This window comes from Lissotriton vulgaris, chromosome 3_1 (genome assembly GCF_964263255.1).
Source record: "Lissotriton vulgaris chromosome 3_1, aLisVul1.2, whole genome shotgun sequence".
In the NCBI taxonomy this organism is placed as follows: domain Eukaryota; kingdom Metazoa; phylum Chordata; class Amphibia; order Caudata; family Salamandridae; genus Lissotriton; species Lissotriton vulgaris.
Genome location: NC_141689.1, coordinates 919,793,019 through 920,369,734, shown reverse-complemented (window position 1 = coordinate 920,369,734; position 576,716 = coordinate 919,793,019). Strand labels below are relative to the sequence as shown.

The following is a 576,716-nucleotide window of genomic DNA, read 5'->3' as shown; positions in this document are numbered from 1 at the left end:
AGCACGCTTTATAAGTGTCACTGATTGATTGATTGATTATCGCCGCTTAGCGGTCGAAAACAGCCGCTAAAGCGGCGATAATCTAATATCGCCAGGCTTGGTAATATGCCCCTTAGTGTATGCCAAACTAAGACTGTCTATAGGCTTCTCTCTGGATCTTCGGCCTTGATTGACCCATATTCACTGAGGCCTCAATGGACCAAATTCAATAGAACATAGACATACAATTTAATTTTCACTAACTGCAATTTTCTGTGATCATAAGTCCTTTTTAATCTTTATCTCAATGTCAAAATTCCATCACTTGTCAAAACCCTACTATTTTCTTGCATTACCATAAAAACCCCAACACTCTCTAATCCCGTTTTTCATATCCTAGATTAATTAGTCCAACTAACCACCCATCAAGCTACCAGAAAACTGTTGCAGTGGAAAGCTGGGCATAATTTCACTTTATAATTATAATTCATCTAAAATCCATTTTCTCTATTGGCCCATAACATACCACTAAACTGCCATTGGTACTCCAATGGATTATTTGTGTGAGATAACAGGGACTTGCATATTTAGAGAACGTGAGGCAAATCCTTATGAGGACCTGGATTAAGAAAATTCCAAAATCATGCAAACAACATAACTTTTTAGTTCAGATATTTCTATTTGTAACTTACGATAAAAAGGTTCACACCAAGAATGACTCACATACGATACATTTTGCCCAGGTAAAACATTTATCTGAGCCTCAATTTGAATGGTCAGGAACATAAATCACATTATAATCAGATTTAATAGAAATTATTTAGTACAATTAGTCACACCATGTCATACAGATTCAACAGGATAAACATTTTCTGGTTACCTAGGAATGAGTTGAGAGAGAGAACATTAGGAAAAATCAAGTTTCAGCATTTAGGTTATACAAACCATTTATGCCTCTGGAACTGCACATTGATACTGTTGTGAGTCATTTGTGTTAGAAGAAAATTGGGTCTGAAAATATGTAACCTAAGCTTCTGGGGGAACGTTGTTAGCGGGTGCCGGACCAGCTTGGTCACCTCCCCACTTAATTAAGTGCCAACATTTGCACCAGTTTTTTCCGTTATATGCGGACATCAGGTCCTTCCATCTATTTTCATAATGGACCTTTTTTGCCCATTGTTGTATAACCTTATATTCAGATCTCCTACTCCTTACCTCCTGGACAGAACCTGCCCTTATTGTGTTCGACAGAGCCCTGTAAGCATTTCTACATGCCCCATCATACCACTTTGCTGCCTTATAACCTAGGCACCTGTTGCTTCGCACTCTGGGTTTTACAAACTAAGATATCAGCTTGGCGAACAGTGCCTCGTGGTATGCTGTAAGGGCTAATAAGGTATCCTCATTAAGATCTAATTTCGAGAGGGCAGCAAGAGAATCTTCAAGTATCAGCTTGATTTGAGTTACAGTAACCTCATCCACGGCAACCTGTGCCCATTTTAACCTACGGGAATCGTTGGACGCAATCACATCTGATGTTACGATGTCCAGGCTGCCACTCCGAGTCTGGGTGCATATCACATCTAATGTCAAGCAAAGAGGTTCATGGTCGCTCTCTGGTCTATACATGACCACCATGTCCCTCACCCTTTGCCTGAGTTCTAAATGAATAAGAAAATAGTCAATCCTGCTTTTCCTTGACTTGCTACTAAAAGTAAAATTGCCTTGGATATCTTATTTAGATCTTCCAGTAACTGCACGGAGCCCCCTCTCTATTGATAGACTTTTAAGCTGAAGAGCAGCTTCAGTCCATTTCTTAATTGGGGCGAGCAATAATGATGGGACGCCCCAAACAGCATCTTCATTGCTGGTAAGCTTCCCATCCTCTAAACCATGAGGCTCGAACATGCAATTAAAATCCCCGCAATTATCTTATTACAGGACCCATTTAGGGTTTTCAGAAAAGAGTCCAAACTAGAAGTGGTCGGTGAAACCGTTGCACCTTCTTCGCATCGCAGCGCTGAGATGCCCAAGGGTAGTCACGCGCTTTATAAATCCCATAAACATAAACATAAACCTACCTGCCCTCTGGCATAGACCTTTATGAATAAACACTCAGATTCATGTGTTGAGGTTATTCTAATAGCCTGAATATCCGGGTTATCGATCGCTATCTCTTCAACCTTTGAAACCCGACTTGCCTCACCCATATTAGTAGACCACTGGATGGACGCCCTTTACTACTAGAAGTTGCAGGCTTGCCGAATGCCAGATAACCTGGCCGAAAGATCGTACTCAGAGCCCAGGTTTCTTGGAACACAACCATGTCGCATGACTCAATTAAGTTTCACCAGTCCTCAGATCTGGTCTTCGTAAGCAACCCAGCAATGTTCCAGGATAATATATTCAATGACCTCTCGGCTAAGCCTACATTTTTTCCAAGCGTAACCATGTTCTCAATACCCTGAATCCCATTGGCATTTATTAACTGAGGATTTGAGTCTGATGGGTGGAAGGTGCCAGAGCCGTTGAGGGTCTCTTTAATCTCAGGTGTGTCAGCCGGTGACAGCCAGTCACAGCCATCTAGGCCAGACAATGGGGCAAATCAATTTGCTAAGTTCAATTCAAATGGGTGCACCATAACCCCATGGTGGATGCTACGGTAGTCTCTACTGACCCTCCCTCCTGTTAGGGAATTGTGATAAGGGCTATAGAAAAACCCTAGGGGAGGCACATTTATTTTAGCAAGACAAAGCCTTTCATTCCTACTCCCCAAACATTCAAGTATGAGCCTGACTACACGCGCATTATTGAAATTAGCCACCACACAATCACCCCCTCCATCCTTCGTAGAATAACCAACCCGAGATGAACGTCTGGCCATTATAAGTTGATTTGCAAATATCCCAGCCCCGTACCCCCGCTTCTTTCAATTGGACGTTTAGCCAGTGCATTTTTTTGCCGTTAACTGTTTGGTAAATTCTATCTGGCCTTCCTGTAAAGTAGGTACATTCCTCAGGGCCACAACCAATAGTGCTGCAGCAGGGGGAAGATTTACTACCCTGGGATCATGTCTAGATGAACAGTTTCCCTGCCCAAGATGTGTTGCGGGGAAGACATGTCCAGTAACCCCAGAGGAGGAGATCAGTTGGTTATCTTATCCAAGCATGCAGTTGTCGCCTACTGTGCTGCTAATGATCCTAAAGTTGGGTCCATCTCCTTCCACCCTAGGCGAGCCCGGGATGAGCTGTGTAAATTCACCAGACATATTCCCTTCCTCACTCCTTCTGCCTTCCAGGGCACCTGTACCATCATCAGAAGTAATTGCCACCCCCCTATTTCTAGTTGGAACTGTAAATAGTGGATTAGTTGTTTGTGGGATGTCCGGTAGCGAATTTGACATTATGGGGTTACTTATCACATTTGGTATCTGTTCAGATGACCAATTTTTTTCCCCCAATAAAACCATAGCAGAAGCATGATCAGACACAGCTAAAAGTTCAAAATGGGTTACTTTCTCCTCTATTACAGTCAGTCTTTCTAGGATTGGAGAGAAAGATGCCGATATAAGGGCCCTCATCTAGCCCGTAGTCTCTCTTCATTTTCAAGCAACGGATTCCCAGTCATAGCCATGTTCTGTGTACCGGCTGTAGTAATGGTAGGCTGTGAATCAGATGATATTGATAATGATAATGGCATGACCCACCGGTTTTAGTCATTTTAGGTATTTTTGCATTTGTTTGCCTCTGGGGGTCCCCTACCCACTTCCTCTTTGAGGCCGGCTCTGGTAAGGTTTCCAGTGCTTGAGTTTTTGGTTGGGGCACAGACCTAGTAGTGACTCGTTGCAGTGTGGGGATTGATTAACTTAATTGTACCAAATCATGCGGGGGTGGAACTAGTTGAAGGCTCCATTGTTATTGGGTTATCCAGCAGTAATGATGGAGTTTGGCTGCAACCCCGTACAGAGTTCAGTGAGACTGAGCCTATAGTCAGGCAACCTTCTGGCAAACGTGTAAGCATTAGACCACCCAAAGATGACCGTTTGTTTTGCTGGGGATCAAGAGATAGCCGCCTTTCAGTCATGGCGATTTCATGTGCTAGTACCGAGGTGGCTCTTACAATGAATTGGTCCACAGTCCCAACAACACTTCCACCCGTGATGGCATTCCGCCCCCTCCCCTCCTGCGAATTCATCATTGACAGAGCTCAGTATCTGATAACCTGTATAAAAGCAGCCTAGTTGTCACTAAACGTAATGAAGACTAACCTTTAGAGAACTGGACAGCTAAGAGGGGGGCCCAGCCCAGCCTCATCCAGTCTCGAACGGGCTCAAACGGGCCTGCCCTTGGCCCGGCACGCTCCCGCTCTCGTTCTGCGAAGCGGATGTGGAAATTAACTAAATAGGCGTCCTCAGCGGGATAGGACAGGCACAGGTGCGGGCAGTAGACAAGCCCCTTGGGACTTACAGTCCCTTTACAAACAGCGTCCTCCTCCACACAGATGCAGCGGCTTCCCTTGCTAACTGTGGGGAGCAGAACCAGCAGCCAAACCGGTCGAAAAACGCCTCAAGGGTAGAAAGGCCAAAGGGGGTTGTAATGCACAGTCTTTTAAGCTTCACCCCTCACAGTAAGTTATATTGGACACTGCCACCTCTCTCATTTCGCCATTCAGTTAGGGACAGACGGCAGTGGCAAGCTCTCCCAGTCACACGACAACGCTCCCAGGAATCAGAGCGTGCCTGCGGGCAAGGATGCCGCGTCTCGCCCACCTAACCTCTGGGCCGATCACAACCATTTATGCAGAGTCGAAGCGCAATGAGTCATAGGAAAATGAATCCATAAACTCTTTAGCTGAAGAGTTGTACCTGAATACTTTACCAGTGGCCAAGTACAGGTTTGAGTCAGTTTGGAGAGTTCACTTCAAATGGGATTAACATAAAGAAATCAAAGTTCAGTCAGGCAGCATGCCAGGCAAGTAAATTGAAAATAACAACCAGCCCCTGACTCCTCCACCAAGGGGGCAATTATACTTCCAAAAGCTCTCGTATTACTCCCACAAAGCATCCTTTCCATCATACAATATGGTTTCTATTAGTTGTCAACAGTGGTCTGCTCATGGTGTGATCAATGCCTCATTAAGAAATCCAAAAGCATTAAGTTTAAGTAATCTTTTTTCATGTAAAATCAATAATTTTATATTTCCATCTTTTGCTCGGAAGTAAGAAAATTCACTTTTTTCACTGTCTGTTCGTTCCCAGACGCTCTCTCTGGGTTTGCAATAGTATTGATGGTTTGCAGCCATTATCCCGCATTTTTTATCCCGCGGACTTTCAGGCCGCATACTATTTACCCGCAAGTACATTGACCTCGCATTCCATCATGCCACATTTTTTCAAAACGCATGTGCATTTATCACACATGCCTTTACAACGAATTACGTTGTAAAGGCATGTATGGTAAAGTGGGGGTAGTGTTTAGGGTTTAGGGAAGTGTTGTAGTGTTTGTGTAGTCTAGGGTCATGTTGGGGTTAGTGTTTTAGGGTTGAGGGTAGTGTTGTAGTGTTTGTGTAGTGTAGGGTTATGCTGGGGGTAGTGTTTTAGGGTTTAGGGTAGTGTTGTAGTGTTTGTGTAGTGTAGGGTCATGCTGGGGGTAGTGTTTTAGGGTTTTGGGTAGTGTTGTAGTGTAGGGTCATGCTGGGGGAAGTGTTATAGGGTTTAGGGTAGTGTTGTAGTGTAGGGTCATGCAGGGGTAGTGTTTTAGGGTTTAGGGTAGTGTTGTAGTGTTTGTGTAGTGTAGGGTCATGCTGGGGTGTAGTGTTTTAGGGTTTAGGGTAGTGTTGTAGTGTTTGTGTAGGGTCATGCTGGGGGTAGTGTTTTAGTGTTTAGGGTAGTGTTGTAGTTTTTGTGTAGTGTAGGGTCATGTAGGGGTAGTGTTTTAGAGTTTAGGGTAGTGTTGTAGTGTTTGTGTAGTGTAGGGTCATGCTGGGGTGTAGTGTTTTAGGGTTTAGGGTAGTGTTGTAGTGTTTGTGTAGTGTAGGGTCATGCTGGGGTGTAGTGGTTTAGGTTAGTATTGTAGTGTTTGTGTAGGGTCATGCTGGGGGTAGTGTATTAAGGTAGTGTTGTAGTGTATGTGTAGGGAAGTAAAGTGCTTTATGGTAGTGTTGGGGGGTCGTGCTGGGTTGTGTAAATGTGTCAAGGGTGGGTGGTGCAGGGGTACTACATTACAGTGTAGTGTAGGGTTGGGTAGGGTACTCTTACTTACCTTAACTACTTTAACAACGAGTATACCTTTAATATGCATGCCTTTCTGTTGTAAAGGCATGCGTGTTAAAGGCATATTCGTTTTAAAAGTATTCGTTCTCTTTATTTGCGGCCTAATAGTACTTGCGGGATCAAATTTGCGGTATGATGGTATGCGGGATGTTTGTCTGCGGTCTGACATCATATATTCAAGTCAAGTCAAGTCATTAAGTCTTTATTTCGACACAAGTCATAAAAGACATTACAGTAAAACAACAAGCAATTAAAAAATACAACACTTCATACTTATTACATCCAGATGTCCTTAAAATCAAGGGAAAATTCATGGGTTAAACTATTCAATCATGCTTTATACAGGGTGATCCAAACACAATCATTTAAAAAAATAAATATAGTGTATCTTAAAAAGTTTTTATGAACCATTTAAAAATTTGTTACATGATTCAGAACTGATACTTTCTGCTAAAAGCCAGGTTAGGACACTGTAGTCTATGTTAGCTTCAGTTTGTCTCTACGTATAGTCCACATTCATTTTAGAAACTTTGCAAGTGCAATAACCATACTATCGGAGCAGTCTGTTTTTAGGATCCTGAGTGCCACAGTACCACTGTGGATACCTTTTTGTATACAAATTGGTTTGATCCATTTGTTGCGCGGAGCTTTATATACTGGACATATGAACAGAACATGTGCTTGAGTTTCAGATTGGGCTATACAAAAAGGACACTGATGGTGATCTTTATTACTTGACCACTTACTTGTGAATGTGTTGATAGGAAGAGTTCCTACCCTATATTGATGAAAAAGTTTCCTATCATTGGGGATGGTAATGAGGTCCCAATATCGTTCATATACAGGGATATGTTTAAGTTCCAAAAAAGCCCTAGTTAGTGATGCGTCAGTATGTATTTGGAATTCCCTTTGGGTAATGTTAGCCCAGTACATCTCTTTTAGAGCCTTCCATGATTGGAAGATGTTTTCTGATGGATTTTCCCAAAGTTGCTCCATTCCCAAGGCTTTATATTGTGACTTGACCTGTTTAAACCATGATATTTTACCCCCTGTGTCGATATTTCTGGTTTCTAGGAGTGCCGAAGCATAATGGGTTAGTTCAGGCGTTACCCAAAGCCTCCTCCAATATGCGACTGGTCGAAAGCTAGCTATGTCCTTAATTTTCTGACATCCCAAATCCATGTACAGCGGTGTCAATAGTGTTGATTTGGGAAGTTTGGTTATGGACCGCAAGAATTTATTTTGTGCATTTGTCAGAACGGAAACATCAGTGACCCCCCATAGTTCAGCCCCATATAACATCGAAGCCCTGACTTTCGTGTCATATATTTTTAAGGCTGGAGCTATTGGTTGAGTAACTGATGATCTTAATTCTCTCAGTAGGACACCTGCTAGCTGTGCATGTTTTGCAGTCAGGTAAGTCATATGTGGCTTCCATTCCATCCTAGATCCCAGAGTAATGCCCAAATAACTAAAGCAATCTGTCTGTTCTAAAAGCTCACCATTCATAAAAACTGGACCCCTCACTTTCTTGTGTCTGTGCATTACCATGAATTTAGTTTTGGACACATTTATGATTAAACCATGGTCTTTGCAAAAAGCCTCATAACAGCCAATTGCTATTTGAAGCCCTTCTTGCGTTTTGGAGATTAGAAGGGTGTTGTCTGCGAACATTAGCAGGGGTATTGGGATGCCATTTTGTTTAGGTGCATCTGTATGAGCCTCCCTGAAGTATTCAATAACCCTGTTTATGTATAGCGTAAACAGAGTTGGTGCTAGGACGCACCCTTGTCTGACTCCCCTTTCTGTGATAAATTTATCAGTGACCTGGCCCTGGTTACCCCACCTAACCTGTGCATAATTGTTTTTGTGGAATTTGATTAGGAGGGTGAGGAGTTCTTGTGGCATACCTTGATCGTGAAGCACTCGCCACAGCCTAGAGCGTGGAACTAGATCGACTGCCGATTTCAAATCGACAAAGGCTGCGTAAAGGGTGCCTCCCCCAAGGATAACCCACTTCCAATATATATTAGAAAATCTACAAACTTGATCCACGGTGCTGGTAAAGGGTCGAAAGCCTGCCTCTAGTACAGACATGACCCCAGAATCGTCAACACAATTCTGGATCCTGTGTAATACAAGCCTTGCCACCACCTTCTGAATGCATGTAATTAGGCTAATTGGCCTATAATTCGCAGGGTCTGCACGATCCCCTTTTTTGAAAATTGGGATAATTTCAGCTCCCCTCCAGACATCAGGTATCGGGGAGCCCCTGGAAATTGCGTTCGCCAGCAGCTCTATGTACGGAACCCATACCTCTCTACAATGGAGAAAAAGATCTGCCGGAATCATATCCGGACCCGGGGCTCTTCCTCTCGGGATGGTGTTTAAGGCGTGTTCAACTTCACTCCGACTGAACACTAACGGAGTGGAGGCTACATAATTTATGATAGGATCCAAACTTTCCCCACTCGCCCGAACAGGGTTTGCAAACTGGGATTTAAAGTGTGATACCCATCATTCGGGTGGGACTGAATTTTCTGGCTGTGACCTGTAGGATCCCTTGCCCCATTTCACTAAATTCCAGAATCCTGTCATATTTCTAGCCTTACATGCCTCGTATAGCTCTTCCCAATATTTATTATCCCAGCTTTTTTTGCTTCCTGCTGGGTCACTTTATAGTGACGCCTCGCATCACGTATTGAGAGCCTATCCTTTGTTCTCACGGCCATTGCTAGAGATTTATATGCAATTCTGCAGCTTTTGCCATACCATGACTCCTGTTTCCTTCTACTTTTACGCGGACGATCACTTTTTTGCTTTAAAAAAATTTACTAAGGTTTAAAAAAAGGGCTGTGTGAATGGGGACCACCCTGGTCATAAAGTCATTACTAGACATGCAACGCTGGAACTCGCTGGTTGCACTAGATACAATTTCTTCCATTTCTGGAATGCATTGGCAGTTGTCCATGCATTCCGGCCATTTTAACCTTCTTGTATCATTTGCAAAGACTATGTCATTGGGTGTATCAATATCAAGGACTCCCATTTTTAAAAAAAGCTGAAACTCTAAGCTAAGAGGGTTATGGTCGCTCTCAATTCTTTTAATGATTTTCATGTCCCGGATAGCTGACCAAAATTCCAGATTGACGAGAATGTAGTCAATCCTACTTGAGCGTATACCATTGTTAAAATTTGGACTTCCGTCCTTGTCCCCTTTAGTTCTACCATTCACTGCTCTTAACCCATGCTCAAGACTAAAAGTCTTGAGCTGGATAGCTGCTTGGGTCCACTTCTTTATTGGTGGTATATTTAATGGAGGAATTTGCCAGCTATAATCCTCTGCCTCTGTAAGGTCAATATCAAATTGGTCCAGCGGCTCGAAGGAGCAATTAAAGTCTCCTCCTATCAATACATTCGCTTTTCCCCTGTGTAATTTTAAGCACTGTTCCAATTGTTTGACTGTCTCGGAGGATTTACCTCCTGGATTACCCCTTGCATATACATTGAAAACTATTAGATCTCCAAACTCAGGCGAATGGAGCTTTACAATAAGAATGTCCTTCGAATTGGAATCTAAATACGCCGTAGTGTACCTGGCATCCTGTTTTACCCAGGTGGTCAGGCCTCCCATTGGCCTTCCCCTCTGCGTTTGAGTCGCGGGTATTGAGAAATTTAAGTAGCCCAGGCGATGGTAAGATTCCATTGCCCAAGTTTCCTGTATGATGATTATGCTATAGTTGTCAATAAAACTTAACCAATCTTGAGAAGTTATCTTATTCATAAGACCAGCTATGTTCCAGGACACTAAATAGTGGCCAGCCTGGTCTTTTCCCAAATCTCTAGGGGCCAGGTCAGTCTGTACTTCTACATCCCATTCAGAAACTGGATTCCGATATGTATTGCTAGGTTCGGTGGGGATATTGCTTTGTGAACTAACTTTTAGTCCTATGTCTACTTCTGCTAACTGACCTGAATTCTTCATTTTGTGATTGAAGGACATTGGCCCAAATATTGTGCTATCTTTCATCAATGCCCCACTACCAACTATAGGGGGGGTATAATCTAATCTTATCTTGTAATTCCACAGAAGTTACCCCCAATTCTGTCAATTTTGGAACAGTGTTCACACTGGTGGATTTGGCATGTACGGATTCATTGTGAATGTGACTAGCTGTATTTTCCTGACCCAAAAGCTGGTGTGATGTAGAATACAAAATGATGTCTTCCAAAACCCCATGGGCTGCATTATCTGAATTAGTGGCAGGAAGTTGGCCGCCCATGCCCCTCCTGGTCTGTAACTTTGTCGCAGTCATCCATTCCATTGAAGACATCAAATCTGTTGAATGTCTCCAGGGGAGTAAAGGGCCTCAGATGGTCCATGCTTCTGTTAAGATTTGTATTGACACTAAAAGGTACAGTATTCCACCCATAGGGATCTAGAACCGGCATTTGGTATTGTGTATGTGACATGTGTCCGGTATTGAATGGGGTTGGAAAAAAAGTATGAATATTTGTTTGTCTACTTGTATGATTCGGGGCAAACACTAGGGATCTGGGATAGAAGTAAGTCAGGGGGCCGGGGATAATGCCGTTGTTACCATTCCCTACAGGCCAATTTAGTATGTAGTTGACCACACGCAAATCTCTAAAGTTGACTACAACTACACCTCCCTCAGTATCCTTGCTCCGGCTGCCCAGCCATGAACTATTTCACCATTGATGTTACTTGTGATTGGTCTATATATTCTGAGCCAATGCATGATTTTATTCTTAAGCTGGGCAAATCCTTCCCTTTTATTGTCTGCCAGTACAGGAACCCCTGTTAGAACAACCACATATGGCACAGCTTCAGGGGGGAGCTCTGCTAGTGGACCCCTATTCTTTGAAACCCCTGTGTGTCTGATGCCTCTCCTTTCTTCATGTATTTTCCCCTCAAGAACCTTTTCCTGATCTCTCATGATGTTACTCGTAGGAATTGTGGGTGTTTTTTTGTCTGTTTTGGGGGAGATAACTTATTTTGGATAGAACTTGCTGTTTTGGGAGGTTTTGGTTTAGCACTAATAGGTTTGAATGAAACTTTGGGGGCATTAGTCGTAGCTAGTGTAGCCGGGATTAAAGGCGGCACTGCCTCACTCACTGACTCACTGAGACCTCAGATAAGCTGTCCTTCCTCCTTATACCCAATTCCATTTCCTCGAGACGCTTCTCCACTATTTTTAACCTTTCTATGATGGGTAAGATAAAAGATCTAATTAAGTGTTCCATACTGTCTAGTGAAACACTAGTATATGCTGGTTTCAGTATGGATTCTGTGGGAGCATCAGTGGGTGCACTAATGCTGATGTCCATTCCAGTGTGTGAAGGTGTTTGCTGAGTTATCAGATTTATCGATCTATCTTCTACAACTACTGGGGCCTGTTCGACTGTAATACCAGGCTTGTGAGACTTGCCAAAATCTGAATAGCTAATCCTAGGTTTTTGCATTGCACCCTCTTTTCGTCTTTTTTTACTGGGTGGTGGGCCTTGGATCTTAGGCAGGATTGGTCTTTTTTTCTTGCTACGTTTTATTTTGTCAGATGTACGATTTGTTGTGACCGAATCCTTTGTTAAACTTATAGGACTGGTAAGGGGAATAGGACTCAGGGTCTGCCCCGAAGAGGCACACGGTGTGGGGGTACAGTCTCGTAACAAGAGCGGAACGCTCTCTGGCAAGGTGAGATCTTCAATTCCACTGAGATTGCCTCCATTAGGAAGAGGGACGTTCCGCGTGGGATCTGTGACTGTTTTATGTTTCATGTTTTCTACCGAGCGACGACACTCCGCCCTCCGTTCTGCTAGCGTGGTCTCCTTTTCTAGGTCGTTAAGAACCTTAGTGAAGTAATTGTCCAGAGTACCCTTTAACGGCAACCGCCCCACCTTGTCTATAATAGTCTTTTCGGGGCTCATACCTGTAGCAGTAGCGGACATTTCGTTGATGAAGAGGATGGAGGTTAGATGCAAGGGAGTGGGCCCGACCCGGCCTCAGTCGGCCTCGGACGGCCACAGACGGCCCGCCCTTTGCCCGGGCTTCGCCCGGCGTCCCGCGTAGCGGAATTGCGCACTGATGAAGAAGGGCGTGTGATGGCAGGGGGGCGGGGCTGTCAGGGGGCGTTGACCAGCTGGTACGGTCTCGCAGGGACTCTTGGTCTTCCGAGTCCCTGGGTCCCTCCGCACCTGATGCCGTTGACTTTCCCCTCCTGCGCCTGGTTAGGAGTTGCGACTTCACAATCCCTTGAAGCGGCGCCCGCGGAGCGGGTGCGGCGAGGCGGCAATCACCAGGGCTCAGCTAAGGCCACCGGGGCACAGCAACAGTCAGCAAGGGTGTCCAGTGATTAAAAGAGGTATCCCACAGATGGCCGATGGAAGAGCGCTTAAAACACGCTTACCGGCAGGGGGCGGGGCTGTCAGGGGGCGTTGACCAGCTGGTACGGTCACGCAGGGACTCTTGGTCTTCTGAGTCCCTGGGACGCGCCGCACCTGATGCCGTTGACTTTCCCCTCCTGCGCCTGGTTGGGAGTTGCGCCTTCACAATCCCTCGAAGCGGCGGCCGCGGAGCGGGTGGGGCGAGGCGCTGCGGCAATCACCAGGGCTCAGCTAAGGTCACCGAGGCACAGCAACAGTCAGCAAGGGTGTCCAGTGATTAAAAGAGGTATCCCCATCATATATTCTGTATTGATACATTTCTGTCAAAAGTGTTGCTGATTCAAGAGAGAGTCTGTTGTTTCAAAGCTTACGAAGGAAATGTCATGAAATGGTTCTCACAGTGTTCAAAATGTTTACTTTAGCTAGATTCTGCTTTTCAAAGAAAGCATTTGAGGCCTAGATGAAAACTCTATCACTTTATGATTAAATTAAAGCACACATTAATATGACTAATTCATTTTCCCAGTTAATTCACTCATTAATCTTCTCTTAAATGTTGCACATCAATATAAGGTATTACTAAAACCATATTTGCATGTTTATATATTTAAACAGATTAATATACATGTTACTTTTGATATGTACGTTTGTACCACAGTACTAAATAAAACTATAAATCTTCATATGGTCAAGCATCTTTAAACTCAGTATTGTTTTAGTTTTTCAGTGTTTCATTACGTAAGCAATAAATTCATTTGTCATTTTCAGAAGTCATCAGCAGCCCATTTTCTAGGTTAACTATGTTTGTATTCTCTCTCTTTATTTACATCTTTCACATTTTTACGTTTCATAACATTTCTGCGTGATTTCACAATGCATTGGAAAATCTCAAGATCTCAAGTTTTTCGTCTTCAACCGTTTTACAAATTTTTTTAATCTGTCCTAAATCTTATTCGATGGTGAGAATGGATAGATGCAACGGTCAATAAACTTTTCTGCTCCATCAGTGTCCACCAAATGAAGAAACCTCCGCTGTGATAGTTGTAGTGTCTGCAGATGGTCCTCATGGGGGGCATAACAAATTTAAGACACTCGCAATCAATAAACAACATTTCTTTTACACACAAAAAATGTAATTCGTGCCACTGCAAGAACTTGCATATTAAATCTCACTTAAGGGCTTGTGTTGCTTTTGTGTCACCTTGCATGATGCAAGGACAACACAAGTCCTTGACACATCTGGCGCTTGATATTATGAGTGTTGATACTAGGCGCCCTTTAGATAGGCACTCTCCCTGACCCGTCAACTGAGACTTTGTCCACTGTTGCCCTGGTGGACTTTCGCCATAATCTGAAAAATCCACCTGCCTAACCTCGAAGATTATCAAGTCATAATATTGACTACCACTATATACAGAAGGTATGGATATCTAGGAAAGTATTGATTTACTATTTTTAATTCCACTTCCCCAGGCCTTGACATAGTCGATGTTGTGGAGTCGATATTGTTGCAAATCAATATTTTGATCGCGACATTTTGAAGCCCCTACCACTTCTGTTACTCTAGGCATTGACAATGGAATAGAAAGTCCTTGATGAAAGATAGGTTGTAGGTTGCAACTGTAGCAATCACCTATTCACCCAGCAGGCACTTACACCATCTAAAAGCAAGGCTGGTATACCAATAGAAGTCTTTTATTTACTAATATTCATTGTAGAGGCAATTTAATAGTAATAAAATCTGAGAGCTGCTCCTATCCTCCTTCTGATTTTCACTGCAATACATGAACGATCCTCAGCCAATAAAGCAGCTCATGACATTGTTATACACCAGCACATTGCTGAAACTGAAATGTATTCAAATAATTTAGCAAAACAAACTGTAACACTTAAACATATGTTGTAAAATACAAAGCAAGTATAATTGTAGCTCAGGTCAGACCAGCTGCAGACATTCGAATACAGTTTAAATTTGTAGTTTTGTTGAAACTTGGAATACATTATGAAATGACCTTGAGTGGCGGGCACTTGCACTGCATCAGGAGAATTCTGACAAAATATATTGGTCTTTGCTTGATACACGAATCTGACCACCTACATCGTTTACTACTGGTAGAAATAGTTCAAAAGTGTCCAAAAGAGCAGTGAAGTTCAAGTTTATTTTGGCTGCATTCCATCGACACATGCTAGTTTTTCGTGAATTATTTAAGATAACGAACACAAAGTTCCCGAAAAAAGCTTTAATGCACAGATACGTTTTGTGAAATATCCGGAATGCATGTAAATGTGGGACTATCTATGGCCCTCTTGCATTCTTGGTGGTGTCGCAGGGAAGCCTTGCATCCGGGGGTTTCCCTGCGCCCCCGACGGTGCTCTCGGCCCTGGTGGTCGGGTCACAGCGATCTTTGGTGGCTCAAGATTCTTTCCCGAGGACCCCTCCTCATTGTGACGATGCGCTCTCTTGTTGGAATGGCCGCCGTCTTCTTTCTGATGTTCTGTAATTCACCACAAGATGATTAATGATAGTATTTTATTAAGACAGAGTAACCGGGGTATAGCTTGGTCAGGAAGATTGGGGGTGGGTGTATGAGCTTCAGATTTTCCAGCAATCAGGCTGGCATGTAATCTAAAAATACATCATATGACAAGCAGAGTGCATGAGAGGAGGCTAAGGGGCAAAGGAAAGGGAGAGAAATGCAAACAGGTGTGAGTACTAAGAGAGAAAACACAATATTTTGTAAAATAACCAACATTTTTTAGGACATTCCTGGTGAAATCCTACAAACATCTCACCATACCGGACATAAAGCATCTGTTCTCAACTATTTATCAGAAAATATTTTAGTTGGGGGTGTAACATTCCAAACCCCCACCCCGAAGCTATGCCTCTGCAGAGCAGACATTGACAAAACTCATAAGATCTGGCTTTATATTGTAAGGGAACACGTTTGTACTAAGGGGTGAGCTGGTGAGCGAGTGAATCAGAGGTTGACGGTGTATGAAGATGATTGAATAAATGGGGGCATAAAGGATAAATGACTGATGGTGAGAGAAAGAAGATCGATGAATAAATGAGGTTTTAAGGCTGGTAGGGGGGATGAGTGAGAGTATTAGCAACGGGGTTTTATGAATGAGAGTGCCTTATAGATAGACGGATTGATCAAATTTTGAGGATGGATATGTACATGAATGTTTTAAACAGGATGGATGGATTGTTGGCTTGATGGGTAGGAGTGTGAAGAAGGATGAATTCATAATATTGTGAGGTGAGGCAGAAGAATACACTAGGGTGCAGTTGGATAAACAGGCGTGAGGATTGGCCAGTGAACTAAAAATATGGCAAATGAATGGATATATAAATGGGTGTAAAGATGATGAGATGTGTAAGACTGAGCGATGAGCAAAAATATGATTGATAGAAAATGAGTGTGGGAGGAAGAATGAGGGGAAAAGTGTGAAAAGGATGGCGTCAAATGTATGACTGGATGATTATGTCGGAGGATGGATGAGAGTATGAGGTTAAGGTTATGGGTAGATGAATAAAAACTAGATTAGAGAAAGGTGAAAAGATGGAGTTTGAAGGATAAATAACTGGAGATAGAACGATAAATGGGTGTATTGATGAAGAAACATGTGGATGAATACGTATGAAGATGGATGAATGATAGTAACTCATAAATTATTGGAGGCCAAAGGGTATGAAACTATTTATGCATCCTCCAGAGGCAAGAAATAATTCCATTACCTTATGGATCTAGGGGTTTATTTATGAGAGGCTTGCACCACAGGAGCCTCACTTCTTTTGATGCTCCAGTGCTTTAAGCCTCTCAGTCATATTTATGAGTTGACGCAAAGCCTCACTGCGTGGCTCTGCAAGGCCTCATCGATATGGAGTAACACAAAGCACCACAAAATGCTGCCTTGCCTTACTGTGCATCAAGCAGGCTTTCCCTGTGCATTACAGTAGGCTTTCCCATACAGCACCCATGGATTTTGGTGCTGCCAGAGATTTATGTAATCACACAAACCTGGGGTAGCGTCATAACTTTAAGCCAGATCAGGGGTAACAAGGGAAATATTTTTCCTTGTTTTTCTCCTTTCTATGTGTGCTGCATTGTTCAGGACACATAGATATAGGAAAACGCCTCTCAGGATTGTTTTTGTGCAGGTGGTGCTCCTTCCTGCACAAATTTCTGCCAATTTCTCAGACATGAAGGGCCCGATGTAGGTAAATCTATATTTACCACTTCATAAATACCGAATCATACCGATTCGGTATTTATGAAGTGGTAAATTAGAGGGGGGGAGATGTAGGTATTTCAGATTCGGTAAATACTTGAAGCCCATAGGAATCAATGGGCATTACCGATTCGGTAAATACCGATTCCAGCAAGGGTGCAGGGGGTGTCACTTTGACACCCTCGAGCACCCCCAATACTGGCTTGTGTGCCATGTGGCACACAGACATGCCCTAAGGGCATGTCTGTCTGTCACATGGCATAGGTGTGCATGCACACATGTGCATGCACACCTGGATTCGGTATTTTAACACCCAATTAGATTGGGTGTTAAAATACCGAATTTGAAAGGCCTGTGGGACTCAGAAGAGTCCCACCTACATCTGGAAGATACCGAATCGATAAAAATACTGATTCGGTATTTTACAGATTCTGTAAATTTACCGATTCGGTAAATATACCGAATAGGTAAATACTGGCCCCCTACATCTCAAAGTGCCAAATACCGGTCGGAAACGGCCGATTTCAGCCGTTTCCGACCGGAATTTGCCACCTACATCGGGCCCGAAACCCCTACTTTACTTGTCGGTGTTGTGATGCTGTATACGATATTTCAATTACATATTTGCACACACATTTTATCACTTGCTGTTTTACACAGAGTACATTCGAAGTTGCCATTTTAGTTCCCTGTATTTTTTGCATGTAGATGCAGCACTACTTGTCCAATGAAAAACGATACAGCTTAACTTCTTGTGTTAGGTTCAGAGTTTGCTTTCTTTGTATCATTCCGACATCTTGCTGAATAAAAATCTGTTTTCATCATCCAGTTTAATTAAACTGCTTCATATTCACCAATGCAATGTGGGATGAGAAGATATGGCACATTGTCCTCTAATGAAACTGGATTATTTATACCCTGTAGGAATATATATATAGTATCTTTCGTTTTACTTGTTCCTTGCATCTCTCACATTGCATTCTAACTCCCAACATTTGGCAGTGAACCCTAACTTCAAAAAAGTTAGGATTGGAGGTTGATTGCTGTGGGCTACCACTTCTTTTGAGGCCCAATCTAACCTAGCACGTCCGGAGGATAATTAGAAACATAGGCGCAGATTTACAATAACTGGCGCATCCCTGCATATCAGCAGGGATGCGCCAGTTATTGTGAGTCACGGCTACGCCACCATGGATGCGCCGCATTTACAATGCAGCGCACCATGGGGCGAAAATGTACAGATGCTTGGTGCATCTGCTGTCGTAAAGGTGGCACATTGCTGGAGATCCGTTGCATGCACGACGCAGCTCCAGCTAGCCTTGGGGGTGCCCTATCCTGTTAATGCTGCGTCAATCCTTACGCCTGCTTCAAGCAAGCGTAGGGTTTTGACGCAGCATGGGCTTAAAAGGACTGAGTGAAATCTTGTAGATTTCACTCAGCCACTTTTAGGAGGCGTTCCTACGCCAGAATGCCCACCCCTGCGCAGGAACGCCTACATGTTGTACAGGGTTTTACAATGTGACGCATCTTTCAGACCCACCTGTGGGACACCCCCGCGCCGCACAGCCACCAGCTGCTGCGTGTGCCCCTTGCCTGCCCTCTGCCTCGCTGACCTGCCTCGTTTGCCGGTTGCCGGCTGCCTGCGCTGCTGTTGTTTTGCCTTGTTTTTGTCCGTAATTTGTGCCTGTTTTTATTTTCACATTTTGCCCGTGTTTTGGTTTTTCCTTCCTTGTTGTCCGCCTACATCGCCGCCCTCCGCCCTCCCTTCCCGCCACCGCCGCTTTTCCCCGCCCCTTTTTCTATTCTGTACCCTCCCCGCTCCCGCCTCCCAGCTGCTCCGCCCACCCGCGCACTTGGCCTTAAATGGCGACCGTGCGACGCAGGTGAGTGTGACCCACCTGTGGGACACCCCCGCGCTGCACGGCCACCAGCTGCTGCGTGTGCCCCTTGCCTGCCCTCTGCCTCGCTGACCTGCCTCGTTTGCCGGTTGCCGGCTGCCTGCGCTGCTGTTGTTTTGCCTTGTTTTTGTCCGTAATTTGTGCCTGTTTTTATTTTCACATTTTGCCCGTGTTTTGGTTTTTCCTTCCTTGTTGTCCGCCTACATCGCCGCCCTCCGCCCTCCCTTCCCGCCACCGCCGCTTTTCCCCGCCCCTTTTTCTATTCTGTACCCTCCCCGCTCCCGCCTCCCAGCTGCTCCGCCCACCCGCGCACTTGGCCTTAAATGGCGACCGTGCGACGCAGGTGAGTGTGACCCACCTGTGGGACACCCCCGCGCCGCACGGCCACCAGCTGCTGCGTGTGCCCCTTGCCTGCCCTCTGCCTCGCTGACCTGCCTCGTTTGCCGGTTGCCGGCTGCCTGCGCTGCTGTTGTTTTGCCTTGTTTTTGTCCGTAATTTGTGCCTGTTTTTATTTTCACATTTTGCCCGTGTTTTGGTTTTTCCTTCCTTGTTGTCCGCCTACATCGCCGCCCTCCGCCCTCCCTTCCCGCCACCGCTGCTTTTCCCCGCCCCTTTTTCTATTCTGTACCCTCCCCGCTCCCGCCTCCCAGCTGCTCCGCCCACCCGCGCGCTTCGCCTTAAATGGCGACCGTGCGAACGTGCAGCGGTCACGCGCAGCGGGCGCGCCGTTTGTGCGCCGAAGGCGCGCCAAAGGTAAGCCCGTCTGCGCCCGTCCGTGCCTGGACCGCGCCCAGTGCCAGGACCCCTGGCCCACGAAGACCCCGACCGACCCGCCTGACGTACTCCGCCGCCACCCTCACCGCTCTCAACACCGGCCGACTCCCAGAATGCCATCAAGCCACTCCACAACGTACCCACGGACCTTTCAGCTGCCACGCCTGCAAGTTCACCTGCATCCGGACCAGCCTCGCACCAGCACCCGCCAAGTCGAACACCAGCAGCACCCACCTCAAGTGCATCCTGCTCAACACCCGCTCCGTCCACAGACACGCCATCGAACTCTGGAACCTTCTAGACGCCACAGCCCCTGACGTTGCCTTCCTCACGGAGACCTGGATGAACGCCTCTTCAGCTCCCGACATTGCCATCGCTATCCCAGAGGGCTACAAGATCGTCCGGAGGGACCGCAACGCCAACCAGATGGGAGGAGGCATCGCCATCATCCACAGGAACACCATCCGTCTCACGACCAGCACCGACAACACCCTGACCAGCGCCGAACACCTGCATTTCCAGATCCACACCAACCCGAACACCACCCTCAGAGGCACCCTGATCTACCGACCCCCGGGACCACGCACACAATTCAGCGAGGACATCGCCGACTTCGTCAGCCCGCATGCCCTCCCCTCCGCTGACTACATCCTCCTGGGAGACCTCAACTACCATCTGGAGAACAACAACGACCGCAACACCAGCACCCTGCTCGACAACCTCGCCAACCTGGGACTCAAGCAACTGGTGTCCACCCCCACCCACCTCGCCGGACACACACTCGACGCAGTCTTCTCTTCCAGCACAAACATCGACTTCAGCCACGCCACAGAGCTTCAATGGACGGACCACAGCTGCGTCCACTTCACCTTCAAGAGAACGACGACCCACCAACACCAGCAACAGGCCGCCCGCAGAAGCTGGAACAAGATCACAGCAGACCAGCTCGCCACCTCCCTGAGCCAGCACCCTCCTGCCAGCTCAGCGAACCCCAGCCAGGCCGCCGACAACCTCACAAAGTGGATCAGCAACTGCGCGGACGAACTCGCCCCACTGAGGACCCCGCCTAGCAGACCCGGCAGCAAGAAGGCCCCTTGGTTCACCGACGAACTCAAGAGCTCCAAGAAGAACTGCCGAGCCCTCGAGAAAGTCTGGAGAAGGGAACCGACACCGGACAACAGGACCTCCTTCAAACTTGCCACCCGGAAACACCACCAGCTGATCCGCGCCGCCAAGAAAACAGCATTCAAGGACCGGTTGGACAACAACGCACACAACTGCAAGGAACTCTTCAACATCGTGAAAGAGCTTTCCAACCCCAGCGCAGGAAACAACGACATCACCCCATCGCAAGACCTCTGCAACTCCCTCGCTTCATACTTCCACAACAAGATCGCGGACATACACAACAGCTTCAACAACCAACCAACGCACACCATGACCGAACAACCACCCCCCACCACCACCCTCCACGCCTGGACCCCGATCAGCACCGAAGACACCATCCGCACGATGAACTCCATCCACTCCGGATCACCGACCGACCCCTGCCCTCACCACATCTTCAACAAGGCCGACGCTGTCATCGCACCCCACCTGCGAGACATCATCAACACATCCTTCGACACCACCATCTTCCCTGAGAGCTGGACACACGCCGAACTCAGCGCTCTACTCAAGAAACCAACAGCGGACCCCACCGACCTCAAGAATTACCGCCCCATCTCGCTCCTCCCGTTTCCAGCCAAAGTCATCGAGAAGACCGTCAACAAGCAGATGGCCGCCTTCCTCGAGACGAACGGATCCCTCGACCCCTCACAGTCCGGCTTCCGAGCCAATCACAGCACCGAGACCGCCCTCATCGCCGCCACCGATGACATCCGAGCCCTGATGGACAATGGAGAAACAGCGGCCCTCATCCTCCTAGACCTCTCCGCGGCATTCGACACGGTCTGCCACCGCACCCTAGTACGGCGCCTGAGCAACATCGGAATCCAGGACAAGGCGCTGGAATGGATCATCTCCTTCCTCGACGGAAGAACACAGAGGGTCCGCCTACCACCGTACAAGTCAGAGGCCTCCGAAGTCATCTGCGGCGTCCCCCAAGGATCATCTCTGAGCCCCACCCTCTTCAACGTCTACATGAGCCCCCTCGCGGCCATCGTACGCAAACACAACCTCAGCATAATCTCCTACGCCGACGACACCCAGCTGATTCTCTCCCTGACCAACGACCCCGCCGCCGCCAGAGCCAACCTGCACGAAGGGATGAAAGAGGTAGCCGAGTGGATGACGACCAGCCGCCTGAAACTGAACTCGGACAAGACGGAGGTCCTCATCCTGGGCTCCTCACCCTCCGCCTGGTACGACTCCTGGTGGCCTCCCGCCCTGGGCACCGCACCCAAACCGACAGACCATGCACGCAACCTGGGCTTCATCCTGGACTCCTCCCTCTCCATGACCAGGCAAGTCAACAACGTCTCCTCGGCGTGCTTCAACATCCTACGCATGCTGCGGAAGATCTTCTGGTGGATCCCCACCGAGACCAGGAAGACCGTCACCCAGGCCCTCGTCACCAGCCGACTGGACTACGGCAACGCCCTCTACGCCGGTACCACCGCCAAGCTCCAGAAGAGACTCCAGCGGATCCAGAACGCCTCAGCCAGACTCATCCTCGACATCCCACGAACCAGCCACATCTCCGGACATCTGAGAGACCTTCACTGGCTCCCCGTCAACAAGAGAATCACCTTCCGCCTCCTCACCCACGCACACAAAGCCCTACACGACCAAGGCCCGAGCTACCTCAACAGCCGAGTCAACTTCTACGCTCCCAAACGCCACCTCCGATCAGCCAACCACGCCCTCGCCGCCGTCCCCCGCATCCGAAGAGCGACTACAGGAGGAAGGTCCTTCTCCTACCTGGCCGCCAAGACCTGGAACTCCCTCCCGACCGACCTGCGCCTGACCCAAGACCACCTCTCCTTCAGGAAGAAGCTGAAGACCTGGCTGTTCGAGCAGTAGCGGCACCCTCCCCCCCCCCCCCCCCCCCCCCAGCGCCTTGAGACCCTACGGGTATGTAGCGCGCTTTATAAGTGTCACTGATTGATTGATTGATGCGTCACGTTGTAAGTACCTGTATGGTTTAAACATTGTCACATTAGTTCTCTTTCAATCAGAAAGAATATAGGTTTATAGCCCATTCTAGCAGGCTATACCGGCCGTTAGAGGCCCGCTCCAGCGTTAAAGACCCTAGCCAAAGGTGAGGGCCTTTAACAAGGTAGCAGACCTTTAATGGGCGGTGTAGCCCAGCTACGGTGGGCAATAAGGATATCAGAATATTCCACAATTAGAGGGCATAATGTTTGAGCAAATTAAACAAAGACCTCTGGGAACACAAGAGGATTTAAATCCCCTCGGACTCAATGAGACCTTTCTTCACAGCAACAGATGAGAACAACAAACATTGGAATGTTGGCGCTCAAGGCTTTTAACAGCCATTGGAATCCTGGAGCACTCCACTGTCTTCAGTGGCGCTCCCAACATTACAATGTTCTAATATAGACTTAGAGCCTGACCTAACGTGCTCTGTCAGCCAATAAAGGCCTGTTCCAGCGTTAATGTCCCGAGTTGAAGGCATTGCCATTTTAATCTTTTAAATCGTAATTGCTCATTATTTTCTATTTTGCTTTCACCGTTTTGGTAAAGAGCTTCCTGGAGCACCGGGGACACATTGGGGCTTTCTGTACTTAGAGGGGCTGTGCTCGATTCTTTCCCTGCCCCGCCCCGGTCCGACTCGGCAACCAGTGCAGTTGAGCGGAGGGCGGGACAGGAAGAGCCAGTCACCTCACCCCAGCCTCTCGCGCGGTTAGCGCTCTAGTTCTGCAGCAGGCAGGGCATTTAAGCCCTCTCGTCGCCCGAGCGCGCAGCGGTTGCGCGCAGGGGAGCGCCTTTAGACGCGCCTGAGACGAGCCAGAGAGGAGCCCGTCTGTGGCCGTCCGTGACCGAATGGGGCCTGGGGCCATGGCCCCTACATCAGCTGCGCTAAACCGTAACTTAGCAGAGAGAACAAGGTACACCCGTCACGAACTATGTAATATGCGGCCTACACTCCACATAGGTTGTGTACAGGATTCATGGCCACTTCCTGAAGGCCCGTTCTCGTGCAAAAAATGCAAATTCCAGTCTTACCCTAGTAAACACAAACTGGACAGGGTGTTACCAGAGAGCCATAGAACCAGGTCCCTTATAGGTAACAGTATCCTCTGCAATGTAAGATCCCTGCCGAAACACTACTCAGAGGTTTGGGACCTGATCCATTCTGCCCTCCCTGACTACTGTTTCTGTACTGAGACCTGGCTCAAACCCCATTTGGTCCCAGCGATTACTCTGGGGACCCCTCTGGGATATAAAATAATTAGACTGGACCGTCCTGTCAAGACCGGCGGGGGGGGTAGCCATTATTTATAAGGATACCTCCACCGTCACCATCCTGGACCAATGCAGTACCAGTGATATTGAAATCCTGGTCTTCAAAATCAGCTCTTATTTGGAGACCAGTTGGAAGGGGGAATTGGTGTATCGTCCCCCGGGCCCTTGCACAGACGCCTCTACAATCCTTATGGAGACGCTGGCTCCCCATATTAGCATGGGAACAAACTTCCTACTCCTTGGAGACTTTAAAATCCATAGTGAACTGGTGGACAACGTAGAAGCCCAAACCTTACTGGCAGATCTAGCAACTTTGGGCTTCAAACAGTGCAATGAGGGCCCCACACATCACGCTGGTCACACTCTCGACTTAATTTTGTCGAACTCACACATGTTGACCTGTCATCCTCCTATACAGTTGGAGTGGACTGACCACTTCGTGATAGGTTTCTCCCTTCCCATTCTGACAGAAGATCGCCCCCAACCTGCCCCTCTCTCTCTATGGCGCAGGCAGTGGCACAAGGTGTCCGTGGAGGCCTTTAGAGACATCTTTGTTCCCCCTGACATTTCCACCTCGGATACCCCGGATATGGCCCTTTCCAAATACAATGCATCCCTGAATACTGCAGTTAATCTTATCGCCCCTTTATGAGTCTGTAATCAGCGGTCTAACCGCCGGCAGGAATTATGGTACTCTGATCTACTGCGTGCAGAAAAGAAAGTATGCAGGAAGTTGGAGAAGACCTGTAGAAACTCCCATACTGTAGCAGATAAATTTCGCTACCACTCTGCCATGAGATCTTATCACAGAAATATCAGAGCTGCTCGTAAAAACCATATTATTTTTCAACTGTCTGAGGCAGGCAATGACCCGAAAATACTTTATCAGATTCTCCGAACCTTCACTAAGCCTGTAGCTTGTGAAAGTCCAGAGACTGTGTCCCAACAACTGTGTGATGACACTGCTGGGTTCCTCTCGAATAAGATCGACTCTATCTACCAAAAAATTGTTCAATCTAGTATTTTGGTCGATACTAGTGATTCCTTTCTAAGCCCTCAGCACGAGACTGTTGAATCTGGCCCCACTAAACTGTCCTGCATTCCTGAGATCAGTTTGGATGATGTTAATTCACTGATTGGCACCATTAAATCGGGTTGCCCGGCGGACCTCGTTCCTGCCCGAGTGATGCATCTCATAGGAGACACTCTTAGTCCTACTATTCAGACCCTGATTAACCGGATGTATGACGGTACCACGCGTACTTTTACAATGCGTACCGTTACCACGCTACTTTTACCACGCAAGTCGTTACAACGACTTGCATGGAGGGGCGCTGGATAGTAAATTATTTAATTTACTATTCCAACTCTAGTCCCCGTGGACTCTAGGGAAAGGAGTTGGATAGTAAATTAAAGTATTTACTATCCTGGAGCGCCCCCCAGCGCATTTCGTTGTAACGACCTGCGTGGTAAAAGTAGCGTGCTAACGGTACCGCGTTGTAAAAAATGCGTGGTAACCGTTGCATACCGATTAACCGCTCGTTTTCTGAAGGTTTAGTTCCACGGGAGTGGAAAAATGCCCTTGTCAAGCCCATTAGGAAAAACACCTCCGTCCCTTGGTCTGATATGTCCAACTTGAGGCCCATCTCCCTTTTGCCGTTTGTCGGCAAACTGATGGAGAAGCATGTCAACCTTCATTTCTCCAGTTTCATTGAGCAGGCCGGATGCCTGGACCATTCTCAATCAGGGTTCAGGCCAAAGTATAGTACCGAGACTGCTCTCCTTTCGGTCACGGATACTATACGTATGTCTCTGGACAGGGGTTTGTCTGTGGTGTTGGTGCTGTTGGACTTGTCCGCAGCATTCAACACCATATCACATGCCATTCTTCTAAGAAGACTAGAGGAGATTGGCTTGGAAGAATCTGCCTTGGCGTGGTTCACCAGCTTCCTCACAGACCGTACCCAGCAGGTGAACATGGGCACTTTCAGTTCCACTCCTTCCAAAATCACTAGAGAAGTCTCCCGCAGGGCTCCTGTCTCAGCCCTACGCTGTTTAATGTTTATGTTGCCTCTCTGGCCAGTATTATGAGGTCTTACGGGTTTGTACCCATATCATACGCCGATGACACTCAGTTGTTGTTTACCTTTAAAACCTTCACCCCTGTGGTAAGGCAAGCCTTCTCGAGTGGCATGACGGCAGTCGCCAGTTGGAGGGCCAACAACCTTCTCCAGTGTAATGTGGGAAAGTGAGAAGTCATGTTGTTCGGGGAAGCAAAAATCCTGTGGGCCCCTGACTGGTGGCCTACCAGCCTGGGAGAGGCCCCCGCCCCTAAACAGGTGGTGAAAAATCTGGGGGTCCGCCTTGACCAAGACCTCACACTTGCACATCACGTTAACATCACGGTGGGGGTCTTGTTTTCATGTCATCAGCCTCCTTCGGAAGGTGTTCCCTCTTCTCCCCGACAGCTCGAGGAAGACCTTGGTTCAGGCTCTCGTGTTGAGTCGCCGGGACTACTGTAATGGTCTTCTCCTAGCGGCCAATGAGGGCGTTATAAACAAACTCCAAGTAGTACAGAACACCGCAGCACGCCTGGTGACAAATGCCCCTCCCAGAACTCCATCCCGCCCCCTTCTTAAGCTGCTCCACTGGTTGCCCATCCAGAAACGGGTGGAATTTAAGACCTGCTGTGTGGTGCACAAAGGTCTGCATAATCTAGGGCCATCCTACCTAGCTGACAAATTTGTCCATCATCGCCCCTCACGAAACCTGTACTCTAGTAACCAGCTGTTACTGCAGGTTCCCCGAATCAGCAAGACCAGACAGGGAGGACGTGCCCTCTCTGTGATGGGTCCACGACTGTGGAACAACCTTCCCCTTTCCCTTAGGCAGTGTACCAGCCACTCTATCTTCAGGAAGAGTCTTAGGACCACGCTGTTTCAGTACTAGCGCACACATCTCCTTGCACCCTCTGCCAGCACTGCGCGGGGATACACCTCCGGGTGTGATTCCGGCGCGTTACAAACCCATAAATAAATAAATAAATAAATGAATATATAAATAAATAAATAAATAAATAAGGCGAGGGCCTTTAACAAGGGAGCAGGCCTTTAATGGCTGTTAGAGCTCGCTAGAAAGGCTCCAAGGCTATTAGAACATTCCGCCCCATCATGGCAAAATTTTCTAATTAGCAAAAAGAAAGGACTCTCAGAGCTCCAGGGGGTTTAAATCCTCTCCTGCTCTGAGAGGGCTTTGTTCACAGTAGCAGCTGTGAAAGAAAAAAACCCATGAACTGTCACGTCCATGCCATGCAGGAACTGGAGGTGCATGCATACAGGAGGGCACACTTTGTGCCCACCTGCATGCTTCTCTGTGGTCCTGAGGCACCAGGAGGCCTTGTAGTTTCCTCACTGCCACACTTTTCCATGGCAGGCTCACCACAATGAAAACTGTGCTGGTAAGGAAACTCATAATATGCTTGGCAGGGCAGTGGTGGCACTTGCAGCATACTGTGGGCCTCACAGCACCGCACCACTGCGGATGGATCATGGATCCCAAGCCGTTGTGGTGTTCTAATGGCGGTCCGACTGCCAAACTCATAATACGGCGGTCGGACTGCTGGTGCGCACCGCCACCCTGGGTTTGGTGGTCCATGGACCGCCAAACTCATAATTAGGCCCTTAAGGTGTATTACTACACCACAATAAGACACTTTTCCTTTTTTTCTCTCCATTCTCACCATGTGAAAACTATTTTTACCAACCATAATTATCCTGTCTGAGAGGCACCAAGGGTCAGTCTTGTTACCTGGCCTCCTCAATATTTATCTGCCCATGCTACACACACATAACGTGCAGCTACACCGTCAAAACAAGTTTGCTGACAATACCCATATGAACCAGACATAACTTAAGAGGTTCTGTCAGTCACTTGAATGTGAACTGTCTACTGAACCAGATTATTGTAAAATTCCTCTGCCTGAAAGCACTACATTAGGAGCCTCATTTATGAGAGGGTTGTGTCACATTTGCACCACACACCGTGTTATATATGTGATGCAAAACTCGAAATCCGATTCTTAAAGCCACACAAAGCCACTTTGTCTGGCTCTGAGTGGATTTAAAAATCTGGAGTAATGTGGCTGTTTCCATGGATTTAATGAATCCCTAAATTTGCAAACCTGGGGATTTGCCAAAATATACACCTTCCCAGGGGAGGCGTACAAAGGAGAACTAGCTCCTCATTTCTTCCTTTTTTTTGTGCAGCATAAATAGAAAGGAGAATATGCCTCCCTGGATTAGTTTTGTGCAGGAAAATGCCCCTTCCTGCACAAAAACAATCCTGCATCCAACACAGGGACCCTTGCACTATCATGCATTAGGCTAGGCTGCCAAAAGGGTGACAGCACAAGGGAAAAGATAGGAATGCGTCATATTACCTTAAATATGGAGCATGCCTGCCCTTTCCCTGTCACACAGGACAGGGTAGTAAGCCGAGTTGCTGTGCTGCACTGCATGATTTCCTCCTAAAAGAGGCCCTAAATGTCCTTCTACCATGACCTGTGGCCACCCATGATTCAGACTAACCCTTCCTGCTACAAGTCAGAATTGAGCCAAAGTCAAGTGCATGCCTCCTATTGCATGTTCTTTTGCTCTTACAGTTTCGACACAAAATAGTGCTCATACATTCTAGAAATGGCTTGCCTATTGCAATGGAAACTAATCTGGCCTGCCCCCAAATACACTGAACAAACTACTGAGAATTTAAAAACTATTCACCCTACTTTCAAACATTAGCCACACCTCCCCATCTCTCCAGGATTGAAGACTTTACTCTATTTTCCCTAAAAGCAATCCAGCAACATCCAGAGCTCCCGGTGGAGGCAGAGGTCCTGTGGCACTCTGACCACCACACCTGAGCACAGCGGGCAGACCCACAGGGGTGGAGGTGGTCGGTCCGCCACCGCAAGTACAGCAATTCTAAGCCCCCAAGTAAATAACTAACTGGCTGAATTGATTTACTTTATGTCCAAAGATCCGACTGTGCTTGAGGATTTAGGAAAACAGCTCTTGCTGTCTAAATATTAAATTCCAGATCAGAGCCTCCAGAAAAACCTTTTTTCACTCATATCGGCAGCAAAATCTACCACATAAGCTGAGGCGCAACTATATTCAGGCAAGACCCGAGTGCTCAAAGGAGAACCAAATCAATGTTTTCAATTTGATTACTAAATTTAATGCCATGTAAGTCAGAATGTTGTATGGCGTTTTAGGATCCGAAGTGAATTTTCCCGATTCATGCCCTTATATAGGTACAATTCACATTGCCCTAATATAGGCATAGAAATCATTCCCTTATTTAGACATAGCCCATGCAGTCCAAATACAGGCATGGCTACTTCTACCTGTACCAAAATGTCACAACGATTTCTTGGAAAATCTGCTTAAGCAGTCAGGGACCTCCCCTTGCTTGAATATTGATTTGTCCAGAAACTCATGTACTTTACAAACAACTACTATTCCCTTGGGGTTCTTTACTGACGTTATTATGCCCGACTTTACGTCAAACTAGGCACCTTCAAGGTATTACTATGCCTTCGCTCTAGCAAGACACGGTGGTTCGGAGCAGTTCGACTATCTACTTGCCCGATGCAGCTCCCTAGAGCAAGTGCAGAAGGAAGCTGAGCCTCCAGCTGACGCGCCGATCAAGAGGCTTCTTTTCACTCTGCGAGAATCCAGCTCCAGTGTTTCCAAGGTCCCCTTGCGGGGTGTTTGGAAACTGAGATACCAGACCTCCTTCATTCTAAACTCAGGTATGGAGCTGATTAGAACCAAGAGAAACCTTGGATAGATTCTTGGCAAAGGAAAACTAAACCTATGCTACACCATACTTACTCCCTCCTGTGTACTAGACTTAGGTTAGGTACATTGGGGTAGGCGTGTTTCAGAAGCCCCAGTTGAGTACTTTTTGCCATTGTTATTTATGTATTTCATTTATATATGGTTTAGAAACCATAGATTGCTCTTACAGTATTATTTTATAATATTGTTCTCGCTGTACGCATTATACTTTGCATTCTGCATTACGATTGTGGCAGTTCACTTTACTTGCATGAGAAAGAAGACTGTTCAATAAAACCTTTTATAGAAAACGCCCGTAACTCTATTTCTCTGCACCTCTGTAGAAACGAAGCATGCACGAGTGACTGAGTGAAATACTTATCTATTATTTCCACGACTCTAGAGATACATTTCTTATTCGTAGGAAACAAAGTAGGAAAAAAGTTGTCATGTTTATGCGGTTGTCAGAAACTAATCCCTTCTTGTGAATTCGAGAAAGTTTCTAGTGACCTTTGAGCTAGCTGGCACTCACTATTAAGTTTAGTATATTTGAAAGAGACCCAGTAGACCTCCGTCCTATGACTAAACTATAGGATATACTATTCCAATGCACCGAGCCTATTGGGAATAAATGAACTACACTACAAGATGTAGTTGTTCTTTGCAACGATTAGGCCCAGCTGCAGAGTGATTATATCTTAAATTCAAACCGTGTCACATGCATTCAAAAATGGGAGCACAAGCTAAGTACCATGTTACAAGTGAGACTGCACACATTCAAATCTGTGCAATTTCAATAACAGATTTCACTCTTATCTTTTATTTAGAGAAAGTTATGAAAGTTATTATCATGCCATATGAATAATTATTGAAAATAAAAGACATTTATCAACCTGAATCATTTTAATATACCTTGCAAAGGGGATTTAAGAGGATGTCACCTAAGAAAGACAGTTTGTCTTGGTGGCCAAAATACCCTACTTGTGTACCAGTCCTCCATAGTTCAGCTTTGATTGGGTGTCTTTCTCACCTTTTCTGCATCCTGAAGTGGTGCTTTAGTCCTTAAACAATAGCCTTGCTGATCTCAAGCCCCCTTATGCTTTTCAGCTACCTGTTAAATGTAGTTTTCCATGGGTCGAAGCTCTACTGAGACAAAGGTCTGCCTGCCTTTTGTTTTGGCAGCCCCTGGGTCAAAGTAAGTGTCACTCTGATAAAAAAAAACTGCTCAAACAAAGGGCTTCCTTGCAATTCCCTTCTGTTTTGACTGATATTATCCAAAGAAAGCAACGATCCTCAGCTTCTCGTAGGGTAGAAAAGCCACAGATTGAAAAGAGGCAATAGCTCCAGGAAGGAGAAGGTAGATGTTTCCAAAATATGTTTTGCTTTGTGTTGCTCCTAGAGAGACCAGAGGAAATTAACTTGGAAGGGGTTGGAAGAGCGAAAGAAAGAAACCCAAACAATGGGCCCGCTTTTGGTGTACATATAAACGTCTGTCAGGACTTTACTCCATTGCCCTGATGGACATCCTATTCACCAAATTTAGACTGCAGTCATGGCAGTTCCTGTCTGGCTGACTGTCAAAATATGCAAAACATTTTTGCTTTTCAGAAACAAACTTCCAACGTGTGAGAAACGAAATATTGTAGACCCCAATACCATTGGAACTTTCTCTCAGGGTGTGAGGATCATTAACAATTGTTTCCTGTTCTTCACCACCAGGTATTTTTCTGTTGGTAAAGGACAGGGGGGAAAAAGCATTACACGATCCCCCCCAATACGGCTGACTGTAGAATCTCATTTCTGTGGTAGTCCCTACACTGATGGCCCATCAATAGAAATATTTCATCGATTGAGTCTTTGGGGGCACTGTTGATATAATGCTTACAATCTGCCATCTCTGAATGAAGCAGGTGGGTTTAGGGTTTAGCAAGCAGGGCACTCTGTTACATATGTGACAAAGTGCCCTGTACGCCAAACCCTAAACCAGACCAAGTGTTTTATTCTTTTTGAAGATCAGGACATCAAAGCAATACCTGCTCATTTTGGTCATATATCATCCCTTACACAGAGGAATTGGACAAAAGTGAACAAAGAAAACAAAGAATATTTGTCGATTCTGCCTTTATACACTCAGGGAGATTCATCAATCACTATTTGGTTAAACGTATAACTGTGAACATCCCTCTCAGTTCAAAAATCTGCTTGACCATCAGAAGGAAAAAAACAAACTGCATTAAAGGATTCTGACATATTGATGATGGGCTACTCCTCTTTGATCTTGAATCTTAGACCTGATAGGTTTCTGTGAGGGGCAAGAAAGATTGCCTCTTGCTGATCCAAGAAAAGACTCCAGCGCATACAGAATGCTTCTGCACGACTCATCCTAGACATCCCCCGTCACAGCCACATCTCTGCCCATCTGAAAGACCTGCACTGGCTCCCCATCAGCAAGAGGATCACGTCAGACTCCTTACCCACGCACACAAAGCTCTCCACGACATGGGCCCCAAATACCTCAACAGCCCCCTCACTTTCTACACACCCACCCGCCAGCTCCGATCCGCCAGCCTCGCCCTCGCCACCGTCCCCCAAATTCGCAAAGCCACCGCTAGAGGAAGATCCTTCTCCTACCTGGCGGCAAAGACATGGAACTCCCTCCCCACCCACCTACGGCTGACCCAGGACCATCTCTCCTCCAGGAAACAACTCAAGACCTGGCTGTTCGAGCAGTAGCGACTCCCCCTCCCCCTCCTCCAAGCGCCTTGAGACCCTAGTGCGCTATACAAATCGGTTTGATTGATTGATTGATGGGTATTGTTTTCACATTAAAAGTCTGCCTTTTTCATTATAAATTCACAATTCACTTTTCAGACATTTTAACTTCAAAATGCGATACTTTCTCTGGTTCAATATTTAAATCTCATTTGTTTTTTGTGTTGCTGTTCATGTATCACACACATTTTAGTGACACTTACCAGGCATTGCAGCCTGCTGAAAGTTTTAAACTGCCAATTCAACTCAGGGAAATACCCCCCTTGCCAAACCCATAGGGCAGGGTGCATTGTATATAAAAGGTTGGACATGTATTTTTTTAGTATTTCATGTCTTGTAGTCAATACTTTACAAATTAACATGGTGGGCCCCACCTCTCCTATAAGATAGCATTAAGTTATCCTATTACATTTAACAAGTGCTAATTTTGGATTGGGAGCAGGTTGGAAAGTCATTTTTGGATGCCTGTGAAATTGTAATTTACCATTTTCTTTAATGGTAAAGTCAGATTTTATGTCACAATTTCAAAAATGCCACATTTAAAAAGTTGCCATTTTCCTGCCCAATTTGGTTTCTGCAGCTTATTCCTGGGTCACATGACTGGGTGTAGTTGGCAGGTGATATTTGCATATTCCTCCCAGACAGCCACATAATAGGGAGACTAGGTGTGCCTGAATGGGCCATCACTGGAAAGATGGGAGGCAGAGCTGTGCCCAGACCCACTTAGACATCAATCGATTGGGCCCTGCTCACAATCAAAGGATGTCTGATTAGCCCATTGTGCTTTAGTCAGGCTGGAACCAGGGCAGGGAGGCATAGATTTCCAAGCACTTTTTAAAAGGAAATCTCTAGAAAAGTTTCCTACTTCAAAGAAGGCACTGGGAATAAAAATAGGATCCTCAGATCCACTCTTCAGTTCACTTTCTGGATCTACGGAAGGACTCTCAGAGGACTGCCTGCTGCCGTGGCCTGTGGTGTACTTCAGCAGATAGCTTTGCCCCAACAAGAAGGACTACTTTGCTGCCTGAAGCATGCCTGAGCCCGCGGGGGTCAACCCTACTGCTAGGCCCTGCACTTCTCCTTGAACCCAGGACTACCAGAGTGACTCCAAGGGCTAGTTTGCTCACTTCCTGATCAGATTATCAGGGATAGAAAAGGCTCCAACCACCTTGAACATGCACCTGGACCCAACCTGAGTGAGTCCTGACCGTCCAAGTGGTACCTATCCAATCCGGCACCCTTGAAAGTGGTTTAAATATGCTAGGTAGGCCAAATCCAAAACTTAGAACTTCCATTTTTTTTTAAGTTCTCTGAGAGAAGACCCGGACCAACATGCTTGTCGATCTGCCTAAGTTGCATTGCCAGTATTTATGGCAGCTCCAGCTACCTTCTCTTCTGCAGCAGCACATCCTGTTCAGTTGCACCTCTCAGAAGGGGTATCTGACCTCAGAGACCCTTGTCAGCTACAGAAACAGCTTTTTCTCGCTGGAGATCTTCAACTTCCAAAAAAGAGACTAAGGGAATCATTTAGATGGCGGTTGTTTCGTTGCAGGATTGGGACCAGCCAAAAAGTAAGTTGGCGGTCCCACCCATCAGATTAGGATGCAAACCGCTGTGTAGGTGGTCAGAAACATCCTGTTTACAATTGTGGCTTGTGCTGCAGCCAGGAAAAGGGCTGCAATTGAAAAGGGAATTTTTTAACCATCCATTCACTATATGCAAGGCACCATGTGGTGCCTGGCACACGGTGCATGGATGTTTGGGAGCTCCACATGTGCCCTCAAGGCCACATATCTCAGGACAAGAGGGTACAGGGGCCCTGCTAGTGGCCCCCAAAGTCCCTTTCCGGCTTCCTGCTGAACAGGCAGCTGGAAAGGGATATACTAATCACTACAGCGGTGCCTATGCAGGCACTGCCTCCATTGTGGGAATTAGGAATCTGCTCACGGTCCCGACTGGATCTTTGTTCCTGTCGGAATCTGCGGTCCTACCCCCCACCTTTGTGGTCAGACCAGCTGCATTGTAATGACATCAGTTCATAAAAGTTCATAAATCATTTATTGGGAATCACACTTTACTGCTCTTCAATTTGTAATAAATTCTTCTCTGGCACAACAGTAACAAACCAACTTGGCTGTAACTATCGCCATGATGAGTGTCACACTTGCTGTTAAATTATCCCATTTTACAACAAAAGAGTATTTTTCTTTGGAATTTGTACTTCAACTATCAAAATGTTACAGGAAGCGGTTCTAACTTTTTTGTTCATTTATCCTATCCAAGGACACAGAAAATATACCAGTGGCTGTGATTCAAAGAATCATCAACAACATGCTACCAACAGCATTATTAAAGAGCACGACTGGTGTACTGTATGGACTGCTGAAAACCCAGAAGCAAATCCACAAGTGACAACAGATCTCTCAAGCAACAGCTTGGTTTTCATTCCTTAAGCTAAACATGGTGATGTTTTATAAAAGATGCTTCTTGGCATTAAACACAATATTATAGATACAAATGATTTATTGTTAAGACTGTTAAGTCTATCTGACCGACCCATTGGTGTATGGCATGATATTAAATTGTAATGTCACAAATGTATGCGGGAACATTCCTAATGTTGATGAATTGAGAGCATCAGAAAGAATAATAATGGAACCAGGATGGGGTGACGCTAATCATGAATTTTTGTTATAAGCGTAAAAAAGGAAAATATATTGGATAATGTCATTTGCAAAAACTGCATAATAATGTGGTGGTGTCTTATATATGATGTGGTGGAAGACTTGCAAGTCTGGCTAGACAGAATACTCCTACTAGAAATGAAGTATTAAATAGATGCAATACAATGACAAATACCGAAATACTGAAAAACAACTTAAATTAAACATGCCTTTTAGTAAAAAAATCATAATTAAATTATTATGTATAGGCACTGAAACATTGTTAAAACAGATGTAAACCTTCAAGATATGTGAAATAACAAACCTATAATGGTGTTATATAGCAAAAAAACATATAAGGATGTATTTGATCGATAAACCCCCTGAAAATGTTCAAAGTATACTTAGTGTACAAAAAGCAGGTACATTTCCATGTTTAAGCAGTATAAATTAATTCCAATTGTGAGTAAAGGACTGAATACTTCAAATCCTTGAACTCAGTGAGAATATAACAAAAAATCAATAGAGCATATGTATTTCTACAATTGTTATCCATTTAGGTGCCCATGCGGCAAAGAGAAGGTGGGGCAAACCTCAATCTTATTAAAATGATGTATCTGTTAGCACAAATCTTCTACCAGAAATAAAGATACAAAAATCAAGTATGTGTTAGGCTTTTTGGAGTTGCTAGCATACCACACAGTTACGTTTTCAAATCTATGAAACATAAGAACACGTTTTTCAATTAAGCTGGCAGTCAGAAACAATTGCCGCAAAGTGAACACTGGTGAATTGACTGCTTGCAAACTGTTTTCCCTGATGGGGTGAAAAAGTGACACATTTACAACAGTTCTTTGTAATGTTTTTTAATAGTTGAACTCCAAATGCCAAAGAAAAGGACTCTCCATATATCAGGTGGTGGATGGGCACTACCTGATGGACAGGAAGGACTGCACACATTGTGGAGAGTATTGCTGTTGAATTGGTGTCTTACTGGGGTGTCAGAAAACCTTTATACATATAGTGAATAATATCAAGACATTGGAATCAGTGAATTATTTGTGAACTTTAGAAGAGGGGACAATATCAAATGACGTTTGAGTGGAATTGTAATGAATTATGGTGTAGGAAACAATTTCTGTAATTCGTATGATTGTTTTGATGTTATATTGTCGAGTCTTTCACATTAGGTCGATTTTATTTCATTTTGGTATAGAAACATATCTTTAAACTTAATTCTAATTAGGCAAAATTAGGTTCCCAAAAAACATTGAGGAACTGTTGCAAATTATTGTAAAAACTGATTTTGCAAATTTCATACATAATGAAAAGAAGAAAAAGTATGTGTATAATAGACGATGCACTCTTCTTGTATACAATCTGAATGGATTAAGAGGAATTTGAAAATTCTAATTAGGCAAAATAAGGTTCCAAAAAAACATTGAGGAATTGTTGCAAATTATTGTAAAAACGGATTTTGCAAATTTCATACATAATGAAAAGAAGAAAAAGTATGTGTATAATAGACAATGCACTCTTCTTGTATACAATCTGAATGGATTAAGAGGAATTTGAAATCCTGATATTGCGATGCCTAATTTATATTGCTTCAGTGAAGTAAATGTTGTTTAGGGCTATTCATAAGTTAAAGTAGTAAACTTTCTAAAACGTTGAATCATTTTGGAATACTGAGTGCATAAATGAAGGTTCAGATTTATCAAGGCTTTAAGCCAGTTCATTGTCACAAATAGTGAGGCAAACTGATTCAAAGTCTTGATCTGGGATTTTTGTTCCAGCACCATTATATAAAAAACGGTAGACTGAGCCCTGCACCTAAACTGTATGCCTCAGTGAGGCAAGCATACATTTTGATAAAAGTATTCTTTTCTCAGAATTCTTCTAACTTTTCATGTGCATTATAATGTACAACACACATACAAAGTTAGAAAGGTTTTAAATTATGTCTTAAATGAGGTTTTTGTGTACTGCAAGAATACCCTTTCTTTGCAAAACCAATGCTAGGCATCATGCACACACCCTTCCATTGTGGTGCAAAGATTGTGTGTGGCACATGGTAGCCTGAAGTGTGCCATCAGATTCAATGAAAGCAGAAGCACCATATCTTTGTATGTATGCCGCTGTTCTGCTGCCTCCCTTATTTGTAGAATCAGGAAGAAACAAGTTAAGCACCAGTACAATTTGATAGTCACCAAGTCCAAATGGTAACTTCAAAATCCACTCACTAGTTGTAGCTGTCCAGCACACACAGAAAACCATTATTCCCATGATTGACAAGTTCAGGCATCATTTTACTGTGGATGGCAGCGAATGGCATAATACATTTAGCTGCATCCTTTTGATTAATCCTTGCTACTGTTCTGTCTAAGAAAATTAGTACCAAGGCATGCTTCCGGTGAAGAGATGTAGTCACTGGCCAACAGGAGTGGTGTCAGTCTGTCACTTAATGTGCCTCTTTGCTAGAGACTGCTGGGGGTTGTGGTACACAGTAATGAGAGTCAATAACACACAGTGATCATTTCAAAAGTACCAGTAGTGCTTGTGCTGCCACGTCACCATTGACACAATTTGGGACATCACTAAACAGGCAGGTGACTGTTATGTAACTCGCACGTTAATCTACACTGTTTTAAATGCCAAAGAATACATTCAGAAAGATATGAGAGGGAGGTGCCAAATACTGAGCAGATAGAAATGCTAGGTCGTGCACTCTGAACTAGCTGAGCATAGCCATAGCTTCAACAAACATCAGCAGAATGTGAATGCCAGACCATGCTCTGAGGGCCAACTGAGTATGGTCGGTTGCCATGCTCACCAGGATCTGAGGAAAGCAATGTTGTGCAAGACCGGTCTTGCGTCCTTAGTTGTAAGGGAGCAGACATATGTCAAGCTTAGAGGGTTCAGGGGAGCAGAAGTGATCAGAGACTCCAGTTATGGTGACAAAGTTGACAACTGTGATTTGCGTTCGCTCCTTAGAGCAGCTAATGGCCATCTGCAAAAGGAAAGCTGTCCGTGAGGAACAGCTTCCACTTTGCTAATGTCACCCATGAGCACGGATGGAGCATCAGCAATCCATGAGACCATTCCATCCTCCGCCTGATTTCTCGCATAACGTACGACGCCGCCAACCTCTCAGCCCTTAACCCTGGCCGACCACCAAACTGCTACCAAGCGCACCAGGACACACCCATGGACCCTTCACCTGCCACCCCTGCAAATTCAACTGCATCAAGACTCACACCAAATCCACAAACTCCAAACAGAGATCCAACACTAACCATCTAAAGTGCATCTTGCTCAACACCCGCTCAGTCCACAGCCATGCCATTGACCTTTGGAACCTACTCGACACCACATCGCCGGACGTCGCCTTCCTTACAGAAACCTGAATGAATGCTTCATCAGCTCCTGACATCGCCATAGCCATCCCGGACGGCTACAAGATCATCCGAAAGGACCGTACCAACCAAACAGGAGGAGGCATCGCCATCGTCCATAAGAATTCCATCCGCATCACAACCAACTCTGATGACACCCTCACAGACGCCGAACACCTTCACTTCCAAATCCACATCGACCCCAAGACCACACTCAGAGGCACCCTCATCTACAGGCCACCAGGACCCCGCACACAATTCAGCGAAGACATCACTGACTTCATCAGCCCACACACCCTCCCCTCCGAGGACTACAATCTACTGGGAGACCTCAACTTCCACCTGGAAAAGAACAACAACAGCAACACCACCACCCTTCTAGACAACCTCGCCAACCTCGGACTCAAACAACTTGTTGACACCCTCACCCACCTGGCCGGGCACACACTCGACCCAATCTTCACCTCAAGCAAGCACAGCTCCTTCAATCACACCACAACTCTACACTGGACAGACCACAGCTGCGTTCACTTCAACTACAAAAAAACCACAACCCACAACTACCCACAACTATTACCCCGCAGAAACTGGAACAAAATTACCACTGACCAGCTTCTCACATCGCTTCTCCAAAACCCTCCTGCCAAATCATCGGACCCAAACCAAGCAGCCACTGATCTCACACAATGGATCACCCACAGCGCTAACGAATTAGCACCCTTGAAAACCATTCATATCAAGCAAGACAACAAAAAAGCCCCATGGTTCAACGAAGACCTTAAGAAATCCAAGAAGACCTGTTGCACCCTAGAGAAAGCCTGGCGAAAAAACCCAACCACTGACAACCTGTCCACCTTCAAGAACGCCACCCGCAAACACCACCAACTGATCCGATCCACAAAGAAATCAGCTTTCAAGAATCGACTCGACAACAACGCCCACAACAGCAAGGAACTTTTCAACATCGTCAAAGAGTTTACCAACCCCATTGCCGGCACCAACGACATCACCCCCTCTCAAGACCTCTGCAATTCTCTAGCCTCATTCTTCCACAACAAAATCGCTGACATACACAACAGCTTTGAAAACCAGTCCACACCCCCTTCCTCGGAAATAAAACACCCTTCCAACAACCTTTACGCCTGGAACCCAATCACCAATGAAGACACTATCCGCTTGATGAACTCCATCCACTCAGGTTCTCCAACCGACCCATGCCCCCATCACATCTTCAACAAAGCAGACTCCACCATCGCACCCCATCTCAGAGACATCATCAACTGCTCCCTCGACTCCGCTACCTTCCCGGAAAGCTGGAAACATGCCAAACTCAGCGCCCTTCTGAAGAAACCCACAGCAGACCCCTCTGAACTGAAGAACTACCGCCCCATCTCGCTCCTCCCATTCCCTGCCAAAGTCATTGAGAAAGCAGTCAACACTCAGCTCGCCGCCTTCCTCGAATCCAACAAATCCCTCGACCCTTCACAATCTGGCTTCTGAGCCAAACACAGCACCGAGACCGCCCTCATCGCAGCAACAGACGACATTCGAACTCTACTAGACAATGGAAAAAAAGCTGCCCTCATACTACTTGACCTATCTGCAGCCTTCGACACAGTATGTCATAGCACCCTTATACAACGCCTCAGCAACATCGGAATACAAGGAAAAGCCTTGAACTGGATCACCTCGTTCCTCACCGGAAGAATCCAGAGAGTCCGCCTCCCCCCTTTTAGATCAGAGGCCACCCCAGTCATCTCCGGCGTACCACAAGGATCATCTCTCAGCCCCACCCTCTTCAACGTATACATGAGTCCCCTCGCAGCCATCGCGCGCCAACATAACCTCAACATCATCTCCTACGCAAACGACACCCAACTGATCCTCTCCCTTACCAAAGACCCAAACACCGCCAAAACCAACTTACACGAAGTAATGAAAGAAGTAGCTGAGTGGATGAAGAACAGCCGTCTAAAACTGAATTCAGACAAATCGGAAGTCCTCATCTTAGGTTCATCCCCCTCCGCCTGGGACAACTCATGGTAGCCTCCGGCCTTGGGAACAGCACCCACACCCACGAACCACGCACGGAACCTGGGTTTCATCCTGGACTCCTCCCTCTCGGTGACCAGACAAGTCAACGCCGTCACGTCATCCTGCTTCAACATCCTACGCTTGCTCAAAAAAATCTTCCGCTGTATCCCCACCGATACTAGAAAGACAGTCACCCACGCACTGGTCACTAGCAGATTGGACTATGGAAACTCCCTTTACGCCGGAACCACAGCCAAACTACAGAAAAAACTCCAACACATCCAAAACGCCTCATCCAGACTCATACTAGACATCCCCCGCCAAGCTCACATTTCCGGTCACCTGAAAGACCTCCACTGGCTCCCCGTCAACAAGAGAATAACGTTCCGTCTCCTCACCCACGCCCACAAAGCCCTCTACAACTTAGGACCCGAATACCTCAACACACGCCTGTCCTTCTACACCCCCCCGCCAACTACGATCGTCCAATCAAGCCCTCGCCACAATCCCACGCATCCATAGATCCACCATGGGAGGAAGATCCTTCTCATATTTAGCGGCCAAAACCTGGAACTCTCTCCCCTCCCACCTCCGCCTCACTCAGAACCACCTCTCCTTCAGAAAGCAACTAAAAACCTGGATATTCGATAAGTAAAGTACCCGCCTCCCTCAAGCGCCTTGAGACCCTCTGGGTGAGTAGTGCGCTATACAAATTTCGAACTTGAACTTGACTTTCTGAGTTGTATATACTTTGATGTCTTTGTTAAATATATTTGTGTGTGTGTGTGTGTGTGTGTGTGTGTATTTGTGTTTGTGGATGAAGTACCACGCACCCAGTCGTTGCTTGATATCTTGCTCACTGCAGGTAAAAATGTGAAGTTCCATGACAAATAATAAAAGTTATACAATTAAAATCTTACTGACATACATACAATATGCACTATCTGCTTTTCTTTGTCCCTGTATGGTGTTAACTTGTTTCTTAGGCAATTATTTATTGGTATAGTCTACAGTAGCAATTATATAACATTTTGAAACACCAATTTAATCTGACTAGGCCAATCTGAAATCCATTTCTAAAATCTTAGTTTTCTGTACCTTTGTGTGGTGAGCCATCCCTTTTATGCTCTTTTGGGTTGGCAATAGGTTCGGCATTGTCTGCTACTTTTTCAGATGCTTTTTTGCTTCTTTTTTTGTTTTCTTCAGCTTGCTAAAAGGAGAAGTGTTTTTAAAATATAGTTATTTGAAATAAACACACTCGACAGGTTCATATTTAATGCTTGATGAAAACTTACAAGTTGTAACTTCTTTCTTAGTTCCAGATTTTGTGCCAAGTACGCTTTCGATGTAGCGTTCAAATAATAAATGCTCATGCTAGACAAAACAAAAACAAGAGCAGTTTCAAATGATTTGTTTACAGACCCCTCTCAAAACAAGCCCTTTCTTATTCTTCAAATAATGTTGTTTTTTTATACGATCTCTGAGAGTTGTTATGTATCACACCGGGAGAGTAATGTCTCCCTACTCTGAGTTTATGCTTGAGGAAGCCAGACCTCTAGTGAAGAACTAGTGACAGTGAAAACAACGCTTATTATTACATCTATTTTAATAATGTAATATGAACAAAGTAATATGAATGCATCATTCTGTCTTTTCGTCACATATCAGCCAATGTGATGGCTATACAATAAATTCAAAGACCATTGAATAAAAGAACACACAAATATCGGTTTTAAAATGTAATACATGCACACCTGTACTCGTCAACACTTGGGCCCACATGCATCATTGTGTCATTTTGCATTTCTTAATTTGCGAAAAATAAGGAATCGCAAATTAAGAAGTGCAAAATGCTATGCATCATTTTTTTCGGTATTTCTTTGTGATTCGGTAAAAATCGCAATTTTTACCGAATCCCAAAGAAATACCGAGTTCTTAAGTTAATTTTCGCAATTCCCATTGATTCCTATGGGCCAAAAGGCCCATAGGAGTCAATGCAAATTGCGAGTGGCACTTAGAAAATTTCATGGGTGCAGGGGGGGGTCCAAAGGACCCCCCATGCACCCCTGAAATGTATTTTTCGCATCATGTTGCACACACACATGTCCTAAGGACATGTGTGTCCGTAACATGAATGTTGAAAAAAAAGCATTTTCAACATTTTAAACACTTTTTCCAAATTTACCGAGTGGTTCAACCACTCGGTAAATTTGGCACCCTATTTGCGAATTTTCACTTTTTAAAATAATGATGCATTGCTTTTAAGAAATCGCACATCTGCGACTTCTTAAAAGCACCCGCAATTTTAGAATTCGCAAACATGTTACGAATTCTAAAATTGCTTCATGCATCCCAAAAAGCACTTTTGCAGTCGCAAACGGCCGATTTTAAGGAATCGCACCGTTTGCGAATGAAAAAGTGCTTGATGCATGTGGGCCTTGGTTTCGTTTTAGACTTGTGGGAATCCACATATATTCCAAGTAATTCATCTCGATAGTTGTAGCACTTTCGGCTTTACAGACGGTCCATAATGAACGTCTTGTGCACATTGTAGATGTAAGTGCTACTAGAACAATTCTGCATTGGTAAAAGTCAGCGACAATAAGCAATTCCACGTTTGTCTTTTTTATAATCCTCTGGGAACAAATGGGAAGCTCTTCTTCCACAACCCCCACCAAAAAATTGGGAATGTTCAGGTCCCCTTCCCACTCTGGAAATGCGTCTACGTCAGCCATTAGCAGGAGCAATATCTGACCATTTACATCACAAGGACGTATCAGAGAGGGTAAACAGCCCTTACTATGAATCCATCACCCCGCATGTTGTTATAACGCGGTTGTTACAACGACCTTGTTGTAACAATGCATACCATTACCCCGCAAGGTGTAACAACGACTTGCGAAGGGGGGAGAAGGTGTTGGATTTCAAATCCAACACCTTCCCTACTGTCCACACAGACTGGAGTTGGAATTGTAAATTATACTGTTCAAGCATTCTGCGCCCCCCCCTCCGCAAGTCATTGTTACGACTTGCGGGGTAATGGTATGCGTTGTTACAACGCGGTTGTTGTAACAACTGGGGTGTAACAACATGCAGGGTGACGGCAAGCTAAACAAAGAGGCATATTCATTATGTGGGAGCAGCCTTTGGTGTAAGGCTCTGTCTTTCAGGTATTTTATTGGAGCCACAGAGATTGAGGTGCTTTGACTCATCCCTTGCAACACAGCTGTCTGCTCTCAAGGGCAGAGCGAAAGTATGTCAGCAATATGTCTTCTCAGAGTAACTGTGAATTCAATAATGATCTTCATGTGTGCAGTTGGAGGAGAGGATGGCAATTCGTGTTAGCGTTGCTTTTAATCCCGTGTTATAAACAGTTAGAGTGGAGGGACGAAGTCAGCCCCTAAACAAACAGCCTGCTCTGGCTTATAAGACTGGTGACCTTCCTACTCTGCGCTTTCACAACGAAAGATTCGCCAGACTTCAAACCGAGGGGCATATTTACAAGAAAGTGACGCCTCTGAGATGTGTCTCTTTCCCTGCGCCACCATGCAAAACCTCTGCGGCACCATGGATGCACCATGGCGCAAGGATTGATGGATGCGTCAGAAATTCTGACGCATCCGTTGAGGAAAAGTCACTGGAGTTGTGTCGCAAGCACGACGCAACTCCAGCAATGTGTGTTGCGGCCTATTCCCAAAACAGTGTTTCACTCCTTATGCCTGTTTCAAGCAGATGTAAGGTTTTGATGCAGTAGCATCCTAAAAGTGACGCAGTGAAATCTTGTAGATTTCACTGCGTCACTTTTACAAGGCTTTCCTGCGTGGAAACGTCTACCCTGCTTACATTATACCAACGCAGGTATAATGTCATGCAGGGTTTTACAACATGACGCATCTCCCTAGATGCATCATGTTGTAAATAGGCCGCAACTTTTACGCCGCCGCTGCATCACAAAAATTACGCAACGATGGCACAAAAGTGACGCAAGGGGCTTGTAAATCACCCCCCAATTGCTTAAAGGCGGAAGATGGTAGCTGGCGTAACAGTCAGAGCTGCTGACATTGGACCTGCTTTTTACTCAAGGGAGGCTTGGGTCCTTGCGCAAAATAGATAGGACCACCTATATTTTGATACAAACAAATTATCTAGTTGCCATGTTTGTCAATGGTTCAAAAACAAAACGAACCAATGTTTTTAATTTATTAGCCAGCGTGATTTATTTCACTTTTCTTTGGCTTATTAAAAGAAATAGTTTTTTTACATTTAAAGCATGTCATCATGAAGGGCAACACATAGTTCTTGAACACACTTGAAAACAAAGTACAAACATACATCAAACACAGTTGTATTTACAAAAGTGACATATACAAACCTATTGACATATTGCTTTATAAGGCCTATACGACCAGTCCTAACTAACTTCTGAAACACTAGGCGGAAACATTCTCTTTCAAATTATGTATTTTATCCTGCCATTGTGTATAGCTCTGGTAGCGTAAGCTTAAAGTGTTATAAAAATGGAGAGTAGTAGCAATACAAAGTCTCTCCCAAACACACTATAAATGCCTTTTCCCAAGAGCGGGCGTCAATGGGTTTCAAACCTCACGTCTTTTTGGGGGTTCTCATGGACCTGGTCATTTCAGCTGAAAATAAGTGAAAATGATTGTGCTATTATCTAAAAACTCAAAAATCCCTGTTCTACTTCTGCATACTCATATGATTAACAGTGTACCTCATATTGCTTGGAAATGTAGAGGGGCGCACTGATCCTCAATGTAAATTTACATGACTACTCATTTTGGATGGAGACGTGATGTGTTCATATATGTTAACAATTCTGATCTCTGTCTGGAGAAATAAAGCACCATTTTCACTGGTTGTGTCGAAATGCGAGATGTATGTTAAGCAAAAACTGAGAGGGTTAAAAACGGACTTTGGACCTGCAGAACCAAGAGGCATATGTACAAGAACTTAACGCCACTGTAGAGTCAATTATTTTTTGACATTACAGCAGCTTTTTTTCTTGCCATATTTTCAAGTTGCCACTAACTGCAGTTAGCAGTACTTTTCCTGCTTAAATGTGAATTTTCAAGATCACCACTTCTGTTAGTGGGTCTTAACGGATATAAGACGCAAGGTGGGCGCTCCGATGCAAAAACTGCCGCTAACCCCACTTTGCGATATTTACAATGAAATTCCCATATGGTGATAATTCCCCCAAACTGCCGCTCAGTCCAGTTAGAGGCAGTTTTTTAAGACCAGCAAATAGCTGATCTTAAAATTGGTGCAAAATCTTGGGTCCACATTTTAGATGTTTGGGTGCTGGACACTGCTGCAAGGAACATTGCTGCGCTGCGCTGCGCAACAACTAAAGGACAGGGATGGGCCCTATCAGTAAGATAGGGTGCATTCATGGGCCCCATTCATGGAAAGTATTGCATCACTGCAACTAAATATGCTGCGAAAATTTTCACTGCGCCCTGCATGCGAAACCATGGATGCGCTGTATTCAATTTATAGCGCTCCATGTGACAATCAATGACAGATACGTCTAGAATCCTGATGTATCTGGCAGCGCTAAAGTCATGCATTGCTACAGTTGTGTTGCAAGCATGACACAATTCCAGCAATGCATGGGACCAGCCTATTCCTATTGCACTGTGTCACCCTTTACGCCTGCTATGAGGCAGGTCATAAGGTTTTGACGCAATGGTGTCCCAGAATTATCGCAGTGAAATCTGAGAGACCTCACAGCACTAATCCTACAAGGCTTTGTTGCAGTGGGAATGCCCACCCTGCACATATCATACCAGATGCAGGCGTAATGTGGCACAGGGCTTCACAAGGTCATACATATGCCTAGATGTGTCACTTTGTAAATACAGCGTAACTTGGTGCAAGACTCACGCTGCAAGTAAGTCAAGAAAATGATTCACCGGGGGCGTTAAACTGCCGGAAGGGGCTCAGGGTTAAGCCCCCCTGTCTTTTTCCCTTATGATGACACACATTGGTTGTCATGCACCAATGAAGGCACCCTTGTGCCATGGAGCAAGGGTGACTGTGTTGCAGAGTTGATTGATGTTGTGGCTCCATCTCTACTTAAGACATCTGCAGGTGCATCTGGTCTAGTGGTGGCCTTCTTAGAGTGTTGTTTGCCTGGTCTTTTCTTAAGGGGTGCCAGGGTGTCCGTGCAGTTGATGAGCCATTGGTGGAGGTTGCAGGCTGCGATGTTGGCGTCTGTAAGCGTTGGCGGAGTGGTGGTGCTGAGGGAGTTGATGAGAAGTTCTTTGCTGGCCTTGATCCAGCTGTGACGGGGGGCGATGTTGGCAGTGGTGTACGGTGGGCATGGTGAAGGCGTGATGTATACAATGATGGTTGGTCCAGGAGAGTTCTGTGGTGTGGCTGTAGTTGAAGTTCCCGCTGGTGGAGAAGACGGTCTCAATCGTCTGTCCAGCTATGTGGGTTTGTGCCGTGACTAGTTGCTTGAGTCAGACGTTGGTGAGGTTCCCCAGGAGAGGGGTGGTGTTCTGGTCACTGGGGTTGTCCAGGTGGAACTTGAGGTCCCGAGTAGGATGTAATTGGTGGATGGGAAAGCGTGGGGTGCGATGAGGTCTACAATGGCATCAGTGAATGGGGGTTCATGGCTCAGGGGGCCTGTAGGCGAGGGTGCCGCTGAGGGTGGTGTTGGGGTTGGTCCGGATCTGGAAGAGGACGTGTTCCATGGTCGCAATTGGGTCATAGAGTGCATGGTCAGTCGAAGAGTGCTTTTGTAGATGATGGCAATGCCTTCTCCATGACGGTCGAGGTGGTCCATGCGGGTGATTGTGTACACGTCAGGGATGGCGATGGCGATGTCCGGTCCAGAGCAGAGGTTGGTCCAAGTTTCCATGAAGAAGGCAATGTCTGAAGAGGTGGCATCGAGCAGGTCCCAGATTTCTGTGGCGTATTTGTGGAGGGACCGCGCATTGATGATGATGCAGTTGAGCTGGTCGGGCGCACTGTTGGTCAGCTGGGCGGCAAGAGGTGCGGTGTGCTGATGTGGCAAGAGGTGCGTTTGCAGTTTTGCAGTTTGCAGTTTTGGCAAGGGTATTCTTCGGTGATGCTAGATGTCATGCGGCGTGGCGTCCAGGGTCGAGGGCGAGAAGGGTGCTGACATCATAGCGGTGGAGTGTCCAAGAGGCAGGATCCCTGGTGGTGTTCGCGGTACAGGGGCACCAGTGTCACGCCCGCTGCACGTGGCCACACAGAATCTGCCATTAAGTAGTGCTGCAGGGGGGCGGGACAGCTGGGAGGTGGGAAACATGGGTGTGGACCCTGGAGGGGCGGGGATGGGGGGTTTGCAGCAGCAATGAGGGAGAGGATAGGGAAAAAGGAACTGCAAAGAAGCACAGGAATAACAAAGCCAAACAAAGCAAAGATAAAAAAGACAAAGGTTGAAAAGCAATGGAGAAGAGTAGAAAGATAAACAGGAACAGCAGAAAAGAGGGACAGGAGGGCAGTCAAGTGGCAGAGCAGTGACACTCCACCACTGGACCACCAAGGATGAGGTGCAGGCAGTAGCCAGCGGGTAGAGTAGGGGCTCGAACACCTGGCCTCTGGTCAGAGGAACCAGCAGCAGCAGATGGGGACAGCAGCAGCAGCAACCAGAGGTGCAGCGCTGTGGGAAGAGGAAGTCCACTAAGGGTTAGGCTTGAAGTTGCAGCACTCCCGCCACACAAGTTTGGCGCAGCTCAGGGGCCTCACCCTCCACAGCCTCCACCCAGCGTGACATCCTCTGGCTGCAGAGAGGCGCTGCCCACCATTGGTAATCTCCTCCGCATAACCCGGTGTGGTAATGGCACCTGATATGCAATGCAGACCTCCCTACTTTGGTGGGCAGGAGCGCCTCTTCCATTCAATGCTCCAAGGTGCGCCAGGTGGTCTGCTCACACAGGTCGGCAATGTGTCCCCATGCGACCTATCAGTCTTCACCACCAGGTAAGGGTGACCGGCGATGCCTCAATGTATACCCCCATGACCCAGGAACTCCACAGCACCTCTGCCTCCCACTCCGGGTCACAGAAGGAGTCATAACAAAGCTCCGGGCGCCGGGGATTGTCCCCACTTTCAAGGTTTTGGCTGTCATGGTGTTGCAACGAGGGCGTAATAAAAAGTGATGCATCACAGTTTTTTTTCCCAGCGATGCACCTCTTTTCATAACTGTAGCGCTGAATCTTCATTTCCTCTTCCCCTGGGATTCTGGCTGGTCATCCTGGTGGTTGGGAGGTTTAGGGTGTGGGGTGGGGAAGTTGTTGATCTGTGCTGGTGCACTTGGCCCTGGTTGCTCCATTCTGCATTCCACTGGTTTTATTTCCTGTTTTTCATTAGAGGTGGACTTATAGGCTTTTTTTGCCTCTAGAGGCAAAATAAGTCACGTTGAGCTGACTAAAGTGAGTTTTTTTCCGCTAAAGGGCCTTTCGTCACTTTTCTCTGGCTAACGTCAAAATTTGTATCGCATTGACGCTAGTGTTAGCAGGAATTTTCACAGTGGCTAGCTGTTACTATCACCATGTAGCGACGTCCGAGTCTTTTCGTACATAGAAAACAATTCCTTGAAAAATGGACCATGATTGCCAATAGATGTTCTCATGACCTAATGATGCTCATAGTGGAAACTACGAAACAATTAATAGCAGCACTTAAGAATGAACTAGTTGAACTAGAAGAAAAAATACGTAAAAACAATGCCCTTGAGGAAGCAAAAAAGAAACTTGAACAGGCAGACAGGGAATTAGCATTATTTAAAGATTATCTGGTCAAACGTAAATTTGCTAAATTACAGAAAGCTATTAGATTCAATTCACGAGAAAAAAACATATTCCTACCTTGCTGAGAATTTCTATAAACAGAACCATTACTCTAACGATGATAGCTCTAGTAATCGTAGAGTACATACTTTCTCAGACACTTTCTGATGGGGATAATTCTCCTTATCAGTACGAGCAGCCTCGACCTCATAGAGCATTTAATTCTAGTCATACTGCTCCCCAGCCTTATTTAGGCCAGCGTGGTGCCCGCAAGGGGAGGCAAAAAGTTTGATTCCAAAATCAAACATGAGGCAACTATCAGAATGCTTATCACCAGCAGAACAATTATCAGATGCTGGAGACACGCAATGGCCAATACTGAAGGAGAGCAACATAATTCTTATTTTTTAAAATCATCCACTCCCCTAGATAGTGCAGTACTGACCTTTTATCTAAAGGGTTATCATTTGTGCCTCACAGTAAAACCAAATTTTTTTAACTCTACCAAGACATCATCACATTTTGCTGTAAGATCAGACTTAAGATGCGCAGCGGGGGCGCCGTAGGGGCGCCGGAGGTGCGCCAGAGGTAAGCCCGTTTGCGCCCGTTCGCGCAACGGACGCGCTTAGGGCCGCTACCTCTGGCCCCTCCGGTCTAAATCGCATAGCTTACACTCGGAGTGAGCTACTCGAACTCAGACCTGGTCAGGACCCGGTCAGACCTTCAACCTCCAAGCCAATCACCTGTGGTTTGCTTAATGTCAGATCCCTCTGTAAGCACCACACGGAAATAGCCTTCCTCATTGAGTCTGAACAGCTCGATGTCCTCTTTCTCACAGAAACGTGGACTCGGGAGGACTGTGAGGTCGAGCTGGGCTTAGCCTGCCCTTCAGGATATAAAATTAGCCACTCACCGCGCCCACTTAACCGAGGAGGGGGAATCGGATACATTCATAGAGACTCGCTTACCCTCTCCCAGTTAAAGATTCGAGAGGTACCGGGATTTGAACTGATGGGTTTCTCAGTCAAACAGCAGGAGTCGATCTGCTGCTCGGGTGTTCTTTGTTACCGTCCCCCGGGACCAGCACCATCCATTCCTCTTCTCATTGACCTGATCTATGAACTTGCCAGCTCCCACTCCAGGTTATTAGTTCTTGGAGATTTCAATCTGTGGGCAGGCAGCTCGCTGGACAATGCATTTTTCTCTCTTAGCCAAGCTTGTACAGATATCAACTTAGTACAGCTGGTGAACGCCTCCACGCATCGGAAAGGCCACACTTTGGACCTGGTGTTTGCGGATCCTCATTGGGCATCATTCGTGGACATCAAGTGCCAATATTGGACGGACCACTTTCTGATCAGGTTTTCCCTTTGGTCGGAGGACCCTACTTCGCGTAAGGCTGGACTACCTCTAGCTAAGCTAGAGAGACCTTGGTCCCGTATCCTAAACACTGTTCCTTTGCCGAACATCTTAGATGAGGACTTCAAACTTGGCAATACAGTCGAAGAAAGTTATACCCTCTTCTGTCAGTCCATAGCTAGCGCCCCTTCGGAAGTCGCGAGGGAGAGTGAACCGAGCTAGCCCTTGGTACACGAGCGAACTTCGCCAGCTCAAACTCGACTGTAAACGCGCGGAAAGGGTCTGGAGGAAACAGTACCTAGACTCTGAGAAAATTGCATTTAGGTCTGCTATGCATAAATATAAAGCTCAAATTAAGATAGCGAAAGCGATCTTTCTTGAACTCACTCTGAATCAGGCCCCAAACAAGGCTCAGGCCCTTTTTAAAATCGTTAAGGACCTGGCTCACCCTACGTGTGTGGCTAGTGCTGTTCCTTCGTCGCAAGCTCTTTGTGACTCTCTTGCGGATGCCTTTGAGGAAAAAATCCGTAAAATCCTAGCAGGTCTGCAGGACCCACGGAATTCCACCACTGAGGAGGGAGCTCCGGAGGAGATGGCCAGTCGACCCCTGCAGAGGGCTACTAATCTCTGTCAGGAAGCTCCGGTCACGCCCTCCAGTCGACCCCGACCAGATGAGCAGCCCCCCAGCTTGGGAGCTCCGGCGGCGGAAGCCAGTCGACCCCAGCTGAGTAGCCCTCCTTTCCTTCTTTTGGATCAGGCCCTCAGCTTGGGAGCTCCGGCGACTGCGGCCAGCCGACCCCAGCTGAACTGTTCCTCCCTCGCAGCCCCTGATTCGGCTCCCTGCTTGGGAGCTCCGGCAATTGTAGCCAGTCGACCTCAGCAGGGTAGCCTTCTTCCTTCTCCTGTGGAGCCAGTTCTCAGTCTGGGAGCTCCGGCGAGCGAGGCCAGTCGACCCCAGCTGAGTGGCCCCTCTGTCCCCATTTTGGATCAGGCTCTCTGCTTGGGAGCTCCGGAGACTGTAGCCAGTCGACCCCAGCAGAGGAGTCCCTTCTCTCCTTCCTTGGAGCCGGCTCTCAGTTTGGGAGCTCCGGCGAGCGAGGCCAGTCGACCCCAGCTGAGTAGTTTCCCCCTTCCATCCCGGAAGGAGTTCGGCGACTTAGCCTTGACGATTTCCTCTGGTTCGCCTTTGGATCCTCTCCCTCCAAGATTATGGAAGGTGTTTCAAGAGGACCTCTTCCAGCCCCTGCACGCCATCTGCTGTCAGTCATTTGAGACAGCTACTGTTCCAAGCTGCTGGAAGAAGGCAGTGGTATCCCCGCTTTTAAAAAAACCTACGCTCGACCCTGCTTGCCTCTCTAACTACCGGCCAATTTCCCTGCTCCCTTTTCCGGTTAAAATTATGGAAAAGCTGGTCACCCGCACCCTGTCCAGCTTCCTAGAAGGGAACAGCTGGTTGGATGAGACGCAATTCGGCTTTCGCCCAGCGCATGGGACGGAATCCGCGTTGGTGACCGTGCTAGATAATCTGCGGGCGCGAGTCGACAGCGGTCGGGCAGCATTTTTGGTGCTGCTCGACATGTCGGCAGCGTTCGACACGGTCAGCCATCCTACCCTGATTTCTAGGCTGGAGGAATGCGGGGTCAGTGACAAGGCCAGGGATTGGTTAATCTCCTATTTGGACTGCCGTCAGCAACGGGTTTCGTTACCCCCCTTCAGTTCAGAGGAGCGGAGAGTGGGACAAGGAGTACCTCAGGGCTCAGCCATCAGCCCTATACTCTTTAATGTCTACCTCCGCCCCCTAGTCCAGCTCATTAAATCCTTTGGTATCTCCGCATTTAATTATGCGGATGATACCCAGCTGGTCTTTTCTCTGGAGGGACAGGATGCAGTCACACTGGAGACCTTTCACCGGTGCATGCAGGCGACAGCGGAATGGCTCCGGTTGAACTCGCTACAGTTCAACGGAACAAAGACGGAGGTCTTACACTGTTCCACTGATCGAGTTCCTCGCGATCTCCCAGTAGACTTCTGGCCTCCGTCCTTCTCAGAGACGGTGTCTGCGGCACAATCAGCGCGCAATTTAGGCGTCACTTTTGGGCCTAACCTGCAGTTGGATCTACATGTGAATAAGATCTCTTCTACATGTATGATGCTGATTCGTATGCTGCGCAAGGTCCTTCCTCTCCTCCCTGTGCAAGCCAGACCAGAAGTAGTGCGTTGTACCATCCTAAGTCGACTTGACTATTGTAACGCACTACTTCTGGAGGCCCCGGTAACACTCCTGGGCAAGTTGCAAAGGGTGCAAAATATTGCTGCTAAACTCGCCCTTTCTCGCCCCTACCACAGTTCTTCTACGGCAGCACTGCGAGAACTTCATTGGCTGCCAGTCCATCTACGGGTGCGCTACAAAGCAGCGTGTATTGTGTTCAGGGCTATTCATGGCCTGGGCCCCATTCCTTTGCGGCGAATGTTTGCCTGGTATTGTCCATCTAGAGCTCTACGCTCCTCGTCATCCAGGCTACTGGTAGTTCCACGATTCCAGAGAGTGAGGATGGGGGGCCGCTCTTTCAGAGTAGCGGCAGCCAAACTATGGAACTCTCTGCCTATATCCTTGAGAAGCCTTGAAGATCTCTTATCTTTTAGAAAGGCTCTAAAAACTCATCTTTTTCCCAGGATAGGCTGAGCTACTGTTTTCATTGAGTACGGGTCAAAGCGCCAGGATGCCCTTGGTGGTGACAGGTTGCGCTATACAAGTATGCCACAATACAATACAATACAATACAATACAAGAAGTTCTTTATGGATAGAGACAGTTCTTCTAATACCATTACAAATCTTTCAGTAGTCGCGAACCCCTAAGTATTTATCCCGGCCTTGGACCAACTTGGTCCCGAGGTCATGGTGTTTGAGCATACAGTTTTGAACTGTTTAGATAAAGCCACCAAAGTTGTGCTCTAACCTCTTTACAACTTGAACAGAGAAGAATTCTGTTCTCTTCAAATAATATCTAATGAAAAATCATTAACGATCAAAAGTTGTGACAAAGGATGTGGAATAGTGGTATTAGATACTGCAACTTATGAACACAAAATGAAATCTCTCCTTAATGATAAATTTTTTTATACATTAGTAAATCAAGACCCTACTTCTAAAGTGAAGTCCAAAATTCAACGCCTGACTAAGCACGCTCTGGACTGTGGGCTCATTTGTACTAAAGAATTTGATTATTTTAATCAATTGGAACCGAAAATGCCCTGTATTTACGGTATTCCAAAAATCCACAAGGACCTCTCTGACCCTCCCTACCGTACGATTGTTTCTACTATTGGCTCAATCTCAGAATGTCTTTCTAAATATTCTGACAAGGTTTTAAGGCCATATATACCCAAAATACCTTCTTAAGTTATGGGCACCACAGCTATTATTAATAAAGTGGAACATCTCCCATTCAACCAGGTCAGCAATATTCTAGTTGAGCTAGATATTGAATCTTTATTTAGCAATATCCCTCAAGCTAAAGCAAAGACAGCTGTCTCTTGGTTCATTGATAAATATACGATTTTATGTCCTAAAACATTTTTCTTACAAAGTCTTGAAATAGTCCTGACTGTGAATATCTTTGAGTTTGGTAACAGCCTTTTTAAACAAATAAAAGGCGTAAGCACGGGGACTTCTGTAGCCCCATTAGTAGCTAATATTTATATGGCCTACTTTGAAATCAAACACATTCACAACGATGTTGCTCCATTTTCTGAGTGTGTCTCGAATTGGTCCCGCTATATAGTCCACATTATTTTTATTTGGACCGACACAGAAGAAAACTTATCTGAATTCTTAAAGTGACTCAATGTTTGCAACAGTAATCTTCGGTTTACGTCGCACACTAACCATGATCAAGTAGAATTCCTTGACATCATTATCAGACATAATCATGGTCTGTTGGAAGTTGATCTATTTACTAAGCTTACTGTACGCAATATGATATTACACTTTGATAGCTACCATCCGCGTGCCCAAAAACAGAGTATACCTTTCAGTCAAATTCTCCATTTACGGAGAAACTGTTCTAATATCCATGATTTTGACATTCAGGCTAATAAATTAAAATCTAAATTTCTTGCCGGGAGTTACCCTCAAAGACTCATTTGTGAGTCGTTTAAACAGGCATGGTTCTACGATCATGACTGTCTTCTAAAACCCAAAATACCCACCATCAATAGCCAATTGGTATTTATCACAAAACATTCTACTATGAACAATAAAGTTTGTCAAATCATCAAATCCAATTGGCATATCTTGAACAGTAATCCCGAAGATAAAGAAAAAATACCTAAGCCTCTCTTTGATCACCCCAGAACATAAATATCAAAGATCTTATTACCAGTTCTTGGTTTTCGGAAGGCACATCGTTTATTCAAAAAACTATCGATGGAGCGGCATCTGTGACAGGCACAAATAAGTGTTTGAAATGCAAAGCATGTTACACTGTCATGGAGGGAACCACTTACATTTATCAAGGCTATACCATCAGACCGCATACATTTTCTAAGACTACAAATGCTATATATACCTCCTCATATGCCCATGTAATTTGGGATCTGTGGGAGAGACTTCCTGAACTTTCAGCACCCGCCTCACTGATCACCACTCTGCTATTCATACGTCCAAAATGAATGCCCCCTTTGTCAAACATTACAAGGAACATCAACATAGACCAACTGAAATCCGTTGGTTTATTATTGAGAATCTAGACGTAACAGGTGGCACCAAGACTGATGAAATCCGCAAAATACGTGAGGTTTATTGGATTTTTACTTTAGCCACATAGAAAAAAGGACTGAACAATGATATTCTGTGGGAAAACGCCACCTGATATAATTCTACTTGACCTGCTAGATATGAATTACTTCTTCCATATTTTATATGGTCCTTATTCCATCTCTTGATCCTCATGTGTTCTCAGATTTAATTTCTTTCTGAAGATATAACTGTGAATTCTTTTTTATGAATTTGTTCAACATTTTTACATCCTTTGCAAAATACAATTTCTGGACATATCTCACACCTGGTATTACTCATTAAAGTTACTTCCGATGTTCAATTGGTTGTTTAATCAGCTTGTCCTGTTATAAGGTTAGCGGTCTACAGGCGGGTCCGACCTCTCCCACTTGCACCATAGAGACTCTGTTGTACTCGCTACAAGGCTCGACTCTTCTGTCACGTCCTACATAATTAGCTTTAACGTTAGCGTATGCACGATTAGGCCCGCCATAAAGTTTGCGTTGATATCAGTATTCTCTGACACCGAAAGAAGACTATGCGGACGCTATCCTTGTAAGTAATACCTTAATGTATGTTATTTTTTGCATATTTTTGCTATTCGTTTTCCGCCCATTGCCAGTATCGTATCATTACTATCCGTGACATAAGAGGCCGTCTACTTCCCTTATGTTTAGTCTAATTTTTCCAAAGTATAGTCCCCTCTGGCATGAAGTGTTCGCTAAATTAACTTTTGAAAAAGTCTTCTTGAGGACATTTGTACACTTATACTATTGGGGCGTTAACCTCCCGGTTTAATTAGTTTTGAAACTTGAAATTTAAGCACTCAGACATTGTCTGAACTTGTTATGTCGCTCCATTTTTTCTAATTAGAGAGACGCGTCGAGTGAACGGTCTTTCATCATTTTTCTACACAGTTACTTCATTTCTTTGATAATTATCTTTTACAAATGCATCGAGATCGACATCGAACTTTCAAGGTATTACCGTTCCCAACTTTTCTAGTTTAAATTCCATTTTTATCTGCACTATGGTTTACAACGGTGTATTTATTACCCCCGACAGACACTCGTGAAGTGAGTCTTCTTCTCGAAGCCCTTTTGGTAAGGTGACTTGGGCTCAGGCATCACCACGGTACCATTCTCCATCTTTACGAGACTCTTTGGAATACTTATAGGTGACTTTTGGCATCATTTAGTAGATCCTTGTGCCATTCCTCAAACCATAGTCGGACCTTTTTAATATGTGTTTCTGTTTTTAGATTTACTCATCAGTTTCGTTCTACCTATTTTCAAAAAGTTGTCTACATATCATGTGGATTTAGTGTCTTCTGCAGGTAATTATCCGTATATACCTGACTACATATCATCTTCTATTCTGCTTTTTCTATGTCCATCATCCTTATTGGCCAATCTATATTGCAGAATCGTTTATCCTCGATATTCCTTTCCCAGTGTTTAGCTTCTGTTCTTCTTTCAATTTGGTAAGTTCCACCTTTTTAATATTTGGGGTCCTTAGGTCCTTATTATTGTATAGATCTCACTTTATACAATTATCATTCCCCTTGCATTCTTTATCACCATATTGGGTGTAGCATTATGCATATTTTATTCACTCTCATATTCTTTGCAGGGTCAACACTACGTATCCCCATATTTTTCTTTATGTTTAATTCTTTCCGTGTATGGAGTTCACCTTTTTGTATGTAATTGTACAGCCCACATCCCTACATAGCCTCAGTGTACCTTGTTGGCTTATATGTGATTTATGTGTTTTTTTATTGTACAGATATCTTTGTGGCTCTTCCTGAAGAAGGCGTTCTGTACACCGAAACGCGGGTAGAGAAAAAAACAAACATCTACAAATTTCAGCCACACGCGGTCCACACCACTTTCATATTTATCCTATCTTTATTCTTGGTTACTTGTTTTATGGTTGTGTCTAAACTGATTATTTCAGTGTATATATTGCTGTATTGTATGTTATGCTATTCATGTGCTATCATGGCTGCCTATGTCAGATTTTTAAATTTTGTATGAATAAAATGAAATATTTTTAACTGATCTTTGTAGTACACTGAGCTTATGTAGATACTATATCCTCATGTATAGGAGTTGATTTTCACATGGTCCCAAGTTGCTTAGGAATGTTACTCTAGTAAAATGTGTTTCCCTGTCCTAGGAACTTCTAGAATTTTCAGGGGGTCCTTTATTTTTCCGCTCTTTTCCACTGGAGGCATAGTCCGGGTGAAGGATTATTACCTTTGAGGAGGCATTTCCTCATATAGGTAAATTTCGCCTTGAAGAGGACAAGGCGTACCTGGGCTTAGGGGGCCTGCGGCTTCCAACTGTCTCCTTTTTTTCCAAAGATTGTTACTGATGCTGATGTTGATGTAATTACTGCTGCCCCCCATTCAGCAGCATGAACAGGCTAGACTGATTTAGTTTGCTTGAAGCTGCAGCAGGATGTAGGCCTCTGGCGGAAGATGGTCCTTGCTCCGGGGGTGCCTTCAGAATCTCGTTCCTTAGGCTACCCAGAGAGTGCTGGTCAACTTTAAGTCATATCTTTTCTTGATTATTATTTAAAAGAGTAGAGGACATTGTTACAGTTTTTTTTGTCCATTTCTGATTGCACAGCGTGATTAGGATCCGAATTCGGGTCTGAATTGGGTTGTGCCTTTGAGCATGTCATGACATGGTGGCACAGCTCCTCCTTAGTTTTGACTGGTTTGCCGACCGCCAGAACACCACCATCGGCAAGCAGATCTTTGGAGGCAGACATCTGCGGAGGAATGTAAGATGACATGGAACGGCATACCTGCATCAGCTCTGTTTGCTGGAGCACTCCTGGACCTATTTTTCTTATTTTACCTAGAAAGGGGAGCTACTAATTCAAGATTTTTATTTTCCACATTGATAGGTGGACTTATCCTCCCATCTGTATGTAACCTACTGCATGTACAATGCTTTGTAAGAGAGGACCTTCTCCATATAATCTGGGTCCTGGATCCAGATTAGGATTGCTCTTGGAAAATGGGTAATCGCCCTTAGTCTGATAGTTAAAAGTGGCTGAAGCCACTTCGGTGAAACTTGACCTCGTCTTTTTAGCCAGTAAGGTGAGAGATTGGGAAGGGACAGCAGGGGCGAGATGTTGTTGCCTAATAAGGGAGCAGTAGGCAGGGCCTAAATCAAGAGGTTCGATCACTGGACATCCCTTGCCCTGCCTCTGGTGAGTCAGCCCTTGAAATCAGTAATTTATTTATTTATTTATTTTTAACATTTAATAGAGCGCGAACAAATGCCCGCAGGCGTCTCGGCGCTGTACTGTTGTAGACTCTCCTATGCTTGGCTTCTTGCTCTTAGAGGTTAAACAACCAAGTTTTCAGCTGCTTTCTGAATGACAGGAGATTTGGGCTGGATCTAATGGATTGAGGAAGCGTGTTCCATAATTTCGGGGAGCAACCAGGAAACGTCTGTCTCCCCAGTTGACTAATTTAGTCCGGGGGACTACCAGATCGTTCAGCTTGGCTGAACGGAGTGGCCGGGAGGATTATATGGGGTAAGGTGGTCTCTCAGGAATTGAGGGGCTTGTTGGTGTAATGATTTATAAACAGTACACAAGGTCATGAATTTAATTCTATTCCTGATAGGGAGCCAATGATAGCTTCTCAAGGTGTCAGTTATAGGTTTAAATCTAGGGATGCCCGAGAGAAGTCTGGCCGCTGCGTTCTGTACTGTCTGCATTTTCTTGATGACCCTGATTTGGGCATTGGCAAACAAGCCATTGCAGTAATCAAGTGCAGACAGGACTAGGGCGCTAACTAATGTCTTGCCTACGCTTTTAGGGAGAAATGGAAGGATCTTTTTTACCAGGCGTAGTTTGTAAAACGCCGTAGAGGCCGTCTGGTTGGCATGAGCCATAAAGTTCAGGTTGTTGTCAAAAATGACGCCAAGGTTTCTCACCTTCGGGGTTGGTTTAGGCAAGGCTCCAAAGGATGAAGGCCACCATGCAGAGGACCAATTAGGGCTAGGATGACCAAAAGTCACCACCTCAGTTTTTTCGGAGTTCAGTTTTAAACAGTTTGCTGACATCCACTGTCCGATGGCCAGCATACCTGCTTTAAAACTCTCCGCTACGGTTTCCCCATCATTTCTGATGGTCAGAATCAACTGGGTGTCATCCGCATATGAGGTAAGGTTCATCCCGCGCGCTTTGATGGTTTTAGCGAGGTCCGACACATAGATGTTAAATAGTGTCGGACTAAGTGATGAACCTTGAGGTACCCCACATGGCAAGGACAACTCTGCTGACTCGAATTGTCCTAGGGTGACTGCCTGGGATCTATCCGTCAAAAAAGATGCCAGTAGATTCTTAGCTAGTCCTAGCACGCCCATGTTTTCAACACAGTCGACCAAGATCTTGTGGTCGACCGTGTCAAAGGCGGCCGATAGGTCTAGAAGCACCAACAGTGCTGAGCCTCCTTGATCTCGGATTAATCTGATGTCATCCGCCGCTTTGATAAGCGCTGTTTCTGTTCCATGAAACTTGCGAAATCCAAATTGGGTTTCATCGAGCAGGTGGTGTTGCTCGATAAATTCCGCAAGTTGAATGTTCATGGCTTTTTCTGCTACTTTGGCTAGAAACGGAAGGTTGGCTATAGGCCTGTAATTTTTTAACTCCGTTTTATCTAGGCCGGATTTTTTCAGAAGTGGCTTTAGTAAGGCTTTTTTTAAAGGGGTTGGGTAAATTCCTGTGCGGAACATTGAATTGCAAATTTGGGTTATAACCGGGACCAAGGTGTCCATTAATGGGCGGAGAGTTTTCAAGGGGCAAGGATCCAATGCTGAGCCTGACTTAATGGATTTGATGATATCCTGGATTTGATTTTCTGAAATTTCCACAAACTGCGGGAAGATATTATCAGTATGTGGCGTTATTATATCATTGGTGCTATGATTATCAGAGGAGGTAAATGCTGAGAAGATATCATTCACTTTAGTGAAAAAGAAGGATGCTAATGAGTCACAGAAACTTTGTGAAAATGGGGGATTCAGGTCAGGAGCACCTCCTGCAAGCTAAGACAATATTTCTGGGATGGCTTTCAGTTTCTCTACCAGAGGGTTGCACTGCATTTCGACTGTACACTGTAAGATGCATTTTGAGTCTTTATAATTAGTTGATTCAGTTTGTAGAGTTTGGAATTAATTGTCATAATCATGGTGGCTAGAGATTGCAATACTGTTGGCCTTGGGAGTTAACAGAAAAGTCCTTGAAGCTTCTTCAGGACAAAAGAGGAGTTGTGCGCCACACTGGTGTCGCCAGCCAAGGGATCCTGTGAAAAACAAAAGTCAGGAAGAAGGAAGCTTCACCAACTTCATCACCAGCCCCCCAGACTGTTAGAATAAAATGTCTTTGCTGTGTTTCCTATGTATTGTATGTCTTAAGTTAGCATTTTCAGCACAATTTGTTTAGGGCCGCCATTTTGAGCCATGATCATAACTAATTTCTCTCTGTCCATGCTGAAACAGCTTCGATAGTTTTCATCTCTCCAAGGTTGAGCCTTGCTGTACTAATGAATACACTGTTCTTATTATCGCATACCTTTCTCACTAGATAGAGGTCTGCCCCCACTAGTCCAGCAATGGGCACAGGCAGAATGACCTTGGCATAGAGATAGTGTGTGCCAAGTCTCAGGATTGAAACTTACCCTTCTGTACCGCCTTTGTGTAGCTGACTCCAACTGGAAATTTCCAGTCTGGACGTGTCTTCATCGGTTCTGAATTGTACATAATCTATCACCATGTTTCCTGATGTCAGTCCCTCTGCAGCAATCCTTAGAGACTAAGCAGACTGTGCTCCGCTCAAGTGTAGATGAATAAGTATACTTGCTTTGTATTCTCTACTGTCTGGCCGACTCTTCATTTGTATGAAAGGCCGAGAGGTGGTCATGAGTGATCCAGGTGGCCCTAATCAAGGTCACTTCCTTCAAGAGCACCACCTGTATCACTGCTCCCCCTCAACCAGGCGTCAGACAGAAAAATCCCCTCCCTTTACCTGCTGCTTCCTCACCCTAATCCACAGACAGCCGGCCAACTGAAATCCCCAACTAAGCTGGGATAGAACAGGACAAACAGGCCCAGAGAACAGGGAGAGCGGGGACCGGGTGTCCAAGTGGGGAGAGTGGGCAGCGACTGAACACAGGGGGAAAACATACAGAAGGGACAACCTGGTCAGTACAGGCAGGGGACAGACGAAGGTTGAGTCCCCCTCACTATCCTGCCAGCCACCCTGCAAGGGAACCCCTGCAGCACGAGCACCACTGGTCATGTGCAGATGGTTGTATGGGATAGTGGTGCAATGGAATATTGAGGCACTGGAAGGGGTGGAGCGGAGTTGGAGTGTGGACAATCTCCATGCTGGCAAGCACAGTTGAGCACTTTCCAGAAAGCCTGAAAAGTGCCAGATAAATGCTGTCAGCTTGTGCGTGGGCCCCAGTGGGTGACGCGAGTGCTGCTGAGTCCACTTATCAAGTATACCGCCACTCTTCTGCTACTTGCACTCCCAGCTCGCCACACACAGCTGTCTTTCACGATCTCCACGTCTCTTACACCTCAATTCACCCACGCTGCATCTCTGCATCATTGTTTCCTTCAACATCAGAAAATTCAACCTCTCCAGACTTGGTTCAGTATTTAGTATGGTTAGAGGATCTTAGAAGCAATCCCTTCATTTATTAATGATACTATTCAGGAGCCAACCTGTATATCTGACAAACCTTAATAAAATGGCAGTCCTCCTCAGATTAAATTTTCTTGTAAAGACATAAATGAACTAGGGGTGGACATTACTTGCGTAATTTGCAGTAGCGTAATTAAATGAAATAGCAGCAGAATTACATGAGGTTTATAACTCAGCAGTACCCAAGAACCCATTTTGCCCTAAGAAATGCAACAGAACACGAACAGCAGCAGCAGCTAGTAGCCGCTTGTACTCCTGTGTTCTTGCGAGAAGCAGTTTTTCCCCAAATTACTTAACTTTGTGTTAACAGGCCTAATTGTTTAATTTTCTGTAATTTTAGTCACAATAGTGACGTGAAATGACCGAAATTGCTCCGATTGTTCTGGCATAATTAAAATTTCACTGAGGCCTAATATTAATAAGCAATAATTTTCACATGCAATTTCTGGGTTTGGTTACATAGACAAAATCCATGTGTAAACTGCAATTAACTGCTATCATTCAAAACATCAGAAAATGTGGTTCTCCTTGAATCCAAGATAACTATTTGTTGAACCAACTTAAGCACCATTCTGAAACTAGGCCCCAATTTAGAGTTTGGCGAATGGGATCTGCCGTATTAACAGTGCCTTAATAACACAAGTATTTGTAAAGCACATGTTCACGGGTAGGTATCTTGGCGCTGAATAACAAATGTTTATTGTTACCCAACTCAATGGTACTCATTTTATCAACCTCAGATGGATGGAAGGAGGAGTGGACACACTGGGATTTGAACCTGTGACCATGAGGTCAAACACAGGTCCCTGCAGTGGATGCATTAGGCCACTAAGCCACCAGACACAGCTTAAATGCACTTGTAGTATGGCAGACATGGTATTCCTCATATTTGTGATGGACTTTCAAATCCACTGAAGTCTAATTCAGGTCCACAGTAATAAAGTTACTAAGAAACTAACAAACTGGACAAAGCCTCATTTTTTTCCCTTGATCTTAGAGGACATGATGAACATTCCTAATTGAATAAGATTGTTTTTTCACTTCTTGGAGACTTTCACAACTGTGGGTCTAGAAATGGAAAAAAAATCATCAATAAAATGTTGCACTTGTTGACCGTTAACCCTCAATATTCGGACCCCCCGTCATATTTCCTGAAAGCACTGGATGCTTTTTGTTTAGCGTCTAAAGACAACCTTGTGTAAGGAAGGGAACGCTATGCCATCAATGTTTATTCAAAGCACCACACTACAATAACTTCACTAGCATGATTACTTATTTTCTATGATTTCTTGTTTACTAAATAATGATACAGTATTGAAAATATGTTAAAGGGGAGTACCCTTAAACACAACCTTAACATTAAACACAAGCAAGGATCTGCTAGAGTGAAATAATGGTTCCATAAACTTGTCACTCTGAATTAATTTGTCTACATTTCTCAGCTGTGAAAGATCTTTCTGAAGATAAAATGTGTTATTGAAAGCAAATAAAAGGTTTATAATATACTAGAATCCAAGTAAATGTTATAGCATGTGATATAACCTTCTTTGCATTTGAACCACGATTTGAAGAAAAATGACAAAGCACTATGTATGGTGAAATCAAACTAAGCCATGCTTTGTTTATTAAATAAATAAAATGAGACCAAAGCAACACACATTCAACCAGTAGAACTGGAAGTATGCAATATCAAAGATTTTAGGTAAGTATAGTGGCTAAAAGTACATAGGGCCACTCGTGGTCAACAAGTTGTGCTGGACCAAGGGAAATTCACAATGAGAGTGATGGAGCGCAGGCTAGATACAGGGACTGTGTTACCTTCTTAAAGTCCAGCGTGAAGGGTCCAGTTAGTGGCAGAGGAGACTGTGCGGAGCAGTGAGAGTGTTGCAGACTGTCATCGATGTAGTGTGAAGAGTAGGGTGGGCATCTCGGGTGGTCGTCACAGTAGCACAAAGATCCTGTCATTCGCCATGGGTGGTCCTTCCTGGAGCTTCATGTTGCTGGGGTAGTGCAAAGTGCAGATCTTGCATTGGTAGCCTTCGTTAGCTGTCGCTGCAGCATGAAGAGCCAGGTTCACTAAAGTTTTGCATTGGCGGACAGGTTGGGTGGCAAGGTCCTGGCATGAACAGGCCTGTTGGCGGTTGCCAAGAGTCTAAAACTTCAGGATATTTCCTTTGTGTCCAGAGTAGTGCACTCTAATGTCAGCCAAGGGCCCAGTACTTGGGAGGTCACTTGTTGATAAGGGACTCGCTCTTGCTAAGGCCCGGATGGCTCAAGCTGGTCCAATTGTAAGTCCAGTCTGGGCAGTTGCAGGGAGGCCTCTGGAGCTTGTTGTGTCCCTGTAGCTCAGATAGGCCAGCCAATTGACCCTTGTAGTCACTCAGGTATCCTGGAATGAAGAGAGCAGGTCCAGTCTTCCTTCTCAGACAGGAGGACAGGCCTCAAGCAGCAGGGGAGTCCTCTGGCAGCAGTGCAGTCCTTTTACTGTAGTATCAACAGGTCCAGTAGTGTTCTGAAGAGTGGGTCTGGGAGTCCTATTTTCATACCTGGTTCCAGCTTTGAAGTGTAGGAGACCTCTGAAGCTTTCCCCCCGCTGATGGTTCTGGAATTCCCTTCCTCTTTCCTCTCTGCCCTGATCCTAGGATGTATTGGGTGACAAAAGGCTAATGTGAATTTCTTTGTGCGTGCAGGGGCCAGTCCTTATTGAAGTGCGCTATATAACAGCTCTGCACCCACCTATCCTGGCAGAATGGCCCATCCGGCCAACATCCAGTACCCCTTTGGGACACTATCTGAGATGACTACATGAAGATCAACTTCGAACTACTCCTGGTCATGCGACCCAGGACACATGCTACAGGCACCAAATGGTTAGTACAAGAAAATGCCAACATTTTAATTTAAAATCCAACCAGGGCTTTTAAAATGCAATTCATTTGAGTGTAAACATGACAATCCTACCTGCTCCCAATCAAACATCATCATGTAGTAAATGTAATAAGGTAGCCCGCTGCTATCTTATTGGAGTAGGCGGCCTTGCAGTAGTGAAAAACAAATGTAAGAGTTTTTCACTACTAGGATATGCAAAACTTAAATGTACATGTCCAACTTGGTAAATACAAAGCGCCCTGCAATATGGGCTGTATTGGGCCTACCCTAAGGGTGGCTTATATGAATTAAAAAGGAAGATTCAGCCTGCCAGAAGTTTATTGTGCCTGGTTGAAATTGCATTTTAAAACAACACAGAGGCTGCAAAGGCAGACCTGAGACATGTTTCAACAAGCTACTTAAGAGGGTGGTATAATAAGTAATGCCGGCCCACTAGTAGATTTAGTTTACAGGCCCTAGGTACATGTAGTACTATTTTTCTACAGACTTATAAGTAAATTAAATGTGCCAATTGGGTGGACGTCAATATAATTATGTTTTAGAAAGATAGCACAAGCACTTTAGTATTGGTTAGTAGTGGCAAAGTGCACAGAGTCCTAAAAGCCAACAAAAACTGATGAGGAACACAAGAGGAGTGAAGGCGAAAAGTCTGGGGGAGGCCCTGCAGAGGGGACCAAGTTCAACAATAAATACTTTACTTATCAGGGCCATCAATCAACTCTCCTTAAATGTCTGCCAAATGTTCACATTGTTGTTCGGTTTCAGGTAGCCCATTACACTTGTTTTAATCCTTGCTTTATGTAAAGAGCAGAGTCTATCACCTTGATAAATGTTGAGGGAGCTTGTTTTTGTTTAGGACAGTGTATGTAGACTAATGTCTGACCTGTGAAGAAAAGTTAATTATTTTCTTCAGTGAACGTGGTTTCTTGAGATTTTCAAAGACCAATCAAAGCCATACAGCTAAAATTATAAAGACTTACTCAATGATTATAAAACTCTTCACCATAGAAACAAATCTTGTGACAATACAAAATCATGGATCACTCTATTGGGAAATATAGGTCACACCCATCCATGACAGGCAGGCTTTCAGCTTTCAAGAAAGGCAAATAAACTGTGTATTCTTTATATAATTTTAATAAAACATTTGGAAAACTGAAAATCTTGTTTTGACTCTCCTAACCTCATCCCAGCAATACTTGAGGATACTGAGTGCCACGATCCTGTGCCCATCGTGCTGCAAGTGAAACATTGTAGGAACTGTTGAACAGATGCTGGACTCAGAGAAAAGGATTACACTTGTGAAATTAGAGTGTGGTTGCAGAATATGTTTTCTATGGTTGCCTGAACCTGAATCTATTCATACCTGAATGGATTAAAGTATATGAGCATGGAGAAATAAATCAGATAGCTTTAGAGTGTATATGAATAGCATGACTGAAACAGAATGAATTTGTTATTTCTGGTCAATTACTGTCACCTATCAATTCCATTTCTTGTTATCAGTGAAATAATTGTTTGTAACAAAAGGAGATAGCTATGGTTTTGAACACTAGGGAACAATGTGGACCCTTTCACTATTTGGAAGTTAGGAATCACAATTTTCCCTATTTGAAGGCCAGGTTGAGCCTCTTAGTTGGGCATAATTCCCCTATTTAGAAGATAAAATTGTATGGAATTAATGCTAAAGGGGATAGTCGTGTATCCACAATTATGGCTTGCTATAGGGAGTGCCACAATACTAATCACTTGGTTTGAGCACCAGGTTTGCCAGTAATGCATTTGGCTGCCTTATCAAGGATTGTAGTGACAGGAACACCTGTTCTTCCTCCTTCTTTTTTGACTCTTAGCTGCTAATCTCTGATTTGTGTTTTTTTTATTCTTCCGACGTGTTTTGGTGAATGTCCTAAGTATATGAGTCAAATCAAACATTGATTGGATGTGGGGAAAATTCCATAAGTTATACATAATTCTGAGAAGCTAATGTTCAGTGCTGTAAGCTTGTCAGATAAAGATAATGAACAATTTAACCATCTTTTAGTGGCCACTTTAATTCTCTATGACCCTTAGGGTGTTCAGCAGATAAAGCTTTTAAAGCTTTTAAAGTTATAGGGAAATTCTAATGCCTAAATATGTTATATGACATTTGCAATTGTGAATCCTTGATATTTGAGTTAAACAGCCAGGAGAGAATTTGCATTTGCTATCATTAGATATTTTTCAAAGAATATATTGTAGCCTGGGACTTTGACATATTCTTCGAATATATACAAGGGTATAGGTGGGTATTTTAGGGTGTACACTGAAAACATTGCATTGTTTATTCTAGCAGTCTTTGTTATGAGACTCTATTAACCTCTATTCCTGATTGTGGGGGAGGATATTCTATTAACAGGGCACAAACAGAGTATAAAAATGGGTGTTACTGAAATGTGAATTTCGTATATACAGTAGCAGCAAGATAGAGGTAGGTCCCTGAATAACCCATTAGAAAATTGTTGTACAGAGTATTTTAATTTTTAATCAGCCGGGTTAGATTGTTATATATAAATCTGTTTCGACAAAACCTATTAATTGTTGGTAAAATTCTCAATGGGTATGTGCTTATGTGCAATGATGATCATATTTCATATTTCTATTTTTATGATACATATTTATATATTTATATATTGATGTCTATCTTGGTTCTCCATTCCGCTTTTTGTAATAATATCGAATTGTATTTATGTACTAATATGATCTTTTCTATGAACTGTGATGCATTAATTATTATTGTATAATTACTCGTATTCTGTTTTTGATACCGCTTAAATTCTCAATAATGTTTTTTTTTTTTTTCAAAAGAAAATTGTTGTACTAGGTCATGCGGATCTCTAGAGATCTTTACATGTGCAAAAATATTCATATTTGTTGTTATATTTTAAGAATCTGTGGTTGTTTCAGTTACTTGTGTATGCATTGTCAGTAATGGGCATATACGTCACCTGTTTGTACAAGAGCTGATTATTGTTTGATTGTGTTTGTCAATTTGTCAACTCAATTTACTTATTATGATTTGGAGCTCCGAAGAGTTCCACATAAAAATATATATCCAATTTAGCAAATCATCTAACACTTAAAAAAAACAAGCTAATAAAATCACAATGCATCAGAAATTCAGTTTTCATAAAAAAAATGCAAAATTCATAGTTGCGTGTTAATTGCAAAGAGGAACAATATGAGCACAGTCCTTACAAATACAAAGCTAGCAGGGGTTGAACAAGGAAAACTATCCCAATAGATCTTTAGACAACTTCAACTGTGCGTCTGCGAGGATGCAAAAAATATGCTTGTAATAATACAATTAATTGTCCAAGGATTAAGAATTAAAATATGAAAGATTAATAAAAATAAAAAAATAGGATTCACTACACAGTAGCTAGCATCATAAAGGGACACAGAAAAGTGCAAGTGCTCGAACATGTTAGATACCCAAATATTGGTTGATAGGTATTGAGTTGTATGTAACAGTATTCATTGGAGCTTACATGGAAATTTGAGCGCAAGCATAGAGCTACTCCTTCTCTAAAATACATTTAAAATTGTTTAAAGAAGAGAAAAAAATTAAAACAGACTGGTTCAGATGGGGGCCAGAAGACAATTTCTGGCCTCCTCAGCGGTGGCAATATTATATTTTAGAAACAAAAATACCTAAGGTGTCTACGCTGTGAAGGTTGTAGTAGGGGAAGACAAATGGGACGCAATTTAAGTCCTGCACACAAGTGCCACATAGGTGACAAAATCTTTCCAGCCTAGGCAGATCCTCCCAAGCTCCTGTTACAATTCTTAACGAAAGTGAATTCAACCAAAGCAACAAGATTGTTCTGCTCACACCATGGGGGAGATTCCATATAACATAGGGTTGTGGCATTTCATAAATACTAATCCCTACTATACAGTCATTATTGGGATGCACTGTAGACAGTGCATATCTCTTTTATGAGATAAGTGCCAAATGTTATTTTTTTCTGGTTTTCAGAACATGTGTGGGAAGAGCTCCCATACAGCTATTCTCAAAGTCAAACTCATTTACGGCTTTCTGGGAATTCCTAAAGAGAACACTTTTTCCCTTCAAGGTGTGAAAAAATTTCCTCTCACATTGCTACCCGTAAAGGGTCCTCAGAACTGTTCAATAGTGCATTGCTTCATCTTAAGCATGCAGCCATAGAGAACACATAAGTGGAAACTAGCCCGTATTCGAGCCGAATCGCCGCTACGGATGCTGCAGGATTCAGATTACACATTCGGCGCCAGATACGCCCCTCAACATTCTCAAAATCATCCCGCTACTGTTCACAGGCATAACTCAATGCTGGAGGAATTTTAATTTTATAAACTGATAAGGCATGTGCAAAATGTCTTTTCCCGCAATGCTTATTAAGTCTACCAATTGCGGGTGCCTGAGAGATTGCTTTACTTCTGCATTGGTCAATTTGATCGCTACTGGAGCACTTACTTGAGAAAATTCTCCCTCTGTAAGAGTATAACTTCACGGCAGCAAGTTTATCATTCCCCAGGAACCAGTGCATATTTTTCCTAACTCAGCAACCCCGATATCTAAAAACCATAATTAAAATTTTTGAAAAATGTATTTTTAAGAAGTAATCTTCTGAATTACTTGCTAGCTCGGTAAGCCACCTTTGGAGTCCAATTGGAGTTAGATCTAACAAAATAGCGTTGTCCGCTTTTAGCAGGCAGCTTAACTTCATAACTCCTAGTTTTGGGGGGTCCCCTTTGCAAAGCCCTACTCTTCTCAGCAGATCATTATTATAAAGAGAAAAGAGAAGAGGAGCCAGTAGGCACCCTTGCTTCAGCCCGTTGATGGTCTCTATTTTCCTCAACGTGTGTATATTTTCAAACTATAACAAACCGTGTTAAGTCTAACTCTTGGATGCTATTATGGGGTTGCAACTCAGGTTGAAAATCAGATGGAGGTCACACTAGAATAGATCAGATTGCACATCATGTTCAGTCAAAGGTATAATTCTGATTAGAAGATCAAACTTTTGTTCATGTTAAAGTTTCCTAGTATAACATAATGTTTAGAAAGGTGGGGCTGGCACTGGAGGGGCCTCGCGGAGCGGCTATTTCAGTACGTCTCCGTTTGATACAATTCAAGTATTTACATAGAGCGTATTTTACCAGACACCGGTTATGGAGAGCGGGGCTCATAGCGTCCCCGGAGTGCCTGAGGTGTGGTCAAGAAGCAGGGACGTTTATTCATACAGTGTGGGATTGCCGAGCACTTGCTAGATTCTGGAGTGGAGTGTGGGACTGCCTGGCAGAAGTGTTGAGGTGGGACCTCCCTCTTACATCGCGGTTGGGGATAGGAGGAAACGTGTATAAGAGGCATCTGCTCCTGCTGGGCCTAACACTGGCCAAGAGGCATGTTGCGAAAGCATGGAAGTACACAAGAGCTCCGGCGCTGGTGGCTTGGAAGAAGGGGCTCAATTTTTGTATGGGTTTGGAAGAGCCGATATTTGTAGCCAGAGGCTGTCCGCGGAAACACTATAAAATTTGGAAGCGGTGGGCGGATTATAGAGGCCTCTGGCTATAGCCTCCAGTAGACCCAGAGGACTTAGTGGAGATGTGCTAAGCGACAGCTGACAGGTGCACCTATGGTTGTCAGAGTTGGTGTCAGAGCCAGGGAAGCAGTTGGAGACCATGCGTGGGGGGGTGGGAGACCGGGAAAGGGGAAGGGGTGGCCGGGGTTGGGGTAGGGGTTACAGGGGGTAAGTTTTCATTTCTGCATCATTTTGATTGAAATTTGCTTAATTGAAAAATATGATTGTGCATTGTCTGAAATGGTGCTAATGTCTTGCGGATCCCTCTGGTTTGCAGAGGCCTGAATATTGTCAACAATCTTCAATAAAATCTGTTTTAAAAAAAAGAAAGGTGGGGCTGTCTAAGATACCACCTCACTATCCCACTTGCACCTGTTAAGTCGACAAGCTCAAGATGAAAAGGATGCACAGTGGGTCAACAAGCAATGCAGTGAAAACTTGCTGGAGGTGTAGAAGTGTATGGTGGCCTCATTGGTACCCTCAAAATGGAGCCTATCATGGCAGGCATGTTAGAGTGAGCATGGATGCATGAATTACTTGGTGGAGAGCTGCATTTGAGCATTTAGCTCCCATATGTCAATGGTCTGCTTGACTCACTGTGTACCCTGTTCTTCTTCAGTAGATGGGACTGGCCAGATTTGCCCCAGGGTTTTGCCACTGACCAATGCAAAAGGTAATCCTTTTTCCAATAGAACTACCTGTTAAAATTGTTCCTTTTTGATTCAAATGCGCCCTATCTGCCTCCCACAACCACACATTGCCCAATGCCTTTTGAGATGATCACCTTCACCTCAAACATGTTTTTGTTTGATGTTAGCAAATAAATAAACACAAAGCACAGTGCAGTGTTGAGCCAGAGCAGGGTTATCGAAGTAAGGACAAAATAGGGTGTTTAACTGCAATGGGGGACTGTGATAATGAAAAAAACACTATCACTACTCAGTTAGTTAAGGCTGCACTGTTCTAAGAGTGGGCAATGAGGATTTTGAAGACATGTGTGAAGCATCAGCTGGCAGCACCGCTACCTTGTAGGCTAATTTATGATGCACTGCTACCATGGCTACAGGAGGACGCCGGGGAAATCATTACACCAGGGCAGTTGCGGGACATCCGGCAGCAGACATGCTACCTGAAAGAAGTGAAGGCAGACACCCAGGACAAATGTGACCCCTGGAGGGGTGTACAGATCTAAAACAGCACCATTGGCTCCATTCCTGACAGGGAGTGGTTTACATTGTGGCAACATCCTTAAAGGTATTTGTTTAATTATTATATCATTCCAATAAGCATAGTTTCTCAGTATTCTACATTGATGCATAATTCTTACAATATAAGATACATCCAACTTGTAACATTTCTACTAAAATAGTATGATGAATTTAGCTTTAAAGCTAAAGAACCATAAGAAAACTCACGTCCAAAACTAACAGTAAGGCTCTCAGCCTCTTTAGAAATCAATACAGTGTGACCCTCTTGTCCCAGAATTATGCTTTTTTAACTCATTGTGTGTTTAGGACGTGCTGAACACGTCCGCAGCATCGGCGCTCGGGTGCTGAGGATGTGTCCAGCATGTCCTAGCACCCCCTAACAGAGGAAGCGCTGGCACTGTCCATTTGGCACCCTCGCTTCATGACCCCACCTGGAATGGCAGCGTAAGTGTTTCCCTGGCACCCCAACCTCTCCCCCGGCAATCTGATGATGTCCGCATGCCAACCTCATCAAAACACAACAGCTTCAAGTGAATCCAGGAGGAAGGTGTGTTGTTTACCCCAAGGAGGGCTCAGAAGGGCAGAGAGACACTGGGGGAAGGGGAAGTATTTTTCCTTTACCCTGGTGTCTCTCTGCAGTGCATTCCTACTGTGGCATCATGGGTAGAACCGCGATTGAGCAGCAGGTATACACCCACTAAACATCAGTTTTTTTTTATTGTGGCGAGAGGCACCTTGGGCAAGGGTCGCTTCCTATCATTTGTCACATGATTTGACTGTTTTTTTGTTCCCCCTGGGGACAGATCAGCCATTTTTTAACGCCGATCTGCCATTAAGGGAGGCAGGAAACCACTAGACTCCAGGGATTTATATAGATACATATTGAGGAGTGTCCTTTGGGCAAGGGTTTCTCGTCAAATATATCACCACAGGGTTTTGCTGTTTAGCATCCCTCTCTGGGAGCAGATCAGCCATTTTTTAGGCCTTTGTGCGCCAAAGGGGGGGGGGGTTAAAAACAGTAGAGAACAGTGATTTATCATAAATGTATGCTGGGAAGCGGACCCTTTCAAGGGTCACACCTCAAATTTTCGGGGCATGTTTTGTGTGTTTTCCTCCCCCCACGAAGCAGCAGGTCGGCCCTTTTGTAGGCCAATCGGTCCGCAAGGGGGGGCAGAAAATCGATAGACTCCAGGGAATGTGACATTTTTGGAAAGGCTTTTCAAATCCGACATCGTAATAGGTTGGTAGGAAACGCACTCCATAGACCCGTACGAGTCGGCTCTGGTTTACTCCCAATGCCGTTTAGAATCGAATCGGGAAGACCGAATGGTTTCCGCCTATCGCAATTGGTCGGTCGGAAGGCTTCCCCAATCAGTCAGAAAGACGGGTTCTGAACCTAAAGCCATTAGGAGACTTTTCTGACTGCATCGTAATCGGTCCCATAGTGTTTAATATTGTTAACTGTTTTACATCATGTCATCATTTGCATTTGTGATCTTAATGTTTTATTTCTCCTTTTTATTGTAGTGCAAAGCTTTTGATTTCATTAAAAGTAACTAATTCTTGCGGTTCTGCACTGGTAGATCTGCAGTTTGTGTAGTTGCATGTGTTTGGTAAGAAAACTTAATTTTAATACTTACTTCAAATGAGTTTCATTGCCCTGCTTGAAAGATTGTTTTAAGAACGGTTATAAATTGTAGCAAATTTAGCTTATGATATTTTTTTCAAATTCACATTTGGATTTGAGCAAGATCTGTATTGTGTTATCTTGTGTGTATTGTGTGTAATTGTTCTTTCTTCCCTAGTAGGGTATCATTTGTGCTTGCTGTATCTGTGCAGATTAGGTGCAGTTGACCCTCAGTCTAGCTGTCTGTGGCAAGTGAGAAGTATCTTTTAGTGTGTCAAGTTCATTGTGTGGATTATATTGATAATTTTTTCCAGATTATGTTATGTCAATAGTTATATTTACTGTTTCATACAGCTGAGTTTGTTGAGTTCTAATTTGACACAGTGCTGTTTAGTGTTGTCTTTTTTGTTGAGAAAGTTTCATAAAATTAAGCATTATGGATGCCCACAAGCTGGCCGCCCAGCAGGTTGTAGGTTTGCTTTATGAATCTGCCTCTGAACATGGCTCTGAGACTGACTCTGCATCTAAGGAAGAGGACCAAGTTGGCTGTAAATGTTCTGTACAAGAAGAATCATCTCATGATGAATACCCTATTAGTGTTGATGAAGTGCCTCTTTTAGAGGAGGATAGTAATGTTCCGGCAGTGCAGCAAGACAAACTGGGCTACAGCCAGGGGCTGTAAGTCTTACAATTGGATGTGCTGAACCCTGGGTTGCCCCTTACATGGTGCAGCCGGTTTTGCCTGCCTTTAGTGGTGTTTCAGGGTCTAGAGTCACTATAGAAAACCTTTTACCTATCATTTTAATCTTCCATCTGTTTATTGATGATGACTAATTTGTATGCAGAACAATTTTTGAGGGACGACAGTTCCACACTTAGGACCCACTCCAGAGTTCTGGAATTTAACTTTCCTGAAAATGAAGCCATCACTGTTTTTATATGGCAACTGCTATATTTCTAGCAATTATATAAATATATGCTACATTTCTTAGCGCCGAGACACCCACGGGTATTTGCGCACTCTATAAATTGTATAAAATAAATAAATGAGTCAAGATCGCCATTTGCTTCTACAGTGGATGCTGCATCTTTTGTTAATGCTTAAGGATTGCCATGAGATTACCCTGATTGTGACAGTCTCTTCAAGATTTGCCCATCCTTGACCATTTCGTAAATTGTTTTTCAGACATCACTGCTCCAGGGAAAGACATATCTGTGGATGATTCTCTGGTCTTGTTCAAGAGGCATTTGGTTTTCAAACAATACATTACCATCCAGAGAGCATGTTATGGTATTAAACTGTGTATGCTGTGTGTAAGTGCCACTGGATATGCATATAATTTCAGGGTGCACACTGGTAGGGATTCTTCAATTGACATCCCTGGTTTTCCTTCCACTTTTGGAGTCTGTGAGAACATTTTGTGGGAAGTTGCCAAGGCACTTTTTCACAAAGGTCCCCATATATGCATGGATACTAACTACACAGATGTGCAATCAGTTAAATAATTGTCCAGAGTAGGCACTGTGGCATAAAATGCTCCAACCATAAAGATTACCCTAAAGAGTTCATGTGAAAAGATTTCAAATGGGACAGAGCTGTGCTTTGCATACCAATGAATGTCTTGCTGTTAAAATTTCAGACAGAAGAGATGTCCACATGCTCACAACTATTTGTAATGAAAGTACTGAACCTGTGAATGTTTGGGGTCAGGTTGCAGAAGTGCACAAACCAGTGTGCATTCAAGACTACAACAAGCACATTGGAGGTGTAGATAGAGTTGATCAAAGGTTAGAGCCTTAGAATGCTGCTCAAAAGTCCTATATCTGGCATAAGAAGTTGGCTGTTCCTCTATTTCTTTTAGTATCTTTCAATGCTTACCTTGTTGTCAAAGATCATTCTTCAGAATCCAAGATGAGGTTTGAACAGTTTCAGCAGTCTATATTAGGCAGATTTGTTGCAATTGAGCAAGCAACTGTTCCTAGATTTGGAGTGGTGGAAGATGTGGCTAGATTGAAAGACCACCACTTTACTGAATTAATTCCTCCAACACACAAAAACAGACTTTCCTTGTCAGAGAAGTAGAGTCTGTGTCCGAAGAGGAGCATGAAAGTAGAGTCATATGTACTGCCCTGAGTGTCTTAATCCTGGTCGATGTGTGCCTATGTTTTAAATCGTACCATACACAAGTCTAGTATTAGGAGCAACCTTTAGAGTAAAAGGGAACTGACTGTGCTCTGTAAGGCAGTAGTTTGATCTAGGTTGGTTCTTTCAATTTGAAAACAACGTGCTTTTTTAGCTGGATGTTTTATTTGTCCCAATCTGTGATTTGCATGTGATTTGTGTGTGTAATCTGTTCATTGTTGAGTGTTTCAGAAATTAAAGTGATGTGGTGATTCATGGTGATGATGTCTGAGTAATGTTTTTCTGGTGTTGTGTGTGAGTGGCATCTGTATGGGGGTGTGTGTGGACTAGCCTTTGGCTGCCAATGTATTGGTAGTGACCAGCAGTCACTATACACACACACCATCACCAAATCACCAGTTCCCACATCACATGAGCTGCAGGCAGTGTGATTGCTGTGTCTCAACTGGTGTCTGGCTGGCTATGCATGGCTGGTGAGAGAGCGCAAAACTGAGTTAGAAATTGTATGGGTGCACCATATTCATGAGTAATTAGCACCCGCGTATATAAAGGAATATATATAAGGTTTTAATGTGACGCAGAGCTATGAAACCATGTGCCAGAATTTACATAGCTGTAACGTGAAGTATTTTGAAAGTACTAATGCCATGTTAACTTAGAAATATTGTTTTCAGTGAAATACTAATTCAATTAAAAGATGCTCGATAAGTCATTGATGTATTTAATTACTTGTTTAAAAATTCATTATTGTATTCGTATAACGACATAGAAGTGTTAAGTTCGAAAATGTGTTTTTTTTGTTATAATGATGAAGGCCTAATGAACGGGAAAATGTTTGCCAATGTTAGGATGTGATATTCTGAAACGTGCAGAGGCCCAGGTGGGGGGAAAGGCTGTGTAGGCCGAACTGAGAATGTTTCTCTTAACATTAAATCATGGAAATGTCTTTCTTAGAAGGTTGCTTTAGAAAATTAATTGCAAGTAGCATGGAACTGTGAATCGATTTATGTGCGTTCCTTTGCAGGTGCAAGGTTAACTAAAGATAGTAGAGAAGGGCCCATTGTGTATGAGCATTAGGATGGTAGTCCCATACATGTAGGAGTGGCTGCGGAATTTAGGGAAGCAACTTCAAGAGGAGAAGACTCTGGGACCCAAGGACGTTTTTCAACGAACAAGGATGAAGATGTCGTAATGGAGTTTTTTGAAAGTTAATACCTTTGAGAGGGGCGTACCTTAGGGCATGTCGCCCATATTGTGGGGTTTGTATTAGGGACAGCACCCCCGTAGGGAAGCAGAGCAGATGCGTATGAGGGCGAAGAAAGATGCTGGGTCGCAGAGAGCTTCGCTATGCAAGATGGGTTCTTAGGCTAAGTCCGAACAAAGTGAGTGTGCTTCTTTGGAAGTCACCACGGCTGACACCTTTGTTAGGAGGGAACTTTGTTAAGTAGGGATGTCACTCAGTATAGTGTAGGGACAGATTAATCTGGATTTATTTATTTTTCCGATGCCTACTAAAACCCAGATTATAGCAATTCTTGCTAGTCTAGTGGTTTTGGAATTGATACTTGTATTGTTTCTTAGTCGATTGAGACTTTTCCGTAGGATCATGTTTGTATTAGTGCCTGTTTATTTTCTGAATCTTTTACTGAGGTGTTTATATACACAACTGCTTTTGGCTTTATAATAAATCTTTAAAATTGACTTTTTGTCAGTGGTTCTTTGGGGAAAGCAATGGGGATAGTTCAAATTGACATTACGATGTTAAGATAGCTTGCCTTCTACACTTTATGACTGGTAAAAAGGTCTAGTCGGCCTGTGGCGGGATTCTAGAAATACTATTCTGATTTTAGAGATAAAAATCCCACCTTTCCAGTTGGTAGCAGAGGATGGTTTATCTTCTGGAGTGAGGGTAATCTAGAGTAGGCTAAGATTCTCCCCAAGGCCCATAGAGATCTGGAGATGTGCGTCCATAGAGCAGCGGACGGAGGATGGCGTTCCACGGAAAATGACGGAGAGTGACGGTGCGGCAGAAAGCAGCAGGTCGTAAGAGAGTGAGTATAAAAAGGGTCATGCGTGTTAAATTGCGGTGTGCATTGTATTGTTGAATTGTATTGTCTAGCGGAGTTGAGTGCCTGTAGTGTGAAAGGAGATCAGGTTGTGAGCGCGCGCAACCGGTGAAAATCTCAAGCTCAAGGAGAGTTTAAGTGGTTCGGGTGTATCGAACACCTACAGTAATTGTCGACCATTGAAAGGGGATCATGAGGTACCATTGATCGCCCGCAGGACCGAGATAGGGGGAACGAATGTGTGAATGCGTGGGTAACGGACGCTGGTCGGAAGTTGCCGTGTGTATGTAACCTATCGGAGAGGCAATTGTCTGGTCGTTAAGTGGACAGACATTTGCCAGTCGGTGACAATTACAGTTAGACTGTGGACGTACAGTCAAGGAAGTGGTTGCTTGGTCGGAAGTGATCATTTCAAGTGTATGATTGGGACGCATGTATGACCGAGAGACGAGCGGAGAAAGGAGGGGAACTGCTGCGAAGCGGAGGCGAGTGACGTCAGAAAGAGCCGCGCTGGGATAGGACGGTTAGAGTGGAGCCGCACTGAGATTGGGCGGTTAGCAAGAAGCGAGTGACGTCAGAGGAGAGCCGCGCTGGGATAGGATGGTTAGAGTGAAGCCGCGCTGGGATTGGTAATTTGTCATTGTGAAGTAAAACGAGCATAGTAAACAAGGAAACGTTGTGAGTTTCATCATGAAATGTTTAAAAGGATTGCAAAGCTGTTTTTCGGGAGAAAAGAGGCTAGAACCTCGGGGTGGGGAAGAGGCTCCACCCGAGGATACGCCAGCCCATTACATGGCTACGAATGTTGGGTTACATACCATATTGTGGCTTGAGAACTGGTGTAAGATGACTGACGGGAGTGAGGAATTGACTTTCCCTAGGTACGGGACATTCAGATTAGAGGTGTTGTACCAGCTAAAAGCGACTATGTCTTCTTTGCGACCTTTACCTAGACCAACACAGTTTGAAGCATTGAATGCATGGATCAGGGCAGCCTATGAAAAAAACAGAGATAGGAGACAAGAAAGAGTGAAGAGATCAGTTAGGACGGTACAGGATGCGAGATGGGATGCACTGGCCAAGAGGTGGAGAGTGCAGACCATCGAAGGAGACAGGTTATACCCATTGCTGGAGAATGTAGGAGATGCCCAAAGAAAGAGTACAGAGGATGATGACAGCGAAACAGACGACAGCCTGATAGAGAGACTGCTGTCGGAAAGACCACCTCCATGTAATCCAGAAGTAGAAGGGAGGTCACCACCACCAACAGGAAGGGAGACATCTGTAGTAGACGGTGGAGTCCTAAGAGAGAGCGACTTGGGCCCAGTAGGTGACAGGTCCGGCTCGGTGGAAGGAGAGGGGGTATCTCAACAGACCCCAGAAGCGAGAATAGTGGGAAGATTTACAGTACAGCAGGTACACTGTGAAGAGGGGGCCAGCGCTCAGAGGCTACCAGATTCTCTTACAGTACCAGTCACCATAGGTCCCATAGTATCAGTATACAATCCGGAACAGACACAAGGTGAGAGCCTGCCACAATTATACAGAGAGAGAAGTACCAGCGAAGGTAGAAGTAATGTGGTGGACAAGTGGAACCAATGGTCCAGACCTGTAGAAAGGAGCACCCCTTTGGCAGCATAGGCAGACTCATCCAGAGAACAGGGGGGTCTAAGAGGACCGATGGATTTGAGAGGGCCACGTCCAAGACCGATCAGAGAACTAAGGCCAGATCTGCGAACTTGGGAGACGGTCGCGGATACCCAGAGTGACAGATCAAGGGATGGTAGTGGCAATGAAAGTCAGGACAATAGGGGGGTGTCTCACTGTACGTCTAACGGAAACAGGCATGAATGGGACTGTAGGGGGGAGGAACATAGGGGAGCATCCCCCCCTGCATCTACAGATAGAAGACAAAACTGGGACCGTGAAAGATGGGAGCAAGGAAGTGTTCCCCATAACACACCCGAGGAAGACAGACGAGTGAGTCAGGAATGTAAGGGGAGAGATTCGAGTGAAACTTCTAGTCAAGGCACATTGAGAGCGGCTATAAAGGCAAGGAGAATAGATGTGCTGAGACTTAAGTCAGAGGTGGAGGAGATAGTGGAAGGCACAATACCTCTGGAAAGAATAGAACTTTATGAACCAGATGAACTGTTGTTTGTAGCGAAAGATGTTACTCGCAGAGCTAGGACAGCTCACGAGAAGTTAACCGAGCTAGCGAACAAATACTCACTGGACTTGACCAGGACAATGGCATTTCAGGGTGGCCATAGGTTACAGTGTACAGACCAAGATCTAGACAAGAAGAGAGTGATCGGATTAAAAACCCACATCAGAGAATTAATTGTGGGAATCCGAATATGGGTTCAACTGGACAAGTGGGAGGAAAAGTGGTAAAAAAAAAAAAGTGTTAGGCGGAGCACTATAGAGACGTCTCCAGGAGCTGGGCTGATGCCTGCAGAAGCATACCCCTTGAGGGAAGTAGCTCATGGAGGATATGTGCATGTACCCTGGAGCAGGGGAGATTTGGCTGCTTTTACGAATACATTTCCCAAGTTGAGAGAGAGCCCAGTAGAATGGTACAAGCAGGTAGAGAGGTTTGTCAAGATCTCGAAGGTACTGTGGGTTGATTTGAACACATTGTTTGACATTGTGGTTCCAGGAGATCTGTGGGTAGCATGTAAGATCTTTGTTGAATGGCCCACAGAGGAGCCAGAACGAGATGCACTCACAAATGGACCTTCACCAAGAGTAATGATAAAATACGAGCAAGTGATTACGTGGTTAAAAACTAAGGTGCCACCACAAGACATAGATTGGGTGAAAATCGATCGAACTAGGCAAGAACCGAAGGAGACAGTCCATGAGTACTATGAGAGACTGTTGCAGATATTCAAGCAGTGCAGTGGTTTGGATGTGATGGATCCGAAGGACATGGGACAGTTTGTGTCCAAGTTTGTTCTGGGACTGAGACCCGAGATCTGTCTCATGATACAACAACATTTGATTTGTTGGCAGAACAAACCTCTAGACGAGATTCTGAGGTATGCACGGTACAGCAGTGATGAGATAGACTCTAAGACTAAGAAACTCAAAGATAAGCTGATGCTAGTCCAGATGCAACTGGGAGGACAGGGTCAGTCTGGAAGTGGAACATTAGGAAGAAGATCGGGCGGTCAGAAAAGAGACAGCGAGGATTGTCCAACGCCAAGGGTGGACCTGGCGACTCTGAAAAAGACAACTAGGTGTCATCAATGTCATGAGATCGGGCATTGGAGGCGCGAGTGTCCCCATAACCCTGAAAATCAGGTACAGGAGGAGGACGAGGAGAGTCAGGCCCCTCAAGTACCGAGAACAACAGTAGTTAAGCTCAAGGCGGTAAAAGGGGGGACTTCCGCTCTTAGAGCTCCAGTTCCCCAGCCACCGAAGATTGTAGCAGGGAACAAGACTTACCAACAGATGCCTCTCCTGGTAGACGGAGATGAGTACTATCACTTTGACCCAGTGACAGGACGGTGCCTGAAAGAAGGGGAAGATTGTACCTTAGGAGCAGTACTAGAGATAGACCAGAGAGGACCCTTTGTAGAAGCTGATGTAGCCGGACACCCCACCACCTTTCTAGTGGATACGGGTGCTACTCGTTCTACCGTACGGTCCGCAGTAGTTCCCAACTTGCCCCTTTACGGACAAACTATCCAAGTTGTGGGAGTCACAAATAGAAAGATGACAAACCCGCTGACTGAGCCGGTCCCGGTAAAAATAGGAAATTTTAGGGACAACCACCAATTCGTGGTATGTGATTCCAGTCCTGTATGCCTGTTAGGAAGGGATCTATTGTGTAAACTTAATTGCACCATCTACTGTACACCTAAGGGAGTGGAGCTAGAGACGAACGATAATGATGCTGCCTTTAAGGTTGCAAACACACGTATGTGCATAAAACTGTATCCTGCACTAACGGTGGAGGAACTCCCCTAGGATTTGAGAGAGACAGTCAGACAGGAAGTTTGGGACTTTACAGGAGAGGAGATTGGATTGATCAAAGGAGTGGAGCCGGTTAAGATTCAAGTGAGACCTAATGCAGAGTTTCCAAGAACACCCCAGTACAAGCTGACCCCAGAAACAATTGCGGGAATAAAACCTGTGATTGAATCCATGATTAGACAGGGAATCCTGAAGGAAGTAATGGGCAGTCCGTGTAACTCTCCGATCATGGGCTTGCAGAAGCCTAGCGGGAAGTTCAGGATTGTGCAGGATTTACGAAAGGTGAACGACATAGTTGTTCCATGGTGTCCAGTGGTACCGAATCCATCAGTGATATTGTTTCAGATTCCGGCACAGGCTGAGTGGTTCACCGTGATTGATTTGTGTCAGGCTTTCTTCTCAATACCATTACATGAGGAGAGCCAATTTCTTTTCGCTTTCAAGCTGGAAGATCGCGTGCTAACATGGTGTCGTATCCCTCAAGGGTATACAGAGAGCCCATCGATCTTTAACCAATTGTTGAAAAGGAACCTTGAGAGTCTAGTACTGCCCCAGAACTCGGTTCTCGTACAGTACATAGACGACCTCCTTGTTGCGTCAGAGACAGAAGATGCTTGTAGAATAGACACCATCGCTTTGTTGAACCATCTGGCAGAAAATGGTCACAAGGTATCTCCCAGCAAGCTACAGTACTGTCTGTCTGAGGTCCAGTATCTGGGACACAGAATAGAAAAGGGCAAACGAAAGGTATCTCCAGATAGAATAGAGGCCATAATAAAAATGATGGTGCCCTCTACGCAGAGAGAAGTTAGAATGTTCTTGGGAATGGTTGGATACTGTCGCCAGTGGATTGCTAACTTTTCCTTGAAGGCGAAGCCCTTGCTGAAACTGACGCTCAAGGACGTGAGTGATCCGGTACCATGGGACACAGACTGCATGATGGCTTTCCTTGAGTTGAGAGAGGACTTGTGCCGTGCTCCGGCTCTGGGAATGCCTGATTACACCAAATTGTTTTCATTGTTCTGCAGCGAGCGAGAGGGTTGCGCGTTAGCAGTTTTAACCCAAGATCATGGAGGTGTCCGTAGACCAGTTGCTTATTTCTCGGCTACCTTAGACCCAGTAGCCGCAGCGTTGCCCGGATGTCTCAAATCCGTTGCTGCAACAGGTGTCAGCATTGAGAGATGTGAAAGCATCGTGATGGGACATCCATTGGTGGTACATGTTCTACATTCAGTAGAACTGTTAATGACCAGGACCAAAACGCAGCACTTGACCAACAATAGGCTCACACGCTACGAGCAGGTTATACTTGCCGCGGAGAATGTGACCCTAAAGAGGTGCTCGGTTTTGAACCCTGCTACGTTGATGCCATTGCCAAATGTCTTAGATGATGATTGTGAAGACCACGACTGCCTTGAGGTGACTGAACTGTGCACCAAACCTAGGCCAGACATTGTCGATGAGCCACTGGAAGACCCTGATGAAATTTTCTTTGTAGATGGCTCATGCATAAGAGACAGTGCTGGACAGTTAAGAGCGGCTTTTGCTGTTTGCACGATTCATGGGATAGTCGAAGCTGCCTGCCTAGAAGGAGTACACTCCGCTCAGGTGGCTGAGATAGTTGCGTTGATGCGTGCCTGTTTGGCAGCCAACAAAATTCGAGTCACCATATACACCGACAGCCGATATGGGTTTGGTGTGGTTCATGACTTCGGTCAGTTGTGGTCTCAAAGGGGTTACATGACATCGTCAGGTTCCACTATCAGGAATGGAGAATTTGTCAGGTTACTGCTGGAGGCTCTGCAGGGCCCAGCAGAAATTGCTGTGGTGAAATGTACAGCACATAGCAAAGGTGCTGATTTTGTGTCCCTGGGAAATCGTTATGCGGATGAAGTTGCACGCTACTGTGCCGAACAAGCTTACTCATTTACTGACCAAGTTATAGAGGGGATGCATAGAGGGACCAAGTTAAACATGATACTTGAAGTGGCGGATACTTGGGATGAATTGAGGAAGATGCAGGAACAAGTGTCAGATTTTGAGAAAAGAGTATGGGTGACCTCTGGTTGTATCAAAGGGGATCTGGACTTGTGGATTTCAGCTGATGGGAGAGCTGTGTTGCCAAATGAACTAGTGAGCCCGATGGCTCGACAGATACATGGTCCTGTGCATTTGGGAAGGGATGCAATGAAACAAGTGTTTAGGCACACTTGGTACAATCCCAAGTTTAGAACGGCTGCGGAAGCGGTGTGTCAGAGATGTGTTACATGTCAACAAATGAATGTTGGGAAAAGGACACCAGTAACGTTAAGTCACGTTGGGAGGTCTGGAGGGCCTTTCAACAGAATGCAACTGGATTTCATTGAGATGCCGAAGTGTAATCGCCTCAGATATGTCTTGGTGATTGTATGTGTGTTTTCCAGATGGGATGAGGCATACCCAACTCGTAGGTGCGATACACTCACAGTAGCAAAATTATTGTTGAGGGAGTTAGTGCCTAGGTTCAGGGTCCCGACCTCTTTGGAATCGGACAGAGGGACGCATTTTAACAGGGAAATTGTGAAAATGCTCTGCTCTGCACTGAATATTGTCCAGAGACTGCATTGTTGCTATCGACCAGAGGCTTCTGGCATATTAGAGCAAGTAAATGGAACCCTCAAAGCTCGAATGGCGAAAGTGTGCTCATCCACGTCCCTGAAATGGCCAGATGCTTTACCATTGGTGTTAATGAGCATGCGTAGTACACCAGACAGGAGGACAGGACTCTCACCTCATGAGGTGTTGATGGAAAGAGCTATGAGATTGCCGTCCGTCCCTTCAGCAGCCTTGCTAAATATCACAGATGATCTGATTCTTGACTACTGCAAGGGACTATCTGACGTCATCCATTCTGTGTCTCTACAGGTGCAGACTGCTGAAATCCCGGCTTCTAGAGACCTTTGTCACGACCTATGTCCCGGTGACTGGGTCCTGGTGCGGAAGTACGTGAGGAAGAGCTGCTTGGATGTGCGCTGGCGAGGGCCGTTTCAAGTTATCCTGGTGATGAACACTGCCATAAAGTGTGGTGGGTTGCCGAACTGGATACATGCTTCTCACACTCGAAGAGTCCCAGCGCCCCTGGAAGAAACAGCTCCTCTCGTTGAAGGAAATCCAGCTGTGGAGGAAGATCCACAAGAGGGGACAAGTCAAGCTGTGGGGGCGTCTGAAGAGGCTGGTAACTCATCTGACCGAGCTGAAGGAGATCACGACGGCAGTGACACAGAATCCGCCTCCGAATGGGGAAGCTGCTGTGAAGGTGATCTCAACCCTGAAAGAGCTGAAGGCAGTGACAAGCAGATTGTGCCGACGAGAAGCAGGGGAGTGAACAGCACAGAGGCAAGTTGGCCTGAAAGGTGGAAAAGGCTGAACGTGAGGCTGACCTCTGAAAGAGATCTTGCCCCTGTATCTGAAGAATCAGACCCGGAAGGGGAAAACAAGGAGTCAGAGGAAAAGGGTCCGAGGAGATCAAGGAGGGAGAGAGTATCTTGTCGAAGATACGCCACTCCGGAGTGGACCTACCCTTTGACAAATGCCAGGTGTACTGAGATCCGGGAGGGTGAGGTCGGTGCTTGTGACCAATACGACCCCCAATGTTAAGTTGGAAGTGATACTGTTGGTACCTGGACTGGAAATTGAAGGTATACTGACCATCACGATTCCTAATCCTCCTTACCTAAGCAAGATAAATGACTTAATCCTGAATAGACTGGTCTTTCCTACATTTGGCCCTGAGATACCTGCTTATGAATCTATAGTCCTTCATATGGAACTCTTGGATTATGTGCTATGTGCAGTTGGAGAAAATCTCATCATTGATCAGTAAAGACTTTGTGAATAACTGTTGAATTTTATTAGGGCCGAGTGGAAGAAGAAGAAATTTAGGGACCTCCCTTAGAGGACGGAGAAGGGTCAGGGTCGCCTGAATGCGAATGGAAATGGAGAATTGAAAGGGGATCTCTGCTTCTAGGTGTGGTTCGAGAAATTTCATAAAGCCAAGAAAGAGACTTTGTGTTGCTGCTAGAAACAAATCACACTGTCTGAGACCATGGAGGCTGGGAACCCGACTCGTAGGGCAAAATGTATTATAGGCACACTTATTGGGGTAGTGATTTTCTTTATATTTTTAGTAGTTTTAGTTTCTTATTTAGCACCACAAGAGCAGGAAGCGGAGGTCGAGGGAACACCTACACCTACCACTCCTAGCCAGAAAGAGGTAAACATAGGAGCTGAGAAAGCTTTGCTAGCAGAAGAAAGCCGTAGATTACATGCAGAATTGTCTAAAGGAAACTTTGGAAAGAATGTGTATGCTAAATTGTTGTATGAGTACATTGATGCGATGGATGCGAAAGATTGTTACGTGTGTATGCAGTTGCCTGCTTCAGTAGACAAGGGTATTAGATACCATCACCTGCCATTGACGTATGGAATTTCATGTAGTTTGCAGCTTACCATATTTTATGGGCGAAATCATTTTGAATATTTCTTTTCAAATTATGATGCTGTATTACCGGAAGTCCCAAATTATAAGCATTTGAACAAGGGGGGCTATTATAAGTCAGAGGATAGACTTAGATACTTTTTCATTCCAACACGAGAAATAGACACCTCATATGCTCATCGACACAATTTGACCTGTTCATTGGCAGAGGTAGAGAAGAAGTTCGTAGAACAGGTAGAGGATAGGTATCAAAAACAGAAGCAGTTGCAGGCGTCAGGCCAAGGTAAAGTAGATTGGACTGATGAGGAGAAGTTGCATAAGACAAGGGGAAGCTATGGTCCGATAGCATTGGATGAGGTACAGAAAGGGAAGTTGTGCCTTCACAGACCAAAGACGTATTATGAAAATGTGTACGTGGGCCAGACAACTTGTGAACACACTTTCACATTAGAATATTACACCAAGGACTTCCTGAAGAGTGTGGTACAAGTGATCCCTACGGTGTATTTCGTCTGTGGGAAAAATGCGTACGTGAGGTTGCCGGATAAGTGGTATGGGACATGTTATCTGGCGATTATTTTTCCTAAAATATACCACACTGAGGACTTTGCTCTGGTGGAAGGTGGACACTTGACGAGGGTAAAGTGAGGAGAGAGTGCTGGTGCAATAGTGGGGGATGTGTTTGGAGTTGCAATACCAATGTTGGGAGTGATCCTGAATGACGTGAAGATACGGCGGTTGGCAACTGTGGTGGATGAATTGTCAATGAGTACAGCTAAGTCATTGGTGTTGATTGAGGGTGAGATGTTGTCGATAAGGACAATGGTTTTGCAGAACCGTCTTGCTCTAGACGTCCTTTTGGCGAAAGAGGGCGGAGTCTGTAAACTTTTAAAAGTTCAGGAATGTTGCACGTATATTCCAGATAATTCCAAGGATCTGAAGAAATATATACGTAACATTACTGCAATTCATTACGAAATTGAGGATTTGACGCAAGAGAATGCATGGGAAAAAGTTGGTAAAGGATTTGGAAGTGTTGGAAACTGGTTTGCAAGACTGGGTAGGAGTTTCCTTGGATACATACTGAAACCCCTTATCATCATAGTGGCATGTGTGATCGGATTATGGGGCTTGTTGAGATTGTACAAATGGTATAGGTCAAATAGGTTGACAAGACCGATGAGAGTACAAGAGCAGAGAATGGAGAACTTGCAAGACAATCAATATCGAAGTCTAAGGGCATTAGAAATGCTCAGGCGAGGGAACCTTGCGACAAGTGCTGTATAGCTCGGTCCCTACCTTAAGGAATGTTGGGTTGGTAGTGATGACACAGGTCATCAAAGGGGGGACTGAGAGAGCGCAAAACTGAGTTAGAAATTGTAGGGGTGCACCATATTCATGAGTAATTAGCACCCGCATATATAAAGGATTATAATCATGTTTAAATGTGACGCAGAGCTATGAAACCATGTGCCAGAATGTACATAGCTGTAACGTGAAGTGTTTTGAAAGTACTAATGCCATGTTAACTTAGAAATATTGTTTGCAGTGAAATACTAATTCAATTAAAAGATGCTCGATAAGTCATTGATGTATTTAATTACTTGTTTAAAAATTCATTATTGTATTCGTATAACGACATAGAAGTGTTAAGTTAGAAAATGTATTCTTTTTGTTATAATGATGAAGGCCTAATGAACGGGAAAATGTTTGCCAATGTTAGGATGTGATATTCTGAAACGTGCAGAGGCCCAGGTGGGGGGAAAGGCTGTGTAGGCCGAACTGAGAATGTTTCTCTTAACATTAAATCATGGAAATGTCTTTCTTAGAAGGTTGCTTTAGAAAATTAATTGCAAGTAGCATGGAACTGTTAATCGATTTATGTGCGTTCCTTTGCAGGTGCAAGGTTAACTAAAGATAGTAGAGAAGGGCCCATTGTGTATGAGCGTTAGGATGGTAGTCCAAGACATGGAGGAGTGGCTGCGGAATTTAGGGAAGCAACTTCAAGAGGAGAAGACTCTGGGACCCAAGAGCGTTTTTCAACGAACAAGGATGAAGATGTCGTAATGGAGTTTTTTGAAAGTTAATACCTTTGAGAGGGGCGTACCTTAGGGCGTGTCGCCCATATTGTGGGGTTTGTATTAGGGACAGCACCCCCGTAGGAGAGCAGAGCAGATGCGCATTAGGGCGAAGAAAGATGCTGGGTAGGCAGAGAGCTTTGCTATGCGAGATGGGTTCTTAGGCTAAGCCCGAACAAAGTGAGTGTGCTTCTTTGGAAGTCACCACGGCTGACACCTTTGTTAGGAGGGAACTTTGTTAAGTAGGGATGTCACTCAGTATAGTGTAGGGACAGATTAATCTGGATTTATTTCTTTTTCCGATGCCTACTAAAACCCAGATTATAGCAATTCTTGCTAGTCTAGTGGTTTTGGAATTGATACTTGTATTGTTTCTTAGTCGATTGAGACTTTTCCGTAGGATCATGTTTGTATTAGTGCCTGTTTATCTTCTGAATCTTTTACTGAGGTGTTTATATACACAACTGCTTTTGGCTTTATAATAAATCTTTAAACTTGACTTTTTGTCAGTGGTTCTTTGGAGAAAGCAATGGGGATAGTTCAAATTGACATTACGATGTTAAGATAGATTGCCTTCTACACTCTATGACAGGTAAAAAGGTCTAGTCGGCCTGTGGCGGGATTCTAGAAATACTATTCTGATTCTAGAGATAAAAATCCCACCTTTCCACTGGCATCTGGGTGCTGGAGTGTGTGAACTTCTGTTTAGCTGGCGGTGTGTTGTTACTTGCTGCGGGTCACTACTCCCACACTGCCAGCCAAATGCCAGTCCACACAGTCCGCCAGCTGCCAGGCAATGTGATTACTGTATCAGTTCTCTGGGTGCGCGAAAGTGATGGGCCTTGAATTGCGATGTATTTTGATGTGAATATTGCAATGTGCTGGGCTCATGGCTGGTGTCGTGAAGGGGTTTATGTTTGTGACGCATGAAAGCTGTGTGAACGGTCTGTAAAGCGGTTGGTGCCTTGTGGTGACATTACAGTTAACAATCTATGAGTCACTGGTTCAGTACTGTAAATTTATTATCTTATTAACATTTTAATTTGAGTGATATAATTTGCTAATTACATTTTGAACTTTTCACTCACCCTATTGCCAAATCAAGTCAGTTTGTATGTGTACTTCAGTAATAGATGGTGGAGCAGAAATATTTGTCTTTTCTCTCTTTCTTTGCCAGGGTGTTCCTTTTTTTCAAGGGAAAATCTGCAAACCCCAGATATTGTCATAAACAAGGCACCAGGGGAACTTAAGGGTGCTGTGTCTTGCATGGATCCCACAAGGCTTTCTTACCCAGAATGCTTTTAAATCTTCAAAAATAGGCAAAAAGCACACCTTTTCTTCATAATTCTGTGACTCAAAGTACTGGAATCTGTGGGGAGCCGCACATTTCCTGCTACCAAGAGCTCCCTTATGTCTCCCAATACAAATGGTACTTCACCTGGGTGGGTGGGTCTAGCACCCGCAAAAGGGCGTGGTCCAAGGCGCAATGTGGCAACATCAAGAAAAGGGGAGCTGCACTTTTTGGACTTGGGCTCAGCTGTTACCCAAGGAAACCTACCAAATCCAGGCATTTCTAAAAACTAGAAACCCAGGGGATCACAGGGTGGTGTGTTTCTGGGACATATTCTTCCAGAATCAGAAGAAATCCACAAAATGACTACTACCTAGCGTAACCCCACTTGTCCCAATAAAAATGCTGCCCCACTGGTGTGGCTGGGCCTAGTACCCAATGGCAGGAATTGATCAAACTAAGGTCAATAGGAGTCATTGCCTAGATAAATTCATTGACCTTGGTTTGATCTGATTCTGTCACTGGCAATATGTCCAGCTACACAAATGAGGTACTATTTTTATTAGGGGAGTTGGGGGATTGGTAGGTGGTAGGAAACATGTTGCTCCCTGCAGATTCCAGAACATCCCATCACAGAAATGAGTGGAAAATATGTTTTATTAGTAAGAGTTTGAGGTTTGCAAGGGCTTCTGGGTTGGAAATCCTAATGAGAGTCACGCAAGTGACCCCACTTTGGATTCCCCGGGTGTCTATTTTTTAAATATATACAGGTTTGTAAGGGTTCTCGATTTGCTGGCTGAGCTAGGGCTTAAAATCCATAGCTAGTCACATTGCAAAAAAGGGTCCGTTTTCAGTTGGAAAATATGATGGGTCCATGGTGAGTTTTGGTTTCTCTCCTGTCTTGGCCATTAGCCAGCCCACACAAGTGTGGTACCATTCTAATTGAGAGGCTTGGAGGAATGCTAGGTGAAAAGAAGATTGTGGCTTCCCACAGATTCCAGAACTTTCCATTACAGAAATGTGAGTAAATTGTTTGTTTTTAGTCAAAGTTTGAGTTTACAAGTGCTTCTAGGTTAAAACTTGGTGAGAGCCACGCAAGTAAACCCCTCCTCCCCCCTTGCCCCACCCCGGAGTCCCAAGGGTGTCTAGTTTCATTGCAAAAAAAGGGGTTAGTTTTCAGTGGAAATTTTTTTATGTGTTTGTGTTGCAATTTTGGGCCATTTCTTATTGTGGGCACTAGGCTTACCCACAGGTGGGATAGCATTTTTATTGGGAGACTAATAGGAATACCTAATAGTAGAGCAAGTGTTATTACCAATTGTATTTCTCTGCATTTTTGCCTTCCAAATGTAAGCCAGCGTGTAAGATGGAAGACATTTTGAGAAATGCCCTCTAAATCACATGCTAGTTTGGGTACCCAAACTATTTCAGAGATGTGAAAATAACCACTTTTGTTAGACTCCATATCTTGTGCTTGTTCCATAAATACATAGATTTACCTGATACCTATTTTGATTGAATGTGCGACTGAGGAAATTGAGTTGCGTCCTTTAAAACATTACCCGCTTCTGATCGCTTGTTTCTCAAAAAGTTGTGGCTAATTGCTTCCTTCTCAAAAATTTGTGGGGGCAGGTGAAGCACCTGGGTGAGTTTGTGATTAAGCAGGCTTTCATAGTGTTCTCTAAGACGCAACACACTTTTAATCACCTCTTGCTTGAAGAAGTGCTGGTACATGGAGGTGGAAAATATAAACACTGACCCATGGAACCATTTATCTGGAAAGTACATTCTGTGCATTATATGAAGTTGAACTACATATATATAGCGCATTGCTCCCCAAAGCTGTTTAAAGGCATTTTATATCAGAAGAAAAGGGCAAATGTCTGCAGTTGCTTAGGTAGGAACAGGGGTAAATATTGAGATGAATATGGTACTTCTAATCACTGTAAAGATAGACTGCGTGAGTCTTGCTGTAACATTGCTTTTATTACCAAACCTGCTAATTATTATGTTGACCATGGAGCAATCAATGTCTAGGCCAGCCCATATGTCAGTTTTTATTAGAATCCATGACCAAGTGTATAATTCACCGAGTTATCTTACTGGTTAAGAGTTTGTAATTCGGGGGCGTAGCTAGTGCCCGAGGAGGATGGCTGCCTGCGCCTGACTTTCCCGAGGTGGCAGAGAGGTTTGTGGCTTTGGCGAGCGGAGAATTTCCTATGCAGTTCTGTAATGCCTCGTAATTGCTCTCAAAAACAAGGCAGTATCTCCAGAAATGCCCAGAAGAACTTGAACTGAAATATAAGCTGAGATATTTACTTTAATGTTTAGCGGAGCGCTCCCTATGCGAACTCGACAGCCATTTTGTGGTTCAGTTGCGAGACGCCTTTAATGTGGATTTAATTGTACTTGCAGCACAAACATCGCAAATAACGCCGAAACACCTGATATGCACTGGAAACGCTGTGGAGGAAATATGGCACTTCTGTGAGGCCATATATATTTCCCTTCTTGATTTGTTTATATTTTTTGGGATTTGATATGCCTCCCTCATAAAATTGGCCGCCATTTTGCACCCTGGTATTTGTAAAGCTCTGAATATAAATGCCTAAATCAAATTGGTTCACAGTGTTGACTGCTTGGAAGCCTCTCATTCTTTTAACGAATAATATGCATTATTTTTTCCTTTTCTTTGTACCAGCACCTTCAAGGCCCTTCCTCATGTTCCTTTATGAAGTGAATTGTTGATGGATCTTTGGTTTCACCTCATTTTTCTCACTCGTAGGACATGAATAATTTCATTTAAATATTGCCGATTCCCTAACCACTTTTTCATTTATTTGTTGCTGAGTTTCTCGGAGGAATTTATCTACAGAATGTTGCCTTGATTTTTTTCCTCAATAAACCTCTTTTCTCAGTAAGGAAAGTGGTATGATTATTTATAATATCTAAAAGTCTGAGGAACTATTGGTGCTAAGTTTTTTCTCTGGATATAGCTGCTTGAGCAAACAACTCAAAGTTATTATCTCTAGTACGAAATTCTTCAATTTGCTCTAAAACTCATCTGCATTACGCTGCCACGGATAACCCATCGAATACTTCACCTAAGAGCGCCACAGCTCCCAGTATTGCTGCGTCATCTGGCATGAATAAAACCCCAAGTAAACGACTAAAGAAAGACCCTCCTTCCCCTCCCAAACAAACTTCTTCGGTTTCTTTAGACTTATTACTTGAAGAAATTAGAGTTCTTCGCCCATTTGTTGAGGAGCCTAACTCTCAAATACAGACCCTAACTCAAAGATGGTCAAGCTTGGAAGACATGGAAGACAGAGTCACTACTGTGGAACAGAATTGCGAATTCCTGACTTCGGTCAGCAGCAAGACTGATATCCTTCACTCTCAAGTGCTATCTCTCCAAAAACAAGTTGAAAATTTGGAAAATAGAAACAGACGGAACAACCTCCGTATTCATGGATTATCAGAACGATCGGAAGACTCTGATCCTATAAACGTTTTCAAGCCATTTTTACCCAAAGTTCTCAACTTGCCACAAGACATTCAATTAAATATCCAACAAGCTCATCTTTTGGGTCCTGCTTCACCATCATCCTCTACCAGTATAAGGAACCTGAGGGGGGTCATCATATATTTCCTAGAATATACTGATTTACTCAAGATTTTATCAGCAGCCAGATAAGCAAAACATATTACTTGGGCTGGCAATACTTTGTTTTTCTCTCAAGATTACTCGAAACCCACCTTTGACAGATGAAGAGACTTTTTAGCAATGAGACCCCAACTTAGATCTATAGGAGCTCAGTATGGCCTTTTCCACCCATGCCTCTTCAAAGTTACTTTCAATAACAAAATCACTACTTATGAGGATCCTTTAAAATTGAAAAGCTTTCTGAATTTTTGCCATACGGATTCCATGGACACTTCTACATTGTCCTCATTGATCAACAAATAGTTATTGCAGATATGTTTTTGCTCAGTTGCTGTTAATGTTTTTATCTGTTCCTATTTGTTTCTGTTTGACGGTAATCAATGTTCCTTCTCTTTGGTTTATGTTGATATGTTATCATCTTTCTTTTCTTCTTCTTTGCAGGTTCCGCTGTTATGATGTAGTTCCTCATATGTTGTTTCGTCCTCCATCTCCCTCCCCCACCCGCCCTCACTTGCGGTCTGGAGTCGTCACTCTTCCATGTGGCTCCACCTACCCCCACCTTATGTGTTTTGGATTTTTTTGTAAGTATGTTCATTGTGTCTTCTTTATTGTATTATGTATTCTTTCTCTCCCTTTATCTTTTCTCTTTCCTTTTCATTCCTCTTTTTGCTCATCACACTCACTATTTTGACTCACTGCTTTCTTTGCTGTTATGTTCGCAATGAATTTGCTGGATGTCTTCACACAGCCTATTTCTGTTGATCCTTCCTTTTTTCTTCCTCCTTCATCTCTTTTCTTTCTTATCTTTTTTCAATTTTTCAAGTTTCAAATATTACATGCATTCTTATGTTTTTGATATGTCTTTTATTGGAAGTTGTATTAAGATGGATTCAATATACACACTGTTCTTGAGTTATGGTTTTAAAGATTTGTAAATGGAATGTTAAAGGTTTAAACTCCCCTATTAAGAGACAAAGGGTCTTATAGTATCTATCTAAATTGGATGTTAAATTTGCTCTATTGCAAGAAACTCATCTTAATGATTCTGAATCTTTAAATCTCAAGAGAAACTGGGTTGGTGAACTCTTTTACTCACCTGGAGATGGTAACGGTAATGGTGTTGTCACTCTAATTCATAAATCTTTGAAGGTCTTCCTTGTTTCGCAATTGAAAGATGAAGAAGGTAGATGAATAAATACCACGTTAGAGATTGATGGAATCCCTCTTTCTCTTTTTTATGTTTATGTCCCCACTTCAGGTGATGCTCCTTTCTGGTCTCATATGAATCAATGGATATCTCAGCATTTTGATACTAATGTGATCTTAGCTGGAGATTGCAATCATGTTTTTGACCCTTATTTAGAAAGGAAATCCACATCAATCAATCAATCAATCAATCAATCAATCAATCAATAACATTTGTAGAGCGAGCTACTCATCCGTAGGGGTCTCAAGGCACTGGGGGAGGGGGGGGATGTGCCGCTACTGCTCAAAGAGCCAGGTCTTGAGGTGTTTCCTGAAAGTGAGGTGGTCCTGGGTCAGTCGTAGGTGGGCGGGGAGGGAGTTCCATGTCTTGGCCACCAGGTAGGAGAATGATCTTCCTCCGGCGGTGGTTCTGCGGATCCGTGGGACGGTGGTGAGGGCGAGGCTGGCGGAGCGGAGTTTGAGTGTTAGAGTGTAGAACATGAGGCGGTTGTTGAGGTATTAGAGACCAATGTCGTGGAGCGGTTTGTGTGCGTGGGTGAGGAGCCTGAACGTGATCCTTTTGTTGACGGGGAGCCAGTGCAGGTCTCTCAGGTGGGCCGATATTTGGCTGTGGGGGGGATGTCGAGGATGAGTCGTGCGGATGCGTTCTGTATGCGTTGGAGTCTTTTCTGAAGTTTGACTGTGGTTCCTGCGTATAGGGCGTTTCCGTTGTCATATGGTTATTGCGTTTCCATAGATTGTGTTAAGTTAGCATGTGCTTATTAAAAGTTTAAACGCCATATTTTCTTTCTGCTTCGGTTTGCACACGACACCTAATTGTTATTACAGCTTTTAACCTAGACGAAAGATGTGATTTATTTCAGAATAATATATTATTGTACTGGTATCAGTCGTGCCTGGAACACTTGGTACAACTGTCTGCACACTGAGAACTGCACACTATAACACAAGGTTGCTGTAGGCCTGATCCTCGCACTACGTTAGTCATAACACAAATAATGTTTGTGCCAACTTTGGGCTTTACGTGAGTTCAAGATACAGTTACAGGGAATGAGAAAACACACTTGATGCTGTACATGCTGAGAGCTGGTAGCTGTTGATGTGATCTCCTCCTACTGAGAATTTGAGGTATGGGTTCGCCCAGCTAAAGCCCAGATGAGACCTTCTTAGATATAATATAATATGCTAATTAGGGTGCGTGAAATATAGGTGATACAGAATTCTATAGATTTTTGCATCATAATATGTTATCACAATTTGCTTACTATGGATTAGTGACTATGCTGCTAACTCTGATTTTTATAATATGTATGTTGATATTATACAAGATACTGCGTTTGAGAATGTTGCATTGAAAAAATAAACATTTCAAACTTGCACGTGTTCTCATTGCCTCCCAGTTTCGGTTTGGAATGATAATATAACGAAAGAGTGTTCATGTGTTCCACGATACCTGAGGTATTCTAAGTTCATGTTCTGGATTGTCTAAGACATCGGGGAGTATTCACTTCCGATGAGATACTGTAGCTAGCCTGGTAAGGGGATTTCTGAAACATAGGTGAGTTGTGGGTCACCCTGACTCACCCAGGTTCTAGGTCTCTGTGCACAGTTCTGTGAGAGAACGGAAACCCTGCGACATGGCGCCCAACATGCTTACCCATACGAACTGTTTTATTCGTGGGTGACATTTCCGGCAGTGGACGCTAATACTGGTGTGTTCCACACATACACAGCTACGGATGTACCGGCTGAGTATGCTCCGTACAGAGCACTGGAGGTTCCTATTGACGCTTGGCAGCATGGAGTTTGGTTTGGTGGCGCCCTACCGCACGCTTTGACCGCTCCGAGGTTAGGTCCTTTGTCCATTCCGGGCACTACTTGGCCTGCTTTGGGTGGATTTACTCCTCACCCTCGGCGTAACGCATGTAACGTGGCTGAATTGCGGCGGCTTCATGAAGTCGCGGTGGGAGTGATTAGAGCGCTTGTTCATTACATTGGCCGTAATGTTCAGGAAGCGGCCCCTGGAGGCGCACAGCTTCGAGCAGAACATGCTGGTCTGAAAATCAATCCGGTCATGGTTAATTCCGTGATGGGTAAAAAGCCCCAGGAAAAGGACGATTTTCCGTTCTGGCTTGCTGAGAAATTCGGCCAGCTGGAAGCTGTGTTTCCCAATACGAGTCCAGGTGATAAGCACCGGATTCTTCCACTAAGTTTGCCGAAAGATCTGGCTCCAGACCTTGCTGACTGTGAAACCTGGGGAAAAACTTTTGCAGCGGTCTATTCGAGGTGCTATGGCTCCCCGTCTGTGACCAATCTAGGTGGGGTCCTTAAACGTGTTCAGGACGAACACGGACCGGAGGCGGCTGTTGAATTGGGCATGCGCCTGTGTGGCTCCTTTGAAGTAGTTTGCGGTGTGATCCTTGCGAATGTCAAGGGGGATGCAGTGAACTTTCAAGTTGCTAACGCATTAGCGTTGGTTCCCGAGCCCGACCGACCCCGACAGTTAGCAAAGATTATTGTGAATGCTTACAAAATGGTGGGCCGCAATGCAAAGGGGGTTAAATCTTTTCCTGAAAAGGAGAAGAAACAGCCCCAGGGTCAGACATCGGAAACTAGTGTTCAACAAAAGTCCAAAAAACAAAATTGGCCTAAAAAGCAGAATCAGGGTAAGCAACAACAACAACAAACACAGGTTTCTACTCCTGCGTCTCCATTGCCTGCGCAGTCGGATCGTGTTTATGATTTGCGCGACCGCGCGATGATTAAATCGCCTGAGAGGTTTCAGGCTTCTGAACAACGCTCTCCTCGTTCCTTTCAGGACTCATCGGCTCCGTCAACCGGTGGTGGAGGGGGCGGCAGAGGCCGGGGTGGCCAGCAAGGACGTGGTCAGCCCCGCCCGCGTTCCAGTGGAGATCAGCAGGAAGGCTCTACGCCCAAGAGACCACAGTTTGCCACAAAGAAAGTCGCAGCCCTGACCGCGCATCGTTATGCCGAAGATAGTGAGAACGCGGCTTCGGAATCTGACGTGGGCTCTGACATTGCTAGACAGCGCAGCAGAGATTACCATAGTGAGAGAGGCCCTCCGTCCACTGTTGAAGGTGACAGCGACTGATTCTTATGTTGTGATTGAAACGGCAGATGCGCATGTTGCTCCCCCTGAACGACTTTTTGAAATTGTCCTGTTAATTGAAGGTGACATGCAGCGAACTGTAAAAGGGGTATTTTGGGAAAATCTCTCGTCTACATATGACATTTTGCTTTCGGAGGCTGACTGGCCCCCACCTTTTGTTCTCGCAGCTCCGCGAGGGGAGGAGGTAATCCTGCCCAGCTTCGCGCACACTGTGCCGAGGGTGGAGGCGCTGCATTTTGCAGAAGAGTGGGCTCTGGCGCTTGCGCCGGCTGTGTACCGCAATCAATGTGGCTGGGATAAATTGTCACCAAGCCATGAGATTCCGTTACGGTCACAGCCACAGCCTCAACCTCAATATCCCATACGGCGTGAAGCGAAAGCTTCAGTCGCAGCTATCCTTGAACAATTGGAATATCAAGGTGTAATTGAAACGTGTGTGTCACCGATGAATAACCCACTTTTTACTGTGAACAAGCCGGACGGCTCATATCGTTTGGTTTTGGATTATAGGCATTTGAACTCGCATTGCCGTAACTGTGCAGTACAGAATACGCACGGCTCTGCATTAGTGAATAGTCTTGAGCGTAAACGGTTCAAAACCACGCTTGACATTTCCAATGGTTTTTATGCACATAGATTAGATGGTCTAAGTTCCCAATGGACCAGTTTTACATGCGCCGGAGTGCAAAAAATGTTTAAACGACTCCCAATGGGCTACAAGAACAGTCCGGGAGTTTTTTCCGCGCGCATAGTCTCTCTTTTGGAGAGCTTCGACCCAGTTGCTTGCTCGTATGTGGATGACATTTATCTCACAGACGACGATCTTTGGGAGCATCTGTGTCGGGTAAATAGCATAATTTGTAACTTTGCTGACATGGGTTACAAGTTTAACTTTGCAAAATCACACATTGCAGAGTACACTGTGTTGTTTCTTGGTTACGAGCTTAACCATGAAGGGAAGGGTTTAGCACCCCATTTCCTGGAGAAATGCGCACATTTGTGCTCTCCGACAACACTGAAAAAATTACAATCTCTTCTGGGCTTTCTGAATTTCGGGAGGACTTACATTCCGGAATATGCCCAGCGTATCAAGCCTTTGTATGCTTTGATACAACCATCTTTTTCCAAATCATGCTGGCTGCCTGAGCATTCGGCCATTCTGCAATCTTTGCAGGCTGATCTGCTCGCTTCTGAATACTTACAGACTCGTGATAACCAGACCAACCTGGTGATAAGGATTATCTCTGGGGCGGTGGGTTTCACGTACCTGACTTTTAATGAAGGAGATACAGTACCTATTGCTTACAAGTCACACTTGTACACTTCGGCTGAATTGCGTTTTTCCACTGTGGAGAAAGTTTTAACAACTGTGCAGATGGCAATTCTTAAGGAACGTGCTCTGTCACAGGGAAAGCGCATGTTGGTTGTTACCCCGTGTCCTGCCTTAGAGGCGGTTACGAAAGCCAGTGTACCTAATTCCAAAGCTTTGCACCCTCGGTGGATTCAATGGGCTGCATCCTTGACGTCCCAGGATGTCACGTTTATTTTTGACGCCACGTTACGGTCACAGGAGTATTTACAGTATGAATTTGTTCATCCTGCTCCATTAGCAATGCGGCCGTTGGAGGATTTCCATTGCATCATTTACACTGATGGTTCGGCGCAGGTTGCGCATGGCTCTAAGCATGCCTACGTTTCCGCTTGCGCCATTGTGGTCGGTGCCATGGTGAACGATGAGTTCAAGTCCAGTGTCGTGCACACGCAGACGCTTGGAGACTGCACCGCACAATTGGCAGAGCTTCGTGCTCTGATGCTTGCATTGGAGTACGCAGATCCTAGTGTGACGACTTTGATCGTAAGTGATTCTTACTACTGTGTCCAGTCTTACAATGAAAACTTGTTCTTTTGGATTCAGAATGATTTCCGTGACTCCAAAGGTAGCACAGTAAAACATAAAACGATCTGGGTCCGAGTGGCGGAACTTAAAGAGAAGCTGCCGCTCGTGTTTGTGATTCATACTCTCGGTCATCAGCGCGTGGGGGCAACTCGCTTGCTGATGAAGCAGCGAAGTCAGCGGTATCAAAATACTTAGTTGCAGCAGTCACGAGGTCCAAAAGTAAAATCGATGATGACATCTTGGCAGCTGTAGCTGCAACGGAGAAGGGAGGTAAATATCCTGCGGGATTCCCTTCTAAATACACATACCACTTAAGTCCCGATAAGGTTCCTTATGTGAAAATCCCTGAAGTTGGCGAGCGTTTGGTTCCCCACTCGGATCGCAGAGCTGCTTTGATTACAGCGGCACATGAAGGTGTGGCGTCTGCGCATGCGGGCGTCTCGGCCACTGTAACTCAGCTACAAAAGAGATTCTGGTGGCGGGGTCTGTACAAACAGACGCGTGAATATGTTCTTCAATGTAACATTTGCCAGCAGATTAAGCCTTCTACTGCTGCGCGTCCACCTCAGACACTGTTGTACATCTCTAATAAACCACTTGGTTGCGTTTATTTGGATCACTGCGGTCCTTTTTCTTCTGAAACTGCATTTAAATACATCTTAGTAGCAGTTGACTCATGCACACGCTTTGTATGGGTATGGCCGCATCGAAGCGCTGATTCGCGGACTGTCATTAAGGATTTGCGTGTCTTTGTGGGAATTTTTGCCTGTGGTACTTTCCATTCGGACCAGGGTCCGGCTTTCGCCTCTAAGGCATACAAGGCTGCTATGGTTTCGTTGGGAGTCCAAGTCAAGTTTTCAAGTCCCTACAGGCCTGAGGGCAATAGTGTAGTAGAACGAATGAACCGCGACTTAAAGCAATCTTTGACAGCCCGAGTTATAGGTACTGGTAGAAACTGGCTAGCCCACCTCATAGGCGTGCAGCGTGCGCTTAATAATCTCCCTAGAAGGTCTCTGGGTGGGCGGACCCCATACGAAATGCTCTTTGGTATCAAGATGTATGTACCTGACCTTGATGGGCCGGACTACAAGGCCCAGGCCGGGGCCTTTGACGTAGATGAACATTGCAATGTTTTACAGAATCTACAAAAGACCAGAGACAGTCTTGCAAAGGAACATTTGCCCTCCACATCGGATGATGCGTTGCAGATCCCGGTAGTTGGCTGGCTACCCCAAGTTGGAGAACTGGTTCGAGAGAAGATCGATAACAAGAAAGAGTTTGGTCCCTCATATCGAGCACCAGTTCGAGTCCTTGGAGTGAAGGGCACAAGAACAGTCATTTTACCACCACTTCCAGGTCGTAAGGAAAACAGATTTATTTCTATTGACAATGTCAAGACACACAGGGTGGCCGATTCTTCATAGCATGACACCGGCTGTATCCTGTCCTTCCATGGTGAGGCACTCTGTGCTGGCTATTACATCTGGTGCAGAACAGGAGGTGTCCCTCGAGATGCCTGCCATATCCAGTCCTTTATTAAATACTATTCCTGAAACTAACATTGATGAGCTAAACTACACTTATCCTGCTGATTTATCGATGCCTGATTTACAGACCCGTTTGGCAGGCCAGTCCAGATTCTCTTTTGACTCTGTTTCGGAAACATCAAAGAAACCCACAAACATTGCAAGATATGCCACGTTGTTTAAAAAACATTTTTTAATTCCGCCTTGGACATACATTTGGTTGATCCTATTTTCATTCTATCTTTTTATGTCAATTGGTTTTGTGTTTTATTTTTTCCGCCTGATTGATGGTCACTACGTTAGAGAAAGAACAGGAATTCGGTACCTTAATGGAACATTGGCCCCTCTTTCCTCTTCACATTCTGCGCACAGACTGAAACGAAACTTAAATACAGTTAACATTACTGCTTGGCCTGTCCTTGATGGGATTGTGTGGGATGCAGTTAGATTTCAGATACATGGGCCTACTGAAGTGATTAATGTTCCAAATGTGCTTAGAGTAAACATGGGAGATGTGATTAAACAAAATATACGTTCTGATGATTGGGATATTCAGGCCGTAGAAGCATTATTCTCGGATTTAAAGTATTATGCTGCCTTCGATGCTGAGGATCTGTACACAGATTCTATTAATTATGGTGATTTGTTTTGTTTTCAACACTATGGTAATCATTTTTTACATAAGACAAATTCCAGGAGGGTTGCGGTAAATTATACACAATGGGAACATTGCCCTGCTCCATTCAGTGGCAGTTCCAATACATTTCTGAAAAAATATACATATTTTACAGACTTTGATCAGTCTAATCCCGAGTCATTTTATTTTAAAACGACACAAAAGCCCATTTCCAAAGTTAGGCTTACCGATACAAAATTGCTGTATTCGAAGTCCTTTTTGGACAAGTTGGCTGTAGATGGCTACGAGTTCTGGAAAGGAACAATTGACCTTAAATCGGTTTGGGGTACCAAAGATTGGCAGGTACAAGGCACTGAGGCTTTGCACCGTGCATGTCTCATCCCGAATCACATGTTGTTTTTAAATTCGACCATTTTCCAGACAACATGCTTTGGATTGGCTACTTCTAAAAAATTAAATACACCGACCATCCCAGATTTAAATGAATATACAGGTTGGGGTAATTTCACTGGTTCCTCCATTCAAGAGTTGCAAACTCTTTTACACAATTCGTCCTTTAACATTTCCAGTTTGGATTCCAAGGGTTGGCTGGTATGGCAAAAAAGTGCTGATTCCTGCCAGCGCCGTTTTATGGGTTTGGCTGAAGGGTTCACAAACCTCAGGCCGGATCCACGTTTTGAAGAAGACTATACTGTCACGACTTACTCTGTGGGGAAGCTGTGTCAAAATTGGTTACAACATTCCACTTTAGCTGCAGTTAAACTACATCTGTCACAATTACATGATAATGTGGATTTGAACGATTTTATAAAAGGACCGGCTAAAGGTAGATCTAAAAGATGGCTGTATGCGATTTACAATGAAATCTGGAAAGTTACCCAGGTTGAGGCTGCTAAACGCCTGAGAGCTATTGATCAAGCTAATTTAGAGAAAGTGCTTGCAGTTGTTGATAATAGCATTAACACGCTTTCTTCCCGAATTTACACTTTAAATAATATTGTGTCATCTGTTGTCGACATTGTACATGATGAAGTGTCCGTGTTATATCATGGTCAAAATCAATTGCGTTCTGTGATGCAGTTTGCATGGACACTACAGACTCTTAAGTCTGGTCGAGTGCCATGGACTTTTTTGAACGTATCATCATTATTTGCCCCGTTTAATTTGACTGAAAAACAACGCATGTTGTCAATGAGAGATGCTACATTTTCTATGCTACATATTGAAAAATTAGAATCCCTGCCATTTTCGGTGGCTGAAGTGACTGCAGCAACATGGCTTATTCATGGTGTTATAACATTACCATTTGCTTTGTATAAATTTACAAATTGTATGAAATATATTGCCATTGGGCGATATGAACCATTAGGCAGCGCTTTCCTCCATGAGACATGGTCCTTACCATACACTTACAGGTGCCTTAAGGAGGGGAATGAAGTGAATCTGAATGGTGAAGAATGTACACAGTCGCCTGACCGCTCACTTATTTGCAGACACATCCAGTTGCATGGTTCTTGTAATCAGGACAAACCTAATTTGGCCTGTGTTTTGAAAGGGACACCAGTTCCTGCAATAGTTCCCACGTTCACGTTGTTGTCCAACGGTAGTTATTTACTTTTGAATAACGAGTTTTGTTGTGGGTTAGAGCCTGGTATCGCATATGTGGTTACCGTGTCTGAAAGGGTCGTTTGCTGCAAGAATGTGTTGTATCCACCCACGCATGGGAATTCAGAAGTTTTAATTTGGCCAAGAATACCAACCTTGAGGGCTGAGTTCAATGGTCTAGGCCGTATAAGAGCCCTTTTGTCTCAAAAACAGGTGGCCCTGGGCTCTGCCCGCGAAACTTATGTCCTTCACATAGCAAACACACGCACAGAAGTACAAGCGCATTTAAGTACTGATTTGCCGTTTCATTTTTGCGAGCTGGTTCATCAAATCTTCAATGCCTCCTCCACATCCAGCCTCGCTCATTTTTTTAAGATGGTTAGCAGTGGTCTCGTGACTACATTTGAAAAAGTATTTGGTATTATCCCTGCGTTCTTTCATTCTATATTCGCTAGTCTGTTTGGCGGATTTCCTGTTTTGCTGGCTTTGGCTGCAGGCGTTCTGGTGATATTTTATTTCATAAAACATTGATGCCCATCCTGCGCAAAGAAACGCACAGCCCCTACTGATGCAGTTTTGCAACCGGATGCTTGATTATTATGGATCCCTGCCGCTTGCGACTTTAAGCACGGCTTTTGGATTATCTTTCAGATTTTCCTATTTCACCTGTGTCCAGCCTGTGTTTCACTGCCTGAGCTGTGATTTCGACTGGGCCATTGATTTGTGTCTCTGTTTACCGACTTCTCCTGACGTCGACTTTGATCAGCTGATGTCCCCCGTAGTGGCTCATGAGTTGGTCTGTTCTGGCGAAAGGGTTATGGCTGTGGCAGCGATGCATGGACTAATGGGTCAGTGGGACATATTCGCAGCGGCGCATGACTTTCTGGCACAGAGCGTTCTCGAAAACCCACTGAGTTGTCCTCTGATGTTGCTAGAGGATTCGGTGCTGGAGGAGCACGTATGTTCTTTCCCATTGCTTAATTGGATGGCTGAACTGTTTTCAGATGATGACAGTGATTTCATGTTGGAAGCTGTTGCTACATATTTTGCATATTCATTCAACGAGGAATGACTCTGAATACTTCCATCATTATGGCACGTGACTTTTTAGTAATTCTGAATGGTGCCAGTTTCAATACGAACATTCGATTTTTTCATATGTTCTAGGCCTATTAATTATAGTTAGGCCTCAAGTTCGACTTTTTATATTTTGTGTGGCCACTATAGGCATTCATACATAGTTTTTGTATTTTTCAAATTTTACATACATTGCATACATTTAGCTTGGCTCAATATCATTGAACTCTGCTTTCAAGTCTTGCCTCTCATAGAGTATTGGCTTATATATTTGTCTTTTGACCGTCCTCGGATCATTGGGGGGGTGTCATATGGTTATTGCGTTTCCATAGATTGTGTTAAGTTAGCATGTGCTTATTAAAAGTTTAAACGCCATATTTTCTTTCTGCTTCGGTTTGCACACGACACCTAATTGTTATTACAGCTTTTAACCTAGACGAAAGATGTGATTTATTTCAGAATAATATATTATTGTACTGGTATCAGTCGTGCCTGGAACACTTGGTACAACTGTCTGCACACTGAGAACTGCACACTATAACACAAGGTTGCTGTAGGCCTGATCCTCGCACTACGTTAGTCATCACACAAATAATGTTTGTGCCAACTTTGGGCTTTACGTGAGTTCAAGATACAGTTACAGGGAATGAGAAAACACACTTGATGCTGTACATGCTGAGAGCTGGTAGCTGTTGATGTGATCTCCTCCTACTGAGAATTTGAGGTATGGGTTCGCCCAGCTAAAGCCCAGATGAGACCTTCTTAGATATAATATAATATGCTAATTAGGGTGCGCGAAATATAGGTGATACAGAATTCTATAGATTTTTGCATCATAATATGTTATCACAATTTGCTTACTATGGATTAGTGACTATGCTGCTAACTCTGATTTTTATAATATGTATGTTGATATTATACAAGATACTGCGTTTGAGAATGTTGCATTGAAAAAATAAACATTTCAAACTTGCACGTGTTCTCATTGCCTCCCAGTTTCGGTTTGGAATGATAATATAACGAAAGAGTGTTCATGTGTTCCACGATACCTGAGGTATTCTAAGTTCATGTTCTGGATTGTCTAAGACATCGGGGAGTATTCACTTCCGATGAGATACTGTAGCTAGCCTGGTAAGGGGATTTCTGAAACATAGGTGAGTTGTGGGTCACCCTGACTCACCCAGGTTCTAGGTCTCTGTGCACAGTTCTGTGAGAGAACGGAAACCCTGCGACACCGTAGTCTAGTCGGCTGGTGACGAGGGCTTGGGTGACCATCTTTCTAGTTCCGGAAGGGATCCACCGGAACATCTTGCGGAGCTTGTGAAAGGTGTTGAAGCATGAGGATGAAATGGCGTTGACTTGCTTGGTCATCGTGAGAGAGGAGTCCAGGATGAATCCCAGGTTGCGCGCGTGGTCAGTGGGTGTTGGTGCGGTGCCCAGTGCTGTGGTCGTCCCAAGCGGATGGGCATAGTCCGAGGATGAGGACCTCCATCTTGTATGAGTTCAGTTTCAGACCGCTGAGTTTCATCCATTCAGCGATGTTTTTCATTCCTTCCTGGAGGTTGAGTTTGGCGATGGCGGGTCTTTGGTGAGGGAGAGTATCAGCTGGGTGTCGTCGGCGTATGCGATGTTGTTGAGGTTGTGTTTGCGTGCGATGGTGGCGAGGGGGCTCATGTAGATATTGAAGAGCGTTGGGCTGAGCGATGAGCATTGGGGTACGCCGCTGATGATCTCAGTGGCCGCGGAATGGAAGGGAGGGAGGTAGACTCTCTGGGTTCTGTCAGGGAGGAAGGAGGTGATCCAGCCCGGGCTTTATCTTAGATTCCAGCGTTGTGGAGGCGGGATATTAGGGTAAGATGGCAGACTGTATCAAAGGCAGCTGAGAGGTCCAGGAGGATAAGGGCGGTTGTTTCCCCGTTGTCAAGTAGGGTCCTGATGTCATCGGTGGCTGTGATGAGGGCGGTCTCGGTGCTGTGGTTGGCTCGAAATCCGGACTGGGATGGGTCGAGGGATCCATTGGCCTCAAGGAATGTGGTCAGCTGTTTATTGACGATCTTCTCAATAACTTTTGCAGGGAAGGGAAGAAGAAAGATGGGGCGGAAGTTCTTGAGGTCTCTGGGGTCCGCTGTGGGTTTCTTCAGTAGAGCGTAGATCTCTGCGTGCTTCCAGCTCTCTGGGAAGGTGGCGGACGCGAGGGAGTTGTTTATGACGTTCCGTAGGTGGGGAGCTATGATGGTGTCGGCTTTGTTGAAGATGTGGTGAGGGCATGAGTCGGAGGGAGAGCCGGAGTGGATGGTGTTCATAGTGTGGGTGGTGTCTTCGGTGCTGATGGGAGTCCAAGCGCTGAGGGTGGTTGTAGGGGGCGTTGGTTTGGTGACTGGCGGCAGAGTCTGGGCGCCGAAGCTGTTGTGGATATCAGCGATCTTGCGGTGAAAGAACGTGGTGAGGGAGTTGCGGAGGTTTTGCGATGGTGTGATGTTGTTGCTGCTAGCGCTGGGATTGGAGAGCTCTTTTACGATGCTGAAGAGTTCCTTGTTGTTATGTGTGTTGTTGTTCAGCCTTTCTTTGAACGATGTCTTTTTGGTGGTGCGGATCAGCTGATGATGTTTGTGGGTGGCGTTCTTGAGGGCTGTCATGTTTTCTGTCGTCTGCTCGCGGTGCCAGGTTTTCTCGAGGGTTCGGCAGGATTTCTTTGATTCTTTGAGGTCGTCAGTGAGCCATGTTGTTTTCCTGTTTCCAGGGTTGCTTGGAGGGTTCTTCCGTGGTGCAAGGGTGTCAGCGCTGTTGACGATCCACTGTGTGAGGTTGCGGGTTGCGTCGTTGGTGTCAGTAGTGTTGATTGGTGGGTTCTGGCTCAGAGATGTTGTTAACTGGTCTGCGGTGAATTTGCTCCAGCATCTACGGGGATCTGTTGCGGGCAGTGGTGGGATGTGGTCTTCTTAAAGGTGAAGTGGATGCAGTTGTGGTCAGTCCAGTTTAGTACGGTGGAGTGGCTGAAGGCAACGTGGCTGCTGGCGGAGAAGATAGGGTCAAGCGTGTGGCCGGCGTAGTGGGTGAGGATGTTCACCAGTTGCTTGAGTCCGAGGTTGCGAGGCTGTCGAGCAGGGTGGTGGTGTTGTTGTCATTGTTGTTCTCCAGGTTCAGGTCCCCTAGGAGGGTGTAGTCTGATGAGGTGAGGGCATGTGGGCTGATGAAGTCGGCGATGGCTTCACTGTATTGTGTGCATGGGCCCGGGGGTCTGTAGATGAGGGTTCCTCTGAGGGTGGTCTTGGGGTCGGTGTGGATCTGGAAGTGTAGGTGTTCGGCGGTGGTGAGGACATCTTCGTAGTTGGTCGTGATGCTGATGTTGTTCCTGTGGATGATGGCGAATCCACCTCCAGTTTGGTTGACGCGGTCCTTTCGGGTGATCTTGTTGCCGTCCGGGATAGCTATGGCGATGTCAGGGGCTGAGGAGGCGTTCATCCAGTTTTCTGTGAGGAAGGCGACGTTTGGTGCTGTTGTGTCGAGGAGGTCCCAGAGTTCAACGGCGTGCTTGTGGACGGAGCCGGTGTTGAGCAGGATGCACTTCAGGTGGTTGTTGTTGTTGCTTGGTCCGGGTGGTGGGGTGCAGGTTCGGACACAGGTGAATTTGCAGGTTTGGCAGGAGAAGGGTCCGTGGGTGCGCTTCTGAGTGGCTTGGTAGCAGGCAGATGATTGGCCGGTGTTGAGTGCGTGGAGGGTGGTGGGGTTGTACTTCCGTTGGGTTTCTTGGTTCCGGCGGGGGCCAGGGGTTCTGGCGCTGGGCGCGGTCCAGGCGCGTACGGGCGCAGATTGGCTTGCCTTTGGCGCTGACTCCATATGAGGGGTTGAGGGAGGGAGGAGAATCTGGGAGGCAGGAGCTGGGCGGTTAATGGGGTACCAGGGGGGCTGGGCCGCAGGGGAGGCAGCGGCGGGAAGCGCGAGGGAGGGGAGCGGGAGGGGGTGGTACAAAAGAGAAAACAGGGGGTAGGGGGAGAGGGCACAAAGGGCACAAGGGGTGGCAGGAAAAAAGCAACAGCAATAGCAGAAGTGGCACAAATAAATCAAAAATGAAAACCGAGGAGAGCAGCACAGGACAGACTCTGGCAGCAATCCTGGTCACGGCGGGTGGCGGCAGCGGGGACATCGGCACAGTAGGACCATGTGGCAGCTGAGGAGGGTCAAGGGTCGCTCCCTTCACTACCAAGCGGCCTCCATATGAGAAAAGGAGATAAGGGATAACCTTGTCTTACACAAGGAGGAAGTAAGACCGTAGGCGAAGATAGCGGCTTTAGGGTTTGAATAAAGCAAAGAAATCAGGGAAATGATTTTTGGGCCAAAACCAAACCATTTGAGAGTCTAAAAAATAAAAGGCCAGTGCACCCTATCAAACACCTTTTCTGCATCTAGGGCAATGGCAGCAAGGGAACCAGAAAGGCTAGAAGATTTGGAAATTATATAAAAAAATAAGCAGGTGTTATCGTTTATAGATTTTCCTTTAACAAAGTCTGGTTGTTCTTTCCCTAAAGGATGGGGCAAAAGAGACTCCAATCAAAAAGCTAATGACTTCAAAAAGATTTTATAATCTATATTAACTAGGAAGATGGGTCGATAATTTTTGCAATAACGGAGATCTTTCCCTTCTTTTGGAATGAGACAGATTAAGGCGTCCATAAAAGTGCCAGAGTACCCAGAAGAAAGAAAAGAGGTTATTTAAGTATGCAATTTAGGAAGAATAGGTTGGGCAAAATGTAAAAAGAATTCAATGGTAAAACAATCAGGACTTTGATCTTTGTCTTTTTTAACGGATTTAAAAGCATTAAGTAAATCGGTCAAATCAAGTTCAAGAGGATCAAGATGTGAAGAGAGGGGTGGGGGTTTATTTTTTGAAGAGAGGTAGAGGAAAATATCAGCCTCAGTAGGATATGACTCAGGAGTATACAGTTTCTTGTAGAAATGAACAAATTCTTGTAAGATGTCAGCTTCTTTGTGTTTCGAACTGTTGGTGTCTAATAAAATAGAATCAATATGAAGCTTATTTAGTTTAGTTTTCAAATAATTGGCTAACAATTTACCAGATTTATTCCGGCCACCGTAGAATTTAGCACTAGTCTTTAAGCTTCTAAATCTTTACAAATCAAATTGGCTGCGTATGCTGATGATGTTATTTTATTACTTTCTAATCCCCAAGATTCCTTACCGGCTTTCTTGAAGGCCGTTGATTCATACTCTTTAGTCTTGGGTTACAAATTAAATAATGATAAATGCTAAATGTTGCCTTTGTCGAAATACACTTTCAAAGCTGACTTTTTCATCTCCAATTTCACATGGAACCCTAATCACATAAAATATCTCGGTATAGGGTTTACCACCTCCATCAAATCATCAATTGAGCTAAACTTCAATAAATGTATTGAGAAACTCAGCTCCCTCACGACCAAATGGCACCCTCTATATCTTTCTTGGTGGGGCTGGCTTAACACTATTAAAATGATGCTAACACCCATTATCCTTTATCTTTTATCTAACATTCCAATTTCCATTCCCATGAAATGGTTTCACAAAATCAATTCCATTCTCACTTCTTTTCTTTGGTTAAACAAAAAACCTAGAATGTCCTTAGGGAAGTTGTCACGTCCGAAATCCGAGGGAGGGGTTCGTTTACCAGATTTCCCTAAATATCACAAGGCTTTTTTATTAAAACATATTTCCAAATGGCTTTCAACTCCCTCTCCAGACCTCCCTTTATGGATTGACCTAGAAAATTCCTTCCTTTCCCCATTCTCTTTTCTTTTCAAGAATATTTATCTTTTACGAGGAAACCGCATACCTTGCACACCCCAATTATCAAATATTCATGCAATAGCTTTAATAAACTCCTCCTTATTCAACGGCATGATTTTAATACATTCCTTAGTTCCACTATTTGCCACAATAATTATATTTGTGTTATAGGTAAACCGGTCTATTGGAAAACTTGGAGGGACAAGGGCATTCTTTGGGTACATCAACTATTTGAAGATGACTCCTTTTTTACTTTTTCCAAAGCTAGTTCTTTCTTTCATCTACCGTTATCATTTTCTAATAAATGTTTAACTTTGCGTTCCGTTATTCTCGATTCTTACTCATATTTTCAATCTTTACCTACCTTTCCTCCACCGTTGGATCACTCCTGGCCAACTATTTTACGCAAATCACCTAGGGCCTCTGCCCTTTACACGTTGACTGTCTCCACTTTCACCAAGGGCTAAAACTAAGATTGAGATCACCTTGGAGAAAGATTTACACACAATTTGGCCCATACATTTCCAGAGCTGCTAACACCACACAAACTCACTATTTATAACAGATTACTTTTGACACCAGTCCCTTTACATAAAATGCATTCTGATACTCCTGACAACTGTTGGTCTTGTTTGTTTCCGCAGGCGGATATTAGTCATTTACTTTTTTCATCCTCTCATGTTTTTCAATTTTGGGAATCAGTCTGGTTCCAAATCAACACTATTTTTAGGACTTCCATCCCTCTTACATTTGTCAATATTTTCCTAGGCAGTTTTTCTACATGCTGGAACAAACCAAAAGTTCAGGTTCAAATTGTTGACTTATTATTAGCTACTGTTTTTCAGCAGATCACAAAACACTGGAAGGATACCTCTAAACTCTCATATTTAGCTTGGTGGTATTCCGTTTGCCATAACCATTGGCTCGACACAACTTTTGTATTTCCCATATCTCTGAAGCATAAGAGGTTGCATTTTTGGTCTCCTGTTACTGAGTTTCTAGATGACAGTGCTAAAAGATCCTTTGATCCAACACCGTATATTCAAGAAGTTCCTCAACCCCCTTGATTTCTTAGTTTTTGTCATTTGCCATTTATATTTCACATGTTATAATATTTTCTTCGAAGTGCAATTGCTTTGTTTCATAACTGTTTTTATTTTTCCATTTATCCTTTGCCCTTGTCTCGATTCCTCTCCTCTTGTATGATTTTTGTTTATCTGCCATTTGGGTTATAATTTGTATTGTTTATCTTCGATGCTTTGAATCATGATATTGTGTATTGCTCAGTGTGACATACTCTCAATAAACTTATCTTTTGAAACTTAAAAAGAGTTAGTAATTCAAACTCCTGGGTGGGCAGGCGTTTCTATGCACATGCGAGCGAGTACATTATATAGTACCTCTTTGAAATTTCGGAGTACCTGAGGTGGGATGCTAAAGATTGCTTTTCTGAAGCTGTGATGTGATGGGGTGTTATGGTATTTAAGTATTTATAAAGCGCTTCACGTTCTGCTAGGAAAGCTGTTGAAGGCACTCTTCGTAGATGACGCAAATAAGTTGGGGAAAAAGAGAGAGGTCACAGCAGGGAATAGAGAAGGGCAGAAAGGGACTGGAATATAGTGGGAGGGAGCAGTTCTCTTAAAATATGGAGCCTGCCCGGTAATGGCAGAGCACAGACCTTTCACTTCTAGTTAAACCGTTTTTTAAATAAATATGTGAAATGAGTTTGAGAGTCCTATTTAGCTCCTTTCGTGTGCACCCTTAAAACGTGTGTAAACATAGAATGTTCAGTGGCGAACATTTCAGGATAGCGGGCTTTTAATACCACATCTAAGTTATAAGGCTGTACTTTGGACCACAGAGGGGAATATATCCATGATCACACCTATGTGGGCAGACAGGGATTAATTGGGAAGCTTCTAATTTGTTTGGGAGTCAGAGGTTTTCTAGAGTTCTGGTTAAAGTCTAACTCACTTTGAGACAAACGCACACAAGTTATTCAGCACTTGAACCAAGACTCAAGGGGCCCACTTCAAAAAGAACATTTTCAATGTGTGTTGCTTCCTTCTGACTTACTCCTGAATTTTCAGGACTAAGTCACCACTGGGCATGGAAGGAATGTTTGTGAGTTGGCTTGCAAGCTCTGATTCTTTAGTGTTGTTTGGTGTATTTGGGTAGATGGTGGGAGTCTATTTATATGTTAGCGAGCGGTGAAGTGTCAGACAACTCAGAGCTGCCACTGGCACCATGTGTGATACTGCGAAAACTAATTTGGGTGTGTAGCTGGGTCTCCCACTGCCTTATACACCCAGGGTCCCCTGTCCTTTAAAGATCTGCTGCCTAATCTAGAGAAATTGAAAAGGGTCTAGGGAGGAGCCAGAGAAGCAATAAAAACAGATTTATGTGGATGCAAGGAGGTATTAAAGAGGGTGTAGGGAGGGACCAGAGAAGCACAGCCCAGCTGAGAGGCTGCCGCAGAAAAGGGTTTTTTGGAGAAGCGCAACTGGTTAAACTGGGTTATTTGAAGTCTAAGGTGATCTTTGCTGTGAGGGGCCCCGGACCCTGAGATCAGCAGCTGAACAGTCACAGTGGGATGGTGTGTTTGTGTGGGCAATCGATATATTATATATCTATTTGTTTAAGAGTTTATAGAGAGCTGCATATCTCCTTTACAGTACTTCAGGACCCTATGAATGTTGGAGATAAAGAGTCAGCTTTCTAGGGGTCTGTCATATTATAGCTGGACCTAGTGGCCCCCTCTACTAGCGCATCCACTGTAGGAACCGTGTTGAACCTCATTTTCGCCCCATGTCCTCACAGACTTTCATCCTTATGAGTAGCTGGGGCCTAAGGGTCTGAGTTGGAATTGTGCAACCATCTTTAAGTCCGGTGTTGGCTCTTTCTGTGATTCTGGGAAAATCACTTAGGGCCTTATTTATGAGGTTTTGCTGTTTGGCACCACGCGGGCCTTCCTGCATTGCTGCCCTATGGCTAAAGAAAAGGGTAAGAATATGCCATAGCTATCAGATATGGCGCACATTCCTGTCCTTTTTCCCTGTGCCGATGCACAATGGGCTGCCGTGAGCCAACGCAGGCACCTTTGCATCATAATGCAAGGGTGCTTGCGTTGAGGGAATGATTGTTTTTGTGCAGGAAGAGAAATCTTTCCTGCACAAAAACAATTACAAAAGGAATTACCCTCTTTTTGTGTGTGCTTCAGAATGCAGCACACATGGAAAAAGGAAAAACAAGGAAAAATCAAGATATTTCTCCGCTTTGTACCTCCCTTACGACTACCCTAGAAAGGCGTACATTTATGGCACTGCATCTGATTTACGACTCCTCGTAAAGCTGTGGCGGTGTCAAAAAGCTATAGATGTTGCTGCGAACACCCCCAGCAACACCCACTGCATGCCCCTTTAATGAAGAAAGCTGTAAACTATACTTATGAGGCAGCATTAGGCCAAAAAAAGTGGCTTAGTGCTGCCTCGTAAATATGGAGCAGGCTCCTGTGCCACGGAACATCACAAAAAGTGATGTTCCGGCGGCATAAGGTGCCTCATAAATGAGGCCCTCAATCTTCTACCGAAAATATCAGACCTTGTGCAATATATTCTTGTACTTACATGAAGTGCTCTAACGTCACTCTAATGTCCCTGGAACAAGTTCTTGCTATATAAAAACTGCAAAAAGATCAAATAAGAATCAGTACTATTGAGTTGGGTATCAATAAGTAGCCACTGTCTGGCAATAGCACCATTAGGCTCTCTCCAGGGAGAACTTATGTGCTACAGATGCACTTTTTATGTTGTGTTAGAGTCTGGTTGTCGAGGTGGAATCTTCTCTGATCTTCTGCTTTTTCAACCCCCTTTCTGCATAAAAAACAGTTGTAGGTGCATGCATTTGAAGTTCTGTTCAAACTGTTTTCTGACTCACAGTGTATCTGCCCTGAAGACCGTGCAGCAGAGTTAATTTGCTGCTGCTTCAAAGGATACCAGTGCAATCCAGAGGAACCAGTTTTGTGTGCACACCTGCGAGAACAGGGAGCACTCATGTAATACACAGAGTGGGCAGTGAGCAGAGAGGGTGAGCATTAAAGATAGTGTTTCACACTCCGTCCTGGACACACACAAGGACTGGATTGGGGCCCTGCCATCCTCAGGAGGACAGAAAAGGCTGGTTCTTCTTACACATGATTTTATAAAACAGCAAGGGTGATGGCTAGGTTTGTCTCAGTGGGGAGGGGCGAGCGTGAAAGGCCAAGTGGTGGGCTTGAAGGACATCCGTGCTGTACAGGTGGAGAAGGGAGTAGCAAAAGGGCAAATGGAATTACCTTCGGTACGGTTTTCTTTTGTTAAGCGCATACTGCATAAATAAACAGCTTCTAGGAGCACCTATACAAAGAACTTTGAAATAACTGTTCAGCTGTTTGCGGTTGGTTAACTTCTTCTTGGGCCCCATACAGGCCCACGGGTGGAACGAGTCACGCACAGATCACACGTGGAGGTACAGCTTGGAAGGGTCAGCACACTGTGGATGGCGGTGCTGGGGTACAGCAAGGGGGGGTCTGGGGTGCAAGCATACAGAGGGTAGAAGTTTATGATGACCCAGGGGGAAGAGACTCAAAGTCCAGAGGGAGGGAAGCACAAGCAGCTAGAGGTTGTAGACAACTGAGAGACTGTAGGTACGTCTGTGTGAACAAATGCAAGAAAAAGGGCAGCAGGGCATGACAAATATTATACTTAAAGGCAACAGAGAGTGGCAGCAGCGGCATAACACAAGATGATGCCCCCCCCCCCTACAAAATATGATGAGGGGCCTCTGAGTATCCCCTAGCTCAGATAAACATGAAGGGGATGTGGCTGGAATTAAAGGTGCGTGCTTTCAACAAAAAACATCACTTTAAAATTGCCCATATCCACATAAACAAGAGGACAGAACAAGCTAACTTTCCTCTTAAGGAAAAGTAAAATTCAATATGTTTACATTTCAAATTCCTTCTAAGCTGCACTCCAGACACAGCCTTTGTGTAGTGATGCCCCTCAGAGCAGGACTGTCTTTAGTCTGGCGCACCCACAACAGAGGCACAAAGAGGTGTGAGGGCTCTGCACTAAAGTGTGATTAAGGTAGACAAATGTGTGGCCTGACCTAAAGGGTCTCCTTTAATCTGTAGTTCAACCCCTATTCACCAATAGCACCTACAAAAACAAGCGCTTCAGGAAGTTTAATCAGCATTCATTTGCTAACAAAAGTGTTCATTGAATTTCTAAAGACAGCCCTTTCCCCATCCCCTAAAACACACCAGTGTTTGCATCCCCTACCCTCTAGGCACTGGAATGCAGGTAATACACTTCCACTGTCTGGGAAAATGTCCTAACCTTCCATCTGGTGTCAATGCAAACCAGAGGCATTTAAATGTACCCCCACTCTGATGAATAATTAATACTCTGAGTCAAACCTGAGGTTGACCTGCAGAATCTCTTTTTCAATCTGGACATTATTTCCCATTTATTTTCTCGACATATCCATCCACTCATATTTCACTTTCAAACCTTGACCTGGCTGGAATCGTGGTCTAGCAATAGTCTAGCAAAAGAGAGATGGTTTACATGATTCCAATGCCTATAACAATTTCCCAATAAAACAATCTTCACAAGTAAATAATGGTGTTTTTTCTACAATCTTGCATCCTGAAACTGAATGCAATCTCAAAAATATTCACTACATTCCTTAAATCCAGCTTTAAAAACTGTCCTTTAATTAAAACCTCTGTTTATTGCCTCTCCTTTTTTCTTCTCTTTTTCAAATGTCCCCCCTCCTTCTCTTCCATTATCATATGAAATCTATTTATTGATGTCATACCTAAACTTTCACAATTGTCTTATTAAACTTCTTGCTGTCTCAAATGTGCTTGAAAATGCATCTTTGCCCACTCTTTTTTCAAAATATTCTCAGGAGAGAAAAACCCCAAACCGCCTTCAGGCCTGCTCGCTACGCTTCCTCGCCACAGGTCACTCATCCAAAACCTTTGCGTCCTACCACTTTCAAATGTCAACATCCGCCACTGTCTTTTCTCTCTTTAGTAACCTATTTTTGGTCAACAGCAAGTGATTATCTGTGAGGACAGAGAATAAGAGAGTGAATTCCGACATTGTGCACATTTCTTTAAATTACCATTATTCATGCAAAGACAAATAAATCCCAATTCTATAACAATACTTCAGTGTGACACCCTTGTGATGGAGTGTAGGCAGTATAACGACAACATTAGAAAGGTGCAGGCAATACGTACACCATTATCAGAATGAAAGGCAGGATCAGTCCCGGATTCGATGCGTAGCTAAAAACTTTTCCAAACCAAGCCGGGAAGTCATTATCCAAGGTTTCTGTAATCGCTGCAAACATTTTTTCTTTACCACTGTAAAGAAAAAACAGACACATTTATATTAAAGCTCATTTTGCCCATGTACCTAAAGTCAATGGCCCAACTTTGAAGATTGACGGAGTTCGGCTGTTCAAAAGGTTTTTACAGTGGTGGAGGAGGGAGTATTAATAAGGTTGCCTATCACAATTGTTTATGTTGAGTTCACAGTGTTGTGTTGAAGTTGTGTTTTGCATTCTGGTGATTACTATGGTTTAGTTATGTTAATGTGTTTGTGTGTATGATGCTGAGCAGTTGAAGTTGTTATCAGACTTATCATAGTCCAAGATACTGGGATGGATAAGAGAACATTGTTTTTTTACTTGTCTGCTGGGTTTTGTGGTGTTAATTCGTGAGGTAACTTTGACCGCACATTTGAAATAGAGACCTGTAACTGATTGTTGTGATTGTACTAATAGTGTTCAGTGCTAGTAAAACCTATTGCGCAAAGGGGACCTGCATTAGGCAAGTTGATTTCCTCTGGTCAAGCTTTCATCTGTGAGTGTGTGTGTGTGTGTGTGTGTGGGTGAAAGAATTCCAAAGGAGGGTGAACTGATGCTAGGAGAGAGAATTGTATCAGAGGATAATGCGCAGGGATAGGTCAACAAGTGAAGTGTATCCATGGAATTGGTTGGTGAGCCATTAGGTGTTGCCCTGTGATAGGTCCACAAAGAAAAAGGTTGTGTTGAGATTGGGTGCGAGAATTGACTTGCATCGAATTGTGAACCACCGGAATATACACTAGGCCATTATAGGACAACAAATATAGCTTCACACATGTTTGTAGCTTTTTTAATGGCATGAAATCATCAAAAAGGAAGGTAAGATATCCACATTATGGCACATTTAACCTAAGGGTTATTGAGATTTGACAGTGTTGGACTTGGCCCTTTTTGCAGGGTCATCCCTCAACTTTTTGCCTTTTTTTCTGTATTAATTCTGACCTGTTTTCGTTGGTTTTAGGACTCTGGGCACTTTGCCACTGCTGATCAGTGTCAAGTCGCAAGTGTTCTCTGTGCAAAGTCCCTACTAAAGTGCCTTTTGTGTGCAGGGCTGGTAATTCAAATGCTACTAGTGGGCCTGCAGCACTAATTGTGCCACCCACACTAGTAGCCCTAAAGAGAGAACTCAGGCCTGCCACTGCAGTGCCTACACGCAGTTTGTTAAACTGCCTTGTTGTCCTGACAAGTGCCCCCACTTGCCAGGCCTTACCCATCCCTTTTTATGCAAATCAGACACCCCAAGGTACCCCCCTGGGCAGGGTGCAGTGCATGTGAAATGTAGGACATGTACTAAGGTGTGTACCATGTGCTGACAAGGAAGAACAGCTAAATTCGTTTTTCACTGTTGCAAGGCCATCTTGCCCATAGGACAGAATGGGGAAGGCTGTGTACTTACTCGCTGCTGTACCTGCGAATAAATGCTTTACTCTGGTATTGGGCCTCACCATTGTTCTTGATGGTTGTTGAAGGATGGTTCTCTCCGGGACTATTGTTTGTGAGGCCCCCCTGTAGGGTCTGGAGTTCCTGTGCCCGGAGGCATTGGTTTGGAATTTGAATCTGGAGCTCGACCCACTCGCCATCACAAGCCCTCTTAAGGATAAGCTAACAAGCAAAAGTGTGACGGTGCAGGAAGGGATTCAGGGAGGTGTGATTCCCCACACTGATCATGCCAGAGGACAGGCATTGCTGCAGGGACATTGAGACATGTGAGCACTGGTCATGTAGAATAATCACTTGACAACGTGAAACATGAAACCCACTATGTAGTTGGTGCAGGTACAAAAAATAGCTTTTATTTAAAAGGCATATGGATGTACGAAGATTCCATGCAGTAGAATGCCAGCAGAAATGCATCATGGGGACTGCAATTCTGAAAGACTGTCAAAAGACTTTTTAATTTAAAAGCGCGCACATTTGCAATGTGCATTTTAAACTACACCTGTGAACAAGGCAAAAGGTTGGTGAAACGCGTAAGGAGAAGGAGTACTTACTGCACTGCTGTACCTGCGAATAAATGCTTTACTCCGGTATTGGGCCTCACCGTTGTTCCTGATCGTTGTCGAAGGATGGGTCTCTCCGGGACCATTGTTTGTGAGGCCGCCCTGTAGGGTGTGGGGCTCCGGTGCCCGGAGGCATTGGTTTGTATGAGATACCACGTTGGACTGCAAGTACCCTCATGCAGTTCACCTGGAGTTCAACAGCTTAACGATATCCATTGGTACTAAGTAGGAGGAGGCGAGAGACTGCTTTTAAAGGGGTGGTCTCTGAGTCAAAGGTGAATCTATCAGCCTGTGAGACCGGCACTGATAGAGTTTTAAGTACAGTAGTTACAGTTGTTGCAATGGACAACGCAATTTCAAACAAAATGCAACATTGACCTGAATGGGAATTTCTAGTTAAATGCAATTAGTTACTTTATGGATTACTTTTCTAGCCACAGGACTGGATCCTAGATTCAGTCCAGGGACATCTCCTGTAAACACTTGAGTAAAAGCGTTTTGTTTACAGTAGTGATTTTTAAGGAATATTATTGTATTTTAAAAGTTGACATAAAATCACCAATGTTATCCTATAGGAGGAAATTCACTTAGCAAGAAAGTAGTGTTATCGTTACTTTTTCCTACTCAGTGGTAGGTCCTAGATCCAGCACTGGTGTATCTCCTGTAAACAGTTAAAAGAATGTGTCTAATATGTTGTTTTGATAAAAAATGTATGATTCTGTTTTTAACGAATTGCTTATATTGATTATAAGTAAATCTTTTTAATAAATAAAAAAACTATTTAGTGACATACAATTTTATGTTTTAATTTAAATATACTGTATGGGGCTATGGTGATGAAATTGGTCTAAACAAATGATGTTGCACATGATTTATGCTAGCACCTAAATTGAAACACACAGAACGGAATTCTTTTTTGATTGTGATATTTCCCGGTCGTTTCTGGGTTTATTTGGGAAAACTCTCGCTTTTTATAGCCATATCTCAGCTCCTGTAGCTGGAGAGTTAGAATTAACAATATGGACACTTTACGAACCTTTGGGTTCTCTGAAGACCAATGTAAAAAACTTTTAGGGGGGTCTTCTAAAACTACCAATACAGTAACCGTATCAAAAGGAGATGATGATAGGTGGAATAAACTGTGGAATCTGACACACAGATTTTTTAACTGTATAATTCTTGGATTTTTAATGATGTATTGAGAAACATGTATTGACCTATGGTATAATTTAGGAAATGTGTCTAATATGTTGTTTTGATAAAAACTGTATGCTTCTGTTTTTAACGAATTGCTTATATTGATTATAAGTAAATCTTTTTAATAAATACAAAAATTATTTAGTGACATACAATTTTATGTTTTGATTTAAATATACTGGATTGGGCTATGGTGATGAAATTGGTCTAAACAAATGATGTTGCACATGATTTATGCTAGCACCTAAATTGAAACACACAGAAAGGAATTCTTTTTTGATTGTGATATTTCCCGGTCCTTTCTGGGTTTATTTGGGAAAACTCTCGCTTTTTATAGCCATATCTCAGCTCCTGTAGCTGGAGAGTTAGAATTAACAATATGGACACTTTACGAACCTTTGGGTTCTTTGAAGACCAATGTAAAAAACTTTAAGGGGGGGTCTTCTAAAACCATCAATACAGTAACCCTATCAAAATGAGATGATGATAGGTGGAATAAACTGTGGAATTTGACACACGGATTTTTTAACTGTATAATTCTTGGATTTTTAATGATGTATTGAGAAACATGTATTGACCTATGGTATAATTTAGGAAATGTGTCTAATATGTTGTTTTGATAAAAACGGTATGATTCTTTTTTTAACGAATTGCTTATATTGGTTATAAGTAAATCTTTTTAGTAAATAAAAACATTATTTAGTGACATACAATTTTATGTTAAGTTACTGATAAGTATGGTTATAATTACTTTTCAGGATCAGTACTGGGCTAAAAGATGCAGCACTGAGGTCTCTCCTGATAACAGGTGAGTAAATCAGAATTCGTTGTTTGGCTGATTTCAGGTGAATATTTTAAAGTTCCAAAACTCCACACACAGAAGTATTTCCAAGTGAAACCAGTCAATGTTACCCTATGGAAGGAAATTCACTTAGCAGGTAAGTAGTGTTATCGTTACTTTTTTTTACTCAGTGGTGGATCCTGGATCCAGCACTGGTGCATCTCCTGTAAACAGTTGAAAGAATGTGTTTAAGTCATACAGGCGATTTTTTTAGGAATATTTGTAGTTTGTGAAAATAGACACTTAGAAACTTTTACTGGTGAAAACCAGACAATGGATTCCTATGGAAGGAAACACAAGTTACTGGTAAGTATGGTTAGAATTACTTTTCAGGGTCAGTGCTGGGCTAAAAGATGCAGCACTAGGTTATCTCCTGATAACAGGTGAGTAAATGGCAATTAGTAGTACATCCACTAAGCGCCACAGAGCTGCGTAGCAGAAAGATGTAGAAAGGGTCACGGCCTGCACCATCTCTCTGCAATGCAGCGCAGTGGCGCTTCCTGGAAGCACCTGGTACTTGGCCCCCATGGTCCCTAAGGTTTGAAGTGGAATTTTTTCCCCAACTTAAAACGCGCCACAGGGCGTGACTGCACACATCACGTCAGGCCCCTCTCCTACCTTCACCACTGTGTAAATGCGCCCTGTCACCATTCTAAGTTGAGAGATTAAGTCCCCTTTAATCCTAAGGGTCCCTAGGGTCAAACCAGCCCACTAGGTACCTCCAGTAAGCGCCACAGAGCTGCGTTGCAATGAGATGTAAAAAGGGGAGGGGCCTCTGAACCCCTGTCTGCAACGCAGCTCCCTGGAGCATACTGGAGATACCTGTTGGCCTATTTGGCCCTCAAGGACCCTCAGTATTGAAATAGAATTAAATCCCCAACTTAAAATACGCCACAGGGTGCATTTGCACAATGGTGAAGGAAGGAAGCGTGGCCTAAGGTGATATGTCTGCAAGCACACCCTGTGGCGCGTGTTAAGTTAGAGAACTAATTCCTCTTCAAGCCTGTGTGTCCCTGAGGGCCAACTAGCCCACCAGGTCCCTTCAGTATGCGCCAGGAGGCTGCGTTGCAGAGAGGTGTTCAGAGGCCACGCCCCTTTTTACAACACTCTGCAACGCAGCTCCGTTGCACTTACTAGAGGTACCTGGTGGGCTAGTTTGCCTCCAGGGACCCTCAGTATTGACAAGGAATTAATTACCCAACTTAAACCGCACCACAGGGCGTGTTTGCACACATGTGAACTCAGGGCCCGCCCCCTCCCTTCACCACTGTGCAAACGCGTCCCGTGGTGCATTTTAAATTGGGGAATTAAGTCCCTTTGAATGCTGGGGATCCCTGGGTTCCAACTAGCCCACCAGGTACCTCCAGTAAGCGCCACAAGGCTGGGTTGCGCAGAGGTGTAAAAAGGGCGTGGCCTGGAGCACCTCTCTGCAACGTAGCCCTGTGGCGCTTACTGGAGGTACCTGGTGGGCTAATTGGCCCCCAGGGACCCCCAGTATTGAAGGGGAATTAATTCTCAAATTTAAAACGCGCCCCAGGGCGCATTTGCAGAGTGTGTTTTTGTGAGGGGGCGGAATGGAGCCGCGTGTCCCCCCTCCCGTGGCTAATTCCGGGCCCCGGGGACCCCATCCCCCGGGGCATGACCAATTCATTTTTTTAAATATATTTTTATTACTTAATGGGGAGGGGCACCGGGGCTGGCTCTCACCGTTGGGGACTGTGGGGGGTCCCCAATCCCCCCACGGTACCGCCGGCTTCCCGCCTTCTATAGGAACCGCCATTGCTTTTCCATATGGGGAGCAGATAACATGCTGCTCCCCATATGGAAAAGCAATTTGCTTTGCTTTATTGAAGTGAGAGCAGATTTCCCTGCTCTCGCTTCAATGAAGCAAACCAGTTTGCAATGGCAGGATGGGAGCCGCGAGGCTCCCGCTCTGCCATTGCAAACAGCAGAGTCCCGGGGTGGGCACCCCTGGTCACTGCAGGAGACGTCCCTGGGGGGAGGCGGTCCCCGGGGCCTTGACACCACTCCAGGAGGGGGGCCGCGCGGCCCCCTCCCACACTTTTCAGAAGCCCCGGGGGGTGGTGGTCCCCAGGGCTGGGGGGCCTCAGAGCCCCCCTTTCCAAATGCTTTTAAGCCCCGGGGGTGGTAGTCCTCGGGACTGGGGGGCCTTAGAGCCCCCCCACCCATTTCAAAGAAGCCCCTGGGGTGGTGGTCCCCAGGGCTGCGGGGGGGCCCATGAGCCCCCGCATACATTAAATTAGGTCCCCGGGGCTGGGGGGCCTCAGAGCCCCCCACCTAATGTTTTAAAGCTCCAGGGGTTGGCGGTCCCCGGGGCTAGGGGGGCCTGAGAGCCCTCCACCCATTTAAAACAAGCCCTGTGGGGTGGGGGTCCCCGGGGCTGCGGGGGGGCCCCGTGAGCCCCCGCAGATAATAACTAAGAGCCCCGGGGTTTGGCGGTCCCCGGAGTAGTGGGGGGGGGGATTTGGACCTCCCATACTATTTTTTAATAATGCCGCTGGGATTTGGCCCCCCCGGGGGCAAATTACAATATTTAGCGCGAGAGACTGTGTTTCTTTTTTTTTTATCGGTAGGATGCGCGGATCCTACATGCATCCCGCGATTTAAAAAAAATCACACAAGATGGCTGCCAACACTTCCTGATTTGGAGTGTTGACAGCCAATTAAAATACAGCTCGTGCATGGCAGGGTGCGTGCAGGCTGCGCTTAAGATACGCAGATCCTCCGAGCCCATAGATATATAAATGACTTTAACTGTCATTTTCTCTGGAACTACTGAACAGATTTACACCAAATAAGCCAAAGGCACGTGTCTAAACCAAGGACAACCTATTTGCCAAATTTGGTGTAGTTCCGTTCAGCAGTTAGGGCTGTAGCTGCGGCTAAAGGTCCTATGGGAAATTGCATGGGGAAAACGCGTTTTGGGATCCCCCTTTTTTCTCAAACTCCGCTTGATGAATCATCGTGAAACTTTCAGGATAAGAGCGGACCAGAGCTGGCCAAAACTTTGGAAGATTCCGCGTAGATTCGTCAATCGGCGCCAAAGTTCTTCCAAATAGAATGTTGTTGATTTCCTATGGATAATAGGTCTTAACTATAACTATACCTACCTACTGGCGACCGCCAGTAGGTAAAATATATATATATATATATATATATATATATATATATATATATATATATATATATATATATATATATATATATATATATATTAGGCAAAGAAATTGCGGGGAAATGGACTGACTCCACTGATGGAGAAGAATTGGACTACAGTTACCAGCATGCTCTCACTGGAGAGAGCGTGTAAACAATGGACAAAGATGGCTGTGGTGATTTGGCCATTTCCTGTTTGTCACCCCATGAGGAAGGAGCTTGTGACTTCGAAACACGTAGGGTATTGTGTTTTAAAATAGCGGCGATGTGCATCTTTCTGCAATTAAAGGGTTGGAAACTCACCTTTTCGTGGAGTGCGTCCTTTATCCAGAGGCAACCTTGGAGTATGTGTTAAGCGGCGGCCTTAGCCGCGAAGGATGAACCACCTGTTGGAAATGTGGTAACAGGTCTGGATGCTGTCACTGCACGAGCAGAATCGGCGCGGGAAGGCAATGCTATTTGAAAGATGAACATCGTGCTTGCAGCCCACTGGAGGGCAGTAAAAGAATTAATCAATTAGGCAAAGAAATTGCGGGGAAATGGACTGACTCCACTGATGGAGAAGAATTGGACTACAGTTACCAGCATGCTCTCACTGGAGAGAGCGTGTAAATAATGGACAAAGATGGCTGTGGTGATTTGGCCATTTCCTGTTTGTCACCCCATGAGGAAGGAGCTTGTGGCTTCGAAACACGTAGGGGATTGTGTTTTAAAATAGCGGAGATGTGCATCTTTCTGCAATTAAAGGGTTGGAAATTCACCTTTTCGTGGAGTGCGTCCTTTATCCAGAGGCAACCTTGGAGTATGTGTTAAGCGGCGGCCTCAGCCGCGAAGGATGAACCACCTGTTGGAAATGTGGTAACAGGTCTGGATGCTGTCACTGCACGAGCAGAATCGGCGCAGGAAGGCAATGCTATTTGAAAGATGAACATCGTGCTTGCAGCCCACTGGAGGGCAGTAAAAGAAGTAATCAATTAGGCAAATAAATTGCGGGGAAATGGACTGACTCCACTGATGGAGAAGAATTGGACTACAGTTACCAGCATGCTCTCACTGGAGAGAGCGTGTAAATAATGGACAAAGATGGCTGTGGTGATTTGGCCATTTCCTGTTTGTCACCCCATGAGGAAGGAGCTTGTGGCTTCGAAACGCGTAGGGGATTGTGTTTTAAAATAGCGGCGATGTGCATCTTTCTGCAATTAAAGGGTTGGAAACTCACCTTTTCATGGAGTGCGTCCTTTATCCAGAGGCAACCTTGGAGTATATATATATATGTGTATATATATAATCACTAAAAAGAAAAAATAGAGAAATGCCCGCGCTAATTCTCAGTTCCCTGGGCCCGATTCACAGAACTAACTTAAGACATTATCCGAAACTTACTACTTTTGGTCTTCACAGAAGGCATTTAGTAGTAGTAAGGTTAGGATTTTTTCTTAAGTCTGTCCTAAGTTTGTCTTAAGTTTGTCTTAAGACTGTTTTAAGTCTGTCTTAAGTCTGTCTTAAGTCTGTCTTAAGTCTGTCTTAAGTCTGTCCTAAGTTTGTCTTAAGTTTGTCTTAAGACTGTTTTAAGTCTGTCTTAAGTTTGTCTTAAGTCTGTCCTGTTTCTCTTAAGTTTGTCTTAAGACTGTCTTAGGTCTGTCTTAAGTCTGTCTTAAGTCTGTCTTACATCAAACTTAAGACAAAATCCTAACTTTACTACTACTAAATGCCTTCTGTGAACACCAAAAGTAATAGGACAGACTTAAGACAGACTTAAGACGAACTTAAGACAGACTTATGACAGATTTAAAACAAACTTAGGACAAACTTAGGACAGACTTAAGACAGACTTAAGACAGACTTAAGACAAACTTAAGACAGACTTAAGACAGATTTAAAACAAACTTAGGACAAACTTAGGACAGACTTAAGACAGACTTAAGACAGACTTAAGACAGACTTAAGACAAACTTAAGACAGACTTAAGACAGATTTAAGACCAACTTAAGACAAGCTTAGGAAAGACTTAAGACAGACTTTTTAAAAAAAAAGGTTTATTGCATAATAATTAAAAGTGTTACAAAATTTGCATGATAAAATAACAATGCAGGGTTAATAAAATTCTGGAATTGTAGATTCTCGACATCTATTAAAATTGGGGACAATACCGTTTAAACAAAAACTTTCTCGGGCACTGCTCAGTCTGTCTCAACGTCTCTGTTAATGATCTCCATGTAAGACCCTGAAATTAGGGTGTCCCTGATAGCCCACCACCTAGGTGTTCCCCCTGCTCAATTTTTCCTAAGCATTTTCTTGCTTCAGCCAGGAATTTGACTCCGCGGCATGCCAGGATTATGGAGGCACCTCCTAGCCAACTTGTGCCTGCGTGTCTGCAGAAACGAATATTCAGCTCGTTAAAGATGGATTTTAAAAAGCATCGTCTCTGTCCTATCAGAGCCGGACATACACAGAAAAGGTGGGCTAGGGTTTCAGTTTTGTACCCAGAGAGACAACATTGCTCCGTCTGATGAGAGTGTTTCCAAGACGGTAGTAAGTCCTTCGAGACGTGCATCCCCATCCGATAATCTATAAATGCCTTTTTTAGGTAACCACTAAAGTGGGATGAAAGGTATGCAAGAGGTTTTGATGTTGTGAAGGAGTTAATGATGGTCCAGCCATGCCGACGTTTTGCAAATGTATGGTTATCCTCAAAAAAGGATTTCCTTTTTGCTGCCGCGTTGGCTAATCTGCTTAGACTTGCTTTGTCTGTCCCGGATTTCCAGGCTTGTTCCAGCTCCAGCATTTCCAAACAGAATTTCAGATACTTTCCCCAGGTGTTCTTGGTTTCGGTGTCCGCCCGATTTTTGATTTCCTCCCAGCTCAGCCGGTCCATTGTATCTGGGTCTGCAGATCGGAGTTTATGACAGACTTGTGAAGCTGAGGCGGATTTTGGGAGATTGACGACCGCTTTGTAGATTTTAATCTGTAGGTCATTTAGAAGATCGGCCTCCTTGCCACACCAGGTAACTAAGCCATACGATAAGGAAGGCATATTCTGGGCTGCCATTACTTTTAATAGGTGCTTATAATTAGGGCAATCCATTTTTACTTTTAAAGAATGGTACGCAAAGATTAAACATTGTGCTTTTGCTTGTAATGCTGTTTTGTGGTCCTTATAGTTTACACCTTTTGATATTGTTATTCCCAGGTACTTGTAAGACCCTTGTTCTTTCCCTGTAGCCCCACGCGCCATCCATTTATACTTTAGCTTTTGCGGATCTACTAGGCGGACCACTTTTGTTTTTCTTTATTTAATTCCAGCCTTTCCCGTTCCAAGTAAGATGTTAATTTAGTTATTGCTATTGCTCTTTGTAAACCGATTGGTGTTTTACTCAGCAATACAATATCGTCAGCATATTGTAGGAAGTGCATTGGGTAGTTGGCCAATGATGGTGGGTGGCTATCTACCGATTCCAGCTCATTTGTGAGGTCAGAGAGAAAAACATTAAAAAGGGTAGGGGCTAATACGCAGCCTTGTTTTAGGCCTTGATGCGTTGGAATACTCATGGTTGTACTGCCTCCATTACCCAGTTTCACTCTTGCCCAAGTATGCTGATGTAGTGCTTTGATAGCTTTTAAGAGTTGGTTTGGCAACCCCCAGCTCTTTAGTTTTCCCCACAAGCGCTCTCTGTTCACCCGATCAAAGGCAGACTTGATGTCGATAAAACAGGCGTACAAGCGGGCTCCCTTTGCTACCGCTAGATCCATTAGGATTGACAGACAAGTTAAGTTTTTTATTGTTCCCATTCCTTGCCTGAATCCTGTTTGATATTTGGGGATTATATTTGTGTCTCCTATCCATGCTTGTAGTAGAATACAAGAGGCGTAGAGCTTGGCCTCTACGTCTATTAAAGATATCAGTCTGAAGTTTGTGGGATTACGATGGTCTCCATGCTTGAATATCGGATGAATGATACTGCCTTTCCAAGAGCCAGGGAGCTCTGCTTGTTTGTATATTTGGTTAAATAGAGGCGTTAGGGTCTCTGACCACAGGTCCGGGTCATGCTTAAAGATCGCATTTGGCAGCCCATTCGGGGCGGCTGCACCTTCTGACTTTAGTCTTGATATGATCATCTTCAGTTCTTTTTTGGTGGTTAAATCGACCAGTTCTGTTGGCCCCTTTGGAGCTTCTTCTAACTCGGAGTCTCTATTTTCCTTGTTCTTAACTCCTATTGGTTTCTCCTCTTTTTCTTGTATTGCCCCTGAGCTGTTGACGGGGCCTGGATCTGTATCGCAGTATAGAGTTTGCACGTGTCTGGTCCAGGTTTCTGCTCCAACCCCTGCTTCCTGTTGGAGTTTTACCCCTTGGTCTAGGTCGTCTATACTACCCCAGAAGTCTTGACTATTAGGATGTTTACCCGCAGTTAGAAGTTTATTCCAGATTGTTTCTTTGTACAAAGACTTTGCGACCCTCAGTGCCTTCCTATAGATGCTCCTGGCTTCCTTCAGGTTAGATTTGTTTGGCACTGACCCCGATGTTTTTTGGCTGGCGAGTGCTCGGACATCCTTGGTGACCTTTCTTTTTTTTGATCTGAGGTCCGTATTAAACCAAGGCTCCTTCTTGATGTTGATATTACTCTGATTCCCAGACCTTGCTGGGAACTTTTGTGAAAGATCCTGAATCATTTGCTCCCAGTTGGGTACTCGCTCCTCCTCTTTTTGGGTCCCTAGGTTGGCCATCTGGGCTTTAACAGAGTCCGTGATTTTACCCAACCCTTCTCCGCGCCATTTTAACTTTTTTAGATTGAACTTTGATGCGTGGTGAAGAAGAGAGATCGTTCTTGGTGCCGTGCTAGGTGCGATGTTCAGACTTATTATTTGGGGGAAGTGATCACTTTCTACTCGGTGTTCAATTCTAAATGATTCGATGCTGGCAATTAACTCATCACTTACAAAAGTGTAGTCGATTGTTGAATGGACCCTGCCACTCAGATATGTGATGGCTGCCGGCCTATGCCCCTTTGTATTGCCATTCAGGATTGACAGTCCAAATTCTTTTAAGCTAGATGCTAACTTTTTTCCACCACTGCTTGCTGTCGTCTTCGCCTTCGCCTTATTTTGAGCAATAAGAGCGCTGTTGAAGTCCCCGGAGATAACCAATGGGCATTGCAAGTGGGTTCTTTGCATTACTTTGATCAGTGACAGCAGGCTTACGTGTTTTTCTTTTTGTGACTTTCTGTCAGGATGGATATAAACATTGAGTATTAACAGTTGCCATGATTCAATCCCCGATGGCGGGGCTTCGGTGATTCTGGTCACTTGGGCCCGATTAAGACCCACGTCCAGCACTTCTGATACCCAATCATATTTTTGGACTACAGATGTAGATAAACCACCGCGGGGGATGCCCATGCGTTGAGAAGCTTTATGCAAATATATGGTGTTCTTTGAAGCCTGGGATTGAGGTCGGTTGTAAATTCCATGACTCCTGGATCAAGATTATATCTTGTCGCTGGAAGAAAGCTTGCGTTTCGTGGTTGTGCGCCATTTCTCGGAAGCCATGCACATTCCATGAGCAAAACGAAACATTTGATTGCTTTTTTAAATTCTGGGGGAGCTTCTTGTTCCACATGGTCACGGAGAAGTTTTGGTCTGGGTTAGGTAGCTTTATTACTCAGGACCTTGGGTATCCAAGACCAATCCATTTTGTCTGCGTGCTGGTGACCAGTTGTTTGTGGTTTGTGGTTTGCGCTTGATGATGCTGGTGAGGAAGCCCGAGCCCCACGCAGACAAGAGGTATGCTGTCCTCTGTTTCCGTGTCCCTTGTCTTGGTCACATGTACTGATTTGTAAAGGATAGGGATACCTTGGGCGCTTATGTCATGTAATTGAGATGCCCCATAGTTCAAACTGGGGTCTTGCAGAATATATCTTTTCTACCAGATCCCTTGAGGCCCAAGTTGTGACTGTTTCCTCGATGTCCGCGTTGTTTACGTTTGATTGAAACTCGACGGAGTAAAGGTCCTGGGAAGTGATTTCTTTTAGAGCTGATATTTAATTGAATAATTTTAGCAGGTTGCCTTGATTGAGAATGTCCTGCGCCCCCCCTTGTTGTGGAGTTGCGTACTATCGCGCGAGGTGTAGATCAGTTGTTGTACTTTCTCTTTCTGTACTGCCTCAATTGTATTTGCTTTTTTCAGTGTTGGAGCTGTGTTAATTAACTTTGTTGAAACAGAACTTGACTTCCTTTGCATTAACGAACATTTACGTTCCTTTTCGAAAACTGTGACTCGCATGGGGGTTGGCACAGTTTTGGTTTCCGGTGCTGCTGTTGCTCCATGGATTTCGTGTGGTTTTCTTTCAAATGTTGTAGGTGTTTGCTGTGCACTACTAACTTTTGTGCCCTGATTGGAACCCTCTTTGGTTATGCATATTGTACCCATACTGTTTTTTGCCGGGGCTAGTGTGGCTTCGGTTTGCTCGCGGCCTCCATGACTGGCCACTTGTTTGAGCTTCGTTTTCTCTCGTCCTTGCTCTTGCTCTTTTGTTTGCAGGTCCGATCTTGTATCCATTTGACAGTAGTTAACTATGGCTGGGGATGGACTCGTGTTTCCGTGTAGGTCAGTCGAGGTGTTTTTGGCTCCGGTCCTGGGGCCTCCGTCCCTTGATGTATTTGTTAAAGTTGTCTTATCCGATGGTTCAGCAAATGTCTCCTCACCCTCTGGTGACCCAATCAGTGATTTAGATTTATTTTCATTGAGAATGTTGGTTTTAAATATGGGAAAGATATTGCCAGTATCTATATTTAGTTGTTTTTTATACTTGAGCCTGGCCTTCCTTGCCCTTTTCCTTTGCCTTTTTGTTGGCTTGTCCTCAATAAGGGATTTTTGGGTGAGTTGTGTTTCTTCCATTTCTGAGACTGTTTTACCTAAACCGACTTCCCTTGGAGTTTGGTCTTGATCCGTTGTTTGTTTGCTTCTTGTGGGGCCATTAGAGAACTTTCTCTTGACTTTTTGTGGCTTATCCTGATTAGGTTTAGTTTCTATCTCCTGACAGTGGCTGCGGGATTGTTTTACCTCCCCTAAAATATCCATCAGTGTAGCCTGGAGGCTTGCTAGCTTTTCAAATATACTTCCGCATCCACAATTGCACTGTTGTTTGCTCAAGCTGGTGTAAGCCTCTGGTTTCCCCTGTGCTGTTAAGAGCGATGATAGGGAGTCCAGTTTTGCATTTATACCCGAAATGTGACCAGCCACTAAAGTGATGAGGTCGATCTGGACCTCCATTTTGTTTGATTGGTAATTCAGCACCCTTATTGCTTGCTCTAGAGTGCTTAACAAGGATTGAGTCCATGACTTGGAGGGCTGGTCTTTTAGGAGTTTGCTTAAGTCCTTGGGCTCTGAGTCCAACATGCTCCCCGATGAGATTGTAATCAGTGCAGAATGATTAGGATGAAGTTGGTTTATCGGCATGATGATACTGTCATTTATGGATATTTTTGTTGGTCTCTTTTTGCCTTGGAGCAGCGAGGGATTGAGACCAGCATGCCAGAACTCGAATGTCGGTCATCAAAACCATAGTCTGTTTGTGGGGCTCTCCCTTGGGAGTCGATATACTTCGTTATTCTCTCGGTAAGTTCCTCGAGTTGGGAATCGTTTGGTAGAAAGAAGGGCTTTAACCATGGGTCCCCTTCTTGCCCGGATGGAATGGATACGTTTCTATGACCTGTGATTCCCTCCTTGGAGCTCTTGGTTGCCTTTGTGTGGTCCCTGGCTTCAACCAACTCCGTGATTGTTGTACTTTTACTCTGGCTCAACTGGTTGTCCTTTGCGAGAGGGTTGTCTGTGATGTCCTTTAAAGCTCCACCTCCCTTGTTTTCGTTTGTGGCTGCGGGAGTGTTGGAATGGTGCACCTGGGCGGTTACTAACGCCAGTTTACCCTGGGGTGAGGGTCCCCGATGCGATGGGGAGAGTAGAGACCCTGGTTCGGCGCTCATCATGTTCTGCAGGCTTTTGGCCCGGGGGGAAGGTGCATTCAGCGTCGCGATGGGGCTTGGCAGTTTGCAAGCCTCAGCTGTTATTTGCGTAGATAGCCGCCATTGGATCCTTTAGGTAGAAGAATTTTAGGAGTCCAGTTTTCCGTCTGGAGTCCAAAGTTAGCTCAGGGGTTGGTGCTGATACCAACCTCTTCCTGGGGTTTGACCCGGTCCCTGTTTCCAGTGGCGATTTGACTTCCACAGTTCATACCACATTGTAGTACCCTGGTAATTGAGGATTCTAGTTTAAGTGACCATAATTGCATTGTATTGAGAGTTGAATCTTTTCAGTGCAGAAGTCAGGATGTGCAAAGAACCCTAGTTAGCATTGAGCCACATAGATCAAATGGGATAAGGTTGAGATGGAGAGGCGAAAAATCCAGTGCAGTATTACCTGTAATTATTTTAAAATCTTTGATAGACATTGAGGGTATTTTGGCAGCAGATAGTGCACCTGTTGCCATTATAAATACTTTTGTTAATATCAGTAAAATTATTAATACCATATTTACAGGACGCAGAACAAATAATACCACATGCAATAAGGGCTGGTTTGACCATGTGTGTACAGCACTCCATGTCCAACTTAAACGTGCCTTAAAACGGAGGGATCAAAATAAAGTTTCACTCCTGAGAAAGGACTATAAAATGGCACTTTCTAAAAGGAAGAGGGAGCTGCAACAGAAAGCATGGGATAATCTATGCCGTGCTGCAGAAACCTCTGATAGTTGCCTTTTCTTGGTCAACGGTTAATTCGCCCTTTCTAAAGGACGATAAAGCCCCACACCTTGCATCTAATGTCAGTAGTGAGGCTTGGTTGTCCCATTGTTCGGCTATATTTTATGCTAACCTTTCTACTGTGGGAGAACAAAGCCATTGGCCTATACTCCCATTGGATATTTCATTGGGAGAAGTTGAAAGTAGTATTTTGGCCAGCAAGGGGGGCAAGGCACAAGGGCCTGACGGAGTACCCATTGATGTGTATAGGGCCGTTCCGCAAATGTGGGGACCTATCCTCACTCTGGTTCTTAACACGGCTGTGGTAACTATGATCCGCCTACCTGGGGAGACTCTATTATTGTCCCTATATATAAAAAGGGGGATAGGTCTGCAGCAAGTAACTACTGCCCGATCAGTCTGTTAGACTCGTCGGTGAAAGTTATGAGTAGGGTGCTGCTGTCCAGGCTGGAAGCTTGGGTTGAGGATGAAGGGATCCTCGCAAACTCACAGTATGGCTTCAGAAAGGGCCGAGGGACACTGGATCAGTGCCTAAATCTAGAACTCCTAATTGGCAAGTACACTACGGCAAAGCAGGGTACCTTGTACCTCTGCTTTGCCGACTTGAGTAGTGCATTTGACCTTGTAGACCATTCAATCCTATGGCCAGTCTTATTAGAAATGGGTGCACTGGAACCCATTATCTTTTTTTTAGCTAGATTTTACGAAAAGATGCAAACGTGTGTGCGCTACGGGGTAAACGGAGAGTGCACCCCCAAATTTCAACGTAAAACGCGGTATTCGGCAGGGTTGTGTCCTTGCCCCCTTGTTGTTTACCCTTTTTGTTAACGCTGTGGATGCTGTCCTGAAAAAAGTCCAAGGAGATGTCCCGCGGGTTAATGGATCAGGCGTGCCAGTACTGCTTTACGCAGATGACGCTGTGCTTCTCTCGAGGAACCCTATAGGTCTACAGTGCCTGATGGACACGTTTTCTGATTTTATTAGTGAAAGAAAGTTGTTGATTAACAAGAGTAAAACTCTTGTTATAACTTGTGGGGCTAAAAGTAATAAAAGGCACGCCTTTTTTATTGAAGGGGTAAAAGTGCAGCAGGTGGAAACATTTTGCTACTTGGGTGTTACCTCTACGCATAATAATAGCTGGTCTCAAGAACTTTCAAATGTTAGGACAAAAATGGTAAAGAGTGCCCATTGTATCTTTAAATTCGCCTGTAAGATTAGGGATATGATGTCAATTTACAAGGCCAGGAGCGTCTCAATTGCATTATATGGTGCTGGGATATGTGGTTATACTAATGCAGATGTTGTGCAAAGAGAAGAAAATAACTTCCTCAAAAAACTTCTTTGCCTACCTACCTCAGCCCCAAACGAATTGACCCACAGACAACTAGGCGTCGCCTATTTAGGTGACCTCATTTCGTTGAGACCACTGATGATATGGCGTGCGATTTGGGGGAAGGATGAAACAGCCTTTAATCAAAACGTCATTTAGGATTGCCTTGACCTAGACAACTACACCAAGATACCCTGGCTTAAATATGCTTTAGACAGCTTCAGGGATATTTTTGGGCTCAATGTACTGGCTGAACCGTGTTCTGCAGGGAATATCCCTAAAGCAGACAAGAAAAACATCTTTATGCAGTACAGAGCACAGAAACGTCTGGAAGTCAACTGTCGCCTTACTACAGTCTGTCTTTATAATAAATACATAAAAGGTGATGTACCACAGCTATATCTGAGTATGGTAACTAGACCTGCACATAGGTTTGTTTTAACCAGACTAAGATTCGGTACGGCTCATGTTCTGGTGGCCTTTCCCCAACCTAAGAAGCAACCCGTTGGGCCGTGCCCATGTGATGGGCATTCCAAGCAAAGTACCCTGCACTTTATGTTAATTTGCACTCTCGTTTTGAATGTCAGGGTGGCCTACTTGAAACAGATTTTTGTAAAATATGGTGTCGGAAATGTGGAGGATGCGATGAAGCTAATTTATAATTAAGCGTGGGCGTAGTTCGCGAAGTAGCGCTACGCGAAGCTACGCGAAGTACACTTCGCGAACTTCACGTAGCACTACGCGAGCTGCGTAGTAGCATGTTCGCACTGTGCAAGATGTGTTTTCAATGATTGCACAGTGCGGACAAGCATCCGGCCCTGTGCAATCATTGAAAACGGCATCTTGCACAGTGCGAGCTGTAGTTTTCTGCTGCTCGAGTAGATTATTACTCGAGCTGCAGTTTTCTCAACGCAAACTGGTAGTTTCTCATTGAGAGCGGTCGCGAGCATGCGCAACCACTCACAATGAGAAACCTTACCTCCCCGCGTTGAGAATCTCGCCGGGATGTCATTTTCCTTGCTCACGGTCGCGAACATGACATTCAGGACCGCAAACAAGCAAAAAATGAGCGCTGCACTACACGTGTTCGCACCCCTGCTACGTGCAGCTAGCGTAGTGCGAAGTTGCGCAAACTTCGCAAACTCCACGAGCGTAGCGTAGTGCTTCGCCCAGGGTTATTTATAATATGAATTCTCCGGACAAATGTTTTTATATTGCCACTTTTATTTCCAAATCAGTTCAGATGAGAAATAGTATGTTATTTTAAATATATACTCCTTTTAACCTGTATTGTATTTTATCATGCACCTTTTAACTGTATTGTATTGTATTATGCATTTTGCTTATGTGCTTTTATGGTCATTGTATAATATGAACCGAATAAAGCTTCATGAAATGAAAATGACTTCCACAGTTCCTTGTGTTCCTTTTAATCCTTCTTAAAAATCTGGTTGTGTGAGTGAAAGTGGAGTTTTTGGGCTCTTGTCTCTTGGTTGTCTCTTGGTTAATAAATACAGGTCCTGCTGCTTACTAGTGGCCGAGGATGGACCTTTCGGATTTCTAGCACTTATGTTATTCTATGCTATGAGTCTGGTTTGTTGCTGGTTTGTTGCTTGAGGAGCAGTGGCCGAAGGATGCTGCTTCTGCTGCCACCGATCCCTCTGCCCCCACTGCCCCTACCTCCTCTGCTGCCTCTGCTGCCTCTACTACCTCTTTTCATGCGGCTTCGGCTTCGACTTCAGCCGACCCCCGGTAGCTTTCAGCTTCTCCTGCCTTGTTAGAGATTATCTTCGGCAGAAACTGGCATAGGCCGGGGCAGAGGCAGAGATTTGGCAAAGTTTAGGTAATGAACGGATGGGCGAACGGCCCGGCGGCTATGAAGGCAGGGAGTAGGGATGTAGCCAGCCGTGCAAACCGGCCTCCGAAAGTTAACTAACTCTGGTTCCTCCCACACCTCCACTAACTCTGGTCCTCCTTACCGGTTGCCTCCGTCCGCCGTCAACTTTGCTTTAGCGCTCAGTGCTCACACAGTTCCACACTACCGTGAGCCGTAGGCCGAGAGCTCAGCTGTTCTGCTGCATGTAAGGTCCGGACTGGATCGTGGGCTCATAGGATCATAAGATCATAGGCTCACTTGCTCGCGGGCTCGGCAGAAATGAGCGTGCCACAAAAGCGACCACTGCCTGTATTAAAAATGTCTGCGGCTCCTGCCGCTTTGGGGCTTTGGGGTTTTTGAGGTGTACTTTTTCTGGGCATGTTTGTTTTGTCAAGCGGCTCCTGCCATGTTTGGATCACAGCGCCCTGACTGCATTGAGCGCCCAAAGGTTTTAGATGGGCGCTTGCCGCTCCTGCCGCGTCGCACAACTCAACTTGTCCTTGAGCTCAGGACATGGGCTTTCTCAGGCTCTCTCGGGCGCTCCGGGCACTCTAGCACTCTGACACTCTGACCCCGTCTCCCGGCTCCCCGCTCAGGGCGGGATTTGGGTGCCTCGGGTGTGGTGCGAATGCTGGTGTGGTCACTCGCACCACCTCCGCTCCCTGCTCCCGGCTCCCAGCTGCCTTCCGCCTCCTCGATGTCGGTGGCGGCGCACAGCTCCCGTCGCACAGCTCCCGGCGCACAGCTCCCGGCACTGAGCTCCAGGTTATGCCACCGCTCCTGGGTCCCGGGTCCTGGGTCCTGGGTCCCGCTCTGCAGCTGCTTGCCCTGCCCACCAGCACAGCACGGCACAGCACAGCCTGGCACAGCCCGGCACGATGGAGGCGGGTAAGGCACTCCCCGCAACCGCACTTCTGCAGCTACCAACTCCCGGCTCCTTCGACTCAGCTTGCTCTCTGCCCTCCTGCAAGTTAATACATACTGGCCGATATCTAGTATGACAAGACAGACTTAAGACAAAATCCTAACTTTACTACTACTAAATGCCTTCTGTGAATACCAAAAGTAGTAAGTTTAGGATTTTGTCTTAAGTTAGTTCAGTGAATCGGGCCCCAAGTTTTCCTCTCAGGGAATAATCCATGCATAAGAATAAGTACACATTCAAAGTTCTTGGAGGGCCTGTTTAAATGTTACCCGGAGAAGAAGCAGTTATCCCTGGAGTATACTTTGAAGACGGACAGAATGCATATTTCCAACTCCCCATTGATTCAGAAGGTACTTGTTATTTAGCTTTGGTGTTCCCGAATAGTATAGAAGCTTTAATGATGAATCCCTGTCATAGACCTAGACGTGGTACTAATTGTAGAGCACAATTAATGGAAAATATCTTCAATGCTCTTATTCCTTCTGTAGGAATAGTCCTAGATGATGAGAATATTAGAAAGCTTTTGTGACATTCACAAAGGAAATTAAACAGGTACAATAGAATGTGATAATGGGAAACTATCATAAGAGTGAAATGGAGAGAATGGCTGGGGAGCTGAGAGGACAACAAGAAGTTCAGCTGGAGATGTATATCTGAATCTACAATTAAAGACACAGTTTATTGAATGAGTACAGACCTCATGTTTATATTGGTGATGAGAGTCAAGTCAAGTCATAACAAGTCATAACATTTATATAACGCACTACATACCCGGAGGGTTTCAAGGCGCTTAGGAAGGGGAAGAGGATTATTTGTCAAATATCCACGTTTTAAGCTGCTTTCTGAACGCTAGGTGATTCTGGGTGAGGCGAAGGTAAGCGGGGAGTGAGTTCCATGTTTTGGCAGCCAGGTATGAGAAGGATCTGCCTCCCATGGTGGTCTTGTTGATGCGAGGTCCAGTGGCGAAGGCTTGGCTGGAAGAGCGAAGTTGGCGGGCGGGGGTGTAGAAGGACAGTCGAGAGTTGAGGCAATCTGGTCCGATGTCGTAGAGTGATTTGTGTGCGTGGGTAAGCAGTCGGAAAGTAATCCTCTTATTGACGGGTAGCCAGTGGAGGTCTTTAAGGTGACCAGAGATGTGTTCGTTGCGTGGGATGTCTAATATGAGCCTGGCTGAGGCGTTTTGGATTTGTTGTAGTTTCTTCTGGAGTTTAGCGGTGGTACCTGCGTAGAGGGTGTTTCCGTAGTCCAGTCGGCTCGTGACTAGAGCGTGGGTGACTGTTTTCCTTGTTTCGGAGGGGATCCAGCGAAATGTTTTTCTGAGCATGCGAAGAATGTTAAAGCAGGAAGAGGATACGGCGCTGATTTGTCTGTTCATTGAGAGTGAAGAATCCAGGATGACGCCTAGGTTCCGTGCGTGGTCTGTCGGGATGGGTGCATTTCCGAGGGCTTCCGGCCACCAGGAGTCGTCCCATGCAGAGGGGGATTTACCTAAGATGAGGACTTCTGTTTTGTCTGAGTTCAGTTTCAGACGGCTTTGTTTCATCCATTCGGCGACTTCTTTCATTCCTTCGTGTAGGTTAGTTTTGGCGGTGCTGGGGTCCTTGGTGAGAGATAGGATCAGTTGAGTGTCATCCGCGTAAGAGATGATGTTGAGGTTGTGTTGGCGGGCTATGGCCGCGAGGGGGCTCATGTATACGTTGAAGAGGGTGGGACTGAGTGAGGATCCTTGTGGTACGCCGCAGATGATTTCAGAGGCCTCGGACTTGAATGGAGGAAGGCGGACTCTCTGGGTTCTTCCGGAGAGGAACGAGGTGATCCATTCCAGTGCCTTTCCTTGGATTCCGATGTTTCTGAGGCGTTGTAAAAGGGTGCTGTGGCAGACTGTGTCGAAGGCTGCAGAGAGGTCGAGGAGGATGAGGGCGACTGTGTCTCCATTGTCCAGTAGAGTTCGAATGTCGTCTGTTGCTGCGATGAGGGCGGTCTCAGTGCTGTGTTTGGCTCGGAAGCCAGATTGTGAGGGGTCGAGTGATTTGTTGGCTTCGAGGAAGGCGGCGAGTTGGTTGTTGACAGCTTTCTCGATGACTTTGGCCGGGAATGGAAGAAGTGAGATGGGGCGGTAGTTTTTGAGTTCGGTGGGGTCTGCTGTTGGTTTTTTCAGAAGGGCGGTGAGTTCAGCGTGTTTCCAGTCTTCTGGGAAGGTAGCGGAGTTGAAGGAGCAGTTGATGACGTCTCGGAGGTGCGGAGCTATGACGGAGTCTGCTTTGTTGAAGATGTGGTGAGGGCATGGGTCTGTGGGGGATCCAGAGTGGATGGAATTCATCAGGCGGATGGTGTCCTCAGTGGAGATTGGGTTCCAGGCGTTAAGGGTGTTAACGGGGGGAAGATGGTCAGCTGATGGTAGGGTGGGTTGGCTTCCGGGTTGGTTGTCAAAGCTGTTGTGGATGTCAGCAATCTTGTTATGGAAAAAAGAGGCTAGGGAATCGCAGAGGGTTTGAGAGGGGGTGATGTCGTTGGAGTTGGCCGAGGGGTTGGAAAATTCCTTGACGATGTTGAAAAGTTCCTTGCTCTGTAGGAGGGACAAATTTAGTTTTACTTCCCCTCCCCTGGATTACAAATGAAGGGACTGTGTTGTGTGCACCACCAGTGATAAAACCAAGGTAATGAGGTAAGCTCTGTTGGAGTCGATGTTTTTTCCTGAAAGGCCATGAAAAAGTTAGCTATTGATTTAGTTGAGCCGGTAGCAAGGCTGAGATCAAGAGACAAATACATTCTGGTATTAGTGGATTATCACACTAAATGGTTTGTTGTAAAAACTGGAGGAAGTAAACACTGCATGGGTCATTGAGTTTCTAGAGGAAGTTTTCATGGAAGAGTGAATAATGACAATCATTGTATCTGACAAAGGGGTGCATTTTGTTTCTAGGGAAATTACCAGCTATCATTCAAGTATAGGAATAGTCCATGAGAAGGTAGCCCTATTTAAACCACAGGCTAATGGGTTGGTAGCGAGGATGAAGAGTTTAATATTTTAAAACACACAGTTGTCTGTGGCCAATCATCTTCCCTTGAGAAAACAGTTAAGGAGGAAGTCTGGGCACACAGAACAGCTTTACATTCTGGGACTGGTGTGTAACCATTTGTATCCTTGAATGAAATCGAACCTGGCAGGAAGGAATGCCCTGTGTGGTTGAGTGAAAAAGTGAATATAAGAGTTGATTGTGAAGAAATGTGGAAAAGATTCAATGAATCACAAGAGAAGAATGAAAAGTGTTAAAATAGAAGGAGAGGTGTGGAGAGACACTCTGTAAACAACTGAGATTGGGTAGTTGTAAGAAATGGAGCTCTGCCCATAAAAGAGACAGTAAGTATTTCCCTCAGTGCAGAGTAAAAGAAATAAAAAATAGTGTGGTAATTCTGGAGTTTGGAATTATGAGGAGTAAGGGAGGTATGTGTAAAGCAATGAATGAATAAAGCAACTATGCAAGCTGATATTATTATCTGTCAAGATGTATATATATATATATACATCCAGCTCAAGTCCCTGCAAATTTCCAATTACAATATTTCGGGTTAGATCATATACCGGAAAATCCCAGGGGTGGTGACAGACTGCATAGTTTGAGGAGACTGGAGTCTCGATATATTATCGATTTAATGACCAAACACCCAAATGGTTTAAATGCAGGAGAGGAATTGGCTTCTCATATAGGCCAGTAAAGTGAAGAAGCAACTGAAAATTGCACAATCTATAAATGACCTAGAACTGTTAATTTGTTCATTTATATGAATGCCGCAGAATACTAAAGTCAACCAATGGATTTGTGTTGTTTAATATATCTGTAGAAGTAACATGAGAAACATCATTCCAAGTTAGGTACTAGGAAGTAATGATAATGTTGTGTGGACAAAAATAACTAGTGAAGTTACTCTAGGAAAATTATAAATCAACTGCAACTGGTTTATGAACTAGTATTATTATTTTCTCATTATTATTTTTTCGTTTAAACTTTGCTCTTTTGTAGAATTTCCACAGTGTGAATTTTGATATTATGAAATGATAATGATATCTATAGTTTAGAAATGGGACGGAACAAAAAATGAATCAAGGGTGACTTGCCGATCCACGGCGAAATGTTTTCTACTCGTCACTTGTTGTGTTTTAGTACAATGGCTTGTAATTTATTGACAAAGTGATTTGATAGTGAGGTGTCATGCTACTTTAATACGGCTGTCAGGTTGCCAGTAAAGTGAGATCCTTATGCCGATACACGGCGAGACACCATGAAATGCGAGAACAAGTTTTGCGCAATTTATGTTTTCATTTATTTAAATCACGAATGTCAGTAAACATGCTCGAAATTATTGTCAGCATCTACTGGGGCTTAATGAAGTAGGATAGCCCTTACATTGTACATTGTACATTAACTCACAACGTGACGTACACTGTGAACAACTTCCAATATGGTGGAATAATTTGTTGTCCCTTGTTTGTTTCGCCCACTGATCACGAGTGAACGCTGTTAAAAACATGGCGCTCGCCATCAATGTTTGTAACATTGAGGAAGGCGGAGCGCCGAAACGCGTCTGTTGCAAACTTTAATAAATTAACTGAAAACGACCCCCGGAGTGCGTGGTTTCTTTCCTCTGCGAAAGTCTGGTGGAAACCGTGAGCTGAATATATATATACATATATATATATGTACTGTAAGTTATTATTGTTACATGTGATGATTGTATTGTAAGGCACTTTAAAAATTGCTGTTGTGATATTGTAATGTGAATTATATTGTACGTACATTGCCCAAATGTTAAGGTTCATGATGGTATAAGGGGGGAGATGTGTGGCGATAACATAGGGAATTCCACAAGGAAAGTAGAATGTGATGATGCGAAGGTGTCATCAGAGAATGGGGAGCTGGGAGTACAACAAGAAGATCAGCTGGAGATGTGTATCTGAATCGACAGTTAAAGACACAGTTTATTGATTGTGTGCAGACCTCATCTTTATAGCTTTCTACAGTAATAGATAAATTAGCCACTAGTACATCTGGTCCTTTGTTAGCAGTACATACAGAATTAGCTCAATGATTTTGCAAGACTGGTTAGCTTTGGACCTATTGTTAGCAGAGAAATGCAGATTCTGTAAGATGTTGAAAATGCAACATTATTGCACATACATAATCAATCAATCAATCAAAGACATTTATAGACCGCACTACTTACCCGTAGGGTCTCAAGGCGCTTAGAGGGGGGGTGCCGTTACTGCTTGAACAGCCAGGTCTTGAGCTTCTTCCTGAAGGAGAGGTGGTCTTGGGTCAGGCGCAGGTCGGTCGGAAGGGAGTTCCAGGTCTTGGCGGCCAGGTAGGAGAAGGACCTTCCTCCTGTTGTCGCTCTACGGATGCGTGGGACGGTGGCGAGGGCGTGGCTGGCTGATCGGAGGTGGCGTTTGGGAGCGTAGAAGTTGATTCGGTTGTTGAGGTAGCTCGGGCCTTGATCGTGTAGGGCTTTGTGTGCGTGGGTGAGGAGACGGAAGGTGATTCTTTTGTTGACGGGGAGCCAATGCAGGTCTCTCAGGTGTCCGGAGATGTGGCTGTTACGTGGGATGTCGAGGATGAGTCTGGCTGAGGCGTTCTGGATCCGCATACCAAACAAGAGCAAGAAAATGGAAGAATTTACGAATAACTTTTCTGATTTAAAACCTGAATTAGAGGATTTAGAAGCAACAAGTGTTTTAAGAACCTTAGATAAGAGAGTGTCTGCTATAAGTAGCTGGCTTGGAAACATTGATAATGAAGTTTTAGGTGCTATATCAAAGCCTATTTAAAATATTGGTGTTTGCTTTATTGCTTTACATAAGGGATTTAAGTTTCTTGACAAGGAAGAAAAAGGAGGAATGAAATGGGCAAAGGAGAGAAAAAATAGAAATGGAAGAGAGAAAGAGTAAGGCTTACAAAGAGATGCAGGTAATGCAAAAACTCAATAGGCAAGATAGATGACTTAGCAGGGAGATGAAGTGTTCCTTGAAGATGTATTTGTGTTTAATGTGATGGCTATTCTAGCCATCAGAGGGGATAACTGATAGAGTACCATTCAATTAACCCTTTACCCCTTTTCTATGTCTGTTGTGCCCTGCCAGCCTGACGACGCGAGGACGAGGAGTGCGGAGCTGCGGAGCAGAACGTGCAGAATGTTCATAGATCCGACGTCCGAGCGCAGAGCTAGCTGATCGACAAGCTAGGACGCAAGAACGCTACAGCAAAACGCGGCAGCAAAGCGGCTGCGGATCCAGTGAGAACGCGGAAGAAGCTGACGATTTTAGTGTCTAAGAGATTGAGCAAAGCCCGTCCAAATCACAGAGAGATGACAGAGACCCCCCAGAGCCTGCCTTGAACTGCGTGCACTGCCCGACTCAACCGGGCGCGATATAGCGGTTCGGCGGGGGGGGGGGGTTTGGCCGGGGGGGACAGGCACGGGAGTACCTGTACGGGAGTGCCAATAGTGAAGTGGCACCCGAGGAGCACCTGTGGACAAACGTGCGCAGGGCAACGAAACCCAAGACCATCAGCACTGCGTCTCTGTGCAGGAAAGGAGATCTGAAGTAGACCAGAAAGAAAGTAAGCAAACCAAAGTGCTGCAAGGCAGGCTGGCAGTTAAAGCGGCACAACAGAGGTAAGTGAATGTGAAAGTGATTGTATGAGGGAAAGTGTATAGTACCTCCCCATTCTAATAATCATAAACAAAGTGTGAACTGGGAGTACATAGGGAATAGCAGCAGCAACACCTGAGTAAAAGTAGACCTAAGAATAAAGAAGGATGGACCCGAAAAGAAAACAGAAGTTGAGCAAGGAAGCTCTCAAAGAAAGTGCAGAGAGGAGTGAGTTAAGGAATGAATCAAGGACTTTGGAAGTGAGCCAGGAAAGTCAGACTTCTGCTGAAGATGATAGCAAGGGGCGATGTAAGAAGATGAAAGATAAAAGGGCCACAAAAATAGCTCTACAAGCCAAAACAGGTTGCACCTCAACATCTAACCGGAAAGATAGCACGATAGCTTCTAAATCATTAGAGGCTTTGTAGGGAAACACTACAAAACCTCAGAGTTACCTGTAATAAACTTGGAATTTGATTTGAGGAGGAGCACCGGGCGGAGAAGGAAAAAAACGCAGGCCCGGAGGAGGATAGCCGGATGGGGAAAGACATGGGAAGGCCCCCAGAGGAAGAAATTGAACAAGAATTGGGGGACCCCCTGCTGATAAATCTCTCCCTCCTGAGTCAAAATCTCCAAATGGCAGAACCATGCCTCTCATCATCCCCTAAACTTTTTTCACCTCAAATTCTGGGAAACGAAAGGCTACTGGGAAATGAAAGCCATGGATCAAGTTTCGTGTGGGGGCTTCATCCAATCAAGTAATGCACCAGCAGGACGATTCAAGGAAAGGAAGCCAAGATATTTCGTGAGGGAACAATCCACAGGACCCGGACATATCTGCATCACCCACATCATCCATGAAGGACATACTATTGATGTTACAGAAAACACTGCAGGGAATCTTAGAAGTAACAATGCTGAATAATGGAGTTTTAAAATCGCAAAAGGTGTTTTTAAAAAAGATTGAAGAGGAGCTGGTAGGAATCAAGGGTCAGATGCCGCATATGCTAAGACCAGTAGCCACTCCCATGCCCATAGAACAAAATATAGTGAGCGAACCGGCTGAGGTACAAGATAATGTATATATATCTAAGCGACCTATGCTGATAAAAAAGCGTTGCAAATATGTAAGGGTACTCACTAAAAGCAGGGCAGGTAAGAAGCCGGCCCTAAAAACAATAATCAGAGGAAAAGGGAAGGAAAAGGAGGGCGAGGAACAGATAAGTCTAAACGCCTCTGCCCTGAGCTATGTACTGAGCAGACCCCCGCAATGAGAGAGGAAAAATTACACTTCAAGGGTACAAAAAAAGAGTCCAAGTAGTAAGGGTTTATACGAGATATCTCCAAAAACGAAACCTGTAAATCAGAGAGTAAACCCATCCTTAGGGGGACAACACCAAATACATCAGAGGATTGGTAACTTAGATAAAACATCACAAGCCCAAGTCTTAGTAGGAGTGGAAAGTAAAATGAGGCCCCAAGGGTGGGCAAAGGGTAGTCAGATAAAATCAGAAACCCCTAGGATTGTATCAGAGGTGGATAACAACAAATGGGTGTATCTGGAATCGGCACAAGCGGGCCAAATGGGAAAGAAATTGAGGAAAATTAACCCATTAAATAGGGCTCAGATTCTGACCTCCTTTTCTAAATGCATAAGCCTGAGGGGGATTGGCTCAAAAGACCTGAGAACGGTGGGCTTCATAGGAAATAACAAAAGTGCTACTCTACTCGGATCTGGTAAAAATGGCAATTGTAAAATCTACTAGCAAGATAATACAAGCAGGAATAAGGTTAATTCCAGAGAGGGAAATAAAGGGAAAAGTACTCCCGGGTAGCAGCTTTCTAAAGTGCCATGCAGGTCTGGGGAGGAGACAGGTGAGGCTTTTAAGAGATAACATAGAAGATGGTAGCCGCCTGAACATAGTGGTAAATAATACAGGAAAGGATGACTCATGGGATAATTGGAGTCAAATAAGTGATTTGGGAGAACCCTTCGAGAGGTACATGGATGGAAGGGGTGAAGACGGTGGCCTAAGTGAGGTAGAATAGGATGGAGGGGTGTGGCATAGTCTAAGTCTCTTGACATGGAACGTAAATGGATTAGGCAATGAGCGTAAACAAGAGAGTATATATAAAGTACTAAAAAAAGTGGAAATTGCCTGCCTACAAGAGACTTGGACTTGCGACGAAACCCCCTTCATCGAGGGTTACTTACAACTAAACCGACCGGCTGAGAGAAAAAGAGTGGGCCGTGCATCAGGGGGCTTAATGACCCTAGTCTCAACAAAAGTACTAAGAGACGTAACCCAGCAAAATGTGAAATGTAAATGGCTACTGGCTTGTAGATTAGACCTTTTAATCTTGGAAAAGAATTTTGAAATGGTGATTGTTATAAACGTATATATGCAGTGGGATAATGCGGCAGAGTATGCGATTGAGATGGGGTATTTTAAAGAGGACATTGACTCCCTACTCGAAAAATATGCATCAGATATATTGATCATTATGGGGGATTTCAACCAGAAGCTACACCCAAAGAAGTCCGATCTCTGGAATAAAGAATTGTTGGATGCCTTTGGAATAAATTATGCTTGCTTCCCAGTATGCGATCCCTCGAAACAGGATCTAGAATTAGCAAATCTGTTGGGGGAAAGGGCCTCTTTTGCCTAAATGGAAGAGTTAAAACAGTCTGCCCGGCAGGGAAGACCTTCAAAATAGGGGCACAGAACTGTCAAATTGACTACATTTTTATGTTAGCTTGGAATTTCCCTCTAGTACGGGAATTCAAGCTACAACAAAGCGAAATCAGTAACCACGCGCCTCTGCATTTAAGGATATATGGGGGAAGGTGGGAGTCCAGAGAGAAAGTGATCCCCCAAGAAATTGATTACCACAAACGAGTGAACAAGATTAACTGAGGAGTATCATGAAAAACTAAAGGCCTATGGTGTATAGAAAAGATAGCCCGAGTAGTTCAGTGTCTTAGAATAGAACTAAAAAAGGAGAAAAGAAAGGGCACAAAAATCCTCATTTGCCGAGCGAAATGGTTCTCTACTGACTGCCAATCTAAAAAAAGGGAGATAAGGGCAGTATCAAGAAGACAAAGGAAAAACTACACTAAAGAAAGACAAAAATATTTAAATAAGTTGAAAGCCGAACTTAAAAAAATGGTTACCGATGCAAAAAGGTCATACAAAGAGAAATGCTGGATGGATCTGTTGAAAATAAAAATCTAAGACAATTTTGGAAACTGGTAAAGGCAGCTTCCGCCCCAACAGATGGAGAAATGAAATGTGTCGTCAGTGAAGCAGCCTGGGGAAAGTATCTAAGGGAGTTGTATGGGGCACGGGATCCCCAAAGAGCCACAGAGTCCCAACCCTGGCAGGAAATATCAGAAGACTTAAAGCTAGTTTTTAACGAACAGCAAGTAGAAAACACAATAAGGGAACTGAAGTTAACTCGTGCTGCAGGGCCTGATAATCTCCCAGCAATAATATCAAAATCAGAGCTAAAGTGGTGGGCAAGATTTTTCTCCCAGATGTTCCATATAATATTAACAGAAGGCTTAATGCCACTGAACTGGAAAGGCTCTGTAATCAGGCCAATCCATAAAAAAGGTAGTATGGACAGACCACAAAACTACAGATTGATCAACCTGCTAGAAATAGGGGAGAAGGTATTCTCAAAAATTGTGTTAAATCAACTAAATACTTGGGTCGAGGAGTTTTCAATTATACCTGTTGAACAGGGAGGATTTAGAGAAGGGCACTCCACGATAGACCACTGCTTTGCACTATGGGCTATGACGAGGAAGTCAACGGAACAAAATGGCAAGCTTTGCTGTTGTTTCGTTGACTTCCGAGCAGCGTTTGACTCAGTAGATCGGGATTGTCTATGGGAAATCCTTACCGAGAAAAATATACCTAAAGACCTGTTGACGATAATAAAAGAGCTACACCCAGGTAATTGGGCTCAGGTAATTAGAGATACAGAGGGGTCATTAACGCAAAAAATACCTATAGCAAATGGCCTGAGACAGGGCTGCGTTCTGGCCCCACAGTTATTCACCATTTTCCTCTCTGATTTACCCGTCTGTTTAGAGGTAGAGGGTAGTGCAAGCCCAAAAATGGATGGGAAAAAGGTGCCATGTCTTTTATATGTGGATGACCTGGTAATAGTGGACCCAACTGAGTTAGGTCTCCAAAGAAAGCTGAAATCCTTTAATGAATACTGCACAAGAACATTTTTAATAGTCAATTTAGACAAGACAAAAATGTTATGCTTTGGAAAAAAGGTAATTTGGTTTTTAGATGATCTTACATTGGAAATGGTTAATGAATATCGATACCTAGGGATGTGGTTCGATAAGACATTAAGCTGGCACACTCATCTGGAAGCCCAAAAAGCAAAACATACACATCAATCTCCGGTCTAAAAAAATTTAACCGGGATTACGGGGATATGTCCCACCGCCCATTACTAAAAACCTTTAGTGCAATGATACCCCCGCAAGGCCTCTACGGTGCAGAAATCCTTTATTTGAGCGGTAAGGGAGTCTGGGACCTGGAGGAAGGGAAATGTTTGAAAACCCTTTTATCCCTCCCTCAATCCTCGATGGTTCAAGCAATAAGAACCGAAATAGGAACAAAATCTTGGGATGTGCAAGCACGAACAACGGTGGTTAGATTTTGGAAACGTTTAGAAAACGTAAAAGGCCAAAAAATTGCACAATGGTGTAGGAAAGAGGTTCAAAATAGCAGCCTAAAATGGGCAAAATCGTGCTGGGAAAAAATGGTGCAGGCATGTGAATGTTTAGAGGTGGAGTTGTGCCAAGAATCCCAACAAATAGTTTGTACCAAGAGCGATTTGAAAGTAAATGGGCAATCAGTTTCTAGAAGGGCTGATATGGAATATCTAACTATGAAAAAATCAGTAGAATTTATGATGCATTCCTGGTCAAAGGAAAACTGGTTCCCCTACCTGGATATCCTACCAAGTTGCTGGTATAGGCAGGAGATACTGAGGATGAGAATCGGGATCAACCTGTGGTTGATGAATAAAGAAGTTAAACTGAAAATGTTAGACAATAAAGGGAACTATAAATGTGGCCTGTGCACAAAAGGGGATATAGTGCACATCCTGTTGGATTGCCGAACTATATTAGAACTGCGTAAACTATGTCTGCGCCCAATATTTCTAAAACATGATATAAGAACACGGGTGCAGGCGATCAATCTCCCTACAGATATGCCCTCCATCGAAATTGCAATTATCCTAGGGAACTATATAAAGGCAGTACAGAGATTCCAAGCAAGGGGGAATAAGTTTCAGGAATTTTTTAATTACACAGACTGTTTAAGTGAAAAGGGTTGTTTTAATGTATTTATATCTTTTAAAGAGTAAGGATCATCCAAAAAACGATAGTCTTTGGTGTTTGCTTTTAAGTTAAGGATATAATGTGTGGATGATTTTTAATCGGCTGAGGAGCACTTCTAATTGCAACTACTTCCTTTTTATCCCTTTTGAAGAATATTTTAAAATTGGTAACTGTGTATTTGTACTTGTTTAAAGATTATGATCTAAATAAACATACATTTGACTTGACTTGACTTGATAGAGTACAATTTCTCAATTTGCAAAACTAGATGCATTCATTAATAGAGTGCGATTCACCATGCAAAATAACATGTGCACATTCACCATGTAATTTGAAGTAGGTAACCCCATTTTGCTATTATAAGCAAACCCTCAGGTTAATATGCTGAAATTAATAAATTTAGTTTAATGTTAATACCATTTTTATTGCTGACTTTAGTCATTAAGACTAAGAGGACAGCTCTCATTTATGCACAGTTGCTTGGCACAAGATGGTTTTTTTCTCATTGCAGATGCTGTATTTTTACAGAAGCCTTCTGTTAGCTAGTATAAGGGCATCTGTTATGTATTTAGACAACTGATAGTGAGGTTCCCATTGGGAGGAGAGGAAGATGACTGTCAGCGGGACTCGTGGAAAGAGCTGTCTGAACCACAAGATTCTTTCTGGTGAACAACTCAATGGTGTAGTCATGTTTGTACCATTATCATAGTCTGAAAATATGGGAGTTCCCCTGCTCCCAAAGCTTGGATAAAAATGATCAGTTTATGAGAGTGGGAACATGCTGAAAAGCTGGAACTAATGTCCAGAAGGATTATAATAGTGTGTGTTCCTTAGACTAGCTAAGAGAAAGAGTGCAGTTCTCGGACGTTCCTGCTGACTCCGAGCTGAGAATGTCCTTTTTGCCTCTGCTAATCTCCACAGCCTGAGTGCTAAGGCGTCATGCCTCTGCATTCCTATTCCCTCATTACAAACCTTCATTTGGTTTTCTGAAGATGACACCTTATCTTATTTACCTAAACCAAACTCCTTCCTGGATCTACCCTTCCTTAATTTAGATTAGCGATTTTCTTCATAGAACCCACTTGTTGCATATTATGTATTCTATTTGTAATTCTTACTAATGTTCTAGTTCATCTTATTTTGCCATCTCGAATTTAGATCATTCAAATTTGTAATAATGCTGACAAAAATCTTAATACGAAATAAACTAATGATTTGGTTTGAATTCATTTATTAATAATTCCCTTTAAACTCAGGGACCTATTTATTTAAGGGTTGGGTTGCTTTTGCACCATGGAACGGGGTGCATGCACCATGCAACTCTAAAGTGCAATTTATCAAGCCATGCAAGGCCACCTTTCTTGGCCCTACGTGGCTTGATGAATCTGGAGTAATGCAGCGCAAATCACTTGTTGCCCTACTGTGCCCCAGGGAGGCATTCCATGGAGGATGCACTGGTGTTCCCACGTAGCACCATGGATTTTGATGCATTCTCAGATTTACCATAAGTGTTAGACCTGTGAATGCATCAAAACTGCTATGCATCACCAGGGGAGGCACAAAGAAGAGAAATTTCTGCTTCTCAGGACTGTTTTTGTGCAGGAAGCTGGACTGCTTACAATACAGGTACCCTTGCATCATGATGCAAGAGTGCCTGCATTGGTGCTAGGCATAACATTGTGAGCCTGCACTGGGAACAGACAGAAATGTGCTGTTTTAAGTTAAATACAGCACATTCGTTCCCTTTCCTTGCCACACAGCCCAGCAAGGTAGCTAGTTGCGCTTATTGCGTCACATATTGATAAATATACTCAATTATTCACCATTTATGGAAACTACATGTAAATGATAGCTCTTTATTGTTGGAAAGTGATTTATTAATAGTTGTAATTAGGTACTTACCACTAATATTGAGGGCACAATCACAATAAAAGGCTCAGTCAAGGGATCAATAAATGATTTCTTGCTCCACCATAATCCAAAAACAATTTATAAAACTGGGGTATACTATCAAATGACAGAAATCCAATGTAGAGAACCAGAGATATGAATTTCTAAAGATTAAATACTTTTTATTGCCAACTTGGGACATCTGATCGCGCTTGACTTGAACAAAGTCAAAGTTTGAGGCCAACTACGATGGAGCGCGGGTCGGGTACACTGAGCCAGAGGCCTCGGTCAAGTTTTTACCTTCGGGAACTTTTTCTCATGACGTTAAACGAGGCCCCTTGTTAGGCCAGGTTTTGAGGTGGCAGCAGTGGCTTGGCTCAGCATAATACATTGGTTAACCCCTGGAAGTCTCCTCGATGATGAAAAGTTCCATAGCTCAGCAGCGCTAACCTGAATCTCAGGCCGGGGCGCAGTTCGATGTTGCTGGCTTGACTCTCGTCGACAGTTCGGTCACCTTATGGAGATTTTTACAATTATTTCTCCAATCTTCTCCAAACTTCTGGATCTCATTCCAGAAGCTCCTCTGTGGGTCTCCAAGTGTCCATAACACAAATACAATGGTTTGGAACCTCTGAGATGCTCCTTGGGATGTTGGGGCGACATTTCCCTCAATGCACTTGGCCAAAACCTTAAAAGTTCTCTAGGTGCTGTGGAGCTGGGATCTTCTTGTTGGAGATGATGCAGGTGGAGTTGTGTTACCAGAGTCCACTCCTTCACTTACTGAAGCAAGGCAAAGTCCTTAGGGCTGTCGTTCTATAGTGTGCAGCAGATGCAGTCATTCAAAGTGCAATCCTTTTGGGGTGCAGATCAGGGATCCAGCAGGACAGTTCCTTTACCTTGTAGTTTCAGGCAGGGAGCTTAATTGCTGGGAGATCTTCTACTTTTTATCCCCTGACCAATGGGGTGCAGGGTGCCACCGTCAGGTATGACCACTTCCTCCAAGGTGCGGCATATTCCTGACCCAGAAAGCACTATTCTTCTAAAATCCAAACTGGAGAAACTGTCTCCTGGAGTTTAAGATCTGGCTAAGCCATCCAGCTTGCGTAGCTAAGTTTCCCTAACACTCCCATTCCAGCCCCACTGCTTATCAAATTACTGGGGGTCCTGCTTGGCTGGGGTGGCAGGATGTGGTGGTTAGCCTGTGTCCTGTCCAAATTATATTTCCCTCTTTGAAGATCAGTTTGGCAATTCCACACCCATCCTGCCTTTTGCTCTGCAGCTGCAGATCTCCTACCACCAGAAGAATTCTTTGTCTCAGCTCAGGCCCACTCTACCTCATTAAGGGAGCTTGGCTCAGCCTCAGCCTGGCTCCTCCTCAGAGAAGGGCTGCTGGAAGGCTGGATTTCGGTTAATCAAAAAACAATATACCTATAGCTACCTTTCTGTGATAGTTGTACTAAATCTAAAAGTGCCTATTCTAATCATGGGTCCCACGCTGCAACTCTGGGCAATAGCTTGCTTAGTCTCCACAACGGCCCCCTACAGCGCTGGGGATGCCTGGTTGCACCCTGGGGATGCCCAGGAGTGGACATTTCACGGGGAAAAAACCAGGAAGGGTTCCCTAGCGGTATGAGTACAGCGCCAGGACACTCAGGAGTATCAGTGCGCTTTACAAGTACGGCTACATTTACATTTACATTTACATTTACATTTGCACACCTTGAAGTATAGTGTTAGCTCACTTCTTTTAGTAGTTATACTTTCTTTAAGTATTACCATGTTCGACTATGGAGCCATTAGGCTGTAATGGGGAAAAATGAAATTAGCAGTTTGTCCCTGACCAGGGCATTTAAAACATATTTTATAATGTCCCTGTTTATAGTTGCAAGGCACCCTACCCCTGAAGCTCCTAGGAGAGACCTCAGGAGCAAGCTATATGGATAAATAAGGTCGTCTGAGACTTTGGAAATACCTTTAATTCCAAAGACAGATTTGCAAATAATTTACTTTTAAAAGCAGCCTGCAAAGCAGGACTGCTTTTAAAATGAGAGGATGCAGCACAGCAGTGCACACTTAAGTGCATGACATCTACTGGGCCTCTAAACCTACATGTCCTTCCATATACTAGGGTCTTACAGGTAATATGTTATGCCAATTGTAATAACACCTAGTTACCATTGTATTGCAGCATTTATATAGTGCTTACTACCCCTGAGGAGACGTCAAAGTGCTTTTTCGGCGGGTAGCACGCTACTCCGGAACCCATAATGGATTAGTGTTGAATTAGTACAGTGAAATATGAAAGTAATTTGAGTACTGGATAGGTTAGTCGGTTACCCGGATTCAGAAGGATAGCGGAGGGATAGAAGAGGGGAAAGAGGTTTGCAATTATATAGCGCCTGTTACCCCTGATGGAATGTTGAACTGCTTTTTTCGGCGAGTAGCAAACTACTCCGGAACCTATAAAGTATTAGTGGTGAAATAGTATAGTGAAATATGAAAGTAGTTTGAGTGGTGGATATTAGTCAGTCATTTGGATTGAGAAGCATAGCGGAGGGATAGAAGAGGGAAAAAGGTTTGTATTTATATAGTGTTGAATTAGTATTCTGAAATATGAAAATTGAGAAATGAACATATTAGTCTGTTATTTTGGTTGAAAGGGACAGTGGATGGATAGAAGAGAGAAGGATTTATATTTTTTTTTGGAGGTCATAGCAGTAGGAGGAGGCTTGGGATGAGTAAAAAGCTATGTGGAGGGGAAGAGTCAGAGGGAAGAGTTTAGAAAGGCTTGTTTTGGGGGGATCAGTATAGTAAAAGAGGTGTGAGATGGCACAAGAAGGGGTAGAATAGGGGAGACTCTAGAAAGGGCTATTGTGGGGATCATATTAGTGGTATGGGGTTTGGGATGACTGAGAGAGTGGATGTAAAATATATATCGAGAGAGGTATAGGGTGAGGAATAGGGTAGTGCATTGGACATGCTGAATTAGAAGAAAGTGATAAATATATAGATCCATAAGTACATGGAAAGTATATAGATACATAAAGGAAGGACGTATAGGTAGATTAAAGATATTGATAGAGGTATAGGGTGAAAAATAGGACAGTGCATTGAATAAGCTTTTTTTGGGAGAAAAGTAAAAAATATATAGATCCCAGTACATGGAAGGTATATAGATGCATAAAGAAAGTAAGTATATAGAGATTAAAGACACATTAGATAAACTCTGGTTTCAAGTGTTGTAATTGTTTTAATTGTTTTTTAAACACAATTATTATGCATGTTTACTCAAAGCAATACACATATATAGGTATATATCTATAGTACAAGAAATGCTTATATACAGAGGGATATGATGTATATTTCTGTTTGTGTATGGCGCTTATGTGAAAAAGAGCCCATTCTTGAGCTGTTTTCTGAAGATAAAGTGGTTGTCTGTGGATCTTATGTTGGGGGGTAAAGAGTTCTATAGTTTGTCTGCTTGAACAGAGAAGGATGTGCCACCCATGTTTTTTTCTTGTATCTTTGTATTTTGAGCTGAGGGGCCACTCTAGAGTGGAGGTTCCTTTGTGGAATGTGTTTGGTGATTTTATTCCTGATGAAGAGTGGCCCCATTCCATGTATCGCTTTGTGGGTGATACAAAGCATTTTGAACGTGGATCTTCTTGCAACTGGTAACCAATGCTGGTATTTCAAGGTAGGGGAGATGTGGTCTCGCGGTTTGATATGCAAGAGTAATCTGGCAGCCGAGTTCTGAATGCGTCGTAGTCTTTTCATGGTTGTTCAAAGTGATCCGTGGTAGAGGCTTTTGGCGTAATCGAGTTTGGGCAAAACAAGCGAGATGGTGAGCTTGGGCCTTGTGTGGTAATCCCAAATGGGGGAAAATTTGTCACAGAGTTTTAATAGTAACAAAGCTTGATCTTGCTAGTTTGGCCACTTGGGCATTCATCGATAGCTTGGAGTTCATAGTCATTCCAAGGTTTCTTACTTCCTACTATACTTTAGGCGGTGATCCCAGTTCATCAAGCCTGTAGGCAAGCAGGTCATAATCTTCCATTCGCCACACGTGAGTATTTCCGCTTTGGAAGCATTCAATTTGAGATGGCACCAAGTCTTCCATTGATCCACGGATCTGAGACAACTGAAAACTGGCGAGTTTCCAATGTATTTGGGGCATTCCAGTTGAAGGAGTATTTCTGTGTCATCTGCATAGTTATAGCACGTGAGTTGGAATTGATTGATATGTACCAGTAATGACTTTATGTAGATGTTGAAAAGCATAGGCGAGATATAGAGCCTTGAGGGACCCCAGCTTTAATGGAGTATGGTTTGGACAAGAAAGGTAAGGTATGGATGACATTAGTTCTGTTTCAAAGGTAGGACGTTATCCAGTCTAGAGCAGTCCCCTCTATGCCAGCTTCAGGGAGTGTTTGTTTCAGAATGTCATGGTCAACTGTGTCATAGGCAGCCAAGAGGTCCAAACGGAGTAGCGCAGCAACCCTGTTACGGTCAACTGTGTTCTTCAGGTCATCTCAGATGGCAAGGAGGGTAGATTCTGTGCCTCTTCCCGGATTGACTCCTGTTTGGATGTCTGAAAGTATGGCATTCTCTTCAATCAATTGTGACATCTGGGCAAACGCTGCTCTTTCTATCAGTTCGCCCAGGAAAGGCCCATTTATAATGGGTCTGTGGTTGTCTGGGTTTATCGGGTCCAAGTTTAATTTGTGAAGGGCATATGTACGATTTTTGAGTTCTTCTGAAAATATTCCGGTAGTTAAAGAATCGTTGATGATTCTTCTTCCTGGAGTGGCAGGAGAGTTTGTTAGAAGAATTGTCTTGAAAGTTTGAGGTGGACTAGGGTCAGACGGGTGCAAGCTCAAATACATTTACATTTTACAAAATTCATTTAGTATTTGATAGAATTCTTTATTTGCACGTTTAGCATTTTGAATTCTGTCTGAATAGTACCTTTTCTTTGCTTTTTTGATAGCTGACTTGTATAATCTGTTAATTTTCTGTAGGCAAAGTCTTATTTGTTTTTTGTTTTGAGCCAGGCACATTGCAGCTTTCTAATTTGTAGTTTTATGTCGTTTATGTCTGTATGTCTCCAAGGTGCTTGTTTTCTTTTGTTCTGTTGTGTGGTTTAGAGTGGTATCAGGATATCAAAAGCTTCCTGTAGCCACTCCATATACCTTTTAAACAAAACTGTGGCCCTGGGTCTGCTTAGCAGAGCAAAGGGCACAGTAAAGTCAGTAGCCACCAGTCTCAGTCAAAAAATGAGGATGATCATAGCAAAAAGGTTGACTTTCTCACACTTATCCACTCTCCATTGAACCCACCCTCCAACTTTTAGAATGTCCCATCCCAATGTGACTGTATTGGCTGTCCGAAGATTTGTAAATCTTAAATTACTATTAATAAATAAAGGTTTTCACTTCATCATACTAAACAACTTTTACTTTACAGTGATAAATGTGATTTAAAATAAGAGAAAACAATTGAAGGTTAAAAATTAAAGGGTGAAAGCATTCTAATCTGCTACACATATTGTTAAAGGTGAGTGGTGAGCTCAAATCCCTTGAAAGTGCCCCTTTTCACACCTCTATTGCATAAGATAACAATTGTCTAAGTGCAGACATATGTCACAAGACCTGCTGTGCTTCACCCACAATAGTATTAAGCGGAAGAGCAAAGGTTTTCGTAAATCATAAACTCTAATACTGCTTGAATACATAGATAGATAGATAGATAGATAGATAGATAGATAGATAGATAGATAGATAGATAGATAGATAGATAGACAGACAGACAGACAGACAGACAGACAGACAGACAGACAGACAGACAGACAGACAGACAGACAGACAATATAAATTTGAATCACCTGAAAGGACCGCAGTCAAAAGATGGTGGAATGGAGACGATTGTGTAGACGACGGGTAGCATGGACAAAAACAGGATGAAAAGTAACATTGCCATGTAAAAGTTGTTGGACCTGGAAGCTTTAAAGACTCGTGCATGAGGAACATTGCAGCACATGACGGCCCAGCACTGCAGGTACATAGAGGTGTGGAGACGGAGGACATTGATAGCAGGAAGGCATGGCGCATAGAAGGAACCCATCCTGGAAAACATTGAAAAGAATGTATTCATAGGAACTTTCATTTACATTGATACAAAATAAAGTAAACATATCTGTTCATGTTCAACTATAAACAATAATGATATCACTGACAGCTGCAAACCACAGGGGTACTGTTTAGTGGTAATTTTAATATAATATGCATGCTGCGTCAAATGAGGCATTACATATGCTAGTTACCTCAAGAAAAAATAACAATGTTGATCATTAGCCTTAAGGAGAGAGAGAGAGAAAGAGGTAAATGCAAAAGCTCGATATTCTCCATCTCTCTTTCGTTGTCTTTCATTCTCTCTTCTCTCTCACTTTCTCTGCTGTCACTTGCTTTCAGACTTTCCCTTTTTCTCATTTGCCTGCCAGCTATCGCTGTATTTTTCTTTTCTTTCTAACGTTCTAACTTCATCTCTCTTTGTCTGTCTTTACTTCTCTCTGTCCCTTCTCACTCCTCGTCTCTCTCTCTCTCTCTCCCTCTCTCTTTCTTCATCTCTCTTCTCATTTCTTCCATGGTTGTTCCTGTGGTAAATCTATTAGTATTGGAAAGTTTACATTGGATTCTTGATGGGGCAAAAATGACAGAATCCTTCCTGTTTTTATCCATAGATGTCGATTTACCAAAATGCCAGGGGAAGGAGAATTGACATCACTTACCCTTTGTACTTAATAACATCAGCGGAAGGGACATTGTTAGGCTTGGCCCTTTCTGCAGAGTCATCCCCAAACCTTTTTCCTATGACCTCCAATTTTTTTCTGAATTTGTTTTTGTTGCTTTAGGACTCTGCACACTTTACCACTGCTAACCAGTGCCAAAGTGCCTCTGCCCTCTCCTTAACACATGGTAGAATTGAGTTACACCCAATTGCCATCTTTAATTTGCTTGTAAGACCCTAGTAAAATGGTGCTACCTATACCCAGGTCCTCTAAAATAAATGCTACCAGTGGACCTTGTGACACCAAAGGGTATGATGGATGGAGCGTTTGAGCAAATCAAATGCTCAACCCCAGTCAACTGATCTGGGTTTAATCCATCATTATTCTTTGGGGAACATCCTTTACAAAGCAACTTTTACCACGCAGTGCCTTTACGACGCAACTTTTACAACGCAAACCATTACAACGCATTGCACTGGAGGGCGCTCTAGGATAGGGAATAGGTTTAATGTACTATCCAACACCTTCCCTACTATCCACGGGGACTGGAGTTGGAATAGTAAATTAAACTATTCACTATCCAGCGCCCCAAAGCACTATGCGTTGTAAAGGCATTTCTTTGTAAAAACCGCGTTGTAAAGGCATGCGTGGTAAAAGCATGCGTTGTAACGTCATACATCCTCATTCTTTAGCTCACTCCACTACCCCACTTCAGACATGGCCATATGCAAATCAGTCTGACCCTGTGCCTCACGGGAACAGTCCAGCCCGAACTGCCAAGCCATGTCTTCCCTGGACCGGAAAAAAAGCATCCTAGGACCGGTTTCTGGCTAATCAGCCGTCATCAGCCAGGCTTGCTTGAATCCAGCGGCAAAGTGAGCATGGGACCCACGTCGGGGCATACCCTGCCAACTTAGGGTTAACAAAGCGATACCAAAGGGGATGATGGGCGGAGCGTTTGAGCAAATCAAACACTCACCCCCAGTCAACTGATCAGGGTTTAATTCATCATTATTCTTTAGCTCACTCCACCACCCCAGTTCAGACATGGCCATATGCAAATCAGTCTGACCCTGTGCTTCATGGGACCAGTCTTGCGCGAACTACCAAGCCATGTCTTCCCTGCACCGGAAACAAGCATCCTGGGACTGGTTTCTGGCTAATCAGCCGTCATCAGGCAGGCTAGCTTGAATCCAGTGGCAAAGTGAGCAGGGGACCCACATCTGGGCATACCCTGCTAACTTAGGGCGAACAAGGCGATACATTCACTGAGACTTCATCTGGCAGCTCCCTGTAATTGATTACCTCCTCCTTGGCTATTATCTGCTACCCTACCACGCTGAAGGCTGTACCTTTTCCAGAAATCTTCAAGAATTTTTCTAAGTCCAAAGGTAACTCACAGCCCAGGATGAACCTGGTCTCTGTATCCAGCCCGCATCTCATTGCATTGAGCCTTAACTACTAGTGACTTTGTCTGAGGCTCTCAAGACCAGATAAACGTACAAAATTAGGGTCTGATTACCACTTTGCCAGTCTCGCAGATAGAATTTTACCTCCCCCCATTCCCACCCAAGATCTTTGCAATTCCCTAAATAACTTCTTCCTGGATAAAACAGCTGCTATTAAAGCAGGCATTCCTATTTCAAATATAAAGGAGATTTCTGCTGACTCACCTACTAATCGCCTTACCTTGGATGCCTTTCCGGCTATTAGTAATCAAGGTTTTTTGGACCTGCTGTCCAAAGTGAAATCTGGCTCCCTTCTGGACTGCTGCCCATCCTATGTCTTAAAGGACATATTCTCTGCTCTACCAACTGCCGCTATAACCCTTCTTAACAAGTCTTTACTTCAGGGCTATGTCCCTAATATGTTTAAAAAGCGATTGTGGTCCCTCTCTTAAAAAAGCCTGGAGCTGACCCTCTTAATCTGTCAAACTACCGTCTGATCTCCTTGCTCCCCTACCTGGCGAAAGTGTTGGAAGCACACATGGCAAAATGCCTGCCTAGCTTTATGGAAATGTCAAGGTATTTAGATTCTCACCAGGCGGGCTTCTGCCCTGCACATTCAACGGAATACTGGCAGTCCTGGATGACCTATATAAGAAGGTGGATGAAGATATCCCACAGGCCCTGGTTTTATTAGATCTGTCAGCCACGTTTGACACGGTCAAACATAGTATTTTGGAAGACCGGGTCAGACCGGCCTTAAAATGGATTAGTTCCTTTCTCAAAGGTCGCACTCAATCTGTACGACTGGCCTCATTCACAGCCCCCAAGTTAACTATATCATTTGGGGTTCCACAAGGCTACTCGTTATCAGCCATTTGTTTAATTTATACCTTCTTCCTCTGGTTCGAACACTGAAGGAAATGATCTTAACGACTTTCAACTATGCCGATGACCTTCAGCTTACCTTCAATATTGACAACTCACCTAAGTCAGTTGCTGTATTCCAGACCATCATGTTATTCATCCGCCAATGGATGGATCTAAACCACCTAAAGCTCAACCCTAGTAAGACGGAATTACTCTTGACAGGCAAAAGTAAGATCTTCTGGGGCCCACAGTACTGGCCGACAGACCTAGGTTCCTCACCAGTACCTTCTACCTCCGTGAAGAGCCTCGGGGTCATTATAGATAATAACGTATCACTAAAAAACCAAGCAGGTTCAGTGGTCTCCAAATGCTTTCTTCAATTACGAAAGATCAGGAAAATCAGTCGCATCTCCAGTTACCGAGCACTCCTGCTTGTAAACAGAAACGCCAAGGTGGACGACGGTTTGCATACCTGGCCACCAGACTGTGGAAGTCATTTCCCTTGGAGATTCGTTCCTGTACAGACTTACTTAAATTCAGGAAATTGCTCAAAACTCAGCTGTTTATAGGTGTGCATGTATAGTCTCCTTCAGTTCTCGGTATGTTCTTAGCAGCGCCATGAAACCCCTGGGTGTACATGCGCTTTATAAGCAACTTGTAACATAACATAACATAACATAACCAGGGCCCCTCTGCGAGACCGCCGAAGCAATCTGCATACCACCCGCCAGATTAGGAGTTTAAGGCCTAGATGTATCAAGCCGTTTGCGAATCGCAAACGGTCTATTTGCATGTTTTGGCATGCATCAAAAATTTGCAAATTAAGGAATCGCAAACATTTGCATTCCTTTTTTTGCCATAGCATTTGAGGAATCGCAATTTTGCGATTCCTTAAATGCTATGTATGTAGCATTTTTCAATTGCGAATTTTGGTTAAGAAATCGCAAATTAACACCAACTTGTAGTTGATGTTAATTTGCGAATTCTTTTAAAAATGCACAATTTGGCACTTTTGAAGGTGTGACGCACACACATGCCCATAGGGCATGTATGTGCGCCATATGCACACACATGTACATTTCAGGGGTGCAGCAGCGTGTCTTTGAGACACCCCTGCACCCTTGAAATTATTCTCAATTTGCGATTAGCAAATTGCGAATCGCAAATTGAGATTAATTTCACAATCATTGCTATGGGCCTCCTGGCCCATTGGAATGATTCGGAAATTATTCCTTAACTGCGAATTCGCAAATTGTGAATTCGCAAATAAGGAAGATTAAGAAATCGCTAAAAAATAGGGATTTTTTACATACATCCCATTTTGCGATTTCTAAATAGCGATTCCTTAAAAATCGCTATTTAGAAATCGCAAAATGGAATCTTGATACATCTGCCCCATAATCTGGTCTGGCGGGCAGTGCTTTGGCAGTCCCACAGTGGTGCCTTTCTAAGGCTCATATCTTAGCCATGAAAAGGCACTGTAATGGGAGCACCAAAGCACGTTCCTGTATTTCATGGACTGTGCAATCCATGCCATACAAGAACTAGGGGTGCATGCATAAAAGGGGGCACAACATGTGCCCCCTTGCATGCCTCCCCTGACCCAGAGGCAACAGAGGGCCCTGTAGGGCCGCCTTAGTTTCCTCACCACCACCTTTTTTATGGCGGGCTCACCACCATGAAAAGGGTGGATGTGAGTAAACTCATAATACGCTTGGCTGTACGCAGTAGTACTAACAGCATATTGCGGCCCCATACCACTACAACACTGCCGAAAGATCACTGAGCCCCAGCGGTTGCAGAGGCCCTTTGGTGGTCTGACTGCCAAACTCGTAATAGGACGGTCGTACCACATCGCCGTTATCATGGCTGTGGCGGTCCATAGGACTGCAGTAGTCGTAATGAGGCCCTAGGTCTTTTTTTTAGCTATTTTTTACTAAAAACATTAAAGATTTTGTTGTTTTGGAATCATTTTGTTTATTAAAAAGTACTCTAGTTTTCTAATTAGTTTGGATTTTTCTTGTGTTGTTTTGTCACTTTATTACTGTCTGTGTAAAGCATTAATTCTGTAAACAGAGGGTTAAGCACACAATACTTTAGCGACTTCTGCAGTTCACCCTGACAAGGGTAATGTTTATTATTTGAATGGGGCTACCACTAATTAATAATCCAATGTCCTAAAAATGTGAATGATAACCTATGACCAGGAATAATTTGGAGGTGGAGGGTGAATGTTCTCAATGATCTACTGCCTCAATCCATCTTTAATATTGACTATAAAAGTTTAGTAAAAGTATTGCTGGATACATTTGAATCATTTCTCTTTTCACCTGGTGACCCTAAATAGTCCAATGTTTATGAAAATCATTCACGTTTTATACAAAGTTTTAAATCAATATGTTTGGCAGTTCTTCTAATAAGCACAGACTGGCAATATACCAATGAGGCTATGTCTACAGCCTGTGGGCAATGTTTAATTTGTGTAGTTCTTGCACTATGTACAAAAAACATATCACACATATGGATTGACACCATTACATGCAAATAAATTAGCAGCCACATTTCAAAAAGTGTAAGACATGGCAGGTCATGGCAGTGACACCCACCAAGACATTGAGGTCTCTTCACAACGGTAAAAAATAATGTGAATTTACTCTACCCTTTGGAGTACATTTACTACTTTTGTATTTACACCATTCTGAATGTAAATGTACAAAAAAATATAGAATTACATGCCAGCACCAGGGGTGGAGCCACATCTACAAGTCTAATGTTGACACATATCTTTTCACACATATGTGAAGATCTTGGGCACCTGGATGGAGATCTCCAACACTATGGTGGAGATCTCCATCATTTAGGTGGAGATTATCCATGAAAAAAATAGGGAAAATTATTAAAGTTTGTTAATTTGTAAAAAGTGTTTGTATTTGATGTGCTTTATCGGAAAATATGAAAGCAACATATATTAAAATTCTCATTTTACCTTGCAACTACTAAAATAAAATGCTAGAGCACATTACCTCTTCAAAATAAATACTAGAAAAAAGCACACTGGCAATGTGGGCTCCAAACAGCGCACTGGTGTGTAATTTATACAAATTCTGGTTCCTCCAATGCTCTACTTTTGTGACCCTATTGCCAAGAAGCTACACCAACACATGGTCAATAAATAACAAATAAAAAGGAGCGTTCAATTCTAAATAGGATTATATGTTACAAAATCAACAGATGATTAACTTTTTCTCCAGCAATAGGTCACGTAGTCATAATGAGATGAATAAAAGTTATTCAGGAGTCTTGCAAATTGCTTTGATTCCAATTCTATTTAAAAAAAATGCCAACTTGATAGAAGCAATCCATTCAGCCAAGCCAACACGTTTCATCCTTTTGGGACTTCATCAGGGCTTGATCAACATCAAATTTTGTCTTCCACCCCATGTTGGCTCCTGTTCTCTCAAAAATCCTCATATATTAAATTTTGTACCACTTGATGGCGTGTTGTGTTCCCATCTTATGTTCATCCTTTCTGCTTCCTGGTTTGAATGACCTATGAGTTCACGTGAACTCATAGGACATTCAAATAACTTTTTTTTTAATAACATTTATTCATCACATCATGAATACTTTATCTATTGCTGGAGAACAGTTTAACCATCTGTTGATTTTTGTAACAGATAATCCTGTATAGAATTGAACACTCCTTTTCATTTTTTATTTCTTCAAAATAAATGCTTACCAAATAATTATTTTTCAGCACTATTAGTTGCATTGATATCGATTCATTTGAATGGAGAAGAAACACGGAAATGTATGTGGAGGAGTGCAGCAGAAGTGGGTATTTGGTGACAAATGTTTTTGAAGCCCACTGGTTTATGATATTTATGTTACTAAAAAAATATTTTCCAGTTTGTGGATCTGTCAAAGCTTCTAACATCAAGGACCTGCAGTACCAGTGTGATGACAAACACAGGAGCCAGAGCTACACCACACCACATAGGGCCTGATTACAAGAATGGCGTACTTGCAGTGGTGGTCCGACCACCGCCACCCTACGGCACTGTGCGCCACATTCTGAGTGTGGCAGTCAGGCCCCCACCTGCATCAAGGATCCAGGTTCCTGTGGCGTGGGGGTGGTGGTCTGAGGCAGGAATAAGCTGGGGGTATCGCAGCAGCACAGCCAAGCATATTCTGAGTTACCAAACTACCACCCTTTCCATGGCAGTAAGCCTGCCATGAAAAGGGTGGCAGTGAGGCAACTAATGGGCTCTCATAGGACTCCCTGTTGCATTTGGGCCCAAGGGGGCGCACGTAGGGGCACATGTAGTGCCCCCCTGGATATGCACACCCAGTTCCTGCCTGGTGTGGCATGTATGCCACACCATGCAGGAACATGCAGGCGACGCTCTGACAGAAGTTTAACGTTTGTCTTACAGGTTTTGTTCCTGGACTATTTGTATGGGAGTTTGGAGTTTACTTTTTTTGTATTTAATTCTTTTTTTACTATAATAAACCACAGGTTTTTATTTAGATTTCCTTTCCTTTTTTGAATTTCCTGGACCAGTTCTTTTTTTTTTAATACATTTTATTTTTTTGTATGGAACCTGCAGATTTTGGATTACTTTGAGGAAATGTAATTGCATCACTTATATGTTTGCATACTTTGGGGGGCTATTTGCTTTCAGATTTTTGTCTTTTTTGTGGATTCTTATTTTTTATTATGAGGGGATGGAGAAAGATCTGCAGCTGCAAAGCAGTAAGTTTTATTTCTTACTTTTTTGTGTGGATGGGAAATGTGATATTATATTGTTTATGCTATGTGTATGTTAATATGTGCAATTATTTTGAATATGTGTTGCATTTATTTGATGTTATGTATTGAACTTGTTTTATATTGGTGGTTGGTGGATTATTGGTATAGTTTTTAAGTATTTACTATATATATTTTGCTATATCAGTGTTTAATAACTTGGAGATTGTATACAATTGTTTCACTGATGTAATAAAATTTTAATGTTATTATTTAAAAAGAGAAAAATGATTTGATTTGTTGGATTACAGTTGTTGTCGTTTTTGAGGTTTTTGATGGACTTATATTTAATTTATAATATGCTTTTGGCTATCATTTCTCTGTAATGTGGTCCTTTGATATTTATAAAGAGATTGAAGTAAATTGCAACATGTTATACATTCTTTTAGTTTGTTTGCTTAGTGTAGAGGCAATTTGGGTAACAGCTTGTTCTATTCTTAGTTCTTGGTGGCGTTGCTCTTTTTGTAATGCTTTGAACATTTTTCATAAAGTAGGTTGAGTTCTGCCTAGTGTGGATTGGAAGGCATTGTTCCATCCTTTCACTGCCAAGGTGCTGTGATGGACATTCCAACATGATATCTGGTACTTTGCTTGACATCTGTTTCCTGACTGATGCAGTCTGCCAACCCATGTATCTTTGAAATAGTCCATTAGGGGACTGTGTTTGTCTTCATTTTGTTGGTAGAAAGGGATTTCTATTAGTAAGTTATAGTGATTTACTACCTCTGTGGCACGGACATAGGCTAGTGCTATAATTGTTTTGATTTCGAAAGCATATTGGCTGTTAGTGGACTTTTCTCCACTGAGTGCCTGATTACAAGTTTGGCAGTCCAACAGCCCACCCGCCGTGGCATCTAGAAGACTGCAGTGATGTGATCTCCCGACCCCCCTATTGAGAGTTGACCCCGAAGCTTGTGTTATGGCAGCTGAGATCTAGTGGTGGTGGAGAATTGATTACCGTTTATATTGATGCCTGTTTGAGAATTTCAACTGCATATGTGTCGAATGCACACATAAACATGATACATGTGGAAAAATAACACCTACCCATTGCCAGAGTCCGGCTCATCTGTGGGTAGTGCAGGCAGTGTGTATATGGTGCACAATGGACTTGTCAGTAGATCACCGCAAACAGGGTCATATTCTTTGCGCTGAAGATGCTGCTATGAAGGTGGGACCTGGAGAAAGGGATCCATGTTGAACTCTGCCCGGCAGAACAAGAAAGGGGTGAGTATGCACCCCAAATCCTTTGTTTCCACTGATCTGAAATTGGTGGTCCCTCTACCATAGTCAGCTCGTCGGAAAAACAACGCGTGATATCAACGGCAGTGAGACTTCTCAGTTCCGCCCGATGGAAGCTGCTTTTCCCCGACTGCAGCTGCAGCGGTCTATGGATGGCTGGTGGTGTTAGCAGTTCGACCGCAGTATTTGCAGAGGGAATCCAACAATCTCATAATACGGCTGTTAGACCGCCGAGCTTGCAGTGGTCAGGCTGTAACTGCGGGTACGGTGGTTAATGGACCACTAAACTTGTAACCAGGCCCTTACAGTAGATTTTTGGAGTTGTGTCCATACACTTTGATTAAAATAATAGTAACAGCCTTATATGACTGTGTGGGAGTATATTTTTAGAATTGTTTGGATCATAGCTTGTTAAAAATCTATGAACATAAAATTTCTAGGCTTAACACTATAAATATATTATAAATTGACATTAAAAGCCTGAATATTATGACAGTGGGATCACCACTATCAAGCCATCAGTGACGGTCCCACCGCCATCTGCCACTGCAGGTCCAACCACCACATTACGATGGTGCGCAGATGGTTGGCGGGCAGAGAGACCGTCTGCCACACATCTGATGGGCTCCTTGACTGTCGGAGGGACTGCAATTCCTACAACAGTGCCAGTGCCTGCTCATGCACCGTCATAGGGATTACAATGTTCCTTTCTGCTGGCCGTTTCATGGAGGTTAAACCGCCATTAAAAGGCAGACAGAAAGTGACTTAAGGGCCCCTTCCCGGCTGGCCCTCAGCTATGGGCCCTGGGGGGCACCTATGCTACCCCCATAAACATCCATGCACCATGTGGCAGGCACCGCCGGGTGCCTGCCACATACTGCGGGGATGTTCACAAACATGCCTCGCAGCAGTGAGGCTTGTGCTGCAATCCTTTTTCGGGCCGTAGCACAAGCCTGAATGCTATGAGGCATGTCTCCAGTTACCATGGCGGTCGGTTCGTAATTGGCATGGAGGGGTTGCCGACCGCCATCGTAATCAAGCCCTTCTTTGTTCTTAATATTTTTTTTAAATGCAGTTACTTGTTCTTAATTTACTTACTTGTATGTTTTGTTTAGATGTTTTGCACGGTTTTAAAGCTTTATTTTTACCTCGTTTTAACAAAGAGCAGGTGCTGAATTTTCTGTTGAAAAAGAAACAAAAAGTTACATTCATTAAATATGGTATTTTGTTGAGAGTTTGTCCAGGTTTAGGGAGTTAGGTTTATTTTTGGTGGTTTGTTGGCAGAGTTTTTAATTTATTATTTATGCATACTTACTTTATTACATATTATTGGTGCTTAGTTGATATTTTCTGGAAGTTTGTTGGTTTGGAAGCTGATTTTCCTTTCCTTTAGGTAGTCTATATAAAAAGAATAAAGTTAAAGAGTGCATTACTATTTATTTGTTAAAATTATATTTTTTAGTTTAATTACAGATCGTTTTTAGTTTATATATATGTATTACTTACTTAAATTTGTAGTTGTAGAGATGATTTATTTCTGTTTTAATAATTTCTTGTGAGAATCTGGCAGAGTTTCCTCTTTTTGCAGCGTTTATCATTTTTAGAGTATTCCGTTTTTTTCATTAGTGTACCTTTTATATTGCTGCCTTAACTGTTTGTTTGAGTTTATTAGCTAAAGTTGTTTATAGAGTTATTTCATTGGTTGCTTTAGTATAGTGTGAAATATTTTCATCAGTTGAGTCCTTATTTATGTTTTATTTTTGTAATATAAGATATAGTTTTTTTAATATATATATGAATTATGTTGCAAATGTATTCATTTATATTAATGCATGTGTTTGTATGTTTATGGACAATAATAATCGTGTTATTTTTGAAGTATTAGTTTCATTTTGGTAATGTAATATATTTGTATTTTATTATTGTTCTTTATTATATTTTTAGGGTTTATTTAAAGTAATTGTTTTAAGTTAGAATGCATTTTTCAGAGTATTTTTAAGGATTTATTAGTTATGTTGATGATAATATTGTGATCGATATTGTGTTAATCAATATTTTTTACATTTTACATGTTTATGGGTGATGATATTAGTGTTTCCGATATTTTTGTTATCGATATACGTACAAATCGGGTTTTTTTGTAAACCATAGTTGTATGTTGCATAGTAGTGATTTTAAGTATGCGCAGTCGATATTTTTGTTATCAATATTCAATGTTTTATATTTATGTATATAAATATTAGTAGGATCGTTATTATGACAGTGATCCCAGTAACGATTCTGATAAGGGTTCCCAAAACTTTAAGGAGTCTTTCACTTTACACATTATATTCAATACTAATATTCAACATCCCCAAGATTGTTGGGTTGCCCCAATAACTTGACCCCACCTGATCCCCGGAATGTGCCAGAGAGATTTTTAACTCTTCCATAGGAAAGCGAATTATGGGAAGTTAAAATCTAGGCCTTCCTCTATGCCTGACAGAAAAAGAAATTAGACTTCATGTGACTTACGGAATTCCAGACTATATGCTATTCCATATTCCTCTGTGTACCTTAATTTATTAACTTTTTTTAGGGCAGACATTGCATTATTTTTCTGGTAGCATAGCTTGTACCTTCTGTAGATTCCATACTTGAATTGAGAAGACATAAATTAACATATATTTGCTGAGTGATAACAGTGGCTCTGTAATCTCCCATCAACCAGTGATGGGGCGGCACAAACAGTATCAATTAGGGTTGTTCAACTCTGGTGTCCTGACCTGCGGACTCACTACTATTGGACGCAAACTGAATTCAACGTACACCTCTATTAGCACTTGACTCTCAGCATAGTGAGGCCATACAGACAAAGGCTTAAACAGGATGTCCATATGGGATAGAAACTCAAATCTCAGCGAAACAACACACTAACATATAGTATCTCAATGTCCAGCCAGTGTTTTTACTTTGAAAAAAGGAAAACACTTTAATTCACACACAACTAACCATCTCACAGACAAGTACAAATAAATAGTACCTTCTCAGGGAGATCCCCATTATCTTTCACAGACCCAATCCTCAACCTATACCCTATACAGTGGGGAGAGATCACTTTATGCTGACCCTTGCATAGGGGGTGGGGGATGAACCAGGGCTAGTGCAATTGAATACCCTCGCACGCCACATGCCGAAAGGGAAAGCCATACAGCAGCATGCTCCTTTGGGATCCAGACCTTCTAGTCTCATATCAACCTCTAGCTTCTCATTGAGTAGTTTTTGAAGCACCACGTTCAAAAGATGAACTTCCTCTGTGGTGGCAAAACCATTTGTTTAAAGGTAGAATGCGTGTCATAAAGAGCCCCATTATTCTCGTGAATTTAACAGAGCTGTCAATGATCATTTACGTGACTTAACACAGTCCTAAAACATAGAGAGTCCCCTAACATCCATAATATTACTATATAGGAGCTTAACACTTAGCTGAAAAAATGCTGATTATTCATATAATACAGTCCTAACAATTCTTTATAGGCTTGAGACTCACGAAAAATGACAGATCAACACCTTTTCTAGCTCAGAATGACATGAGTGTCCACTAAAATCAATAGATTTGCTACTATTGAGTGCTTAAACTCATTTATCATGGAGAAAGCTGGAACACACTAAAGCCCATATTTATCATGGGTTTGCATTGCCCTTGTGCCTCGCGAGTGTGATGCAAAACTTTGAATGATATTTATCAAGCCATGCAAGGCCATCTTACATGACTCTGCATTACTTGGTAAAGGTGGAGTAGCACAAGGCAGCGCGGGTTGCTGCCTTGCATTAGTCTGTCCTAGGGAGGCATTGCATGGGAGGAGCGTGGGTGTTCCCACACATCCACTCATGCATATTGGCGCTTTCCCAGATTTACCATTAGTAGTAGACCTGGGAATTTATCAAAATGCTGGGCCTCCTTGAGAGGCGTTGTGTGGAGAATATGTTGCTTTCTCCCCGTTTTTCCCTCTTTCTAAGTGTGCTTCATTCGGCAACACACATAAAAAGAGGAAAACACCTCTGAGGATTGTTTGTTTGTAGAAAGTTATGCCTTCCTGCAGAAAAACAATCCTGCCTGAATGCAGGCCCATTTGCACTGTGGTGCAAGAATGCCTACATTGGTGCTAGGCAGCAGTTTGTGCACCAGAGCAGAGAGCAGGAATACATACGCATAATGTTAAATACGGGCATTCCTGCCCTCTCCCTTTCATGCAGCGCAGCAAGGTGGCTTGTTGTGTTGTGTTGCATGTAAATTTGATAAACATGCCCATAAATAAACTATAATGTGAAAACTAAGTAACAAGACAGTGTACAATTACCCAAATGATGCCATCAAAAAGCCTTCACAATTACATCAATCCATGCCCAACTTTGTGCTTCTAAATGCTTGTGAATGTAATGTTCACCTAATAATTAATTTGCCACATTAAAACACAATTATGCATCACCTACCAGATCATGCCCTGGTTGAAGATTAATCCAAGAACATTGCCACTGATATCAAATTCACAGTAAGAAGGCTGCAAAGGCAAAGAGATTGCTTTATGAAAAATGCAAAGTAGAATTACAAATGGAAAAGGAACATGTGTACTCAATTTTTAACAGGATAAAAGAGAGTTCCATACAGTGCATGCTCGATAAAATGAGAACCCCATTTTTGGTAAAGAAAATTCAAGGGTTTGGGCAAAAACACCACAGTCTTGATGTGAGCTGGGACTGAGATTCCACAAGGCTACAAGGCTAAGGACCTTATTGTGACTTTGGTGGTCTTGAAGCGGGCCGCCCTGCTGCCGCCCCACTCCGAGACCACCAAAGCCATTAAAGACCGCCCGTCAGAGTATGACTTATTTATACTCTGGAGGCCAGTTCTTCAGCAGTCCCACTGTGGTGCCTTTGCAATTTGAGCTTCAAAGGTAGTAACTGCATGGCATGAACTGGCAAATCCATGCCCTGCAGGAACTGGGGTTGCATGCACACAGGGGGCACAACATGTACATGGGGGTCATATCTGCGCTAATCCCGTGTTGTGCTTGCTGCTGCAAAGGGGCATTCTTTGGAGCCCGTTTGTTTTCCCCGCATCACCTACTTGCTGCCACTGCTGACCCCGGTCTCCTCCCACCGCCGCAGCTCCGCAACACCTGAGCACGGCCGCAGTGGGGAGAATGACCTGCTTGGGGAACTACTGGACCCAGCATTCTTCGGGGCCGGAAGCCGCCTTCACCCGCGCCAGGAGGCGCTTAAATTCACGGCTACCCACCAGGGGACATATCTGCGCTAATCCCGTGTTGTGCTTGCTGCTGCAAAGGGGAATTCTTTCGAGCCCGTTTGTTTTCCCCGCATCAGCTACTTGCTGCCACTGCTGACCCCGGTCTCCTCCCGCCGCCGCAGCTCCGCAACACCTGAGCGCGGCCGCAGTGGGGGGGAGACCTGCTTGGGGAACTACCGGACCCAGCACCCTTCGGGGCCGGAAGCCGCCTTCACCCGTGCCAGGAGGCGCTTAAATTCACGGCTACCCCCCGCATCGCGGGATGCGCGCGGGCAAGCCGGGGTAAGCCCGGGCAAAGGGCCGGCCGTCTACGGCCGTCCAAGGCCGGACAAGACTGGACTGGGCCACCCCCCTAAGAACTAATGTAAAGCCTGGTAAGACTCTGTTGTTTTCATATGACTGCGGATCCTGGGAGTATTGCAAACTGAGAGCGCTATGTAAACGCTTTAAATTCTAGTTTTCCTCCTATTCCCCTGATTCTAATGGCACACCAGGCGGGGAAGGGGAGGAAGTCAACAACTAGTAGCACGGGGGAAGTATCGCCGGCACCCTTGACAGGTTTATTACAAGAGCGGCGGTTGTGCTAGAATGGGAGATAGCCCTAACCGAGAAGCGGCTATCCCTGAAACTGATAAGCAATAAGCGGTCGTCCTTGGGCGATTTAAGAAATGCAGTCACACCTGACCAGGTTTATAACAATAGACCGAGCGTCACTAGCCATAATTCCACAGGCTCAGGCTTAGAGGGGGGTCAATCTATTATTACTGTGAATATCTCGGCCGACACTACATTCTCTGAGGGTACTTCGCCGGAGGACCTCCAACCTACAGCTTTTGGAAATAAGAACCCCCAGCCCATGCAAAGACCCAAAAACACAACTACACCTATATCTCACATACAAAAAGGGAAAAGAAAGAGGGGCGGTAATTGCCAACTAGGCAGCAAACCAAAAGTATTGAAAACAACGACAAACTCGTCAAAATCTACTTTAACTAAAACTGATATTTTTCCTATAACATCTGTAGGATGCCATCCTCCCCCGAGCAGCTCTTTAAGTAGTTCTAGTTTCCATGCCCCTCTACAACCATGAGACATAGTAGTAGACCCGAATTCTGCATGCAAATTTTCCCAAGTTGAGCAGCTACTTAAATAATTTGTGCCCCCGATCATTGAGAGGTTAAAAATACTAGATGATAAACTGGATAGGATGCAGAAGGCAATCGCAGAAAACTCCCACACGTTAGCAAATTTTACACTTTGCCCGAGTGATAAAGGTACCCCAATAAGGAAACAGAATAATATACCGCCCCCCAAAACCCTATTGCCCTCGCCAAAGGTATCTGATGAATCAAGGCCTTCGAACAGTAAGGAGGTTGAGAAGAAAGGAGACCAGGTATCACTGTCTGTTGAGGGGGTTAATACAAAAAATAACGATCTGAATACCCCGTCATCAAATGTTTCATCAACACACCAGCAGGATAAGAGGAACCTAGTCGAACCCACTAAATCCCCGATCCTCCACCCTGTTATTGATCTACCCCCACAAGCATCTCCACTAGTAGTAGTATTAGGAAATGTACCACCCCTCATGGAAGGAGATAGGGAAGATTACTATCAGCTAAGGAATAAGGCAGCCCATTGGCTATCGCAAAACCCTACAGAAGGCAATAAACTCGCCCATAGTATTATAATGGCACGAAGAGTGTCTTGGGTGGGTAGGTCAAATAAATCGAAACAGGGCGACTGCATTGTGATCAACTTTAATAGCCCGATACTGGTGGAGAGGATCTTAAGGAAAGCTGAGATTGGTGGGAGGCCCAGGGGCTCTAGCATAGACATATTACCACTAGGCTTCTTCTATGGTACTCCATATCCAATAAGAAATGGTAACTGAAATGGATGGCAACAGGCGAGGGTACCATACCACAGAATATACCGGGGCTGGGGATCATGGGGGGGGGGAGACCAGCAATTACTCCGCATTGGGCAAGACAGGAGAGGCATGCGTTCCCTTTAGGGCCAAACAGATTCGCAGCACTCTCAGGCCTTAACGAGTGTGACTGACTGACTGGTAACCCGGACTCAGTTGGGGAAGCGCCTAAAAAAATGCTGATTCCCCAAGCATTATGTTAGATCCTGTTGTATCGACTAATACATCACTAAATGGGCCAAGTAATGGAAATCCCCAAACCACACCCGAAGCTGGGGGAGAAAAACTGGTGAGAGAACTGATATGTGTAAATGCGGGGGTAAATAGGGAAACAATTGCCTCTGAGTTTCCGTGACGATTTGAACCCGTGTTTTCAACATTGTCGTAAATACATAATTTTGGTATCAGTGAACCGCAAATGGACCATTTACCATATCCTGGTGTTTTCGCTGTGCTACGAGCAAGAGTACTCCTGTTACAAACACATTTCTGATCTACCCATGGCATCCATCTTAGATCATGGCAGCCATTTTGTGTTTCTTTCCCTCACATAGACAATGGACACGCAATGACCTCTGATTTCTTCATTTTGATTAAGGACACGTAAGCTTAGCCGGAGATTCACCTCTCTAGTGACACGTGCACCTTAGAGCAGAACACGCTGTCGCTACATGACTCGACAAAGGCTGCCTCCTCTGCCTGAGGCCAGTCCTGCTATACTGGTTCTCGTGTTCGTTGGCCTGATCATGATTAGGCGGCCGAAGCTGGTAGCCTTGCCCATTTACAACCCACAAACATCTCTTATCCTGCTTTTCTATCTCCTACACCTGGCCCTGTTTCTTTCTTTCTGGACCTTTATTAGGGGGAGGTAACGAAATTTACGATGAGGCGGTCCGGCTCTTGAATGAAATGTTGACATGGGATTGTGATGGAATAGTGGGAACCCCTTTTCGTAATGTTTGACACCAGATATTATCGACGATTCCTGTGCAACGCCAAATATTTATTGTTTAGGACACAAAGGTTTGGGAATGTACCAGTATGTAAAGAATTTGCCTGAAGGCCAATATTTAGTATATAAGGAGCAACCCTTCTTGTACAAATCGAACAGGCTCCTAGTTACTGCCCGTGTGTAGTTTCTGTGACTTCTGTGTCCCTGCAGTAATAAACCTTTGGTCTTTGACGCCACCATCGAGAAGCCCGTGTTTCTGTTTATTTGTGCACCGAGACAGGTAGAACTCCGGGGTCTTCGGGTGTTATCCCTGACACCTCTGGACGGAACCAAAAAGTCCAGAACTCCAATTGGCGCCCAACGTGGGGCGACGTCATTCGGTACCGGTCCAAAAGCCTGAAGAGTTCGAGAAGCTTCGTGTGAAGATTCCTGAGGGAGGCGCCCCACTTCATCGATCCCGGCATATCGCAAAAGTGGCCCGACGTTCTCTTCCACGAGGGTTCCCGTTCAGGACGGCTGCAGTGGTCCGTTGCCTTGACCGTCGCCCTGTCTTGGACCCGAGGTGCAGTCCTTAGTACGGCGAGACAAGACGGGTTTCTCCTTGGTGACGTCTTCAGTGCCTCAGTTAAGTATTTAGTGGTTGCTAGTTGGTTGCTTCGTAAGGGTTGTTAAAATCCTTTTAGTTCTTGGTTTGGTTTGGTTTCGTAAGATTATCACTAGTTGTACTGGTTAAGGTAATCTATTGGTTTAGTTTGGGTATCGATACATTAGTTCGTTTTTGGTAGGCCTAAGTTCTTGGTTCGAGTGCACATTTCTGTTAGTGTTTTTGTTCGTTCTGTGTTCCGGATTACAAAATGGTAAGTCGGAAAAATTGTATGTTGTCGTGTTTTGGTTGCAACAGTGATTCCCGGTTGGAGGACTCATGTCTGGTTCCTCCGATTGGAACTCCTCTATATGATCTTTATTGTAAACATGGTGTGGGTCCGATATCTTATAATGAGGTGTGGGTCCGTTATACAGACAAAGACGGTGTCCTTAGTTGGCCACTGCATGGTAGTTTTGAACCTGAAGTCCTTGATAATTTAGAAGTGAAACTGTTTAAGAAGAAAGCCCGGCCGGCAATGTTTGATTCTTTTCGTTATTGGCGAAAGGAATCTAAACAGAGAGAAATTAAAAGATTGAAGAAAGAACAGAAAGAGCAGGAGTTGACTTTAGAACAGGCTGCTAAACAGCTGCAAATCAACGAGTCTGAGAAGGCAATGGAGGTGGCTACAAGAGAGCGTAATTTAGCGATCGACAAGTGCTACCCTGCCTTGCCATCGAGTACAACTAAGGTGGTAGAGGACTCCGAGAATGATCCTTTGCTGTCTTATTTGTTACAGTCACCCCCACCGTATGCACAGGGTGCTATAGTTCCTCCTTTACCTAATGTTCAATTGCCGGTTGCTGGACAACCTGGTATTCCTGCTCCTGGTCCCCTGAACCAAGCTCCTGTACCACCTGTGGTCAATGTGAATGTTCCTTCGGCACCCCCTCTTCCTGGGGTGCCGGCTTCTTTGCCTATACCTGTATCGCTTATACCTACTGTTTCACAAGCTACCTTACTTGATACTCCTACTGTTCCTATTCTATCTGTTCCAACTGCTACTGTGTTTTCTACATCTGCTAGTATTATGACTCCGCTTTCTGTTCGTCGGAGAATCACTGATTCTGTCTCTAATATTCTGTCTCCTTTCTATAAAACTTTAATTAAGACTCCTGCCTCTGAGTCTGTACAGAGACGTAGTCAGCTTCCAAGCACTGAGGAACGGGGAATCTTAGATTCCACGGCTCTCAGATGGATTTCGAAGAGTAGGAGATATAGTACGAGAGATGTATTAGATACTTTTATGCAATGGAATGAACCAACGCAACAATATGTTTTCGACGAGATGTGCTCCCTTTTGCGTGATGAATTAGAAGAAGATGATTCTGAATCGAACTTAGAAGAATTAATTAATGTTCAGAAAGAGTTTGCTGCAGGTACAATAATTGGTCAAAATATAAAGGAAGCGATGGAACTGATTTTAAGCTATAGGAATGATCCATCTCTTCGTTCACCAAGAGATTTAGAAAAACATAGTACGAAGCAGAATCGCCAATATCCAATGAGGGAGGTTCCACCAATTTGGCGTGAAGCTGTGCAAGCTGATGCAGTGAATGGTATTGCAGCCGCTCCGGCGCAATTCCAGAGAGTGTGGATACATATTCCATGGAAGCGAGCTGAAGTGCTAGCAGTGAAACAGGCCTTGCCAGATCCGCGTAAGAATCCTGCTGGATACTATAAAGAATTAGCACAGACAGTTGAGGCTTGTGTGATGAATCTAGCGGACATTGACATGTTATTTGGGAATGTAGTTCCGCAACCAATTTGGGCCAAAATTCGTAAAGAGAATCATCCAGTTGCCCTAGGTGGTGATTGGGCAGCTATCATAGCAGCGGATGGTCAGCAAATAGGTGGTTCCAAACCCGAACCTCTAATTGCTAATCTTCCAGGTAGGATAATTGACTTAATGAAGACTCTGATGCCAGCATTGCGTGTTAACTGGGACAAGTTGTCCGCATGCAGGCAGAAGAAGGACGAAAGTGTCTCCGACTTTTTCACGAGGTTCGAAGAGACTTTTGTGGACCACAGTGGTCAGGATATGAGCACAGAAGGAGGACAGAGATTGTTTGTCGATAAATTTGTACACAATCTGCTACCAGAGCTTTGCAATAAATTGAAAGATTCCGAGAGTGCGTGGGCTGTCTCCACAACTGCGCAAATACTTGCAACTGCACAGTATTATGAAAATAGGGATAAAGAAGAGAAGGAGAAATCAGATAAGAAAACGAAAGATTTAAAAACTAAAGTTCTTTTGCAACAGGCATGTCCGCCTCGCATGAATCAAACCAATACACAGCAAGGGTCATATCAAAGGACAGATTATAGTTCACCGAGGCCGCAATATCAGTGGAACCAGTGTGCCTACTGTAAGAAAGAGGGTCATTATAAAAATGAGTGTCCGATCTTAGCGCAAAATAATGCTGCAGCAGCTCAGAGAGGTCGTGGTGGTTCTATGCAAAATTCTAGAGGTCGAGGAAGAGGTGCTATGCCTCCACAAACGAATGATCGCCCTTCTAATCACTTTGATCAACGAAATGGACAGTCTGCCCAGCAAAATAGATCCCAACAGTATCATGTTGAGGACTATTGTGAAGTAGATGAGGGATTTCAGCAAACTGAGTACTAGGACAGCCATGGACAGAGAGAGGGAGTAGTATCAGTTCCAGTTAATCAGAGTGGGCCTTATGTCGCAGTAGCAACATCAGGTGTAGTCGAACCATTTCTGTTGGATACTGGTGCCGCAAAAAGTTCTATCATTCATGCGAAACTCCCTGGCGCACCTTTGTCCGGCTTAACAAATGTTTCTGTAGGTTTTTCAGGCGCCCCTGTTTACAATCCAGTATCTGGTCCTTTGCCTATTTCTGTTGGACCGTGTCAATTGCAGGCACCCCTGATTTTGACGACAGGTTGTAATGAGAATCTGCTTGGTTTAGACTTGTTAAAACGCCTATATGCGACATTGTACTGTTCTCCGTCAGGAGTACAGCTTACATTGGGTAAAAGAATCACCTCTCCGATGTACTTGTCAATGGATGCACTCCCGCCAGAGCTGCGTTCACTCCCTGATACTCTTTGGGCGACTGGTCCTAACGATGTAGGCCTTTTGGAAATACCACCATATGTAGTCACTTTAAAAGCAAATGTTAAATTTCCACGAATTCCGCAATACAAGATCTCTAGTGAAGGTGAACGTGCGCTTTTATTGATTGTGCAAGACTTGATTAAGAAAGGTGTAGTTGAAGAAACTAGAGGTAATGTCTGTAACAGTCCTGTATTACCGATTTTGAAACGTACTGATCCTTCAAAGCCTCCAGTGTATAGGTTTGTTATCGATCTCAGAGAGGTTAATAAAATTGTGGTTCCGCAGTTTCCTGTGGTTCCAGACATTACTGCATTGTTAACGTTGATTCCTGCTACAGCCACATGGTTTTCAGTCATCGACTTGAAGAATGCCTTTTTCAGCATTCCGATAGCCGAGGAAAGCAGAGATATTTTCGGCTTCTCTCTAGGAGGTCGAAGCTTCAGGTTTAAACGTGCTCCACAAGGCTATTGTGAGAGTCCGTCCATTTACAGTCAGGCATTAAAAAGTCAGTTAGATTCCTTTGTACTTCCTCCTGGTTCTGCCTTAGTGCAGTATGTAGACGATCTTCTGGTGGCTGCCGATGACAAGGAAACTTGCAAAGCAGCTACAATTTCGTTATTGCATCATTTGTCTAGTTTGAATCACAAGGTGTCACCTTCGAAAATGCAATACTGCTGCCAAGAAGTGACCTACCTAGGTCATCTCTTGTCAAAGGAGGGAAGGAAGTTGACCCCAGAGAGAATAATTACGCAGATGAGTGTTCCTCGCACACAGAGAGAAGTACGTGCCTTTTTAGGTATTACCTCATACTGTAGGCAGTGGATCCCAAATGTTTCTCTTTTGGCAAAACCATTGGTAGCTTTGACTGGGAAAGGTGTTCCGAGTCCGGTGCCATGGTCTGCTGAATGTCAGGAGAGTTTTTCTGAGTTACGAAATGCACTGTGTTCAGCTCCTGTGTTCGGTACACCAGATTACAGTAAACCATTCACGCTCTATGTTCACGAGAGAGAAGGTTGTGCGTTGAGTGTTCTGACACAGAGATTTGGTGATAAACAACGCCCTTGTGAGTATTTTTCATCAACATTAGATCCGGTAGCTAGAGCATTGCCTAGTTGTTTGAGAGCTACAGCGGCAGCTGCAGCTTCCATTCGACAATCTGCTGGTTTGGTGATGAACAACATGATGAACAACATGCTAGTGGTCATGGTTCCTCATGCTGTGGACACACTCATGAAACGAACCAAGACACAACACCTTACTAGTGCTAGATGATCAGGTTATGAGCTGACATTATTAGCGAGTCATATTCAAATCAAAAGATGCAATGTATTGAATCCAGCAACATTGTTGCCGACTAATCAAGAGTCGAGTGATTCTGAACCCCATGATTGTTGTTTCAGAACCGAGGAAGAGACTAAAGGACGAATTGATTTGAAAGACACTCCATTGTCAGATCCAGATGGCACGTTGTATGTTGATGGATCGTGCTTTAAATTGGAGAATGGTGATGTGACTGCTGCCTATGCAGTAACTACTTTGAGTACGATTGTGGAGACTGCAAGAGTGAGTCAGAATTCTGCCCAAGCTGCAGAATTAATTGCTCTAACGAGAGCGTGTGTTTTAGCAAAGGGAAAGAGAGTAAATGTGTTCACAGATAGTCAGTACGCATTTGGCGTGGCCCATAGTTTTGGCCGTTTGTGGAGAGAAAGAGGTTTCATTACGTCCCATGGGACTAAGATTCAACATGGTCAGCTAGTTAACGACTTGTTGGAATCTCTAACCTTGCCGACTGAAGTTGCGATTGTGAAATGCAGTGCTCATAAAGCAATCACGGATGATGTTGGTCGTGGGAATGCTTTTGCTGATGAAACCGCTAAACAGACAGCTAGAAATATGATGAGTAGGATGTATGTTGCAACGACTGCAAGATGGATTTCCGAGTCTGGAATGTGCGAGGATACAGTGGAAAGTGTGAAAGAGATTCAAAAAGAGGCAACCGAGGAGGAAAAGCGTGCATGGAAAGAAAGTACGGGTAAATTGGACTCGAGTGGATGTTGGATTGATTTGTCGGAACAACAGCGTTGGATGTTGCCTGATGCGTACGTGCTTGCAGTGGTAACAATGGCACATGGAGTAGCACACATTAGTTCTAAAGGAATTTGTAAGATGTTGGCTCCAGTTTGGAAGAATGATGGGATTAGTAAGTGTGCAGAGAGAGTGGTGAAAAATTGTATGGTATGCCTGATGCATAATCCTGGCAAGGGAGTCCCAACTCCTACTGGTCACTTCGCTCCTCCCTCTTGTCCCTTTGAAGTGATTCAGTTAGATTTCATTCACATGGATCGTTGTAACAACCTAAAATACGTCCTGGTGGTAGTTTGTGCTTTCTCCAGATGGATCGAAGCATATCCACTAAAGGACAACACTGCCCTATCAACTGCCAAAATCCTTCTTAAAGAATACTTCCCTAGGTATGGAATGCCACGGATTGTATGGTCAGATAATGGAAGTGAGTTTGTAGGGAAAGTTATGCAGAGTGTGTGTGCCGGTTTAGGGATCAAGCAAAAATTCCACAGTGCAAACCATCCCCAGTCTGCTGGTTTAGTTGAGGGTTACAATGGCACCCTCAAGCTGAAACTTGCTAAAATACAGGCATCCACGGGTTTGTCCTGGCCAGACGCGCTACCCTTGGCTTTGTTATCAACAAGAGCGACTGTACATTCTAGAGTAGGGCTTAGTCCTTATGAAATAGTCTTTGGTCGTCCCGCGAATATTTGGGGAGTGCCAAGGCCGAAAGAATTCTGTTCTCTGGAATATCCAATGTTGATTGATTACCTTTACGACTTGACTGCTAAATTGAGTCTTATTCACCAACAGGTTTTCGACGCATTGCCAAAGCCACCGGAGAGTCCAGGCCATCAGCTGAAACCTGGCGACCACGTTGTGGTACGGAACTTTGCGAGGACGAAGAACCTTCAACCCAGATTTGTTGGCCCCTATCAAGTACTACTAGCAACGAGAACTGCTATCCGAGTGGCTGGACGCAAGAACTGGATCCATACGACGCACGTCAAACGTGTGCCCCTGCCGCTTCCTTATGATAACTGGGTGAAGAAGGGAATTGGTGCCTCTGAGTTTGAACGAACGCCCAGGTTTATCCCTTTCAGCGATGCCGAATTGATAACTGACACATCAAACTCTAGCTCTCCTCCTGAAACTACTTCTTTGACTTCTGAACACCTGCCCTCTACATCAGAAGAAACCTTGCCTTCTGCGAACTTGAACATTGTAACCTCTGCTGATGAGACACTGTTTCCAGATCAAACAGCTCCTGCAAAACTGAGATACAATTTACGGTCTCGCAATATGGACAAATAAAGCAGGAAACTGCCTATTGTAATATTTGAATTTTGACACTTTTGCCTTCAGCCAGGAAGTTTGCTATTGTTTCTATTGTTTTAAAATTGCCTTGCCGTCTGGGTAGCCGTAGGGTCGTGGCTGTGTGCCTAGTTGAATCTGCGGGGGTCAGACACAAGGTCGATCTTTCTTTTAGTTCTGGGAACTCCCAGGGCTGATAGAGGCATTTTCATCTACGTACACATCATCAGTGGTCGCAAGCGGATTGTAGAAGATGGAGCTTCCTGAGCTGCAACGAGAAAATGTGATTTATGTTCGCAGAAATAGACTGTACAGAATTCTCCACAGCAAATGCTTTTTAATGCAATGTGCTATTACATTTTTAATTGTTTTGATAACATTGGTGGGTGGAATCATCTTTGGTGTGAATTTGATTTTTATGCCAGTAACTACAGTACCTCCCCTTGATCCTGCTACTTCTACTGTTTCTTCTGTGCACTCTTTTCACTCGTTTCCTGAACACGAACAAGCTCGACGCTCAGAATTCATTAATAACACTTTTGTACAGCTCTTGCACCAACACCAACTGGTAGTTAACACTACAGACTGCTGGGTGTGTGGCTTGATACCCCACACTATGGATAAAGGCATTCCCTATCTGGTTTTGCCTTTTAGCTATAATGGATCATTCCAGGCCCTTCAGACCATTTTTGCTTATGCCCTCGAAACCTATCCTCCGCGTCCACCACGTTCCACTAAATATAACTCTGCCAACAAAGCTTTAGTTCAGGGAATTATTGACATGATTAGAGACGTCAATAATACTCCATCTTACCCTAGAGATGAATTACGGGTATATTTGAGTTGGAACTCTTCAGAGTATCGCCTTAGTTTGGGAGAAAGCAAGCGTAAAAGCTCAACTCCAATCTGGGTCGTGCCTCACCGAGGTCAGGTCTGTTTGCAAGGAAATGGGAGAAATCCGAGAGCTCAGCTGGGGAGGAGTGAATGCATTGAGACCTATGTGTTTCCGTCTAACTCTTCCCCCGCCTTCCTTACTGCTAGAGGTACCTACTTCATCTGTCAAGACAGAGCGTATACGTGGTAGCCTGCTGACTTTTCAGGTTCATGTTATATTGCTCGATTGTTGCCTCCAACATACACTGCTTCGTCTGATTATCACAAAACCAGAGTAGCAAGAGGTGTTTTCAGCAAGGAAGATACCGCTGGTCAGGAAGCTGGAGACTTCTTCAAAGGTTTCCTCCCGTTCTGGGGGCCTATGGCCAATAGTAGAAACATACGTCAACTAACACGGGTAGTTGAATCTACTATTACCGAAACTGCTGGTGCCCTTAGCAACTTGACAGCTGAGCTTCAGGCGGATCGACTCATGACGTTGCAGAACCGTATGGTTCTAGACGTAATACTTGCAGACCGAGGTGGGGTATGCAGAATGATCCAATCGAGCTGCTGTGTCTTTATTCCCAATAATGCTCCAACTGTTTATGAGGCGATCTCTAAGCTACACAAGATTTCCGACTCTATTCATGTAGACAAGGGAAACTGGTCCTTCATGGAGTGGTTTTGGACTCTGATATCAGCGTGGGGATGGAAGGTTCTGATGGTCATTGGTGTCATCCTAGTATTCCTGTTCTCGTGTTGCCTGATTATCCAGTGTGGTCCCGCTCTGTGTAGTCTTTGTGCTGCAACCTGCTTTAGAAAACCACCTGCGTTTGGAGAAAAGGCGCGAGAAAGGATGATGATACAACAGCATGTCACTGACCTGATGCGCATAGAACTAGATTCTGACATAGACTGAGTAATTGCCTATGTAAGGGCAAAAGGAGGGTCTGAGGTTCCGTGACGATTTGAACCCGTGTTTTCAACATTGTCGTAAATACATAATTTTGGTATCAGTGAACCGCAAATGGTCCATTTAGCATATCCTGGTGTTTTCGCTGTGCTACGAGCAAGAGTACTCCTGTTACAAACACATTTCTGATCTACCCATGGCATCCATCTTAGATCATGGCAGCCATTTTGTGTTTCTTGCCCTCACATAGACAATGGACACGCAATGACCTCTGATTTCTTCATTTCGATTAAGGACACGTAAGCTTAGCCGGAGATTCACCTCTCTAGTGACACGTGCACCTTAGAGCAGAACACGCTGTGGCTACATGACTCGACAAAGGCTGCCTCCTCTGCCTGAGGCCAGTCCTGCTATACTGGTTCTCGTGTTCGTTGGCCTGATCATGATTAGGCGGCCGAAGCTGGTAGCCTTGCCCATTTACAACCCACAAACATCTCTTATCCTGCTTTTCTATCTCCTACACCTGGCCCTGTTTCTTTCTTTCTGGACCTTTATTAGGGGGAGGTAACGAAATTTACGATGAGGCGGTCCGGCTCTTGAATGAAATGTTGACATGGGATTGTGATGGAATAGTGGGAACCCCTTTTCGTAATGTTTGACACCAGATATTATCGACGATTCCTGTGCAACGCCAAATATTTATTGTTTAGGACACAAAGGTTTGGGAATGTACCAGTATGTAAAGAATTTGCCTGAAGGCCAATATTTTGTATATAAGGAGCAACCCTTCTTGTACAAATCGAACAGGCTCCTAGTTACTGCCCGTGTGTAGTTTCTGTGACTTCTGTGTCCCTGCAGTAATAAACCTTTGGTCTTTGACGCCACCATCGAGAAGCCCGTGTTTCTGTTTATTTGTGCACCGAGACAGGTAGAACTCCGGGGTCTTCGGGTGTTATCCCTGACACCTCTGGACGGAACCAAAAAGTCCAGAACTCCTCCCCCGTAAATCACTCTTATTCCACCCTGATAGCTGGTCCACCCTCATCGCAAGGCCCCCTCAGGCTTGTCTCATGGAATATCTGCGGGCTGGAAAGCAAAGTTTCTAATCATATCTGGGGTGTTTTTATCCAGAACTATGATGTACTATGCATCCAAGAAACTTGGCTCCTGAATGAAATACACTTGAACGTTTTAAAACCTACCATATTCCTGCAGAATGTTCTGCCTATGGTAGACATAAAGGAGGCATTTGCATTTACATTTCCAATTTGTTGAGGGTACACAAAATTAAAAGGATCGAGTACTTTCCTTACTTTTAAATAGTATCTATTATATTACACTTGGGCATGGAATGAATGGTAGTTAATTTCTATAATAACATTAAAAAACCTGAGTTTGCAATAGAGATGAACAAGCTAGGCGAAGGCATAAACTACCTAAATACTGTAAAAGGAAAAAACGCTATTTTAATCTGAGGAGGGGACTTTAATACTAACACATGTAACTTGAATACCTGCACACCCCGTGAAGATACTAGGGAAGGAAGGGACGATATGAAGCATTTCGTACATACAGCTGGAGGGGAAATAATAAACAATATTATGGCCACACATGATTTAGATTTCGTAAATTTGATGTGCACCCCCCAGGTTGAATTTAGCCCTACATACATAGCCAGGTGTGTGCATTCGATTATTGATTTCATCATCCTACCCATGAGATATTCTAGTTGGGTGGGAGATTTTACTATCCAGCCAAATGGCCTAAGTGACCATCTACCCCTCAGCTTACACCTAAACCTTCCCGCATGTGACACTTCAGCCACGCTCAAATCCCTGGTATGGTCAAAGGAAATAGTATTGGCATGTCAAAACGGCTTTGCCCTGAAATGGGGCAAAATCGATCAAGTAAAAACGAATGTGACCTAATGGTCACAAAGGCCTTGGCTCTCATCTTGGTGTCTAGACGAGGAAGCTACCAATGCTGAAATTCTGGAAGCCTTTGGGCAGATTACGCTAGTTATACAAGATTCCCTCACTAAAAGAAAAGTGATGGAACGCAAGAAGATCAATGCACGAAGGCGTATACCCATCTTAAAGGGGCACTTGGTGCCAAACCTAGGGATTACAGCCTAATTAGGGCTTGCCGAAAGACCTAAAATCTGGCCCGGAATAACAGGAAAAAAGAAATGAAAGATCTGGCCTGGCAAAACCTACTTAAGGCACCGCAGCAGAGAGATTGTAGATCCTTCTGTCAGGCAGTTAATGCACCCTATCTAACTGTGATGATGTGCGGGAAAGCTAGGAAAAAGTGTAAGGGTCTAAAAATTGACGGCCTTTCATTAGAACACACTGAAAGCTTCTCATACTTGGGGGTGCTAATTGATGGCTCTGGCTCTTGGTGTGCAGCTGTTAAAAACAGAACTCTTCTATTTAAACGCTCCATCGCTGCACTTATGACCTTCTCCACCAATCTAAGGAAAAGACCCCCAGAAATTCTTTTAAATATATACCAAGGAAAATGCACAAGTATAGCTCTTTACGGGGCAGGAATCTGGGGCTTCCAGAATTCTTCACCCATCCAGATAGCGGAAAATGTTTTTTTAAGATATTTGTTAGCACTTCCCCAGGGTAGTGCAATTTTTAACTGCCATTCTGAGCAAGGAATGGATTTTATTTCTGATCTAATAAAAGTAGAACCAATCTTACTCTGGCAGAGAATCTGGACTGAAGATGCGTTGACCCTTAGTAGAGAAATCCTAAAGGATGTAATGGCACTGGACAACGCCAAACAGATTCCATGGCTTGAGTATGTCAGGAAGACATTTATTGATCTGCATAGTCCAGAACTATATAATAATCCTGAATTATTAGGTGGTCTGAGTAGGAAAAAACTTAAAGGTCTGTGCATGAACCATTATGAGATGTTAAGGTGCTCGGTTGAACTTACCAAAGAAACTGTCAGTAAACACCAGCTGTCTCTGGTGTGTTACTCTATTCAACCATATCTAGCACTATGTGTTGTGGGTTTTGAACGTTTTATTTTAACTAGATTCAGATTTGATCTTTTTCATTACCTGGTAACTTTTCCTACCAAAAACAACTGGTCCAGGAGCCTGGTGAAATGCCCTTGTGACAATTTATCTCAACAATCCACGGGCCATATTACCAACAACTAGCGATAATTTTTGTCTCTAACTTGTTTAGAGACAAAAATTATTGCCGCACATCGGCGATTTTTATCGCAGATAAACCTTGCTATTAGCAAGGTTTATCGCAAATGCGATAAAAAAACGGCTGCAATGCATGAATATCGCTGAAAAGTCAGCGAAATTCATGCATTATCGAGCAAATGCTCTTAGCCATGTTATCCACCTCCCATTGGATAACATGGCTAAGAACTGCTCAGGGCAGGTGTTAGCTTTTGGAGATATTCGCGCTTAGCGCGAATATCTCCAAAAGTTGGTAATAGGAGATAGCGATGTTAGGGACTGTTTCCAGTCGCTAACATCTTGGCACGCCCAATTTGCATGTCATTAGTGATAAATATCACTGACATGCAAAGCGGGGCCCAAGGTGGTCGCTATCTCCTATTAGCTGTCACTAACTGGTGTTAGCGACAGCTTGGTAATAGGGAGATAATTTTATCTCCGCTTTCTTGGCTTTTAAAGCCAAAAAAGCGGAGATAAACACCCTTGATAATATGCCCCCACGTTCCATGTTATTTTATTCTGTAAATATTACGAGAAAGAACGCAAGACATGGATTAGGCAATACTTGAAAAATGGTTCCTGGCGGTGATGGAGCGAGCTTCAGAAATAATTTTATTCTGGCTCGTGAAATTAAATCTCTTGTAACATGAACTAATTTATTAATGAATTATTGCACGATTTGTTGTACTAAATCAATCTAGATTAAAGTTCTACATTTCATTACACGCGGGATTAATGTTAATGTGCTCATGTTGCATTAGCGAGTCTGTTTTATAACACATAACTAATGTTGTTTTGTTAGTCCTATTGTCTTTGTTGACATTAATGTAGCTGATTAATTAATGGCATGTGCTTTTTTATGTGTGTTTATGTCTTTGTCTATGTTATGTTTGTTATCTTTTTATCTTTTTCAGATTTATGAAGAATCCTGTTGGACAATATGAAGAATGGTAGATTATAAATGTGCTGCTTTATCTGTGAGCTTCTGCTAGGTGACATTTATTAACAGGTTTACATTAGCAATGAAGGGTGGGTAACAGAATGGTTTACATTGCTTGAATTAATTACTCTTTTGTGTTTGTTTAAATACTAGCCCGAGTGAAAGGTTTGAGGCCTTTGGAATTTTGGAGAGCTTTGCTCAGCCTGACTGAGAGGAGCCAAGCACAGCCATGTTGAAGCTTTTTCATAGAAACTTTTCTCTGAAATAAACAGAAGCTCAAACAAAGACATTTGTGCGTGATGTGCTCTGAAAAGATATTATCCCAAGGCTAAGGAAGTGACCAGAGGCAGTTTGGCCTAGTTCTGGAGGAAACTGTGAACTTTTTAGTATAATGTTTCAAATCTTCGGAAGCCGGTGGCGCTTCATGTCAAAGGACAATGACAAGTGACGTTATGGTATTTGGAAGCGGTGGCCTCTCGATGGTCTGACAGACAGCAACCAATCAGGTTACTGGAAATTATTTAAAATATATCATTTAGTTAGATTAGTGAGTTAGAAAAAGTATAAAAACTTAGCCCATTGAGGGAAGCGGGGCTGACTGTTCCTGAGGGCGAAGTGCTGTCCGATTTTCCTTGGACACGTAAGGATGACAAATGCTTTTCTGTATGTCTTTTTCTTTACAGGTCAGAAAGCTTAATTTAGGGAATTAGGGTTAATGTTTATTTTAATTCATTGATTTTGAGCAATTTTGAAATGCCAGACTATTGTGCCAATAAACTAATGGTTAATACTGATTTAATAAAAATGTTTGCTATTAATAAATGAGATAATAAAGAGTTTGAAACTGAAACTTGAAACTTTAAAAATAAAGACTTTAAACGTCAAGCTGGTCTTGATTTATTTAGTCGTTATCATCAGTAAATCCATTGGCCATAGTGGCTTAATTAAATGTTTTCCTTATAATACTTATGATTAAAATGTTATACTGCAGTTGTATATAATGTACATAATATTGTTTGGATAGTGTGATTAATTAGGCCACATGATTCAGCTGCACGATTTTCTGTCTCAGCTATATGGGCCTTGGTAAGGTGAGTATTTGGTAGTGAATGGTGGTTTGTGAGACGGAATTTCTATAGTGGCGCTGGATCAATTCTCTGGTAGCAGAGTTTGGTTACTATGGTAACTGACATGTTACATGTTAATTACATAGGATACATGTCTAAAATATGTTGATAGGTTTGTTCATTTGTTGTATGTAGTCGAAAGGATTTTTCTAGCAGTGTGAACAATTCCTATTTGTTTGCCGGCAAAAGAGTAGTGTGACTAGAAAAGTTACACAGTGCAAGTGTTGTGGACGTACAGCACAAGTTTAGGGACCTTAGATGTGACTGGTTAAATGTAATAGTGAGGATCGTCTATAAAATTGTAGCATTAAGCATAGGGACCTGGTGAGCCCGTTTTAAAACTTTTTGTGAAAAGAGTAATAGAATTATTCGAGCTTGAGTGAAGGGTAAGATGGCGTAGTCTATTCTTATTAATGTTTGACGATTTCTATGGTTGGTTAAAGTCCTGCCAAGTTTTCGTGTGTGCGTGATCAGGGTTTTTCCGTTTGAATGTGTGAAAGATTTGTGAAAATAGCGTTGTCTATTTCATGCGAAAGGAATTCTGAATGTTTGTAAAACTATTACTTTATTTAGTGAAACAGACAAGTGGTTTGTTTATTTGTAGTTTCTAATTGAAATTTATTGGTAAAGTATTGTTTAAAATGGCACTGTGAAAAGTTTTTGTGAAGGAGGGGTGAGTTTACAGAGTAACACACAGTGAAGCTGCACCGGCAGTGTACGTTATTTTGGTCCGCGCTGTGATTGGCTAACATACGTCACAGCAAGTGCACTGATTGGTTCACCTGACAGTGACGAGCTGATACCAGATTGGTCAGTTCTGAATACTGTATTTCTATTGGTTGAGCAAGGTGGTGACGTAGCTTGACCTGATTGGCTTGTTGGTGTCTTTCGCGAACGGATTGGCTAAAGTAGCGGAACACCAAGAAAACATTTCGAACGGTTTGGAATAAGCGATTTGATTTAAAACATGAGTTATTGGAATGATGGAGAGAAAAAGAAGCCTTCATGGTTTCAGAAAATGAAAAATTTATTTAAACCTGACAAGAAAATTGAAACGCGTGGTGGTAAATTACTTCATAAGTATAAAACACCCGCCCCCTATATGGAAGGTGAATATGGTTATCATACTGTCATTTGGTTTGAAAATTGGATGCATTATACACAGAAGGATGGTGTATTAGCATGGCGAGAAGATGGGTCATTTAATATGAAAGTTTTGAGGAACCTGAGAGAAAAGATGATGGATCTTGTGCCAAAGCCTAGACCTACACAATTTGAGGCTTTAGTTGAATGGGAGGTTGAGATGATGGAACTTGAACGTGAAAGCAAATGCTTAGCACCTAGAAATTCAAAGCAGATTCTAAATAGAGAAACACATTGGGACAAAGTGAGACGCTGGAGAAAAGCAGACATGTATGATGGTCTGTACCCAGTAAGAATAATGAATACTAAAGATCCAGGTCAAAAGAAAGTTCAACAGAAAAGTGGACTTGATGAGGAATTAGATGATGCAATTTTAGAGGACATTTATTCTACTAAACACAAACTGCCACCTTATCAAGTAGATTCACAATCCACCCCGAGAGTTTCTTCAAGAACTTCTCCAAGTGCACCTCCTAGGGAAGTCGATGAAGGTTCACCCAGATTTTTAAAATTACCTGAAAGAGTATGATTAATAAATAATTCTAGTACACCCAGGGAAAGTAGAATTCTGGAACAGAGAAATAATTTTCAAAGTAATCAGGAAAGAACTCTTGCTGATATGTCAGAAATTTCCAGTTATAATAAAGCATAGGAAAATTTAATTCAACAATTAACAAAAAGCATGGAAGCAGTGACATTACAAGTAACAATTGGTCCTGTTGTACCAGTTTTTGATCAGGGAGAAAATAGACATTCTGCCTTGACAGTTCCATTGAATGCAGAAATTCAAAAAGTGGCTGAAAAATTCTATTCGGAACTTTCAGAAATTCATAGAGAAAAATCTATGATGCCAAATTTAACTTTAAATTGAAGTTTAACAGGTTCTCAGACGCCATCTGTTGCAGAATCAGATCCAGGTCCTTCAGAAAGAAGCTTAAACAGAATAGATTTAACACAAAATGCATTGTCTCCAGAAGCTCCTGAATTTAAAAAGCTTGATGTTGCAAAGTTAAAAGCTGATTTGGAAGAATTAATTATTGGCAAAATTGGTACTGACAATCTGAAATTGGATCAGGATGATGAACTTCTTTTTATTTGTAAGAGTATTCAGTGGAAAACAAAAAACAGGTATGAGCAACTGGAAGAAACAGCTGCTGAATTAGAAATTGATTTGAGCAAACAAAAACATTTGCAGAACCATTATAGAGTGGATTTTTCTGAGAAAGATATTGATAATCTCAATACTTCTGGAAGAATGACCCATATAAAAGAATTGATAGTTTTTCTAAAAAGATTAGGTGAATTAGGTAAATGGAGAATGAAATGGTCTAAGAATAAAGAACAGGACAAAAGGGTCAGAGGTGAAACAGTTTCGGAATTTCCAATGAGGGAAATAGCAGGTGGAGGGTATGTGCATGTTCCTTGGTCAAGACAAGATATTCTGTTGTTTACCAACGATTTTCCTCGGCTGAGAGAGAAGCCTGTTGAATGGTAACGACAGGTAGACAGATTTATTAAGGTGTCAAAAGTTCTGTGGATTGATCTGGATGGATTCTTTGACATTGTTGTCCCATCAGATCTTTGGACAGAATGCAAAATTTCTGTGAGTTGGCCAAAAGAAGAACCTGCCCGAGACACAATTACAGGTGCCCCATCGAAAGATGTTATGGATATATATAATAAAGTAATTTATTGGTTGAAAGGAAAAATTCCCCCGAAAGAAGTAGGTTGGGTTAAAATTGACAGAACAAACCAGGAGCCAAAAGAGTCAGTGCATTCATTTTATGAAAGATTGCTGTTGGTCTTTAAACAGTATAGTGGTTATGAAAAATTAAGTGAAAAAGACATGAGCCACTTTATTCACAGATTTGTCTATGGCCTGAGACCTGAAATTGGTGAGATGATTAAAAATGGAATTGTATGCTGGCAATCACTTTCGGTTGATGACATCCTGAGAAAGGCAAAGTATTGCAGTGATGAGATAGATGCCAAGCAGAAAAACCTTAAAGAAAAGGCAATGTGGGCACAAGTGAAGGTAGCTGAGCAACAGCAAATGGCTTTTGAGAATAAAAATGTGCAACAGAATCAAGGCAAATTTAAGAATAATTTTAATAATAAACCTAAATTTAATGTAAATATTGAAGGGCTAAAACAGAAGCTCCCATGTTTTAATTGCGGCGAAATTGGACACTGGAAACGCGAGTGTAAAAACCCGCCCAGAAATTTAAAAAATACTCATTGAATCCACAGATGCAGAGTGAGTTAAATCAGCAGCAACAGCAACAGCTACAGCAGCAGTTAAACGAGTTAAGTCAGCAGCGACAGCTACAGCGACAGGTAGCGAATCAGCAGAGCCAGATTCAACAGAGCCAAATTCAGCAGAGCCAGATTCTACAAGCACCATTTCCAAACAGTGTAAATGCTCAAAGGTTTACACCAGAAACAGGTTTCTGTGGAGGTAATCAGGTAAATAATGTGTCAAGAGTGAGTATGTCAAATGCTTCTCAGCAGTTTTGGATGAAAATAAGGAAGAGAGTGATTCATCAGAAGATTACTCATGACGGTGCCTGAGAGAGGAGGAAGAGTGTGTGCTTGGACCCACTCTTGAGGTAGATCAGTCTGGTCCATTTGTTAATGGTAAAGTGAATGATATTGATATCACTTTTCGTGTGGACACAGGTGCTACCCGTTTTACTGTTAGATCAACAGAAATAGAAAACCTTCCTCTCTCTGGTGAGTCCATCCAAGTTGTAGGTGTAGCAAATCAGCAAATTAAAACAAGTCTGACAGAGCCTGTAAAGGTTGAGATTGGAAATTGCAAAAATAAACACAGGTTTCTGGTTTTTGACAGTAGTCCTGTAAATCTGTTGGGTCGTGATATATTGTGAAAGATGAATTGCAAAATATATTGCTCACCAGATGGCATTGAGTTACAAACATCAGAAGTAGATGGTCTTTACAAATTAACAATGTTGATGGTCGAAGAGGAAAGGAAATGATTATTTCCTGTCTTTGACAAAAATGGTTTGCCAGAAGAGCTCAAAAAGCCACTCAAACCAGAAATTTGGGATCTTACCGGAAATGATATGGGTCTTATGAAAAATGTGGATCCAGTAAAAATAACTGTAAAACAAGGAATAGATTTCCCGAATGTTTCTCAATACAAAATGAAAGCTGAGACAATTGAAGGTGTCAATCCAGTGATTGAAAAATTCATAAGTCAAGGTGTACTAAAGGAAATAGAGAGCAGCCCATGTAATTCACCGATTAGGGGTATTAAAAAGCTGAATGGAACATACAGAATTGTTCAAGATTTAAGGAAAATAAACAAAATTGTTGTTCCATGTTGCCCAATTGTTCCAAACCCTGCGGTAATTCTTTATCAGATTCCGCATGATGCAGAATGGTATACGGCCATTGACCTATATAATGCCTTCTTTACAGTTCCATTGCATCCAGAGAGCCAACAAATTTTTGCATTTAGGTTCCAGAATCGCATTTTAGCATGGTGTCGTATCCCACAGGGGTATACTGAGAGTCCATCTATCTTTAATCAGTTATTAAATAAATCCCTGGAAGATCTGATTTTACCTGGAAATTCAACATTGGTCCAGTATATTGATGGCTTGCTCGTGGCAGCAAAGACACGGGAAAATTGTGTTACTGACACCATTACTCTTTTAAATCGATTGGCAGATGAGGGACATAAAGTGTCACCTGCGAAATTACAGTTTTGAAAACAAGAAGTAAAGTATCTTGGTCACAGAATTGCAAAAGGAATCAGACAAGTGACTATAGAAAGAATTAAAATGATTCGAGCGATACAGCCCCCGACAACACAAAGACAGGTCAGAATGTTTCTGGGAATGGTTGGATATTGTCGTCAGTGGATTAGTGGATTTTCGGTAATTGCAAAACCACTACAAAGACTGACAAAAGCAGACATAAAAGATCCAATTAGATTGTCAAAAGTTGAATTAGAAGCCTTTGAACAGTTAAAAAGAAGCTTATGTGAAGCTCCAGCTTTGGGTATGCCAGACTATGAGAAAGAATTTGGGTTGTACTGCAGTGAAAGGGAAGGTTGTGCACTGTCAGTCTTGATTCAGAGACATGGAAAACTGAGAAAGCCAATTGCTTATTTCTCAGCTGTTTTGGACCCTGTTGCAAAAGCTTTGCCAGGTTGCTTAAAAGCAGTGGCTGCAACAAGTGTAAGTCTTGAACAAAGTGAGGGTATCATTATGGGATTTCCTGTAAAAGTATATGTACCTCATTCAGTTGAAATTCTTCTTACCAGAAGCAAAACTCAGCATCTAACCAGTAACAGATTGACAAAATATGAGAAGACAATTCTGGGATCAGATAATGTTTCTATTGCAAGATGTGTGAATTTAAATCCTTCCACATTATTGCCGGATGGTGTTGTTACTGAGGTTAATAATGAAACTGACATTGATCATGAGTGTCTGGATGTTGTAGATTACTGCACCAAACCTCGACAGGACATAAAAGATGTTCCTTCACCTGAATCTGATTTGGTTTACTTTGTTGATGATTCCTGTCTAAGAACAGACGAAGGACTTCTGAGAGCAGCATACTCTGTATGTACAGTTTCAGATGTTGTAGAGGGTTCACCTCTTGATGGAATTCGTTCAGCCCAAATTGCAGAATTAATTGGTTTAATTTGAGCTTGTGAAAAAGCAGCTGGTAAAAAAGTAACCATAGTGACTGATAGTCAGTATGGGTATGGCGTAGTTCATGACTATGGTCAGCTCTGGTCTCAAAGGGGTTATTTGACCTCTGCGGGAATGCCAATTAGAAATGCAAAATTGATCAAAAGATTGATTGATGGCATTCAATTACCAGAACAGATTGCTGTTGTAAAATATGCAGCTCATAAAAAGGGTGAGGATTACATTACCAAAGGTAATGCTTATGCGGATGAAATTGCAAGGTATTGTGCAAAGAATAATTATTCAATCAATCGGGAAAAAGACAAAAGTCACATGTTGAACTCTCTCATGCTAATTTCTGTAGTTGAAACATGGCAGGGAGTAAAAGAATTACAGGATGAGGCAGATGAAGAAGAGAAAAATACATGGTTAAAAGCAGAGTGCAGACTGCGAGAGGAAGATGGAGTTTGAGTCTACAAAGATGGCAGACCAGTAATGCCAAATTGTATGATTGCTGACATGGCATGGATGTACCATGGTCCAGGGCATTTAGGGAGAGATTCCATGATCAGACTATTCAGAGAAACATGGTTCAGTCCAAAATTCAGAATCATAGCAGAGTCACTTTGCCAAAGATGTTTGACCTGTCAACAAATGAATCCAAACAGGAAAACTGTTGTAGGTTTGGGAACCATAGGACGGGAGGGTGGTCAGTTTACCAGATTACAGATGGATTTCATTGACATGCCGAAGCACAACAAGCTCAAATATGTGCTTCTGTTTGTTTGTCTGTTTTCAAGATGGGTGGAAGCTTTCCCAACTCGTCGTAATGACTCAGTCACTGTGGCAAAATTACTTTTGAGGGAGATCATACCTAGATCTAGGTTTTCCGGTAACTATTGAAAGTGATCGTGGAACGCATTTTGAAAACCGATTGCTGAAACTGGTTTGTGAAGCTTTAAACATTGAACAGAAGCTGCATTGTGCATACAGACCAGAAGCATCAGGTGTTGTAGAGCAGATAAATGGAAGAATCAAAAATAGAATTTCAAAAATGTGTCTAGCCACAGGAGTAAAGTGGACAGATCCTCTTCCACTTGTTCTAATGTCTTTGAGAAGCACTCCAGAGAAAGAGACAGGCCTTAGTCCCCATAATATCTTGATGGGCAGAGTAATGAGGCAAGCATTTGTTCCAGTTGGCAAGCTTTTGAGTATTAATGATAGTGCAATCATTGAATACTGTCAGAACCTTTCTGATGTAGTTAATTCTGTATTTCACCAGGTGGGAACAGATGTAATAACTAAGGAGAAAGAACAATCTCATGATCTGTTGCCTGGAGATTGGGTGAGAACCAAAGAAAACCTTTTTCCCCAAATAAAAAGGTTTTCTTCCCCCTCTCCCCTCTCAGCCAACCTTACAGGTTTATAGCGCGGGGATGCCTCCGGGTCACCAGGCGCTCTACAAATCTTTAAATAAATAAATAAATAAATACATCGAAGGAGAAACTGTTTAGTACCTAGATGGCAAAAGGCAAGACAAGTAATTCTTGTCACGACAAATGCTATACAGTGTAGAGGTTTGAAAAGGTGGGTGCATGCAAGTCACACTATTCGTGTACCACCTCCAGATAATTCTGATGAAGAAAGTGAGACAACAACTAATTCTGATTCAGAAGGAGATCCTGAAGATCCAGAATCTGATGATCAGCAAGAAAATCAACATCTGGAGATTCAAGATGCAAATCAGGGCTTGAATGAAAAAGATCTGGAAATTGTGACTGGAGATCAAGATGTTGATGAAGATCTGTTAGAAAAAGAATCTCAAAAAGAAAAAGAAGATTCAGAAGCAGAAGACTCTGAGCAAGACGAAAATCTAATCCAGGAGAGTATTGAAAGGCAAAGGAGTAGCTCTGTGTGTAGGAGAAAAAAATCTGAAACTGGGAAGCTAAAGGTGATCCCTGAAGAAGAGGAAGAATTACCAAGTACCAGCTGTAAGGATGATGTTCCTAATGGAGTGAAGCTGCCGAGTAAAGAAGTTCCTAGGTACAGATTTGAAGTCTCAGAAACAGATACAGATGGGAGTGATGAAGAATCTGAAATAAGAAAATTCAGAAAAAGATCCTGGAAAACTGAATCTAATGAAACAGTGCCAAAGAAAAATATCTTGAGAAGAGGAGATATTTGGCCAGAGGATAATTTGAAACTCAAATTAGTAAAGAAATCAAAAGAACAGATCAACGAAGTTTCTAGTCAGGGAGGTGACCCTGATAAGAAAGACGAGAAGAATAAGAGAATTGAAGTAATTACTCGTAAAACAAAAAGAGTGATAAAGCCGAATCAAAAATATAAGTCCCCAGATTGGACATATATTATAATCCCGCCAATTGTTGAAGTAGGAAGTAGCAGTCAAGAGGATTTGGAAGAAGCTAGTGACAATGATTGAAGTTGTTTAATTTTAGATAAGGGTTTTTATTTCCTGGCATAAGGCTGAAGAAAATGTGTTAGGTGACATTAGGTCGAAGAAATTGTGTTAGCTGGAAAACACACGTTCATGTGACGTAAGGTCGAAGAAAAGCTGTTATAGGGTTCTTTTTAAAAAAAAAAAATTTAAAAGGGGGATATTTTAGTTTTAGTTTTATAATTTATATTACTTACATCATTTTTAAATTTTTGTTTTTGAACTCTGTTTATTCATTTAAAAATGCCTAGCTCTGATACTTCAAGGTGCTCCATTTTGCAAAATGTCTTCAATTTGTGTGGTTCTCTTAATACTGGTTTGGTTAATTTTAGCTGTAGTATATCCTTTTGGTATTGATAAACAGAAACTTAGGACTATGATAGCAAGTAAGGTAGAGACTAAACATGAAAAACATGCTGGCAAGTCTAAGAGAATTATTGAGCATAATCCAGAGATCCATCAAGACAGATCCGTTGGAGATTTTTCTAGCAATTCATTTTCTAGGCTTTTGTCTGAATATGTTAAAGTGATGAATGTAAAGGATTGCTATGTCTGTGTGAAGCTGCCTGCTTCTGTCTCAGAGGGGGTTACTTATAACATGTTACCTCTCACTTATGGCATCACTTGCAGTGTAATTGCTTGTCCGTTTTATCAAACTGGTCGACTGGAGTATTATTACTCAGACTTCGATCAGGTTTTTGCAAACCTCAAAGTTGTAAATAGCTTAAACAAAGTTAGGCCTGCGAAGCAGATGAGGGAATTCTTTTTGGTAACTAATGAGCTTAATTATGAATATGCTTATAGAAACAATTTAACATGCAAGATGAGAGCTGAGGAAAATACTTTCCTGAATATGGTTGAGGAGAGGAGGGCAGTTTATTAATAAAATGAAGTTCTTAAGCATGCCAAGTCAAAGTTTTGGCAAATGGAGGACGCTAAGCTTAATGGTGTTAACACAAATGCAGCCATACACATTGATGAACCAGTTAGAGGTAAATTTTGCATTAGAAGAGATAATAAGCTTTATGATAACTTTTTTGTTGGTGCTAGTCAATGTGCATATCGTATCATAGGGGGATGGGGATTTAAGGGTGGTAGAGATCCAATTTTCCCTGGAATTTATTTTATCTGTGGTAATAAGGCATATTTTAGCCTCCCAGACCATTGGTATGGGACGTGCTACCTTGGATTAGTTTTTCCAAAGATTTTTCATGTTGACAGAAATTAGAAGGGTACCTTTGAATTTGGTGAACACCTGTACAGGTTCAAAAGAGAAAGCTTTACAGAAGTCATGGAGGACATTTTTGGTGCAATCATTCCTATGGTAGGAATTACCATGAATTCAATCAAAATTAGAAAGGTTTCCACAATTGTAGATAGATTGTCTACAGATACTGCAAGTGGTTTTCAATTAGTTAACACAGAACTTGTTGCTACCAGAAGCATGGTTATGCAGAATCGTCTTGCATTAGACATTCTGCTTGCAAAAGAGGGAGGAGTCTGTGGGGTTTTACATGTCCAGCATTGTTGTACATATATTCCTAACAAAACAGGTGATGGACAGAATGTGGATCAATGTCACACATTCACCCCAGTCCAAAGATCTGGACCCAAATCCATCGTTTTTTTTGCACTCCACACCACCCTGGGTTAGACAATGGCGATATGCAAATCAGCTCTGACCCTGTGCCCCGTGGGAACAGTCCAGTCCGAACTACAAAAGCCATGTCCTTCCCAGAACGGAATCGAGCATCCGAGGACCGGACCGGTTTCGAGGTAACACCTCTCATCAGCCCGGCTAGCTTGACTCCAGTGGTGTGGAGTGCCTGGGACCCACGTCTGAGCATCCCCAGCGCACTTATGGCGGCAATTGCAAACAAAACAGGTGATGGACAGAATGTAGATAAATGTCACACATTCACCCCAGTCCAAAGATCTGGGCCCAAATCCATCGTTTTTTTGCACTCCACACCACCCTGGGTTAGACAATGGCGATATGCAAATCAGCTCTGACCCTGTGCCCCATGGGAACAGTCCAGTCCGAACTACAAAAGCCATGTCCTTCCCAGAACGGAATCAAGCATCCGAGGACCGGACCGGTTTCGAGGTAACACCTCTCATCAGCCCGGCTAGCTTGACTCCAGTGGTGTGGAGTGCCTGGGACCCACATCTGAGCATCCCCAGCGTACTTATGGCGGCAATTGCAAACAAAACAGGTGATGGACAGAATGTGGATCAATGTCACACATTCACCCCAGTCCAAAGATCTGGGCCCAAATCCATCTTTTTTTTGCACTACACACCACCCTGGGTTAGACAATGGCGATATGCAAATCAGCTCTGACCCTGTGCCCCATGGGAACAGTCCAGTCCGAACTACAAAAGCCATGTCCTTCCCAGAACGGAATCAAGCATCCGAGGACCGGACCGGTTTCGAGGTAACACCTCTCATCAGCCCGGCTAGCTTGACTCCAGTGGTGTGGAGTGCCTGGGACCCACGTCTGAGCATCCCCAGCGCACTTATGGCAGCAATTGCAAACAAAACAGGTGATGGACAGAATGTGGATCAATGTCACACATTCACCCCAGTCCAAAGATCTGGGCCCAAATCCATCGTTTTTTTGCACTCCACACCACCCTGGGTTAGACAATGGCGATATGCAAATCAGCTCTGACCCTGTGCCCCATGGGAACAGTCCAGTCCGAACTACAAAAGCCATGTCCTTCCCAGAACGGAATCAAGCATCCGAGGACCGGACCGGTTTCGAGGTAACACCTCTCATCAGCCCGCCTAGCTTGACTCCAGTGGTGTGGAGTGCCTGGGACCCACGTCTGAGCATCCCCAGCGCACTTATGGCGGCAATTGCAAACAAAACAGGTGATGGACAGAATGTGGATCAATGTCACACATTCACCCCAGTCCAAAGATCTGGGCCCAAATCCATCGTTTTTTTGCACTCCACACAACCCTGGGTTAGACAATGGCGATATGCAAATCAGCTCTGACCCTGTGCCCCATGGGAACAGTCCAGTCCGAACTACAAAAGCCATGTCCTTCCCAGAACGGAATCAAGCATCCGAGGACCGGACCGGTTTCGAGGTAGCACCTCTCGTCAGCCCGGCTAGCTTGACTCCAGTGGTGTGGAGTGCCTGGGACCCACGTCTGAGCATCCCCAGCGCACTTATGGCGGCAATTGCAAACAAAACAGGTGATGGACAGAATGTGGATCAATGTCACACATTCACCCCAGTCCAAAGATCTGGGCCCAAATCCATCGTTTTTTTGCACTCCACACCACCCTGGGTTAGACAATGGCGATATGCAAATCAGCTCTGACCCTGTGCCCCATGGGAACAGTCCAGTCCAAACTACAAAAGCCATGTCCTTCCCAGGTCCCAGGCACTCCACACCACTTGGAGTCAAGCTAGCCGGGCTGATGAGAGGTGTTACCTCGAAACCGGTCCGGTCCTCAGATGCTTGATTCCGTGCAATTGCGTACATATATTCCTGACAAGAGTCGGAATATGGAGTCGCTTGTTAAAAACATTACTGAATTTCATGAAGAAATAGAACCCCTGGAGGAAGAAAATGTCACTGAACAAATAGGCAAAAGGATTGAGGCAATTAAAGAATGGTTTTCAGAGATTGGTGGCTCAATCATCAGCAAAGTGCTCTATCCAGTAATTGTCAACATTATAGTGATACTGTTGCTAAAAATTAGTTGCATAATTCACAAGAGAAAGAAGCATCAGATGGAAAAAAGGAGGATTTATAAACTCAGAAAGGAACAAGAGAAGGAATACGAGTTAGAGGAGATGCGAAGGGCTCAGTTTGAAAGTATCGAGCAAACAGCAGAGACAGGGGTTTAGGGAGACTAATACTGAAAGAACTCAAAATGTGACGTCTCTAAATTGGGTTCAACATTTTCTAAATTTTGGGTGTTGTTTGGTGATTTTGAAATCACCAGATGAGGGAGTTGATGGAGCGAGCTTCAGAAATAATTTTATTCTGGCTCGTGAAATTAAATCTCTTCTAACATGAACTAATTTATTAATGAGTTATTGCACGATTTGTTGTACTAAATCAATCTAGATTAAAGTTCTACATTTCATTACACGCGGGACTAATGTTAATGTTGCATTTGCGAGTCTGTTTTATAACACATAACTAATGTTGTTTTGTTAGTCCTATTGTCTTTGTCAACATTAATGCGGCTGATTAATTAATGGCATGTGCTTTTTTATGTGTGTTTATGTCTTTGTCTATGTTATGTTTGTTATCTTTTTCAGATTTATGAAGAATCCTGTTGGACATTATGAACAATCGTAGATAATAAATGTGCTGCTTCATCTGTGAGCTTCTGCTAGGTGACATATATTAACGGGTTAACATTAGCAATGAAGGGTGGGTAACAGAATGGTTTACATTGCTTGAATTAATTACTCTTTTGTGTTTGTTTAAATACTAGCCCGAGTGAAAGGTTTGAGGCCTATGGAATTTTGGAGAGCGTTGCTTAGCCTGACTGAGAAGAGCCAAGCACAGCCATGTTGAAGCTTTTTCACAGAAACTTTTCTCTGAAATAAGCTGAAGCTCAAACAAAGACATTTGTGCGTGATGTGCTCTGAAAAGATATTATCCCAAGGCTAAGGAAGTGACTAGAGGCAGTTTGGCCTAGTTCTGGAGGAAACTGTGAACTTTTTAGTATAATGTTTCAAATCTTCGGAAGCCGGTGTCGCTTCACGTCAAAGGACAATGACAAGTGACGTTATGGTATTTGGAAGCGGAGGCCTTTCGATGGTCTGACAGACAGCAACCAATCAGGTTGCTGGAAATTATTAAAAATATATCGTTTAGTTAGATTAGTGAGTTAGAAAAAGTATAAAAACTTAGCCCATTGAGGGGAGCGGGGCTGACTGTTCCTGAGGGCGAAGTGCTGTCCGATTTTCCTTGGACACGTAAGGATGACAAATGCTTTTCTGTATGTCTTTTTCTTTACAGGTCAGAAAGCTTAATTTAGGGAATTTTGAAATGCCAGACTATTGTGCCAATAAACTAATGGTTAATACTGATTTAATAAAAATGTTTGCTATTATTAAATGAGCTAATAAAGAGTTTGAAACTGAAACTTTAAACTTTAAAAATAAAGACTTTAAACGTCAAGCTGGTCTTGATTTATTTAGTCATTACCATCAGTAAATCCATTGGCCATAGTGGCTTAATTAAATGTTTTCCTTATAATACTTATGATTAAAATGTTATACTGCAGTTGTATATAATGTACATAATATTGTTTGGATAGTGTGATTAATTAGGCCACATGATTCAGCTGCACGATTTTCTGTCTCAGTTATATGGGCCTTGGTATTAATTAGTAAGGTGAGTGTTTGGTAGTGAATGGTGGTGTGTGAGACGGAATTTCTATAGTGACGCTGGATCAATGTAGACCAACCTATCTAAACTTACAGCAATTGGAGAATGGCAAATGCATTATGGTTCGATACTGTAATAATTTAATCTCTTTTTAACGTTTTAAAATTAGGATATACTTATTTATTATGAATTACTGTATGTATATTTATTGCTGCTTTTATGATTTTCTTTTTGTAATATTTTTATTTTGATTTAAACAGTGTAATAAACAAGGCAAGGGCCCCCGAGGTGCCATACATTTCCCCACACAGGGGGCACATTTATCAATCGTTAGCGTTGATATCATGCAGTAACAGAAGTATGTAATCAAACGCAAAGTTCTTACATCAGCATCCCAGTCAGCTCTGCAATGAGGACGTGAAAGTTTAAACCACCTATTGACATACAAGCAGAAGGTCCTGTGCAGCGAAAGTAGAGGGCAATAAGCCCTGCAATATGCACCCCAGAGGGCCCAAGATCAAAGGAACATAAACAAACCCCCCGTCCCAGTCCTCCCCCTCCCTCCCCATGGTGGTGACTCCATACGCCCCAACTGCCATTCCATCATTCATTCTAGACTTGAAAGAGGTGTAGTGATCTTAAGGATGCGGGACACACAGCTGATGGCAACCCTTTAGAGAGAAAGGCAACCAGCGGGTCCCACTGAAATTGAAAGTTCTTGAAGTTACCCAGGAAGATGTCCGCCATTCTTTCCATACTCAAAAGCCTCCATAGCCTTGCGTGCCACAGGGAAATTGCTGGTGCCCCCTTCTGTTTCCAAGCGGCAGCCAACGTGAGCTTGGCAGCTCCTAGGCAGAGCCACAAGATCTTCTTGTCCGCCCGAGTCTGGTATTCCAGACCAGGTTCCCGTAGGCCCAGTAGGACAGAGGCGATGGAGTTCTCGACAGAATAGTGAAGAATGGCCTTGATATGCGAGAGAATTTCCTCCTAATAAGGCCGAATCACCGGGCAGTCCCACCATATATGGCGGAAGTCACCCAGGAGCCCACAACCCCTCCAGCATTTGTCGGACGTGGTCGGATATATGCGATGAAGCCTATTCGGGCAAAGATACCATAGCATAAGTGTCTTAAGATGCGATTCCCTTGGATGCAGTGAGTGATTAAACGCAGTCAGGTCCCGCCACAGTGCAGACCATTCGTTATCAGAGATATCTCTCCCCACCATTTCCTCCCACTGTTCCATGTAACGAGGCCTAGGCGCCTCAGCAGATCGAAGTAAGAGCTGATACAGGAATGAGATAGTTCCCTTCATGGTAGATGACCGCAGTAGGAAGGCCTCAAATAACGATGGTGGTCTTGTAGCTGCCTCCCGTATTCCAGGCGACGTAGCCCAGTGGAGCAACTGCACGTTATGATATCGTTCAGTCTGGGGGATCCCATAGTCCCGCATACAGTTAGTAAAGGAGAGAGGATCCTGCCCATGGAACAAATGGGCCAACGCTCTACAGCCCCCTTCCCTCCAAGCATCGAAGGGTCCCTCTTGGAGCGCCGGTGAGAAGGCTGGGTTGAAATGTATAGGTGTGAAAGGTGAGGGAAATGTAGTCCACCTCTCGTCTGAGGCAAGTGTGTCCCAGACCTTCAACGTCCTCCCTGTAGGGGTGCTAATGTAAGCGTTAAGAGGGCGGTCCTTCTTGGGCTTCCACGCCAGGTCCCATACTGATCTACCAGATACGCTCCGGTCCATGTGGAGCCAGTGCTTCTCCGATGTTTGCTGCGACCACTCCACTAACACCCTCAGTTGTGCCGCTTTATAATAGAGCTGCAGGTCCGGGAGTCCTACCCCTCCCTCAGACTTTGGTCGACGCAAGACCGTAAAGGGGAGACGCGCCCGCCCCCCCTGCCATATAAATCGCAATATCTGAGTCCTGAGGAGTCGAAAGAAATCGCTATCCAGTGGAATGGGCAGTGCCTGGAATAAATATAGATATTTGGGAAGGAGAACCATCTTTACAGAATGGATTCTGTCCTACCAGGACAGGAATTTAGGTTTCCACCTGTCCAATTCAGCTCGTGTTTTTGCTAATAGAGGGGGGAAGTTGGCTGAGAACAATCCGCCCACCGTCAATGTCAAATGGACCCCCAAGTAAACTATCGAACTTGTGGCCCATGCTAAGGGCGTCAAGGGACGTACACGCTCCACCTCTGCCTGCGATAGGGTGAGATTCAAGATATATGACTTACTATAGTTGACCTTGAAACCGGCCACTGTTTCAAACTGCAATAGGGCCTCCCTGATGCAGGGTAATGAGTGTTCCGGGTCCGCCACCGAAAACAAAACATCATCCGTGAATAGCGTGATTTTATGTTGTTCTCCCGTGAAGGGAATGCCCCGAATCCCCTCGCTCTCCCGTACCGCCAATGCTAAAGGTTCAATGCTCAGAGCGAACAGGAGAGGTGAAAGAGGGCAACCCTGCCTGGTACCCCTGGAGTGTGGAAAGAACGCCGAAAAGTGTCCATTCACTGTCACCCGTGACCTGGGGTTGCAAAAATTGGCCCTCACCATAGTAATAAATTTATCCGAAAAGCCATATGCCGACATTGTGTTAAACAGGAAGCCCCAGTCCACTCGATCGAAGGCCTTTTCGGCATCCAACCCAACCAGGACCGCCGGGATGCGGAATCTATCTGCCTTTTCAATGAGGTGCACCACCCTCCGCATGTTATTGTGAGTCTGGCGCCCCTTGATGAATCCGGACTGGTCAGGATGAATAATTGCCGGCATCAGATCCTGTAACTTGCGCGCCAGGATCGCTGAATATAGCTTAGCGTCTATGTTAAGTAGCGCTATTGGGCGGAAGGAAGCGCACTGGGTAGGATCCTTCCCCGGCTTTGGCAAGACAGTAATTACCGCCTCCGCCAAAGTTCCGGCCGAGGAACCAGAGGTGGCCATATCATTAAAGAGGGACACTAAGAAGTCGCAGAGTTCGGTGGCGTATGTCTTGTAGAAGACGGCTGTATAGCCATCCGGCCCGGGTGCTTTGTGTAGTTTCAGATTTTTGATGACTTCAAGTACCTCTTCCCTGGTGACCGGGGCCTCCAACAGTTCATTCCACTCCTTCGATATCTGGGGGAGTGGTAGGCGCCGCAGGTACTCCCTTTGTGCTTCCGTATCGAGACCGTCCCCTGCGTAAAGGTCCGCATAAAAGCGGCCAAAGATGCCCGCCTTCAATTCGTCCCTATGCTGTAACACGCCCGCGTCATCCTTAATCCCACCGATATATTCACGCTCCCTCCTGTCACGCAGTTGACGCGCTAGGTGTCTACCCACCTTATTCCCAGAGGAGTAAGATTGTCGCCCCAGCCTTAACATCGTGAGTTCAGCCCTGTTATTGTAGTGGGCTCTCAGTTTCCCTCGAACCGCCGTAAGTGGACGTAGAGTCGCCCTCGATGAATTGAGCTTGTGCGCATGTTCGAGTTTGGCCAACTCGGCCTCCAAGTCCTCCCGGTCTTTCCGCCGCAGCCTATTAAGATTGGCATTAAGGCTTATACACGTTACCCTTACGGACGCCTTAAAGGCGTCCCAAGTATTAACTACCGATGTGTCCGTTGTGGGGTTGAGGTCAAAAAATTCCCTAATGGCCTCCCGCAACGCCCTATTCGATGCGTCATCCCTGACCACCGAGGCGGGGAAGTACCATTTCCGCTGTCCGTTACCGGACGATGTCCAGCGAAGGGTGAGGACCAGCAAACTGTGGTCGGAGACTGACAGCGGGAGAATGGTGGAATCTAGGACATCTCCCCTAAGGGCCTGGCTGAGGAAAACATAATCTAATCGGGAGTAGGAGTGGTGTACATGGGAAAAGAATGTGTAATCTCGGGAAGTAGGGCGATAAAATCACCATCCATCAATCAGCCCCATTTCTCCCATCAGCAGTTGTGTTGCATCCGAAAACACACCCTTAGCAGCCCTGTGAGTCCTAGAGCTATCCACAACCTTGTCCCACACCAAATTAAAATCCCCCATGAGGAACAAGTGCCCATCAGCGAAATCCCCCACCTTCTGCAGCAAGTCCTGTAGGAACTTATTTTGGCCAACATTAGGGAGATAAACCACCACAAAGGTACACATTCGTCCCCGAACAACCCCTTTCACCATCAACCATCGGCCATCCTTGTCACTGTGCACCTCCACAGGTTGGAAATGCAGCGCGGCGCGGAAGAGGAGGGCCACCCCTCTGTGTTTCGTAGTAGCAGAAGACCTGTAAATAAGAGGGTAAGCCTTATGTCTAAGGCGCAGCTCGTCTTTGCGCGCTAGATGAGTTTCCGGGAGACCCACCACATCCAGCTGATGATCAGTCACATATTTCCAAACTTTCTGTCATTTCTGCGGCGAGTTAAGCCCTTTAACATTCCAGGTCCCTAGACTAACAGGCATCACATAGTATCACCCCGACCCCTGCCAATACCAGCCCATGAGTTCCCCCACCCAGAGGCCTAAACTCACCCGCCACATGTACTGCCGACGAACTACCCGCCACCCCCCACCCTACTCCACCAGCCGGACAACAAGTCATCTTGAACCTTGAAGACGCCCCCTCCGCCCCAATCCTCTGTGTTTCCAACGTGCGTCTCAGCCACACACACCACCTAGCACCCTTGTCACCACCATGGACCCTCCCCGACCCCCTCCCCTCTCGCCCCCCACCCCCCAACACACCCCACAACAAAAGGAACAAGAAGAAGAAGAAGAAAAAACTCAAGTCACTGAACCTGAACCAGTCTCCAAACAGTTCCAGTAGGCCATAGTTCGACAGGTCCTTTCTGGACTGGAAGCAGGGCAGGGGGACCGACACGGTGACCCCCAGGGCCACGGTCCGAGGCGTCTTCTCCAAAAGTACAACCAAAGCCCCGGTACCATACGGCCATAGCCCCTCCCGTGCCAGACCCTAGTAACCAAAAGATCAGGCCGCTCCAGAGCTTTGCTGGGAATCAGCTAACGTTGCTGAGGCCACCGACGCCACTGCATCTCCCCTTTCCTGCAGGCTAGCAGCCCGATCCGGCCGCTGACGTCAGGGAGACGAGCCCACTCTATGCCATGAGGACGAGCGATGGCGCCTCCTCGATGGTGATGCGGTAGTTTCCTGGGAAGGTGCGACGTCATCCAAGCCTAGGAGATCCTTTGCCACCTGAAGGGAACGAATCTGCGCCAGCCTGTTCTGCCACCGAAAGATGATACGAAAAGGATGACCCCAGGAGTAGGAGATTCCACGGTCCAGCAGAAAGGAGGTCACGGGGCGAAATTCCCGTCTCTTCCGAAGAGTTGAGGCAGCTAGATCCTGGTAGAGCTGCGGGCGGTGGTCCCTAAACTGCAAAGACGAGATGGCTCTGGCCTTCCGCAGGATGCGCTCTTTCACTTGAAAATCGTGAACACACACGAGGATGTCCGGTGGGGGCCCCCCCGCCGGGGTAGCCCTACTCTGTGCACCCTGTCCATTCTTATTTCCTGCACATCCTCCTTGTCCAAGACCTGCAAGAACAGGGCCTGCACGTAGCCACGCAGGTCCCCCGCCTCACCGTCCCATTGTGGTAAATAGTGATTTACCGTCGGAATTTCTATGCGGTAAAGTTCAATAAAATAACTCAATCGAAAATAAAGAGACAAAGTCCGTGGCAGCTGAGTTTCAAAATGGGTTTTATTCCATAAAATAGAATGGTTCGAACCAGGATATCATGTTCCTTTCACCATAAAGGATCAGGAAGGGATAGAGCATACTTTATTGACAGAGTATAACTTTTATAGTTAATGCACAGAATGGTGATGAATTACAGAAGGCGTAACAGCTGAGAGAAACGAGATAAGAACACATGTGCGTAGCAATACGTAATCAGAAGGCGTGCACTAGGGCGTACACAGAGGCGTGTGCTAGAAACGTCACATGAAAGTGACACAAGTGGGTGGATACATAGTGGAATCTTGCAGTGTCAGCAGAAATCTATGGCAAGGATGCGCGCGCAGCAGCATGACGTGTGACTGACGTGAGGCTGGAGGGTGCAGGGGACTTGACATTTAGCACTAGAGGAAAGAGACAGAAGTCTGGCATGTCAGATCAACTCGTTCCTAAATCATATCTGATATCTTGTGTTTGGGGAACTATATTATCTAGAAGGAAAGGTATCTCGGGCAGAGGCTACTCTATACTGACTATTAATGCGTGCATATGTGACTACGTGTCTGCGTGTAATGTGAGGGCCATGGGCCTACCATAGTAACAGGAGCAATGAATTACTTGCATGGAGACAGAGAGGCCGGGCCCTTTGCTCTGCAGCCGGGGAAATGTTTATCTATTCTGCTAGACTGGAATGTGTTTTCGAGGAGCTGAGCTCGGCTATACTGATAACTTGAAGGCAAAACACTGTCTTTGGCAGGCAAGCAGGCCGAGCCGGGCACCGCTCGCCACGCAGGGAGTAGGACAGAGGTCAGGGAGGCATCCCACGTTGCAGCTTTTCAGGAGGCAGAAATCAGGGCCTAGCCCTGCAGGACTAGGGAAAACGTGGAAGTGCACCATAAAAAGACGTTGGCAAGGCATACTTAGGAACTGAATTATCGATCCATTCATGGCAGATCTGAAAGAGGACATGTTAACGTTGGACGCAAATGTATTTGCGTCTTCATAGCTGGCACAGGAGGGAAGTTACATGCACTTTAAGCTCGTACATGGAGACGGTGGGGTACACGTTAGGGAACATTTCTGACCATAAAATTTTATATTTCCTCATTCCCTCCTTGTTCCCCACGGACCCTTCATGATACATCAATCCTCATTAGTCCATCTATTTGTTCATATAACATCATTTGCTCTTCCTTTTTCAGACGGGATTTAGAATGTGGACTTGGATGAGGAAAACAGGAGGTGGCGCACAAGCCGCAAATCGCCGGCCCACATTGTATACATAGGCAACAACTGAATACTATGAGAAGGGCTATTCCGAGGAAGGATAGGACTTTCCAACCCCAGGCTGATAACACGCTCCAGAACCAACCGGACCAAGTCCAAGTACCTGGGTTCTGGTGTATCTGACTTGCAATCTTATGGAGACGTGTAATGGCTTTATATACTGACGGTGCATTATTAGGAATGAAAACACAGCAGCTCGATCCGAGGACTTTACAGGCCCCGCCCCTATCGGCCAGGATGACGTCAAGGACGAGACGATTTTGAAGAACGACAAGTCTCATAGCAGACTGTTCCTCGGTCAAGTTACCTAGGGCGGAAGTAGTTTCATTCACTACTGCTTCGAGGGTTCTGGTTAAGTGACGTATAGATTTACTATTAAAGACAGCACCTAAATAGGGAAAGAAACCTTTATTGAAATCTGTGTATCGTTCCCATGCCGTTTCAGTATAGTCGACAAGCGGGAGATCTCTCTTGTGTCTGTTAGGCACTAGCCGGGAGTTTCTATGATAATCAGGTGGAGCTAGAAAAACAGGTGGCAGAAGGAATGCAATGTAACATGTCCCAATCTAGTGGCAAACGTATATAGGCTGTATGACCACAAATGAAATAGGAATGGCGGGTAGCTTTGAATGTAGACTTGCCTTTATCACTGAATTCGATCACAGTAGTACATTTACTATGACCTAGAGGTACTGAACCATTTTTTCTGACACATAATTCGCCTTTGACGGGTAATACTGACATAGAGGGTAAGTCTGGTCCTGTATCAGACTGAACATTTAGAATCATGAGGTTGAGTGTATAATTCCCTAATCCATATACTTCATTTTCTAGATCGGTCCCTGTCCTTTGTGGAAGACCCTCCTTGTTAGGGTAACATACTTTATGCAGAACTGTGTTCAGATTTCCCCATATCCAACTGCCTTTGTAGACTACGGACTCAGAGTCTAAAGAATTTATTAAACTAAACCAGGCACCACAGGAACCATTATGTGTGAACGGGTACGGGAAGAGGGGCAGGACTCCCTTGTATTTCTGATAGGGAGGAAGTCGGCCACATATCCAACAATTTGTAGCATTGCTGGTCTGATGAGAATGATGTAACATACTGATAAAAGTATTGTTGCGCAGCGCAAGTCGGTAAGACAACTCATGAGGGGGTAGTTCACTGAAAGTATGCTCGACAGTGCTGTTTGAAAAGAAATGTGCATGTATGGAGAGAGGGAAATACATGTGTAACAGAATACTTGCAGCAATAATCGTAAGACTCAGAAAAACATAATCAATAATGTCACTATACAGTGACTACGAAGAGATTTACAATATTCTCGTTTCTTGAGCTGTTTCTGTCTATATCTCTCTCTATTGGGGTCTAACGGGTACATGTCAGAAACTGTCTAACCGATTCACCTAGGGGAGGACTTAAACAATTAAACTGTCTGACTTGCTAGACCTCAGTTTTAAACGATATTCTTGTTGAGGAGTTTTCTCTACCAGGGGGAGTTTAGAGTCACTGGAATCTGGGCAGTCCTTAGAAGGGGAGGAAGAGTCAGTCTCTGGCGGTGATCCGTAAAGTTTTTTAACATGACTCATATGGACCCATCCTTTGCGGCCCTCAAGCTTCACTGCCGTCCTCGTTGTCAATAAGACGAGCTTCGGCTCCTGCCAGCGGGGCTCCAGCGGGCTTTTCCTGTCGAAATTGCGCACAAAAAGAAGCTTCCCGGTGTAATCTCGTGCGGCTTCACCTCGGTGTTGTCGGGAAAGGCTGCAGCTACCTGTGAACGACATGATTGTAGTGCAGACATCAAGGAGGCAAGGTAATCTGTCAACATATTACTATCAACATCAGTTAACTTTCTTGGCATAGGCGTCCCCCACATATTCGGTGGCCTACCAAAGACCACCTCATACGGGGATAGCCCTGTTCTAGAGTGTGCAACCATTCTCATGTAAAATAATGCAACTGGCAAGGCGACTATCCAGTCGACCCCTTTCTCGGCACAGATTTTTGCAAGACGTGTTTTCAGTGTCTGATTGTGGCGTTCCACGAGACCTGCTGCCTCGGGATGTCGGACGCAGTGGAATTTCCACTGATATCCTAGCAAGAGTGAAACCTGCTTCATTAATTCGGACGAGAATGGTTGGCCGTTATCTGAGTACACGACACGAGGCAAACCGTACCGTGGGAAGAATTCGCGAACCAGCTGCTTGGCAGTGGTCGGAGCAGTGTAATCTGGGACTGGATATGCTTCTGTCCAACGGGAAAGTGCACAAACAACTACGAGGACATATTTGAATCCTCGACATCGTTCCATCTGGATATAATCCATCTGGAGGACTTCAAAAGGGTAATCGGGAGGATTGAATCCACCTTGCTCTACGGGAATGCTTTTGCCTGGGTTGAACTGACAACAGATCATGCAAGTACGCACTTTCTGTTTTGCTGCTGCTCGTAAATGTTTGTTGTACCAGAGATTCTGTAAACTGTCTAACATGGCTTTTTCTCCCAGATGTGCTGGACTATGTGCAGTGTTGTTAATAACTTGAACCATAGAGTCGGGGAGAAACCATGTGGCTTTTCCCTTCGTCATCCATCCCTGATCTGTCTGGATCCCTCCTAGTTCAGTCCATTTCTTTATTTCGTCTGGAGTAGCATGTGTCTGTATGTCAATTACATCTAGTGCAGGATCCTTAACTGTCATGCAATGTGTCGGTGTCGGAACTATTGTCTTTGTCATGTCAGCTGCATGTGTATGAGTCAGAGCTGTGTGTTTCGCGGTTTGATCTGCCAGGTCGTTACCCTGGGAAATGGTGTCAGTAACTTTAGTATGTGCTTTACACTTCATGATGGCTATGGCTGATGGCAAATGTATTGCTTCTAACAGTGCTTGAATGAGGGGACCATGTTGTATTTTGGCTCCGTGAGAGGTCAAAAAACCTCTTTCCTGCCAGAGCACACCGAAGTCGTGTACGACTCCAAATGCATAACGTGAATCTGTGTATATGTTAACATTCCTGTTTTTGGCTATTATACAGGCTCGGGTCAGAGCGATAAGCTCTGCAGCTTGAGCAGACAATGTATCAATACGGTGTGTTTCTTTGACTTCAGTTTCAGTGGTCACTGCATATGCGGCCACTAATTCGCCTGTGCTTGTTCTCATACATGAACCATCCACATAAAGTGTCAGGTCTGGGTTAGTCAGTGCAACATCTGTCAAGTCTCGTCGGGGCTTTGTTACTGCATTAATGATCTCTATACAGTCATGTGGAGCTGGATCTGTTATGTTCGAGGGTAACAATGTGGCAGGATTGAGTATGTTACAGCGTCTGATTTCTATGTGTGGTTGGAACAATGTCAATTCATAACCTGTCAGTCGTGCTATAGTCAAGTGTTGAGTCTGTGTTCGGTTTAAAAGAACTTCCACAGAGTGTGGAACTTGTACTGTCAGAGGATGTCCTAACACTATGGAATCACTTTGTCGGATTGCTAAGGCTGTTGCTGCAACTGATTTTAAGCACGCAGGCAGAGCCTGGGCTACTGGGTCTAATGTACTTGAAAAATAAGCACAAGGCTTATGTGAACCTGCTTGATCTTGTGTGAGGACAGACAACGCTGTACCATCACGTTCTGTAACAAAGAGTGTAAAAGGTTTGCTGTAACATGGTGTTGCTAAAACTGGTGCTTGACATAATGCTTTCTTTAATTCTTCAAAAGCCTGTGTGTGTTCCTGAGTCCAAGGGAGGACAGTCGAAGTCGCTGCCTCCTGTGTTGTCAACTGTATAAGTGGCTTGGCTAGAAATGCGTACTGGGGAATCCATTGTCGGCAGTAAGAGGTGAGGCCAATGAAGGCCCGCACTTCCTTTTGTGTCGTGGGTTGCGGTAAGTGTGCAATTAACTCGATGCGGTCCGGTGTTAGCTGTCTCCCCCTCTTGGACAGCAAGTGCCCAAGGTACACCACTTGCTGAACACAGAATTGTAACTTTGAAGGGGAAACCTTGTGTCCCTTGTCTGCCAGAAAATGTAAGACTGTCAGTGATGCGTGTTCACATTCAGGTTCGCTACGAGCGGTGATCAGCAGATCATCGACATACTGCAGCAGGGCAGTGTTAACTGGCATTTGAATACTGTCAAGTTGTCTTTTCAATGCTTGGCTGTAGATGCTGGGGCTTTCTGTGAATCCTTGAGGTGCGCGTGCAAATTTGAAGCTTCGGCCATTTAAACAGAATCCGAAGAGATATTGGCTTTCCGGATCAATGGGGACACTGAAGAAGGCGTTCTTGAGGTCAATTACAGTGAAGAACGTCGCCTCTGAATCAATAGCAGTCAATAAGGATGAGATGTCGGGGACCACAGGGTACTGTGGCACAATGCATTTATTTAATTCTCTCAGATCAATCACCAACTGATAAACTGGTGGTGCATTTGGGTCAGTACGTTTAAGAATCGGAATGATAGGGGAATTACATAGATTGGAGTCGGTTTCGACAACCACTCCCTGTGCAATGAGCTCTTCAATGATTTCCAGTAAAGCCACTACAGCATCGGGTGGTAACTTGTATTGCCGGATTCGGGGCAGAACAACACCTGGCTTGAGTGTAACACGGTATGGTGTAATGTGCATACAACCTACATCAGTTGGGCCTTTCGCCCACAAATGGTCTGGTACATTTTTCAATCTGTCATCAAAATCTCGTAACACATAGTGACCTTTAAAGTCACGCAGAAATAGTCTAACTCCTTCCGGAGAACAACATATGACCGCTCCTAGAGCCTTCAGTGTCTTGATACCTAACAAGTTTTCTGGACATGACTTTGTGAGTAATAAGTCTGTAGTGCGTGACAATGGACCAACTGCTAGGGGAACAGGTTTCAATACTTCATTAACAATAGGCTGTCCTGAAAAACCAAGGGAAACATTCTGTGAGCCTGAGAGGGGTGCCCCTGGAACCTCATTGTGACTTATCGTTGTTCGACTTGCCCCTGTGTCAATCAGAAACTTTCTATCCTTTCCTAATACTTGACTATGTACATAAGGACCCTCTTGATCTACAGGTACTTCAATAAGAGGCAAGCCAACTTCCCTCTCTAGGCTGTTTCATGTGTATCGCTGATAATCGGGGTAATCAGATTGTGCATACTGGTACATCTGTTGTGAAACTTGCTGTGTCGCGGCAATAGGCTGTGGCTGTTGTGCCGCTACTGTCTGTACTGTCTGTTGGGGAGCATGCATTGGCTGGGTGTTCTGTGGAACATGTTGCTGGACCTGATGTTGGATCTGGTCCTGTCTAGGCTGACGGGGTCTCTCTTTAGTTTTACCTGTGGATATGTTGTGTTTCAGGACGGCACATTCATTTACATAGTGACCTGGCTGTTTACAGTAGTTGCATGTCCCTTTAACAGGAGCCGCCAATTTATTAGACTGTGTCATACCCCTTTTCTGACCGTCAGCTGGGACTGACTGAGCAACTAGCATTTTCATTTTCGTGTCTTTCATACGCCTTTGTTCGTGATCTTGTTCTTCTCTAATTCTATTCTGGTGGTACTGTAACATTTGTAACATTTGGGATGGCGTATTTGCTTGCCATGTACTCTCGACTTTATATACACGGTTCTTAACCTGGGGCAGGGAATTCTCGACTAATTTGGTTACAAAAAGGTGCGGGTATGACTCGCTACTTGGTTTCAGGCCGCTATTAATAATAAAACATTTCTCGAATCTGGAATAAAAATCACTAGTGTCTTCATCGTGTTTCTGTTTACAGGCTGAGATTGCGTCCCAGTCTTCCTTTTTCGTTGTCAGTAATCTTGGCAAAACCTGTACAATTAATCCTGGTAATGCTTTGGCTTTTTCCCCAAGGCCTAACCCTGGAGTACGACCATTTTCCTCGTCTTCTATTTCAGTCCAATTAATCTTTTTATCTCCCACCTCCCATTCTTTCTCTTTGAGTTTCTCGTAAATGCCAGCTGGCAACAATACTTTTAACATTTTCATAATATCTGAGTACGTGTAGTCACCCATGAGTAGCATATCTTTAATTTCTCGGTGAAAACCTGCAGGGTCTTTATCGTGACTGGGTACTAGTTTCTTCATTTCTAGCAATTCTATTTTAGTGAGGGGTGTATATACATATACACGTTCTAGTGTGTCATCTTCTTTTCTTACTGGATGTACTTCTCGTAAGGGATTCTGTCTGTCGAAGTAAAACATTTTTCTTTCTGGGGGTGGTGGAGCTGACATAAACTGTGGTTTCAGAAAAGTATTATACTTGAGTCTCTGTTCTAGAATTTCTTTAATTAGATCGGTACCTAGGCCTCTCCACCTATTAGAGAGCAGTTCTACCAATATGTCCGGTAAGGGACCCGGATCAGAATGTTGGCTCTTAAACAACGTAATGAGATGCTGAATCATGTATACACTAGCTAATTTTTGTTCATCAGGGGAAAGGCTCAAAAACGTCTGAGCTACTACATCATCATTATACGTACTAGAATTGTCAGCCCATTGTACGGCGGACCGAGCTAGTTCTTGTTCATCCATGGAATTGAGTACATGGTACCCCATTCGATCTTTAAGTATTTTATCGGTAGCCTGAAACAAATGTTCAGGAGTCCTCGGATTTGACATGGCTGCTTGAAAAAGTCTCTTACTTTCTGGACGTACCGGACGCATTGTATTATTAAAGGGTCTTCCCTTACCTACATATGCTATCATTTCTTTAGCTGGTAATTGCAATGTTTGTGCTGTGGTCTCGGGTTGTTCCTCCTCCTCCGAGGATTCATTCTTGTCTGAATCTATTTCTCTTTCAGGCTGTCTTCTTTCGTGTATTTTAACTACTACTTTTCGGATCCTTTTGTACATGTTTTCTATACAACTCTGTTTATCATGTTTCCGTCTGCTATATTCTGACCCCATTTGTTAAGTGCGTTCATTTCTTCTTTGTCTACACCAGGCCTATCTTGGTCTCTTATCAAGCAGTTTATGAAGAAGCATAATATCATACTTTGAGTGTCAACTTCCTGGTATGCCATGGCCTGGCCAATACTTTCAGGACTTTCCCCCGTTTGGACAAAATGATATATTCTGTCTAGATGGTCAATCATTCCTGGTAGTAACATTAAATAGTTTGCAACTCGTCGTAGACGTACTGATGCTAGCATCATTCTGTCGTCTTTACCGGGTACTGGATCATATCTACAGTCTGTGAGAGGCTCTTTAAGTATATCATAATTCACTGTTTGAGGTGTACGTTGTTTTGCTAAATCCCTATAAGTCAGTCTATGTGTTTGTGGCGGCGTTTGAAAACCTCCTGTCGCACCTCCTGAGGTGCCAGGTCCAAAAGGATTTAGTGGATTAATGCCAGGAATAATAGGTGCAGGAAGGGCTGGGGGAATAGGCGCAGGATGTGGGACGGGAGGAGGAGTTTGTTGTTGCGGAAGTGGTTGATTATCTCGGGGCGGGGTGCCATCAGCAGGTGGCGCATGGACACGTGGATTTGTATATGCGGGAGCTACGTCGTCTAAATAGGAAGAAAGGAATATGTCCTTTGCGGTCTTGTGGCGTAATTTAGTCGGAACTAATGGAGGGGGCAGATCTTTTGGTACTTCCGGGGTGGCCTTAGGTAAACCCTCGGGCAGAAGAGGATACATACCATTCGCAAGAGTGTTTCGCTGTCGGTCTACTTGTTCTGCTTTGACTCGTATACCTTCCTCAACTAATTCATTTTCTCGGGCTTTTTCTGAATCTTCCCTATGTTTCTCTGCTTTTCTGAATTCTTTTTCTGTTCGTTTATGCGATTCTTTACGCCACAATTCTATGGCATCTTTCTGAGATTGTCTGGCTTTCTTTTTCCATAGCGCTTCTTCTACTCTCATGATGCAATCTGCATCCCATGTCCCCGTAACGGGCCATCTATATTTCTCTTCTAGGTTCTTAGTATAATCGGCCCATAAATCTAGGTACAGTATGGCCTCGAAGCCATGCTTATGGTACATAAAATTTCCAGGAGTGTCCCTAGGTGGGACAGGAATTGCTTCCTCTAGTATCCCTTTCCTAGTTCCTATCTGTCTTAATTTGCTGAATAATGGCATCTTGATATTCGGTACTTGATACTTACTTGAACCTGAACACACCTTTGACACAAAAACACAGTAATGTATATCAAACAGTCACTCATACCACGACATTAATCACATAAAAACATTTTGAACACATATTGACTACCCTTGACTCTAAAACGAGAACAAAAATCGAACACTTGAATATCTTGATATACTGTTAAACAGTACAGATACACTGCTAAAACAGTGCAGACCGGGTCTGTGTACCCAAACCCGTCTTTACCGGATACATAGTAATGCACCCGTCTAGATGCGTCCCCAGCAACGGTACTCACCGGGAAGCACGGAACGGAAGGCCTCGGAAACTCGACTGGACTGGACCGGACTGGACTCGACTCGACTCGTGACGTAGATACTTCGGAACTGGTGGGCCTCTAGATACCTCGGACCTTGTTCTCTTTGGCTGGGCTCTGGTCGGGATCCTCCGCACTCCTCACCGCCTCGTCTGGGTGCTGATCGCAGTCTCCGTCACCTCCGTAGGCCTGAGGGAGATACAGGAAATCCTGCGGGTACGCGTAATTGTCCGTCTTGGCTGGGGCAGGGGGCAAAGCCTGCAACGCACCTACCGGCGCGTGGGGTGGGGGAGGGGTCCCTATTCGGGCGCCAAATTAATGTGGTAAATAGTGATTTACCGTTGGAATTTCTATGCGGTAAAGTTCAATAAAATAACTCAATCGAAAATAAAGAGACAAAGTCTGTGGCAGCTGAGTTTCAAAATGGGTTTTATTCCATAAAATGGAATGGTTCGAACCAGGATATCATGTTCCTTTCACCATAAAGTATCAGGAAGGGATAGAGCATACTTTATTGACAGAGTATAACTTTTATAGTTAATGCACAGAATGGTGATGAATTACAGAAGGCGTAACAGCTGAGAGAAACGAGATAAGAACACATGTGCGTAGCAATACGTAATCAGAAGGCGTGCACTAGGGCGTACACAGAGGCGTGTGCTAGAAACGTCACATGAAAGTGACACAAGTGGGTGGATACATAGTGGAATCTTGCAGTGTCAGCAGAAATCTATGGCAAGGATGCGCGCGCAGCAGCATGACGTGTGACTGACGTGAGGCTGGAGGGTGCAGGGGACTTGACATTTAGCACTAGAGGAAAGAGACAGAAGTCTGGCATGTCAGATCAACTCGTTCCTAAATCATATCTGATATCTTGTGTTTGGGGAACTATATTATCTAGAAGGAAAGGTCTCTCGGGCAGAGGCTACTCTATACTGACTATTAATGCGTGCATATGTGACTACATGTCTGCGTGTAATGTGAGGGCCATGGGCCTACCATAGTAACAGGAGCAATGAATTACTTGCATGGAGACAGAGAGGCCGGGCCCTTTGCTCTGCAGCCGGGGAAATGTTTATCTATTCTGCTAGACTGGAATGTGTTTTCGAGGAGCTGAGCTCGGCTATACTGATAACTTGAAGGCAAAATACTGTCTTTGGCAGGCAAGCAGGCCGAGCCGGGCACCGCTCGCCGCGCAGGGAGTAGGACAGAGGTCAGGGAGGCATCCCACGTTGCAGCTTTTCAGGAGGCAGAGAACAGAAAGGGCTTGATGGCAGAAATCAGGGCTTAGCCCTGCAGGACTAGGGAAAACGTGGAAGTGCACCATAAAAAGACGTTGGCAAGGCATACTTAGGAACTGAATTATCGATCCATTCATGGCGGATCTGAAAGAGGACATGTTAACGTTGGACGCAAATGTATTTGCGTCTTCATAGCTGGCACAGGAGGGAAGTTACATGCACTTTAAGCTCGTACATGGAGACGGTGGGGTACACGTTAGGGAACATTTCTGACCATAAAATTTTATATTTCCTCACCATGGCACCGCCCGAATGCGAATGTTGTTCCTTCGGGAACGATTTTCCAAATCCTCGGTGTGGGTTTGCAAATCCAGGTTCTGTTCGGTGAGGCGGATGATGTCTTGTTGCAGCAGATGCACATCGTTCGCCACACTCAGGTCGTGATCCTCCAGCGTCGCCACTCGCTCTCCGATGCCATCCACGTCTCTCCGCACCTCCCTCAAGTCGGACGCCAACTGCGCACGCAATTCTGAGATATCCTCTTTAATGGAGACGAAGAGCTCTGTCATAAAGGCCTTAGTGACAGGTGCCTCGTCATCCGATTGCTTTGATGAGCCACTGGCTCCCGGAGAGGCCGGTTGCTGCGAAGATTTAGGGGCTCCGTCTTTCCCCGGCCTTCCCTTGCGAAGTGTGGTGGCCATCCTGGAACCGCAGTTGTGGCGGAGGCAAGGTATTCCCAACTCCTCAGGTAAGTCCGATAATGGCGTACAAGGGTAGCGCAGTCCTTCCCCCCCAGCTGATCGAAACCAGGAGAAGCAACACAGGCAGGTCGGCCGCCTGGCCCAGTGATCAGAAGCAGGTCCCCCAGCGTACCCCGCCAGCCCGCCAGAGATAGCGTCGCGATTAGGCAGGACTACCCCCTTGCGCAGGCCGACCGCGCTCACAGTTCAAGCTTGGGTGCCAATGTCCGTACTGGTGCGACAGTATTCAGGCAGGTATTTCGCTTCTGGCTTAGTTTGCCGCTGCAACTCCAGACTAATCGCCAATAGGCAGAGATAGTGTCGGTGTGAGATGCGCACATTCCGTGACTGACCGGGTCCTGCAGCCCACCATGCGTGCAGGCTCCTCGCTGTCGGCTTCCCAGCCCCCGGCTGTCCACGCTGTACCACCTCGTGCTCCCAATGTTCAATGCCAGTGTGCTGCCCCCGCTTCGGGGGGGGGAAGGGTCAAACCCTCACAAAAAGCCTCCGTACCACTGCCAGTGGTGTCTCCCCAAAGTCGGCCACCTCGCCACGTGGCCCGCCCCAGCCCAGCAGAGTCTGCCACAGGGATCGCCACCAGCGTTGTTCCTCGCCTCCGTGCCCGGGAACACAACCCAGGGGCCCAGCCAGGCTCTTCCCTGTCCCCACCGGGGGTCGCTGCACTCACCGCCGCCCCAGGAGGCACTCCCTCTGCTTGTGCCGATCTTCCGCTTCAGGGTTCAGCCACACGCCAGGGGGCCAAGCAGTTGTGTGAGGTCGGGGGCCTCTCCTCCGGTCTCCGCTCTAGGCCGCAGTCCCTGGCCTCGAGTAGCTGGCCGGCCTCGTTGCGGCGGCTGGGGCGCCCGGCCGTCAGGCTCCTCCCTCTCCCGGGCCGTCTATGTCCGAGCAGCTCAGGGCTCTACCGGGGGTCCAGCGGCCTCCGCTATACCAGGCACGTCACCCAGAGCGACTCCGCTGTCCTCCGCTCTCCTCCGTCTCCACAGGCCTGGTGCTGCCGCGGGCTCGCGTAGCGGCCCGACCAGCTGCTAGAGCCTCCGTCGGCTGCAGGCGACACAATCCAGCTCCGATGCCCCGTGAGGTTCCTTTCTGGCGGCCACCGTCTCTCGGGTCACTCCGGAGCAGCCCGCAGCCCAAGGGGGACCCCGGGGCCGATGCAAATTGAAGCTGTGTAGGGCCTGGCGCCGGAGGGGACTCACAGCACGTCCTACTCCGCCGCCATCTTGGCCACGCCCCCGCTTTTATTATTTTTATGTGCTGTTAAAATCGAATAAAGCTAAACTTGAACATGTACACCCCCTGCATGCACCCCATGGTGCAGAGGCAACAGGGGTCCTGTAGGACCACCATGAAAATTGTGGAGGTGAGGAAACTCCTAATATGCTCGGGGGTGCTGCAGTGACAGCACCAGCATATTACGGGTCTCAGACCGCTGCAACAGTGCCAGGGATTGTGGAACCCTGGCAGCAGGATCGGCGGTCCACTGGTGAACTTGTAATAAGGGTCTAAGACACTGTGATCCACAAGGTTAAACTAGTTTCTGTGAGAAGAACGTGTCTCATACATGTTAGTGTGTGTTATGTGCGATTTATTTGCAAAAGTTTAGCAAACATTTACACAGATATGATGTAAAGTGCATAATTGTTCAAAGCAAGTTTGTGAAAATGAACTAACGTTTTTTAAAGCAAGATAAGAGACACACTGTAGAAAAGGATCCAATATAGTTCATAGCTGATTTTACTTTTGACAGCAGAAGGCAAAGCCACATCATTATTATCATTATGTAGCTTTTAATGTCGCATCCACCATTAGGGGATCTGAGAACATAATCAGCAGTACTGAGAAAGATGAAATAGAATGTGTCTGTATGCTGTGCTCCGCATAGACAGGCACTAACCAATAGACAGTCTGTCGATTATTGCGTATGTTTTAAATGTAACTTTGTAACAAATATAACAGTGGTCAGCAAACTAATACATTTTCTGCAAGACGTGTAGAATATGGTCCAATATTTTGCCTTAACTTAGTTTACCATACTAAACAGCTGCATAAAGGATCAAGCAGCTTCTACAAGTGACATATTTTAGGAATTCTTTGCTGGAGAAACAGCATTTTAAATGCTCTCGTTCTCTAAGAAACAATTCGTCAATTGAGTTGTTTTCTGCAGAAATGATCTCATAACTCTCACCTCATGCTTATACTATGTATTGGTCTTCATATTTTACTTCATGAGTTTCCTGACGCTAGTTTGTTTGTGATCTCTGGGAGTGAAGATCGCTGGATTGTAGGCTTCTATTTTTTCCCTAGGATTTGTGGGATCACACAGAGTACAGATTTCGGGACAAAGCTGCCCCTACATATATATATCTTATATCCTGGGATTTCCTAAGATGAGGCCCTTTTCAGTGTATCTTTGTCATCCTGTCCTGAAAGTCAAATCAGCAGAAAGGGATGTGTTAAGCATATCAATGTTTGTTTGGATCTTGTCAAGTTTGATAACGACTATCATCAACCAATCCAAAAGGTTCCCTTTATGTAATTCTGCATTGGGGAATATTGAATGAATCTTAGATTGCTCTTCATTTCTCATGATTTGTGAGTGGACATAGCTTGGTTCTCTTAATGCAGGAGGGTCAAGTTTACAGTAACTACAATTTAATCTCAGCACTGGACAACACTAGTATTAATCCAGGCAGATCTACATTACATGTAAGGGTGGTATTTGGTGGGTGTTAAACTACTATCATACAATCATGTTAAAAACTTCCAAAGTTCTTAACACATTATCAAATGGGTATTAAAAACAGACATTTCTGAGCTACATCTTTGGTAAACCGTGGATTCAATGTCCATCTAGGTTTCTGGACTAGCTTTCCACTATCAACACATGTAACATGAGCTGGCATTGGAAAAGCACTGATAAGCGCATAGCTTTTAACACCCTGATAGCTTTTGCAAATGTCTGCCTGCTGCTCCTCAGTTACAAATTAGAATGTGGGCCATAGGAAGGGACATGGTCAATCAGTCACATCTTCTAAGTGGAGCATAGTTTGGAGGTGGATGGGTGAGGTGAGGCCTTCACCAAAGTCCAAATAGACTCAGGTCCACTTTAAAAGTGCAATGCTAATATCAGCTCAGGAGGATGGACAACACTGATGTATGTACCCAATAAAGCAATGTTGAATTCACCAGGAGCCTCATGGAAGGCTCAAAGAGCCAGCCCTGGAGATCTGTCTCGACATCGTCAAAAAGTAGCCATGAAAATGATGAGTCACTGAGTGGGATTTATTGATCCAACTGTGCTTGCTCAGTCACTGGATCAAAGAAGCTTGATGGTGCTGAAACTCCAGCAAGGTGGTGGCAAACATTGGGTCGAGCTATGAAGGGGTGGCTGGTTGCGGCAGGATTTCAAATAAGCGAGGGCTGCTCACTGGAAACACTGTTCAGTCATGGTGTGGAGTTATTTATTACTACTTGCAGCTATTGAGCTGGTGAGCTTGGTTTGGCTCGAAACCTAGCTCGTCCTGAGGTTTTCCATGGCTGGAGGAATCCAATTTCTGAGTTCAAAAACCCTGTCCAGGCTCCTCGTGGCAAGCTCCTTCTAGCAGGGCAGCATTTTCCAAAATATAGCTGTGCATTAACTATGTTGGGAATGTAAGAAGTTAAGAGTTGGATGCAGACTTTAAGCTCACATGCAAAAGAGTAAGCCTGGCTTGGTTGGACTACATTATAGAAATTGAAAGAAACACAGTATTTCATTCATGTGTTCCGGGTATAATTTTGCTACCTTTAAAAAAAAGAAAACTTTGCATGCATCACAACCCTTACAAAGTCGTGAGTCTCCTGACTTTGAAACTTTGCAGAGTGCTAATGACAAGCACATTCTTGTTGGCATTGCCTACTGTTAATATTGCATTATCTTTGTGCAAGTAACAATTAAATAATACAAATAAAGAAAATGCAACTCACCCATCCATATTCCAGGTCCCAGCACCAACAATAATTGAAAAAACGGACAAAAACAGCTTGCAGGAAATCTCCGGCGAGAATGGTTATGTATGTAGTCATTATGTCAGATACCGTCAGGCGTACAAATTCCTGTGAATACACATAAGCAGCTCAATGAAAACAAGTCTCATAATATTTGAGCTTACTCTGGGTCACAAGTAATAGCCCAACTCATAAAAAGATAATGTGTAACCACTGCATGTATGCACGTGTCTTTAAGATTCATAGGTTATTACTATGTTTCTTTTTAGTCTGGTGATTGCTGCCATTGACTGGTAATATCAACACATCATATTCTCCTCTATTGTAACATCATGTCCAGACAGAAAAAGATAATAATGGGTGTGCAATAACTAGAAATGACTACTTTATTGACATGACAGAACTCGTCTGCCTTAAATCTGACATAGCTTATGATACACAACACTTTCTTCCACAGGCGTGGGAATGGGGACAACTCTTGCGGTTCCATTTTGCCTGCAGCTATGAACATAAAAATGGTAGTTAGACCTCGTGTAACCGCCATCGCCTCGTGGACAATTCTGCAAATAAAATTTTTTATGAAGCATATGTCTAGCTCTTGGAGGGAGTGATGGCAAAGGATTAAACCGGGGCAGATACATCAGTTGTGTTTGGTACCTGAAACGGGACACCATGGCATAAGGCAATCTTTCAATAATATCTATCTTCAATAAACATGAATACTTGTTTGCCTATTACTTGAATATTTCAGTGATGCATTTAAATGAGTCATACAACACGTAGTCATACATAAGATAGTAATATTATCATCAAGCTGTATCATAATATAACTTAGTGAATTAAGTTCTGTCAAATTTATGACGTTAGCTATTGTGGAAATATTAGACAACCTGTAAGCCATATTCAAGGACAAATCTGTGAGTATGATGCACTTGATGTAACAGGTGGGATCTTTTTGAATTTGATTTTGTAAAGAACAAAGTGCAGGCCTGCCCAAGGTTTTTTTTGGCTATATCGAGTATTACCTGCCCAACCATTGTCTCCCAGCAGGGCCCTCTGGGAACGTCGGACGGATCCACTTGAAAAGGAGGGGCAGTGGAGTTTCCAGATACTGTTCCATTGTACAAACTTGCTTCCCATATAGTCATATTATACATCACAATCTTTTCTTCTTCTCGCTAAAAGTATGAAAGAAGGCTGGTTAACAATACAATATTGGCACAATAGATGCATCCCTTTATGGGTAGCTTTCAGAATTAGATCTCGTGAGGGTGAGCGTAATGTAAGCTGCTTGCCTTCAGATTGATTTCGTCCATCAGGGCTATAAGGAACGTGTACAGGTTTCCCAAAAATAGAGCAAAGATACGTCCCAGTTGCCATCTCAGTGCTATTCTAGGATGATAGTTTTCCAAACCGCTAATTACATCAAATAAAGTTGGACAAAACATGCCCAGGAGCGACATAACCATGTTAACCTATAAAAAGAGAAAGGCAAGTAAAAATATCACTTATTGTTACATTTCAGGCGTGGCAATTTTTTATTCATGTATGTATATATATGGCATTTCTGTACATTTACAAATATGACATATTTAAGTTGGAATTCACTTTCAATATTTCTGAAAATTAAATGTAACATAAATTTTATATAAACATGAAATTAATGGGATTTATTTACAAATAGCATTTTCCTTTTTTTCTACATTTAAAATACGTTAGAACATTAATTTATAATAATGTTTACCATAAATGTATTTTTACTATAATTTCGATTTTTCAAATTTTCCCTGTACTTTACCATATGGAGATATCTGCCACTGGGGCAGCAGAAAAAATGATAATACATTTTTTTTATTTAATAAATACTTCTTTTTAGTTATTTTTTATTTTTTACCATTACATTTATTTTTATGTAAATATTTAAAAAGTTGCCTGCCTCCCTTATTTTCTATGTAGTCGAAGTCCTGCTCATTTTGCTCTACCCCCTGTTTTAGGGGTTTAACAAGTACGTTAACACTTTTGAGTAACTTCATTCTCCTAAATGAAGAATAGCCAAAAGTAGTAAAATTACTCAAAAGCGTAAGAGTAAACTTACATGTGTAGATTTACTCATGTGTAAGTTTACCTTTGTGAACAGGCCCTATTGTATTATCCTGTGCCAGGAAAGCTTTTCTATATTGATGTCTTTCCTGTTTGGGGCTAAGCAAATTTAGCCAGCATCGTTATACTTATATATGTATTTGCCTATTTCATTGTTCTGTAACCCACTAGGTTGTGACAGGAGTCCCTTCTTATTGTTTTTGCCACAAAGTGGGACAATCAATAATATTGGTGGATCCCCTTTGCTTTTGGATCAATTGAGGTAGGTTTGGAATCTGATAAAAGGTTAATTTAGGGTTGAACCTTGTTCTAAAGTTGTTCATTGCTCCTTGGGGTCCAGACGTTATAACTAGTCGGGACAGTCTAGGCCATATAGATTGAAGAGGGGAAAGTCTGTTTCAGTAGGTGGGTTTTAAGGTTTTGTTGAAAGATGTCAAACTTGGGATGTTGAGATGTTCTTTAGCTCCGCTTTGAGGGAGTTTCACAGTTGTACTCTCTTTTTAATCTCTTTTCATGCTTTTCCTGAGTGAGTATGAATTTCAAGATAAGGCACTTAGGGGCATATTTAATGCGAAGTGGCGGAGCGCGGCGTTAGCCTCCTTGGCTTAATGCCACGCTCTGCCACTTCTGAAAAGCAGGCCTGCACTTTATTTACAACAATATGGGACAGCCCTGCGTTTCCCCTTATAATGGCGCTAAATGTATCAGCCTAGCACCAACGCAGGCACGCTTGCATCTTAGTGATAGGGGATCTGCGTTGAGGGGAATATTGTGTATGTGCAGGAAGGTCTACTTTCCTTCACATAAACAATCTTTAAATTGCTTTTTGTAACTTCTATGTGTGCTGCTTTATGCAGCACACATAGAAGTTGAAAAACTTAATTTTAGAGGGATCTTTCTGTCGATCCTTTCGATTCCCCCTGTTGTTCCAAAATGGTGGGCAGGACGGTGGGGCATGGGTGGAGTGATGATGTGTTACCCTAGAATTGGGCAGAGGTGCCTACCTTATAGAACATTCCACAAATGCTTACAAACTCCTCCACAAGAGAGAGAGATCAATCTGGGCCTGGGCAAAGCGACGCTGAGGAATGGCCACTTGAAGGAGACAACACACCTGATCCCTTCTGCAATGATAAGTTCAAGAACATCTGACTTCAGTTGACAGAAACTAAAATTTGTTTCTCTGGGGCCATTGTTTTTGGCCCCATCTGGTGTCTACAGGACAACAGAGGGATCGACCTGCTGGAGGGCCAAGAAGGACTCCCCTTGATTTCCAGGTTGCGAAGCCACTCCACCTTGGGGTCCGCTGACAAAGACTCTGCTCCCAGAAGAGGTGCCTGGTGCCCAAACAGGAAATATGTGTTGCACAAGGCACATTAAGAGCCGAGGAGGTCTTGAATGAACAGTCCTGGTGGCTAAAGCTGACCACCAGAAGCAAGAGGAGATCTTTCCCCTCCAAACTGGTCCTTCTGTACCCCAAAAAACTGCTTCCTCCAATGGAAGAACCGAGTCCAGTTCGACACAAGCAGATTTAGTCCTTGTACCACCAGGATACTCCAGGGGAGAACTAAAACCAAACGTTTGGTGCAAACAAAATGGAGGATTAAAGGGGGTATGTGAGTGGGCCACCTCCCCATAAATGCTCATTATTCGCAGGGAACCCCAGTTCCTGTCAACCAACACTACAATTTAATAAACTGATGCAATAACCAACATTTGTGCTCTCTAATTGTGGGTCTCTGTGTGCCCCCCTTCAAAGGGACCAAAGGCACTGGAGAGTGTGTCAGATGCTTCCTCCATACCACATGGTAGTGTCTGGGAGGGACAGGCACACCTGACAGCAAGCCTCCCACCTGCAGCCAGCATGTACAGGAAGAACACTTAAACTTGCTTCTACCAGTACTTGCGTCATTGACCAAGAGTAGAAAGGGAGCTGCCTTTTGATAAATACACTCTATTATATTGTATTTAGTGCATGTGTGCTGTATTGTAGTTATAGGGTTTAGGGTTCACGAAGGAGTATAAACTATTGGGGGTGGGGGGGGGGGTTGTTCCCATAGATAGTATGCTTTACTGAGATAACCCGACTCATTAAGGTCTGTTTTTTCCAGTCATCATCCCTGATTTTATCCTTGTCAACTGTGGGCGGGAATAAAACAGTGGCCCACTGGTTAGGCATATTTAACCTCACTTTTAACAGTCCCCTCCACTTCACTTTTTGACATGCAACCAGTTAGTGCTACTGCACAATCGTCAAGTCAAAGCACGCCTCAATCCGTAAAGGATTGGGATGAAACCCAATGATGAAGCATGCCACATAGGAGCAACCCTGGTGGGTGACGGGTCTCAAAAAAGCTTTTTTCTAGTAAGTGAATACAGTGGATTCTCACTGTATCCGAGTATCATTTCACTTGGGCAGGTTTTCTTTTGAAGTACTCAATTTTTTTGTGACCCATAGATATTCCCACATGACATCATATAAATTAATGTCTAGTATTGATTATAGTAATGTACTTTTTCTTATAAGTAAACATACCAGCTAGACAAAGAGTTATTGGATGTTATTTGTTGCCTATAGACTTGGTACTAGCACATCACCTACTCTGAGTAAGCCTTGGACTGTTCTGCCTCTCACTACTTGAAAAAGTCAAGTGCTACAACTGGATACTAGATTCCCAATAGACAGGAGTTTGCAGACATACTACTTCGGAAAGAGTCCATATCCTTTGCAATTAATAACACATTTTCCTAAATGACAAATTTGTTTACCCAGCATTCTCATTCTTTTAAAACATAGGGGCATATTTACAAGCCCCTTGCACCGTCGGTGTGTCACTTTTTGTGACGAAACCGGGTGGGCATTTTGCTGCCCTATATTTACAAGGACACAAAAAGCCAACCTGCGTGGCTTTTCCTGTCCTTGTAAATAAGGCCTTTTACAAGCAATACTTGGCATTAAAGCGGCGTTCCATGTGTGTTGCTGTGGGTGTTCCCAAACATCACCCATGGAACCTAACACATTCCCAGAATTACAAAAAATTGTAAACCTGAGAATGTATCAGAATGCTACCCCCCTATACCCCCGGGAAGGCATAGGGGAGGCACAACGAGGAGAAATGTTTTTATTTCTCCTCATTGTTTCCTCTTTCTATGATTTCTGCATTCTGCAGCACACATAGTAAGAGGAAATCACCTCTTGTGATGGTTTTTGTGCTGGAAGGTACCCCTTCCTGCAGAAAAATAATCTCTGAGCAACACAGGCACCCTTGCACCATGTTGCAAGGGTGCCCGCGTTGGCGCATGGAAGCCAATTGTGCACCAGCCGAGGTGGGAGCACAGGAATCCGTCATATTGTTGTAAATATGACGCATCCCCTGTACTTTGTAAGTGACTAAGTGTGGCACAGCAAAATGGCTTGCAGCACTATGCTGAGTCACTTTGTTGTAAATGAGGCCCATAGTATTGTGAGATTTGTTGTGATCTAGCCTGCATATATGGTACCAGCCCCTATACATTCTGCAATGTGGTTTACTTTTCCCTATGAACCAAATGGGAGTATGACTCCGCACTCATGTGTCTTCGTAATTGTAGTTCGTTTGAACAAAATGTTTTGGAAGTGTGATTGGTGCTTGATGTGAGTCCCCTTCTGAGTCACAGGGTCATATATCAATGTCAACATGTGTTTCTTGAGCCTCAAGATTCACTTTCACATCAGCACTCAAGTATATTTCATACAGAGGTGGAAAAGGTTTTTTCAATAGCCGTTTGAAAAAAATTGTCACAAGTTCATTGGTCTGTTCATTTCATTTAATTCTCATGAAATTATCAGTTTTCATATTCTTTTGATTGTTCCAAATTGTCATGATAATATATCACTTTTTTATCAATTTTTCATATTGCCCGATGCATTTCGAGCTACATAGCTCTTCCTCAGGGGAATTTTTTATCTGCAAAAAATAAGTTTCTTTACTAATGGTGTACCAGATATAATCAAAGCAAAAAGTCATTCAAATGACAGTATCGTAATCATCACGTTCCCTCAACATGCAATGCATGCAAAATAATGTATATCTTTGTATCACCTTATAACCCTGCTGTTTGTCGATTTGTGCGTGATAAAGTAACTACGTGTGTATTGATGCGTGTCTGTCTAAGTCTACATCACTGACCTGAACCCTTGTGGCTTTGAGCTGGTCGAGGAGCTGTAACGATAAGCGGAGGTTGATGTAACTTGTGGACAAGGCTTTTTACCTAAAACATTACCAGAGCAAATACCTCCCACCACCTGGGATATTCTGTCTATCTCTTACCATGTTTGAACTTTGTACGGTTTCACCGTTCTCGCTGTTTGGCGTGCGACGCTCTATCTGTGTGTGTTTTTATATGGTTGTGTGTACCAGTCACGTGGTGTTGACGTACTGAGTGAAAACGCGCTGTTTACTTTCTACTTTCCGTTGCGTTTCATGAGTCACGTATTACATCGTGGCGACCCTTTCTATCTAGGTGGATCTATGTTTATGGTAAACCCGGTGAGTTTGATGTAGTAAAGGAAAATGTGTGGCATGAGGTGAATTAAAAAAATAAGATGGATATTTAATAAATGCCAAATTTTACTGGGGAACATGATGTGATATAATGTGATAATTTCGTCACTGGGGCATGTCATATGAGTACATGTTGTGTGAAAAACTGCACATATTAAATTGGATCATTATAAATGCATCGCACCCAACATGGTCGATGCATGTCTAAATAAAATGTTACAGGAAGCAACTAAGTTCAATCCATTCATTCAACCCTTTCGGGTGTAAGGTACACAAGAAATTAATCCAGAATGTTTCTCTCCGTAACAAATGATTGTTATTGTCTCTTCCCGGCAAAATTGCAACTGTTTCCAAAATGCAAAATTTCAGTTGGGATGGATTGTGTTTAGCTTCGTTGAAATGCGCTGCCACTGTGGATTTCTGATTTTTTAACCTGATGTTGCTTTTATGTTCAACCAATCTGGTATTAATTTTTCTCTGGGTCTTTCCCACGTATGACAGACCAACACGGACATCTCAATAAGTACACAACATTGCTGGTATCACATGTGCCTGATACTTTAAGTTTGACTGGTGTACCTTTCGTGGGGTGATTAATCACGTTCCCTTTGATATTTGCTGAACAATTTCCACAATTGTGACAAGGTACAGTTCCTTTATATGTCTCTGTTTCCTTAGGATGTGGTTTTTTGATTAATTCTTTGAGGTTTTTTTTCCTCTCATATGCAAATATGGGAGGTTTGATAAATGATCCTTTGAAGTCTTCCTCAAGGGCCAGTAACGGCCAGTGTTTCATTATTGTTTTTTTGATTGAAATACTTCTGGTTGAAAATTTCAAGACAAATACAGTTCTTTGTTCCTCTGGTTTTGCTTGTGTGGATAACAAATGTTGTCTTTGTAATTTGTCTGCTCTTTCTGCAGCTGCTTCCAGAATGGACTCGGGATATCCTCTGTTTTTGAACCTGAGCAAGGTTTCTTGTTTGTGTTTGCTATACAGTTCTGTAGTTGATGCTATTCTCTTAATCCTGATCAGTTGTGAAAACGGTAAATGCTTTTTTAGTGAAGGCGGATGAAAGCTTTTGTAGTGGAGTAGGTTATTTCTATCTGTGGTTTTTGTGAATACACTGGTGGTTAGTTCTCCTTCATGGTTTGAGATAGCTACGTCCAAAAAGGATATTTTGTCTTTGTTGATGGAAAAGGTGAATTGAATTCTTTCGTTGATATCATTGAGTTGCTGCAGGGCAGTTTGTAGAGTGTGTGTTGTTCCTTTCCATAATACGAATATATCATCGATATACCGTTTGTAGAGAATTAGATTGTTTTGCCATACCTGTTGGTTCAATATATGATCGAGTTCAAATCTGTGCATGAACGTGTTGGCATACGTGGGCGCTGCACAATTGCCCATCGAAGTTCCAGACAATTGAACGTAGAACTTGTCTTTCCATACAAAATAAGTGTGGAACAAAGTGAAGTGGATAAGCTCCATTATAAATACCTTTAAATCCCCACTCTTTTCTTCGTTTACCAAAAAACTCTCGACCGCAGTCATACCCAAATTGTGCGGTATAGAAGTGTACAATGACTTCACGTCTACCGTAGCCATGATCATATCTTTGGTGAAATTAATTTTGTGTTCTTCAAGAATGTTTAAAAAGTGGGTGGTGTCTTTGACGTACGTGGCAGATTTTTGGACAATGTTCTGTAAATGTCTGTCAATTAACTTCCCAATTGGCTCGTGTATCGATCCCACTGTGGATACGATTGGTCGTAGTGGCGGTTTGGTAGGGCTCTTATGGATTTTGGGTATCATGTAAATATACGGTGTTGAGGGATTTGTTTTCAAGAGGTAGTCTTTTTCTTTTTGGCCTATCACGCCCTTTGCTATTGCATTTTCAATGATGTTGAATAGAATTTTCTCGAATTCCTTGGTGGGATCTGTTTCCATCCCCATGTATGTCTCTTGATCTTGAACGTGCATGTCCACTTGTTGTTCATAGTAATCTGTGTCCATGATGATGAGGGCACCACCTTTATCTGCTTGTCGAATTGTTATTTGTTGGTTATTGGCCAAGTTTTGTAATGTTTGTTTGTCTTTTTGAGTTAGGTTGGTTTGCTTCGATCTGGGTTTCTTGAAAATGTCTTCTATTTCTTTTGTTACTACTTTTTCATATGCATCAAGCACTTTATGGCTTACCGGTGGGGTGAATTTGCTTTTTGATCTTAGGCCCATTAGTACGTTCACTCGAGGTGGTGTAGGTGTCTCCATAACATTTGAAAAGAAATGGCGTAACCTTAGTGATCTAAGGAATTTGTATAGACAAACTTTTGTTTCCAGTAAATTTTAATGGTACGTGGGTACATATGATGATCCTTTTTGTAGAGTTTGTATTTCGTTAGCTGTCATATTGTACTTGGATATGTTAATGACTAAGGTTTCTGGCTCCTTGTATTTTGTGCCACTGATTCGGTGCTTGTTGGTCTTTTTCCCCCGCCGGGTTCTTTTTGAGGTCCAGGGCCTCTCTCTAAAAAAGGTACTTGATCCGATATAACCTGGTTGGTAGATGTTCCAGAACATCTACCAACCAGGTTATATTGGATGTTCCAGATGTGAATTTTATAATTTGCTGTTTCGAATGAATTGAATGAATTGAAGAATATTTCGTTTGTTGTTCCTGACTGTGGTAGGAGAATCAAGTGAACTTGATCCTGTCCATATGTTGCTGTGTATCCTGGTTTAAAGTTGCTTTCTTTCTCGTGCATTCTGCCAACGCAACAGGAAGAATGAAAAAATGAGTAGAATCGTTGTGGCTGTGTGTCTTTTTCAATAATCTAGTGACTCAGGGCGTGATGTATGACCCTTTTTTGCGACTGCAAACCGGAGGACCTCCCGTTTACGGACGTAAAAAGGGGTAATAGCATGTACAAATGCTATTTTGTGAGTCACTGACTCGTAAAATAACATTTGCAACTCTCAATATTAGTAAGGGACGCCCCTTCCTAATAGCGAGTCAACATGCTATGTACTAATGTTTTGCAACCACATTTGCGGTCGCAAAACACTTGCAGTTTTTCACCTTCTTCAAGTAGCTGGTAAACCACTCACTTTGTGAATATGTCGGAAAATATTTTTTAAGAGCAGGCAGTGGTCCCAGAGACCACTGCCTGCCCTGGTCAAAAACTGTGGGTTTCCCAGGTGGGACCAGGACACCAACAAAAATGAATTCAGAACAGAAGAATAGCAAATGAGCATCTGGAGCCATTCATTTATTTTTCACTGTTCTTGGCAAAGAGTGCTCCCTAATGCCCTGGGCTAATCTGCACACATTTTCCTTGATGGTGGGGCTCCAATATGGACACGGGCACCAACAGCATATTAAGGGTTGTGGGAGCTACAGGGTGTAAGCAGCCCTCCTTAAATAGTATACATTAAAAACCTTATTTTCCTCGGATCTATAGAATATTCGGGATGGGCATAACCTGCATAATTCGGCATAGCTTAATCATGTTGAATTACCCAAGAAGTCTGCTGCATTACACAGACTTCCGCAAAAATGGGTAATCCTTCATTTAGCTCTATTTTCTTAGCGCAAAAATTAACACTTGCGTCAAAGCAAGGATGCATTTTGTGCATGAGTAGAGAGATCGAGCAGTTGGTTGTGCTCACTAAGGGCCCGATTACGATTTTCAGTGGTGCAAAGACAGGCGGTACGCCACCCCTCCTCACCACACTGCCCAAACTTGCCACCGCCCACCCGCCAAATGACGATTTTAAAGTGGTCTTGTGGGTTGGCTGCATGTCTGTCCCAGGGCGGTACTTCTTTCAAAGGTGGAGGCACAGCAATAGACGCCTCACAAGGATCCTGCACTGCATTGACTTGAAAGTCCATGCCATGCAGGAACTGTTATGTCTGCACACAGGGGAGCACATGTTGTTATGTCCCCCATGTGTATCCACAAGCATAGGAGGGACAGGGGGCCCTGTAGGGCCCCATTTGTATCCTCTCTGCACAGTGTACATGGAGAAGGAACCTCCACGGCATCGCCAGCTGAGGGGAAATTCGTAATGCTTGGGGAATCATATTGCAGTACCCTGAACGCTGCCCAACCTTCAGGGAAAGGTGGTTCCCTGGCAGCGGCGACAGCCCCAGGGCGGTCCAGCCACCCAACTCGTAATGAGGAAGTCAGACTGCTGCTGCGGGCATTGCTGTACTGCCACCACCGCACCCCAGCGAATCTGGCGGGCCTCAGACCACCAGACTCATATTTAGGGCCTAAATGTGCACTTGGTGTAGGATTTTCCCCCAGCTTACTCACAGCATTTAGCACTATTTTCTTATTGCAAAAGGCAACCTTGCATCCAGAAAGAATATAGCGCTAAACGCAGGAGTACTGCTATACCTGTCAGCCTTTCCCCAAACCTTTTGCCTCCACTCCTCCATTTTGCTGAACTTATTTTTGTTGACCTTATTACTCTGTGCACTTTACCAATGCTAACTAGTACTAAAGTGCTTGTGCTCACTCCCCTAAAACATGGTTAATTTGGCTTATATTCAATTGGTATGTTTTACTTACATATAAGTGTGACTTACCATATGCCCAGGGCCTGTTAATTAAATGCTACCAGTGGGCCTACAGCACTTATTGTTTTAAACTGCCATGTCGACTTGGCATTTAAACCCCCTTGCCACTCCTTAAACTTCCCTTTTATTACATAGATGTCACCCCTAAAGTAGAGCCTAGGTAACCCATAGAGCAGGTTGCTGTGTATTTGAAAGGTAGAACATATTCTCTTAGGTTTTACATGTCCTGGTAGTGAAAAACTCCTAAATTCATTTTTCACTAATGTGAGGCCTACCCCTCTGGTAGGATAACATTGGGGACTCCTTATTACATTTATTATGCTGTAATTTCTAGTTGGGAGCTGGTCGCTGTATCTTGTTTGTTGTTTTTGGAATTGTAATGAAAAACCCTATTTAATGTCAAAATCTTTTTTATTTATTACAATTTTGAAAATACCACTCTTAGAAAGTTGGCATTTTTCTGCCCTTTAGTGCCTGCAGTCTGACCTTGGTCTCATACCTGGGTGTCACTGACAGTTGGACTTTGTGAATGCCTTCACAGAAATTACCTATCATCTCCACATTGTGACTGCAGTCAGTTTAGAGCCAGGGCAGGGGAGTCAGGAATTTCCACGCACTTCAAAACCACTGTCTAGTAGCTTCTCACACCTTCCAGAAAGAGGGTACGAGGGTTTAAAAACAGGACCTCAGACACCAACTTTTAATTACACTGCTGGACCTGTGAATACTCTGCTAAGAAGAAGGACTGCTGTGCTGCCAAAAGAACTGCCACTCTTCTCGGCTGCTGCTCTGAAGAATTCTGACCAGATGTGCTGACCTGCTGCTTTCTTGCCTAGGTGTGAAGGACAGGACTTGCAACTGTTGAACCTAGGACCTCCAGAATGCCTCCATGAGTAGATGACTCCAGCCTACGGTACAGACTGCTCCAACAACCTTGAACCCAGCACCTGGACTCTGCAATCTGTGAGTCTATCCTACCAAGTGGTGCCACCCCAGTCCTGGACCCTTAGAAGTGGGCCTTCTGTGCCCGGCCAGGCTTTGGGGATCCAGAGGAACAGACTAATCTCCTCTGCTGTGCGGTTCAACCACAAACAGCACCCGGTGCATTGATGCTGCTGTGTGGGTCGGAATTGTCGCAAAGATTTGCAGCACCTCTGCAACTTCTTTGGAACTACTACAGTGTAATATATCCTTGGCGCAGGCCCTTGAATTCCTCCTCGACTGCAACCTGGATGACGATGCTAGACTTCACATCAAAGCCTCACAGTTCCTCAGAACCGACGTATTGCCATGACTGCATGATACATCCTAAATGCTGGACTTCGCATTGTAAGCCCTCATCAACAGAATCCTTGATGACAACATAGGAACTCACATGGCAGCCTTGCTGCAACTTCAAACTGATTCATCGCTTTGACTCCACAACACATCTTTGACGGAGTTCCTTGAAACGCACTGCAAAGCCAGGATTTAAGATACTTTGGGGCATACATACAAGCCCCCATGGCCACCACAATGTCACTTTTACAGACATTGTGGTGGCGATAGGAGCTGCGCCTTATGGACAAGGCAGTGTTAAGCCACTTAACGTGGCTTAACTCTGCCTTCCACATAAGGAAAGAGGCATGCAGTGGGTGTTGTAGCGGGCATTCCACCGCAACACCCATTGTATTTGACGCTGCCTCCTATGCAAAAGGGTGGCGTACATAAGAGGCAGTGCCAAAATTAAGACCATGTAAACCCCTAAGTTGGCAAAACGAGGAGAAATGCCTTATTTTTTCGTATTTTTTCTTTTTCCATATGAGCCTGTAACGTGGTCCGACCATTACCCGATTAGGTTCTCCTGGTCATATGGCAGGACTTGTAGAAGCTCTGTCCCACCTCCGGCTCCTCAATCCAGGAAGATTAATCTCCCAGGGTAAACAGACATAATATCGATTCCAAAATATCGATTGGACAAAATATCGATGAAAAAATATAGACTGGACAAAATATCGACTAGACAAAATATAGACAACAAAAATATCGACTAATATCAACTAGAATAGCAAAAATATCGAATCAAAAATATAGACTAGACATAATATAGACTAGAAAAAATATAGACTACAAAAATATCGAAAATAAGGTAAGTTATTAATATTTAATAATATTTGAGTAATATAAATCTGTAGCGGGTTGTGGGTTTATAGGGGAATAGGGTGGGAAATAATTTAATTATAAATAATTAATTATGTAAATTTTATCTAATTGTTAATTAAATAATAATTTGAAAATAATTAAAATATAATTGGTAATTAATTTAAAATAAATAATTGATAAATAATTAATATTTTGTAATTTATTTTCTGTAGCGGGTTGTGTGTTTATAGGGGAATTGGGTGGGAAGTAATTTTATTATAATTAATTAATTATGTAAATTTAATCTAATTGTTAATTAAATAATAATTGGTAAATAATTAAAATATAATTGGTAATTAATTTAAAATAAATAATACGTTTTTGGGTAAAGGGGTATATTTAGGGTTCAGGGTCAGTTTTCAGTTTTTGGGTAAAGGGGTATTTTTAGGGTTCAGGGTCAGTTTTCAGTTTTTGGGTAAAGGGGTATTTTTAGGGTTCAGGGTCAGTTTTCAGTTCTTGGGTAAAGGGGTATTTTTAGGGTTCAGGGTCAGTTTTCAGTTTTTGGGTAAAGGGGTATTTTTAGGGTTCAGGGTCAGTTTTCAGTTTTTGGGTAAAGGGGTATTTTTTGGGTTCAGGGTCAGTTTTCAGTTTTTGGGTAAAGGGGTATTTTTAGGGTTCAGGGTCAGTTTTCAGTTTTTGGGTAAAGGGGTATTTTTAGGGTTCAGGGTCAGTTTTCAGTTTTTGGGGAAAGGGGTATTTTTAGGGTTCAGGGTCAGTTTTGGGTTTTTGGGGTACAGGGATATTTTTAGGGTTCAGGGTCAGTTTTGGGTTTTTGGGGTACAGGCGTACGCTTTCTCTACTGTAGCACCCACTGGAGTGGTTACATTAAATTTAAACCTTTTGCTATGCCACGGTAAATATATTCTATATGTTTTATTAATAACATGTATTTATATATATATGTATTATTATTATTATTTTTTAAATTTACATTAATTATGTAATTATGTTACATTTATTTAATAATTTTAACAATGCTTATATTAAATATATGTAATATTATAATAGTTTTAACTTATTTTAAAGACATAAAAAATCGATATTTTGACAGTCTATATTTTTAACACTCGATATTTTAAACTCGATATTTTTGTACTTACCTGTTTGTAGATAGAAAGTCGATATTTTGTCTGTCGATATTTTGGCAACGATATTTTTGCAGGTCGATATTTTGGCAGTCTATATTATTTCAGTAATCCATCTCCCAGCCCTCACAATGGCATTACGCCAGTCTTGTCCGGCTCCTGCCTCGGATTTAACAGGGGCGGTAGACAACTTTGATCACTGGATCAGTCAGGGGGTCAGTGCCAGCTCATAAGCTAATAGTGGTATAATTTGGCGCTCTCTCCCCTCGCAGCCCTGGTATTCCTCTAAGCTCAGGGACTTGAAACTGGGGTGCAAGAGGCTGGAGCTCTGCTGGTGCCAGAATTATTGTATGTCAGCGAAGACGACCCTGCGATTAGCACAGAGGGAGTACTATATGGCCATCAGGAAGGCTAAAAGCGACTACTTTGCCGGGAGAATTGCGCTGGCTCGGAACAATAGTAAGGAGATCTTTGCTATTGTCCGGAGCTTCCTATCTCCCAGTGCAGAACAAAGTTTGCTACCTGTTTCCCAGGAATGGTGTGAGGAGCTATCCACCTTTTTTGTTGACAAGATACTAAAGATACTAAAGATTCAGGATAGTGTTGGCCCACCTTCCAGGACTGTGGATACCCCTTCCCCAGGGCCCCCCCTATCTTGTGTGCAGGCTTCCCCCGGCTCACCTCATTTCTGCCCACTACGGAGTCAGACATTTTAGCCATTCTTGGGTCTCTTAAGTCGGGTTCTCCTGTAGACCCTTGTCCGGCTCGGGTACTTGCTGGTGTAGCCGAGGAGGTTTTCCCAGTAGTAGTGGACATTGTTAATCTTTCCCTTCAGACCACCTCAGTACTGGTCCAATGGAAACAGGCTAAATTGCTACCCCTCCTGAAGAAACCCTCACTGGACCCTCTGCTTCCTGCCAACTACTGGCCTATCTCGCTCTTACCAGCCTTGGCCAACGTCTGTGAGAAAGTGGCCTTTCGGCAGCTTGAGATGTTCGTAGAAGCATCAGGTGCTCTCCACCCTGCTCATTCGGGGTTTAGATCTGCCTACAGCACGGGAACTGCTCTGGTGGAGTTGTCGGAGGCTATCAGAGAGTATTTTGACGGGGCAGCAGGGCGGCCCTGATTTTACTCAACCTCTCTGCCGCCTTCGACACGGTACCCCACCAGTTGCTCTTGGCCAGGCTATCTTCATTCGGGATTTCGGGCTTGGTCTGGGAATGGGTTAAATCCTTTTTAGACTCCCGCTCGCAGCAGGTCTGTATGGCTCCATGGGATTCCTCTGTCAGAAACCTTGCAACTGGGGTTCCGCAGGGCTCCACTCTGAGTCCTCTGCAATTTAATATATACTTAACCCCTTTGGTCTATCTGGCAGAGGAGCTGGGAGCTAAAGTAATAGCGTTTGCTGACGACACTCAGCTGCTATTTACTTAGAGGGTCTCGGACCTTGGCAAGGACACCGAACAGACGTGCCTAGCATCTGTATTTCACTGGCCGCCCCAGGCCTCTCTCAAATGTAATAAGGATAAATCTGAGCTCCTCCTGTATGACCCGTTTCCTTCGGACTTCAGAAACAGCCTATGGCCACCTAACTTCCCTAGCCTGCGTTCTGAGGATGGGCCTGCAAGAAATTTGGGGGTATGGTTTAGCGAAGACCTACGATTTAGCGACCATGTAAAAAAACTGACGGGAGTTTGCTTTGGTACCCTCGAAACACTCAGAAAAATGTTCCCGCTGCTCCCGAAAGTTGCCAAAGAGACGATTACCCGTGCCTTGATCTTGTCGAGGCTGGACTATGCCAATGCTCCCAGTATAAGAATTGGATTGGTAGTTTGGTCTGCCCTGTTCCCATGATGCACTGGGCCAGGGTCAGACTAATTTGCATATAGCCAAGTTCTGAGCTGGGATGGTGCAGTGAGCTAAAAAACGGTGATGGATCAAGCCCTGATCTTTGGACTGGGTAAGAGTGGTCTGCTTAATTCAGACACTCTGTTCATCACCACCCCCTTTTCTGAATCAATGCTCTGTTCATAGGCATGTCTGGCTATCTTCTGTGCAAACTCAAAATTATTCAGAATGCCGCGGCTAGACTCCTCTTTAATGCCTCAAGAAGGTCCAGCGCGCGGCATTACCTACGGCAACTTCACTGGCTGCCTGTGGTTCAGCGAGTGCAGTTCAAAGCTATTACTCTGGCTCACCGGGCCCTGCATGGACATGGTCCCACCTACCTCAGGATGCGCTTTGCCTTCTATGTTCCAAACTGACCTCTGAAATCTGCCTCTCTCCGCCGAATGATCGTCTGGGAGGCCAGTCACTCTCTGTCAAAGCTGCTGAGGCCTGGAATGTGCTCCCTCCTGACCTTCCACTTATACAAGAGTTCCAACTCTTTAAAACGCATCTAAAAACACATCTGTTCGGTAAAACCATCTAATCTGACTACCGCCTCTACCCCAGCTCACTTCAGCGCCAGGACACTCAAGAGTATTAGTGCGCGTTACAAATTCACTATAACATAATATAACATCCGGTGGAAGCCGTCCTCTGTTAGAGTCTCAAAATGTTCAGGAGTCTCTATCTTATCCTTATCCTCCTTCTGAACCAATGATGGCTTCTTAGCCAATCTAACCTGGCCATGTCCTTCTGATTGGTCCATGTTACCAGTTTCCAGCCCCTCAATTAGAGAAATACTTTATTTGCTGATTAATAAAAACCATTACAAACGAGAAAAAGAAAACACTTTGGGTTGTGACAGAAACTTGAATATACCAATTAGATCTAACTGGAATCACATCTTTATCCAAAAAGCACATATACTACATTGTATTGAGGATAATATCAAGATACATTCTAAAGTGCATTTGTGCAGTATCTTACATCTAACAGCAATAATGAAAGAGCACTTAGTTATTTCAATTCGATCGGTCTCATATCACCACTTTAGAAAGGAAAAACCCATCTAATACATTTTTTTGCAAATAATATCAAGGAACATTTTTAAATGAATTCTTATTTCACACCAATTTCAACAGCCATTTCTCCAAATGGGTGATAACAACAATCTTAAAAGAACAACTACCCAACCCACAAGTTCAAAATACATACTCAAAAGTGCCAAAATTAAGGTGCAATAGATAAAGTTACCTGTGCAGAATCTTACAACTAGCAGCAATAGTTAAGAAGCACTTGTGCAAGACTGATATTTAGCAGCAATAGTTAAAGTGCAATTGTGCACCGTCTACATCTAACAACATTCTAAACAATCAAAAATTAATCAGAACAGACCCACACAATCGAGTAATTGAATCAAAATTGGGATGGCGCCCAGTTACGAGAGCTTGAAATCTTTTAAAACTTCGGTTTGAGGGCCATTCACATAACTTCAGGAAGTATTTTATGGGATTACAATTTTTTTTAAAACATTTTTGAGATTGACAACATTGTCCTGTAAAACCAGACTTTAATAATCTAGGCATGCAATTGATGTAGCTTTTTTCTGCGATGAGAGCTAATTTTACAAACTGTGGAATCAGGCGAGGCGTGTTCCCAGAAAGTCAAGTTAATATAGCTTGTCAACATGTTCTCACCCTTAAATTGTTAAAGATGGATTTTAATAGAGGTTTCATCTCTTCTAACAGCTGAGGACAAGAAGTTACAATATGCATAAAAGATTCTTTATAAAAACCACATAACCTACAGTTGATTGTGGGCCTAATGTGTGCTATCTCTCAAATCGTAACAGCATAAATATGTCCCTTAAAAATGGTTTTAGATGGGTTGTGAGATACGATTGAGGTTCTAATTTGGTGAATGAATTAGCAACTGACCAGGAGTGAATATTTTGGTAAGCTCTTCCTTGTCTAAGAGAATCGATAGGAAGTTAGCTGATAGATTTCTTATCTGTTTAAAAGCCACTTTCCTACTAACTACGTCTTCGAGGGGCGGCGATTTAAAGTTATTTAAACTCTCCATCAAAAATGCTCTCTAGCCCTTAGCATGCTCATACCTCATCATCTCTTGCAAACATGTGTTCGCAAGGCTGCCCTGGTCTTAACAAAAAAAAGAATGTAACGATTTTAAAAAGACAGATTGTCTTTACAGAGTTTGTCTTTTCAGACCTAATTCCAATCTGACATTGGCATGCCCAATATACCTTGGAACCCTAAAAACAGATTTAAAAACTTGTATTTGTAGGTTATCGAGGATTTTTGCGTCTTTACCTCGAAAAATCATTGAACCATAAGCTAAAGAGGAAATCAGCATTGATTTCATGACCTTAAGCAAATGCTCATGGTTTGGACATGCTAAAGTATCTCTTAACTTTCTAAAAGCATAGTACAAGGCTGTAGCTTTAGTTTTTTAGTTAATAAAATGCTGTTTGAAAGATACTTTAGTATCAAATGTAATACTCAAATATTTATAGAATTTCCCAGTTTCAATATTTAACCCATTAATCTTCCATACTCTCTTGTCTGATTTGGTACCACCAATCGTCATTATTTTTGTTTTCTTGGTATTCCTTTGTAAACCATTAACAGTTATATGAATATATTAATATTTTTAGACCTATAGCCATGTGGGTGGCTTAAAAGTATGGTATCATCTGCACATTGTAAAAATTTGACAGCCCACAAATTATTTTATCAATTTTCTCCTCCACGAATGTAGCTAGACTGTCACACAGGTCTTGTGCGGCACTGATCTCATTTTTAAGGCAGTCTAGTTTAGGGAGTCAGCCATTATTTTAAATATGCTTCTAGTGCTATTAGGAGCATTTCAAATAGTGCTAGTATAGTATTTTGGTTTTGCTTTGGAGATCTCAATTTTATAGTTTCTCAAGGCTGATTTCAGGGCTATTTTATTCTCATCAAGCTTCTTCCACTACCTTTCTGACTGATAACAGCCCATTTTTTTAGCTCCTCGTTATACTACGGTGCTGACAGTCTGTGAGTGTTCTTTAATTCCTTCATTGGGAGAAAGTGATCAAGGGTGGTTCTAATCAGTTTGCAGAATTCTAGATAGTTTTTGTCCACCGATTTATTTATGCCAAGAGGACATTCCTCTTTGAACAAAGGGTTATCTTTTGCTATTTTCAAAAGTTTATTCCATTCTCTGCCACAGCGGTTATTTTTCACAGTGGCTCTATGTTTGGTCATTCTAGGGTTTAATACCGAGAATGTTATAAGATAGTGGTCAGTCCAGCATAAGCATGGGCGGAAAATCCGTTACGCTCGCGGATTTTGCGGATTTTCGGGAAATCCGCAATCCGCGAGATTTGCGAATTTCCCGCAAAATCCGCAAATCCGCGAGCAGCGGATTTTGCTCGCGCTGCTCGCACTGTTCGCGTGAGTTCGCGCCCCGCGAATAAGTGCAAAATTGCAGAAATACGATCTTAGCAAAACTGAAAGTAACTACTTACCAGGTTCAAAAGTTCAGGCACATCATTAGTAGCCATTTCCTGTAGTGCTTCCTGAGGGGCCCCTCCAGAGTTCAGTTGCCAGTTGAAACTATTATGTGACCCTGCTCTGAACCTCAGAATAGTTACACATATGCCACAAAGGTCCTGAATTACAGCTAAGGGAGACAAGCAGGAGCCAGGCTGGAAGTTAAAATCCATTAATCAGCCCCTAATTCATTATTGTCAGTTGGGGCAGGGCAGGTGTTGTAACTAATTTTGCAACAATGAAAGCACTTAGCAAGTGCAAAAGATCACTAATCAGGGCGCACTAAGGAAGCAGGTGCCAGCTAAAAAAATATTCTGTGACACATTAATCAGCCCCAAATTAATTCAGGTCACTTGAGGCAGGGAAGGTGTGCTTTGCTTTGCCGAAAATAATGTACACTGGACAACCAGAGGGTGTGGTGATGAAACAGAGGGTGGCATGGGTGGGCCAGAGGGTGGCATGAGTAGTCAGAGAGTGGCAGTGGTGACAGAGAGTGGCAGTGATGAAGAAGAGTGTCCCAAACAGGCTGGACACGTAGAAACAACAAGTTCGCAAAACTTGCGACCCGACAGGTAAGTTCGCAAATTGCGAAATTGTAAAAACCCTCGCGAACTGGCAGAAACACGGGCGAACACAAAAAAAAAAAAATCCGCAAATTTGCGGGAATTCGCGGATTTTGCGGATTGCGAATCCGCAAATCCGCAAAATTCGCGGATTGCCAATCCGCAAAATCCGCTCATGCTTAGTCCAGCATAGGGGTAGACTGCTTTTTTTTACAGAGGTTTATATAGTACAAACTTGACCCGGTATCGGGTATCAGATCGCTTTACATAGCACCAGTTGAATTACATGAGGACACAATCCATTTTTGTTAGGCATGGGGAGATTAAGTGATTTGCCCAGAATCACAGGATGTTCAGCGTCATTGCTAAAACTCGAACCAAGTTACCCAGATTCCAGGTCGACTGCCCTTGCCGTTAGGCCAACTCCTCTCCCCTTTCTATGACTGTCACAGTTTTAGCTGAAAATATTAGATCTACTACATGTCCTCCTCGATGTGTCAATTCCAACACCATTTGTTGCAGGCCTATGTTCTTGCAGGATTGAAGGAAGTCGTTTAGAGCTGGACCCGTGTCCTCATTTGACCACAGGTTAAAATCCCCAAGAATAATAAATCTGGCATGAGTGATCGACATATTACAAAAGATATCAATCATAGACTGTAGTTGGTGACAAACTTGTCCAGGGGACATATAACACACGTGAGCATGTGACCCGTATGATCTTTTAGTGAGAACCCCAAAAGTTCTATATCCGCAACTTCATCGATATCAATTGGGGTGAAGTTCCATTTTTTTATTTTCTTTAAAAATAATTCCCACTCCACCTCCTTTTCCTCCAACTCTAGGTTTATGAAAGGCCCTATCGCCTAGTGGACATGCCAGCCCCAGTTCAAGTTCTGAATCTGGGCGTGTCCATGTTACGATCAGAAACACTGCATCCAGGTCATATAATTCCAGTAAGAGGTGAATCTCTAGATGATGTTTCACTAGGGATCTGACATTTAATAAACCACATTTGAAGTCATTATTACCCCCTATTTCTATAGAAACTGTTCTTGGAGTTACCGGCACCATGTGGTTGATTCCACCACCCCCATGCTCACCTATAGCCATGAGTTGTTCCCTGGTATATCGGAGGTGGATTTGCCGGGTGAATGTGTCTTCAAACCCGGAGCATGCCTGGCGCTGAGCACGACCGGTGCGCGGACGGTCGCAGATGGGCTTGCCTTTAGCATGCCGGCGGCACTCCTGCTGCGCGCGTTCACGCTTCCATCAGCCTTAAGTAGTGAGGGTAACTTCCTCCTTCTGGTCAACTAGACCTCTAACCAAGATGGCATTCAATGGGTGACCTGCTCTTACATGCTGAGTACACCAGCTCACCTCTACTTCCTAACTCATGTGCAATAACAGTTTTTGGCATAAAATAATTAAAAAACATTTTTTGTGCAAATCTTGAAATTGTGGCAATTGTAGCAATTTCCAGCAGTATGTGCAGAGTACTGTTCATAATAGGAGTGTGCTTAAGTCATGTTCAGACAGGTGTGGGGAAATGATCAAACTTTTCAAAATGGTAGACTGGGATGTCACTCAATCCATTCTCTTCATGAACTACACGATATTGTTTAAACTAATGTATCACTGGCCAAAACAGAATCCAGTGGCTCACCACAAATGTCATTCTTCCACTGAAAAATAGGAATGAATAGGGGAAAATAGGAGGAAAAATCCTGAGCTTGCAAAATCCTCTAACAGAAAAAAATGAAGAAGTGCCAGCACAAGTTAAATATTATCACACTGAGATTTCCTTAACCTGGCAAGTAACTGCTAGCGGTTTTGAGCCCTAACCAATTCCCGGAAGGATGGTGAACAGATCTTCCATCCTATCTCGACGAAAATTTTGACAATCAGTCTTCTCCATTTATTTAGCCACTGAGGGAAGTTTTGTGCTGGAAGCCTACTTGTTGACACAATCCATGTGGAGAAAATGAGATACCTATTGACGCCCTATAAATGTGGGTTTTAAAAAATATATAATAGTGTTGTATCCACTATATAACTGTCACCCACACGGTGGCAACACTAAGGGTTCTTGGTCAGTTTTTTTTATTAATCGTCCCACTTTTAATGTTGCTTAAAAGGTAACCAAGCCTATGTGTAAGGCTGTCTTGTTGATGGTCTGTGTTACTGGAAAAGGCAAGGAGTTCATCTGTGAACTGGAGAAAAAACAGCAATGTGCTCAAGTATTAAATATAACATGATAAGCTGTTAGTATCTTCTGATTGGCAAACTGCTTCTGCCAGTGAAAATAAAAGCAAATACTACAAATAATAATTATCTGCAATTGGCAAATATGTCTCAATATGTTGCATACATTAACACGGTTGAGCAAAAAGCAATCATTTTGCAGTGTTGTGGTGTGCTGAGATAATCGTGTTTAGTTTACTTGAAACCATTTGGATAGTATGGGTGTCAATGCTCTGAAATACATGAAGATCCCTGTCTTCTTGGATGAACACTTTTTCTTGTAGCAGGTGAATCCTTGTGTTCGCAATTCAGTTGTGTAGGTTAGGCACACTGAATCTCCTTGTGCCGTGGGTAAGTTCAGTTTTTTCATGAATCCTGGTCCACCTCTCCTTCTAAAATGCCAGGATTCTCAGAAGAACACACGGCTATATGAAACCACAAATCTAATCAAATCAAGAATTGAAGGACTCCGCAGGCACACGCCGGGAGCTTTTAGCGCCGATTTTAAAAATTGTTGAATTTGTGTTTTAACTCGTGTGTATCTAAAAGCCTACCTAGCCCACCTGAAACAGCCGTGAAACGCTTCGTAGCGCCGGCTGCAACGACCTTTACAAACGCCATTCAGGCGAGTCCCTGGGCCACGCCCACACTGCAGGCCACGCCCCCTCTGCCAGGAAGCGAATAAAAACGCGCCTTCTAGAGCGCCGCCACAAGAATTGAAGGACTCCGCAGGCACACGCCGGGAGCTTTTAGCGCCGATTTTAAAAATTGTTGAATTTGTGTTTTAACTCGTGTGTATCTAAAAGCCTACCTAGCCCACCTGAAACAGCCGTGAAACGCTTCATAGCGCCGGCTGCAACGACCTTTACAAACGCCATTCAGGCGAGTCCCTGGGCCACGCCCACACTGCAGGCCACGCCCCTTATTTAGCTACATCATGTGTTGCCACCGGAAGCGCAGCGGACGAGCGCAGCGGGAGCGCCGTTTGCGCGCCGAAGGCGCGCCTAAGGCAAGCCCGTCTGCGCCCGTCCGCGACCAGCCGGGACCAGGGGCCACCCCCCCTGCCTCTCCCGCTCCCCCGGTCAGGACCTACAGCCCCACTGCTCTACGGTCCATTGGAAGCAGAGCTACTGCCTCATGTACCCGTACCTTCACAGCCTCATCCCTCCCGTCCTGCTGCCCTGATTGCAAACACTTATTCCGAAAAGCCTCAGCAGGCCCCCCGACATCAAAATACTGCATGCTGGCACTAAACTGTCGATCATTACCTAAGCATAGCACTCAAATGTCCATACTGCTGGAGGAGCGCGAGCCAGATGTTATTTTTTTAACAGAGACTTGGCTTTCCACTCATTCTGACCCTGACATAGTCGCAGCCCTACCAAGTGGATACCACATCGTTAGATCGGACAGACCAGTGGGGAAAGGCGGCGGTCTGGCTATTATACTCAAAAACCAGTACCGTTGCCGCACCACAACAGAAAGCATTCCCGAATGCGAAAGCATAGAATTCTGCATAGAGTTCAATGCCAATACCTCCTTCTCGGGCACCTTGATCTACCGTCCTCCTGACCCATCAAAGCTGTTTCATAGATCGCTCCCAGAGATCATTGCTAAAAGGGCTATGTCCGTGGCTAACTACACAGTCCTGGGTGATTTGAATTTCCACTTCAACTCCCCCTCAGATAATATTGCCAAAGACCTAACAGACGACCTAGGAGCTCTGCAGCTGTCCCAGCTGGTCACAGCCCCAACTCACGAGAAGGGCAACCTGCATGATCCAATTTTCAGCAGCTGCAGCGACCTGATTGTCGACTCTCCTATCCCCCTCCCATGGACGGATCATTTTCTGATACCATTTTCCTGGGCAACCCACAAGACCCCTCAGTTACCCCCCCGGACAACACTCAGGAGAAACTGGTCAAAACTCCAGCTTGAATCCTGGCTGCTTAGCCTGGACGCCACCCATCCGCCTCCCTGCTCAGACCCTAGTGCAGCAAACGAAAATTATGTTAGCTGGATTACGAACTCACTAGACACGATCCTCCCTCTCCAGAGATCCTCGTCTAAAAGAATGCAGAGATCAGCGCCCTGGTTCTCTGACTCTTTAAGAGAATTAAAACGTCGTTGCAGGCAACGAGAGAGAGCCTGGCGCACGGATTTTCTCCCGGAAAAAAAGGACGCATATAAAGAGGCAATAAAAACTTACAGAGAGGGGATCAAGACGGCGAAAGCAACCTTCTACTCTGACAAAATCCTAGAGGCTAAATCAAAACCCAGGGAAATTTTCCAGATAATAAAACACTGTTCAAATGCCACCACTGCCCCCCCTCCGACTAAAACCCAAGTTCAATGCAATGAACTTGCAGACTTTTTTCATAATAAAGTCCTGAAAATTTACTCCACCTTTCAAACAGGAGCCACAGTTCCAGAGGCAGCTGACCCACCCCCCCAGGAACACTCCCTCCCCGTGTCCAGTCAACCCTCGAGCACTTCCCTCCCCTGGACCTTGACACCCTCGGTAAAATGGCACGGCAAGTCAAATCGGGTTCCCCACGCGACACAGCCCCACCAGAAGTTTTGATGCAAGCACACGAAGCCACCCTGCCTGTTATGCTAGAACTCCTTAACACATCTATAGCCTCAGGTGTTGTTCCTACAGCATGGAAACAAGCCATGGTGCGGGCGCTGCTAAAAAAAACAAACTTGAACCCCGATGATTATTCCAACTATCGTCCCATCTCCCTCCTCCCTTGGGCCGGCAAGGTGTTGGAAAAATATATAAACGTCCAACTGGTCCAGTTTATTGAAAATCATTCCCTACTGGATACATCCCAGACAGGTTTCAGGCCAAAACACGGTACCGAAACTGCCTTATTAGCGGTCGCCGAGGAATCTCGAAGGGCTCTGGATCAGGGAGGATCAGTGGCAGTGATCCTCCTTGATCTAAGCGCCGCATTCGATACGGTCAGCTATGCCACCCTGCTGAACCGTCTCCGGGACATCGGAGTCTCTGGCGATGCTCTAAGGTGGTTCGGCTCCTTCCTGTCCGACAGATCATTTCAGATCTTCGATGGGGACACAATATCAGCCAGCAAGCCCCTCAGCTGCGGAGTACCACAGGGCTCCTCTTTGAGCCCTGTGTTATTCAATGTCTACATGAGACCACTGGCTGGAATCGTCGAACCGTACGGCATCAAAATTGTGTCGTACGCCGACGACACTCAGCTAGTGGTATCACTGGCTCAAAAGAACATCAGTCACCCCCAAGGAGGCCTGCTGAGCTGCCTAGAGGACATAAAGGAGTGGATGACCAGCTCCTCCCTCAAATTAAATGGAGATAAAACAGAGCTCTTGCTTCTAGGCCCTGCCTCGCCAACACCTTTTATCTCCTTGTGGCCCCAAGCCCTGGGCACTCCTCCCACCCCCAAGGAAAGCGTCAAGAGCCTGGGAGTGTGGCTGGATAGCAAGCTGTCCTTCTCCACCCAGGCTACCAAACTGTCCGCCACCTGCTTCGGCATCCTCAAAACCCTAAGGAAGGTCCTTCCACTTCTGCCTCCAGAAGCCAGTAAAGTGGCAGTCCAAGGCCTTATCCAGTCCCGCCTTGACACAAACAATGCTCTATACGTGGGGGCTCCCGAGATGACCCTCAGGAAACTCCAGATAGTGCAAAACTGCGCAGCGCGCACCCTGTTAAAAATTCCTCGAGCTGAGTCAGCCAGATCTGCACTAAAAAGTCTTCACTGGCTGCCAGTTAAACACAGAGTGTCATTCAAGGCGTTGTGCATTGCACACCGGGCATTCTGGAAAACAGGACCTGCTATTAACAGCAAGCTCGTCATCCCCTACCACCCAAACAGGAACCTCCGCTCCTCTGAGGCTCTTCTGGCAGTGGTTCCCCGAGTAAAGAGAGCCAGATCCGGGGGTAGGATGTTCTCGGTGAATACCGCCAAACTTTGGAACACCCTCCCCCTCTCACTCCGTTCCAACCCGGACCTGTTGTCATTCCGCAAAAAGCTGAAGACCTTACTATTCACCAAAGTCTCCGAGCTATAATGTGTCACGTCACCGGTCCCTTCGATTCTTACCCCCAGCGCTTGGACGCCCCCGGGCAGCAATCGCGCTCAATAAATCTATTTCCAATTCCAATTCCAATCCACCTTATGGTGTACCATTCTCTCAGTTGGGATACTGTTTGCTACTCCATAAGCTTTTTTAACCTCCTTAGGCACGATCCACAATCCAAGTATTATAATTTAGTGGTCCTTTTTGTATCCTGTGTCGGATAGTTAATCTTGGCAATGTCAGGACGTAGAGCAGCTCTTGTATTTCTCTGTTATATCAAAGGATGGGTGCTGGTTCGGATGCTTTGCTGATGTTTGTGTGCAAATTGTGGCTGTAGAAGACATATTCAGTGATTGTCCTATTCGCAATGGTAATTTTTACGAATTAGGTGGTCAAAGAACGCTCTAGTAAAATGTAGGTCAAGTGCAACCTTGGGGTTTCCTAGCATATGTTCCACCCTGGTCGTTCTCTTTCAGCTTCTCGTGATGAAATGATGCTAGGAGTCTCATGGTTAAGGAACCCAGGGTAATTAAGTGGTAGATGGCTCGCTTGCCATCCAGCTAAACTCAGGGTTCATAAGTCTCTCTGTAATTTCTTCTAATGTATTGTATTCCTTAGTGTGTGTGTTGTTTTTGATACCATCCCTGAAATATCTCGTTCCAGGTTGGTATCTTGAAGACATCAGTCACTTTGGATAGCTTACCTTGAGCTCATTGCCCCTCTCTTTGCACACAGCTGTTCCTCTTGGATGTTGGAACTGTCGCATCTGGATGAGTGTCTTGGGTGAACAGTATATTTTCTTAAAGCTTTCTTGTGGTAAAGGACGTGATCCAGTATTACCTGTCTCTTGACTTCAGACATTTGGTCTCCTTTGGCAAACTATCTATTTACTTGTAGATGACTGCTAGTTTTTCTGTGTTGATATAGCATGGGAGCTACTCTTTCATAACACAAAATTGAAAGGATTACTCTTTGACCTTGAATCAGTTTCCTTTCGACCCTCTGATCCACAGATAGCCCTCCTTTTAGGGCTTCGGATTTGAAGAAAACTGACTAATGAGATACCTCACAAATAGTTTTTCGAGGGTGTGAATGCCGATTCCTCAGTTAATATTCATGCATATTAACTAGTACGAATGAACCACAAATGTTGTTTATTTGTGGTTAAAATTAGATTATTTCTTTAACATTGATACGAGTGAGAATTTGAGAAGAGCGATCCCAAGACCGCCATACTTGTGTTGGGAGTCTGACCTCTGCATCCTCAGCGGTCCAACCACCTGTTTAGGACCACTGCCAGGATCTAGGTTCCCATGGTGGTGGCAGTGGGGAAAGGCGCGATTTGTGGCGATGGTGCCTATGCCGGCACACGATGCAGATCATGACCTTCGTTTCCGATAACCTTTTTAATGCGGAGCACCGCCATGAAAAGGTTGGTAAAAAAGAAGGTAAGGGTGGTAGAGGGTGTGGGCACATGTTATTCCCCTCCTATTCTTCTACTGTCATGCATGCACTGTGCGCCATGCCCGACATGGTACATGGCAACAGTGGAGGTGCTGCAGTGCCGCAGCATTGTCTTCATGCTCGGTATATGAGCCCAAGCATGCTGCTGCCGCAAGAACACCACTGGCGACTGCCACCACTGCAGCCTGGCGGTTCAACCGCCAAGGTCGTAATCCGGCCCTTAGACCTACTCATGTTTTAAAATATAACTGAATATGACTCAGCACTCAATTTCACAGTATTAACTTCTTAAGACATTAATGTTACATCTCATACAGTCCAAATCTAGCGGATGAGGGACACATTCTAGTCAGATGTAAAAACATAAAAAATATGGTCTTCAAAGATGCCACGATAAGTCACAATCTGTTCTAATTAATCATCCTTTATTAACGAAAAAATATTCAAACATGATTTCCATTTGTAGCCAAAGCCAACACTTTTCAGGGCTAATGGGTACTTGCCCTCAAATAAGGTTCAGATCTCCTGTAGTCCAAAAATGCATCATATCCAACGTATGGGCATGGTCACCACACGTCCCATCCAAGTTTACACGGTTCCTGGAATACCGCATGCTCTCCGCATTCATAGCCTTTTAACAAACCTCAGCTTTTTCTTGTAAATCCTACTCATGCTTTAATTCTGCACATTTAGAATGGTGCGGTTTTTGAACTTGACTCGTTTGTTTTCCCCATCCCAATTTGTGTTCCGCCATGCACAGGTGTGTCCTTCAGAGTTCATTAAATAGCATGAAATTATTGTGTTCAGCTGTATTGTACGCCATGAAACATTTACAAAATGTAATATTTTTTGCTCCTGATGCTCTAAACAGGAAGGATCTTTGATGTGTACACAAATTTAAGGTCATGTCTTTCAGCCGAACTAAGGTACTGTTTGATGCTTATATATCTGAATGTAATATTGCTATCTGTGTAAGGAGTAGTACACCATATTCAGTAGATGCAGGGCAAAAGTTAACCACGTGATGTGTTTTTTGTTTACCTCCTGGTTGTGTTATGTATCTTTCATTGATACACCACAGTGACTGCACAGTATCGATGTCTAAAAATGTATAAACACTCATAATTTTGGGGATGAGCCCGAATTCTTTTCTGATTCGCATTGAGGCAGACTTCATGTCAAGCCTTATTTACTTAGGGGCAGATTTACAAGCCCCTTGCGCCTCTTTTGCGCCACTGTTGCATCACTTTTGTGACGCAGCGGCGGCGCAAAAGATGCGCCATGGTGCAGGCTATTTATAACGTGATGCATCTAGGAGATGCGTCACGTTGGAAAGCCCTGCGCCATGAGGAGGCGTTCCTGCGCAGGGGGTGCGTTCCGGCGAAGGAACGCCTCCTAAAAGAGGCTGAGTGAAATCTACAAGATTTCACTCAGTCACTTTTAGGCCAATGCTACGTCAAAACCCCTGCGCCTGCTTGAAGCAGGTGTAAGGCTTGACGCAGCATTAGTAGAACAGGCCCCCCATAGCATTGCTGGAGCTGCGTAGCGCATGCGACGCAACTCCAGCAATGCAATACCTTTACGGCACAGATGCGTGACGCATCTGTGCCGTTTTTGCCCCTTGGTGCGCCGCATTGTAAATGCGGCGCATCATGGGTGGCAGAGGCATGGCGCACAATTACTGGCGCATCCCTGCTAATTTGCAGGGATGCTCCAGTAATTGTAAATATGCCTCATAATACTTAGAATATTCTTTTAGGTCTTATCACCCTACCAGGCAATCCACATGACAATCCACATGCTCCTTGATTCACCTACTGCCTCTGGCTAAACCATATGTATTTTTGGCTTCTGATTAGAGTAGGGGTCAGTTTCCACTGCCAATTAAATATTTTACATCAATTTGCACACTAAGCATTTTGATATGAAATGACTAACCAATGCATTTGCATGAAACCTGTCTTCCATGGATGTTCCTGAGTGGGTTTCCTTTGTCTTCTGGGTAAATATTATACAATTTGTCAGGCTTTCATCTGAAATAGACTCACAATTAGCCTTATCCACCAATCTGCCATTTGAATGCAAAAAAGCGCACCAACCATGGCAGCTACCAGCCCAGTTTTTCATGGATGTTACAATGTCCTGCACATAATATGGTTCTCTCTTTTACAGATCGACACTCTTGTACACAACTTTTATTGTAGTACTACTGCAGAGGCCTTCGATCAAATGTATGATGCCTGAATGAGACAAAAGTGGTATAACAGAGCTCTACAATGGTCCACAATCTGTCACTGCTGATGGAAGGAAGTGAGTACCCTCAGATGTGACCAGGTAGCATTGTACAAGGAACAAATGTATAGCCTTGTTTGATCTTTCATGTTTTTGGCTCAGGTAATCCTTTACACATTACCAAGCAGCAATCTTGCTTGAGCTGTGCATCTTGGAATTAGAGTGTAGTGTTAATTTCCTTGAGGGACCACATTATGTTCTGCTCCGTGGCTTTCCAATTTGCACACAAACCATTGGTGCCTGGACAGAATATAAAAACAAAATATTGTGATATAAAAATATCATGTAAAGAATATCTGGACATTAAAAATATTGTCGCCAGCAATATCGAAGGTAAACATATCTTTTTTAGTGTTGTTTTAAATATCATTGTAAAAATATCAGTGTTAAAAATATCGTATGCAACATTGTTTGTAAGAGTTAATTAGAATGTATTGTAGTGTGTTTAATTGTAGTTTTTATTATTATTATTATTATAATTATTTGACAATGTCGAGCACCGTCTTCACAAACATTATTACCGGGTGGTTCAATTCTTCAGTTAACATTCTTCACCTCACTTTTTGCCAGCACCAACAATTGCCTTTGCCTTGCCACAGACCTTCTTCATTCTATTTTTTAAGTTCTTTGTGCTGTTTCCTAGATGTCATTTTCTTTTCATACAGCCCATGCCAGGCGAGTCTGTGCTTGGGCTCATTCTGCTTTGCATAGTTGAGAGTTGCAAATCATACCAAAGCCAGCTGTCTTGTCACCACCAAAGTACGTTCTGAAGTCAAATACAACGATGACATCTGGGTGGTTTTGCACATTTTGGCAGGCTTATCCCAAATTTCAGTCTTTGGGACTGTGGCCTTTCCAGGGTAAACAACATCCATGATTATCTGCTTCCATTGCAGAAGTCCACTGTGACACCCCAGGCAGTTGCTGTAGACAACTGGCCCCTTTAGAAGTGGAGCTGCTGTACCTGTTCTCTGGTGAAGTTGATTCAGTGGTGTAGGGCGTTTTCTCCCTGTGAAAGTTGACCGAAATATCCTCATCTTTTGATGGAGTCAAGTGTAAAGGTAGAGATATGCACATATATTGTCTTCATATGTGGAATACCAAACAACTGTAAAAAAACATTAAATATTTGTGCTTATTAAGGTCCTGATTTATTTCGATTGAGCTACTCAATGGCTGTAGAATGTGTTATCTTCCCTCTGGATATGTCTTGGTTCTAAAGACAGATGCTGTAACATGATAAATGATTGTGGTTGTATAATTCTGGGGATCTAGTTCGGTCATCTGCCGTGTTATGGATGTTAAGGTAGTGCATGTCAGTGACTTAGGGACTGATTATGACTTTGCTAGTTGGACCACGGAATGTTGTTGGTGGGCCGACTGCCAAAAGTCCATCGGTCCAACCGCCGTATCAGGAGTATGTCGGTCGGACGGACATCAGCCGAGTGACACACCACAATCATGGATCCCAACGGTGCGGCACTGGGGAGGATTGAGGGGAATGATGTGGTGCTGAGGAAGGCACCGCTTTGCAGATTACAATCTGCATTTCTGACGTCCTTTACATGGCAGTGACCCCACCATGTAAAGGATATTGGACACGTGAAGAGGGAGCTCCAAACAGGCCCCCCGGACAATTTTGCCCAGGGAGTGTTGTGCATGGGGGCACATGTTGCGTCTCCCTCTTCATGCCTTGTCGTGCATGCACTGTGAGCCATACATGACATTGTGATTCGTAACACTGCGTTCAAGACAGTAAAGGTGCTGCACCGTGGTGGCACTGCCTTCAGGATCACATAAGAAGGCTGAGTATGCTGCCGCTGACAGACCGCCGCGGTCGGGCGTCCATGTCATAATAAGGCGGACGGGACACAATGGCCTGGGGTCTGACTGTCAGGTTCGTAATAAGGTCCTTAGTTCCTGTTTCTATTTCACATGTTTTATTTAATCTTGCTATTCATAAGAACATTAGCTATTTCCATCATGTTGCGTTTCTGCATTTTGTTTTGTGCATCCTATTAATCTTGTTGATGCAATAACAGAAAGCTCAGAGAGAAACCAAAATACTGGTTGGGTGGCACACTATGGTAATCACAGAAATGTAGTTACATGTTTAAATTACACCCCTTTGAGAGTCCTGCACTTTTTCATCCCACTGAAAGTCCTGTCTGAACATATTACTCTATGAATGATTGCAGCCAGCAGCTGTGGGTGCCTCCCCAAGCCTGAAGCATTTTCCTTTAAAGTTGACAAAGACACTGGGCAAGTATGCACTTTAAAGGGCTTGAAGTTGTCTCACTATACAATCTGGACACTACAGTAACTGTTGAATATATTAATGCAGTAAGATACAGGGTGTTTTTTTTATATATTTCAAGACTATGGGGCCGATCAGGATGGTGGACGGATTGCCTCCGCCAGGCCGGCGGGAGCAACCGCCGGCCCGGCGGAGGCAATCCGTCCGCAATCCTCACAGAAAAGACCCCCGCCACATTAGGATGGCTGGGGGGTCCACGGCGGATGGCAAGACCGTCCGCCGCTTTTCCGCCGGTCGCAAAGGCGGAGGATGGCTGGGGGGTCCACGGCGGATGGCAAGACCGTCCGCCGCTTTTCCGCCGGTCGCCTTCGCGACCGGCGGAAAAAGTGCATACATATGGTGGCGGTGTCTGCGAGACAACGCCAGCCATATTATGATGCCGGCGGTCCTATGCCTTTCCACGGCGGCATTGCCGCCGTAGAAAGGCACACGGTCTTTGCTTTGGGGGCCACTTGCGTGCCCCCAGGGTGAAGGGGTGGTGGGGGTTGCACATGGGGGGAACCTATGGCACCCCCCTGCGTTTCAAAGTACAACATGGCATGCACCGCACAGTGCCTGTCATGTTGTGCCTCGAAACGCACAACATGCATTTTTAGCATTGCGGCGGGAGGTGCTTTCAGCATCGCCCGCCGCAATGTTAAAAATGCGGGATGCACCCGCTTCTGTGGCGGGTGCATCCTAATTCGAGGCACGTGACCTCCGCCCCTCTGGCGGATGGTCCCTTCCTCCGACAGGATGGCGGACTGACTTTGTCCGTCCGCCATCCTAATCGACCCTCCAAATGTTCAGAACCATCTTCCTGTCTCACTTAATTCATTATTAAAATTAGCTTCAAAATGCACTATTTTTCATCCTTTTTTCAAATTTTTCCTGGGGAGGACCTCCTGAACCGTCAAGCTTCCTCGCTTTGGTCGTTACATGAAATTCATTCCCAACTTTTACACCCCACCACTTTCAAATGTCACCATCCACCACTGGTTCCAATATGACATTACTGCAACACAGCAGTTACCGCAGTGAAGAATATTATTCACAGTTCTGTCCATGTTGAAGTTTGCATTTAAGAGCATACCTGAAGGACATTCCTCCGCACATGTATAGACGAGATCAAAAAGGTCCTACCATGTCAAAGGTAAGACCTTAATCTAGAATGCAGTCTCATAAACACATCATTTTGTGATACTAAGTTCTATTTGTATGCCTAAATGTCCCTAGATTGTAATTTCTTGAACCATTGTGTACCATTGACAACTGCAGATGAAGTATTTGTACGAGTTGTCATTGGTTGCATTTAATTTGTAACCATTTGTTACTAATTGTAACCATTTGTTTCTATTTTAATTAGCTACAGAGCTCATGGTTTGTATGTTTTTTATCTTCTACTAGCGGAGTCTCAAACCTAGGGTCACAAATAATTTCAGGCGAGCCTTATATGTATAATAAAACAGCTGAAATGTGACTTTGAATTGTCTCCCATGCAACATGTGGGTGCACTGACAAGAAAATGCTGATATCATTAGGCTCCCCTCGATGCAACCAATTCAGCTATTGGAATACCTTGGCATGTAAGGACCTTCAAGCGACCCTAAATATCAATGCAAGGAATTACATTTGTATCCCTAATTTAGAGATAAGAGTGGCATTCGGTTCTCCATGGTTCAAACATTGCAGAAGTAGTGGAGTAGGGTCTTCGGTGGACAGGGGACCTTTTAGTCGCTGCTTACATTGCGTCTTCAATGTTACAGCCCTGCATTAGTGAAGCACTGCAATGGATGATCTCGGGGTATGCCACGGCCACAACTGCAAGCATTCCTTTAGGAATGAGAGGTGCACAGGCATATTTGACTGGCTCATATCCTGGCATGCTCCCAAAAGCATATTTTGTACCAGAGGTAGATGTGTGCACTTTAATTTACACAGGTGCATCCCATTTTGTACCTGTGAAAATCCTCTTTGAGACCTAGGGCATGATCAAAATGAGATTTTTTTTCCTAATCAGCGATAGTTCTAATCTGATTTTTTGTAACGTATCTGGCTGTTCGTGTAATCTTTTGCCATTTTTTGTGCTTTGGTTGAAGTGTATGTTTCTTCGGTGACTGCACATCACACCCACCAATTATGTAAATGTGTATTTTGTTTTTTTAGATATATTTGTAAGTAATTAAATCAATTATTATTAAACAAATATTATTCCAAGTTCTACTACTGGACAAAATATAATCGTATGGGTGTTCTATTGCTAGCTGTACAGCATCCAAATGTCTTTTCTCATGCATGCAAAGTACAAGAAGGTGATTAGGATGTGCTTGCTGCTTCTTCAAAACATCTCACTATACTGACCTTAAATTAAATTAACCACTTTGCTTCTTGTGGATTGGCAAGCATCTCTAGCTGATGTTGGAATATATTCTAATCGTAGGAACGGGATGCACTCCTTCATTTTCCAAGGTTTTATAAGTTTGTGCTGTCTATTTATTCATGCGTGCAAACTTGGTAAGATGCCTTGCCCAGTCGGCACTGAGTAATGAACAACTTTCAGAAAAAGGGGCACCATTACGCCCCGCCCAATTGCACAGCTGCGTTGTGGCACTTTGGCAATACTGTATTCCACGTACTCCATAATTTATACCGCTTTTAAACAATTTAAACACGACTTTCACTCGAGATTTTTATCCATAGTGTATCTGAGTCCACACACGGGGTGTCAATGGCATTTCCCAAGCTTCTAATGTTCAAACTGTGTCCCGCCGGACTTCTTGAAAGAAGACGATTAGAGCAATATTCATAAAAGGCAGCGTTTATTGAATTAGATACCCAATGCATTTCGGGCATGTTTGCCGTTCGTCAGGGGTCACTGTAAACAATCATAAAAAACACGTGGTCACCAATTATTGTATGAACATTTGACTTCTCAAGTTTCTTAATCACAGAGAATCATTGGGTATCTAATTCAATAAACGCTGCCTTTTATGAATATTGCTCTAAAAAGCGGTATAAATTATGGAGTACGTGGAATACAGTATTGCCAAAGTGGCACAACGCAGCTGTGCAATTGGGCGGGGCGTAATGGTGCCCCTTTTTCTGGAATATATTCTAAAACATATTATACAGTCAATGAGCATGAAAAACTGACCTCATTTCGTTCCCACCATCCGTATTTCTCCAGGCCTTCCAGTGCAAATTTTTGGGATCGCCTCACGACAAAATAAATTAGGTAGCCACTTCCAGCAAGGGTGCACAGGGCTAGAAAGTTAGCCAGCACTCGCAAGAATCGTGTTAAATGAATATTTTCATCTCTACGGTTTTCCTGCTCTTCCAAAATAGATTCCTGTGAGATTTTTAGGAAACAATGTAAATTATTTTCTGCAGGAGAAAAAATACAAATTGAAGAAAAAACAAAGTCAAATGTCATCCTTGTAATTTCTATTTACCAGCAATAAACTCACTCTTCCTTGGATAAAGACATCTGAGGCTGACAAACACAGACAATAAAAATGCATGCAGACCTAGAGTCCACATAGCACAAATATAGTTAAGACAGTACACATGTATGCACACAGAAGGACAGGGGGTGAAAGCATATAAAGAATGAAGGACATTTCATGTTGTAAAAAATACGCTATCAACAGTCTCAATTAAATAGCCTATACGTAAATTATACTGAATATAGCAATATACCAACAAGGATGTTATGCACAGATGAAGCTGTGAAATCCAGAGCCAGCGCAAGATTTTGCACTGACTATCAGGCATTGGTAAAGAAGGAAGTGGATATGAACTTCTCCATCCGGCATGCCCCCTGAGAATTAGCACCAAAGCTGACCTACGCCTTAAAGATGATATAGGACATGATAAAATAGCTGAAAATGCTACACTATAGAAAGAGAAGAGGAGCAGAATAGGAGGTGGTCTCCTAGAGAGGTAAACGGCAGAGGGATCATGTAAACCACTGGTAAGGTAGAGGAAAGATTAATGCCATTGCCTAATCAAACCTTCGCCTCTCTTTAGAGAACTTGCTTCTACTGGTTTGTGGGAATCAAACCACAATATTCATCTGAACCTCATTATTTTGATATCCTGAAATGTACCTAAATAATTTAGCTCCAACGTCTCCAGGTGAACTAGTGTTTAGAGACTACACTCCTCATCAGGAAAACACAATTTACTAGAGTCTAAACAGGAATAAATATGGGCAGCATAAAGAACCGAGTTCACACCAAAAAAAAGGCAAAAAATGCTTTTTATTACAGAAACTTGGCACCCCTACATTTTTCATGTGGACAGCCAGGAGCCAGGGCAGGGGAAGCAGGAAACTTCAAGCACTTCAGAGGGGATTCTCGGGAAATTTCTCCCACTTCAGAGAAGGTGCCAGGTATAAAAACAGGACCCTCAGACCCATTCTTCAGGACATTACTGAACCTGTGGATACTACAGAGGGACTGCTGTGCTGCTTTACTGCCAGAAGCACTGGCACTCTGCTGTCCTGTTACTTTACTGCTCTGCTGCCCTGCTCGCTGAGAAGGAAGACTGGCCCTGCCCCCTTCCTGAGCCCTTCTGGCCTCTGCTTGAGTGAATTCCTGATACTCAAGAGGTGCCCCTCAGGTCCTTGACCCTTTTGTGGTATCAGCCAAGCTCCTCCCTTACGAAAAGGAGAAATCCTGACGTTTGGGGCTCTTCACAATCACGAACAGGCCTGTTCATGCCAAGATCATGCCAGCCGGTCAACCATCATCGCAAAGCTCCAGTATACTCGACTCTGCCTGCTACACCGCCCGTCAGTGATGACCGGCAACGCGAAAGCTGCACTTTGCGCCACAGCATCAACAGCCCTTGGTGACCGCCAACATGAATCTCCAGAAATGGCTGTCTGTGACAGTATCTTTGCATTACAGTGACGCCCATCCGTGACACCTGGCCTGCTCTTCGCCCTACAGTGACTAGCATCTGTGATGCTCTCCCTGCTCCTCACAGCCTCCTTCTCCACGAACGGAACTCTATGCCCTAGACTTTAGAAGGTATTTCTTGCAGTATATCCCTGTATCCGGTCTACAATCCATTGCGGTCGGCCTGAACTTGTGACTTTCACCCAATCTCACAAGACCGGATAACCACAGGATCTACTGATTGGATTTTTTGCATTTTTCTTGTGTTGTGTTTCAATTTATTACTGTTTGAAGTGCTGCATAAATACATTACACATTGACTCTTAATGAAGCCTGACTGTTTTTGTGCCAACCAACCAGAAGGTTAAGCGTAGGTTAATTTAGTGACTTTTGTGGTTGTCCCCGACAAGGACTGTGGCTGCTGCATGAGAAGGGCTCACACATCCCTCAACTAGCAACACAATTTCTCACAAGTGTCTTTTTATTATTCATGGTCTTTATTTATGAATGTATTTTGGGGTTGCTTCTCATTCTATAAAATCGCCTCCATTAAGTGGATAAATAGAAACATTAGGGTAAAGCCATATTTACTTTCAAGAAGCCTTTGTCTTTTACTTTTACAATCGTTTTTGGCACTTCAATAAAGTTTAATTGCAAATCTGAGATGGGATTTCATATAGGACAGTACAAACAAACCCACTAGGCTCCCCTCTTACCTTAAAGCTAGTTGTGATTGATGCAAACTTGTTGTCAGCAGTTTCTGGGTTGCCAATCAAGTAATCCCAACTTGTATACATTTTCCAGCTGAAATTAAAACTGTTGTCATCCCCGCCGCCTTCATCATTTGCATTTTTTGCCATCCTATTTTCGGATACATAGTATGAGTTAGTACGTATACACTGTGTTGACAAAATACATGACCGGGCAAGAAAGAGTTTGCACGTTCCGCTGTACTAAATATCTAAAACATGCTTATGGGCATAAGTATTGACAACCAACAATTGTACAATCCATTCATAATTTGACCATAAATGAGTCATGTGTTACATCAGTGTAGGTTTAGGATGATTGCTGAAATGTTTGCATATTTCCAAGACATTACAAATAATAATGTAAAATGCATAAGAAAACAAACTATTGTTTTACACCATCGCTGCTTAAAGAATCATCACCGCTTGCAATATCTAATTGCTGACAGGAAGGGCACAAAGCCACTTTCTTTATGTATAGTATGTTGTAAAGTAAATACTGTGTTGGGTGATATGGCCCGTGTGGTGTTGGCGCTCACTAGTAAATGTAAATGTATGTGTCTTGTAAAGCGCACTGCTGCCCTGAGGCGTCGTGGCGCTGTAGACCGCTGGGGAACCCGTCCTGGCTATCCCTGTGAGATGGTCCCTACTGGGTATCTCCAAGGTGAAACCAGGCATCCCCGGCGAATGTGGGGGGCCGTTGTAGAGATGAGGCAAGCTAATGCCCAGAGTTGCTGAGTGTGATCCCTGGTTAGAGTAGGCACCGAGGCGAGAATTATCGAGTCCGCTGACCCTGGTCCACAACCCTGCCGCGTCGGGAATTGAACCCTGGTCCCGGGCCGTTCTCTGCTTCCAGGTCTGCCGCCTCTAACCAGTGAGCCACACCACTCTACTAGTGACAGTCCTATTCCACTTCGTTATTCCTTATTATGGTGCTCAAGGCAGGAGGAAACATCCACTCCTCCGAAGTTATTATCTCTAGGGATCTAACTTACAATTGAAATCCTTAAATACACAGGTGACTTCCGGTTTTCTCACATGCAGCGGCCATAATAAGAGCCGGTGTTGGACGCTGAGAAACATCCGTGCACAAAAGGTAAGACTGGGATTTATTAGTTGGGACACTCTGTAACCATACTATTGATTTACTGATACTGATCAGATTGCTTTATATTACAGTGCCATTACGCGCTATCACTGGAGGCTCGTCAACTGTCTCACTCACCGTGGATGTCGGGTAAGACATTCTCTGTCTTCTTGCAACTTAACATTTAACTTTGAGAATACTCGACACAACGAGCATATCGGAGAAACTCTGGGCAACTGAGTCTCTATGACGCGACCAACACTTAAACACGATTTTAAAGTATTAGGGGCATATTAACAAGGGCTGGCGATATCATTATCGCTGCTTGAGTGTCCGTTTGTGGGCGAAAAGCGGCGATAATTTTATCGCAATATCATCAAGGACACGCTAGCGCGTGTTTCCTTGACTTAGTGCCGGTTTCCAGCATGCCTAACTTCGCATCTCTAATGTGGGTGTCACTGGGCGTACCCCTGACGGGCTACCTTGTAAAATATCGCCAAATGTACATTGCAATATTTACAAAGAGGCCCACGCATTTTTGCAGACATCGCTGGAAAACCAGCGATGTTCCATGGAAAACACCGATATCGCTGGAAAATTATCGTCAATGCGTTGTTAATACAGCGATAGCATGGCAATAATTGCCAGCGATAGCCGGCAGTAAAAAAGTTCTCGCTAAGAGCGGCCAGCGATAATTATCACTGCCGCTTGATAATATGCCCGATGTGACTTGTAAAAGGACGCTACATTGCAGCCTGCGCCCTTGATCATTTCATGGCCCAATACCCTTTAGGAGCTTATTTAAACCTTGTAGGCACTTCATGTAGCCTAACTGGGGGGGGGCTTAACCTGGGTTAATGATCAGAACTCACAAGTCTGATTTGCACACTATGGAAAGGAAGGAGATGTCAGCTTGATTGCCCTATACATTTCTGGGATCAGGAATTGACATTATGGCACTCCACACCGTAATACAGTTTTCATCGTGGATATATGTTTACCAATAATAAGGGCACTTGTAATTTAGATTTCAGAGCCCATTGAGGACTAGAAACTTGGATCATCTTTACCTTTTCCCAGCCTCCTAACGGTGGGGACAAAATAATAACCGGCACAGCTGTAGGACTTACTCATATTGACTGCTTCCATTTAATATATGCGTGGATACTAAGAGTGTATCCTTAGAAAATGCTCTTGGAATATTTACAATAATATTTTAGGCTTAACAACTTTTATTCGCATCAACACCGGTACGCCCCCTCCTACTTCTTTATAATTCTTTTCTCATTCACTGGCACTATGAAGTTATACGATATGAGCACTTCCTACTCCATCCTAGGTGTTACCACCGTTCTGCACCAACAGTGATATTGATATGAACACTCTCGACTTCATCCAATCATAGCAATTTCTAGTGTGCGACCACCATTCTGCACCAGCAGTGATATTGACAGGTGCACCACAAATGCGAAGGGTATAATTAAAGAGGAGTATAGTGTCTGGGCAAATTTGCGTCATTCACAACTGGAGGTACCCGGCTTAGCTGCCCTTTCATGCCCAAATAGCAATATTTACTATCCTTTACAATGAGCAGCCAGATGCGTTTTCTTTTAACAAGATTCCGCCTTGGCACTTTGCACTTTTTGGTAGCGTTACCCAAACAATCTTGGTGGATGGTCAAACTTATTTCTTGCCCATGTGACAAAAGAACTTCCCGGAACACCTTGCACTTTACTCTTTTTTGTGCATTTTATAAAGAACCAAGGAGGAGATTTTTGATACCCTTACTAATGAATATTCACCCATGTACATATATTGAGGGGTACAGATATTTGCAATCACTGATCAATCCTGTTATTTTCACTGCTGTGTTAAATTTTATTAAAACTGCAATGGGGTTTAGGAAACGCTATGAAGCGCAAAAATTGGGTGGGGAGATGAAATGATTTGTATTCTTTTTTACGTCAAATTGGTGCGAAATTCTTTAGCCATTATTACAACTATGCATAAGTATGGTTTTAACTTGCAAAGGAACTTTCATCTTTTTTTATGTTTTTTAGAAAACAAAATGTATTTTGAATTTGTATTGTTCGTTTGTCGAAACTTCTGTGGGCATGTCCCGAATAAAGTTAATTTGACTAGATTTGATAGGTGCACCCCGTCCAACAATATTATATCCGCCCAGGAGATATTTGTCACTGTGATCGAAGTTGACCCCTCGGTACCAGAATGACTCAAGTTGACAAAGGAAACAATCAAATTCCAGTTTTTTCACCTCCTCACGGCTCACCCCGCAGGGAAAAGACACACAATTTACCCCAATTAACTCGAAGTCCCATCATATCTCCAAACAGGTTCAACAAATTAAAAAGAGCAGGGAGGTCCTTAGCAGGCTCCCGTACATCAACCAGAATTCCATCAGTATATAATGAGACTGCGTGCAATTGCAGCCCACCGAGATGCCTAGTCCGGGCCCCTAACTCGTAGCAGAGTGGCCAAGGGTTGCATAGCCAGTACAAAAAATTGCAGGAGACACTGAACACCCTGGATTAGTCACCCTACCTATAGAAAACTGACAAGAGATTTGGTATCCCATCTGCACCCTGGCTCGCAGTGCCACATCATAGCGCTGCTGTGGTATCGTTACGCTGCTCCTCTCTGCATTACTGCTCATTCGAATTGCTGTAGCTTTCAAGGTTTAACGTAGCGCTCCGCCCTGCTTGCTCTGCATATTTCGTCTAGATTGTGGCTGTGTGCGTAGCGCTGCTCCTCTCCTCTCCCGATCGGTGGCGTAGTGCTCCGCATCGCTTTGTGTGCCTATTTAAAGATTTTATTTTATTATTGTTCCTTCATTCCACTGCTAGCCCGCTCTTCCCGCACTGCCCCCTGTTTGCCTGATTGCGCCCATAGCGTAGTGCTGTCCTTCCTTGTTGTTGTTTGGACACCATTTTGTTGTGCCTGCAGCCCGTCCCTCCCCCTACGCCCACGCCTCCCTGCTCCCCCTCCCACGCTCCGCCCCCTCCACTATCCTTCAAATGCCAGATGCTCCAACGCGCAGCGTCCACGCGCTACGTACACGCCGAAGGTGCGCCAAAGGTAAGCCCGTCTACGCCCGTCCGCGCCTGGACCGCGCCCAGCGCCAGACCCGCTGCCCCTCGCGCCGCCCAGCCCTCCCGCATTACCTACGATGCCGCCACCCTCCTGGCCCTTAACCCCGGTCGCGCCCCCAACTGCGTCCAAGCCGCTCCTGGACACACCCATGGACCTTTCTCCTGCTACTCCTGCAAATTCATCGGCACCGACAACATCCCCGCTACAACCACACCACAGATTCCCGACCCCAACCACCTACAATGCATCCTTCTCAACACCCGCTCGGTCCACAGACACGCCATTGACCTATGGAACCTACTAGACACCATCTCTCCGGACGTCGCCTTCCTAACAGAAACATGGATGAACGCTTCCTCCGCCCCAGACATCACCATTGCCATCCCTTAAGACTATAAGATCACACGCAAGGACCGGCCACACAGGAGGAGGAATCGCTATCGTCCATAAGAAATCAATCCGCATCTCAACCAGCTCTGACGCCAACCTCGCCAACTCCGAACACCTTCACTTCCAGATCCACATCGACCCCAAGACCACACTCAGAGGCACCCTCCTCTACAGACCACCAGCACCCCGCGCAAAATTTAGTGAAGACATCACGGACTTCATCACTCCTCACGCGCTCCCCTCCAAAGACTACATCCTCCTGGGAGACCTCAACTTTCACCTTGAAAAGATCAACGACCGCAACACCACCACCCTCTTGGACAACCTCGCCAACCTCGGACTTAAACAACTGGTCACTTCCCCCACCCACATCGCAGGTCACACACTCGACCCCATCTTCACCTCCAGCAATCATGTCTCCTTCAGCCACACTACGGATCTCCTCTGGACTGACCACAGCTGCGTTCACTTCACCTACAACAAGCCAAAACCCATCAACCACCTCCAACCAACTCTGCAAAGAAACTGGAACAAAATCACCACCGACCAGAATTCCTCATCGCTCCTTCTAAACACCCCAGCCCACTCTTCTAACCCAGACCAAGCCGCCGCCAACTTCACCCTATGGTTATCCAACACCGCCGACACCTTAGCACCACTGAAAAAACGTCAAAGCAAACCTGGCAACAAGAAGGCCTCATGGTTCAACGATGATCTTAAGAAGTCCAAGAAACTCTGCCGCTCCCTTGAAAAGGCCTGGAAAAAAGACCCAACCACTAGCACCAAGGACGCCTTCAAAAACGCCACCCGCACTCACCACCAACTTATCCGAAAGGCCAAGAAAACAGCATTCAAGGATCGACTTGACAACAACGCCCACAATAGCAAGGAACTTTTCAACATCGTCAAGGAATTTTCCAATCCCTCGGCCAACTCCAACGACATCACCCCCTCTCAAGCCCTCTGCGACTCCCTAGCCTCATTCTTCCACAACAAGATTGCAGACATCCACAACAGCTTCGACAACCAACCCGGAGACCAACCCACCCAACCATTTGCTGAACACTCTCCCCCCGTGAACACCCTTAATGACTGGAACCCAATCTCCACTGAGGACACCATCCGCCTGATGAACTCCATCCACTCAGGATCCCCCACAGACCCATGTCCTCACCACATCTTCAACAAAGCAGACTCCGTCATAGCACCGCACCTCCGAGACGTCATCAACTGCTCCTTCAACTCCGCCACCTTCCCGGAAAACTGGAAACACGCCGAACTCACCGCCCTTCTGAAAAAACCCACAGCGGACCCCACCGAACTCAAAAATTACCGCCCCATTTCGCTCCTTCCATTCCCGGCCAAAGTAATCGAGAAAGCTGTCAACAACCAACGCGCCGCTTTCCTCGAAGCCAACAAATCCCTCGACTCCTCACAATCTGGCTTCCGAGCAAAACACAGCACCGAGACCGCCCTCATCGCAGCAACAGACGACATTCGAACTTTACTGGACAATGGAGACACAGTCGCCCTCATCCTCCTCGACCTCTGTGCAGCATTCGACACAGTCTGCCACAGCACCCTTTTACAACGCCTCAGTAACATCGGAATACAAGGAAAAGCACTTGAATGGATCACCTCGTTCCTCACCGGAAGAACGCAGAGAGTCCGCCTTCCACCATTCAAGTCCGAGGCCACTGAAGTCATCTGTGGCGTACCCCAAGGGTCCTCACTCAGCCCCACCCTCTTCAACGTATACATGAGCCCCCTCGCGGCCATCGCCCGCCAACACAACCTCAACATCATCTCTTACGCGGATGACACTCAACGAATCCTTTCTCTCACCAATGACCCCAGCACCGCCAAAACTAACCTACACGAAGGAATGAAAGAAGTTGCCGAATGGATGAAACACAGCCGTCTGAAACTGAACTCAGATAAAACAGAAGTCCTCATCTTAGGTACATCCCCCTCTGCATGGGATGACTCTTGGTGGCCGGAAGCCCTTGGAAAAGCACCCATCCCGACAGACCACGCACGGAACCTAGGCGTCATCCTGGATTCTTCACTCTCAATGAACAGACAAGTCAGCGCCGTATCCTCATCCTGCTTCAACATTCTTCGCATGCTCAAAAAAACATTTCGCTGGATCCCCACCGAAACCAGGAAAACTGTCACCCATGCTCTGGTCACGAGCCGACTGGACTACGGAAACACCCTCTACGCAGGTACCACCGCTAAACTCCAGAAAAAACTCCAACGAATCCAAAACGCCTCAGCCAGGATCATATTAGACATCCCACGCAATGAACACATCTCTGGTCACCTGAAAGACCTCCACTGGCTACCCGTCAATAAGAGAATCACTTTCCGACTGCTAACCCACGCACACAAATCACTCTACGACATCGGACCAGAATGCCTCAACTCACGACTGTCCTTCTACACCCCCGCCCGCCAACTACGGTCTTCCAGCCAAGCCCTCGCCACTGTACCTCGCATCAACAAGACCACCATGGGAGGCAGATCCTTCTCATACCTGGCTGCTAGAACATGGAACTCACTCCCCACTCACCTTCGCCTTACCCAGAACCACCTAGCATTCAGAAAGCAACTTAAAACATGGATATTTGACAAGTAATCCTCCTCCCCTTCCTAAGCGCCTTGAAACCCTCTGGGTATGTAGTGCGCTATATAAATTCCTTGACTTGACTTGACTTGACTTGACATAAGGCAGCCAAACCCATCCCAAGAACTCGGGACCCATTACCAGGGCCTCCAAGACATGCAGCTAGTATGACTGCCCCAAGGTGTCAAAACATTTTTCAAAGTCAAGGGAGATCACAACTGGGAGCTCTGTGGACCCCTCGACTGCCCCCATGATATGACACAGCCTCTGTATATTTCCAGAGGTGGCCCTGTGGGGTATGAACATGCATTGTTTGCTACATACCAATGCCTGGAGGAGCGGAAGCAATCAATTCGCTATCACTTTACTCAAGACCTTATATTCAATGTTCAACATTGATAGGGAATGATAAGAGCTGACCACTAGGGGGTCCCAACCAGACTTGAGTAGAATCACAATGAGGGCTTCACATAAAGAGTCAGACAATCTGCCCTGTTGGTGGGCTTTGCGATATACCTCAAGTAGCCTGGGTGCTAGGGTGAGCCTGAACGTGACATAGTATTCTACTGGAAATCCATCAGTTTCCAGGACTTTATTGTGAGCCATCTGACTTAGGGCTGCCTCGATATCCTCTATCTGCTCTGGTTGCTTGAGTTCCTGGAACTGAAGGGAATCAAGGCGAGGGAGGGCAGCCCAAGCAATGTGAGTCCTTGTGGGCTCTAGAGGAGGATCTGGGGGAGGAGTATAATATCTCATGGTATTGTGCAAAAACCTCACAGATCTCAGCTTGGGAATTCAGAATCCCACCAGTGGAAGTACGAATAGCTACAATGACAGTCCTAGGGACTTCAGAGAGTAGGAGCAGTGCCAACATGCGGCCTGATCTTTCGCTGTCCTCATGATGACTGTTGACGAGCTAGAGCCGGCTTATAGTCGATGCTACAAAGGAGAATACAGTACAAATAAGCCATGCCCACTCCCCCCACGAGGTCTTCATGCAATGCAATGCCCGCTAATTACCTCTCTTCATGGCATCCCATTCCAAGCCCCTAGAACCCACAGAGACATCATTCCCCAGAAAGTAGTAAGCCAGGTGCATTCTATGACATCCTTATAAATCATGACGAGAAAAGCCTTGATCCACAATGGCCAGGTAGGGATTCTCCCCAATGAAAGGTCACTTTAAGAGGGCTGTTATCTGACATTGTTCGCCCCAGATACTCTGAGCCTTGCACATGGGGCCAAAGCTCCCAGTTGCATAAAAAACATAGCGTTGGCTGGTATGGACCTGATGTTTCAAGGCATTGTATGAGTATTCGGTGTCTCTCAGGTACCTCAAAAACAAAACATTATGATACTGTGTGGTGACTGTCTATTGTTGAAAATGCTTGGTGGCTTGTAGACCCTGTGTCCCAGACAGAGGGAGTACCGACCTCTCTTTTTCAGTGCAGTGTACGCAGTTAATTCCTCACCCCAAGGCCAGGTGCTCGTGAGAGAGTAAAGTTGGGGATAGTGTATGGAGGAAGTCCCCCTGAAGTGTATTATGTGCCATAATGAAACTAAGGATAGAGGATACTCATCCAGGGCCCCCTAAAGTATGACAAAGTGGTCATTCGGATCCACCACTGTTCTACTCTGACCAAAGGGGTCTCCAGGGGCTATCTATATCATTACTCCCCTTGCAAACATGGAATATTCAGTACTATTACCTGTCTGCTCCAGCACCTGGAGACTTTGTGTAATTCAGCGATGGGAAAGTGTGTCTCCTGTAGACATGCCACATGAATAGGCCTCCGTCTGAGGTAGGCATAGATTTATGTGACGCCATCCCCCCAATATTCTACATTAGAACATTATATGTGGTAGCCATGGGAGGTAGAACGTGGCCCTATCTGGAGACTCAGTAGCATTAGTGCACAACCCAGAACCCCCAGCTCCCCTCATTGCCTCCTAGCCACCCTGCAGAGCCCCTAATAACAACAAAACACAAAATAAAGGAATCACTCTCACTCCCTTGGCTTGGACACCATCAGGCATCTTGCCAGAACCTTACCAACTAGACAGTATGTGGTGAACAAGTGCCTTCAATATGAAACAGTCCATGCAGGAGTCTGTGGCGGTCTAGCCAAGAGATGTACAAGGCAGTGTCTGATTCAGTCAAATGCATCCTGGGCTTTTGTGGGGACCATAAATGCCCCTAATTTGTCACATAACACAATCCACCCTCCCAGTGCCTAGCAGTAAACCTTCCCAATCAGGACACAAATCAGTTCACTCACCTGCATGTGAGAAGTCCCTATTCCAGAGTTAGGTGTTGGAGCGACCTTATCAAGGCAGTGACAAATTCCCCATCTGAGGCCACAGAGCCGTGAGCATCCGACACAGATTGCTGGCTACTGTCAGGCTCCAGAGTATGAAACTGATTCACACTATGCAACAAGACCACTGCTACTACTTGCACTCACTTTTTAGCTGGTTGCTCCCTGGTTGGGCCCACATTAGTCTCACATAAGACCATCCTGCAGGTTCTTTCCTTCCCTCTCTGCGGGTACCTGAACCTCCTTAGTCTGAAGCTACTACCAGGCCTCGTCCGGTGTGGAAAAGAAGTGAGTAACATCAGCATCCACCACCCTGAGCTTCCCAGGAAAAAGGGGAGCATAAGAAAGTCCTAGATTCTGCAGTTTCCCCTTCAAAACCCTGAAAGTGTTGCAATGCCTCTGGGCCTCAGCTCTGTAGTTAGGGTAGGCATTGATAGTATGGCCATGTTAGGTCCAAGGGCGTGAAACAGCTGTAAAATGTGATCCCTGTCTCTGTAATGAGCAGGCTTGCAATCACTGGGTGCGGAGGGTAAACTGAGTCTACATTCATGATGCGGACATCCTAACTACACGCATCAACCATGGGGTCTATTGGCAATTCAAGCGATCGCTCATATATTCCTGTGCTCACACAGAAAGGATAGGCCTAGACATATAGATAATTTGTCATGGTTGGGATGTTTATTTCATACAGCCTGATAATAATACTAATTTCTTTGTTTAGTTTCATTTGGCTAGTGATCGTAGCACATTTACATCATAGTAGACTACGATAGTTTCAATAAATATATTGTAAACTTTCTTTGTTTCTTTCTTTTGTTTACTACAGGCATGCACGAGTGAAAGACAAAAGGTGATGATCTGTTTCCCTGGTTCACTTGGGAACCAGAGGGTCATGTTCTAGGTTGCCAAAATCACCTACTGCTCTGGGAAGGTTAGGAGTTCAGGTGATGCACTCAGAGCTAGCCAGGATTTGGGTCGATAGATACTGATGTTGTAGAAAGACTCAGTCCTTAAATTCAATTTTTTGGAGGTTTTTGATTATTTTATCCATTTTCAAGCTGTGGATGCTAATACAAAGACAATTCATGAATATACTGATGTTGCACCACCACAAAATTATAGAGCATATCCACTCTTAGAAATTCCACTTTCTCAGTGAGAACATCAACATTGGTTTCAAGGTGCCCTAATAAACGTTCTTAGTTATGTACACACTGGTGCTCTTAATAATGAAGAGGCCACCTCCCCAGCATAATCTGGTTCTACACTATACCCTGACCTACGAAACCTCAATGTTAATGAGCTAAAGCAATATACACTGGTCTTGTTAGACTATATAGAAGCTTAACTCAATATTTTATGCGCACCTTAATGGCTATCCTAGCAAGGGCAGCTTTAGCAGGGCAACTACAGTTGCCTGCAGCATGTACTATAAGTCCTGAAATTATTATTCAATTATGGGTGGAATTTCTGCAAACTGTGAGGAAATTCCTTTTTGGATATCCCCAAAATTGATCAGATTGAACCATATTTCCCCTTACAGGACCACAAGTGAGGCAAAGAATATTGACTATGTGCTTACCAAAAGGGATGGTTCTCAAATAGGGGACTACGCCACTTATGACACAGTCTAAGTGGCGTCTATATGATCACACATGGTGCCCCAAGTATGTCTGTCTTGCCAAAAGTGTTAAAACAAATACAGAACCAACAAGGGACAGCTGCTGTCCTAGATTTGGAGATAAAATCAATGGGAAACGTTCCAGTGGACTCCTCAATGATTCTGTTGAACATTAAAGGTGATGCAGCATTTTTGTCAATACTCTAGCGGCTACGAAGGTTGATCCAGTCAACCAGGAATGTGAGCTACCTATTATTGCTGAAGTATGTACTTCTATGGGTTGCAATAATTTGGGGCCAGACCCAATAATCCACAGCTTGGCAAGCCTGGTTCCGGCAAGGACACTGCCAAGCAGAACCCGGAGTTTGATAAAAAACAATATGGCAAACCCAAACCTGAAGGAAAACCTTGGTCTCCACCATTGGAGCCCTCTGAAAGATGCTATAATTTGCGTGATTGGACATAATTAAAAGCACCTGATACTTATCAGCTTTCTGATACTCGTCCTTCTCGTAACTTTCAGGACTCATCTGAAATACAATACAAGAGAGCAGGGCATTCTGAGCACAGACAGGAAGAGTAGGTGAAACTGAAAAAGGACTCACAATGCTCGTCTGACGAGAAGATAAAGAAGGAGGGGAAACCTACTCAATTTAAGCCCCAATTTAAGAACAGCAAAATACTCCACAAACGCTGGACTCCCCTACTACTAAACAGGAAATGAGCAGCGGCTCTCCTTGACAATCCCACAGAGGTTACTATAGTGCACTGGAATCTCAAGGAGATTCTGGAAGGGAAAGAAACTAATTAATGTGTTACTGTTGAAACCCCAGATAGATGCGTACCCCCTCCAGACAGATTATATAATTTAGATATGCAAATTGAGGATGACGTACAGTGCACCATTCGGGTAAATTAACATTAGCCTATGCCATTCTTCTAGTAGAGGTTGATTGACTGTCAGAGTTTGTACAAACATCCTCACAAGGTGAGAAAGTTATAATACCAACATTTTCTGCACTTGCCCCTGATGAGGTCAAGCAAGTCTATGCCGCAATTTGGGCTCTTGCACTAGCCCAGCTTTATATTGCAAACATGCCAGCTGGGATAAGGACTTTCCTTATAATGTAATACCCATACGATCCAGCCCACAAGTGCAGCCAAAATACCAAATAAAACGGGATGCTAAAGTATCTGTTCAAGAAATACTCTCACAATTAGGGTACCAGGGAGTAATTGAACCCTGTGTCTCTTAATAGAACCATCCCCTTTTTCCTGAAAACCGGATCATTCCTATTGTATAACCTTAGACTATAAACATTTAAATAGTCATACATGCACATTTGCAATTAAAAATACACACAGTGCAGCACTTCTAAATTATATAGTCCATAAAAAATATGAAACAATCTTGGATATTTTCAATGTTGTTTTTCTGCCAGAATATACCACCTGAAAGCAGGTATTGGGCAGCCTTCTTGGCAATAGACTTTCAACTTTGCTTTCGTAAACTTCCCATGGGGGATAAGAACATTCTTGGACTGTTTGCTGACCATATTTAGCAGATTCCACAAAATATTGACCAAGACGCATTGTCCTATGTAGAAGATATCTATCTAACGGGCGATGTGTTAAACTCGTATTTAGCCGGGGTAGCTTGCATAATAATGGGATTTACCAATCTGGCTTGAAGTTTAACATTAGGATATCTAATATAGCATTACTAGGATATGAACTTACCCATGAGGGAAACAAATTTGCACTACACTTCCTAGAATAGTGTGCTCTGCTACAACCGTCAAACACTCTTAGGAAACTACAGTCCGTATAGGGATTCCTCAATTTTGACAGAACTTTCTTACCTGATTATGCATAACTCATTAAATCATTATATAAATTAATTCATCCTGATTTTTGCAGTTCACATTTGATATCCAGACGTGGGTCCCGTGCTCTCCATGCCACTGGAGTCAAGCTATCCTGCCTGATGAGGGGTGAAACCCTGAAACCGGTCCTAGGATGCCTTTTCCCAGTCCAGGGAGGACATGGCCTGGCAGTTTGTTCTGGACTGTTTCCATTAGGCACAGGGTGAAGACTGATTTCCATATGGCTGGGTTCAAACCGGTATGGCATTGTGACCAAAACACGATTGATTTAGGCCCAGATCTCTGTACTGGTGTGAATGTATGACATTGTTCTGCATTCTGTCCATCAATTGTTGTTTTTATAATTAAAGAAAGGCCACTTGCAGAAGGAAAATACATAATTGTTGTTACTCCCAATGAAAGCAAGTGTTTCAAATGCTCCATCCCAAATAGATACAATAGACAACATCCTTAACATCTACAGATGTAGACTTGTCTTGGACCCATCTTTAGGGGCACAATAATTTCTTCAGTATGAGCTTGTTTATCCCATGCCTAACAATGTTTTGCCTCTTGAGCAGTATAAGTATATGGTTTACTCTGATGGTTTAGCACTGCCTGCTATAGGGGCCAGGCACTAATATTTTGTGGCATGTGCCCCCGTTAATGGTGTAATATTGGATGGTCAATTCCAACCACTAAAAACTCACACACAGTGCTTAGGGGCTTTGCTGTGCAGTTGACTGAACTAAAAGCCTTGCTTCTTCAAACAGAACATATGGATCCTGAATTCTCCACACTTACAGTGTGTGATTTGTATTATTTTATTTGCATTATTGGTGCCAGAATGGATTCAAAGATTCTAAAGGCGTAACTATAAAGCAGAAATCACTTGGGTGAAGGTGGCAGACCTAAAAGATAGGCTGCCACAGACTCATGTAATATTTATATAGTCATCAACGTGTGGGAACACACATTGTATGGAATTCTTTGGCAAATGAAGTGGCCAAATCTCAAGTTTCAGCTGCAACAGTTGCTGCGATTACTCATTCTCATACAAGGGTGGATGATGATGTACTCGCTGCCGTTAATGCAACACACGACAGCACCCCTTTGTCTGGGGGCATTTCAACTAAATATACATACCTTTTAAGTGAACAAAATATGACCTTTTGTTACAATTCCGAGGGATTGCAATCACTTGATTCCCAACCTAGACTACAGACTAGCCTTGGTGATAGCTGTGCATGAAGGTGTTGCTTCTGCACATGCAAGTGTGGCTCCCACAATTTCATTACTTCAGCAGCATTTTTGGTGGCATGGCTTATATAAACAGGCTGAGAAACATGTCCATTGTTGTGAGATTTGTCCACAAATTAAAAGTTCTACCATGGGTTGTTCACCGCAGACCAACCTGTTGATTTCCAACAAACCTTTCAGCTGGATCTATTTGGACCATTGTGGTCGTCTTAAGTCGGATGAGTGTTTAAATGTATCCAACTTGCAATTGATTCTTGCTGAAGGTTCCTCTGGGTGTGGTCCCAACATTCATTGACGCTGGCACTGCAATTATGGAAACCCAAGTTTTTATCGGAAGATATGCATGGACTACATTCCACTTGAACCAGGGCCCTGCTTTTTCCTCGAATGCAGATAGGGATATAATGGCTTTCCTGGGTGAGAGGTGCATTGCTTTCCCCCTACCTCCTGGGTGAAATTCGGTAGTAGAAAGGATGAACCATGATTTAAAGCAATCCTCAACAGCTAGCTTAATACGTGCCAGGTATAGCTGGATCCATCTCCTATATGGGGTACAAAGAGTACTTTATAACCTCCCTGAACAATCTCTCTGTGGCCGGACCCCATACGAGGTCCTTTTTGGAATCAAAATGTATGTTTCAGACCTTGACGGTCCAGACATGGTGGTGGTAGCCATGCCCTTTGACGTAAGGAACTTCAAAACTATTTCTCCACAGCTGACGGGATGGAAAATGAACTTCCGTTAATTCCTAAGGCCACTAAAAGTGACAGCCATACAAAGGAAGTGCGTATTGTACTTACTGCTGCATCTCCTGCAGATGATGTAATTTCTACTGCTCCACCTCTTGTGTAAGCTACCAATTCCCTTACTACACCTTTGACTCCTGTTTTTCAACAAAATGCTTCTGGTGATTATGTGGGACCAGATGATTTTTCATGTCTGAAAGGCACTTATCTGGTCCCTCCTTGGATCTAAGTTTGGATAACACTTTCCTTGGTTTTCCTTTTTCTTCGGATTGGATTTGTGACTGCTTTATTCTTGCTTATAAATGGCTGTTATCTGCCTGAATGCTCTGCCACAGAATTTGTAGACAAGATGTTAACACCTTACTCATCTTCACATAAAGAGACATGGCCCTCCCTGAAGCACATTTCAGCTGTCCCAGCAACTGTTGGAATTGTTTGAGATAAGGTCCCCATTGTTATTGTTGGTCCTACAGAAATTCTGCTGATTCTTTTGTCTTCAAAGTGTCTATGGGTGGTGTTATTGTACCTGGGTTGCACTCTGATGGCTGGAATGTTGACACTGTAACTCCATGCTCTCAGAGCTGGTATATTATAATGTTTTTGAAAGTGAAGACCTGTATCTAAATTCTGCTAATTATGGTGAAAATGTTCTGTTATTATTAGGAAATCAATATTTTCATTGAGCTAGTGTTAAAAGCACACTTTCTAATTACACATAATGAGAACATTCTGACTCCCCAACAAGGAAGCTCAAAAACATATAGGATAAACACACATATTTTTCTGGACATGATTCATTAGACCCGAAATCTTTTAGTTTTAAACTTTTCCCTACATCAGCAAAGAAATAAATGCTGATCAAACCAAGCTAATATGTACAGATTTGTTTGTCAAACAATTAGCCTTGAAAGGCTATGAGCATTTGAAGGATACCATTGAAATAAAATCAATTTGGGGTACTAAACATTGGCAGGTTCAATAAACAGACACCTATATTACATCCTCCTTAATTCTAACACAAATGAATTTTCTAAATGGCAAAGTTCAACAGACTACGTATCTAGGATTTGCTAAAATTAAACACTTGAATTTACCCAGCATTCCTTCCACTGGCCAAATTGATAATTGCCAACATTTAACCTATTATAGTAAAGAACAGCTTCATCGTATGGAGCAGAATGGTACATTTAACTCCACACTTTGTGATCCAAACGGTAACTGTGGCCAGTGGGCACAAATGGTTGCCAAGCTCATTTTTTAAACCCACACGGGGTTTAGGTCAAGCAGGCCAGACCCTCTTTATTCCCAGTCTCAACACTCAAGGATAGTCACTAACTATTCGGTAGGGAAACTGTGCAAACTATGGTTGGAACACTCCATACTGTCTGCAGTGAAACAACACCTTTCACTCCTGTTGGAAGACATGGATCTAGCCAATGTCTTGTTGGTCCTAAGTCTCCGTGCTCTAAAAGATTTATTTATGCAACTTACAATGAAATTTGGAAAGTGTCAAAAATGGAAGCATGTTTAAGGAAAATTCACCACGATCATTTGAATAAAGTAGTTGCTGTTGATAATAGCTTTAATAGGTTGTCTTCTCGCATTTACAGTTTGAATAACATTATGTCCTCTGTTATTGATATTGTGCAAAATGGCATGTCTTTATTATACCATAAGTCAGCTTAGATCTGTTATGCAGTTTAGTTGGACACTTCAGGTCCTAAAAGTGGCCACGTGCCATGGCATTTCTTAAATTGTAAGTAACAATTCTTGCCTTTCAACCTGACACATAAACAGAGACTCATGGCCAAAAAAGATGCCACTTACACAATGTTACACATTCGGACATTCGAGGAATTGCCATTCAGAGTAGCTGAAACACCCTCCGCAGTAATACATTGCGTAATATCTTTGCTAATTTCAACATTCCAGTTTGCATCTTGTATGAAGCATTTTCCAGTAGATAGATATGAAGCCCAGGGAGGGAGCTTTATTCACAAGTTGTGGTCTCGTCCTTTTGATTACCGATGTGAATGGCGGACAGAGAGGTATTCCTTACTGGAAACAAATGCGACTCCTCTGTCGGTCACTCACTTGTTTGTAAGCATGTTCCCATTCATGAAGCATGTACTACTTCAGCAGAAAATTTGGCCTTTTTTCTAAAAGGAATACCAGCACCTTTCCAGTTGAAGTTATTTAATGTTAAGCGACCAAGATTGTTGTGCAATGAAAGCCAACATCCCATATGTTCTTTCTTTTTCTCAGATAGTGACCTGCTGAAATAACGTGTGTTTCTCTCAAATGCATTCGGTTTCTGATAGTTTATTATGGCCTTCAATTCCAACTTCGAAACCAGATTTCAACAAGCAAAGCTGGCTCAGAGCCATAGTGTTTCAAAAAGATGTGCCATTAACATCTGCTTGAGAAACGTTTGAACTGGAGGTTGCGAGGACATTGAGCGAAATACAGTCCTTTTAAAGCATCAATTTAGAGCTACATTTCGGCACACTTGTAAATCACATCTTTATTGCTTCCAATACTGCTGATATAGAGGACACGTTTTTTAAACAATCAAAACTGGCTTCATCAGTACCTTTCAGAAAATTTTCGGAGGGACACCGGCCTTTATACATTCTTTGTTTTCCAGACTTTTTGGGGGCATACACTTGGTGTTATTCCTCTTTGCTGCATTTCAGTTAGATTTTTGTTATGCTACAAAAGATGCTCCTTTTCAACGCCCACTGATAATGGAACTACCACTGGTCAAGCTGTGCTGTGAGCGCATGATACGATTCCTTGTAATCCCCCTGCTCTATACTGACTTGAATACTGACTGGTCATTGTCATTCTGTCCCACTTGGTTTACCACCGTATAACTTGTGTTTTACTGCGTATGGTGTCCATTCGAGTGGGCACTTGATGTTTGCCTTGTGCTGCAATTGCCTGTTCCTTCTGACATGAACCTGTTAATGAGTCCAATACCAATGCATTTTTGGAACAGTTCCATGATCTAGCAGTTGCTTTAAGATGCATGGTGTGAGTTGCTCTCTACTGGGGAGATGGGTGCTTCAGCACCAGGATTTCAGAACTCAGTTTCTAATAACGTGGGTGCAGGACAACAGACTAATTACTCCACTTTGGCCAATAACAAGGATCATATCTATTCTTTGGAGCTTTTAAATGAGGCTATTGAGGAATCATCATCCGCAGAATCCATTCTGGATTCACTAAACATTGGTCTACTGGAAGACATCTTTAGTGCCTCCAGCTCAACCTAATTTGGTCCCCTTTTCTAAATGTTCATGTTCCATTTTTTAAATTTTTTATTATACCTATAAATTTTAATATTATGCTTATTACCATCGAATTGAGTTTGCTTCTCTTGTATTTTTTTATTAATTTGCTAGTCGCTAAGTTACTCTTCCAATCTAGGAAGGTATGTAGTGATTTCCCTTCTGAGTCCACTTTGGTTCTTGCTTAGTTTTGCGTTTTACATGTTTTAGGCTGCCTCTGCTTTGCAGAGCCACACATAACACATTTGTTTTTGTGATATTATTTTAGGAATACACTGTACACGTTGTTTGTTATGCAGTGACTCTTCTTTGGATTCAGGCTGTACATTTTATCTAAGGTTGCCTAAAATAAATAGCAACATGGTGCACTGTTTTCTTTGCCCAGTCAGCAACAATTCCTAATATTTTAAACATAACACAGTAGTACAGCTGCAGCTTTCCAACACAGTAGTTCATATAGTTCTTCTCACATACAAAATTAAAGAGAGGGGGGACACAGGGAGCTACATAAAGGTCCAGTGACTCATGCTCCCGAGGAGAACCTTACAACCAACAATTGTCACTGTTCCTATCAGAAGAGAGAGAAAGTAAGGGAAAAGAACTCTGGTCGTCCTTCTACTCTGTTTGTGGGGGACAGTGTGTCCTGATCTTGATGCCCTCACACACCCGAAGGATGTCATGCTTCATTATAAGGCTTATGCTCCTCGTCCGGTCGGTGCTGCAATGCCCTACGGGTCCCCCAAAGGGTCACTTTGACGGAGATCTTTTGATAAAGCTGTGTGGGTGCATGGGTGTGAGAGGCAATGAAGCCCTAATGTGAAGTTAAAAAATGACTGGAGGGGTAGTAAGTGAATTTATTGAAAAAAGAAGTCCCTCTGTTATTGTTAAAAACCAAGAAGGTGGTGCTGTGAGGGATATAATGGCCCGCTGTAGCTAGGTGTGTAGCATACCCCTAATGGATATGCTTGTAGGTCTACATGTTTCGTGCTAAATCTCGGTCTCTGGAGGAGATCCAAAAGTGCTTCTTCAGTACCAATTAAGATAATTTATAAAGAGTAAGAAAGATAATGGCATATAGTAATCTAGTGCCACTGGGAAAGTGTAGTAGTAGTACTCCCTTAAATGCGGGAACAATTCCCCATTAAAATTGGTCTGTGGGTCCCTCGAGACTGTGCCTCGTAGATGAAGGCGCGGTTACACCGAGAGAACTCAGAGTAAGGGCAAGCAACAGTGTGTCTTCTAGAAACTTGTCTCCAGAAGAGCTGGCGGACAGGAAAGCAGAAAGGGAGGTCAGACTCCAAATGACCAAAATGAAAACAAAGGATAAAAAGGCTGAGAAATCCTTGGAAGAAAAGAAAATGCTAAAGGAGCATGAGAGGAGCCTGAAAGAATTAGAGATTGAAGCAACACAATGCTCAAAAACACCAATGGTGGAAGCGTGCATGCAGTGTCTGAAAGTGACAAAAAGGAACATATACCCAAAGACTTGGTGCCCACCTATATGGTGGGTGATGACATTGACAAGTGGTTTGTTCCTTATAAGGTTGCACTGAGGGTGCACAGGTGCCTGAGGAACACTGGGGGGGGGGGGTGGCTAGTGGAAACATATGGCTGCAGTGGCTAGGGATCCTATACTCACACTAGCGGTAGATTACCAGATCAAGTATGCACCATGAAGGCCACCCTTTCACAACCTTTGGACTGACCCCCGAGAAATACCACCAGCAGTTCAGGGCCAGCCAGAAACTTCCACATCAGTCTTGGGTAGGCTTCTTAGGTTACTTTAGAAAGGCACTGAATGGTTGGAGGAGGAACAACAAAGGCACTGATTATGATGGGCTGTAACACCTAATTATGAGTGCCCAGATGCTCAATATTGGTTTCACAGAGCTGTGCTAGGATCTAGTAGACTGATCCCAGGAAGCTTGCTCCGGAGACAGACATATGTGTCAGCTTCCTGGTGTCCAAGAAGGCATTGGTGGGGACTCATAAAATAGTGGTCAGGTTTTCCACCAGAAGAAAGAGAGGCGAGATAAAAACAAAAAAGAGTTCTTGCAAGGCCCCCAAAATAGTTCTCAAGGGAAAGCATCTCATTCCCAATCTCGCCACCCTAAGAAAGATTTTGTAGACAAAATATATGGTAAAATTGTCCCTAAGTACTACAAGTGCCATGCACTTGTACAATGTGCACATGTACAATGCGCATATCAAGGCAGATGCCAAGTGCTCTAATAGGGCAGCTCCAGTCAGTGGAGGGGGGAAGCTGAGGTAACCTTAGTGTCCCTATGTGAAGGAGAGATGGTACCTGAGGCCAACATGTCTTCAAATACTTCCAAGTATAGGCAGTGGGTTACCATCCTTGGGCAGAGGGTATAGGCTTTGAGGGACTACTGAAAGGTGTCATCTGGTATCATCCGGACAAGTCATAACCAATACGTTTCACCAGCTTGTAGTAATGGACAACAGTGAAAGACACTTCCCAGTGGCTCTGGTTCTTTTTGAGTGATGTGGGGGGTTCAGGTAGCTGTGAGCTCTGCTATGTCTGTGGATTCTTTTCTAGGAAATGACTTGGAGAACACTGTCTGAAATGAAGTGGAGCTCAAGTCCTACGTGGAAATGTTGGGGTTGCCTCAGTGCGTCTGGGTGACCACTCGGTCATTGGCTGCCCCCTCAGGACAGTCAAAAGAGATGGAAAAATGGCACAGGTGGGTGCAAAGAAAGGGAAGAACAGGAGACAGAGGTATCCCACATCGGCAGCTCCCACAGTACTGGTGGATGGGGCACCAGAGGAGTTGACCGGGGAGGATATTACCTCCCTACATGACTTGCCTGAGCTTGATGGGTGGCAAGTTGAGGTTGGGTCCACCAGCAAAGGAGTTCTGACAAGCAGAAAGAGTGCCCAACCCTTTAGAGGCTGAGGCAACAGGACATATCCCAGACATCTACTGGGAGAACAACCTAGGGCACCAGTACATTGAGCAGCACATGTGCAGGTAGTCCACCAATATCACAGGGCCTTCCTACTGGATCTGGCTCGAGGGTCATGAGACATCCTTGGCAGGACATATAGGGCAGGACCAGACCTTTCACAGGCTTCTCACCCCCTTTACAGGTCCCAGATGAGAAGAACCTCAGATGCTTTCAGTAGTTTTAGGTTTGCCTGCCAATTGAGTGGAAAGACAAGGAAGAAGGTCAAGGCTGCCTTGACTACCATACCGGTCATAGACACCCCTTTGAGATGATGGGCATCAACATTCTTGTGCCCTTGGACCCCAAAACTGTCCTAGGCAATAGGATTATCTGGGTTTTGGTGAACCATGCCACACAATACCCCGAGGCCATCCCTCTGAGGACCATAACTGCACCGGCAGTGGCCAGGGCCTTAGTTGGGACTTTTACCTGAGTGTGTTTCCCCAAGGAAGTGGTGCCAGATAGGGGCACTAACTTGACAGCTTACATGAATTCCATGGGGAAAGAATGTGGGGTAACCTACAAGTTCTCCACTACCAGACTAATAGGCTTGTTGAGAGGTTGAACAAGTCTCCTAAAGGCACATTTATGGGCCTACCAATGCCAATGGGGCAGAAGTTGGACGTCTTCTTGCCCTGTCTGCTCTTTGCCTACAGGGAGGTACCACAGAAATGAGTGAGGTTTAGCCATTTTTAACTCTTCTTTGGCCAACCCGTCAGATGACATCTCAGTTTCGTTAAGTAGGGGTGGGAGCAAGCTCCATAGAAATCCCCTACGGGACATGACTAGTTACAAGCTAGCACTCCAAAACCAAATTTAGAAGTTCTAGAAGAAGGCTTCTGAGAAATTAGGAGCTAGCCAGCAGGTGATAAAGCAGTGGCAGGACCAGAAGACCTCTCTGGTAGAGTTTCAGCCTGGTGTGGGTTATGGAGATAGTTGAGCCCAGGGCCCTCCAAGATCATTGGACCGGATCCTTTGAGGTGATTAGGAGGAAGGGGTAGGCCACCTATCTTTGCCTCAAGACCCCCGAAAGCTCCTCTACAGGTCCTCCATCCTGGCTGATGATGGCAGTTAGCCAGAAACCGGTCCTAGGAAGCCTGATTCCGGTCCAGGGAAGACATGGCTTGGCAGTTCGGGCTGGACTGTTCCCATGAGGCAAAGGCTCAAGACTGATTTGCATATGGTCATGTCTGAACTGGGGTATTGTGGTGAGCAAAATAACAATGGATTAAACCCAGATCTGTGACTGGGGTGAATGTTTTGCCAATGTACACAATTCCGTCCTTCATCTTGTGTGTTTTGCTGTTCGCCCTATGTGAGAAGGGTATGCCTAGACGTGGGTCCCGTGCTCACTACGCCACTGGAGTCAAGCTTTCCTGGCTGATGATGGCTGATAGCCAGAAACCGGTCCTCGGATGCTTGAGTCCGGTCCAGGAAAGACATGGCTTGGCAGTTCGGGCTGGACTGTTCCCATGAAACACAGGCTCAAGACTGATTTGCATATGGCCATGTCTGAACTGGGGTGGCGTGGTGAGCAAAATAACAATGGATTAAACCCAGCTCCATGACTGGGGGGTGAATGTTTTGCCAATGTGCAACATTCCGTCCATCATCTTGTGTGTTTTGCTGTTCGCCCTATGTGGGAAGGGTATGCCCAGACGTGGGTCCCATGCTCACTAAGCCACTGGAGTCACGCCTTCCTGGCTGATGATGGCTGATAGCCAGAATCCGGTCCTAGGATGCTTGATTCCGGTCCAGGGAAGACATGGCTTGGAAGTTCGGGCTGGACTGTTCCCATGAGGCACAGGCTCAAGACTGATTTGCATATGACCATTGCTGAACTTGGGTGGCGTGATGAGCAAAATAACGATAGATTAAACCCAGATCTGTGACTGGGGTTTAATGTTTTGCCAATGTGCAGCATTAAGTCCATCATCTTGTGTGTTTTGCTCCTCCATCTCAATCGCCTGAAGTCCCACCATGAGAAGTCTAAGTTTGCCATGGTGCTGGTACAGATGATGAAGTAGAAGAGGAAAGTGAACCCCTCCCTGATCTTCTGGCATCCAAGGACAAAGATGGGTCAGTAGAGGATCTCAGTCTCCTCCCTAATCTTACCCCCAGAGCAGCAGAGGGAATGTAGTCATCTATTGGGACAGTTTGCCTCTCTGTGCTCTCTCACACGTGGCCTAACACACTTCTGGACCCACAATATTGAATATGGTGACAGCCCCATGTCAAGAACAAAATCTACAGACTGTCAGACAAAGTGAGGGCTAGAATCAAACAGAGGTGCCCAAGACGCTGGAGTGAGAGTGATTGAGCAGTCCAGAAGTCCTTGGTCCAGCCATTTCATGCTGGTTCCAAAGAGTGCCATACTGGGCGCCGCGAGAACATTTGTTCCATGTGTACTACCTACAGGGGGCTCAACCCAGTTACAAAGTCTGATGCTGACCCCATTCCTCAAACTCATAGGCTCATGGATCAGTTGGGGGCTGCCAAGTTTCCTGAGTACTTTTGACTTGACTTTAGGGTACTGGCAGATTGCACTGACTAAGGGGACTAAAGAGAAGTATGCACCACAGGGCCACTTTCAATTCAGGGTAAAGCCCTTTAGTCTGAAAAATGTCCCTGCCATCTTTCAGAGACTGGTGAACCATGTTTTGGCTTTAATGGAGGCCTTCAGTGCTGCTTACGTGGATGACATAACTGTCTTCATTAGTAGCTGGGAGCACCACCGGTATCACCTCCAGGAAGTGCTTTAGGCTCTGCAACAGGAAGGCCTGACTATAAGAACCAGTAAGTGCTGGATGGGCAGGGGTCTGTGGTGTACCTGACACACCTGATGGGCAGGGGTAAGGTGCCCGTCCAGAACAAGAAGGAAACCATCATGGCCTGTGAGCCCCAGAGACACAGACAGAAGTGAGGGGGGCTATCCTGGCTCTCACCGGTCACAATGGGAAGTTTGTCAAGGGATATGGCATCCATGTTGCCTCTTTGACTGAGCTGACTTTGATGAAGCAGCCAAGCAAGGGGATCTGGACAGAGGCATGTCATAAAACCTTTGAATTCCTCAAGCAGACCATGTGTACAGCCCCTAGATTTAAGGCCCCTGACTTTTCCGAGTAATTTATTGTGCAAGCTGATGCATCAGAGCATGACATAGGGGCAGTAATCTCCCAGTTAAATGAGGAGGTCCTAGACCAGCCTGTAGCCTTCATCAGCAGGATTTTACTTTCCCAGGAACAGAGGTGGAGTGCTGTCAAGAAAGATGCCTTTCCTGGGCACTGATGAAGCTGAGACCATACCAATTTGGGAATCAAATCCTGGTTCAGATAGACCACAGTCCCCTTAGATGATTGGTGTAGATGAGGAAGGAGAATCCCAAACTGTTGGGTGGTTCATTTCCCTACCGGGAATGGACCTTTGGGTGGGACACACAAATGCTGATGGTCCCTGAGAGTTTTACGCTTAGTGATGAGAACTCCAAGGACATTGGGTAGCTCTCTCCACTGAGGAGACACGAGTTAGACCTCTCCGTGTTAGAGGGGTGTCCCTCCAAACTTTTTACTGTCCTTCCCTTATTATTACTGATCTTAGCCTTAGGACTCTGCATACTTTACCACTGCTAAACAGTGCTAAGGTGCACATGCTCACTCCGTAAAACATACTGATATTGGCTTATACTAAATTGAAATATTTCATTTATGTCTAGGTACCTGGTAAAGTGACACTACCTGTGCCCAGGGCCTGTAAATTAAATGCTGTTAGTGGGATTGCTTAAGTTAAGGAAAACACAGGTCCTAAGCTTAAGCAAAATCATACAATGATATTACGTAGACCAAAATAGGCTGCTATATAGTCTTTCCATGTCCAGACGGACAGGGAATTTATTAATCAGATTAAGTATTGAAAGTTCAGATACATTTAGCAACAAAACATTTCATTGCAGTAAGGCACAGTCCTGTACCGTACTGAAAAGGTTAGTGAAAAATAGAATGAAAGGTAGTAAAAAGAAAAGGTACTTCAGGCAAAGGAAGTGAGCAATCAGGGCACTGTTTAGAATCAATGTTATCAGTGTTTCCCGGAGTAGTACATACACACATTAATGTACAATGGTTAAACGTATGTCTACTCAAAGGTGTCGACGTTTCGATCCCGTGCTCTAGTTACAAAGGGGATTCAGAAAAGGGGGTGGTGATGAACAGAGTGTCTGAATTAAGCAGACCACTCTTACCCAGTCCAAAGATCAGGGCTAGATCCATCACCGTTATTTATCTCACTGCACCATCCCAGCTCAGAACCTGGCTATATGCAAATCAGTCTGTCCCTGGCCCAGTGCATCATGGGAACAGGGCAGACTAAACTACCAAGCCAATTCCTCACCAGAAAGAAGACAAGCTACCGGGGACCAGTTTCTGGCATTTCAGCCGTCTTCGGCCCGGCTTGCTTGAATCCTGATGGTGCAGTGAGAAAGGAACTCATGTCTGAGTATACCCTGCCACACCTATAGTGGCCAAAAACGATTCAGAAAAGGGGGTGGTGATGAACAGAGTGTCCGAATTAAGCAGACCACTCTTACCCAGTCCAAAGATCAGGGCTTGATCCATCACCGTTATTTATCTCACTGCACCATCCCAGCTTAGAACCTGGCTATATGCAAATCAGTCTGTCCCTGGCCCAGTGCATCATGGGAACAGGGCAGACTAAACTACCAACCAATTCTTCACCATAAAGGAGACAAGCTACCGGGGACCGGTTTCTGGCATTTCAGCCGTCTTCGGCCCGGCTTGCTTGAATCCTGATGGTGCAGTGAGAAAGGGACTCATGTCTGAGTATACCCTGCCACACCTATAGTGGCCAAAAACTATTCAGAAAAGGGGGTGGTGATGAACAGAGTGTCTGAATTAAGCAGACCACTCTTACCAAGTCCAAAGATCAGGGCTTGATCCATCACCGTTATTTATCTCACTGCACCATCCCAGCTTAGAACCTGGCTATATGCAAATCAGTCTGTCCCTGGCCCAGTGCATCATGGGAACAGGGCAGACTAAACTACCAAGCCAATTCTTCACCAGAAAGGAGACAAGCTACCGGGGACCATTTTCTGGCATTTCAGCCGTCTTCGGCCCAGCTTGCTTGAATCCTGATGGTGCAGTGAGAAAGGGACTCATGTCTGAGTTTACCCTGCCACACCTATATTGGCCAAAAACGATTCAGAAAAGGGGGTGGTGATGAACAGAGTGTCTGAATTAAGCAGACCACTCTTACCCAGTCCAAAGATCAGGGCTTGATCCATCACCGTTATTTATCTCACTGCACCATCCCAGCTCAGAACCTGGCTATATGCAAATCAGTCTGTCCCTGGCCCAGTGCATCATGGGAACAGGGCAGACTAAACTACCAAGCCAATTCTTCGCCAGAAAGGAGACAAGCTACCGGGGACCGGTTTCTAGCATTTCAGCCGTCTTCGGTCCGGCTTGCTTGAACCCTGATGGTGCAGTGAGAAAGGGACTCATGTCTGAATATACCCTGCCACACCTATAGTGGCCAAAAACGATTCAGAAAAGGGGGTGGTGATGAACAGAGTGTCTGAATTAAGCAGACCACTCTTACCCAGTCCAAAGATCAGGGCTTGATCCATCACCGTTATTTATCTCACTGCACCATCCCAGCTCAGAACCTGGCTATATGCAAATCAGTCTGTCCCTGGCCCAATGCATCACGGGAACAGGGCAGACTAAACTACCATGCCAATTCTTCACCAGAAAGGAGACAAGCTACTGGGGACCGGTTTCTGGCATTTCAGCCGTCTTCGGCCCGGCTTGCTTGAATCCTGATGGTGCAGTGAGAAAGGAACTTATGTCTGAGTATACCCTGCCACACCTATAGTGGCCAAAAACAATTCAGAAAAGGGGGTGGTGATGAACAGAGTGTCTGAATTAAGCAGACCACTCTTACCCAGTCCAAATATCAGGGCTTGATCCATCACCGTTATTTATCTCACTGCACCATCCCAGCTCAGAACCTGGCTATATGCAAATCAGTCTGTCCCTGGCCCAGTGCATCATGGGAACAGGGCAGACTAAACTACCAAGCCAATTCTTCACCAGAAAGGAGACAAGCTACCGGGGACCGGTTTCTGGCATTTCAGCCGTCTTCGGCCCGGCTTGCTTGAATCCTGGTGGTGCAGTGAGAAAGGGACTCATGTCTGAGTATACCCTGCCACACCTATGGTGGCCAAAAACGATTCAGAAAAGGGGGTGGTGATGAACAGAGTGTCTGAATTAAGCAGACCACTCTTACCCAGTCCAAATATCAGGGCTTGATCCATCACCGTTATTTATCTCACTGCACCATCCCAGCTCAGAACCTGGCTATATGCAAATCAGTCTGTCCCTGGCCCAGTGCATCATGGGAACAGGGCAGACTAAACTACCAAGCCAATTCTTCACCAGAAAGGAGACAAGCTACCGGGGACCGGTTTCTGGCATTTCAGCCGTCTTCGGCCCGGCTTGCTTGAATCCTGGTGGTGCAGTGAGAAAGGGACTCATGTCTGAGTATACCCTGCCACACCTATGGTGGCCAAAAACGATTCAGAAAAGGGGGTGGTGATGAACAGAGTGTCTGAATTAAGCAGACCACTCTTACCCAGTCCAAAGATCAGGGCTTGATCCATCACCGTTATTTATCTCACTGCACCATCCCAGCTCAGAACCTGGCTATATGCAAATCAGTCTGTCCCTGGCCCAGTGCATCATGGGAACAGGGCAGACTAAACTACCAAGCCAATTCTTCACCAGAAAGGAGACAAGCTACCGGGGACCGGTTTCTGGCATTTCAGCCGTCTTCGGCCCAGCTTGCTTGAATCCTGATGGTGCAGTGAGAAAGGGACTCATGTCTGAGTATACCCTGCCACACCTATAGTGGCCAAAAACGATTCAGAAAAGGGGGTGGTGATGAACAGAGTGTCTGAATTAAGCAGACCACTCTTACCCAGTCCAAAGATCAGGGCTTGATCCATCACCGTTATTTATCTCACTGCACCATCCCAGCTCAGAACCTGGCTATATTCAAATCAGTCTGTCCCTGGCCCAGTGCATCATGGGAACAGGGCAGACTAAACTACCAAGCCAATTCTTCACCAGAAAGGAGACAAGCTACCGGGGACCGGTTTCTGGCATTTCAGCCGTCTTCGGCCCGGCTTGCTTGAATCCTGATGGTGCAGTGAGAACGGGACTCATGTCTGAGTATACCCTGCCACACCTATAGTGGCCAAAAACAATTCAGAAAAGGGGATGGTCATGAACAGAGCAGACCACTCTTACCCAGTCCAAAGATCAGGGCTTGATCCATCACCGTTATTTATCTCACTGCACCATCCCAGCTCAGAACCTGGCTATATGCAAATCAGTCTGTCCTCCACGACTGTCCTACCCCGGATAACTCAGCAGTCTTTAACCGCATTGAGCCTACGCACCAGCATGATCAACTCTGCGCTCTAAGGAACCGAGCCACACACTGACACGCTTGATGTGGTGATGTGGACCAGGCTCCACATCAAGCGCTTCCGCGGACCCGCATTGTGGTCCGATTGAATCTAGACATCGGTCTAAATATTGTGGATCCTTGAAATCATTGACCGCTTAACAACTGATTGTTATGTGTTTATCTAGGCTCCTGATCGATACTGCGACCTTATGCCCCTATTCGGCTATAAATCCATTTATTCCCTATATTGGCATAACCGTTCAAGTGCGATTTTCAGAAAAGTCATCTCTGGCCTCACACGAACAGAGCCACATTCCAGCATAGCTCTCTGCCACTTCCTGTGCGACCAATTAGTGCAATGACAGGGCAGGAGTCACTATCTGATATTCCTAGATTAACACTCCGAGTTCTTCAACAAGATAAAAACTCAGCAAACCTGGAAATCCCCGCTTGCTGTGTTTTGATTAGTAATGGAACTCTAATGAGCAACTGATAACTATCACTTCCTAGTGACATCTTTAATTGACGTCTTATGTCCAGCAAACTTGCGTCAAACCCGGCACCTGTCAGGTATAAATATTACCAACGTTGCCTTAAGCAATAGCTCGTGGCTCGTTGCCTGTTGTTAGCTGTCTGCAAGACCCGTGTTGGTAAAGCTAGCACCCTGTCGCTGCAAACTGCTGTCCCCTTGGTGGTGAAGCTACTGATACCATTATCGCTGCTAAAGCGCGAACGATGGTGCAGTACGCTTAGGAGCTGAACAGCCGTCCCTCTGCGAAGACATCCAGCAGATTCCAGCTGCCGCGGACGCTGTCCCCCGCCTCCTCCTCCTCGACGCGCTGAGAAGAGAGCCGCTGCCTTTCTCCTGCAGAGAAATCCAGCTCCAGCGTTTCCGGTCTACCCTTGCGGGTGACTGGGATATCGAGTGCCCCCTGAAGGAAATACCAGACTTCCATCATTCTATTCAGAGGTATGGTGTTGACTAAACCCTTAGATGAGAATTCTTGAAGCAAACCTTGGCAAAACCAACTTAACTTAAAGCTACTTACTTACTCCCCTTCCACGTGTTAGGCTTAGGTCAGGCACACTGGGGTAGGCGTAGTTAGAAGCACCAGTTGAGTATTTTAGCCTAATGTATATATGACTGTATATATGTTTTATTACTTTTAAACCATTGTATGGCTAAGAAACCATATCAATGCTTTTACAGTTCTATTTCGCAATCCTTATCTTACTGTACGTACTTTTTATAATAACAAGTCTTGCAATTGTGGCAATACATTTCTCTTGTATGAGAAGAAAGACTGTTCAATAAATGTTAACCTTTATTGACAAACGCCCGTCTCTCTATTCTCTATATCTCGTGAAAGTAAACTGCACTAAACTGACTGAGTGAAATACATGTCTATTGTTTCACACGACCCTAGAGATTGACTCTTGATCTGAGGAGCAAAGTTGTCATGTTGCACGGTTGTTGGAAAGCTGAATCCCTTCTTGTCTGTGCCAAGGAAGCTGATCACTTCCCATGCAGAGAAGAAAGTTTCCAGTGACCTCTGAGCTAGTTGGTAACACACCCAATTATGTTTAGCATAGTCAGTGGAGGCCTGGAATATCCGCAGTTCCACGTCGATACTACTGTTTATGTTATTCCAATGCGCAGGGCCTAGTGGGAAACTAGGAACTACACTACATGGCGTCCAACGTTTGGTAAGGCGATAAACTAACGCAAGACGTTAGAGTAACTCAGTCGTGCATATTTCACACAGACCCCTTTCTCCCGTAAATACTCCAATATGCGTCTGGAGTGGGTGAAAGGTTAAAATCCGCCCGACCTTAGTAGGAAGAGATTCCTATGTAAAGCTCCGGTTTATTCAACGTTGAAGGATACAGTGTTCCAAAATATTGTGCACCTAATCTTTGTCTCCTTGGAGACCTACTCTGCAAACCTTGCATTTTTACAAATGCCAGAAAATAATGGAACCACTGGGGCCGCAGTAAATGCAACTCAGCAGGATTCCGACGATATGGTACCGGGTGCAATAATCAACCGGGCACATTTAAGAAAATCCATAACTTTAAAACTTATAGAGAACGGACTGACACCACAAGGTGGTACAGTAATTTTCGTGATAGAGGCTCACGAGTATCGGCAGACAGAGGTATTCTATTCATGGATAAACTTTCCAGCGGTAAACGCTATAACAAAAGAGTTTCACTTTTACAAAATAGAGAAACCTCCGGAAGAGTACGCTCCTTTCGAGGAGATTGAAATTCCACTTAAATTTCAAGAGCACCTGCTCTGGTTTAATGGCGCCCTAAAACACAATGATCACATAACTAGGCTCGGTCCTCTAGGTAGACCAGGAGCCACGTGGCCGGTTCTAGCCAGCTACACACCACATCCTGACATTGTAAAAATGTCTAAAGAAGAGCTGTTAGTACAGCTCAAAACACTAATTAAAATACATAGGCAATTAGTCCAATATGTAATGCGGACAGCAACAGTCCAACCAGCTGTTAATACACCACAGCTGACCCCTCATCAGGGGAACACAAATAAAATTACACCACAGAACATACAGTCATGTCTTGGTAAAACACCCGTAAAACGGGAACAAATTCCTTTCTGGTTAGCACAGAAAATCACTCAAATAGAGGCAGTATTTCCTGATACTACCCCTATTGAGAAACACAGAATCTTGACCATCTGCCTTCCTATGGGAATCGCACCACACGTGGAGGACTGCGACACTTGGGGTACAGTCTTTGCTTCCATTTACACAAAAACACACGGTGTTCCGTCTATGGCGGTAGTACCAGAAGTGCTAAAACAGATTCAAAATGAATTCGGTCCAGAGCCCACTTTAAATCTAGGTATGAAATTACTGAAAGACTTCAAGCAGGTCTCGGCTATATTATTAGCCAACATTAAAGGAGAAGCAGCATCTGTGGCGATCCGCCAGAAGTTGAAGGAAACAGATATAAAAGATCCTGTTGAGCTTGCAAAAATCATAGAAAAATGCTATGAAGAATTAGGTAGAGACAGCTTGGGTGGGAAACCGGTAAAGCCCCAACTGCTCGAAAATCCTGAAAAATTATTTATTAAAAATAATTTAAACACTCCTAAAAAGAGCTGGGATGGAAATAAACAATCCACTCCCAAGGAAAAAGTTTTCCAGTCCAGAGGAAGGTCTCCTCGACGGAGGGAAAGAACTCCGACTCGAGAACGCCAGTCTCCCCAGAGGGAGCCCTCTGAGAAAAGATATAACCTTAGAAATAGGGATAATCTGAAAAAACCTGATAGATATCAAAGTATTGATACACGTCCCTCTCGATCTTTTCCACAGAATTCGGAAAGAAGAGGACGGTCAGACCCAGGAGAGCACACCAAGTCCAAAGACAAGGAACCTGCTCAAAATAAGAAATCTCAATTTCAAAAAAAGAAGGTAGCCAGTATTAGAGTAATCAACCATGCCGAGAATACTGAGGACACAGTTGAAAAACGGGGAGTGGGCATTGACAATGTTGGACAGTGCAGCAGAAATCAGTATAGCGCGCAAGATCTTGATGAGTCATCTGGAGACAGTGGACACGAATGAATACATTCAGGTTGAAACTGCCGACACCAGACTTAGCGAGCCCCATAAAATATACGAAATAACATTGCGTATGGAGGGTGATAAGACTAGGAAATTTAAAGGGTCTATTTTGGGATAAGCTCTCAAAAGGCTATGATATTCTGTTAGCTGAAAAAGATTGGCCCCCAGAGTTTGTCAGGGAGTGCCCTCGTGGCGAAGAAGTGATTATGCCTGCCTTCTCGAATCACATTCCGATTCACAAAAAATATACACATGCAAGGAAATGGGCAGTAGCCCAGGCACCTGCATTATATAAAAGTCATGCAGAATGGGATGAGGATTCACCTCCTCACAAAATCCAATTAAAAAGTGAACCAACTGCCCAACGGCAGTATCCCATAAAGAAAGAAGCTAAAAAACAAGTCAGGGAGATTTTAGATCAACTTGAATACCAGGGGGTGATTGAAACATGCACCTCTCAAATGAACAATCCTTTGTTTCCTGTCTCCAAGCCAGACAATTCATATCGTCTAGTTTTGGACTACAGACACCTTAACTCGTGTTGTAAAACTTTTGCAGTACAAAACTCGCATAGTGCAGCCCTAATGAATAACATAGTTAGGAAAAAATATAAAACGTCATTAGACATATCTAATGGTTTCTTTTGTCAAAACATTGCACCAGAAAGCAGATATTTGACCGCTTTCTCTGCATTTGGGTCGCAGAAAAAATTCTGTCGACTCCCACAGGGGTTCAAGAACAGCCCAGGACTATTATCAGCTAGGGTAACAGAGTTACTACAAATCTATGATGATGAGGCATTATCTTACGTAGATGATATTTATCTCACAGACGACGACTTGGATACTCACTTGAAAAGAGTGAACACCATCATACTTGGGTTCGCGGCAGAGGGTTACAAATTCAACTTTAAAAAGTCTCGAATTGCCCATCTGACAGTACTATTTTTAGGGTACGAATTATCAAGTGAAGGGAAAAGCCTAGCGGACAACTTCTTAGAGAAGTGCGCTGTACTCCAAGCTCCAAAAACGCTGAAGAATTTACAATCCATTCTAGGTTTTCTGAATTTCGGAAGAACTTACATTCTAAATTACGCAGAGAGGGTTAAACCTCTCTACGAACTAATTAAACCTGATTTTAAACAAATCAATTGGACTCAAAAACACACAGAAATTTTGAGATCACTGCAAACAGACATGTTAGCAAAAACAAAATTAGATACACGTGACAACACACGTGATCTTGTAATCCGAGTCCTCCCAGGAAGATGCGGATTCACATACCTAACCTCTAATGAGGGAGAAAAGGTACCAATTTCAATTAAATCACACTTGTACACACAAGTAGAAAAAACATTCAGTCACACAGAAAAAACTGTGAAAGCAGTGCAAATCGCATTAGCAAATGAACGAGAACTAGCACATGGCAAACGGATTATTATCCTTACAGCGGAATCCGCCTTCGAAGCGCTATTCAGCCCAGTAAACCTGCCTACAGTGTCACTGGATCCGAAATGGATACAGTGCATAGATTCTCTAGCAGCGGAAGATGTGAAATACTATTTCGCCCCGCAATTTGAAGAACTGAATGATTTAGAATATGAAGAAGAATATCCTCTGCCAATCGAAATTCTGCCTCTCCCACAATACGCCTGTATAATCTATACAGATAGCTTTGTACAGCATTTCAACGTAGAGAGAAAATCCTACGAGGCAGCATGTGCGATCATTAAAGGTCGTTGGCTGTGCTGTAAATTCAGATCGAAAGTAACAAAAACTGAATCTGTAAGAAACTGTTCGGTTCAGAGAACTGAAATCAGATCTTTAAAGATGGCGCTCGAAAATGCAGAACGTGAATTCCCGACACTTATAGTGTGCGATTCTCATTTTTGCGTCAACTCTTACAACAATAAGCTGCAGAGTTGGATCGAAAACGACTACAAAGATGACACAGGTGCCACAATAAAGCATAAATTGCTCTGGAAACAGGTAGCTCTTTTACACAAAGAACTACAAAAGACTCACGTGATTCACGCACAGAGTCTTCAACGTGATGGCGTTCACGTTGCAGGGAATTCATTGGCTAATACAGCCACAGCGGAAGCAACTAAACCGGCTTCCGTAGCCACAAAAAAGCGTACAGATAAATACATAGACGGGGAAACCATGCTGGCAGTAAAAACGACCGTAAAAGGCGACTGTGCAACACTACCCGTAAACTATCCACTCAATTATGCATACATAATCGATGCAAACTCCATTCCTTTTGCTCGAATCCCTGGAGTGGGGGACAGAGTAATTCCAAACAGGAGCAGGAGGGGCTTCCTCTTACTGGAAGCACACATGGGGTTGGGTCTGAGACACCAAACAATAAAAGCCTCTCTGAAAGAATTACAATCAGAGTACTGGTGGCCAGGAATGAGCATAGATATTCAATGTTTTGCTCAAAATTGTGAAAACTGCAACAGAGATCGCAGTAATGAACAGGCCAGTGTAGTTTCAGGATCCCTGCTAGACAGCATAAGGTGGTCTATCTGCGCAATCAAAGAAGAGAAGCGCGTCCCAGTGTACACCATTAAGACTAAAAGCACTTAAATAATGAGGCCTCCAGCGCTCGGCTGACGCTAGAACGGTTATAAAAGATTTGCGAGTCTTTATCGGCACATACGCAATTACCACGTTCCATTCTGATCAGGGTCCTGCTTTCAGCTCTCGAGCTTATAAGGAGGCCATGGCTAGCATGGGAATTGGGTTGCGGTATTCTTGTCCGTCGCACCCCGAAGGGAATAGTGTGGTAGAAAGAAAAAACCGTGACATAAAGCAATCTATAACAGCGAAGGTATTAGGTTCAAGGTCTGGGTGGGTCAAACAATTATAAGTGTGCAGACTAGTCTTAATAACATGGCAAGAAATTCTCTAAAAGGTTTCAGCCCATACGAACTATTGTTCGGAATTAGAATGCGTATTCAGGACCTCGATAGTCAGATGTCAGTGGTACAAGAAGAAACAACGCACTTTGATGTAAAGGATCGTTTGGCTGTTTTACAGGAACTGAATGAAACAAGAAAATCCTTAAGCAACATAAAGTTAAAGCAACAGCCAACTACCACTGACGAGGCACCACCAGCAACAGCCCCAGCAAGGCCTGTCTGGATTCCAAAGATTGGGGATCTAGTCAGAGAAAAGATCGCGGTTAAGAAGGAATTTGGGCCTTCTTATAGAAAAGCAATACCTGTCTTGGCAGTCACCGGAACAAGATCAGTTGTGCTACCGCCTCTTGCTGGTAAAAAGGAGAACAGAGTCGTGTCCATCGACCTGGTAAAACCACAAGCATGTGGCCTATAATCAACAGTAGGCCCAGTGGACTCCCAAGAAACAACAGAATACCCAAACTTGCAACAATCCAAGAGGTTCAAACTGAAAGACTCATCACATTCGATCAGCCTGCAGTGCACAATGAAGGACTATGCCATAATGCCATGGAACTCGTGCCTCTTGAAACACAGATTGAAACAGTTCGTCAAGAAACAACACCAGTCTACAATGATGTGGCATCAGAAAGTGCTACCGAGAGACAGATTGAAAAAACAATCCCATCAATTGACAGAACTGCCTCTGGTTATTTCATCAACTTCGACAACTTCTCTGAAGATCAATACGACCCCGAAGTGATGCCAGAAACAAAAAAGTATTCGAAAGAAAATACAACAGGACTCCTTCAACAAATCAAAGAATTATATCTGGATTCACCGTTGATTGAGCATTGGATTATTTCAGGGGTATTCATACTCCTACTATGCCTAATTTTAGTTTTAATTTTAGGAAAGTTTATTACAATTGAATGGACAGCAAGTCAGAACATCAACCTAGTCCTGAAACCACACAGATCATCCCACGTGAAGAAAAGAGAACTGTCAACAGTAAATGTCACAGCAATTCCAATACCTGGTGGGGTAGTATGGGAGAAAACAGACTATGAGATCTATGGTCCGGTCGAAATCCGGAATTATCCTCAACAACTAAAGGTTTCCTTAAGTGACTTTGTGACACCTAGTACATTCTCTGATGATTGGGACTTTAACAGTATTAATGACATGATGTCTGATTTAGTAATGTCAGCTAGATTCACAGATCATGATTATTTACAAGGTTCATCTAGTTATGAGCAGTTATTCTGTTACACACACTATGGGGATCATTACCTGCATAAATCTGCACAGCCTAGAAACGTTTTTATGTATAATCAATGGGAACATTGTGCTACACCACCTAAAAGCAGTTCTAAAGCATTTTTTGAGAAATTCAAATACTTCTCAGGGTTTAACACCAGTAATGCAGAAACGTTTTATTACAAACTGTTAGATAAAACAGGAATGAAAACAATGCTGACAAATTCTAAATTGATATATTCAGAAGCATTTTATGACAAAATGATGACATTTGGTTTTGATTATTGGAAAAATAATATTGAAACGAAAACAATTTGGGGTACAAAAGATTGGCAGGTGCAAGGCATAGAAGCACTATTTAGAACCTGCATGATACCAGAACAAATGTTGTTTTTAAATGACACAATACACCAAACATCTTGTCTTGGCCTAGCTAAGATCAAAGACCTTAAAACACCGTCTATTCCAAAGCCAATACCTGAAAATTCAACTGCAGATATTGAGTTAGACGTGTCACAAATTCTACATTTCAACAGAACAAATCCTGATTGGAAAAAGTGGTTAATCTGGCCTACAGACACAAACAGCTGTCAAGATAGATTCCTGAATAAAACACAGGGGTTAAAAATGACCAGATTAGACCCGAGATATTCCCAGAGACAACATCCAGGGATTATAACAACATACAGTGTAGGGAAGCTCTGCCTTGAATGGCTAACATCATCCACACTGGCTGAAATTAAGCAACACTTGTCTTTACTAAAAGATGGTGCTGATTTGCGCGATTTCATTCTTGGACCACGCAAACAGCGTCAAAAGCGTTTCATAGCGACCAGTATCTATGCTGCTTACAACGAGGCTTGGAAAGTCAAACAAATTGAAACTGCTGAGAAAATACGAGAAATTGATTGTATTAATTTGGAGAAATCACTTTCTGTAGTAGACAATGGGTTAATGACTCTGTCTTCCAGAATATATTCATTGGACAATATTGTATCCTCTGCCTTTGATGTGATAGACAGAGACTTGCTAATGTTACAACATGGCCAGTCGCAATTGCGCTCTATTATAGAATTAGGCTGGACGCTGCAAAATCTTCGTTCAGGCTATGTGCCTTGGCGTTTAATCAACACAACGTCATTATTTTCCAGTTTTAACCTTACTGATAAACAGATCAGTTTGGCACAGAAAGGAGCAGACTATACAATCCTGAGCATCGAAAAACTCGAGAGATTACCATTGACAATGTCAGAGAGTCCTGTCATTGAATGGATAATACACGGAATTATCCCAATTCCGATAACAACTTTCTGATTTAAAAAGTGCCTTGAGTACATACCTGCTGGCCAGTATGAACAATTGGGTAAAGGATATGTAAAATCTGAATGGAAATTACCATACACTCATTCTTGCTATAGTGACAGCGACAAAAATGTATTTCTTAGTGGTGAAAATTGTAAACATTCACTAAGCGGTATACTTTTGTGTCAGGGTATTAATTTACACGGAGCATGTGATGGAAATTCTAACAACCTTTCATGCCACCAGCTAGTCACACCTGCAACTCAGATAGAGCCCTTCTTTATGCAACTTTCAAACGGGAGTTACATTCTTAGAACGGATCACAGATGTTGTGGCCTTGTGCCAGGGAAAAGTTATCTAGTGAGTGTAACATCCATGGTCAAATGCTGTATGCAAGCATTGTTTCCGAGTGGGCCTGCATACACAGTGACTCCCATCTGGCCTCGTCTGAATCTCTATTCTATACGAATTGATACATTAAGCAAAATGAAATCTGTACTTTTACAGACAACAGTGCCTATAACGTCATCAAAAGAGACGTATGATCTTCTAGTTGCAAGGACAGCTACTGAAGTTCATGACCTTTTATCAACAAATTGCCCCGTGCATTTCGTAGAAATGTTCAGCAACTCCTTAACATGTCTAGTGCCACAAGCATCCCAGGCATATTTAAGACAGTCTTTACGGGACTTCTAACACCCTTCCAGGCAATTTTGGGAATCGTTCCTAATTTTGTACACTCTGTTTTTGGCGGCATACCATTATTTTTGGGACTCGTCGCAGGGATTTTATTTTTGACCCTCCTGCTTCGTTATGGCAAGCCGAAACTCAGACATAGCTCCCATGGGAATGGAAGAGACAATCCTAGCAATGCGCTACCGGGACAGGATAACTAACGTCCTTGGATTGGCCAGGCTGAGAGATCTAAACATGACCTGGTTCCTTTCATTCAGACCTATATGGCAGAACTGTATCTTACCGGTACTAAGATGTATGCTATGCGGCGATGAATGCGTGTTGGACATCTGTCTTTCACTTCCATCAGCAGTACCAACGGACGTCGATACTTTGCTCAGTCCAATAACGGCTCACGCATTGTGTTGTCCCCAGCGGCTACCAATCCTGATGACAGCATTCGTTGAGACTCCTGTACTACGACTAGGTGGTAACAGTGGAGCGAGTGACAAAAGCAACATCACCCAGGTACGACCTTCTGTGAGCATTGCTGCTCCTGACTACGATGACAGCAATCATTCTCACACCTGCCAAGTTACAGCGCTATCTAATTTGGTTGAACTATCACCTGATTTTGTAGACCAATTCTTTGAGAGCCTGTCTGATACGATGTTCTCACCCGTACAGAAACAATAACTTTTGAGAAGCTTTCCGACTCACAGCGTTCTCATGAACTCTGAATTCGGCCTTCAGTTTTGATCAACAAAAACTGCAGAAAGTGTTGGAACTCTATTTCCCCGTTCAAGCATTAATTCTTTTTGAATTGGATATTTTTAATATTGATTTTTTTTGGCACGAACAATTCTTTGCTTAACGTAAAAACTATTCTTAGAGAACAGAAGCTTCAAAACTTCTATTTTTAAACACATCTAGAGACATAACAACATTACATCAGCCTCTAGCACATGTTATTGCAATGCATTTATATGTGATGATTTATCTCGCCCTTCTTCTGTCAGAGATACTTCATGTGTAATCCTTTTTGCATAATCGTTCATTGATTTCATATGCAATAATTTTTTGAATGATTCTATGCTTCAAAAAACGTACAGTACCTAAATTTCACGTATTACAGATACGCCTATTTCGAATGCATATATGTATTTTGGGGTGGGCAATGTTACACATGCATCCTATTGCTCTAGTTTTAGTAATTTGATGGACATGAATACGTGGAGTGGGTGTTATGTGTTTATCTAGGCTCCTGATCGATACTGTGACCTTATGCCCCTATTCGGCTATAAATCCATTTATTCCCTATATTGGCATAACCGTTCAAGTGCGATTTTCAGAAAAGTTATCTCTGGCCTCACACGAACAGAGCCACATTCCAGCATAGCTCTCTGCCACTTCCTTTGCGACCAATTAGTGCAATGACAGGGCAGGAGTCACTATCTGATATTCCTAGATTAACACTCCGAGTTCTTCAACAAGATAAAAACTCAGCAAACCTGGAAATCCCCGCTTGCTGTGTTTTGATTAGTAATGGAACTCTAATGAGCAACTGATAACTATCACTTCCTAGTGACATCTTTAATTGACGTCTTATGTCCAGCAAACTTGCGTCAAACCCGGCACCTGTCAGGTATAAATATTACCAATGTTGCCTTAAGCAATAGCTCGTTGCTCGTTGCCTGTTGTTAGCTGTCTGCAAGACCCCGTGTTGGTGAAGCTAGCACCCTGTCGCTGCAAACTGCTGTCCCCTTGGTGGTGAAGCTACTGATACCATTATCGCTGCTAAAGCGCGAACGATGGTGCAGTACGCTTAGGAGCTGAACAGCCGTCCCTCTGCGAAGACATCCAGCAGATTCCAGCTGCCGCGGACGCTGTCCCCCGCCTCCTCCTCCTCGACGCGCTGAGAAGAGAGCCGCTGCCTTTCTCCTGCAGAGAAATCCAGCTCCAGCGTTTCCGGTCTACCCTTGCGGGTGACTGGGATATCGAGTGCCCCCTGAAGGAAATACCAGACTTCCATCATTCTATTCAGAGGTATGGTGTTGACTAAACCCTTAGATGAGAATTCTTGAAGCAAACCTTGGCAAAACCAACTTAACTTAAAGCTACTTACTTACTCCCCTTCCACGTGTTAGGCTTAGGTCAGGCACACTGGGGTAGGCGTAGTTAGAAGCACCAGTAGAGTATTTTAGCCTAATGTATATATGACTGTATATATGTTTTATTACTTTTAAACCATTGTATGGCTAAGAAACCATATCAATGCTTTTACAGTTCTATTACGCAATCCTTATCTTACTGTACGTACTTTTTATAATAACAAGTCTTGCAATTGTGGCAATACATTTCTCTTGTATGAGAAGAAAGACTGTTCAATAAATGTTAACCTTTATTGACAAACGCCCGTCTCTCTATTCTCTATATCTCGTGAAAGTAAACTGCACTAAACTGACTGAGTGAAATACATGTCTATTGTTTCACACGACCCTAGAGATTGACTCTTGATCTGAGGAGCAAAGTTGTCATGTTGCACGGTTGTTGGAAAGCTGAATCCCTTCTTGTCTGTGCCAAGGAAGCTGATCACTTCCCATGCAGAGAAGAAAGTTTCCAGTGACCTCTGAGCTAGTTGGTAACACACCCAATTAAGTTTAGCATAGTCAGTGGAGGCCTGGAATATCCGCAGTTCCACGTCGATACTACTGTTTATGTTATTCCAATGCGCAGGGCCTAGTGGGAAACTAGGAACTACACTACAGGATGTCATCCAGCCCACGTTGCCTCCACGACTGTCCTACCCCGGATAACTCGACAGTCTTTAACCGCATTGAGCCTACGCACCAGCGTGATCAACTCTGCGCTCTAAGGAACCGAGCCACACGAGCTTTAAAGCCCATAGCGCACAACAATCCCTTACGCCCTGCGCCCCCACCCTCGGCGTAGGCGTACAGATTATCTAAACCAGGCAATTAAATTGTTAAGTCCTGAAGATGATCCCTTTGTAACTGGAGCACGGGATTGAAACGTCGACTCCTTTGAGTAGACATACGTTTAACCATTGTACATTAATGTGTGTATGTACTACTCCGGGTTGGCTGGACTCCTGACTTGAGCCTCATGGACAGAAGGCTCCAACAACCTTGAACCGAGCACCTGGACTCTGCCATCTGTGAGCCAAGTAGTGCCACCCATCCCCGGTTCCTTGGAGGTTGGTCTGAGGTGCTCTGCCAGCCTCTGTGGATCAAGCGGAGCAGACACATCTCCTCTGCTGCACAGCACAACTCCAAGCAGAACAGATGCATCACCGCTGCTGCATGGAGCGGACCTGTCTCAAAGACCTGTAACGCATCGGAGCCCATCAGTACCACCACTGCACTGCACATCCTTGGTGTAGGCCTCACATCCATTGTCGATAGCAGCCTCAACAACAACGCTGTACTCTGCGTCACAACCTCGCAGCTCCCTGGTACCAGGATATCACTCCAACTGCGTGTAGCATCCTCGACTCTGGACTTCGCATCGCAAGCCGTCGTCGACAGGATCCTCAACGATGACCTAAGACCACGCACCATAGCCTTGCTGCATTTCAGGAAGGACACATCGCTTCAGCTGCATGATGCATCTTAGAAGTGGATCCTCACAATGCTCTGCAACCCAGAATTTAAGGTACTTTGTTCAGCAGGCCTAACTGGGTCCTTGTATCCAGCACATCATCTATCGCGGTCCGCCTGAACTTGTGACTTTGTCTTTTATATCCACAGTTGAACCTTTGTGCTTTTTGGCACAATTTTTACTAAAATATTTAAAATTTAATATCTTGTGGATTCTCCTGGAGGGAACTGATAAAAAAGCCAATTTAGGGACATGTCAGTGTGTTGTTTCAAACGGGAAAAATTGTTGTACAAGCCTATATATTTTATTTATTTTTTATTTTATTTTTAGCTGTTTTATAACGCGCTCCGTTACTACCAGAGTGTCCTGGCGCGGATATACAGATCCAGACGTCCATATCTGGTTACCTATTTTACTACAGCCTCAAAGTTTCTCATATACCCCTCTAAGGTTATACTAAACAGTAATCAAAGAGACCCTATCATATGTGCATATTCACTATCCCTGAAACTTTTACTACATCAGAGTGCTCACCTTACACATCATTTTTAGGATACCAAATGTTTCTACGTGTGTGAATACTGTGAGAAGAGACGTTGAAACTAACTCGGTACCTCAGATTGGAACTGCTTCATTCTCACAGGATGGCACATTTCCCCAAGAGCCAATATTCTATTCTAATATCTTTTGGTGCTCAAAGGCTTTGTGAGTCTCATGGTCAGCTGAATATGCTTTGCAAGGTCTAAACACTTCACTTAGGTACATTTTCATTTTATTTGGATCAAATTTCTCTTGGTTGATGTTTCAGTAAGAACACACATTACAGGAATTGGAAGGGATTTGGTCGTTTTCAGGGTCTTAGTATCATTAAACTTCTCTTCAGTTTCATTTCGAATCCCTAAATGTTGGCATTGTCTCACTTGGTCTTCTTTTCCTACTTCTCTGTGGGGGTGCTAGCCCTCAGTTCCTGCAATACTGCCTTAGGTCAATAGGAAGATGAAAACATTTTATACATTCTAAGCACTGGTAAGCAATGTAAAAAAAAAGTCACAGCTCGGGCAAAGGATGTTTAGACAGAGTCTAGAGGCCTCATAAGTATTAAACAAAGGTCTTAATGTAATATTGTCTCAGCCTTAGGTAAGAAGCACCGAGAACAATCTTTGCTTTAAGGGAGGTGCTGTGGGTGCAACGATTCAGCAACTCAAAAAGTGATACATTATTCTAAATATTAATGATTGTAAGTCCCAACCAAAATATTATTAAAAGGAGCATTTATTTGCTAACTACCACAAACTGTTTAAAATAAACCAACAGAAGGGGACTGGGGAAAATTAGTTTCAGCAATTGTAATAATTCATTACTAATTAAATCTATGGAATACATGTCCTTCTATGCAAAATGAAGAATTACAAAAATCCTTCAGTGGTACTCCTTTTCTTTTCAGGAAAATCATGGCAGATGTCGGTACGTTTGTAAATGTTCCGAGTGAAAAAGGACGGGGGGCTTTTGTTACCATGCCTTGCATTCCGTTAGCAACTCGCTAACCCTAAGACCAAAATGTGTTTAGGGAGCTCACTCCAGTGGTTTGTTTCAAGAATTTATTAAAGCTGGAATATACAGGACTGGATAAACTGCACAGTAGCAGAATTGACAGTTATCCCTTTACCAGATGGATGATAGAGTTTTGTCCCAGGCCTTGAACGGGTCTCTAGAGAGTATTCTTCAGTAAGACTTTACTGCTAGCAGTTTAGTATAGTCCAGTTTCAATACTTTATTCGATTGCAAAATAAAATAATAAAAAATGCAGTGAACTAGATTATAAAATCTTAATACACAATCTAATAAAAACAGTTCATAAGACAAAGAATATCTTTGAAAACAATGCCCAGTAATAGTCAAGAGCAATTTAAAATGTTCTTTCTAGTATAAAATACAGCCCACAAGAAGCTTGACATACTACATCATATCTTAATGGTAGACACAGATTTAGGGTAAAGATAAGCAGGGTAGCATTGTGTGAAGTTGAGCGGTCTTAAAATGGGCAGAATATACATTTTTCTCAAATTGCTGTAACATTTGCAGAAAAGAACGACATGCATGGTACTCTGTGCCGTCAGAGTATCACAAGGGACAATTTATTAGTATTCATTTCTGGAAAACTGATCAAGTATCATTCTGAAGCTGGTGAGGATAAATCTATGCCTTGAGTTTAATATAAATTTCAGATAAGGCTGCATTTCCTGCATAGTTAGGATGGAGCGCTTGATTTTTTGTACGCTATGCTTTAATATTTCAGTGGTCACTCTAAGATTATCAAGGTGTGCCACACATTCATTTTTCAAGTCTTTTCTATTAATGGCTTCCAGGGATTCGGGCTTCACATAATAAAAAGGATGCCCCAGATCACGGAAAAAAACTTTGGATATATTTCAACCAGGATAAATATAAAGTGGAGCTGTTCTTGAGTCAATCCCTGATAATGGTACGATTTAAGCCGGTATAGTCTGATGTCCAAATTTTATACCATAATAGACTGGACTGCAGTATGATTAAATCTGTAACGTACGGCACACCCGATTGGCAGACATATGCAGAGGAACTCTTTGGCGTGGCAAGAAGATACTTTAATAAATTAATTTCCCACCCCCTGCAATGTCCTACAGTTAGTATGTCCACTCATGTGGGTCCATGAGCCTTCTTTGTGAAATAATATGCCCAAATATGAAAAGTTAGTTGTAAAACAATATCTGTACCCTTGATTTTTATGTCTCAATACATCGCTGTTCTTCTCCCACATTTCATGATGAGCATTTTAGATTGGTTAACTAGGAGACATAAGTCCTGCTTATAATCGACAACATTTGCAAGAAGGCTCTGTAGGGCCAGAGGAGTTCTAGACATAAGAACGGCATCATCCGCATAGCGGAGGGCTGGGGCAGGGCAATGTCCAATTTGCGAAAGGTCTTTACATTGGATGGATAGCAACGCCCCTATACTGTTTATATATAATGAAAAAGAAATGGTAGTAAAACACAGGCCTGTCTTATCCCTCTCTCTTCATTAAAACATTGTGTACATTCTCCCCTGGTGCCAAATCTAACCCTAGCGCTACATCCCGAATAAAACTCTCTTAAAATGTTGATAATGGATACCTCCACCCTTAAATCTCTTATAATTGCCCACAGCTTAGCATGAATGACACAATCGAAAGCCGATGACAAAACAACGAAGGCCAAATAGATGTTTCCCTCTGTGATCTTGGTATACTTTCGAATTAGCATGCTTTCCATTTTGCAGATCTGACAAAATATCATAAGATTCTGCCCAATCCTGTGGCCTATTCAAGATGATATGACCAGCTATCTTTGCTAAGGAATCGAGAAGGGAGATCGGTTTATAGCATCCAGGATTACACAGATCTCCCTTTTTGTAAATCGGGATGATATTTGATGCTGCCCACATGGGTGAAACGCCTGTGTTACAGCATACACGCAATTAATGGGTATTGGCCTTAAACAAATCCACTGGTATAGCGTTCCTCTATGCTCAATGGTGTAGTATAGTCTTTGTATACCACAGTAATTCTGCAGATGGCCGTTTGCAGACTTCCGAGTCTGAAAATAAGACAAGACTGCTTTGCATGGTCATCTTCAGACCTTGACTATGGCTTTGTCTGTCGAACTTCTCCTGCAAACAGCTACGTTCAGGGCTTAGTATAGCTGGGCTTTTGCGTTAAGAATAATCTTTGACAGGTCTACTTATCCTCACTTTTTGCTAGATATTACAGCCGCCAATCAGGGCAACAGCAGCAGACACTAGCCCAGAAAACTCCATCAAAAAGATGGTTCCTTAGTGCTGAAAGGTATGTTGAATTTAGAAAAGAACGAGAAAAGCGATTTTTTTTGCTTCTTGATCAAGGGTCTTCATAAGTGGTACATAATTTTATAGGAAGACCTTGACAATATGTAAGATGCAATTGCCATTTATGTTATAACTGGAAGTTTCAATGTCATTGGTGTGATAGTAAAGCTATCAAGGTGGCACACATCCTATGCCCAGTGGCCAGAGGGAGGAGTGTTGAGCCTACTCTATAGTGCGCATGACAGTTTAGTCGGCCGTCTTGGGCAGAACAAACAGTCATGCGCACTTTGCATGTTCTCCACCAGCTATATTGCACAACCTCGGTGGAGAACATGCCTAGCCTCCCAGTCTCTCTCTGAGCACCTAACCACGATGCTCAGACCAATCACAATGCTGCTGAAAGGCAGTGTTGTGATTGGCTAGGAGAGTCTGGGAGCCTGGGTGCTTCCTGTGCAGAGGAGAGGCGGCAGCTGGTGACCAGTGACCAGCAGGTACGTTTTCTTTCTTTCTTTTTTTTATATTTTCGAAGGCAGTTATTTCTTGTTTTTAAGACAACTCCACAGGGAAAATATGAGACTGTCCTGTTCTATCCTGGTACTTCCTGCAGGCAATCATTCAACCTTTCTGCAGTTACTTTCAACCCCCCCCCCCTCCTCCCGTATGTGGCTTGTCTTCTGTGTACACACACCATATTAAAAAAACAAACTTTTTTCTCAAATTTAACATGTCTTTTAAATACTCACGTTCTGATTACCACCATGAAGCTATAAGCAAGGGTTCCAAGTCCCACTAGTAGGTAGGAGAGGGGCAACCGGAACTGCAGCCAGCCAACTGTCCTAATATTGTTGTAATAGCCGTAGAAAAGGACAGAGTATTGTGCATATCCCTGTAAGCAGAATACATGTTTTGGACTTTATTTCACAAATATTAAACACACCAATATTAAAATCTTGTCTGCATTTTTTTCATTGGGAATATCTACATTTGCAACAAACCAGGCAAAAATCTCATTCCCACGCAAGGGAAATATTACTCTTACTATACAGGTTTCTTGTACATTGTATACTGATTGTTGGAAATTGGGTTACTGGGTGAGGAGCGGTGAAACCCAACTCAAGCAGAAACCACAACTTTGGCCAGGGTAAAACAACAAGCAAACCCCAAACTAACCTGTGCCATCCCTTCTGGTAGCTTGGCACAAAAGCAATCATGCTTTTTAAAGAAACTCAAAGTACTTGCTTGCACTAAGAAGTCAGACCCAGCCTGCGCGCTATTCAGTTTCAATATCTCCCCTACAAGTAAGAAAGGTTGGAATGGGGAAAAATGAGCACACTGGGACAATACAAGCAAGTTTTTTTCTGGGTGTCTATAAATAGAGACACCTACTAAACTGTTCCCTGAGTGTGGGAGAATTGTTTTGCATCCTTCCACCAAGGTAATTTATGTTATTTACCTACGAAGAGATGAATATAATTTGACTCTTTTCCTTCTCTTGGCGAAGTCTCCTGCACATGGTTTAGGCTCAGAGAATACAGATAAAAGCTAATACTCATGCAGGCAACCTTTCCTTGAACTGTTGGGCGCTTAAATACTTACTGAACCAGAAATTATTTTTGGGTATTCAGATGGGACACAAGCGTCAGCGGTGCCTGTAAGGAATTATGACACACGTATTTAATACAGTTCTCTGAGACTTTCCTTTGAAGTTGCATTTGACACATCTATGGTTGTGGGTCTCTTTTCCCCAATTCCTTGCTGTCTCCTACCTTTATTGTGTACTGATGACAATCCTGACCAAAATAATTGTGCCAAGTGGGTTGAAACGTGGACAACAGCATTTGTGGACTGGTTTTTAAATTTATTTGTGTTTTTTGTCACTCATGTTTTGAGTGCCATCTGGAACAACATACTGTCCCAATCAGTCACATTTATATATTTCTGTATATAACACAAGTGTACTTTTGTAGTCACTTTACTCACCGTAACTGGCTGTCCCTTTATAGGAGCATCCTATTTTTGGACAAATACAAATGCTGTGCCATATGATTATGGATCGTTATTACATTATCTGAATATGATAAACAAAATAAATGCATTTATTGCTAAACTGAAATAACCTGAAGAAGAGTTTCTTTACATCGCTATTGCTGTGGAAGTCCAAGGGTACACTTCCCCTAAAGGTACCACCTTTTTATGATAATAAGTAACCTCCAATGCAGCAACAAAAAAAGAGTTACTGGGAAGATGGCCGGCACTGGCGAATCCCACCACGTGTAGCCGCAGGTGACCGCACTGCCCCTCCCCCTGTCTCTAAGCTGATTCTGCCTGCAGCAAGGTAAGGAGATGCCGAGAACGCAGAGAAAATGCCAAGGCGAGTGACAAAAGCCCAGTTAAAGTGTACTGCCTGGGAAGTTTTGCTGCCCTTTTTTTCTGCTCTTGAATGCCTCCCCCCCCCCCGATCCCCCGACTGGAGGGGTCTGTGGAAAAGAGAGTGCTGTGGTGGTGGAGGGCTCTCTGTTGAATCCCAAAGTCGGGCAGCGAAGTAAGGGAAGAGGCCATGCTGCTCCTTCACAGACACCCTCACAGACTGTCAGCTTGAGGTGAGTCGGCTATGCAGGCACCCCCCCCCCCCCCAGACATTCTGTTAGTTCTTTTCTGCTGCTGCTACCGGGATGCCCTAGAGGCCCCCTTAGGGGATACAAATGTCATCCTTTTTGGAATACTGGCAGGAAAAAGCAAATGGAAGGAAAAAGTAAAACATTTTTAAAGGACTATTAACTGTTGACAGGGGCTATGGAGCTGTGGGGGCATACTCTGAAGTGGAGATTGCTACTTGGCAAGCCCCTTCTTTTCTATTTTTTTTGTTAAAGTTGACATCTGAGACTTATTGAGAAAATAGTATATAACTCTGCACATAAGTTGGCATATTCAGTTGGTGTTGGGGCAGCGATTTTTCTAATTAAGAAAACTGCGGTTTTGACTTCTTGATCCTGACCATGATGGGGAAGCATTTAAAGATTGCCACGGTAATGGCTCTTGTTGTCTCAAGTGTGGGTCTTAAGTCTAAATCTCAAGCAGTGCAGATAAAGATAGCTTCAGCAGCAGCAAGAAGCGATCGTGCGCAAAAATCTTGCCGATGGTCAGGCCCAATACCAAGCCATCCGAGCTCAGAAGAGGATGTGGTGGAGGACAGAGTCGGGGTAAAGGGGATGATCAAACGCTGGAACCTCCTCGGCAACAAAAATCAGTTGAGAAATTAGACTGTGAGGGATCACCCCAGGCTCAATCTGGCTCAGCTGGGAAAGTTGTAATTTCTAACGAAGACAGCGGGATAACAGGGAATATTGAGGAGAGGTAAGACTCAAAGGAAGTTTCCTATAGCTCGCTTTATGGGAAAACAAAGGAATACCCATTATTTATGAAATCTAAAATATCCTCATCGTCTGCACAAGTTCAAGTTCAAGAGCAATAGCCCAGCAGTAAAAAGCAAGTGAAGGTGTCACAAGGCGTTCAGGCTTCTACTTCGTCGAAGATTGAATTGGAAAAAGAAATGGGGCCTCCTTGACCCCTAGTACAGCAGAAGGGGCTCTCAATGGGAGGTCAGCCTTTATCCTCCATTCGAGGTAAAATCCCAGAGGTAAGACAGCAAGATCAGGCTCGAGAAACATCAGAAGAACCCTCAGGAAAGCAGACGTCAGAAGAAGGGGGCGTCATCTAATATGACATAAAAAACATGCTATATCTTATCTTGGATGAGATATGTGAGCTTAAAGCAACGCAAGAAAGCAAGCTAACAGCATTACATCATCGCTTGCCAAAAATTGAAGAGGCAGTTGGTAGCTAAGCGGAAAGAATGCAAAAGGCCAAGTCTCAGATATCACAGCTTGAAGACCAGATGAACACAATGCAGCACCAGGCTACTTTAGATAACAAACAGAAACCTTAACTCAAAAGTAAGCTGGAGGAGCTGAAAAACCATTCATAATGCTCCAACCTGTGGCTGTTTGGGGTTCCAGAAGGTTGCGAAGGATCACAAGTGCATCAATGCGTTGAGACATTTATTAAGGACAATATGCTGCCAGAGCTCTCAGGAGACCTTACTATCACGAGAGGACATAGAGTCCCAGCCCGGCCATATCCGAACCCTAAGTTGCTGCAAACAATATTAGTAAACTTGGCAGATGTTTGGGTCAAAGAACAGGTATCGACCAGGGCCATCCAAAAGAGACAATTTCCAACTCGCGAAGTTCCTAGCTGTCGCATTTTCTCTGACATGTCAGCAGCAGCAGCTTCAGGTAGGAAGGAATTTGTTAAACTTCTGTACTTGTTTAAGGCACAGGGGGCTCAGGCGGCTATAGCTCAGCAATCTAAGGTACAAGTCCTGGTGCAAAGGAGATTTCATATGTTTTCAAATATTGATGAAGTTCAGGAAGTTACTACTGAAAAGTAGATAAGGAAATCAAATCCGGGATAGTGTTTGTTTTATTTTGAATGAGCAATAATGAAAACATATGGATTGGTTACTGGTTTTTATCCTTGAGGTGAAATGGATCTGAAAGTAAGGATAATCTTGATTAATGTAAATGGATTGTCCAACAAGCAAAATATTGTGGTTTGATTAGAGGGCTAACTTTTTTTTCTCCCCAGATTTTATATCCTTAGAAAACCCATTTAAAAACAAACACACCAAAACTTTCTATCCAAAAATATTATTTGAAGATATTCTTTGCTTCTGCTGGATTAGCAGTAGGGGGACCTATCTATTTTGGGCAAGGGATCGATTGGGACATCTCTCAGGTTTTAAGAGACCCAAAAGGGAGGTGGATTTGGGTTACTGTCTGGGTCAATGGGAGGCTCTTTAATTTTGTAAACTATTATGCCCGAAAGAAGATGATCTTAAAGCCCTTATGAAGATTAATGAGTTGGTCAGAGGGATAGTGATTCCTTCAATCCTAGGGGGGGATTGTAACTTTATTCAAGACTTGAAAAAGGATACCTTGAAATGAACTAAAAAACAACTAAGGCCTAGGACTAAACAAGTATTAGATTGTATAAAACAGGATTATCATTTAATAGTCCCATGGCGTAAGGCTCATCAAGATATTTCACAATTTAGTTGTTACTCTCGCTGATTTCAGTTAGTGTAGCATATTGATTTCTTTCTTATCCCTCGATACATTAATTGCTTAAGACCAGAAATTGGAGTAAATTAATTCTCAGATCATTCATTGGTAATAATTGAAATTATAATGTAGGCAACAAGGAGAGAAAAGTCCGGGTGGCAGATGAATCGTCTCCTCCTCTCGAATCTCCAATGAGTGGAAGATATGAAAAGATGGATAAAAAGATTCTTGTAGGAGAATAAGGGCACCACAGCTATATTTTCGGTTTGGGGGTGCTTTAAGGCCACATAGTGGGGACAGATGTTGGCTTGTGCGGTCTCACAGACTAAAGCTCGGAGGATACTTGTAGCTGAACTACAACAGGCAGTTGATACTGCCTTAATGCAGATAATTAGTGGCTCAATTCAGCGCTCTGTAGCTAAGGAAGTATTAGATAAAGCTAGGCAGGAGCTAAGACAAATGTTTATTCTTGAAGAACTAACTAGCTCACGGACGTTCCAGCATGTATGAAGAAAGTCAAATGGTTGGGAAACTGCTCACTTGGTCAAGCAGAGTTAAGCAGGAGGCCGCAGTATTAACAGAATTTTAAGAACCAGAGTCATTCTTGACCACTATCACAAGCTATATACAACAAGCTACCAGTCTTAATAATGGTTGAGGCTGAAAAAGCATTTGATTTAGTTAATTGGGACGCTCTTTTTTATGGTTTTAGAAGGCTTGAGTTCCAAATACAAATAATTATTATGCTAGAACACTTATATCAAGGGGCCCAGGCTCAGGTTTTTATAAAGTTACATTTAGCAGGGTATGTGGATATAAATAGCGGAACTCTCCAGGGTTGTCCCCTATCCCCTGCATTGTTGACCTTTTTTATCCCCTTCGATGCTCATGGCGGAATGGTTTCGTCATGAGCATCAGTGTTATGTTATGTTATGTTATAAACCGTTTTGTAGCGCGCTCTGCTACTTGTGAGTATCCTGGCGCGGGGAAGGGATCAAAGCGGCATAGAACAAGACAGAGAGAGCATCCTCCTAACCTGCATTCATACAAAAAGGTGGGTTTTCAGATGTTTTTTAAAAGCAGTCACTGTCGGCATGGAGCGAAGATGGAGAGGGAGGGCATTCCAGGCCCGAGCCGCCACCACCGACAGTGACATACCACCCAGTCTGGCGCGTTTGAAGCGGGGAAGAGACATTTTGAACAATGAGGCAGATCTCAGGGTGCGTGCCGGGATGTACTTGGTGAATCTTCTCTTCAGATAGGAGGGGCCTTGGTCATGAATTGCGCGAAACGCCAGCACCAAGGCTTTAAACCGAATGCGTTGTATTACTGGGAGCCAGTGAAGCGAGCGCAACTCCGTGCGCACGCTCTTCCACCTAGGAATGTTAAATAATAGGCGTACAACCGCATTCTGGACGATTTGGAGGCGATTGACAAGGTATGCCGGAATGCCACTAAACAGTGCATTTGCATAATCAAGGCGGGCCAGTATGAGAGCCCTGGCAACCGACTCTCTGGCCTCCCTGGGGAGCAGGGGGAAAAATTTACGGAGCATTTTCAGAGTGGCAAAACAAGTGCCGGTGAGTTTTTTGATGTGATACTCAAATCTGAGATCCTCCGTAAACCAAATACCCAGATTTTTTGCAGGTCTCCCCATCTCTGTTGGGCCAGGAATGTTTGGGGGCCAGAGTGTGCTCTTGAATGAGGGGGGAAAGGAGCCGTAAAAGAGCACCTCGGACTTGTCCTCATTGCACTTCAGCTGGGCCTGTGTTAACCAGCGAAATACTGAGGACAGACATAGATGAACAGTAGATGTGTCCAGGTTGTCATCAGGCCAGGTAAACAACAGCTGGGTGTCATCAGCATACCCTACAATTTTAGCCCCGAACTGTTCAGCCAAGTATACCAGAGGTGTAATGTATACATTGAACAGAAGGGGGCTAAGTGTGGACCCCTGCGGGACCCCCGTAAGCAAAGGTCTTTGCTCCGAAGCATACGGAGGCATCCAAACTTGCTGGGTCCTATCTGATAGAAAAGAAGAGAGCCAATCAAGCACCACTCCCCCAATACCAATGTCTGACAGCCGGCCAAGAAGGAGATCATAAGGGACAGTATCGAAGGCGGCAGAGAGGTCCAATAAAATTAGGACCGCTCTGCCACCTCCATCAAGACACTCCCGGATGGCTTCAGACATCTCCACCAGGGCCGTCTCGGTGCTATAAGCGGCCCGAAAGCCCGATTGGGCCAGGTGGAGGGCATTAGATGTTTCCACAAAGCTCTCCATTTGTAGAAGAGCAGCCTTCTCACAAATTTTTGTGAGAGCAGGCAAGAGGGAGATGGGTCGATAGTTACCCGGGACCGACACATCTAGTCCTGGTTTTTTCAGGAGTGGAAGGAGTTTAGCGTGTTTCCAAACCTGGGGGACCACGCCAGCGGTCAAAGAAAGATTCACCAATTGCGTGATCTCACTATAAACAGTCTCCGCCACCTCCGAAAGCACTCGGGCAGGGCATGGGTCGACAGGGGAGCCCGATTTAAGGGACTGGAGAAGACGAAGAACATCCTCTTCCAAAACCTGTGCAAAGGTGGTAAGTTGGTGCACAGGGAGTGCGGGAGAGGGTGAGCAGGGATCGGCCACAGAGCGATCAGCGGAAAGTGCCTCTAAAAGGCCTCGCTGGATCTTCGCTATTTTAGTTATAAAAAAAGTGGACAACTCCTCACACCATTGTGCAGAGGACGGGAGGGCCATGGCTTCCGCCACAGGGGACACAAAGCTTTTGACGATCGCAAAGATCTCTCTGCTGTTATTGTTGGCCTTGTTAATGCGCCCGGCATAATAGAGACCTTTAGCGACCCTAATGGCTCCATAGTAGTTTTTTTGTGCAAGTCGAAGGGCGGATTTAGCCTCGGGGCTATATTCTCTCCTCTATAGGCGTTCTAGTTTCTTACAGCCCTGCTTCAGCTCTCTTAATTCTGGGGAGAACCAGGGTTGGGAGGGCGCGCGTCTGGCTCTGGTCAGCACTGTTTGTTTAGTAGAGGCAGTCGCCGCCTGCCCTATCCATTCATTGAACTCCCCTACTACATCGTCCAAACATCCCTTGAGATGTGGGCGAGTGTTAGACAGGGCAAGTCTGAACGCAGGTATATTAATTTTTTGACGATGGCATGTGGGGGGCGGGGGGCTGGACTCTGCCAACTCCCAACTAAACCTGACCAGGTCATGATCCGACCAGGATGTTTTTTCCACCGACACTGGCTGGATGGGGAAATTCGTGCATACCAGGTCAAGTAAATGGCCACCCACATGCGTAGGCCCCGACACCCATTGAACTAGCTGGGCGAGCTCCAGAATTTCCCCGAGCCTACGAGCTTCAGAGGAATCAGGGGTATCCATGTGAACATTTAGGTCCCCGACCAAAAGAAACTTAGTGCCCCTTTGCTCATGATGGAACCATACCGTCATGAGGACAGTCACAGGAAATCCCTCTGCTGCAGACAGCAGAGGGATTTCCTTCTCTCCCCTGTGGCCTCGGGAGCTGGGGAAGAGCTTCCCCAGCTCCCGAGGCCCCCTCCCTGGTTTCTGTGCCATGACGATCAGCCCGCACAACGCGCTGTCGTCATTGCACAGAAACCGAAACTGAAATGAGTCTTTAGGCTTATTTCAGTTTCACTTTCTATGTGCTCAGGGGGCTATCTCAGGACCCGGGCACGTAGAAAGACGGGAGAGGTATCATTGGAAAGGGGAGAATCTCCCCTTTACAATGAATCCCTGATTGGGGATTGTCCCAGGAGGGCGATCCCCAAGCAGGTATCCACCCACTAGACACCAGGGAGGGGGGAGCGGCTCCTTGGGCAAGGGCTTTTGCTCCCCCCAAATTGTTTGGGTGTAATTTAGTCTTTTTGCTTCACCTGGGGGGTAGATGGGGCAGTAGCTCCCAATCTGCCCCCTGGGGGCAAAAAGCCCACTAGACCCTAGGGATATTTAGATATCGCCACATAATTTATTGGGATGGGGGCTTCCCATAAGGGGCATGTCCGTGCCCCACCCGCAAAAATTTACAGCCTTTCTGCCCCCCTGAGGGGCATTGGGGGCAGAAGCCCCCAATCTGCCCTGCCAGGGGGGCAAAAAGCCCACTAGACGCCAGGGATTTTTTGGGGCAAAGTTGAATTAGGGTGGGGGCTCAAAAAATGGGCATGCCCATGCCCCCACCCCACTCCCCCAAAAATAAAAGCCTTCCTGCCACCCCTTGGGGGCAGGTGGCGGCATTAGCCCCCAATCTGTGTCTCCGGGGTGGGGGCTAAAAGCCCACTAGACTCCAGGGATTTTTTGGGGCAAATTTTAATTAGGGTGGGGGCATTGGCATGCCCATTTTGGGCAGCCCCACCCTGATTAAAATTTGCCCCAAAAACTCCCTGGCGTCTAGTAGAGTTTCTGCCCCCCATGGGGGGGCAGATGTGGGCATTAGCACCCAATCTGCCGCACCTGGGGGGGCAAAAAGCCCACTAGACGGCAGAGATTTTTTTGGGGCAAATTTGATTAAGGGTGGGGCTCCCAAAACGGGCATGCCCATGCCCCCACCCCCTCCCCTGTAAAAATAAAAGCCTTCCTGCCCCCCTGGGGGGCAGATGGTGCCACGGGGGGCTAAAAGCCCACTAGACTCCAGGGATTTTTTGGGGGCAAATTTTAATTCTGGTGGGGGCATTGGCCTGCCCGTTTTTGGCAACTCCCTTCCTAATTAAAATTTGCCCAAAAAACTCCCTGGCATCTAGTGGACTTTCAGCCCCCCTGGATGGCAGATGGGGGCATTAGCACCCAATGTGCCCCGCCGGGGGGGCAAAAGTTCACTAGACGCAAGGTTTTTTTGGGGCAAATTTGAATTAGAGTGGGGCTGCCCAAAACGTGCATGCCCATGCCCCCAACCCCTCCCCCACAAAAATGACAGCGTTCCAACTCTCCCTGGGGGGCATATGGGAAAGTATCCCCCAATCTGCCCACCGGGGGGGCCAAAGGCCCACTGGTGCCAGGAATTTTTTGGGGCAAATTTTAATTAGGGTTGGGGCTGCCCAAAACGGGCATGCCAATGCCCCCACCCCATCTGCAACAATTACTGCCTTTATGCCCCCCCCTGGGGGGAAGATGGGGAAGTTGCTCCCATTCTGCCCCCCCTGCGGACAAAAAACCCACTAGACGCCAATGATTACGCTGTCTTTTTTATGTGTGGGGGTGGGGGCTGCCCAAAATGGGCATACCAATGCCCTCACCCCCCAAACAAATAGCCACACTGTTTCTGACCCCCTTGGAGGCATATGTGGGTAATCCCGCCCTCCCCCAATATCCCCCCAGGGCGGCAGAAAGCAGACTAGGCACCAATTTTTTTTTTAGCAATATGCCAACCTGTCGATTTTGGGCCCTAGCGCAGCCAGCAACTAGGGAAACCTAGCAAGCCTGTACATTTTTCCAAATGAGACACCCAGGGGATTCCAAGATGGGGTAACTTGACTGGCTCTCACAAGGTTCTGTTACCCAGATTCTCTTGCAAACCTAAACATTTGTCCAAAAAAAAAACTTTCCTCACATTTCTGTGGTGGAAAGTTCTGGAATCTGCGTGGATCCACAAAATTCCACTCACCCCACGATCCCTGAAGCCTGCCGATAAAAACTGTGCCTCACTCGTGTGGGAGGCCCAAGTACCAGCAACAGGAAGGGGCCCAAAACGTTTTGAGGCAACATCAAAATTGCCTATCACCATACAACCTGGTTTTGCAAGGAGGGGTCACCTGAGTTTTTGGCCCTGTGCTCAGCAGCCATTTAGGAAAACCTACCAAACCCACACATTTCTGAAAACTAGACACCACCTTGCAAAACCAGGTGGTTGTGAGATAGGCAATTTTGATGTCGCCTCACTACGTTTTGGGCCCTTGGCTGTTGCAGGTACTTGGGCCTCCCACACAAGTGAGGCCCCATTTTTATCGGGAGACCAGGGGAATGCTGGGTGGTAGGAAATGTGTGTGAGCCCGGTGATGCCACACTTTCCCACACAAAAATGTGTGACAAAAAAATATTTTTTCAGCTAAAATTGAGGTTTGCAAAAAATTCTGGGTATTGAAACGCTGGTGGATCCACACAAGCCATACCTCCCTGGAAGCCCCTGGGTGTCTAGTTTTTGGAAATGTGTCGGTTAGGTAGGTTTCCCTAGATGGCCGCCGAGTATGGGGCCGAAAACCCATACAAGTGAGGTACCATTTTTATAGGGAGACGTGGGGGAAAAGGGTTATTTTTCACTGCCAAATTGAGGTATGTGACCACGTTGCGTCTTTTCTTGTAAGACTTTGGGGAACACCGGGTGGGTGGAAATTTGTAGATCTACGCAGATTCCAGAACTTTCCACCACAGAAATGTGGGGAAAATGTGTTTTTTTGTCAATTTTTTTGGTTTGCAAGGCATTATGGGTAACAGAACCTGGTGGGAGGCACTCAAGACCCCCATCCTGGATTCCCCTGGGTATCTACTTTAAAAAAATGTATAGGTTTGCTAGGTTTCCCTAGGTGCCGGCAGAGCTAGGGTTTAAAAAAACAACAGCTAGACGCTATGGCAAAAAAGAGTCATTTTTCCCTGCGAAATTGAGGTGTAATCACGTTGCATTTTGCGCCATTTCCTGTCGGAGGCACTAGGCCGACCCACACAAGTGAGGTACCATTTTTCTCATAATACTTTGTGGAACGTGGGATGGGTAGAAATTTGTAGATCCATGCAGATTCCAGAACCTTCCACCACAGAAATATGGGGAAAAGGTGTTTTTTTTGTCAATTCTTTAGGTTTGCAAGAGATTCTGGGTAACAGAACCTGGTGGGAGCAGTCAAGTCACCCCATCCTGGATTCCCCTCGGTATCTAGTTTTCAAAAATGTATAGGTGTGCTCGGTTTCCCTAGGTGCCAGCAGAGCTAGGATTCAAAAAGGACAGCTAGGCACTGTGCAAAAAAAGGGTCATTTTTCACTGCGAAATTGAGGTGTGACCACGTTGCGTTTTCTGCCATTTCCTGTCGCAGGCACTAGGCCGACCCACACAAGTGAGGTACCATTTTTCTCGTAAGTCCTTGTGGAACGCAGCGTGGGTGGAAATTTGTAGATCCACGCAGATTCCAGAACTTTCCACCACATAAATGTGAGGAAAATGTGTTATTTTTGTCAATTTGTAGGTTTGCAAGGGATTCTGGGTAACAGAAACTGGTGGGAGGCAGTCACGTCACCCCATCCTGGATTCCCCTGGGTGTCTAGTTTTCAAAAATGTATAGGTTTCCCTAAGTGCCGGCAGAGTTAGGGTTCAAAAACGACAGCTAGGCACTTTGCCAAAAAAGGGTCATTTTTCACTGCGAAATTGAGGTGTGACCACGTTGCGTTTTGTGCCATTTCCTGTCGCAGGCACTTGGCCGACCTACACAAGTGAGGTAGCATTTTTCTTGTAATACGTTGGGGAATGCGGGGTGGGTTTAAATTCATAGATCCACACTGATTTCAAAACTTTCCACGACATATATATGAGGAAAATGTGTTTCTGGGTAACAGAACCTGATGGGAGGCAGTCAAGTCACCCCAGCCTGGATTTTCCTGGGTGTCTAGTTTAAAAAAAGTACAGGTTTGCTAGGTTTCCCTAGGTGATGGCAGAGCTAGGGTTAAAAAACGACTGCTAGGCACTTTGCCAAAAAAGGATCATTTTTCACTGCGAAATTGAGGTATGACCACATTGTGTTTTGCGCCGTATCCTGTCGTAGGCACTAGGCCGACCCACACAAGTGAGGTACCATTTTTCTCGTAATACTTTGGGGACGTGGGGAGGATGGAAATTCATAGATCCACGCAGATTCCAGAACTTTCCACCACAAATATATGGGGAAAATAGTTTTTTTATCAATTTTTTAGGTTTGCAAGGGATTCTGGGTAACATAACCTGGTGGGAGGCAGTCAAGTCACCCCCGCCTGGATTTCCATGGGTGTCTAGTTTTCAAAAATGTATAGGTTGGCTAAGTTTCCCTAGGTGCTGGCAGAGCTAGGGTTCAAAAACAACAGCTAGGCACTTTGCCAAAAAAGGGTCATTTTTCACTGCAAAATTGAGGTGTGACCACGTTGCGTTTTGCGCCGTGTCCTGTCACAGGCACTAGGCCGACCCACACAAGTGAGGTACCATTTTTTTTGTAAGACTTTGGGGAACGCGGGGTGGGTGGATAATTGCAGAACCACGCAGATTCCAGAACTTTACACCACATAAATATGAGGAAAATGTGTTATTTTTGTCAATTTAACAGGTTTGCAAGGGATTCTGTGTAACAGAACCTGGTGGGAGGCAGTCACGTCACCCCATCCTGAATTTCCCTGGGTATAGGTGTGCTAGGTTTCCCTAAGTGCCGGCAGAGTTAGGGTTCAAAAACGACAGCTAGGCCCTTTGCAAAAAAAGGGTTATTTTTCACTGTGAAGTTGAGGTGTGACCACGTTGCGTTTTGCGCTGTTTCCTTTTATTTTTTTTAAATTATTTTTGTGAGCAGATTCAAAGGGTACATAAACAGAAAATACCAAAAAATATATAAGGAGTTTACAAACATGAGTTCAAATAGAAAATAAAAAAGAATAAAAATAGGTTTTGGACAATAGAAATAAGAGCTTGTAATACATTAACCAATTTAAACAAATATATTAAGCTAAATAAGTAATACAAAGTTACATAATTCATTTCACCGTCATTTCATAAAAGCTCTTAAGTATCTAGAAAGTTTTGAGGAAAGAATATCTACAAATAATGTTTTTGTATAGTGATTTCCAATTAGAAAAGTTATTTATTCCTTTGAATCTCATACCAGGTGGCAATTGGAGCCCATATTTGTTCACCAAGTGATCTTGAGTTTTTACCTCTGGTTCTATAAATTGCTGTTTCTTGTTTATATATACCTAGCAGTCTGTTCAACCATCCCTGAAAAGTAGGGGCGTCGGGATCTTTCCACCGTGCTGCCAGGATAATTCTATAGACAGCCGTACCTACATAGATAGCCAAGGTTTCCTTATTGCTATGACCTAGGGAGTCATCGTATCCTAAGATAAAAAGAGTTGATGATGCTCTTACTTCATGTCTGAAGGTTTCGGCCCAAAACTTAACAATGCATATTTTAATCTCGTCAAGCTTTGGGCATTCCGCGAACATGTGAATGAGATTGGCTGGTCCTAATGCGCATCTAGGGCATTGATCATGTGCCCTTTTTCCCAAAGTGAATAGTTTAGAAGGGGTAAAGTATATGTTATATATTGTTTTGTAGGTTTGGGCTTTTAAATTGGAGGCCAGCAAAACTTTAGATGATAAGTGTAGAGACATATCTATATCAATATTTGCATTATTCAATTTGTTGACCAAGTTTGTTTCGATATCTTCGAGATCATCAGGATGATTCCTTATAAATAGATCGTAGATATTGCCTATTCTGGTTGTCTGTTTGCCTATGAGATCTAGAAGTGGTATGGATTTTACGTCTATATTTAATATCGACTGTCTGAGGGATGTGGAGATTTGTATGAATTTTAAGTAATCTGTAGGGGGGATTTGATATTTAACACAGAGTTCTTCAAATGTAGTTTTACGTTCTCTGCCAAGAAAATCACCAACTGTTACAAGACCTAGACTCTCCCACCGCCTAGAGGTATTATCGGTGAGATAGAGTGGAAATATTGAGCTATGCCATAAGGGTGTATATTTAGTATATCTTGGTATTGTCAGTGTTTTGGTAGTTCTTTTCCAAATTTTTAAAGTATCTGTCAGAATCTTAAATTTAATCTTTTTAAAATAAGATGGTTCAACTTGTCTTAACAGTAGGCCCCTGGCTTTGCTACCCAACATTAATTCATAAATTGATGCTATAATCTGGTCTCGGCTGATGTCCAAATAACTTCGGGCTGAAAACAAGATGGTCATTTGTTGTAAGAGGGTTGCTCATAGATAGTATGTTAGGTTTGGAATTGCTAATCCGCCTCTAGAATATGGTAGTGTTAATTTAGGGAGCGCTCTCCTAGTTTTTCCGTAATTCCAAATAAACCTAGATATTGCTGACTCTAAGGTTTTGATTGTATCTCTGTTAACTAAAAGAGGAATTGCTCGAAACATATATAAAATCTTTGGAAATACACTCATTTTAATGTAATTTCCTCTGCCGATTATAGAGAGGTGAAGATTATTAACTCTAAGTAGTTCTTTTTTAATTTTTTTAATATGTAGGTCATAATTTAGCTGGTTGATTTCACTAATTTTTGGCGAAATATTCACCCCCAGATATTTTGCATTATTGACTCTATATTGGCTGACAAAAGGCATGTTCTCAGTACATATGACCATCGTTTTATCCCTATTCAGGGAGTATCCTGAATATAAACCAAAGGATCGAGCGATTTCATCGATCTCAGCTATTGCCTCTTTGAGATTTGTTGTTACTACCGCCACGTCATCAGAGTAAGCGAGTACTTTAGTGCTATGCATACCTACTTTGATTGGTTCAATTAAAGACGAGGTTATGAGTTTAAGAATTAACTAGGCACTTTGCCAAAAAAGGGTCATTTTCACTAAGAAATTGAGGTGTGACCACATTGCGTTTTGCGCAGTTTACTGTCGCAGGCACTAGGCCGACCCGCACAAGTGAGGTACTATTTTTCTCGTAAGACTTTGGGGAACACGGAGTGGGTGGAAAATTGTAGATCCACACAGATCCTAGAACTTTCCACCACAGAAATACAGGGAAAATGTGTGTTTTTTGTCACTTTTTTAGGTTTGCAAGGGATTCTGGGTAGCAGAACCTGGTGGGAGGCACTTACGTCACCCCATCCTGGATTTCCCTAGGTGTCTAGTTTTTAAAAATGTATAGGTTTGCTAGGTTTCCAAAGGTGCCAGCAGAGCTAGGGTTCAAAAACTACAGCTAGGCCCTTTGCAAAAAAAGGGTTATTTTTCACTGTGAAATTGAGGTGTGACCATGTTGCGTTTTGCGCCGTTTCCTGTCGCGGGCACTAGGCTGACCCACACAAGTGAGGTATTGTTTTTCTCGTAAGACTTTGGGGAACGCTGGGTGGGTAGAAATTTGCGGATCCTCGCAGATTCCAGACCTTTCCACCACAGAAATGTGGGGAAAACGTCCTTTTTTTTGACAGTTTCTTAGGTGTGCAAGGAATTCTGGGTAACAGAACCTAGTGGGAGGCAGTCCAGTCACCCCATCCTGAATTTCCGTGGGTGTCTAGTTTTCAAAAATGTATATGTTTGCTAGGTTTCCCTAGGTGCCCGCAGCGCTAGGGTTCAAAAACGACAGCTATACACTTCGCAGAAAAAGGGTAAATTTTCATTGCGTAAAAAAGAAGTCATTTTGAAAAATGACCAATAATTCTCATGCTAGTATGAATATTCCCAATTTTGAAAATGTGCAAATATGTACTATTTCTAAACTCTACAACTTGTTCCCATTTCTGAAATACATAGGTGTCTTTCTTACCGATTTTTCCATGTATATATTTTCACACAATAATTGCTATATACCTTGTACATAATAAAAAGCCATTGCAAATTTCTAATCAGTTTTTGACTCTGGGTTCGTCTGCTTGTTGGTGACTCCTGTATATCCCCACAACCAGGAAGGTCCAGCGGTTGTAACGGTATATTGCTTTCAAAGAGCTGTCATAATTACAAGAAGTTACAGTTGAAAATGTTGACACAAAAGGCTGTTTTAACAATTTTTCACTTTTTCCAACATTTAACTGTTACTTAACATAAGGAAACCTTGATGGATCTACACAAATGACCCCTTGCTGAATTTAGAATTTTGTCTACTTTTCTAAAATGTGTAGATTTCCAGGATCCATTATTGCTTTCACACTCATTTTTACCATTAACTGGAAGGAGGTTGAAAGCACAAAAAATAGCAAAAATAGGCTTTGACCCAGAAAAATGCCAAAACTGTGTAAAAAATGTTGGTTTTCTGACAAAAGTCTGTCATTCTCTAAAAACTGGGAACATTTTGATTTCAGCCCCATGAAGCCTCTTTTGATAACATTTGTAGGGAAAAACCCATACGCTTTTATTTGTAGCCCGTTTTACCAATTTTTCCGGGAAAAAACTAATATTTTCTGTATTTTAGCAAATTTTTGAAACCCCTCCAAGGGAATCCACAAACCCTGGGTACCTTTAGAATCCCCATGATGTTGGAAGAAAAGGACGCAAAATTGGCGTGGATACCTTATGTGGTCTAAAAGTTACAGGGGCCTAAGCGAGCACTACCCCAAATAGCCAAAAAAAGACTTCGCTCAGGGGGAAAAGGCCTAGCGGCGAAGGGGTTAAAGAACCACTTGCTGCTAGGTTCAGGGCTAATCAGGAGATAAAGGCACCATTAGAGGGTAAGCCCAAATTAAAACTGTTTGCAGATGATTTTATTCTCTATCTTAAACCTAAGGAGCATAATATAAAAATAACATTGACAGAGTTTGAGCAGTTGGAATCTATAGGGGGATATACAATCAATCATAATAAAACCCAAATCCTGCTACTTAATACAGACTACCAAATTCTTCTGAGTTATCTGCAACAGCAAGCCTGCTCCCCCGAGCCAATCCAATGCCTTGGGATATATGTTACAAATCGTTATGAGGGTTTTTTTTTAATTGAATTACAGAGGGATGGTTATTAAGATAAGAATCCTATTAAATAAATGGTCACTTTTTCCGCTTTCATTAGTTGGTCGAGTTGCTCTTATAAAAATGTCTATCTTACAATTATTAATTTTCCTTTTTACTTATGAACCAATAAGAATTAATATGTCATATTTAAAGGAGTTGGAAGCAATGTTTTGTCAATTTATTTTAAGTCAAAAGGGGTCAAGGGTAAAATTGTCAGTTTTTCAACTCGCTATAAGTCAAGGAGGGATGGTACTCACCCAGGTTCGATCCTATTATGAGCTTAAATTTTTGGATATAGTGACTCATATTTTAGATGGCAAGGCATCGCTATTTTTTTTTTTTGTGGCTAAAGTTGTGCAGGAAGTAGTATCTCAGATTCCGGTGTTTATTAAGACTGCCAAGCTAGCAATGAGACACTACAGGACTTTGGGGTCCGATTACGGGTATTATATTCTATGAAGACTCAGACAGCGGGATATGAGTAATCAAAACTCACAGAATGTAAACATTTGGGCCTGTGTAGGCAGAATAGTCAGATATGATTTTGGGAAAGCAATGGCTTCACGGTACTCGGTCAATTTATAGTTGAGGGAGGCATCTACGTTGGCAGGAGATCAAGGCAAGGTGTGGAACGAAGTACAAGCCCTTTTTTTTAGGGTTTTTCCAGATTATGCAACTTTTGAAAAGATATTGCTCCCCATCTGGTTCCGCTTAATGCCTGTACCAAAGGGAATTTTATACAGTAATACATTTTTTAGGTAAAATTGCTCAAGAAACACATTGCACTTTCTCAGAGCTTGAGTGGCAGAGGATTTCACTGAAGGGCAATAAGGCATTAAGAGCAGAACATTTTAAAAGAATGTGATTTTTATCCCGCTGGAAGGGCTATACACCAAGGGCCTTACATACAGAAATAGAAGATAGGTGCTTTTGTTGCTATCAACTGGGACAGGGAGTGGCTCTATATCTTTATTACTTGTCCACTTTTAACCCAGTTTTGGGAGAAAGTGTTCTCTGCCCTCAACAATGGTTTACAGAGAAAATTAAAACCTGAGGCGGAGATAGTTCTTTTTGGGGCATTAAGGCAGACCCAAAATACTTCAATTTCTAAAGGGGAGGAAGCATTTATAGGATTATTCTCTTTAATAACATGGTCCCTGATCCTTCAGAATTGGAGGACAACTACATTCTCAGATTATCTAAACTGGCATAAACAAATGGTTTGCATAAAAATATTTGAGGAAGCTTATGCAAAAAGGGTAGGTATCATGAAAAGATTTTCAGCAGTTTGGCAATATATGGATAAAATATGTCAAGTTTGATTTTAGCTTAAACAATATAATTATGATAATAGTGGAATCATTAAAAGAACTGCACTTTATTCTATATATATTATGGCTATTCATATGTAGGGGTAATGAGGAAGGAGAGATACATGGAAATCTGGGTCTCGGGCACAGAAGTAATATGTGGATACATTTTAGTGGAGGATAGTTGAGAAAAGCACTTTAGGGGTGTTAAAGGCACAGCACTTTAGTTTGAGGAGAGATGTTAAACTTCTGCTTCCACATAAGGTCCATTGCTTCGGGATAAGAGGTAATAATAAATTGATTATTAAGAAATAAGAAATAGGAGTTTTAAATGTTATGAATTAGAATACTATGTATCAAGATTAACATTAATAATCTGATCCCGTCTAAAATGGTATGAGTGGTACTGATAGTTGTGTGGTTGGGGGCTTGGGGGTTTTATATGCACTTTAGGGCTAGAATTTGCCCAATAATTTAGAATCATTGTAAGTGGTTTTTATTCTCTGTACCGGAATGTGCTATTGTTATAGAGTTTGCATAGGATTTGAGAGCACTGCACTTTATTATCTGCAATTTGGTTAAGCGGTAGTACTAAACCATCAAAAGATTTCCTGCTGCAAGATAAGAAAAAGCATTCGATTTTACGAGTTATAAATAGTTATATTCATTGTGATATTTGAGGATGTCGGGTTTTTGCTATAATTCTGCTAAAAAAAGATAATTAAAGTGTTACTGGTCATTTTTCATTTATCATCTGATTTAGAGGAGTGTGGTACCAATCAATCCAATAAAAGTGTGGTAGATAAGCTAGTCATACAATTGCAATGATCAGCAGAATCTCCACTGTATCTAATCAATAGGATACAGAATTTCTAATTCTATTGCAAAAAGGAGCTATGAATCCCACATTTGCAACTAGGGAAATCTGCCATGATAGTCCTGAAAAAAGGCAGCAGGAACTTTTTTTAAAACACCCCTAGTGTGAGGAGGATCCACACAGCATATCCATGAAGTGGGAATTGTGGGTACTAATGATGTGCTAGAGTGGTGAAAGACTCTGAAGGGCTGATATCACATGATGAATTGTCCTCTGGTACACATATTGTGCCTTAAATATTGTTTACAAAATAATTCTCCCAGTTAGTATAGATTTTCTATTATTAATCATAATGGTGCTATATGTTTGTAAACATTATTTAGGACATGCTTTTTATGCCAAACAATATCGCTGTTGAGAATATAAAAAGTGTCAGATGAGATTCTGACGTTTTTATTCTGGAAGAACTATGGCAAGAATTATGAGATGGCTAGTAACTCAAGCTGGAAATACAAGGGCCAGAGTTCCTGATAAACAGTTCGCATCTCTGTCCCAGTTACAGCCCATCATGAGTTATCAGGCTCGGAATTGGAAAAACATGCGGGTACCTGAATTAGTGGTCTTGTAATTGGGGAGAATGTGTAGGTTCTAGATGTACCAGGTTTACCTGTGCATGGTGTTCCCCATTCAGGGCACTTTATCACTCTCATATTTTTTTCAAGAGGTGGAATTTGTATGTGGTAAAGCATTGATTTTTACCAAGTTCTTTACTGCGCCGCATGAAAAAAGTCTGAATGGTATCACTTGGGGAAATACCATTCTCCACAATTCAAAATGAGGGCCTAAATCAGGAGAATATTTTTGACGAGTCTGGCAAAGGAGCAAAACAGGCTGGAAACAGAAACACTGGGCCCTATTTACAAAGGTTATTTTGGTTGTAAATGTACGTTTAAAGACAGCATTACCAGAAAGATGTTCCTGGCAGGCTTTAATGGTTTTACAACTGCAGATTTCTCTGCTATGATAGTGCTGAGAAAATTAAAGTATGTAAAGTATGTAATTGCACTCAACGGATGGGAAATGGACATTTCAAGCCACGGACTGCCTTTGATGTTTGGAATGACCCATAAAAGTGCATTTGTGGGCATTCCATTATTCCTCACTGACCCTTTCCACCCTTGAAATGGTAGGAGATGTACTCTAGCCAAGGGCTTGAGTAACACCTCCTGGAGGACTGTAGAGGGAACGGATCACTGCAGACTTGCTGAGGGTGGAAGGAAAAATGGTTTCATTACGGGAAAATAATATGCATTTGCACAGGGAGTTCAATTCCCCCCGTGAGGAGTTTTCTGTTATGGGGAACTCTGCACAGATGATTTTCCAAATTATATGCAGTCAATATGCGACTCACACCAAAAGAGGAAAAGTTTTGCTTTGGGGGGAATTCTTAACTGACTAGTGATGTTAAGTTGACTGTTGCTAGCAAATCCCCATCTGAACTTACTTGATTTCAGGAAAATACACTGACAGTAGCCACTGCATCAGCCTTCGGAAGGGCCATCCGCTTGGTGGTTTTACAACTCTGGAAGATGCAGTAGTTCATTTGTAAAAGAGTAAGGGCCTCATTATGATGTTGGATGGAAACTTTTTGCCCGACACAGTTTCAGAATCGGTACTAACTATATTGTTCAGTCGAAGTCCCATTGACTTCTATGGGAGCCTGTGTTCCACCCAAAAACACAGGCATGGGGTGGGGAACCGATTCGGAAAGACTGTGCAGTTTACAATTAACAACTGCAAATATCATAATTGGTTGGGCGGATTGTAAACAGACTAAGGCGGTCGGAAGGGTTCCGACACAGTCAAAGTGATTCGGACTGTTGGTGTAGGCTTTCCACCCGACATTGTGATGAGGCCCTAAGTATCAGGTGTCCAAAGCTCTACTTAGAAGCCCACTGCCAGCACTATTTATTGCCAGAGTGCCTAATACCGAGGCTGCATACTCTCAAATGCACAAATGCACCTCCTGCCTCTTTAATCGACGGCCAGACACTCCCTCCCTCTTTGTCTCACTCATGTAGGTCCCTGCTGTATCCCTTTAAATGCTTTTTTGCATTGTTCTTTTACTCAAACTTTTGGTTTTTGGTTTTCCTTCTCTTGCTCTCTTTATATGTCTGGGGGCATATTTATGTCCCAGTTTGCTTTGTATTTGCACCACGCAACATAGTACATGCCTGACGCAAACCTTAAGTGAGAATTATGAAGTCATGCAAGGCCACTTTGGGTGGCCCTGAGTGACTCCATAGATCTGGAGAAAAGCAACACATAAATAAGGAAATCAAAAGTGACTCTCTTTAATACGGCTTTGATTAATTAATAGTAAAAATAAAATGGCCAAGTGTTAAAGAAGTGTTCAGAAAAAATATATATATATATATACATATATATATATATATATATATATATATATATATATATATATATATATATATATATATATTCACTGAAAAAACCATAGGTTATAGACCATATATAGTTAGGGATTAGCATTTACAAAACCTTAATTTACTCGCACAAAACCATTGACATTCGCATATATAGTTAGTTGCACTAACTATATAACGCGCACCCGCAATCCACTGCTGATGATGTCACATATTACATCATTCATGACATGGTCAGTGACATCACTGATGACATCTCAAATGACATCACTGATGACATCACTGATGACATCTCAAATGACATCACTGATGACATCTCAAATGACATCACTGATGATTTCATTCATGTGACAATACAATCCATCTCCTCACACTTTAATATAACCTCTGTTACATCCAGTGAAAAATACAGAATATAATTTTTTAAACCATTGACATACCAATACTAGTTACTACATACACACTCACTGATTCCTATGTCTACACACAGATTCACTCATTCACCCATAGAATCATACATGCAATCACTCATCTTTACAACACTATCATATGCACTCATACACCAATACAGACACTCACACTCTGCCACTCATCCATGGAGTTACTCACACACCTAGTCAGTCCTGTAAAGAATAAATCACACTTCCATTTTCTAATCAATACAGTTAAACATAGAGTACCTTACATTTTCAAACATATACTAACACATACTTACTCTCTTATACAATCATTGATACAAGAACACATTGATCTGCACAGAGTCACACATCTCCCAGCCAGCCACACACACACTCAGTCTCCCATACAAATACTTCGACAATCAATCAAGAACCCATATAGTTACTCATATAGCTACTGATCAACACATGTAGCAGTTTACAGAACAACAACAGAACAACAGACATAATGATGCACAAATTAAGACAGTTTAGTCACTAACCCATGCACTCAGTGAGACACATTTAATCACTCACTCATACAGTCAGTCACGCACCTACTAAATCCTTCATCCAGACACTTCTACATCTACTCATTCTTCAATATGTAAAACATATTTAAACTTTACAGAAACGCACAGTCACTGGATGATGTCATCAGTGATGTCATTTGAGATGTCATCAGTGATGTCATCAGTGATGTCACTGACCATGTCATGAATGATGTAATATGTGACATCATCAGCAGTGGATTGCGGGTGCGCGTTATATAGTTAGTGCAACTAACTATATATGCGAATTTCAATGGTTTTGTGCGAGTAAATTAAGGTTTTGTAAATGCTAATCCCTAACTATATATGGTCTATAACCTATGGTTTTTTCAGTGAATTTTCAAGGTTTTGTAAATGCTAATTCCTAACTATATATGGTCTATAACCTATGGTTTTTTCAGTGAATATATATATATATATATATATATATATATATATATATATATATATATATATATATATATATATATATATATATATATATATATATATATGAGGCCCAATGCTGGAAAAAGAGGTTTTTAATCAGGCAGTTAGCAGCGCAGCGTTCTTCCATATACTAACGTTTCGGCGTGAGCCTTGTTCACAGCTGGAAGTCATAATCATGATTGGCAAGTGCGCGTGTGCCTGCTTTTGAAGAAATATCGGTCACCTGACAATGCATAAAAATACAAGTCCCGCAATGCATTGCAAACACATACTCAGTCATTATTCTGAAAGTTCACAATCTTTCTTTTACCATCGATATGGATTCAATGTTCTTACGTGCAATAACATTGTCTTGGTGTGGGATTATTCCATCAGAGTTGTCAGGCGGATTAGCAATCTCTGCAGTGTAAAACGATTTTCGTTTTGCTTGAAAAAGAAACCCCATAGTCCAGCAAAATCGTAGAAGGATGTGAACCTTCACGAATCCTTTCCACCACGCTGACATGTTTTGCTCCTTTAGCTTTCCTCTGTAGGTTTGGCGCGTGGGTGGGTCATGCTCATCATTTGAAATACAGCGAAGCAATTCTCCGAATCTGGAGCCCCCGACCCTTCAAGGCGGCCTCACGTAAAATGGGCTCGGAGTGACCCATCAAGAAACACCATCAAGTGTAGCACAAAGAGTGAGGCCCAATGCTGGAAAAAGAGGTTTTTAATCAGGCAGTTAGCAGCGCAGCGTTCTTCCATATACTAACGTTTCGGCGTGAGCCTTGTTCACAGCTGGAAGTCATAATCATGATTGGCAAGTGCGCGTGTGCCTGCTTTTGAAGAAATATCGGTCACCTGACAATGCATAAAAATACAAGTCCCGCAATGCATTGCAAACACATACTCAGTCATTATTCTGAAAGTTCACAATCTTTCTTTTACCATCGATATGGATTCAATGTTCTTACGTGCAATAACATTGTCTTGGTGTGGGATTATTCCATCAGAGTTGTCAGGCGGATTAGCAGTCTCTGCAGTGTAAAACGATTTTCGTTTTGCTTGAAAAAGAAACCCCATAGTCCAGCAAGATCGTAGAAGGATGTGAACCTTCACGAATCCTTTCCACCACGCGGACATGTTTTGCTCCTTTAGCTTTCCTCTGTAGGTTTGGCGCGTGGGTGGGTCATGCTCCTCATTTGAAATACAGCAAAGCAATTCTCCGAATCTGGAGCCCCCGACCCTTCAAGGCGGCCTCACGTAAAATGGGCTCGGAGTGACCCATCAAGAAACACCATCAAGTGTAGCACAAAGAGTGAGGCCCAATGCTGGAAAAAGAGGTTTTTAATCAGGCAGTTAGCAGCGCAGCGTTCTTCCATATACTAACGTTTCGGCGTGAGCCTTGTTCACAGCTGGAAGTCATAATCATGATTGGCAAGTGCGCGTGTGCCTGCTTTTGAAGAAATATCGGTCACCTGACAATGCATAAAAATACAAGTCCCGCAATGCATTGCAAACACATACTCAGTCATTATTCTGAAAGTTCACAATCTTTCTTTTACCATCGATATGGATTCAATGTTCTTACGTGCAATAACATTGTCTTGGTGTGGGATTATTCCATCAGAGTTGTCAGGCGGATTAGCAGTCTCTGCAGTGTAAAACGATTTTCGTTTTGCTTGAAAAAGAAACCCCATAGTCCAGCAAGATCGTAGAAGGATGTGAACCTTCACGAATCCTTTCCACCACGCGGACATGTTTTGCTCCTTTAGCTTTCCTCTGTAGGTTTGGCGCGTGGGTGGGTCATGCTCCTCATTTGAAATACAGCGAAGCAATTCTCCGAATCTGGAGCCCCCGACCCTTCAAGGCGGCCTCACGTAAAATGGGCTCGGAGTGACCCATCAAGAAACACCATCAAGTGTAGCACAAAGAGTGAGGCCCAATGCTGGAAAAAGAGGTTTTTAATCAGGCAGTTAGCAGCGCAGCGTTCTTCCATATACTAACGTTTCGGCGTGAGCCTTGTTCACAGCTGGAAGTCATAATCATGATTGGCAAGTGCGCGTGTGCCTGCTTTTGAAGAAATATCGGTCACCTGACAATGCATAAAAATACAAGTCCCGCAATGCATTGCAAACACATACTCAGTCATTATTCTGAAAGTTCACAATCTTTCTTTTACCATCGATATGGATTCAATGTTCTTACGTGCAATAACATTGTCTTGGTGTGGGATTATTCCATCAGAGTTGTCAGGCGGATTAGCAGTCTCTGCAGTGTAAAACGATTTTCGTTTTGCTTGAAAAAGAAACCCCATAGTCCAGCAAGATCGTAGAAGGATGTGAACCTTCACGAATCCTTTCCACCACGCGGACATGTTTTGCTCCTTTAGCTTTCCTCTGTAGGTTTGGCGCGTGGGTGGGTCATGCTCCTCATTTGAAATACAGCAAAGCAATTCTCCGAATCTGGAGCCCCCGACCCTTCAAGGCGGCCTCACGTAAAATGGGCTCGGAGTGACCCATCAAGAAACACCATCAAGTGTAGCACAAAGAGTGAGGCCCAATGCTGGAAAAAGAGGTTTTTAATCAGGCAGTTAGCAGCGCAGCGTTCTTCCATATACTAACGTTTCGGCGTGAGCCTTGTTCACAGCTGGAAGTCATAATCATGATTGGCAAGTGCGCGTGTGCCTGCTTTTGAAGAAATATCGGTCACCTGACAATGCATAAAAATACAAGTCCCGCAATGCATTGCAAACACATACTCAGTCATTATTCTGAAAGTTCACAATCTTTCTTTTACCATCGATATGGATTCAATGTTCTTACGTGCAATAACATTGTCTTGGTGTGGGATTATTCCATCAGAGTTGTCAGGCGGATTAGCAGTCTCTGCAGTGTAAAACGATTTTCGTTTTGCTTGAAAAAGAAACCCCATAGTCCAGCAAGATCGTAGAAGGATGTGAACCTTCACGAATCCTTTCCACCACGCGGACATGTTTTGCTCCTTTAGCTTTCCTCTGTAGGTTTGGCGCGTGGGTGGGTCATGCTCCTCATTTGAAATACAGCAAAGCAATTCTCCGAATCTGGAGCCCCCGACCCTTCAAGGCCGCCTCACGTAAAATGGGCTCGGAGTGACCCATCAAGAAACACCATCAAGTGTAGCACAAAGAGTGAGGCCCAATGCTGGAAAAAGAGGTTTTTAATCAGGCAGTTAGCAGCGCAGCGTTCTTCCATATACTAACGTTTCGGCGTGAGCCTTGTTCACAGCTGGAAGTCATAATCATGATTGGCAAGTGCGCGTGTGCCTGCTTTTGAAGAAATATCGGTCACCTGACAATGCATAAAAATACAAGTCCCGCAATGCATTGCAAACACATACTCAGTCATTATTCTGAAAGTTCACAATCTTTCTTTTACCATCGATATGGATTCAATGTTCTTACGTGCAATAACATTGTCTTGGTGTGGGATTATTCCATCAGAGTTGTCAGGCGGATTAGCAGTCTCTGCAGTGTAAAACGATTTTCGTTTTGCTTGAAAAAGAAACCCCATAGTCCAGCAAGATCGTAGAAGGATGTGAACCTTCACGAATCCTTTCCACCACGCGGACATGTTTTGCTCCTTTAGCTTTCCTCTGTAGGTTTGGCGCGTGGGTGGGTCATGCTCCTCATTTGAAATACAGCAAAGCAATTCTCCGAATCTGGAGCCCCCGACCCTTCAAGGCGGCCTCACGTAAAATGGGCTCGGAGTGACCCATCAAGAAACACCATCAAGTGTAGCACAAAGAGTGAGGCCCAATGCTGGAAAAAGAGGTTTTTAATCAGGCAGTTAGCAGCGCAGCGTTCTTCCATATACTAACGTTTCGGCGTGAGCCTTGTTCACAGCTGGAAGTCATAATCATGATTGGCAAGTGCGCGTGTGCCTGCTTTTGAAGAAATATCGGTCACCTGACAATGCATAAAAATACAAGTCCCGCAATGCATTGCAAACACATACTCAGTCATTATTCTGAAAGTTCACAATCTTTCTTTTACCATCGATATGGATTCAATGTTCTTACGTGCAATAACATTGTCTTGGTGTGGGATTATTCCATCAGAGTTGTCAGGCGGATTAGCAGTCTCTGCAGTGTAAAACGATTTTCGTTTTGCTTGAAAAAGAAACCCCATAGTCCAGCAAGATCGTAGAAGGATGTGAACCTTCACGAATCCTTTCCACCACGCGGACATGTTTTGCTCCTTTAGCTTTCCTCTGTAGGTTTGGCGCGTGGGTGGGTCATGCTCCTCATTTGAAATACAGCAAAGCAATTCTCCGAATCTGGAGCCCCCGACCCTTCAAGGCGGCCTCACGTAAAATGGGCTCGGAGTGACCCATCAAGAAACACCATCAAGTGTAGCACAAAGAGTGAGGCCCAATGCTGGAAAAAGAGGTTTTTAATCAGGCAGTTAGCAGCGCAGCGTTCTTCCATATACTAACGTTTCGGCGTGAGCCTTGTTCACAGCTGGAAGTCATAATCATGATTGGCAAGTGCGCGTGTGCCTGCTTTTGAAGAAATATCGGTCACCTGACAATGCATAAAAATACAAGTCCCGCAATGCATTGCAAACACATACTCAGTCATTATTCTGAAAGTTCACAATCTTTCTTTTACCATCGATATGGATTCAATGTTCTTACGTGCAATAACATTGTCTTGGTGTGGGATTATTCCATCAGAGTTGTCAGGCGGATTAGCAGTCTCTGCAGTGTAAAACGATTTTCGTTTTGCTTGAAAAAGAAACCCCATAGTCCAGCAAGATCGTAGAAGGATGTGAACCTTCACGAATCCTTTCCACCACGCGGACATGTTTTGCTCCTTTAGCTTTCCTCTGTAGGTTTGGCGCGTGGGTGGGTCATGCTCCTCATTTGAAATACAGCAAAGCAATTCTCCGAATCTGGAGCCCCCGACCCTTCAAGGCGGCCTCACGTAAAATGGGCTCGGAGTGACCCATCAAGAAACACCATCAAGTGTAGCACAAAGAGTGAGGCCCAATGCTGGAAAAAGAGGTTTTTAATCAGGCAGTTAGCAGCGCAGCGTTCTTCCATATACTAACGTTTCGGCGTGAGCCTTGTTCACAGCTGGAAGTCATAATCATGATTGGCAAGTGCGCGTGTGCCTGCTTTTGAAGAAATATCGGTCACCTGACAATGCATAAAAATACAAGTCCCGCAATGCATTGCAAACACATACTCAGTCATTATTCTGAAAGTTCACAATCTTTCTTTTACCATCGATATGGATTCAATGTTCTTACGTGCAATAACATTGTCTTGGTGTGGGATTATTCCATCAGAGTTGTCAGGCGGATTAGCAGTCTCTGCAGTGTAAAACGATTTTCGTTTTGCTTGAAAAAGAAACCCCATAGTCCAGCAAGATCGTAGAAGGATGTGAACCTTCACGAATCCTTTCCACCACGCGGACATGTTTTGCTCCTTTAGCTTTCCTCTGTAGGTTTGGCGCGTGGGTGGGTCATGCTCCTCATTTGAAATACAGCAAAGCAATTCTCCGAATCTGGAGCCCCCGACCCTTCAAGGCGGCCTCACGTAAAATGGGCTCGGAGTGACCCATCAAGAAACACCATCAAGTGTAGCACAAAGAGTGAGGCCCAATGCTGGAAAAAGAGGTTTTTAATCAGGCAGTTAGCAGCGCAGCGTTCTTCCATATACTAACGTTTCGGCGTGAGCCTTGTTCACAGCTGGAAGTCATAATCATGATTGGCAAGTGCGCGTGTGCCTGCTTTTGAAGAAATATCGGTCACCTGACAATGCATAAAAATACAAGTCCCGCAATGCATTGCAAACACATACTCAGTCATTATTCTGAAAGTTCACAATCTTTCTTTTACCATCGATATGGATTCAATGTTCTTACGTGCAATAACATTGTCTTGGTGTGGGATTATTCCATCAGAGTTGTCAGGCGGATTAGCAGTCTCTGCAGTGTAAAACCATTTTCGTTTTGCTTGAAAAAGAAACCCCATAGTCCAGCAAGATCGTAGAAGGATGTGAACCTTCACGAATCCTTTCCACCACGCGGACATGTTTTGCTCCTTTAGCTTTCCTCTGTAGGTTTGGCGCGTGGGTGGGTCATGCTCCTCATTTGAAATACAGCAAAGCAATTCTCCGAATCTGGAGCCCCCGACCCTTCAAGGCGGCCTCACGTAAAATGGGCTCGGAGTGACCCATCAAGAAACACCATCAAGTGTAGCACAAAGAGTGAGGCCCAATGCTGGAAAAAGAGGTTTTTAATCAGGCAGTTAGCAGCGCAGCGTTCTTCCATATACTAACGTTTCGGCGTGAGCCTTGTTCACAGCTGGAAGTCATAATCATGATTGGCAAGTGCGCGTGTGCCTGCTTTTGAAGAAATATCGGTCACCTGACAATGCATAAAAATACAAGTCCCGCAATGCATTGCAAACACATACTCAGTCATTATTCTGAAAGTTCACAATCTTTCTTTTACCATCGATATGGATTCAATGTTCTTACGTGCAATAACATTGTCTTGGTGTGGGATTATTCCATCAGAGTTGTCAGGCGGATTAGCAGTCTCTGCAGTGTAAAACGATTTTCGTTTTGCTTGAAAAAGAAACCCCATAGTCCAGCAAGATCGTAGAAGGATGTGAACCTTCACGAATCCTTTCCACCACGCGGACATGTTTTGCTCCTTTAGCTTTCCTCTGTAGGTTTGGCGCGTGGGTGGGTCATGCTCCTCATTTGAAATACAGCAAAGCAATTCTCCGAATCTGGAGCCCCCGACCCTTCAAGGCGGCCTCACGTAAAATGGGCTCGGAGTGACCCATCAAGAAACACCATCAAGTGTAGCACAAAGAGTGAGGCCCAATGCTGGAAAAAGAGGTTTTTAATCAGGCAGTTAGCAGCGCAGCGTTCTTCCATATACTAACGTTTCGGCGTGAGCCTTGTTCACAGCTGGAAGTCATAATCATGATTGGCAAGTGCGCGTGTGCCTGCTTTTGAAGAAATATCGGTCACCTGACAATGCATAAAAATACAAGTCCCGCAATGCATTGCAAACACATACTCAGTCATTATTCTGAAAGTTCACAATCTTTCTTTTACCATCGATATGGATTCAATGTTCTTACGTGCAATAACATTGTCTTGGTGTGGGATTATTCCATCAGAGTTGTCAGGCGGATTAGCAGTCTCTGCAGTGTAAAACGATCGTCGTTTTGCTTGAAAAAGAAACCCCATAGTCCAGCAAAATCGTAGAAGGATGTGAACCTTCACGAATCCTTTCCACCACGCTGACATGTTTTGCTCCTTTAGCTTTCCTCTGTAGGTTTGGCGCGTGGGTGGGTCATGCTCATCATTTGAAATACAGCAAAGCAATTCTCCGAATCTGGAGCCCCCGACCCTTCAAGGCGGCCTCACGTAAAATGGGCTCGGAGTGACCCATCAAGAAACACCATCAAGTGTAGCACAAAGAGTGAGGCCCAATGCTGGAAAAAGAGGTTTTTAATCAGGCAGTTAGCAGTGCAGCGTTCTTCCATATACTAACGTTTCGGCGTGAGCCTTGTTCACAGCTGGAAGTCATAATCATGATTGGCAAGTGCGCGTGTGCCTGCTTTTGAAGAAATATCGGTCACCTGACAATGCATAAAAATACAAGTCCCGCAATGCATTGCAAACACATACTCAGTCATTATTCTGAAAGTTCACAATCTTTCTTTTACCATCGATATGGATTCAATGTTCTTACGTGCAATAACATTGTCTTGGTGTGGGATTATTCCATCAGAGTTGTCAGGCGGATTAGCAGTCTCTGCAGTGTAAAACGATTTTCGTTTTGCTTGAAAAAGAAACCCCATAGTCCAGCAAGATCGTAGAAGGATGTGAACCTTCACGAATCCTTTCCACCACGCGGACATGTTTTGCTCCTTTAGCTTTCCTCTGTAGGTTTGGCGCGTGGGTGGGTCATGCTCCTCATTTGAAATACAGCAAAGCAATTCTCCGAATCTGGAGCCCCCGACCCTTCAAGGCGGCCTCACGTAAAATGGGCTCGGAGTGACCCATCAAGAAACACCATCAAGTGTAGCACAAAGAGTGAGGCCCAATGCTGGAAAAAGAGGTTTTTAATCAGGCAGTTAGCAGCGCAGCGTTCTTCCATATACTAACGTTTCGGCGTGAGCCTTGTTCACAGCTGGAAGTCATAATCATGATTGGCAAGTGCGCGTGTGCCTGCTTTTGAAGAAATATCGGTCACCTGACAATGCATAAAAATACAAGTCCCGCAATGCATTGCAAACACATACTCAGTCATTATTCTGAAAGTTCACAATCTTTCTTTTACCATCGATATGGATTCAATGTTCTTACGTGCAATAACATTGTCTTGGTGTGGGATTATTCCATCAGAGTTGTCAGGCGGATTAGCAGTCTCTGCAGTGTAAAACGATTTTCGTTTTGCTTGAAAAAGAAACCCCATAGTCCAGCAAGATCGTAGAAGGATGTGAACCTTCACGAATCCTTTCCACCACGCGGACATGTTTTGCTCCTTTAGCTTTCCTCTGTAGGTTTGGCGCGTGGGTGGGTCATGCTCCTCATTTGAAATACAGCAAAGCAATTCTCCGAATCTGGAGCCCCCGACCCTTCAAGGCGGCCTCACGTAAAATGGGCTCGGAGTGACCCATCAAGAAACACCATCAAGTGTAGCACAAAGAGTGAGGCCCAATGCTGGAAAAAGAGGTTTTTAATCAGGCAGTTAGCAGCGCAGCGTTCTTCCATATACTAACGTTTCGGCGTGAGCCTTGTTCACAGCTGGAAGTCATAATCATGATTGGCAAGTGCGCGTGTGCCTGCTTTTGAAGAAATATCGGTCACCTGACAATGCATAAAAATACAAGTCCCGCAATGCATTGCAAACACATACTCAGTCATTATTCTGAAAGTTCACAATCTTTCTTTTACCATCGATATGGATTCAATGTTCTTACGTGCAATAACATTGTCTTGGTGTGGGATTATTCCATCAGAGTTGTCAGGCGGATTAGCAGTCTCTGCAGTGTAAAACGATTTTCGTTTTGCTTGAAAAAGAAACCCCATAGTCCAGCAAGATCGTAGAAGGATGTGAACCTTCACGAATCCTTTCCACCACGCGGACATGTTTTGCTCCTTTAGCTTTCCTCTGTAGGTTTGGCGCGTGGGTGGGTCATGCTCCTCATTTGAAATACAGCAAAGCAATTCTCCGAATCTGGAGCCCCCGACCCTTCAAGGCGGCCTCACGTAAAATGGGCTCGGAGTGACCCATCAAGAAACACCATCAAGTGTAGCACAAAGAGTGAGGCCCAATGCTGGAAAAAGAGGTTTTTAATCAGGCAGTTAGCAGCGCAGCGTTCTTCCATATACTAACGTTTCGGCGTGAGCCTTGTTCACAGCTGGAAGTCATAATCATGATTGGCAAGTGCGCGTGTGCCTGCTTTTGAAGAAATATCGGTCACCTGACAATGCATAAAAATACAAGTCCCGCAATGCATTGCAAACACATACTCAGTCATTATTCTGAAAGTTCACAATCTTTCTTTTACCATCGATATGGATTCAATGTTCTTACGTGCAATAACATTGTCTTGGTGTGGGATTATTCCATCAGAGTTGTCAGGCGGATTAGCAGTCTCTGCAGTGTAAAACGATTTTCGTTTTGCTTGAAAAAGAAACCCCATAGTCCAGCAAAATCGTAGAAGGATGTGAACCTTCACGAATCCTTTCCACCACGCTGACATGTTTTGCTCCTTTAGCTTTCCTCTGTAGGTTTGGCGCGTGGGTGGGTCATGCTCATCATTTGAAATACAGCAAAGCAATTCTCCGAATCTGGAGCCCCCGACCCTTCAAGGCGGCCTCACGTAAAATGGGCTCGGAGTGACCCATCAAGAAACACCATCAAGTGTAGCACAAAGAGTGAGGCCCAATGCTGGAAAAAGAGGTTTTTAATCAGGCAGTTAGCAGTGCAGCGTTCTTCCATATACTAACGTTTCGGCGTGAGCCTTGTTCACAGCTGGAAGTCATAATCATGATTGGCAAGTGCGCGTGTGCCTGCTTTTGAAGAAATATCGGTCACCTGACAATGCATAAAAATACAAGTCCCGCAATGCATTGCAAACACATACTCAGTCATTATTCTGAAAGTTCACAATCTTTCTTTTACCATCGATATGGATTCAATGTTCTTACGTGCAATAACATTGTCTTGGTGTGGGATTATTCCATCAGAGTTGTCAGGCGGATTAGCAGTCTCTGCAGTGTAAAACGATTTTCGTTTTGCTTGAAAAAGAAACCCCATAGTCCAGCAAGATCGTAGAAGGATGTGAACCTTCACGAATCCTTTCCACCACGCGGACATGTTTTGCTCCTTTAGCTTTCCTCTGTAGGTTTGGCGCGTGGGTGGGTCATGCTCCTCATTTGAAATACAGCAAAGCAATTCTCCGAATCTGGAGCCCCCGACCCTTCAAGGCGGCCTCACGTAAAATGGGCTCGGAGTGACCCATCAAGAAACACCATCAAGTGTAGCACAAAGAGTGAGGCCCAATGCTGGAAAAAGAGGTTTTTAATCAGGCAGTTAGCAGCGCAGCGTTCTTCCATATACTAACGTTTCGGCGTGAGCCTTGTTCACAGCTGGAAGTCATAATCATGATTGGCAAGTGCGCGTGTGCCTGCTTTTGAAGAAATATCGGTCACCTGACAATGCATAAAAATACAAGTCCCGCAATGCATTGCAAACACATACTCAGTCATTATTCTGAAAGTTCACAATCTTTCTTTTACCATCGATATGGATTCAATGTTCTTACGTGCAATAACATTGTCTTGGTGTGGGATTATTCCATCAGAGTTGTCAGGCGGATTAGCAGTCTCTGCAGTGTAAAACGATTTTCGTTTTGCTTGAAAAAGAAACCCCATAGTCCAGCAAGATCGTAGAAGGATGTGAACCTTCACGAATCCTTTCCACCACGCGGACATGTTTTGCTCCTTTAGCTTTCCTCTGTAGGTTTGGCGCGTGGGTGGGTCATGCTCCTCATTTGAAATACAGCAAAGCAATTCTCCGAATCTGGAGCCCCCGACCCTTCAAGGCCGCCTCACGTAAAATGGGCTCGGAGTGACCCATCAAGAAACACCATCAAGTGTAGCACAAAGAGTGAGGCCCAATGCTGGAAAAAGAGGTTTTTAATCAGGCAGTTAGCAGCGCAGCGTTCTTCCATATACTAACGTTTCGGCGTGAGCCTTGTTCACAGCTGGAAGTCATAATCATGATTGGCAAGTGCGCGTGTGCCTGCTTTTGAAGAAATATCGGTCACCTGACAATGCATAAAAATACAAGTCCCGCAATGCATTGCAAACACATACTCAGTCATTATTCTGAAAGTTCACAATCTTTCTTTTACCATCGATATGGATTCAATGTTCTTACGTGCAATAACATTGTCTTGGTGTGGGATTATTCCATCAGAGTTGTCAGGCGGATTAGCAGTCTCTGCAGTGTAAAACGATTTTCGTTTTGCTTGAAAAAGAAACCCCATAGTCCAGCAAGATCGTAGAAGGATGTGAACCTTCACGAATCCTTTCCACCACGCGGACATGTTTTGCTCCTTTAGCTTTCCTCTGTAGGTTTGGCGCGTGGGTGGGTCATGCTCCTCATTTGAAATACAGCAAAGCAATTCTCCGAATCTGGAGCCCCCGACCCTTCAAGGCGGCCTCACGTAAAATGGGCTCGGAGTGACCCATCAAGAAACACCATCAAGTGTAGCACAAAGAGTGAGGCCCAATGCTGGAAAAAGAGGTTTTTAATCAGGCAGTTAGCAGCGCAGCGTTCTTCCATATACTAACGTTTCGGCGTGAGCCTTGTTCACAGCTGGAAGTCATAATCATGATTGGCAAGTGCGCGTGTGCCTGCTTTTGAAGAAATATCGGTCACCTGACAATGCATAAAAATACAAGTCCCGCAATGCATTGCAAACACATACTCAGTCATTATTCTGAAAGTTCACAATCTTTCTTTTACCATCGATATGGATTCAATGTTCTTACGTGCAATAACATTGTCTTGGTGTGGGATTATTCCATCAGAGTTGTCAGGCGGATTAGCAGTCTCTGCAGTGTAAAACGATTTTCGTTTTGCTTGAAAAAGAAACCCCATAGTCCAGCAAGATCGTAGAAGGATGTGAACCTTCACGAATCCTTTCCACCACGCGGACATGTTTTGCTCCTTTAGCTTTCCTCTGTAGGTTTGGCGCGTGGGTGGGTCATGCTCCTCATTTGAAATACAGCAAAGCAATTCTCCGAATCTGGAGCCCCCGACCCTTCAAGGCGGCCTCACGTAAAATGGGCTCGGAGTGACCCATCAAGAAACACCATCAAGTGTAGCACAAAGAGTGAGGCCCAATGCTGGAAAAAGAGGTTTTTAATCAGGCAGTTAGCAGCGCAGCGTTCTTCCATATACTAACGTTTCGGCGTGAGCCTTGTTCACAGCTGGAAGTCATAATCATGATTGGCAAGTGCGCGTGTGCCTGCTTTTGAAGAAATATCGGTCACCTGACAATGCATAAAAATACAAGTCCCGCAATGCATTGCAAACACATACTCAGTCATTATTCTGAAAGTTCACAATCTTTCTTTTACCATCGATATGGATTCAATGTTCTTACGTGCAATAACATTGTCTTGGTGTGGGATTATTCCATCAGAGTTGTCAGGCGGATTAGCAGTCTCTGCAGTGTAAAACGATTTTCGTTTTGCTTGAAAAAGAAACCCCATAGTCCAGCAAGATCGTAGAAGGATGTGAACCTTCACGAATCCTTTCCACCACGCGGACATGTTTTGCTCCTTTAGCTTTCCTCTGTAGGTTTGGCGCGTGGGTGGGTCATGCTCCTCATTTGAAATACAGCAAAGCAATTCTCTGAATCTGGAGCCCCCGACCCTTCAAGGCGGCCTCACGTAAAATGGGCTCGGAGTGACCCATCAAGAAACACCATCAAGTGTAGCACAAAGAGTGAGGCCCAATGCTGGAAAAAGAGGTTTTTAATCAGGCAGTTAGCAGCGCAGCGTTCTTCCATATACTAACGTTTCGGCGTGAGCCTTGTTCACAGCTGGAAGTCATAATCATGATTGGCAAGTGCGCGTGTGCTTGCTTTTGAAGAAATATCGGTCACCTGACAATGCATAAAAATACAAGTCCCGCAATGCATTGCAAACACATACTCAGTCATTATTCTGAAAGTTCACAATCTTTCTTTTACCATCGATATGGATTCAATGTTCTTACGTGCAATAACATTGTCTTGGTGTGGGATTATTCCATCAGAGTTGTCAGGCGGATTAGCAGTCTCTGCAGTGTAAAACGATTTACAGCAAAGCAGAGCCCATTTTACGTGAGGCCGCCTTGAAGGGTCGGGGGCTCCAGATTCGGAGAATTGCTTTGCTGTATTTCAAATGAGGAGCATGACCCACCCACGCGCCAAACCTACAGAGGAAAGCCAAAGGAGCAAAACATGTCCGCGTGGTGGAAAGGATTCGTGAAGGTTCACATCCTTCTACGATCTTGCTGGACTATGGGGTTTCTTTTTCAAGCAAAACGAAAATCGTTTTACACTGCAGAGACTGCTAATCCGCCTGACAACTCTGATGGAATAATCCCACACCAAGACAATGTTATTGCACGTAAGAACATTGAATCCATATCGATGGTAAAAGAAAGATTGTGAACTTTCAGAATAATGACTGAGTATGTGTTTGCAATGCATTGCGGGACTTGTATTTTTATGCATTGTCAGGTGACCGATATTTCTTCAAAAGCAGGCACACGCGCACTTGCCAATCATGATTATGACTTCCAGCTGTGAACAAGGCTCACGCCGAAACGTTAGTATATGGAAGAACGCTGCGCTGCTAACTGCCTGATTAAAAACCTCTTTTTCCAGCATTGGGCCTCACTCTTTGTGCTACACTTGATGGTGTTTCTTGATGGGTCACTCCGAGCCCATTTTACGTGAGGCCGCCTTGAAGGGTCGGGGGCTCCAGATTCGGAGAATTGCTTTGCTGTATTTCAAATGAGGAGCATGACCCACCCACGCGCCAAACCTACAGAGGAAAGCTAAAGGAGCAAAACATGTCGGCGTGGTGGAAAGGATTCGTGAAGGTTCACATCCTTCTACGATCTTGCTGGACTATGGGGTTTCTTTTTCAAGCAAAACGAAAATCGTTTTACACTGCAGAGACTGCTAATCCGCCTGACAACTCTGATGGAATAATCCCACACCAAGACAATGTTATTGCACGTAAGAACATTGAATCCATATCGATGGTAAAAGAAAGATTGTGAACTTTCAGAATAATGATTGAGTATGTGTTTGCAATGCATTGCGGGACTTGTATTTTTATGCATTGTCAGGTGACCGATATTTCTTCAAAAGCAGGCACACGCGCACTTGCCAATCATGATTATGACTTCCAGCTGTGAACAAGGCTCACGCCGAAACGTTAGTATATGGAAGAACGCTGCGCTGCTAACTGCCTGATTAAAAACCTCTTTTTCCAGCATTGGGCCTCACTCTTTGTGCTACACTTGATGGTGTTTCTTGATGGGTCACTCCGAGCCCATTTTACGTGAGGCCGCCTTGAAGGGTCGGGGGCTCCAGATTCGGAGAATTGCTTTGCTGTATTTCAAATGAGGAGCATGACCCACCCACGCGCCAAACCTACAGAGGAAAGCTAAAGGAGCAAAACATGTCCGCGTCGTGGAAAGGATTCGTGAAGGTTCACATCCTTCTACGATCTTGCTGGACTATGGGGTTTCTTTTTCAAGCAAAACGAAAATCGTTTTACACTGCAGAGACTGCTAATCCGCCTGACAACTCTGATGGAATAATCCCACACCAAGACAATGTTATTGCACGTAAGAACATTGAATCCATATCGATGGTAAAAGAAAGATTGTGAACTTTCAGAATAATGACTGAGTATGTGTTTGCAATGCATTGCGGGACTTGTATTTTTATGCATTGTCAGGTGACCGATATTTCTTCAAAAGCAGGCACACGCGCACTTGCCAATCATGATTATGACTTCCAGCTGTGAACAAGGCTCACGCCGAAACGTTAGTATATGGAAGAACGCTGCGCTGCTAACTGCCTGATTAAAAACCTCTTTTTCCAGCATTGGGCCTCACTCTTTGTGCTACACTTGATGGTGTTTCTTGATGGGTCACTCCGAGCCCATTTTATGTGAGGCCGCCTTGAAGGGTCGGGGGCTCCAGATTCGGAGAATTGCTTTGCTGTATTTCAAATGAGGAGCATGACCCACCCACGCGCCAAACCTACAGAGGAAAGCTAAAGGAGCAAAACATGTCCGCGTGGTGGAAAGGATTCGTGAAGGTTCACATCCTTCTACGATCTTGCTGGACTATGGGGTTTCTTTTTCAAGCAAAACGAAAATCGTTTTACACTGCAGAGACTGCTAATCCGCCTGACAACTCTGATGGAATAATCCCACACCAAGACAATGTTATTGCACGTAAGAACATTGAATCCATATCGATGGTAAAAGAAAGATTGTGAACTTTCAGAATAATGACTGAGTATGTGTTTGCAATGCATTGCGGGACTTGTATTTTTATGCATTGTCAGGTGACCGATATTTCTTCAAAAGCAGGCACACGCGCACTTGCCAATCATGATTATGACTTCCAGCTGTGAACAAGGCTCACGCCGAAACGTTAGTATATGGAAGAACGCTGCGCTGCTAACTGCCTGATTAAAAACCTCTTTTTCCAGCATTGGGCCTCACTCTTTGTGCTACACTTGATGGTGTTTCTTGATGGGTCACTCCGAGCCCATTTTACGTGAGGCCGCCTTGAAGGGTCGGGGGCTCCAGATTCGGAGAATTGCTTTGCTGTATTTCAAATGAGGAGCATGACCCACCCACGCGCCAAACCTACAGAGGAAAGCTAAAGGAGCAAAACATGTCCGCGTGGTGGAAAGGATTCGTGAAGGTTCACATCCTTCTACGATCTTGCTGGACTATGGGGTTTCTTTTTCAAGCAAAACGAAAATCGTTTTACACTGCAGAGACTGCTAATCCGCCTGACAACTCTGATGGAATAATCCCACACCAAGACAATGTTATTGCACGTAAGAACATTGAATCCATATCGATGGTAAAAGAAAGATTGTGAACTTTCAGAATAATGACTGAGTATGTGTTTGCAATGCATTGCGGGACTTGTATTTTTATGCATTGTCAGGTGACCGATATTTCTTCAAAAGCAGGCACACGCGCACTTGCCAATCATGATTATGACTTCCAGCTGTGAACAAGGCTCACGCCGAAACGTTAGTATATGGAAGAACGCTGCGCTGCTAACTGCCTGATTAAAAACCTCTTTTTCCAGCATTGGGCCTCACTCTTTGTGCTACACTTGATGGTGTTTCTTGATGGGTCACTCCGAGCCCATTTTACGTGAGGCCGCCTTGAAGGGTCGGGGGCTCCAGATTCGGAGAATTGCTTTGCTGTATATATATATATATATATATATATATATATATATATATATATATATATATATATATATATATATATATATATATATATATATATATTCAATGAAAAAAACATTGGTTTTAGGCCATATATAGTTAGGGATTTGCATTTACAAAACCTTATTTTACTCGCATAAAACCATTGAAATTCCATATATAGTTAGATGCGCTAACTATATATCGCGCACCCGCAATCCACTGCTGATGATGTCACATATTACATCATTCATGACATGGTCAGTGACATCACTGATGACATCACTGATGACAACTCAAATGACATCACTGATGACAACATCCAGTGACTGTATGTTTCTGTAAAGTTAAAATATGTCTTACATATTGAAGAATGAGTGGATGTATAAATGTCTGGATGAAGGATTTAGTAGGTGCATGACTGATTGTATGAGGGAGTGATTAAATGTGTCTCACTGAGTGCATGGGTTAGTGATTAAACTGTATTAATTTGTGCATCATTATATCTGTTGTTCTGTAAACTGCTGCATGTGTTGATCAGTAGCTATATGAATAACTATATGGGTTATTGATTGGTTGCTCAAGTATTTGTATGGGAGACTGAGTATGTGTGTGGGTGGCTGGGAGGTGTGTGACTCTGTGCATAGATGTGTAAGCAGTTGATTAACTAGGTGTATGAGTTCAAGAGTGCATGTGGAACCAGCTATATGGGCGGTTGACTGTGTGCATGAGTGTATTGGTGAGTGAATGGATATCTCAGTGCTACATGTCAAAGTAAGTACATATGTAAAACACAGTACATGTGAGAGTTAACATATATAAATAACTGTGCATAAGAGCCAGTGAATGTGTGAGTGGCTGTATGGATCATTGTGAACATGTATCAAGGATTGTATAAGAGAGTAAATATGTGTTAGAATATGTTTCAATAAGTAAGGTGTGTATAACTGTATAGTTGAGGAATTGGAGGTGTGTTTGATTCTTTGCATGACTGTCTAGGTGTATGAGTAACTCCATGGATGAGTGACAGTCTGTGAGTGTCTGTTTTCACTGAGTGTATCTAAGGATATATCAGAGTCTGTAGAGGTTCATCGTATTAACACATGAATGATGTCATCTGTGATGTTGTCAGTGATGTCATTTGAGTTGTCATCAGTGATGTCATCAGTGATGTCATTTGAGATGTCATCAGTGATGTCATTTGAGTTGTCATCAGTGATGTCATCAGTGATGTCACTGACCATGTCATGAATGATGTAATATGTGACATCATCAGCAGTGGATTGCGGGTGCGCGATATATAGTTAGCGCATCTGACTATATATGGAATTTCAATGGTTTTATGCGAGTAAAATAAGGTTTTGTAAATGCAAATCCCTAACTATATATGGCCTAAAACCAATGGTTTTTTCATTGAATTTTCAAGGTTTTGTAAATGCAAATTCCTAACTATATATCGACTATAACCTATGGTTTTTTCAGTGAATTTCAATGGTTTTTTAATAGCAAATATGAAAAGCTTTAAAATGTCAAGTACGTGATAGATAAAAACATTTTCGTATTTATGCACGCTGATGTGCTTTGAACGCTGCACCCCCCTTCCCCTCTCTTTTCTCTTAGGAGTACTCTCTCTTTGTAGATAGTGAAGGGTAGTTAACGCAGGCCTTTGCCCCATTGTAATCCGTCGTGCCTGCTTCTCTCTCCATTTGATTGATTGTTATCCAAGCATTTACTGTTTTAGAATTGGTTCTCTTTGGTTCATTCTCTATTTACAAACAAGCACAGAGTCGCAATACTCTGTTTAGTCTTTGCAGATAGTGAAAAATCGTTTAAAAAAACAAATGGAATCGAGCAAAATCAGTAGGCCACTAATGGGATCTCTTTTTGACCTCGCTAAAATAGAAACATTAACCACAACCCCTCATGAGAAATACGAAACTAGTGAGATGAACTGAGCTCCACACCATGAGGGCTGCAAGACAGCTCGGCTCCGTCACCCATCCCGCCCAAAATAACGACAAACCCTATGCAAATATTAAAAATATAGACAACACACCAGCAAAGAAACAGGGTAAAACATTTTATTAAATAACTATTTACATAACGTTGGTTTATAAGATGATGTCAGTAGTGGACCGATGTGTGAATAGGTCGGAAGTAGCACAAGGCGCCAAGATCCGGATGGAAAGTCCTGGATGTTGGGTGCCATAGTTCAGAGTTCTGAGTTTGAGCCTTTTTCAATGCCTGTGCTTTGTTGTTTCCCCTCCATCAAAAACAAAAAAATATATAAAACTGTGCAAAAATACAAAAAAATCAAAAAATGTTTACAAAAGCAGTGCTTGTAAGACTGTCTGAAGCTTATTTCCACCTACTGCAGCTTCACTATTCTCAAAGTAAGTGAGGGTCGTTTGTGGACCTGACTGCATTTGAAAACAATGTTATATGGTACCTCCCTAAACCGCTTGACGGAGGCCCCCGAGGGGCGGTGTGATGGCACGGACTCGGAGAAGACGCTTGGCTCCGACCCCCTCCCCAAGTCTTATAGCACTGGTGTAGCCTGAGATCGCCCCCGACATAGGCGGCCGGCTCCCGGGGTCCGGCGGAACTTTTTGCCTTTTGATGACTCTTCTATTCTGGACTTTGTCCCACAATCCGTTTGACCTGAAGACACGCTGTAGTGGGGCGCCCCTTTACCGTTTTAGTTGCCATTCCGCCCGCTTTTGCTACACTGTGCCTCTTCCGCCATTCAGCTGTTTACCGCCCGCTCTTGCGACTACAGCGTCTCGCTCACCATGTAGTTGAGTTGATCCCGCTCTTGCGATGCAACGATAGGCGGCTGCCACAGGACTCTCAAAATGGCGGCCGGCTCTTCGGTTTTAGGCCTGGTCCACTAAAATGGCCCTGGGACACCTTGGAACTCGGACGCTTCCCTGATAGGGCTTGGGTCCCATTCTCGAAAGCGTCCCCTCAGCCTTGAAGATTCTACAAAAGTCTTGGGGGCCCCCGACTCCCGCAGGCTTCTGGTGGGGAGCGGCTGCCATGTCTGCTCGTGGAATGGCCACTACGGAGCTACGAGATGGTAGTGCTCTCATGCTGACGCCAGCTTTAGTCTGAAACAATCCGAAACACTGTAGACTACCAATTCGATCAGTTCCGGTAGCGCCCCAACATGACCCGGAAGAGAAGAACTTGCCCTCCCCTCTTTGACTGATGGTTCTTGTTGCCTGTCCCCTCTGTTGTCATTTAACAGAACTTTTTGGACTGCTGAAAGGGGTTGTGTTCCGAACGCTGGTTGGTGGAGACATTTTGACTATATTCTTGACCTACGTTGTCACGTAATGCGTTATATGACACGCCGCGTTAGCGCACCCGGAAGTGATCCGGGGCGCGGCGCGCAGCGCGTAACGTAAGCATAACAGGTCATGTGACTTGTTAATAAAACTTTTCATTGGTTCATTTTACTTTTGTTATTTTAATGATGAAAAGCTTGGTCATATGACCTAAAAATTACGCTTTTTATTGTTTTCGAACATTATTTTTTTTTAAACATATATGTTATAATATTCCAGGCTAATGTACTTTCCCGGAAAATTTACAACTGTCCTGCAAGTAAAATATATTCCTTTTTCGAGAAAAAGGGCGTTTCTTCGTTCCATGACGGAGCCGTTGAGTAAAAGAGACTCGTCCTGCTGTCTTAGTCGCCGATACGCCTGATTATCAGATTCTTATCGATCACTTTATGTTGCAGGAGTGGAAAACACAACTGCCCTTGACCATTTATCTTTACTGCGTTCCTACATAATATACCTTTTATCCGTCATGTAATTGGACTGCTTTATTTCACTTGCCTTTTACTGATTCGAAAACAGTGACTAAAATTAAAAACTTTACCAATGTAAATACTACTACCATGTTTTGTTTTAATAACCTTTATTGTGAAAATGTCAGTATACAAATACGGGCCTATAACCACGTGGGCCGGCCACGGAGCAAACTGAAATCGTATATGATGAGGAGACATTTACACTGTAGAGGAACTTACAATAAAATTTTCTAGATATACATTTGCGGGCAAGGAGTTACGAGTCCCATTTATACCGGCGCCATTTTGGGCGAGGCCGGGCAGGTCCAAGATATAGTCAAAATGTCTCCACCAACAATCGGCCAGACCAGAACCCCTTTCGGCCCTTTATGCTACAAGATGGTGTCTTCCATTCAGAAAATATTGTTGGCAGCATTTTGAAAGGAAAGTTAAACAGCCGTTCTCCTAGTGAGTCTCACATTGTTACATTTAGGAAGAATGTTGAAGAGTAATATGTGGAAAATCTGAAGCCATTTTTCTACAAACTCTCAATCAGCCTTGGATGGAAAAAAAAATCCTGAAGAATGTACAAACTGAAAACCAATTTTTGTCTGTATAGCATCAACAGCAACGCTTGAGTCAGCTTTGTGTCAAGCCGCCATTTTCATTCAATCAATAGCGTCCCCCTGCACACATTCAGGAACCTGGTCGTGTCTTCAGGTGAAACGGATTGTGGGACAAGCAGAAAGGAAAAGGAAAAAAGTTCCGCCGGACCTCGGGAGCCGGCCGCCTATGTCATGGGCGATCTTTGGCCACACCAGGGCAATAGTGAAGCTGCAGCAGGTGCAAAAGAGCTTCAGACAGTCTTACAAGCACTGCTTTTCTAAACATTTTTTTGTATTTTTGCACAGTTTTATATTTTTTTTTTGTTTTTGATGGAGGGGAAACAACAAAAAACAGGCATTGTAAAAAGCTCAACAGTGCAGGGCGCCTTGTGCTGGTTCCGACCTATTCACACATCGGTCCACTACTGACATCACCTCATAAGCCAACGGGGCACCCCACACTGACTTTCGGCGCAGCATTGTAGGATGGCCACACCAGTGCGGTCACTTGCTGGACACCACCTCGGTGCCATCCGGATCTCGGCGCGTTCGAGTCACTGTACCGCAAGAGTGACCGGAACTCAGCTGGTCACGCCGTCTTTCGGCGCAGCATTGTAGGAAGGCCATACCAGTGCAGCAACTTGCTGGACACCACCTCGGTGCCATCCGGATCTCGGCGCGTTCGAGTCACTGTACCGCAAGAGTGACCGGAACTCAGCTGAACACGCCGTCTTTCGGCGCAGCATTGTAGGATGGCCACACCAGTGCAGCAATTTGCTGGACACCACCTTGGGCAATAGTGAAGCTGCAAAAGGTGCAAATAAGCTTCAGACAGTCTTCAACTTAGTCTGATTCTTATAATAAGCTTCAGATAGTCTTACAAGCACTGCTCAGAACTCTCAACTACGCCTTGTGCTGGTTCCGACCTATTCACACATCGGTCCACTACTGACATCACCTCATAAGCCAACGGGGCACCCCACGCCGACTTTCGGCACAGCATTGTAGGATGGCCACACCAGTGCGGCAACTTGCTGGACACAACCTCGGTGCCATCCGGATCTCGGCGCGTTCGAGTCACTGTACCGCAAGAGTGACCGGAACTCAGCTGGACACGCCGTCTTTCGGCGCAGCATTGTAGGATGGCCACACCAGTGCGGCAATTTACTGGACACCACCTCGGTGCCATCCGGATCTCGGCGCGTTGTGCTGCCTTCGGCCTATTCGCACATCGGTCCGCTACTGACGCCGCCTCACGTGCCAACGGATTTTCTACGCTTTTTGTAGCCCTATGCCGCATAACAGGTCATGTGACTTGTTTATAAAACTTTTCATTGGTTCATTTTACTTTTGGTTTCCTAAAGATGGAAGGCTTGGTCATGTGACCTAAAAATAACACTTTTCATTGGTTTAGAACATTTTTTTTTTCCCAAACGATGAAAGCCCCACCTTGTTTCTGGATGTTTCAGACTGAAGCTGGCGTCAGCATGAGAGCACCACCATCTCGTGGCTCCGTCGTGGTCATTCCGCGAGCAATCATGGCAGCCACTCCCCACCGGAAGCCTGCGGGAGTCGAGGGCCCCCAAGACTTTTGTAGAATCTTCACGGCTGAGGGGACGCTTTTCGAGAATGGAGCCCAAGCCCTAGCAGGCAAGCGTCCGAGTTCCAAGGTGTCCCAGGGCCATTTTAGTGGAACAGGCCCAAAACCGAAGAGCCGTCCGCCATTTTAAGAGTCACGTGGCAGCCGCCTATCGCTGCACTGCAAGAGTGGGAGCAACTCAACAACATGGTGAGCGAGACGCTGTAGCCGCAAGAGCGGGCGCAACTCAGCTGGATGGCCGCCACCTGGGGAGGCCCGTTCACGCCGCCTCCCCCACGCCCCCCCCACGCCAATTTTCGGAGCAGCATTGTAGGATACCAAAACCAGTGCGGCAGTTTACTGGACATCACCTGGGTGCCATCAACATCTCAGCGCGTTCTGCTGCCTTGGGACTATTCGCACAACAGACCGCTACTGACGAGGCCTCCCCCCGCACCACCCGGGACGCCCCACGCCAATTTTCGGAGCAGCATTGTAGGATACCAAAACCAGTGCGGCACCCAGGCGACATCACCTGGGTGCCGTCCAGAACTCAGCACGTTGTGCTGCCTTGGGACTATTCGCACAAAAGACAGCTTCTGACAATTGTTGCTTTTTTTGGTGAAAAATGTTTAAATGTTTTTACAGTTTTTGTTCCGTTCATTATATTTAAAAGTTAATAAAGTTTTATAATGTTACTTTGTTGGAGTGTTATATATTTTTTTTAAAACGGGTGAATGGGGCCTTGAATCGGGTTATTGTCATGTGTGGGCTTTGCAAGTGTACTGCTACAGGATCGGACATTTCAAACTCAAATGCACGTTCTTTTTCTTACCTTTCCGAAGCATGGAGCGCAATAGCAGGCAGAGAAAGGGTGATGCAAGTGTTGAACACTGCCTAGCCTGGAAGTTGCTGGCATTCCCCCCCCCCCCCGCCCGCTCCTGAAAGAGGACACACACACACCGCCGCCCCGAGTACTTCACAGATCTTTAAAAGACCATGCGCTTGTTTATGAGGCTTAAATGGTTTATCACCCCTTCTAGAACCCCTGCATCGACCCTCTGACGTTTCCTGGAAGAATTACCACGTAACACAATACCAAGCCCTGTCAGCTGAAACCCCCGAGGAATCATGGTGCATATTATCAAGGGGGTTTATCTCCGCTTTTTTGGCTTTAAAAGCCAAGAAAGCGGAGATAAAATTATCTCCCTATTACCAAGCTGTCGCTAACACCAGTTAGTGACAGCTAAAAGGAGATAGCGACCATCGTGGGCCCCGCTTTGCATGTCAGTGATAGTGCCCTGAGCAGTTCTTAGCCATGTTATCCAATGGGAGGTGGATAACATGGCTAAGAGCATTTGCTCGATAATACATGAATATCGCTGACTTTTCAGCGATATAAATGCATTGCGGCCGTTTTTTATCGCATTTGCGATAAACCTTGCTAATAGCAAGGTTTATCTGCGATAAAAATCGCCGATGTGCGGCGATAATTTTTGTCTCTAAACAAGTTAGAGACAAAAATTATCGCTAGTTGTTGGTAATATGCCCCCGGGTTTTTGCTTGCAGAAATCGGGAGGCGGGAGACTAGCACTGAAATCAGTAGTCTCACGCCTGAATCGGGAGTGTTGGCATGTCTGGATTCTCTACAGCTGGGGCCATAAACTACATCCGCAGGGGTAGGTGATAGCCTGGGACCAGCCTGGCATCTAAAATGACTGCCGTGCACGACAAAATTGTGGCATTGGAAAAAAGGCAAGATGGCGCAGACAATGTTTATCAATAAGGATTCATTTATAACAAAATATTTTATCGCAGTGACAAATTGGCGGTCAACACTTCCTGATTTCCATCGAATCGAACGTTAACAGACGTCACGCAGCAAAAAAAATAAAAAGCTCACGCACAGCCGCTGGAAGAGATGTATCAACATATATGAGCCTCCTCAGCCACCCTCATGAAACATAGGGGATTAGGATACGTCTCCCGCACCCCCTTATACCTAGTAATTTAATTAAAACGAAGCACAAAATGGCGAATTCCCGTTTCGCTACCAGTTTGCGGCCCAGTTCGCGGCCCGTGAAGCGCTTCTACCGTGAAAAATCATTTTTTTTTTATTTTCCTCACGGGACCCTTTAATAACCCCAACAACATTCCTAGGGGGTCAAGAGGGGTATACCTTGCCCCCTTTCATTAAATTCCCCCTTCGTTTTTCACCTCTTCTTCTCTCTCGATCCTACCGAGAGATAAGATGGCGGCCGCTCCGGACTGTTTAGAATGTTGACAGACACCGGGGAGCCAATCAGCTTTCTGCGCGCAAAGTTCAGTTTCGCGAAAAGTAAGCGAACCGGAGCGCAGCCCGGAGCGCTGTTACAGATATATATCTTGTTTTAAACGTTAATTTCTCAAAAACTACTGGAGCACATATATTGAGACCTAGCAAAGGCACATCGGGCTAACAGTCCCTACAATTTTGCCAAGTTTCGTGCAAATCCATTCAGCCGTTCGAGCTAAAAGTGAGTCCAACCGCCCTATGGAAATTAACATGGGAAAAACGCGTTTTGGGACCCCCCTTTTTTCTCGGCCCCTCCTTGAGGAAACCCCCCCAAATTTTCAAGGGCTGCTCAGAAACAAAATGTGCCATTTTCCTGAAAATTTCAGCCGATTCCGTCCACAAACGCCAAAGTTATTAGACATAGAATTTTCAAAAGTTCCATAGACAAATAATCCTAACTATATATACCTACTGGCGATAGCCAGTAGGTAATATATATATATATATATATATATATATATATATATATATATATATATATATATATATATATATATATATATATATATATATATATATATATATATATATATATATATATATTTCATCCTGTGGCAATCGTAGGTCATCATGGTAAATTTGATTACCACCATTGTATTTAGTATCAGGAGTACCAATCGAACAACATTTTATCAGGCTTGGTATTTAAAGTCACCTTCATTATACATCCTTACCTAAATATGTTGGATAATGCCACAGGTAGGGTAAAGGTTTACCAAATGGGTTAGGCATTGAGTAAAAATTGTATTTCTGACAAAAACATTAGACTTACACTAAAGTCCCACAATGTGGCAAAGTTCATAGCATTTGCTTGTTCAGCTCGTGGGACAGTTTTTCTGGGAATTGATCCATATGGTTTTCCCATTAAAGCCTGTGGTCAAAATGTAAAAGATAACAGGGTGTTCAAATATATCACAAGACATGAAAACGTAAAGCAACTAAGTACCTCAAAACCTTTGCTACAAATATGCTTTCATGTTTACTAATTTCACTCACTCACTCATTCAAGCACCTCACAACTCACTTGCTGGCTCAGTGGCTTCCTGAAGCACTCATTCACTCACTCACTCACTCAAATATATGGCAAATAAATACCTAAACATATTGCTTTGAATATGCTTGGCTAGTTGTAATTTCACTCACTCACTGACCTTCTAAGCCATTCTTCTACTTGGTGCTCCTACTTTTGTTTTTGTGAGCGTAAAAAGCATAACAGACATGTTAACCAAGGAACATGAAGCAGACAGATTTACAAAATCTCCAATCACATATTAAAATAGACAATAAATAGCACCATTTTGTATGATAAATATGATAAACAGGATATGCAAAAAAAGAGAGATAAAAATCTATAAAATATTGAGTCCCATTTTTAAAACGTACAGTGTTAAAAAGCATGAATTCGTATCCCATTTTACTTTGTGTGCAATACCAGCATTTCTAAATAGCAGCTCAGTGATAACATGTAACCCCTAACTTGATGACCTATGTGGTTTCAGGCAATTCTTTGAAAAGGGGTACTTCATAATTAATTTAATTCTACCCCCAAAGCTCTCACCTGGGGACTATCCACCTTTTAACTGTTACGAAAACATGCAGAGGGGTAATGCCCATTGATATTAAGTTTATACAAAAGATCACTCAAATTACGTAATATCATTTGTTTACACAATCGCAACATAGCCCTCCCAGGTCAGCCCCAATCTCCGCAGCACCCCTATCCTTTTTGCGTAGGCCTCTTCAAATTTATAGGTCAGTTCCAGCTTAAGTAGCCACTGACCCAATGTACGGATTTTCTGATATCTCCAATTCTGTAGTATTAAAGACCTGGCTACTGCCATGGCTAGGAAAGCAAAACATTACCTATATATTGAGTGCTGGACAACTCCACCTCCTCCCAAAAGTATTGTAATCTCTGGCAAGTAGAAAATGTATGTGACCAATCCCCTGCCTCTGGCAAATTGCATCTAAAACATTCGAGGTTGTAGGGAACCATTTATGAAGTCTGAAGGGAGGTTAATAGGCCACCCATCTAGAAAGAAAGGACCTTCTTTTAAAATTGTCCGCCCTCAAAGCCCTGTGGCCAAGTTCACATACACATACCCATTCCTGGCTATTGAACCAGCAGTTGGTTTCCTGAGCAATTTTTGGGAGCATTGTTTCGATGAGGCTCTTATTCATCTCCTGTCATAGTAACCTATAGCAACTGAAGATACCAGTTAGATTTACCTCAAAGGCTGCTTTTAAAATTAATCTGGCTCTCTCACTGATTCCACTATAAATGGTCAGGAGAAAGTATGTAATCTGCCTAAAGCTTAACCAGAGACAGGGGCTCTGAGGTTCAAATTGTTTTGCCAAGACATCCCACGTCACCAGAGTAGTGCCGTTGTAGAAGTCACCCAACTTACAAAAACCTAGCATATTCTGTGGCTGGATCCCCTTTTGTGTGAGTTTAAGGCCCCATAACTCACAGTCACAAAGAGAAGAAATTGCATGGCATAGTGGGATATTAAAGTTTTTATTCAATCACTGAATGCGGCTTAAGAGTGTATTGACGACCTTATATCTAGTCTTTTTTGGTAGCTTTGAGGTGTACAGGAATACTGGCAGTTTAATTGCACTCTCTATTAACATAAGATCAAGTAGGAATTCATCAAAATGTGAAATAGGGGCCAATAGCTGAGTTGTTCAGCTGAGTAGCACAGCTTGGTAATAAGTCGCTAAATGAGGTAAATGAGGGACCCCCCTGTCCTACATCCAATTGTAAAATAGATAGCTTAATCTGAGGTTTTTTGTTGGCCCAAACAAACTCCTGAATCACCTTGTCAACTTTATTAAAATACGAGATTGGTACCTTTAGAGGAAGATTTAAAAATAGAAATATCAGCACGGGAAGTATCGACATCTTTATCAAAGAGACTCGTCCTATTAACAACAAAGGTAACTGGGCCCATCTTTCTAGCAGACTTTTTATCAAATGTTCTATCATAATTCAGATGAAAAAGTTGAAGGAAGTCTACTGTGACATAAAGGCCCAGATATCTAATAGGTTTGAAAGGCAGAAATGTTACCCCTTCTGGTAGCTCTATTCTTGGTGCATTAAAATAAAAGAAGCTCCATTTTGGACTGATTGAACCTGTCCCCCCCCCAACTCTGTAAACACCTAGATGTTTCCCAGTGCTCTCTGGATATTTGATTTCTCTGGGTTCCGGTACAGGATCAAATCCTCGGAAAACAGCTTGATTTTTGCCATTCCTACTCGGGGAGCTTGAATTAATATATTAGATAGATTTTTTATCACTAGTGTCTCGATAAAGAGTGAGAATAAACGGGGAGAAAGAGGGCAACTCTACCTAGTACCCCGCCTTATCGCCACTTCTCCCGCCTCCTCAGAATATATAGATTCCCTATAAAATCCCTCAAGCATTCAATCAGACAGCGTGGAAAACTGAACTTCCCCAAAACAAAGAAGAGGGCCTGCCAGTCCACCAGGTCGAATGTCTCTTCTGTATCCATCATTAAAAAAGCTGCACTGTCCTTTCTAGCAGAAAAGTAGTCGATGGACTGGATCAGATAACAAGTATTTGCAGCCATCGATCGTCCAGGTAGAAACCCTGTTTGGTCTGCATGTACCAGATATTGCACACAGCCTGTGATCCTATTTGCCCAGATTTTCATCAAGAGCTTATAGTCTGCATTTAGTAGACATATTGGGCTGTACGAACTTGGGTCTTTCGGATCCTTATCCTTTTTTAAAATAGAGATCATAACTGACTCCTTAAATCTATCTGAGACCGCCACCCTGGCCATAATTGGAATATATAGTCATAGCAAAAATGGGGAAAGTTTGTCTAAAAACAATTTATAAACTTCAATAGCGATCCCATCCTTACCACTAGCCTTCGCATTTGCCATTTTTTTTTTATGATTTCACTTAATTCTGCGGTTGTCATTGGTTCACTCAGGAACATCCCGTCCTCCTTACGGATCGTAGGTAGCTGGGTTGGCCTAAAACAATCCGCAAGAGCCTGGGGGCTAACTATCTGGACTTCCACATATATCCTGCTAAAATGAGGGACAAACATTTCAGCAATTTCGTCTTTATCATTCACAAGGGGCCTAGTACTGGGATCCTTAATTTGTGGGATTAATTGCTTGCTCTGATGCACTTTTGTAGACCAGGCTAAAAATTTCCTGATATGCTGGCTCTCTTACTAAACCTTTTGTCGAAAAGCTTTTCTTCCAGCAATTTTCTCGAGCATAAAAAAAACTTTTCAACTCTTTCTTTGCCCTTATCAATTCCTGCGGTCTCTTCTTCCGCTCCCCCGGTCCACCGACCCCTGGAGTCCAGCAATCTTAAGTTTCCTCAATTCATCAAGATTGGCCCTGTATGCCACCACCCGTCCCCTAAAACTGACCTTGAAAGCCTCCCACACCATAAAACCTGGTGCCGTATTCACATTTTCCTTAAAGAACCACATTAAAAAATCACGGGTTTAATCAATCCATTTTTGGTCTGAGAGCAAAGTTTTATCAAAGTGCCACCTATTATTTTTTCTCTTGGGGGCGGGCAAGTGTAGTATCAAAGAGATCAGAGAGGGATCTGAGAACGAGCAGAGAGAATCAGAGATTCCCCTCTTGGGAGATGATTGCTTATCAAAAAGAAATCCAGACGGGATGCTGTTTTAAATCCCATCTGTGTAGCACGTGAACTCGGTAATGCCCGGATGGTCTACCCTCCATGGATCCTCTTTTATTATTTAAAAAAATCTATCTGTTTTAGGTTTTAATTGCTTTTTTCCCTTGTTGGAGGTAACCAGGCCCAGATTTTGAATTAGGTTGAAATCTACTCCCATGATTATAAACCCATGTGCATTGACCAGCAGAACGTATATCTGTTTCAGGGCCATTCAGTCATCCCCAATTGGTCCATAATAGTTGAGCAGGACAAAAGCTATCTCATTAACTAAGACTTCTATCCAAATCCACCTTGCTTCTTCATCCCGAATCACCTTACCCATCTCCCAATCTAACTCTGTAGATAAAAGAATACCCACTGCACGCACTGACGCATCGAAGGAAGCAAAGTATGCATGAGCACACTTCATGGGGAGTGAAAAGTTGGGGGAGTTAGATTTAAAATGTGTCTCCTGCAAAAACAAACACCTGTGGGGATAAGGAATCTAGCCATTTTAACATGTCTCCTCTGTTTTGTGCGTTCAAAAAGCCATTCACATTACATGAAATTACTTTCAGCAGTTGTACTGTTCTTCAATCAAATTATACCACTTTTAAAATAAGTCTGCTATATTCTCTCATATGTCTATCTTCCAGTTGTACCAGCTCTATTAATAAAGTTACATACATTCCCTTGATGACAGAAACGCTGCCAAATTCACCTTGGCCTCTAAATTTTACCTTATCGTCAATCAGCCCATTATCCCAAGTTTGTCGGTTCTCTATATGCTAATTTTTTAGAGGACAGGCTCGCCCAATATCCTGCTTCCGGGGCATGTTCCGAATTTGCGCTTGGCCGTGGTGAGGCTATCAGCCTGATTCATCAAGCCGAAATCGGCTCGCAAAGGGCCAGATTCTGAGAATCTGGCCCTTTGCGAGTGCGATTTTTGCATTTGGGATTCATCATCCCAAATGCAAAAATCGGTAATAGCGATTTCACTATTTTGCAAAGAATTACATTTAAGTATTCTCTATTTGAGATTCCTTAAATGCAATTCATCATCCATTTTAAAATTGCGAATTCCCAATTTCGGCCCACTATTTACCGCGAGGTCAAACCTCGTGGTAAATAGCGAAAACTTTGAAAAATGCTTTTAAAAGCATTTTTCTAAGTTGCATGTTGCTCACACACATGTCCTTTGGACATGTGTGTGCGCAACACCTGTTCAAATTTTCATTTAAGGGGTGCTACAGGGTGTCCTTTGGACACCCCTGGCACCCTTTAAATCGCTATCTTATTTGCGATTAGCAAGTTGCTAATCGCAAATAAGGAATACTCCCCATTCATTCCTTATTTGCGATTAGCAATTTGCTAATCGCAAATAAGTAATATGTAGGAATCGCATTTTTTTTTGCGATTCCTACATGAATCCCGTTTTGCGAGCCTGTAATAGCGATTCCTTATGAATCGCTATTAAAGACTCGCAAAGCGGGTCTTTCATGAATCAGGCTGTATGTCCCTGAATAAAACATGTCATTTTTTTTAGAATGTTTTCATTGGGTTCTGGAATATTACAGATCTTATGGTGTGCGAGGTTTAGTAATATCAGCAGTGCTTCATTGTTGCACAAACTTTAAAAATAAATGATAATAAAAAGTTAATTACCTCAGGAACCATTACAAGCCCAAAGGTCAGTCCAAAAAGTATCATGTTGATCCCATACATCCAGCGAAGGAATATAAAGTATGATGCAACTGAAGAGCCAAAATGGCCTGGAATAGAATTAAAAAACAATGCATTATTTTCTTTTCTTTCTTTTCACCATGTTAAAAAGACATTTCTAAAGCAGTCCTTGGACGTGAGCTCAGGAGCAAGGAGGTAGGAAGGTGAGGTGTGCGAAAAACAGCCATCTTGCTAGTAGCTTTACCTAAAACAATTTTGGAGGAATCAGGGCAGTCAAAAATCTCTTTGTCACTATCAATATAACTACATGGATATTAAAGGACGCATGCTTGTCCAAACCATAGTCTCTTCTAATAGTAAAGCATTCTGGTCGTTTATCTCATTACAAATGCATTGCATACCCGCTTTATGCCTACATAACAATAATTTCACCTTTCGAAAAAACATTACACCTATTCAGTTTTGCATCTAACACTCGTGTTCTGGCTAGATTCGTAAAGGTGTGATCGTGAGCCTGGCATGTAGACTTGAAACTAGGACTTACAAGTTGTCTCACTTTACTTTTAATTACTTGAGACTTTTTTTCTTAAAATCTTTGAACTTTGGAACATTCACAATGTTTTTAACAGACTGTGGGGCATACTATCAACGGGTACCAGTAAATATTGCAAATCGTGCTTAGTGCGAATTTGATTATCGTTGTCTATCGCTGGTTTATATCGCCGTGTTAGCGACGTATCAACAACGCTCTGCTAACAGGCGATGTACAAACTAGTGATAGACGGCGATAATCTTCATTAGCGTGAAATCCAGCGATGATTTCACACTCTATTGAAAAGCTTGATAATAGGGGAGTGTGAACGTATCCAGACGATCCACCTCCCATACAAAACATGGCTAATTCAACTTTCAAGCAGGCGTAAGAATCGGGCGATAACCACAGTTTGCACTGCCTTCTTAATTGCTTCGCAGTTGCTGGGCTGCGTTGTAAATACCGTGATGTCTTGTTAGCGACATCTGTCATGTTGTTTCTTGGCAGGGACGCCTACTTTGCATCTAATTAGCGATGTACATCGATAAGATGCAAAGCGTCACGGAAATGGCAGCTGACATGCACTAATGCATGTTAGTGCCACCTTGATGATTGTGCGATTAAAAAACGCTGCTTTTTTGCCATATGTGCCAAAAAAGCATCATTATGTCCCTTGATAATATGCCCCTGGGGTTTAATATCTTGCCAAATGTGGATAACTTTTTGCCAAAAGAAACGTTTTGTGGAATATCTTAAGCAGAAAAATTGACAACATCTCCTCAGCTTTTTGAAGCTGCATAGTTGTCATCTTCAGGCAACTTTGGCTTCAAATTGTATTTATTCACACCCTTCCATAAAACCCATGGGAGGGGGTCTGGCAGTTGACAGACGACGGAATAGTGAAAATTAAATGAATAAATAAATCCTATTCCCTCGTCTGTCGACTATTCCCCCTTGCGCCCCCCCAGTTTTCATACCAAACAGCTGTTACTAAAATGGTATCGGTAGAGTATTGATTTTTAACATGTCATATTTAAAGTGGCCACTTGGTGGCACTATTACCCTTCGAAAGAATTAGATTGTTATCAATAAAATTGACACTCTTGCCAAAACGTGTCAGCATTTTCATGAGACAAAGCACCTGGGCTATGATTTACAAACGCTTTGCGTGAGGTTTGTGTTACTTTTCTAAAGCAGACCTCATGCAACGTGTTCAGGTAGGATTTCCCACACACGCAAATTGGGATTTGTGCTGCATAGTAACCCAATGTAATCCAAAGTGGCGTCAAGGGGGAAGTTTCTGGGTTGAGACTGGGGGTTCCTATGCAACCACCCATGGGTTTTGACGCAAATTCCTAGTAACAAAGAATTGTAGACACAGATTTGTACCTAAATCCTACGTCTCCTCGAGTCAGGTGCAAGAAGAAATATTTTATTTTTCCCCACTACGCATGTGTGCTCCAATGTAGAGCTCAGAAACAAAGTGGAAAAAGCCTTAAAACATGGGTTTTGTACTGGAACATATGTTTCAGTATACGGAGACACACTAGCACTATGGCACAAGGGTGTCTGAGTAGACACATGGCTGCCTGAAGTGTGCCAGGGAGAGCGCAGAACAGTAACACATAACACATATGGCACACACAGCATAACAACATTACATGCTGCTCTATGTTGCCTGACCTCTTGGTAAATCTAGGCCCTGGTTTTACATGGTTTTCAGTATATTCATTAATCAAAACAAACCTCATGGGTCTACAGGAGCAAGAACGTGAAAGAAAAACAAGAGGTAAGACCTAGTACAGGTGGAGTATTCCTTTTAAAGGGCAGTTGCATGATTGTCACGCTACGGGCTACAACACCCTCTCTGAGAGGGAGGAGCTCAGGGATGTTTTTTAGGGAAGAAGAATACAAATTTCTTTTCAGATGACCTAAGACCTAAGTGTGATGAGCGTATTCAACCTGAGTTGAGTTGCCTGGTACACAATCTTTCCTGGCAGACATTGCCTAATAAGCACAGGTGCCTGACCAATGAGCTTGTGAGATTCTCACCCGGTTTCCTAGGTCATACTCCCCACATGCAGCAGTCACACACTGCCAGATGCACCCTCATACCTCTTACAAATAAGTACTTATATTATAGACATCACTGTGGAGTAGCAGTCACATTACTACTAACTGCACTCACAATCCTAATTAGTAGTCATACGAATGTCTGACATAATATCGACAGACAGAATATCGAACTACAAAAATATCGGAACAAAAATATTGACATCAAAAATATCGGAATCCTATCTTCATAAAGGTAAGTACAAAAATATCGAAAAAAAATATCGTAGTACAAAAATATCGGAATTAAAAATATCGTTTTTTTAAATGTATTAATAATAATGTAAAAATAATTTTAAAATACATATAATTTTACAAATATTAAATAAAAATATTAAAACAAAATTAAAACTAATACATATTCATTTAAATAAATAAAACACTTAATAATGTAATGTAATTTTATTTTTTTTAATGTTATTTAATTGATTTAATGTAATATATTTTTGTTTTTACCCTGTACGCCTGTACCCCAAAAACCCAAAACTGACCCTGAACCCTAAAAATATCCCTGTACCCCAAAAACCCAAAACTGACCCTGAACCCTAAAAATACCCCTTTACCCAAAAACTGAAAACTGACCCTAAACCCTAAAAATACCCCTTTACCCAAAAACTAAAAACTGACCCTGAACCCTAAAAATACCCCTTTACCCATGAACTGAAAACTGACCTTGAACCCTAAAAATACCCCTTTACCCATGAACTGAAAACTGACCCTGAACCCTAAAAATACCCCTTTACCCAAAAACTGAAAACTGACACTGAACCCTAAAAATACCCCTTTGCCCAAGAACTGAAAACTGACCCTGAACCCTAAAAATACCCCTTTACTCAAAAACTGAAACCTGACCCTGAACCCTAAAAATACTCCTTTACCCAAAATTAATTATTATTATTTAATTACCAATTAATTATTAATTAACAATAACAATAAAGTAAATATATTAGCACATTAGCTGTAATTAATTTAATTTAATAATTAATATTATTTTCCAAATTAATTAATTAAGAATAACAAAAAATTATATATTAAAAAAATTACTATAATTAATGTAATTAACTAATTAATATTAATTAATTACTAGCTAATTAACAATTTAAAATATGTACAAAATTATATTAATTAATTAACTAATTAATATAAATTAATAACCAATTAATTATTAATTAAAATATGTACAAACATATATTAATTAATTATTTATTATTAAATTACTTCCCACCCTATTCCCCTATAAACCCATAACCCACTACAGAACATATTTATCAATTAATCAATTAATTAAAATTAATTCAAAATTATTTCTCAATTAATTAATTAATAATTCCTACTAATTAATAATTAATTTAACATAATTAAATTACTTCCCACCCTATTCCCCTATAAACCCACAACCCGCTACAGTAGTAAAAGACTATATTTAATTAAATTACATTAAAAATAAATATTAAAACATAATAAATACAATATAATATACACTAAATTTATTTAAAAATTGATATTAGTAACATCGAAGTTATTTATTTCGATAATATTGACATCGATATTTAAAACTTCGATATTACTGATATCATACTAATATCGATATTAAGACTGTCGATATTACTTACCTTCGATATTTTGTACCATCGATATTTAAACTTCGATATTTTTGTATGTCGATATAAAAAAATCGATATTTTGTCTGTGTACCGTAGTCATACACATCAGAAAAACTGTAACATCTATCTCAAACCGCGTTTACACACCCACTTATCGCCAACATACACAGCAGTACTGGAGACGACATAGGAGTATGCATCTCACATGAGGAATCAAATCAATCAATCAATCAATCAAGGGTTTGCTAAACATGACTACTCACCCGTAAGGGTCTCAGAGCGCTGGGGAGATGGGGAGGTGCAGGTTCCAGCACATCAAGGAGGGGTTCTGTCGAAAAGCCAGGTTTTGAGGTTTCTCGTGAAGATGGGGAGAGATGTTGTCTGCCTGAGGTGGAGCGGTAGGGCGTTCCATGCTCTGGCCGCAAGGAAGGTGAAGGAGCTGCCTCCTGAAATGGTCTTACTGGCACGGGGAACCACAGCGTAGGATTGCTGGGTTGATCGTAGGGTTTTTTGGGGTGCGTGGAAGTTGATTCGGCTGTTGAGGTATGCTGGTCCGGTGTTGTGGAGTGCCTTGTGTGCATGGGTGAGGATCTTGAAGGTGATTCTAGCCTCAATGGGGAGCCAGTGGAGTATGCGCAGGTGTTGAGAGATTTAGCAGTGTCGTGGTAGGTTGAGGACCAGTCTTCTGGCGGCATTCTGGATTTTTTTTAGCTTGCCGTGAGTTTTTTGGTTATTGCGGCGTAGAGTGCGTTGCCGTAGTCGAGTCTGCTGATGACGAGGGCGTGAGTGACAGTTTTTCTGTCCTCGAGGGGGATCCATTTGAAGGTCCTACGTAGGAGGTGAAGGATTTGGAAGCAGGAGGATGTGACAGAGTTGATCTGGCAGTCCATTTTGAGCTCAGAGTCTAGGATGATTCCAAGGTTGCGTGCATGGTCTGTGCGGGTGGATGGGCTACAGAGGGCAGGGGGCCACCAGGTGTCGTTCCAGGCATCAGGGTGTGGGCCCATAATGAGTACTTCTGTTTTGTCGGTGTTGAGTTGTAGGCAGCTGCTTTTCATCCATTTGGCGACAGCTTCCATGCCTTCATGGAAGTTGTGTTTGGCTGCGTTGGCTTCGTTGGATAGGGAGAGGATGAGTTGGGTGTCGTCTGCATATGAAACAATGTTGAGTCAGTAGGTTCTTGACGATGGGGGTAATAGGAGCCATCTAGACATTGAAGAGCGTTGGGCTAAGGGAGGAACCCTGGGGGACTCCGGAGGTGGTTGGTATAGGGTCCGAGAGGAAAGGGGGGAATCTGACCCGCTGTGCTCTGACGGAGAGTAAAGAGTAGATCCAGTTGAGGGCCTTGTCCTGAATACCTGCGTCGTGGAGTCTGCCTATTAGGGTGAGGTGGGATACCGTGTTGAAGGCCGCTGAGAGGTCAAGGCGGATGAGGGCTACTGTTTCTCCTTTGTCCCATAGGGAGCGGTTGTCATCTGTTGGGGCGAGGAGGGCAGTTTCTGTGTTATGGTTATTTCTGAAGCCAGATTGGGACGGGTCGAGGATGTTGTGCTTTTTGATGAAGGTGGCGAGTTGGGTGTTGATGGCTTTCTCAATTACTTACGCTGGGAATGGGAGCAAGGAGATGGGAGATGGGTCTGTAGTTTTTGAGGTCTGCCAAGGGCTTCTTCAGGAGGGGGTTGATCTTGGCGTGTTTCCAGTTGTTGGGGAAGAAGGCATTCACCAGGGAGTGGTTGGTGGTATGGCGAAGCATGGGTGCGATGGTGTTGGCAGCTCTGTTGAAGATGTGGTGGGGGCAGGGGTCCGTGGGGGCCCCAGAGTGGGTGGACTTTATCATCTTCATGGTGTCTTCAGTGGTGAGGGCTGTCCAGCTGTCAATCATTGGCTTTAGGTTGTCGGGTGGCTGGTGGGGGTTGGTTGTCTTTGTTGAAGTTGTCACAGATGTTCTTGATTTTGCATTGGAAGAATGTGCTGAGTTTGTTGCAGAGGTCTTGGGGGGGGGAATGTCAGTCGACTCGCTGGTGGGTTGGGCGAACTCCTTGATGTTGAAGAGTTCTTTGCTGTTGTGTGCCTGAGTGGAGATTCTGTCTTCAACTGCAGTTTTCCCCATGTTTCTGATGAGCTGGTGGTGGGCAGTGGTGGCGGCTTTAAAGTTGTTGTGGGCTTCTCGAGGCGGCCGCTGGTGCGCCTGCACTCTCAGAGTTCAGGGGTACACCATCTGGCCTTCTTGGCGTGTGCGTTGTAGTTCTTATTGAGGGGGGCTATGGTGTTGATGCTGTCGGTGATCCATCTGTGTAGAGTTTGGGCGGCGGTGTTGGGGTGTCGTCTTCCGAAGTGGTCGGGGTGGAGTTGCTGAGTGAGGAGGTGAGTTGTTCGTCAGTGATTTTGGTCCAGTTTCTTTGTGAAAGCAGGTACTGGTGTCTGTGGATGGTGGGTATGCTGAAGGTGAAGTGGATGCATCGATGGTCTGTCCACTGGAGTTTGGTGGTGGGGCTAAAAGTGATGGAGTTTCCTGTTGTGAAGAGTGGGTCAAGGGTGTGTCCTGCTCAGTGCGTGGGTTCGTTCATGATCTGGCGAAGTTCAATGTGGTGGAGGTTGTCCAGGAGGGGTGTGGTTTTGGGGTCTAGTTGGTTGTCGAGGTGAAAGTTGAGAACTCCCAGCAGGTTGTAGTTGATGGATGCAATGGCATGTGGGGAGATGATGTCCGTGATTGATTTAGTGAATGGTCCGCTGGGTCCCGGGGGTCGGTAGATGAGAGTTTCTTGGAGGGTGGTGGTAAGGATGGCCAGTACCTTGAAGTGCAGGTGTTCTATCAGGTCTGTTGGCTCGTCAGGGAGTGTGCTCAAGCGGACCGTGGATTTGTGGACGATGGCGATTCCTTCTCCCAGGCGAGTGGGCCGGTCCTTCCTGGAGATCTTGTATCCTTGTGGAATGGCGATGCCCGATCCCAAGGTGGTGTTGATCCAGGTTTCTGTGAAGAATGCTACGTCTGGGGTGGTGCTGTCGAGGAGGTCCCAGGTTTCGGTGGCATGTTTGTGGAGTGATCTTACTTTCAGGAGGATGCATTGTAGGGACTTCAGCTCGGGTGTGTTCTTGTGGGCGGGTTGTGCTAGGTCGGTGTTCCAGGTGGTGCTGTAGATGTGCCGGCAGCGGTGACAGCTGAAGAGTCCGTGTGTGTTGGCTAGTGATGCTAGCTTGCAGTTGTTGTTGCGGCCTGGGTTGAGTGCGTGGAGTGCCGCTGGGTTGTAGCGTTGGCAGTGCGGAGGTCCAGGGATCCTAGCGCTGGTCGCAGTCGGGTCGCGGAGGGGTGCAGATGGGCTTGCCTTTGGTATGCCTTCAGTGTTCCAGCGGTGCGGCCGCCGCACTCATCTGCTGCGCGGCTGCCATTAAGTAGGGGTTTGAGGAAGGCTGGACAGCTGGGAGGCGGGAGTGGGGAGGGGAACTGGATTGGGCAGGTCGCTCTGGTTGTGCTGGGGGGAGGGGCCGCGGGTCAGCAGCGGTGGGGAAAAATGGGCAGAAAAGGTAAAAGAGAGGAATTAAAGTGAAATAAGGCAGAAAAGTGCAAGAAAAGGGGAGGAAAGAGATAGAAGGAGAGTGAAAGAGGGAGATTGAAATGAGGGTGAAAACGAGTGCAACAGAGAGGAAAAACGAGAAAGAAATCTACTGGACCACCAGGGATCAGATGCAGGTATTACCTGCAGGTGGAGGAGGGCCTCAAACACCAACACTTGAGAGTGCAAGGGCTCGGGGGAAGCCTCACTTAATGGTGGAGCTGCGAGGGTGGGAGAGCAATTTCACTGAACATTGGTTAGTGGTCATGCTCGCCTGTCCCTATAGCAGCTGCCATTAAGTAGGAGTCGGGTAAGGCTGGACAGCTGGGATGCCGGAGCAGGGAGGGGAACTGTTTCGGGCCAGTCGCTCTGGTCTTGCTGGGGGGATGTGCCGTGGGGGCAGAAGCGGTGGGGAAAAAAGGGCGGAAAAGGGAATAGAGAGGGATAAAAGTGGAATAAGGCAGAAAAGTGCAAGAAAAGTGGAGGAAAGAGATAGAAGGAGAGTGAAAGTGGGAGATTGAAATGAGGGTAAAAACGAGTGCAACAGAGAGGAAAATTTAGAAAGAAGACCACTGGACCACCAGGGACGAGGCGCAGGTATAACCTGCTGGTGGGGGTCTCGAACACCAACACTCAAGAGTACAGGGCCTCACTTAATGGTTGAGCTGCAAGGATTGGAGAGCAATTTCACTGACAATGAGAATCTACCACCTACAATTGATTAATAAAGCCCCATATACTGTATTGGAACCTCAAGAGAATATACAGCAGATTTGACGGGCATCTCTCATGAACAATGACTGACTCTAAATGCTAAGCCCTGATGAAGTCTTCTGTCAACAAGAACAGCTGGAGACAAAACACCTGTTGGCAAATAGGCGTTTGTGACTACACAAAATTAAAAGGACTATTGAAACCACGACCTCAACGGATTTCTGTGTGCCTGGAGAGCTTTGTTGCTTATTTCTGGACCTTTCTAATCGAGGAAAAATGGATGGCTTTTCCTCCTCTGGAACACCTGAGTGACTAATTTTGGACACTTAATAGAAGAAGACTTTGACTCTTTATATTTGATTTCGGGGTAGATTGCGCCACCTGACCCAGCCATTGCATCTCTAATGTTCTTTATCTCAAACTACCAGCTGCACACTACAAGCCGCATTTTCACGCGTCCCACTGGCTAGAGGTCACATATTACTGACAGCCCTCTCCTATCCGGCACAAAATCGCAGCCGCACACTACCAACAATGCTTTCACAGTGTTGGTGATTATATGCCGGTGCTGAGCACTGGAAACCACCAGCTTATATTAAGCACTGGCATTCACACTACTGAAAGCACGCTCACATTCCTCACAGACTAGCAGTCACTCACTCAATAAAGCACACTTACAACCCTCAACAAGTAATGGACTTATGTGACTAACAGCTGTAGAAAATGATGATTGGATAAAAATGAGTTCTTAAAAATATGTAATTATATCATCACTTCTGCACAAAAAAGAAAATGTTGCACTTTATAGAATTGTGTTTTTCAATACTTTGTAAACTAGGCACAAAACTAGGACATGACTCCATTTTTGTTTTTACACAACCATGATGTTTATTTTAATTTCTTATACTTATACCACGTGCAGAGAAAATGTGCATGGATCCTCCATATTAACATGCTATTCTCAAAGAATAGTGAGCACGGTTTTTGCTACATTCAAGGCTCTTCCTGCTTATGATACATCAGTTATATTAATTTCTCAGACTTCCGTTGTTTGAGTACCTAGATTTCTACTGCCAGGTTTGAGGACAATAGGTTAGAATAGGGCACATTAACATTCACTTTGGGGTAGTGCTAGAATGGTGGCTTAGGTGACATATAATTCTGTATTGTGACCCGTTTAGCTTTGCTCACCTTGTGCTGGCAGTGTAATTTCCATTGACGTCCATTGTCTATAAAGGTGATGCATTTTGAAGGTAAGTCAGTCCCCTGATTCCCTGACTCTGGAGACTGAACCCTTGTCGGTTTATCTCATGCTTTTGACTTAGGATACTTTTTCTCTGAATCTTGACTTCATGTCATGCCCATTTCCACATTTGATTGAGCCTTACACTAATTCCTTGTGCATTCTGATTGACCCATTTATTTGGCTTCTGTAATGCTTTTTGAATTCTTGTAATAAACCTGTAATAATTGGCAGCGACAACGAGAAGGCTTTTTCTTGAAGTTTATTTAAGACGAAGTAACACTGTCCTGAGGGCCCAGAGTGTCATATATAAGAGGTATTAGTAAGAGAAAATGCGCAACACCACAAAACCTTTATGGTTTAAATTTTTTTCCTGCATCGAGAGAGCTTATTTATTGGAATTGTTTTTCTTTATTTTTGTTTGGGTATTTGTAGGGACACAGTGCCTCGTCTAATTGTGAGGTTTTATTACCGTTCACAATCCTATGTAGGTGCTTTACCTTAAGCTATCCAACAAAAATAATGTCAACAGAGCACCATTATGCCTATCATATACTAGCAGTCACATACTACCAACAGGACTATTACACCTATCAGTCACAAACTATGAGAAGCAATATCACACCTGTCTGTCTTAAGAAATCCATGATTATGTTTTTACCTCTCTAAAATGGAGCAAACATTTAGGTGGTTGTTGTGGTGGAGCAGAAAGAAATTGCAGTAACCGGGTTACCATTTCTTTCCCCTTTTTGCAGCATTTCTGCCAAATTTGACGATCAGATCTATATCAGTGGCTCAACCCAACCCACCATCTTTCATATTATTCGTGAGCTAAGGACCACGTATAATCTCTTGACAATATTTTCCTTCTGTGCCTGGTTTCACCTGGTGCAGAGGAAGATAACATTGAGTAGTCACACATGCATGTGAATTCTTTTGTGAATCAAGCAACTGTTTATGGCCTTAAATGAAAAGTCTATCCCAATGGTGGCTCGTAGAAGTGTCACAGAGAAATCTATGAGATTTCACTGCAACAATTCTAGGACGCCACTGCGTCAAATCTTTACACCTTCCTCAGAGCAGGCCTAAGGAGTGACACAGCCCTTTTTACATGGGGTTTGCCCCATGTGAAAGGACACATTGTTGGGTTGCGTCTGTTTTCAGACACACCCCAGCAATGCCCCTCTTTTGCGCCAACAGATACGTCAGGAATTCTAACTCATATATATATATATATATATATATTGCCTACTGGCGGTCACCAGTAGATATATATAGTTAGGACCTAGTTTCCATAGGAAATCCGCAATATTCTATTGGGAATAACTTTTGCGCCGGTGGATGAATCTTTGTGAATTTCTCAAAGAAGATGGCCCGTTACGCTCTTTCCCTGAAAGTGTCGGGGGGATTCGTCAAGCGGGGGCCGAGAAAAAGGGGGGTCACAAAACGTGTTTTCCCCATGTTAATTTCCATAGGACGATTAGACAAGGCTACAGCCCGAACCGCTGAACGGAATTACACCAAACTTTCCAAAATGGTAGGGACTGGTACACAGTAGGGCCTTTTGTTTAAATGGTGTAAATCCCTCCAGTAGTTCCTGAGAAAATCAAAAGAGAAATAAAATATATATATCTATAGCAGCTTACTGTAAGATTACTGTAAGCTTACTGTACTCTGTACCTTTCCGAGCATGAGCTGAATGCTAATTGGCTGTCAACTGTCTGTCAACACTCCAAACCAGAAAATGTTGGCAGCCATCTTGTGCCTCGGTAGACTGAGGCACAGGAAAGCAGAAAAACAAACGTGTAGAACTCAAAAAGGGGGCAGGGTAGAAGCACCCTGACCCCCTAAGCCTGCTCAGGGGGTCCCACAAGGACCCCCCAGGCCCCCAAAAAATAATTAATTTTTTTAAATCGCGGGGTACGCGCACCGTACGCGTACCGTACGCGCACAGTACATGTACGGTACGCGTACGGTGCGCGTACCCTGCGATTTTTAAAGAAAAAAAATTGAGGGGGCCTGGGGGGTCCTTGTGAGACCCCCTGAGCAGGCCTAGGGGGTCAGGGGGCTTCTACCCTGCTCCCTTTGCGTGTTTTGCACCTTTGTTTCACTGCTTTCTTGTGCCTTGGTTCTACCGAGGCACAAGATGGCTGCCAACTCTTCCTGGTTTGGAGTATTGACAGACAGTGGCAGCCAATCAGAAAGCTGCATGCTCATTGGCTGTCAACACTTCTAACCAGGAAGTGTTGGCATCCATCTTGTGCTAGTGTTGACAGACAGTGGCAGCCAATCAGCCTGCCTTCCCGAGAAAGCTGCATGCTCATTGGCTGTCAACACTTCTAACCAGGAAGTGTTGGCATCCATCTTGTGCTCGATAGACAAAGGCAAAAGAAAGCAAAAAAACAAACACAAAAAGGGGCAGGCTAGATACACCCTGACACCCTAGGCCTGCCCAGGTGGCCCGCCAAGGACAAAAAAGGACCAAATTTTATTTTTTTAAAAACCTGGTCTGTTTTTTAAAAAAATTACCCCCCGGGGGGACCAAATCGCGGGGGCATAGTGATAAAGAAGTGTGGGGGGTCCACAATCCCCCCCACACTTCCCCGGGGACCGCCGCCCCCGGGGCAAAGCAACGCAGCCCCTTGGCGCATACTGGAGGCTCCTGGTGGGCTAGTTGGCCCCCAGGGACCCCCAGTATGCAAGGGGAATTAGTTCCCCCTCTGCAAACACACCCGGGGGCTGCGTTTCAGAGAGGTGTAAAAAAGGGTGTGGCCTCATTACACCTCTCTGCAATGCAGCCCCCTGGCTTATACTGGAGGCTCCTGGTGGGCTAGGGGTTGCGCTGCAGAGTGTTGTAAAAAGGGGGCGTGCCCTCTGAATACCTGCCTGCAAAAATGTAGTAAATCAGTATAAAAAAAACCAAATTAATACATTTAAAAATTGTCATTTAAAAAACCGTTGAAATTCAATGAAAAAACCATAGGTTTCAGGCCTTATATAGTTAGGAATTAGCATTTAAAAAACCTTGCAAATTCAATTAAAAAACCATAGGTTTCAGGCTTTATATAGTTAGGAATTAACATTTAAAAAACCTTGCAAATTCTGAAAAAACCATAGGTTTCAGGCCTTATATAGTTAGGAATTAGCATTTAAAAAACCTTGCAAATTCACTGAAAAAACCATAGGTTTCAGGCCTCATGTACTTAGGAATTAGCTTTTAAAAAACCTTTGAAATTCACTCAAAAAACTATAAGTTTTAGGGGTGTCATAGTTAGCTGGACATTTCACTCATACAAAACCTTTGAAATTGCTCCTATATAGTTAGTTGTACTAACTATATTTCGCGCACCAGCAATCCACTGCTGATTATGTCACATATTACATCATTCATGACATGGTCAGTGACATCACTGATGACATCTCAAATGACATCAATGATGACATCACTGATGACATCATCCACGTGACAATCACATACACCTTTTCATACACTAGTAAAATCTTTCATCACTCTTTGTAAAATACAGAGTATCATATTTGAATCCATTGACACAGCAATACAAGTATTTAAAAACCCACTCATTGATTCCTAGATGAATACACACATCTAATCACTTACCGGTAGATTCACTCATACATGCTGTCAATTAACAATAGAACACTATCAAAAATACTTATACACCTATATCGACATTACACACCAGCACACAACCTATTCACATATGAAGTTATCCTACTCACTTATGCAAACAATGGATCATACTTACATACTTACTTAGCTACACACTTATACAAACACCACTTCATCTATTCATTTAGATAATAAGTCATATTTAGTATATTGTATAATAATTATTACAAGAATACAGTTATCCATACAGTCACTCACACAATCATTGAGTCTTATGTATACTTATTTATATACAACAACTGACACATACACTGCCTTTTATTTTTCTAGTTTGTTGGACATGTACCATTGAGAAATATATTTGCTCATCGCCACACCCATAAAGATATTCACTCACCCAAACAACTATTAGAACATGTAGTTTTAACTTCATATATCTACTGAATCAACTATTCACACATCTTTGGGCAGTCACACACCCTCCATCGAACCACACATACATTAACTCTCCCATACAAATACTCAGTTAACTAATCAATAACTAATATAGATTTTCACATAGCTAGTAACCAACTGGAGAACCAGTTTACACACCAACTGGCAAAGTGATACAGATATTCACACAGTTTAGTCACTATCCACTATATTTAGTGATACACTATAAATTGTTAAAGTCGTCCATCCAAATATTTATTTTTATATATCCACTCATACTTCAATGCAAATTGTTATATATATAATGCATATTTAAATAACAAAGCAAACCACATTCACTGATGATGTCATCATTGATGTCATTTGAGATGTCATCAGTGATGTCACTGACCATGTCATGAATGATGTAATATGTGACATCATCAGCAGAGTATTGCGGGTGCGCGAAATATAGTTAGTACAACTAACTATATGGGAGCAATTTCAATGGTTTTGTATGAGTGAAATGTCCAGCTAACTATAACACCCCTAAAACTTATAGTTTTTTGAGGGAATTTCAAAGGTTTTTTAAAAGCTAATTCCTAACTATATAAGGCCTGAAACCTATGGTTTTTTCAGTGAATATATATATATTTATGGATAAACAAGTACCTTTCCTTTGTGGCTTGTCGAGCTTTGTAAGTGGAAAATATACAAAATAGCAGTGGAACATTCACTAGCACAATATTCAAAATAAAATCTTATTTATATTATTGAAGATGAATTCGAAAACAATTCATTCTCTACTAACAATAGACTTTATGAGCACAGTTCAGTAATTCCCCCTGTAATAGTAAAATTTTTAATATGAAACAAGTTCATAGAATGTCGTAAGACTGAAGTTTTGTTTATGAAAGTGAATGCATTAAACAGTAAAAAAAAATGTAAACTAAGTTAGCTGTGAGTTGCAGCGTTCCCCAACATTCTTATGCGTTGTAAGGGGCCCTCGTCTGCCCAGTATTTTGCAGCAATGTAGCTCAACGCTAGACGCTACAGTGGGGTTCATTTTGCAATCACTCGCCATAGATATATTATATGCTTACTTTCAATTTCCTTGATTTTCATTTCCCATGGTATGCAGGCGGTCCGAAAATTCTCAAAATCTCGTTGAAACTTCATCCATTTCTAAATGAAAAAAATATACATTATATTAAACTACACTATTAGGCTCATATTTGACTGCTTAATGACAGAAAAATAAAAAGGGTCATTTTCAGTTTGTGGGAATCTCCAGCTGGAAAAAAAGAGAGGAGACTTTTTTTTTAACTCTGTGCATCTAAGACTAACGATTGTTATGATTAAGAGAGTTTAAAAAAGTAATATACATTTTTAAGGTGTTTAATATATGGAAGTGAAGTCGCAGTACTGTAAAGTGGACACCCGCTAATTTGTAAATTCCATATTTGCTTTAATCTCAAAAGTCAAAGTAGCTTTACGGGAACAACAAATAATTATCATAAAAGCAAATATATAAATCACACATTACATTAAAAACATAAAAAGATAAGTTAACAATCCAAGTATAAAAATTGATTAAGGGCCAATGCCCTTGTTATCCTTAATTCAAAAATCCATATGGTCCATGGCATGGAGGGCATGTTTAAGAAAGGCGCTAACACTAAAACAAATCAAAGTGATTTTACTGTGTGCAAATGCAATAAGGATGGTCTACATTTTGGCAAGCCCAGACCCTTCAAGACTGGAATAAAAAAGTGCCTTGTAAATTGCAAATAACAACAACAGACAAAAATAAAGTACAGCAGACTCTGCGGGCAAACAAGGAAGGGGAAAGAGATATATTGCCCAAGTGAAAACATAGCTGCCATCTAAGCTGCCCAAGCCTAAACCTAGTTAAAAGTATCCTATCCTATGAGCTAATCACAAACTCCAGGTATGGCACCAGCCCTGGGGCAGTTTGAATTACAACATAATCCTTATTCTGAGTCTTGGTTAGATCTTCTGCTTCCTTTCCCTCTGCCCCATGTCCATGAAAGATTTGTCATCAAGGACCTATCCTTTGTACACAACCGACCCGCCCTAAGAAACATATTTGGTCTGCTCAAAGAGTTGCTTATCCCCCTGATATAGTCCAGCCAAAGAATTCAGAGATCCATGTCACGAGACAAGCAATCATCAATGACCTCCCTGTTAAACAAGGAGTGAGAATTGCTGCAGGCTGAACAGCACAGCAGCGGCGAGGCCAGATTATTATAATCTTAAACATACCACAATCCAAGGTCCTGGAGCAGAATAAACCTAGGAAAACTTTGTGGGGAGCCTTGAAGCCTTCTAAACAATTTATTAAACTGAAGGCTACTCACTTTTTTAGAGCCCTAAACATGTGAGCTATAGGTTAAAACTGGGAGACATTTCCTCTTATAAACTTCTAAAAAGGAATTAAGTGGATTCTTACCAATAGGTGATGGCACTTTAAATATAAAACTAACACAAGTAAGAGAGAGTAATTTTGCTAAGGCTACACACGGAAACCAGGAGCTTGTGAATCAAAGATGCCCAAGGTATGAAAATTCATTCAGTTGCTATTATGAGTTTGTCAATAATGGACCAAGCCTGCGGGCCACATGTATCAAGCATTTTTGCATTCACAAATAGGCCAATTCTCAGAATCGGCCCGTTTGCGAATGCAAAAAATGCTTTTCACATGTATCAAACCCTGTTTTCCGATTCAGTAACATGTTACTGTATCACAAAATGGATTTGCGGTGTGGTATTTGGAAGGGGCGTGTTTAGGGCATCTCTTCCTAATACCGAACCTCAGTGGTATGTAGTGTTTTTTTGTGACTGTGAATACAGTCTCAAAACATTCACATTTTACCACTAACTTCAAGTTGGTTATAACCCATTCGTAAACGTAAAGGGGTACCCAAGGGACTCCTTTGTGAATGTGCGAAAAGGGAGGGCAGTGGTCCCAAATAAACTATTAACTATTTATTATTTTTTATCTAAATGCAAACTGTTTTTCTTTAAGGAAAATGTGCTGCATTAAAAAAAAAAGATTGCTTTATTGAAAAGCAATCACAGACATGGTGGTTTGCTGACCCCAGCAGGCCACAATCCCCATGATTTTAGCGATTCCTAGGGGAACGCAAATTGCAACCCACCTCATTAATAATAATGAGGTAGGTCGATTTACGACCCCCTACGAATTGCTATATGAAACTCTTGGAGTTTCATACATTTGTAATAGCATTACCTGATGGCAATTCACAGAAAAGAGCAATTAGGTAATCACTATTTCAAATGTTGATACATGTGGCCCTGCAGTTTAAGGTTCCTAGAGCCACAGGCTATTACGAAAGTTTTGTTAGCATTAACTTCCAGTCTCAAAGATCCTATAAAGCCAATATAGCCCTTGTTAGAAATTGATTTTCTGGTTGGCAGAGGTATGTACCCTATCAAAGCAGGAACCACAATGCTAGTCAGGGTAAGTCAGATACATACCCTAAATTAACCTGTGCTCACCCTCTGGTAGCTTTGCGCAGAGCTGTCAAACTTAACTTAAGCGTGTAAAGTATTTGTGCTATACTTCGAAAGAGCAAAACAGTGAGAACACCGCACAAAATGATACCACACCTGACTAGAAGAATAGAGCTTAATTTAATGAACTAATCAAGACCAAAACAACAAAAATCCAATAAGTAAAGCCAGTTATGAATTTTTGAAGAATGAACAGAAATAGAGTGTCTAAAAGCATAATGTACACTCCTGCGTAAGGCGCGCTCCCTGCAACAGATTTCTTACCGCAACCAGATGCCCTCCCTATACCAGGTCCTTTCATCAATCACCCTTCATAAGCGCAGATCCTTCTGGCCCATCACAGAAGTCCTCAGACAGCGTAACATCCCTTACTCATGGGGGCACCCGTTCGGCCTGGTGTCCTGGGAAGATGGTAAACTATTCCAGCTTCGCTCTCTGCTGGAAGCTAGCAAGCTCCTCGAGATCACCCTCCCGGAAGATGCGGATGAGGGGGCTTGTTCAGGTCAAGGTTCCGGAGATGGGAGACCTCAGTGGAGGCAGCACAGGAGGCGTCGAAGGGCCTGCTGACCAGATCCTGCAGTGATTAAGATGGAGCAGCAGGCAGCTATGGAGGCGTTACCGCGGACATTGACCAAAGCATTGACTGACTGAGAACTCCTGGGTATATGGCTGTATCCTTTCTTTCTTATGCTTGGGTGGATGGGGGAGGAGGGAAGAGCTGACTGGCTACGCAAACGCCAGAAGAACTTCTTCTCTGTTCATCCCTGGATGATGGACAATGTTTGAATTTTGAACAATTTTACGTGTCGGTTGCGCTTCTTGGGGTTTCTTCTTTTTTATTTCTTTCCCTTTTTGGTTGGGGTTTTTTCTTTCTCCTTGCATCCTCTGCCCTCTTTCCCCTCTTCCTAGCCTGGGGCTTTCCGTGGCTCATGGGACACTTTCCCCTTCTAATCATTGGGTTGCTGTTGTATGTGGAATGCATGTGGTGGCGCAAGAGTCCAGATCCTACGGGGAATCCCCTGTGGCGTACACCACCCCTCCTGGTTTGCATGCCGCCTCCCTCTATTAGAATCCTCACTCTCAACATGAGGGAGCTTAACAACCTGATTAAATGGAGGGCACTTCTTTCTTATCTTGAGGGTACTGGCGGATTTCTGTCTCCTTCAGGAAACTCATCTTCTTGCCAAAGACTGTCACAGGCTTCGGTCTCGTTCTTTTCCAACCCAATTTCACTCCTCCGGACCTGCAAAGAAGGCTGGGTTAGCCATCTTGGTTTCTAGAAATTTTCATGGACAGGTGGTGCAAAAGATGGCAGAAATACAAGGCAGGCTCCTCACATACCAATTCATTGTAGGGGGACGTACATTCATGGTGGGCTCCATTTACGCACCCAATGATGGCGAGGAATGCTTTGTAGGTGAAGCACTGATAGAAATGACGGCCACCCAGGACTGTCAGATACTGATGGGGGGGGGGGGCTCAATTTAGTGTTTGACAATGTCAAGGACCGTTCTGCACAACGCACTTGCCAATTCGGTTCCTTTTCTCCGACCGGACATGCCAATTTATACCATCTTGGCCTCACTGACCTCCGGTGACATTTCCATCTGGATATGAGGAACTTTTCCTTTTATTCCAATGCACATAAAACATGTGCCAGACTAGATTAGTTTTTGGGCACCAAACCCATCCTAGCTATTGCACTCTGAGCTGATATACTAGCGGCGACCCTTTCTGACCACTCCCCTGTGGTACTCACCCTAGCCTTACCGCAAGCACAACCCCGCCCCCCCCCCCGGCTAGACACTGGTGCTTTAGAGACGCTATCCTACACCGCCAAGACACGGTCACATACAGCAGACAATAAACGATTATTTGCTGCACGACGATAACTCAGACACTGTCCTCTCCACTAGATGGGCGGCCAACAAAGTGGTCATAAGAGGCAAAGTAATTGCCATATCTACGGCTGACAATAAGGAGTGCCAGAGAAAGAGAGTGGAATTGACTCTCAGAGTGTGGGAGTTGGAGCTGATGCACCACCGCACCCAGGCCCCAGGGGCATGGACACAGTTAAAGGTAGCATCTGACAGCCCTGGATAGGTATAGAGCAGAATATGCAGCAATACGCTTGTGACACTCTTTCTATGTGGGGGGAGACAAGTGTGGGCGATTACCTGTGCACAAGCTTTGTGAGGCCTGACAACGAGATTGAGTCCGGGAGGTCAGGGGTTCCTCAGAAGCACTCTACACGGATGACTCGGCCTTTGCCGAGACATTCCGGGAATTGTAAGCACAGCTGTATGCTGAGCAGCCCTTGAAGGCACCGTACATCGACTCTTATCTGGCACAGGCTAGTCTTCCTAGCTTGACGCCTGACCAGGCTGCCCAAATTGAAAGAGAGATCAGGGTCGAGGAGGTCATAGCCGCCAAAGCCCGCTTGAAATTAGGTAAATCGCCTGGCCTCGATGGCTACACTGCAGCCTTTTATAAGCAATTTTGCACCACGCTGGCCCTCCTCCTCACTCGGCTATTTAACTCCTTCGCCGACCGGGAGCAATCTCTGCATCCATGTTAAAGGCAGCAGCAGTCGTTATTCCGAAGACGGGGAAGGATAAAACGTTATGTGGGTCATGCAGACCTACTTTACTGTTAAACATTGACTTCAAACTGTACACTGGGATTTGGTAACCTGCCTAAGCTCTCATATGCAGGGACTAGTGGACCCTGATCAGGCTGGTTTTATACCGCAGCACCAGACAAGTGATAACACCAAAAGAGTTGTACACCTGATTGAAAAGGCTTCCTGCATCCACAGAGAATACATGCTGTTGACTGTGGATGCGGAAAAAGCTTTCGACCGCATTCACTGGCCAAATCTAGAGCAGACACTGACATGTGCTGGTATCCGAGAGAAGATGCAAATGCACATATTGAACTGCTATTGTTTCCCCAATGCTACAGTCTGAGTGAATGGCCACAAATCAACACCGTTCCCTATCAGTAGGGGCACTAGACAAGGGTGCCCTCGTCACCCCTGCTCTTTGCACTTTACATGGAGCCTTTCGGGGGGGAGTGGCCAACTGCCAGGCATGGATAACGTGGGCTGAAAGAGCTCCGTCTCCTACCCTGACACATAGCTGAATATCCTGTTCCTTACTGGACCCGCAACGCTGGGTCATCTACCCTAGTGCTGCGGAACTCCTCTGGATCCTACGGCTGTAAATTATGTACTCAATACCTGCCGAGAGCTGCCGGATTCTGTGCTGATTCTGGACGACCGGCGGCAGGAGGAGGTGGTGGGTGGAGACGCGTATGCTCCATGGCTGCCTCGGTGGTCCTAGCAGCTAGTACAATGTTTCTGATGCTGTGGAAATGAAGCCGACGTGAAGACAAGGTAGCAGCTTCTATTCAGAGGTGCTGGGAGCAGGAGCTGCACCACAACAACCGACACCGCGGGAAAGATGGCGGATGTGGCTGGCCATATCTGGAATCGACGCGAGGCAGGAAGAGGACTGGTGGCGCTCCGGTAGGGGAACAAGCGTGGGCAGAAAATACTGTCACTGTGGTGAGTGGGGACTGTGGGCACTTCGCCCCGCCTTATGAGACGTGGCTGAACACTGGACTGAATGTGCGCTGAGCGGCGCGATACTGGAACCGGAGGGGGAGTGGTCCCGACACTATGCTGTACATTGCTGCTCCCTGCCACATATGAATGCTGGCCCTCTGCGGGGCATTGTATTGTGGAGATCTACACACGCTGTCCCTGCTTTGGAGGTATATACTTCGTCCTTATTGCACTAGATGAAGCGCTGCTGCCTGGTCAGCCTGCAGGCATCTGCGCCCCTGCCCGCCCAGTTCAGTGACCAAACAACGCTCTCCGCCTGCGACCTGCCCTGGGTGTGGAAAGGGGCACACGATTAAGTGGGAAGTGCGGTATAGCTTCACCGCTGGGACTGCCCTGATGGTTAGTGGTGTTACAGAGCCTGACATCCCTGATAGTGTCCACCTGGAGTGTGCAGCCACAGACCAGAAGAGGCTGAATGCTTGTGGCCTGCAGAACTTGTACCCCTAGGGGCAATTTGGGTGCGGCAAGGACCTGTGCTTCACTGGCTGAGTAAGTGGTGTGGGGTAGCGCCCTCGAGACCCCCCAAGATACCATCCTGGAGCAGAGAAGGATGGGAGGACGCTGAGGCGTGATGGGTCGCAACAGAAACAAGCAAGCGGACACCACTGAAGATGGCGCTACTCAGCCCACATTTGGCAGTGATCCCTCTAATGCTTCAGACAATGACGTGATACCTCCTACTGGTACAAACCCCCACAATGCCAAGCTGGACAAAATCTTCTAAGAAATCCGAGACTCGCGAACAGCGCTGGAGACACGCATAGGCACAATGTCCACTAATCTCAGCTTACTGCAGGCGGACCACAAAAAACTGGCCGTAAAGGTCAATCGAATAAACTGGCACTGGATGATCTTATACCCCAGCAGACTATGCACTCCACTCAGCTTGAACAATTCAAGAGACAACTAAAGGGCTTGCAGGATAGGGTGGATGACAGGGAAGGGAGGTCCCGCCGCAATAACGTTCGCATACTTGGAATACCGGAACGCAGCGAGGGATCCAACCCTACACAGTTTGTGGAGGACTGGCTGAGAGACCATGTAGTGAAGGAGGGCCTAACACCCCTGTACAGTGTGGAGAGAGCGCACCCGGTGCCTTCCAGACCTCCTCAGCCGCATGCTCCACCACACCCGTTGATAGCGCGTATTTTGCATTACAAGGACCGCAACACTATCCTGCGGGCTCCCAGAGAGAACGCTCCTGTGCGTTTCGAGAACAGGACAATTTCACTTTACCCGGATTTTACCCCAGCAGTCCAGAAAGCTAGAGCTACATTTTTGGGGGTGAAGAAAAGCCTGCGCGACCGCAATTTTAAATACGCACTGCTCTTCCCGGCGAGACTGAAAGTTGTCCATGGTCAGAAATCAAATTTTTTTGAAAACCCTGAGGAAGTGGCGGACTGGCTTGAAATAACTTTTACACCAGAGACTTCTCAGACTTTGATGCCATTGGGACAGCTGCGTTGAGCCTTCCCGATACGAACGACTGGACTACTCCGATCGGGTCATGGCAATACCATGGTTACTATGGACTCTGCCCCAACATCGGAACAGATGACGACCAGCCAGAAGGATGCACTCCTTACAGCGGCGGCTCTGGTGGCTCATGATGCCCAGGATGCAGCGTCTTCGGACCACTCATCTGATGCCAACACGGTGCGCTCTGAATCTGACACTAGCATAACGCTGTTTCCCTCGATTACAGCCCAGGTTGCAAAAGACTTCTGATATTGTGATCCGGGATGCCCTGGAGTGGTAATGTATACAAGGGATATGCACTGTGTGTATTGATGCTGATGACTGCTTTGTGGGTCCAGGGTACATATGCTTTATAGGGGAGTGTGAATGTAACCAAGAGATACTCGAATGTACCTTACGTTGTTTTCACAAACTATCGCAGTTAAGGCCTCTACAACCAGACGACTGCGATGATGCATCTCTTGATTCAAGTCCATGTTGGACTTTTGTTGTTTGTTTGGTCCTCTGTTGTTTTATGGGGGAACCTAGTATTGGGGAGTTTTTATGTAGTGGCGTTCTCGGCTTTTCAGCAGTTTTTATCTACAGGGTTTTGGTTTCCACAGGTCACACTGCAATTACGCTTTCTGCACCGTGATGGCATTACATAATACATACACCTACTGCACATGGAACGTGAGGGGATTAGGCTCAATTCATAAAAGACACCGGGTTCTGGCACAACTTACTAGGAGGAAGGTTGCTAGAGCCTATTATAAGAAAGTCATCTTAATGTTGGTGAGGTAGCCAAATTGCAGAGAAAATGGAGAGGGCAACTATTCGCTACAACATATTCAGCATTCACCAGGGGGGCAGAGGTGTGGATGCAGAATAAAGTTCCTTTCAAGCTCTTAGAGCAGAAGATAGGCTTCAACTGTAGATATGTGCTGCTTCATGGCTTATTGGATGGGATACATGTGGTTATGGGCTGTATATATGCACACAAAAATGGACCAGGATAAATACCTGTCTACACTAGGTGCAGCCTTGACAGACTGGGCAGCATATCCCTGGGTGATAGGGGCGATTTCAATACTGTGTTAGATGTTGACTTAGACAGGTCTCACCCCACGTTGCATGGTACTGAAAGCAATAAACAAGCAGAGGCGCTTAGGGGCTGGGCAGACGGCTGGGAACTGCATGACGCATGGCTGGCAAAACACACCTGGCACAGAGAATACTCCTTTTATTCACCAACACACAGACTACACACTCAGATTGATCGATTCCTATGTTCTGGTGCCCTGTTAGGGTCCATTACTTCAGTGCTCCATATGGGGAAAACCCTATCAGATCATAACCCAGTGGAATTATCTTTGCAATGAGGCAAGTTTCCAACTCTGATACCGACTTGGAAACTACAACCTGAGATGTTGGAGGATCATGTCTTTCGCAATTCTCTCTCAGAAGCGATCGGTCTTTATTTCTTGGGAAATACGGGGTCTGCTAGCTCCAAACAAATAGAATGGGATGCCTTCAAAATAGTCATCAGGGGAGTGCCAATCAGCACTAAGAGTGCGACTCGATCTTATAGACCGACTTACGGAGATAGAGGGTAGATTAGCTGCGCTGGAGGAGGATGCTGCAGGGACGAATGAACAATTCACACATTTGCGAGAGGCTAATATTCAATACGCAGAGCTCCTTGAGGAGCTACGTGTTGTGAATTACCGGTTATACATGCAAAAGCAACACACACAAGCTGACAGGTCAGGGCCACTGCTGGCACGGTTGGTCCAAAACGCCTCCTTGCCCACACCCATATCAGAAATTTGGAACAACATAGATGTGGTGGTAAACACGCAATTGGACATCAATACCGCATTTAAGGACTATTATGAACATCTTTACGGTCCACTGCCCGGACTTATTGACACTGACTTTGAATCATTCTTTGATGGTCTATGCATACCCCAACTTACACAACACCAATGTGATGACCTACTAAGACCAATAACGAACAGAAACACGGCAGGCGATTAAGGCCTTACCGCGTAATATGACTCCAGGGAACGATTTCCTACAGGCCGAATTCTAGGCAATGTATGCCGACTTGCTAACTCCTCATTTGCAATGTCTTTATCACAAATCATTGGAGGGAGGCGGGCTCCCCGCTATTACATTGCAGGCGTTGGTGGTTTCGCTATTGAAGCACGGAAAGGATGCGTTGCTTATTTCGAGCTATAGACCCTTATCACTCCTCAACAGGGACTATAAAATCCTGAGTAAGTTATTGGCCACTCACCTTAATCAGTTTATTCCCACACTAATACATTCCGATTAGTGTGGATTTGTACCTGGTCGGAGCACAGCACTCAACATCAGACAGCTACACCAAGTTATGTTAGGCACACGCAGTGCGAAAAATACGGAAGGCTGCATATCCCTTGATCTGAGGCAAGCGTTTGAGTCATTAGGATGGGATTATATGTTCTATGCCCTCGCACGCTTTAGTATACCTGAGGAATACATAGCATGGGTGCGATGATTATACACAAACCCTACAGTGCGAGCACGCACAGGTTGGCACATCTCAGGACAATATATAGTGGCTCAGGGGACAAGACAGGGCTGCCCCTTGTCACCGTTGTTGTTCATCCTGGCATTGGAACCACTTCTACACAGACTCCGTACTTTCGCAGTCTGTCAGGGTATAACGCGTGGTTGAGCGTTCCACACTGTCTCGGCGTATGCAGATGATCCCCTTCTTTGCATTAAGGCCATGGGCGTGGATCCTCATTCAATGCCCTACAATTTTGAGTCAATCCAAGGTCTTTCTGGCCTGGCTATCAATGCTGCCAAGTCGTACGTGTATTTCTTTGACAGCGCAGAGAGGAGCCGGCATTTTCAGTTCGGTCCCTGGGAATACCACATAGCACCTAATACCTTTAAATATCTCGATATACAAATTTATCGTAATACCTCGGACCTTCTGGATGGCAACCTAGGGCATGCCATTGCAGCTCTCAAATCCCAAATTCAGTTCTGGGTCTCACTGCCCCTGTCGGTGGCGGGCAGAGTGGCCATCACGAAAATGGTGCTCTTGCCACGGCTCCTTTACTTCTTCACCAACCTACCGTTACTTGTCCCCATGAGATCCTTAAAAATATTGAACTCTCTGGTGGCAGACCTAATATGGGGTACAGGGCGTAGACGTATAAGTCTGGCGAAATTTCAACTTCACTCAAAACAAGGAGGGATGGGGGTGCTGGATCGGCGTGCGTATTTCTATGCTAGCCAGTTGCAGTGGCTGGCATACTGGCTTGCAGGACTCAATTTGCACGAGCTGGATATGATATCATGAGATATGGATAAGGGGATCATCCACACACTCTTACTACCACAAGCCCCCCTGCTGAGGTCGACACCTCACTTATTGAAATTAGCTATTACATATTGGCGGAGTGCGGTGAGCTACACTGGATGGATGACACCATATGCTCCCACAATTCGGCTACTGGGTATCCCCACACGTTCTAACTTCTAACCGGACCCTACAGGCGTGGACTGAGGTGGGCATCACGACACTAGGAGCCTTTTTTTCAGAGGGTGTACTAATGTCACATGAAACGTTTGCACGCGTACTTGGTGCCCCAACTCGTTGTTCCTACTACACACACATATTACCAGATATATATATATACATCACATGGTCGCCCGAAGATACTGAACCACCCACGAACAGACTGCTTACCATGCAATACCTAATGGGTCTCTACTGACAAAATGGCTAACTCACGGGATTCGAGCTGAGAGAGCGATCTCATTACAGCCACTACGCGACAAGTGGGAAGGGGACATGGGCCGTGCATTTACAGTCAAGGAATGGGCCACTAAATTGGGGTTCCCTTAAAAGATCTCTCATAATCCTAAATTTAAATGTATCCAGTTCATGTTGTTACACAGGGCGTACTTAACCCCACGCAGGCTAAGCACTATGTTTCAAGGGGTGAATGATTAATGCCCGTGCTGCTACGCACCTAACGCGGGGTTGGTGCACATGGTATGGGCTTGCCCTAGACTGGGACATTACTGGGCATTACTGGGCGACAGTATGCAAAATATTGACGGCAGTGGGCCCGATTCACCAGAATGACCCTTGGAATACTGCACACTAGGTCTGGGACCCCGTGAAAAGAAGGGCAGCTCTACCTCACGATTTGCTAACCTTGCGCTCCTTCTAGCCAAGAGAGCCATAACCACGCGATGGAAGGCCACTAGAGCCCCGTTCTTCGAGGAATGGCACACAGAAATGCTGAGACGGGGTAAGGCGGAGGGGGTGGAACTGAAGAGGGAGGAATATAGAGGTCTTAGGAAAACACAGATTTCGCTGAGCTGGTATGCATTGCTAGAAGAATACGTTGCGATGAATATTTTGTCCTACTAGGGCATGTTTGGTTTGTCACATGGGGGTCTGATTCGAGGGTACAGGACACTTGGGCACCTCATATCATCTGTGTGCTATGCCAGATAAGTTAACATAACTGTGAAGTTCACAGATGACAGACTTTGGAATCGAGTAGCACACACCTATGGATATGGATGATATGCAAATGTTACTGTTGGATTTTGAGGGCCGAGCATACGGGGAGGGAGGGGAGGTTGGGCAACTGTTTTTGTTAAAATGTTTTAATTGCATTGAATCCTGTTCACTTTAACAAATTGCCAACCGTTTCACTAAACTTCTGATGTAGACAAGAATGCTGAGAATGATCTGTATTGGCATGCCATTGGAGACTTATTTTAATAATACTGGTCCTCTGTATGTTACCATTAGAGAACACTTATGGATACCCGACACTGTTAATGTTTATTATCCCACAATGGTTGTAAACATGTCATACTATGCTGCCTGATTATATGTCCTTCGATCGCTTTACAATGTTTGGCTCACTGTTCTGTAAAATCAATTAAAAAAATACATGGAGCCTTTCATTCAGAGGGTCCGACATCATCCCCAGATCACTGGTATTCGCTTTGGCAGGGATACCCATAAGCATTTACGCAGATGGCGTGCTGGCCACATTCACACACCCTGAAACCGCCTTGGGAAGCCTCTTGGAAGAACTAGAGACTTTCGGGAAGGCCTCCGGCTTTACAATCAATCTCACGAAATAGGGGGCGCTCGGTTTATCCTCACCAAAGGCTGTATTGATGGACCTCCGCTGCAATGGTCCGTTGAATTGGTTCCTTACCTTGGCATACACCTGGCTCTGACTCTACAAACTATGAGACAAATTAATTATTCCCTCTTGCAGACACACATTCGGGCTGCGTTGCTGAAATGGAAACAATACCCAATATCGTTGCTGGGTCGTATCGCGGCCATCAAAATGACCATTCTCCTGAAATTTTGTATCTTTTCCAGACCCTTCCCCTCCCACCCCCTACCGGTTGGTTGCAAAGGATCCAGCGGTTTTTTTCTATATTGGAAGTCACATATCTTTCAGTATTTCAATTTGAACCTGCTGAGTCCTGTGTGGCTCGCTTACTATGCACCTTTGCTTTGTGAGGCTCCAAAGCAATAAAAAGATTTAAACCTAAAAGCATAATGTGCCATATGGGAATATCTGGTTAGACTAGACCTGGTCAAATCCAAAGGTTCAGGCTGAGCTCGATTGAGCGTATGTCGGTTACATTCCCTGGTAAGTCCCGCTAAATTTTTACCTTCTCAAAAATTGTGCCAAGAGTCCCATTTGCAAGGTAGAGGTTCAACGGGAGCAAGGAGAGCATCACTGGGGGTGATCCGCGGGGCACAAAGAGCCACTGGGTGTTATGGACGGCTAGGCTGGAGCTTCGCATTTGTCAGTGGTGATGCTTACTGTGCAAAGAGACAAACTTGTCAACACTCCAGCTGATCCTTTGTGCAAGCAGCCTGGTTCTGGACCAAATGGGTCCAATCATGAGCCCAAAAGCTTGATTCAAAGAGTTGTAGATCTACCCAAGGTCCCAGGGAAATGAGAGGTGCCTGTTGGTGCCATACACTTGTAGAAAACAGGTCCAGGAGCTAAGGGGAGCCTAATATGTCTGTTAGGCTCAAATCAGGAGGCAGGCAGAATAGCCCTCTGAGCCCCTCTGGGATCCTGGGCAATATTCCACTTAACTATTTTTCTTGGTGTGTGGCAATACAGTGTTTGTGAGAACTCTTCTGAGTGGTATACGCAACAGGCACATACCTCAGCTACTATGCACGCGAGTGTGCTACTTCGCTGCCACTGAGAGGCAACATATCAACTACATTTTATTTTAAATAAATGGGGTTAAGGTAAAATTTAAAACCTTTTATTTCAACTACATTTGCTAGAAAGCCATAGTTTGTAGAAATAGTACTGTAGGGAGATGCAGGGATCGTGATATAAACCAACCCTTCACACATGCTATCCTATCTCCATGGGTATCTGCTGTAGGAAATCACTTTGCAATATGCTGGCCATATGTTGAAATACCTTAATGGGCTGTCTAAGCTTCTCGTCCTTTCAAGATTAATTTAACCGTTACCTACAAGGATGAACGTGCAGTGCTCCCTATCACAGCTGCATTGTTCTGTGACATTCTGCTTTTGAAAATGTTGGTTTATGGCATATGCATATTTTCTCCTGGCCCCACCACAATTCTAAGATGCTACCAGACAAAGGTAGACCTCTCAAGCAGCACCCAAAGTGGTCCACCTTTTAACTGTACAGGTTAATCTAGTCGATGACAGTATTGATTTGAAAGAAACACATCCCTTTCTTGTACCACAACAGACTGATCCCATGTATCCCAGATGTAAATGCAGAGTGTGGATATCCTATTCTTTGGTTCTTGACCCATCATGGATTATGGGGCTGGCTGTGGTTCTATACAACCAGTGGTGCTGTGAAGTGTGACCTGACTATAGTATTCGAATTCTGGGACCAGTGATGTTATTGTTCGGGAAAGTCATGCTTCACATCATAGTCTGACTGTGGTGCTTCTGCTACTGATGAAGTACTGGATTGGCTGGTATGAGTGAATACACATACAATGTAGATAATTGCCATATTGCAGTGCTTCAAATACTCTGGCTCTGGTGCTTCACATCCTGGGAAAGTACAGGCCAGTTTGTGTCGATTTACAGTTTGAGTAGGTTCTGGAAACTTGGTGTGGTGCTTCACCTTTTGGCTTAATACCGGCCTGGTTTCAGTGCTTTACATGTATGGACTCACTGGCCTGGCTACGGTGCTGTGCATTCTGGTCCATTACAGAAATTGAAACGATTATAGTGATGCTTCACATACTGAGTCACTGCTAATGTAGGTATTGTTATGCTGCTTCAAACACTTTGGAATAGTGAAAACTGCTTTGCTTATGGTGCCTTATTCATGGATGCAATGCAGTGGCGTAGCTAGCTATTTGGCCGCCTGCAGCAGTCCTTGCAGTTTGCTGTTTGTGGTCCCATTGAAGAGCTGGGGGGCGCTGGCGAGATTCCGCCAATCGCCGCCCCATGACAGTCGCATTCAAGAGCGTGGGGGGTTGCTGCGGATTGCCACCCTAAGTCAGCAGGTAAAAGCGGGAGGAGGCCACCTCCACCAAATCTCAGCGGACCGTCTCCCCTCCCCAACCCCCCTTGCTACACAACTGGTGCAATGGGGAAATTGGCATGACAAGGGACAATGCCAACAGTGGTATCCTGTCACTAGCCACAACCTGTAGGGTAATTCTTCTTTTGTGGGGCCCAATTCATGAACATCAGCAATCTACAGGTACTGAATGACCAAAACTACCCTAAGCAACAGCCATTAGCAATATTAACAGCTACTTGGTCATGATACAAATGCCCTACCAAACTCAATGAGCAGCAATGGCCTAACTATGAATGATTGTGCCTGATTGGTTACATATTGCAGAGAAGCAATCATACTTATCTCGCACCCTTATAAATGTGGTCACATCCTTAAATATTTCAGAATCACTGGTGTCATTTCTCTTTTCAAACTGTATTTGAAGGTGATTTCTTTCTCAAAGAGAACCACCCTGGATATATTAGGCCCTGCTTTTCCTGCAGCACTCATCTATACCTGATTATGCAGTGTTTTTAATTAAATACACACCTTCTTTAGAGACACATAATTTTAGACAGTGGTTAAGTATGCCTGCTTTATCTTGTTGCAGCTCTTGAAGTATTGTAATATTTAAATGCTTGCCCCTCAGAACTGCCAGAAATCCATTGTTTTTAAACCATATATTACAAAATTGTGTTTTAAAATTCACAATGTTTTTCTTCTGTTTTTCCAAAACTTCCTTGGGAAGAGGCTCTTTATCTATTTTTCTGGGAGAATGTTAGTCTTGCTCATTACATTGATTTGATGAACTTCAGGTCTGGTGTAAAATAATATTTACAGGGCTGATTTGGATTTCCATTATAGCACTGTGTACATTAAAATATAGTAATGCACTAAGTGACATTAAAAGTATTAGGGGTCTATATACTAAGATGTTCTGCTGTGTAGCAAATCGAAGGAAAATCTTTTTAACCTATTTACTTTCCAGCGCTAAACTAACTTAGCAGCCAGGGGGCTACCATGGTTGATTCATGGGCGTTCCAATGCATCCACCAAAGCTTTCTGAAGCTACCCTCTTTATGTAAAAAAAAGGAGACAGGAACCATTTCAAGCAGGCTCTATGAAGCAGAAGTGTTTTCTTGTATTCTTCCTTTTCCGATTTTGTATGTGTGCTGCACTATATAGCACACACACAAAGTGGAAACAGCTGAAAGTTAGTCAGAGCATAATATGTTTTACAGGAAATCTATCCTTCCAGTACAAAACCTATGCTTGACTCACTCAGACACCGTTGCACTATACTGCAAAGGTGTAAGCACTGCGAATAGCAGATGATTTCTGTGCCAGAGCCAGGGAGAGTGGAGGAGAGTGCCATATATTTATGTTATTGTGGCAATCTTCTTTTCTCTTCTTCTCGTGCAATGCAGCACAGCTTTTTTGCCTTCTGCATTGCTAGAGATTTAAGTAAATATGCCCTTTAGTTTCCAAACACTTAAAATCATTTTCAAAGTCCTCCATGCAAATATGATGACGTTAGTCAACAAGTAGACAAGTTAGTTTGTCATTCACATTCTATATACACAAAACATTACTTTTATACATGGAGTAATGTTTTTTGTTAATAAACCATACCTGTGAGGTTTTAGTATAGCATACATCATGAACAGTGCTTTGAGACACTCATGAGTGAGCAGTCACGCTTCATAATATTACTGATTGGTTGATTGATGAACTGAATATTACTTAAAGGTGTCCTCGGATTTGGCATCATGAAACATGAGGACCTGGGAAGCAAAATGAATAGCCTAAGATCACAGGTCAAGCACGGAAGCTGGGATTTGGCTGCATGTTTATGTTTCAGAAATTGTGCTCTTCAGCTTCTGCTGGAATATATTTTTTATCTCTTCATTTAACACAAAAGAAAAGGCTTGGGTTTCCTTTTTTTATTCAGGAAGTAAATTAATATGTGCTTAGAACCTCACATGTTAAATTAACTTGATATAAGAAGTCTTTCCAAAGAACAAAGTTAATTCCAAAATACTTTAGACTACGTTTTGTATTGAAATTACCCAGATTTAAACAGACTGATAGGAGAAGTGGTTTCACACCTGAATGTTCCCATCAGCAAAACAACAACATGTAAAGCGATCCCACTAAGTCTGTTTTCTTGTAAAAAAAAAACATTCTGAGCGATACGTTTGTTTCAGTGTTAGAATGCACATCTTATTAATTTAAATGACAAAAATAAGATAAACTATGAAGCACATCTACTGCGGGGGCTGAAAGCACAGCTTGAACACTGAGCTTTTTCCAAGAAGCAAAAGCTTTCTATATATGTTGCAGATGCCAGATTCCCTGATGCTTTGTTTGATTTGTGCTCAAGCTTCTCTTAGCACAGCAGAATTACCCTTTTTCTATGCATGCTCCAGAAGGGCCTCCTGCACGCAGAAAAAATGCAACCTGCACAGCTGCTCAAGAGTGCAGCTTACAGGGAACTGTGGTCCTGGATTCAAGATGGGTCCAGCAGTCCATCTTTCTGGCAGAGTATCCACAGATCCAGAGGTGTACTGAAGTTATGGCATCAGAGGTCCAATACTTATACCCAGTTGTGTCTATGCGGTGATGGAGGCTTCAAATAAAGCTTTGAAGTGCACAGAGGTCCACCCTTCCTGCCCTGACTTTAGACTCACTACAGGGGTATGCAGTCCTGTGTGTGTGGACAGGGCACAGCCTATTCAGGTGTAAGTGAGGCAGTGCTCAGCATTGCCCCTCGATCAAGCCAGTTAATGACCAATTAAAGCCCATCAAGACACACCGAAGCTTTCATTTTGTGCCTGGCTGTTTAGAGGGAATACACAACATCCAGCTCTCATATAACCCAGCTAGCATCAAATGGCTAAAGTAGGTAAATGCTAACTTTATAAAAGTGGCATTTGCCAAACTGTAATTTAAAATTCAACTTCGGCACAAGTTGTGATTTTAAATTGTCACACCAAACTTAAAAATTGGGGTGATAGGCCTTGCAGAGGTGAAAAATGAATTTGGGAGCTTTTCACAACCAAGACATGTAAAGCTTTAAAGCACATGTCCTGCCTTTTCAAAACAATGCACCCTGCCCTGTGGATTAGACAGAGCCTACCTTAGGGGTGACCATCTATTAGGAATATTAGTTCCTTGGGTGTTTTAGAAAGCAAGACGGTATCTTCTGCATATCTGTGATGGACTTATTCTTAATCGCTGGTACATCAACACTGTTAGCCACCAGCCCCACTTCTTAGCCACTGACATTCAAAAGAAAGGGAATTAGAAGTACACAACATTGGCAGATCTTCCTCCCTGTCCCATCCCAACTGAATCTGTGATTCTCCATCTCAAGGATAAGTAGGCAGAGGTTGGTCCATACCCTCCTCATTTGACTTTCCTGGGCTATAAACTAGTGTAAAGTGGTCAACCCATTGATCAAGACCTATATGGGTATCTAACGTTAAATTTACCACCATTAAATAGATTACTGTTATTGACAATATGCCAGAACAAACTGTTGTCTTTAACCTTACAAGCAGTAACTAGCTTTTCCCATACCTTACAATGGAACTCTGATTTCCTTTTCCTTAGGATTAATTTATATTTTTTCCTGCACCTAGCATTGCAGTACTATCTCTAGGGACAGCTTGAAGGGCTTGATGTAATTGGTTGCAGGATAATCTACATCCCCTGTCAAACCAGAATAGGGCCAGTCTACACATAAGCTAACCGGCTTCATCAAACAAACTCTAACAACTTTGTTCAGCTTTCTAAAGTCCTTAAATCACTGCATGAAACATTGCTCAAATGTAAGGCACCTTATCATCAGGGATAAGTTGGCAATGCAAAGTCTATACATGATTCTCAACAAATGTGCACCTCTCCAGGCTAACCTATGCCTGTTACCTTTAGTGGTGAGCTCATTGGTAGCTACTTGTTTCCCTCTAGAGACTGCCATAATAATTAATTGGGGATTGGGGTCACTATAAATGGTGGGCTCAATATCTCCCTCCACCAAGCAATTGAAAAGGTGTCTGGAAACAAGATATACTATATTACAGGCATACAGCTGTCAGAGACATTGGTATAAATTATAGTTGGGGAACGTTCTGGAATCTTAATGGCACTGCAGAGGTTGAGTTCCAGGACGTAGGGAAACAACAAATTCCACCTTTGATCCTGCCCCTGGACTTTAGGACCCCACCTTCAAATAGACTCATGGGGGCATTTTGGGCTGGTATCATCATTATCTAAGACAACAGGAGACAGAAATTGAGCACACTAAATGGGTAGCAGTGCATAACCCCTCAAAGGCTAAATAACGGAAAATATTTCAATGCGTTTTCTTTCTGTGGGAAGATTACCAATCAAACAAATTACCTATGGCATGGCAGAGGTAATTCCCACTTCTCAAGAGGAAATTTCTCCACCACAGCTGAGCAGTTGCATGGCACAGATACTTATGATGGAGAACCCTACAGTAAAAATACTATCTTGTGGAAATGGATGTTGTCAGAAAGTGAAAGCCACTAGCAGGGTCAGGGCAACCCAGTTGAAACTTTCTAGGTGGGGCTGTTCAAGAAAATTGACTTATTTCAGCTTATGTGTCCCTGTAGCTTACAAGTATGTCAGTCAACAGAGCCCTGGAGTCCACTTCTTTGTTCCGGGTACAACTGGGAACAGTTCCAGCCCACTGGGTTCTCCTCACAGTTCGCAACAGCAGGTGCTATCTTTCTTCTGTCTTCCACAGTTCCAGTAGTGTTCTGAAGAAGGTCCCAATGGGTGCCACGTTTATGCCTTTGGGTAGGAATGACTCCTCCCTTTCCCTAACCAATAAGGAGAAGGTTCCCAGGATTAACCTTACCCACTAATGCAGCATGTCCTGTATGCCCTAACAATCTCAGAGTGACCCTCTCTACCTAAATTCAACTTGGCAGAACCTTTCCTCCCTTGTTCAGAGCTCTTGGGCCCACCCTAGAGGCGTGGTCAAGGAAATGAGCAAGCCATCACCTGTAGTCACACAAAGCAGGTTCTGGAGGCAGCTCCTCTCCCACTGGGATTGGTGCCTAGCTTGCAAGGAAAACAATAGGGAGGCTGGCCCAGATGTGAGATACATTTGACAGTCACAGGTTAGGCATCCTTTGAAGATATCCAAGGGACTGAGCAGAGCCCTCTGTCAAGGGAAGGTAAGCCTCTTCCCATATCCAAGGCCTTTGTCTCAGCTCTAGGAGCCAATTGAATCATCAAGGTGCTATTCAGCTCTTCAGTGACCGTTGGAAACTTAGGTAAATGGCTTTTAAAGGCTTTATACATAATCAATGTGACTTTTATTAAAGTACCTTTTGTAAAATATTTGGTATAAATCCAACTTTACCAAAGAATTGGATTTGGAAGCAATACTTTAAAAAGCCCAATAATTATCTTTTTATCTGGTTCCAAGGTGGAGGTAATTTGTTTAACTTTAATAATGTATCCCAATTCTTTCCTATAAACAACTACCCTGCTACAGTGGAAATAGCTTTTATGGCATTGTCTCTGCAAAGACATATTACGCATTAAATGTTTACATGAACGGTTTCAAGATATCATGCACTTTACCTTGTGGGCTTCTAAGGCCAACTTAAGGGTGACAAAATATGTGCTGCAGTGCACTAGTGGCGTCTAATTTACAGGTGCAGTGTACACATCTGTACCATATACTAGGGACTAATATGTAAGTTAAATATGCCAATTTGGAGTACAGCAAATTTTGACATGTTTTCAGGGTCAGAGCACATGCACTGGGACCTGGTTAGCAGAGGTCCAGTGCAGAGTCATGATAAGCTGCAGCATCAGTCCAACAAATTGGAGGGGATAATGTGAGAAGATGTTACCATAGCTTTCCAAATGCTCACACGTTACCACCCTTTTCTGTATCAACCTGCAAGTTTCCTAAATAAACTTTTTGGGATATGTCTCTATTTTGCTACATTTTTTCCTCACTTTTTGACAGTCCCTTTTTTAACCGCAATTCTCAATTGTCCCTTAGCCTCACAATTAGGCTTTACATTCAGGCAAAAGAAGATAAATGAAAAACATTCTGAAAAGTTATCATTGTTGTCCATTACATGAGTTAATTTTTTAGCAAATCCTCCATCTCTGTTTTCACTATAATCATAACTTCCTTGATCTTCATTTTTACCCTCTAAATGTTGACATTTTATCATTTTCATTTACTAAATGATGTTCTATGCCTTTTAACTTTAGACGGGTTCCAATATCTAACATGTCATTTGTTCTTAGTCTATGTTTTTGTATGATCTTTATTGTTCTTGTTGGCACTCCAAGTTTGGAAGCTGATAGAAATATTGTAATAAAGTAATTCAAATGAATGACTTAAAAGCATATTCAATTTAGACTCACTTGGATAGAAAACTGGTGGCAGGTTATCAGCACACAACAAAGCTTTCTCCCCACCAACACTCCCTCCATCCTCTACTTCTGGATCAAATATCTTTATCCCTACCCAGGTCAAAACAGCCATTACTACTGTGGCCCTGTGTGAAGGCAAACACCATTCTATAGCTTTACGTCTGTTGTTACTTTTTGAGGTTACAATTGGTCAAAATTTGGCTAATTATTATTGTAGAAACTTAGAAGAAAGTTACAATTGATTTGAGTTTATCAAGCTATATTTGAAGTCATTTTACAACTTAAAAGTGAAACCAGACAAGTACTGAACCCCGCCCAATCCTTTCTCACATTCCCCCATACCCACAAATACTGGTGTCTCAAGCAACATCTCTTATTGGGCCATCAGGTCGTGTAACTTACAATTAAGTGACGTAATGCCATTTCATATCTAGGCATAATCTGTAGGAAACCCTCATACAAGCTTACAAGCAAAGAGTTAGACAAGCTGTAGAGAATGTGTCCCTGCCACCAATGCATGGTACTATTGGCCATCAACATCCTAGGGATACACTCAGTGCCCCATAATTAAATCACTTCCCCTGATTCCAGGTCCAGTTACTACCATCCCTCGAAGTGAAGTACTTCAGTCAGTGCATGAAAAATCTAGTTCAGGACGCCCGGCGGGGGGTCTATTGACGCTACTATCTACAAAACTGGTGAAAAAGGTGTCCAAGCTCACTGTAACATGTAAATGGCTACTCTGCTGTAGAATAACCATATTCGCTGCTGGTAACAAGTATGAAAATGTGTTGCTTTTCAATGTGTACATGCAATGGGGTACCCAGGTTGAATATGGAGTTGAAATGGGAAAATTTAAGAATGACTTAGATCTATTGTGTGAAAAGTACGATTCAGATTTGATTTTGTTGGTAGGAGATTTTAATCATAAACTTAACCCTAAGCGGCTTGATCTCATGTATCTGGAAATGTTAGTATCAAACGATATAATGGAAGCAAAGTTCCCCGAAACTTCATGCTCTTTGAATGATGTAAACTTGGGGAACTATCTTGCGACCAAGAGCCTTTTCTGTTTGAATGGTAGGTTCCCACAAGACCGCCCGGCTAAGAAAACTTTTAAACAAGGGGCACAATATTGCCCCATAGATTATGTGTTTATGCCAGCATGGAAATTCAATTTAATAAAGGGGTTCAGGGTCAACCATACAGAAGATAGCGACCACAACACTTTAGAATTGGTGCTGGCCTATTCTAACGAAACTGTCACCGAGAAGGTAATTATACAACAGATGGATTATCCTAGGCGAATCTCAACACGGCTAACTGAAGAATATATAGAAAAGTTAACCAGGCTCCAACAAATGATACCCCTAGGATGTGCAGCTGGTTTAGACTTGGCCTGGTATGTTGATAAGATAAATCAAGTGGTACAAAGCATTAAGGTTAAACTTAGAACAGACGTAAAGGCCAGCAAGAGCAGTCAAATCACACAGGTTAAGAAAGGCAATTGGTTTAATACGGAATGTCTAAATAAGAAAAAAGAAATAAGGAGGGAACAACGAAGTCTGCGTAAAAAATATGATAAGGCTAGAGCAGAAAGCCTCGCCAAATTAAAGAAAGATTATATAATGCTTCTTAATAGTACAAGAAGAGCCCATAAGGATACCTGTTGGGGGAAACTGCTGGAGGCAATAGAATCCAAGAACATACGGCAGTTCTGGAAACTAGTCTGTTCGGTACCAGAGGCCTCAGCCGCTTCAATGATCTGTGTGGTAGAAGAGGGTGCTTGGGAGGTTTACCTGAAAGAACTATACCCAGCGGGGAGAGAAATTGAAGAGGAACTGCAGTGGAACTGGAGAGGTCTAGTAGACGATCTAAAACCTGCCTTCTCAGTAGAAAATGTACTGAATACGATAAAGACCCTGGTCTTTATCCAGCTTTATCCAAGAGCCGTTGGTCCAGACAACCAGCCAGCACTGATAAAATAAGTCACGAACACCATGGTGGGCGGAATTTTTCTCTCACATGTTTTCAGTAATTCTAAAATCAGGAATAATACCTAGTACTTGGAAGGGTGCGATAATTAGGCCGATCCATAAAAAAGGGGACGTTAATGCACCAAAGAACTATAGATTAATTAATCTACTCGATATTGGAGAGAACATTTTTGCTAAGATAATATTGGGTAGGATAAAGATTTGGGCAGAAGAGAGAGCAATTATCCCAGTGGAAGAAGGTGGTTTTAAAGAAGGCCACTCTACAATAGATCACTGCTTCGCCCGGAAATCGATAGAACAAAGTGGGAAGCTACATTGCTGTGTTGTCGATTTTAGGGCAGCGTTCGACTCTGTGGATCGAAATAAACTTTGGGAAGATATGTCAAAGTATGGATTACCGGTTGGCTTGTTGATGATCCTAAAAGAGCTTCACAGTGGAAACTGGGCCCAGGTAATTAGAGATATGCAGGGGGCACTAACTCACAAGATACTAGTAGGGAACGGACTTAGACAGGGGTGCGTCTTGGCACCCCTGTTATTTTCAATCTTTTTGGCAGATCTCCCCGCTGCACTTGAAGTAGAAAGAAGTGCAAGTCCAAAAGTGAATGGCCATAAAGTTCCTTGCCTTCTTTAAGCTGATGACTTAGTGATCATGGATCAAACTGAAATAGGACTTCAAAGGAAATTAACTGCTTTTAAACACTATTGTGATAGGAAAATACTGTCTGTAAATAGGGAAAAAACTAAGGTTTTATGTTTTGGGAAGAGTAAGAAGAATTTCAATTGGTTTTTGGGTGATGACAAACTAGAGACAGTTAAGGAATATAGATATTTAGGCCTCTGGTTTGACAGTGCACTAAAATGGCGCACCCATTTGGAGGCTCAAAAGGCAAAAACATTCTCATCCACTTGTGGGCTACAAAAGTTTAATAAAGAATATGGAGACATGACACATAAACCAATGATAAAGGCATTTGAAGCAATGATCGCCCCCCAAGTATTGTATTGGGCAGAAGTGTTATACTTGAGCAGTAAACGGACGTGGGATCAGGAAGAGGGAAAAAATTTTAAAATGTTATTGTCTTTACCTAATTGTACAATGGTTCAAGCAATTAGAATGGAACTAGGGCTGATTTCTTGGAGTGTACAATCTCAAATGGCCCTAGCAAGATTCTGGAAGCGCCAAAACCCAGGAGTGACACCTAAGGTCTCACAATGGTGTGGAGAGGAAATCCAGACAAGCAATCTTGGCTGGGCAAAGGAGGTGAGAAAGACTCTCCAGAAAGTATCAGGGCGTCTTAAATTGAGATCTATCCATAACGCCCTGATAGGCGACTTTACAAAGAAAGCACTTAGGGAACAAGGCCAGTCGCTCTCAAGGGCACAAGACCTGAATTACATGCAGGAGAAAAGTCGGACCAGTGGTTAAAGATCTCATGGGTAAATGAAGGCTGGTTCCCTTATCTGGAAACATTGCCTAACCAAGGGTTACGACATGAAATATTAAGGACCCGGGTTGGGATCAACCCCTGGAAGATAGACGGGAAATTAAAATCTGTACTGATTGGCCCAGAAGGTAATTGTAAGTGTGGGGGTGGTATAAGAAACTATATGTTGCACATTTTGCTTGATTGCACATTTGTACAGGATTTAAGGAAATTGTTTTTACGTCCTATATTCCTATCACATAAGACATTTACACGTGCCCATGCGATATGCTTACTAACAGATATGCATTCGCTAGAAATTTCAATTGCATTGGGCAAATTCCTGAAGGCCGTAAAAGATTTTGGAAGGGAGATATCGAAGGATGGGCACTGATTTTAGGTTCTTTTAAGCCTTTTATAAAGTTTAAATCTGTCTTTTTATTCTTCCAGATATGTGAAAACTTTGGTAAAATTTGGGTTTAATGAATTGTGTATCAGGAGGTGTTACCCTCTTTTAACCTTCTCTTTTTTCTTTTTAACAAATATGAATTTTAACTATTTATGACGTAGGAATATTTTGTCTGCTCGTACTTTGTCCGATTCTGTTTGCATTTTGTTTGTATTGTTTAAAAGACTATGGTCTAAATAAACAAGTTTCTCTCTCTCAGTGCATGAACTTGAACTCTTTTTCATTGCCACCCACCTTATCCAACATCTTAACTAAGTAATGGAGTGAAAAACAAGACCTGACTCTGTTCCAGGCACTTGGGACTCAGGAGCAGGAGGAAATTGAATATTACATTGGGAAATTCAAGTCTTGATCACATTGGCCCTTAGAAAGCCAGTGAATGTCTTCAAGTACAAAAGGAATTCAAGGTAACAGCTGATAAACATTTAAAAATGAAAATCCGCGGTACCTACCACCATTGCAGATGTATGGAGCTCAACCAAAATATAAGGACATAGCGAGGGTTGCTGGAATAATGCAATTATATGGTTGCAGCCTTTTCCATATAATTATGTATTTGCCTCATTTGCCATATAAACCATAATCTATTGCATAATTTGAACATTATAACAAAGACAGTTTCTAGCTCAAACAGAAAACAAGTTATAAAAAACGCAGCTACATGGGTTGCCGTGCAGTACAAGGCCTTTTGCAGAGCTTGACTAATCATCTTTCAATTGTTTCTTGCCATCGTTGGGTGTTAAATCGATATTAATAAGGTGAAACATTCGCCCAGTTAGTGTTAACATGTAAATATTACAAAATAATAAAGCAACGCTATCACAAAATGTGCCACATTACTCCGCATAATTTTCTTTCCCTCATAATCTAGTCAACCCTGTTGCGTTATTTGATCCTTCACTGTTGCATCATTTCAGTGACCCTGGACATCACCAACCTAAGGAGTGTTGCTACACTCATTTGAAGTAGAAGCTCCCTGACTTTACACACAACAACGTTGAAAAGAAGTGCTATAAAGAAGAAAGAAATGCACTTACTTTCATCATCATCACTTTGTATGCATAAAACTGTTTCCCCTTTCCTTTACCAAGTGCGCCTTCAAACTTTTCCACAAAAAGCTGAGCATCCCTAGATAATACAGAAAAAACTATTTTGTGAGGGCAATTAGGCTATCTTTTACATTTAGTTTTGACAAGCTAAAAACAACAAGTAAATCAATAAATAAATCAAATTTGCTTTTCGTGTTGTGTCATTTGGAAAATGAACACAGTATGTAATTTGTCATTTAAGGGGATTTTATTTGAAGTACGTACAGCCAAGAACTCACTCTACTTAATTGTACAGTACCAGCAAAATGATGCAGCCAAATTATGGCGCCTCGGAAGAGCAAGTAAGTTGTGGATTGTGAAAGTTTGATCAGTAGCGGCTACTGGAGGGAGTGCTGCGGAGCAGTGGGGGGGCAGGGTGGGGGGTAGTACTCTACGGCATACAGCCGAACCAAGGGGCATATTACCAAGCAACAGCGATAATTATCGCTATTGCTTGGTTATTCATGCATTACCGAGCTAATGCTCTTAGCCATGTTATCCACCTCCCATTGGATAACATGGCTAAGAACTGCTCAGGGCAGGTGTTAGCTTTTGGAGATATTCGCGCTTAGCGCGAATATCTCCAAAAGTTGGTAATAGGAGATAGTGATGTTAGCGACTGTTTCCAGTCGCTAACATCTTGGCATGCCCACTTTGCATGTCATTAGTGATAAATATCACTGACATGCAAAGTGGGGCACAAGATGGTCGCTATCTCCTACTAGCTGTCGCTAACTGGTGTTAGCGACAGCTAGGTGATAGGGAGATAATTTTATCTCCGCTTTCTTGGCTTTTAAAGCCAAAAAAGCGGAGATAAACCCCCTTGATGATATGCCCCGAAATTCGTTTTTTTGTTTTTATCTTTTTTACATTTATTTATTGGGAGACTACTGCCATGCATAGCCTGGTAACCGCGCATAGGTAGCCTAGCGAAGAGATGGTTCTGCAAGACTGGGATAGGCCTTATAATGTTAGTGTAGTGTCTTCATAGGAAAGTCAGTGTGAGTTACTGTTTTGTTCAAAGTGACACTTAATTATACACATTATACACATTATACACATTATACACATTATACACATAGGGAGAAAACTGCCTTGAAGTGCAGTTTTGCTTCCCATTGTCCTACAGAGACCAGTGATGCATCAAAATGAGGTGTAACCTGTGCAAAAAAATCATATCTGCAAGTTCCACAACTATATCTGTTCAAATTATGGGTCATCCAGAATTGTCACTGGCTCAGGATCAGAGCCCAGGGTGATTGTGCCCGGTTAATAACATTGCTCTCCAGCAGCAGCAACAAAGACCTCCCCACATAAAGGGAGCCATTAATAGTGCTTCACTCAGCTCCTAAGGAAATAAAAAGATTGGGGCTGAAGAATCTGCATCAATCACTCAGGTGTCACACTGTACCAGGGGTGGGCCTGCCCAAGTCCACTTAACCTCTTCCGTGCTCATGACGGCCCCCAGCCATCATGAGTCACGGTGGGTGTGTGTGCACGACTGCCGGGGGCCGCCCGTTCCACGCCTGAGATTGGAATGTCCCAGCACAGCAGCAGAATTTGCGCCGCAGCGAAAGTGTTAACAAAGAACTGTGCCCAGGCGTCTGGAATCAACACAGAAGGGGGCTTCCCTTTAAAACGTTGGTGGGAAAAGCCCTGGCTCTGAAAAGTGTGGACCTATTACTTGTACAGGCCACACAACTAATACACCAATTTTCAACAGGGTAGTAGAATTTCTCCATTCACCTCAATTATCACATACTCATCACACCCCTGGACTTGGTAAGACTCCACTTGAAGAGCAGGACCCTCCTGCAAGGAAACTCCTGACTCCTGCTTGAAGAATAGGATCCATTCAAGGCCTCAAATACCCAAGGACTCCTAACCTCTGCTGGCACTGAGGGACTGGGTAACTCCAAGGGTCAAGCCATTGAACTCATGTTTGTCTGCTTTAGATACATAAAAAAAACAGAACTCCTGTTTGAAAAATGGCCAGGTCAACCACAAAGGAATCGTCTCTGCAGAAGACCTGGCTGGTGTGAGGACTGGATCCTAGAAGCCTGCTCTGATGACCTAGCCACTGAAAGAGGAACTTTAAGAGTACATATAAAAAGCAGGGACTAAGTCATTGTTTCCACATTTAGAGTACCGGGAAAGGTGGTGAGGCATGCCCAGTGAGGTTGCACCCAAGGCAAGCAAGATAAACAGATTTTGGCAGCACTAAAAACTGGTAAAGCAGGGCCTTGCAGAGAAGCTCTACCTTGATACAGCTTACAGCCTTGTCTCACTGTAGGATTTTAGCATCTAAAAAAGTGACTACACGCCATGTGGTCAAACCGTGGACTGAGACAAGGCAGATGCTTTATCTGACCCACAAAGTGGCCTTAGATCTGGGATAAGCAGCCGCCACCACGTAATTCATAGTCCGGTGCACCGATCTCCTCCTCAGGAATAGGGCTCCTCTAAGCAGTACCTGACACTCTCCCCACAGTGACCCTCAGAATCACCCTTCCAGTCACAGCACACCCTGCCCCCCCCTCAATACCTACTGCTATTGCCAGAGACTCATGATGCTTCTCCTACTCTGACCTAACAGGGGGACCCCCTACATCCAGCCCCCCACTCCGCTCTCTCTCCCTCTCGCTTCCTCCTCCATATTGAGGTCCTAGCTGACTTGGGACCACCACCACCCAGAGCGTCCATGAATTGAGGCCACTGCCTCAGCTGTCAACAGGGGGAATGACTGGTGCACCCTATCTGATGCCCATTGTACTGAGCCAAGTGTCCTAGATCAAGTTGTTTGATCTGCCCACTGTTTATGTTGATGATATGTCTCTCTACATTGTTAAACTCTCCACCTCCCATCTCCCCCCGCCCACATCCCAACACCTCCGGTATCCCCTCCCAGGTCCTCCTCCCTCCTTTGAGGTATCAACTATGTTGCAATTTCCATTTTTTATCATACAGTGCGCTTGTTGTACTACTGTGTTTCTGATATCCAATAAAAAATGACGACGCAAAAAAAAGTGACCTTAGAAGCTAGGAAATCCAGATTTGTCCTACTCTGAACTTTTTATGCCCAAACCGATGGCTTCAGCAACAGCTGGGTGACAACATATGAAACTTCGGGGGACCCTTGCCAAAAAAAGCCTCGGACCCCACCCCAATTGGAAGATTTTGAGTTCAATTTATGGATACAGCATGGAAACCAAAGTTGCTGAACTACATTGAGCTAGAGGGAGAGAGAAACACAGAGCTCTATTTACTAAATATGATCTTCTACTACTTTCTTCTCAAACGCTGGTTCACACAAATGCTGCTTAGCGCCACTCACAAACTCTCTTGCAACATACTGCAAATATATCTGTGCTGTAAAGGGGTGTCTGCTGACTAGCTTAGTTTTTGTACTGAAAGTGTTACCTTTCATCAGACTGCGAGTACTTTCCTGAGGCGGAAGCCGGGAAAGCTAGGCACTAATTTTAACTTTGTTTTAAAATTGTAACTTGCACTATTCTTTGCACCTACTTACCGCATCACCACCCTTGATCACTCGCAGCCGATTTGACGCTGACGCGGGATACTTCGGGGGTAAGCCGCCATCTTGGGGGTAGTCTCCGGGTTGCGGTCCAGTTGCTTGGTCCCTCCCGCTCTCATCTGCATTTAAGTCGCGCTAGATCCTCACGCGCAGATCAGACTGTGAGCACTTTCCTGAGGCGGAAGCCGGGAAAGCTAGACACTAATTTTAACTTTGTTTTAATATTGTAACTTGCACTATTCTTTGCACCTACTTACCGCATCACCACCCTTGATCTCTCGCAGCCGACTTGACACTGACGCAGGATACTTCGGGGGTAAGCCGCCATCTTGGCGGTAGTCTCCGGGTTGCGGTCCAGTTGCTTGGTCCCTCCCGCCCTCATCTGCATTTAAGTCCCACTAGATCCTCGCGCTCAGATCAGACTGTGAGCACTTTCCTGAGGCTTAAGCCGGGAAAGCTAGGCACTAATTTTAACTTTGTTTTAAAATTGTAACTTGCACTATTCTTTGCACCTACTTACCGCATCACCACCCTTGGTCCCTCGCAGCCGATTTGACGCTGACGCGGGATACTTCGGGGGTAAGCAGCCATCTTGGGGGTAGTCTCCGGGTTGCGGTCCAGTTGCTTGGTCCCTCCCGCCCTCATCTGCATTTAAGTCGCGCTAGATTCTCGCTCGCAGATCAGACTGTGAGCACTTTCCTGAGGCGGAAGCCATGAAAGCTAGGCACTAAGTTTAACTTTGTTTTAATATTGTAACTTGCACTATTCTTTGCACCTACTTACCGCATCACCACCCTTGATCCCTCACAGCCGACTTGACACTGACGCAGGATACTTCGGGGGTAAGCCGCCATCTTGGGGGTACTCTCCGGGTTGCGGCCCAGTTGCTTGGTCCCTCCCGCCCTCATTTTGTATAAATGACCATCATTACCCGGCCGCGCAGCGAACGCGCGCAGCGGGCGCGCCGACGGCCTGCCAAAGGCGAGCCCGTCTGCGCCCGTCCACGCCTGACCGGGCCCAGGGGCCATACTCCCTGTTCATAAATCTATGATGTGTTACACTTACTCCGCTTTGCAACTTCATGCTCTTAGACCTAGGGAGAAGCAGGATTGTAGCAATTTCGATATGGATACACAAGACCCTAGGTCCTGCACCCACTGTACTTTCTCCCTGGATGCCCCTCAGCTGTGTCAATGCTTTGCACCTCGTACTATATCTTCCTCTTATTCCATCTTTACGTTTCACAGCCTAAACTGTCGTTCATTACCAAAGCATAAAAGACAGATCTTTGACCTCCCTGATAATGAGCCACCTGACGCCTTGTTCATTACTGAGAAATGGCTTCACGACAGCTCCGGCCCGGACAGCGCTGAAGCTCTGCCCACCAACTACGCAATTGTTAGGCTCGACAGACCCGACAAAACTGGGAGGGGGGGGGGGCATTGCTATAATTTTTAAGAACAACTTTCAATGTATGCTCGAATCCATTGCTATGAGCAATTACGAGGCCGCGCTCTTCAAACTCGCCCTTCACCCGAAGTTCACCCTCACAGGTTTACTGGTCTATCACCCTCCTGGCCCTGCTAATACTTGGACGACCCAACTATCAAACTATATGGCCTCTGTACTTGTGAACTCTAGAAATTTTCTGATTGTGGGAGATCTTAATATACATTTGGATGATCCTAAAAATATTGCAGGTAAAAATCTCATCGCCGATTTTGCGGCTATGAACATTACACTACATATTGATGGCCCCAAGCATAGGGGTGGTCACCTTCTTGACCCTATATTTTCCAACTTTCCTCACTTACACTGTTCCCCCGCACTACCCCTTCACTGGTCTGACCATTTTCTAATCAAATTTAATCTCACCTCGACCGTTGCCTTATTCCATCCTAGCCATTAATTACCAGCAAAAGAGACTGGAAAAAGCTAGATATTGCCTCTCTTAAGAATGTCCTAGACACACATTGTCCTACAGACCTGAATGTGTCTAACGATGTGGAAGAAGTATCTACCAAAACAAATACTTGGCTCACCGAGGCTATTAACATCTGCCTTCCACTATCCCATAAAAATTTGAAAACTCATAAATCACCTGCACTCTGGTTCGATGAACCTCTAAAAGCAGATAAGTCTAGATGTAAAAAACCTGAACGTATTTGGAGAAAGGATTATTCTCCCACAGCAGGTGCTGTCTATAAAAAAGAACTGAAGCTCTATCATAAGGCTTGTGCCCTGACTAGGGCCAGCTATGTTGCTAGGACCATTGCAGAAGCTTCCAACAAATCTAAAGTACTTTTTGGTCTAGTGAAAGATCTTGCGGGCTCTCAGACCACAGCCAAACCTCCTCCCCTGAACAGCGATCAATGTGAAGAACTTGCTCAGTTTTTCACAAAGAAAATTGAAAATATCTATTTAGATATATCTGAACAGAGCTGTAACAGCTCTTCACCAGCCCCCGGCCTGAGTGATATTAATCTCCTTCCAATTCCCACTTATGATCCTTTACTTTCATGGCCTGATCTCAACCCAGAAACACTTCTTGAGATTTTGAGTAAAGTAAAATCGGGCTCACCTACAGACCCTCTTCCCATCTCTATACTTAGACTATTGGACACCCCACAGCTCTCCTTGATCTGTAAAACTCTTAATCTTTCACTAAAAAATGCCATTGTCCCGACCTGCTGGAAACATGCCATGGTGACTCCCCTGTTGAAAAAAACCACTGCGGACCCTAAAGTTCTTTCGAATTTTCATGCGATTTCTCTGCTGCCGGCCTTTTCCAAAATTTTGTAGAGACATATTCATTCCCACCTAGCCCATTTCATCGCAATCAATGATATACTTCACTCCTCCCAATCTGGTTTTCGCCCTGGGTTTTCCACCAAAACCACTCTTCTTGGCGTCACAGAAAATCTTCGGCATCTCTTAGATTGCGGAGACACAGCTGTGCTGATCTTACTCGACCTCAGCGCAGCTTTTGACACCATTTCCCACCACATACTCCTCAGATCCCTCGCCTCTATGGGCATGGGTGGCCAGGCTCTAGACCGGCTGACATCCTTTCTGACTGACCGGACTTTTCAAATCTTCTCTAATACGGCCACCTCTAAAATCCATGCATCCCCTCACTGAGTTCTCCAGGGCTCGATCCTCAGCCCTCTTCTTTTCAATCTATACATCATACCTCTGGCCCTTATTGCAGAAAATGCAGGTCTTACCCTGTTTACTTACGCCGACGACTCCCAGATTGTTTTCTCTCTATCTCATTCTGACCAGGCTTCCACCTCCCTCCTCCAGTCAGGTCTTAGGGAAATATCCAATTGGATGAACCTTATCCTACTCAAACTGAATGGAGGGAAGACTGAAGTCCTGGTCTTAGATCAAAAACAAGACCTCTGGAGCCCTAAACATTGGCCATCAGAGATGGGCGCCTTTCCTTCACCATCTGAACATGTGCGCAATCTGGGAGTGACCGTGATAACGGCTTAACAATGCAATGCCAAGTAAACAAAGTGGCAGCCATCTGCTTCACCATTTTGCGTTGGTTGAAGAAAATATTCTGGATGCTGCCACCTGACACTCAGAAATCCGTAATAAATGCCCTGATAACTTCTCGGTTGGATTATGGAAATGTGCTTTATTTAGGGGCAACCAAGGCAGTAACGGGACGTCTCCAACTAGTTCAAAATTCTGCTGCACATTTGCTATGCGGCAGTCATAGAACTGATCACATCACGGGGCGCCTCCGCGACCTTCACTGGCTTAGAGTGGAAAGTCGAGTCAAATTTAAAACCTTGACTTACATGCATAAAATAAAGACAGGTAGTGCACCTAGTTATTTACAATCTCTTGTTAAAACCTACACACCTGCACGCTGTCTCCGTTCCTCATCGCAAGGCTTCTTTTGTGTGCCCAGATACAGACTTGCAAGAAAGGCCGGCAGGTCTTTCTCCTTTTTAGGCCCTAGACTTTGGAATTCCCTTCCCCTTAACATCCGTTTAGAGACCAGCTATGTCCATTTCCGTAGAGCTATTAAGACCTGGCTCTTCAACCAATAATCCCTCAGCTTGTCGGTATCCCTTTTTTTCCTTTTTGGCTTACAGTCTCCTTTAGCGCCGGGAAACCCTTGTGGGTAGCTGTCGCGCTCTACAAGTTCAATAAATAAATACATTTCAGTAACCATGGATGGTAGCATGGAAATGCGTGAGTACAACCCATGAAGTTCTCCCCTGACTTAAAGTGTTGAAGAGCTGTGCAAAGGAGTATTGGCACAACTTTAAGGGGAACTTTCCAGCGTAAAAATAGTTTTTTTACCAGAAAGTGCAGTTTCGAATCACTTTACTTGATGTGTTGATTTATTTCTCCCTAATTCCAAAGGTGAATCCTGGGACAACCTGTTTGGTGTCTCTTTTATTGCAGTTTTCCATTTTCTTGGTCCTGTTTTCCCAGGAAACTTTATAAAATCATAACTAAAGTCCCCTTAGCCTATTTTGACGATCTTGGAGTCATTTTGCTCTGAACATTTTTATCTATATTTCTAAATTGATTTGTGAATTTTATTAAGTTGTGTTCTCTACTTTAAAAACTATTGTTACTGCTAGAACCTAGCACGTACTTCTCTGGGGATTGCCTGCTACATGTTGTAAAGCTACTAGGGGTTGAGCAGAGATTTTATCAGAACTATATGTTAACTTAAACAATGTGGATTTATTAAATTGGTAGGGGAACATCTGACACAAAAATATAACCCCAGCCCTAACAAAACCAACTGGGAGCAGTAACGCTTGGCAAGGAGAGTGAGAGTATCAAACCGAACTAAAACATCAGGAAAATGCCATGACATCTCCTGAAACCATGACCCAGGAACCAGGTTGACTTTGCAGTTTCCACAAGCAGGATGAAGTGTTTCAACTAAATGCTCCAGTGCATGGTTTCTGACATTTCACTCTTACTGGAAGTGACGTTGTGCACAAGATATAGTAGGATATGTAATGACAGAATTTCCTCCTGGTCTTGATAATCACCAAAGTCATCTTTAAAACATAGTGGAGTGAAGACAATTGAGAATGATTCCCCCTGCAAAGGTTTCATCACCCTTATTGAGAGCTTCTTGTTGGGCTTCGACTCATACAAAAAAATTATTTTTAGAACGAGTTCATGATTACTCTGAACTCTTTATTTCACTGGCTTGAAGTCTCTGAAACCTTTTTTTTTTGTTACAGGCAAGGCATTACATGCCCTGAGATTTTAAGGGAGAAAACACTACGGGGCAGATTTATGTTAACTGGCGCATCTCGAGGGATGCGCCAGTTAACGTGCGCCACAGCTACGGCACCCATGGTGCGCCGCATTTATAATGCGGCGCACCATGGGGCAAAAACGGCACAGATGCGTCACGCATCTGTGCCGTAAAAGTGACGCATTGCTGGAATTGCGTCGCAAGCGCGACGCAGCTCCAGCAAGGCTCGGGGGTGCCCTATCTGACCAATGCTGCTTCAAGCCTTACGCCTGCTTCAAGCAGGCGCAGGGTTTTGACGCAGCATTGGCCTAAAAGTGACTGAGTGAAATCTTATAGATTTCACTCAGCCACTTTTGCGAGGCGCACCTGCCCCGGAACGCCCACCCTGCGCCGGAACGCCCACAAGCGGCGCAGGGCTTTACAACGTGACGCATCTGCCTAGATGCGTCACGTTGTAAATCGGTCGTAGGGATGCGCCACGTTTACGCCACAGTTGCGTGACGCAAACGTGGCGCATTCACAACATAAATCTGCCCCCAAGGGTTTGGCTTATGTGCAGCAAGGCCACGCCACAATAACATTAAACAAAGCTAAATGCCAATGCTGCACTGTTCTTTGACTATCAATTTGGAGAAGCAACGAATGAAACAACTTCCCTCACAAACCACTATTTCCGTTGGAATTTAATCAAAAACTTTATTTATATCTATTTCATCACACTTTTCAATATTTTCAAATAATTATTTTTATGGATTTCCTCAAAAACTCTAAACAATCAAAGACGCTATCAATTCTCTTTTAGGAGCCCCTTTTGGAATTGAACTGAACATACACTCTCTAAAATACATACTCTATATACAACATACATACTGTGTCCTGTTTCTAACTGGTATTTTTTAGAGTGTAACCCCCAGTGGGAGGAGTACTACGATATTGATTGAAGCTAGTAGTAGCTTCATATGTATGTTTTTAAATATTTTCATGATCAATAAATTGATTTGAGAGTATAAACAACTTAGCTGGTATATGTTGTTGTCTTTTGATAGATCACGAGATGCCACTCATATAGAAAGTTCTGGAATAAGATATGAAAGAATAATTTAGACACTCGGTCCTAAGTAAGGAATTTCTGCTTTTGTTATTAAAATACAGGGGCATCCTCTTTTTGTCTTGTGATATCAATAAAGACACAATAATGGGAATCAAGTTAAGACCAAAAATGTGCTGCAGTGGCACTTGTTTTGTGACAGTCGGGGTCGCAACTTGGCAATTAAGTGAATATATGATAACCACAGTTCCTGGCAAGAGTCAAACTTATTTCCATGAAGAGACGGCCATGAAGTTGCCTGTTTCTTCAAAATCCAATAAGTATTGAAAGAAAGGGGCTATTTTTGACTTCCTTTTTGTCCAAGATTTATAAAAACTGAATTTCAAACTTCGCTTGAAATTTAGATCCCCTATTAGGGAAGGAGAGCATACCATGCCATATTCAACTTCAACAAGGTGGACAAAATCAAAAGGCAGTGCAAAGGACAGCACTCAAGGACCTATTCGCAAAGTAATGTTAGACAAGAGTAAAAGCTATATGTGTAACTTCACTGTTACACTTTATAGGAAATTTACTACTTTTGGCTATTCACCATTTTCTAGTGTATATTTACTACAAAGAATAGACTTACATGTCTCCACCGTTAAAATTCTGGATGTAGAGTGTAAATTAAAAGCGTACAGTTACTGTTAGTGAATAAATAAGTGAAGGGCAGTTTGAAAATAGGCCTCTTATACTTAACAGAGCATTAATGTTGACCTTTTTGCTGATTTCTCAGGGTATTTATATCAAGAAGGACCACCTCAAACTAGTTGTTCCAGCAAGGATATTTGTCACTATAGATTATAAGACTAAGAAAAACAGTCTACTAGAAGACCTAATGGCATACCCAAGGCAACATAAATCTGTTGCCATGGACTCAGTGGCACTTCAGGAATAGCACTGGTGGAGTACTATGTCCAAAGAAGTGAGGGGAAATGGAGATTACTGGAATACATTTAGATACAATAGTGACGAGGAAGGCATACATTTGAAGCAACATATAGGCCTTGTTGTAGGAATGAAAACCATAGCCATTCTAGGGACAAGTGAAAGGCCCTGGGTCCTGGGTAACTCATCACTGAGCAAAAGTTTAGAAGTGGGGAAATGACCTAATTCAGTGCAAGGCTTACATAAATTAGGCTAAGCTTGAATTGGGTGTTGATGCCATTTTACAGTCAGAAACAAAGGAATGATCTGTGTAGCTCTAGGGAATAAAACTAGTGAAAAGGTAGAAGTATGGTAGAAGGAAGCACGTAGTGGCAAAACTACTCGGTCTGCTTCAAGGTTATACAGCTGCAGAACTGAATGCAAATCTTCGTACAGTCTTACTTAAAGAGAGGTTGACTAAATGCTCTCTAGAATAATCTGAAAAGTGATTTTGTTGAATGTCAAAAGATCTACTAGATGTTGCATTGCAAAGGTACTCCAAGAATGGTAACTTGTTAATATCCTACAAGTAGCATTGAAGAGTAAGAAAGAGAAAGCGAGAGATACATGAGAGAGGCATTGCGGACCTCCTAAATACTTTGTTTGGGCATTTCAGTAACCTTCATGAATAATTGTTAAAGACATGTCTAGAAGGCCAAAGATGATAGCAAACAGAAATACACTCATTGAGTCTGTGCCATGAGCCATGGGCAGACATCTTGAGGACACAACGGGTATGCAGCGATAGATGACTGGTCTAAAACAACCAGAGGAGCAAAAGCGGTTTGCTATACCAAGCAACCACTCCTGCCAGAAGCAAATATTTCATTGGGAAATCCAAAAGTATTTATGCATTGTTAATTATTGGCATCTATACATTGGTGAGATCATTGAAAACATATATGTTTTGTGACCAGTGTTTCCACTTGCATATTCTGCCACACTGCTGAAAATAGAAATTCTTCTTTCTACGGGTTCTTCTGGAAACTGTCAGAAATTCCAGAAAGTCATGAATTTGCACCCACAGAAGCAGTTTATATGTGGATACAAATTAAAAACATTATTTTTAAATTGGGTCAGTTGAATTGATCATCTTATCGACACCTCAGTAATGTTATGTTTGAGTTGCTTTAAGTCAACGTTTTCCAAGATGAAATACATTAATTGGGATTCTGATGGAATTATAGTTTTCAACTATTTTCTATTACATGTGTTCCTCAATTTCAATTAATTCTTTATTTCGCATTTGATTAAATGCAAAAAAAGTACATGAGTAAAACAGTGTATATATAATCGGTACTGCGTACCACAAAGTACAGATACGATTACAATGAAACAGGTTAAAAAGGAAAAGTTAACATTTACAAATGAATAAAACCATCAACCAGAGCTCCATATATTGGGTCAGTTAAGTTTTAACATATAAGAGACAGTGATAAAAACAGAATTAATTTCCACAGTAAAACCGTCACCAAGTTCTTACGTGCTGAATATTACTGTGCGAATCTGGTCATGGTTGAGAAACTCTGCACTGGAAACAATAAGCATTTGGTTTGTTCAACCATAGAGCTAAATGTGCAAATCTAGCTAATATTAAAAAAAAAAAAAAACAATTAACATCATAGTTTACCCCTGATGTCACTTCAATCGGGTGGTTCGTGGTTGGGCTTTTGAGTTCTTAACACAGCTTGTAAGAAGGAAACCATAGTAAGGCAAACAAACGGAGTTCCGACGTTTTGTAACATAGCAAGAGCCAATGTTGGGGAGCAATAATAAAAATTCTTCATCAAGAGATAATAAATAGTTTCCTATCTTTTGTATGAAAAGTGCAAAAAAAAAATATGTGCAAAATCGATTGAGGTGACTTATTATTACACGGGCAAGGGGGGAGTTGTGAGGTTGAGAAAACATTTGGTGGATACCCCAGCATTATCGGTATATAATTCAGTCAAAATGTAGTTGAAATGTACAGGTGCTGGATGTTTTCCACAAAAGTAAGATACGGTGTAGCCCCTTGCTGTGAATGTGTTAGACCGTAGCAGGTCGTAACAGAGCTTTCCCCCTACATCAGTCCCACCTATCAGAAGCAGTTTTCTTCTTACACATTTCCTTTAACCTTGATTTAGGAAAACCTTCGCAAAGACTAGAAGCGTCAAAAAGTTCCTTAACCCCAATGAGGTCACGGTGTGTTTTACATAGGAAAGCCATGGAATTTTATGATTGTGATCTAGAGACAGAATGTCTTTCAGAATCCGTTGGTTTAGTGCATTGCCATTCCTTTTCCAAATTGACAGCCACAATGAAAGCGGAGCCAGTTTAATAACATCACTAATATAGGGCAGATCAACTTCCTTGTGAGCAACAAAGTTGCTGCAAGCTGTTGGAACCGCTAACAGCTGCTTAATGAAGTTGTCTTCTATTACTTGCAGTGGTGCGGTGTCCACTATCTCCCAGATCGCTGCCCCATAAGTGGCAATAGACCTTGATTTAGCTAAATTGATTTTAATCATTTCTCGCACTGGCTTACTGCACAATTTTTTCAAAAAGCAGAAAATTGCAGCTATACTCTTGCCCATGCGATCTGTCCTGTTCTGCATCATCGCCTTCCAAGATTGTTTGAGTCAAAGACCACCCTAGGATAGTTAAAGCTTGGAATTTGTTCTATTTTTTCCCTTCAAGATAATAGCTTGGGAGTTTCTTGTTGGCACATCCCATGGCTAAAATAAAGGTCTTATACGTATTTACCTTGCGGTACAGGTTGGACATAAAAGCCATATAATCAGAAATTCGATTTTTAAGGCTATGGGGGTTCTTGCTAAAAGAACTGAGTTGTCCGCATATAACAAAATTGGAAGGGGTGGGGGTGTTCTGGGCTTAAGGGGTGTCTTTTGATATTTTAACTAGAGCTCCATACAACTTATTTGTGTAAAGGGCAAATAGAAATGGGGCCAGAACACTGCCCTATCTCACCCTCTTTCAATGTCAAAAGGTTTAGTGCATTCCACACGTCGACCAAATCGAACCAAAACAGAGGCATCTAAATAAGACTCTCTAATAAATTTAGTGAGTGCGGCCTCCTTCCCCATGGCCTTCATGATATCCCACAGTTTGCTGTGTACCACACAGTCAAAAGCCTTAGACATATCCATTAAGGCCATGTATACCCAGTGCTTAATTTGAGCCGGAGCTTTCCGGTTCTCAGCCCCGGCACTTAATTGGCTTCCGGTGCTTGGCACCGGCACCTAATTGTCAATACCATATTTAGAACAGTGTACCACAAGGTGGCGCTGCTCATCTAATTTAGAGATGAGCAGAACAACGGTAGTTTTGGAATACGATATACATTAAAATTGCTCATACCTGCCTCCCCAGCCAATCTTTAAGCTTTGGGGACCTGAAATAATCTGAATTGTCACATTCACATGTGAAAGAGATGGTTACTAGTTGTTTTGGCAGAAATGACAAGGGCGATGGGTGGTGCAAGCTGCAGTGTCCTCCTGGTCAGAGCCCTGGCACTTAATATTTTACTAATTAAGCACTGTGTATACCTGTTGTTTTTTTGCCAGGGAGTACTTCACAGCTAATAACAACAAATTTAGACATTGATCAGTGGTGTTCTTACCCTGCCTGAACCCATACTGAACTTCTGCAAGAATTTTTTTCTCTGCCACCCACATATTCGGTAGTAGCCTACCTATTATTTAGGCCTGCTATCTAGCAAGGAAATGGGGCGGTAGTTAAGTGGAGTAGAGGCATAGCCTTTTTTACAAATAGGTATAATTATAGAGGTTTTCCAGGAGGGCAGGGGACCAAATAATGCTATAGAATTAAAAACTACAGTTAATAAATGTGACCACAATTGTCTATTAGTTCAAAAGATACCAGTTGGAACCCAGATGGGTCCTACTGCTTTTAAGGGTGGTGACTGTGACAATGCAGTCTCTACTTCCCCAAGTTTGAATAAAAGACAGGTTGGAACCTTGATAGGCAAGTTGTCAGACATAGGGGTAAGGCCAGCCAGGTTGTGGAAAATATCCTGAACGTGGTTATCCATGTCTCCTCCTCTATATGAACGACCAGAGAGGGACGTCTCTATCTGGAAGGGAGGCTGATTTAAACACATTCCAGAAAGTTTTGCTATCTTTCAAGGCAGGTGCTTTCTTTAATGTTTCCCAAGCTTCGTGTTTTATCTCTTTCTGTCTGTCGGCCCTGGCCAATTTATACAGAATTCTTAGTTCACAAATGTGCTCCTTATCTCTTGGTGAAACTTTTAGAGCTTTCCGAAGTTTATGTGAGGATGTTAAACAATTCTTATCAAACCATCTGGGCTGGGTTATATATTTTGGGGGAATTGGGTGGGTCAATAGGCTTTTACGGGCACATGCATCATTGTCAATTGTATTCGCAAACGGTGCGAATCGCAATTTTCGGCCATTTGCGAATGCAATTGACAAAATTGGGATGCATCATGTTTTTCGCAATTTTAGAAATCGCAATCACGTTGCGATTTCTATAATTGCGATTGCATTTAAGAAATCGCAATTTGAGATTTCTTAAATGCAGTGCATGAACATTTTAAATTTGCAAATTCGCAAATAGGGAGAGGTAAATTACCATGAAGTTGACCTTCATCGTAATTTGTGAAAACTTTAAAAATGCACAAAAGTGCATTTTTGAAAGTTTCATTTTACACACACACATGCCCTTGAGGCATGTGTGTGTGAAAAATGCACTTAAAGTTATATTTCAGGGGTGCAGGGGGGCCTTTGGACCCCCCCCTGCAGCCTTGAAATTGCATTTTCAATTTGCGATTCGCAAATTGCGAATCGCAAATTGAAAATGACTTCCCATTCATTCCTTTGGGCCTCTAGGCCCATAGGAATCAATGGGAAGGGATTCCTTAATTGTGATTCGCAAATTGTGAATCGCAATTAAGGAAATTTAAGAAATTGCAAAACAAAATGCGATTTCTTGGTGCATAGCCGTTTACGATTTCTTAATTGCGATTCCTTAATTTTCGCAATTAAGAAATCGCAAACGGCAACAAGGATGCATGTAGCTGAATATGTTTGCTTGAATATTGACAAAAGCTTCTATCACCAGATTGCTCCTGTGGGTCTAACCAGCAGTGAATATCCTCATAGTTGGATGCTAGAAGGTTTGCAAGTAGCTTAGGCTTGTTCACTTTGTCCTACTTTAATTTAAAGCCATTTTTGCTTGCTAAAATAGGTTAAGGGTGACTTTACTAAAGCTCTTCTTGGCGGTGTACCACACAAGAGGGCATATTAGCATAGCATGGTCGCCGAATTCAGTGAAGGACACTTTTATCTTAGAATTATTGGTGTTTAGAGAATCGCACTTAATTATGTAATCACACCTTGAAAGGTGGAGCATAATTGGACAGTTAAGGAATCGATTTCATTGTACGGTTCTAACTGCCAAGTCATCAGTGCATTATTCAGGGCGGTGCCATGTTTATTATGAGTGAATTGAGTGATTGGCGCACCCCTATGGTCTTGTATCCTGCACAGCTTTGTCTCTTCTCTTGGGCAGTTCTTGATGTTAAAGTCACCCACCCACAGAATGTGAAGAGGATTGGATGTAATCCAATGAGATCATCGATGGCCTTTCCTGATAGTCAGAGAATGCTTTAAACCACTCTTCTTTACATCGTTTAATATTAAAGCCTGCGATGTTCCATGATAGGAGGCTATAAGTCAGAGTGGTCGCACATGGAGTGGGAGCACTATCATATCTTGATGTAGACTAAGCGGACGGGGATCATGAGTCGAGTGCATCCTTTCCCCCCCATTTATCCCACTGTGTTCCCTAAGCCTTGGACTCGCCCTGGGAGCTGGTAGGTCGATCTGGCGGAGCCTCTGAATGCCATTCGCCAGTCAATCGCAGGAGTCAAGATTTGGTGGGGGAGCAAATCTGTTAAAAGTTTTGGGTACCATTGCTGGCATTAGGCCCATACCTACTCCCTGTGGTATCCGTCGTTGGTGCAATATGGTGTATGCGGCGTGGTGGTTCAACACACACAATTACACTGTCATGGCTCTTGAACCTCATTGTAACATGCACATGCGTGAATTCTGCCACACCCCTGAAAATAGAAATTCTGCTTTCCAGGGGTTCTTCTGAAAACTGTCACAAATTCCACAAAGTCATCAATTTTCGCCCACAGGAAGCTGTTTATATGTGGATACAAATTAAAAACATTATTTTTAGATTGGGTCAGTTGAATTGATCATCTTATCGACACCTCAGTAACGTTATGTTGGAGTTGCTTTAAGCTAACGTTTTCCGAGATTAAATACATTCATTGGGATTCTGATGGAATTATAGTTTTCAACTATTTCCTATTACATATGTTCCTCATGTGCATTTCAAATACTCATTATTTTAATATACTATTTTTGGCAAAATGTAACGTCTGCACCTTAAAGCATTTGGGACTCATTAAGCGTTTTTGTGGCGGGATAGTCTGCCAAAATGTCTGCCTTATTACAAGTGCCATAGGCAACTTATACACTTGTAATCAGTGACGTTAATGATGGAGGCCATTTGTTTTTGCTCACCGAAGAGACAACAAACCTACCTGGTAGTTAGAAAGTGTTCTATTTTGTGGAGAAACAAAGGTTAAAAGTTGCCAATTAAACAGAAGTGCAAGTGTTGAAAACGACGAGTCATTATATTACCTCGGTACAGTGTCACCTGTACTGACACACAAGACCAGCCGCTCTGCAAGGACCCGTGAAAGCTTTCACCTTCAGGGGAAAAAGCCATTCTGCTGATTACCAGCGCGAGGGGCATGAATATTTCATGGAGAACGGGAGTTTAGCCCATTTAGTGGCAAAGGTTAATAATTTACAAAAGGATCGTATAACAGGCCGAACACACTGTACATTACTTTCACCAGCTCACCTGCGCGAGACAGAGGACACACTGGAGCTGCTGGGGAAAGTTGTTGTGAACCCTCTGGAAAGTCTTAACTTGTAGGATCCAGACACTCATTGTACCTCGCGTTTTGCTGAAACTAGGTACGTTTTACACTAGATAAAATCATGATACATCCACTTTATTGGCCCTGCTTCAATTTCAGTTTCAACAAGTACGACTAAATAGTTGTCAATTGGTGCTAGTAAATAGTCATACCTAGCCATATCTTTTTCTGCTGAACGAATCGATTATATGTTTAACGTCTTATGCAAAAAAAAACTTGCTCTGTGGATCACTGACTTAACGCAATCAATTCCATTACATCTAATCAAAATTACCGAATCAATGACAAGTTGGCAAATTTGAACCTTTCACTGGAATACTCAACTCAGCTGTAATTTGAGTAAATTGGCTTAATAGTCAACAGGAGCTGTGAAAAGCATTGGTGGTACATTGAAAGCTGACAATAGGAATTTGCTATTGCCATACACAGGAAATATTTTAGTGTGCCAGAAAATATTTTACTCAGTCTCTCTGTGCATAGTGGGACACATTGTTGACTAATTTGGATAAAGAAAACCCAAGCCATATCCATAGGATCAACTAAACGATAAGCCTACGAAAGAACTACAAACTTAAGAGTAGGTGAAAAGAATGCCATATCTCGCTCATACAGATATTAACCAGTTTACAAACCTAAGATACACTGTTGTCTTTAGAAAGTTATGGAACAATTATTTGGAGTTCTACAGTTGTAGTACACGTTTTTGCAGTTTTAGAAATATTTTATTTGGTGTAAAATACCAACATTAAAACACATAGCTGTGATTTTCTTTTTTGCAAGTTAATATGGAAATCCATAAGGAGAACTTTCAATAAATAGAATTTGGATAATATACTGTTTAAAAACCCAGCAATGTTTCGAAGTATTTTCGAAATATTCATGAAATTCCTCAGCGTTAGTCATTGTGCCACCAAACAGAGATCATATAAAGTCATTTGATTAATCAATTAGCTCCTCACAACCAAGCATGCTGTGCTTGAGAGCTTCTTCTTGTGTATCACAAAATTTACAACAGCTATGTTCAGGCTGAAAATCATATGATAAACCTGCTTAACAGTAATTGTAACTGTAGTTGTAAATTCTATTTATACAGAGCTTAATGCCCCTGACGAAGCGATGAAGTGCTAAATTTGTTACTGTAAAGCTGTATATTTTATGGATATCTAATATATGCGTGCCTTTGCCCCCTCCCACCTGCCCTCTAATGTCCATTGAGCTGCCTCATCCGCTCCCGCCTGCCATGTGTGGTCAGCTTGCTGTCCCACTCCTCTCCCCCTGCCCTCCATTGTCCGAGTCCATGCTCCTTCCTACAACCTCCTGCCCTCCATGGTCCTGTGTTGCCAGTGCCCCTCCCTCACCACCAGGGCCGGCTTTAGAGCTGTTGGCGCCCGGTGCAACAATAGTTTTTGGCGCTCCCACCCCCCTGACCTCCTCTCTTACTAACACAAGGCAAAAATGCCCCTCATCTCTCCAATCATAAGTTATTGCTAAACACAGCGCCGCCTCCCCCTCCCCCCAGGTCAGCACCCCCCCTGGCATGCCGAGGAGTTAAATACATGAAATTAGTTAGTAGACTTCTACGGCAAGCCGATGGAGATCCTAAATAAATACGTGTAAAATGACACTAACACCCTCTCTAAGGGGTGCACACTCTGTTAACTCTGCTGTTCCGAGTTTAAAAGTCGCCAACGCAAGACCTTTTATATCTGAATTGTATCGCCATGTACTTCTTATAACAAAAAAAGTGATGTGTATTTTTTTACAGAATGATAATGCTATCACCTATGTAACTCTTTTATCTGTTCCAGGGGGTATTGTAATGATTTTAATTAATCAAACAATAAAAACGAACTTGAACTTGATAATGAGCTTTACCAGCTTTTGAAGAGCGACAAGTGGAAGGGCAGGAAGGAAAGGCACAAGTCAGATTAGCTTTTAAAGAAGTTTGTGCTGGTATCACAGAACTCTCTGCCTGACACTTGCAGTGGATGGATGACCTCTTTGTGACCCGATGCGCAAGCTTGAACATAAGGTAGGAGCTGCACGCCAGGTGGTGCATCTTGAAACACTTCTCTGTGCTACAGGAATGTAAAAAGCCTGGTCTCAGTTCAGGCTCAGTGAGCTAGCAATGGGTTTCTCGCGCCAGTGCCTGATGAAACAATCGGACCCGAGCGCCGTGGTCTTTTGTGGCACCTCGGCTCACAACACAGGCGCGCAACACCCATTGGAGTCGCCGGGCTTCAGCCCCCCCGTCGTGTGTGGCAGCCCGGGATGAGACAGATCCCGGGCCCACACAGAGCCGCACCCGAACGTTTCACAGGTCTTTTAACCCCTCCCCTGCTGTTGACAGAACCACTCCGTCATCAGCCGCGGTCGCGCTGTGCAGATGACGGAGCGGTTCCGTCACGGCCCGCTCGGCACACCTGCGTGCCGCTGATTCCGCACCTGCGGTGAGCGTTCTATTGAGCGGGCGGGGCCATGACGGAACCGCTCCATCATGAGCACAGCACAACCGGGGCTGGTGACGGAGCGGTTCCATCACCAGCATGCGCCTGCCGCGCGGCCGCCCTCCCCCCTTAGCACTGCGGCGGAATAGCTGCCGCAGTGAAGGGGTTAAAGACCATTTGAATGTTAATTAGGCCTTGCAGTTGTTTCACCCCCTCCTAAGAGCCCCTGCAGCTCCACTCTGCCTACTGATTAAAGGTTCAGCCCCCCCCCCCGAAATTTTTTCTTAGCCCCCCGAAATTTGGCTCTAGTTGCGCCTCTGTCACAACATGATCAGCAAGTCCTGGAGCACTGCAGAATCTGGCTTTGAGGCAACATGGCCGGTCCCATCCATGCCTGTGACTCTGCATTGATGCATGGATTCAGCTCAGCACTGTTGATTGATGAGCCTGATCCCACTTATGAAACCTACACTTTGAGTGGGAGGAAGACTCCAAACTATGAATAGTTCATTTTTATAGTAGCGCTTCGTGCCGCAATTTTATTCTGAAGTGCTGTAAATAGTGCATTATTACTGCTGCTCATTACGACAATAACTGTAGTGATGACTGTGAATGTAACCTCTGGGGGCAGGATTGAAACCTGATGAAGTTGCTGTGAAGGTTACTGTGGTTTCTCCCTGAGCACTGCATGTAATGTTAGGTCATAGATCAGAGTTCCAAGCAAAATAGGTTAGTGGATTAAATATTTAGTTGTTTCTAGATCCTTGCTTATCTTCTCAGTAACTGGTTACAGTGCTGATAAAAACAGATGCATGGAACTTGCAAGGCAGAAGGGACCGGTGAACCCTTACAAGTTTTTACTCGATTGGTTCAGTTAGTTAGTCACATACACCATAGCTGCCCCAGAAGTCTTTTTAATGCTCTACAGTGCTAGAGTTGGGAAAGCATTTACTCCTGAAACCCATGAATTGGGATCAAGGTGTGGCAGAGGCAAGGGAGTGGACACATAGGCGTGTTTCTGTTGGTGCCATCACATCAGCTTCCTTGCCTGGCTTGCCTCTGCCATTCCCATGTTGTTCCTTATATAACTCTGTCCGTCATGTCTACACAAGGAGGAGGGAGGTTGTTGGACTTGGCCCTTCTGGCAGGTTCACCCCTAAACTTTTTGCTTTTAATGGTGTCATGGTGTTAGTGATTTTTGGCTTCTGCGCACTTCACCACTGTGTCCCAGGGTAAAGTGCGTGTGGGTAGGGAGGTTAGCCTGCCCTTCCATAGGAATGTATGTGTCCCGGGTAGTTCCTGATGCATGGGGAGTGCAAGCCCTAGTTTGGTATGTGCGGACTCGTGCAATTAAATGCTGCGCAATGATGTGTGCGGCATGAATGTGTCTAGTGTGGAAGTGCCACTTCTAAAAGTTTGTATGTCTGTGTAAATTATGTGAATTGGCTGTCTGGCTTGTGATTGGCTGGAGCTAGCTGGTGAGCCTGGCTCCAGGAGTCAGGATGGGTCTGCCCCCGGTGGTGAGTGGAGAGATCTGCATAGTTAATGTGAGGGAGGGGTGCACCTGGGACATGAATAGTGCTGGGCTTTCCCTACACAATGCTGGCTCCGCCCCCTGTGGTGCGACTGACAACCCTAGCCTGACTAGTGAATGGGAAGAGTGGCTGAGCACAACATAGTGCTTCAGAACCAGCTGCAACTAGTTTTTCCCTTCACCCTGAAGCCTAAACAAAGGGATTTGGTGTATAAAAGAGGGGCAGTGACCCCATGTAAATGTTCTTCTCCTGATCCTAATCTGAGGGGGGCCTGCTGCTGGGCGCCAGGAGGACCGCCACTGGGGACTGCCTCCCTGCCTGGAGGGCCCTGTGAGGTGGCCTCTGGGCCCAGCCTTTGCCCCCCTGACTTTCTAAAGGCTTTTCTTTGCCCTGGAACCCTTGTGCTGGGCCTTTACACCTTCCAGGGTCTGGTTGCCCCTTTCCGCGCACAGGGAGCGCTGTACCTGCCCTCCGTGTGCATCCTTGGAGAGGGAATCCCCGGGTGAGGGATTCCCCCGTGAGGGTGGTTGTTGCGGGGCGGGTGCCTACCCTGCTTATTTGCCGACTTTTGGTGCCTTAACGGGTGCCCACCCCATTTCTACTTTTATTGTGGGTTTCAAGGGTGCCCGCCCATCATTTTGTGTTAAAATAACCGCCGCCGGCCTGGAGATCGTCTAGGAGGCACTGTGCCCGCCTCCCTACCAAGGGCCTCGCGGCCATTGGCGGCCCTCCGTGGGAGGAAGCAGTAAGCAAGGCACGAGACGCCCGGACGTAGGTGGGACCGGCCGATTCTTCCTTCCGCTTCCCCCGGTCTGGGGAAGCCAAGCAGAGGACCGGAACAGCATCCCAGGACGCCCGAGACAGAAGACCGGCAGCATACCGGAGCTGGTGAGTGGGGCCCGGAGTTGTTTGTGGCAGAGGGGGGCGTCGGGGCACATTGCCAGTGCCCGCCCCCCTCCCCCAGTGTGCTCTCTCCGTGTGAGGGCATTGGTTATTTAGAGCCTGTGAAGGCTCTTCCGACGTCGGGGGCATTTTGTAATTTCGAGTCCCCAGAGCGGGACTCCCAACGACCGGGGGCATTCTTTCTTCAAGCCTGAGAGGCTCAGGGGGCATTTGTTGACTTCGAGTCCCCAGAGGGAGACTCCAATGACGGGGCACATTTTCTTTAGAGCCCCGAGGGCCCCGTGGTCATTGTTTATTTAGAGAGCCTGTCGGGCTCCACCGAGTGAGGGGGCAGATTTGATTCAGAGCCCCGAGAGCTCCACCCGGGCGTAGTTTGTTCTCAAGTCCCCCATGAGGGACTCCAACGTTGTCAGGAGGCTCCAGAGGGCACATTATTGTTTGAGCCCGAAAGGCTCCACAGTCACGGGGCATATTTGTTTAAAGGCCACGAGGCTCCACGCACATTGGGGCATTTCTAAGGGTAGAGCGACCTCGGTTGACAGCGGGCCGCTCCCCCAGTGCAGAGGAGACCTACAGCTGCCCAGCACTTAGTGGGCAGCTGCTTCGTTTAGGCCCTTGCACCTTCTTCCTTGGCTGCCCGCGCAGCCTGCCCGGACATTTTGGACACAGGGAGTTTCAGCCCCTGAGAGGCCAGTTGGCCTGGGGGACAGTTTGTGTGTTATGCCCTTGCGTGGGGTACATGTTTTTGGCCCTATGTGATCCTTTTGTGCAAATGTAATAACCTGCCTAATGTGATTTTTGCATCATGTATAATGTCTTTGTGCCTATACATCTGAATGTGTTTTTATGCTTAGGTCGTTGTTTTTCCTAGTATAGTTATACTAGTGAGTTCATGGTTCCCTGCGTGATATTTTCCTAAGGTGGTTAGGGTTGTGTAGGTGGTACTTAACTTTTACCAGTGGTTACTGGTTGTGTGCTACATTTGTTATTTGGTGCTACAGTTATTATATGTGCTATGTACTAAACGTTATTCCTACAAAGTGCTATTTCTACCAAGTGCTAGTTCTAAAAGTGCTTATTCCTGACAGTGGTCCATGTGGCCCTGTCCCATGTACATAATCCCCTGTAAATTCTGCCCGTGCCTCTGGCACCTTGTAAAGTGTGTATTTATTATCTAATGTGTTTGGTATAATACAAAGCATATTTTTATATATAACCTTGTGTGGAGTTTCCTTTGTGGTGGGCCTTGGGTGTTGTTGCTGGGTGCGTGCGCAAACGCTTTACACATAGCATCTGAGATAGGCCTGACTGCTCGTGCCAAGCTACCAAGGGGGTGAGCAGGGGTTATCTTGGCGGGTGACTTCCTTGCCCTGACTTAGAATGGTGGTTTCTTCCTGGCTTTGGCGCAAGCCCTAGCCAACCGAAAATTCCCATTAATAACAGAGGTGAATATGATAATACTGCAATGGAGTTAGGGACAGGCCTGATCCTTGTTTAGCTGATTTTTATTTTCGGGTATGAGTAGCAGGGTGAGGGTTGGTGTTTGGGTTCTTATCTGGCATCCTGTTGAAGCGGGTGCGAGGACGTATTTCTACCAGCATGTGATGGCGATTGAATTGAAGCCTTTGCCTTAAGTTCTGACCTCCACTTCCACTTAGCCCATCCTCTTAATCTGCTGAAGAGCGCTTATGTGCTCACACCCCTTTGCAAATTCATGGGAAAATATTTTTATGGGGCAGGCAGTGGTTCTAGGGACCACTGCCTGCCCTTAAAAAATTAAACGAAACCGTTTCCTTAATTTTTTTTAATGCATCCTGTTTTCCTTTAAGGAAAACTGGCTGCATTAAAAAAAAACAACGCTTTATTTAAAAGGAGTCCCAGACATGGAGGTCTGCTGAGCCCAGCAGGCCACCATACCTGAGAGGGCCTGCCATTCTCAATGGGGTCGCAAATTGAGAGTGCCTCATTCATATTCATGAGGCTTGCAAGTTACGACCCCATTGAGAATCGCAAACAGTGTCTCAGACACTGTTGTACAGTGGAAATTGTGACTCGCAATCGAGCGCAAATTGTGAGTTGCAATTTCCAATGGTCCTACATCTGGCCCTAAGGCCCATCAAAGAGGAGCATCACATTCTGAAACGAAGATCAAAATGTTGTCTTCTTCCTTTCCTAATCAAATACTATGTTTTTTAATGAACTGCAGTATTTGTATTTTATCAAAATAAAAGTAAAACACAAGCAAGATATAGCAACACCGCGATATGCCGACTAAGCACTCAACCGTCAATGGACTTGCCTGATATGTCTCAATATATAAGGTTTGTAAGTCAGTAACCATCTCAACAATTAATAGAAGTATGAGTAGAATTTTAAGGTTATTGTAGTTCAGCATGTCCCTGTATTACATCCACCCTCACCATATCTTATCATGTTTTGTGGCCACCCATGGGCCACCTATATATTGATTTTTCCAAAATCCAGCACAGGTCCAACCCAAAGTACCATTTGGAGTTTGTCAGAGCTTCTGTCGCTCTCCAGTTCTGGGCTACATATCTTTTAGCTATAACCAGGCCTAATTCTATGTATGTCCTAACATATCTGTTTAAACTCAGCTCATCTAAGGTATTAGAAAGAGGGTTTGGGAGCACACTGACTCACAGTCCCAGTACAGTTCGCCCGGTTGCATCCTGGTAAATGCAGTACACAGTTCAAACTTACTTCAAAATTAGCTAATGTTTTTCACCAAAGTTGGTGCAGACATTGCTGTATATCTCTAGACACATGTTTCTGGGCTGAGCCCGTCATCGGTAGAGAGCAGCAGTATTAGAGAGCAAAGAAAAATCATCTGGGGTTGCTGGAAATGCTGCCAAGTTTCTCTAAGGTCACAGTACCACTCACAGGCACACAGGTGCATCTCCAAAGCTCGTCAGCTTGCTGGCTCAAGGGAGCCTTGTAAAACAGAAAGGCGGTTTGGGAGCACACTGCCTCACAGCACCAGCACAGTTCGCCCCTTTGCATCTTGGTAAATGCAGTACACAGTTCAAACTTGCTTCAAAATTAGCTGGAGTCTTTCACCAAAGTTGGTGCAGACATTGCTGTATATCTCTAGACACATGTTTCTGGGTTGCGCCCGTCATCAGTAGAGAGCAGCAGTATTAGAGAGCAAAGAAAAAAATAATCTGGGGTTGCTGGAAATGTTGCCAAGTTCCTCTCAGGTCATAGTACCACTCACAGGCACACAGTTGCATCTCCAAAGCTCGTCAGCTTGCTGGCTCAAGGGAGCCTTGTAAACCAGAAAGGGGGTTGGGAGCACACTGCCTCACAGTCCCAGCACAATTTGCGCCATTGCATCCTGGTAAATGCAGTACACAGTTCAAACTTACTTCAAAATTAGCAGGAGTTTTTCACCAAAGTTGGTGCAGACATTGCTGTATATCTCTAGACACGTGTTTCTGGGTTGAGCCTGTCACCAGTAGAGAGCAGCAGTATTAGAGAGCAAAGAAAAATCATCTGGGGTTGCTGGAAATGCTGCCAAGTTCCTCTCAGGTCACAGTACCACTCACAGCCAAACTGTGCTGGGACTGTGAGGCAGTATGCTCCCAACCACCTTTCCATCTAAGGTATTAGGATGGTCTGTGGGGAGATATGACAATGACAGTCTCAAGACAGTGGGCATGTGCCCTAACAGCACGTCCCAACTGCCTTTAAACCCCCTACAGTTCCATACTGTGTGCTGGAAGTCACTAGTTTTTTTCTTGATAACTCAGGCATGGGAGGATTCTCTTACCACACACCAGAGTCTGGAAATAGCTATTTCTTAGAGTGCCATTACAGCAGACTGCCAATACACATCCTCCAATGTGCCTAAGTATGTTTCCCATGATGCAACACAGCTTGAAGTGTGTCAGGTGTATATACTAATAATGTTCTGTAGACACTTGAGATTTTTTGGCCATCCTTTGTTGATTGATGCAGTGTCATTTAAGGTGGTGAAATTTAGTGAAAGTGCATGACAGACCTGCAGATAGTGAAAGAACTTTATCCCAGATAGTCCAAATTCTTACAGGCAAAGTAGAAAAATATTTTATGTTTTGAGTGGTTAAATACCCAAGTGTGGGTGCACCGAAGGTATGCCAATGCATAAAACTTTCTAAAGCCGTGACCTGAATAGTCTTGTCCAAAGTGGAAGTTTGTTGGGTTTGTTTTTTTGTCTAGTCCATCATTCAAGTGAGTATACTTAGTATCACTCCATGCTAAATTTGAGCCAGTGGTTGCAGGTGGGGTCCAACAGCACTCTTTTTATGGGGGGGCTGGGTACATATTTTTCATTAACAAACTCTGACCCGTAACAAGAAAGAGAAAAGCAGCAAAGGGGGAAAGAAGGAGGAGAAAGACAGAAAAACAATGACGCAGTGAGAAAGCAGAAATAATAAAGAACCTGGAAGAGCAAGATAAATAGACAGGAAGGATCGGGTGGTGGATGAAAGAGGCATGAGGTGGAACCAAGATTAGACAGCTTTGGTATTCAGCAGCCTCAACATTCAGGCACAGATCTTGCATGCTTCTGAAAAAATACTTGGGTCCTTTTACAAATTAGGCATTTTGAGGTAACTGGAGGGGTATTCATTAGTAGAAGCCTTCCAATAGGCGATGTAGATTTGTTTTCCATCATTGCACACATTTTAGTGTTATAATCCAGTTCTGCCTTTGAAGCAAAAAGCCAGTCATTAATGTCTATGAGGTTTGATGCTCTGCAGAAAGCCAGGTGTTTTCACCGGCCGAATCCTTCATCATATGGAGATTTTCAGCATTTGGCAATGCTCCCTCTGGGGGTCTGATTCTTCCACTGAGAGAACCAGATTCTGGTAGTAACGCAGTTAAATAATGGGGTAGTAGAATGTGAAGGACATTTAGAAGTAAATACTATTTTGATCATTGACACCCTCCCCATTAAGAACAGTAGCAACTGTGAACTATGCAAAGGTCTCTAGGTGAAGATACTTTACTCTCCCACATCCTTGATGCACGACTGGAAATTAACGTTCCTAGGTGCCATATCCTCTCTGTCACCACCCCTAACTGTGACCAAGAAACCCAGTATATACTACATTTCAATCAGTTGAATCCCAATTTGGAGTAAATTCTGAAATAGTACATGTCGGAAGGCGGTTTATTAGTAGGTGCAGGTAGGTACCTACCCCTAGTAATAACACATTCACAAATAATGTCCAGTCAAGTCTCAATAGATTAATCCTTCCTCACCCCTTGGTAGCTTGGCTGACAAACAGTTAGACTTAACTTAGGAGACAGCAGTGTAAAGTATTCAATATTACCAAAATAGTAAATAAGTAAAAGGCATGACACAATGAAAATTCAACACTAGTTTATATAAAAGGAAAATATTTTTATCTTTAAAATGATACCAAAGCAACAAAAATCCAATGTAGGGACCAGAGATATGATTTTTTTTTAAAGTTTAAATAAAAAAATGTGCCTTCTGGTGCCTAAAAGTGTAGAGCGCCAACCACAGCTATCTGGTCATGCTGGACCAGGACAAAGTCAATTTTTTCAGGCTGACCGCATTGGATACGATGAGCGGTGGTGCCCAGTCACGTTTTTACCTTCTGATGTAGCTTTTTTAGAGCTTTTTCTCTCTGCATCAAGCGATCAGGTCCTCAGATTTGGATTTGGATTCGATGATGCCGTCCTGCTGCAGCAAGATGCCTCAGTAAGTCCTGGAGGTCTTTGTCTTCGTAGTCAATGGTGAGAAGCTACGGAGCTTTTAAGCCGCGCAAACCTGCACAGTGAGGCCGAGTTGCGGTTCGAAATCGCCGGCTTGACTCTCGTTGTGGATATCTGTCTTCTCAAGAAGCTTTTTCTACAAGTTGTCAGAAAGTTTCTTCTTAAAGGTTCCTCGAGGGTCAGAAAAAGTCTGCAGCACCAGCGAAGGGTTCAGAAACTCTGGTTTGCCTCTTGGTGCCTGGGACCCCAACTTGCACAATGCCCCCGGTCAATCCAAGTAGAATCCAGGTGAAGCTGGTAAGCTGGAGTTGTCCTTCAAGTGCATGTTTCAGGTGGCTTCTTCCAGCGCTTTTCTACCTGTTGCTGGTCAGGTAGTCTACTTCTTATCTTTCAAGACAGGTGCAGTCCTTCTGAGTGCAGTCCTCTCTTGCGCAGTCCAAGGGTCCAGCATGGCAGTCCTTCTCCAGATGTTTTTAGGCAGGGATCTGAGGCGCTCTTGCAGCTCTCCCATAGTAGTAGTTTTAGTCTTTAGAAATAGTTTTCATTCCAAATCTAATTTGACACAGTGTTATTTTAAACAGCTTGCAAGGCAGGGCTGCCTTTAAAATGACACCAGACACCACAGCAATGCACACCTAAGTGCATTAAGTCCACTGTAGTCTCTAAACCTACATGAGCTACCATATGCTAGGGAAGTCCACGGTGGTCTCTAAACCTACATGTGCTACCATATGCTAGGGACTTACAGATAGGTTGACTGTAACAATTGCAAATACACTAATTACCATATACCTTTTAAACAGAGCACTGGCTATGGGCCTGGCTAGCACAGCCCAGGCCACATTCAGAGTCAATAAACACCAGTAACAGTCAAGAAATAGGGGTGATCAGGGCTAAAAAGATGACTTTCCTACAGTACAGTATCTACAGCACTCCAGTCTGGTTGACTAAGGTACATCAGATGGACATCCGGATATATTGATACCCTGTCTTTGATCTCCGAAGTTAATCTAAACCACACAACACCATCTTTACTTATGAACTTTCTGGCCAATGTTTCCATTGCCATTACAAATAAGAGTGGTGGTAAGTAGCACTCCTCTTGCATCCTCTGCCAAATGATGAACCAGTAAGACAGTTAATTAGCCCATATTCTTGCCAAGGGCTGCGTGTCAAATCTAAACAAATATCCCCAGTTTAGGTTGTCAAATGTCTTTTCAAAGACAATTTAGAGGACAGCAAGCAATATACAAAGTCGCCCTGCCAGGGCCAATGAATTATTAAGTGGGCAAATATTGAGTCTTGTCTTTCTATAGTGAATGAAGACACTTTGGTAATGGTGTACCAGCGAGCAAATCACTATTGTCAAGAGATTCAACAGAATTTTAGAAAGCATTTTTAACTCCACTTTAATTAAACAGATCGGTATTGCAATGCTAATTGCCTCTCCTCCATCTTATGGCAATGGTCCCTTCTCTATAGTTGCAGCATATAATGCTAGTGATTGTGTTTCTAGTATGCCAGAATACAACTAAAACAAATTCACAGTGAACCCATTTTCCATTCGTTTTTCCTTGCCAATCGCTTCAGAGACATCCTCGACCGTCGACTCCTAGGTCTCTATTTTTTTTGTCCTCATTAAATATAAATAGGTAAGAAATCTTTAAGCAAACCGAGGGTTTATTTAAGGGTCCCCGTACATGCGTGATGATACCTTCAGGTTATTAGGTCCCCCGGGGAGCCAACGAAACAAGTTGCCAAGATTCATATGGAGATTAGTGATAAGTGCAGCAGGTGGATACCTTTCAGCACCACAAAACAGATGCACTACCTCCGCACTCACTTATTTAATAATCATTGGACTTTTATGTAAGGTTAAATAACAAAACAAGTTTTATCAAACCTAATCTCCCAATCAACCCAATTCCTCCATATTTTACATCTTTTCCTTGATGAACTAGCCTTATCGAAATTATGAATAGGCCTAACAGAAACCACCCAATCTAATACTACTGGTGATTGTGGTATAATCCTTTTTATGCAAATTTCACGCCTTGATAGAAGGACCAACACAAATAAAAGAAACGCCTGTGAATTAGACAAATTATAACTAATACCCTCCTATTGTAGTACACCAAATATAACCAGAATTAAGCTTACCTTAATCACTCCCCCAAGACCCTCCGAGACAGTCTTACCTATGTCTTGCCAGAAGCCCTGGATAGAAGTACTCTGCCAAAACATGTGCAGATCATCCGCATCATCAGACTCGCACTTCAGACAAACCTTTCGATGAACACCTCACAATTTGGCCAGCTTCTTTGGAGACCAGTATGCCTTATGGAGTGTGAACAGATGGTTCCTCCTAAGATAAGCAGCTTTGACCACATTCCAAAGAGTGCACATTGATACTTGCCATAGGTACGTTACGTTGATTGAAGACAGGTCTCTTCTCCAGGACTCCTCCATAGGTACTAAAGGGGGTTTACCCTTAATCAGAAGCCAATACCTTCGGAATCCTCCTTTAGTTGAAATAGTCGGCTACAAAGAAAGAGTTCATGGTCAACACTATCTTCTTCTTTATCCAAATGTGAGGCCCAACTAGATAGCTGATTTATTTCCTTGAAGCAGTAGGCCTCAACTCAAGATACCTTCCTCCTGTAATACGGTGGATAGCAAGCTTTTAAGGAGACTGGCGTACCTAGGGAGTTCCAGATGGGGGCCCCTGCACTATAATAAGAGATGTTTAGGATCTTCCTGATTTGGAACCAAACTTCACAGGCCGAACTTAAAACCGTTAGTTACATTTTTTTAAAGAATTTTAGGTGTTCAAACTTAAAAAGACATCTGTCGCCCCCTTGTGGGGTATTTTTAGACATGGCCACCAGCATAGGAGGGAAACAGGAAGAGTTGAAAAAGAGAGGTCTTACATTCTTTAGTTAAAAGGCAAAACAATAAAAGTGAAGATCCGGGCTAGCAATACCCCCTCAAGCTTTGAACATCTCGGCTTCCACCATCCAATCCTCACCCCTATGTTAGCCCAGAGAAAATTATTTATTGGCCCTTGTACTTTTTTCAAAGCAGACTGATCAAAAGATAAAGGGATCATCTTAAAGATTAAAGTGAACTTTGGCACAATCAGCATCTTAATTAAATTTGAGCAACCCAAAATGGATAATGCAAGACTATTCCAAGAATTTAATAGCAAAACCATATCTTTCCGTTTAAGGTCTAAATTTAAATGGGTCGTCTTAGTGATATCATGAGTGATTTGGATGTCAAGATAGGAGATTTGCTGTTTTGGTGTAACTGAGCTTAAAGGTGTGTTCCACGTCATAGTCTCTGTTTTTTGAGGATTAATTAGATACCCTGAAATCCTTCCAAAATTCGTCAATAGTTTTTCCAGACAGGGTAAGATAGCAGGGGAGCCGCTACTGAAGATCATCAAGTCGTCTGCAGGTAAGGCGACTTTTTTCTCCCAACCCTCCCATCTAAAAGGTGTAAAAATATTACTGGCCCTATTGCTACAAGCCAGGGGTTCTATGTATATAAATTGAATAATAAAGGGGATAACGGGCATCCCTGTCTTGTCCCTCATTCTAGCTTAATTGATTTGGAGAGGTTGCTGTTAATAATAAGTCTGGCAGTGGGCGTTTTGTAGATATTTTTAATTGTTCTAATAAAATAATCACCCAAACAGTCGGGTCATATATGTTAAAAAAGCCCAATTCACTCGATCAAAAGCCTTTGCTGCATCAAAAGCAACAATCGAGAGGAGACGTTTAAGAGCAGTGGCTATATCAATCACCCCATTGGGTGCTGATATGAGAGCTGTATCGGTTAGTCCTAAACATAAACTGAGTAAACAGCACTGTTCTGTTGATAATTGATTGGTCCACGGCAGGTGAGTGCCTTATGTTAAGAAAAAAACAATAGGGCGGTGGGCATGTTGGAAATTATTTGAGGGAAAAAATCTAATTGGGAATGAAGAGAGGAAACGGATTGAGGAAAAGAACGGCATGGGCCTGAGAGAGTGTGATTAACAGGACTACACAAGGGAACTGAGGAAGAGAAAATGCACACAGTCATTGATGGCGCGATTTTGAGAATTTTGTAATCCATGTTTAGAAAGAGATTGGCCTATAATTTTTGCAAGAACATGGGTCTTTATTATCTTTAGGAATGAGGAAAATTAGAGCTTCTAAAAAGGACCCAGAAGCAGTACCAATTTGTAAAAAAAGAGGACATAAGTTTGTGTAACTTAGGGAGGAGAAGATGTGAAAAATTTGAGAAATTCCACAGTGAAACCATCAGGACCTGGGGCTTTACCCTTCTTAAGAGTGCGCAAAGCATTGTGTAATTCTTTTGTTGAAACATCCAACTCCAAGGATTGAAAATCTAGGACCGGGACAGCTCGAGCAGCATAATGAAAGGGGTGGGATTGCGTTTATACATATATATGTACAGAATAGATAATCTCTAGGAGATTTTATGTTAAGTAGTTGATGTAGATAACCTAGAAACCTGATGCATGCGCCCTCGATGATTTGTTGTCTCACTTTTTGTTTTGAATTATGTTCCTAACTGTTACAATGCGGTTCAACTGTTATAAAAAGTATTGTAAAGCGCTCTGATATCCTTCGGGATCAAGTTTGCGCTATTTAAAACTTTATAAATAAATAAATAAATTAGCTCATGTGTTAGCTTATGAAGCTGACGACCCCTCATGAATCCCTTCTCGTCCAGATAAACCAAATAACTCATTGCCAAATTCAGGCTCCCTACAAAAATGTGTGCATAGATTTTATAATCGCAATTTAGCAGGGAGATAGGTCTATATAACTCGCAGTTCTTTGGGTTTTTATTTGGTTTAAGAATCAAAGAAACTGCGTCCTCATCCCATGACTTGGGGAGGGTTGTTTTCTGAAAAAATACTATCAAACAAGATCACAAGAACCGGGGCGATCTCTTCAGCCAAAGCCACATAGAATTCATTCAGGATGGCGTCCCTTCCCGCTGCTCTGCCCTTCTTTAAATGTTTCAACACAGTATTCAATTCTGCTAAATCAATATTTCAATTCAACAAACTTGTTTGCCTTTCCATGAGGCAAGGGAGCAATATATACTCAATATAGTTCTTAATTTGCAACTCTGAGACCACTAGGTCTTCTGTATACAAGTCCTGAAAAAAAAACTTTGAATGCCTGTTCTATTTTCAGATTTTCTGAAGAGGCCTCTCCTGAGTCTAGTGTTATCTCTTTGATTACATTTCTAGTTTGATTTATCCGGGACTTCCAAGCATGTTTCCCACACCACTTCCTTACACTCATAATTAGCTAATTTACTGACCTCCCATTTTTTCCTAATTGTATCATCCAGGTGGTCTTTTAATAACTGCTTCCTAGCTCTTAAATCTCTACCTTGCTCCCCATCCAAATGCCCTTTCTGGAGGGATTCACACTCAACTCTTGCTCTAAGGATATCTTCCTCCAATTTCCAAACAACCTTCTTAGTCTCCTTATGTTTCTTAGCCTCCAAACGTATCACTACCCCTCTAATAAATGCTTTATATGCATCCCAGATAATTTCTAATGAGGCAGAATTTAAGTTGATGTCAAAGAAAGTTTGTGTTTCTTCCTTCAACTGTGCTATTATTAAGGGATCAAGGAGGAGAGTTCTATCAAAGGTCCATCTCCTCGTAGATTCAATTTGGACATTTGGATGTCTAACGCAACAGCAGAATGATCAGAGAGATGTTCCGGGACGCATGTAATTGATGACATGTGTTTCAGCAATCTTAAGTCAATCAAGAAGAAATCAATTCCGGAAAAAAATGAGTAAGAAGACAGGAGGTAAGCCTTCTCTCGTCTCTGATCCATCTCATGTCTCTGCTATAACCCCACCAAAATGGCCGCGGAAAGACACCACTCAACTGAAAATAACTTCTTCTCTCAGATCTTTCTTTAGGGTGCTACCGCTAGAGCAGCAAACTTGTCTGGCAAATATACCTCGGTTAGAAAGGCAATTATTATCTCAAGTCGCACCCTTCACTGAGAAAATTGTTGATCCTAAAATGGCTGATATAGGAGAAGGAGAAGTAGAAAGTACCGTGACTGTACAGGAAACCGTTTTGAGTTTTTCAACCTCAAATAGATTTCAAGTCCTAAGTGTCGAGCACGAAGATCAGGCCATCTGTCCAGAGGAAGTTTCTTAGGCCTCCAAGCGGTCATCTCCTGAGCATAACTTGGACAATCCTCCCGAGTCGCAAAGTTCTAACCTATCAGAATTGATGAAGATGCTAAGGAATCTTACCTCGGAGATTAGGAGTAAATTTGCTTTTTCGGAAATGAATCAGGCAAAAATCCAAGACACTTGTGAAGCGTTGGAGGTGAAAGTCTCCACTATTACAGAGAGGATTTGTCTGATAGAAGCATCTGTTCAGGTTCTGAATAAGGAAGAAGACGTAAATCGTGCTGAAATCCCACTTTTAAAAAGTAGTGAAAAATCTATGATGGATAAAATCGAAGCCTTAGAAAACAACAGCGGGTGTAACAACATAAAGGTGATAAATGTCCCTGAGGGTCTGGAGGGTGATAATATTAAAAGTTTCTTTATAGGGCTGTTAAAGGAGTTTACCCTGACCATTGACTCCCTAGACCTGGAGGCAGATATTTATAGAATCCATATGGATCATAGGGATCCTTTCACAAAAAATACCAATAGAACAACACCTAAAAGAATTTTGGGAAACTTTAAAACATTCCTCCTTAAAGAGTGAATTTTATCTGAAGCACTCAAAGCTGGCTCCTATACCAAGGGTTCCTGGCCCTTCCGTATCAGGTCAAACCTGTCCAGAATTACCCAAGATAGACAATGGGAATTGGAGAAGTTCATATCGATCTTAAGGTCATTAGGGGCAACAGCACAATTGAGATTTTCTACTCTGCTAAAAGTAATGTGGAACTATAAAATGACCAACTTCAGAGATCCGAAGGAGGTGGGAAATTTCATAGAGCGAATAAAGGCTCAGGGTCGAAGCTGATCTTTGCATTGTAATGTAGTGTAACATATATGTTATCCGGAGGGGAGGGGAGGGAACTCGACTGGGCGGTTTATCATCAAGCCCAGGTCAATTATAGGGAGGGTTCCCATGGAAGGGAGGGGCGGGCATAGCTCGAGGAAGCTATTTTTTTATTTTTATTTTCATTGTGTGGGGAGCAAATTAGGTAAAAAAGAAAGGAAAGGTACTCATTTGACAAATAGACTAGATTGCACAAATAAAAGTGGTTGGAGCTGTAATCAACTCATTCTACTGCCACTCTTTCTTTAACCTCAATTAAACTCCTAACCTGAATGTTAACAGTCTAAGAGTGTTAACCAGACAGACGAGCATCCTCCAATATTTGCCTCAATCTGAGTTTGAAATTATTATCCTTCAAGAAACTCACCTAACATGTGAGGAATGGTAATCCATCTGTGATAAGCAGAGATGGATTGATTTCACACAACACAATCTTGTTGTACTAAAGGTGTAGCAGTTATTTTTAAACAGGCAGTTAGAGCAACGTTAGGTGAGGTTAAGGTGGACTCTAAAGGCCGCTGGATCATCTGTGATGTTAAAATTCAAAAGGAGTGGTATACCATAGTCGGTTATTACGGGCCTAATATAGATGATGAAACCCCAACACAATTTATAATCACTTGATTTAATCTAATTATCCTATCATAATGGCGGTGGGGGCATTTTAACATTCTTTTGAACCCAGCCCAAGATAAGTGAGGGGAAAGTAGTCTCTTCAAAAATGGACTTGTTTATAAAAGTACTGATGAGGGACCTAGGTTTAATAGAAATTTGGAGAGAAAAGTATAAGGGCCTGAGGACGCCGTCAGATTATAGATTTCCCAATAAAAAGTATGGATATTGTTCCCGAATTGATTTCTTACCCCAGGGTCTCTTTTTTGAGGAGAGACCGTTCCCCGTCTGAAACTATTGTAATCAGGAGACCTTAGATGAAACTGTTTATGTCCTTAGCTTAGAATTTGGCCCTAGTTCACACAATGATCAGTAACATTTGGAATATAATTTAGTGATAGATGTGGAGTCTGTGATCAGCTCTACTTCTTTACTTTTGTCTCCTGCCCGAGGCACTGTGACCTTTCTTTCTCACTAAGCCAATAGGATATAGTTTGTGTGATATTTTGTGTGTATCTTTTCACTCTTCTTTCCTTCTTTGTTTATTCTTTGTTCCTTCCCGTGATGTGGTGTTTTACCTTGCATCCCTGGGGTCTAGACTATTTGATTAATTTGTACATTATTGTGCATAGTTGTTTCCATTTTTGTATGGTTTAATACATTTTCGATTTTAAGGGGAGAAGATATGTGGTATCTTCCGGTTGGGTTTATAATGTTTCCTTGTTACTTGGTTCCTAGCAAGGGAACATTATACACACAACAAGAAATGTTGCTTGCCTTTTCGCCGTGATCATAAAGTCTGTTCTAGGAGGCCAATCAGACTTTTTGTACCTTGTTGATCGAGAGCTGACACTCTTTTGACAGTTTGGCACATTCAATCTGATGGAGAGATTTATATGTGGCTGCAGTTTCATAAAGCCTCTCAAGGCCAAGATTGATGATTCTCCCTTGTTTATCTTTCCTAAGTTTTGGTACATATCTGACAGACTTGTAAGTTTCCCACACCATCACTGACCAGTCCTCCAACCATATATCTTTCTGGAAGTAGTGTTTGGTCTCTTCTCTCACGCAGGACATCCTTAGGTTCTGCAGTTAGCTACCACATGATTAGGTGTCGGACCCACCTTCTTTGGTCATCGTTCTCACTGGAGGATGGCCTCTCACATGTTTGAAAGTATCCTTGTGGTTGATCTGCTAATAGTCTGAAATTGTAAGCTAAATTTATAAATGAAAAACCCACCCACAAAAATATTTTAAGCTTGTCGAGGTAATCAGGCTTACATGGCATTTGGCATTTATGTAGTAATGGTGAATCAGAAAATGTATTTTTATATTATTGTATTATAAATTATAATACATAAATACCCATCCCGTTTTTTCTTGGGCATATATTTCAACATGTCTCTTACACACACACACTTCAGTCTCACATCTAAAAATTCTAATGTTGTGCCTTCAGGGAAGCAGTTTCATCATTTGAAGTGCTCTGCTGACTTCTTACTAGGTTTCTCTCTAGAAATTCTTCATGTATACATACTGCTCAAAACAATAGGACGCTATCTGAGAAGATAAAAACAATGAAAAAGCTTTACATCAGTAACCCTTTACCACAATTCCTAAAAAAGTCTGTTTAAATGCAAAATTGAATTGGATGACTTAATAAATAGATCAAGTCAACTGTCGGCATAAGGCCTGAAAACGAAATGGAGAAAGAATATTATCTAGATGTGTGTTACATAACGCACATCGCACATTTCCATATCGCCGGCTATCACCGGATTGTTTCGCCGTGTTAGCGCGTAATTATCAATGCGGAACAAGTAGGCGAAATTAAATCCGGTGATAGTCGGCGATATGGAACATTAGCGCATGAAAACAAACATTGTTTTCACGCGCTAATGTGTGCTTTGATAATATGGGGGGGTGGATTCAGCGTTATGATCCACACCCCCATGTTATTAATGCCTTAACACCTGGTCAGAGCAGGCGTTGGGAGACCTGCGATAAACAAGTTTATTGCAGGTCTTCTTCTCCCAACGCCTGCCTTGGTAATAGGGTGTTCCCACCTCCAACCACATTTTACATGTGGTTGGACGTGGGAACGCCCACTTTGCCTGTCATTAGCGATGTTTCTCGCTGACATGCAAAGTGGGCTTGAGGCAGGCGTTAGCATGCCCTTGTTAATAGGGCGCTGGGAGTATCGCCGCTTTCTCTGCACAATTCGCCGAAAAAGCGGCGATACTTCAGCTTGCTAATATGCCCCTCAGTATTTTACAGACACAAACAAAAAGTGGTGGGGCGGGTGGAGAGGGTGCAGAGGGGAGCACAGGAAGGGGAGAGAGGGGGTAATAATAAAAAAAATAACTTACCTGAAGCTGCCGGCGGCCTTGTACCCCGATGTTCCTGTGCCTCCTGGTCCCAGCAGACCCTGGGACAGCATCAGAGATTCCCTGTGCAATCCCTGCACTGCTCTCATACTATTACTAATAGGATGAGACCAGCGCAGTGATTGGCCTAAACGGGCTGGTTTAACACTCGCTCAGGCACAGGGAGTCTGTGCTGTTTCTCCAACCCGGCTGTGCAATACAGCTGGGTTGGAGAAACCTAACTGTGCATTTCTGTTTGACTGGCCTATGACAGCCAGCCAAACAGACATGCTGCTTAGACCCACTTCATTATCCCTCCGTCCCATGGCCCGGCCCTGTCCCTCCCTACACATGCTGTCTTAACCTACAGCTGAAAAATCAAACAATAATAAAATATAGTTTTATTTTCAGCTGCTGGCTCCGAGCCAGTGGGGCGACGCTCCTTCACCATTGCGGAGGAGCAGCCGCTGCTGGTCACTGCTTCAACAGGTAAAAGAGTTGCTGAATATGTTTAGGACATTTTTGTATAAAAAGCATACACAGTGGATTGTGCAGCTATATACCAAAAGTATATATTTGGAACTATGGGGCATATTATCAAGGACCGCAGTTTTATCTGCAGGAAACTGGCGTTAATGGGCTTGATAATACCCCCTTGTTAATTCCCATAGAAGCCCATGTTCTGAAGTTAACATGGGCTTTTATGGGAATTAACAAGGGCGTATTAACAAGCCCATTATCGCTGTTTTAGCGGCAGTTTCCTGCCGATAAAACGGCTATAATTTTAACACCGGCCCTTGATAATATGCCCCTATATTGTTTTCAGTGTTTAATTCATGAAAATAATTGCACCAACTAACACCCATTTGCCAAGCCCTCTAATATCTCTCCTAGCCATTAAGACACAAACACCAAGACAATGTTCAGATGATCCCAATAAAGCTCAGCATTTTCTTTTACAAGCTTGCATCAAGACTAAGATGCAGATATGCAAACATTTCACCCAATGCAGCACAGCCAGTCAACCTTCTGCACTGGATTGCATGAAAGGAAGACATTAGAAATGCACCATATTTACAAAGATACGTTGGATTTCTGCTGCTTGGTGCCAATGCAGACACCCTTCCACCATGGTGCAAGGGTGCCTGCGTTACGAGCAGGATTGTTTTTGTGCAGGGAGGGACACTGTCCTGCACAAAAACAATCCTTAAAGGATTTTTCCTTTTTCTTAGTGTGATGCGAAATGCATCATGCATTGAGAAAGGAAGAAACAAGGAGAAATAAAAACATTTCTCCTAGTTACACCTGGGTCTTGGAGGAGTACCATTCTGACGCATTGCCAGCTTACTTTTTCTAATTGTGGGTATGCACCAACATTCATGGTTGGGTGAGTGGAAAGACCCACACTCCGCTCATGGAACATCTCCCTGCTGCAAGGTAACGCAAGGCAGTGAAATGCGCTGCCTTTCCTTGTGTTAATTTGCATTTACTAAACCACACAGAGCCATGCAATGTGGCTTTGAGTGGCTTACTAAATCCCAGTGATGCATGGGCAATGCAAGCCCTTAGTAAATCTGGCCCTAAATGTTTGCTTTTAGCAGTGATCTACTGTACTAAAGAATGAGAAGGCAAGGTGTATTTTTCGTCAGAAATACCATATCTAAAGGCAAAATTCTTGAACAGTTATTGACATACTTGAGAACTTCCAGTTTCTGCTTCATCTTCCACGGCTTGTTTCTTATTGTTGCAATCAATTTCTTCTTCTCTTCCACTGCTTCTTTTAACTTGACAATTTCTTCCTCAGTAATTTCCTCTTCCTCTGATTCAGAGTCCGAACTACAAGAAATAGACATCACGGTATACTTAAAATGGCTATTTGTAGTAGGAATAACTTTTTTCGGTTAAAGTAACCATCACGTAGTAAATGGCTATTTTTTGGATGTTCCAATACATTGTACTGATGTATTTTCAAGTTGAAAAAAGTTTCATCTGCCCATCCAAATGGTTTATATTACCGTTGTTTGTTTGCTTTTGAAGTTATTGGTTTGTATGTGACAAAACATTTATAATGCGATAGCTTGAGTATGACACATATTCAAAATGACTGAACTCAAGATGAAATACAGTAAATGAGAACAGAGTAGACACTGAATGAACTATTACCTGTTATAATGTACCTATATCTGTTTTGCGTAATCATGTTAGTGCGTCTTTGACCTGAATGAAAAAAGATCACACTTGGCTACATCTGCGGCTCCTTTGCTATGGCAGAAGAGCGTAAAATGTAAATTGATACTTGTATAGCGCACTACTCACCCGCAAGGGTCTCAAGGCGCTTGTACGAATACCGCTGTGGAACCCATCCTGGCTTTCCCTGTGAGGCGTCCACTCCTGGGCACCCCCAAGGTGGAGGCCAGGCATCCTTAGCGTTGTGGGGGCCGTTGTGGAGATTAAGCAAGCTATTGCCCAGAGTTGCAGAGTGGGACTCCATGATTGGAATAGGCACCGAGGCGAGAATTATCACTTCCGTGGAATTTTGAGCCCAAGACCCGCCGAGGCGGGGAATTGAACCCTCGTCCCGGGCTAGACCTCTGCATCCATTCCCCCCAATCGACAGCCTCAAAACTTCGAAAAATAAAACGAAAATAAAATGTGTTTATTATAGGTTTTATTTCGCAGAGTCTTGGGGGCGGGGCCTAATTGGTGACAGGCTGCAGGAGAAGTGGTGCGCACTGCTGTCAGTATGCATATTGGTTTAGCCAGACTTCCTAGGACCGGCATGCGCACTGAGATGTCTCCAACCCGAGCTGCATATTGCTGGGTTGGAGAGAGCAGACACAGGCTCCCAGTCTGTCTGGGAGCACAAATCCAGGGCACTCCGGCCAATTCCGACGCTGCTCTTATGCATTAGAGCAGCATCTGGATTGGCCACAGAGAAGTCTGGGAGCCTGCGCCTGCAGTGGACTCGAGCCAGAAAGGAGCAGAAGAGTGGCAAAGCGGCAGGCGACGCACCCCACCACTCTGCCCTGACACCAGCCACTACTGGTTGGCTACTGGGCACTGTTGACCAGGAGCAATGAATACTGAATTGCCAGGCATAGTTTAGCATGGGTGGAAATAATAAAAAATTCCTTATGAATATTATTTAGGAATGCTCTCAATGTTTGGAGTTTCGAATATGTTTCCTCCCCTGTACTTTTGACAAGCAGCCACATACACAGCTCCTGCACCTTCTTTCTTCTCTTCCTTGTGCTTTCTTTGCTCTGAGCTCATGGAAAGAAGGAAACCAAGATGAAAAGCGTGCGCCTTATGAGCCACTTTAGTTAAAAGTTGGACCTACTTCCCTCCTTCCCAAATACATTTGTTGGTACTTTATGTGGGATACCTAAGCTGCAAAAAACGAGATGCAACACCCATCCAAAGATATCCAATAGATGTCGCCTTTGCCAAAAAGATAATCCTTATTTGTACTGTTAGCTGTGTAAAATTTCAAGTAATCCCATCACCATGTAAATATTCTGGGATTGAGAAAGATAGTTTTGAAAGGAGTACAGAGCATTCAGGGTAACTGAGGCAACAGCAGAAAGGGGCAAGACATTTCCCGCAACAGCGATGATGGAATAGCCAAGGTAAATCCCAGCTTATTCTAGTGTTCAAGGACTATAGTCAGGAGACCTGTCTGAGGCTCGATTTTAACTTTGGCAGATGCGGTCAGCATACTTTCTCCGCTAAAATATCATCACTCACTTGTTAGTTACAAGAGAGTAGTGGAGGCAAGACTAACGCTAATGGTATGGTGGTATATCTCTTTCCACGACTGCCTTTAACCAATTGAACCAGGCCCTTGTAAGAATTGGGAAGGAGAATTGACCACCAAACTTTTACATAGCATGGAAGGATGAAAAAATGGTGTAGAAGTGTGGGACCTACTCAAAGATGGTGACACCACATATACCTCTCATTGGTGCATTATCTATGAGCATTCCTTGAGGCAAGGAAAGGAGGAGATGGTGCATGTCATCCAACAGCAAATGGCCTCATGGTAATCCATCCTAAGAATTATCTTCCTTAGAATTCTCAGACACTACCCAATTAAATTGGAATCCGGAAGATTATTTTTCTTATGCCAAGCTCACATGTGGAACTGACATGTGAAGCCCTTGAACCCCACTTTTAATAGGGGCTTTTCTTGAGAAAGTGATAATCCCTGCTCTTGACAATCTGATTGCAGAATCTGTGTGCCAAGAAGCACTGGAAGGATGCCTGTAACTCAGGAGTCTCCAACCTTTTCTGTAATGAGATTATTATTGTATTTCTTATATAGCGCCAGAATCAACCCCCGAAGGGGTATCTCCGCGCTTGCCTTGGGAACCCGTCCTGGCTTTTCCCTGTGAGATAGCCCCTACAGGGCATCCCCAAGGTGAAAGCCAGGCATCCCGCCGCGGGGGGCCGTTGTGGAGATTAAGCAAGCTTAATGCCCAGAGTTGCAGAGTGTGAACCCATGATTAGGTCAGGCACCGAAGCGAGAATTATCGAGTCCGTGGACATTTGAGCTCAACACCCTGCCGCGTCGGGAATTGAACCCTGGTCCCGGGTCTGACCTCTGCTTCAGGGTCTGCCTGCTCTAACCAGTGAGCCACACTTCTCCACAGAAGTGACAATCATGCTCAACTACTAATATTCATTCTATATAGTGGCCACATAACACAAGATTGCATTAGTGGACACCTCATGTAGGATTGTAAGCGGGTGTTCACTTTAGTGCATCAAGCAGAGTTGCTAGCAGTAATGCAAACGAGGTTTATCAACTCGGAATGTCTCTACATGGGTAATACATTCGAATGTTGGTATACATATGTTAATTCATCCATGTAAAATAATCTAACTTAGTAGGTTGGACTGCACATAAGAGAGCTGCTCACAGGCAGCTGAAGAGCTACCAGTAGCTCGCAAGCTACTCTTTGGAGAAGCTTGCTCTAACTTCAGCTTGAACCCATTTAAGCCAACATTTTGACTACCGTCAGACCTTGCAGAGAGCCAGTCCTACACACTGAATTCATCATTAGGAAGCTGCCTGTGGCCTACCCAGCTGAACTCGCTCAAGAGAGAAACCAGAAAGAACTGCCCCTGAACGTCAGGAGCATCATAGAGTCCAGTGAAGATGGTTACAATAACACAGAGGTGCCTACAGGAGGTAAAAGGATTCCCATCCCCAAAGACCTAGTGCCTAGTGTTGTGTTGGGGGATGGCATTGACATGTGGGTTGAAGGCCAATGAGATAGCTTTGTGCATGCACAGAGTCCCAGAGCAGGATTGGGGTCAAGCTTCTGAAAACATATGCCATTCTGTGGGAAGGATGCTCTAATGGCCCTAGATACAGCTGACCGGATGATGTATGCCCCCATGAAAGAAATCCTTGTTGTTAAGTTTGGTATTTCCCCAGAGAAATAGTGCTTGACGTTTAGGGACAGCTACAAACTGTCTAACAAGTCTTGTGGATTTCATAGATTACTTCAATAATGCACGAGGTGGTTGGGTGAAGGACAGCAAGGTTAGAGACTATGATGGGTTGTGCAATCTATTCCTGAGACCGCACATGTTCAATAATAGCTTTGCAAAGCTTCTCCAACACTTGATGGGTTCAAGCTCACTGTATACAGAGAGCTTTCAAAGGAGGCTTACCTCTGGGTCAGTACAGAGTGTAAAAGAAGATATCTGGGTGTACCCCAAGAAAGCTCAACAGAGTTTCCATCAAGAGGGAAAACCAAAAGATGTTCTCTAAAAGCCCACAAAAGAGTTTCCAGTAGAAGAAATCCCAGTCCCATCCTGAACAAAAGAATGGTAAGTTTAACGAGAAGAAGTCCCCAGGCTACTTCCGGCTCAGGGCCATGAATGTTACCACTACAATCCTAGTCAGGGTAAGTGTAGTACACACTAACATTTTCCTGTGCTCACCCTCTGGCAGCTTGGCACAGAGCAGTCAGGCTAATCTAAAGAGGCAATGTGTAAAGTATTTAGAAGTCAATAGCTCCAACTGGGGCTGCCTGGTCATGCCTGACCGGGTCAAATCCAAAAGTTCAGTCTAACCAGGATTGAGCACGGGCCGGACACAGGAGTTACGCAGACCTGCTGGTAGTTCCTTGGATATGTTGAAGTTAGAGGGCGATGCATTGAAAAACTGAGGGGATGCATCGCTGTCAAAGGTGATGGATTGGTTCCAGAGTCGGGAAACGTCATTAATGAGTCGATGTCAAGAGTGCCATGCATCGGTTGCAAGGTATCAATGTCAAACTGCTGGGCTTTAGGGGATGTGTTGTCGTGAATCAGTGCAGGACGTGGAATGTGTCGCAGTTGGGGTTGGTGTGTCGCAGACATCATCGATGCAGTGTCCAAGGCTCATGCAGCAGAGGTAATCCAGAGGCGCTGCGCTGGCAATGTTGGGGCTGTGTTGTAAGTCGAGGTCGTTGAGTCGCTCATTCACTGAGTAGTGGCCACGACTTCAGCACAGGCAGCGGCGATGCAGTGATATCGCTGGGAAATGTGCACCTTTCGAACAATGCTTTGGTGTTGATGTGTTTGTTTCTTGGATTGCAGCACCCAAATACTCACTTTCAAGGGCCCAGGACTAGATTCGGCACCATTTGGCAGAGCAGGACTCACAGCTGACGAGCCATGGTGCTGGTAGCAAGATGCAGGTGAAGTCTTTGATATCCTTGAGAGTTCAGAAACAGGTGGCAAGCCCAACAAGTCCTTGGAGAACCTTTAGAGATACAGGGTGTAGAGAGTCAAGATCAATCCTCTCACTTCCAGACAAGAATAAGCCCGGCAGCAGACCAACACAGCAAAGTAGGCAGCAAAGTGGCAGTCCCTCCTGGCAGCACAACAGCTTTCCTTCTTGGTAGAATTTCCTCAGTTCCAGAAGTGTTCTGAGTATATGGTGTCAGAGGCCCAGTACTTATACCCGTTTCAGCCATTCAAGTATGAAGACTTCAAAGAAAGGTCTTTGTAGTGCACAAAAACTGCCCTTCCCTGCCCTGGCTCCAGACACACTGCAGGGGAGTATGAAACTCTTTGTGTAGGGACTGGCACAGCCCTATTCAGGTGCAAGTGTCAGCACTTCCCTCTCACTCAAGCTCCGTAAGACCCATCAACCTCGTGTTGAGCCACCAGGATATTCTGGGCACACCTCAGCTCCCTTTGTGTGTGTCTGTCTAGAGGGAATGCTCAAAACCCAGCTTTCATCCAACCAAGAATTGTATTCCAGAGACAGGCAGAGGCACAGAATGGTTAAAATAAGAAGCTGCCAACATTCTAAAAGTGGCATTTTCAGACCTGCAATTTAAAAACAAACTTCCCTAAAAGATGTGTTTTTAAATTGTCAGTCTAGAGACACCAAAAGTGCTCTTCCTATCTTTTCCCAGTTGGAAGTTACACGTGTAAGGTGTTACAAGCAACTCCAGAGCTAACCTATGGGAGAGAATGGCCTTGCTGTAGTGAAAAACAAATGTAGCACTTTTTCACTACCAGGAATTGTGAAACTCAAAAGTAGGCCTACTTTAGGGGTGACTTATATGCATCAAAAGGGAAGCTTTGAACCTGGCAAGTAGGTGAACTTAAGTAAAATAGGCGAGATTTTGAACACCTAATTTTCTGTTTATTTTAACAAATTTAACCCATATGAGTGCTATGCTTGCCATATGACTGCCTAGCATGTGCTGAAACGTATTATTGTGGCCTTGTTTATATCGCCTGGACTCAAGCATGCTCTGCTATTTCGATATACTTCATATAATAATAACTTTAAATGTTTGCAATTTCAATTCAGCTATATTTATTTTCATACGCTTCACTGCATCATAATCTTATCATCATCATTTTATATTATACAAATTAGTAGTTCCACTACCTGTTCTTAATGTGGTTTTCAAAGGTAGCCTAGCTGTGTCTATGTCTTTGTCGGAGGCTACACTCTCTTCAGAGGATGCATTGGTATTCCTTCTGTTAAATCATTTTTGGGCATATACTTCAGCCCACGTATATGCCTCATTCAGTTTGTAGTCTATGGTATCACGTTTCAATTTCCTCAATTTTGTCTCCTGCAACTCTTTACCGTATTTATCCAATTTGATGTTTAGATCTTCCAGGAATGAATACTAAGTAAAATAGAGGAGATTTTGCATTCCTAATTTGCTGTTTGGCCACAATAATACGTTTCAGCACATGCTAGGCAGGCATATGGCAATCATAGCACGCATATTGGTTAAATTTGTTAATTTGCAAAAAAACAAACAGAACATTAGGTGAGTGTGAATTCATTTTCGTGATGGAAATATACACTACACATTGGGTGTGGTGGAGGTTTAGCAGAGTAATTGTTTTGGAATGGACATCACGTGACTTGACTGTTACAAAGTGGATTGTTTTTTTTTAAACACATCCATAGTTCTGGTAGAAACTACATCTGGTGTAAAGTTTGAGAGCACATAAGACACGGGAAGTTGGAGCATGGGTTTTCCCTGAATTGGCTGTTCAAAATTGCTGTGCATAATGCCTAATTTGAACATGGAAAGCTCATATTGTGTTTCATTATTAGGTTTTTCCCCTGAGGAAGGGACTGCCCGTCCCAAAATGCATTATGCGAAGGGCGAAGAATTATGACAATTTCCTTTAACAAACGTCAAAAAAATTGTGATTGTTTTGCAACTGTTATTTGAATGTAATTGTAATATACAATGATGATGATGATAAGATTTTGATGCAGAGAAAGAGTATGAAAATAAATATTGCTGAATTGAAATTGCAAACATTTTAAGTTATTATTACATGAAGTATATCAAAATAGCATGCATGCTTGAGTCCAGGCGATATAAACCTGGCCACAATAAACAGTGAACTTGCCAGATCGAAATGGCAGTTTAAAAATACACACACCTGCTCTGCAGTGGCAGGCCTGAGACATGTTTGAAGGGCTATTCAAGTGAGTGGCGCAACCAATGCTGAAGGCCCGCTAGTACCATTTGATATACTGACCCTGAGCACATTGTGAAGAGAAACCAAATGCTGTACATGTTAGACACAAAGCATGTGCACTTTAGCACTGAGCAGCAGTGAAAAGGTTGACAGAGTTCTAAACCCAGCAAAAATTAAATTCAGCACCGAGTCAAAACAGGACGTCAGAAGGCAGAAAGTCAGGGGAAAACGACGTCAAACGATGCCAGGTCTAACAGGCAGTGTATAAAAAATGTAATTTCTGGCTGAGGAGGGTGAGAGTGTTTCTCAGGCTATAGCCACAATTCTCGTCATGTTGAACCACTAAAGTCACCAAGTTAACCTGTGCTTAACCCTGTTGCAGCTTAGCATAAAAGCAGCCAGGCTTAACTTAGAGGCAATGTATAAAGTATTTTTGCACCACTCAAACTGATATAAAGTGAGAACACAAGACAAGAAGCATCTCACAACACTTTTAGAAAAATGTATTAAATTATGAGTCACCAAAACAACAGAACTCCAATCAGTAGAACCAGAGGTATGCAATTTTAAAGATTTAGGTAAAAATAGTACTTAAAAGTACAGAGCAGCAACTGTAGTTATCTGGTAGCACCAGACCAGGAGAAAGTCACATGTTTAGGCAAACCACTATGGAGCGCCAGCCAGATATAGGGACCAGTTGGGCCTGCTGAGAATTGTACCTTAGTTCCTTTAGTGGTGCGGGGTCCTACGTCGAATTGCATCATGTTGCGTTGGTTCCAATGAGGATCTGCAAAGGATGCGATGCGAGGCTCGTGTTGAATTGTGTTGAACTGCGGTAGTTCCAATGAAGAGCTGTGAGGGGTTTTATGCAAGCGGCATCGTGTTGGGTCAGTTCTGATGAGGAGTCGTGAGGGTTGCGTTGGGTTGGTGCATGCTGTGTTGGTTCTGTTAGAGACCACAACTGGGCTGGCAGAGTACCTTTAACCCCACTTCCAAGGGTCCAGGACTGGAAAGGCAGTACTTGGGTTGTTAGGACTGGCAGCAGGCAGGTGGAGGGTTAAAGATGGGTGGAGCCTTTTCTGTCCCAGAAGCTCTGATCAGGAGGCCATTCAACTAACCCATGGGTCATGCTGGTGGCCCAGGGTTAAAGTGCAGATCCACTCCTTCTTATTCGGGCAAAAAGGCAGCAGAGAAGCAGGGCAGCAGAGCACCAGGGCAGCAGAGTAGTTCTTCTTGCAGCGGAGCAGCAGATTAGTCCTTCTCATAAGTTTTCCTAAGGCCAACAAATGATTTGAAGAGTGGGTCTGAGGGTGTACTATATGTACCTATTTCCCATTTTGAAGTGGAAGAAACTTCTGGAGTTCCCCCTACAGAGATGTCTGGAATTCCTGCCTCCCTTCCCTGGTCCCAGTCTGTCCCGGGGCACAAAAGGCTAGTGTGAAGTATTTGTGTGTGAGCGGAGCCAGCTCATTTGAAGTGTAAGTGTGGTAGGTAACAGCTCCGCCTAACCCCAATTAGGCCAACTTGTCACCACCCAGACCTTTTACTGTGATGCTGTCTGGGGACATTCACAAAGGTCAACTGCAAACTCTACCTAGTCATGTGACCCAGAAACATACTGCAGGCACCAAATGGTTAGGACAAGAAAATTCCAACTGTCTAAAAGTGGTGTTTTCAGAATTGTGACTTGAAATATGACTTTTCCATTGAAGGGGATTTTAAATTACAATTCCTCAAACACCAACCGTGGCTTTCCTACCTGCTCCCAATCAGAAGTTAGCACTTATTAAATGTAATAAGTACTCTATGGGAGAGATAGTCCTCACAGTAGTGAAAAACTAATTTGTGAGTTTTTGACTACCAAGCCATGTAAAACTTAAAAATACATGAACATTTTAATTACAATGCACCCTGCCCTATGTGTACTCTAAGGTCTACATAAGGGGTGGGGTATATGTAATAAAAGTGAGTTTTGGGCTTGGCAAGGGGGTTACTTTCCAAGTCGAATTGGCAGTTTTAAACTGCATGGAGGCTGCAAAGACGGCAGACCTCGGACGGGTTTGAAGAGTTGCTTAAGTGTGTGGCACAATGAATGCTTCAGGTCCAAGAGTTGCATTTAATTTAGCAGCCCTGGGTATATGGTACACCACAGTACTAGGGACTTATAAGTAAATTAAATATGCCAAATAGGTGTACGCCAATTTTATCATGTTTTAGTGAGTGAGCACAAACACTTTAGCACTGGTTAGCAGTGGTAAAGTGGTCGAAGTGCTGTGGCCAACAACAATTAATTCAGAAAAATAGGTGGGGTGAAGGCAAAATGTTTGAGGATGACTCTGCAGAGAGGGCCAGGTCGAACACAAACGACTCCCTCCAGCCAAAAGCCAGGGAGGACTAAGCAATACCTTGAGGTGCTTCCCTGCTTAGGTGATAGTACAGGGACAATAGCCCTCTACTGCAGAGGCCGTTCCTTTTCTATGCCCTCTTAAACTCAGTCTATACTTTCCTGAGCCACTGAACCGGCCTATGGGGAACCCTTCCGCTCAACTATGGACCCCATCTGTGCAGCAGTTAATTTGTTCAGATATGCATCCCAGTAGGCAGACAGTACCACCCTGTCCAACAAAATGATGTAGCCCAATCCTACCCTTGGGTCAAACTTCTGCCCCCAACCCAAGAAAAACACTTCCCATAAGGACATCAATCAACAGAGGCCACTGACAGAAGTCAGTGTCCAGAGGCAGGCCCCAGGATAACCAGTCTGAGGGGCAACAACCCTGGGTGTTAGGCACCCTACTTCCACTTTCTTCTCCACCACTCCAGGACTGGTAACCTGATACTGGTTCTCCAGCTCAGGGTCTGAACTCTGTGGTTGAACAGGGTTTAGGGGTGAAAATGTGTTCTCTTTTCCCTCCTCTAGGCCTCTGTATCCTCTTTCAGAACAGCCGCCCCTCCCAGCTTCCATAACACGGGTAGCAAATAATTTCTTGGAAAGCAGTCAAGTGGCATCTGGATACTATCTATGAATCTCCTCTGAGTCACCTTCCCACCCCACTCCATGGATACCAGAGCTATGGGCAGAAAATGTCCTGCCCCTGGGCCGGACTTACCCTACACAACTGTCCAGTGTACTGCTCTGCGGTAACCATCCTTTCCACTACCATGGTCTGGCTGGTCTCAATGTTCCTAAGAGCAGTGACATGAAAGCGATTCCATTCACTTCAACCTGGTGGAAGTGATGACTCTCACCCCCAGGGAACACCAGCTCACTCTATGAACATAGCTCCCAACTAAGAAAGACTACAGCGCAGTCTTTTACCTGTTCCTTGAGACTTCTTACTTCTAAGGCCATATTGGCCACACTTGTAGAGTCCTCCTGCTTGTGTCCTAGCTGAGAACAACCAACACAAGGGGTTGGAAGTGGGGCGCTCTGAGCCACCACCCACCAGAGCCTTCTCCCTGTGGCTCACTACTACGGTCCACAGCAGCCCTTCAGGAGAGCCAGAAGGCCCGGGAGCCTGAAAAAGTGACCTAGGTGCCTGCCAAGAAGAAGAAGGTAATGGGTGTGAGAAACCCGCTCCATATGTTTCCATGGCCCAAGAGGAAGCTGAACTTAAGGGTGACGCCCTGGAACCTACAGCCGAAGACATTGCTGCCCCTGGAGAGACCTACCTGAGCTAGCCAGGTGGCAAACTGAAGAGAGTCCATCCAAGGCACAGTTCTGCAAGGCACAGAGGGAATACCCCACTCTTGAGAGCCTATGGAAGCACGGCAAGGCACAGGCAGCTGTTGACACCTCTTGTGATCTCATAATTTTTGGGGATAATGGTCTCCTGTATAGTGAGCCTAAAGTTGCTGAGCCCAGGTCAAACTGTGCGTTGGTGGTCCCCGAGTGCTACTGGGCCTTTCTATTGGAGTTGGCTCATAACATCCCACTGTCAGGATATATGGAGCAAGCCAAAACCCTTGACCATCTGGTCACCCACTTTTATTGGCTCCGGATGAGGATGCAGTCAGATGCATTGTGCAGATCCTGCATTACCCAGGGGACCTCTTGTTTCCCTTTCCTCTAGTGGGAACACTCTTTGAAAGAGTGGGCATTGACAGTAGTGGGCCTCTGGACCCCAAGACTGCGTTAGGTGACAGGTTCATCATGGACCATGCCACACGGTATGCTGAGACCATACCCCTGAGGTCAGTGACTGCGCCTGTGGTAGCTAGGGTATTGAGGGGGATATTAACCTGTGTGGGTTTCCCCAAGGAGGTTGTGTCTTACAGGGGCACCTGCTTCATGTATGCTTACATGAAGTCCATGTAGGAGGAGTATGGGGTAATCCAACAAGTTATCCACTCATATCACCCCCAGACCAATGTGTTTTCTGAAAGATTCAACAAGACCCTGAAAGGCATGATTATGGCTCTGCCAGAACCCATGAGGCATTAGTGAGATATCTTGCTACCATGGCTGCTATTTGCTGACAGGGAAGGGCCTCGGAAGGGAGTGGGTGTTTAGTCTCTTTGAACTTCTGTTTCACCACCCTGTGCATGGACCTCTCAGTCTTGTGAAGGAAGAATGGGAGCAAGCTTTCAAGAAACCCCCTCAAGATGTGGGGGCATATTATCAAGATCAGCGTTAAAATTATCGCTGCTTTAGCGGCAGGAAACTGCCATTAAAGCGGCGATAATGGGCTTGATAATATGCCCTTGTGAATTCCCATTGAAGCCCATGTTCTGGTGTGAACATGGGCTTCTATGGGAATTCACAGGCGCATATTATCAAGCCCATTATCGCCGCTTTAGCGGCAGTTTCCTGCTGCTAAAGAGGCGATAATTTTAAAGCCGTTATTGATAATATGCCCAGTAGTGAGCGACATGTTGGCCGTTAGGTCTCAGATAAATCTCTTCTGAAAGTAGGCCACTGAGAAGTTAGAGGCCAGTCAGGAAAACATGAAGCCCTGGTACGAATAGAAAGCCATTCCAGTGTGGGTGATGGAGGCTAAAAGGTGTGGATGATGGAGTCTGTGGCGTCCCGGGCCCTAAACAACTGATGGACTGGTCCCTATGAGGTAAAGAAGCATAAGGTAGAGGTCCCCTACCAGGTGATCCTCAAGGCATCTAGGAACCCCTTAAAGGTCCTACATATGACCTGCCTCAAACCCCAATTTGAGAGGTCTGAAGTCTCTTTGCACTTGGTGATAGATGATGGTGTGGAGGAACAGAGAGAACTCTCCCAAGCTCCTTTCTTCCAAAGAGCAAGATAGGGCAGTGGAAGGAGCTGTTCTCGCCCCTATCCTGACCCCAGAACAACAGAGGGACTGTTGACACTTGTTGGGGCAGTTTGCCTCTTTGTTCTCACATACCTCAGAGCCCTCTGTGATTGGTTCATTTATGACAAAGACATAGGGGACAGTATGCCTCCAAAAATGCAATCTACAGGCTGTCAGACAAATTGATACCCACCATCAAGGATGAAGTCACCAAAAAGTTGGATAAGGGGGTGATTGAGCCCTACTGTAGTCCCTGGTCCAGACCACTGGTACTGGTACCCAAGGCTGCCCCCCTAGGAACCACTCCATTCCTTAGGTTCTGTGTGGATTAAAAGGGCCCTCAACTCACCCATCACTAATGCCTACCCATTTCTCAGAGCTGATGAGCTCATTGATTGGTTGGGGGCTGCCATATTTTTCACTACCTTTGACTTGACGTCAAAGTATTGAAAGATTGCACTGATGGAGGGGGCCTAGGATAGGTTGTCATTCTCCACCCTAGAGGGTCAGTTCCAGCGATGCCATTTGGACTAAAGCATACCCTTGCCACAGTCCAGCGGTTGGTCAACTGGGTCTTGGCTCAAAAACTTCAGTGCCACCTACTGGATAACATTCCTGTTTTGAACTCTAGCAGGGATGACCACCTGCACCACTTCCAGGAAGTGCTTCAGGCCTGGCTATCAATGCCAGTAAGTGCCAGATAGGGTAGAGATCAGAAAAACACTTGGGCCACCAAACAGGTCAAGGCAAGTTTCAGTCCCTCCAGGCCAAGATACAAACCATTATAGCTTGGGAACTTCTTAAGACCCAGACTGAGGTAAGAACCTTTCTAGACCTCGATGAGTATTAACGATGAATTGATGAAGGCTATGGCACTATTTTTACCCCTTAAGTGAGTTGACGTCTAAAAAGCAGCCCCAAATGTGACATGGACAGAGATGTGCCAGAAAGCATTTGATACCCGAAGGAAGCCATGTGCACAGCACTAATGCTTAGGGCCCCTGACATCTCTGAAGAGTTCCTAGTTCAGATAGATGCTTTACCGTATGGCATTAGGGCAGTCTTGTTGCAGCTAAATAATGAGGGCTTGGACCAAACTGTAGCTTTAATCAGTAAGAGGCTACTTCTCAAGGAACATAGATTGAGTGCAATTGAGAGGTAAGCATTTGCAGTGGTCTGGGAAGAAGTTGAGAACATATCTGTTTGGAACTCACTTATGGCTTCATATGGACCGTAGACCCCTCAGATGGCTGATGCAAATATTGGGAGTGTTGTTCATCTTTATACAGGGAATTAACTTTACAGTAGAACTTCACTCTCCCTGGGACTGACCACACCAAAACTGATGGCCATTCCAGGTTTTTTTCGGCCTTAGCTATGAGAACTCCCTAGAGGGTGGATAGTTTTCCTTCCTTTCTGTTGGAGGGGGGCACATGTTTGAAATAATCATCTTTTGCCGGGCATTCCCCCAGATTTTGTCTTCCTTTGCTGAACCCATTTTTGTTAGCCATAGGACTATGTGTACTTTACTCCTACTAACAAATGGTCAAGCACTACTGCTCTCCCTTCTAAACACAATACAAATTTGCATACACCTAATTGGCACATTTCATTTACTTGTAAGTCTCTAGTATATGGTACTTCATGTACCCAGCACCTGTAAATAATATGCCACTAGTTGTCGGCATCACACTCATTGTGCCACCCACAAAGTAGCACTATAAAATATGTCTCCAGGCATGCCAATGCAGTATAGTTGTACAGTTTTAAAATGTAATTTCAATCTGGCAAAATAATCTTCCTTCCTTTATAATACTTATATGTCACCACTAAGGTAAGCCCTAAATGCTCGCAGGGTGCACCGTATCTGAAATGTAAGACATTTATATTTAATATTTTACATGTCCTGGCAGTGAAAAACCTATAAATTGTTTTTCACTGTGACAAGGCTCACTTTCCTATAGGTTAACACTGGTTTCACAACATTACCTTAAATAAGTGCTAAATTCAGTTTTGGAGTATCCAGAAAAATGGTTCATGGACTCTTTTTAATAGTAAATTAAAATCCAACTTAATGATCAAGACATAATTTATATTACTATTTTAGAAATTACACTTTTAGAAGGTTTACATATCTAAAACCAAAAGGCTTTCCTGCCAGCGTCCAGCGGTCACCTGATCTATGATGGCTCCCCTGTGGTTAGATGTGTATTGTTCCCCGACAGTGGACAAAAGGCGCTCAGAGTGAGGAGAGGGACTACTTTCTTGAAAGGGTGGCCTGGGTGGTTGTATCCAGATCCTTCCTGAGCTTCAAAGCATGCCTACCTTGTCACTTCCAAAAAAGCACTCATTTAGCCCTGTCTCCCCTTTGTCTCTCCATTTGGCATGGCACCAGACCCAAGGGGTAGAGGAAATGACCAGATCTGATTTAGGGGTAGACAAAGGCTTGTCCTCCAACCACAGGATGGCACTGGGTATAAACGTAGACAACCTCAGACCTCTCCTCAGAACACTCCTGGACCTATAAAGATCAAAAGAAGTGTTGCCCTGCTTTCTGAAGGAAGCCTGGACCTGCTTGTCTTGAACCGGGATCTCAGAACTGACTCCAATGGTCAGTTTGCTGACCTCCTGTTGGAGCTACAGTGACACAACAAGCCTTCAGAGGCCTTTGCCTGTAACTGCCCTGCTGACTAGTACCAACTGGATCTGCCCTTGCCCTGCTGCTGTCCTCTGTTAGAGTAAGTCCTAACCCCCAACTAGTGCCCTCAGGTCCTAGACCTTTAGCTAGTGTTCAAGTGAACTACTCCTATCCAGTGCCGGCTTTATTGCTGGTGGAGCCCTATGCGACAAAAAATGTTGGCGCCCCCCCCATATGACCGCCTTTTTGGATTCCCTCACTACCATCCTGCAAAAGTGCCCCTCATCTCTCCATAGCCCCTCTCTCAAACACACTTCACTTGTTTTAAAACACTGGCATAGACTGGCATTACTAATCCACTTAGCTAATCACATAAAACACAAATCTGTTCTTTGCAGCAGGCATATTAACCCTCTGCACTACTTTACGATGAGTCAAAACTGCTACTAGACAGAACTCTGATCTCTCTCTCTAGCATGAACATTCATCACTAAGTGTGGGCCAAAAATCCGTTCCGCTTGCGGAATTTGTGGATTTTCCGCAATTTACCGATCCGCAAATCTCGCGAAATCGCAGCAGAATCCGCAAATCCGCGAGCGGGACGAATTTTGTTCAGGAAGCACTTACAGGGTTACAGCAGTTGCCCAAGTTGAAGCTAATTTCTTTGTAACCATTTACAAAATGATTACAAAGAAATTAACTTCAACTTGGGCACCTGCTGTAACCCTGTAAGTGCTTCCTGAGCGGCGCCTCGTTGCCTACTTGCAACTATTCTCTGACCCTGCTCTGACCCTCGAAGCAGGGTCAGAGAATAGTTACAAGTAGACAACGAGGCTCCTGTCACAAAAATTAAACGTGAACAGGAAGCACTTACAGATATAGATAAAGCAGGTGCCCGAGTTGAAGGTCAAATTCAGTAACTCCTTAATCAGCCCCACAAAATCGTGCGCTTTGTCGAGGCTGGGCAGGTGTGCTTTCTCCCCATATCTACAGTCGAAAATTAGCTATGATGCTTGATGGAGGCCTTTGCATCCTTGACTTTCACGGGTGCAATCCCCGTGCAGTTCCTGTGACCAGGAACTTCTTTCTCCCCATCTGCTGCTCTGATCGGTGCCTGACCTTTTATACACACAAGAGGCATGTGAACTCGCAAAGAAGCCCCCTTGTTTGCCCCCCCCCCACACACACTAGCGGTGTGCACTGTCTTCCCGCCCTTTACCCACTATGATGGACAGCTCACTCGAGGGACCCCGGCGCCCTTCGGCGCTATGGCAAAGTTAATCAACCCAAAACAAATGTGCGTTTTATCGAGGCTGGGCAGGTGCGCTTTCTCCCCATATCTACCGTCAAAAATTAGCTATGATGCTTGGTGGAGGCCTTTGGATCCTTGAATTTCACGAGTGCAATCCCTGTGCAGTTCCTGTAACCAGTAGCTTCTTTCTCCTCATCTGCTGCTCTGATCTGTGCCTGACCTTTTATACACACAAGAGGCATGTGAACTCACAAAGAAGCCCCCTCGTTTGCCCCCCACACACACACTAGCGGTGTGCACTGTCTTCCCGCCCTTTACCCACTATGATGGACAGCTCACTCGAGGGACGCCGGCGCTCTTCGGCGCGATGGCAAAGTTAATCAGCCCAAAACAAACGTGCTTTTTGTCGAGGCTGGGCAGGCGTGCTTTTTCCCCATATCTACAGTCGAAAATTAGCTATGATGCTTGATGGAGGCCTTTGCATCTTTGACTTTCACGAGTGCAATCCCCGTGCAGTTCCTGTAACCAGTAGCTTCTTTCTCCTCATCTGCTGCTCTGATCTGTGCCTGACCTTTTATACACCCAAGAGGCATGTGAACTCGCAAAGAAGCCCCCCCCGCGTTTGACCCCCTCCCACACACTAGCGGTGTGCACCGTCTTCCCTCCCTTTACACACTATGATGGACAGCTCACCTGAGGGACCCCGGCGCCCTTCGGTGCGATGGCAAAGTTACACACACATGGTCACTGGAGGCAACTCTTCTGGCCCTACGCAGCGGTAGTGCAGGAAAAGCACTATACATTTACCCAACGAGGTAGCACTTACTGATTAGCCAGTAGAAAGTCCTCCAGTTAAGTATGGTGCAAATCACAAAAAAAATCTGGATTTTACTGGGAAATCCGCGAATTCGCAGATTTGTTTGCAATTTCACCCGAATCCGCGGACTGCTGATTTGCAAAATTCGCCCATACTTATTCATCACAAGAGTTATCATGACATTTAATTGCTGTCTGGAACCTGGAGGCACAAGTAACTCTGCAGCAGCCGCTTTTAAATCCTTTGCTATTTCAAAACAGAGTGCCCCCTCTGAAGTCCGTGCGCCCCCTCTAGGTCAGCGGCCAGTGAGGCCGCACTGGTCGCTCTGCCTTAAAGCTGGCCCTGCTCCTATCCCCCAAAGTCCGAATAGTGGGATGTAGAAAATTCTGCCAGCTTTCTACCAGGAAAATCTTTGGATACCGGGACCACCGTAGAAGCCACAGCCTTGAAATTTGAATCACTGGTCAGACTCAGCTTGCTGGTTTGTCCCACTGAAGGAGATCTTGCTTCCAGAAACGTTTCTAAGTCCGAACGTACAGGGTTTAATGGGGACTGAGGCTGAGCAACTACCCGTCAACGTCAAGGCTTTCCTGAGCACAGACTTTGCAGCTACCCCACATAAGACTCTTCAATTACCTCTTTTTGCCCATAAATCTTTGTGAGTCATTAGGTAAAGGTTCCATGAGGGCCAACCTATTCCCCGTTTTTTTTAATATCAAGCAGGCTTTTGCAACTGCAATGCTGCTTTATATTATGTAAGAATGTGAACATTTGCTAACTTGGATGCACACTTTACTATTGAGTTATTTAATACTAAATATAGACTTTCATTTATCAAAAACAGTTTTACTCATACTACAGCTGAGAAAGGAGTAAACAGTTGCTGGGCAGCTCGACTGCCATATTTTCACATGTGGTTTAAGACCACAAGGCGGCCCATGTGGGACATAGGACATTTATGCCATTTCGCATTCTTTGAAAATCTTTATCATGGACTTGCCTAAAAATCAAACATGGCTGGTGTTTTGCTATTTAGTTGCCATGTTTAAAGGTAGAATACATGCATGTAGAGATGTCAGTAATCTCCCATTGCACGGATGTCCAAATATGCCAGCAAATCATCACCAAAATTGGAGATCCACATAAAAAGGTCCCTTTCCAATATATACTCTTACTTGTGCAGCTAGGGCATAAAGTGTATTACAGACAGAACCCCTCTCTGTTGGTGTGTGATAGGTTGTTTACAGCAATGTGTAAATACCATAACTACAGGTGGTTGCACTTGGCTAAACTGTTGAAAAACATAAAAGGCACAAGTGAATTATGCACTTATTTACATCTGGGCACCCATACTGTCTTCTACAATACTCAATTTTCCAGTACATTATTTATACAAAAATGATCAGAAATATATTAAACTACCTTTTGCAGCCAAGCTGACAAAATATAACAAGCTCCTCACTCCTCACACATGATGTGTCATGTGTGAGGAGTGGACTGGTTTTGTGACATAATACAGTACGATCCACATGATTTTTAAACCCACATTCTCTAGACAAGGGGTCCAGGCATTTACTCTTAAGCATGTGATTGCACAATAAGGCATAAAATGCATTATTGTCTCTTGTCCACTTAGCATATAATCACAGAGCCCTCCCATGTTTTTGGATGAGCCCAATTAACTGTTAAAGTATGCACTGCCAATATACACAGTTTGAAATGGACATAACATGTCTGCTGTATTTGTAGGAACTGTCTCGTCCGATAAGGCTCAAAACAGTGGTTCAAATAGGAAAACATGAAGTTAGAGTGAAGAGAGACAGACTTAGTATATTTTTTTACCTCAACACTCACAATGCTCCCCAAGATTGTTCTAGTTGACAGTTCAGATATAAGAATCAGACAATCCTGAAGACCTTCCAGTTTTTAATGTATAATAAAAGGAGTGCCGGTGCCCAAAGCTGTATTCAGAAACCCGTGGCCAGTGTTTTTATTGGCGACTCACTGAAAACCAAGGCTGCATAGTCTTTATATGACCTCCATACTCTCACATCCATCATCAGACACTCTCTGCCCCCTTATCTCACTCGCACAGGTTCCTGCTTTCTCAGTTTGTGATGTTGTTCTGTATTTTTAGCCCACCTTCTTTCCCTTTGTATGTTTTCCCTCTCTTGTTCTCAGTAACTTATGATGAAAAATAAGTGTCAGTCCCCAAAAATGAGTGGCCCCACCAATAACCACTGGCTCAAATTAAGCACTGAGAACTACACTTCCAATATATTTCAGTCATCTCTATTAATCCCTCAGTGAAAAAATGTCCAGAAAGGAGTAAAGGTGTATTGAAGGTAAATCTCAGCACAAGAAGTAATTCCTATGCAGCCTGTGAATTTCCAGTTCCAGATTGCATGAAACTATAAAAAAGGAGGGAAAAAAGTGTTTGGAAATGCTTATATCTATGAAAATAAAAACAAGTGAGAAATAATATGTATGTACCATACTTTCAGATGATGGCTCTTTAAACGTTGAATTGTATCCATGAATTGTCAGAGGTATACCCATTATTGATTAGAAGGGAGTATCTAGAGGTTGCAAGTATTGCCATATATTGTTTCCCCTGGTTCCTCGCTCCCTAGTAGCCTACAGGGGCACTTGGTATTTTTGTTCCTTATTCCCAGCCACAGTGATATGTGCATCAAAAAGGTTAATCCTGGGCCCGCAGGCCTGCTCTTTATGATTCCCTTATCAGCACCATCTCTCTCTTCCTGACATGTGTCCAGGCCCCTTCCTTGTGCTCTATAATTGAATTAAAGGGTCCTTTGAAATGCACAAATAGAGCATTGCTCTCCCATCCTCCCATGTTTGTTCCTCCCAGCGTACATGAATGAAGCAATACTCAATCCTGCCTGGAGGATTCATCTATTCCTCAGGTATGCCACCAGGCACAGAACACTTACTGCACAGAACTATTATCTTCATGTATTATGCCACCACAAGCATTACTACATGAAGCAAATGCATTCAGGTTGTGCACACTACTCAGTACTGCAGTCTTTCTGTATTGTACCAGTGTGTTATATTTACAACACACACTGCAAGCATACACCCATTTACCATGATTGCACTGTACACACTTCAACACTTGTGTAGTGTAGTTCTTGCCAGCAACTATGCAACAACACATGTTTCCTTCACATGCACCCTTCCACATTTACCTGATGTAGGCCAGGGGTGAGTTAAGCACACAGCCAGTGGCGGCTGGTGACATTTGAAAGTAGTGCGGCGTAAAAGTTGGGCATGACTTTTTAACAACAGGCAAAGCGGGCAAAAGTGGGGTACAGGTTAGATCCTCCTCCTAAGAGAACATTGGAAAAAGATTAGCAAATGGTGCATTTTAAAGCAAATGCATTTCATGATAAAGCCAGGCTTACAAAGCAGTGGGAACGTATAGTCTTGAAATAGTATGCACCCACCGAGAATCTCAACTCTGCCGAACCCATCAACAGGTCCAAACACCTTCAGCCATCATAAACATGTTTACAACCATTTCCCTGATGGCCTGCATCATCATTAGCAAACATTCACTCTCTACAATAGTCATCTACTGCCAATTACATTATAATTGACACACTTAAGAGACTCATTGGTCTAAACCACTAACACCACCTCTTACTGATGGCCACTTTCACTGCGAGTATTAAATGATTGTGGGTGTCTTTGTCATTCAGTGATTTTCACTAAGTATGTTTTTGATGGTTTTTCTGGAAATATACATTTTTTATAAAGTGTTTTTAATAAGCAATTACAAAGCTTGCTGCCAAATATAATGAATAATGGCACTTTAAACAGTGTGGTTCTGTTGATTTAGTTTCATGAGTCTGAACATTTAGGGCCAGATGTAGGTAGGCCAATACCGGTCGGTAACGGCCAAAATTACCAAATTTCGTCCGTTACTGACCAGTATTTAGGGTTTGAGATGTAGGAGGCAGGTTTAAGGATTCGGTAATTTACCGAAAGGTCATTTAAATACCGATTCCTTAATGTAGGGAGCACTCAATTGAGTGCATTTTTCCTTTAAGGATTCGTTATTTACCACCAAATACAAGTAAATACCGAATACCTTTCAAAAAGCAAGTTTTTGCTTTTTTTAAAAGTGCCATGTGGCAGACATACATGCCCTACGGGCATGTGTGTGTCGACATGTGCACCCATGCACTATTCAGGGGTGCAATAGGGTGTCAATGTGACACCCTGCCACCCTTGAAAATGTTCCCCCTATTACCCATTCGGTATTTACCAAATCGGTAATAGTGAATGGCTTCCCATTCATTCCTATGGGCCTCCAGGCCCATAGGAATGAATGGGAATTACCGAATTTGTAAATACCGAGTCAGTAATACCGAATATTACCGATTCAGTAAAATTTACCAAATTTTTATCTACATACCGTTTACCGATTCTGAAATACCGAATCGGTAAAATTCGGTATTTTAGAATCGGTAAATGGAAATTACCTACATCTGGCCCTAAATGATTTAGGTAATAGTACTCAGTACTGGAACTTGTTCCGTTTCTTTGTAAAATGTCCTATCAGCACAGACAGACGAGAACCTCACCAACAATATACCAGAATTATTTGCCAATAATGAAAATAGATATACAGACCCATGGAATGTTCTCATTAATACAATTTCACATGCGTAAATCTAAACAATATAAGAGGAAACAAAATCATTTTTTTTACCCTGAATCTCCGTTACTCTTTTTATCAGCTTTTTTTTTGGTAGGCTTTTCTTTCTCTTTTTTCTTCACGTTCTTGGCGCCATTTTCTTTTTTCTTCCCTTTTCTGCCTCTCCCTTTCCGACCAGGAGAGGCGTTCTCTGTGTTCTCACCATCAATTTCATCCTGCTTTGACTTCTCGTTGTCCGTGTTCTTCTTGGCCTTACCAGCAGCGTCATCGTCATCGGAATCGATGTACCGTCTGTACGAAGGCCCTTTGTGCCTGGGCTTGTGCTTCCCTCCGGAGCCCTCTTCTTCATTGTCCTCATTTCTTTTTAAATCACTGTTTTCTGATGACAACCATAAAAAAGTGTCAAAACATAAAAAGGGTAGACCAACAGCCAGCAAACATACTGTCATGGTGACTGATGTAGATACATTTTTTTCTCAGAAAATATGATGTTTTATTGTGAAAGTCTGAAATTTATTTTATTCTATATGACAGTAAATCTTATAGTCTCCTTTTTAAAAATAGATTTTCACACCTTCATTCCATGGGGTATCTGCACGTGTAATAATGCCTGTAAGCATTAATTGCTGCCATTACATCTGTTGTAGCTAAATACTGACATGTGCCGAAAATTCAGTTGCCCACTTGCAGTGTACCTGTACAATGTACTACATTGACACAAGTACACAAACTTATTGCTTTTAGAAAACCACGCCTAGTAAAATATTTAGGTCATTGATAGAAAACATCTGTTTACTTGATTTTCAGGTTCAGCTGCTTGCATAAAGCATTTCCCTGGTTCCTCCCCAGTTTGTCGGCCTTTTTCGATCAGCTTAGGGTATTGCTTGAAATAAAGGTAGGGTGTCGCCCTGAGACACCACTATGCTGAGCTTGTTGTTGCACTTGTTTATAAATTTTAAGGTTGTGCACTTTGTAAAATTCTCTGTTGCAGGGACCTGGGGCCTTTTACTTTTTAAACTGGACTATTTGACGCGAGGAACAGTGTAACCAGATTTTTAGACCTGTCCCAAACCCAAAGCATATAAGCCCAAAATAAGCTCAACCAGACCAGTTTCAGCCCAAAAACCAGCCCAAACTTGCAACTCTCAAATTATGCAGAAATAGTCATCAGAAACCACTTAAAGGATTAATCTAAATTATTCTATTCAATATACAGATAGTGGAAGGGGGTTGACTGGCCACCTGTGTTAATGCTACTCATATTCAAGATCCGTCACCACTGTGACAATGCAACTTGTCACAGGCACTGCTAAAGCTACAATAGTAGAAAACACAGAGATTGAGAAAGGCATAAATAGTATTAAGTGCTAATTACTGCTCCCTCTAATTTGTATTTTAAGCAACTCCCAAAGGTAATGCCTAGTAGCCCCAGTTTACCCCATAGCCCTCAAGCCCCCTCCCTCCTTCCCGAATGGAGTCTGACAACCTCCGCTACTATTTCATCCACAGCATATTTGGCAACATTTGGAAACAAATAAGAGGGAGATTTAGAGACAAACCCATGGTAAAATAATTACTCATTTAACATTTATTTTATTTGGGGGGTACTTTAAGAGGTAATTCCATAAAATAGTACACTTTTTCCAAAATGTGCAGTCTTCTGCCTAAATTGAATAATAGTACCACCTATGGGAGACGATGTGGTGTTACGGCCACCGCCATGTATTGGAGGCAGCAGCAGTGTGTGCTTCCCTCACACAAAACAGGTAACACACAGACAGTATCACAGCAACCTTCACTTATTTATTTGAGATTGTTATATTGCAATAGCTAGATCCAAAGTTATCAGAACACTTTACAACAGCAAATGTTCACTTGAAAGTTAACAAGTCTATACAGAACATCTGATTCAGAGTGCTTTACTTATCATATAGTACTCATTCCTACTCTTACTATAAATGAACTTACTTCAATTTGTGCTTGCTTCTACATGCTGCGGCCAGGCCCCATGAGTCGACCGCCACAGCAGCACGGGGCAGCACCACCAGGCCGGGTCTGAGAGTCTGAGACCCGAGAGAAAAGTGACACAGTGCATAGCTGCCAAGGTTTCAGATTGCTTATTTTTGACATTTTCATAATTTCAGTGTAATTATGAGTGACCTTCAACGACTATGAGTGACACTTTCTCGTGAGCAAGTACTCAAGTAACGAGAGCCGTTTCCATTGACTGCCTCGAGACCTCGCTTATGCAGGATCAATTTGTTTGACAAGATACGATCTGTAGATACCGATCCCGACCTACAAACCGGGACCTGAGATATTTATCGAGGTGATCTTGACCCGACCAGATGGCTAGCCTATCGGTCCTCCTTTTACAAGGAGGCTTGCCCACCGCCCCCCTGTCCTGATGAAGACCCGTTTTGTAAGGGCGAACTACCATACACTCTCATAGGGTCGAAACGTAGACTGTCCCCGTGTTCTTACTCCTATGGTCATTCAGGATTCATACAGCCTAAATGAGGAGATATTGTTTTCTGTAATAAAACAGTGACAAATTAATTTCTTATGTGGCTCCGAATTAGGGAGACCAATCTAGAATGTATATAAGATTACTGATCAATGATGTAAAAATTGATTACTGTTTATGCACTTCACTCTTGCTCGCTCAATTTCCTCACAGCACTTCCCTCCCTTCCCAATGTGGGCACTAGTACTTTGATGAAGTATAAATAATTTTCAAAAAAACTGTGTAACCAAGAAATGGTAGATATAGGTACTTTGTGAATTAAAACATTGTAACCTCATTTGTTTCCTTTTTCAACTATCTATTCAAACTTCTATATTGTATATAAATTACTCTCTCAAGTCCGGGACCCCCCTGTCCACAACATTTATCACCCAGGTCCCAGTGACTAATTTGGGTTCAACCCTGTTTTTTGTAGCATGATCCTGTCAGGTGTCAGACACGTGAAGAGTCATGAGAACACTGAAAGGAACTTGCTCTGCCAACAATTACCGGCCGCATAACAGTGACTGATTTACAAAACAAAAGCAGAGAATATATTACTTCACTTCCTATTTGCTGCAATTCAAAGCTGGCGAGCGTGGCAATTCATAACTGGCCGCTTATGGCAGCATTGAGGACTCGGAGTGAAGTCACAGGCTGGCCCCGGTCTGGAGTGGGACTCTTGAAGTCCGTTGCAGCACACTCAGTCACTCACTTTGTCTCAGTCTTTTCCATGACAATGAGACAGTCTGACTGTGACTCGAGTGTGCGATCCGGATGCCAGTCGTTACTCTGCTGAGGGTGCTGCGCGCCCCGAGACTGCCTGCAGCGGCAGCCAGCATTTTCATAGGAACAGCACCACACAGGGCTGTCAATCATTGGTAGCGTTTTCTCGCACTACAAGATTGACAGCCCTGGGGACTCATATCGGCCCACACACTCTACTACCAAGCTAGGTGGTGGTGGTGATCTGGTGCAGCTCTGCGCATGTGCAAGTGTAGCAGGTGTGCTTGGCTGCGCTTCACAATTTCACGTGCAGGCTGCACTCGTGTGAAGGGAGGGTAGAGGGTGGGTGGCGTCATGTGCGCACAGGCACACCCTGGTGGGTCCCCCTCCAATGATTTGCACTGTGCTGCACTGATGTTAGCGCACGCTCATTTGCCAATGGACTCTCTGCGCCATTGTGATATGCGCGCGCCACGGACTCATCGTGGTCGGCGCCCTCCCCAGCCAATAAATTCTGCACACAGGCTTAATACCAGCCCAAAAAGTAGCCCCCCACCAGACATGGGTTTTTCCCATACAATTGGGAAAAATATCGCCTAACTGTGCGAGAAATAGCCCAATCTGGCAACATTGGCGAGGAGCTCACGTTAAGTGCCCGCTTCAGAGGACAGAACATTAGCAGGCATTGTTGTGTGCTGCTTCTCTGGTTGGGTTAGCGGTCTAGTTCACACATGCACAGCCCTTCGTAGAGGGGCAGTGGCGCGGACCTCCTGGATGAAGGTAGGGCGTCGCCCTGAGGCACTGCTACGCTGCGCTTGTTCTTAACATTTTAAGTTGTGCACTTTGGGATATTCTCTGTTTGGGGGACCTGCAGCATTTTACGTTTTAAACTGTATTATTGGGAAGCGAGGAGCATGTGCTAAATGCACACTTCAGGGAACGGGAAATGTTAGACCTGTCATTTTTAGATTGATCTTTCCCCCAACGTTTTCCTTTTTGCCTTCCATTTTTGCTGTATCTTTTTGGTGGCGTTAGGACTTTGCTCTCTTTACCACTGCTAACCAGTACTAAAGTGCATGTGCTTCTCCCCTAAACTTGGTAAAATTGGCATATACACAATTGGCATATTATGCTTACTTGTAAGTCCCATGTAAAGTGGTATACCATATACCCAGGGCCTGTAATCTAAATGCTACTAGTGGGCCTGCAGCACTTATTAGGCCACTGTAGCCTTTTCAAACCTGTCTCAGACCTGCCATTGCAGGGCCTGTGTATGAAGTTTACTGCCACTACGACTTGGTATTTAAAACCCCTTGCCAAGCCTCAAATTCCCCTTTTAGTGCACATCAGTCACCCCTAAGGTAGTCCCTATGTGACCCTAAGGGCAGGGTGCAGTGTACCTAAAAGGCAGGACATGTTTTCTGTGCTTTACATGTCCTGACAGTGAGAAACAGCTAAATTTGATTTCCGCTGCTTTCAGGCCTACTCCTCTCATAAGTTAACACTGGTAATTCACTTATACCTCTTTAAGTGGTAATTCCTGACCAAAAAGTAATAGCTTTATGATGTTTGGTATGATTGGAATAATAAAGATCAATCTTCTTTAATAGTAAAGTTGGATTTATGACTACTATTTTAGAAATGCCACGTTTAAAAAGCGGACTTTTCTCTGCCTTAACTTTGCCTTGTGTTTCTTCAGCCTGTCTCCATTCCACGTCTGGTGGGATAATAGTTACACTTTGTGCACATTCTCTAGACAGCCACAATACAGAAGAGTCTGGGGTTGACAGGGGATACATATGCATCCATCTGCATACTGAGAACCTTCGTGGGCAGCGAACAAGGAAGGTGGTTTGCATTTACATCTGAAAAGGTTATGGCCCGTCCTCACATAAAGAACTTACTTACTCTCCACTGGTAGTCTGGAGCCTGGGCTGGGCTTAAGTGGATCCTTGTACACTTTAAAAGGCTCTTGGGAAGTCTCCCCCCACACCGAAGGTACCTTTGAGTATAAGCATCAGGGCTCTGGCCGTATCAAGTTAGTATACTACTGGATCTGGAAGAAGCTGCGCTGGAGTAAAGGCTGCTGTGCTAAAGGATTGCCTTCTTGCTGTGTTTGACTGTCCCCATGGACTGCTACTCTGCCAGATGACATCTGCCCTGCTGACCCAGAATAAAGAATACCCCCCCCCCAGTGACTCCAAAGGCTTGTTGACTTGCCCACTGTTCTTTCCTGAGGTCTTAGGGACATCGAAGACCTTGCATCACAGCCAGGCTGTCTCTGTGACTTTGCTATGGTGGACTGACTGTGGCAGAACCTGAGCCTGCTTTGCTTCCGGGTGAGTCCCCAGAGGACTCGCTCTCCCCTTTTCTGCACAGAGACTCATGCTCTTCGCTCCTTGCCGCACTGACAGCCCTTCCTTCACCATGGCAGTGAGCGCTTCTGTGCTCCTGATCATCAAGTGATCGCATGTGGTATTCACCCCTGGGTCCTAGAATGGTCGCATTGCACCTCTGCCGCAGTCTGAGGAGCTGTGAAAGCCTACAGTAGGAGTTTGCAGCAGTTAAAGAACACTGCTCCTCCGCAGCAGTGTGAAGAGTCTTGAAAGTCTACTGTGGGAGGATGCAGCAGCAAGAGAATGCCAAACAGGACCCAGGTTTTCCTAAAGGAACTCGCTCCACTCCCCAAAGCATAATCCTGCTTCTGCTATGTTTCAACACATAACTGGACCCAAGCGTTCCTAAAGAACTCGCTGCACTTCTTGCAGCTGACTCTGGTTGTTAGGTTGAGCCTGAGTCAGCACGCATGCGTTTCTCAGCAAGACTGCTGTAGTTGGGTATGGAAGAGAAGCTCCGCCCACTCTCTGCCCATGTTTGTCATTGGCTTCTGTCAGAACCCATAAGCTGATGTTTGAAAAAAAACGTGTGAATGTCCAAAATATATTTAAATGTGATATTTGAGTGACAAATCATGTGGTGTTAGGGAAACATATTACTATTAATATTACCTTTCTGGGAGAAACATTACATAAAAGTTATGTATTAGTCATATAGAGGCATTCCAAATGACAAAGGGCCTGATTACGAGTTTGGCAGTCCATCGGTCCGCCGAACCCTTGGTGGAGGTGGGGTGGCGGTTTGGGAGCGCCATACCTGGGGTCCGACTGTCTTATTACAACTAGGGCAGTCAACTCGCCATGGGGCTGCCGCAACCACCAGGGAACCGTGTTCCCTGGTGGTGGCGCAGTGGTCATAGGCACGCAATAGGCTGAAAGTGCCATTGCAACACCTCCAAGCATATTACATGTTTTCCTCACGGCCAGTACGTCATGGCGGTGTTCACACCATGAAATACTGACAGTGAGGTAACAATGGGGTCCCCCTGTTGCCACCGGCCCTTGGGCCCTTGGGTACATTTAGGTGGGCACATGGTGTGCCCCCCCCCCCCTCCTGTGTACATTCACCTCCTACCTGCACGGCAAGGACTTTACAGCCTATGGCATGCAGGAAAGGGCTTTGGCATTCCCATTGCAAGGCACCACAGTGGGAACGCCAAAGGACCATCCGCTAGACAACGAGAGCACTCATACTCTGGCAGGCACCCGGCGGTCGAGTTTGACGGTGTGGGATCTGGGCGGTGGCATGCTGCTATGCTCCTGCACCACCAAACTCGTAATCAGGCTTTAAGACTTTTCGACAGTACTGCTGGTAACTTCTCTACACTGAGGTGATCACTGCTAGTAATCTTCGATATGATGGCTACTAATATTATCTGGTCTGATGTGGCCACTAGTGCAACACTAATAATAGTAACTTGGTACGATTTTAATTGATTATAACTTAAGTAGCTCTTAATATAGAAAGGTTTGGTGATCCCTCCTATGCGATAATATAGTGGGCTAATGCACTTGCTGCAAAGATGTTGCTACAGTCTGTGCCTTCATAAGTTAAATATTGATGCTCTGCCTTTCATTTTCGACTTGAGTGCAACAGCAAGCACTGCAAAAGACATGTATGCACTGCCATCAATATAAAACTTCTGGCCAGCAAGGTTACCCAGATCAGGATAAATAGCACATTTTTGAGCTTCAAATAACTGTGATGTTTTGCCACATTTTGAAAAGCAGAGCGCATAACCTGCATAGGCCACTAATTTTATTAGCTATCAATTATCTCTCAACTGTGGATTGGTGGTGTCCTTTATACAATACAAAATGCTAGAATCTTGACAGGAGGAAATGGTGATAAGGCACAGAGATGAGAAATGGAGAGTAATTAGAGGAGATTGTGAGAACGGAAAATATGACGGTAAAGGGAAAAAAGGCCAGACTAAGAGAAAAGATTGGTAAGGAAAGAGATTGTGAAAATAAGAATAAAGCAGTAAATAGACAGGAAGAGAAGAAAATGACTAACAGGGATGATTAGAGAGGAGTAGGAGAGTCATATGTGTCATAAAGCAGCGAAGGAGATGAAGATGATGTTAGTGGTACATGAAGGATGGCAATGGAGCAGGAAAATGTGGAGCTAAGTGACTGATGGCAATAGGTCAAGTGGTAGTTCTGTACTGAGAAAAGGAGGTGAGGTGAGTATAATAAGAGTAGTAAGGAAAGGTAAAGGTGGAGGATGAGACTGGTAAGAGATTAGAATGATGAGAAAGGAAAGGCATCAGAGAAGAGGGTGATGTGCGAATGATGAAAAGTGGTTGGTTCGAGAAGGAATGTTAGGAAGAGACTGGTAAAGCATAAGGGAGAAGTGAGCCATGGCTGTGCAGGCTGATGGAGACAGAGAAGGTAATGAGAGAACTAGGAGAAAAGAAGAGAACAGGAAAAAAGAGGACACATGCCAGTCACACTTTACAAGAAACAGTACTTTTTTGTGGAATTTACATTAGCTGCAGATTTCCACTTTGTTCCCCATACAAATACATTCTAGTCAAGAGACAGGCATATGAATATTGGTTTAAAAAGTAGCCATCATTTTACTAGCCTAGTCGTCAAACTCAGAATCTGTACTCTTAGCACAATGGGCAGCTACGTGCATAAATTGGCTCACATTTAGGGGGCGATTCCAATCTGGGTCGGAAAGCTCCCCGACTGAGCCGGATCCAGAGTATTTTCCGACTGAGCCAGAGTCCTGCAGTACGACTGAGCGAGTACGATGCGGCCGCATACTGCCGGACTCCGTTCGGTCGGACTCCCATAGAAGTCAATGGGAGCCGGTCGTACGACGCGTACATGGGCTCCCTTTGACTGAATGGGTACGTCTCGCACAAGGGTGCCCCCTATAGTGGCTACGCATTGGTGCCATCCGCACTGTACATGCCTGTGTTGGGGAAGCCCTTGGGTCTCCCCCTGTGTCCGAGACGTAAGGCTGCAGGTGCCATGGGGTTCGACGCAGACCCCCAAAGGCAACGTCCCAGACATTTTGCGAGCCAGAAACTTCGGCTCGCACCGGCTGTCCGACGAGGGCATCGTACTGGCTCGGTCGTAATTCGCATCCATTGCACGGCACAGTCAGCTTACGCAAAAGTCGTATAGAGCGGTTCGGACCCAGAAACGACTCGGACGGTGAATTTCGAATTGCTCGCATCATACTTGCTCGCGCGTACAGGTGTACGAGTCGGGCAGAAAAAACGCGTAAGGCTCAAACTTTTTCCAGGCAGATCGCATTCGGTACCCTTCTGACCCAGACCGGAATCAGCCCCTGAATGTCCGTAGAGCTGTCAGCTTGGATTCTTATTGCACTTATTTGAACTAAATGGACAGCAGTAGTTATTACTCACAAGTACAAAAAGTGGAGAAGCGCTTTACTATTAATTTCAAATATGCATGACCCCGAAGTCAGTGTAGATCTTGTGTGCGCGGATGGGCACACTCTATTAATCCAGGACCTGGTGCGGCTGCTGTTCAAAATGTTGAGAGCTGCCAGTGAAGAACAGGTACAAGGCAGGAGGATTGCAAGGTCCACTCACGCACGCCCCACACCCATACAAGCACATCAAACGGATTCCTTTCACGCTTCCATTACATACACAAAATCACTACTCCATTGGCACCAGCAGTGATGGTACTGCTGACAGAAGTCGGTGAGGTGGATAGAAAGTAGGGGATGTAGAAAGTGGGGATGGTGAAACAGAGAGAGAAGAGGGCGATATATTGGAATGTGAGAGGGAGAAAGGTGAAACAAGGAGAGGGGATAGGGAGGACCAGAAGTTGCGCGTGCTGGGTGACGAGAAGACGAAGAAGAGTGAGGAATAGAGTGAGAGAAAGGCATTGAAAAGAGTGAAGGGTGAGGCGAGAGAGAAGGATGAGGTGGAGACAGAAGGATGAGGGAAAAGTGGAGGCACAGTGAGAGGAAGGCGAGGTGAAGACAGAGAGCGACATGTTTAGTATGTAAATAAGCTGTCTCTGATGAAATCCACTTCATGAAAACATTATTTATATTTATTATGTACTCCATGATAAGTGCTCTAAAACCTATATGTGACAATAACAGCTCAAACAGTTCTTTGATCCCATCTTTAATTTAGGTGGAAAAGAAGTTCTGTTTCAGGAACTGATCTGACTCGAAAGTGAACTGGTGCATTGCTATCCACATTTCTTTAACAAAATCAAGGAGATTCAATTATTGTACAATGCATGAGAAGCTTGTTAAATTTCTTATGAATAATATATATGCTCTTTACTGTGTTTACACAGCAAAGTATTATTTTTTATTAATTATCAGTCACTAGCCTATCTCAGCGTGGATGTGTTTTCAATTATAATATATGACTGAGCATTTAATGACATCACAAGTCTCCAGTAACAGATTATTAATCACCAGTAATGGTAGTTTTAGAGAGGTAAAAACTGTTAATAATAGGAAATAAAAAGAAAATAACGCATTTTAGTTATAAAATTAAATGTACTGAAGATAAAAGTGTTACCTTTTAATGATCTGTCATAGATAAATAATTAAATGCTGCACTAAAACAAATTACTAAGCAGCCAAGAAAGCCATTAAATGATAATCAAAACATTCTTTCAAGTGCTCTCTGCTTGTAGAATAAGAATATAGAGGAGCATTATTCTCAAATATGTCTTATTTTCCAAGTAAGAGAATTTGTTTTTTTTGGACGTATGACTCTGTGCAGTTAAGCGCCGCTAACCAGTGCTAGCATGCTTGTGGTCTCTCCTTAAAGGATGGTAGAATTGGATTACAACTGTCTGGAATATTAAATTTACTTATAAGTCCCTTGTAGAGTGGTACACCATATATCCAGGGCCTGTAAATTAAATGCTATCAGTGGGCCTGGAGCTGATTGTGCCACACACATAAGTCACACCTTAAAGCACGTCCCAGGCCTGCCACTGCAGCCTGAATGCAGTTATAAATGCTATGTCGACTTGGCATTCAAACCCTCATGCCAGGCCTTTAACTCCCCTTTTATTACATATACGTCACCCCTAAGTTAGACCCCATGTAGCCTTGGGCAGGGTGCTAGGTAATTTAAAGGTTGAATATGTACTTTTAAGTTTTACATGTCATGGTAGTGCAAGACTCCTCCATTCGTTTTTCACTACAGTGAGGCCTACCCCTCCCATTGAATAACAATAGGGATTTCCTATTACATTTATTCAGCTGTAATTCCTTATTGGTATCGAGTAGATATGTTGTGTTGGGTACCTACGAAATTGTAATGACATACCCTCTTTAATGGTAGTCTGTTTTTCATTACAATTTTGAAAAAGTCACATTTAAAAAGTTAACATTTTCCTTCCCTTAGCCCTGTTGTGCCTGCAGCCCGTCTTAGGACACATGACTGGGTGTCGCTGACAGCTAGACTTTGTGAATTCCTCCCTGAGAGTCACACAATAGAGGGATAAGGTGTGCCTCAATAGACAATCTGCTGGCAGAATGGGGAGGTGGAGCTGAGCACAACCCCACTCACAACTTGTAGTGTAGTTCCTATTTTCCCAATAGGCTCTGCGCATTGGAATAACATAAACAGCAGTGTAGACGTAGGACTGAGGTCATCTAGGTCTCTACTGACTATGTTAGACTTAATTTAGGTTTGCCAGCTAGCTCAGAGGTCACTAGAAACTTTCTCGAATGAACAGGGAGGAGTGAACTTCCCTGATTAGACAAGAAGGGATTCAGCTTCTGACAACGGCATAAACATGACAACTTTGCTCCCTCAGAATAAAGAGTGTATCTCTAGAGTCGTGTGAAAACAATGGGCAGCTATTTCACTCAGTCAATCGTGCATGCTTAGTTTCACCAGAGTGCAGAGAAATAGAGAGACTGGCGTTTTTCAATAAAAGGTGTTATTTTATTGAGCAGTCTTCTTTCTCATGCAAGAGAAATTAATTGCCATAATTGCAATACTTATCATAAAGTAAAGTGCGTAAAGTAAAAGTAGTATTATGAAATCATACTGTAAAAGCATTGATATTGTTTCTTAGCCATATGATACTTTAAAATGGATAAAATATATACATACATAAAAACATTGACTAACGAACTCTACTGGTGCTTCTAAGATACGCCTACCCCAGTGTACCTGACCTAAGCCTAATACGTGGGAAGGAGTAAGTAAGGAGCAGTTTTAAGTTAAGTTAGTTTTTTTGCCAAGTATCGGAATCAAGAATTCTCTCTAAGGTTTTAATCAGCTCCGTACCTTGGTTATAGAATGAAGGAGGTCTTGTATCTCGCTTCTCAGGACTCAATCTCCCAGCAACCCGCGAGGGTAACTCGGGAACACCGGAGCTAGATTTCTCGGCGTGAGAAAAGGCAGCTTCTCCAGCGTGTCAAAAAGGGAGGGGCGGGTTCCTTCGGCTCTCGCACCAGCTGGGCTTCGGATAAGTAGATAACCGCTCTGCTCCACACCACCGTGTGTTTGCTTAAGGCAACGTTGGTATATTTATACCTGAAAGGTGCCGGGTTTGACGTAAGGTTGGACATAAGACGTCACTAAGAACTAACAGTTCTTTCTGGACTCCAGGAGTTCTTGTGCAAATCAAAACAAAAGCAGTGGGGGTTTCCCGGGCTGCTGGAGGCTTGGTTTGTTTAAAGAACCTGTTGTGCTTTCTAGGAGTCTATGGGAGTAGCTTTGCCGTGCTTTGGACTGCATGTGCTATTACTAAATATGGATATGATTCTTATGCCTTTATAAGGATATTATTTATTATAACCACATACGGGCATGAATCGGGAATATTGAATTAGGGTCCTAGATAGAAATACAACAAACTGAATTGCATATGTTCTGAATTCACACCAAGGGCCTAACAACCCTGTATTGTCACTGCAGCCAGCTTGGAGCCAGGGCAAGGGAGTTAGGAAATTTCATCCACTCAAAGGACCTTTCTAAAAGCTTCTCCCACCTTCCAGAAGAAGGGCACCAGGTTATAAAAAGAGGACCTTCAGGCCTTCATTTTAGTTCCCTACTGTACCTGTACAAGACCTCTCAGAGAACTACCTGCTGCACACTCTGCCAGACTGCTGGTGCACCTGTAAGGACTGGTTTTCTCCCTGGAGCCTGCCTTGAACCCTCAGAGGCCAGTCCTGCCATTGAGCCCTGCATCTCAACCTGCACCCAGGACTACCAGAAGTGACTCTAAGGGTTAATTTGCTGGGCTCCTCTTTCATTGAAAAGTCTCCCACCACCTGAGCACGCATCTTGACCCAGCCTGAGTGAGTCCTGAACCCTCAAGAGGTGTCCCACCATTCCCGAAGCCTTGGTTTTGGTGCTTATGGTGGCCAGATGGCCTAAAACCAAAACTAAGGACTTTGAAAAATGTTGGCCAAAAAGTGCTCTGAATTCGGTTGATGCTGAGAAGGCGTTCGATTGGGTCCCTGGGCTATTTTTGAATGTGACACTGAAACACTTTGGAATGGGTGGTTTCTCAGTGGATACAGGTCCCCAATAGTCAAGGGTAAGGGTGAACGGGCATGGCTCAGATACATTTCCTATGCAACGGGGCACTAGACAGGGAAGGCCCCTCTCTCCTCTCCTATTTCCCTTATATATGGAGCCCTCTGCACAACGGGTGAGTGATCATCCAGACATCACAGGAATTCCTATGAGAGGAAAAGAACTTAGCATGGGCGAATTTTGCGAATTCGCAATCCGCCAATTTGCGGATTTGCGAATTCGCAATCCGCAAAATTCGCGAATTCACAGATTTTTTAATTTTTGCCAGTTCGCGGGTTTTCGCAGGGCACTTTGCGTGTTCGCGGGTTCTTTTTTGCTGGTTAATCACTGCCACCCTCTCGTTTTTTATGTACCACTCCTTTCTGTGCCCTTCTGCCCTCTGCCCCACTCATTTTTTGTCCGCTTCTGCCCTCTGTCCCACTTTTGTGCCCTTCTGTCCGCAGCCCCACTTAGAATGGTGCCAGCAAGCTGCCAGCGCCATTCTAAAATAGCTGCAAATAGCTTCAACAGGAAGCACTAATAGATAAAGTAAATCAGGTGCTGGAGTTGAAGGTCAATTTAAGTTACACAATCATTAATCACCCCAAGTTTGGGGTGATTAATGATTGTGTAACTGAATTTGAGCAGCACCTGCTTTACTTTATCTATTAGAGCTTCCTGTTGAAGCTGACTTTTGTAACTATTTTAGAATGGTTCTGGCAGCTTGCCGGCGCCATTCTAAAAGAGTTACATAAGTCAGCTTGAACTTTTGACCCAATTCATTCCACTCGCGGATTTTACGGGAAATTCACGAATCTCGCGGATTGCGAATTTACTGAAAATCGCAAAATCTGCGAGCGGAACAGATTTTCCGCCCATGCTTAGAAAGAACACAGAATCAGTCTATACGCTGATGACATGATGGTCATGCTCGAAAAGCCCCAGAAGAGCCTGCCCCACTTCCTGAGAGAAATTGAGGTTTTTGGCGCGAGGTCTGGATTCCGTATGAATGTCCAGAAATCCCAGGCCTTTAATATCACAGTCCCTCAGGCTGTAGTAGAAAGCCTGCAACGCACGTACATGGTGGCTTGGTCAACTCGGTCCCTCCCATACCTAGGAGTCCAGTTATGCTCCACATTGGAATGCACAAATGATCTCAATTACGAAACTGATAAAAAAAGGTGTGCACAGAACTGGAGCAATGGAAGCGTTTTCCATTTTCCCTGATGAGCTGCATTGCAGCTCTAAAAATAACCACCTTACCTAGAATACTTTTCTTTTTCCAGGCGCTAACACTGGCCCCCCATCGGGGACAATAACGACCCTGCAGGCTGCCTTCCATAGTTACGTGTGGGTGGGTAAGAGACCAAGGATGAGTAACGATAGCCATTGGATCCCGTCCGCAGATGGTGGACTTGGAATACCTTGTCTTCTTAGATATTTCCAGGTAGCCCAGCTACGTTATTTAGTTGAATGGTCTTGACCAGAGTCAGAGAAACACTGGCTCTTTAAGGATAGGGCAATAGCTGGGACTCTGTTGGAGAAGGTCCCATTTTTACAACACCACCATCGCGCACCTAGCTTATATATATCCCCAGTCAAAAATTCTCTTATGAGGGTGTGGGATGGCTGTGCACACAGAGGGCAATTAACCACCTACTCATCTCCCGTGACATTGATCGTTGATAACCCGGCCTTCACCCCCAGGGATTGGACCTGCCTTTCGGGTTTGGAGGGAGGCTGCATGCAGGGCGGCGGTCAATTTTTTGACATAGACAGTCAAATACCCTATAAAGTCCTTGAGAAGGACAACTCCCTCCCTGAGGGCGAACACTCTAAATACGCCCAGGTAAGGCACTTGTTGGTACATTCAACCATGAGGGGTGGAGTCGAGCGGAAGCCGACCCCCTGTCAGAGGTGGGTGGTGAGCAAATGATCTGACAAACAACTTCTATCTGGACTATACGTTCTTTTGCATCCCACGCAAAAGATGGACAAAAGCCCAGTCCAACGTTGCTGGTAAGCAGAACTGGGGCTGCAACGTTCTCTGATACCATAGAGCACAGCACACGACCTATAACACAGCTAGCATAGAGATGGCTCTGAAGGTTACTTCACATTGGTATCTTACTTCTGTACTGTTGCATAGGGTAAACCCAACCCGAAGTGACGCATGCTGGAGGCAATGCGGGGAGAAAGGTACACTTACACACATTTATTTTTTTAGAGTTTTATATATCGTGAACTAGACCTGAGACATCGGGTATCAGAGTGCTTTAAATGAGCACCCGTTTCGTTACATATGAACACATTCATTATTGATAGGTACAGGGAGATGACATAATTTGCCTAGAATCACAGGATGTTGAGCGTCGCTGCTGAGACTCGAACCCGGTTCCCCAGGTCAGAGGTCGACTGCTCTTGTCATAAGCCTACATCCTCTCCCCACACATCCTATGTGAGTGCACAAAAATAACATAGTTCTAGATTTTGGTGTTAAATGACATTGATAAGCATTTCTCAAAACAACACCCAAGGTTCCTGCCTTATGACCTGCTGGGCCTCCCCAATCCCCTAACCTACCCCCTAACATCTTGCAGAAGTCATCAAATAGGTAAAGCGCTCGGGCCGCACATCAGACTATTCACTCATTATGGGGATCCACCACTACACCGACACATCTGGGCTGGCTGCACCCCGTCCTAGGGATGAAGAGACTTACCCATTACCTTACCGGCCTGGGAGACATTTTCAGCACCACATGTCGCATGTTTATATCACTACTCTCCCAAGAATTCAGAGAACTGTCTTGCCCCCGTTATCTGCCTACACTGAGACTTACGGACTCATCCCATGAGGGACATGATGACACACCGCATTGAAGGGCCCCCACATAGACATAGACACAGAGTCAATGCTAGGTACATGGCAATTGGTACTTGGGGGGGTTAGTTTGGGGGGTTGTTATCTGTTTCTTTTATGTTATTGGAAATGTCATCTCTCAACTGATACTCTTATGCTGGTATCCAGCTAAAGATATGTAACAAATTTAAACCTAAAAGTGCTCTGACAACCAGGAGGAGACCGGGAACAACCGGCTCGCCTATCTGCCAGAGGTGCATCGCTGGTCTGATTGACTTTGTGGCTTCTCCCACTACATTCTCCTCTGCAGCAGCAAATTATCAGCAGACTTTCAGCAAAGGAGTATTAGAGCTCATGGAACTGTCTTTGCCTACAGCATTCTGCCTCATCACTCTGGAGATTTTCAACTTCCATTTTGGCTACTAAGTCAAAACACAGAAATCCTCACCACGACTTTGTCCCAACATGATCCGACAATGGCGCTCCCTCCTCGGATGCCTCCTACAGTCTTGCCCCACTAAACTTTACCTTCTGAGACACATTTTCTCACAATTTCTTCTAAGTCCGAAGGTAAGCCCTGAGTAGGCCCAATCCAATTCCTGTACCCAAACTGTGCTCCACCGCGGCTTGCCTTATTTTTTGATTTTGACCTGGTCTCACATGACTAGATGTCCACGGTTGGTGCTTTGATCTTTTAGGCTCTGGTTTTCACTAAAACAAATTTAAATTCATAACCCCTGTTCTGCCGTTTTGTTGTCAATTAATTTATTAAAATGTGCTCTATTTTTCTAAATTGGTTTGGGATTTTTCTTCTGTTGTGTTTTTATATTATTACTGTTTGTGTGCTGCATAAATACTTAACACATTGCCTCTAAGTTAAACCTGACAGCTTTTTGTGCCAAGCCACCCAGGGTTATGCACATTTTGATTTAGGGATTTTTTGTGGTTCATCCTGTAAGAAATTGTGACCAGTAGCGGCCTGCACGGATTGGAGTGGCAGGGCGTGGGGGGGGGAATGTACACATACACAAACATTACTAGAATGTAAAAAAACCAAAAAAAACATGCCTTCTCTCTGCTCTCCTGCTTTCTCCCACGTCATCGCAGTCTCTCCTCTCCGGGGCCCGAACAGGAAGCAGCCTCCCCTAAGCCAATCACAACACTGCAATGTAGCATTGTCATTGGTCTGAGCACCGTGGTTTGGCCCTCAGCCAAGGAATGGGGGCCTGGGCATGTTTTCCACAGAGGCTGTAATGCAGCCTGCATGGAGAACATGCGAAGTGCGCATGACTCTTTGACGACTGGCCCGAGAGAGCATGACTGACATGGAAAACCACTCCTTTCCTTCCCTGCTCTCTGAGCGGAGAACCCTGCCCACCCCCACAAAGCAGCAGAGCAGGAACAAATACAATGATAATGAACCCAAGTTATTATCATTGTATTTGCTCTAGCCAGTAAGGCTAGGCCACCTAGAAAACTATATCAAACAACACTTTATCAGTACTGGGAAAAATTGTACCACCTCAGTTCATCTGTTGAGCACACTATTTAACATCACTGTTCAACCATTAATCAATTAAGTCTTTTTTTGATTTCATTAATTTGAAAAATCAGTCATATAAAACACCATGAGGACATACAAAATATACAATTCATTTCAACAACCACTGCATCCATCCACTCCATCTAATCATCCATGCAATGCCTCTCATTCTACAACAATAAATGAAACAACTATACATAAAAAATAACAGTTACAAAATTACAATTAGCACACATTTGCCTTCCTTTTGCCCTGCAGGGAAAAATACTTGATATTCACTGATCAGAATCTCTACAATTTCCTCTGTCAATGGGCTTAACAATCATGTAAAGCTCTTAGATCCTTTGTGACAAGGTGACTTGTTTAATCAATCTTTTGTTATTTTGTCCTTGCCCACTATGTCCTATTTTCAAGCTTGCATGGTTATATATAGTCTTCAACGCATTTTGAACCCCTGATTATTCTGGTCTTCCATGAACCCGTGATAATTATGTTCTTGCCCGTATTCCTACCAAGATTACGCTCACCGGTCATGCGATTTCAAATGTCTAGCCATAGTTTCCAATCCTCATCTAGTGTAGGTCATCTCTACTGCTTGGCATTTCAGGCGCAATCAAGCAACGTCACAGCTGCACTGTGGAAACGGGGCATTTCATTGAAGGTACATGTTCACGTATGACATATACATGGCATTCTGGGGATTAAAGTATTTAGATTGAATCTAATCAAACCATTCCAACTCAGGCTTCTTCACAAGTGCAATTTGTATGTACTGGTTATATGAACAGCGGCTTCGTTAAGTATCCATCTGTACTGCAAACAAATTTTGGCCTTCAGTCATTTCATTGAGCCCATGCACTGATGTGGTGAAAAATACAATTAAATACGCTTCTTTTTGATTTAATGTCACCTCAGTGTCTCATCCACGGGGGTGTGGTTTAATGGCCATCAGCACTGTCCATCTTACATTGGTCTCAGTATGTCCTCTTTCAGTCCAATGTTCTACTAGTGGCACAGTCATCACTTTTTTCTTAATCCTTGATTTATGTTGCATGATTCTATGACGAATTTCTTGATTGGTCTTCCCAATATATGCCAGCCCACATGACTACATAGACTACATTTTTCATCTTGCATTTTGTAAACGCTTTGTGTGACCATTTCTTTCATTTATACACAACTTCAGTCCCTTCAATTGTCTTACTGCAACATGTTCCACATTTAAAATGTCCTTTTACCAGATTTAAATCCCAAATGTGAAGCAAATCAGTTCTTTCTCTTTTTACTGGGAGTTCTGCTCTAACAATATGACTTCCAATGTGTCGATCTTTTTTTAGAACAAATTGCGGCGCTGTAAAAGATCTGTCCAGTTTTTCAATCAGATGCCAATTTTTTCTGATAATCCTTTTGATTTGGGCTGTCTTCTGACAGGATGTCGACATGAACACTATTTGGTCTTTTTTTGTTTTCTCATTCTTTTGTAACAATGTCTCACGTGGAGTCCACTAAGCTCGTTTTAGCGCTCCTTTGAGCAATTCTTGGGGTTATCCTCGGCCCACAAGTTTGTTTCAATTCCTCAGCGCGTATATAATTTGCATTTTTTCAGAGAAATTCCTTCTAATTCCAAGGAATTGTCTTTAAGGCAGGTTGTCCCGAAGGGATCGTGGGTGGTGGATAGTGTAATGTAATGCATTATTTCTGTTGGTTGGTTTACAAAAATAATTGTAATAGATTACTGTCCATTGGACTTAAAACCAACACATCGAGAAATGTAAGTTCTTCTTTGTCATTACACTTTGTGAATTTAATGTCAGGCGACATACTGCTCAACCAAACACTGAAGTTTTTAAGACTTGTGTCATCTCCCTCCCAAATACAAATGATGAAATCAAAAAATCTAAGCCACTTTACGATATGGTGGACACATGGATTATTCTGATACACAAACTTCTCTTCAAATGTGGCCATAAGTACGACCAGCTCTGGAGTGAAGAGACCACCCATGGCTGTCCCTTTGATTTGCATAAAATACTCCTTTTGGAATTTTAAAAAGTAGTTACGTAATGCGAATTCGGCCAATCTCTAAATGAAACTTGTCGGGACCTGGTGCGGTCTTGGTCTGTCTTCCAGAAATCTCTCTATTGCTCTCAATCCATCATCCTGTGCAATCTGTGTATATAAAGACGTGACATCAAATGTCACCAAAATATTCCTTGAGAAATCAAAATTCAACTGATCAATTTTATTGATGAAGTCTGTTGTGTCCCTTAGATAAGATGGTACTTGCTTCACCAAGGGTTTTAAAAAGTTGTCCACATACTTGGCAATGGGCTCTAAGATTGAATGAACCCCGGACACAATAGGGCATCCAGGGGGATTGGTAGAGGTTTTGTGGAATTTGAGCAATAGATACAGCATTGGTACTCTTGGATGTTACTTTTTCAGAAAATCACATTTGTGTGGTCTTATATAACCCACATCAAATACTGAATTGGCGATTACTGCTATCTTTTTTTGTAGTTCACTAGTTGGATTATTTTCAATCCTTCTATAACATTCTGTGTTGTATACTTGTTTTTCACTTTCCTTTCTGTATTTATCCATGCCCCAAACGACAATTGCTCCGCCTTTATCTGCCTGCTTGATGATGATTGTATCATCCATCTTGAGTTTATCCAATGCCATTTTTTCTGCCTTCGTGATGTTATATTTTGTGTATTCCTTTTTTGATTCCAGACTGTCAATTACAGATAAAATTGGTTTTTCAAAGGTTAAGATTTCTTTTCGGATAAGGTTTGGTGCTGGACAGAACATTGATTTATTCTGTAATCCTGTTATTTTTTTAGAGTGTGATCCTCCTGGTTCAAAAAGAAAGCCTTTAGCTGTATTTTTCTTCAAAATTTCAGCACTTCTAGCTTCAATATTACTGTATTTGGGCATTTCACTTGCACAAACAATAAACCTTTATTCAACACCTTCTCTACATTATTTGAATGTGGTCTAGAGGATAAATTGAACACTGTAGAGGTTTTTAACTTATGTAAAACTGCCTGCGAGTTGTCATTTCCTATGGTTGGGTCTGATATCTGTTTTTGTTTTCGTTTTCTGTTGGCCTCGTCCTGAAAAACGCAGTGTTTTCGTTTGTGACTGTTAAACGCACAACCATAGTAATATTGAAGCTAGAAGCGCTGGAATTTTGCAGAACAATTTGGTTAAAGGCTTTCTTTTTGAACCAGGAGGGACCAAACCCTAGAGAAATAACAGGATTACGGAATAAATCAACTTTCTGTCCAGCACCAAACCAGATCCCAAAAGAAAACTTAATCTTTGAAAAAAACATTTTATCTGCAATTGCAATCTCAATCAAAAAAGGAATACATAAAATATATCATCATGAAGGCAGAAAAAATGGCATTGGATAAACTCAAAACGGATGGTACAATCATCATCAAGCAGGCCGATAAAGGCGGAGCAATTGTCGTTTGGGGCATAGATGAATACAGAAAGGAGGGTGAAAAACAAATATACAACACAGAGTGGTATAGAAGGATTGAAAATAATCCAACTAATGAACTACAAAAAAAGACAGCAGTAATCGCCAATCCAGCTTTGATGAGGGTTATATAGGACCACGCAAATGTGAGTTTCTGAAAAAGAAACATCCTTGAGTACCAATCCTTGAGTACCAATGCTATATCTATTGTCCAAATTGCACAAAAACTCTACCAATCCACCAGGATGCCCTATTGTGTCCAGGGTTGATTCTATCTTAGAGCCCAATGCCATGTATGTGGACATTGTTTTAAAACCCTTGGTGAAGCAAGTACCATCTTATCTAAGGGACACAACAGATTTCATCAATAAAATTGTTCAGTTGAATTTTGATTGCTTAAGGAATATTTTGGTGACATTTGATGTTGTATCCTTGTAGGAAGGTGGATATCTGACTATGGTTACCCCCAAACTTTTTGCCTGGTGTTTAGCTGGTTTTTGACTTAGTTGGCTTGGGATCCTGCTATTCAGGGCCCCAGGCTGATTGCTCTCTCCTTAAAATGGACTCCATGTACCTTAGGTGCATAACACAATTGGAATTGGTTCACCTTATAGGCCCCTGTAACAGTGTACCATAGGTACCCAGGGCATAGGTGTAGCCAAGGCCTACCAGGGGCTGCAGCATGTATTGTGCCACCCCTGGCCTGGCCTCCATATTTGACACAACTGGCTGATCACTCAGCTGGGGTAAGTTGGTGTAATCACCTCTTACTTAGGTACAGTATGTCTGTGCCTAACCCTAAACTGGACACATATGTTCCTATCAGCCACTCCTATGGAAGGCCTCATCAATCCTGGAGGCAGAGTGCTTGGAAATATGTGAGATGGTGCTCTAGCATGAGCTGAGCCTGTCTGCAGCTGTCGGGAACCACTCCCTAAGCTGTTCCGGGATATTGCCATACCATATACTCTTAAGTGCATTATAATCCTCGCGGTTAAATGCTATCTTTGGTTTGGCTTTATCAAAACATGCCGAGTAAGGTGTCATACGAATTGGAATACTATCCCCTCGCCAGTTCTGGCGACGGGGATAGCATTCCACCCTTCTAGAGGGACACGACATGTGTGTAGCCTTAACCCCGGTTAAAGTTAAACAGAGCCTCAGCTTCACAAAATGGATGCTGCCACCACAGAGACATGTCTGACCTCCTGCTGCTGGGAGTCCTTCCAGCGAGGAGGGCCTGGACAAAGGGTTTCCTGCCTGGGGAGGTGCGAGCACCACCCCAGACAGGGTTTTGTGTATTGGGCAGGACAGGGCTGAATAAATTGAGACATGCCTGGGGCACACAAGGTGTTCCTGTGCATAAGCCAGCCCAAACCGGTTCTGGGGCTTTCCAGCCCCAGTCCTGGCGAGGAGCTGGACAAAGGAGAGGGGGTGTAACCACCCCCCTTCCTGGTTTCACCCATAGGGGAGGGACCTAGCAGGAGATCCACCCCTCAGATTGGAATAAGAGTGGGAGCAGTGCCATTGCACAGCAGATCATCCTGAATCAACTTTACACGAAGAAGAAGACTGGACTTCGACATTCTGCTGCACAGAAGACTGAAGAGAATCTCCCTTGTGGCCTAGGAGTGGCCACCCTGTGAACACAGGTACCAACCAGCAACTCGACGTCTGCTTTGCCACCGCCTCCCGCCGGAGCCCGAGCCCAGAGCTTGACAAGAACCAGACTCCCAGACCTCTCAGAGCCCGATCCACAGTCCCTGCAAAGAAGGGACCCGTGGAGGCACCGAGTGACGTGGGACCGGACCTCTTGGAAGACACTCGAAAAGCTGACTGCGCAGCTTCTGAGGCATCCTCGACGTTGTGCTTTGGGGACTGAGAGCCCCCACCACCGAGCAGCCCTTGCACCGAAGATCAGCCCTCCAGCATCTCCACGATCTGCGTGGGGTCCTTTTGCATTGTGCCACTCGACACGCCATCCGGGCCACTAGCCACGTGGTCAGCGGCCATCTTGGCAACGAAACCGACGATTTACACAGCAGGTCTGGTTGCTCCAGACCTACCCAAGCTCCTGTAAAAAGGAGCACCCGCTCTGACCTTGCTGGTCCGAGTGTTAAGCATCTTTCAACTTCAGCCTGGCTTGCCTTTGCCAAGGCCTGTTTGCTCCGATCAAGTTGCCGACACCGCCAACAGCGAGAAGCCTGCATGGGACAGCTCGTGACAGACCCCTGGACGTCCTCGACCCCGGGTATCCACGTGGCTGCAGAAAGAAACTACCTGACAACGCCTGTTTGCACCCGACATCGCCTGGTTCCAATCTGGTTCCACGGTAGTCACTGGCTAGTGACTTTGAACACTGTCCCCTCTGCTTTCAGGTCTTCACATCTTCAGATCCACCCTTGGATCCACCGGAACTCTTCACATCGAGCCGCCTGCAGCATCTTCAGCTCCAAGCACCATCGACCAGCGTGACGAAACCCGACACTACTTTGACCCTGTGCACCCGCTTCCTGTGGGTGAGGTAACTCAGCTCCGCCGGTGCTCCTGCACTGGTACACATCTCAAGGGCCTGTGTCTTAAGTTTCAGCTCCCTAGGTCACTCGGAAGGTTCCTAACTTTCTAACTTTGTACTTTTTACGCACCATAGACTTTACATTGGAAAGTGCGTGCACTTTGAACACTGCACCCGAGTCCCGTGGCCCTCTCCCGACTTAGTCACTGCTAGTCTCGAATAGCTCCAGCGATTCCCGAGGCCCTAGGCCTGTTCACTTTCCTATTGGTATCTCTTATACCACTTTCTTAGTATATGGTTTAGGTGGCCCCTAGGGCTCATCCATATTGTGCAACTTTTGTGTATTTTAAACTGTCTTGTGATTTAACGCTTGTGCTTCTGTGCTCATAAAGAGTCCAGGGGATTTTATAGTTAATAAATCAATATATATTTTCAATATATATCTGTGTGGTGTCCCTTTCATTTGGTATTCAAGGGGGTTGTGTATGGTATAACAGCTGGCTTCACATGCCTTTCAGAGTTTAGCCTAAGACTGCTTTGTCCACGTTACCACTAGGATAACTGGTCTACAAGGTTGAATTACAACCATCATCATAAGGGTTGCTTGGCATGGTACAAAGTGATCACTAAGAATTAGTGAGCATTATATACCAGGCCAACTTCTCACATTGGTGAGCAGCGGATTGGGATCTGAGCTTGCTGTTGTTTTACCATTACAATCTTTGAGATTATCATCTGAAAGATCACACAGGTACCTGCTAGGTACATATAAAACAAGACTAGTATACTTAAGTTCTACTGAACTTAGTTGTTGTAGAGCAAAGGGAGTAGCACACCCTAGCTACAACTACTAGATAGGTTTAGTAGGTAAACACCAGTGTAGGTAGATTGCAACACATCCACCCACACTAGAGCAATGTCTGGAGCAGAGGGGTCCAGTGGACTTACTCCTGTTGAGAGTGACCCTCCAAGGGCACCATCCAAATTTGCTATTTTTTCCTTTAAGGAATTAAGACAGCTTTGTGTCTTAAGGGGTCTGAAGACAGGGCCTTCCCCTACTACAGACCACCTAAGAGAGCTCTTAGACCAGTCTGAGACTCTAAAGCCCTCTAAAGCAAACCCCACAGGGAATGCTGAAGGAGGCCATCCTTCAGAGGATGACACTGTAGACACCCCTGCCCCTATAATCCTGGTAGATGAGGAAGCCTCCACCACTGGAGCTCCTCAGGTAGATGAGGAGGAAGAGGAAGAGGAAGAGGAGGAGGTGGAAAGCAGTGAGTCAGATGATGACAGAAATAGTTAGGTGCTGGTCAGTAGACTGAACCAGGCTAACTTAAGCTTACTTGGGAATGAATCAGGTAACAACCCATTCAGACCCCCAGGTGGACTTAACCAGAGGCCTAGGAGGAGAAGGACTCACTCAGGTGACTCTGACAACTCCCATGCTTCTAGAGGCTCTCATGGTCACTCTAGAAAGGAGATGACTAGCCCTCAGAGAAGGGAACATGAGGCCAAGATGAGAGAGGCTGAGCTTAGGATCCAGAGACAAGAATTAGAAGTTGCCCTGGCCCAAGAGAAACTTGCTAGAGCAAGACAGCCTAGAGAGAGTGGATTAGGATCCACTGGTGGCTGCAATATCCAGAAGGATAAAGACAGGTCCTTTGATACAAGAAACCTGAGTAAGATTGTGCCCCCCTACAAAGCTGGGGATGATATCCACAAATGGATGACTGCACTTGAGAGAGCCTGCATGGTACAGCAGATCCCTCAGGAGCAGTGGGCAGCAATCTTGTGGCTCTCCTTTGAAGGCAGAGGCAGAGACAGACTCCTCACAGTTAGTGATGAGGATTCTAGAAACTATATGGTCCTGAAGAGTGCTCTGATTGATGGGTTGGGCTTAACCACTGAACAGTACAGGTTAATGTTCAGAGATACCCAGAAGACACAGACTCAGGACTGGTCTGAATTTGTTGAATGTGCCACTAAGGCTCTGGAGGGCTGGTTGCTGGGAAGTAAGGTTACTGACTATACAGGATTGTATAATTTAATTATGAGAGAGCAAATCTTAAGTAATTGTCAAAACCAGCTTTTACATCAGCACCTGGTTGACTCTGATCTGACCTCCCCACAAGAATTGGGTAGGAGGGTAGACAAATGGGTCAGAACCAGGATCAGGCCTAAGAACCAGGGTGGTGATGAGGTTCCGTGACAATTGTAAGTGGTGTTTTCGACTCGCACGAATATGGTCGAGTCTGGTATCTATGAACCGCAAATGACGAGTTTAGTGGGTGTATGCAGTTTCGCTGTGTTAACCTAAACCGTTCGTCTGTTACTTGGGTTTTTTCTATCTGTACCCACGGGTTCCATCTTAGATATGGCATCCATTTTGTCTCTTGCCCTCAAGTAGCCAGCGAAAGGACGTTGTCCGTTTCGCGACCCTGGGATTCCCAAGATATCTGCGGAAGACACACGTCCTTTGAAAATGTCTTTATGACGAAGGGGATGATACTGTAAGGCAGATGGCCCCGCTAGAGGCTCATCTTGCCGTGCCGGTTTATTGTCTCAGCCGTGCATCTCATTAGGCACGTCCCTTTGATGCCTGCAGCTCGTGTTTCCCCGACACCTCCTCTTTTACACCCTTTCCAATTCCCCACTGTCTCCATCTTCCCCTGCACCTGTTCTTGTTCCTTCTTCGATCTGTTTTATTGCTGATTGGAATGTACTAATGGTGGGAAAATGGGTTTATACAGTTGGGAACCGCCAAATGTTTCCGCACTTATGATCCGGACCTTGAATGTATCAAAGTGACCAAAGCGACCCCTCTCGGGGATAATTATGGGAACCAAGCCATAAACCTTTGTGTACCATGTAATCCTATGGAAGAAACTTGTATAAAAGGAGCGACCCACTTGCAGCAATTTGAAGCAGTCTCCCCAAGTTGCACGTGTTGTACTTGCTGTGACTTCTGTGTTCCCTGCAGTAATAAAGCTCGAATCTTTGACGCCGAAGGAAGTGTCCCGTGTCTCTGTCATTTGTACGCCGGAGCAGGTTACCCACGAAGGTTTCAGGTGTTGTCCCCTGGCACCGCTGGGTCTTAAATAACCCAGTCCTTCAGTGACCAAAAGAAAGAGACTACCAAGCCTCAAAAGACGGGTGGGGATAAAAGTAAGGAAAAGACTTCCCCAGGGCCCCAAAACTCCAAGAATGGGGGTGGGTCCCAAGACACTTCTACAACCCAGAAAAAGCCTTATTGTCATACCTGTAAACAGGTGGGGCATTACAAAACAGATAGCTGTTGTCCCAAGAATGGCAATAAGGAGAATATACCTCCAGGTAAGGCTCCAACACCTCCTGTCACTGTTAGCAGTGGTCCCCCAGGTGGTGGGAGCACCCCCAAGAATTTGGGTGGGTTTACTTTTGGAGGACAGGTGGACTCTGGCCTATCCAGGTCCCCTAACTCAGATACTCTTGTCTATGAGACTGGCATGGGGTTTGCCAATTTCACTGCTTGCCCAAACACTTTGAGCAAGTATAGACAGGAGCCCCTCATCAATGGCTTGAAAGTTGAGGCCTTCAGAGACACAGGGGCTAGCATCACCATGGTGGCTGAATGTCTAGTCCCCTCAAGGCAACTTTTACCTGATGCCAGATATCAGGTGACAAACATTGATGGCATAGAAACCAATCACCCCATGGCAGTAGTTAATCTTAGCTGGGGAGGTGTCACTGGCCCAAAGAGAGTGGCAGTGTCAGCAAACTTGCCTGTAGATTGCCTACTGGGTAATGATTTGGAAATCTCAGCCTGGGCTGAGGTTGAACAGCAAACCCATTCTAGAATGGTAAATCTCCATGGAAAGGTTAGTGGGGCTGTAATGGCTACATCCCCAATTCAAGATGTCCTTCCTGAAAAGGTTGGGAGGGCTGAGCAAACCTCAGCCCCATCTTTAGATAACTTCCCTCCTGGAAAGAGTAGCAGGGCTGTACTAGTAACAGCCCATACCCACACTGAGTCTCCTCCTGAAAAGGTTGGTGGGGCTGTGATGGCCACAGCCCAAACTCAAACTGATACATGGGTAGTGAAGCCTGAAATGATGGATCACTCCACCCAAACAGAGAGCATTGAGGAGGAAGAGAAATCTCCCTCCCACCAGACTTTAGGAAAGGATCAGCCTCCTCAGGGAACTGATCTTACCCCTGATGAAGGAACTGTCCCAGAGGTTGTTAGGCCTGGCCTAACAGAGCCTCTGATGGCAGTGGACCCTTCTCAGGTGGGACCCAGTCTGGAGCAGGTAACCTACCCCTCTCTACCTTGCCTTACTCAGCCCAGGGCTGCAGAGGACAAGAAGGACAGTGAGACCCAAAGGGCCCCCTGTCAAATAAAGCACCCCCATCAACAGATTAGGGGCACCGAAACTAGTAGCCCTAGTGAGGTGAAAACTTTAAAAACTCCTGAGGGATCCCCCTTAAAAGTAGTTAGGGACCTCCCCCAGATGGATATTGTTGGGCACAGCCAAACCTGGGACCAAAAGGCCCCAAACCTGACCTGTCCCTCCAGTAAGCCAAACAGAGGGACCCAGCCTCCAGCTTTAGGTAGCCAGAGGTTGACCCTGAGAGCACAGTGCAACTCAGTCAGAGAAAGAAAGGCACACATGGTGGAGAGTGATTGGAGGAAGCTGAGCCCTACAGAGGAGACTCACTTCAGTACTCCATCTCAACACCAGCCTTTGACTTTGCAAAGACACACCACAGGTAGAGATTCCCTATGGTGGAGACCCTCAGATACCCTTAGGGTGAGGGATTGCTTAGTGGACCATGAAACAGGGGTTTACCAAGCCAGAGCTGGTACTTCCTTATATGGCCACTTAGGCAATATAGGCTTACCTGGTCAAGGCTAGCCTTATCTCCTTTCGTTTGGGGGGGGTTATGTAGGAAGGTGGATATCTGACTATGGTTACCCCCAAACTTTTTGCCTGGTGTTTAGCTGGTTTTTGACTTAGTTGGCCTGGGATCCTGCTATTCAGGGCCCCAGGCTGATTGCTCTCTCCTTAAAATGGACTCCATGTACCTTAGGTGCATAACACAATTGGAATTGGTTCACCTTATAGGCCCATGTAACAGTGTACCATAGGTACCCAGGGCATAGGTGTAGCCAAGGCCTACCAGGGGCTGCAGCATGTATTGTGCCACCCCTGGCCTGGCCTCCATATTTGACACAACTGGCTGATCACTCAGCTGGGGTAAGTTGGTGTAATCACCTCTTACTTAGGTACAGTATGTCTGTGCCTAACCCTAAACTGGACACATATGTTCCTATCAGCCACTCCTATGGAAGGCCTCATCAATCCTGGAGGCAGAGTGCTTGGAACTATGTGAGATGGTGCTCTAGCATGAGCTGAGCCTGTCTGCAGCTGTCGGGAACCACTCCCTAAGCTGTTCCGGGATATTGCCATACCATATACTCTTAAGTGCATTATAATCCTCGCGGTTAAATGCTATCTTTGGTTTGGCTTTATCAAAACATGTCGAGTAAGGTGTCATACGAATTGGAATACTATCCCCTCGCCAGTTCTGGCGACGGGGATAGCATTCCACCCTTCTAGAGGGACACGACATGTGTGTAGCCTTAACCCCGGTTAAAGTTAAACAGAGCCTCAGCATCACAAAATGGATGCTGCCACCACAGACACATGTCTGACCTCCTGCTGCTGGGAGTCCTTCCAGCGAGGAGGGCCTGGACAAAGGGTTTCCTGCCTGGGGAGGTGCGAGCACCACCCCAGACAGGGTTTTGTGTATTGGGCAGGACAGGGCTGAATAGATTGAGACATGCCTGGGGCACACAAGGTGTCCCTGTGCATAAGCCAGCCCAAACTGGTTCTGGGGCTTTCCAGCCCCAGTCCTGGCAAGGAGCTGGACAAAGGAGAGGGGGTGTAACCACCCCCCTTCCTGGTCCCACCCATAGGGGAGGGACCTAGCAGGAGATCCACCCCTCAGATTGGAATAAGAGTGGGAGCAGTGCCATTGCACAGCAGATCATCCTGAATCAACTTTACACGAAGAAGAAGACTGGACTTCGACATTCTGCTGCACAGAAGACTGAAGAGAATCTCCCTTGTGGCCTAGGAGTGGCCACCCTGTGAACACAGGTACCAACCAGCAACTCAACGTCTGCTTTGCCGCCGCCTCCCGCCGGAGCCCGAGCCCAGAGCCCGACAAGAACCAGACTCCCAGACCTCTCAGAGCCCGATCCACAGTCCCTGCAAAGAAGGGACCCGTGGAGGCACCGAGTGGCGTGGGACCGGACCTCTTGGAAGACACTCGAAAAGCTGACTGCGCATCTTCTGAGGCATCCTCGGCGTTGTGCTTTGGGGACTGAGAACCCCCACCACCGAGCAGCCCTTGCACCGAAGATCAGCCCTCCAGCATCTCCACGATCTGCGTGGGGCCCTTTTGCATTGTGCCACTCGACGCGCCATCCCGGCCACTAGCCACGTGGTCAGTGGCCATCTTGGCGACGAAACTGACAATTTACACAGCAGGTCTGGTTGCTCCAGACCTACCCAAGCTCCTGTAAAAAGTAGCACCCGCTCTGACCTTGCTGGTCCGAGTGTTAAGCATCTTTCAACTTCTGCCTGGCTTGCCTTTGCCAAGGCCTGTTTGCTCCGATCAAGTTGCCAACACCGCCAACAGCGAGAAGCCTGCGTGGGACAGCTCGTGACCGACTCCTGGACGTCCTCGACCCCGGGTATCCACGTGGCTGCAGAAAGAAACTGCCTGACAACGCCTGTTTGCACCCGACATCGCCTGGTTCCAATCTGGTTCCACGGTAGTCACTGGCTAGTGACTTTGAACACTGTCCCCTCTGCTTTCAGGTCTTCACATCTTCAGATCCACCCTTGGATCCACCGGAACTCTTCACATCGAGCCGCCTGCAGCATCTTCAGCTCCAAGCACCATCGACCAGCGTGACGAAACCCGACACTACTTCGACCCTGTGCACCCGCTTCCTGTGGGTGAGGTAACTCAGCTCCGCCGGTGCTCCTGCACTGGTACACATCTCAAGGGCCTGTGTCTTAAGTTTCAGCTTCCTAGGTCACTCGGAAGGTTCCTAACTTTCTAACTTTGTACTTTTTACGCACCATAGACTTTACATTGGAAAGTGCGTGCACTTTGCACACTGCACCCGAGTCCCGTGGGCCTCTCCCGACTTAGTCACTGCTAGTCTCGAATAGCTCCAGCGATTCCCGAGGCCCTAGGCCTGTTCACTTTCCTATTGGTATCTCTTATACCACTTTCTTAGTATATGGTTTAGGTGGCCCCTAGGGCTCATCCATATTGTGCAACTTTTGTGTATTTTAAACTGTCTTGTGATTTAACGCTTGTGCTTCTGTGCTCATAAAGAGTCCAGGGGATTTTATAGTTAATAAATCAATATATATTTTCAATATATATCTGTGGGGTGTCCCTTTCATTTGGTATTCAAGGGGGTTGTGTATGGTATAACAGCTGGCTTCACATGCCTTTCAGAGTTTAGCCTAAGACTGCTTTGTCCACGTTACCACTAGGATAACTGGTCTACAAGGTTGAATTACAACCATCATCATAAGGGTTGCTTGGCATGGTACAAAGTGATCACTAAGAATTAGTGAGCATTATATACCAGGCCAACTTCTCACAATCCTTATATACATAAATTCCACAGGATGATGGATTGGGGGCAATAGAGACATTTGTGGAAGAAAGACCAAGACCGCACCAGGTCCCGATAAGTTTCATTTAGAAATTGGCCGAATTTCCCTTACGTAACAACTTTTTCACATTCCAAGAGGAGTATTTATGCAAAAAAAGGACAACCATGGGTGGTCCTTTTGCTCTAGAGCTGGTCGATCTTTTTATGGCCAAATTTGAAGAGAAGTTTGTGTATCAGAATAATCCATTTGTCCACCATATCGTCAAGTTGATTTGAATTATTGATTACATCATTTGTATTTTGGATTGAGATGACACAAGTCTTAATACCTTCAGTGTTTGGTTGAACAGTAGGTCACCTGACATCAAATTCACAAAGTCAAATGACAAAAATAATTACATTTCTGGATGTGGTGGTTTTTGAGTCCAATGGACAGTTATCTACTACATTATTTTGCAAATCAGCCATCAGAAATAATGCATTACATTATACTAGCGACCACCCATGATCCCTTCGGGACAACCTGCCCTACGGGCAATTCCTTAGAATTAGAAGGAATTGCTCTGAAAAAATGCAAGATTATGTACACACTGAGGAATTGAAAAACAAACTTGTAGATCGAGGATACCCAAATAATTGCTCAAAAGAGCACTAAAATTAGCTTGGTGGACTCCACGTGAGATATTGTTACAAAAGAATGAGAAAGCAAAACAAAAAAAACAAATTGTGTGTGTTTTGACATTCTGTCAGAAGACAGCCCAATTCAAATGGATTATCAGACAAAATTGGCATCTGATTGAAAAACTGGACAGTTCTTTTACACCTCACCTATTTGCTCTAAATAAAAAATACATATGAAAACATATTGTCAGAGCAGAACTCCCAGTAAGAAGCAAAAGAACTGATTGGCTTCAAATTTGGAATTTAAATCAGGTAGAAGGACATTTTAAATGTGGCACATGCTCATGTTGCAGTAAGGCAATTGAAGGGACTGAAGTTTTGTATAAAGGAAAGAAATGGTCACACAAAGTGTTCACAAATTGCAAGGCGAAAACTGTAGTCTATGTACTCATGTACCCATGTGGGCTGGCATATATAGGGAAGACCAATCCAGAAATTTGTCATCGAATCACGCCACATAAATCAAGGATTAGGAAAAAAGTGATGACTGCACCACTAGTCCAACATTGGACTGAAAAAGGGCATACTGAGACCGATCTAAGATGGGCAGTTCTGATGGCCAATAAACCGCACCCCAGTGGAGGAGACACTGAGTTGACAATAAATCAAGAAGAAGCGTATTATATTTTATTTTCCAACACATCAGTGCATGAGCTCATTGAAATGACTAAAGGACAACATTTGTTTGCAGTTAGATGGATACTTAACGAAGCCGCTGTACATATAACCTGTACATACAGATTGTGCCTGTGAACAAGCCTTAGTTGGAATGGGTTGATTAGATTCCATCTAAATACTTCAATCCCCAGAATGCCATGTACACGTCAAACGTCACCACGTACCTTCAATGAAATGCCCCGTTTCCCCAGCGCAGCTATTACGTCGCTTGATTGCGCTTGAAATGGCAAGCAGAAGAGATGACCTACACGAGGTGATGATTGGAAACTACGGCTAGACATTTGAACTGGCATGACCTGTGAGTGTAATCTTGGTAGGAATATGGGCAAGAACGTAATCATTACGGGTTCATGGAAGAAGGAGACTAAGCAATGTAGAGGTGGTGGTAGAAAGTGAGTTATTTGGTGATATTGACCATGAGGGTCGATTGACATTTTAATGAATCCAAGGCTCGGGTTACTTTGCTTGCAGATTGATGGTGCTGAGTAGAAATAGGACGCATGCCGTCTTTCTAGAAGTAAGCCTAAGAATAAATACATGCAGATTCGCATGGTTGAATATGGATATAAGACAAGAATATGATATAAGACAAGATGATTGACCATTGGTGTGAATTGTTTGGTTTTTAGATTGATTAAAACATTCAAAAACATGGGTTGTAGTTCTTGGTTCAAAAGAAGGATGCCCCAGATGTAACTATATAACCGAATAGGTGACCAATAGTTAGAGAACAGTGCAGCATAGTACGGATGTTTAAGTGACCTTGTGTTTATTTGTTTGGTTATTCCAGAGCAAATACCAGTTCTGAGTCCTGAGGAGAACCCCGGAATAATCAGGGATTTGAAACGCACGACGAGTATATACAACCAGGCAAGCTTGAAAATAGGACGTAGTAGGCAAGGACAAAATATTAAAAGACTGATTAAACAAGTCAACTTACCACAAAGGATATAAGAGCTTTACATGGTCGTTAAGCCCATTGATAGAGGAAATTGTAGAGCTTGTGATCTATAAATATCAAGTATTTTTCCTTGCTGGGCAAAAAGAAGGCAGAACTTTGCTAATTGTTATTTTGTACTAGTTATTTGTATGTATAGTTGTTTCATGTGTTGTTGTGGAATGAGAGGGATTGTATGGATGATTAGATGGAGTGGATGGATGCATAGGTTGTTGAAATGAATTGTATATTTTGTATGTCCTCATGATGTTTTATATGACTGTTTTTTCAAATTGATGAAATCAAAAAAAGACTAAAATGATTAATGGGCAAACACTGATATTAAATAGGGTGCTCAACTGAGGTGGTACAATTTTTTCCAGTACTGGCAAAGTGTTGTTTGATATAGTTTTTAGTTACCAGCACTAACATTTGGCCCAGTAGCTCGCCCTTCAAATTGTCTCAAAAATAACTTTAGTGTAATCAAGACACCATCAATTTAACTACTGAATTTCTCAATATGCACCTGCCGGTTTAAGTTTTTACTAATGACTTCAACAAGGTGAGGTCATTGTTTACTTGCTCAATAAATGAAGCATCCTGCTTTAAATGACATTGATTAGCTGACCAATAAACTTCATTATTTTTGTATTTGTAAGGTTCACAGATAAGGCAATATTTGAATTATATCCATTTTACTAACTTAATTGTCATTGAATTTTGGTAGAAAATAACAACGTGCACATGGTAGATGATAGGTGAACCAAATTGAAGCACATCCTTATGAAGAATCAAATGTTCTGGTAAGTCTGCAACATACAAAGAGAAAAATAATGGGACAAGGAATGCAGCCTGTTTTAATCTGTGAGTGAAAGTTTTTGGGGTTAAGCCAGCTGCGTTTAACAGTTTCACTTGCACTCCTGTATTGTTATGTAATTCCACCAAACGGCCATTCTGTTATTAATTGTGGTACCAGCTGGCATCAAAACTGTTTGACAAAGTTTTATACTTTTATGCTTCTCAGCCCATTCAGATGCAAACTTTTTGAAGTTAAAATGTACTACTCTTTAACTTTATTTGAAGGAGCATATTAGCAAAAAGCTTAATTTTGCTTGGTGTGTCTTTTTCTGTTGAGATGGAAACACCAGATCTATTTTTTTTTTAGAATAAGTAGGTTGTCTTGTAGAGTTGTGTTTACAAATGTAAATGAGAAAATGGAATATACATTTGAAAGGAAGATTTCCCATTCAGCAATCTGTAAGGAGGATACGTTTGATTTGTTTGTTTACTAACATTAATGAGGAAATCTTGATTCAAAAATGTATTAATTTTATTCTTCAAATCAGTATTTCAATTTATCTTAGAATTAGTAATAATTAGGATTTGCTCTAACCATGAGGTTTCAAAACTATCATACAATTTGGTTTTCGGTAGAAAGATGACATGTTAAGGGCCCTCATATCTTTCCTTTCTTGATATGATCTTGAACTCATTACACAAATTGAAATCAACCACATATAAGCATGTGCAGTCAATCGTAGAGCTAACTCTATTAAGCTGGAATGTTGGTTGTTCTTGGCAGTCAAGTGATTGTCTTCCATTTGATGCTCTAAAACCTAGATTGTGAAACAAGTAATACATCCTATTTCCAACTGGTTTTGATCTTTCATTGAATAGTTGAAGACCAGAAATGGTATAAAAGCAGTCAGGGGAATTTTCCAAGGAGGGCACTTTAATTTTAAATTTTCATTAGAATCGCTAGTTATCATAATCTTGATTTTACAATGTTTTTGAAAGATATTTTCGAGTTCTCCAAGAGATGAACCAAAGGCTTTTTTGTGGTTAATACATTTTTGAGGAAAGAATATATTTATCATTTGCAGTTGCCTTTCCTTGGAACTTTTTGACAGAAGAACATTAATGTAGCCAAATTGTCTTGATTTCTGTACCTTTCATATGCTGATGAGTGTTTGTAACACTCCATCCAGGCAGCCCTTGGATTTTGCCGTGCAGGAATTTCAATGGCTGGTAATGGTTTAGATATAAAGTTGAAGATTTACCTGACTCCTGGAGAATAATGATAATGTAATTGTTCAAAAATGTTTTCAAAGTAGGTTAAGGTGCCCCGTCAATTCCAGCAATGCTACGGGAGCAAGTTCAAATATTGTTGTTGAGAGCATAATCAAGAAATGATTGCCAGTTAGGGATATTGTAGGTGATTTGTGGCTGGTGATTTGATTGTCTAGTCGGCTAAGTGTGTGGGCATAATTCTTTAGGCAGCGATTTATATTGGCTAGCATTACTCAAAAAGTAAAACCCCTTAATTTGAAGATGGGTAGCTTCAATTTAATAGACTGTTTCTTACAGGAAAAAAATATCACATTGATTATTTGCTAGCGTATACCTTTTTATGCCTCGTACCAAAGTATCTCTTCCAAATTGCTTATAAAACATATCGTTTTTAATAATAGTATCTGGTGTCGCTTGTAGTCTTCAAAATGTCAAATGTTTACATAGTTGAAGGTGGTAAACACCGATGCCCTTTGTGCAATAATACTTGTACAATTAAGGTCCAGGAAAGCCAGATTCATGCAAGATTTTAGGAGGATTTCCTACTACAAAGATTATTTTTTTCCAGATTGATTATGGAAGTTTTTACGTAATCAGCACTCCTGTTTTATACATTCCTGCCATACAACTTTCCTATCACTTATTTTTCTTTCAACTGCCACCATTATCCATTCTTCCTCTTTACATGTTAAAACAAACACTGTATGTATTTATGTATGTATTTAATGCTTATTAAGCGCGACTGTCACCCGAAAGGGTATCCTGGCGCTGAGACCGTATCTAACCATCAGGTAAGGTGTATTACATTGCTCTTGGGAACAGGTAGGTCTTAAGATCCCTTTTGAAAGATCTTGGCTACTCCTCAATGCCAGAGGCAAAGTATTCCATAATGTGGCGGCCGTGAAACTGAAAGCGCGGCCACCCATCCTCACTCTATTAATCCTGGGAATCCTCACCAGGAACGCCGAGGAGGATCTCAGAGGTCTGGCAGCTTGATACCAAGAAAAAAGATTTTGGAGTGGTATTGGTCCTAGTCCATGCAGAGCTCTGAATACAAGGCATGAAGCCTTGAAGGCAATCCTCTGCTGGACCGGTAGCCAGTGCAGATCGGCTAGTGCTGCAGATGAAGAAGCAGATCGTGGCCTTGATAGAGCCAATTTAGCAGCCATGTTTTGGATCCTCTGCAACTTTAGGATCAGGATCTTAGGAGCTCCCAGAAGTAGTGCGTTGCAGTAGTCTAACCTATTGAGGATGGAACTTCGCACTACCTCTGCTCTGGCTCCCCGGGGGAGTATTGGCAGGATCTTACGTAGGGCACGAAGCAGGCCCATACAGGTTGCTGCAGTGCTATTTATAGAGGCATCAAGCTGTACTCCTAAATTACGAGCCGATTCTGCGGCTTCCACCGAGCCCGGAATAGAGTTTGGCCAAAAGTCATCCGGTAGCACGCAAGGGAGACGGATTAGGGAGCAATGGAGTAATGGAGCAATGGAGTACTTCCGTTTTCGACCCATTAAATTGGAGTGAGTTAGCTCGCAGCCATTCTGCTGTAGCCGACATACAGCGGTGAAAGGTGTCCCTCGAAACTATCTCAGTGCCCTCAAATGAAAAAATCAATTGAGTGTCATCGGCATAATTGATGACTGATATACCAAATGACTTGATCAGGTCTACCAGGGGTCGGAGATATAAGTTAAAAAGGATCGGGCTGACTGCCGACCCTTGGGGACACCTTGGTTCACCTGTCGTGTGGCTGATCGAAATGGTGGTAGCGCCACAGCTTGCTGTCTGTTGCAGAGATAAGATGTTAGCCAACTTAGAGCCAAACCGTTTACTCCCACGCTTTGAAGACGGCCCAGAAGAACCTCATGGTCAGCCGTGTCGAACGCGGCTGACAAGTCAAGCAGCACTAAGAATGCTGACTTACCCCTGTCGACACGCGTTCGTAGATCGTCCAACACGGTAACCAGTGCGGTCTCAGTGCCATGGGCCGGTCTGAAGCCAAATTGGTCTGCTTCCAGACAGGAATTTGTTTCCAGGAAGTTGGACAAGGCTCTCGTGACCCACCTCTCGAAGATTTTTAGAGAAGCCTTTTTTAGCAGTGGAGTTACTATTGCCACCTTCCAACTGTCTGGGACTAGCGCTGTAGTCAATGACTGGCAGCAGATGGAATGAAGTGGAGGAAGCAACTCATCTTGGAATGCCTTCCAGATCTTATGAGACATTGGATCAAGTGGTGAACCTGAGGATACGCCATTGGCCAAGACACAGAATTCCTCTAACGAGGGAATAGGAAAACAAGACATCTGAGAGGAGTCTACCTTGTTGTTATCCCATGTGGGTACCGAATGGCAGGGGGATTCCATGGGGAGGGATAAAGACAGCGCAGACTGTCCGGGTACTGAAAGTCCATTCAGAATGGTCCTAATTTTCTCCTCGAACGCGAGGGCCAAAGAATCACATAGTTCCTGGGAAGCCGGAATGGCTAGTACTGTACAAGACGGGTTAGATAGGTTGTTAACCACCTTGAATAGAGTCTGCGATTTATTAGAGGCCTTCGCCAAGGTGTCTTCTAAGAACTTTGCTTTAGCGCTTCTTAGCTGGATCCTATATACCTGCAGGGCCGCTTTATATGCTGCCCTGTCCAGCTCCTTATACCCTCTCCTCCAGGTACGCTCCGCCTGTTTGCAACGGAGCTTGTGCTGTCCAAGATCATCAGTGAACCAAGCGTTGGCTCCTCTAGGTCTGTCCCTCACCCTTCGCAAAGGGGCCAGCTCGTCCAGAGATGTCAGAATTTGCTGGCAAAGGACAGCATAGCTCTTGTCCACACTGTCCTCCACCAGAAAAGTCCTAGGCAATAGAGTGGGTCGAATCGGCTCCCTAAGAAGGCGAGACCATTGTCGATTAAACTTAGTGCCGCCCGGGTTACTTGATTTTAACGGAGCAGGCAAAACAATAGACATATTGATCAATGAATGATCGGTCCAGCACTGATCCACGACCTCTTTCACTACGACCAATTCCTTTTCAGCAAATACCAGGTCTAAAGTGTGCCCCTTGACATGAGTGGGTGACAAGACCAGCTGTGCAAGTTGAATATTGCTGCACGCTTGGCAAAGTTCCCTATTGGCCAGATCTTGAGGGCCAGAGGGCCAGAGGTTAAAATCACCCAGTACTAAGAATTTAGCATGGAAGTTTGAGAGGTCATAGATCAAATCGACCAATGACTGAAGGGCTGTTGTGGTCGAGGAGGGAGGTCTGTAGCATAAAAGGCCTGCTATCAAGGTACCGCCCTGGGCCGTAATAGAGAAGCCCATGAGCTCGAACCCTAACACCTCTTTGACCACCAGTTCCGAAAGGGAGATTGAGTCTCTGAAAATGTAACCTACTCCACCCCCCCTACCAGAAGCTCGGGGAGTGTGTCAAACACTGGTTACTGTGCATCAGAAAACAGCAATAGTGATTGGGGGAAAAAGGTAAGAAGAGGGTAACACTAGCTGGGAAAGCAGCATTTAAGCACTCACATTACATAGAGGTTTGCCAGTCATAACTGAATATAGTCAATCATACGTTAATCATAATAATGTAACTTGCATGTGGAAGTAATAGGAATTAAGAGACACATAAGGAGTAAAAGACATTTTCTGTGAAACCAATAACATGTCATGTCCTATTTACTCACCTTCATTTTCCACCTCAATGGAAACTAGAAAAGAAAAGAAAACTAAATTGGTGCCATGATAAATAAGTTAATCTTGAAAACATTGGTGTGAAAATATATAAACAATAAACAATTAAGTGTTTTCCCTCTCCCTCAAATGCATCCCAATCATGTGTAGAACCAATTCCTTTCAACATTCTTACCTCATTGCCAACAGTTAGGAACCCAAACTACAGATTGACATTTTATTGCCGTTATTGCTCTCTTCATTTACACAGCAACATCAGTCTGCTTGCAGCTCCTCTGCTGCAGCAGAAGTCAAATTCACCCTGTAGTTTTCACATGGTCCATAATCTAACCAACACATTGGTTATGAGACTGCTAGATAACTTCAATACTTCTGACTGGGTTAACATGTGATTAGAACAGAAAGCAGCAGTACAAGAGGAAGAAAAAGGGAAATTACCAAATGTTATGACCAAGAAACATGGGAACTGTAATGCTACCAGTAACTACAGGTAACCAAATAAGCCAGTAACCACAATTCAAAGAGAGGGGGGCGTGGAGCCCATTGGAAAAGGTCCTGTACCAATGCTCCAAAAGACTGTATAAATACAAGAGGAGGTACTAGTTCCTCAAAACGGTAGGGTGAGGTGCAGCTTTGTCTAGTTGCACATAAGGATGAGGGGTCTCCAAAGAGGAATTGGAGTGAGTGGAGAGAGTGATACTCCTGTGCATGTTGTGCCCTCACACACCCTTGCGAGTGTAAAGCATCATCATTGGGCCCTGCTCCTCGTGGGGGTGGCGCTGCAGTCCCTAACGGGCCCTCGTGGAGGGCACTTTGATGGAGATGTGTTTAAAATCTGCTTCCGGGGTTTGACAGCAGGGGCAAGCAAAGTGTGTATCCGGATAGAAGCGGTGCAGTCGGTGCGGTGTGAGATAGGCTCTGTGGAGGATATTAAACTGTATGTTTCGGAATCTGGCATTCTAGAGACTTTTTTTGGGTATTCCAGTGCCATGCTCCATTCTTTGTCATGGACCACTCGGCCTCCCACTTTTGACGTAGGGGTTGGAGGGATGGAAGGATCAGTGTACACACCGCCTTGTAGAGCCAGGTGACTGGATTGCGCCACACTCCCATGTGCAGGATCGTGTGTATCACTGGGTATAACGTGGGTTCCCCTATGTTGGGATTCCAGTATTTACGGCTGCTCTCTATTAATTGTCTATGGAGTAAGAATTGCCCGGGGGGAAGATCATATTGCTCCATCATTTTATTGTATGTTTTTCAACCGTCCCTCTTCGAAGAATAATCCCATCTCTGTGATTGACAGCTCAGTCCAGACCTGAAGTTTTCCGTGTGTGTAGTATGTGTCTCCTCGTGGGAAGCCCACCAGCGGCAGCAAGGGTGAGTACGGCGGTAGTGTTCTGGACATGCGGTGAACACGCATCATACAGGTGCGAGCTATGGATAACTGTAGGGGTCGAGTACGTATGGGTTTGGTACCTGGGAGTAGCATCCGGTGGATTACTGATCTCTGATTCTGCAAATCCTGTGTTGTGTACAATCCTGATGTTCCATCACTTCATATTTTAATATTGAAATTCACAACCAATTCTTGATTATTAAACAGGATCAAGGGCTCATTGACATAATATTTATGTGTACCATATTGAAGCACAAAATTATCAGAAAATAAATATCGAAAACAAAAATATTCCTACATTTAACTATTAAAACCACAAATATCGAAAACACCAATATCATTGTTACAAATATTGATTTCAACCTATATGGAAAACAGAAATGTAGGAAACAAAAATATTGTTACCTTTAAAATAAACATATAATATGTCAAAAATATTGATTCACATGATATCTACCTCAATATTATCACCAAAATAATTAATCATTCATAAATATTCAGAAAAACACTTTTTTACATAAAACAATTACTTCAACTAAACCCAAAACATGTCATACACATATTTAAGTTAAATATATATATTACATCTGCAATATATTTACTATTTACCCCAATAAAGTATATATTAAACATTTGAATACAACTCCAAAACAAAATAGCATTAACTACAAACATTTAAACCCCAACCTATATATGAGTAAATACATGAATAAATGTATATTCAAAACTATATATCATACAGCAAAACTAACACCTTAATTAGTGTTTACCATAGTGAGGTTCCGTGAATTCTGAACCCTTGGGTTCCATTTTGTGCATGGCAGCCATTTTGTGGTTGCCCTCACATAGGCCGATGGCTTTAGCTGACTTTTAGATGACCTGAGTGAACTGACCCTGTTGCCTGAAGCTGAACTTGTTAGGCCGGTTCCTTGCCCAGTAGCTGATCAAGATTAGGGATCAGAGCACAGGAGATTGTAAAGTTTGGCATGCACATACACAGCCCTTATCCTCCTTCTCATCTGTTTCTGCTCCTTCTTTTATGGCTTGTTTACGATATGGGTTGTGGTCTTGTATTATGGGTTTGTCCGGCTTGTGTAAGAAGGAATGTTGGGCATTTTGCATGCTTGCAAAAGCTAGGACTGCCCCTTACTTTTATGCTGAGTTTTGTAACCCTAAGCATATATAAGGCCTCTGTTCTCTGTATTCCTCAGACTGCCTCATTCAGTTGCTAAGGCTCCTGGGTGATGTAGCCTCACTTATTGAAAGTTTGATAAAGATGTATTTTCATATTTCAGCTTCTGTGCCAAGTTCTTTGTTATATTAGTGAAACCCATGAGAATGAAGATTTTGATTTCTTCAATAGATGGACTCAATTGATAAAAAAAGATTTGAACCAAAACTAAACCAACTATAAACACCTTTAACCAATAAAATAAAACTAACAATTAAATCAACAATGTAAAAGGCGCACTAATGTTATTAAACTTAAGAAAGTAAAATAGCAAATAAATATTAAAACACTATCCAACTTCCATCTCCTTACATAGACTTCCTAAAGGAAAAAAAGACGTGAAAAAACAATAAATGACAGAAAATAGCAACTATCACAAACCAGTAAAAAGATACAAGAAAGTATACACAAATGAACAAAAAAACTATAAACTCACCCAAATAGCCACCACAAATATACCTAACAACCTCAAACTCTAGAAACTACCAACAAATTAACATTTAAAATTAAACTAACCATTTTTTTTTCAAACAACAGAAGAAAGCGCCTGCTTCACATTATAACACTACCAACGAAAAAGCTGCAAAACCGTGTGAAACATCTAAACAGAACATACATGTAACTATACAAAACAGAAGCAGTTGCATATTTGTGCATGTAAATAACCGTACAGACTCTAAATTCTTATCTATTTATACTATTACACTACTTTCAGATACAATGACAGAAGCTACAAAATATATCACTTCACAGAAAGGAAGCAGTTACTAAATCACTTGGACTACACCTACAGCCAAGAAAGTGCATCATCAGAAAATATCAACTGGAAATGTATTACACAATATTAAATGCATGCTACAGGAGGGCAACTACAAAATATGATGTTGGAAGTCATGTACTAGAGCTCAACCACCCCCCAAATGTGACAGAAATAGAAATACAAGTAAGGGAGATATTGCAGGCTGTAAGAGAATGAAGCACTATTTCTCAGGAACTCCCAACCAAAAACCTTAAAGATATACTACCTAAAGTCCCCGAACACAGAACAGGGCAAATACCACCTATCTCCACTTTAAAAAGTTTAATCACACTAATTTTAAAAAAGCCACTAGTGATACCCCACCTGCCCCTAGAAGATACCAAGATATACACAAACTGGAACATTTAACAATTACAACTAATGAGGAACCTTTCCTTTTACATGACAACGTATAGAATGAGAAACGAATCCCAATATTCTCTACTGCAGATAAATTAGTCAAACTTAGGGCCTTATTCCAAGTCTGGTGATCCATGGACCACCAGACTTATGGGTGAGCGGTGTTGGCTGCCCTTTTACAACCAGGGTCATCTGGACCACCGCAACAGACAGGAATCAGAGATCACTGGCGATGGTGCAGTGGTCTCGAGGATACAATATGAATTGCTAATGCCCGCCAAGCATATTATCAGTTTCCTCACAGCCACAATTTCAATGGTGGTGCGACTGCCATGAAAAGTGTGGCGTGAGGAAACATATGCCACTGCACATGGGAGGCATGCAAGGGGCACACGTTGTCCCCCCCTGTGTGCATGCACCCCAGTACCTTCACAGCATGATCTGCTGCAGTCCATGCCGTGCAGGTACTGATTTTGGTGTTCTCATTGCAGTGCCTATTGAATAGGCACCTCTGTGGGAACACCAAAGAACCACCCGCCAGACAGGAGAAAAGTCCTTATCTGGTGGGCGTCTCAACCACGGTTGTGGCAGAGCAGGAGCGGGGCGGTCTTGCTCCTGCACCACCAATTCAAGAGGCCATTAGCCAATATCAAACATGGATGATGGATGGACCTTCAAAATGTGTCTCACACCATTCACTCAGATATACACCATACATTGTGAATATCAAAACAAATATCCCTTTTATATAAGACCTACTACCAAATAAATAAAGCAGCTCTTTCTATGACCGCATACCATGTAAAACATAAAACTATTACCCCAAAACAATAACTAGAGACTTTGAGCAAGCCATGACTTACACCATTCTAAAAATGTAATCCCAAACAGCCATACTTGATTTTCAAAGTATATGAAGACATCCTCAAAAATCTGCACTAAATGTAGAATATTCTACAAGCAAACAATTTGCCCTTGAAATTAAAAAAAAAACAATAGCACTAGCCTATGTCCCTGTCACACCCTTTTGAACAAAATCCTCCAATGGTTTAGCATCAACAGGCCACTACAGCCTACTAATACTTGTAGAATATCTTCTGTCTGTAGGGTTCCATGGGTAGGGGCGACCCCAAAGAGTATTCAGGGGGATTGCGTCATTGTTACTTGCGAAGACGCATCCTCTGTGAATCACATCTGTTCTTGGCCAGAGTTGGAGAAGAAAGGGGGAATCGACACTCAGCGGCTCTCCTTTTTCTATCCACCAGTATTTAACTTTCACGCTCCAATATTAGCCCCTAATTGGGTTATTCCCCAAGAGCAACCCTGGAATTTTGGAGGCCCCTGGGTGACACAAAAAAGTAGGAATAGGGATTGGCTACCCCGTCCCTGGTATCCCAACAAAGGCCATCATATGGGGAATGGATGGCAAGGTATCCATACTAGCAACAGATTCGATTGTCTGGAGATGGTCGACTGACTTAGTCCCCAACACTTTCTAGTGAGCTTTCCACCAAAGTATCTGTCTATGCTAAAGTAAGGACATCCCATAAGCCGGACTGTGTACCCGCTGTTGCACGGGAGGACAGCCGTTATGATATGGTAATAGAGGGAAGTTCCAATGAACAACCTACATCTTATACTGTTTCTAGTAACAACTTAAACACTCCCCCCTCTAAAGGTACACATTGTATTAGTCCTGATGCGAATACATCCATTGATGCTCCTAGAACAGGCCCAGTTGCCAGCACCCAGGAAACTAGTTCAACTTTATCCTGCGTTACCCAGCCGGGAGCTGCCATCCAGGATACCACCAAGTCAGCCGGTATCACCCTTATCTCCTGGAACATCGCTGGTATTGCAGGGAAAATAGATTCACCCTTTTGGACCAGGTTTATAGGGGAAGGATTTGATATAATCCTCCTCCAGGAAACCTGGTGCCAGGAACAAATTAATATCGAAGGTTACTCATCCCATTGCCTTATAGCTACCAAATCCAGCTCAGGTAGGGCCAAGGGGGGTCTCCTGTTGCTCCTGTCCAACAGGTTGAATAACTGTGTAGTTAGAAGTAGTACGACTGTGGGAACTCACAGCCAGGTGGTGAGGGTTAAGTGCAGTAAGGGGATCGATCTGGTTATTGTTAATTTTTATAACAATATCTTTGATGCCACTAGAGGGAACATTCTATACCCTCTTGAAAAGGAAATTGTAAGGGTCATGGGCATTTCGGATAGAAAGGCAGAGGTTATTTGGGCAGGGGACTTCAACCTTCAGCCATGCCATTTGTCCAATGGGAATCCCTGTGGTCTAGGAGTAGTAATGTCTAATCAATGGGGGGGACTGGGAGTGAGGGAGGAATTCCCCCACTTTCCACATTGTCATTATGGCACAATACTAAACAAATTGTTAACTAAGCTAGACCTCCACCTGTTAAATTGTAATAGAAACACACAGGCAGTCACATGTCCTACCTTTACAGGAAGGGATGCTGGGACATTTATAGACCATATCTTGTTGTCCAGAACCGGAGACTTCACTAACTTATATATTAAAGAAGAAAGTCTCAGTGACCACAACAGTATTTGTATTACACTCCTGGGTCATGGTATAGCGTCATCAAAGTCAGGAGAAAAGTGCTCTACTGACTTAGTACCCATCAGACCAAATGGTCTAAGGATCAGATGGTCTGGATCTAATTCAAAGGCCAAACAGAAGGAGGTTATAACTAGCTGTAAAAACCCAAATAAGCTATTGTTTAAGTAATGCAATTAATCCCGAGTCCCTATTGTTACATTTTATTAATATCAATACTACTATCGAAGGCATTTTCACTAGGGCACCTTCATTAGCCAGAGGGGTAAAACAAGGTTGGTTCGATAAACCTTGCATGGTTGCACTTCGGGAATTAAAGAGGGCAGTGGGTACCAAACCACGAGACAGGGAAGGGATAAAACTATCCAGGGCCAACTATAGAACGGCCATTACCAACAGGAAAAAGCTCCTGCAGTGTGAGGCATGGGATAAGTTAAAAGAAGCAGCAGAAACCAAAAACTGCAAATTATATTGGGAAACAATTAACAGCCCTTTTCTCAATAATGACGACATCCCGGAACTAACTTCCTACATCGCATGCAATGACTGGATTACCCATTTTACCAACATCTTTAATCCGGAAGGGATACCCCTCGAGGTACTAACCACTGAGGCTACAATATACAATATACTAATAAAAAACCCTTTCTACCAACAAAATGAAGACAATTTATGGCCTGATTTTGAATTTGGCGGTCCGAGGACTGCCAAACTCTCTGTGGCGCGGCAGTGGCAGTCCTTTCACCGCTCACCGGTGGTCTGCCCTCCATATTGCAACTTTGTTGGTCGGACCACCGCAACTGCCAGGGAACCGCGTTCACTGGCAGTGGTGCAGTGGTAAGGGGCTCACAATATGTGGGCTGCTAGTGGTCTCATGGAAATTTTTACTCCATGAAACTGCTGCCAGTCAGGAAACAAAGCGGGCCCTGCATGTTGGTGCGTGTGGGGGCACATGTTGTGCCCCCCATGTGCATGCTCCCACAGTTCCAGTTTGGCATGGACTTCCCAGTCCATGCCATACCAGAATGCAATGGGGCCGTTCTGCAGCAATGCAGTGTTAAGGAAGACATTTGACAGCCACGCCGACTGTTCGATAGACCACGATAATATTTGTGATCTGGCTGGTGGGCAGCTGCCCTGTTTGGAGATGTGGGAGCAGTGCGGTGAAGTGGTATCCTACTCCCACACCACCAAATTCACAATTGGACCCTTCGTCCCCTAATGGACTATCTATTTTGAAAATACTTGGGTTAGCAGACTGCATCGCTTAGGACATAGACGCCAACCCAAATTCCAAATACCATGGTGGAATGTCTATGACAGCACCCATTCAGGAAAATTCTTATCCTTTTTATGGAATATTTTAGGACTGTTACACTCCCAGCAATTAAACAGACAATGGACTAGAAGAAAATTATATTAAAATAGATCTCTAGTACCAGAGAAAACATCTGCTTTACAACAAAGACCACAAGGTTCACTGAAGCTGTGTTTTTAATGCTTGTTTTACAAAGAAGATAGTGCATACGTGCCCACAAATTATACATCAGACAGAATAATGAGGGACTTTGAGTGGATGAAAATGGTGGGGATCTCTAAAAAAGGTGTGGTCTGTGTAATTATGTGTGTGGCTTAAACACATAAGCTACATTTCTGTGACTTCCAACAAGTCACAGAAATGTGACTTGTTGGAAGTCAGAGCCAGTCAACAAGTATTTTGGTTCCTTTCAGCTTTGTTAGTGCATCCAGAAATATAGCACAACTGACATTCTTCTGGAACCACCCAGGACTATTGGCGTTGTCAATGGGAGTTAGCTGCTGAAGATATATGAGTAACATCAATAATTTTGTACTGGTCTTCAAAGTGTCTGAATAACTCCTGTTATGTTCACTCTTTGTTAGACAAGTACACCCTTTTTTTAAGTACACCCTTTTTCTCTCCACATCTCGTCCTATCTTATACATCATCTCTTTCTTCTTCAGCACCCTCCTATCATTTTCTCCTAAATGCAATTTCTTTCATCAATGTAATTTCACCACTCTCCAAACACAGCATGCACCCACTCATCTGTAGCACTGCATTTTGTTTTACTTTTCCCTTGTTGATGTTTTGGCAACTGTATGCCGTCTTCAAACAGATTTGCACAAAATAACAGTTGCAACCAGAAAACGAGACAATTGTTCTGTGTGCTATGCAGATAGTTCAAAGATTGGATGATCATGTGTTCTGAACGTCTTTTAGACTAACAGGCACTCTCAGATTCGCTATTTGGTAATCGCAAACACCGGTGTACAAATTTTTGTATTCCACATTTTGTGCCAGATGTAGGAAGTTAAATAGCGACAGCAAATGCCGAAATTCACAGAATTTCAGCCTTTGCAATCACAATTTGGCTTTGAGCAATGTAGGTGAGATTAAATCTAGTCGCAAAATAAGTAATCGCAAAAATTGTGATTCCTTATTTTTCAATTGCAGTTAAGGAATCGCAAATTGCGATTCCTTAAATGCAATGTAAGTAGCACAAAAAAAAGTGTACTTTAGCCTTAAGGAATCGCTAATTACCACCATCTTCAAGTTGGTGGCAATTAGCGATTTCCTTTAAAAAAGCACTTTTTTGCTCCTTTGAAAGTGCCATGTGGCACACATTCATGCCCTTAGGGCATTTATGTGCTCCACATGTGCACACATGCACATTTCAGGGTTGCAACAGGGTGTTCTTTCGGAACCCTTGCACCCTTGAAATTGCTCCCGCAATTTGCAAGTGCCTTTTGGTTACTCGCAAAATGCGGGCGCAAATCCTATTCATTCCTATGGGCTCTTGGTTCATACAAATGAATGGGATGGTATTCCTTGATTGCGAATCTCAATTTGCGATTCTCAATCAAGGGATATTAAGGAATCACAAATATTTTTGCGATTCCTACCTATATTCAATTTTGCGAGTCCTTAATAGCGATTCGGTAAAAATCGCTATTAAGGATTTGCAAAATTTAATTTACCTATATCTGGCCCTTTGTGATTACCAGTGAGTCACAGAAAAACCTACCTCATGAATACTAATGCGGTAGGCCTTGGTTTGCGACCCATTGGGAATCTCAAAAGTCATAGGGATGGTGGCCTGCAAGGGGTTAGCAGACCACCATGTCTGTGATTGCTTTTCAATAAAGCAATTTTTTTTAAATACAGCCCGTTTTCCTGAAAGAAAAACGGGACACGCTTCAAACAAAAAAATTAAGAGTTTTCTTCAAATTTTTTAAGAGTATGCAGTGGTCCATGGGACCACTGCCTGCTCTCAAAAATGTTTTTACAAACATTCTCAAAGGGAAAGGGGGTCCTAGGTAGCTCCTTCCAATCAGCGAATGGGTCACCACATACCTAAAATTGGTGGTCAATTGCAAATATTTTTACGACCGCATTTCGGTCACAAAACATTCATACATGCCACTACAATTCGGTGTTAGGATGGGATGCCCTAAACACGGACCTTCCTAATATCGAATCGCAAACCCAAATTGTGGTTTGGTAATAGATTACTGAATTATAAATGCCCTTTTGCATTTGCAAGCGGCCTGATTCTTTGAATCGGGCCGTTTGTGAACATAAAACATCTTCGTACATCTGGCCCTAAGACTCTAAAGGAAAGCAAAATTAGGTAAACCATTTAAAATATAAAATTAAATCACTGATGTGGATTATCTTACCATCTCTAACATTCATTGTTTAGAAATAATTGAGTGTTTTTGATGGCAAAAAAGTTAAGTACATGAACAGAGAGCCAGAGAGGGGTCTGTTTCAATGTCAGTTTTTAATAACTACTGGGTCTCTGACCTGGAGGGACCTGGCCCACTTATTACACTGGATTTATGCGTCCACTACACAGCTGGCTAATACCTGAAATGCCAAGGTCTTTAGGGCCAGATGTAGGTAAAAAACATTTACCGATTTTAAAATACCGAATTGTACCGATTCGGTATTTCAAAATCGGTAAATGGTATGTAGGTCCCAACATCTGGATTCGTTACCGAATCCTTAACAATTCTTTAATTACCGATTCGGTAAATACCGAATCGGTAATGCCCATTCATTCCTATGGGCTTTGAAGCCCATAGGAATGATTAGGCATTACCGATTCGGTATTTACCGAATCGGTAATTAAAGAATTCACAAGGGTGCAGGGGGTGTCACTTTGACACCCTCTGGCACCCCCAAAACAGGCACAGGTGCCATGTGGCAGGCATACCTCCCCTAAGGGCAGGTCTGCCTGTCACATGACATAGGTGTACATGCACACATGTGCATGCACACCGGAATCGGTATTTTACCATCAAATTGGTTTTGATGGTAAAATACTGATTCGTTAAGGCTCCTGGGACTCTGAAGAGTCTCACCTACATATGGGTGGCTTCAAATCGGTAAATTTACCGATGTTTTATTTTACCGAATCGGTAAAATTACCGAATCGGTAATTTTACCGATTCCGTAAAATATTGCCCCCTACATGCCAAATCTTGTAAACCGGTCGGTAACGGCCGAAAATACTGATTTTCGTCCGTTACCGACCGACCTACATCTGGCTCTTAGTCTCAGCAAAAGACACACAGTTGATAGACGGAATGCAGAACAAATCAAAACATTCACCCTCAGTCAAGAGATCTGGGTTAAATCCCTCATTCTTTTGCTCACTATGCCACTCCAGTTTAGACCTGGCCATATGCAAATCAGTCTTGACCCTTTGCCTCAAGGGAACAGTCCAGCCCGAACTGCCAATCCAGGTCCTCCCGGGACCGAAAACAAGCATCCTTCTACCGGTTTCAGGGTTTCACCCCTCATCAGCCAAGATAACTTGAATCCAGTGGCACCGTGAGCCAGGGACCCACATATGGCCATACCTGGCGCACTTAAAGTGAAAAAACAAAAGACACACAGTTGATGGATGGAATGCAGAGCAAATCAAAACATTCACCCCAAGTCAAGAGATCTGGGTTAAATCCTTCTTTCCTTTGCTCACCCTGCCACCCCAGTTAAGACCTGGCCATATGCAAATCCGTCTTGACCCTGTGCCCATGGGAACAGTCCAGCTCGAATTGCCAAGCCAGGACTTCCCTGGACCGGAAACAAGCATCTTAGGACCGGTTTGGGGGTTTCACCCCTCATGCTTGTTTCCAGTCCAGGGAGGACCTGCCCTGGAAGTTCGGGCTTGACTGTTCCCATTGGCCGCAGGGTCAAGACTGATGTGAATATGGCTGGGTTCAAACTGGAATGACATGGGGAGCAAAACAAACTATGGATTTAGGCCCAGATCTTTGTACTGGGGTGAATGTATGACATTGTTCTGCATTCTGTCCTTTATTGTTCTTTTTGCACAATATTTTAGTCTCAGGCTGGGCCCAATCAGCCTCTCACCCTACCAAAGAGGATGATAGGAATCCCAATTATTCATACACATTTCAGTAATAGTATATCATTATCTGGTGACTGTTTATTAGGCAACAATAAAGTGTGCTTGTGTTTTTCTGAGTTAGGGTCAGGACCTTAAACATTTAGGGCCTCATTTACAATATTTTGCTATAAGGCATAGCCTCAAGCCTTTCTGCTGTGCTGCCCTACGTCAAAAGAAAACAGCAGGAATACGCTGTATCTTTCTGATACGGTGCATTGCTGTCTTCTTTCCATACGCTGGCACTCAATTGGCTACCCTTGCATCATGGTGCAAGGGTGTCCTTTGTAGGGATGATTGTTTTGTGCATGAAGGTACACCTTCCTGCACAAAAATAATTGATGGAGGCAATTTCCCCATTCTATGTGTGCTGCATAATGCAGTACACATAGAAAGAGGAAATAACAAGGGGAAATAATGTTATTTCTCCTTGTTGTGCCTCCTCTACATCTCCCCAAGGCTGTTGACGCATTCCTAGATTTTTAACTTGTAGTAAGTCTGGGAATGTGTCATATGTCATGGGTGTTATGTGGGAACACCCACCCTAATGCCCATGGCATGTCTCCCCATCGTAGAGTGAGGCAATGCAGCGAATTACCTCACTCTATATCTACAAGGCCACGAAAAGCCAAGCAGGGTATCTTTATGTGTGTGGCCTTGCAGAAATTTCTAAGCCCTGTGCGCCACTTGAGCTCACAAAACATGATGTTCTGACAGCGCATAGGGCTTGTAAATGAGCCCCTCGATTGTCAAAAGCATTTTAATATGCAAGACCAAAGAATAAGAGACTTTTCTCTAAATGTGGATTGCCAGATGAGGTGTTGTATACAGATTAACACTCAGTCCCCTCTATCTCTGAAGGTGCTGATTCACGACTAACGGTGGGTAAATATTGTTTGCGCCTTCATTTCCATTCATTATATGAGCAGGCATTGAGCACCACAAAGTTCTTTTGAGTAGGAGGAAATGGCAGTGTATGTAGTAGTCTGTGATCTCTCCGTTGCATTCAGTGTGAGCCATTACATAGATCCCCTCAGTAAGCCGACTTCTGTCAGAAACAAAGTGAGGATAGTGGTAGGTCCCAGGGTACTGATGAGGCCAAACCTGGACAAGGTGATATACTGTAAAAGCACAGCACAGCACTACTGGGGAACTTAAAATAGATGCCTTCTGTCAGGCCACATGAAGAGTAAGCGGCTACCACTTGGATAACATAAAATATATCCTTGTAATGCCCACGTTCACACACCACAGGTGGGGGGGCAGGAGATTTATTGCCAAGATACTTATTTTGACGGGCTGTCTGAACCTGCTGGGATTCGAACCTGTGACTACAAGGTTAAGTATGGGATGCATGAGTCTACCAAGTCAGCAGCCTTGGCACTGATGACTGACTTACTTTAAACCTATAGAAACATCTGCAGAACCATTTACCAGTAAGCGTGAGGTGGTCCGGTGCTAGCTCCAAAAGGGGCTGTGTAGGAAGGTGGATATCTGACTATGGTTACCCCCAAACTTTTTGCCTGGTGTTTAGCTGGTTTTTGACTTAGTTGGCCTGGGATCCTGCTATTCAGGGCCCCAGGCTGATTGCTCTCTCCTTAAAATGGACTCCATGTACCTTAGGTGCATAACACAATTGGAAATGGTTCACCTTATGAGCCCCTGTAGTAGTGTACCCTAGGCACCCAGGGCATAGGTGTATCCAAGGCCTACCAGGGGCTGCAGCATGTATTGTGCCACCCCTGGCCTGGCCTCCATATTTGACACAACTGGCTGATCACTCAGCTGGGGTAAGTTGGTGTAATCACCTCTTACTTAGGTACAGTATGTCTGTGCCTAACCCTAAACTGGACACATATGTTCCTATCATCCACTCCTATGGAAGCCTCATCAATCCTGGAGGCAGAGTGCTTGGAAATATGTGAGATGGTGCTCTAGCATGAGCTGAGCCTGTCTGCAGCTGTCGGGAACCACTCCCTAAACTGTTTTGGATATTGCCATACCATATACTCTTAAGTGCATTATAATCCTCGCGGTTAAATGCTATCTTTGGTTTGGCTTTATCAAAACATGTCGAGTAAGGTGTCATACGAATTGGAATACTATCCCCTCGCCAGTTCTGGCGACGGGGATAGCATTCCACCCTTCTAGAGGGACACGACATGTGTGTAGCCTTAACCCCGGTTAAAGTTAAACAGAGCCTCAGCATCACAAAATGGATGCTGCCACCACAGACACATGTCTGACCTCCTGCTGCTGGGAGTCCTTCCAGCGAGGAGGGCCTGGACAAAGGGTTTCCTGCCTGGGGAGGTGCGAGCACCACCCCAGACAGGGTTTTGTGTATTGGGTAGGACAGGGCTGAATAAATTGAGACATGCCTGGGGCACACAAGGTGTCCCTGTGCATAAGCCAGCCCAAACTGGTTCTGGGGCTTTCCAGCCCCAGTCCTGGCGAGGAGCTGGACAAAGGAGAGGGGGTGTAACCACCCCCCTTCCTGGTCCCACCCATAGGGGAGGGACCTAGCAGGAGATCCACCCCTCAGATTGGAATAAGAGTGGGAGCAGTGCCATTGCACAGCAGATCATCCTGAAATCAACTTTAAACAAGAAGAAGACTGGACTTCGACATTCTTCTGCACAGAAGACTGAAGAGAATCTCCCTAGTGGCCTAGGAGGGGCCACCCTGTGAACACAGGCATCACCCAGCACCTTGACATCTGCTTTGCTGCCGCCTCCCGCCGGAGCCCGAGTGCAGAGCCTGACAAGACACAGCTTCCCAGACTTTACCCAGCCCGATCTACAGTCCCTGCAAAGAAGGGACCCGTGGAGGCACCGAGAGACGTGGGAGCAGACATCTTGAAAGACCCCCGAGACGCTGACTGCGCAGCACCCGAGGCACCCTCGACTCTGTGCTTTGTGGTTTAAGAAGCCCCATAACCGTGCAGCATTTGCACCAAAGATCAGCCCTCCAGCATCTCCACGATCTGCGTGGGGCCCTTTTGCTTTGTGCCACTTGACTCGCCATCCCAGCCGCTTGTCACGTGATCAGCGGCCATCTTGGCGACGAAACCTACAATTTACACTGTGGGTCTGGTTGCTCCAGACATGCCCTCGCTCCTGTAGAAAGGAGTACCTGCTCTGACCTTGCTGGTCCGAGTAATAAGCCTTTTTCACTTTCCCCGTGGCTTGCATTAGCCAAGGCTTGTTTGCTTCAATCGAGTTGCTGACACCGCCATCAGCTAGAGCCTTTAAAGGACAGCTCGTGATCGACTCCTGGACGTCTTTGACCTCTTCGTGTCCACGTGGCTGCAGAGAGAAGCAACACCTCATCACCTGTTTGCACCCGACTTTGCCTGGTTCCAATCTGGTTCCACGGTGGTCACTGGTCAGTGACTTTGAACATTGTCCCCTCTGCTTTCAGGTCTTCACCACTTCAGATCCACCCTTGGATCCACCGGACACTTCTCCTTCACATCGCCTGCAGCACCTTCAGCTTCAAGCGCCAAGAACCTGCGTGTCAAAACCCGACGCCACTTCGACCCTGTGCACCCACTTCCTGTGGGTGAGGTAACATTGCAACGCCGGTGTCCCTACACTGGTACACACCTCTAGGGTCTGTGTCTTAAGTTTTGTTCCTCTAGGTTCAGCGGAAGTGCTCTTAAACTAACTTTGTGTAACTTTTACGCACCATTGACTTTACATTGGAAAGTGCGTGCACTTTGAACACTGCACCCGAGTCCAGCGGGCCTTTCCCGACTTAGTCACTGCTAGTCTCGAATAGCTCCAGCGATTCCCAAGGCCCTAGGCCTGTTCCCTTTCCTATTGGTATCTCTTATACCACTTTCTTAGTATATGGTTTAGGTAGCCCCTAGGGCTCATCCATATTGTGCAACTTTTGTGTATTTTAAACTGTCTTGTGATTTAACGCTTGTGCTTCTGTGCTCATAAAGAGTCCAGGGGATTTTATAGTTAATAAATCAATATATATTTTCAATATATATCTGTGTGGTGTCCCTTTCATTTGGTATTCAAGGGGGTTGTGTATGGTATAACAGCTGGCTTCACATGCCTTTCAGAGTTTAGCCTAAGACTGCTTTGTACACGTTACCACTAGGATAACTGGTCTACAAGGTTGAATTACAACCATCATCATAAGGGTTGCTTGGCATGGTACAAAGTGATCACTAAGAATTAGTGAGCATTATATACCAGGCCAACTTCTCACATTGGTGAGCAGCGGATTGGGATCTGAGCTTGCTGTTATTTTACCATTACAATCTTTGAGATTATCATTTGAAAGATCATACAGGTACCTGCTAGGTACATATAAAACAAGACTAGTATACTTAAGTTCTACTGAACTTAGTTGTTGTAGAGCAAAGGGAGTAGCACACCCTAGCTACAACTACTAGATAGGTTTAGTAGGTAAACACCAGTGTAGGTAGATTGCAACACATCCACCCACACTAGAGCAATGTCTGGAGCAGAGGGTCCAGTGGACTTACTCCTGTTGAGAGTGACCCTCCAAGGGCACCATCCAAATTTGCTATTTTTTCCTTTAAGGAATTAAGACAGCTTTGTGTCTTAAGGGGTCTGAAGACAGGGCCTTCACCTACTACAGACCACCTAAGAGAGCTCTTAGACCAGTCTGAGACTCTAAAGCCCTCTAAAGCAAACCCCACAGGGAATGCTGAAGGAGGCCATCCTTCAGAGGATGACACTGTAGACACCCCTGCCCCTATCATCCTGGTAGATGAGGAAGCCTCCACCACTGGAGCTCCTCAGGTAGATGAGGAGGAAGAGGAAGAGGAAGAGGAGGAGGTGGAAAGCAGTGAGTCAGATGATGACAGAAATAGTCAGGTGCTGGTCAGTAGACTGAACCAGGCTAACTTAAGAGTGTTTGGGACTGAAGCAAGGCTGACCTTGCCCAGCCACCCAAATGGACTTAACCAGGGGCATAGGAGGAGGAGGAATCACTCAGGTGAATCCAATACTTCCCATGTCTCTAGAGGCTCTCATGGTCACTCCAGAAGGGAGATGACTAGCCCTCAGAGAAGGGAACATGAGACCAAATTGAGAGAATCTCAAATTAGAGAGGCTGAGCTTAGGATTCAGAGGCAAGAACTAGAGGTTGCCCTGGCCCAAGAGAAACTTGCTAGAGCAAGACAGCCTAGAGAGAGTGGATTAGGACCCACTGGTGGCAGCACTATCCAGAAGGATAAAGACAGGTCCTTTGATACAAGAAACCTGAGTAAGATTGTGCCCCCCTACAAAGCTGGGGATGATATCCACAAATGGATAACTGCAATGGAGATAGCCTGCATGGTACAGCAGATCCCTCAGGAGCAGTGGGCAGCAATCTTGTGGCTCTCCTTTGAAGGTAGAGGCAGAGACAGACTCCTCACAGTTAGTGATGAGGATTCTAGAAACTACATGGTCCTGAAGAGTGCTCTGATTGATGGGTTAGGCTTAACCACTGAACAGGACAGGTTAATGTTCAGAGATACCCAGAAGACACAGACTCAGGACTGGTCTGAATTTGTTGAGTGTGCCACTAAGGCTCTGGAGGGCTGGTTGCTGGGAAGTAAGGTTACTGACTATACAGGATTGTATAATTTAATTATGAGAGAGCAAATCTTAAGTAATTGCAAAATCAGCTTCTATATCAGCACCTGGTTGACTCTGATCTGACCTCCCCACAAGAATTGGGTAGGAGGGCAGACAAATGGGTCAGAACCAGGATCAGGCCTAAGAACCAGGGTGGTGACCAAAAGAAAGAGACTACCAAGCCTCAAGAGAAGGGTGGGGATAAAAGTAAGGAAAAGACTTCCCCAGGGCCCCAAAACTCCAAGAATGGGGGTGGGTCCCGAGACACTTCTACAACCCAGAAAAAGCCTTATTGTCATACCTGTAAACAGGTTGGGCATTACAAAACAGATAGCTGTTGTCCCAAGAATGGCAATAAAGAGAATATACCTCCAGGTAAGGCTCCAACACCTCCTGTCACTGTTAGCAGTGGTCCCCCAGGTGGTGGGAGCACCCCCAAGAATTTGGTTGGGTTTACTTTTGGAGGACAGGTGGACTCTGGCCTATCCAGGTCCCCTAACACAGATACTCTTGTCTATGAGACTGGCAATGGGTTTGCCAATTACACTGCTTGCCCAAACACTTTGAGCAAGTATAGACAGGAGCCCCTCATCAATGGCTTGAAAGTTGAGGCCTTCAGAGACACAGGGGCTAGCATCACCATGGTGGCTGAATGTCTAATCCCCTCAAGGCAACTTTTACCTGATGCCAAATATCAGGTGACAAACATTGATGGCATAGAAACCAATCATCCCATGGCAGTAGTCAATCTTAGCTGGGGAGGTGTCACTGGCCCAAAGAGAGTGGCAGTGTCAGCAAACTTGCCTGTAGATTGCTTAATGATTTGGAAATCTCAGCCTGGGCTGAGGTTGAACAACAAACCCATTCTAGAATGGTAAATCTCCATGGAAAGGTTAGTGGGGCTGTGATGGCTACAGCCCCAATCCAAGATGTCCTTCCTGAAAAGGTGGGTAGGGCTGAGCAAACCTCAGCCCCATCTTTAGATAACTTCCCTCCTGAAAAGAGTAGCAGGGCTGTACTGGTAACAGCCCATACCCAAACTGAGTCTCCTCCTGAAAAGGTTGGAGGGGCTGTGATGGCCACAGCCCAAACTCAAACAGATACATGGGTAGTGAAGCCTGAAATGATGGATCACTCCACCCAAACTGAGAGCATGGAGGAGGAAGAGAAATCTCCCCCTCACCAGACGTTAGGAAAGGATCAGCCTCCTCAGGGAACTGATCTTACCCCTGATGAAGGAACTGTCCCAGAGGTTGTTAGGCCTGGCCTGACAGAGCCTCTGATGGCAGTGGACCCTTCTCAGGTGGGACCCAGTCTGGAGCAGGTAACCTGCCCCTCTCTACCTTGCCTTACTCAGCCCAGGGCTGCAGAGGACAAGATGGACAGTGAGACCCAAAGGGCCCCCTGTCAAATAAAGCACCCCCATCAACAGATTAGGGGCACCGGAACTAGTAGCCCTAGTGAGGTGCAAACTTTAAAAACTCCTGAGGGATCCCCCTTAAAAGTAGTTAGGGACCTCCCCCAGATGGATATTGTTGGGCACAGCCAAACCTGGGACCCTAAGGGCCCAAACCTGAACTGTCCCTCCAGTAAGCCAAACAGAGGGACTCAGCCTCCAGCTTTAGGTAGCCAGAGGTTGACCCTGAGAGCACAGTGCAACTCAGTCAGAGAAAGAAAGGCACACATGGTGGAGAGTGATTGGAGGAAGCTGAGCCCTACAGAGGAAACTCACTTCAGTACTCCATCCCAACACCAGCCTTTGACTTTGCAAAGACACACCACAGGTAGAGATTCCCTATGGTGGAGACCCTCAGATACCCTTAGGGTGAGGGATTGCTTAGTGGACCATGAGACAGGGGGTTACCAAGCCAGAGCTGGTACTTCCTTATATGGCCACTTAGGCAATATAGGCTTACCTGGTCAAGGATAGCCTTATCTCCTTTCGTTTGGGGGGGGTTATGTAGGAAGGTGGATATCTGACTATGGTTACCCCCAAACTTTTTGCCTGGTGTTTAGCTGGTTTTTTACTTAGTTGGCCTGGGATCCTGCTATTCAGGGCCCCAGGCTGATTGTTCTCTCCTTAAAATGGACTCCATGTACCTTAGGTGCATAACACAATTGGAAATGGTTCACCTTATGAGCCCCTGTAGTAGTGTACCCTAGGTACCCAGGGCATAGGTGTATCCAAGGCCTACCAGGGGCTGCAGCATGCATTGTGCCACCCCTGGCCTGGCCTCCATATTTGACACAACTGGCTGATCACTCAGCTGGGGTAAGTTGGTGTAATCACCTCTTACTTAGGTACAGTATGTCTGTGCCTAACCCTAAACTGGACACATATGTTCCTATCGGCCACTCCTATGGAAGGCCTCATCAATCCTGGAGGCAGAGTGCTTGGAAATATGTGAGATGGTGCTCTAGCATGAGCTGAGCCTGTCTGCAGCTGTCGGGAACCACTCCCTAAGCTGTTCCGGGATATTGCCATACCATATACTCTTAAGTGCATTATAATCCTCGCGGTTAAATGCTATCTTTGGTTTGGATTTATCAAAACATGTCGAGTAAGGTGTCATACGAATTGGAATACTATCCCCTCGCCAGTTCTGGCGATGGGGATAGCATTCCACCCTTCTAGAGGGACACAACATGTGTGTAGCCTTAACCCCGGTTAAAGTTAAACAGAGCCTCAGCATCACAAAATGGATGCTGCCACCACAGACACATGTCTGACCTCCTGCTGCTGGGAGTCCTTCCAGCGAGGAGGGCCTGGACAAAGGGTTTCCTGCCTGGGGAGGTGCAAGCACCACCCCAGACAGGGTTTTGTGTATTGGGTAGGACAGGGCTGAATAGATTGAGACATGCCTGGGGCACACAAGGTGTCCCTGTGCATAAGCCAGCCGAAACTGGTTCTGGGGCTTTCCAGCCCCAGTCCTGGCGAGGAGCTGGACAAAGGAGAGGGGGTGTAACCACCCCCTTCCTGGCTCCACCCATAGGGGAGGGACCTAGCAGGAGATCCACCCCTCAGATTGGAATAAGAGTGGGAGCAGTGCCATTGCACAGCAGATCATCCTGAAATCAACTTTAAACAAGAAGAAGACTGGACTTCGACATTCTGCTGCACAGAAGACTGAAGAGAATCTCCCTAGTGGCCTAGGAGGGGCCACCCTTTGAACACAGGCATCACCCAGCACCTTGACATCTGCTTTGCCGCCGCCTCCCGCCGGAGCCCGAGTGCAGAGCCTGACAAGACACAGCTTCCCAGACTTCTCCCAGCCCGATCCACAGTCCCTGCAAAGAAGGGACCCATGGACGCCCCGAGAGACGTGGGAGCAGACATCTTGAAAGACCCCCGAGACGCTGACTGCGCAGCACCCAAGGCACCCTCGACTCTGTGCTTTGGGGTTTGAGAAGCCCCACAACCGAGCAGCATTTGCACCAAAGATCAGCCCTCCAGCATCTCCACGATCTGCGTGGGGCCCTTTTGCTTTGTGCCACTCGACTCGCCATCCCGGCCGCTTGTCACGTGATCAGCGGCCATCTTGGCGACGAAACCTACAATTTACACTGTGGGTCTGGTTGCTCCAGACCTGCCCTCACTCCTGTAGAAAGGAGTACTTGCTCTGACCTTGCTCGTCCGAGTAATAAGCCTTTTTTCACTTTCCCCATGGCTTGCATTAACCAAGGCTTGTTTGCTTCAATCGAGTTGCCGACACCGCCATCAGCTAGAGCCTTTGAGGGACAGCTCGTGATCGACTCCTGGACGTCTTTGACCTCTTCGTGTCCACGTGGCTGCAGAGAGAAGCAACACCTCATCACCTGTTTGCACCCGACTTTGCCTGGTTCCAATCTGGTTCCACGGTGGTCACTGGTCAGTGACTTTGAACATTGTCCCCTCTGCTTTCAGGTCTTCACCACTTCAGATCCACCCTTGGATCCACCGGACACTTCTCCTTCACATCGCCTGCAGCATCTTCAGCTTCAAGCGCCAAGAACCTGCGTGTCAAAACCCGACGCCACTTCGACCCTGTGCACCCACTTCCTGTGGGTGAGGTAACATTGCAACGCCGGTGTCCCTACACTGGTACACACCTCTAGGGTCTGTGTCTTAAGTTTTGTTCCTCTAGGTTCAGCGGAAGTGCTCTTAAACTAACTTTGTGTAACTTTTACGCACCATTGACTTTACATTGGAAAGTGCGTGCACTTTGAACACTGCACCCGAGTCCAGCGGGCCTTTCCCGACTTAGTCACTGCTAGTCTCGAATAGCTCCAGCGATTCCCAAGGCCCTAGGCCTGTTCCCTTTCCTATTGGTATCTCTTATACCACTTTCTTAGTATATGGTTTAGGTGGCCCCTAGGGCTCATCCATATTGTGCAACTTTTGTGTATTTTAAACTGTCTTGTGATTTAACGCTTGTGCTTCTGTGCTCATAAAGAGTCCAGGGGATTTTATAGTTAATAAATCAATATATATTTTCAATATATATCTGTGTGGTGTCCCTTTCATTTGGTATTCAAGGGGGTTGTGTATGGTATAACAGCTGGCTTCACATGCCTTTCAGAGTTTAGCCTAAGACTGCTTTGTCCACGTTACCACTAGGATAACTGGTCTACAAGGTTGAATTACAACCATCATCATAAGGGTTGCTTGGCATGGTACAAAGTGATCACTAAGAATTAGTGAGCATTATATACCAGGCCAACTTCTCACAGGCTGTCAGCCACCATTTGGGTCAAAACCTTCAGAACTTTTGCTAGAGAGCTAAAGTGATAGGAAAGGTAGACAATCCACAGTCCAAGGGACTATCTTTACAACTAGAACAAAAAACGAACTTGTACCAGGCCTGCTAATATCCAAAGTGGGTTCCATTTATTTTTTCATAACTATCACATTAGTATTCTCCACTTGTGCCACCATTACAGTAATAAAGGCCAGAGGGGGGCAATTATTGTAAAAACAATGTGAGCATGGGTACTGGCAAACATTTTTCCAGGGGACAAAAAGTTTGATCTTTGACGTGATCGATGGTCGCATTGATGCCCCCAAAATGGCGGCGCAGAGTTGGAGTTAGGGTTGGCGGTAAGGTGGGTATAGGGAAGCAAATCATATACATTTAGTGGCTGAATTACACAACGTGAAAAGAAAATGTAGGATTCGTCCCTGCTTCTCCACTTAACCAAATTGTGTGTTCGTGCTGAGTCAAAGAAACAGCTGCCCAGTGCTGCTGATGACCATGGGACCGCATGTAAAGGTCAGGATGGCCGCATGTGGCCCCCAGGCAGTACTTTGAGTATCACTGCATTAAAGCATGCATGCTTTGAGAGAGAGCTTTCTGGGTAATGGCGTCGACAAAGTCACAAGACATTATTTGTTTTCATGTGCATCTGGGAGCCAAAAACATAACAAGGGGCATGTAAAAGCCAAACTAATTCCACAGCAATTATGCATCGTGATCCAACTAAAATACATTCTGTACTTTAGAATATCACCTGCCTCTCGCATTAGGGGTTAGACAAACAGCTACCTACCTTGGTGTTTGTCTTAGCAGTGAGGTCAATGACATTGTGTCTTTGAATTATGAGCCGCTACTCAAGACAGTCTTGGCTAAATTACGTAGTTGGCATCGGCTCCCTCTCAGTATTTATGGGAGGAACAATATAATTAGAATTAATGTTTTGCCTACATTTTTATACCTATATCGTTTGATACCTCTGCGGGTTCCTCAGTCTCTTTTCAAGTGATTGGACAGTGCTATAGAAAGTTTTATTTGGGGGTATAGACGCACCAGGAGGGCTTTCCGGCTTATGAAACTACCTTATACATAAGGGAGGTTTAAGCTCCCAGACTTCAAGCTCTACTACTGGGCTGCTTTTCTCGGCCAGATTTGGGGTCTGCTATGCGGGTCGGAGGCTGGTCCAGCTTCGTTGTCCTATCAGTTAGCTTGCGGTCTGTCGGCCGGGTTCATGCTTTACAAGATCTCTTATCCAAACTACTTCAAGCGAGTCAAGCTCAAGGTAGTTAGAGATATTATTAGGGTCTAGCAGGACATCTGTAAGAAATACTCTCTGCCCCAGCTTCACCATTATATGCCGTTATGGGGTAATCCTTTGCTGCCGATATATTTCAAGATATTATTGGGAAGGGGTGGCAACGTAACAGCATTAATCAGATAGGACAATTGTACTATTGAATGGGTGTTTCGCTCTTTCATCTCGATGGACTATTGTAGGGTACTTTTTTGTAGTACTTACAAATCAGGGACTTTTTTGTTAGAGGTCAAAAGTTATCAGTCATGCCTAACCCATTGGAAATACTGTCAGGAATATATATATAAGCTCCGGCCGAGGCGCAATTGGCGCTGCATATCAGAAATGTTTAGCGGCAGCTAATGATGATAGCATACCGATAGCTATCAAACTAAGTCGTATTTCTAGGGTTGAAATAACTGCTTAGGAAATACAGGAGTCAATGGGTGTACTGGACACGGGGGTAACTACTGTTAATTTGGAATTACAACAGCATTGGACAATTTATATGTTGTATTATACACCAGCGATTATTTCTAAGTGGGCAGTATCTCGACCTTCCGCTAAGTCACTTTGTCCAAAATTTCAACTCTTTGCAGTGGACCTAAGGCATATGTTTCTTGACTGCCCCGGGCTCAACGGATTCTAGACTGAAGTTTCCAATATTTGTACCCCATTCCTTGGTCAAAACTTTCAGTTCACCGAAAATGAAATATTTTTGGGAATCAAACGTGATGAACTCAGGTACAAGAGTTTTTTAGCTACTATCATTATAGTATGTGCCCGACTATGTGTTGCTAGAGTCTGGATAAACAGTGTCAGTCCAAATGTTAGCGAAGTTTGGGTTCTGCTCCGACAGGTATATGAGATGGAATTTGCTCGGGCTAAAGCCAGAGGGCCTCGCTCCTGGCTTACATTCAAAAGGATCTGGGCTAGCCTCCAATGGGATTAACGAGGCCCTGTCATTCTAGTATTATACTAGCAGCTCGTCCCGACGTTGTCCGGGTATACGCACGCCCACAACATAGTCCTGTGAAGGCTTGTTTTCCAGGATTTCCGCGCCCCATGTTTTCTGAATGCCCGTTGAATGCCGCGCCGATTGCTGTATGGCCACGCCCCCACATGCCCACAACGTAGCCCTGTGAACGCTTGTTTTACCTTATTTCCGCGCACCATTTTTTCCGGATGCCGCTTGAATGCAAACGCTTGTTTTACCGGATTTTCGCGCACCAGTTTTTCCGAATGCCGCGACCATTGCTGTAAGGCAATGCCCCAAGCACAATGCACACGCCAACATGGAAGTACTGTGAATGCTTTCGTTTACGCTGTATGCACACGCCCCCAGCAGAACTCCCCGAGCAGAACGCCCACGCCCATAAGGGACTACTTTGTCCCTAAGGTTCTTTTACCCTTCTAATGTATATGGTGGCCAGCTGTATAGCATATGTCCATCTGCTGCAACTGTCCTTTCCAATGCTGTATTGGGTGTTGTGATTGGTGCTGTGGTTCCTGATATTACCCGCCTCAAAGGTTTGGGCTCTCTCTTTATAATAGTAGTATAGATATAGATATGTTTTATCAAAATGGCTCCACTTCTGTCATATATTTGTTATATAAATGTTAGTTCTCCAATTTCAACTCCTAATGTTAATATTAGAATGGAAATTTGTCATATTTTTTTTTTATCTGGGTTATTTATTTCTATTTCTCCAGATAGGGTAGAGTCAGTTATAGATTGAAATTATGTGATGTTTACATTTCCAACGTTAAAGTGTAATCTATGTACAATCTATGTTTCATCTATATTCCTTTTCCTTTGTTTTCTTCTTTGTCAATTGTACTATGCTGTGTTATATTCATGGGTCAATAAAATAAAAATAAAATAAAACAAAAAAATAAAAAAAGAATATCACTAGGAAGTACTAAACAGCCGGCATGTGTCAGAATAGGGCTTTGGGGGACAGACTACCAAATGGAGATTCGTCCCCGTAGGTATTGGGAGAACAGGCACAGTATAGATGACTGGGCTTGTTTTGGGCTACATCCAGAAAAGGGTGCAGCCCAGGGGTATAAACCATAGCCATTTTTGGGCTGCCACCAACCATTTTACATCGGGTATACACAGTGGCAGCCCCCTCATTTTTGGCCTTAGAAAATTTCTGTGAGGGCCAGGGTTGCGGCACAGTAGTTTTCTGTCATCTGCTAGGAGCCAAATGTCATGCAGGATGATCACGTGACAGAAGCGCTACGGCGCACAAAGGGTGGCAGATATGAAGAGTGTCCTAAAGGGGCTCATGTAGCATGATGATGCCCTGGATTATGGAGATGAGTGTCTCGAGGAAGGGGAACTTGTGGAGCCTGAGGTACAGGACAGTGTGGCACCACAGGAGCGGGATAGGAACACTATTTGGGAGGGGGTGCTTCAATACTGCCTCTAGTGCTATTTTACAGGTTACTTCACTGGGGGCAAGGACAAACAGTGGCAAGGTAAAAGTGCATACTAACCAGGCGGCAGGCTTCAGAACTTGCTCGGACCATGTGGCCAGGTAAGATAACCAGTGCACATAAGGTAGGGGAGACCGGTGAGGGTGTCCACAGGGGTCGACATGGGCTCAAAAGGGGAGCAAGAAACACGTCTCTGCCACAGTAAGTATGTCATAAACATGGGTGTAGGTACGGAGACTGGGGAGCGGGCAGGGGCAGAGGCCCTGTATATGGTAAGTGCTGACGGACATGGGGAACAGGCAAGGGGGTGGTGCAGGCGTGCGTGGAGACAGGCATAGGTACGGCTACAGGAGAGTCGTGACACACTGGGGCATAAAAGGAAGGTGGAGGAGACAGGGAGAGAGAGTAAGGAACTTAAAATCAGGAAGCTACCTTACATGGGGATTACAAATCCGTTGGGGGCTCATTTAATGTTGTAAACAAAATAAAGGATTTGAAAATGGGAGTATATCGAGCTTTGGCCGAAAGAGTGCTTGAAGGAAGAGGAATACGAACTGACTAAGCATCCACAGCTGCCCGTTACTCATTTATGCAAGTGTTTCCGGCAAAAAATACCCTGAGCAGAGTGTTGTCTTGTTTAAATACTTGGGCATGATATGTAAAGTACAGATCTCTTTCAAGGGGAATGCATTGGCCCAGTATGATGAGGAGTTTTGGGAGCGTATGGCCTGGGACCCCGAAGAGAGGTGGGGAGAATTTGATACCCACCTGTGGCAGCAAACAATGGGCTCTGCCAAATTTGGCATGACTATATGCACACCGAGTGGCTTCCCTATAGTTTATCTGCCCTTACAAGCCCATCCCACCTGAGGAGGGGTGGGCAACCCCAAAAGAGCACAGGTATGATAGCAGGGGAGCAAGAAACACATCTCTGCCACAGTAAGTATGTCATAAACATGGGTGTAGGTACGGATACTGGGGAGCGGGCAGGGGAAGAGGCCCTGTATATGGTAAGTGCAGATGGACATGGGGAACAGGCAAGGGGGTGGTGCAGACATGCGTGGAGACAGGCGTAGGTACGGGTACAGGAGAGGGGTGACAAACTGAGGATAAAAGGAAGGTGGAGGAGACAGGGAAATAGAGTAAGGAACTTAACACCAAGAAGCTTTACATGGAGGTTTCAAATCCATTGGGGGCTCATTTAATGTTGTAAACAAAATAATGGTTTTGAAAATGTGAGTATATCGAGCTTTGGGCGGAAGTGTGCTCGAAGGAAGAGGAATACGAGCTGGCTAAGCACCCACGGATGCCCGTTACTCATTTATGCAAGTGTTTACTACAAAAAATACCCTGAGCAGAGAGTTGTCTTGTTTAAATACATGGACATAATACGTAAAGCCAGGAGTGGTGCATCCATGGGGCGTAGCCCCCCCGCCAGCAGCCGCCCGCAGCTCCCTCGGCGTTTCTGAACTTAAGTAAACTGAATCAGTTTACATAAGTTCAAAGACGCCGAGGGAGAACTGACAATGCATGTCAGTCAGCATGACGTTGGACCGCCCACCCCCTTCAGAGTCTGAAGGGGGTGGGCGGTCTGGCGTCATGTTGACTGACATGCATTGTCAGACATGGGGCAGTAGGCAGCAGCACAACACAAGTGCGCATGAGTGGGGACGGAGGGCACATTTTTTCCCGGGCCCATTCATGCGCACTTGTGTTTTCACTTGTTTGTACATGCCCATTAGGAGCCCCTCGGTTTCTTAATGGGCAGGCAGCAGGCGAGGAGTAATCGTGCCCTAAGACACTCCTGGCGCTGAATTGGCTTAGGGGTTGCCACTCCAGTGCTGCTGTTCCTGTTCCTGTTTGAAGAAGCACCAACGTGAACCAGGAGCAGAGGTGGTCAGGTAAGTTTTCTTAATTTTATTCACCCTCGGCCCCCACAAACCCCCACCCCCGCGAGTACTGCGAGCCGTGACTGCAAACATGAAATGTCTCAGTTCGATCAATGGTGATTAATCTCTGTACGTTCCTGAATGTCACTGGTCAAAAAACAGCTAAAACCCCTTATAACGTAAGAGAAGTAGTGAAAGAAAAAAAAAGAGAGACGAGTCAGGGAAACGTTTTTTTCTGTTGTGGACAGCTAGTGTGAAAAATGTAAATAAAGCAATTTATGCAGTTTTACGCTTCTATGTAAGATGATGCCTTCCATTTGCACAGCCTCTCGCCTCTGATTTGAATGTTCCTGCAGATTGCCATCTGCTGTGGTGGCTGGGAGTTAGATTTCAATGTCTCTTGATTTCTTTACCGTCCCATGGCCTTTCTCTCTTCTTTTACATGCTCTCTCTTGCTTTCGCCCTGTTTTTTCACCTAACTATCACTCTTTTCATTTTCGAACTGGAATGCACTCACATGTCTCTTCTAAACTTTTCCTCATATATTTAGGGTGATGCATTCATGCTATGCCCTAGCACTTGCATTTGTTTAGTGCATTACTACAGTTTCTATGGCCTTGACGGGCTTTCAAATTCGAAGTGACATTGTAAACAGAATCCAATTGTGCTTGGTTGTGTTTCGTACTGTATAAGGGTGAACATGGTTCGGGTAGATTACTGGGTGTTCACTGGTGGATTATATAAGAAGAGGCTCAGTGGATCTTTTCATAAATAATGTAAAGCATTATGTGGATGGATGCATGTGCAGAAAGTCTCTGCTGTCCATTCCAGTCGCCTGGCGTGCATAGAGGTCCATTGTTTAACTGTTCGTGCCTGTGATGTTTCAAGACTTCTTTGTCCATTACGTGGTTTTAGTGCATTCCACATTGGTTAATATGTGTATTATTGAGGTGGTGAATGCTTAGCTCACTATATCGCTTGGTGCTATGTTAGGTGCTGTGCTTGGAAGGTGCTATTGGGCATGATACAAAACACCACAGTAGTGCAGATGTCACACACAGTAAAAGCACCACACACTCAATGGCAGTAGGCTATAGCAAAAAATGTGCTTGTTGGGGCAGAAGCAGGTAGTTCAGCGGGAGTACAGACAGGTTGTCGCAATACTTGCACACCATCACAGATGCAGAAATAACGCAGTAAAAGCTCCAGACTTTGGCCAAGAATGAACTTCGTACATGTATTTGGTGCAGCAGAAGCAGCAAGGCGTGAGCGAAACGGGCGGCCACGAGGTATCAAGGAGGACAAATTGGTTGTCTGCCCTTACGCCCACTACTTTGAAATGTCATTAGCTGCCACTGCGTAAAGCACAGATCTCTTTCAAGGGGAAGGCATGGGCCCAGTAAGATGAGGAGTTTTGGGAGCGTATGGCCTGGGAGGTGGGGAGAATTTGATACCCACTTGTGGCAGCAAACAATGGGCTCTGCCAAATTTGGCATGACTATATGCACACAGAGTGACTTTCCTATAGTTTATCTGCCCTTTCAAGCCCATCCCACCTGAAGAGGGGTGGGCAACCCTAAAAAAGCACGGGTATGATAGCAGGGCACTAGTTGGGACTTCAATAAGGGGTTGTACACAAGGGAGTATTGTTGTTTCAGGCACAAGTGCTATAAATGCACATGGAGGCATCCCCTGGTCAACTGTTATGGAGGTGCAGGAGGCGTGTCTGGAGTTCAACAGGTCTCTCAAAATTGCCAATGGCATCAGTGCTTGGGGGAGCAGGGGCAGCTACTACAGAAGGCTTCAGATTAGGTAGGGGCTCTCATGGGACACGAGGAAAAGGCTCATATTCCAGTTAAGTTAGAGAGGCTCACTGTTTGGTTGAGCTCTTACCCAAACAGGGAGTATGCTCATGTCTAGCTAGAGGTTTTTACCTGGGGTGTCTGGTTGAACTACACTGGTCAGCGGGTACAGGACTGTGCTGAGAACTTGAAGTCTGTTAAAGCACACCCACAGGTTGGTGTGGGACAATTTGAACAAGGAAATACAAGAAGGGGGAATGGCGCCGGGCCTTTTTACACTTGGCTCATGTCTGATCTGATTGTCTCTCCCATAAAGGTGGTGCCGAAGAATGAGAAGGTACAATTCAGGTTCATCCAACACCTGTCATGGCCAGAGGGTTCCTAAATCAATGATGTTATAGGTGAAGAGTTGTCCTCTGTGTCTTACTCGTCAGTGGACGTGGCAGTGGCCATGGTAGAACAGGCAGGACCTGGGGCCCACATAGCAAAATGTGACATAAAGTCGGCTTTTAGGTTACTACCGGTACACCCTGATGATTTTCAATTCTGGGTATTCATTTCGATGGATGCTGGTATGTGGACAAAGCACTCCCTAAGGGATTCTCCATTTCATGATCACTCTTCAAGTGTTTCAGTACATTTTTGCAGTGGATCTTCATGACAGCCACTGGTCACAACAAGATGAGGCATTATTTTGTTGACTTTTTCTTGGTCACGTACTCCGGTTCCACGGACTGCCAGTGCTGGTATGTTTAGTGGAGCTCATGAAGGATGTGGGGGTTTCTTTGGCCCTGGATAAAACGGGGTGCCCGGTAACAACAATATAATTACTTGGAATTGAACTTGACTCAGTGGCCATGATAGCTCCCCTTCCAAAAGAGAAGAAACTAAAATGCAGGTACTGTTGTATACCCTATTGGTAAAGGAAAAGGTAACGCTACAGGGAATTGCAAGTGCTGTTAGGTCACTTCAATTTTGCATGTTGAGTTGTGGGACAGATGACCGAGGGGAGATCTGCCACCCGGAGGTATTGGAAGACAGGCACAGTCTACATGACTGGGCTCGTTTTGGGCTACATCAGGTAAGGATGTATCCCAAGGGTATAAATTATAGCCATTTTTTGGGCTGCCACAACCATTTCAAGTTTGGTATACACAGTGACAGCACCCTAATTTTTGGCCTTAGAAACATTTTTGTACCTCCCAACCTCTCCTTTTTGTAGGCTTTGGGTATTAAGGCAAGTACAATCTGGTTGATTTTCATCGGCAGGCAAGTTGTAGCAGGTGCGTAGGGGTTGGGGTTTTTTGTATATGTTGTCGACTAGAGACAGGTGCAAGAAGGAGGCAGTTAGCCCACAAGTTTGCAGGCCGTCAGTTAAAGTTAATTTGATTAATATAGGTTAAGCAGGCAGGAAGGGAGGTTCTCACAGGGCAATTGCGGAAGCCCTGGAGTTAAAAAAGTTATGTTATAGGATTAAAAAGTTGATCACAGGTTTATTAGCGCATAGATAGATAGAAGGGGTGGTGTAAGGTAAATTAATCATAGAGGCACATTTGATTATCATGTAAAGTTTAATGTGGATGTATATGGGGCAGGATTAGAAGAGGTAGGAGGAGAAAGGTGGTTGACTAAATGTTAATGAGGTTTTAGTTCTGTAAGTCTTTGGCTGAGGAGTTTTATGTATTACACACCTGTTTCAATAAAGTGGCCTTTTTCACACTATGGGCTCGATTAGGATTGCAGTGATTCCGCATCCTCCAGGCCGGCGGAAGCCACCGCTGGCCGGAGGATGCCGAATCACCGCTGCGGTGAATGAAAAGACCCCCCACCACATTTGGATGGCTGGGGGGTCATCGGCGGACGGGAAGACCGTCCGCCGCTTTTCCGCCACGGTCGCCTTCCGACCGTGGCGGAAAAGCTCTAATATGGTGGTGGTGTCTATCAGACACCGCCAGCCATATTAGGATAAGCTGCAGGACATGCCTTTCGGTGGTGGCAATGTCGCCACGGAAAGGCATGCGGTCTTTTCTTTGGGGGCCCGTTGCAGGCCCCAGGGTGAAGGGGGGTGGGGGGTGTACATGGGGGTACCTATGGTACCCCCCTGCATTTGCATGCACAAAGCGGCAGGTGCCTGCCACTTTGTGCATGTAAATGCAAAGCATGCATTTTTAAACTTGCGATGGGTGCTGCTTCAAGCAGCACCCGCCGCAAGGTTAAAGATACGGGATGTGACCGCCAGGGTGGCGGTCACATCCTAATTGGTATGGATGGACCGCTGCTGCCCCTGCGGACGGTCCCTCTAACTCTGGGGTGGCGGACGGACGCATGTCGGTCCGCCATCCTAATGACCCCCTATATTGGGAGTCAGTGATCTGTAAGGTGTCCTATTTTGCCCAAGAAACATATAAACATTGGCCATCCAAGCAGGTCCCCTTATTCACAAGAGAGTATCCTGATAGCGTACCATAGTGGTTAAGCCTCCTGTGAGACATCGGGACTTGAGGGTTAATGTTCAAATAATGTCCTTATAGTCCAAATCTATCTTGTCACAGAGAGCGTGGGTGAAAGTACCAGACAGCAAACAGTACACAAGTTAAACACCAACAGAGGGAGCCAGCAGAGAAATATACGAGGAGCAGTGCACCTTGGAGCGAAAGGAAGTGAGGGAGAAGTACACGAGAGAGAAATGCAGTATGAGGGGGAGCATTAGGGAGAGCACACACAAAGAAGAGAAAGAGAGTTGGAAAACACATGCACTGTCATGGTGTGCTTGATCAAAATGTAGTTCCCTAAAAGTGAGATGTGGAAGGACAAAAGAAACGAGACTTTGTGCAGGGGAAGGACAAACACTGGACAAGGTAAGCAATTGAATAAGAAGCAAGCACATAACAGTGACAGTAAAGCCAAGTAAGCACTATATGGGCATAAAGCTCCAGAATGGTCTTGGTACCCTGTCAATAGCGAATTTCTAATCAGAAAGCTTGTTCTAAACTCAATCTAAAAAAGAAAAAATGAATCCATGTTAGGCTTTTTTCAACCACTAGATGTCAGAAGGGCTCCATCTTTGTGGCCTGCATTTCATCAGTGCGAAATAACTGTTATTGTAATACTGCCAATGCATTCCTTTAGGGCAAAGGTCTCCAACCTTTTCTGTAGTAAGAGCTTCATATGTTCAATAAAAATCTTCCTGAACTGCTACTATTATTAGTGTTGTAATAACGACCACATGAGACAAGAATTCATTGGTGGCAATTCCATTCAAGACTAACAGCAATTATCACATCAATGCATCAGGAAGATTTACCAGCAGTAATGTAAAAAAGTGTTTGGAAATTTGCAATGCCTCTGGCGTAGGGTAATAATACATCTCCTCAATGTGGCTTGATTTATCACTCAAATATTAGCTTTAAATGTACCATAACTTGGGAATTCTTTTAATATACATGTGCACTCTAAGAATATATTTGCATGAAATAACATAGGTTTATTGTTATCCACGGTCCATGCGGTGAGGCCACGTTGTGGTGGATTTCGACGGACGATGCATCAGGAAAATTAATTATTTATTTAATTTTCCCTCTGCAATGTCCCTCGAAATCCCCCCGCGCTGCCCCACTGCTGTTAACTACACGGTATCAGCTGTTGTTATCCAACTCAATTTTTGGAGTAGTTGAATTGGAAACTCAAAATGAAAATTCAGTAGGAATTTCAGCCATTTTTCCCCAAACCTCAGCTATGAATTCTGAAAATATACCCATTTCCATCTCGAATACTCAGTTTTCAATTTTGGTATATAGATATTAATTCAACCAAGTAAAAGCTTCTAATTTAGTGAGCTAGGTTGCATACTGGAGAGCTACCTGGAGGCACTATATGCCTCTGAGCACTCAATAAAATAATGTAAACTGGTATACCCAAATATACTTGTACTCCAAATATTCAGCAGACCACAAATATAGAATTCCAAATAACATTTAGTCAGTCACTGTCGCTTGGTCGTCTTCAAAGTTTATTCCAAAGTTCCAGGTAAGTTCCAATTTCGGAAAATAATCTTCAGTACATCAATTCAAATGAGGATAATAATGTTGCCAACACGTGTTTCGTCGTGTGTAAATTTCACACATAGACTTCCTCAGGGCTGTAACAAAAATATATACAGAGCCCACCATTAAAATCCTACAAATCATAATATGTCTGGGAAGAATAAGTATAGTCCCCATCACCTCAAGCGAGTGTTTATTTAGTGCAACATATGTGCAGGCATCATACCAGAGAAAATTAAGAGTGTAATTTATCCCATCCAGGAAACCACAGTTATTTAGACCAGTTAAAGAATTAGTGTCTACCTTATAACCCAGTAACAAGAGAGCAGGAGGAAAATATCGATATTCACCTGAAAAAACTATTTTCAATCCTCTCTTATATACCCAACCTCCTTTCCATTGTTAGCCTGGCACAATGTCTGAGTAATAAAAACCAGACATTAGAGATATGATACAGATATATATGGTCAACAACTCCCTATGTTCATATCAGAAGTCGACATTGTAATATAAACTAATATACTTGAAACCTTAAAGAAAAATATATATGGCTACACCATGTTTCAAAATATTCACCATACTCTTTATATCTATGTATGGTTCAGCCATTAACTTACGCATGCTAATTCCAATACCCTTGCTCGGGTAAATATAAAGGACTCACCCATACATGTCGTGAAATATATCTTCACGTGTAATATAACGCTGTCTAAATCAAAGTCGTTCTAGAAACAAAATTACCATAATATATTAGTGCACGCTAAAATACCTGTTCAACATATAGATATGTCATGCGACATAAGGGCAATGTACACCCAATCTAGGAAAGAGCCTCGACTTACCCACTCCAATCCTGCGTATCTGTATGTAGGGGGCGCTAAAAATTAAGAAAATATGCTATTCACTCTACTATCCCATATCTTTAAACTGCTTCTACAATAAATGATCTCAATGGTTCTCACCCTCGTATCTGATTTATTCAGCCAAGTCCCCAATCAAATCCGTTGTAATTAAATAGCGTCTCTGTTAGCAGCCGTAGTCACAATAATGGCATGAGACCTAAATATCCAAATAATATACAAAAAATATATACACCCACAATGAGCAATAGTCCTTCCAAAGTTTAAAGCGTCAAATTAATAAGCACCTTACCCCACGCTCAAATCTTACCGAGGGGTAATCTGTTTAGGTTCTATCCAGCCTCGAAACGTCCCGACCTGGAACACGAAGAGATCTGTTATAAGCTTCGTCAACAAAACGATATACGCAACCGTTTGAATCGTAATAGTAATCTCAACACGCAAAGCGGCATACCCGTGTACCAGCGGCAAGTGTCCTCGCTGCACGTCGGCGTTCCGTGCAAGCGCCATCTTGGAGAGTCTATAAATAGACTAATTCACAGTCGCCATCTTGTAATGGTAAAGTCACATCGCAAATATCTTAATTATAGTAAGCAATATCTGCTACGTTCATACATTATATAGAACGTTGTCACATTTATAATGCGAGTATCCAAATCCTCCGTGCCAGATAAACTGTATGTGCGTTTCATCACGTGACTAATACCTGTATATGGTCATCATGAAATATCATCCCGTATAATGTCTCAGATAAAATTAATGTAGCGCAAAATGACGTAATCAAGTCATTAATATCTAAGTAAGATTAAATGCTTATTCATCCTATGACTATCGCCCGTAACGTATAATCTGTACTTGTCCCATGGCTATCGTCAACAGAATGTAATGGATAAAAGAAGAGGCACTAATCTTAGATAATCCTGTTTAGTCGATACACTGATATGTATACGAGTATTCACTGAAGTAAATTCTCGCACATATGCTGAAATAACATACGTGGTCCATGGTCGAACCAAAAAAATATATAAAAATAAAATAAAGCAAATTAACACCAAGTGTAACAGGGTGTTAGTTAAGGAATTCAGTATAAGTGAGAATAGATAGAGGTGTATAAGCAGATCACTCACCAAAGTAAAATTCTCATAGTACATATAATACCTATAAACATCAGTATACTATACAATAGCACATATCTGTACTCAACAACAAATATAGGCTATATTTAGAGGGTAACATCAGATCACATCGGCAGTAAATATACACAGTTGAGAAAAAAATATGTCAATAAGTACATCTCACCAATCAAACATTACAACTGTTGCGTTACCAAGTATAGGAAAAAACAGACATACAGCAAAGAACAATTTTTGCATAAAGAAAATAATAACACCCATCAAATAAGGCATAAATCATCATTATGAACATAATCAATCCTGCCCCAGATAATATTGGTATTCATTGTCGATATTCAAGCCCCTATCTACTGCCCTCAGTTTCATGATCCAGATCACTTCCCTTCTTCTCAATTTCAATTGTCTGTTGCCCCCCCTTGGGTCAGGTGCAACATGATCTATACCATGATAGCTAAATTGGTGCTGTTCCTGTTTACCATAATGTTGTACACTGTGGGCTGCAATGGGGTATCTCGTATCACCATTCATCCAGGCTCGGAAGTGTTCCATCATCCTATCTCTCAGTCTCCTGATAGTGCTGCCCACATATATTTGACCACATGAGCAGGATATGACATATACAACATAAGTCGTGTCACAGTTGATGAATGTATCAATGCCATATGTATCTCAACTCAAATAGTTTTTTCAGGTGAATATCGATATTTTCCTCCTGCTCTCTTGTTACTGGGTTATAAGGTAGACACTAATTCTTTAACTGGTCTAAATAACTGTGGTTTCCTGGATGGGATAAATTACACTCTTAATTTTCTCTGGTATGATGCCTGCACATATGTTGCACTAAATAAACACTCGCTTGAGGTGATGGGGACTATACTTATTCTTCCCAGACATATTATGATTTGTAGGATTTTAATGGTGGGCTCTGTATATATTTTTGTTACAGCCCTGAGGAAGTCTATGTGTGAAATTTACACACGACGAAACACGTGTTGGCAACATCATTATCCTCATTTGAATTGATGTACTGAAGATTATTTTCAGAAATTGGAACTTACCTGGAACTTTGGAATAAACTTTGAAGACGACCAAGAGACAGTGACTGACTACATGTTATTTGGAATTCTATATTTGTGGTCTGCTGAATATTTGGAGTACAAGTATATTTGGGTATACCAGTTTACATTATTTTATCGAGTGCTCAGAGGCATATAGTACTGTTCATTTCTGTGTGCAACAGAAAAATTGGGGTGTTGGATACATGCCCTTCCTCTAGATGCACCTAAATTAGATTGAGTACGAAGAATACACTTATCCCTGATATTAAGTGAGGAGCGCCCTGAGATTGTTTGTATCCCAGTTTGCTACCTGGAGGCAGCTGGAGAGCTACCAGTAGCTCACTAGCTACTCGTTGGGAAAGCCTCCTGTAGGGGTTATGATTATGTTTCTTATTACAACGCAAAATACCGACAGACAATCTAACTACTTGAAATGGATTTGATTGAACCAAATAAATGCTACGAAAACGATATGGAAATTGAGTGAATAATAAAAATAGCATGTCAGATGATTCATGCCTATGTCGAATATGTTTTTATAACATGATTTAATATGTGCGCTCTCTCTATACAGAAATTCCAATAATCCTCGCACTGACGATGAATATTTCCTCTAGTTCGCACCATTTTCTGCATAGGGTGTGAGCTAAAATCTGGACTTTGTTGTACCATTTAACTTGATGCGTGGAAAAAGTTGGTATTTCATCGAATTTCAACTACATGAGGAACCAGTTTACAGCAAATGAATGCCCAAGAAAATGTCACATGTTTGCATTCGCTAAGAAATATTGCCAGTTTCCAGCAGAAAACGCCGCTCAAAAAAGGTGTCAAAAAAAGAACAGGATATTCAGGGCATGCCACAATAGGATATGGTGTGACTTTGCTGAAAGCTTTTACATGAGGGCTAGAAATCTCCCAGCATTGCTACATCGATTGAGAGCTGTGTGGGTGAGTACCTCAAGCTAGAGTTACTGACCTTAGAGCTCGAGAACCAGTGGGCTTATTTACAAGTCCATTGCGCCGCCGGTGCACCTGCGGAGCAATGGGCTTGCCCATGTTTACAAGACAACTAAAAGTCATCCTTTGTGACTTTTCAGGGCCTTGTAAACATGGGCCCCTTTCATGCATTAATTACTCTGTGTGAAATGGGTGTTCCATGAGTGTTGCTGTGGATGTTCCGAAGCAACATCCATGGTACTTGTAAAACCTTTTGTAAACTTTGCAAAACTTGGAATGCGTCAGAATCCTACATCTCCCCAAGGGAGACATAGGAGTGGAGCAACAAGGAGAAATACTTTTATTTCTCCTAATTTTTTCCTCTTCCTCTGCGTGCTGCATTGAGGAAAATGTCATTAATAAATGTTTTTGTGCAGTAAGGCACACCTTCCTGCACAAAAACAATGATTAATGCATCATTCCCGCAGCACATGCACCCTTGCAAAATGATGCAAGGGTGATGCAAAATGATGCAAGGGTGTCTGCGCTGGCGTATGGCAGCCAATTGTGCACCATCCCAGAGGAATGCACAGGGATACCTCCTGTTGCTGTTAACACAACGTAACCCTGTGCTTTGAAAATGAGACAAAATAGAAAACTATATAATTGACAATACTGCTACATTCACTATAACCTTCTCTAGTTCTCTGCCATTAGAATTAAACTAAATGTGAGTGCAAGACTTGTAATTCAATCTGAAGTAAATCACTTTTTATTAATGCTTTTTAGACACATTTTTTGGTTAAAATTCACCAATTTCACATTTACAACGAACAAAAACAATTTTAGAGATAAAAACAATTGCACTATCACAAATTCATACTCTGCTCACATACTTCTGTTGATCAACAATTCACATCCCATTCAACACTCTCACACACATACGACAACCACATGTTATTTATAATTTCAATATACAAAAATACAAAAATACATGTAATCCTCACCAAAGATAACAATTTTTCAATCTCAACAATAATTTTGTGATGTTATATATTTTTGCAGCTCTTATGGTGGAAAAAAATAGCGGTCTACGCGTTTCGAACTCCTATTTAGTGGGGAGTTCTCATCAGGACCTAAAAGCTTAAACTGGAGTGTGACCTAGCTCATTGCCGGTTGGAACAAGCAATCTCATTTCCGACACAGGCTGCGTAACGGAGGACGCACCTAAACGCGAAGGTTCTCTTGTGAGTCGTCCATCCAATTTACAAAGAGGAAAGGGGACACGAAATAAACAAGTCCTGCCTACCACCTAGAGACATATAAGAAAGACACTGCTGTGATTGCACTAAAAGTGATTTAATTCAGACTGAATTACAAGTCTTGCACTCACATTTAGTTTAATTCTAATGGCAGAGAACTAGAGGAGGTTATAGTGAATGTAACAGTATTGGCAATTATGTAGTTTACTATTTAGTCAGTGGCTTGGCCTTACAGTGGGGAGCCCACACGCAGTGTCGTTTTCCATTGAAAATGAGACAGCACAGCACTACTAAATGGTTTGTATTGCCACGCTGCATTATTCTCTTGTAGATGAGGCCCCAGGTTCGAGTCTCGGCATCGGCTCAACATCATTTGGGCCTCATTTACAAGACCCCTAGCGTCACTTTTGCGCCGACGGAGCATCACTTTTTTGATGCTCTGGTGGCACAATGTGCCACAGCATATTTACAAGGCCACACAAAGCCACTTTACGTGGTTTTCTTAGCATTGCAAATATGTTCCTCTTTCACGCACACTGCGTGAAAGGGATGTTCCATGGGTGTTGCTGTGGGTGTTTCCAAGCAACAGCCATGGAATCTGAAGAATTCCCAAATTTATGAGGAATCGTAAACCTGGGAATGCGTCAGAATCTAGCTCGACCCCAGGAGTGGCATTAAAGAGATGCAATTAGGAGAAATATCCTTATTTGTCCTCGTTTTTCCTCTTTCTATATGTGCTACATTCTGCAGCACACATAGAAAGAGGAAAACACCTCTGGTGATTGTTTCTGTGCAGTAAGGTGTCCCTTCCTGCACAAAAACAATCACCCCTACAACGCAGACACCCTTACACCATGGCGCAAGGGTGCGTGTGTTGGCGCATGGCAGCCCACTGCACGCCAGCACAGTGGAAAAGCACAGGAATGCACTAAATCTCATACATATAGCACATTCCTGCCATTTTCTTTCGATGCAGGGAAGCATAGCAAGATTCCTTGTTGCGCTGCCTGGCGCCAACACTTCGTAAATGAGGCCCTTTGTTTCTGAGCAAATCACTTAAACTACCCATACATACAAAAAATGAATGTGTCCTTGTGAAATGTAGCTGATGCTAGTGCAGAGCGCTCCCATAGTTAGGGTTAAATTCACACTGCAGTGAACAAATGTAACATCAATTAATCAATCTAACAGTGGCTCTGTTTTCTAAAAAGAGAATACCTTGAACAGTAAAATACATTTTAGCAATTGTATCCTATAACGTTTCTATTTTTTCATGCCAAGTGAGTTTATACTTTTTCCCCATTTTCCTATTTGTATAGGTAGCCAAACTATGCTAGGGGAAGGGTAATTTAGGTGTCCTTTGGTTCATAGTTGAAAAAGTACCAAACAATAAAATCCAGTTTAAAATAGACACTCAAAAATGAAACACAATATACACCATATATTACCATTAGAACTGTTATTCAACTTCATTTTTGTGCTCTTAAGTGAAAGAAGATCAAGTGAAAAAAAACATACCGATGGTTCATGAAAGGCCTCAGTAAAGCAAGAATTGTCCTGGCTGTGGGAATGCTCATGGTGGCAAAGTCCCTCAAGGGACAACATTGAATTCCCCATGATGCATGGAGATCCTACAAAACGTCTATGTAGCAAGAGCTCATTCTATAAATCAGCTTCCATGCCCAGTGCCATACAGCCACCTCTAACGGAAGGGAAGAAATGAAATGAATTTGCAAACTTCTTTGACAATAAAGTTAAACACCGCCCCCCTCTCCCCCCCCCGCATACGGAATATGAACGCTGAGACTGAATAGAACATTTTCTCAAACCTGGTCTAACTCCAGAGACATGTCTCAGACGGAGCTTAGAGATATCATATCTAAGGTTAAACCAGACAGAAACTTCCTAGACTTGTTACCTGTCAATCTAGTGAAAGAGATGCCAACTTACCTCAATGGCCTAACATTATAATCCTCTCCCTACAGCAAAAAACCTTGCCAGGTTGCCTAGAAAACAGGACAAGTCTCTCCATTGTTGAAAGAAACAACTGATGACTGAGATAGTTTCAAAAACTTCCATACGGTCACAGGACTGTCATTCTTGTCCAAAATAGTATAAAGCTGCATCAACACACAATTTACTCCATTAATATAGGACAATAACTTACTTGATGTATTCCAAATAATGTTGTGAGCAGACCAAGACAGCCCTCTTATGCTTACCTTACTAGACCTCTCAGAGGGGTGTGATACCATCAACAATGAGATCCTTAGCTGCACCCTAAAAGGCTGCATGAACCTCAAAGGGAAAGTTCTAGAATAGTTCAAGTTATACTTGAGGAACTGTGTACAGGTGGTCAAAAAAGAACACGCATTCTCAAACCTGATAAATGTCTCCCATGGTATTCCACAAGGATCAGTTCTAGCTACGGCACTGTTCAACAGTTGCCTGGAACCTCTGAACAGCCTACTTATGAACTCTGGCATAATATATTCCCATTTCACAGAAGACTCTCAACTGCACTTAAAGGCTACTCTCCCTCTCCAGCTGACATTTCCAGACTGACCACTGCTCTTGTCAAAACACAGTTTTGAATGACAACCCCCAGAAACTAAATTTCTTCACCTCTCTCCTAACAATTCTCCCACAGCAGTTGGGGAAGAGATAACCTCCATATTCGAGAATGCCAAATCCCTAAGCTTCACTCTAAATGGAAAACGAGATTTCATTAACCACATTAGTAGGATCACAAGACCAGCCAATTACCATCTTAAACTCATAAGGGGTATTAAATCCTTGCTACCTCCTCAAGGCCTGAAGACGGCGATAAAGGCTATGGTGCTATAAAGACTAGACTACGAAAGTGCCATTCTAGCCGGGATCCACTAAACATACACTGCCCAGAGGAAAGCCTCACCACATGCTGCTGCACACCTGGCCACAGGAGCTACATGATCTGATGACATTACACCAATCTTGGCTTCCGTCCATTACCTGCATGTTGAAGGGGTATCTACATTTAAAGTCAGGTACCTAGTACACAAAGCTGTTCACTATGACCAATCTCATAAACTTGCTAAGAAATTGAAGTGTTGTAGAGAATCACGATGGACGAAAAGCACCAACTCACTATTACTTGAAGCTCTACCTTAAGGTAAAAAGATCACTGACCAAGTCCTTTTCCAGATTTGCTCCTAAAACTTGGAACACAATTCCCCTAAAAATTCAAATGCCTTCCTCCCTTCCAGTGTTTAAAAGTCAAACCAATGCCTTCCTACCCAATAACTTCCTTCCCAACCACACCCCTCAACAAGCAGACCAGTAGGGATGTTGATCATCACAGCAGCCTGTTGTATTGGCTTGAAGGCAGACTCAAATTAACCACTACTAAGATAGTAGGTGAACAACCTTTACAACAAAACTTTTACCACGCAGTGCCTTTACAATGCGGTATTTACAACGCATTGCGCTGGGGGCGCTCTAGGATAGGGAATAAGTTTAATTTACTATCCAACACCTTCCCTAGTGTCCACGGGGACTGGTGTTGGAATAGTAAATTAAACTTTTCACTATCCAGCACCTCTAAGCGCTAGGCGTTGTAAAGGTTTGCGATGTTAAAACCGCGTTGTAAAGGCATGCGTGGTAAAAGCATGAGTTGTAACGTCATACATCCAGACAGTACAATATTAGCCATCTCAAAAATGATGGAAATGGTGAACCTTAACCTCTCAGCTTCTCTATGACAGAGATAGGAAGGGCTGGTTTAAAGTTGGCTCAATTGCATGACACCCACTACATGTGATATTAAGATTTTACCTAGTTTGTGGACTCCCCTTCGCTTGAGAAAGTGTGCTCTTATATGGTAATTTATTGCCTGTTTTACATCTTTATGTTGTTGCCTGTTTTACATCTTTATGTTGTTGATGTCAGTCTTTGATCCTGTGTTTCATTTGTTATTCTGTTAATGTGTTATGTAAAGCACTATAATGCTCTTGGGTCTAGTATGCATCCTATAAAAACGTTAAATGAATAAATAATATTCTGTACAATAAACAACCACCAAAGTGAGGATAGTAACAGTGTAATAATATTCAGCAATACACCATTGCTGGAAATTATCATCTTTTGGGTTGTATTCCTCTAGATTTCTTGCCTTCCTTAACCTGAACTGTTTTGTGTTGGCCATAGGACTCAGCACACCTTACTTCTGCTAGCCAGGGGTAAAGTGCTCTTTTAAAAATGGTAGAATTGGCATACACCTAATTGGCATATTTAATGTAGTTAGAAGTCCCTAGTGTATGGTACTACATGTACATAGGGCTTGTAAATCAAATTCTACAAGCTCTACATACTTTGGCCACCACAGTCTAAAGCAGGCCCCAAATCTTTATGTGATACTAGACCCAGGAGGTACCAAGTCTAAGAGCCTTTTGTGCTACAAAGAACTAGATATGCAGAGCGTCTTAGTACTTTCGGTTACATATAAACCGTGCATCCCTGCAGTGTCTGATATTATGTACTGTACTAAGGGAAAACTGATACAGCATCCTCACCTATAATGGGTTTGTACAAAATGACTTCCTACACATTTACAAATATGCTACAGTACATCATACTCTCCAGCAGTGGGTGTGTTAAATGAGACATAAAATGCAAAACAGCCACAATACAGCATCCTCACCAATGGTGGGTAGGTAGAATGTGGTGTAAAGTGCAAAGCAGCTCCCCCTTTCCTCCTGCTGGTATTTTATATACAAAAATGATGTAATCCTCCTCACCTACGATAGGTTCATGCAGTGAGGCATAAAATACAAAAACATCTCACTCCCCCTTGTGTGCAAATATACTAATTCTTTCAGAAAATGGTATAGTCTAAATAAAATGATTAACCCAGTTTCTACAAGCGCCCAAATCCAGAAGTAAAGCTGAATCTATAAAGGGCAAAACTTAATGGTTTACCATGCAGCATAGATATACAAGGCTACTGGAAAGAAGAGGGCTTCTGAGTCTGTCCGATAACATAAAGATATAGGGGCCGATTATGATGCGTTAGGAAACAGCTCCGACAGTCAGTCGAAGCCATTTCCTAACGCATTAGAATTAGTCTTCGGATTCCTCTCCGACCGACCCATTTTGTAGGTGTCAGTCGGAAAGGAATCTGACTGGTCATTCTCAGCCGTGCTCGGTAGTGGGAGCACCTGCCGAGAGGCGATGTGGGGAGGGGGAGGGGCAGGGTGGGGGGGAGTAAACTATGGATTATGGAGGTTTACAGGTAAGTAAACATATAAACAAATAAAACGAATTTTGTTGCGTGCACTGCATCCCCAAATGCAGGTACTCCTACTATCGACAGTGGGTGGTCATTCTGACTTGCCTCCGATGTACGAGCTCAGAGAGCCCATCCGCCAGTTGGAATGGCCTCAGTAAACCCAAGGGATTCCGCCCGAGTGATTAAAATGTCAGATTCCGACAGCTTTTCTGTGCCAACACAGAAAGGCTGTCAGAAGGCTGCCACGGGGTGCATGGATGAACTGCACCTCTTTGTTTTACAATGAGAGCATGCATTCCGGTCAGAATGCATGCTTCCATTGTAAAGAATAGGAGTGCGACCGAACACTGTTCATCCTAATTGGTCAGTCAGGACCATATTGGTGACTGCATACTCGTATTTGGGTGCTATATATAAGTAACAGCAGAGCTGTCCCTTTTAGTAATACGTGTAGTACCGCCATCAGCATTTTATCAATGGGGTCATAATGGAGAACCACCCCGGTAGTATTGATTACATGAGGCGAGAGATTAAGTTACAGTGTTGCCCTATTTTTGAGGAACAGTGTATCTCTTACCTATACTAATAAGGCTACTGTGCTATAGGCCTCCATGTGAATTTAGAATACCGATGATGCAAAATCTGACTTTTAAAGATCATAAGCAAGCCACATGACCATTGATGTCTCTTTATAGATATCATACCATTCTGTGCTGGACAAAAATGGAGAAAATTATAAACGGGCTAATTGACTAAGGACTTATGTCTATGAATCAATAATATAAGGTTAGTATATATCCGGGAATTAAAGAACTTATACCAGCTAATATTAGCAAGAACCATGAATACTAATTGGATTTAAAATATATAATTCTTGCAGTTGACTTGCTGTGACTTTTTGAAAGTGGATACATCTATATACAAACAACACAAAAAAAGCTTTTTAGGTAAGAGACTGGGGTAGTAAACCTTCTCTTCCATTCAGTTTTGTAAGTGTAGGAAGGTAGATACCCGACTATGGTTACCCCCGACTTTTTGCCTGGTGTTTTGCTGGTTTTCCGACTTAGTTGACCGACAGCATCAACCTTCGTGGGACAGCTCGCACCTCCATCAAGGTCGCTGACAACGCCTCCTGGTCCGTGAGACTGCAGAGCCTAGCGTCGCCCACTCACCTAGTCGAGGTGACGGCCACCCGGTGCCCTCCTGGTACCCTCTGACTACTGGCTAGTAGTACGAACTTGGTCCCCTCTGCTTTCAGGTATCATCGATCTCTGATCCAGGCTCGGATCTCTACAAACTATTCTTCACTGGTCGCCGGCCAGCAACTCCTTCCTTCCGGCTCCTGGCTCGTCAGCGAAGACCCCGACGCCTGTAAGACTTGTGCAGCCGCAGTCCTTGTGGCTAGGTAACTCCGGCATTTCGGTGCCCGCATAGCCTCCTTACTTAAGGGTCCCGAGTCCCTCGCTTCCGACTTGCCTTATCGGGTCCGCCCGAGACCACTAGAACTTTCCGTGCCCTCGGGCACTTGTATTGATTGTGCACTTGAAGTATTTTCCTAAGAGTTTTGTTCTGTGCTTAGTACCCTGTCCTCATAAAGAGTACAGGGCTGTTGTGATTCTAATAAATACACTGTTTATTTTCATAACACTTGTGTGGTGTCCTTTCACTTGGTGTTCAAGGGGTATGTGATGGTATAACAGCTGGCTTAACACGCCCTCTAGAGTTTAGCCCGAAGACTGCTCGTATCCACGCTACTAGGATAGCTGGTCTAAGGTTGACTTACAACCAATCACCATAAGGGTCGTTTGGACCGATGCATAGTGGTCACTAGAATAGTGAACACTGCATATCGGGCCAACTTCTCACAGTAAGGATATATAAGAAAATAGATTTTAAACATAAATCCTTAATTTTTAGGACGTCTTTGATAAATCTACTGTGGGAGAGCCTAATGACCCTCAGTTATACGGACCCACACATTTTGGAATGAGTGCACTAAGGTTCAGGAGTTTAGCCCCTTTGATTTTATGTAAGTGAAGGAAGAACTATTACTGTCGAAAACGTATATATTTTTTGGTATGACGAATAATTCGAAACACAGGATGTTGGTTATGTTTTTCTAAGTTGCCCAGACTAACTTTCTTGGTGGCATTGATACTGCACCTACATACACATTGGTTGTCACTCTTTAGATACATCTTATTCTTTTCTCTCTCTTCTAGAATTAATGTATTGTCTGATGTGATATGATCCATGGTAGCAATTGTGTGTTTGTACTTCGGGCCTATCAGAACAAACGTCTATGTACAAAGATAAATGAAAATTTTGCTTCCAAATGTGCAATAATGTTGATTATCTTATATATTTATATAGGTCCCCTGGGAATTGTTTGTGTGATATCTGGATAGGTACCGAGGAAGGTGGCTTATGGAACTGCTGTCCACCGAAACGCGCGTCGACCTTGTGCGGAGTCCTGTGGTTCGTCCGGGACTCATATACTGGCAGGAGTATTGTCCTGCCTTGAATCACTCAACTGTGTACAGATAGAATTTGAATGTAGTGGTTGTGAGAGAGTGTGTGTATCTGTGTGATTGTAACTTGATTACATGTATTTATTCTCTTCCAGGGGCAAAATTTTAGAAAAAGATTCTCTCAGAGGAAATGTTCTTTAATATATCTTATGTATCAATTTTGTATGTTTATGATTGTAAAAGAAGTTTATTGATATGAAATCATGAAGATTAATAACTGTTAAAAGAAATGAAGTTTTTTTAAAATATGCGTTTGATAATGTTAAAAAAAGAAATGAGTAAAAAAAATATATATGAAATATTAAAAAATAATGAGAAGAGTCGTATGGTCACTATTGCTTTCTTTATGTATATAAATTAAATTAAATGTATATGAACTAAGTCAGTAGTTAAAAGTGTGAAGGTCATTGAGGGAAATATTTAGTATTATGTGTTCTTTTCATACCCCTCTTTTCCCTGACCCAGATTTGTTGTAGAGGGGGTCCCCTATATTTAGCCTTTGCTGTGGAGGGAAACAATAACTGCTGATCTACAAGAGACATGAACCTCTCATGTTCCCAAACTGCTTTAAGGGACATTGTAAGGTTGGGAACCAAGTTAGCGGATTGCTGCAGAAGACATCTGTTGGCACTCTGTTGGAATCCGGTGCTTTCAGCGGCTCTTGACTGGGGAAGGCCTCATGAAGTTTATCTTCAGAAAATCTAGGCAGAGTTCTGTCACTTCTTCGATGGTGAGGGACAGTCGCTAATCAAAAAGAAGGAGGCTCTTTTTTACATGGATTGAGATGCGCCTCCTGGGCACTCAGGCTGGCCACTCAAGTTGTTTGCTACATCATTGAAAAGTGTTACCAGAGAAGAGAGGTTAGGGAACTTTAAGGAACAGGGGGCTGGCAGCGATAATGCCTAGCCATAGATACGTGGGCTGCCAGGTCATAGTGATGCTCGCCAGGGCCGGACTGGGATGGCAATTAAGTTAGACTGGCCGCGGGGGGCTGAGGTGGGTGATAGTGGGAAACACTGCTGCTGCTTTTGGTACAGGGGGCTGATTTTGAAGCACTGCAGCAAAACCAGCCCCCCCACCCTTTTGGCCCACCAGGAAAACACCTAGTGCCCGCTACAGCCAGTCCGGCCCTCACTCTATTTTAGGGCAGGGTGAAGGTCACTGGATTTCCTTGCCTGGGACCACAATTCCATCATGGATGTAATGAGCAGAGAAAATACAAAATGGCCCTGACTTACTGGGAGAAAACTACCAGGGTGTCAGGGCCATTACTTTTATATTTCTGAAACAAACACCTGCTTTTGAAGTTTTTTTTCGAAAACCAAAAATGTATGCCTAGCGGGGCTAAACAAACGTGGCACTCTCTCGGCATACTATTCTGCCTTTAGCGAAGCTGTCTCACCAGACGAGAGCCAGAAAATCAAAATGCTCATTGGACGAGTTGTTGGCAAGATTGGTCGCCTATCCGAAACTAAAGACCATTTCTAATGTGCGGCACTAGCTGAGTTAGCCCCATTGCAATTTACTCTTCATAATACTTTTAGCAACAGTGCACTCTGCACGTATCGTTTAATTGTGTTTTCTATTGAACCATATTTCATCTTCTTGAGTTATTTTTTCCAAACAATTGTTAAGCATTTAAAGGCAGTCCAGTTTATCTTTTTTTCGGAGAGTATATATTTTAGAGATTTTTTGTTTCTCTGGGCATGGGTGCTGGAAGGAATACTCACACATCCTGTCTACAAAGTGCCAGTTTACCATTCATTTGAGAACCAAGATGTAATCTCGAGGAATGTAACATACCCTGTTTTCCTTACAGAAACCTGATTAAAATAACACTTGTGTTGACTGACTGAGTGCCTCTTGTTACGCTTAGGTTTAAAGATGTGCTGTGTAACCAGAGACTTTAGTTTGGTAAAGGAAGTAGCTTTCAGTGTGAATGTGTATGCGTGCGAGAGCAGAGTGGGAGGGGTCTGCGTATTTACATACACCTGCACTCTGTCCCCAGTCCAGTATCCTTACTCCTCAGGTTTTCACCAATTTTATATATTGACTATCCGCCATATTCATGAAAATCGGCATTTGCGATTCTGGAATAGCGAAAAAAAGCAAATCGCTATTCAGAAATCGCAAATCCGAATTCATGAAGAATTGCGATTAAAAAAAGCGAATCGCACGCGATCGCAAATTCCATTAGCGACGACCGATAATCGCAGAATAATCGCAATTTTCGGCTACCCGCGCCTGGACTGCGAGCTCGCAAATAGCGATATCGCTATTTGCGATATCGCTATTTGCGAGATCGCAAACTCGCGAGATCGGGAAAACGGGAAGTCGCATTTCGAGCCCAGTGATGACATCACAACCAGGAAGCTGCCGGTTCCCACCACCATTCTCCACAGTGAGGCTGACGGAGAGGGAGCAATTTGGAGAGCTGCAGCTACTCAGGAGAAAACCACAGAACCACAACCCTGGTACAATGGCTGAGGATCCTGCACCTGGCACCAGCAGCTCGTCTGGGCGCATAAGAAAATTGAAATTCTCGGAGCAGGAGCTTGAACACCTCATAGAGGGGGTGGTGGCAAACCATGACAGACTGTTTGGCACAGATTCTAGGAGGGTCCCTGAACAGGAGAAGCGCAGGATTTGGCAGGGGATAGCCTCGACTGTGAACTCCGTGGGAGTGGCGGACAGGTCCCTCGAGGAATTAAAGAAGCGCTGGTACGACCTCCGAGGCCGTGCCAAGGAGAAGGTGGCGGCGCGCCTTGGGGAGTCCTCGGGCACTGGAGGAGGAGGACCAACTGTACCACCCAATACTGCCATGGAGGACCAGGTCGAGGACACCCTGGAGAAGGAGGCCTGTGTCGGATTTACAAGACTGGACTCATCCCGCACCACCCAAGACACCCAAGGTAAGTGGCATGCGACTGCGACCCTGCCCCCTATGGATGTCCATGACCAAATAGGCTCCCCCAATGTCCCATAGGCATGCCATAGTTGCACATCAAGGAATATCCTGAAGCATTGTGGGAGATGTAGTCTGGCCACAATGTTGTATTACCACAATGCAGCCAGACAGGTCCCAAAGCACACAAAGCCACTGCCATTCAGGGAATGTCACCCAGCATGCATGTAGCAACTGCACGTCTGCCAGATACATGCAACTAATGATCCACCACTTACCCCCACAGGTGGCGATAGCAGCGACAGCGAAAGGCTGCAAATCGATGAGGGGGTCCAGGAGGAGGAGGTGCCACCACCAACCCAGGCACCAGCCCCTGCCGCTGCATCAACACCAGCAGCAAGAACCACCTGCAGCGTCCCCCCTGCGACTGGTGCAGCACCCACAGCCGCTGGCAGGCCAGCCACCATTGTGCCTCCTGCTACCGCTGCTCCTCCCAGAGCCGCAGCCAGGGCAGTCACCACTGTGCCCCCTGCATCTTCTACACCAGCCACACCAGCAGTCACACCCCCTGCATCTGGCGCACCTGCAACACCTGCGGTCATACCCCCAGCAGCTGTCGCCTCTACATCCGGGGCTGCGCCAGTGTCCACACAGCGGCCAGCCACACACTCAGGCCAGCAGGGCAGGCGTGGCAGGTCACGCCAGCACTCCACACCAGCTAGCAGGCGGGCCAATGATCAGGGACTGGCGCGGCTCAGCGTCGAGAGACGCATGCTTCGGATTCACCAGCGCCAGGCACAGCAGCAAGGAGCTATACAGCTGCAGCTGCATATGATAGGGCGCAATGTGGCCACTGTTGCAGGCCACATGGAAGGCATGAGGGCAGACATGGCAGGTGTGGGAGAACGATTGGACAACATGACTGCAGCCATGGCAGGTGTGGGAGATGGAATGGCCCGCATGGCTGCAGCCATGGAGGCCAACACCGCTGCCATGTCGAGACAGCGCAATGGAGCACGCCGGCGCCACCGCCAACTTATGACCCGGCTGGCCACTTATAGCAGGGCAAGTTATGTAGCAGCAAATGCTACTTCTCTGTTGGCGCGGCGCTCCCTGACCCAGCAGCACCAAATAATACAGTGCAGCGAGGACATGACTAGGGTGCTGGAGCACCTCACCACGGCCGTCATTGCACTTCACCCTCCAGCTATTCCATCTGTTGTGGGGGGTGATGATGCGAGTGAGGGGGTGTCCATCGTCAGCTCTCAGTCTGCCTCACAGGTCCCACCACACACCCGCAGCACCAGGCCCACGCCATTGCCTGAAGCCCCGGAGGAGGATGCCCCTCAGAGGCGCTATGGCGCAACGCGCACTAGGCGCTCCTGAGAACTTCAGAATATCAATGGCACAGGCTGAGGTTAAGCCTGCCATGTAGTGATGCACAGCAGTATGGCGTAATACTGTTTGTTGTAGTTATTTGGACTGGAACCTTATTTTTATTTTTGTGAATTGAACAAATACATTTATTTAGCTGCACACATTAGCGTTGTGTCATCATTACATTTTGCATGCATTGTTGATTTGTGGGGTGATGGAAGTGGTTGTACTAGAAACTGTTCACTGTGATGTGGTTGCGACGTCTGTGCCCTTCTGCTGGGTTCTCCCCATGTGCATGGCGCGCATGTGCAGGTGGCCGGTTGTCCCCCTCAGATTCACTGCCAGAGATGTCAACAGGTATCCGGCGCTTGGTTGCAATGTTATGTAGTATTGCGCAGACAGCCACAATGCGGCAGCACTTTTCAGGACTGTAATACATGGCCCCACCTGTCTTGTGCAGTATGCGGAACCTGCTCTTGAGCAGGCCAAATGTCCTTTCTATGCAATTCCTTGTCCGTATGTGTGCAATATTGTAGCGCCGTTGCTGGGGTGTAGCAGGGTTGAGGTATGGGGTCAGGAGGTATTCACGGAGGGCGTAGCCACTGTCACCTGAATGAGAGGAGCAAATGGTGATTGCCTGTGCTGCGCTGTTACATCTTAGCAATGTGACATTTCCAACAAAGTGTACCTACCAAGTAGGTGTCCTTCCCCAAACTCTCCCCTGACCAGTCGTGTGTGGAGGCCGCTGTGCCGGAAAATGAAGGAGTCATGGGTACTCCCTGGGTACTGTGCGACAATGTCAGTGATGTATGTCTTAGCATTGCAGACCATCTGGTTGTTGAGGGAGTGGTAGGACTTTCTATTGCGGAACATATACTCCATGCCAGCTGGTGGGCAGATGGCGACGTGGATACAGTCTATGCATCCGAGCACATGTGGAAAATGTGCTACATTGTAGAATTGTAGCTTGGTCATGTCCAATTCCTGTTGGCTGGCGGGGAATTTGATGTGACGGTGTAGCTGGGTGAGCATGGCGTCACCAAAAGTGTGGAGGCAGCGTGACATGGTGGGCTGGGATATCCCCCCAGCAGACGCTACTATCCCCTGGAAACTCCCGGAGGCCAGGAGGTGCAGGCTACACAATACCTGCACATGTGTAGGCACAGCATTGGTACGACCTGTTGGGTGCTGCATCAGGGGGTCAAGGTCCTGTATTAGCTGCATTATCATTTCCCCATTCAGCCTGTATTTAGCACATATCTGCTCTCTGGTTTGGCCCAGCAAGGTGACCCGCTGGCGGAATATCCTGTCCTGGATCCTGCGTCTCCTCCGTGCTAATCGCTCTAGCCTTCGACGCCTCACCACCATGTACATTCCTGGCATTGTGGGACTCCTAATGCTGCTGATGATGATGGTCCTTATGTGTGATTGGTCAGGCCAGTACCTGTTGGTGATAGGACAACGGTTTTTTGAATGTTTTTTTTGCATGGCTTTCATGGTTACCACCTGCTTTGAGTTGTCCTTATTTTGCGCGGTGCAAATAGCGATTTTTGGGTTTTTCGCTAATAGCGATTTTTCTTGAATACCGATTGCGATTATATTGCGAATTCGCTATTATTTTCACAGAATCCGTGGTGTGTCGCTATTTCCGATTCGCTAATGCTCACCTGCCGGGATTCTGCGAATATATTAGCGAATTCGCAAATATGTGTTTGCAAATTCGCTATTTTGATGTTGAATGCCGATAACGGAAATTGCGCCCGCATTTGCATTTTCGCAGCGATTGCGGGCGCAATTTTACTTCATGAATCAGGCTCTCATTCACCCTCATACTTCAAAAGTAAAAAAAAAATAGACATCTCCAGCTACATGGTGCGAATAATCGAACATTGTACAGAAGTGAAACGATTACCTTGTGAAGCGTTTTTCGACTTATAATGTGCACAAATGGTCATCTTTTTCCTTACTGCGCCAAGAAATTAAGCAGCATCATTTTGCAAACATTTGGGTTCCAAAACCAAAATTTGTAGAAAATATAATTTGGTGGAGGAATATTGTTTGCCCATCCTCTGTAAGAAACGCCCTACTGAAAACAGGTGACTCTTGATAGGAACACTGAGGGTCTGGTGGTGTTGCCTGCCTAGTGCACACTTTAAAATGTGTCACTCTAGGGCAGGGGTTTCTTAACCTTTTAACTTATTTGGACCCAACCTTAATTATTGGCGGAATTCGAGGACCCTCGATAATTCATTATTGGAATTCAGGGATTTTACTGAGTCATTACTGGAAGCCGGGGACCCCAGTTTACGTAATGTCGATGATTTAAACATCAAAACAGCACACACAAACACAGAAACATCATTCATATTACAAATACACAAATGATGAAATCTTTTTTTAAATTCACAAACAAATATTTTTTTAAAAATCTTAATTTCGATTTATGGATTTTGTATAGCGCATTAATCACTCCCAGAGGGGTATCTCTGCACTTTGGACTGTGCTGCTAAACGGGCTGATGGGCAATATTAAAATGGGGTGGTCTCAAGAAGTATCATGAAGCGCAAGTAGTCAGGGAATTGTCTCAAGTGAATGAGAAGCTGGTTCCAGTAAAGGGGAGCGAGGTAAGAAAAGGATTTCCCATCTAGCCCTGTTTTCCTGACCCTGGAGACTAAAGGAAGCAATTTGCTTCCTGATCTAAGGTCATAGTAGGAGCATAATGCTTGAGTTTCCTCGACATGTAGAGAGGGCCTTTGTTATGCAAGGCCGCATGGACGATACAGCAGACTGTGATTTGATACGCTTGTGAATTGGAAGGCAGTGGAGCTGTTGAAAAAGGGAAACGGAAGCAATTTTCAACGGGGCATTCATGATGAGGCGCTCAGCGGGTTTATGGACCACCTGCAACCTGCTGAGTCAAGACTCGTTAGCAGAGACCAGGAGAGCATTGCAGTAGTGGAGACGGCTCATTTTCTACTTAATGGGACGGTTGGGGCTTTTCTAACATCAACTCAGGCCACCCCTCATTCATACTATTTTGTGATTGATGCATTTGCACTGCTCCCATGAATCAAAGGACACCAACTTAATTTTTAGCCTCAAATTTAAATTTTCTTCACATTTAAAGAACGTTTAATTATACTGAAACATACAAAAAGGGACAGATAGATAATTTGAATTAACCTCAGTCAGTCCGCATCCCAGTACATCGTTATATTACAGACCATGCCACCTCAGTTCGGCCCCATCCATATGCAAATCAGTTTTGACCCTGCTCAAATGGGAACAATGCAAATGGGAACAGCCAGGCCAGATCCTCCCTAACTGGAACCCAAGCAACACAGGACCGGTATTGCCCCTTATTAGGGCTCATCAGCCAGGTATAGCTTGGTTCCAGTGGCACAGTGTGCACTGGACCCATGTCTAGAGTATTCAAAAAAGTGATGGATGGAATGTAAGAATTAATCCCAGCCATTGGTGATTACACGAGCCAGCATCCCAATCCATTGCTATTTTGCACACCATGCCACCTCAGTTTTGAGCCAGCTATATGCAAATCAGTACTGACTCTACTCCAATGGGAACAGTCCAGTCCTAACTGCCAGAATAGATCCCCCTGAACCAGAGCACCAGGTCTGGTTTCACCTTACTAAGGGGCTCATCCGCCAGTAAGGAGGTAAACAGGTCAGGTATGACCATTTGTGGGCATACCCATACCACTTAGGGCATCACACTGAAGTATACTTCTTTGTTTATATACACTTTATTAATCTGTTAACATTATTTAATTTTCTCTGCTGTCGTGGACCTCTTGAGTACGTGTGGCACACCCCTGAGGGCCCTTGGATCCCTGGACCACAGATTAAGCACCACTGCTCTAGGATGTCAGAAGCTATCAGCAACAAAGGTGATATCAGGTGAAGCAGTTGTCAAAACAGATGTAAATCACCCGGGAGTGCCGATCGTAAAAAGCAAACAGCAGGATGAGGAGAGCACTTTACAGCTGGTAGTCGGCAAGTTTTTCAAGAGACTTAGAATATACATTTCTCTTCATGGACAGGAAATCAGAGCCATCTATGTGAGTAGAACTTCACAAACGCAACAATTCCAAGGAGAGAATGTCTCAACTATGACACAGTTTAATCTAGACGACAACGAGGATTGGAAATTTGATTATGTGATGACCTCTTTAATGCACACACTGAAACTCTCATAGCGTGTCAAAATTCTTGTTTAAACAGCTGAAAAAAGCAAAACCAACTGGAAAAAACAAAGTAAGGGAGAGGCAAAAAATAATGAGCCCCACTTTAGGAGTTTAAAAAAAAAAAGTTTGATGGGCGTCATGCCTGATGGTACCTTTGTCAAATGTTTCCTACATTGACAGTAACCACCATGATGGCAGTTCCTATCAATGTTGAGAGTTGTCAGCCGGGCAAATGGACAAATCTATATTTTGTGGGCATAGGTCCCTCAGGAAGGCAGATGTATTGTTCTCTGTCATCCAAACAGAGTTAACTCTGCCGGCCAAATTGTAAATGAGGCTAAAGTTTAAAATGTAAATGTGTAAATACTTAGCTGACCCTGAGAGACTTGCTAACAACCTTTCACAATGAAGGACTTGTTGACTATTGCATTGTTATCAATCTGCAACCCAAAGTATCTTCAAGCTGGGATGGAAGGAAATCAGTAGTGCATTCACCAACATCCTCAACTTTTCCATCGACACAGTCACCGTCCCAGATACATGAAAACATGCAGATTAAACCCCTCCTGAAGAAGTCCTCTGCCGACCACAGCATCTTTAAACATTAACACCACATCTCACTGCTCCCCTTCCCCGCCAATGTCCTGGGGAAAGCCATCAATTGCCAACTCAACGAACACCTCGAAGACAACAACCTTCTCAGCAACTCCAAATCAGGCTTCCACTCCATCCATAGCACCAAGACCACCTTGATCACCGCAACTGATGACATCAGATTCCTCCTCAGCCGAGGTGAGACAGCAGCTCTTATCTTCCTTGACCTCACAGCGGCTTTAGACACTGTATCCCACCACACTCTTATCTCAAGACTTCATGACATCGGCGTCCAGGGAAATGCCATTGAGTGGATCACCTCCTTCCTCACAGAATGAACTTGGAAAATACACCTACCATCCTTCACCTCCGAGCCCAAAACATCTTCTCTGTTGTCCCCTTAGGCTTCCCCTTCAGCCCCACCCGCTTCAATGTCTACAAGACTCCACTTGCTGACAGCGTCTGCACCAATCGACTCAAAATCATCTCCCACGACAGCAATACTCAACTCATCCTTTCTGTAGTGAAGCTCCACACGACACAGGATGTAAGTAGGAAGATTTATTTTATACTTCGGCCAGACAACGAACAGTGCGGCTGTTACGGTACAGGAACAGCTGTAAACTGTTACAGCAGCAATGCACAGATAGAAAACATTCAAACATAACCAATTATTCCATAGTTAAGGTTCTAAGCTTCCCTTGTGGAGCCCCTCACGAGAGCCACCACGAGGGAAGAAAAAGGAAGAAACCCTACACTTTCTCCCAAGGAAGACCCGAACACCACCACCAGATCCAACTTTTAGAGTGCTATAACCAACGTCTGTGACTGGATGAGATGCAACTGCTTGAAGCTGAACATGGACAAGACAGAAGTGCCTATCTTCGGGGGGAACACCAAACCGTGGGACGACACAAAGTGGCCACCAAACTCAGACCTTCTCCAATCCCCACTCACGACACCTGCAACCTCAATATCATCCTGGATAGCAAACTGTCCAGGATGAACGCAATATCCTCCTCCTGCTTTCACACACTCTGCATGCTTCAAAAGACTTTTAGATGGATCCCCATCTACACCAAGAAAACTATCACACAAGCCCTCATCACCAGCCGACTTGACTAAGGAAATGCACACTATGCCGGAACCCCCACCCAACTCCTCAAGCAACTCCAGACTATACAGAACACCACAGCCTGACTCATTCTCAGCCTTCCCAAATGGACCAGCAAGTTCAAGTCCACACCTACAAAGCCGTCAACAACATCGGACCAAGCTACATCAGCCACCGACTGACTTTCCACAAACCTGCCAGACAACTCCGGTCTGCCTCCCTCGCCCTTCCACACATCACCCGCACCCATCGAGGCCATAGTTGAGATTATTCCTTCTCCTACCTCACTGTCAAGTCCTGATATGACCTCCACCTTCAAATCTCACCATCATTCGCCCACTTCAGAAAGGGAACCAAGACCTGGCTCTTCGACTAAAGGCCAATGGGACTTCTGCACCTGGATACCCTCAGGGGTGAGAAGCCTTGCAATATAAATATTGTTTGATTGATTGATTGTGTTTTAACACATAGCATAGACATTCTCAGGCAGACCTAATTAGCCAAATTGCATGCTGAGAAAGCTGTAAATGAAGATGCCTTGGAAAGAATCTAAAAAGTTGGTAAGAACTCTTGTGGTCAACATTCTAGGCTTTGTAAGCAGGGACCAATACACCAATCACTGTTGTGGTGAAAGGATGCATATAAAATAGAACTGGAGGGGTATTTGATCTTCCTTTAACACCTTGAATGCTACAGCTAATTCTCCTGGATGCTGACTTTTCTGGATTCCCATTGTTCATGACGAGCTCAGCTCGTCATGAGTGTATGGAGGTGTACATCATGACGAGCTGAGCTCGTCATGAGCGTCCAAGGGGTTAAGGAAGACAAAGCCTTCATGATAAAAAAATAAATAAAACTTCAATACTTTAAATGCCGTAAACAGTAAATGAGATTAGTCAAAGGAGCATGGTTAATTCGAGAGTGGGTGGTTTAAAACTGGTGATTAATTTGGCAGAAGTGTAACCACAAGTTTAACATTCCTGGGGGAAGTATTGACTATTTTAGAGGGTCTTCAAAAATGTATGCTCTTATGTAGCCTGCAAACCAAATAAGGACTGCCTACTTTAATCCTTGCATTGCCAGCAGAATAGTAGACCTATAGAGTGATATTCCAACTATTTCTTGAAAATAGAAGAAAGAAAGTTAATAATACCATCTGGAGTGGGGAGAACCCATCCCAAGCATCACTGTAACCAGCACTGTACCCAGCATTTCCAATCTTAATGATAGGTCATAGTAAGCCTAGGGCTGGCGGTGTCTTTAGAAGAGTCTGTAGCAAAAGCTACAAGGCCTTGGCCAAGCCTACCCTTCTTAAAATGTATCAAGCCATCAGTTGCAGATAATCTTGAGGAACCAGCATGCCTTGCCGAGCAGCTGATCATTAGCTGTTTGACCCAAAACGCTCCTTTCTTTGGCACCATTAGCACGCCGAGGGAGACTATAGTCACGCCCATCTCTTGCTGGCCACGCCCCCTCCACTGAGATATATAGAGCGCGCTGAGCACTAGCGCCGCTCCATTGTAAGCGTTACTCCTGAGGCGAAAAGCCGGGAGCTGTAACTGCAGCATTTTTAACTTGTTGTTTTCGTGTTTTTAAAAACGTGCTTATTTGCACACTGTAAATTATTCTGGCGCTCACCCCTGCCTTGCCGAGCAGCTGATCATTAGGTTTTTGACCCAAAACGCTCCTTTCTTTGGCGCCATTAGCACGCCGAGGGAGACTACAGTCACGCCCATCTCTTGCTGGCCACGCCCCCTCCACTGAGATATATAGAGCGCGCTGAGCACTAGCGCCGCTCCATTGTAAGCGTTACTCCTGAGGCGAAAAGCCGGGAGCTGTAACTGCAGCATTTTTAACTTGTTGTTTTCGTGTTTTTAAAAACTTGCTTATTTGCACACTGCAAATTATTCTGGCACTCACCCCTGCCTTGCCGAGCAGCTGATCATTAGCTGTTTGACCCAAAACGCTCCTTTCTTTGGCGCCATTAGCACGCCGAGGGAGACTACAGTCACGCCCATCTCTTGCTGGCCACGCCCCCCCCCACGTCATCAGCTGCAACTACAAATTATGTGTCAATACCGGAAGCTCAGCGGACGAGCGCAGCGGGCACGCCGATTGCGCGCCGATGCGCGCCGAAGGCGCGCTTAAGGCAAGCTCGTCTGCGCTCGTCCGTGACGAGGACGCGACCAGCGCCGCCAACTATGCCCAAATCTGCCCGCAGCCCTCACGATACACCCGGGACGCACTGCTTAATCTACGAGGGTCCGCTCACGAAGGTAAGCTCACCTTTGAAGACACAGCGTTTCCTCTACCTGACTTCACCCACAAGGGCCTGATCTTGGGAGGCCTGTTGAACGTCAGATCACTACCTAAGCATGCTACTGAAATCAATCTCCTTATAGAATCCCACCATCTAGATGTACTCTTCCTAACTGAGACTTGGACTCATGCCGACTGCGACATTGATTTAGCATCGGCCTGCCCTCTAAACTTCAATATTCTGCATCTCCCCAGACCCAAAGGCCGCGGTGGCGGAGTTGGCATTATCTTCCGAGCCTCCTGGCAAATAAACACCATAGACATAGACCCAGTGCCCGGGATTGAGCACTTTGGTCTGGCCATAAACTGCCACCTAGGAGATATCTTCACGGTGATCATTTGCTACCGACCTCCAGGGGCATTTTCCATCCCGCAACAGCAAGCACTTCTCACGACTTTTACAAACATGGCAACCTCCCACAACAAACTAGTCATCTTAGGGGATTTTAATCTCTGGCCAAACGGCAGTCTAGATACAGGACTAGACAACCTCCTGCTGTCCTGTGACAGCGTGGGGCTTCACCAATTGGTTAAACAACCCACCCATTCTGCAGGCAATCGACTCGACCTTATTTTTTCAAGTCCTGATCTAACACACGTAGGCGACATTTTGCCTATGAGCTGGACGGACCACTCACTTATCAAATTCTGCATCACCAGCACCACAACAAGAAAGCCCAACAAACGAAACTGGAAAGCCCTAGAGAAACTAAGCTCCACCACCAAAGTCTTCGATGTGGAAGATAGTTTCTCTCCTACTAGCTTGGTTGAAAACAACTACAGAGCTTTCAGCAGGAGGATAACATCCATTACGGACTCTATTGCCCCATTAAAACATTGTAAACCTAAAGGCAGAGCACCTGCTCCTTGGTACAATGACTCCCTGAAAACTCTCAAATCAGCTTGCAAACAGGCTGAGAGGAAGTGGAGACATGGATACTGTGACAACAATAAAACCCTCTGGAAAAACAAGCTCCGTGAATACAAATCTGCTATCGCAGAGAGCAAATCGTCCTACTACTGCACCACTATAGTTAATGCAGCTAACAGTTCAAAAAGCATTTTCCAGATCCTGGATAACCTCATACACCCTGACTGCGCCAAGAAAACTATCCCCCCATCTCAGACTCTCTGTGACAATCTAGCACAGTTCTTCACGGACAAAATCGAGACCATCATTAACAACCTGGCTACCCCCCCATCGCAAAACACTCTAACCTCCCCCGGAGCCGTTTCCGCCAACCTTGATCCTCCAAGTTTAGTATGCCCTCCCAGGGAATGTCTCCTGACCTTTCCCCAGATCCCCGAAGCAGAATTTGAGAGACTGGCACTGGGCATCACCTCCGGGTCCCCCCTTGACCAACTGCCCCCTAAAACCTGGAAAGCATGCGGGAACAAGCTATTCCACACCCTTCGGAGGATCTGCAATCAATCTCTCTGCTGTGGACTCGTTCCCAACCCCTGGAAGCAAGCTCTCATCACCCCGCTACTGAAAAAAACATCTCTGAACCCAGAGTGCCTTTCCAACTTTCGACCCATATCACTTCTGCCCTTTCCAGCGAAAGTGGTGGAACGATGGGTCAGCACCTGCCTGTCAACACACCTTGAGCAGAATCACGTTCTGGACGACTTCCAATTCGGATTTCGTCCAGCCCATGGCACCGAAACAGCAGTGCTTACTGCCATGGAAGAACTTCGAGTGCGGGCAGACAGGGGCCAAGCCGTGGCCTTGATCCTATTGGACCTGTCTGCCGCATTCGATACTGTCAACCACGTGATCCTGCTAGAGAGGTTGAGAGAGGCTGGTGTTGACGGCACTGCCCTGCTCTGGTTCCACTCTTATCTCAGAGACAGGAAACAGGCTGTATCCCTCCCCCCTTTCCAATCTGCCTTCTCCCCAGTCCCTCACGGTGTACCCCAGGGTTCTTCTATCAGTCCGATCCTTTTCAATGTTTACTTAAAGCCACTGGTCACTTTAATCAAAACCCATAATATGACTACAGTAAACTATGCGGACGACACCCAGCTCATTTTCTCTTGGGAGGGGGAAGATTCCATTCCCATGGAAGCCTTCCACGACTGCCTAAGAGACACTGCAGGCTGGTTACCTGGTTACACCGTAATTCCCTCCAATTCAACTCCTCTAAAACCGAGGTTTTGTTCTGTCCTGCGAGCCGAATCCCTCGTCTTCTGCCTGTGGAGTTCTGGCCCCCGGAAAACCCAGATAATCCGCTACCTGTCGCCAGTGTTCGCAACCTGGGCGTAATGCTAAATAACAAACTTAACATGGAAACGCAGGTAACCAAAACAGTCGCCACCTGCTCGGCCCTTATGCGCTCATTACGTAAAATTCTTCCATTACTACCACCTCCTGCCCGAGCATTGATAGTCAGGTGCACTATTCTCAGTCGCCTTGACTATTGTAATGCCCTCCTGCTCGAATCTCCTACGGTACTTTTGGACAGACTCCAACGAGTCCAGTCGGCAGCAGCCAAACTGGCCCTTGGATGGACCAGGAGATCCTCGGCCACTGCTGCCTTAGCCGAGCTACATTGGCTTCCCTTGAAGCAACGAATAGCCTTCAAGGCTCTCTGCTTGGTCTTCAAGGCATTACACGGATCAGGACCAAGACCCCTTCAACAGATGTTTTCTTGGTACATCCCAACCAGAACTCTACGATCCGCGACCGCCTGCCTTGTGACAGTACCCAGATTTAAGAAGGCCAGGATCGGGGGAAGATCTTTCAGAGTAGCTGCTGCTAAGCTTTGGAACAGTCTGCCTGCCGACATTCGCCAAATTCCACAGCTCCTACCTTTCAGGAAACGAATAAAAACATGGCTCTTCCCCTAGCTCTCCCCCGCCGTTTCCACCCCCCATTATCAATTCCCATCGCTTCCAATCCAGGAGTAAGCTTTTCAGCGCCAGGATACCTGCCAGGTGACAGCCGCGCTCTACAAGTGTTTTAAATACATAATAAATAATAATAAATAATGAAATTAGGATTCTGATATACCGGTAAGAAACTGATGGGGCCATATTGGTAAATCAATACTCCTTCCCTGATGTTTCTCCACTGTGCTTGTGCCCACCCACAGGTTGTACAAGATGCACAAGAAGCACAAGACGCTTTCATGCCTTCTGGAGTCCAATCCATTTTATCTTTCTCAGATGCTGAAGCACTCAGTAGGGTGTTGTGCTGTCCTCGCTTCATTATGGTCAGACCGAGGCCCCAAACCTTAATAGTCCTCAGACTTAAACTTTTTGAGTGAATGTTGCTCTATCATTACTGGGCTCCCATTAGCTGCTGGCCCCCTTCTGCTTGCTATTTCATTGTCTCTGTAGGCTGTTCTGCCCCGACAGTTGGACACTGTTGCTGCCGGGGACTGTCTCTGAGCGAATTTGGCTGTAGTTCTGTGTTTGGCTTGCCTGGCCCAGCCTCCCTGTTCTAGCTTTGTGGTGGACAACTGCTGCCACTTGCAAATCAGATAGAATGGGACGCAACCGAAAGGTTGCCCATTTACCATCTGAGCGACCTACTGCTGAATCAATAAGTGAAAGTCACCCCTTACACCTGTCTTTTGTCAGCAAATCCGACGTAATCACAGGATAAAGAAATCGGGATTGTTTTTTGCCCTTCCATTTTTATTACAGTCCATATCGAATTTAGATACTATGCCCCCAGCCGGATGTATGACGTTACAACGCATACTTTTACTCCGCATACCATTACAACGCGGTATTTACAACGCATACCGTTACAACGCATAGCGCTTTGGGGTGCTGGATAGTGGTAAGTATAATTTACTATTCTAACTCCAGTCCCCGTGGACCCTAGGGAAGGTGTTGGATAGTAAATTAAACTTACCTCTTATCCTAGAGCGCCCCCCAGCGCTATGCGTTGTAATGGTATGCGTTGTAATGCCTGCGTTGTAGTGGTAGTGCGTTGTAAAAAATGCGTTGTAACAGGTGCATACCCCCCCAGCCACCACCCAAGTACTCAATATGTACCTTCGACTAGTTCACACAGATTTCCCTCCAGACCAGCACGATCAATTAGAAGAGAAGGCTTTTTGGCTGCTTTCAAAACAGTATGTGTTCCTAGCTAGAGAGGGCTCTCTCTCTCATCTTGAGGCATTTTATGCATCCCTGCCATGCCCATTACCACTTTGCTGTGCTAGTCCAAATTGCTATAAACTACTGCTTACAGTGATTTCTCTTTTCCTTATGCTTTGTGAGGAGATTTTCTGTTTTTATGCTGATCTTTTTCTTAGTTATCTGCCTCTGCTCCAAAATCTACTTGCTTTTTTCTAGAGAACTCTTTATGAGTTCTTGTTAGGATAGATCCTTTAGTTTAGAAGAGGGACTATACTCTCAAAACAACAAGCTTTTTCTTATTTCTCTATGCCTGTTTTAACAAGTCTTATTTCTTATTATTTATTTACTAGATTTGCCACTAATTTGAATAAAAGAACAAATATTGTGACTAATCTACAAAAAAAGAGGAAATCAACTTTTGATACTTCACCAACCCTCTCTTTATTGACTGAAAGTCAAATGAAATAATTAATGGCTTTGTTGTGTAAAGCTCTATTCTAAAACTGTGGGAAAGATTAATTGACTTAGAAAAGCATGGATCTTCCATGTTCTCCCCAAGTATGTTTTTGGGTGACATTATTTGTGGAACTTTTTATAATATTTCCATACTCGCACTGGTTAGAATCTTGGCATTTTTCTCCCGTACTTGCAGTGAGCTAGCTTACTGGCTTGCCACCTCATTCTGATCCTGTTCCTGATAGCCTGAGTAAAGGCCTCACACTTTTCAGACAACCTCTTCTTGAAAACTCCATCCCTTATCCAAGGTAGATACCAATATCTCTCTTTCCAATGCCCCAGTCTCTTCTTCAAACATACTATCCTCCTAGAGCAGTTTACTCCTTTTAACAGACCTCTGCTTAGAAAGAATCCATAGGGCTACCGCCTTATATGCATCCCATACTATCCTTAAAGGAGCCAACCCAAGATTGCTACTGAAGTAACGTCTACTTTCTTCCCTTAATACATGCACTACTTCCAGGTCTGACAAAAGTACCCTATTCACAGTCCACCTAGAATTGATCGGTGTGTCAAGAAGCCTTACCTCTAGGTTGATTGTGGAGTGATCAGAGCAATAGACAGGGATGCCTGATCTTTCTGATATTGCAATAATCTATCTACCTAAAAGTAACCAATCCTAGTGGAGCCCAGGTAGCTATTGCTGAAAAATGTGAACTCTCTTTTGCACCAGCTTTTTTATGCCACACATCACACAAAGTGAAATCGAGTATGAAATTATTCAGGGGCAGTCTTACTTTTGAGAACCCCACCGACCACTTCTTGATGATCCATCTAATTCTATATCCAAGCAAATGTTGTAATCCCCTGTGATCACTTTTGGAGAGGGGAAGTCAAAAGAGTTTCACCCAGACTACTAAGAGAAGAAATGTCATCACAGTTCAGACCATTAAAACTGGTGCATGTAAATATGTACTGTCCCAAGATCAATGTGCCTATCCCTCATCTACCTGAGCAATCTATTTTGACCTCCACAATATTTATGCCAGTACTCTTCTCGATAAGTGAAACTCCTTTAGGGAACAAGGCTGGTTAGAAAAAAAACTGAGTTAACCCTTGCTTGACCATGAAAGACAGCCTCACACACCAGCACAGTCAAAAGGGTCTCCTGCAAGATTGTATTCTGAGCCGGGCTATCCTGCAAATGCTGACTAATCAGACATTGTCTCCTTCTATCCTGGAGACAGATTAAATTCCACATCAGGATCTCTGTATCCTTCACTCCTTTACCCATTCTTGCCGGATCTCCATCCGCTCACCCTCTGCACTGCTGATTCTTGTACTGATACAACCAACTCTAGGGAAGGGGAGAGGCTAACCCTAAGATGGCTATGAATACATTGTTCTTTATTTTTCCATTTTCTTCCCATCCAGTGCCCTTTCTCGAGGATCACCCCCCTCCCCCAACTACTAGTTGTGGCATATTCCTCTATGTCAATTTGGGCATCCATCATTGGGGTATACTTTGTACACCCTTTCATTGTGAAGAAACCAAGCGGCATCAGAAAGACAGAGGAAAGGTTTACATGCTTGTTCCACAGACCTTATATGACCTTACCTGAATGCAAACCTAATGCACATCTAAAATAAAACCCAAGCTAAAATGAAACATAGTGGAGCATAAGGTCATGAATCCCCCCCATAATTGTAACCAGACCTCTTCTTACCTTACATGAGCTCTGTATTTTCTTAATGAGATCAACAGCCTGTCTCCATTTGCCTTATGTTGTATATGTTGTTCCATGTGACACTGAGCAACCTGGCCTTATTGCCTAACTTCTGCAACCCCTTATTTTCAGATCTAACTTCCACTATCTCTGTTCGGTAACCTTACAAATATCCGATAGTATATAAAAAGCCTTTCCCAAAGCATCCCCTGCCTCAAAGCCAGCTCCTTCATGCTGTATGACAAAAAGTTCATAAGTACCTTCCTGTACCTTTTCTGGCCCTCAGATTGCTTGAAGAGATCCCTACAAATTCTTCATTTTCTTTTCGAGACTGATGTTTGGCTTGCCCTTTCCCGAAGAGATTGATCACAAAACCTCTCAAGTCACTCCCCTCTTCATCCCCTGGTACATTTAAAATTCTTAAATTATTTGTCTGAGAGTGATTCTCCAACCTTTCTATCTTATCTTGCATTCTCTGGTTCTGTGGCTTACATGCCCTCAAGTTAGTAGAATTTTCCATAAAATCTACATCCATCCTCTTCACAATTGCCTTGAGAACCTTAGTCCTTTCACCAACATCATCCAATATTACCTCCAAAGCATGACAATCTCCCTGGATGCCTTTATTTTAAATCCAAATGTACAAATCACCTTTGCATCTCCTGACAGTGATCCTAAAGAATCTGCACAACAATGCTTTAGACCACGGGTACTTCGCTGGGCAAGAATAGTTCTTTCTGCCTGCTTTGACAATGTTCCTATCTGGCCTAAAGAGCTTCCTTCATTGGAGTCCTGGTCGGATAGACCACTTAAAGATCCCTATCTAGTCTCCTTATTATTGGCCATAATTTTGAAGAAAGAATTGAGTGAGGCGGAAACTTCTAGACCCCTGCAAGACTATCTTGGCACGGAGATGCCCAAAGCTTTCTTCGCTGGGCCCTGCTTGTATGCTGTAGATATGCGCCCCAATCCTTAGGCCCTTGATTGGTGCTCCTTTAACCTGCTATGTGTGCATATGCCAGGACCCATGAGGAAGAATACACTGTTTCCATGCAAACAGTGGGTCCCCCTACCTGCACTTATTCCTTGGCTCTGTGCTCTGCCTCGCGCAGCTGCTGTCCACCACCTTCACATCTCCAGAAGGGGCGCAAGGGAGCCCTGCATGACTCTCTCCTCCTCCGGGTGCGTCATTGCCAGCATCCCCAGGTTGCCTCTGCCTATGCCTGCTATACTGGAACTCTAACTAGGCACGGCCACCACAAGAGCCCTCCTCTGTCAACAAAGCTGACCCACCATAAAAGACCAGCATGAAATAGGGTCCATGCTGAGTTAAGGTGAGTAACTCAGGGAGCATGTGTCTTACCAGCCACAATCTGCCTAAATGCTATGTGCCCGCCGTCATTCTTCCCATCTAGACTTGCTCAGATCTACAGCCACAGGTCGAGTATTGTTGTTTCACTACACTGTCTCCTCAGCGCTGACCTTCTTCTGTTGTCAGTCAGCTACCATGTTCCACCCGTAGTGGCAGCAGTTGCTAAGTGATGGACAACCACTACCAGTGAGCTCACCTCAATCAGGGAATTAGGTAGGTAGAGTGTGCAGGAGAGTGGCGGTGGTATTGTCGGTAACTAGGCATAATATCGAAGTAAAAATTAAGAATGGACAAAATATTGAATGGAAATAATATAGTGGTTAAAAATATTGAATTGAAGATAAGTAATATCGATTGTCAAAATATCGAAGTATAATGTATATGCATTAAAATATATCGAATTTTTACTAATATCAATTTTTTTTCAAGCGTTTTCTATGTTAATATATGTGTTAAAAGTGTACAATATTTTTGTAATGTATGTTACATTTTTTTAAGTAATTAATTTTATGTTATTTAATATTTGAGTAATTTAATTCTGTAGTGGGTTGTGGTTTATAGGGAAATAGGGTGGGAAGTAATGTAATTATAGTACATTAAATATACATTTTTAGGAATTATTAATTATTTTATTTAATTTTGCGTTTTAGTTCTGTAGCGGGTTGTGGGTTTATAGGGGAATAGGGTGGGAAGTAATTTAATTGTAATAATGTTTTTATTTATTTTATTTATTGATATTGATTTCTAATTTATTGTTAATTACTTTTTAATTGGTAATTATGTTTTATTAATTGGTAACTCATTTTTATTAATTGATTAATTGATAATTACGTGAATTGTATTAATTTATTTTTCCTAGCGGGTTGAGTGTTTATAGGGGAATAGGGTGGGAAGTAATTTCATTGTAATTAATTGCATACTAACATTATTTTTGTGTATTAATAATTAATTTACTGTTCAATAATTATTAATTGGTATATTGGTTTAACCGCATCGCTGCTTGAGAGATTCGTCTCCTGTGCTGGACCCTAATAAAAACGGGTGTGAGCTCGTCATGAGCACAGCAGCACTGTACTGCATGACGAGCTGAGCTTGTCACTAACATGGAAGGAGTTAATATGAATTCATTTTTGGTATTGAAAATTAATTAGGTGTTAATTATGAATAGATAATCAATGTTTAATAATAAATATGCATTTCTAGTTATAATTGATTAATTATAAAATAATATGTAATTGGAAATTATTTTAAATTAATATTTTATTGGTATAGATATTTAATTTATTTTTATTAATATATTAAATCATTACTTTCCCTACTGTTGCACTCTCTGGAGTGGTAACAATAAATTTTACCCTCCCGCTATCTAAAGCTTTCCCTACTGTTGCACTCTCTGGAGTGGGAATAGTAATTTTTACCCCTACACTATCCAACGCTTTTCCTACCGTTTCACTCACTGGAGTGGGAATAGTCATTTTTATCCCTACGCTATCCAACACTTTCCCTACTTTTGCACTCTCTGGAGAGGGAATAGTAATTGTTACCCCTACGCTATCCAATGCTTTCCCTACTGTTGCACTCTCTGGAGTGTGAATAGTAATTTTTACCCCTACGCTATCCTACCCTCTCCCTACTGTTGCACTCCCTGGAGTGGGAATAGTAATTTTTACCCTCCCGCTATCCAACGCTTTCCCTACTGTTGCACTCTCTGGAGTGGGAATAGTAATTTTTACCCCTACGCTAGACAATGCTTTCCCTACTGTTGCACTCTCTGGCGTGGGAATAGTAATTGTTACCCCTACGCTATCCAACGCTTTCCCTACTGTTGCACTCTCTGGAGTGGTAATAGTAAATTGTACCCCTAAGCTAGCCAACACTTTCCCTACTGTTGCACTCTCTGCAGTCGGAATAGTAATTTTTACCCCTACGCTATCCAACACTTTCCCTACTGTTGCACTCTCTGGAGTGAGAATAGTAATTGTTACCCCTACGCTATCCAACGCTTTCCCTACTGTTGCACTCTCTGGAGAGGTAATAGTAAATGTTACCCTCCCGCTATCCTACGGTAAACATATTGAATATTTTTTCTTAATGTTACGTTAATACATATATATGTATTAAAAATAAAAATGTATGTTTATTTTTTTTTACTTACTTTCATTATTTAATAATTTTAAGGTTATTTAAGTATATTTAAGTAGGGGTTAGTTAATTATATTTATTGATTTTAAATTATTTTTAGGACATTTTAAAAAATTCGATATGTTGACTATATTTTTTACAACAATATTTTTGATCCAATATTTTTGTACTTACCTGTTTGAAGGTAGGAATTAGATATTTTTGTATTCGATATTTTGAACTTGATATTTTGTCAGGTCGATATTTTCAGCATCGATATTCTGTCAGTGATCCAGAATTGTCTTCCCATTGGTTGGTTCTGAGGGTCCTTGAAGAACCTCACGCTGTTTAGCATTTCCTGGATTGGAGCAAAAGCTCTCAGTGGCTGTCTTTTCACCAACAGATCACCAGAAACCTGGGGCTGGTTGATGTGACCCTCAGGTATTTTGAGGGCAGGGATTCAATGTCTCCTGCACTTAATTGACCTGTTTGACTTGAATGGCAGCGGTCCCCAAGGTGAAACATAACTTTTTTTTACAGAGTTTATAGAATACTCACAAATTGAACTATCAGATCTATCAGAAATTCCCACTGACTTACATTACAAATTACTCTAAACGTATCTACCTCGAACTTACTTTACACTTCCAGTTTGAGTCACTGCAGAATGAAGGTAGGTGCATATCACCATAATCGCTTAGTCTTTTTTTAACATTTGTTTTGGGGTGAATACTCCATACTCCACATTCCATAACCCCAGCTGCTACCAATGGTAGGACTGCGAGCACATATCCCTTTGTGTTTAGGAGGATGGGCCAGGAGGGGCCAGCCTGCACGTAGCATGGCAATTTTTCATCAAAGTGTGCCAGTTTGCAACCGTCAGAGCCCGGAAGAAACTGGGGATGGCTACCCTTCTTTAAAGTACCACAGGATGTGCAAGGACAAGGCCACTCACAATCCTACCTCTAATTCCACTATTCAAGCCAAAGGCTCTAAAATTATTTCCTATAAAGTGGTTTGGGGGATGCTAACTAAAGAGACTGAATTAGCAGAATGTTGCTTTTCTATTGATGACACAGTTTACTCATGCAGCAATATGGGATTTCTACAACCCGAACAATGTATTGGAGATCATAAACTATCTGCACTGAAATCTGTTGACCCTCCGATTCCTGCCCCTACTTTTACTAGTCCCCCCACTCAGCCAAGTCCAGCTTCAAAACATAAAAGGAAAGCAGCTATTCTTATTAATAAATGTGATAATGGTGTTAGCACGTCCTTGGTTACTACTGCTGATCGTTCTCCACAACTGTCTATCACAAATAACTTTTATCTGATCTTGGGCACGATGGTGAAAAAAATGTTTTCATCTCTTTCTTGAGCAGCTAAAAAACATTCAGAAGCGTGAAGACAAAGTTTTAAGTCCCGCAAATTTGCAACCTGTCCCTATCAATATGTGTTTCTGTCTTTGAACCCGGGTAGCGATAGGTGTCCACTGTAGCGAACGTCATTGTTCCACCTTTGATTCCAACACAGCTACGGTCAAATTCTTCTAGCATAGAGGTTGGGCTGCATACTAACATGTTGTTCACAATTACCCCTACATCTATTGAGACAAATCAGACTTTCAGTAAGTATTCCATGGATTTTCATTACCATTACTAAAAATAAATGAAGGCCTTGGACAAAAATGAGCACTTAGATTGACACCCTGCTCCCCTTAAGTTTTCATCGCCAAAATCTGATAATGGTATTACCTTTGTGTATGACGCTAACCAAGGTGTAAAGCTTCTTAAGCCTATTTTCTCCCATATGAATAGTTCCCAGGGCAATCTAACTTAATGTTAATTTTTATTCAATTAATATTCTAACGATGTTCGTAATCATGGCATGTTCATGGCTGCAATTTTAATTATATGCATTGATTGATATCCTGTACCTGTCAGCTAAGCCAAATGTAACTGCTACGAATTGATTTTCATGCATTGATTTGAATGCCTAACTATGCTAAGCATTTTTTGCTTGACAATTCTAGTTGCACTTATATTTCTGAGTCACTGTCTCACACTCAGGGGTGCACCTTTTCAAGATATATCATTCAAGAGAAATTAGTTAACGCCCTGACATTGCTGTTCCTATCCGTTTGGGCGGGGTTGTATTACCGTCATCAAATATTATAATCAT

At 44.0% G+C, this 576,716-nt stretch overlaps 1 protein-coding gene across 1 annotated transcript; it reads right to left on the bottom strand.

Moving 5' to 3' along the window:
• Positions 1 to 115,579: 115,579 nt before the first annotated feature.
• Positions 115,580 to 486,764, bottom strand: LOC147727211 (transmembrane channel-like protein 1). The gene is made up of 18 exons (XM_086963587.1): positions 486,407 to 486,764; positions 466,344 to 466,668; positions 445,876 to 445,926; positions 444,354 to 444,494; positions 404,113 to 404,203; positions 377,627 to 377,708; positions 362,705 to 362,811; positions 357,134 to 357,232; positions 308,451 to 308,593; positions 261,667 to 261,811; positions 259,201 to 259,395; positions 224,484 to 224,663; positions 224,214 to 224,366; positions 223,168 to 223,296; positions 170,319 to 170,386; positions 156,576 to 156,815; positions 116,550 to 116,673; positions 115,580 to 115,615 (listed from the first exon to the last, which is right to left on the bottom strand). Exons 1-18 carry the CDS (start codon positions 486,762 to 486,764, stop codon positions 115,580 to 115,582), a joined length of 2,667 nt encoding a protein of 888 aa, XP_086819713.1.
• Between the last annotated feature and the right edge of the window lie 89,952 nt (positions 486,765 to 576,716).

What these genes read in the sequence shown, in the direction of transcription:
- LOC147727211 (XM_086963587.1), bottom strand. Translation starts at nt 486,764, where the DNA reads ATGCCCAAATACAGTAATATTGAAGCTAGAAGTGCTGAAATTTTGAAG. An exon ending in TGGACGAAATCAATCTGAAG is followed by an intron (nt 224,367 to 224,483) that starts GCAAGCAGCTTA and finishes TCATACTTTTAG; the next exon opens with CGAGAAGAAGAAAAGATTGT. An exon ending in TTTGACTGCGGTCCTTTCAG is followed by an intron (nt 116,674 to 156,575) that starts GTGATTCAAATT and finishes TTTTCTTTACAG; the next exon opens with TGGTAAAGAAAAAATGTTTG.